The sequence below is a fragment of the Athene noctua genome, chromosome 4 (genome assembly GCF_965140245.1).
Source record: "Athene noctua chromosome 4, bAthNoc1.hap1.1, whole genome shotgun sequence".
In the NCBI taxonomy this organism is placed as follows: Eukaryota; Metazoa; Chordata; class Aves; order Strigiformes; family Strigidae; genus Athene; species Athene noctua.
This window is the reverse complement of record NC_134040.1, coordinates 70,927,888-71,449,346: the sequence shown is the minus strand read 5'-3', so window position 1 is coordinate 71,449,346 and position 521,459 is coordinate 70,927,888. Positions and strand designations below refer to the sequence as shown.

At 37.7% G+C, this 521,459-nt stretch overlaps 6 protein-coding genes across 14 annotated transcripts; 3 read left to right on the top strand and 3 right to left on the bottom strand.

Moving 5' to 3' along the window:
* Nucleotides 1-10,548: 10,548 nt before the first annotated feature.
* TMEM192 (transmembrane protein 192) lies at nt 10,549-28,427 on the top strand. 2 transcript variants are annotated; one of them, XM_074904065.1, is made up of 6 exons: nt 10,549-10,753; nt 13,420-13,566; nt 17,563-17,827; nt 19,823-19,957; nt 24,253-24,355; nt 26,706-28,426. In XM_074904065.1, exons 1-6 carry the CDS (start codon nt 10,712-10,714, stop codon nt 26,827-26,829), a joined length of 816 nt encoding a protein of 271 aa, XP_074760166.1. In that variant the 5' UTR covers nt 10,549-10,711; the 3' UTR covers nt 26,830-28,426. The 2 variants fall into 2 exon arrangements, with proteins under 2 accessions (XP_074760166.1, XP_074760167.1); XM_074904066.1 differs by lacking the exon at nt 10,549-10,753 and adding an exon at nt 10,877-10,979 and having other exon boundaries at nt 26,706-28,427.
* Nucleotides 28,428-34,253: 5,826 nt separating this feature from the next.
* APELA (apelin receptor early endogenous ligand) lies at nt 34,254-37,225 on the bottom strand. Its single transcript, XM_074904064.1, has 3 exons — nt 37,068-37,225; nt 36,594-36,704; nt 34,254-34,363 (listed from the first exon to the last, which is right to left on the bottom strand). Exons 1-2 carry the CDS (start codon nt 37,141-37,143, stop codon nt 36,616-36,618), a joined length of 165 nt encoding a protein of 54 aa, XP_074760165.1. The 5' UTR covers nt 37,144-37,225; the 3' UTR covers nt 34,254-34,363; nt 36,594-36,615.
* Nucleotides 37,226-181,279: 144,054 nt separating this feature from the next.
* MARCHF1 (membrane associated ring-CH-type finger 1) lies at nt 181,280-435,390 on the top strand. Of its 7 annotated transcripts, none has more exons than XM_074905706.1 (9): nt 181,280-181,387; nt 262,421-262,499; nt 328,992-329,131; nt 380,442-380,492; nt 395,428-395,507; nt 395,776-396,516; nt 408,374-408,554; nt 425,894-426,041; nt 430,352-435,387. In XM_074905706.1, the coding sequence occupies exons 3-9, from the start codon at nt 329,030-329,032 to the stop codon at nt 430,651-430,653; spliced, it is 1,605 nt and encodes a 534-aa protein (XP_074761807.1). In that variant the 5' UTR covers nt 181,280-181,387; nt 262,421-262,499; nt 328,992-329,029; the 3' UTR covers nt 430,654-435,387. The 7 variants fall into 7 exon arrangements, with proteins under 7 accessions (XP_074761807.1, XP_074761811.1, XP_074761810.1 ...); XM_074905704.1 differs by lacking the exons at nt 181,280-181,387; nt 262,421-262,499; nt 328,992-329,131 and adding exons at nt 286,556-286,717; nt 287,005-287,213; nt 366,825-367,017 and having other exon boundaries at nt 430,352-435,388; XM_074905710.1 differs by lacking the exon at nt 395,776-396,516 and having other exon boundaries at nt 430,352-435,390.
* A 5,756-nt stretch (nt 435,391-441,146) lies between these two features.
* Nucleotides 441,147-456,208, bottom strand: TMA16 (translation machinery associated 16 homolog). Its single transcript, XM_074905703.1, is given in 8 exon segments — nt 441,147-441,387; nt 441,389-441,514; nt 443,167-443,209; nt 450,104-450,252; nt 451,333-451,417; nt 452,242-452,279; nt 454,606-454,718; nt 456,039-456,208. Coding segments are annotated over 8 exon segments (627 nt in total). The 5' UTR covers nt 456,042-456,208; the 3' UTR covers nt 441,147-441,317.
* Nucleotides 456,209-483,358: 27,150 nt separating this feature from the next.
* NPY5R (neuropeptide Y receptor Y5) lies at nt 483,359-491,431 on the bottom strand. 2 transcript variants are annotated; one of them, XM_074904063.1, is made up of 2 exons: nt 491,091-491,431; nt 483,359-484,982 (listed from the first exon to the last, which is right to left on the bottom strand). In XM_074904063.1, the coding sequence occupies exon 2, from the start codon at nt 484,971-484,973 to the stop codon at nt 483,642-483,644; it is 1,332 nt and encodes a 443-aa protein (XP_074760164.1). In that variant the 5' UTR covers nt 484,974-484,982; nt 491,091-491,431; the 3' UTR covers nt 483,359-483,641. The 2 variants fall into 2 exon arrangements, with proteins under 2 accessions (XP_074760164.1, XP_074760163.1); XM_074904062.1 differs by lacking the exon at nt 491,091-491,431 and adding an exon at nt 487,608-487,706.
* Nucleotides 491,432-501,824: 10,393 nt separating this feature from the next.
* Nucleotides 501,825-506,562, top strand: NPY1R (neuropeptide Y receptor Y1). The gene is made up of 2 exons (XM_074904061.1): nt 501,825-502,671; nt 502,790-506,562. The coding sequence occupies exons 1-2, from the start codon at nt 501,973-501,975 to the stop codon at nt 503,246-503,248; spliced, it is 1,158 nt and encodes a 385-aa protein (XP_074760162.1). The 5' UTR covers nt 501,825-501,972; the 3' UTR covers nt 503,249-506,562.
* Nucleotides 506,563-521,459: the final 14,897 nt, after the last annotated feature.

Below are 521,459 nucleotides of genomic sequence, written 5' to 3'. Positions count from 1 at the left end.
GTGATGCAGAATAGCAAAGAAACACGAACAGGACAGGGATCTATTTCAAACACGTGTCTTTGTAAGCGACACTAATTCAAGCAGTAATGAAGAATACTGCATACAGCAGCTTCTGACTTGGAGTGTTCGAGAAGAATTTACTATACTTAAACCTCTGCGAGTTATACCTAAATCTTAGAAGATTGTGTAATAGAAGGTGTGTTTCGCCAGCTAAACGCAATTCAGGTATTTAAGTCTGATGGTATCTGTAAAAAGAAAGTGCTTCTTCACTGGAGTAAGGGGTTTTATACTGACAAAGCAACTCTCAAACTAATAAATCTGTCACTGACCAACACGATTTTCCTAAGCATGGGAGGAGTTTGAGGACAGCACATTTTAAGTAGAGGGCAAACCAGAAAACGGCAGGTGTGTTCTAGGTGAAGAATATCACAGATAAAGCTTTCACCAACGTTTCTATTAAAATCACAGGTTATTAAAACGAAATATATTTTAATTTGTTGTTTTCATGTTTGCTAATGTCCAATAATATTCCTCACTTGGAAAATGCCTTTTTAGTCTCTCAGTTTACCAATCCTTTTTCACTCCACTGTGATGTTTGATCTGGGAACACCTCAGAATTTTTTCTATGGGTTTCCACTGGAGGTTTTTCTAAATTAAATAATCACAGTTGTCTGTGTCTGTTTTTACAAAGTCTGCACTTCATAACTGCTTAATTTCTCTTCTCGAGAGACAACTAGATTTGCCTCTGGGTTGTATTGGAGAAGACAAGGTACTTGTTAAAGATTTGAAGGATGCAGAAAAACCTGTTTGCAGGGCAGCCGGCTCCAAAGGAGCCAGCTAGCAAAAATGCACTATGAAACGGAGGTTTAAAATTCAGCTGGCTCTGCGTGGCATAGCGTCAGTGAGTTCTGAGTTCATAAGCATGTCTGGCCTGGGTAGCTAGAGTTGCTGATGACTGTCACATCACACTATCAGGTTTCTGTACCCTAGAGCGAACTCCTGTATGTGTTACTTTGTAAGACAGGGATCCTAGCTTTTACTGATCCGTAAGACCTGAGAGAATCCTACTAGTTATAGACTTCTGTGTTCAAGGGTTCAGATTAGACTACAAAGTCACTGTAAACTTGTGCAGAAGCTGATGAGGGGTTTTGCACACCACTGGCATATAGATCCTGCAAGCACATAGGCAGCTGCAGATTCTGCCCCTTGTTAACACCATCAGAACTATTTAATAATGTTCATTCTTAAATGAACACTAAGCATTTCTGACCTGTGACTTCTTTTCTTGCAGCATTGTTTTGGCTTTTGAGCCAAATGTTTAATGTTAGCTGAAGTTACTTCTGCAATGCAGAATATCACAAATAAGGCCGGGTTCTATTTTTTGTTCTAAAATTATGTCTTTGTACTTTAGTAATGCTGAAAGGAATCATGTACAGCTGAAACAAAAATGACTTAATCCAAACTACACGATGTGGTTATGGCAAAACAATTTATATATCTAACCATGAGAAAACACATCCTTTAAATACAATATTTGGATTTTTATGGGATTCTGCTTGATCCAATACCCTTCTTAGAAAAGAACTTTCAGAGAGAACTTTTTTATATTTGTGTGTGGGTGTACATATGTAGTTTTGAAAGGAAATAGGCTATGTTTCTTAACTGTGATGAAACAGCTGACATTTTTGTTTATGCTGCAGCAATTCAAATCACTGCATTTACTGAGGAAATTCCCTATCATGTTTAGGACTGCCCCTGTAACAACTCTTGGTCTTTTCCCACGTGTTTTAGAGAGTTGGGGATGCTGCCAACGCTTACTTATGATTGCACGGTTCTTTGGATATATTGACACTAGAAGTACTTTACTGATACAGAAATCCTGATGCTGTAGATCAGTGAAGTACATCCATTGAAAATGAAGCTACGCCAGCAAAGCTCTGCTTTCTAGCAAGACTAGCAATTTCCTCAAGTTACACAGACCTACAAATGGAATAAACAATCCTGGTAAAAGTCAACGTAACTGCATGCATGCATACACAGTGTTTTATAAGCATCTAGGATCACACACCATGCTGACGTGGTCATGTTAGAAGAAATCTCTATTAGGTTTAGCCACCGAGAACACTGAAATAAGTTCTTACTAGTATTTTTAATTGACAAATGCAGGGCCTCTCCAAAAAGGACAAAAAATATATTTGAAAAAATATTTACTTTTGTTTAAGATATTAGAAGTCATAGCTTATTATTTATTGGGGCAGAATGCTTATGAGAAGATGCTGCTTAGGCTGGGATTCTTTTAATGAGAAAAGAAGAAGAAATGAAGGAGCTAGAAATGAAGACTTAAGTGTCTCTCTGTATTCCTATTCCTTTAAAAAGAAAAACAAGATCCTTCGTCACTTTGTTAGCTGTAAGGCTATCCATTATATTTGTATCTTACTGAATTTAGTTGTGAGTAGTTTCTGTATAAAATTTATGCAAAAATAAGTATGTATTTATCAAAAATCTTTCAGGGCATACATCCATTTTTTCACAAGCATTTCACCCCCACTAACGTTACCATCTGGCAACAGACTTTTGTACAACTGAGGCCCCTGCACCTAAATAGATTCACAAGGACCTCTGTGGAATTCATGACAGGACTTGAGGTCAACACAGACATTAGCTATTACTACATTGGTTCATCTAAGACGTTAGCACTAATATCAGCATTAACCCAGCATTAACTAATCTTAAAAGGCCTCACTCTAGTGGAAGAGACTCTTTTTTCCCCAGAAGAATGGAATATTTGAAGTTTCAGATAACCATTGAGCTAAAGACATGAATGCAGTTGAGAACAATTGCACTGAAGAAAAAATGTAAAAAGGAAAGGCAAGAAAGTGCATGCAGTGGACTGAGAAAGGGACCAGATTGAAGAGGACTGTGTACTGGAGAGTAGGCAGAGAGAGAAAAAATAAGACATGTAAATTAGGAATGTGAAATAAGGAATAGCAAAGCGGCTGCTATCAAAAATAAATTGTACCGTGACCAGAATCAGTTAAATACAATTAAGCATGGATAAAAATATTTAAATCTTTTTTAGCATTATTCTTCCACATAAGCAATTGCTGGAGCACTAAGAATGATACATACTTAATGAAAATAGGTGAAGGGTATGATTTATTCTATAAAGTTCATGGACCTTATAATGATGATGATGAAAATTAGCAACTAAGAACTGTTTTCTCAGTGTTCAAAACTAGATATGGTGTAATTTCCAAAAAGACTTGCTACAGCACACAGTCTAGTAAACAGGCTTTAAATACTCCAATACCAGTTTTGGAAAAGGAAGGTCAAATAAAAAGCAAAAGGTGTGATGCTTCTGAGTTCTACTCAAGGGAGAAGTCAGGTCCCTGTGGTCAGTGCTGAACAGAGCAGTGCTCCTGGTAGATTACAAGGTTTTTTTAGTGCCACAGAAAAGGGAAGTCCTAGCTCAAGTAAGCATTACTTATGGAAGCAAGTGTAGGTCATAGATTTGATTCATATTAGTACGGCAAACTATCAAGACGCAAAGTAGAGATCCTGATGAGCAGATCTGAGGCCTAGTGTTTTGAAGGCTTGGATTTCACATGTGATGTATCCCTGAGATGACTGTGAAAGAGGTGGACCAACTCCCACTCTCACACCTGCAGATTTGTGTTGCTTCCTGTGTCCTGGATAAGGCAATCAGGTCTCTATACTGAGTGGGTTCCATTCACTGAACCAGCAAAAAGACTATTAAAAGTTATTAGATTTCATTTTGTAGCCACGTGATCACTTACACATGATGCAAAGGTCACAGCACAAACCTGCAGCAGGGATTTCTTGAGGAAAGCTCGACCATCCCAACCAGCAGCAGGCAAAGCTGATGATGGAGCTCCACCCTTCAACAAAGACTGATACCTTACTGAAAGAAGTTCTGCACTGTTTTTGTGTATAGCCTACACCAAATTTTTTTAAAAAATATATATATTTACAACATTCAGTCTTTAGCAAATGATACATCATGTGGATAAGCAGGACCATTATGGTAGCCTCCTTGTTCAAAAAAGTCACCTCAGTCATTGGTAGCTTTTTCCTGATCATTTTACTTTAAAAGAGTGAAGATTAATATTAGGTTCAGTTATACTTGTTTGACTTGTCAAAACATTATTTTTTTGAAAAATGAAGCAAAAGTAGTTTTCTTCATATATAATAACTGTAAGGTATAGTACCATATCTATCAGATGCAAGTCCAAAGTCCGTGTACTTCTCCTCCATCATCACTCCATCTCCACTCTGACTGCAGTACTGTAATATAGTCCTCACCAAGTCCATCAACTAATACACAGCTTTTTGAGAACAGGTACAGCTTGTTAATTTAAATTACATTTACACAATTGATATACTGCCATCTACTGCTCTACCAAATGCACAACCATACAGAGAAATTCTCATTTCAATATCTCTTGGTATCTATGATTGGCCTGTAGCAAAACAACAGTTAAACTCACCAATTTGCATGTAGTCATGCATATAGTGAGCTTACCTAAGAACAGTAACTGGGGGCAATTTAAAATGTGACAAGTGACATACTATGCTGAAAGACTCGATCTGAATATATATTGTTTCACAGGCATATAAATAAGACTGGAGGAACAGTATTTGCAGAGTCTACAGCACTTAAGGGGGCATTCAGCAAAAATGAAAAATGCTGTAGACTGTCAAAGAGCAAGTGGGATATAGTACATACGTTGTACCAATTCTTTTGTTGTATAAAGAGGCAATGAAATCAAAGACATTAAAATATTAAAAGATTATATTCAGGGAGTCATAACAATACCAGTCACATAGGTGTAGTTACCACATATAATTTTGCACAGATGGGTTGTTCATAGAAAGTGAAAAGCATATTTCTGCTGTTCATGAAACTGAGTAAATCCTCATTTGGAATAATCTCTGTGTGTGTGTGTGTGTGTGTGTGTGTGTAAAAAAACCTAGAAGGTATCACAAACTCATGGTAAAGATTAAGAAAACAGCTCAGGATCAGTACATTTTACTATGCAGAATGTCTAGTAAAATTTGGCTCCTATTATATTAAATTAAAAAAATTAAGGGGAAATTTAAGTCAAAGATAGTTCTGGTACAAGCAGATGCTCATACAATGAGTAGTTTATTATGGTGTTCCTGGAGTAAAATTTCCACTGGTATCATGGAAAGTCTGTTGCCAGTTTTTCTATGCAAAAGAAGAACATTGTGATCTGGACTAATACTGGGGGAAAAAAAAAAAAAAATAGGTATCCTCAGAATCTAAAATATTCAAAAGGCTACCTTGTCAGAATGCTAATATTTAACCATAACAGCCTAAAAAGTTAGTTTATGCAAGCTACTTCTTGGCAAGTTCATTTTATGATTTTCAGACAAAACATTTAGAAAATGGAAAAAGAACTGTGGGGAAAAAAAACCCACAACCTGATTTTTGCTTGAAATTTCATCCTCTTAATTTTATCGGTAGTTTTCTTGAGGTAAATTATCTCACACATTCATCTTTTTTCCATGAAAATCACCCTAGAGAGTATATCATCTGAATCCAACTATTTTCAGAAACAGCTCTGCATTTTCCTTTATATAGTTCAAGTAAATGCTTGTCATGTTGTGATGGCTTTATAATACAATATTAACAGAAATATTATTTTGAAAAATCAGAAGTGCAAAAATCCATAGTTAAAAATTACTCTGCAGAGGGAATAGTTTGCACACTACAAATTAGGCATTTGCTTAAGCTCTAAACCATTTAAAACTCTAAAACTCATTATTAGCGTAAATAAAATATATCATGATTCTTAGTTCTGAAGTTTTATGCTTTTAGTATGTATTTCTAAAAAAAATATGAAATTGATGAGTTGTATCTCTTCTTTAACCGCAATTTATTTGCATTTGAATATAGCTGGAAATTCCATAAAATTAAAAAAGTAACAAAGAAGGCCCATTCTGTTGTTCACAATTCTTTCATTCACTGTTACGTTACATCCTTTGACTCATCTGCGTTAAGCAGTCCAAATTATCTCTCTTCAGCTGTACTAACTTTTATCTATCTGTTTTCATCAGTCCTATCCCAACTTCATTATGGTCACCCAGGACATTTTGCTAAATTATTTGTACTAACAGATTAGCTGAATTAACCAATGGCCACACTAAGACTCCATCATTCAAATTTGTATATTAATTGATGAAACACTGAAAGAGTTTTTATTAATACCAATGTTGTGCACTTCTCTTTTCAACAGCTTGCATTTAAAGGCCACAGAATTTTCAATGGGCATTTTATTTATGAAGCCAAAGCTTCATAGCAAATGGCAGTTTTTGATTACATGACTACCATGTATAAACAGCTCCATGCTGTTTACTACAAAAAGCTTATACTTGCATGACGTGAAAGTCTGAAACTATACATGAAAAGGAAGGTTCTTTTATTTTAAAAGTATTCAGCAGTGAACTGTTTTTAGTCTCCATAGGATTTTAAAAACTTAGAGAAGTTTGAAATAAAACAAGTACCTGTGAAGTGTCTGTAATCTGAGGCTAAAATATAGAGTGTGCTTACTTCGGTATGACTGTCAAGACTATTACAACCAGTTCACTCAAATAAAATTGTCTTTACTGTTTTTACCTTTTCACTTCCCGTTTGTATTTTTAGTCATGCTGGGATTTGTCACAACCCCATATTCTCAGAGCAGAGACTGTATTCTTTACATAGAGCTGAATACAGTTTAAGTACTATTTGTACCTGCAATATGAATGAGAAACACTAATAATAATTACACCTTTTAGCTGAATGTGAAAAAGCTTGTGTGCCCAGTCCTGTTTCCATTCATGCCAAATTTTAAATAAAACTGAGAGGAAGAAAAGTAGATATTAGGCCTCTGTGAGGATACAATTGGGAAAGTTAGTCCCCAAATATTGTAATTATTACTGATGTGGAAAAGGTTATGCCTAAGCACAGGATTTAATCCTGGGTATGTAATCTATGCTAGCTTTCCTTAAGGGCAGCTAGCAAATAAGGACATCATAGCATGACATTGTTGGGCTACACCACATCTTTTTATCTTACCCTTATCGTATACCTTTATAATTACTGATGGCGTTTCAGAGGAAGTAATTTTAAGAATTTTAGACTCCCCAGCACTGGATCAGCCCTCAGGAGCAGACTTTCAAGTCACATGCACTAAAATGACAAGGTCTGCAAAATTTTCCAGAAGATGGAACAGGAATTGAGGAGAAGAGAATCTTACTTCATTAAAACCTTACTTATATCATTAAAACCTCTCACTATAAAAATTACCTGTGAATCTAGTAATTAAAACAATGTATCAAAACCAAAATACAGGTTGGGTGATCTAGTAAGAACAAAAGTAGACTACCAGTTGAAATTGGCAGTCATGTTATTTCTAAAAATGCTAACTGGTGTTGTGTACAGTAAATTTTTATGCACTTCAAATATTTATGCACTTCAAATATTTAAACTTGTAATTTTTCCCCAACTGTGCTCTTCCGTAACCTGGTGAGAACACTTCATTTTCTATTCAGTAGAAATGATACTTACAATTATTTATAAAATTATACATATTCAAATGAGTGCTAATAAATGTAAACTTCAGGATTCTAAAATTATACTTAGAACCTATTTGATTTTATCTCAGACACTTGTCTGATGCCATGTATCATGCACACTGCATATATGTAGGCAAGCCATTGAATAGAGGTGTTTTGTAAGTATACAGAAGTTTGCAGTAATGAATTATACATTAGACCAAATTTCTAAATATCTGAACAAACACAGATTATTAGATTATTATCTCTGAACAAGCACAGAGAAATGGCAACTTCTTTGCAGCAACTGTGTTCACTTTTTAAATAGTATGCTGGTGATATAATGTAGATGAAGTATGTCTTTCTCACCTTGACTGTATTGAAGAAACAGGCTAAAACCAAGATTATAGCTAGCCTATAGTATTTTATGGAGACTGGCAACAGGAGGAGGAGTACTTTCACAACTGAAATTATTATGCTAATGAAAAAATGTAGTTACCAGAGCTCGTGTGTCCAAGTGATGAATCAGATTCCTGGTTTTAGGCTTCTTGGTTCCTGATTCTTGGAACAACTGTTCTAAACCACTTTATCTTTTTATTATATCTCTTTCACCTCTACTGTTTCCCCTGAAATATCATCCTTGCCAAATTCAGTATCCAAACCCCCTAGATTAAAGTAGAAAAAATGTGTGCAATCCTAAGCATGCATGTAAGCAAGCAAACAAAATGTGGGGAAACAAGAGAAATAAATGTACAGTTTAGCATTTCATTTGGTCATAAATGAAAGCAATAGCAGCTAAGCAACACAAGATGATGTATGACTTTTTTGTAAAAGACTTTGGGTTATTTTTTTGTTTCTTCAAAATGTTCAATGCTATTTTAATTATTTTTAAAATTGCTACAAAGTATTTTTGATCAATATAAATGTACTTCTGGTAAAAAAAAAGAAAACACAACATATTCTAGCCACTGCCATTAACTGGCACTGTTACTGGCTTCTTGGCTCTGGGACTAGGTACAACATACTGCACACTAGTATTTCTGGTTATTCCAGAACTGACATGTTAACCAGAACACAGACATTGCTGGTCCTTGCAAAACAAACAAAAGGTAAAGACTTGATGATTTTCAAGCTGAGCAAAAGCTCAAAGGCACTACCAGGTAAGTTCTATAGTTAGACAAACAAATGGGAAGTTCTGGCAGTCACACAGTTTCAGACTGATCTACTGAACTACCCTTATCTTTGATGGTTATTAGATCTCTGTAGATGTAGACCACACCTGCCAAGCTAACTACTTGGCAAGGCAGGACACCTTACAAAAGTAATGTCAGTTACTTGAACAGCAACCACTGAATTGTGGCCTTACTTCACTGTCACAGAAAATCTTTGTCCTCTCGCTGCTGATCAGCAGGATTTGTGTTCTTGTGAGGAATAAAAAAGGAGGAAGCACAATAAGGAAGAGGAAAAAACATTTGGACTGAGAAACTGGAACTGAGCAGGCTCTGATCACAGCAGCTGGACTGAAACCAGCAAGTTTAAGGCTTGCTTTTAATGTAAGGTAGTTGCCTAGTTCATTAAATATGTGTATCTTTGTAAACAAGAACAAATGAATGCAAGTGATGAATGTAAATGCTCTGGATGGGAGGTTTCAGTTGGGTATTTTTCTGCAAAAAGATACCCAAGAGAAGTCACAGAAAGAAATGAAAAATTTGGGACAGCCTGAAGAAGCCCATACCCCAAAAGCAGCTTTCACCCCTTGGCACATCTGCACTCTTTTGAGAGAGGCAGAGCCACACCAGCTGTTCAGGGTGACAGACCTGGCTTCTCTTACATAGCCCACAAAGAACAACTCCAACCTGGAGATGGTAATCTTGTTGTCTTTCAAGCACCTGTTACAGCTTTGATACTTTTCAGTGTCCTCACTAACATCAGCTCAAGGCTCAGGGACGGTCATATAGACAAACAGAAGGTTAAGAAACATTAGCAGATGAACAGAGCATACAACAGATAATAAATAAGCTGCTTTATAAACTCATACTATACACACGCTTGAACTCTGTGTCATTCCCATCCTTCCCATTTCAGAAAGGCTATAGCTGAAAAAGGTCAGAGAAACTAACAAGGACTGCCAAAAAATAACGAAGAATAACTAAGTGGTTGAGGTCTATTCAGCATGCAAAAGGATGTCAAGGATTACTAAGAGAGAGATCCATAAAATGAGTAGCATGGACACCGTGAGTGGTTATAGTTTTCTGCGTGAGAACAAAAGGTTGTAAAATTAAATTAGCATGGGCAGGTTTTAAAGAAAACATGCTTCTTCACTAAATATACAAATGGTGCAGAGATACCTTTGACAACTTACAAAGTGCCTTGTGCACACTAAAACTTTCTGTGGTCTGAAGGGGCAACCAGGTTATGTTCATGGAAAAGACATCCACTGGAAATATTAAGTGCAAAGACTCCTTCCCTTCCTCCAGAAGTCTCTGCAAGGCTTGTTCCCCCCCTCCAAATTGTTGGAGATGGGAAAACATTCTGCACAGCAAGTTGAAGCAACGATCTTTGTCCTCACACTGCGCTAGGCACCCACTGCTGTTTTACTTTCCCCTCCCGGCAATGCCCCCCCCGGAGCGCTGCAGGGACACCAGCCCTGGGCCTGCCTTCAGTGTCCCCTTCTTAAATTCAGTCCCGGGCTGCCGAGTCAACTTGACCGAGCGTCGCCAAGGGAGAGCGCGGCACCGCGGGGCGGGCTCGGGGGCACAAGTTTGAGCCCCGGCTGCTGGCTTACAGACCCCGGGCCCGGCCCGCGCTCCGCCAGGTGGGGGCCCTCACCCCCGGGGCACGAAAGGCGGCCCGGGCCATGCCGCGGCCGGTGGGCGGGCGGGGCGGGGCGGGGGCTGCGCCTCGGCCGCCTCCGCGGGTGCGGCCCCGCCGCGGGTGTCCCCGCCCGCCGGCTGAGGCTGAGGCTGAGGCTGAGGCTGAGGCTGAGGCTGAGGCCCCGCCCCGGGGCCGGCGCTGCGGCGCGGCTCGGGCCCAATAGCGGCCGGGGCGGTCCGCGCCTGGCCAGCCGGCGGCCGGGCAGTGGCGGGGGCGCCGGTTAAATACAGCCGGGGCGGTGGGCGGGGGAGCGGGCATGGCGGTGACGGCGGGCAGGCGGCGGCAGGACCTGGACAACGTGAGTGCGGGCCTGCGCGGGGGGCCGGGCCGGCTGGCGGCTCCTACGGGGGTGGGAGGCCCGGCTGCCGTTACGGGTGGGCGCTGCTGGGGGAGCGCCTCGCTTTCTATTTCGTCTTCTCCTGACGCTTCTTTCTGCTGCCTTCTGCACTAGGCGCTGGAGGCTTCATTTTTCTCTTCCGGGGGGAGCGGCCGGCCGCGGCGTCTCGTCAATGGCCGTTTCGGAAGTAAGGAGGCCGCTGGGGCCGCTGCCCTTCCCCAGCCCCGCTTCACATACCCCCGAGTAGCCTGGGTGTGGGGTTGTCTTTAGTCGAGGGTGCTCGTGTAGCTTGTTTAGTTCTTCTGGGTTATTTTTTTCCACAGGCAGATCCCGCAAATGTAATCTTTGGTTTATATGCTGTGCGCTGGCGCGATGACGGCGTTTTTCTGTTGGGGTGTTTCCCGCTCCCCGCAGCTGGAAGCCTGCGCGGGCAGGGCTTGCTGGCTGTGGCTCTGCCTGTCCCTGCCTGCCCTCCTCCGCCGCCTCCTGGTTCTGGCCCGCTGCGGCGGTGGTCACATGCTGGAAATGGATCAGGGAACCGAGAGGCTGAAGCCTTAACCTGTGCTTGTGGTAACATCAGTGCCTAACAAAAGACTCATTTTTGTAAGGCGTTTTGACTTTTGACAGCTGCGGGTTTGGTTCATCCTCATTAAATGAAACCTGTGTTTGATCTAATTAGGGCACTTACTGAATTGTCTTAATGTCAGATTAACTGCGTGGCATTGTCATCTTTCTTGCTTTAATTTCCCTCCTCCCCACATTGGCTGTAATATTCTACTCAGGCAGGTTATGTCATCCAGCACTTCCTAACGCTAGCTGTGTTTTGGGATGTAAAGATGGGTTGTAGCCAGTCTTGCAGTAAGTAACATGGTCAGATATGTTCTGATAAAGCTCCACCTGTGAAGGAGTGTGCTGATCTGGTACGGTATTGTGGAAGTAGTGAGTTTACCTGTTCTCACATGACAAAGAATATTGTCCTAAGGAGGATCACTGCCTCTGTGGGAGGCGTGAGCTGTTAACTCTGCTATTAATTCTGTGACAGGGAAGAATGAGGCTGCTGAAGTGCCTGTCCTGCACAGTTGCTTTCAGAGTTTAAAATTATACCTGGGCCCTGAAAGTGGAGGATGAGGGACAGAAGGCATCTTTGTACTCTTGTTTCTGGACTGTAATGTCAGTGACATTAGAGGAGTGCTACTTGTAAACTTTTGGGCCTGTAGTAAAAGGTCATCTTACCAGGCAGGTATTTCAGCAAGAGTTGTTTACAGCCAAAGACTAGGTTAATTAAAAGGTATCAGATAGGTGAAGGAGGCCTGTTCACACTCCTTTGTGGTTGGGCAAGTGTGCACTCACAGTACCAAAATAAAACTGATTGCAGGGTGAAATAACCCTTGATGACTAGTTCCTTCACTATAGGCAGCTGTCTGTAGATGAAATACACTGGGGAGCCAATCTACATTGTCCTGGTTAATATGCCGTATAAACCTAGGTCTAATCTTAAAACTTCTTTCTCTTCTTGTGCTAGTGTCTAGAAGAATTACATGCCTTATTTGTCCTGAGGCTTGTGCTGCTTTCTGCCATGGCAAGGGGAAGTCCTCCATTTAAAACCAGTAGATATCCCAGTGAACCCTGGAGTGAGATGGGGTCTGCTGCTGTCTTATTCTGGGCTGTGGTTGGTATCACTCAGGAGAAGAGCAGTCAGCACTTGATTGGGAATCTTGAGTTTCTTTATCTTTTGAAGCAAAAAAGCGTGGGACATAACAGGATGCTAAGATGGAAATGGGAACTTGAGCAGTCTGAGCATTCATGGTAGCTGTGTATGTTCAACTTAAGATGTACTGAATGACTCTGGCCTGGAAGGAGCAGAGATGCATAGCACTAGGACAAGTTCTGTGTCCACAAGGAAAGGTTTTTCCCTCCACCCATACTTAGTTTTTACCTTTTACTTAAAATGTAAAAGTTACTTCTGGAAACTTACATAGCCAAAACAGCTGTATATGAAGTCAAAGCCCTGATTCTTGGTGCCAACATGACAAGTAAGGGCTGGATGCTCTCTAGTGAAAGCAGAGAATGTCTTGTTCAGCACTTGGTAGCATCATCTTCCCCCTGTGAACTACTGCTGCTTTCTTGTCTGGGTTCAGCTTGAAATACCACTGCTGGTGCTTTGACATGTCAGTAACTGAATCACTTCCAGCTGTTACTGGTGCACTGCAGCTTTGTCCTTACTTCTGTCCAGGTTGGACAGAAGTAAGAATAACAAGGATTTTTTGCAGTACCTGTATAAAGTATGCGAGACAGATTTTGTCACTTCTTCCACCTTTTCAAATAAACATGCTGATACTTGTATCTCTCAGGAGTGCTGCTCAAATACTTGTAATACACTCTAAAGACTAAAGTTCCTGAAGACTCATTGTGATTCTGGGAGGTAGATTAGTATTGGATTCCTCGGGGACTAAGTTCTCACATAAAAATGTGATGAAAATTTGCCTAGAATTTAAGAGCTTGTCTTAAGATGCTAACCTAGTATTTTTTTCCCAAAGCTTGATTTGCTCACAGGAAATTGCTGAAACTTTGTACTTTACTTTTAGAGCTTACCTGTTGTTACTCTTTGCCCTCCCCTTCTGTTCCAGGGTTCCTTGGAAATAACACAGAGTTTGGAAGATGATCCTCTACTGGATGCACCACTTATTTCATCTCATACATTGCATTCCCAACTGAGGCCAAGATTTCATGCTATCCCAGCAGTTCTCTTTGCCAATTTTTTGTTGCTAATACATGTAAGTTTAAGAAGCATGATTTCCTTATGAAAACTTGCTGTCTCTATTCTGAGTTCTTACTGTTCATGTGGATGGGATTCTCCTGAGATTTGCATACACTGTTCTTTCAAACCAGTGAAGTCCTATTTGCCAGTGATTTTTGATAATGTATATGGTATGTACTCGATGTGTTCTCATTCTGATTGTTTGTTGGCATTAACATGATACAACACATCTTGTTAGGAAGAAAAGCCTCTTAAATGGTAGTTCTTCCATGCTATTGGAAATGTAATTTTAAAATAATATTACTGCTGTAGGAACGCTTATACTAGTTAGAGAGTTAAGATTATTTTGATGCCATGCCTTCTGGAGGTTGGACTTAATTTCACAGAGTAGACTTAAGGTATTTCTTATGGTAACTAAACAAGTAAAGCTGGACTTCCTCCAGGGGTTTTGCATGGTAGTGGATGGAGAGGGAAAGGAATTCAGAGGTTATGTTTCCTCTGACAGACTGACTGTTTAAGGGTGAAAAGCACAGATCTTCTACCTAACAGTATGAAGGCCTTTCCAAGGCTGGTGGGCAGGAGTCTCTCTACTCCTGCCTAGTAGTGAGTTTATCTTCAATAAGCTGAAGAGGTGTATTGTTGCTTGTGAGTATGTGGAAACCAAACATGATGAAGGAAGGGTGAAGAGCTACTGATCCTAAGAGGTAACTGAAATGGCACTTGCATGGTGCTTAGGGATATGGTTTAGTGGTGGACCTGGTAGTGTTAGGTAAATGTTTGGAATCAATGATCTTAAGGGTCTTTTCCAACCTAAATAATTCTATAATGCCAGTAACACTGCCCTGAAGATAGTATGTGTATAAAGCCAGAGAGCACACAAGACATGTATATGTGTGTTGCTAGCCATTTTAGAGCTTTATTTGATCTCAAGCAAAAAAATACTGTGTCCAGTGCTCTGCAAAACATACTCTCTGCCAGAACTTTAAGCACGTACCAACTTCTAAGGGTTTCCCTTTGGACAGCTGCATCAAACTGTTTTAACAGTATGCACTAACCTTCCAATTTTGGAAGTAAATGTTTTGTGGGTCTCTTAGTAATATCAAGAAATGTCTGTCACTTCTGTCTGTCAAATAGATTTAGGAAAGGCTTCTGTTCTGCTGAATAAACTACCAGAATTCCCAATGGAAACTGCATATCCAGCCTTGTTCCCTCTCTCTACCAGAAGAACCCTGGTACAAGACACTGCTATTGGTAGTAGAGCGATAAATGTTTTTCTACCTAGCCTTGGGGCCTTACAATCTACTGCTGTGACTGATGTAGCCAAATGTCAGTCACCTAGATGCTAGGAAACTGCTTCCTCTCCTGCAAATGGAGAAAAGCATGGGCAGGTGAAGAGAGTGAAAACAGCTGAGGCCTCTGTGAGCACACACTTTTTGAGGTAAAGTCTTGCTGCTGTTGCTGAGTCTCCTGCAGTGGCCTGTTGGTCCTTGGAGCAGAATTGAGAAGTATCCTTTTCTGTTGGTGAAATACAGCATTATAATTGCCACATGAAATGGTGCTCTTTCTCAAAAGATGGGTGGGAAAAACAGGCTCATTGGATTTCCTTCCCCTCTGCTTCTGCAAACACACACAAACCTTGTGGAACATGGAGACACCAGGTTAGCTTCTAATACACAGCCTGCCAAAGGGGCAAGTATCCTGGAGAAGTTAAGCTATTGTAGTATTATGCAGTAGAGCTGCAATGCATCTCTAGTGTAATTTGTGTGTAACTTGGAATATTTCTACTCCACCCTCCTGTGTCAAGAAATGGAGTTAGGTAGCAAATAACATCTTCAGTGCAGCTGCCTAGTTACGTACAATTCTGGAGTGTGTGGGCAGGATATGCTGGAGTGTGGTGAGGCTGGATTTTTGAGTGGCTTTCCTTTTGCCAAGCCTTGCTTTTCTGTGGGCTTCTGGCTCCTATCAGCAGACTCTGGAGAGCAATGTAAAGTGTACAGGCTAGAAATAATTTCTTTATATTAACCCTGTCTTTCCTTAATCCTCTCTGTGTATGCACATACTTAAAACTGAACTTATACTACTCTTTAATGATAATATTTTGTATATAAAAATCCCCTGTACTGGGGTGAAGCACCTGTTGGACTGCCCTAAAAAGCAAAACATACTTAAATGCAACTCTTAATATCAGCTATCTGTTTCCTCTTGTATATACTGCTGTAGTAGATCAGCAGAGCTGCAATGCTAGGCCATTCCTGCTTGCATCAGTTTAATATAGCCATTTTTTGTAATGAAATACATTCCAAACACCTGGAGGGAGTAGAACTAGATGTGTTACTGTTTCTAAATGTCAAACCAAACAATAAATGGGCCAAATAAAGTATGAGTTAGCTGGGTTATTCTTAGCTTTGTAGGAAAAGGAGGTGGTAAAATAGTAAAGAAATGTTTTGTTGATAAACCTCCCTCTTCTTAATTTAGCTACTTAACTCATCTCAAGATAATTTAGGATTTAATTTGCATTTGAAGTAATGGCTTTATGGATAATACAGGACATACTCTTTTTTTCCTCCAACCTTTTACCCTGTCTGTCCTCTATAATGTCTTTCTTGGGTATTGATGATTGTGTGAAAATTATTCCCTCTTCTCCCTCCCTACCTCCCCAGTTACTGAACTGTTCACGAGAGCAAGCTAAGGGTAGTGGTTCTACAAGGTTACTTTCTGTGAAGAAAGTTGCTTTGGAAATAACAAAAATATGAAAAATAAAGGGAGTAAGAAGGGAGTGCTGGGCTCTTAGACATGTGTAGAATTAAGTATGGAAACAAAACTAGCAAATGAAAACTGGACACTTTACTCCATCTTCAGTTCTGATTTGTTGTTTCTATTGGTTATGAGATGCAGAACATTAGATGCTTCTTAAGCTAAGTATGTTAGCAGTATTAGACTTCTGCAGATGAGGCAAATTGATTTTTTTGTTGTATATAGAAGCTCTCAATTTACTTCTGTATTGGTATGAGTTGGGTTTGTTTTCAGTTCTGTTTTTAAAATGTTCTTATTCTAGAATGAACCAGGATGAGAAAGTATCATTTTCTGGTTCACTGAATGAAAGCAGTAGAAAGTATCTTCTAAGACAAAAACATTCTATAAAAATTAAAGAAGCCCTGTGTGCATGCATATACCCCAGATAATGTGCACCCAAGACTCTGCCTTCTAGTTGGCCAAAAAATTGCTGATGCTTACTGCCAATGCTGAAAATTTGGAAAGAGGTCTAAGACAGGAAAAGTTGTGGTGTAATGGCACTAGTCTGAAAGGATAAGTGTATATACAATCTGACTGGCTACAGTCTGGTCATTCTGCCTTAAGTTCTGAGCAAAATATAAAAAATCTGATGGTAAATATACTCAAGGATGATTACCAACTGGCAAAGATGTTAGTTCATTTTTCAATTTATTATGATGATATTTCACTTTTTTTCTAATGTCATAACCTGGAGATTATCTTCAATGGATATAGTGAAGGGTTGATTTTTCACTTATGAAATGTCAATTTAAAGAAATGTAGGGTATACCAATAAGATAAGAGTCTGTCCTGCAGAGCAGTAGAAAGTGTAATTGAGTCTAAAGATGTGATTTCTTTTTTTAATTGAGTATAAACCAAGTTCCCCTTAAAGTAAAATTACATAGTAAAGAGGGTCCAGAAATAAGATAAATTCACTATGAAGAGGAGACTTCAACAGTCAAACTGAATTAGAGTAAATTTTGGGAAGAGTGGTGATTCTCAGCTCTGTTCTGCTGGAAGCAGGTTGCCTTCCTGGAAGGCAATCTTACTTATTAGCAATTTTGGTCATTGGTATGTTCCCAGAATAACATGTATTTGTAGTAAGTGTCCAGTGTTTTATACATTATCTCAGCTCTACTAAAATCAATTTGGAAAGTAATGCATAATGAATAAATTGCATAACAACTAACTAGAAAAGAAGGGTTGACTTTGAGTGTTTTTTTCTCCTTCTTTCTTTCAGGTTGTTTTTGTTGTTCTAGCATTCTTAGCAGCTATGTTTTGTTCTTACCCCAATCCAAATCAGGATAAGTGCCCTGGGAACTATACTCACCCACTCAAAGTGCAGACTGTCATAATCATTGCAAAAGTAATTCTGTGGATTCTGCATGTTATTTTTGAACGATACATCCAGCACCATCACAGTAAAGTCAGAAGCAGAGGTTACTTCTCAATATACCGATCAACAAGACATCTAAAAAGGCTTCCACTGCTGATACACTCCACAGGTGAACTTATTTTCCTGTTTTTTTTCTTCTAAAGCTTTAAACTAGACACAATAATAGACTGAACACTTTTATATAAAAGATGTATATTATATATTATGAACTTTAAAAAACCTGCCTCTGAACATTTATAAATGATACTTATTTTGGTCAGATGGACCTCCTGACTGACCTTTCAGTCCTGCCAGATGCATGTTGTAAAGAACTTTGTAGTGGAAAAATGCCCAGAAGTGTGAGGCTCATTAAAATATCTAGTTATCTGCATCTAGTGTTCAGCCAGCAAGGTCTGTGTTTGCAAATCAACATCACTAGCAGCCATACTCATTTGTGTAGTCAGATATGTGACAGGACTGCTAGTCCTTCCAGGAACTGTGCTACTCTTTTCAAGTTCAACAGTTCATGTAGAAACAAATTAATTGCCTGTTGTTCAACAGCTGTCTGAAATCAGTAAAGTAAGCAATATGTGGCCATATGTGACATTCAGCTCTACTCTGACTGCCTTTTTCTACTTTCTGTGGACAAAAGGTGGTGTATGGGAGTGGTTTAATAATATATATTCTAGGTTATATCACTGTCCAGTGAAGCTGAAAGAAGTGCTGGTATAATTATCTAGTGTAGCTTTCAGAAACTACTTCAACAAATCCAAAATCTATCTGACTTGAGGGGATTTTTCACACAAATAGCAGTGGAAATGGAAACAAGGGTGGCTTTCATAATATTTTTGCCTTTTATAATCCCACTTCTATAAATTTTCTGAATAACTGGACTAGAACTTTCACTGGAGTTCATGTTAGAGGGTCTGCTTTATATAAAATGCTAGCTTTCTTTCCACCCAGCTTTCACTAAAAAAGCTAGTCAGCTTGAATGTGCAAAACTTCAGGCTCTGGCCACTAGATAGAGCTCTGAAGATAAAGATGTGTTTGGAGTGCAGTGACAACATCAGGCTACAGCAGGCTTAAGATGCTTCAAAAGAGTAAAAGGACTATTTCTGCCTATTGCAATGTAATCTGGAATACTTAGTCCTGTCTTCAGTTGTAGGTGGAGCCCACTTCTCCCCTATCAGACAAATAGGACATGTTTTCAGGTGCAACCAGTTGTGTGCTGTAGATTTTTTTTTTGATGTAGATCATCTGTAGTTCAGAAGATGGTTAGCTTCATTACTGCAAACTCCCTGCCATGCTAGTTGCTGCTGAGACCACTTCCATCCTGACAGTTCAGTTGCCTAGTGCAGTATGAAACTGTACAGTTTCATAGCTATGTTAATGATCTCAACATGCTACTGCTTTGGGACACTAGTTATAGTATGTCTACAGGAAAGAAAAGAATGTTTCATTCCCTGTGTTGGAGAAGAGAGCGTGTAAAAAAAAAAATTAAGGATGCTCATTAGGTCTGTAACTCAACACTTGCTCTTCTTGACTAATTGTCCTCATTTCAGTTGAACTTTAAGTAACTTGTAAGTATTAAAATAATAGCTAGGCAACTGGAAGCATATGCAAGTATCTCCTTGAGAAAGGAAGGTGTCTGTGTCTTGCTCTGTTAGCCTCACTTAAATACACTCAAATCCACCACCTGAAGGAAAGTACCCTCTTGGAGTTGACTGATATGACCTCTTAGGAACTAAAATAATGAATAATGTCCAGGCAGTTCTGGGGATGAGTAGCAGCAACAAAGCTAGAAACTGTTTGAGCCCACACATGTATAACTAGGTTATTTCCAGTGCATTTCTTCCACTCTTGTTTTTAAATCAGAAAAATGTACAACTCATCATTCTCTACCATTACTGTCAAATGCTGAAATGAAACCGTATTTTGTTGTGAGCAGTGTAAGCTTGCATCACCTGTGTTAAGGAAATTGGCAAAAGAGGCAAGTATGGTGTGAAATGGAAAAGCATTACTGAAGTGTTGCAGCCTAATGCAGACACTAGGGTTAAGAGTACTAAGTTATTTTCAACAGGTAGAGAAGCTTTTACACCTGTAAAATATAACATTTGTTTTCTAGGTAATGCAGCCCTGCTTTTGATTCTGTCAATGCAGCATTCCTTTCCTGATCGCAGTAAAGTGTACCTGTATCTTATCCTGGGAGTCCTGGGCCTGGAGCTGATTAGCTCCCTGACATGCTTAGTGATTTACACAGGTGAGAGGCAACTTTTGCCTTCTTGAGACTTACTATAGCTGCTACTGAACTGTTTTGTTTGCCCTCACAGTAGCTCACTTGGGGTACCCCAAGACATTTATCTGCAAACTATAAATACAGAATGATTCTGTACTTGTAGAAGGAGACCTAAGTCAAATCCAAGACAAATGGGGAGGTTGTCAGGCCTGATTTAATATCCAAGCGCTGCTAAATGAAAGTTCTGTGTTACCTCAAAGCTGTCAATCCAGTGAAGTGGCAAAAAATGTCTGTTTAGCAGTGTGTTCTCAAATGTGTGCACTACAAGCTGTGAAGCAGTAAGAGTTCACTAGCTTAATCAGGACTGCTTCTGGGATTTACATGTGTGACTTCCATAGTTGATAGTGTGATTGTGACTTACTCTCCAGACTCTTCCTTTTTCCCTGGTCTCACCTCAAAAGCTTCAGTTCCTCTTTGTCTCTAAAATGCAAGATTCCCTTTAATGAATGTTTGAAAAAAAGATGGCTGTTGAAATTGGTGCTAATACTAAATTAGGATACTGCTGCATAAAATGGTGAGGTTTTGCTTTGTGCTGTCACTGTTAGCTTGTAAGGTTATCTGCTTTTAGTTTTGGTGTAATTTATCAAGACTTTATAAACCTCTTTCCGTTAAACTATTGCAGAACTATCTAAAGTGTTTATTTGGTTCAAAGCATTTATTAATTATTTTCTCTGATCTTGCCACAAATCCAAATAGTTTTGAAGGTTTGCATTAACTCAAACATAACTGGTTAGACAAAAACCAAACCACTGAAATGGTACTGGACACGGAAAAAATGAAATTTTTGTTGCCTGAAGAAAACTAGAGATGTGTACTGTGAACTCCATGGTTGTTTGAATGGCATGTAGTTCCTGCTCTTGAGTTAGATAGTTTATATACTTGCTTCTCAGATGCTGCTTTCTGATCATTTGCCGCTACAAACATGGAGCTGACACCTTAACTAAATAGCCTCAATAGTACTGGTTTCTCTGGAGGTGTGGGGAGCAAAACCAATTGGCAAAAGTTAGTTTGCTCCTGATCTCTAATCAAACAAGAGGAAAGAGTGTGGAAGTACCTCCTTCAGGAGTTCATGGAACTTAAAACTTAAAGCCATTTTCTGTGGAGGTCAGTATTTCTGTTAATCTGAGTATGTGATTTTATAATTAGTAATTAATCTAGGATATATTTTCTTCTGGAGAATAAAACTTTCTTATTAGTAATATAATGATGCACAGAGTAATACTGCCAAGTAGCCTGGTCATCTAGGACATAAAATCTCTTCTTGGCTCTCCAGCAACAACACTGAAATCTAAATGCAACCAGAAATAAGGTCCCAGTTCTATGTCCTTGTCTTATGACTGTGCAGAGGCCTGAATGATGTAGGTTTGTCAGGCTTTCCCCTGAATGGACCAGCATGGCTCAAGCAGACTGACTGTCCTCTGGAGGGATAAAGGCAATGATGAGGGAACACAAGCATGGCAGTCCTAGAGAACTATTCCAAGAATGCTGGAGATCATCCCTTCTTTGCATATGCATACTTACTTGCCTGGGAAACTCAGGAAGTTAGAGGTAAATTGCAATACTTTAGCAGAACGTCAGGAATTCCAGTGAAACACTGTTTCTTACCCTGAGGCCTCTTGGAGCTCAAAGAGCTACATTGTGTGTGTCTCTTACCTTGGCAGATAAGCAACTGCAAGAAAGTTGACCTTCACAGTAGTAAGGTCTGAGCCTTGACTTCCATAAGAACTATTAAACTATCTTTCTGGTTGTCACCAAAAGGATTGTGTTTTCTGGCTTGTACTGTGCCACTTCCTGTGCTCGTGAAATCTGTTAACCAACTTACACTAGGAAGTTGTGGGGTGCAAAGTTTTGCTTTCAAATTGCCTTGAAGGGTCTGGTGAGTCCTGGAGCCAAGGTGAAGGAGGAGCAGAGCTGCATTGCTAGGAAGAGTAAGGCAGTTTCTTTTGGCAACAGCTACCTTACTTCCTCAGCAGCCTCTAAACAACAGTCTAAACTTCATTCTCTAAAGCTTGGTGTGGAAAACTAGGGTTAATTTTTATGTGACTTAACACTTGCCTCAAGATGAGGAAGACCTCCAATCACCCTAGGTTGCCTTTCCCAGCAGGTAGTGTAACTTGGTTTTTTTTGTTTTCCATCCCAATACATGTTGAGGTAAGCTAAGAGACTGCACGCATGTCTGTCTCATGTATGTAGTGCTGGTTTTAACACTTTAAGCATCAAACTAAAGCTCTAATTAAGCAAAGCAAATGTATTTGGCTAGTTTTGAAAATAGCCTGAGATTCTGTAGTAATAGTGACACTAGACGCTTTATTTTTTTTTTTCTCTTGAGCAGAGTATGTGACTGGATGGAAGCATGAAGCTGCTTTAGTAGGATAATTTTAAGGGCAGTCCTCTCAGCTCAGGGTTAGAGTGCCCCTCTCCAAAGTAAGCACTTAGCAGGTACCACTTACTGTTAAAATAGTATCAGCTAATGTAGCTGAGCAACAAAGGGGAGATAAAAGCCATTTTACACTAGCAACTCATGATCAACCCCTTGTGTTAGTATATTAGTCCCAGATTTTGGAGGGATGGTAGCACCAGTTCATATGTTGCTTCTCCCTGGTGGAATAATTATTTAACTATTGAATTGAGGCATAAATGCTTATCTATAGAAGGTTCACATACCTGACTTACTTTCATTTAAATATTGCTGCCTCACAAATTAAAGTGGTTGCATGGAATACCTGATTGTAGTTTTAAATATTTCTTCTTGCTTCTTGGAGCTGTTTTATGAATCATATGATGCCCAATGTCCTGTGAAGTACCACTGCCTGTCTTAAAATTATTCAGCAGCATGTGTGTATATATAGCTGCAGGATGCAGAAGCAGGGCTTTGGAAATCTACAGGAATTGCTGTGATTGACCTATAACACACTTGACATACATAAATTGTTCAAGTGAGGTAAATGTGCATGGAATGAAGTACGATACAGCTATAAATGTCAGCTTACTGTTGTAAGTTTGTTATTGATAAGATAGGGAGTTAAGCTTTAAAAGGTCTACTAAATATATGTATTTAATGACTTTCTTACATACTTCTAATATCACTTGAATAAAAGACTAACATTCCCACAAATAATGCATGTTGGTAATTCCCCGTCTATTCCTTTGTGACTTTATTTGTAGAGGAATACCATCACAAAAATAACTAACCTTTGAGCTTAACTTGTAGTTAACCTCTGGGGAGGGTCTTAGCATGGTTTTAGCAGGGTGGCCTGTAGTAAACCCCATCATATTATTGACTTGTAAGGACAATCTTTCTCTGGGGCAGTGCTGTGGATTTCTCACAGAGCTGGACTCGCAGTGTTTTTAGTGGCATTAGATGTATTGCTTTACAAGCAGGCTTAACTGCAGCATCCTGAACGCATACTCTGGATCTCTTGGCACATTCCCTCAATCAGGATCTGGTATTGAATGGCTTTAAATATTTTCAGCTTCCTTCCAGAAATAATGCAGAGGGTGCCTACAGCTTCTCCCACCCATCCACATTCTACATCTGTTTAAATTTAGAGTTTTTCACGGGTGCCCAAGAATGACTTCTGCCCAAGAATTATTTTGATAGTCAGCAGTGCAAGATTCACAGTTTGAAGCTGATCACAGAGCTACTCCAGTTTGAACACTTAATGGCTTTCTGTAGCAAGTCTGCCCTAGTTTTAGAGCAGGCAGACAAGCTGCTGCTTTGTTGCAGGTAGTCTAGTTAAAATAGTATTTATCAAAGAGCTGGAGTCAGAAGTTCTGACCTATATACTAGTATCAGAACTTTCTACAACTTTTTTTTATGGCATGTTCCTTAATTTATGGCCTGAATTCAGAAACTGAATCTCAGTAGCCTCTCAAAGGCAACTGAAGTTTTACCTTCTTTTAGGTGACAGATTAAACTTTGCAAATGTTAAGCAGTATGTTCAAGCTTCCCCATTCAGATCTTCACTTCTCTGTGGTCTTTTGAGCAGCGGGGCTGAGGAGAGAGGAGAAAACCAAACCAAAACCCTAACAAAACCACCAAACCACCACTAACTTAAATCAAAGCCATTCCAGAAATGAGCAGAAATAGATTTTTGCATTTCTTTCTTTCTGTCCCACTCCTCAGATTGCCTTGTCTTTCAATCTCTTACCTAAGGCACTCATCAGTTACAGATTTTTTTGTTTTTAACTTGGAGCCTGGTGACAAAGCTTTTATCTTTTTTTGGTTGCTTTAACTAATTTATAAAACTTCGTTGCAGTGAAAATAAGCAACTTCAATCGTGCGAAGCCAAGACCTGACATAATTGAAGAAGAAAAGATGTATGCCTACCCTAGTCACATTACCTCAGAAATTGGGTTCAGGTAAGATTTTCTGTATTAATATTGTACTATGTTCAGCCATGGTATATAGGTAACACTGAGTAATGTAATGGCATTAATCTCTGTAGAATTGCATATTTTAAATCTATCAACCAAAGTAGAAGTAGGAATAATAGTTCTTAAGGAAACTATGCTTAAGGCTGCCATTTTACAGGCACAGATGAGAAGCAGGACAGTCTTGTATTTTCTGTGTACTAATGGCAATTTGTTATGATACAGAAATGCTCAAACACAAGGACAGAAATGATTTGACCATTTATGGCTGGTTGCATGAATCTTTAATGTGCTATAAATAATTTTGCTTAGTCTGGTTTAGTTGACTTTATATGGGAGTTTGAGGAAAGATACTGGTGTCTTACACTGTTACTTACAGTATCCCTGTAGAAGTCTAGCTTCTGCAACCAGTTCTTTCAGGGAAGGAAATGTATTGTGGGCAGTTGACAAATGAAGAAGAAAACTGTAGTTTTGTTCTGTGCTAGCAGTTGGACATGAGATTCCAGCAAGGGATTCCAGTTTGGGAAGGAACTTAAAGTGGGTGGGGAACTTTAAGAGGTAAAGAAGTTCTCAGTGAGATGGAGATCTCACTGAGAATAATACAACATTAACCGCACAAGCACTGAGATTTTTCTAGTTTGTCCTTTGTGTACCTTCTGACTGCTTGAACACCTTCCAGTTGCTGAAATGAATCTGGTATCACTTAACAAAAAACAGTCATCAAAACTAACATGGATTTCCATATAAAAAATGTTTTAGAAATTTTCTGATACAGTGTGAATTGCTTCTGTATGTGTGCCTTAGTAAAAAGTTGAAGTGCAGAGATGACTAATGCTTTGGCACTTCCCCTTGTGTCACATATGCAGCATGTGCATGCTTTTATAGAACTTGGAAGTAGATGTCCAGGATACAGGAAGGATTTGGAGTTGTCTTCAATTTTGATACAATATCTGACTTCTATCTTGATATAAACACCATGGTGAATGCATGGTGGACTTTATTCCTTCCACATTCAGCTTCTCCCCTGAGAAATTCTCAAATGCCCAGGGAATGAGTCCGCAACAATGACCAGCTGAGGAAAAGACTGATTATTTCTGATTAAAGAGTGCAAACTTCCTGTGAGAACTGATTGCAAAACAGTTATTTTAATTTAGCTCTATACAACTCTGACTCTCTTTCCCTCGAGAATTAAGGTCTATTGAAAAGTGAATCCTGTCAGCCCTTCAGTTGACCCTGGTTATAAGAATGTTTTTTGAGTATTATGACCTCTACAACCTAAGCTACTGATCAGGACCTCTTATGGTCCTTTAAGTTGGTAGGGCAACTGGTTAAGGTTACAAGCTTTCTGTCTATGAAATTTCTTTTCTTTATTTTTTCCAGTTTAACTACAGCAGGTTTAGAATTGGACCTTAGCTAGAGGGGAAAAAAGCTTTTCTCAGCCCTTTCTAAGAACTATGAAAAGGGTGGTAGTGTTACACAAAATGCTAAAGGGCTGAGAAGCAGCTTTCTAAGCTTCAAGATGTTCACATGTATACTAAGAGGACAGGTTCCCAAGTCAGCTAGGAAGAAATAATGTGTAAAGGAAGACTGGAATATGCTCAGGGATTGGTATTTGTTCTTGCTGTATTCTTAAAAGTTCCTAATTATAGGTTTGACAAAATTCTGTACTTTTTACAGATTCTTCTCAACTAACTTGGCTTTACTTAATGTTACAGTGTTATTATCCCAGTTAAAATGAGGAATGTCTGAAAGCTGGAGATACCTTAAGTGGGAGGTTAGCTATACATGAGGTGGTAGATCTGAAATAGCACAACTGTGTGGTGCTGATGCTGTTATGGTACTGTGACATATAATAATATTGCTGTATATAGTAGTATATCATGTATGGTACTGCAGATTAGCAAAGAAATTTCTGTCTTAAACAGCTTATGATCCCCAGCTGAATAAAAATATTGTGCCTGCTTACAATGAGCTTCCTAATGTTTTTGGAAAAGGTGCCACCAATTTCTCAGTACAATTGCCTGGCTCGCTAAATTTGTTAAACAGTAACAACCCTTACACCACTACAACTTCACTGTAACTTTCTTAGCAGGAAATATGTAACTTGATTATGTATAGATGGCATGAAGTTTAGCCAAACTCTTTTCCTGCCTTCTCATGCAAAATGGAGACTAAACATAAAGGTGTTGTAGCTTGCTGCCTCCCCTCAAAAGTTAGTTGAAATCAACAAAAGTAAAACTGAAGGAAGTAACTTAAGCATTTGTTAATTAGCTCTGACATTTTGTATGCTAGAAAGCTGATGTCACTTACTGAAACCCATATTCACTTTTGTTTCAAGGGAAAACTCAAGTTTAGAAGAGATAGTTGAGAAGCAAGGAGATGTAATAGAATATCTTCAGCGACACAATGCACTGCTCAGCAAGAGACTATTGGCATTAACATCTCAGCAAATCAAAACTTAACAGCATTTGGAAAACTGCTGGAGCTCCAGAGGGAACATGAAATAATGTAATACTGAGACTGATTTGTACAGATGACTCTTCTTCAATGATCTTTCACATTTTGAAATAGAAGTTAAGCTGGAAGGATGAGCTCTGCATGCACTATAAGCCTATTATGACTGGACACTGGCTCTCTTCAGATCATCAGTACTGAAAAAAGTTCTGGAGCTTCAAGGATTTGTAATTACTAAAAGGTTAAAGTTGGACCTGAGGTAATGGTTTAACTTTGTTCAGTTGTTGCTGTTTTGTACTGTATCCTTTAAGCTTCAAACTACCAAAGCATTTTATATTTCTAGAATACAAATTTGTTGTCTAGAAAATCTGACACTGCAAAGGATGTCTTTTTGATTTCTAGTGCTGAAGCTGAGACTAGATGTGTTCTGTCACTGAGTTGCATTACTTCCAGTGTTAGGAGGTAGTGTACTTCAATAATCCTATACAAAGTGGATACTTGCTTTCTAGATCTGTCTCCTTTTCTTGTCAAGAAAAGGAATTAAACTGTTGCTTGTGCCAGTGGAGAAATTTGGCATCCAATTAAGGATTTAAAAAGAAAGCGATGGGTGCCCTAGAATGACGAATCTCACATTTAAGTGTGGGGTACAGAAGAATGTCATAAGCAATTTGAGCAGTTGTTCAGGATTCTGGCTTTAAAACCTCTTAAGATCTTCAGGGCTAATAACTTTCCTGTTAGTAGGAGTCTGTGTCAGCTCATCAAAAAGATTCCTGCTCTGCCAACTGAACTAACAATACTAAAATAATTCAGAGCAAGCTTTTCATTGACCTAGTAACTAACTTGTGTTGAATGGGTTTAAATACCCTGTTGTATGTACATGCGCCCTTGCTCTTTACTTTGACTCTTCAGAAAAAGTCAGCATCTTGATTCAAAAGCTAAAATGGTGTGTGTGTGGGAGATTAAAAGCAGAGGTCTTTTAGAAGTTGAAGAAACAAAAATTGTTTCTGTTTCCTGGGTTTATTGGGAAGGCTGATGGAAGAACCATTCTGTTCTGGGTACTACTTTGTCTACCAATGTAGACCAAGAATTATTTTAGTAGCCAATACCTCTGTGGGGACAGGGTAATCAATAGCCAAAACTATGTGAAAGGCTCTTGTGAGGAGTTGTCTTGTAGTTGAATGTAAGAATAACTAAAGAAAACTAATCCATCCTACTTTAGTCCTAGGGGACAACTTTAGAAATAACTAAAATGTTTAGTGTGCAACACACATGAGGGTTGTTTCATCTAAAGGAAAACAGTACATATTGGAGGTTTTGCTGCTATCTGACACTAGGCTGTTTTCCTTAACTGTTGTTTCTTGAAAATGCAGCCAGGATTTTATAGTATACATGTAAGAAATACAGATGTTTTTGGTTTTAGAACTCAGGTTTTGATGTGACTGTGTATATCAATTTATATAATTTCTATGAAAAGCGGTAAAATGTGACTGTGAATTTCATGCACAATAAATGCAACTAAGGAAAGGTGTGGATTCTGTCATTTAAGCTGTTCTCCTGGGCAGCCTGTGCAGATTCTCAGATGCTGAAGTTCTTGCAACACAGTTTTGGCACTTAAAACTAGCCCAAAACTGTTAGACGAGGATAGTTGTGCGCTCATTTTGAAGCTTTGTTTTATTCTCTTTACTGGGTAATGTTTTTCCATTGCACTTCAGACTTTCCCTGATACTCCTGTTTCTCTCCAACGTAGAGGAATAGGCAGTATATTGTAGCAGAACAACTTTACACTATAAGGGCATTGCTCATACCCTCCTTCTCCTTCATGACTGCTTAATGTAAAACTTGGATTAACCAGCAATAGTGCTTTCTGTGGAACATGGCAGCTGGAAAGCAAAGTGCAGGTTGCTCTGTGTGACCATGCACCTCTCCTCACCTTTGCATTTCATAGCGCTTCCTAAGTACGCTCATGATTAACAACTTGCAGCAACACCTCCCCCGTTTTTATGTCTTTATCATACCATCCCTACTGTATCTTATTTTCTTAGTATCTTTAAGCTTTTTTTTTGGGGGGGAAAAAAAAGCTTTTCACACTTGTACAGCTTCCAAATAGGAACTAGTGCTCTCTGCTACTCCTGAACACTTTCTAACCTTGGCCTGTGGTAGGACTACAACAAAAGGCCCAGTAGGAGCTATGGGAGCAGGGCCAGAACTGCACGGGCCAGTGTGTATCAGCCCTGAGCCCCGTGCCGCTAACCCTGCCCCAGAGGTGTGGGCACAGCTGCTTCAGCCCTGCTCCCAGGCCAGAGGCATTCCCCAGCCCCGCTTTCCACACATTCCCCCTTGCCTCAGGGTGCCTGGTGACACTATGTGCCCGTTGTGATGGTGTGCTGTGGCATGGCAGGGCCTGCCAGGTGTCGTAGGCCTGTGTGGTGGTGGGCGGTTGGCTCTGCCTGGCCACACCAGTGCAGCTGCCCTGAGTTAGGGGAAGGTCCCACCAGTGCTGCCTGGGGCCCAGCAGCCTGTCCCTGGACCGAGCCTGGTCTGGCAGCAGAGCTGGTCAGGGAGATTCAGGTGAGCAAGCCCGTGCACAAAATGCAACATAAAAGGGACAAATGGCTGCTGTTGTGCAAGCGAGAGAAAGCTCAGCCGTGGCCTTCCTGCATCTGACACACCACAGCTCTGAAGTTGGAGGCTGAGTCCTAATTTTTCTGGCTATGCTGCATTTTGCTTACCAGAAACTGCGTGCTGGTGCTAGACTGGGCGCTGCCATGGCTAATGCTGTCTGACTAGCTCCAGAGTGACCCTCGGTCCATCCGCAATGCTACAGCCTGGGTGACTGGCCCTGCAGCATCGGCACCTGGTCACAGGCTGGATCTGACTGTCTGAAGCACTCAGTAAGTAGTAATGCATTATGTTGGAGTTTCAGGGATTAAAAGAATTATCGCCTTGTGAACACAGTGGTTTTGCACGTGCTCCGCTGCAAAGCAGCACTTTGCTAACCACCAACAGAGCCTTCCTTGGGCATGGTGTGGCAAACCTGCACATAGGGTGAATATGTGTGAATCTGAACAGCTGAAGAAACTGGTGATGCTCCTTATGTGGTTACAGCTGCTGGAACGCATAAATGTTTGCAGATCTATAGTCTTGGTAAGAGCTAGTGGATTGCAACCAGGGCAGAAAGAAGGTAATGAAAAAGAAGGGATGTTTCCTAGTATATGTATAACTGTATGTTAAACTATTATATCTTTTGTTTTTCTTATTCAGTTTTTACCCCAGTAGCTTTTTCTTTCTGTTGAAAAACAATGTATACGTTTTTCAGGTTTGGGAAAACCAGTGTTTCAGACTCCCTAAGAAACATAGACTGAGGGGTTGCCCAAAAACTGTTCACATTGTGGATTTTTAATAATTTCTAGATGAAATGCTGAAATATGCTAAATATTTTATATGCATGAAAGAAATGTGGTGATCTCTTGTGAATCTTGGTGCATCATATATGAGGGAAAAATTGAGTTGCTATTTGTGTCTTTCTGAATAGCTCATAATGGAAGCTCTACATAAACACTTTAGCATTTCATCTCACAAAGGAAATCACTGATTGTAAAAGATTTTAATGGGATTTTCATGCTTTAAGTTTCTACACGAATATGCAGTTAAGCAGGCTTGCTCCGCTGATTTTAATCCAAAAAAGAAAACTGTAGCAAGGACTGAAGGCACTTGGACAGACAACTGAACCCTGAGGCAACTCGAGAGATGTCAGAAAACATCCTCAGGGTTGGAATGAGTTAGGTTTTTAGGCATTATAGCGAACTAAAGACACAGGTTGAGCTGTTTGCGCTGTTGGAGCGTTTCCCACCTTGCACAAATAGTTTGCAGTTGATCACTCGCAAGAAAGATAAAGGCCATCACAGTAGCAAGAAATCAGTATGCTAATTGTACTTGTCAGATGATAGTCAAACATTTGAAACTTATTTACCATACTAATGCTTCTCCTGATGGATGTTGATATAAATCTTATGTCACCCTTAGCAAAATTTGGCTTTGTGTGTACAGGCACTATTTATAGCATATGTATGTGGTGTAAAGGAAATATTACCAGTCTTTATTCTTCTATAATTTCCTTTTTTCCATGCTGGAAAGGGAAGAGGTGAATTGTTTATTATCCTTTGGGAACACACTAATCTGCTGTTTCTCACCACAGCTTTACATTTACCTCTATTTCCTGTTGCCCCGCTGTTACCTCACTTTGTATTTCACTCTAAAATGTCTTTTAAATTTTACTAGCTTTAATGAAACTGACTTTCAAATAAAATTTAATTTTTTCCCCACATAACAGCTATCTATAAGACAAGGAGTTAATTCCAAGTTTCAGCAACTCATGTCTTGCCTTTCCATTTGAGGTCTGAATCTACCCCTGGATCAAGTCTTGATTGTTGGATTGCACCTATGTAAACATCAATTCTGACTTTCAATACACAGCAATTTGTATTTGTACAAACTTCTTTTAAATGTACACTCGTACCTGCACATGGAGAGTTCCGTCAATTCAGCTGTTGTAACAGTGTCCAAATGCTTCATATTTATGTACATAATCACACTGTTGTCATGCAAAACTGTTTTTACCTGATGAACCTTATGTTTAGCAGATCAAACGAAAACGGGTAGTTTCAACAAAGTCAAAGGCAAGTCCAGCTCAACTGAAAACAAGATCCTTCCAAGCCCTGCTCCCGCTGAAGTTAAACATCAACATAGTGTTGTGCTGTAGTAGAATCACTTGGCTAATTCTACTGTACAAGACATCTAGCACTTAGAAATTTATTTACAGTATCCAACCTTTAACGGGAGAAGCTACTGTAAGCCAAAACAGGCTTTTACAGTAACATTTTAGCTTCTGCTATGCCTCAGACTACTTCTGAGCTTGTTTTTTTGTCCTGTCATAAGGCCATTTTCTTTAATTTGCAGGAACATTCAGATTTCAAGATTTAACACTGAGATAATTAAAAACCTTGCTTATTCTAGGCATGAAGACAATGCATAGTCTGGGTTCTGCTGTAACCCTAGCATGGTGTCACAATGTCATGTGACAGCATGCTGTGAATACACCTAGTAGTTTTAAACGAAGTTCTCTTTATATGACTTTTATCAGAATTTTGTGCTTTTATAAAGATAGAAAATGTCAGGAAAATGTTTCCATGAATAACTACTATTTATTTGTGTCAGAAATTGGTAAGACACTTTTTTGCACATGGATTCCATATGAATCCACAGGGAAACTAGACAAATTCTCCATTTTCTTTAGCTGCATTGCCTTTGACAGCTGAAGAATATAAATTTTGAAAAGTATACAAAGTTTATTTAAAACAGAATATTATTTGAAGTGTGTTCTATCTTTTTACAAAATATACAATCAATAGGCTAATTTATAAACATATCTATCAAAGACCATAATCAATGCCTTTTTCAAAGAAGATTTTATGGTATCGGGTCTAAAAAGAACAGACCTTTTACAATAATTTTGTAGACTGACAATGTGCTTCCTGGGGCACTTTGGTATTTGTTCTTTTGTTTATTTTTATATCTGTGAAGGAATGTGCATATAGAGCTCTCTGATAGATAACACTGTTTTTCTTACAATTTTATCAAAGTTAACTGAAAAATTATGGTTATACAAACTATGCAGTGCCACACTAAATCCATATACTCATAAGACATAACTGTTAAATAGCTATTCTTCACCTTTGTTGCTTTCCCATACTATTTACCTGTACTTCTAAACACATAGCCATGGATACATAAGAAAGCTAAGTTAAATAAATAATTAAAAAATAATATTAGTGGTAGTATGCCTCTAATTCTGGAAAACTGCTTTCTTTTTTTCAGAACTCTGAAGGTTTACCTGCAGGGATGTTTGCTGGTATAGACAAGTTTACCCATCTTTTCCTGATGACTTTCTAAAATTCCAGAATACAGTGTGATGTTAAATTTAATTTTTCTATACAGAGAAATCTGAAATTCCTGTTAAGTTCTGCCGGTATGAATGTGATTAAAGTTTCAGGTTCTTAGAGATGAGGTTACATATAGATGCTGATTAGAAAGTTTCAGCTATCCAGTTTGATTGCTGCTGTTCTTTAACTTATTAGAACCTATGTGTTGCAAGACAAAATTCTAATACTGGATTTAAACCACAATACCACTGATCTTCACTCATCTCTGTACAATTTATAAAAAATGTTAACATTTCAAGACTAGTACAATGACTTAAATCTGGGTATGACTTATTTTCAGGTTTGTTTTAGCTCTGCTAATGGAAGAGCTACTGTATTTTCCTTTATATGTAGGTAGGTAATTTCTGCTGACATAAAAAGGAGATGTGAAACATATATTTTTAAAAACTAAATGTGAAATAAAAGCTCAATGTATTCTTGACCTCCAGTGCTGAAAAGAACAGCCTGTTTTCTCTTTGAAGTTCTCATTCATTGTAGTGCTGTGTCCTAAATATCCCATTCATTTAAACTACAGGAATAGAGTACTAAGCAACACTGAGGTTGACAAAACAAAGGTTTCTTTTCAATGGTCTATTTTTATGCTCTATTTATAATACTGTAGAGGGTATTTTAGGAAAACTACTATTAAGCAAATAGTTCTATAGTACTGAATTTTCAAGTATGTTTTAGCTGTCTGGTTTGGCAGCCCAGTTTAAGAAAATAAATGATAGGCTTCGCAGTAACAGCTCATTAGACAGAAGGATGGGCTTGACCTTAAGGCCTGACTTGAGAGATCTGACTTATCAGTTTCGCATGACCCTTGGCTAATCTCTTATCTCTGTGTGCTCCAACTCTCTATCTGTAGAATGAAGGATAATACTCTTTGCTTTCTTATATTGTAAACTCTTACTATACTTACTATACATGAAGCCAGTAGGATCACTAGTGTGGTGCTGACTTGGATACTATTACAGTAATATATTCTATGTTGTTAATATAATTCCATAAAAAAGTAATGTTAGATGTTAAAACATATATGTATATATTATTAATATATAAAAGTATAAACACAAAATGGACTTTCACAGTTCTGTGCTGGAGTCTGACATTATTTCATCCTAAATACAGCCCTACACAGAGCCTGAATTGAGTAGTCAAGAGCATGTCCAATTTCTCTGTCTGAAGCATACAGACCATTAAGAGTTCCCTTGGACAGGTCCTTAATACCACTGCAAATCCATCTCAAGTACCCGACGTTTGATTTGGTCTTTAACTTTCACTAGTCGTTATGAGAGCCAAAGAACTTATACGGAATGTTTCAACCAGGTAAGTTTCATGTACATCCTCCTATCACCACCCTCCATTTCTTCCCCCTGCTTCCTATGGTGGGAGCCAGGGGCCTTTGTTCCAGGTCTTGCAGAATGTGACAGACAGGACTGACTGCTGAAGACAGGACTGCAGTGGCTCTATCAGGTCAGCTGTTGTCGATCTGGATTTCTGACTAATTTCTCTATCGGTTTAATTGTAGCTCCTTTAAAACACTGAAAAGCCCATTATGAAGTTGCTGGGGAAAAAAAAAAAAAGAGAGAAATAGCCATTAATGACAGATTTTGTAGTCTAATGTCTCATATGAAATAATAAATATTAAATACAGGGTTGAAATTTGGGGTAATGTTTCTTAACCTTTTTAGCTGAAATTTCCAAATTAAGAAAAAAAAAACAAACCTAAAAAGCCAAAAGCAAGAAGGCTTCTAATATAAGACTTTTTTCCATTTGTTTTCTCCCATATTTTGCCTGTGTAAAAAAATCAAGTTCATTCCCCTCATCAGTGCAAATGTTGTTGGGAAAAAAAAGAAGTTGCTATGCTCATCCCAGTTTCCAACCACCTGTTGAAATTCAGGCTTAAGTGTCCATCCTGTTTGCATCTGCAAATAGCTTTATCCATATGTACAACTCCATTGAGATCAATAAGATTACTTGTGTGTGTCAAGTTACCCAGGCATGTAAATATTTGCAGAATTAGGACTAAAACTGGAAGGGAATGTAAAGGTAGATGGTAAATCCTACTTAAGATAAAGGAGCTGAGCACCCACAATGATGACTGGAGTTAAAGAGAGTTAGTTCAGGTGCCTGTCACCCCTTACTCCCCAGTCTAGCTTTGTGGATTTCTAAACAGCTTTATAAAACAGAATTATCTTTATCTAAATGTCTACAAAATGTATTCTGAATTAATAAGTACACTGGTTTGCTTTCTTATAGATTTTTGTGACAGGAAATCAGCTCCCCACAGAAAACAAGATAACACTGAAATTCCCTTTTATCTTGATATTCTGTAGGGAAAATAATTCCAGTGTAACTGCACGTGTGTCGTGTGGCTACAGCTGTCTCAAGCAAAATGCATTATGTACTGTTTCAGAGCACATTAAGAGAGAATGTAGATGCTTTCTGCAGTCTCCAGGTTATGGATGCTGAACTGGAGGAAGGGGGGTTAAATTTACTTTTCTTAGGAACTGAAGCAAGCCATTCAGAATAAATTCAAGAACTTTAAATTCCACTGTCCCTGTTATTCAGCCTCTGCATGCTGAGTGAATTGATCTGATTGCTTATCTTTTTAGGTTGATGCTTAAACTGATGAGGGAATCTCATTTATCTGTCTCTTGTTGAAATGGAGCACAGTGAGGAGACATGGCATTCACTAGTGAAGCATCCTTCTGGCATGTCCCTCTTCCTACTTGCAGCCCCATTCTGCCACTAAGTATGCAACCCATCTGAGATTAAATTTAACGTATGGTAATCGTTTTTGAGCCTCACCAACTTGCCAGTTTACCATCCCATATGAGCATTCCACGTATTTCTAGGCCAGCAGTATGGAGTGGAATGGTACCTTTTTGCATGGCTGTTTTGGTAGTGGTGTAGGCTCTTTTCACCAAGGTGGTTTATGTCTTGACAAGATTTGTAGTATAGGGTTGTTAAAAGTTTGATTTTGGTCTCCAGTTTACTGTTAGCCGCTGAGTAAATTGGAACATCTTGGGTCCACAGACGGTTCTGCCATCATTTATTTATGACGCTGTCATGCTTGGGGCTACAACGTAATTTTAATATATAATGGGTTGCAAAACAACTTACTGCATGTTTTATTCATTCTTAAATTGCCAGACCGCCTCGGTTTCCTTTTGATGCCTACCCTATTTGCATATGCTACCTGCCTGCTTCTGCAGCCACTTACTATTTGAATGTCTATGTCCCCACCGGCTATAAAGCATTAATGTTTTGCACTTGTATAGCCTTTCATCCAAGGAGCTCAAAGTCTTTTGCTGACAATGATTAAGAATCACTGTCCCCTTTGAAGTGGGTAAATGCTGCCACCTTCACGTTACTGACGGGCAGTGAGGTGACTCTGCCCTGCACCCGCCGCGGAAGCAGTGTCCGAGCATCCTCTCCTGCCTCGACGCTCATCTCGCCGTTTGCCCCGCAGCTTTGCAAGCGGCCTTAAACGCCTGCGGGGCAGCACTTCGTCCTATTTAGCAGAGCCGGTTATTTTCCGCCTTGCCCCAGACGAGGCGTTTGCGCGGGGAGCGGTGGCCCCTTGGCCGTCCGTGCGCCGCCCCCCAGCCCGCTTCTCGGAACGAACCGAGGGAGGCCGGCCGGGATCACACCCGGGGCTTGGCTTGCCCCCCAAATGCCTCTTAAACGGGTCCGAGACGCCGGTGTCAATGGAAAAGCGTGCTGCCCGCGGAGAGCGCGCCGCGCCGCGCCGGGAGCGCCCGGCGTCACCCCCGACACGCGTGGGTTACCTCGCCGCGCTCCGGCGGGGGCTCAGGGGAAGGGCACCCTGGAGTGGAGCGGCATGCAGCGCCGGTGGGAGCAGCCGTGCCGGTGGAGCTTCCTGCGCAGGGCCAGGTTGGCTGCGGAGACACAGAGGGAGGGAGGGAGTCGGGGCAGATCGCCGGCACCGTGCCCCGGCAGCAGGTCCGCAACAGCTGCCTCCCGCAAGTCCCAGTTTATTCCTCCCCGCCTCCCCAAGTTGCCCGGCTCCTGAGACACCGGGTGCATCATCTTACGCTGCCGCTCTAAGTAGAGATGAAGCGCACGGACCGAGGCGGCAAAACCCCTTCGTAAAACGCGTGGCAGCGGCAGCCGGGCAGCTGCGAACCCGCCCGGAGGGCAGGAGCAGCTGCTGGCCGGGGTTAGAGGAACACGCCGGCCGTGCCCGCGGCACGCACGACCCCGCACCCCGGGCACACCAGCCCCGCCGGCGCACCGCTTACCTGGCCTCTGCCCGTCGGCAGGGAGGAGGCTCGCCAGGAGGAAAAGCACGATACAAAGGAGCGGTTGGAGTCTCATGTCTGCCGTAAGCGTAGAGGCGCGCTCCGAGGGCGCGTGTGTATGTATATAGGCGAAGAAATGTCTAGGTTGCTGGCCCGCGGGGCTGTAAGAGGCAGGCAGCCCCCTGCCAGGCTCACATGCCAGGGACCAGCCGGGGAGGCAGCCGCCAGCCGCGTTTTCCAGCAAGGTTAATGATCAGGCAGGGGCAAGGTTCTTGGCTTGCACTGCGGTCAGTGCCTCCCTCTCTTCCTTCTCCCTTTCCTCTCTTTTTTTTTTTTTTTTTTTTTTTTTGTCACTCCCCCTTGTTTTCCATAAGCAAACAATGCAGGAATGAAAAGTCCGTGTAAACAGTAGCTTCTGTCAAGGCATTAGGGGCAAGGAGCCTCTGGAACAATGCAGCGACCTCACTTAAGATTCAACCCAGGCAGGGGGAAGCAAAAAAAAAAAAAAGTAAACCAAGCCCCGATGTTCCCTCCCCCATTTGCAACTGTTTAAACTTTGCATTGCCCATATTGGTCCCACATGCAGAAAGAAATGGCAGTGGCAGGAAGTGTGGTCCGCCCCCCCCAGCCGCTTTGTCCCTCCTGAAAGCCGGGGCTGGGAAGTGCCCCCCAGCCCAGCGCTCCAGCAGCCCGAAGCCTTTCTCTCTTCCCTAAACTAGCTGCGAAGTTGCGGCTATTCAAAGTGAAACTGGTAGCAGTTAAGGCTAATGGGTGTCTTTTGTACCGTCTTTTTAAAAGATCAGAATATTCTAGAATTAATTTGCGAGGGGTTTTTTTGTTTGTTTTTTACTGTGTCGGGTAAAAAAAATATTACGCACCGTATCTGTTACAACAGGGACATTTTGGGGCAAGCAGTTTTCGGTGGGCATTACGTTTGCATAACCCACCTGTACATAGCATTATACCTGTACCAGATGATGGCGAAAGCTCGCTTTAACAAACCACGCTGAAAACAGCTGGTAACAGTGGTAACAATGCAGATCTGCAAGCCTTTAAGAGAAGACAAAACCCTGTGAAATGTGTTAGCAGCTGCGACCGTTTTGAAACCCAGTGAATGAGTGGCATCATTTAAAACTCGTCTGGTTCTTTACTTATTTTCAACCTGCTGATTTCTTGGGATGGAATAGCACCTAGTGATTTGGAAAATTTGTCCCTTTTTGGAAAAAAGTTTGTCTTTTAAAGTTTGCAGAAAAGAGTACCTTTCTGTATAGACTAAATACTATTATTGATAGGTAAGTGTTATCGAAAGCTGTCTAAAGTCGTTCTTTGCCTAATTCCCTAAAGAGTAGAATATATGGGGGGGTTTATTAGATTTCCCCTGTATTTTTTTTCTCCCGTTGTGGGTTTTCCTATTTTCTTTAAAGCCCATTTAAGTCGATGGTTCATGCTAGGCCCTCCTCATAGAGTTATACATCATTACTGGGTTACTTGATTTGTCTAGGTGAAGTATGCCTGTATGAGTTACAAGACACCTTGCAGCTTGAATACATGGTGAAAATAGTTACTAAATGTTATTTTTAAATTACGTTAAGACTGTTAGGAAGATATCTCAGACAAAACAACAAGAAAGGAAATCCTCCTTTGGTTGATCACATGGGTCTGTCGTAAGCAGCACACACTTCCCGTTGTTCATCTGTACAGCTTGGTGGTCATGTTTTCTTTATACGATCTCTGGCCTTTAAACTAGATTTCTGTTTAATATTGATGCCACTAACTCAGCTGAAAGCAGGTTCCCATGGTGCTGGTGACAGAATCGTCCTACAGAGGGTATCATTTCAAATAGAAAGATGATGGAGAAGGAGAGAAGTGGTGTGGCCAGGTCACACAGCGAGTTTGTGACAGAATCAGGGTTACGTCCTCAATATCCTAAATCTCACTCTGGCGCCGTCTCCACCAGGATGCTTTTAGGGATGCATTCACTTGTTCACCATGAATGAAAACCTCGTTCATACAGCCCTGCAAATGATGATGACTTTCATTCAGCAGTCAGCTATGTAAGGTTCAGACCCATAACGTTAAGGTGAAAGTAGTATAGACTTCAAAGTGATAGGGACTCTGTAAATAGCTAAAAGGGCAGAAAGAATGCGTAGGCTGTTGTTCATCCCTCGGGCTATCTAGGCCTCTTCTGCACCTGTATGTGGTGAAATTTACATTCTGAGGAGTCATTAGATTTTAAGGAAATTGAGTAAGATACAATATTTAAGAGCAATATTTATCTTTTACTGTGATTTACTATGAGCTGTCATTCCCTAGTTACTCTGTACAGAAGTTTACAACAGTTTATTCAAGTTATAAAGTCTAAGTCACTGTAACATGAGCATCACATATTTCTTGTAATTTTCATGTAAGCCACAGTAATAATTCAATGTTTACCCACTGAAGACATTTCTAAAATGTATTGCAGTCCCACTCTAGAATTTATAGTTCTTTTGCAAGCAGCTTTCCTTCAGGTGTTTACTTTCATGTGGCATACCACTACCTGAAATTAGGCAAAGAACAACTAGGCAGAATGTAGTGATGTAATAGTTCTGCCTTTTTCACAGTGTTTGCTGGTGGCTTTTGTGTTTTGTTTTGGTTTGTTTTTTTCCAGTTGGCTTAAGAGGAAAGGGAATGTAAAGTATATAGGAAAGCTGGAGGTCTGTAGATAACACTTTAGGAGCTAGAAGAATTAGTTCTTTGAATCAAAAGCTTCCCTTCTCTCTTATAATCTGAAAGGAACATGATAAAGGGATGATGATTTCAGCATTTATTACCGATGTCATTGCTACTTTTCCAGCAGGCACTCTGTTCCCTACCTCCTCCTTGATAGGACTGAAATAGTCAAATTATCACTTTACTTCCAGAAAGTGAAAAAAAAATAGCACATTACAGATATAATTTCAGAAGTTACAACAAGGAAAATTTAGGACTGCCTTCCCTGGATATCAAACATTAACTATAGTACACATGTCTTTTGCTTAACACGTTTCAGTAAGTCCTATTCAGTACTGTATCACTTCACTGGCTATAAATTGTTCTGGATAACATTTTCAATACAAAGTGACTGTTACAGTCTATTTATTTGAGGATAAAATAATTTGAAATCATTGTGTCATTTCTAAGAATAAGATGGGGAGAAATAAGGGAAAAGTGAGTGAGGGAATATCAAATTCTTTTGTCCCAGAAAAATATCAAATCTTTGGACAATTTAAATGAGGGACGAAGTGACTGGAAGCACAAAAGATAAAATAAGGGTAGTAGCAGTAAAATTCATAGTAATAAGAAGTAGAATAAGCAGAGCTGTATGATAACAACAGGAGAGAAAGATAATTGGGCAGTTCCTAGTAAGGAGTAAGGGATTAATTAGCATTCCCTGTTGTGCTGCTAGTCAGAAATGGAATCCTGCCTTTCCTTTGAAGGCTGGCACATAACTATAAACTAGTGTTTAACGTTAAGCTTTGAGAACAGCTTTTCAACGCTATCAGTATAAAATGTTAAATGAAGCTTATCAAGTACAGGAATTGTTATATATGGTAATAGTGGTTTCAATCTCTGTATCTCAGATACCGCCTTGGACAGTATCTCTTCCCTTTCTAGAGATCTCTAAAAATGCATTCATCGTTGTGGACCTTTACTGTGCTATGAGGAAACATGCCGAATGCTCAGCAGAGTGATAGTAACAGTGAAAATTGTTGTTTATTTTGACTTAGAAGTGTCAGATTATAGAATATCAGAGTTTCTAATCAGATTTTCTAACTTTGTGTTCCCCAAATTCATCCATCCTGCTGATGCAGAGAAATTACTTCGTTAACCAGACAAGATCAGGGATAAAAATATTTACTTCAAAAGAATTTGGTGAAGCAAATAATCAAGTCCAATGGCAAGTATCGTTAGAAAAAGTTCTAGGCTTTTCCTAGTTCCTTTCTTACATTGCAAGAAGGTATATGAGCTGGGCAACAAATGGAAGAAAAAATGCCCCAAAATGATCTGAGCTGCTGCTTGAGGGGAAGAAGTTGGCAGAGAAATGCTCAAAGGGGTAAATTTTGAAATGTTGTTTAGGCATCTGTGATGTATTTTTTTCACCACAAATTTCACTGGGATTACTATTTCATGGTTTTATTGGGTCTGTGTGCCAGCCACGAGTATAAAGGATGCTTTTTCTACAGCCCAGGGTACAGCATCAGAAGCCAAATATAATGTTTGCTTTCTTCATTGACTATAATCGTGAAGACTACTTTGTCTAGACAAAACTCATTAGCTTGAAAATTATGATTTCAGGAGAAAATGATAGACTTACTGTCATGATTTTAATCTGTGCCTGGAAATGAAAAGCTACTCAGAAACTAAAACCTATTTCTCTTCTTTTGCATTTTGTGCTTTTTCTGGGAAGAAAAAAAAAAAAAAAATCCGCTTCCTAGCATGTTTGTGCTCAGCTGCCTTTCCTGCCTGGGGGGTGACAGTGCTCCGGAAGAAAATGGTGATCATCGGGCAGGAGGAATGCGCACCAGTAACCTGACACTGGAGACAGATGTGCTCAAGGAAAGGAAATGGGGGACGGCTCAGACTAGGCTGAACCTTGTATAATTTTGACCTTTTTTCTTTTTTCTTTCTTTTTTTTTTCCCGTTTGAGAGGTTTTCCACATGCGTTGCAGAGATGCACAACCTAGAAAGTACATTTTCTTTCTTTTTAAACTGGGAAGATAGTTTGCAGCATCCATGGCAGCATCTCCCAAGTTTTACTGCAGTACGAGTCATAATTATAATTATTAGAATAATAATAAAGAGGAAAAATATTATCTGGTAGACTTCAGTCTGTCTGTCTTCTGTAACCCTGCAATCTGTAGGGTTGATTTCATTTAATACATTGGAAGTAATACCAACCATGCACCTGAATAATCACAAAATCCCTCCTAGACAAATGATGATTTCATCAGTTACCTACACAACTGTATTGATGGATTTTCCTTTTTACTGAAGGAAAACACGTTTACATGGGCTTGAAGTTGCACTTATTTTTCAGTTGTTTTCCGTCCCTAACAAGTAAATTCAATTCTAAGATTTATCTAAAAAATATATATCTTCTTTTTTTTTTTAATAAGAAAACAAAGAGGCGAACTCTGGAGCAGCAGTGCCTGTGATCCCCACCAGTGCGACCACATGTTCTATTTCAGGCAACCCATTTGGGGTCAGATTCTTCTCTGACACTGGTCATAATTTCAGAGCTTTTTTAATTTGAAGAGACATTTATGTTGTCTTTAATTAATGATGCTCAAGAAAAAAATGCAATGCTTGCAAAGCACAATGTTCTATAATTAAATTTTATTTGCTGGTTAACTTTCAAATATGTAAATGCCTTACATATCTAGACCCTTCATGCCCTAGGTTTCATCAGGGAAAGTCTTTAAAAAGTATGTTTTTCATGTTATAATGAAAACTCTCGTAAGTGATCATGTAAATAAGGTGACCAAGGTTACTGTTCTGCTACAGCTTCTAACCTACACGTCTAGGAAAGAGAGGTGCTCTACTGCAGTATTTAACATACGTGCCACTGTTTGTATTTGCTAGGGAAAGTTCCATAAGGAAACACCATATATTTTTGTACTAAACTCTAAGTTTCAGAGCTTCACATGCAGTTGGAAAATTACCGGTTTTATCTAAATCTATCCATTTAGTTGTACAAAAATTGGTAAGTTTTTCACATAGAAAGATTTAATTTCCTGGAGATCATTTTCTATAGAACTGATGTTCTGGTTTGGATCTGGGCAGCCACTAGGCACAGCAAAATTTTAATGCAGGAAATGCTAGGACGTGCTTGGCAAATTTCTGCAGAGGTTGGATGAGTGATTACTTGAGAGAGAATCTCAAATGACCCTCCAGTTTATACTTCAGACTTTGGGTAGTAAATTTGGTTTGTAGTTTCAGTAGATTATTTTCTGTGTTGCTTGCAGTTTATCATTAGGGATATGGTGTCACATGAAGCAGCTCTGTAAGAAGAGTGAGTTCAAGTTCCTATAAGGGGTCTAGTGTGATGTTTTAGTATTCCAAATAGTTGTCACCATTAATATTAACCCTCTGCAAGCCCAGTCACCCATTTCCAACAAGGTGAAATGTGCACTTTATGTATGGGCTTTCCTATGAAGGTTTGGACTTTACTAGTACAGTCCCTTGAACTTCACCTCCTGGCAAAAAGATTGCAGCTCTGCCTTGCTCTTCATCAATGGCTAGGCTGTGGTATTGCCTTTTTGTGGTTTTCCTATGTGAATTATTTCTTTATCAGAAAGGAAGGTCAGCCTTTCTGTTGCTGACACAACTGGTGAGAGGTGGAAAAGCAGAGAAGGTTATGTATGATTTTTTCACTTTTCTGACCTTCAGGCAAACTGAAAAGCAGGAATTGCAAGCTTACATTCACATAAAAAATATCAACACGTGGAAAAGAATGAAGGCAAGGAAGTCAAGCTTTTATTCAGAAAAATGGTGAATTTCTCACTGGATGCCTACATTGTTTGTCCCTTGACTGTTGTGTGGGAAAGGCCAATTTTTTCTGTTTGCATCTTATATAGTTTCGTTTATTGAAAAGTTTTGCAGTGCTTACTCTTAGTTAGGGTAACAGCACCTACATGATAACGAACCTCAGGTATTTTATTAGCTGTTCTGGATATTGTATACTTCTAACTAATAACATATTTTCCAAGGGACAAGGTTTGTGTCATAGACTTCTAAGACCTGTCTGTGCCAGCATCTTTTTTAATTACATACACTGGATAATTCAGTTACTGTGCAGTGGTTACAAAGTCCACCCCACAGAAAAGACTGCTCTGGAGAAGCTGTTGGTGTTTCAACTGCTGTCCTTGCTAGGTGACTGCACCGATCAGTGATTGCCATGGATCTTACCATTTCTCCTACTGTTGAAGCTGCCCTGATAGGAATGATGGGAAATTTTGAGGAAAAAAGCCTACTGTAACGTGTTACCTCCTAATACCATAAGGTGATTACTGGCTGTACAACACTTATAGCTATACCAAATAAGGTCCAGTCATTTTTTTTTTTTTTTTTTTTAAATGGAAAAGGGTTATTGCTATCAATGGAAAGACCAAAGACTAAATTAGCAGGAATGTTGTAGTGGAAATTTTTGAAATGCCTGACATTAGGTACAAGGTACTGTAGAAGCTGAAGCAGCTGTGCAGCAGTTCAGAAATGTTTTGGGGGTATATTTTGCTGGTTTTGAAAGGTGATGATGATTTGCACTGGTTTTGCTTCTACAGTATATATATATATATATATGTATTAAATAATAATAATCTCTAATGTGAATAAAAGGCACAAAGCAAAGCTCAGAGTAAATTGAGTTGATCTCAGTGCTCGCCACAAGGATCCTTGCACTAAGCCCTCAAAGAAGATCTTGAGACTCTAGGCTCATCAATGTTTTGTAATGGATACTGTACTCACTCAAAAATAGATGACTCCAGGAAACAAAACAGCAGCCAGAAACACCAACCCTCCAACCAAATACATGGTTCGTGGAAGAAAGGTTACATTAGGTTACGTGCATAACTTAACCTAATGTCAGGAATTGCAGTTCGTGAGGTGTGTTGCATCACAGCTTTAGAAACTCTCAGTTGAAATTGGCAGTGCTTTTATTTACATTTGAGGCTAGTAAATATTTTCAGCTTGCAAATCTCTACAAAGCAGTAATAAAAATCTCTGTTACCAGAGACCCTGAGGAACTTTTGATATGCGCTATTTTCTGAAGTCTATTTTGCAAAAGGAGATGTGGTCCTCGATCCTTTCAACTTAACTCCTGATTGCAGTGTTTGAATCCTTTAAAAACACAAAGATAATGTTATTATTGATACAGAGATATATCAGATCTTCAGAATTTTATTCTTTTTGAAGAGTTCTTCATTTAGTTAATAATGGCTTTTGTATGATTGTGTGTTCCAATCATAAACTGGCATATTTCTTTATACTGGAAGCATACTTACCTACAGGGTGAGAAATCCAATTTTCTGTTCAGTAAAAACTTGCTTTTTATTAATGTGAACAGTTGGTGTGCAGTTGCTCACTAAGAATAATACAGTGTCATAGAATTTATTCCAAAATTATAACCTGATCTTGCATAAATTTACACACTTTGTGTGAACTTTCATGCATCAAATTGAGTTGAGAACAAAATTTTTCAAAAGTGAGATGAGTCCTCGCAATTTTTGGACCAGTGTTACTAATATGCATATTCCATACCTGAGCGATGGTATAGCTAGTACCACTTGCATTAGATTTCAGATTGTATGTAATGAGATGTAAGAGTATAGTGGGATGAATATATTCTAGAAGAGATGTTAGCTGACAAATTACGCTTTTGTCCTTCAATCTGATGCAAATAAATGTGTGTACACGGTCAAGAAGTAATTAGCAAATTCCTTGTATTTATTAATTATGTAAATTTAAAGAATCTTTATTTTAGCTTTGTGGACTGATACTGCACTGCTTAAATTCAAGTTGTGTTGCTCTGTTGTGATAGATTGTGTAAAACAATAATCTCATTTATTTTCCGTGATTATACAAGTAATGTTTTCTCAGAAAAAATAATCTTGATTGAACTGCTGTTTCTAATACTCATGAAAATCGCTATTTATTGTTAAATGTTTTCAAGAAGAGCTCTGAGCTGAAAAGAAGTTGAAATTGAAAGTAGTTGTAGAAGTATATCCCACTGAGGGTTGACTTTTGGTGTGCTTTTGAAAACTGGCCTTCACATTGGGATGCTCTTGTGCATATGTACACATACTAAAGCTGTGTTTTGCCTTTTCTTTTTTTTTTTTTCTTTTTGGTTTTAAATGAGTCACTAAATTGAGAAGTGAATAGTTGGCAGTGGGCTGACAGGATATACCTGGAGACACAGTGATTTGTACCTTTGTAGTTGAATAAATTAGCTTAATAGTTTTCCAGCACACACATGCAGGATGGAAGAATCCCAGCAAGAATGTCACAACTCAAGTATATATTGTGTTGCTGATAGGTAGTAAAACACAGTTTTTCATTTCCACAAGGAGCAAATTAAATACAGAAATCAGAAAGCTTCCTCTGGCCAGTCAATAGCCCTTTGGAGTGTGGTAGATGTGAGGTAGCTGTGCAATGTCCTGGCTGCCGGAGTGGCCTGGGGCTGCTTTAGCCCCTGATTTACTTAGTTTTAGGTTCAGCTGTCTTTAAAAGCCTCCAGGGAGCTGTCATGACAACAGACAGGGATTAATGGGATGCAGGAGTGCAGGCTTGTTTCTGTCAAGGAGGTTGAGTGGGCAGTGAAGTGGCAGGGGCAGCTATCAGTAGTTCTGCCATTTCTGTGCTGTGTGTCTCCAAATATGACACGGGGCTTTAGTAACTCTTTCCCCTCCCCCTTGCCTGCCTTGTGTTGTCCCACTGCTACAAGGGCACCATAGCAAAGGTTACTGAGTATGAAATCACACAGCATCATCTTTGCAAAGCTGTCTTTTCAAGAACTTTGAGCTGTGATTCAATGTGACTGCAATTATTTGCAGTATTTTTGTTTCCCTTGTATAGATTTTACAATGAAAGAAAGAAACCCAAAGTGTTTACACATCTATCTCGTGTTCTGGGTACAGGTGGCACTCACAGACTTGTTCCTTACCTACACTAGATTTTGGCGATGTCCAATGCTGAAAGCCTGGGGAGGTCTCAGCACTATGCTATCATGTGCTTGGGCTTACTGCAGAGGTTCACATCTGCCGGTCCGTGTCTTCATGGTTGGAGCCATGGAGTCACTGGGCTTTCTCTGCCTGCGCTGCACTACCCATGATGCCGGCAAGCGCCTCTTGGGAGAAGGTGGCCAGAGCTGTGGACCCCACCGTCCGGGCATTTCTTGCAGCCTGTTCCTAGTTATATTCACTCTTAGGAAGGATCAGAATGGAGAATACCAGCTGGATGAATTGATTTTGTGCCAGCTTCTGCTGTCTTTCCTGGGGAGCCCTTTGGTTTCCCATTGTAGAGTAGTTGTATAGTTTTCACAAGATGTGCAAAGGGTACTGTGTCCTGAAGGCTGGGAGCAACTGAGGACAGGTTACAAGCTCCACACCTTGTTCTGGCACACAGAAAATGTCCTGCAGACTAGCTTGGGTAACTTGTGGGTGGTATTTCAACTGGAAATCCTAAGGAAGAATGAATTTATAGAATGAGCTTCAGAGGTGTTCTTCACAAGATTCCTGTTGCTGCAGTGATTTACCCATACCAGGTTTAGATGTGCTAGTTCAGGTAACCATAGCGGTGTAATAGTGAAATAGCCATTCTCCTGAGTATTTGCTCATGTCCACTGATATGTTTACAACCTGTTCTTGGGGCCATGCTGCCATGGTGACAGGGGTGGCCTTCCTAAGCTAACTGATTTAAGGCCGTCATTGAATTGGTACTAATTTCATCCTGACTAACCAACATTAAATGCTGTGTACTTAGAGAGTTAAATTATATGAGGGTTACCTGTAATAATGTATTAATATGAGTGCATTCTACTCGAAGGTCAGCAGCTACAACTTTTATTCTTTTCAGCTTCTGTCTGTCACTGGCATGTAACAGAATAAATAGACCATGATCTATTCTTATATGATAATTCATATGTTTCTCTATACCAACAGCAGGGTTTCATGACTTTAAATACTTAAAATACTAGGCATATTTCAGAAATTGCCTGCAGCCATCTTTGGAAGGCACCAACAAACTTGCTATTCCTTGTCCCATTTTTTCAAAGGATTGATGTGTATTTACTAGGACCTTTTATTGGAATCCCAACAGCAACAAACTCACCTTACAGTTTTACCAATAAAGAGAATATTGGGTAGTTTTCTCAGTGTGTATCATTAATAGTTGAATTGTTAACCTAATGTTTATACTGCAGATACATTTTTTGATTTGTCCAAGAAGACCTGAGAAGAACCCAAGTAGAAAGCTGAGGTTTATTACACTCTAAATTAAGCTTAAATGACTTATAGTGTCATATTTATAGAAGTGTGACTACACTTTTATACAGAATCTTTATAGAGATTTTTAAAAGAATTTAGTGGTTTACAGCTAGCTGAAATACATTATTTGTTGCAGTTGTTACACATTAACTAACAGTGTGCTAACAGCTAAGTAAATGTTTGGCAATTGATCAGATGCTCTAAATGAGGTCATAACATAAGGAGAGGTCCTGAGAGTTTACAATTCCTCTGTGTCTCAATGAATATTGTAGCTACTAAGTATCCTTTGCAGCTTGTAGGACCTGATCTAGTGGTGTGCTAGAGCTTATGTGTATATTTAAGCCGCCAGGTAGATCCGTCAGCTTCACTAAGGCTGCTCGTCTGTTTAAAATTGTGTACAGAAATGAATACTTTGCTGGGTCAAGGTGTTGTGGAATAAAGAAGTAGTTGTTGGGAAAGTGTTGAGTACAACAAAGTACGACTTGAAAACATCTTCGTCCAGCATACTAAATTGCTGCTTATTAATGCACATGAGCAGCAACTGATTTCTTCTATGAAAAACATTTTTTTTAATCTGGTTGAAGCTCATGAAATCATAAATGCATTTAATGTGCTCCTGTTTTACCCTTGCCTAGAAATTGTCATTATAATAGCTGACATGGTGCATGCAGAACCATGAAAGTAATGATTTTAGGTTAATATACATGTTTCTTATGATGTCAGGCTTAACTGAAAGCCAGCTATTGAGCCCAGTATTTCAAAGGGAGTAGTTTATATTCCCCTCACATCGTCTCCTATAGTTTTGATATAATTTGAATTGATGGATTGGCTATGTTGCCGTGGCCACTAACTGGAATGGCAGATTGAGTAGAAATGCATGAAAGAGAAGTACCTTCTTTAATGAGGCAATTTGTAAGAAAAATATTTTCTGAAATATTTAATTGTAAGTAGGGGAGAAGATCTCAAAGGCTTTGCAGTTTGCACTGGACCAATTCTTAATATTGAGCAAATCTAACAGAAATGAAAATGTGAGGGTTTTTGACATTTGTGTGAGGTGCCTCTCCTAGTGAGTGGAAGAGACCACTAAGAAATACTGGTATAAAACACTGAAAAGCAGAAGTACTAGCTTGAATTTTTGTTGAAATACTATCAGTTTATCCAGAGTTTCATTATCTCTTCTGTTATCAAACAGGAAATCCAGTCTTTGCTTTACTGCCCCTGAAAGGTAGTCTTATCAACCAACCGTGCTTTGCATTTGGCTCCACAAAGTTTCTTCCACTTCTGGTATCTCACAGAGTGATTATCTCTGAAAGAAGTGGGTGGAGCCAGCCTGTGTTTAGCACTGGTACACACCACTGGATATTTTATTTGTGTGAAGACAGAAAAGATTAATCTTGACTCACTGAAGCTGTTAAAAGAAGTGGCCTCATTTTCAGTTTGTTCAGGATTCCATTTACAGAAAATATAATCTCTACTCAGAAGGGACCTTGCCTTCAGTGATGTTAGAACCATGTTTAGCAATACTATCAGCTTTATTGTAATGATACACTAATAGTATTATTAGTTATAAAAAACCTAGTTACCTGAAGTTAAGCATCTTAAACTGGAATGATTTTGAGAATGTGTTTTGGTTTTGTGTGGGGTTTTGAATTTATTTGGGGTGGGTTTTTTTTGTGGAGAAAAAAAATAATTGTCTTCAGTGTAGGATCCTTTTTAAATAGATTTTATCTTTTGATGAAGATACAGAATGTGTTTCAGGTTAGTTTTTTTTTTTTTTAATTCAAAATTAAGAAAATTTCTGTTGACTTAAAAGTGCTTTTTTTCCCAACAGAATAATTTAAAAGAAAAATCCCAGTGACCTTTATTTACTGTAACTAATTTCCCTCAGATGCAATATGGAGTTATAATCATATACTGTGTACCAACCATATATAGAGCAGACTTCAAGGATGAAGATGAAGCTAAATCCTCATAATAATCTGGTCAGTGTTTTTAATACATAATTTTTATATTTCTTAGTTGTTTATAGCTCTTGTTCATGTAGAAAGGGCAGCAGAAACAGAAAGCGAATCACATGTGAGATAGATCACATATTCATTGAATGCAGTAAGGCTGTCCCTTTACTTGAAGGAATGTGTAGAAACATTTGGAGAATTGTGATTTTTAACAGTAAATGCATATTTTATTTTACACTTGTAAATTACAAATAATCTTACTTCTGTAAGTTGTTCACCCATTAACTTGGCATCTAAGATCCCGCTTGTTATGGATTTCAAATTCTCACAGCAAAGCTCTAATTATTTTCTTGAGGTTTTTTCCCCACCCTGGTGTTCTCCTTGTCTGACCATAAACCCAATGAATATATTCAGATAGCATAATAAGTTTGCTTCTGCTTTCAGTTTATCCTGCAGATGTTTCCAGGTGATAAAAGGAGACCTTTGGAAAATTGCATTCTGCTTTCTTTTTTGTTAAACCATGGAAAGCACACCCCAATGCTGACAGAAACTGCTTTTGTCTTGTTGGCATGTACTTGTAATTTATACAGCTTTATAAATCTTGGCTTTATGGGACTATGTGTCTTATAAAAGAGATGAAGAGTGTCCCTTTCAGAATGGATTTGTTAATGGTGAGAATGACTGATATTGTCTCCCTCTAACCTCTTGACCACCCTTTGGTGTAATAGCATGGTTTAGAGTTAATGTATTAATTGCATGTGTAGGAAACTTCAGTTTCAAAGTCAGTGCAGGCTGACATCTGCGTTGTCCTATGTATTACAAGTAAGATGGTGTTTCAGAGTAAAGAAATAGGGAGCAAAACTTGGCAGGGTAGCTTATAAAGAAAAGCCTACTGTGTTTAACAGAGTAAACTCTGAAAGGCCTTGGCTGTGTTTTTATTTATAGATGATTATCAATATAATAGATAATTTGACAATTATATCCCTTGTAAAAATATTTAAGAGCTTTTCAGAATAATTTAATACATTCCTTTGTATATTTTTAGGTTTGTGTAAACGGTAGCTTCAATCTGTTAACACTTGGAACTATTCCTCCCAAAACTAGCTGTAGTCTTTGAACTTTTATTTTACTCAGATCAGTTTAACAATCATCCTATATGGTGAGAAAGGCCATCCAAATAAAAATGCATTTTTTCCTCTATTTTTGTGAAGAACTAAAAGAACTGGGGTGTCCACATGTTTTAGCGTTACACAGTCACTTCTTTGTCCAGAATTATCTTTGACAGAAGTGGGGGATCCCATTATTGCATACTGAGGAGAATACCCCAGTTAATCAAACACAACTATTTTCAATTCAAAATGTGTGAATTTATTTTTTATTTTGTTAAAAGAGATTTAATGTTAGTATGTTAAATTGCCCTCTGAACATCCACCCATTAATGACCATAGTAAAAGACCTTTCCGGTACTCTTTACTGAATCATCAAAAACTGCCAGAGGTGAGCTACCCCCAGAAAAGTAAACGTAAGTGAATATTTGATATTTCTGTGTAAATGGAAAGTTAGGAAGAAATAAAAACATTAAACCAGATCTTCTAACAAAATAGGTAAAAGCAAAGTCTTTTATTAAGAAAAGACACCCCCAAACCTAATTAAGTAGTTAAATTCTAATTTTCATTAAGTTTTATTGAAAAAAAAAGACCTCTGATTTCTTTTTTGCCATCACTTTTTAAAAATTGCTACAGTATTGCTTCAGCTTCTTTCAATTGCTCACACAAAACTGGAGTGTGTTAATTTGCTGTGATCCTTGTTGATACACAGGAGGTGTGCTGACTTTATTTAGAATGTGCTGTAAATTGTCACTGCTCCTTTTTATAACAATAATGGATGATTTAGTATTTTCTCATAACATTTTAATGCAAATTGACTACTAATTCATACAATTCTATGTATTTTACGATTTATTAGGCTTTGATTTTTGTCATAATTGCTGGTCCTTGGCTATACAAACTCAGAATTTTATTTTTTTTTTTTAGAAGATATAATAAATTTTGTGACCTAACAACATTGGTCTACCTAGACCCACATTCATCAGAAGTTTATCGTCTGATATACTGATAAGAAGTGATCAGTCAATATTAGTTGTATGGGCACTGCAGCACCCAGGCAGCCTGGACGTGGGTCACCGCCTGTTTCTCTAGGCACTGCACAAAAACAAAGCTGAAGCCCACCAAAACCCCAGTGTATAATCATAGCATTATTGTGGTGGTAGATGATCTAAGGCAAGATTTATAGGGAAAAGGATCTTTCATTAGATCAACCCATTCTCTGAGGAAGAACTGGTGACTTTTCAGGCACACAAGCCCTACTTCAGGTCTGAGATAAAAACCAAAACATTGTATATTAGAAATGCAGTAGAGGTATTGTTTTTATAGCATATTGTAGTTTCCCCATATGTTTTACCATTACCTAACAGTTTTGCATTTTAGTCTCTGTCCCACAAGAACTACTTGTGGGTCAGAGGCTAATATTTGGCTTACTAATACTCCCTTTTGGTATACTTATTCCAACTTTTTTATTCCCTTGGATAGTCTAATTTATTAAGGTAATTAATATAAGTCTAAAAGAAATTGTTCTCAACCTGTGGCTTCTATTTCAAATCTGTTCTAGAGCTTGTCTGTTTCTCCCACTGAGAACTATCAGCCTAATAAAAGGTATCATCTTTTCCAAAATCCTGATCTTATTATGTGTAAGAAACAGTAGAGGGGAGAGACAGAAAATTAAATAGTATCAATAAGTTTAAAAGGCAGTGACCCGCAGTCCATTTATTCTGTTGATTTTTTACCTCCTCAAGCAGTTTTGGATGAAAAAATGTAACAAAACTAGATTTTTGTGGTTTGCAAATGACCGTTTGTCTTAAACAGCATGAGTTCTAACTCCAAAAGCTCAAAGAGTTTGTTTGGCATTTTCTAAAACAAACAGAAACAAAAAGATGGAAAGTGATTATTATTAGTTTTCTGTGTGTTTAAAAAATACAGTGCCTGAATACATTCAGTGACCATCAGGGTCATATTTGCTCTAGTGTAGCAATTATGCAAGCCCTAGCAAAGACAGGTGAGGAGATTTTGATACTGTGATAAAACTTCATTCAGAACAAGAGCTTATGGCAAGGTCAAAACTCCTGATGATACTGGCAGCCTTGTACCTCTTCAGTTTAATATTTTATTACTGACTATTGAAATGTGGGTCCTATTTTTTCTGATTAGATGCACTGCTTATCTATAAGTGAATGAGATTACACAGAGCCAGCTGTAAGGACTAGCATGGCACATTCTGTCTGCTCAGGTCATCCTTGAGCATCAGGGGCTACTTACACCTTGGGCTATCAGGCTAGAAGTGCCCTCAGGACACGAGGTAAGGGAGTTCAAGATTCCCTGACCGTTGAATCCTTTCATGAACAGATAAAGTCTCTTCCTAATCTGCCCTCACTATCTCTAATTCATGTCCCTCATTTTACTTTTTTTTTTTTTTTTTTTTTCCCCCCCCAAGACTCTCTGCTGCCTCCTTTATTTTCCTCAGGAGTTGTGTTTTTTGTTTGCTCCTAAACTTCCTAACAGTACTGTTACAGCTAGTGCTGGCTCTGCGTAATACAGGGCAGCACTCTGTGGCTTGTATCCTGAAAGCAGTGTATCTTGGGTTAGACTCTGCTTTCAGGCTAATAAACCTTGACACTCAACTGTGCTAATGTCACCTCACTACTTGTAGTTCAAGAGCTTGCTTGATCAGACCTGGGTTGGATATTTCTTCATGGTGTTCCACAGCACAGGACAAACATTCTTTTAGCTGAAAATATTGCAATCTATCATTTAACCTTTCCTCATCTGCTGTCATTTATACCTGTCTACTCCAGAACATCTTATTAAAGAACATTACTAGCCTTCTTATGTGTCTGCAGTTTTATCAGTAGAGAAGTATTTTCTATTGACATTGCTGGTTTTTTATTCTGTAGTGGAGCTATTTTGATAAAATTACATTGTCAATCAAAATAAAATATAGCAGTAAAATTTAGGCATTGGTAAATTTTAGCAGCATCTGCTGAACAGCTTTCTAAACAGCTCTTGCAAGGTGGTTTCTAAGTACTTGAGATATACAAAATTATGGGAAAAACTGTTATGTAAAGCAGCCATATAATCATTGTCCATGCCCATATGTGAAATGCTGTCTCCAAAACTGTTTTTCAAGTAGGGTAAAAATTTGTGGCTGTGTCATGAGCTGTTCTATGTGTGACTGACTGGGTGTTATAAATTTTAGATTTTCTTTTCCAGTCTAAGCATCTTGTTTGATGGTGGATGGCAGATAAGAAAAAAAAATATATGAGAATGAACTGTCTTTACAGTTGTCTGAACTTACCTTCATATACTAGAATACATATAGTTCTGCATTCTTTCTCTTCTATATTTTATGTGACTGGAGATGTCTTGAAACATTCTGGATAATTTGATTCCTGCTCTGCAACTGATATGTTTTGGAGAACACAGGTTAATATAGAGATGCGTGAGTCTGTTGGCCAATATAAAAGTGGGATAGAAGCTTCCCATTATAGGAATGGATGTAAAATCTGATTTTTTCTAATCATGTAGTTTCAAACTTTTTCATATATGCTCGAGGAGTTGAAGAAAAACTTATCAGTGATACACAAAAGAATAGCACGATACATCAGCATGGTGACTGGAATATTTTAAGGAGTTGAAAAACGTTAAAACACACAGCTTTAGGCCACTCAGAGCTTCATTGTGCTGTGAGCTGAATGATGCTGCAATGTCTTCCTGACTGTATTAACATCTTGAAATGGTGGTTCAAAGGTCTCTTAACATCTTAGGTTAAGCCTAAGATTTGGGGATTTCCTGAAGAGCAGAAGAGAATTAGAACTGGCATTTCAGAATAAGTTGTGCTCATGAATAACTGGACATAACAAGAATTACAGTCCAACAGTGGTGGTCTTTAACACAGAAAGCTCATTCTTTCAGCTTGTGGTATGCAAACAAATGAAAAGATGTTGGGAATGATGAAAAACAAAGGACAGAAACATTAGATGAACTGTATTTTGATCCTTTAGGAAGGAGAAGGACTTTGGTAGGACTTTGTCATAAGGCCATCTTGTCATAGCAACCAGTTATGCTGGAGACAACTGATAACCACCAACCATCTCAATGGAGGTGAGGTGGGCCACAAAAGGTGTTGTAAAGGCTGGCTTATCACAGATGGTCACTTAGAAGTCCCCAGCCATGTAAAAAAACTCGTGAGCTGTCTTACTAATGAGAAAATACAGTCACCTTAATCTGAAACTCTACGATTTCAAAGCTATGCACACCAGAATAAACTAGAGGATCAAGGGCACAATTCAAGTTTATCTCATTTTTTTGTTAATGCTTGGTCATGAGTTATTATGTTCTTGTCACTGAGGTCACTGAAGACACTCGACACAAACCACTACATATTAATTTTTTTTTTTTTTTAATGGAGCACTGCAGTTCTGTCTTAGATTCCTCTTTATTATGTTGTTAATGATTCCCATAAGCAAGACATATATATACTTTGTGAATATGTATGAAGACAATGTCTATCCTGAAATTCATGATCTGCTAAAATTAGAAGCTGCAGTTCAACACACTCAGAAATTTGTTTTGGTGTCTTAAAAGTAATGCTTAAAATCTTATTGGGTTCACAAGTCAATGCCTAGTTGAACTGAATGATTGGAAGTGGAGGTAGTTTAAAATAGCCTTCTGTTACTATGAAAGGGAAGTCAGAACTTGGCTAAAAGTAAAATTTTCAAAGGTATCTCAGCAAGTGTTGGATTACTCAGGCACTGAACCTTTTTTTTTGTCACTGTAGGCAACCTACATAACATCAATTTCTGGTAATGGACGTTGTATTACATTTTTAAAATATAATTGCATTTTCTCTATTTTGCAACCCACTGAATTTTTTTTTTTGAGGGAGTTGGGTGTTTGTTTATTTTTAAATATTCAACATAGGCAACCGTTTCAGACAAAAGGACAGTAGCATATGAAAGACAAAGACACTTCAAAAAGAGTCTAAATGTGGGAAAACAATTTCAAGCAAAAAAGTTAACCACTCAAAATCTAAGACTGCTGAAAACCACCACAATTTCATTTATAGAGGTGCAATACTGTCATTGTCACTAGGGAACTGTCCAGCTTGAGTGGAGCTATGGTTGCTCTCGGGCCTCATTTCAGTGAGATGTCATTGCTCAATAAAGCTGTTAAGGCATTTGTTCAAGGGCTGTTGTTGAAGAGAGATCAGTTTAAGCACTTGCTTAACAGCTTTGCTGTATGAGAACTTTCAGTCTGAATCTGCAAGTATTGATCTGGCTTCCTTTGCAAGGTTTTGACCAGTCCTAATTCCCTTCAGTGCCAAGGTAAAGGAGACGTTGTATGAACCTGTCAAATATGTGGCACAGGCTCTTGGGGAAGACCTGTTACTATCAATGCACCTTTCTGGTGGTTACCCTCCTACTTAGTAATGCTATGAAGCAAGGAAATAGGGTTCTGCGAAGAGAAACAGTGAGAGAGCAGCCTAAACTGGAGAAGTTGTATCACAGATTGCATGAGCCTTAACAACTTTCTAATGAAAGAGGGGGCTATTGAGTCTAACCAATAATATATAATAATAACCAATAAACCAAACTAATCTATAGCCAATTCAGCTAAGCAAATACATACCAAGACTTTAGGTAGTGGGGACACCAAAAGTTCCACTGACACCAAAACACCAAAAGCTACCTCTCTGAAATAATACTGCTTTTTAGATATCCACCTAACAAAAGAAATGCTTTAAAAACAAACAACACATGAGTATAAATTGCTCACAATAGGAAGCATGGACAACTTCTTTACCTACAACAGGATGTTGATAAAGACCCATAATGTAAGAAAACTAGTTGAGAAATTACATTTGTATTCCCGCTGCACTTTTTATGTCCTCTACCACTCAGAGTCTATGGAAGATATTTGGGAGGAAGAAGAGAAGCGTAATAAGATAAGAGATGTTATAATTGCAAAAGATAAATATATTGATACTCTGATGAAAGGAGAAAACTAAAACACCCATAGACAGGTTTTTGCTAAAAACAGGAGGAAAAAAAAAAGAAAAATAAGTAGAGAATTTGATGAGCACTAAAAAACTGAGAGGATGTTGTACTGTCTTCAAGCACTGATCTTGCTGTGCTGTGAATGAGCAGCAATGGATGCTGTTATCTACACTGTCTTTTTGTGAGCATGCAGAATGTGTACATAAATTGCTTTTTAATCAAGATTGGCCACCTGGGCACACTGCTGGCTCCTGTTCATCGGGCTGTCAATCACACCCCCAGGTCCCTCTCTGACTGGCAGCTCTCCAGCCACTCCTCCCCAAGCCTGTAGCGCTGCTGGGGGTTGTTGTGGCCCAAGGGCAGCCCCCGGCATTTGGCCTTATTGAAACTCCTCCAGCTGGGCTCAGCCCATGGCTCCAGCCTGTCCAGGTCTCTCTGCAGAGCCTCCCTACCCTCGAGCAGATCAACACTCCCACCCAACTTGGGGTCATCTGCAAACTGACTGAGGGTGCACTCGATCCCCTCATCTAGATCATCAATAAAGATGTTAAACAGGAGTGGCCCCAAAACCGAGCCCTGGGGGACACCACTCATGACCGGCTGCCAACTGGATTTAACTCCATTCACCACAACTCTTTGGGCCCGGCCATCCAGCCAGTTTTTTACCAAGCGAAGCGTGTGCCCATCCAAGCCACGAGCAGCCAGTTTTGCCAGGAGAATGCTGTGGGAAACGGTGTCAAAGGCCTTACTAAAGTCAAGGTAAGCAACATCCACAGCCTTTCCCTCATCCAATAAACAGGTCGCCCTGTCATAGAAGGAGATCAGGTTTGCCAAGCAGGACCTGCTTTTCATAAACCCATGCTGACTGGGTCTGATCATCTCTTTGTCCCACACATGTTGTGTGATGGTACTCAGGATGAGCTGCTCCATCAGCTTCCTGGGCACCGAAGTCAAGCTGACAGGCCTGTAATTTCCCAGAGCATTCTTCTGACCCTTCTTATATATGGCGTCACATTGGCCAGTTTCCAATCTGTTGGGACCTCCCCGGTCAGCCAGGACTGTTGGTAAATGATGGAAAGCAGCTTGGCGAGCACCCCAGCCAGCTCCTTCAGCACCCTTGGGTGTATCCATTCTGATCCCATAGACTTGTGTGTGTCTGTGTGATGCAGCAGGTCACTGACTGTCTCCTCCTGGATTGTGGGGGGGTTGTTCTCCCAGTCTCCTTCTTCTGGCTGAGGAGGCTGGGTTCCCTCAGTACAACTGGTCTTCTTATTAAAGACTGAGGCAAAGAAGGCATTAAGCACCTCAGCCTTTTCTTCATCACTCGTTACCATGTTTCCTCCTGCGTCTAGCAGGGGATAGAGGCTCTCCCTGGTCTTTCTTTTGCTGTTGACATACTTATAGAAACATTTCTTTTTATCCTTGATTGATGAAGCCAGATTAATTTCTAGCTGGGCTTTAGACCTGATTTCCGCCCTGCATAGCCTCACAGCATCTTTGTAATCACTGTGAGTGACTAGCCCCTTCTTCCAAAGGCTGTAAACTCTCAACCTGAGTGGCAGCCAAAGCTCCCTGTTTAGCCAGGGTGGTCTTCTATGTTGCCGGATTCTCTTTCAGCACCTGGGTACCGCTTGCTCCTGTGCCATTAAGACTTCCTTCTTAAAGAGTCTCCAGCCTTCCTGGACCCTTCAGGACTGTCTCCCAAGGGATTCTGTCAAAAACCCCCAAATCTCCAAGTTTGTGCCAGTTTTGGCATGTGACTATGCAGATATTTGTTCTTCATTTGGTGTTCATTCTTTAAACTCATGTTATCATTCAAAGATGGTCAGATGAACAGTCAAGTAGGAGGGGAATTTAAAGAATATTCAGGAAGAGCCATCTTTTGGAGTTTTTATTTTGAAGTTAGGTAAGTCCTTGCCTTTTTGCTTTTCAATCTACAACCAAAAAGTGTTCAAACTCAAAAATTAGTTTAAAATAAATACTAGCTGAAAGCTAGTTACTCAAATTTCCACAAATTTTCTTTAATACCATAAATGAAAGAGATGGAACTTAAACCAATTTGAAACATCATAAAAAATACAGTAGTTACAACAATTCTACAACTCATGATCTTTTTTCTTTTTTTCTTATACAAAAATACATTAATTTGTACTCTTTCACTATCAGTTTGGATTTTAAAAAGAAGCAACAGTGTTACCCTATATTATCATTCAAGCTATACAATTAATGTAAACTCAGGGATGCAAAAGGATCTGAATGCTTTTTTGAGGCAGGGGTAGAAAACAGAAAAAATGATGCCCTTAAAATAGGGAAACATTATCCTGAGTGTGTAGGCATCCTGTGGATTTCATTCTTGCAGAAAGTTAGTGATTCATAAATGCTGCAACAGGGTTTGGGATGGTTAGCTGTGAAAACTACGACTACAAATGTATCTGACTGAAGTCTTCAGGTCTGAAAAGGATTTAATCACATTACAATTTTAATATCGGTATTCTGAAGCAACTGGTAATGGGTAATTTTAAGAGGTGCTTGATGTTCTAGCACTGAAAAAATATGTAGCATGGAAAAAACATGAATACTGTAGGAATAAAGATTTAATGTAGGAAGGAAGCTTTGTTTCAAGTACCGTGTTTAAGAAGAAAAACTAACAGTCTTAGAATGATAAAACTTGCATGCAATAATTAAAAGAATGGCAAGAAAATCCATACTTTTTACTAAAGGGTTTTAAAGAAATACATTTGCAAGAATGGAGTAGTAATTAAAGGATGAGATTATATAAATGTCATACATGTTTTGGTAAAGATAAATGTTTTGTATTAAATATATAACAGCAAAAAACCACTGAAGTCCTTGATATCATCTCTGGAAATAGCGATAATTTTAGTAAAGTGCATCCTTGTTGATTGCTTCCTCTATCCAGAAGGGAGTCACAATTTTTTTTTCTCAAAGGAATAGTATTTTTATTATCTAGGTTTATACAGTTGTAAAACTAATGACTAGGAGTAATGATTAATAATACAAAATGTTTGCTGAAGACTTTCCCCAGGAAGGGGCACATTGCACATCAAATGAAATTGATGTTCCTTTCAGAACATTTATCAGCTCAGATTTCAAACATTACTCACGCTTGGTTGAGAAGGTGTTGCAGCAGATTTTTGTGTGGATTTTTGACATTAAAACGTGTGTTCACTTGAGATCTTTCTTTGGTAATAGTCTCAATATCAACCAAGGAATGCCGGACCTGAAAATTGCCTTTTCTACTTTGCTCTTAATCTTCAATAAGAAGGCAGAAAAGACAACAGAAATGGTTGGTCTGCCCTACTTTGTAGTAGTTGGTGTCCTCTTTTCTTCTCTTTTCATCTACTGCAAAACAGATGAAGAGCTAAAATTGCTGTCCTGTTCCCTGTGTAACTATGTTTTTATGCTATATTTTAGGCTGTTTTCTAAAAGCTCAGTTAACCTGTCAGTTGATGCTGAATATATCTAGTGTTTCTAAATGAAAGCTGAAATTCTGTTGCAATCTCAGCTTTACAAGTATTTATGTTTTTTGTTTTTTTTTTTTTTCTTCTGTTGTGCTTATATTATGTAGTATGTGCACTCAGTTACATTCTTGGTGATTAGTAGGGTGTTAAGAAGAAGAAGAGGAGAAAAAATAGGGGGAAGAGGATGAAGAGAAGGAAGAAGAGGTGGACAAGGGGGAGGAATAAGAGGAGGAGGAGGAAGAAGAAGAAGAGGAGGAAGAAAAAGAGGAGGAGGGGGAAAAAGGAGAGGAGAAGGAGGAAGGAGAGGAAGAAGAGGAGGAGGGAGGAAGACAAAGAGGAGAAGGAAGGAAGAGGAAAGGGAAGAGGAAGAGGAGATGAATTACTGGGTACCCAAATGCACCTATCCATATAATATCCCCTTTAATACCTTTGTAAATATGTTTTTCTTACCTTCACGTTCCTTACCATAACTTGAAATCTGACACCAAAACACTGTGTCATTAGCACTGTTCTTTCCTCTCTTTTGGCCTGGAGCAATAACATCATAAAATTTATATCTGTATTATTGTCCTTCAGTTCTGCTAATCTCCCGTAACAGGGCTGTAAATAACACCACTCAGATTGCCTTTAAAATTATAAAAAATATCAAAACGAATGAAAAAGAGAGGGGGAAAATCTGCAAATAACTCCTCCCAAGGCCATGACCTCCTCCATCTATCAGAGCCAGAGCAGGTAGATAAGGAGGTTTCATATGAAAGCAACCATTCTGAATCACTAGATGTTAAATCAACTTGTAGATCAAGCTTTGACAGATGCTGATATGAAAGGCTGGCTGAGGCCACATGGGAATTCTGTGCTACATACCCATTATTTTCCTGCTTCTCCAGGTCATCTGAAGAAAGCAGAAAAGATGAAAATCTTCCATCTCTATAATCAGTTCTTTACTCCTTTCTTACTAACGGATGTGCAGCTCTTCTGGAGCATTATAATGTTCTCAAGCCATAATATTTCACTCCAAATAATCTTTTGCTTGAGGAAAAAATACACTGAGGCATAGAGCCAACAGTTGAAGTGCAGTGTATTCATCAATTATAATTTCAGTTATTACTTTGGGCTTACATCCAAGTGTAAATTGCTAACATTTTATGCAGTTTTCACATTAATGGATAGTTAAATGGTATATCTAATAAAGCAAAGATAAAATTATTAAAATGGTAAGGCTATTTCTTTGATGTATAGTTCAAAACTTTCTATGCTTTTTTTTGGTGCTGTACTAAACAGTATGACCTTTACTACAGTCATCATCCCGTTATAGAAAGGAGCAAGCATAGGTAGAAATAAAGACAATTTCTTACCAACAAAACCTGCTACTGAGAAAAAAATGTCAGAGTTCACATCCTTTTCTTCTCAAGTTCATCTGTTTCACCCAGTTGAAGGGATCGTGCCTTTAAATCTGATAAATTACTTCTTTGTAGAGAACTCTTATGAAGAGGATAATGGATAGATTTAAAAAAAATAGAAAATATACATTAAAGAGTAATCTTAAAGTCTAAATCCACAGTAGTAGCCCAAACGGAATATGCAAACAGACTTTAAATCTTTCAGCATGACTACTTCTAGGCCTAATTTTACTTCAACTCGTTAGAGTATGCAAAACAGAGTAAAATGTCAAATTTTAGGGCTGAGTACTTTGGCTGAATTCTTACAAAGCAGGTAAGCATAATAAACTTCAAAGTTTTGTGCAATTACACTAGCTATGTACATTCATGAAATCATAGGCTATCCAGCTGTTTGCTGAATTTAGGATTTATACCAGGAGTGCACTTCTAAAGTGAGTATCCCAATCATTTCCATTTACCGTGCTTTACTTCATGTCATGAAGCAGTATCAGAAATTGTGGACTGGATTCTTTTTGAACTAATTATGAATTGAAGATGAGTACAACAGATGAAGTCCAACTGTTAATGGTCATTTGGTCCACAGAAGCTGATATCAACTAGTCTGAGTAAATGTACTTGAAACACATGGAGTGCGAATGTCGCAGTGTCGACACCAACGGTTTTGCCCGAAAAGTCTTCTCCTGTGGGGCTGCACTACTTGCTTACGCAGGTGTAAGATCAGTCTTCTGAGTTAGAACTTTATCTTTTTGCAATTAGTCTGATCCTCGGGATTTGATAAAAGTAGGCATATTAGTGGGCATATTCCCTTATAGTCCAGGGCACCTCAAGAGCAAGCCTCAGAGAATTTTAGAAAATAACAAGAAGCCTAGGTACATTATGGAAAGGGATGAGAAAAGCCCAGCAAGGGTGGATTTTCTTTCATTTATACACGATACTAATTTTATGACTGGTCTGCCTTGATCAACCTCAAAATTTGTACAAAGTTAGAAGTAATGGCACATTCGTGTGTTGCATGGCCTCAATATCACAGTGCTTTGAGGGTTATTAGGACAGGAATGAAAATACATCTTCAGTTCTTTAATTTAAAAAATAGGTGAATGCTATTGTTAACCCTTTAATGTGACTTTTCTTTAGAATATGTAAACATATAGTCCAATTAGTTTACATATGTCAATTATATTTTAATAAATATAAGATTTACATGTATCGTATAAAACAGAGAAAAAGGCTACACTGTGTAGCTAGCTCCTCAGAATAACACAGAGAGTTTGGTTCTTAGTTGAATTAGAGAGATATATACTATTTATGTCTAACCTATTTATTTTTTGTGTCTTTTTCTTCTGTGTTGTATTGCATCATCATCTGTGAAGATGCTATTGCTGGAATTAATTACTTCTCCATATACCAGAGCACTGGCATGCTGAATTTGTTACATCAAAGGATATTGACTGAGAAGACAAATAAATAAATGACCCGTAACACAGGTAAATGATGCTCTTGGGATCAAAGGGATCCCCTATGAATGCTGTGTGCTGCTCTGTTCTGCCAGTCATAGAAAGTGTCACTTGGTTGCAATGGTGGTAGTGAGGTAGCTTTTGTCGGTCCTTCAAAGTGAAGGGTATACAAACAGGATCTTCCTGTTTGTTTTCCTTGTTTGCTAATTGTTCAGAAAATACAAAGATGAATGTAAGACTCAGTCAAATATCAATTCATGTGACATATTCTGTTTGAACATATGAACATATTCATATGTTCATATTCTGTTTTGGAAATGGATGGAGATGGCTGACTAAGAATTTTCTGGTGCAAGAAAATATCATGTAAAAAGGTATTACCTTTTAATCTTATCTTGATCCAAGACCGTTGTTTTTAGTCATCTTTGAAAGTGAGTTAAGTTTAAGATGTAAAAACTACCCCTCTTCTAGTACAAGAGTGCCCATGTAGAAAGTTCGTGTAGAATAGCTAGTGTAGCAGTAGCTTAGTGTTAGCTGTAGCTTGGTTGCATAGAATGCTGTGATGTGCCTTCTTTAAGAATGTTTTCCTAGGACTCATGGCTGTATCTGTTAGCACGTCTGTTCTCTCTTCCTTTACTCATTCCTCACTTTTTTTGAATATAAAGATCTTATTCAGCTGTCAAGGTTAATATTTTACTTGTCATTAGCTTTGAACTATGTTGGATGTTTCACTGTGGTGCAAATCATGAAACTAAAAACCTGCATGAGTATTAGAAAGCAAAAATAATATCTGTGCTGTGAAGCAGGCATCCTTCATGTTGTAGCTTCTCCATGACCTGCTCTCCTGCAGCAAAATAATTTGAAATATATATATGTGTGTATGTGATATAATATTTAAAAGAAGAATAGATTAAAGGTATTGTGTTTGTCTAGAAGTTGATGACAGGATCATCAGCTAGTATAAATTTACATACTGCTATTGAGAGTCAGAGATATTACTAAATGACTCAGTACTACGGATCAAAACCTGAGTGTGTTGCCTGATAATATAAAAATGTTTCCATTGAAAATGAAGCAGAAGTCTATAGCTGCCAGAAATTTTTATTAGCTTGTTAAAGTTCATGGCTTAGATCCACATTTTTGGTGAAGTACTTTCCATTGCTTTTTAAAATTAACTCCTCAACTAATGGTGCTCTTTCTTTTTTGCTTCTTACTGTTAATAACCTACTAAAGCTTAACAAGGAGAACAACAGTCAGCAGGAATTACACCTATTAGTTAGAAATAGTACGCTTTATGAGTAGAACTAAGGAGCAATAGCCACTAAATCTCAGAATAAGAAAATAATTACTTCACCTATACGGTGTCTGTACTGGAAAGTATTGCTTCCCCGATGGAGTCACTCTTATAGGAATGTTTAATAAAAAACTGAATCAATTTCAGCCTGAGGATGTGGCCATTTGGCTGAACAAAGTCACTCCCAAAATTACAGTTCCTCTTCCCTAACTTGTGCCATAAGCAAGAATGGGCTATTAAGTCTAAGTTGTCCCTTAAATGAATTCAACTGTAAAAATCTTCCTGACTTTGACAGAACCAGATTTACATTAAAGGAAAGACTTGTCTAATGCCAGGATCTTTGCTTAGGTTCTCTACATCTGGGAAACTTTACCAGATGTGATAGAAGTAGTGATATTAATATGGCAGAACAAGAAGAATACTCAAGGAGTGCAGAAATCACTTGCAGGAAGGTTTACAACTGTTCAAGGTGGAAGATGATGTGTTGTCCTCTTACAGAACATGATAAAGCATATTTAGAACAGTATCTCTGAATTGTGGATAATAACAGAAGACAGCAGAGTAAAGTATAACTGCATCTGCCTGGTAAAAGGTCTTCCTCTGAACTGTGGATACATGGTTGCTTCCTGTCTCTTAATGGTTAGGGGAGTAATTAGGTGAGGATTGTATGCTTTTAGTGTTCTAGTGGCTTCTATAACTATAAATCATTAAAATGAGTTTTGTTGTGACTGGGCAATAATGTAAGAAGTGATTTTACCTCTGTACAGAGGTATCTGCCAACATGTCTGTGAAAGACTCAGTCTTTGCCTGTACAAGAAGGTTAAGTTGATTTGCTGGAAAATGTGTTTGAAAGCAGATTCTTAACTAAGATCCAAAGTGCATGATGATCTGTTCAGAGGATCTCTCCATGTGGGGAGAAATTTCTTTTCAGTATTTTGTTATTTTCTGTGTTAAGAGAGCCTTCAAGATGAAGCTGAAATTCATGTCTACCTAATGGCAGCTTCTGTTTGCAACAGCAACTTTATGAGAAGAACAATACTACTTTTTCACACTTATACCTGTTTTCATTGTAGGGCAATGTTTTACTGCCTATACGAGAGTTACCTGGTATCCAGTAGTGCTACGTTCTCCCCTTCGAAAATGGAATTACAAATCTTCTTAAAGTTGTGTCTCACCATGCAAACTAGAATTTAGGCCACTGAAAACACGAATTGAGAATGCGCACATAGATTTGATTTCATTATTTTTTAATTCCGTAATTTAATTTGTACACATGACACTTTTTAATACACTTGCTGTGCTGGAAGGTTGGTCCCTTTTATCTTCTGTTAGTTAAAAGATGGGAAAGTTTACTTTAGTTCTGTTTAGAATGTATGTAGAAGTGGACTGTAACTCAGAAGAAGGATTAAATATGAATGCTTGATCTGGATCTTCCAAGTCATGATTCTGAGTTTTTCAGTGCTCGTTTATCTTTGTGTCAACACTGAATGATTTTTTCCTGGATGTATCTCCCTACAAACATGAGTTGTTTTGAATGAGAATATTGGATGAGGAACAGTGGTTTCTTTTTAATAAAAACAAGTGCTTTGTAGATTAAATGTCTGTAAAACAATAATTAAAAATAATTAAATTAATTTAAGACTAAAGAAACTTAATTTACAAAGAAATTACTGTTGCTTTTAAATAAAAAGTGCTAGAATATGGATACTTGTTAGGTTAATTCATCTTAGAATGACTTGTCAACAGCTCCTGAACCACAAATACCTAGTGCAGTGTTTTCTCTTAGAAAACTTTATTTACATAGAGATCTTCCACTAAATATGTTTATATGACACTTGAAGATAAAAAAAATAATTTCTGCTGTTATATGTTCTTTCCTTACTGACATACTGTGGGGTTGAAGGAAATTATTAAAATAGTAGAAATTTAAAACATCATTCACCTGGGTGGTTTAATGACTATGTTGCATGTTTTGTCTGGATACATATTTAAAAAAATAGTTTGATGTTTAAGCAAGGCAGAAAGTGTTTGCAGCAAACACTCTATACTTTGCTAGTTTTAAATTTTGCTAATTTTTAAACTTTACTTTTTTTTTTTTCCCTAGTTTGACTGTATTTTCAATATCAGTAACATTTAATGAGCTCTTGAAAGGTTACAAAAAAAAAGAAAAGAAAAACCTAAACTTGTCTTAACAATAGTGTGTATACTGGGAGAGACAGTTTACAGGGATTTTTATTACCAAGCCATTTAAAATTGTGTGAGACTTTTTTTTTTTTCTTTAAATTGAGAAACCTTGCTAGAATAAAATGTTTTATTATTTAATCTGTTAATAAAGGTATAGAAAGATTTTATAATGCAAAGCTCTACAAGCCACTTCCCTTGAGAGGCAATGACTCCCAATGAGGTCCTGCACATACCACAGAGTTTTCCATGTGCAAGACCAAACTGGATTCTTGCTTCTGAGTGATGGTTTTCTTAAAGTTCAGAGTTAAAGAGGTACTGACTGCTGGGACACCTTTGTCATTCCTGGAAGCAGGATGTGACCAACCACTTTTTAACTCAGGGAGAAGAGGGAACTGGGATGCAGTTGTTGGTGAGACACTGTCTCCAAGCTCTTGCAAGCTTCCTGCTCTGAACTGAGTAACTTGACTTTGCAGGTTTCTGAACCAGGCTGTGGGAACTCAGGGGGAAGGTCTTGTGTGTGAGGCACCAGCTCCCACTGAGGTCCTGCAAACAAAGCAGAATGTTGCTTAAAGGTGTTAATATTTTCTACCTACTATAAAAAGAGTCGAATAAAATATTTTACTGTAGGAGACTTTGACAAGGCCTAAACTGGACAAGTGTTCCTGGAATTGCCATTACCAAAATCCAATTGTAATTTAGATATCAGTTTTCATAGTGAATTGATTTGTTTTGGGAAAACCATTTTTGTGCTAGTACTGTATACATATCAGACCTTGGGCTGACAAATAATGTGTCAACAAAATATATTATCCTTCCAGCAAATGGCTCTGGCATTGATTTGGTCATGGATTAATATGCAGCTTGATTAATTTTTAAATTAATGGCTAGTATCAACTTGGGAAAATAACAGTTTCATCTACTCATATAGTCTAAAAGAAGAGAGTGAATTTAATTTGTTAAAGATTAAATAGATTGGGATTCCTGGGGATCTGCCTTTTTTTTTTCCTCATGGTATTTCATGATCCCTGCTGTGGGGAGGACAAGTAAGTGTCCTGGTTTTGGCTAGGATAGAGTTAACTTTCCTTGGGCTGAGAGGAAGCACAGCTGAAGGGCCAGGTCCCAATCGATCATTGGAGCATTCCATGTCATGTGAAGTCATGCTTAGCATATAGGCAGACGCGTGCTCTCTCATGCATGATTTTTTTTGTTTTCGGTTTCTGGGTTGGCGGGGCAGGATTCTCTGGTGCGGTCAGATTGCTGCTTGGGATGGGCTCCATATCGGTCGCTGCTCGGTGAACCACTGCTGCTTTTCACTAATTTTGAACTACTATTGTTACTGTTGTTTTTGTTAGTATTACTAAATGTTTTTTATTCAACCTACAAATTTCTTCTTTTCTCTCTCCCCTATTTCACCAGAGGTGGGGAAGAGTAAACAACTGGCCATGTGGTGATCTTCTCCTGTCTGAGTTCAAACCACAGCAGTAGAGGAGTCTGGAAACATCAGGAAATATAGCTAGGAGTGAAGAGAAGCCAGTGCAGCACTGTCACTGGGGAAGATAGGGAAGTTAGCCTGCAGCGAGACTTGGAGCTCTTTGCTATATGTAGGGAGAACATTGCAAACTGATGGACTTGCATACTTGGCAGAACATCTTAGAAGGCGGCTGGGGAAATGTATGCCTGATATGGAAAAACAGGAATTATCAGTCCTGTATCAATCCTCCATTATGTATAATAGCAAACAACCAAATACATGCATTATGGTGATCCAGAAAAACTGTTGAGAGGCTCTGAGAGGAACTTGTCCCCTTCTTCTAGAAAGAAATAGTGTGGTAGGGGATAAAACAGAAATTTTGGGTTAACATTAGCTATCTGACAGAAAAAGACAGTCTCTTTCCTGAAAAACACTGACAATCTGAAAACAAATGCATCATAATTAGGCTGCTCAACAACTATAATCTGAGGCTTTGTGATACAAGGTCAAAGTCTTGATATTTTTACTCTTGGCACTGTGGTGAGAAACAAAATGACTTCTCCTTCCTTGTATGTTATACCTTGTAGTCGGGCCCAGAGCTCTTCCAGTCATCTCCTAATATGCAGAAGGGAGCCTTCTAACAGTCTATGAGCTACTTTGTCCTTCCTCTTACTTCTTTTTACTTGTGTACAGAAGAAGCAGCGCTGGGGTAATATTGGTACTTGCGATTTAAGGAAATGGGTAGGATCCAAAAATGGAAGAACGGCAGAAATGCTTTGTCCAGAAGGCAAGAAGGATTAATGCCAATCTCAGCCTTAGAAGTTCAGCAGATCTTCTGGACTTTGGGGAGGAAAAGGTATTGATTCAATAGCCAAACCTGCTCTGAGGTGAAATGGAAGACTCCAGGATCAAGACCGAATGAGGCAATTTTCAATTCAATCTAATTTTTATAAAACATACTAGAAACTTTCTAAATATCTGAAATCAAAAGCAATACTTGAGTATAGATGCCATTACACTGGTGAAATTTTAAAAATATTTGCCTGGTCCTTTTCAGTCAGCTTAGCATCTTATTAATGTAAATTGAATAACTACTATAATAATGTATTCTCCTTGTAAAAAATTTTATCTTCCAATTCATTGTTCTGTTGACTGAACAGATATTAGAAAAGTAAATACATTGTTGTTAAATATGCTTTATAGATGACTGAAAAATGGGGAAGAAACCAAACGTAACTTCTGAATTTAAAGTTTCTCCTTTTGGAATGTAGAGCAGATGTGCCCTGTAAAATAGGCCCCGGTACTTTCATTAAGGCCATGAAGCAGGGTTGTAAAAAGGTGCTGAGGCAGCTTCATGGGTCATGGTTCATTAACTCTAATTGTCACGTCTGGATTCCATCTGATGGATGATCAAGTCCTTCCTTTCTCACATCCGTTTTCTCACTGTCTTCGGGTAGCTTCCAGAGCTACATCCTTCAGAAGTATTTCCAACAGTGGACCTGAGTAGTATTCTAAACCGTTTCAGTCATACTTGAACGTGTCTTTTTCTTGTTGGATTGTCTCCTTTTCTTGTACTCTTCCTGTGTGGAACTTTCCTCTGGAGAGAATAGAGCCATCATTAATAAAAAGCATTTTAGATTTTGAGAGATTATGTTACATAAAAGTTTTCCGACTTGACAAGACTTATTTTTGGAGAAAATGCATACAAGCATTAATAATAGAATATGTAACAGCCTTATTGAGCACTGAGTGCCTTCTGATTTCCTTCTTGATATGAGGGAGTGAAGAAGTAATGTTTTACATGCCACCCATGTTAAGACAACCACATAATTTATAGTATGTGGCCATCTGCGTGTTTCCCAAGTTCTTGTTTCTTTATTAGAATTAACTGCTAAGCAAAAGCAGTACATTAACTCTACAGGCATTGGAAAAGATATGGAATTAGTAAAGAATATTCCTCCCTTTATTTCAGGCTGTTTGCAGCTGAAAGTTGTGTCATGATTGGTATCCTAAGAAAAGGAATTAATGCTTTCATGCCAATGTCAAAAAGCACCTCTCTTTTTAGCTGTAAATACGTTTATATGGGCATAGAACTACCTGTTTTCCCCACTAGAATTAAAATATTTTAAAACTTTTCAGAACTTGGGATTTATTTGGCAAGCCTAATTCCAAAGCATAACTAAAACCTGTTGTGGATAGCACAAGGAATAATCTTTCATTGCTATGAAAGATAATAATTTGATTGGTTTTCAGTGTAGTTTAAGTACTGTTAAGCACTGTTCTTTAAAATAAGTAAATAAATAATGTAGTATTGTTAAACATTAATTTGATTAACGTGATTGTAGTAGGGAATTTTCTGAAACCAAGAGAAATAAGAGCTGTAAATCTGAACACATTTTCTGAGTTTATAAAATCAAAGTCTAAGATTCTATAAGAATGTCTTTTCTTGGCTGTTAATGTTGTCATAAGCTTTCAAAAAATCTTTAATTTTATATCCCTGATGTACTATGCTGAAATAGAATAATCAATAAATTGGAAGCATGTGAAACAGTTGTAACACTTCTCATGTTTCTATTCGTAAATCTATTGAATTGTGTATATGTGTATATATATATATATATATATAATTTTACATATAGACCCTAAAGTTTTGAAAAAATTTCTTATAAATCCATTTTGCCATTAGTAAGAGATAACTTCCTAGAAGTATTACCAACATTAAATATCTGTAAGGGTATTTATTTTTAAAAAAGTTTTTTCAAGTGTATACCATTTTTGTTAATTGATCTGCTTTCCTTCAGAACGCCATTCTCATGGGATATACCTATCAGAATTGTCTGATACCGATTTCTCAAAATTCCATTGGCATTTATGTTTCTTTTAAAATATTTCCTGTGTTGTAAAGTAGGAAGAATGTCACTGATGAACTGAATATCTTACTTCCCAGTTCTGTTAACTTCTTAAAAGGGTCACTTTATTAATTGATAAATGCACTTGGATATAGCTATCTATATGACCTATGAATGTTAGCACAATATTATTCTTTTTGCTCAGGTTTGTTATCTGAGCAGTGGTTTAATTCTTTTAGTTATAATCCTAAAAAATACAATATGCAAAATTAAAATAGCCTTTCATACCCACATTTCAATATGCCTTGTGACTTTTATTAAAAGAGTCTTCCTATTCTCTCAAAAAATCTGGTGCCACTCTATAGTATAAACTCAAAATTTCATTCTGCGCTCTGCAAATCAGCATTAATTTTGTTCTTTTACAACTTCCACTTTTCTATTATTTATTCTCTATATATAGAATATATATTATTATTATTTATTTAGCCATGGCATGCTAAACTCATTAATCTATAATTCTGCAGTTTTCTCCTTAGTATCCATGTGTCTGAGAGCATAAAACAGAGATGAAAACTGATGGATTATTCGACAGCATCTTTGGTCTTTAGTCTCACCACACTTTTGTATTTTTATTTTCTGAAAATTGACTTCTTTTTTTTTTTTTTTCTTTTTCCTGCATTTTATCTATAGAGAAGGAGCTCACTGGCCTTATTTTCACAGTGCAGTATCTTCAGCCTGTTTTGGGCCTTTTTGATTTTCTTCAATAACAGAAGGAAGTGAGAGGTGTTTAAATATGCTCATAAAGCATTTTTATGCAAAGCTCTCACTTCTTCAATCTCCAGTGTTAACTTACCTCTTTGGCTTCCACTTTTCATCTGGGAAGCTCTACTAATTTCCTTCATGTTACAGTTGCATATGCATCCTAGTCCATGTTTTCAGATATTAGATCTTTATTAGCTATATAAAATAGAATATAGTTTCTGCTTTGATAACATCCAAACCCCTGAAATTCATTATTAGGGAGTTACTCCATTTCCAGGTCTTTTCTCTTGGACCACCACTAGTTGTTTTTAAATTGCAGTCTTTGCATAAATGGAACATATTTAGGCTCTGATATCTCATCTATACAATCTGCCATCAAAGGAAATGAGGCCAACATATATTTGACCTGTTGCATAAATTTGCAACTAGGAAAAATATTACATTCCCTGTGAAGAATGCTGGTGCTTTTAGATGCGGTGAAGTCCAGTCTGATTTTCTTTCTTTTATTTTCTTTTTTATTATTCCCTCATCTCCATCTACTCCTCCATAATTTCTCCATAATTGATTGGTCCTGAAGCCCTTAGGCATCTGTCTTCTTACTTTTAAAACATGCACTTTTGTTTTTGCAGCCTTCTGAAATCCAATACTGAAAATATTTGTCTAACTTGTCCTTTAATTATCTCTTCCTATATATGAACTGTTACTGGACTCAGGTCTTTGCTCCTGCCTTGGTAACATGTCTTTTTTTGAATTGTTCTTTCTGTTTGGACTCATGAGTTTCATTTGTATTTATGATAGCATAACAAGTTACAGATGAGTCATCCTACCTGTTCATATGGGAGTTCTTAACTTGCCTCACACGCAAGTGAAGTGCTATTAGTTTGCATCTCAGTGAAGGAAGTTTTCAAAACCCCTGTATTTAAGATAGCATGAGTGTAAATTCATACACAGAGGCACAGCAATGTAGAATGTTTCTAGAGGGAGGAGGTCAAACAGAGTTATAGAAATGTAGAATAGAGGGGAATTTTGGGGATTATCTGATCACTGTTAATTTCTAATGCCTTTGGTATTAATTGCCTCACCATGTTTCCATTTTTTATAAACCTTTTTTGGTGCAAAGAGATCACTGAAAAGAAGCTAGGTTTTTTACCTTAACTTTGCCCTATTTTACCTTTCCGCTTTTAATTCCGCCTCACTGAGTACTAGTAATTTCTCTCTCTCCTGTGCCTCCTGACCTATTAGATTATCTTCTACAGAAATTCCATTACTGATCTCTGAATCTTTCGAAAATTTTTTGTTTGTTTGTTTGTCTGTTTTTTGCTGGTTCTTTTAGGAATCTGTTACCTTCCCTCAGATCAGAAAGACTTCTTAAAATCCTTTTGCCATTGAACAGGGAACACAGAAGTCTTCAACTTAGAGGTTAGTAGATTCCTCATTGTATTTAGGTGGAAGTTGCATGAAATCCAGTCACCATGAGGAAATATACTGATTTAAAGACCTGTCATTTTAAAAACAGGTTTTATTAATTTTTAACCTATTTAATAATACTAATAATAACTAATTTAAATAATAATTTAACCTGTTTAACCTTAGGTATCAGTCTTATTTACTAGTGACAATATCTAGAGGAAGGGTGATTTTTTTTTTAAATCAATGCACCAGAAACTTATCTTTTCTGTTATACACCAGTTTGAGCACAGATTTTTGGTGTTTTCACAGAAATCTATCCCCACACTTCCCACTCCATCAGCCACAAACAAAATAAATATGAAATTCAAGGCTGTATAGTGAAGAATACAGGAAACTAAAGAGAACAAATTCTATTCTAGGTATGTTTCCAAGATTCCAGCCAGGTCATGCAAAAGCCTAGCTTCTACTGCTGTGTCTACGCTTCACAGGTATCGTAAAGTAGTGGCCTGATGAGAATTGCCGGGGATCTATGGAGGCAGAGGTAAAACAAGAGTTCGGGGGAACAGAAGGGAACATGAGAGCCAAGCAGAAGTGTAAACTAATTTAGATACTCACATTTCAAATGTTTTTAGCTACAGAATGAGACTGTGTACATGCTCATACATGTAGCTTTGCAATATCTTAATAATTTTCTAGGGCACAAAGCCAGGAGAGATCCCTTAGATTAGTGAGCCCTTTTCTTTCTATATTCTTTCAGATATGGTTTCTCCTACACATAGAGAGCTGGGAAGCCTCTATCCTACTCACAAAACATAGTTCCCAGAAAGCCCTTTCTAAACACCACTTACACAGATGGGGTGCAAGAGTATTGTTTTACTAAGGGAAAAATAGAATTAGTAAATGGAGAACAGGAGCTGGTGGAGTAATCTTATTGCCTTCTTCTATCCCAAAATGTTAGTTTTTTAATCTGGGAAGGACTCCTTAAACTCTCTGGCACTTACTCTGATATATAGATATATATCTATATATCAGCAACATTTACCTCCCAAGGAGAAGAAAACTGTTGTATACTTCTGAGTTTAATAAGAAAGTCATCCAATCCACGAGTGTTACCCAACAATTCAAAAGCAATTCTATGACTCCAATATGGATTGAATTTAGTCCTAAAATAATATATACCAATTCTTTAGGGATTCTTGGGAAAGTCAATGTTCACTTCTAACTCCCACATCATCAGTTTGAAAACACAGGCCTGTTTCTTCTTTTCTATTCTCCCCTGTAGTGCTTTTCAAAGGTGGCTTATTTTCCCTGAGTTTTGCCACAAAAGGGAGTTAATAAACTTTAAAGTCTATATGTTGGGAGGCAAAGGAGTGACATGAAAGCACCCTGGTAATGTTTTCTTATGTGGGAAGACTTGCTGTAGGCCTATTAGGTTTCTCTAGAAGTTTTCTTAGAAAAAAGCAAAACAAGAAAAATATCTTGCCTTAATGACCCAGACCCATTGAATTTTGTATTTGATTTTGATATTACTGTCTTTGAACACCTCCACTTCATTCTGATCAGCACAAAGCATGGTCTGCTCATTGTGCCATTTTGGAGTTGAAATCCTGAATTCAGTCTGCACTTGGCATAGTAGTGGCAGATGATGTCTATGAATGGAAGCATCTCCCTGATGTTTACGCTGAGTGAACAGGAGGCAGGGAGGAAAGCACTTGTTGCTACGGGGTTTTCTTCCTGCCAGCCAAGTGGTATAATTAGCCAAGCACCTAGTCCGGTTCTTTCCATTGCTGGGAAATCTCCTTCTTGGTGGTGTGCCTTTCTACCTTATCCTCAAGCAATTTGGCATAGGTCTTCCAGTGAAACAGGAGTACAGTCATTACTTACATTGCAATCAATTAGCAGTTAAGACCATTCATGTAGGAAGTGGAAAACTTTATTTCAGTGCCTTCCTCAAGGGTATCTAAATGCACTACAGAAAGTGCTAGCCACCAAATTATAACCTAAGATGAAAGAACCATCTATCCTGTTGCAAGTGTTCAGGAAAGAATTAAAATTCAATGGGCTTCTGCTGTGGTTTGTGCACTTCGCCAGAGGAAGGTGCACAAGCAAGTCTTCTGAAAAGAAGAATTTGTTTATATTACTCTGGCAAATTTGTACCACCTGGAATGCATTGAGCCTTGCCTTAAGAAGGTAGGCTGTGCCTTCTGTGCAGCCCTCGTGGGTCCTATGGACCAGCATATGGTGGGATTTGGGACTCAATGCTATGCACAGCATTGCATCTGACCTGAGGTAGACAGATTCCTGCTCAGCATACAGGGTATAGGACATACTGGATCGGCTTAAAAGGTACATCTTGCCTTGTATCCTCTCCAACAGTGACCATTAGCAAACACTTACTACTCTTAGAGAAAGAGTTAAAGAAACAGACATGTATAGATTGAGTCTTCCCCAAAGCATCCTGTTCTTGTGAATTCAGGATGTTCTCAGATGTTTAGGAAACTCTTTTGTTTAGCCTGCTCAGCCCTGTTCACAGTAACTGACATGTTCAGCTATGGATTCAGATGCCTAAAAGTTAGGAGAACCGAATCTTTCCTCGCATATGATCCTAACACTTTCCTAGGCTTATTTCTTTTCACCTTCATCCATCTCTTCCTCTTCTGGCCTCTATTTAGTCTCTTTAAAGACTTTCACACTTCTAGCAACCAAAATTGCATATAAATTACATTCAGCCAAAGGAATCCCTATACTTATTTCTAATTATTTATAAATACATTCTTTTATTTAATTATTCAGTAATTACCAGCAAATGTTTACCTCTAAGGCCACGTTTGTGTTGTCATACAGATGGTTGTGTATTTCCTATAGTTCAATCCAGCTCTACTGTTACTAAATGACTACACCATGGGTGGTCCCACACAGCTTTTTTTTTCAGAGTGTAAAAAGGCCCTGTGTTTCCATGATACAGTGATAGTCTGGTTTTAGTAATACATCTGCAAATTCTCTTACAGTTTATACTCACCCCCCCAAACCTCCATAAGTCTTAAGAGAAATATATATATGTGCAAATATATATAGTATAGAGAAGAATATTAATTATAAAAATCCACTCACATTATTGGGTCGAATTATTTACCATTTTTAGATGCTTTATTTTAAATAATGAAATTAGGAACATAATTATAATACAGTCTCCCACTTTCAATACCTTCAAGCAATGGAATGCTTGGAGTAATTAAATTTTGAGATAGTCCTCTTGCATTAATCTTCCATTAGGTGTAATACCAGTCATAAATATACATTTTCTATTTTGGCTTTAGGATTAAGTTGTTCTTTTGAGCATGAATCACATATAGTTTTATTACTGATTTGTGAAAGGGACATTCAGGTTAACAAAAGCTGCATCTCGACTTAAGATATTGTAAAATGGATATCTGGCATTTTTTAAACTGAATCAGAATGACAGTAATGAGGAAACTTTCAACTGTAAAGCAAGAAATAAGGGAAAGCTAGAATGTGCCTCTGTTCCTTCATATATCTGAGGATGTCCTAACCGCTTATTTTGTGCTCTGACAATATTTATAGATGAGATATGCTATGACTGTGGTCAGTCATAAAAATGGTTCTGAATGGATTCTGATTCTGCAGCCCAAGTGTCTTTCCTACTGATTTCAGTAAACCTCATTTCTAAGTACTCCCAGAAGTAAAAGTGACATATGCCACATACTGAGGAGTCTTAAATGTTCAGGTAATTTTATTAAATATAAGAACCATTATTAAAATCTCTGTTGTGAAACCGAAGTAACAATTCTCTATTCTGTGTCCGTAATGTAGTGTAACTTCTATTATAAGATGCATAAGGATATTATTACAGTGTTTAAATCAGTTCTTGAAAATATCTGTTTTATTGTTAGATTATCAAGTGAGTGGTAAGGCACTCACATTTATGGTTGATTTTAAAACAAGAAACGTAAGTTCCAAAATTCCAAATTCTTTTTTATCAAATTAACTGAAATTTTACTATCATCTCACAACTGAAGTAGGTAGGATACTTCTGAATATTTTGTAATGCAGGTATAGTTTTGGACTCTTATTAGGGAGATACATAAAGGATTTTAAAGACCTTTTACATGGGGAGAAATCAAACACTAAACACAGAAGGAACATAGTTGTTAAAGAAAGGTGATGATCACAGCAAAACCTTAAAAATACTAATTACATTATTCTAAGCAGTGGCACAATCTTTAATGAGATCTGAGAGCAGCCTGAGAAACTTAAGCAGCAGAGAAAGAAATCATTAAGTGTATCTCACAGTCTTTGACATTATTAATTATACCACCCCATGGAGTGAATAAAAAAAAAGCAAACAAAAACCTAAACCTGACTATTTTGCTGGTGTAGAGTTTGAAAATATTGACCTCTAGAGCATGACGCATCAAGCATATGAATTGTGCAATTGCTCCTCCTCATGGAAGGAAATACATACTAAACTACCAAATGAATGCAGGTGGCTAAGTGTTATCACCAAGATGACAAAAAAGGTCCTTTTGTGACTAAGGAAAGGTTAAACATTAATTCTCCAGGTTTCTGTCTACAGATCTAACACTGATGTTATGTGCTTTGATTTTCCGTAATAAGAACAAGTGCATGGCCAAGTCTCTTTATTCCCAAAATTATACTTTGTAGGTAACATATGGATGAGGATTGATAAAGCTGTGATGGAAACGTGTGGAAAACTTTATCATGTAATGCAAAGTTTTTTATTTAGAAGTTATTTCAGAATTCCTAGTAGTTGCTTAATAAAAATTATTTTACATGACTACATCTTTCCTTTTTCTTGGTATTTTTTCTCCAGTGTAATCAGATTTATTGACTAGTACGAAACAATGTCACTCTTTTTCTTTCTTGCAGTGTTCGGGACTTGGCCCTTACCCTTTTCATTCTGTAAAGTAGTGGCTGATGTACAACATTCTTTGTTCCCTTGGGTTGGATTTTGGAGGTTTTAGCTGATGTCACTTTTCTAGAAATAATCTGTTCTTTGTAAATGTGTGATCCTTGACCTTGCTTGGGCCTTTATTTTTATAAGAAAGAGAAATAGAAGGGGTTTTGTCTGCAGAGTTGTGTGCTTGCAGTATTCTGTGTGACTCCATGGCCTCACAAGGCTTACTTGCAGTTCACAGTCAAAAGAAATCATCTTTAGAGAAATCATAGAAATATTAAACTTTCCTAATGTATAACACATTATAAATATTAGAAGAATCTTAAACATTTCAGAGAATAACAAGTTCTTAAATGCACTTATTGTTTGTGTTTATCACTGTCCAGTGTGTCAATACTCAAATCATTACAGAAGTTTATAGTGGAATCTTTAAAATGATCAGCTCAGACAACCTCAACTTTTACGGTCACTATTCTTAATCATCAAGGATCAAGAAGTGTTAAAAGTGTTCAATTTCATCCTTGTGTTCATCTTTTTTTTTTTTTTTTGGTCAATACAGATCCCATCCTGAGTCTCTGCACCCTATGTGAGTAAACTGAAATGCAATTAGTGAGACATATATGATGAAACTGTGTGTATTGCTGACATACTTCAGTACTCTCTGGTATTGCTTATGATGCAAAGGATAAAGCAGATTCAAATGCATCTCATTTCTTGTCACTGTTCATAGGAGCTAGTCAGACTCTGTGTCTTCCTACATAATGTATAGTTTAGTTAGTCAGCTATAGTCCTAGCTAATGTGTTCATCCTGGCTTCCAATGCATTTTATTTAAGCTCTAGATATACAGAAAGCTCCTAAGATGTAGATTGAATGACGTCCACTCTGATTTTAAGATCTGCCCTGCAGGACAGCTCTGCCTAACACACTGCTTTTTAGTATATGTTGAGGGGATATAGCATTCCCTCATCTCAACCTTTCCTGAGAAGTGTAGACAAATAGTTCCTTCTACCTCCCAGAAAATGCTCCTAATAAAGAGTTGTAAGAAGTGTTTGATTGAGGTATTCGTTCAAGAGTCCCTACCTCAAAGCTGCATTTTTTAAATATTTCAGAAAGAGGAGTCACCCCTCTGGGAGAGAAAGGCTCCAGAAACTCATGCTGCTAGCTGATACTTGTGAGACATACCAGTTGGTGATGCCTGGGTCTGTGCAAGGGCTTTGTTCCCTATTATTTCCTATCCCAGAAGGGCAAGTTAGACGTTAATTCACTTCCCTTAGCAGGGGCGTCAGAAGTACTTTATGTTTTAGTGTTTGTGCACTTTCTACATTTTATATATATGTTTATACATGTTGTCATATGACCAGGTAAATTTTATGCAAGATACATAAGCAGTTTCCAAAGCAGAGATCAGGTTCAAATTCCCCATCCCAAGGTATTTCTCTCATGTGATTATAAAGCCAGGCTACCTCTTGCTTGTTCTCTCTTTCACGGAGGGGAGCTCGCACTCCTTCTGCACAGTGGCAATCTCCCAGCAGCAGCCATTGGAACCTGTCCTGTGGTCTAGCTTTACAGACCCTCCTGAAAAGGACATCTTTTCATTCGAATCCTCTCAGGTTTGACAATGGCCTTAAGCTGACTCATACCTCCTAAATCCTGTTTGACTGACTATGGTAAAAAAAGAGCTGCTGCTTTTCCATCTGTATGCTCACAAAGACTCTTGCGGTCTTACCATTTGGATTATGCTGTGTACATGGAGCAAAGCAGTAAATTTATTCCACTGAAAGTCAATTAGTGCATATGAAATCAAATTTCCCTGAGGCAAAAATCTGCTAAGTAAATAGAACTCCCTTGTGTGCACCTGTGTTTGGAATAGCTTGTCACGCTATGGAGATCCGAATGACAAGACAGGCATTTTAATCTTCAGACTTGAGCCTTCAATTCTAACAGACACTGCTGAGAGCAAGGCTTCCAGGAATTCATGTGGTGTTACTGGTCTTTGCAAGGTAATTCTCCAAGTAGCACAACTAGTGGTTCACAGTGACCAGACAACTCCCTCCAGTGGGAGATTTATTGCATGAACTCTACTTGAAACTGTTCTAATTACTGTCTCTCTTTGGCAGCAAATGCATCATAAGCAATTAATGTATTGCTCCCTTTTACCTTTTTATAATAAATCTGTAATATTTTATATTTCTTTAAACAAAACTCTGTAAAGCACGTTGTGCTTTGCTTCAAGGAGCTCTGGTTTGGTTCCTAAGAGGGATACAGGTCAAATGATTATAAGAGTTACAGTCAAGGCTTACCTGCTACACACAAGAAAGAATCGAAAGAAATCGGAAGACTGCTTCTTCACTGTTACTCCTTACATAAAGAGCAACAGTGGCACTGGGGCATGAGAATTATATTCCATGTAAGTTGTGACAGTGGGTTTAGCCTGTTCTAAAAGGGCAGCTGGAAACATGCCGCAGCCTCCTTCAGAATGATACATGCACTACAGATCCCCAAGCAGTTTGCGTTCTTGTCAGCTTTTGCTTTAATCTGTGTCCTGTACCTCTGTTTGTGCCAGATGTTAGCCTGTTGACCTCTAACTCTAAAGAACTATATGTAATGCCAGCAAAAAAAGTTTTGTAACACATGCAATGAGTATATTCTTTATCTTACATCTAGTTTTTCTGTAGGCTTCTGTAGTACTTCCAGAAGCTACTATTATGCATAGTGTAATGATACATGCCTTATTTTAAAATTAATTTTCTGAATTTCATGTTCCTTAGGGTTATTTAGAAATAGAAATCTTATGTCAATAAAACAGGTGCAGGACAGGTTTTAACTATAGAAATTTTCTTATGACACATCTAGTGAGGCACTTCTGCATTTTTCAGTAGTGTCCACCTTTAATGCAAATACACAATTCCATCCTGTACTTATTCAGTGCCCTTCCTCAAGTATCTCAGTTGCTGTGTTATTGGGAATTTGTGTTACTAGGGCCTCATTTAATGAATTAAACTGAAGAGTCCTTTTTTTTTTTTTTTTCTTCTGAAAAGGGGAATCTTGGTTGTTCCAAACAATCTGCTTATCTTCTTCAGTTAGAAATAGACTTTTGAAGATGCTATCTTTACATTTGCATGGATTACTGCATTTTCTCAAATGTAGGATAATCTTATAGAACAAGCCCTCATTTTTCTGAGGGAGGCAAAGTCTGACTTTGAGTGGAAGGTAAGAATACTTCCCCTCATTTCCTAATCACATTATTTGATATTTCTAGTTTGCCACACTTTACCCTGCATGCTTCTCTCTCCCAATCCCTTTCCTCCATTGAAGTGCAGATCTGAACATTGGCTTTTGAGCTGGCACAGGAACTTCTGCTTCACGCTATATGTTCTGCTATACAATACCATGATAAAATGCTATAATACAGAGTAAGACTGTTTTTTTAGGACAATAATCCTCAAAAATTGCTTTAGAAGCTTGAGAAATACAGCATAATATTTCTATTTCTCTTTTTCCTTAATCTAAATAAATAACTGAAAAATACACACTGTGTTCTACACTGTGGGAAAAGCAAATGACAGGCAAGCTTTCTGACCAAAACAGAAAATAAAACAAGCACACACGTCTTCCCACAAAAGTGCAACTATCTCCACCTAAAGAACCGAACTGAAATAGCTGAAGTTGATACATTGGAGGAAAGGGATGCCATCTAGAGGGACCTGGACAGGTGCAAAGCTCATGAAGGTCAACAAGGCCAAATGCAAGGTCCTGCACATGGGTCAGCTGGGTGATAAATGGATTGAGAGCAGCCCTGCAGAGAAGGACTTGGGGGTATTAGTGGATGGAAAACTGACTATGAGCCAGCAATGTGCACTAACAGCCCAGAAAGCCAACTGTGTCCTGGGCTGCATCAAGAGAAGTGTGGCCAGCAGGTAGAGGGAGGATATTCTCCCCCTGTACTCCACTCTTGTGGGACCCCTCCTGGAGTAATGTGTCCAGCTCTGGAGCCCCCCAACATAAGAAGGACATGGACCTGTTAGACTGAGTACAGAGAAGGGTCATGAGGACAATCGATGGGTTGGAGCACCTCCTGTATGAGGAGAGGCTGAGAGAGTTGGGGTTGTTCAGCCTGGAGAAGAGAAGGCTCTGGGGAGACCTTGTAGCAGCCTTTCAGTACCTAAAGGGGGCCTGCAGGAAAGGTGGGGAGGGACTCTATCAGGGATAAGGTTTTAAACTGGAAGAGGGTGAATTTAGATCAGATGTAAGGAATAAATTATTTACTGTGAGGGTGGTGAGGCACTGGAACAGGTTTGCCAGAGAGGTTGTGGCTGCCCCCTCCCTGGCAGTGTTCCAGGCCAGGTTGGACGGGGCTTTGAGCAACCTAGTCCAGTGGAAGGTGTCCCTGCCCATGGCAGGGGGGTTGGAACTAGATAACCTTTAAGGTTGCTTCCAACCCAAACTATTCTATGATTCTATGAAGCATAAATAAAAATCCTCTTGTAGCCCTCCTTTTCTGTTCAGATAACATGTAATATGGAAATCAAAGGATGCCCCTTTCAGCTTAGTCTATTATCATCTTAATAGAAGATACTGGTCCAGTGCTGTACTGCTGTATGAGAGGATAAGCATAACAGCAGTCCTAAACATCTCCTCACCCAAACATCTATTTCAGTTAGCTTTGAATCATGACACCTGTTTCTAATGTGACACTCATCAGTGTCAGCACAAAGAGGATGTATGGTTTTCATTCTTCTGTTGCCACTCTATCTTAGACAGTATGCTTTATCTTAGATTTTCTGCTTGTCTGTTGTTCGTCTAAATGCAGAGTTTAAAAAAGATAGGAGAAAGACATAAACATGATTACGAGGCTCCCTTGTTGCAGGAAGACATTGCCTGAATTCAGGGGCTATTTCAGTAGCATAGCAAGTGTGATTTGTTCTCACAGCACTTCTGTCCAAGGTTGTTGCATACAAGATGCTTTGAATATAGACTTAACCTGGAATGAACGAAATCTGCTGAGTACACCAAGGTCTAGAGACATTTGGCACCTATGAGCTCTTACATCAGGATTCTGCTCTCATATAGTGCTAAGAAGAAGATTTAACTTTCTCTTTGCAAACTGAAAGCATGGCTGTATGATAAACACAGGACAAGTGAAAAGTTCTTGTGCAGTTTTGACACTAAGAACATGCTGTTAGAGCTACTCACACTACATTGCTGTTGTAAGTTACTGCGGTAGCTGAGGGCAAAGGACACCTAACTGTCATTGCACAGTTGCAGGTGGAAGTTTAAAATCAATATGATTCCATTAACTTCCCTTTTTAATCTTGTAAGACACATCTCAGTTATAGACAGGGGAAACACTGTCTTGTTTTCATGTTCATGCCTGTGCAAAATTTGTTTGTTGCCAGGAGGACTGCATGCCTTGTAGCACATACTTCCCCCATCCTCGTTAGAGCATAAGGAGTTGCTGTTCTTGCCGTGTCAGTACAATGGACTTCTCCCAGGAAAAACTGCTTGTGTCCACGCTGTCTGAATGAGGTCAGTTCTCATGGCAACCACACTTTATCTGCAGAAATGTGCATTGTTTTCTAACACTTTCCCCTTCTGTGTAGAAATGATGTAAAATCCAAAGGAGCAGAAGAGCAAGAAAGAAACCTAATTGGCATGCAAGCGGCAAATACTGTGACACTTATTTACCTTTCACACTGATCACCACTGTTTCACAAATTATTAGGCAGTCTGAAGTTTTACAAGATGACACATATGTAAGAACACTCCATTAGGGTTGCTCAGCAACATTCCCATACAGGAGATTTTTTTTAGACAAAAGTCAAGTTAGCACAGGATTAGTTACTGTCAGATATGGCAGAAACAAGCATCTATATTGCTGTGTGCCTCAGGAAATTATTTCAGTCACTTCCTCCCTCCCTTCTTTCCTTCCCCCCCTCTGCAGTTTGAGGAAGCTTCTCAGGGCTAGGGTGGTCCCGTGGGAGGTTGGGAAGAAGAGAGGAACTGCTTTGTTAGTGGGGATGGCCAGAGCTCCCTGCTCCCGCTCTGCTCCATCGGCCCTACTGAGGCTCCTGCCAGCTGGGGATTAGGTGGCATGACGGTGACTATGACAGCGCTACGCTTGTAACATGGGAATTCTCTGCTGATAGTGTAAGGTTATGTTAAATCTCCTTTATAAAACTAGCAGGGGATCAAGTTGAGTGTTTTTTTCCAGGTTTCAAAACCTTTTGAATGGGAGAAAGACACTTTCTTCACTTTTAATGGCATTTTTCACTGTTTTGAAAGGGAGCAAAGACTTGGCCTCAGCCTAATTTGAAAAAGCACATTTACTTTGATTACAAGAACATCCTCAGTTTTGCCAGCCTAAGCATGTTACAGCTCCTCAGACCACAAAGCAGAACTGCTGCTAGGAGAAAAGCCTCCCCTACAGAGAACAGCCACTTATTCACTGGGAGACTACTTACAGTGCTGCCCTCAGCTGTGTGGCACAGCTCTGTCCGAGTGGGCAGATGTGGCTGTAAAATGTCATGCTCTCATACCTTAACGCAATTTCTATGCTTGTGACTTTTATTGATTCCTTAACTGATTGCTCTCCGCCCTTTGTGTGGTATTCGTAAAGCTAGTGTCTGGTACTGTAAGTCTACCAGCAAGATTGATCACAAAACCTATAATTAGAATATTAGTTATTAAAACCTCTAAAATACTGTATTTATTTTAGATTATTACCTTCTTTGTTGCCATGGGGGTCACTGTAGATAGAAGCCAGGGTAAACAAGGAGAAAATGACAAAAGCCAGCAAGATGAAAGCTACTTCAAGGTTTGTGAAGGGCAGCTCCATGAACTGTTACTGCTTTGCCTAGGAAGAAGTGTAAACGTTTACTCGACTGGTTGTGGAAAGGGACTGCTCTCAATAGAGTAGTTAAGTCTATAATCAGGAGGATACCAGATCCTGGTCAAACTGGTTAAGTAACTTTAGCAGGTAAGGAAACAATACTGCTGGCTCATACAAGAATGCAAGTTCAAGCCCTTTTTACTGAGGACGTAGCACTACAGTTGCTCTAGGGAACATTTACAGCAATTATTAAAGTAAAGGTCCCTATTAACTGGATGCCTGTATCTATCTGTATCCTATGTTTATTTCATATGTGTTTAATAACAAGAACGTATTTTGGCTCTGAAAGAGTAGTAAATAAACCCTTATTAAAACAAACAAAAGGTATCTGTAAATATCTGTAGGAAAGCATAAATTTTCTTAACAGTAAAACTCCTAGTATATAAAAAAGTCTATGTTCTGTGTAGTGAAAAGTTTAAAACATGAGAGAAAGCCCCGATGTGACAAGTAAATTACAAATCAAATCCCACTCAATAGTCCAGGAATCCTGAAGTTAATGGAAGTTTAAAGTGTTCAGTTTCCCCACAGGATTTAGCTTTAAAAAAAACAGTCTCCCTGAAATCTTAAAACCAAGGAGTCCGATACATTTGTACAGAGAAGTTGTGAAAAATCAGAAGCATATGAAAAGATGAAAGCAGCTTGTAGTAAATCAAGGGAAGCCAGCACTTACTGATTGCCAGGAGTTTGTGTGTATATTCCATTGGGGTTTCTTCAAAATCATCCCAGTTCTATAAAATGATTCAGTATCATGGACTGAGTTAATCACTCACAACTAGAAGGATCTAATGTAACGTGATTCCCAGATGCTTTTCAGTTGCTGCCTTGCTCGCAGCAGGTACAGTCCACATCAGACTAGAGAGTGGTGAAAGTGGAAGGAGAAAGCACAGCTCAATGAGTTTTTTCTTGTACCTGCCTACGGGAGGCTGGCAGTATGCAAGCAAAGTGAAACAACAGAAGTTGTAGCAATGCCATTGGGGCAGCCAAGACTGAAGTTTGTACATTGTAAATCATGTTGAATTTTAAGCCCTAGTAAAATATTAACATAATTGTAAACAAGACTAACCAGTATAAGAAAGAAACTCAGCTCAGTAATGTATCAGCAAGAATTTTAAAATTCAGATCCATACTGATATAAGCAATAATGATTAGAATGATATGGCTATGTCAGCAAGAACCTAACCCATATAAATGCACCTTATAAGAAAAATGGTCCTTTTGAAGGATCTTTCTGATCACTTTGTGCAGATTTGGTTTGCTGTAAAGTCTCAGTCTGAAAAACATAAATGTCATTTATACAAACTAAAGCATCAGTCACCTCTGACTGTATTACCTACGTGTTAAAGGGGATTTCTAAACTATCATTTTTTAATATTCTGAATATTCTATCATTCAAAAATATAAAATATTCTGACATTGCTATTTCTGATCTTTTGTATAGTGATCTAAGCAAGAATATATCTACAGCAGGCAAAGGGGTGATGCTTATGAAACCCAATGTCAATAACACCTGAATAAAATAGGAGAATGCGGAGATGATTTAATCTCCGTCATATCTAATGTATCTTCTGATGGATCATTTCTGACACATTTCATTAGTAGCTATTATAAATCTCTCTTTATGATTTCTAAGAGTGAAAACATAGTTATACATATCACAACTTCCCTGTCTATATGATGGATCAGTTACTCCATTTTATTCAATAAACCAAAGAATCACCTATTCCAGGTGTATTCTGGCTGTATTTATGCATGTTTTTTCTTTGCAACAGATAATATTTATAAAACTGTCTGAATTTATATGTGAATTCAAAACTTACAGTTTTTCCTGCATACGGAGTCAAATTCTTCTGTTATCCTATGCTGATGAATCTTTCATGCTCTGCTTAACTGATAAAAATGAAGTTGTGTGCAATTAAAGTAGGGGCTTTTCTGCTAATATGCTACAATTGGTGAGAATTTTTGATATAGTAAGCTGCAATTTCTTTAAGGAAAGTCATTCAGCAAAGCAAAACTGATACATTTTGTATTGTTGTGCATATATGTGTAGTGTATTCATTTATGTAAATGATATTCTTACCTCTTCATCATGAAGTAGATAAATATCAATCATAAAACATTAGACATCAGGGACAACAAGAAACAATTGATCTGAACAACCATCAGTAAAAGGAACGATGGTTGATAATGCTTTTGATAGCTGCTAAGTCCTATTGAAAGTAGTTGGTATATAAGCTCCTTAGCTGTCTAGCACATTACATTTTTTTCCTCTTCACTATTGGCAGTATCGGTTACATGGCTGCCATACTTTAAGACTGACTACAAACAGAGCCATCTACTGGTGCTGAGATATAGCTACCACTAAAGAGAGAGAAGTCATAAACACTAAAAAACATTTTAAAAGTGTTAATTCTGAATATATACTTATATATAAACACTTAAGTCTGAATTAGGACAACACTTCAATTAGCAAAAATAAGCAGCTTTCAGAATAAAATTTTAATTTGACTTCATATTAAAAATCATTAAATTGCAATGTTCACCTGTTTGTACATTGTCCGTTGTACACAGAAATCTTTCTTCTTATAGACTAGTTCAGTAGAAGATCAGAATCCTCTGCCTATGTCCTATCTCTTTCACAAACAGAGAAAGTATGTAATATTTGTTAAAAATAGAAGGTTTGTGCCCCTTATTGAGGTCTTACTAATACTTTAGGAAGGCTTTACAAACAGCTACAAATTCAGTTTGTATATGTACAATGAGACAGAAGAACACAGGGGATTTTCCCCTCAAATGTATCTGTATCATGGCTGAAAAATTGACACCTACTTTTGAGTACCTAAAACAAAAGCAAAACTATCAAACAGACCTGAATTAAATGCTGAAAGTAATGAATGAATCAATGCCATATGTTTATGTTTCTTTTGATCCAGGTAACATTCTGCAAGTCTAACACATTCTTGTTTGACTCTTAAGATTTCCTATATAAAAGGAATTGCTTACTAACCCTTTATTTTTGTGGCAAATAAAATGTGAAGTTATTTGATATAAATCTAGACGTGCCTAAGCCAATATATGAGAGACAGGGAACAAGTTCATTGGGGCTTCCTAAGCATACTTGTTATCTTGTTTTTCCATGGAAAAAAGGAATGCTAGAAGTCTCAGGAAGGAATAACTGTTAAACAGAAAGATTAAGAATGGACTCAAAAGCAAACACCCTATTCATCATCATATAACGGGGAATCTTCAGAGCAAAACTGGAGGTACTAGTGGGCAGGAGGGTGTTAAGCCTTCCGGTTCAAAAACATTGGGAAGTTGTTCATAAGTAACCTGCCTTTCCCTTAGAGTCTAATATGCCATCACAGTTTACCTGGAAAATTATAGGAGCTCTCTTCTCACCCCCATGAGATACATCTTCTGCATTTATTACAGGGACTGTTTAGTATAAAGGTTTTATGAAACATTCAACATTCCCTAGAGGCTGACAAGTCTATCATATTTTTCCAGCTGAGGGAGACCCTTTAGAAAAATGCCTTTAAAAAAATACCGCTAGGTTAAAAATAGCTGGAAAGCAAAACCTGCCTTTTGAACATGAATATCCCTTCAAAGCGTGTGTTATTCACGAAGTTTCTAATATCATTCTCCATCAACGAAAGCAGGCTGTAGTGAGCCAGATGGAAATGAGGAGAAGAAGAATGTGCAGATGTAAGAAGAGATGCTGGTGGTGACAAAACAACACCAAAGACTGATAGCTTGTAGAGAAATTGGACCAGTCTTCACCATTACTATATATTTACAGGGATGTGATTAGAATACTGTAAAATTACCCCACTTGAGATACAGTTGCTGACATTTTGCTGAAGACTGGTAACATCCCAGATTTTCAGAATTAATTCTGGTAGCTTTGGAATCCGATTAACTTGGAAAAAAATAGGGAAGGTCAAGATGATTTTTGGAAGGATGTTAAAAGGTTTGCATTGAGGTATACCGATAAAACCACTCTAAAACTAGGTGAGACTTACAGAATATTCAGTTGTAGACCTAACCAAATAATTTATCAATTTACCAGGTGGGGGAAATATAGTCAGCACCAGAGCTGGTGTTCAGTGGTTGTGGAATGTATCTTTGTCTAACTTTTTCAGAGAAATGTGTGTGAAAAGTAGTTCAATGACCAGATTCTACAGACTTTTATTTTCTAGAGGAAATTCTGGTCGCACTGAGATCTTTGGAAAGCTGATCCATTACACTGGTGTGGCTTGGATTTCCCTAACTGTAGCAAGTTCCTCCACAAATATGTATGTTGACTTGTGTGGGATGACTGAGAAAATAAGTAACTGTCAGGACTGAATGTATATATCGTGGCCTTAGAAAAGGTGAAAGAAAAACGTGGGTCTGAAAAGAAAAGAAAAATCCATCATTTCTCCAAGCACAGCTTTTAATTTAAGAGGTTAGACAAAGACAGAATGGAGATTAGAATAAGAACTCAGTGGGAGCTGGACAGGGTTAAATCCATAATTTGAAGTATTGATTTTTTTTTTTTTTTAAATCTACACACATTTTTTTCTGTCTAGATTGCTTGTTGTCAACAAAAATATAATTCATTTTCTATAGGAATGATTAAGTAAAATTGTGGGAAGAAAATGAATGTGGGACAGATAGAGAGTATATAAAGTAAACATGTATTCTGCATACCTTCATGCCTGTTCCTGTCACTGGAAAGAGTGTTGCCAGTGAAGTGGAAATACCCTTCATAGAAATGCTTACATTTAGTATATGGTCTTACTGTTTTTGCAGAGACATTTCCTTATACACTGACACTGCTGTCATAGCAGTTGTTGATCACTTCTGAAACTGAACTGTGGACTTGCCCCTGTAGATAGTACACTCAACCTCAAAAAGTATCAGAAAATGAGGAAAGGTAATATTTAATAATTTTCTGCTTTAATTAAGATCCAGCTTTGTAACTGACAGAAATTAAGTGATCTCATAAAAATGATTGGCTAAACCAAATAAAATGTCAAAACGTGACTTATGAAAATGTAACGTCTACAGCTTTGATCCAGTGATTGTTCCTATTGCTGATAACATGAGGTACCTACTTTACACAGGCCAAGGTAAGCAAATATGAACTTTGTAAGATATAACTTCAGTTTTTTGTCTTAATGCAGGAGGACATATATCATTGGTCTCAATTAAATAGTTGTTTTCATTTTTTTATATCCATCACATAATAAAATTACACCATGCTGCCATTTCTTGAGAAAGATTTAGCATGTGAATGTGGCCTTCTTTGCTTTAAAGTAACAAATACTGTATTAATGAGAGTAATATTATGCATAAATCTACTGTATTTTGTTTGCTATAAACAAGTCTTTCCGTTTTTATCATGAAAAAAACCAGTAATAAGACTCAAGCTACATATTAAAAAAAGAGTTCACACACTGGAGGGAATGAATCTGAATCTACTAAAATGGTTTTTGAAGCACCAGCATTAAAGGCATTAAATGATTTGTTAGTTGTTACTGTTTTTCTACTTTGCTGCTTTTAACTGTCATTCAATTCTATTTCTTGGCAGGTCTTTCAGTTGTCTAAATATTGAAAAGCTGACTCCTATGCGATGGCATTATCTGTTGTAAATTAGCATAATTTGCTAATTTCAAAATGCTGAGGATCTGATGAGCAGCTTCTTCAGTGAATAGCAACCTGCCGAGTTGCGAACTGTGGTGTACTGGCTATCCTAGTAAAGGAGTTAATTTATTTATATCTGTTTGGCTGTTTATGCAGCACAGGTATATCCCTTGTCATTACTTCAAAAGTGAACTGAAACAGAAAAAAATATATCAGATACAGAGGGAAAAGTAAGAGAGGGGCTGTGGAAGAAACAGCCAGAGAAATACCAGTAGAAAAAGGTTGCCAGAGGAAAAAAATAAGTGTATGTATATATCAAAGGGGATAAGAACAGCCTTTGGACTTACATATCTGTAACTTCCTAGTTATCTCAGTATATCCTAAGTTCATAGTGGGTATGTGCTAGACTCGTTTGCTGAATCTGATAATTTTGTTTCCTTAACTTGTATTCTAAGCTTATCAAAGTATAACTTAAACCAGATATGATAGCTGTGAAAAATGCAATAAGGTATGACTTTATTATGGTATACTGAAAAATAACTTGTTCAATATAAAGGTAAGACATTTGCTCCCTTCATAGGGTTTAGCTTTATTAACAATTGTATAAAAAATGGGATATTATAGAGATTGACTTGGACTTTTTCCTGACACTTTGCTGCTCCTATGATTAATGTTTGAGGAATGCTCCGTTTAGAGGGTACATCCTTCTTCGTTATCTCAGTAAAGAAATGAGCCAACAGTTAGTGAGTCAGTAAGGCACATAAAATAACCTTGTTAAAAAAAAAAAAAAAAAAAAAGGCTGTTGTATAGCTATAACGTTACAAAAAATGTTGAAGTTCCTCTGAGTCTGATTTTTCCTTACTTATGTTTGCAGCTAAACTGTGTTCAGTTCAGGGGCATTTTCTGTTCACAGAAATTGCCAGTGACAGGTTGTTCTAGCTAGTCTTGTATAGGGTTTTTTGTTCTTCTTGTTTTTCTTCTCTGGATGTTATACCCACGTGTCTTTAACATTAAATATACCTATATGTCTTTGACTTTGCTGTCCACATATCATTCCATGTTTTTACCTGCCTAAGCAACTAATATGATTAAGACGAAAAAGATTTTGCTGTATTTATTTCTATGAGATATCAATGACTTTCTAACTCAGCAGAGTGAAATTTTGTTTGTAACACTGAATCTAACACTGCTGATGTACAGAAACAATTCTAAATATGAATGATTTTTTTTTTTTAATATCAGCTTGAGATCCTCATAGGTCAGAATGCAGATGAGTCCAGTGTAAAACCTGATGATATTTGTGATGGCTCATATGACATTCAGCTATACATGTAGTGCTGACCACATCTTCATAATTTCTTTCATAGTGCTTAAAGACATTTTTTATGCAAGAATATAATTATAAATGATTGATACATATTCTATTACAAAGAAAAGTCATGTCCAGTGGGAAATGTGAAGAAGTAGCAAATATTTTGGAGTGGGAGCAGGGCTTCCCTTTACTCAATTGTCAAAATGGAATTTTCTGTATCCCAATGACAGTCGCGTATTACATAAAAATTTGAATGAACAACCATAAAATACCCCCATGCTCAGAAAAATGCACCTAAGACCTGCAAATAACTCATAGCACTGAGATTCTGCACTCTGTGTGAAGCAAGAGCAGTATGAGCAAGCAAAGGCCAAAGTTGTTCCTAGGAGTATACTCTCCTCCCATTTCAAGCTCAGTCCTTTAAGTGGGAAGGAAACTCTGCTCCTGGCAGTCACCAGAGCACCATTTAGTAGCAGCACATGCAACTGGCAGAGGGTGGATCAGCTCGGTGCACCTCAGCTCCAAGTCCAGGAGAGCAGAGCCCACCCCCATGCGTGTCATGCCAAAGCACCTTGTGGTAAAACAGCTGCCAAACCGTCATCGTAGCCTGGGATGTTCGTCTGGTTTTATGCCAAGAAAAATCAGCCTGCCAAGCTCTCTGCAACAAATATCTGATGCAAGGGGAAGAGAAGAGTTTCTTTGTCCTCTGTTACAAATAAAACTGCATATTGTAATAGTATATTCTTTAATCTAAGTGACCCGTTCAGCTGTTACTTTGTTTGCTCTTTCCACTACCATGTTTTGGCGTTATACAGAATTTGTAGGGAGTGATATTTGCAAAACATCTATGCAAGATGTTGTTTCCTTTAAAACAGTATGAATTAAATACCAGGCAGAAGAGATCTCTTCAAGTGAAACTCTACTTTTCAAACTTAATTGGACTTAACTGGTCACAATTTTCACAGCTTGTTTTTTTAGTGACACTAGCAATAGGGATATATAAAAATTTTATTCAATGAAAAAAGTAACTTTAGAATAAATGAACTATCAGGAAATAAAGATCATCAAAATGCTAATTAAAATGAATATGATACTACGTTTTCCTTCAGAATCTGAACTTAAAAAAGAAAGGTGTTAAAAATATTAAAAAACCACTTTGTTTTGATCTTTTCTTCTCTTTCCCTTTTAGCAACAATTAGAAAACCTTTCTGCCCATATGTCTAAGCTTCTGGATGACTATACTTCAGCAGAGGCTCCCAGTGATTCAGTCAACCTTTCCAAAAGAAGTTTGATTATCTGTAAGAAGCTATGTGTAGCTCAAAGAGTTGTGGTCAATGGCTGGATGTCCTAGTGGAGAGCAGTGACGAGTGATGTTCCTCAGGGGTCGGTGTTGGGACCAGTGCGGTTTAACATCTTTGTTGGCCACATGAGCAGAGGGATTGAGTGCACCATCAGCAAATTTGCCAATGACACCAAGCTGTGTGGTGCAATCGACACGCTGGAGGGAAGGGATGCCAGCCAGAGGGACCTGGACAGGCTTGGGAGGTGGGCCCATGCAAACCTTGTGAAGTTCAACAAGGCCAAGTGCAAGGTCCTGCACATGGGTCAGGGCAATCCCAAGCACAAATACAGGCTGGGTGATGAGTGGATTGAGAGCAGCCCTGCGGAGAAGGACTTGGGGGTGTTAGTGAATGGAAAACTGACTGTGAGCCAGCAATGTGCACACACAGCCCAGAAAGCCAACCACATCCTGGGCTGCATCAAGAGAAGTGTGGCCAGCAGGTCGAAGGAAGTGTTTCTGCCCCTCTGCTCTGCTCCTGTGAGACCCCACCTGCAGTGCTATGTCCAGCTCTGGGGCCCCCAACATAAGAAGGACATGGACCTACCGGAGTGAGTGCAGAGGAGGCCATGAAGATGATCAGGGGGCTGGAGCACCTCCCCTGTGAGGACAGGCTGAGAGAGTTGGGGTTGTTCAGCCTGGAGAAGAGAAGGCTCCAGGGAGACATTATAGTGTCCTTCCAGTACCTAAAGGAAAGATGGTGGGAGACTCTTTATCAGGATGAGGGATAATGGCTTTAAACTGAAAGAGGGTAGATTTAAATTAGATACAAGGAAGAAATTCTTTACTGTGCGGGTGGTGGTGGAACAGGTTTCCCAGAGCAGCTGTGGCTGCCCCCTCCCTGGCAGTGTTCAAGGCCAGGTTGGACGGGGCTTTGAGCAACTTGGTCTAGTGGAAGGTGTCCCTGCCCATGGCAGGGGGGTTGGAACTAGATGATCTTTATGGTCCCTTGACTCTATGTGTAAATTGTGTGATATGCCAACAACTGAAAAATAGTAATTTTCCAACTGTGATATTTAGCATTGTTGAAGTATCCTCTTACCACTATAAATTTCTTTGGTCCAACTTTTGTTTAGGTGTATATATCACCCTTATCAACCTACATTAGCCACATGCCATTAAGCACCATGACTAATAAGTCATTCATCCTCAGCCCCTCCCTTGTTCAGAGGTGAATTGCATGTGCAGCAGAGTTTGGGTAGGGCTTTTGTTTGTTTCTTTTGTCTGTAAACAAGTTGTTATACATTTCTCTTTAGAAAATTTGTATTAGAGAAGTGATTTTATGTTGCTCCTTGGACAAAAGTTGATAAGCTTTATCTCTTGAACCATATTAAGTAGAGAGACTAAACCCACAATTTTTCAAAAAGAAATCTTCCTGAATTTCTTTCAAGACCCAAAATGTTTTGTTTGTTTTTTTAAAAAATATATATAACTGAGGCCACATCAGAAAATATACAGATCCTATCTGTGAGATATTAGAAGACATAAAGGGGAACTACATCATCTTGCATTCCAAGTCAATGCTGATTATCCTTTAAGTTTAATATTGAACAGATTGAGTATAAAATTATGACTGATTTTGCAGTGTAGTGACAATTTTAGCTTAGATCATATCAGTAAGAGATGGTGTTTATCAATTCACAGGAAATGTGGCTCACCAGTGTTTTTCAGCAAGATATCTGTGTAATACTAAAAATTTAAACAAACAAACAAACAAAGCAAACACAAAATAAGCAAATATAGATGTGCTGACCTGTTAATTTGTTAGAAAACAAATCATTAAAATGAATTTTTTCAACCTAACTCATCTGGATATACAGTTGTATGGTCTGTATTATCAACAGATATCTTTGCTTTGACAAATCAGGTGACTGCTTACTTACTAGTGTGACTGGATAGACTATGTTTATTTTTCCATGGCCACGCTATTTATTTGTGGGGCACATCTTGCCTGGACAGAGGTTTCCTCTTTAAAGCTACAATAAAATGAAGTTAGGTCTTGGTAACAGCAAGTCGCACTTGGGTTCCTTATTTCCCTTCTCTGTTTTCTCACAGTTGTCTAGAATTTGATTTTTCTCACAAAAGCCTTGAAACTGAGAACACTTCACAGCAAGAAAAACTCTGCAAGTATTTAACCACTTGCAATGCACATTTACAGATACATTTTCATACTCACAGGCATATCCATATGCAATGCAAATGATGTGTTCGTGGTACATAAAGATCTTGGGGCTAGTAGATTTATGTCGGCTTTCATGCTTATTGTATCACTGAAATGATCAAGTAGAAAAAGATCAGGTAGAAAAAAGCCAAAAAGATTAATTTTCTTTTCACCAAAAAGATGAATTTTCTTTTGAACTAGTTGTAAGTTACTTTCACTAACTACTTTTTTTTAGGGTTTAGTTTGACTGATCTGTTTATCTCAGTGGTGTGGAGAAGACATAAAGTATCTGGAATTGGACAGTAGCAGATCCTCCTACATTGGCAAAAGACAGTAGAGATGATAACGTATTTGCTGCCTGCAGCCGCAGCTCACAACCCCGGCACCATTCCTCTGGTAGATCCACAGTCCAGTAATGCCTGTATATGAGATCAGGGCAGTATGGGGTCTGCCAACCCCTAACTCTCAATTCCTCCATTACAGCTAACTGGGTATTGGGCTAAAACGCTAAATTGGCCTTTCAAATATCATCATACACTTCCACTGATGATATATGAGAAGGACTAAAATTTATTTTTCAACAAGGTTAAGTCAAGAGTGAACCAGGCTATATTTGTGTGGCCTAAATTATTTTAATGTATCTCATGACAATGTCTGGGAATAATTTGGACTTAGATATCCAATAATGGGATATGTTTGCTCATTTGATCTTACAGTGCCACGTATACTTCTTTAGGTGAATCCCTCTTTTTATGAAATGTTGTATCTTTCAACACTGTGATATCTTATTTACATCTAACTCCAGTTCTGTGAAAGCTTAAAGGAGATACTTTGGAAACTCATTTTATGCCTAGTACTGTCTGGACTCTGTAGATGTCATGCTTTTGATGATTTTTTGCTGGTAAATTAATATGAAGGGGCCATTATATCTATCAGCTTCTCTGGGTGCTTAAAAATACATTACAAATAAATATACAAAGATATGATTTTACATGCAGGATTATCTACTCTTCTTCATTACTGCCATTATCCTAGGAGCAGTAGGTAAATTAGTAGTTGACATAAACATGCACTTTATCATTTTCTCAGAATGTCAAAAAAATCTGTAATTACTGGTGTAACTCAGTTTTTTTATTTTTATATACATTTTGGTATCTCAAAAGGAAGTAACTCTGCCATTTCCCTCAAATGAATGTTTAAAAAGTTACCTTCCACATGCTCAAAAATTGGTCTATGGTGATTTAATACAAACATATTGTATTTGTCTTTAAGCAGTTTGGGACAGCCTATCAGTTTGGGCTTCCTCTCTCTCCACTAAGCCTACCAAGATTAATGTGCACATTGAAATCAGTGAAGTCAAAATAGAAGCAGTGTCCAATTATTCTGAGATTCTACTGTTTCTCTTTCTTGCCTCCTTATATTGCATGTGGTCTGTTGTGACCAAAATACTTGTCTGAGACCTTCCTGGACTGAAACTTTGCATCCTTAAGAAATTTGACTGAAATAGCTAGGGCTCCAGATTGGCTGCAGCTTTTTCTCTGCTGCTGAATCTGAGACGGCAAATTTATTTGACAAATTTATTTGACAAAACTTGCTTTTGTATGCCACTGAGAAGATCCTAAAAACCTTATACAAAAATACATAATTGATGATGTTTAGACATAAAAATTATACAGCCAACTACACTTCCAAGGTATTTTTTAGAAAAATCTGTATCCATTTGTTCCAATTTATAGGTAATCCTGTGTGCAGTCAGGATTTTTGAGCTATTATTTTAGAAAACGATACTGAATAAACTAAAGGAAGATATGGTACTAGGATACATAGAGGCCTGTAGATTGGAGGAATAAACACCTTCAAATTTCTGTTGTGGGAAATAACTATGTGGAACTGTTGAATACTGTTTTTTTTTTTTCCTCGAAGAGAGCATTGTTCCAGTGTCAACTCATTTTGGGGAGGCAAATGGATAATGACAAATGTAAGAACATCTAGATTTCATGTAGCCAGTTATTGGGTTTAGGTGACATTTTAGGAATACTTTGTATACTGTGGTATACAAAGCTCATTGACAGTGGCTACTTAAGTTACTCTGAGCTATCTGTATGCATCTTTTCAGTTTGGCATTTACACTAAGAGTATAGTTTATATCATATGCAGTACCTACAAATGGAAATGATCTAAAAAATGTTGAAAGGGGTAGTAAAACAATTCCCACAGTATTGACATGCTATAATCAGCTGAAAGGGTAGCATGTATTCAAGTAACCTTTTGCCTGTGCTATGTAATTTCCATTTTCAATTAGTTTACATTTCAGGCAGTGGATGAAATTTGGTTTTGCAGCTGTCTACTAGAGATCTAGTTTTGTTCCTTGGGTTTGACCTCTGAGAGGAGAAAGTAAGGAATACTAGAAAAAATATTTATTCAGGAGTCTCAAGTTTCCTAATGCCTGCAGACCTTGCTGAATTTGTTTTCCCTCATCTTTACTTAGGGAATTAAATTAACTTAAACAAATATAGGGGTTTTTTTCTATTTGACTGAAATCAGAGAATGGCATTTTAATTATTTTTAAAAGGGAAAGAGACAATTTGGTTTTAATCAAAGCATGTATTTACTGAAAATTTGGTAGAAGTGATTCTGATAATTATGTTAAAGGAGAACTGAATGAATTGAAATAGAGGCAGTTGTTGAAGAGCTCTATCCATACGTAAGTACTTTGGAAAAATTCCTAACAAAGATGTTGCCATTTGCAAACTTTCATAAATTCAATTTTATATATTTATTAGAGCATTCACGTTACTGTTAGCAGGCTATTTTACTTTATAACCTCCTGACTTTTTAATTATTGCAATCGTTTAGGACTGTTCTCATAACTCCTGTAAAAATCCATGTTTATGTGAACAGTCATATGTCATTGCATGCATTTTTCTTCCTAACTTCCAGGTCCTCTGTTTGTTTTTCAATAGTCAAGACAAGCGTACACATCCCCATCTTCCAGGGCACAATCCTCTTGACATTCCCTAACCCCATAGTGAAGCATTTGCACTCATAAACTAAAACTCATAAACTAACCATCTAGTCTAATACCTCAGAATAAATCTGAATTCCGTACATATCACAAGGGGGAGCCCTTGTCAACACCAAATTCTGAAGTTCAGTGCCTGATTTTGCAGAGCTACATTAATCACTTTTCAAGAGAAATGTAGGTTCTGTGCACATGCAGTGAAAGTAGTTTCAGACGAGAAGAGGACCTTCTGAGACAGGTTATATGAAAACTGACTTTCTATGCAGGAAAAAAGCCTATAAACTATGGTTGAGCATTTGAGTAGGTTTCAATTGTGATTTTAAAATTATTTTTCTACTTGTTACTGTGGTTTTATTTCAATTTTATTTATATTAATTTCATTTATATTATTATAAATTAATGAGATTTTATCGAGGAATGCAGGTAGAGCCTTCATTCTGGGAAATCACAGTTAGAGCCTTCAAAGCAACTCACAACCGCCTTCATCATATGAGAATTACCTGTGTGTTAGTAAATTGTTACAGATCTTTGGTTTTTTTTTTTTTTTTTTAAAGTTAAAATAAGTGCAGAGGTCTTGTGCAGTATGGGAATAAGTTCAAAATGAAAAAAATAGTAGGAAATAGATGAGCTTGTATAAACTAGATTGCTTCACCATACTTGTGCCTTTTATTCTTTCAGTGCACAAAAGTGTATTTTAGGTAACTTTTTGATTCCATCTGCAAATCAAGGTGGAGAAAAAATACAGATGTGGAGCAACCATGGGAACTCCATGTTGTTCCATCAGCATTCCATAACGAGTTATGGACGCCTTGCATTTTGCCACAAGCCCCATAAAATCCTAAAATTACACCTGCACATTATTTCCATAATGCCTCAACATATAATAATTTCTTTCAACCCTAGAAAGTATCTCATGCTTTCAGCAATCAGACTCGAACACCAGGCTGAGAGCTGGGATTGTGATCTGTCATGGTGACACTTCTGGCTTACAAAAGTTGGCTGGTCCACAAGGGTTCTTGTTACCTTTGGAATTTACTTATGATGCAACACTCCTTCATGCATCAAAGAGAGAAGGGTGACGTTTTACATTTTAAACCTGTTCTGAGTGTGTATTTCACCCAAGTTCAATAAATATTCTTTGGAATCAGCTTTCTAGAATATATACAAGGATGTAATAAAACTGACATTTGAGCTGTTCATAGGTTACTAAATCTAATGAGGCCTAAAACAGTGAGAGGTGTACATAGACAATTAACCCATTATGGGATGATACTTCTGAGATTCAAAGCACATTATTCTGATTTTTCTTTGATCAGCGACTCTATTATACAAATTATTTTTTAAAAGGGATCATCTACTGAGGAGTAGAATTTGTATCTGGAGTAGTATCTCAAAATCATAAAAGCCAAATCATGTGCCACATCCCCCAATATTTCCCAGACTTATTAAAACCCGGAGGGGGAAATACAATCCCTTTTAACTTCCTTATTTATTCTCTATAAATTTAAGTATTTTAAAGTCTAAAATACTATCCTTTTAGGTGCTCATTTTGCTTTTCTGGAAGCAATTATGCTTGACTTCCACTGAATTAATTTATGAAACTTCTGTAATGTGAAACATTTTAGAAGAGAGAATTATACCTGAGAAAGTGTGACCTGAAATTTTCTCAGATGTGCGTATGTGAGGAACGTAATGATGCTAACTTTTGTATATGTATACATGATAAATAGTCTGCTGAAACTACCTGATAGAAAATGTTACAAATATTTTTGGATAGCAAGCTAGAGCATTATCATTCTGAATTTTTTTCAGAGATTTTGTTTTTATTCTTGTGAAAATTCAGTATTACTGTCTTGTCAGTTGCAATCAAATGGGAATCTAATCTCTGTCTGTTTAAGACATAATAAATTCTGACTGATGTTTTCTAAAAAAATTCTTTAATTTCTTTTTTTCCTAATTTTAGGCATTGCTTTACAGGGGAAAATATTCAGTCTAATTTAATGTTAATTGTTCTGCTTTGTGTGAGACAATTAAATGTCTTATAATGTTATGGTGCTTTCATGGTGAAATTCTATATGATGTTTACCAGAGAATAATCTTAAACAAAATAGAAAAAGGTAGTTTTAATTTGCAGATCTCTTAAATACATTTGTGTTTAACTGCTTTAAGACATGAGGTCTTATGCTATAAATTTCAGGTAGCTTCCAAGTATTTATCAAAAGGCAGAGAATTTTCAGGTTGCATTAGTGATGATTCTGTGTCTCCTCTCTGTCAGTCATATAATTATTGTTTCTCCACCATTGAGTGCTATTAGTCTTCAGGAAATGAAGGAAAGGTTCCTCTTCACCTGGACCAGAAAGCAATTAAAAAAAAAAACCAAACCAGCTCATTCCCTTCAAAAACCATTCCTTCCTATTTCTGGTCTCTTGTGATCTATGAGGATTGTCAAACTTCACTTTATTATGTGAATAGTACCTGTCTTACCTGCCTGTGAATTATCTAAGGAACAGGCAGACTGACTATGAGAATTTTCTTATTGTCAGTATTATTATGATGAGTTTAAGAATCCATACAAATCTACAGAATTATAAGAATCCCTACTATTAACTGCAAAATATATGTGAAACATTCAAAATCATAGGAAAAGCATCTGCTTTCAGATTTGGTGATAAACTTGGATCTTCAGCCAAATTTATGAACTACAGTTACTGTCTTGGGAGTGCCTGAGCTCAGCTACAAATGAATTAGCTCTGTTTTGGAGCAGAGCAGTATGGTCCTGAAGTGATAACCAAAAATTATACAAGAGATTTATGACAAGCCGAAAACTGAACCCACATCCTCTGAGTCTTTGCGTAGCATTTCTATGCCAGTCAATATTGCTGAGACCAGAGACTTTGAAAATGTTTGGGATCTCTTTTTGCATGTGAGCAACTTCGCTGGTGTCTGGGCTTGCCATCTAGCATTAAGTGATGGAAGAAGCACACAGAGGGAAAGAATGAAGTGGGAAAAAGAGTGATGAGTGGAGCGTTATTAGTCTTTATCACTTGGCAATGTGTCACTGCTAGAAAGGAAGAGGTTAGGTCTGAAATAATACCTGAATGTGAGGAGAAGCAACAACTATCCTGAAAGGCAAAGAGCACTCCAGGGATAAGGGTAAGAGGAGAGAAGGAAGCATGAGCCCTCTGAAAGAAGTCAGCTAGCAATGCTGCTGGAAACACATGAGACAGGGATGGTCTGAAATGTAGTAAGGGGGAAGAAATAGAGTTGTGGGAGGTTTTAGTGCTTCAACAATGTTCTGCAACATCAGATTTTTCTCCAGTTAAGTCAAGCTAAGAAAATTATTGTTGCTATCTGAAACAAGAAAGGGTGACAGCCACAAAGAAAATATTTTCATCTGCATTTTTAGAGGAAAAAAATTAGAATGAGAGAGTTACTGGCATTATCTAGGAAAGGTAATATTTTTCACACCTGAGTGAATTTTTTTTAAAGACTTCTTCCCCTGCTTTTTCTTTTTGATCTGCTGTGAATGCACTGAAGTGGATATATAATGCATATTCAACATAAAGACAGAGTTAGGTTTCCTGACTCTTAGAAGAGAGAGGAAAAACATGACTGCATGAAAGAACATGGTGGAGAACTAACTCTTTTATTAACACTGCCTAAGGAATCATTCAATCTGGGCATTTTATCACTTACAGAAAGAAAAACCTCAGTTATTGCTATAATAACTGTTTTATGTCTCTAGCATTTCAATATATCATCCAGTTTTTAAGTGAAGCAGAAGATAGGATCAAGTATTGAGATGCTTGAATATTTTACTATATTTTTTAAAAAAATGTACACGATCCGGAATAACAGTAATGCCCAAACTTGTCTGTGATTTTTTCCATTGAAAATTAACCACTTTGTAGTAGCAAAAAATAGAAAAGATACATACCTGCACCTATGTCAAGTGACAGTCACACATGAATCAGCAGACAGAATTTTAAATATCAGTGACTGTTGCTGCAAGTGATGGAGGTTTGGGTAAGGATATGCACTCCCCTGTGCACTCTGTTTGCTCCAAGGCTAAATTCTACCATCATTCCTGATGTAAATCAGCATCTTATGTCATGAATGGTTGAATCAAGTTATGCTGGTTTTTGTTTCTCCATAGAATTAGATATCTACAGAACTTCATCAGGCTCTGACACTGTCTAGCAGTTCCACTTGACCTCCTGATTCAGGGATATTTGATTTTAACAGAATTAGACTATTTCATTCTGTTTCTAACAAAAACTAAATCATTCAAATTGGCACAAAAATTGCATGGCATTTTATTCTGTGTATCTCAGCCATTTAGTTAATATTATAGAATATTTCTTGTAAATTTTTACATTTATTGTGAAAAATCTCCCCCCGGAAGCAGACTTATTTTCATCTTTTGATCAGAACATTCTATTTTTGCCTTAAAAAAAAAAAAAAAAAAGTGAGGACTGATTCAGTCAGGGATTACTAATGTTCTATGAAACTGTTCAGATCTAGCTCAAATCACCGTGGATTTCTGCTCTGGTTTATAGTTTAGCTTTGCACATTAGCAGGAAATATGATAGTTCAGCTACCTCTTACACATATGTGATGTGAAAAGGGTGCTTTTTATTTCTGAATATTTTAATGTGCTCTCAGGGTAAAAGTGAACACAAAGAGAGAAAAAATAAAATGTTCTACTCCAGATATATTTTTTTTTCTTGTTTTCTTATGTCTCATTTAAGATACCTGAGGAAATTATTTGCTCACCTAGGCACACTTCAGAATCACCCTAATGTTTCTGAATGGACCAAAATTCTGGTGCAAAAATCATTAGTAATGGAGCACACTGACAGTCTGACAGTGATGCATTGCAGCAGCTCTTGAGGAGACATTATGATGCATTTCATCACTGTATGAGGAAAATATTATTATGTTAATGTGGTTATAACCTACAATATAAATTTAAATAAATCATGGAACTGTTACTTTGTATATACAATAGATATTTAGTTTTAAAACATGAATAACACAGCAACTTCATTTATCTTTTCACACTTTCACACAATGTAAGCAAATTGAGAGCATTGACTTTAGTGTTAAATATTCATTCCAAGGCAAGGAGATTTAGTGATACAATTTCTTTTACTATTTATGGGAGCTGATGCATTTAACCCCTGTTCAGATGTCATGATGAATTTACTTTTGTATTTCTGATAGTATCTTTTTTAGTATAGAAGGGCTGAAGACTACAATTAGTTGAATTGAAAAGAAAAAGAATTACAGATGCCTTCACTTAAAGATAAAAAACATTTGGGGAAAAAAATTGTTTTGACATTCTCAAGGAGATGCTGAAACCAAGTAAATGTTAAACAATAAACCATTTTAGCTAGGTTTCTTGTATACAATTTTATATTTTCTACTTCTTTTCCAGAAAAATGTACAGTTTCCCAGCACTTTTTATAAGGTAGGAGTATTTGGAAGTAAAATCTGATCCTTTCTGTTGATGGTTTGAGGTTGAATTGAAACATTAAAATCCTTTCACCTAATTTTTGTGAATTATCCCTAATGGCAAAATTTTTGCAAAGATTTAGAGCAGAAACAGGTATGGAATAGGCAGCTATGCTACTGTTAAATCGAGGCACACTGAACCTTGATCTGAACGGTGAAGAAGATGTCCACTGCATCAGTGCCTGAGGTCTGGAGTGGGGATCTTTGCTGGAGCATGCTATGGCTCTCCTCTGGACAATCTTCCAGCTTCCTCCCAGAGCATGGGATTAGAATGTCATGGATCCTTGGGTTTTTCATTGACGTAGAGTCAGGCACTGAGACCCGCTCTTTGAAGGTGTAGGAGCTTAAGCTGTTTTAGATACGCATATCAGCCCTGAAACTTATCTTGCTGTTGCAGTATTTCTGTTACGTACTTATGGTGGTCAATCTGAATAGAATCTGTAGCAAAAGGAAAAAGAAAAGCCTTGAACTAAGGGTTATAAATATATTTCCTTACCTCTGTTTAGCATTTTTTTATGGCCTGCCTGGCCTTTCTTATTGAATAAAAGTCTTTTATATTGATTCAGCACAGAAATTGATTAGGAGGGCTCACACAATCTATGCCATTGACCCAGCTCCACTGGAGAAATGCACACTTGAGCAATGGTAATGAATAAGTTGAGTTGATAATTTCTAAGCTGCCTAAGCTATCTCTTTATCATATGAGTTAACTCTTTACATCCACATAGCATGATAGTATTTAAAGGAACAGAGGTCTATATTGTGCTCTTAAAAATCATAATTTGGATTTGTCATTTGCTGCAATTACTGATATAATGAAACTGTAGTATGTCGTCACATGTGCATAAAAAAACCTCAAGGTAAACTGTTGAGGTTTCTGATGGAAATGTTTTATATTTCTTCTTTATATCTATGCCTCTGTGGTGGAGTTTTACATGTGTGGGAGATGACAGAAATATAATATAGATGTTCAGCTGAAGGGCCATGACCAAATGAAAGGAACATCACAGAAATAAAATACAAAGATTAATGGTAGCAGAAGGATGGAAAGGTCTATCTAACTATTGTTATTATAGTTAAACTTAAAACATTTTTCTTTCAGGTTTCTGTTTTCTGAAGGCAGGGATGGTAACGCATTCCCTAGCCACTGTCACACTGGATAAAAAGTTCCTTTTATCAACTTCAGATCCAGCCAATATATCTATTGCAAACTTGCTTCTTGTTTGTATTCTCAGATGACAACACTATGGGGCAGAAAATTATTTTCCAAAAGAATGACTTCTGGGAAGATCAAGTGGGAGATGCTTTTTGCAAGCTACAATCGATTCAGCTATCTTTTTGTAAGCTAGTTCAAAGTCATGCTGTGAAAAGCACCCTTCAGAAAATTTAATTTTTGTTTGGATAAAGACTTAGTTAGAATTTTAAATAAGATGGCTTGATCAGCCTTAAAAAGTACTTGTCAAGCAAAGGCAGAAATTAGCTAGACTGTTGTCCATTTGATCTCCTTTGGGAATTCCATTATGTGTATTTACCCTGAATGAGGGAGTTAATTGGATTTGCCCCAAAAACTCTTAAAAATACATATGTGTGGTTAGACCATATAAGCCACACTCTGTCTATTCTTGGAAAACTCTCTCCAGTTTTGTGAACATAACAACTCCAATATTAAAGCCTGAACAGTTTCTCACTAATCCTATGTAAATCAGAAGGCTATGCCTCTAAATCCTATCACTTAGTTGCTTATGATAGCTATTAAAGTAATTTAGAGATTGAATTAATTTTTTACTTTTGTTACATTTGTTCTTGTTTTTAGATATATAGGTATTTCAAGTTATCTAGCTTTTTCTATTCCACAAGGACATAAAACATCTCTGACAATGATGAGTTTAATTGAGGGAGTGTAACTGCGTTAGGCATAGGGGACAGAAGATTTCAATCTCTTGAACTATTTGAATGTCTAGTTGTATATGGTTTTATGGTCTGTACCACTGCAATACCATTCAAATTCCATATTACTGTAACTCCACTGATCTGAGTATTTATCACAGACAAAAAGGGGATTTTAGTAGTTGTGGCTGCATCTTTGAATTTTGTGAATGGAGAATTAAAATTCTTCATGCCACCATGCAGAGTTGTATTTTCTCTGAAGATTCCAAATGTAGTGAAGAGCACAATTTTCATCACGGTAAAGAGAATGGCTGCCACTCCAGGTCAATATGCAGCAAACCCATAGAAAAGTCCTTTTAAGTTGTCTCTTGAAAAATGGGAAGTAAAAATGGGGTTTACTGTATAATTTTTACTTTTGTTATATTTAGAGATGGTCATAAAAATCAGACTCTTAAGAAGTGGTACCTAAGTTGCTACACTGATGAGTGCAAAGATAAGTGCATGCTACACTATCAGATCTTAGGTATCAGCGTGCACATGGCCAGGTGATTCTTATACCCCAATGTGGATAGAACTTCAAGGGATGATCTTAATAGTATCTTCTGACATTAAAATATGAGTCTCTAAATTATATACTCTTTTGCTCTCAAAAACTCACCAAAACAGCATGAACCTCTGACTGTACTCACCAGCTACTAGTGGACCAGAGATACATTGTATAGCAAGGCTTAGTTATTAAAAGAAACATACACAAAATAACAGAATATAATTTCTTTCATTTGATTATCCCAGAATCATGACTGGTGGCAATTCAGAACTCTCACTTTTCCTTCTAGTGAGCATGCTCAGATGTTTCAATTTTCTAAAGCTGTGTTTTAAAAATAAATAATAGAATAAAATAATAAAGATCTATTGGGCAAGACATTAAATAAAAATGGTTGAGAATCAATCTCACCCTCCCTACCGAGTCCTTGCAAGATAATACTTTTCCTCAGTTTGTTCAACGGTCCAGCAGCTTTTCAGTGGCTTCATGAGCTGCACAACTCGTACACAACTCTCTTTAGGTCCTACAAAAAGCTTCTTTACTCTGATTCTGGTTAGTGAGTATTCTCTACATTGCAATGAAGTCTTTTCCTTTCAGGAGTATCCCAGGCTCAGCTCTCACTGCAGTTCTCCATTCTGTGCTCTGCATAGCAGAAGCATCTGATTTTTGTTTGGATGTCTTGTTGAGTAATCCTGTTAATATATTGCATACAAATATATTTTGATATAGAAATAAATTGAATTATTGCATACCAAGATGTATTCTGGAGATACTGATGTGAGATTTGGACAAGACATTTAGGAAACTGTAATTTCAATTTTTCCATGTGCTGCATTTACCTGGAAAGAAAAGTAAGCAGATTGGGTGGGTTATGTTCAGATGAATGATGAAAGTATTAAATCCCTTAACTGAGATAATATCTTAGTCACTGTCTTAGGTGTGCAAGGAAGGACTGACAAATACAGCTCTTCAGTCAATTGAGAGGGAGTTGAACAATTCTTTCTTAACAGTCAAATTATAGAAGAAAAAATGCTTTTCAGTAAGAAGATGACAAAAGATTTTTGAGAGGCAAATATAGAACATAGCCCAAATTCCTTCAAACCATTTTAAAGAGGAGAAAAAAAGGTGTCTGTGTAAGCAAGAAACTTTCACTATTATATCTTCTTTCTACCTAAGGAAGAGGGGCATGGCACGTATGACCGTCCTCCTGAGAGAGATTGCTTTGCTGTTTTTGTTAAAACACACCAAAAAAAGAAAAAGCATGAAAAGTCTTTCAGAAGGAAAAATGCTTGAAAGCCTGTCTTTTACTGTTTATTTTCTTTGATTTACTTTTCCCATTTGCCTCTAAAGGATTGAGATAATGATCCTAGCATGTAACAGGTCAACTCTGGGGATATTTCTAACTCTAATGCACATGGATGCTCATCGTTACCATGGAAGCAGATAAAACCACTGGTTGAGAATATCAGCTGTTACCGGTGCATCTACCAGCTCAACAACAGATTGTAATAAAGCTGAACAGCAATGCTAGAAGGTTCTGCAATAAGTGGTATCAGATTTTCCCTCTTTGCAGGTTTCAGGCAGTTGTTCCAAAATGAGAATTATCTTTTGCAAAGTCACTGGTTATGAGTAGTGGTCCTTTGCTTGTGAGGGCATATGCTTCTGTCTTCCACAGTAACTCCTAAATTCCTAATGCTAGCCTGGGTTATATAATCTGAAGTCAGATTAAGGGAGTGGTGAATCTGTTGCTATTGGTCCATACAGATACCACCAGTATGCTTCTTGGGATACAGGAAAAAAAACAAAGCAACCTGGGCTCTTGTCAAGATTGAAGTGCTAGACAAAACATATGTGTAGGATGTTGAGTTTGAGATATCTGAGCTAAATACATGTGGTGTAACAAACCAGTTTTAGATTGTATTGTATGTACAAGCAGACATGACCACATAGACACCATGGCTATATAGTGCCTAGTCTTGAGAGATGAAAATATTTTATTAGGATTAGTGATGATTTTCAGGGCTTTGTGTTGTTTTGACTTGGTCCAGCGGTGCTTCAACTGGAACACAAATTCACATAGGCTTGGAGCACAGTTGGAATCCAAGGCAGGCGCATCTTGATTTCTGTGTAAGTCCTGACTGAGGATAGTGATAGGAGGTCATTACGGTGTGCCATAACTTGGGTTTTAGTAATACTCTTCTGTCTAGAATGATTAATTCAAAAGATATAAGTAAAAAATGTAAAAAATCTCTGAGGAAAGCCCTAATAGAAAGAGGAAATTAAATAAATCAAAAGAAAAGAAGTTTGAATTTGAAATGAAGACAGGACCTTGTACTCCTTTGTCTGTCTCAGTTTGTCATTCCTTGTTTGTAAGATAATGAAGATGTGAGAACTTTTCCCTAAAGACATCACATTCTTTTTTTCCATAGTAGTTATAAAAATATCAAGCAAAATCAGAAACTGGTCAGAGACCATAAAATAAGACTGCTATAAACAACTCTGACACATTTATGGAGAGACTTATTTATTTGAAATATTAATTTTTGGTCTAGTAGCCAGATTTTTACTCCACATGTTAATACTATAGCTATTTTTGGATTATCCCTTCCATAGCATCAAATAGTAAGGTCCACAAAAGCAGCTACCATTTATCAGTGAGCCGCTTTTGGAAATGGGAATTCAGTGCTTGGGCAGCTCAGTATCTCATATCATGACATGCTGCTACATGCTAATGGTGCAGAGTAAAATGAGATTTCCACCCCTAGCTGTAGAATGAACCTGTAAATTATTCTGCAACTGAGATAAATCTTTTGGTGTTAAATTAGCCTACTGATACCTCTTTGACTGTTACATTTCTCATTAGGTTAGATTTTATTAATGGTGTCTCAGTGTATGTGGGAGAGGATCTTCTGTTTCAAGATCACTTTCAATTATGTATGCCGTGTAAGTGGAACGTCAGTGACATCCAGTGGCAGCACACATTAATCACCAGCATGCTATGTTTTTCTACACCTTGAGGGGTGTGTTTCATCAATTTGACTCCATTTTCTTATGGTTTGGCTCAAGGTCTGCTTCTGGGGAGCTCAGGCACATGTTGGCAGAGCTGTGTTTTCTGGCTTAACTAGTAGGTGAACAGTCTGTTACTACAGGATCATTTGACAAATAGTAAAGGATGAACAAGATTAATCTCAATTATCAGTTACCAACTCAAATAAATCATCTTATACACAGTAATCTTGTGTCATCATATAGGATTGGGTTTTTTTTTAATAATTGAGTAGAATTTACCAGAATGGCCAAGCAAGAGAGAGACAAATGATGTAACTATGTTAAGAACATCTAAGAGAAATGATGAACTCTGTTAGAGCTAAGGTATTATTTAGCAACATCTATGGCAAAATATTTGTTTGTTTTCTTAAGATGACAGAACTGAGAGACTTCAATGCAGATTGTAGTAGTGCGCTATTTAAAAATGTGCTATTCTTGTAATAAATAAAATTGTGTTGCCTTTACCAGACAATGGAGGCTATTGTAAACACAAGATACAATTATATTTCTATCAATCTTTCTTCATTGTACTACAGTAAGATTTTTAGTGAAGATTATTCTGAATTCATTATTTCTTGTTGAGAGGAAATGAATAGTAAAACTATAGGAAGTCAAGCTCTAAGCTATAGTATTTCAAACAATCAGTTTAGATAGGCAGAATCTTTTGCTGACTCTAAAATATGACATAAAATATCTCATAGGTTAATAAAATATTTAGAGTAAATGATGCTGTGTTGTCCAAAAAACTGTTTGGCTGATATTTTTCTTGCTATGCTTGTGTGTGGCAATGCTGGAAATGATCATGTATCAGCAAATAGGAAATAGATCTTATTCGTTAATCAAATATAAATTAGTATCTTTTTAGCTATCAGAGTAAAAAAAAAAAAAAAAGCATCAAATGAAAGTGTATAAGAATGAAACACCACGTATTTTTGCACTCTTTTTTATATGGCAAAAGTATGTAGGTGGTCAGTCTAAGGAACCAGCTATATCTTGCTAGATAGGTTCAAGCTAACACAAAGATTGCTGCAGTGTGTCAGAAATGAAATAACATGACCACAAGAATGGACAGGACGTTTCTACAGTATTTCAATTTTTGTCTGAGCTAACAGCAGTAAGGATATGAGCCCATGAAAGTTAAGCACCTTTATGATTTCTCAAGAGAATCTCTGGTTAGATTTGTTCCATTCTTGTGCTATGAAGATGGATTCTACTATTCTTCTGTGACAAATGACTATTTCTGCCTGTTTATACAGAAGGAAGATGCAGTCAGAAGAAAAATTCCATGTTATAGCTGCATTTGACAGGCTCTTTGTTTTACTTCTATTTGTTTGGAAGAGTGAAAAAATAATACCTGATAAACCCATATGAATATGAAGCCATGTGAGGATCCAGAAGACAAAAATACAAAACAAGAGGACAAAAAAGCTAAGTCTGGTGCAGAGGGGGGGTATCCCTTCTTACAGAAGTTATTTCCAAGGACAGGAAAGTTCATTAAAATATTTACAAAAGTCTATATTGTTCTGTATTTCACTAAACCATGAAACTACTCTTTTTTTGCATGTGAGGGGAAAATCTTCAAAACGCTCCTGTCACAATGACTCTCCCAACTGATTCATAGATTTTACTACAAATGCTTAGCATCTGACATTGGAACTTTTCAAAGTCATTGTGGTTTCCCTGCTTTTCTTCCTACCCTCTGCAGAATCAACTTATATATCAAAAAAGTTAATTTAATTTTGAGTGGTTCATTATCAGTGCAATTTAATTGTTCACTGTGTAAGAATTCAGCTTTAGAATTTACATATCCTTTTTTTTTTTTTTTTTTTTCAGATTCTCATGATTTTTCATGTTCAGAACATGAGCTGCAAAAATCCATTTGTTAAACATTTTTAAACATTTTGTTTCTGCAAACATGAGTTCCTCTGGACCTTGTGATAAGGGAACAGGGCTGATATTGGGTATTTCTTCATAGAAAGCATTCAACGCCTTCACTCGCACAACACTGCTGAATTCCCTACATTTTCTTAGGTGCAGACAAACTATATATTTACAGCTGTTACCAATAAGGGCACCTGGCCAGATTGCTTCAAGAGCAAGTAGAAACATTTCTAACTCTTTTTTTCCTCTTTTTTAGTGTGTCTTTTTTCTCTGATCAGTGCTGTCAACCAGTTTCTCTGATGTGTGGATGGTCACAGCCACAGGTGACCCTGTCCTCTGTAATGGAATGTGAAAGCTGTGATAGCACAGCCATTTTTATTCAAGGCTTGACATAACCAAGCTTAATCTGGATCAATTATTGGTGTTACCCCAACACTCAAGAAAATGACTGTTAGACATGTCTTCAGCCTGAAACTCTTTCTGTTCATTCTAAGAGGCATAATGGTGAATCGGCAATTACATTTATGTTTCTAGAGATAATAAAACTGGTTAGACTATGAAATATGACCTCCTTAAATATACCTGTAATGGAATTAGCTGGAAGTGGGAAAAAACTACAAAATCACATTTGGATTTACCTATACCATGTCTTAAGTAGTCAAAGACAACACGTGGCACCTGGAGTGTGAGACCATTTTGTTTTATGTAGGGTTTCTTCATTCTCTTGATACTTAATAACAGAGTGTTGTATAATCTAGTCGTTTTTTTCATTATCTAGGTTTTACCCTGATCTTTAGACGTGGGCTGTTAAAGTTATTTTATGAGCTTGAACTATAGTACAGGTAAATATGTGCACTCTGTGGAAATAATGACAAAACAGGTACTTCTTGTAGTGAAAATAAGCACAACATTCCTTAAATATATAAATTCTAATTTCAGAGATGTTTTGGAATGTTTCTGTTATTTCTGAATGATGACAGATAGAGTCTCCCTGTAGGCAAAAGGGAATACTTTCACTAATAAATAGTGAAATCTATATCTGAAAAATAGAGGTCGGAGTGAGCTGAAATTGAACATAAACCATTTAAGAAGTGTCTTAATTTCTCTTTGGTTCTGACTCCTTTCTTTCAAAGCTTTAAGTAGAGAATGGATTTGAGAACTTGTTTGTATTTTAATCCATCTAACTTCCATCTGTCTGACCATGTTTTTGGTGAAAGGTCATTTATTTGAATGAATTTGTAAAACTACTGTTCTGCTATACTTCACAAGCCTGCTATTTACAAGAGTATTCTGCAACTTACTTTTGCCCTTCTAATGTTAAGTTTTTAAAAAATAAACTTTTAGTCTAAAAATATCCTTTATTTTCCTTCTTTAAAGACCTGTTTGATGTTACAAGAACCTTTGTCTATAGTGAACAAGTTCTTGTTCAAGAATGCAGGTGCTGAGCAAGATTTCTGTCAAAGTTGTTTCATCTGATTACTGTAGCACACCATGTTATTTGGCACCTGAATTGGGAAAAAGTAAGTGTCTTCTCTGCTTTTACTCCCCTCATTAAGATTTGATGGAGTAAAGGCCCTCTTATCATACTGCCAAAAAGGAGAAACAGAGAAGAGACAAAAGCAAGTGGGAAAGGAAGGCTCAAACTGGCAAAAATTATAGTACTTTATTTAGTGCAAAACAGTAGCTATAAATAGCCAGGGCTAGGAAGGGAAGAGCTGTTGTACTGCATGAGATACGTAAGTTAGAAAGCAAGAATAGGAGGGGCAAAATATGGTGATTTAGAGGTGGAAATGAGAGAGATAGTGAGACTGGAGTACGAAATCAGCAAAGGAAAAAATGTTCAGAAAGGCCAGATTTTGGGTTTGAAGGAAAGAAAGGCTCATTACTGCATTCAAGATTCACATCCAAAACCTGAATGTAATTTGAATTTCCAAAGTCATAATTTCTCTGTTCCAAAAGAGTATTTTCACTGTATGAAAGATTAGTTTCTGATATCCTTTTTATGACTTGTTTACAGTGAGCAATCTACTACTATAAAATCTTTAAACGCTACTACTGTTGTTAGCTGTTGTATCTTATCAAGTAGAAAAAATCTCTGTAGTGGTTTTATAAGTTGTAAATATAGTAGTGAACTATATAGGTGCCAATATGGTACATGAAAGAATCTAAACTTTTGGTATAGAGTTTTGTAACATAGATGATTGTAGACAAGCTTCATTTAAAGAACCCATCAAGACTGTGAAGTCAAACACTGGAAATCTATGAAATGCAGAACTCAGTATGAATGCTTATTTTTCCTCTACCTCTTTAATTATAATTAAGTGCCTCTTCCTCAGGGCTCCTTCACTTATTTACTGGATAGGAAGACTAGGTCTGATTATAATTCACAACTGTCTCAGTGAAAAGAAGATTTATCCTGGATCACAACTTAATTTGTTGCAGAAAAGATAGGCAAGAGTCCCATCCTTTGCCATTTGTTATCTTTACTAATAATGAGGAGACAGAATGTGTGTGTGGGGAGAAGAGGTGTTTCTGATTATTAAGCCATATTCTTCCTTATTTGGGTCAGCCAATGGTACTAGGGCAGTGTTTAAGTTGCTAATATATTCAAATATGGTCCTAAATAGTTCATTCTTTAGTACTTGAATGGGTTTGAAGACCTAGATCCACAGTGTCTTGAGACAGCCATATTGGTGAACACAAGTTAGGTATCTAAAAAATATGTGTCTGGGTATCTTCCTTGATTTCAACCAACAAGATTGTTCAAAGACTTGGTACGTGCTCTGTGGCTGACACAGAAACCTTAGCTTCCTGATCGCCTTGTTATCCAAATGAATGACCTTCCTTATTGACCTTGCCCTCTGCAAGACAGGCTTCCTAAAGGCAGATCTGTCAAAGTTCAGTATTTCAGGATGTGATGTACGCAGACTTCGTTGTAGTTAAAAGGGTTCTTTGCCATGAGATATCGGAGTTTAAATTTAAAACAACCCTTAAACATTTAAAACAAGTTTTCCTTGCCCACTATAAGCCCCATTCTAGTCCCATCAAAGCATGGCAAAATCCCCTTGACTTCAATGGGATCAAGAGTAAGCCCTGCATGTGGCTTTGGAAACTATATTAGCACTATCTTACATTTATATGGCATAAAGATTCCCCAGATCCCACAGAGCTTTTCTGAACAAAACTGTTCAAAAAAAAAAAAAAAAAAAAGTATGAAGAGAGCAACACGTTGATATATAACCTGCAGAGCTGAAAAGAATTAAACTCTACATAGTCATGCCAGTATAGTAGTGCTCAGAGCTTGTAATTTGCAATAGATTCTGCTACTGCTACTCTAATAAAGAAATGATGGTCTTCTCTGCTGAGCACACAATTCCAGAGCAGAGCAGGAGGTTGTTGCACAACCTCGAGATGCAGGGAGACTACTGCTGAATTAAGCAAGCAGCTACAGCTACCTTGGTAATCATGCTGTGGATGGTGGCAACGTCTTTCAGCCAGTGTTATATATCTACACCGGTCTGCAACTTCCACAACCTCCTTAGGAACTGTAGCATATTTGAAGGCTCATGATTTTGTGGTGAAATATATTCAGAGAAGGTGAAAATTCCTAATGCACTGCAGAACTGCAAGGAATATGAATGTGGTGACTTCTGTGACTTGTGTGGATACAAGGTTTAGTATCTCAGCTAAAATAAAATGGTGAAAAGTAATGGAAAAATGAAGTCCCCAAAGTTTAATTGTTTTTCAGTATAATTAGAACTTTTGGAAGGATTGCAGAAGAGAAATGTAAATTTCTTAAATTCTCTAGAGTTTTGACTCGCAGTTTTTTTGTTTTATATAGATCCATCACATGCAGAGATGAAACACAGCATGTAAAACCAGTCCCTTTGTAAGGGTCATTTGCTTACAGAAGGTAATTAGTGATTACTTCATCACTAATACTACAGTTAGTCCCATCGATAGATCATCAGAATGTTTTATAGACCAAGTATTAAGTTAAAGTTCAATATAGTGTGCATGCATTGGTTAAGAGACCAAATAGAAAGTAACTGGATAAAATATTCATTTAGTAACTTTGTTTGGTTATATCCCCCATGAAACCCATTCAGGGATAAAATGTCTATGGTGAGATTAGAACTCCTCCTCTATGCTCTTCTGTTCTGTAGCACCTTTTCCAAATCCAGTGTATTGAAACAGAAATAGATAATTGTCCATATTGGTCACTCGGACTGATCAAGCTACAGGACACAGTGATTTTGTACAGGATTAACTCAGCAGATAAAGCCTGTTTTGCCCCCCCCCCCCCCCCCCCCCCTTATAGACTTTATTTGGGGAGTTATAATGACTCTGAAATGGCAGAGATTCTGGATTGTATTTTCAAAAGAAAGGGTTATTTATTGATCTTTAGGAACATAATAAGCATGAAATAGGGTTAAGTGACAAAAGCTGATATATGCATTGTCTTAATTAAGATTAGTTGTTCTGCTACAATTTAAATGTACTCATTTGAACAATCAATAATGGGACTTGGAGAGGTATTTTTCTCTGCTGCTGCTGCACATCCTTTTCAAGATTGAGTCTCTGATTTAAACTTTGTATAAATCCATCTCTCTTATCCATCTTTTATCCATCTCAAAGTCTATGCCAGAAGGTCTTTTAAGATTCTGATAAGGAATCTTAAAGCCGGTCAGACTGTTTAACACAACTGATCCAGAGGGGACATAAAAATCTTCTCACTGTGAATCTCTTTTTTGACAGCTTGGATAGCAAGCAGTTTAAATTGTCATTGCTGCTTTTCTGGATAATCTAACCTTCATATTAAAATTCTGGAATTCAACCTTTGTATTCACAGAGCTACCTGAGCAGAGACGCTGATAATACTAGCTTTGAATTTGGACCATATTATAGAAAAAAACATTACAATTATTCACTCAAAGTCCTAATCATGTTCCTCACTGGGCTGAGACATAGCCCTGGAAAAAAGTCCACAGCACTTTCTAGTTCAAATGTCCAGACGTAAGCTTTAGAAATGTGGCCTGCACTCCATCTCTTCATCCTCCAGTCTCACAATCTTTTGCACATGCTATGTGCAAAACCTTGCTCCAGGCTGACTGTGGCCACTAAGACAGAACAAATCTTACCACACTTTGACACACAGAGAACAGAATAATATCAAACACCTTTATGTTATCAAATGTTATGAAAAATGCTGGCCGTTATCCTCTACTAGGCTACCTGAAGGAAGGAATACAGACAGCTACAGGTGTGCTAGAAGTGCATGCTGTAAACTGTTTTCTGAGCATGTAGTCCAATTTAAAAGAGATCTTACTTAAAAGAGTGGTGCTTTCATTTTTTTCATATAGACAACTTTAGTGATTTAAGGTTGAAAGGCCTTCATTTGGGGAAGATATGCTTGTGTTAGTACTTTGGTGGATCCTTCTGAAACAAGTCATTTGCACGGCACCAGACTGTCTAACTAATGGCACTGCAGCATGGCTTTTCATCTGCTTCCTTTCCTTAGGAAGCTGGGGACAATATTTCACTGTAGCAGCATATTCCTGAGCCTGAAAAGGAGAGAGAGAGATGCATCAGCTGTAACATAAGAATTATTATGGACAAATTAAACCTCATATCTTACTGTTTTTAAGTATCAAAAGCTTATGGATGACTGAATACTGAGACATGGGGTCCATAGATTGCCCTGACATCCCCTAGAAAAGGCAAATTATAAAGTGAATTTTTATATTCATTATTTCTTGTGAGATAACCCTTACCATGCAAAAGCCACAACTAACAACTGAGTAGTAATGCATCAGTTAAAATTTTCCTTACAAAAAGCTGCCAGAAACTTACCTGAAAACCAAATATTACTCTTGGCTCAAACTTGTCCTGGAGGGCTTTGGCTAAAATAGCAGAGCTTTTTACTTATTCTGAAATTGATTTATACACAGATTTATGCAGCTGTGAATTTTGCAGGTCTCTGCCATGACAAGCAGTTGAATTCTGAGTAATTACTTATCTTTCACTAGCATTCTGAATGAACTGGGTTAATTTCTCCTTAGTCTGAATTGAGTGTTTGTGGAAGTATATTTAACGTTTGAGACAAAACTCACATTTTTAAAATGGAAGACTAGAAAAAGAAATGTTCCCTAAATTCACATGGTAAAAAAAGTAATTTTCTTGAACAGTCTGTGGATTTCTTTGAAAAACTAATGGCTTTTTGTCATTACAATAAATGTTAAGTATACTGGATACACATTGTAATTTCTGAGATAAAGTTTGTCTGGTATTATACTGACATGTAATATAGGAAAGGTTATAAGCAAAAAATAATATCTGGATGGAGATATTACTTAGTTTAAAATGATTATTTACTTACATACTTTGGCCTATTTAAAACCTGAATTCAGAGTAGAGCTCAACACAGGTCTCCTGAGAGACCGAGCTAAACGTGTCACTCAGAAAAACAAAAAATTCTTCTAACTGATAACCATATAAGTATCTGTGAAGCAGACTTTTAGAGTGACTTTTCAGACAGACTCACATTTGCTGATGTAATCCAATTATCCTGAACATCCCTAATACTTACTTCCTAGTCTTCATTTGGTCTATTGACACGTGCTGTATGAGTAAGAGGGTTAGGAGAACAAACCTCTTTACCAACTCCCACAAATGAGACAACACATTTCATTCATATGATTAGTTTTGTCTCTAGGCACATCATTGCCTATGAAAGTTGAGAATGGTACTTATTGGACTGGGAACTATGTGGAAAATACCTTAGTGTGTTGATTGAATTAAACCCTTTATAGAAATTTTGACTCTTGAATACAAGTTAGGGCTACACTGGCAAACTTATTTCTGGGTTGCCCTCACCTCTGAGTGCTAGGTTCCTTTTGATGATATTATTTTATTGTATATTCATAGGGATTATTAATCATCCTTTGTATAGGCATTAATCAAAATTGAATCAAAGTTGAAGAGTGGCTGTCCAGTGTTTTTTACTATATTACTGTATTGAACTAAAAGTCTTCAGCTCTAAAGTTAAAACAGCAATATACTTTCACCATATTAAGTATAAACCAGGATAGAATATTCATGTCATATGTAACACAAGCCTACCTGTTATTTTTAATATACCTTGTAATAAATTGCCATCAAAATCCATAAAAATCCTTTTAAAATAAAGAAGCTTTGATTCCATGAGGAGCTTAATTCTAAATGTATGCATAAATCAATCTCTATTCAGCAAAGCTCCTTCTCTACATGCCTACATAGCCAAAACACCTAATACTTAAGTGCATTAAGTTGAACAGATGCTTCAGCAGTTTGCTCGAAAATAAGCAGCTAGAAGACCAAGAAAGGTCAAATGAACCTGAGCACTCCAACAGACGAGTTAAGGACAATAAATAAATGTTGGTCTTCAATATGACTGGCAAATATGGTACCTACAAAGACGGAGGGTGTGTTGTGAAGCAAAGCAATGTGGAGAAGACAAGATTATCCAAAAGGATACCCTGAGTGGGCTGCTTTTATGTCAGCGTGTAGCTCATTTTCACATTAAACTTCTTAGTTAATGAATAATAAAAGACCACCAACAAACTATTACAATGTATTAGATAGATCATATCATGCTGAAAACACCATACTTTTGCATCCTAAAATGTAAACTATAATGTTGTAGCAATTAGGAAATATGAATGTACCAGGCATATCTTAGAATACAAATCAAATGAGATGAGTTATTACAAATTCTAACAACAATACAACACTAATTAATTCAATGTCAGGGACAAAATTTTAATTAAAAGTAGAGAGAACACAGTGGCTATATTGAGAAATTAATAAACTTATGGTTTGACCTGTATAATCGTAACTGTTTTAACATACCATAATTCCACCATGGGGAACACACTATTTTAATGCTCACATTTAATAGATGAAGACATGGTCATTCATTTGGAGATGTATTATTCCTGCATTTTGATTGTAATTTTACCAAGTAACCTCCAAATTTGACACATACAGACTCTGAATGTGCAGATTTGTCATGGTGAACTCTGGTCACGTAAAATTCACAGAAGGTGAGTTTGGTTTAAATGCTGGACACATTACCTGAACAACCTCAGGAGATATTACAGAATATTTAACAGAAATGTGATTTGGTGAGCAGAGTAGAATCTGCCTTGACTCTTTTTCTCTACTTTTGACTGTAGAGAACAGCCTGTTCTTACAAAACTTGAAATATCTAAATCTTGGCACACTGTTACAGAGAAAGCAATCACTGTGCATTTGCTAGAAGTAGCCTCCTGTTAGTTGTCATGTGAACTACCTTATATTCATTCACATATAAACACATTGGTTTAGTCTGCATCTATGATTGCTAAACTGGGAAAAGGAGACATCATAAAGAAAAAAAAAAAAAAGCCACAGAGAGGATGCAGAAGTCTAAAGCAAAATCTGAAATCAAGCTGAGGACCATCCTGACTTATCTATTACCACTATCTTTTTTAGTAGTCCCCTCCACACTCTTCCCCTTTCTCACTTTTTTTTTTTTTTTTTGTCCTTAACTTCTCCCTTAGGTATCTATTAGTCTGTATATCTATCCTGCCGTCTGAACCCATCTTGGTTCTTGCTCTTCATTCCTTCACACTCATAGCTTGTTTCCCCTGCTCGCTCCCATCATTCTGTCTTGTTTCTTTTTTACCAGAAAATTCCCGTGCCTTCCTGACACCACCAATCCCACTCTACCCGGCTAATTTTCCATTTGCTCTTTTCCATTTCCTCTCACTTTTCTCATTTCCCTTCCTCTGGACTGTCTTTTTGCTCTCTTCCTCTCACTGATTTTTTTATTCTCTGTTGTTTTGTATTGGGTCCTTACTGCTTGTGTAACTTTTCATCAAGCTTCTGTCCCTTAGCTTTAATTTACCTCATTTATTTTTTTACCAACCCTTTATGTTTGTATTCCCTGTGCCCTACAGTTCTCCACCATTAACTACACTGCTTGTTCTCCTATTTTTCCATTTATCTCCATTCTTCAGTAGAAAATGTCATTGAAACAAGGAGCAGTTTTTATCAGCACAGTGATGTTGCAGACTTGATCCACTCTGTTTAAACAGTCACTTCCATTTCAGTGTATGCAGCTTTTTACTAATTCCTTTGAAGTGTGAAATCTATTGTTCCAGTAAAATACTAGAGTAATGCATTGTGGGGGAAAAAATATCTGTAATGGAATTTTAACTTGCTAAATCAAAATTGCAGATATGTACAGATAGATATGTAAATAATGAGTTATTTATACTAGCTGTCATTCTACCTTATCTAGAAAATAATTCAGTAGTTCTTATACACAATTGTGTCTGGCATGTATTTTGATGTGTGATAACTGTAAAACATTATCAGTGTCAGGAACTGTACATACTCACATCATTTTTCATTTTAATGGAGCTGAAAGTGCTGAGAACAAAGGCTCACAACTGATGCAAATCTTCTTCTGATTAACGCCAAGTTTGAAGTATGTTGTGCACGAGACTGCACAGCCTTGTTTCACAGAGTCTGTAAGCATATGCAGAGAAATTTGTAGCTGAAAATGAAAAGAAAAAAGTATCTTTAGTGTTTTGGAATTGATTAGGCCAGTATCCAACTGATTGCAGGCTTTCTTTGTGTGCATTAAAACTGAGCATTCATAGAATTTTAAGTACATTGCAGCAATTTGCTAAGTATTTGTTTTAACAACATTTTATTTCCTTCTATTTAAAAAACCCACCCTAATCTAGGCATTCTGACTCATCTTATATGTTTGCAGTGACTAAAAGGTTGCTGCATTCTTGAAACATATGCTCAAACAGTTTTATCATCTGCTCCTGGTTTTCTTCTTTCCTATGTACATTTACTTACAAATGCCCTTTATCCATATGAAGCGATAGGAAACCTCGCTTAAACAGGCCACGGAAGATGGTAATATCCACTTTCAAACTGTGACTACTGCCAGATGTATACATGGGAAGAGATCTGCCTGTGCGGAGTACAGGATATGTTGTCTCATTACGTCTTTGCACATGAGAAGAATTGATCAGGAGAGCAGTTTGTGCCACGGAGGAATGTGTCTAGATGAGTTCCATGTCCACTTGCTGGCATGAGCTGCAAAGACCGCCCTGCATTTCTTCTCCTCCCCACCAGGTACCCTGTCACAGTTACTCTTCTCCTCAAACACTGCACCCATAAGGAAAAAGACTGATTAGGATGTGAAAAGGTAAAGAGACAATGTCAGGGCTGCCAATTTCTGTTAAATTTAATAACAAAGCAAAAGTTGAGTGGAATGGCAGGACATAATTCCAATATGGTATCCTCTGGTGGAGACAGTCTCTTTCCCCAGTGCACATTTCACATGTAGGAATATCCAAATATCATACAGTAGACATACAGAATCTTAGGAATGTTGTATATCCCATGGCATATATGGCATACATGCAGAATCTTGGGAATGCCATATATCCCAGAGGACCAAGATTAAGATGAATAAGGTTCGAAATGCTCTGAATCTCGTATTGTTTTTAATATACTCTCCAGCACCATTTTATAGAGGCAAAAATTTACACGAAGTAATTATACAGTATTATAAGCATCCTGATTAGATTTCTTAAGAGTCATCCCACCTACTATGCTAAAAGTATAATCAAGCCAAAGAATCTAATCTGGAAAGAGAATAGAGAGACAAGATACTGAAATTATAGCTGCCCTGAAGAGCAGTAGAAACTGTTGGTTTCAGTAAGACACTTTTGGTCAACAATTCTTATTCTGAAATACACTTCTAGGCTTGTTTTTATTTTATTTACAAAAAGTTGCAATATTTACTGAGCAAAACTTATGCAACACTGAATTAATTTTTTCTTACACTTAAACTTTATATTATAGTGGGAATGGCACAGGAACTTGTGCCAGATCTCTTCAGAGGTATCCTAAAATGGAATTTTTGGATATGTAAAATATTTTTTAGAGTTTGAAAACTTGTTGTTTTGCCTTTGTACTCTTTTTCTCAAGAGAGATGAGAATGTCATTTCAGAGGAATCCAAGTAGTGGGCATGCCAATTTCCCAGTAGCTCAGGATCTAGCTACCTATGGAAGAACCAAGGAGAGCAGAGATAAAAGATTTTAGAGGATATACCAATAGACCTTTGGTTTCTTTAGTGTGAGGGTAGGTCATGGTCTAACAAGAAAAGTACCACTAAATTTAGATGGAATTGTACAGCAAATATTTATTTTCTGAAATTAGCATTTTGTTTCCCAAGGTCTAGTCTTGATCATAGCCTGCCTTCTCTTGTGTAGGTATGTCACGACCTGGACTAGAAGCCCAGAGAATCGCGAAGGTTCTGTGGTCCCTTGGGTTAAATTAATGTGAAATGACACAAACGACTGGTTAAAAGGTTTTACTTGCAGTAGAGAACAATTTAAACTTGGAAAAGGATAATAAGCAATGTGGTCTCTTTTAGATCTGTAAGAAAGTAAAGAAAGGAAAGAAAAAGAAAGGAGAGAAAGAAGTCAAAGAAATCCAGATCACCACCCCTGGATCCAGCGTCCAGATCTCGGGTCCAATAATGTTGGGTGGTGGGTGCACACACAGCAAAGTGTCTGGCCCCTTTTAAATTCATCTTATCAGTTGATTAGCATACTAGACGAGGAGGGACAGGTATCCCACAAACTCATCTCCATGAGAGACAAGGAAAAAGGTGGAGCGTGGGCTCCAGCTGAGTCAGTGGTCATACTCGCCCTGTCTGGCTTTGTTTTTTCCTCTGTTCCCAGAGATTTTTGCTGACTTCATGCTTCTTATTGGTCATCGCAGAGGCGATCAGTTCTTCTTACCATTTCAACGGTGAGGATGCAAAGTCATTAGCAAGGCAAGCCTGGTGTCTGGCTTGCACCAGAGCCACAAAGTATCGGGTTTAGCGGTATTTGTGCTTAAGGGGAAACAACCTGGTTTCACTGAGTCCATGTCTCCCGCTTTTGAGGTTTATCTAAGGAGTTTGTCAATGCAACTGCAAGGGAGTGGGGGGTGCCTCCTTCCATACACTCCCACTTCCCTGGGTGACATTCCTTAGACTAATGCAAAGGCCACAGCTTGTCCTTGAGGTTTTCTGTGTCAATGAGTGATTTTTTTTTTTTTTTTCTTTAAGTATGTTGTGTCTCTTTGGCTCCAGTCCAACAAAGCTCCAGGATAGTACTTCTGTAGACCAGTTCAGTAAGTTTGTGTTATTGCTTGAATTTTTACAAGATGGGGTTTTGCAAAAAATGCATGAGTCAGTTCTCAAACCATTTTCACACTCATGCAGCAAAATTAAACTGTCACAAAATGTTCCTCTGCTTTCTTTGCTGATATTTTGTGCTCTGAAATGGAGAACTACATCTCTTTCTCCTTTTGTCTGTTGCAAAGATGCAAAACACCCTGAGGTTCAGGGTAAAGATTTTAAACCATAAGGACAGTTTCTTGTGAGCTCCAAAATGGTTCTTACGTGTGTGAATATAAGTATGCATGTACGTATTTGCATCCTGCGAGAAATGAACCTGAAGAAAAAACTTAATATGGGGTTATCTGGGTTAACATCTGTTTTGCACAGAAGGGCAGCCTTATGCACAATTTCTTGTTTTACACAGACACATGTCTGTGAGAGTTCCTACGCTTCCTATGAAACAAGGTCATGCCTTTGGTCAGCTCCTTGTCAGTAAAAAATTCATCACTTCACATTTTTACCTCCTTTCGAAATACTATTCTGGTATTTTTCAAGTGCCTTCTGCTATATACTAGATAACACACAGCTTTAAAGGTGATCATTTTGAACTTAATGACTTCGTCCTACCCTTCTGTTCTGCTTGAGATAGGGGACAGACTGTTTTCATTTTTTTTCTGACTTACTGTCAGCTGATCATTTCAGGAAAGTTGCAGTTATTATAGGCACCTCGGTAAATGTAAAAATGTCATTGCTATATTCTCCTTGAACATAGCAAGTACTAAAATCTAGATATCCTGGGAGCACCATTTTTGTTAGTTTATATTTAGAGTGGTGAAGAATTAGGATAGTTCGTTTAAGAAACACTTATTAGGAAATATGTGTGTGCAGTACTTGTTGAAAGCTGAAGTCTACTGTTTTCTTCATCTATGCAGGATGAACTCTCTTCTGCTTTCCATGATGAATCATTATGTTGCTTTGCAGTTTTTTTTCCATATCTCACAAGATCCCACGCAAGCTTTGAAAAAGTCACTGAGAAGAAAAAAAAAACCCAATTTAAATAACATACCCAGGGCTTATTTTCCTCCTCCATTTGCTATGAAATCCCAGCAAAAAAAATATGTATGAGCAGTTTTCTATAAATCTCATGCTGAATAGCTGTTAAACAAGAGAAGGAAAATCCTAAGTGTGAGAACACGCAAATACCCTAAAGAAAATACTGCTTTCTGAGGGGTAGACATTCGAACTTTTTATGAAGTTCAAGGCATCTTTCTAAAGTCACAAAGTACCTTGAGACAGAAATACCTTCTTGAAGTATCCAGGCTGCTGCTCGGCAGCAGATCATAAATTACAGAATGCATAGATTTTCAGTCCTCACACCATTTTTATGTCTGGCAGGATAACTCTATCTGTTATATCTGGTTGCTACCCAAGAAGATTTATTAAGGTGAAAAGCAGTGTCTCTTTACTGAAAGAATAGCAGAGTATACTTACTATATATATATATGTCCTATCTATAGCAGTTTATAGTTGTGCAGAAGGCTTATACAGTGTATTTTTTCCTGACTTGCGTGATAAATTTTTGGAAGTCCTCAGGAATAATGATCTGGAAAACGTATTTTCCCCACAAGGCTCTAATATTTTTTTAGCCAGTGGCTTCAGGATCCCATAAATGATACACTTTTTAGCAGGTATAAAGCATTTTCAGAGACTGAGTGCTAATGGACAGTTAATCCATTAGATTGCTCCAAAAGAGCAATATATCTATCTTGTGTACTTTTTCTCTAAACTTTTAAGGTTGTGATATTTGTCAGAGGGTCTGAAAACAGACTGGGCCACAGTGCCTTAAGATATTACCAGGGGTGTCCCTTAGGTAGTCACAATTTTGATGATACTATTCTGCACCAAAAAAGTTAGTTTCTAGGACAGAATTGATTACTCCACTTTGCATTTTAATATATAGTGAAAAAAATTATTGTTCATAGCTGTACCTATGCTTGCCTTTTTCCTGTCTCAATAAAGGCTACTGAAATAATGAATTTTTGAAGGGAAGGATACCTGGGACTGTTGATGAAAATGTATGACATATAGCTTGTATTGCTGTTAAAATGAGGTGATTAATACAGTTAAGTGACTTGAATAAGAACTGTGATTTTTTTTGATTAAACCATCTTATTTTGTAAAGTGGGGGACATAAAGAAAAAAAAATATTTTCTCACCGTTTATGACCTCTCCTATTGCCTTTTCAAAGAAAATACACTTCTCTTGCTTAGGAGCTGATTCCTTCCTGTGGCAGTTGCTTAGCATAAACTAAAGAAAGTTAAAGTAATTGACTTACTTAAGTAAAATTATTAGCTCTACCACACACATTTTAACTACTAACATAGAATTGTCACTATCCCTGGAGATATTTAAAAGATGTGTAGATTAGGGTGCTTCAGGGCATGGTTTGGTGGAGTGTTAGGTTTATGTTTGGACTCGATGATCTTAAAGGTCTTTTCCAACCCAAATGATTCTATGATTGTGTAAAACTTATTCCACAAAATCTTTTGTATGTTTTCACTCTGCACCTCTCCACCCCCAATATCACCCAGTTGTTTGGAGTTATTTTAATATTTATGCCTTTTTCAGTGCCCATTTACTCTCATTATTGCAATACATATTTTGTCATATGAAGCACAATTTTACTAAAAATACTACAAAAAAAAAGCCAAAAGTGTCTTGAAGGGATGATACTTTTGTGACTAGACAAATGTGCTTTTTGTATTTTTCCATCTACCTATCTTATGAAAAAATGAGAATGTTAAACAGCAGAAAGAAAAAGGCCATATGGAATAGCTGTCTCTAGAATGATGCTTGAATAGTTTTGCCCTGATGAGATACTGCTACAATACATCAACAAAATCCAGTTTCTCTGAGGTAGTTGCTACTCGCCAAATACTGCAGTCTAGGAAATAATCTCTACTTGTTTTCAGCTGAATGATTTTGAGAGTAGAACGATAGTAGGTAGGCCACAGAACTCTCCAAAATTCATTTTTATAAATATGGTTGATAAGAAAGACAACTGTTTGAATTTCAGACATATTCCAAGAAAAAGCATATACAAATTTAGATGATTAAGCTTCTACATTTTTTTTCATATCTGCTAAGCTATGCTCCACATACACTTCTCCAACATATGTTATGGTGAGAGAAAGTAAAAGATAGACATTTACAAGGAAGTTTTTACTTTAAAAATGGTTTGATGCGAAATTTTGCCTGGAAAAAAATTCATACCTGGCCTTTTAAACATTTTGTATTCAAAACGTAAGAAGGGTTTCATACTTTATGCAGAGCTGAGACTGCATTTCAAATGACACTGTGTCCCAAAAGAAGCTCTGGGTGACTGAGGAAATTAAGAGCCTCGCTCAAAGTAACCTGAAGTAATACTGATGTTTGTCTTGATTTTATAGCACAAACCAGAAGACATGTCCTTTGTCTTTACTTACAGTTAATTATTTTTGATCGGTCATGCTTTCCTTCTTCCATATTCATTGTTTTCCCCTTCCTATGTTACTGCCCTATTGCCTTTTCCACAAATTCAGTGTCAATGATGGCATCAGCCTAATTTAGCCACAACCTCTTAAAAACTCCTACTATTTCAGACAGTGGATACTCCTCTGTTTCTCTAACCCTGGCTCTATTTCAGTGCAATTACAGCATGGAGGAAAATAATAAAACTAGCAGAAGATGTAAATTTGTTATCTTTTATGTTTTATATCTTCAGTGGTCAGTTTCCATTTAGTTTAATGACCATGGAAAATATTTCAGCCTTATATTTCAGTTCTAGATCAATATCTCATAAAGCATGCAATATCATTATGATTCAGGTTGCATTAATTGGTTATCTTTGGGATCTTCTCCTGATTTAGTAATAGATTTGAATATTATCTGTACCTGTAGTGACTGAAATTCACCTGTGAAATTTATCTAATCCTTACAGTTACGTTATGCTGTTTGATGGAACATTGTTATTATTTAGAAGTCAACAGACTTCAATAATGCATCAAGCAACATAGGTCTGGAAAGCAGAATTGTGTATTTTATCCAGATATAGATCAAATATCTAAGAGCACTAAGAAAAATCTTATTTGCCAGAATGCTGAGATTAAAGCACAACTCTACCTATGTGTGTGATTTATTTATGCTTTTTATTTAAATTCCCAGGGAAATCTCCAAAATTCAAAGCTCAGTCTTGGGTCACTGAATCTGGCAATTTAACAGTTTTCATAATGTATCTGTTTGTCGTTTTACCTCCCTCCTTTTTTTTTTTTTTTTTTTAGTGTTTTAATACACACCAAAGAATAAATACTTTTCAAATACTTAGTGGTTTTACTTTGACAAATAATTTAGCCTGCATAAACATTCAACTGTGTTTGTGATGATTTTCTATTGCAAATGCTAGAGAGACTAGCATGGGTAATGGATTATTCTAGTGGGTGCTCACAGGCAGGGAAAAAATTGATGATGAATTTAATCCTGATGTCATGTTTTGCTGTAGCACTCACAAGACAACGGGGTTTCTGATCCCTGTTGAAGGTGGGGAGATAAGCAGGAGATTAGGGCTCTGCATTCTAGGGACATGGAGATTGTTGCCAGGGATCCGGGAGTGGTGGGGACTTGCTGCCCTGCAAGGGAATGTGAGGTGGGAGCCAAGTGTGGTACCACAGCCAGCAGAGACAGTGGCTTCCTCCCAGGGGCCCAGTGCCGCAGTAGCCCGTGAGACAAGCAGATCTGGTGAGGACAACCAGACACGGTCCAGCGGTTGCCAGGCTGCCCAAGGTCACCAAAGGAAAAGTGACAGCCCTCAGATGTGCTGTCTCTAAGCAGTCCCTGTACTTTGCAATTCTAGAAGCTTAACTGGTTGTTTTTCTTTTATTCTTTATTAGTGTTCACAATCATATATTTCTTTTGAATATAATGCAAAGCTCTCTTTGAATATCTCTTTCATTGGTAACATGTATTTTGTCTGTCTCCTTCTACATGTACATCTGTTAACTCAAAAAATGGCAAAACAGAATGTCAGTATAAGTGTAATGAAACTATACATATATCTGTATTTTTTCAGGTGTAGTAGGAAGTTAAATAACTAAAGAATGTGCATTTTTCAGGTTCATAAGTAGACCATTATTAAAAAAAAATTACAGAAAATTAAAATTGCAAATAAGCAACAAAAAAAGGGATTTTAAACCATTTTTTTTTTTTTTAATTCTTGTAACTGGTTATGTTTTTTTTTCCCCATAAGTACTATATTGGTGCTCCTTGATATCATGTGGGAGAGAAAATTCAAACGCTTCAGATCTATAAAATCCATTCTGTTCTACAAGAACTCTGAAAAGCAATAACACTGTTTAGTATTACTCTGTATGTTGACACTAGGAGTCTTTTTACCTACGCTAGGTCCAAATTATTTACAAACTGGAAAGAAATTAGTTAATCACTTGCCACTGTAATAAAGATAATGAGGGCACACCTGGGCAGTTTGGCATTAATGTCTGGTCTTGGATCAGGAGTGTGCTTTCGAAACACATCCCTTGCTCATTCCCCCCTGCTGAGCTTTGACTCACATCTCACAGCAGTCTTGGACCACATGCAATGAACCTCTTTGGGATAAAACTGAACTAGAATATGTGACCTGGGAGCCCATATAATGCAGTCCAGCTACAACTGGGCATGCAGTTCATTGCATGATGTCCAAAATAAAACAGCTTTGGTGTGGAGTACAGACCTCAGCTGTTTAGCTTTGTTGATCTCTTCCTATCGGTCTACATTACCTGCTAAGGTGACATAGCCGATGATTCCTTTGGAAATCGTTAAGTGCAATATTTATTTAAAACAATTCAGGAAGGAAACATTTTATAGGAGACTAACATATTCAATGTTAACTGCATGACCATACTTTTATTCTTTCAGAATTGAAAGTGAAGTCTGCAGAACCCTAAGCTGTTTTCTAAGCAGCACCACGGGACTTTCAGAATCACAACTTTAAGTCTGAATTCTTTAATTGTGGTCTCATTGAAATAAGCTGGATCTTTTCCTATTGCGTTGAACAGAAAGAGCAGTAAGTGAAATACTTTGTTAATGTCTGTAATATTTTCAGCATTGGCTTTAACAGGCACCAGCATTCAATTTTATATTTGTCAAGTAAAAATGCTTTTTCAAACTGTTCAGGTCAGTGAAAGTACAAGTGTGAGTAGAAAGGACACTCCAGAGGGGAAACAAAATCTGTAAGTGGTATGTTAGGTTTAAAGCAATCCCCACATTCTAAAATAATATATATTTGGGGGAAATCTGATGGAGATGCAATGGCAAGAAGGTTGTGAATCTAAATTATTAACATTATAACACTGTTCTAACACTGAGATTTTAAATGCCTTGCAATAACTAGTATTTAGTGTAGACTTTGCAGGTTGCTGTGATACTTTGCAGCTTGCTGTATGCATTAAAAGGGACATAGTAAAAATGGTGATTTTGAGGGCTTTGATATTACTGACAAAATGAATCACATAACTAAACTTTGTTAAAACATTATCCTTCCAGGGGTCTATGGTTTGAAACCTTTCCTTGTTTCTCTTGTATCTAAAGGATCTTACTGACAGTATTTTTTTTTCCCATTTTTCAAAATTCACAGGAGGCCTAGGATCATGTGGGAAAAGTGATGGACTATCCAAAACACTAGCTTTAAAGATTCTTTTTCCCCAGATAATTTTGCCCACTAGCCTCTCTTTCACCCAAGCAAAAGAAGAATTCATATTTACATTATTTACAACTGATATTTTTATGAGTTTATTTTACTTGCTGTCAATTGTTAACTTTCTCAAGATGTCCTTCAGCATCTAATACTCATCCACAGTGAGACCACGTTTTCTTTCTGGTCTAATTTAAACCAGGACATTATATCATTCAGTGAAACCATTTCTTAAAATACAAATCCATGTTTCTTTACACTCCTTTTTAATTGATGGAAAAAACTAATCTGTGGAGAGTCGTATGATTAATATGACTAATTTCTTAAGTGCCCAAAGCTACATGTCAGAGACCTACAGGGATACAACATGTGCTTTTCATTTTTGGAAAAATAATCTGAATTTTCCAGGTAAACTTCTTTTTTATTGTAATCTCCGTAATTGTTGCTATATTCAAAAAAATAAATAAAAATTGCTTTTACCTAAGCAATTTGTATGCATGTTATTTCACACCCTTTGCCTTCAAGTGAACTCCCTGAATAAGTAAAAACAGCCAGTTATTTTTCTGAGACAGATTGTGTCCCACTTCTCCAGGATAATGAAAGAACATGAATAGATATAATTTACAGTGTTTTCGCCTGTTGCTCCATCTCAACTGTAGAATGACATCAAAGCCTGCTCTGACTCTAGAGTTTTCTCCTGTGTTCCAGCATATGGTCCTTCACTTAGACCTATGACAAAGTCACAGATAATCTGTGCATGTCACGTTATTTACATTTTATACAATACTAGTTGAAACATTCCTATGTTCTTTCGCTACTATGGTCCTTATCCAGTACAACTGTATCTTCTTGCTGTCCCAAAAGGTAATTTAAAAAAAAAAAAAAAAAAAAGTTATGGTCATAAGAGAACAATGTTTAGAAAGGGAATAATGTATAAAGAGTATTTCCAGTCAGTTTATAAAGTGTCATCTGCCAAAGTTACGTTTGAGTCCTAATATTTCATGCTTTTTTGCATCTAAAAAACTTGTCTACAGATGTAAATTGGGTAGCTGGATTTTTTTTTTTTAAGAGAAAAAAGATCTTAAACGCATGACAACTTGATCACATGACTTCTGGTGTGCAGATTTGCAGTCTGGTCCTCGATCTGATTCTAACTGTGTGGATTTGTGTACTCCAAAGGCAGAGGCCTCTCTAAGGTGGTGGTAGCTTCATGAAGGTACAAATACTTCACTTTGAAATCTCTGTAGCAACATCTTACTTGAAATATTGAATCTATGAAACAATAATCAAATTAAATTATATGTTCTAACAACTGATGCATGTTAGTCTAATGATGAATGGATGCAGCATAGAACCACCCTCTCTGAAAGGTATTTGAAGCCTGAATACAGATGTTTATATCTTTGTATTAGCTGAAGTGTGAGATAAGTGCAGATGGAAGAAAAACTGATCAGGAGAAAAAGATTTAGATTTTTCTTTTTTAGATCTTTTTGAGATTAGCAAGTTTATTTTTTTTGACTGAAGGATTGGCAGCTACAGAATATTGCCTGAACTTAAAAGAATGAACAATTTCTTTCATGGTCTGGGTAAAATCATTGTTATGCCGCTATTACATCCACCCTATTTACTGATGTTTGTATTAGTGTCACGCATGCTATGAGATACAGAAAACAAGATATCAGACTTCTCCACAGACCAGAGTTGTGATCTGGTGGAGGAAACAGATTGATTTCTGGACTTTAAAAAGTGTAATATTTTGGAAAAAATCTACAGAATTATTGACTGACCCTCCATAGGACTCCTGAAAAATGTACTGCAAGCTCAAAACAATTTTATACTCATCCAAGGTTTTCATTCTTCAGAATATTTTTTCCTTTGATTGTGTGTTGTGCTTTTCCTTCTGTCATGTGTTTTTATACATATTAAGGTTAAGATTTGCTAGTAACTAGTTGAAAAATATGTACATAAAGCCCTTAGAAAGTTTCAGTGATTATTTACAATGTATTAAATTATTCACATGTAGCACGTAGTGTATTATTTATTATTTTTGTTGCTCCTCCAAGTGATCGATGGTCTTCCTTGCTGACCACTATTTATCACTTCTACATGTGCCACTTCATTCTACACTTTATTTTTACAATCTTCTACATAATGAAAAGCAGTTTTAAAACCTCCAGGCTGAAGCGCCAGTTCAGTCAAGACTTCCCACTGTCATTATGGGGGAGGTGGGTGGCAGGAGTGATGGGAAGTGTGCAGCCTGCCCATGGAGCTGCCCAGGCGAGGAGCAGCTGTCAGAGAAGATGGGGATCTTCATGGAGACCCTGAGGAGAGGAAAGGCTGACCCGCGTAGATGAAGGATCAGTGTGGGGGCATGTGGAGTGTCCCGTTATGGGAAAGGCTGGAGGCCTGTGACTTCTGGTGGCAGAGAGGCAGCTGCTTGTTTGCCCACAGACCTGGGGCTGCAGGATAGGCTTGTTGGCCCGTGAGAGTGATTATCTGCAAGGGGGTGAAAGGCGAGTCTAGGGAAGCATCAGGGTTGTCCAAGTCTGAACCATACACCAACACCACAAGAAAGCTTCAGGTGGTTGTCAGGGGGAGACTTGGGCATGCAGGGGACGTAAGGTCCTCTGCAGACATGGCCATGCCTTCTTGAGAGGTTTTTTGCTGGCCAGGGACTCACATCCAGGACTCTGCAGAGAGACTGCAGAGGCTTGTGGAGCCCTCAGACTGTTAATTTCTTTCTGTGTCTGTGTGGGCACCAGTGATACTGCCAGGAGAGAGTGACTGCAAAGCTCTTGGGAATGAAGAGAAGTTGTGGGAATCTGTTTTGTTCAGCTTGAAGAAGACTTCAGGAGGAGGAGGAACACCTAATAGCAGTTGCCTAGTACCTACAAGGAGGTCATCAAGAAGATGGAGCCAGGCTCTTCATGGTGGTACATGGTGGGAGGATGGAAGACAAGAACATGAGTTAAAATGCAATGTTCATGCTGGATATATAGAAAACCCTTTTTCCACATGGTGAACAGTCAAGCACTGAAATAGGTTGCCCACAGAGTTTGTGTTTGGAAGTTTTCAAGATCTACTGATTTAACCTCTCCTGATCCTGTAGTTCACCCTCTTCTGAGCAGGAGGTTGGACTAGAGAGCTTCTGAGGTCCCTTCCAACATACAAGTTTAGGATTGAATCATGATCTTATGTACTGTGTAGGAGTAAAAACTAAAATAAAATCACTGAAATGCAACAGGATAGAGGTGATCCAGCATGCCAAGTGCTGTTAGCTTCATTTGTCATGTGCTGTCATATCATAACGAGCCATAACATGATATGACTAAAGGAATCCAATGTGGTACCTACAATTCACCTCTCAATGTGACAGATTTGATGGAAAGTATGAACTGACTGGTTTTCTGGAAAGTGAGAAGCATCGTTAAAACAGCTTCTATTCTAAATTCCTTTAAAATAGATTTACTGTAATAAAGTGAAAACCACCAAAGCCTTTGTAATTGCTGGAGAATTAAAGTTGCAACACCCCACTGCGCACACACACACACACCCCCCACCCAAAGTAACAGGTTTTCAATCCTGGTTTAGCTACCATGGACCTTCTGTCATCAAAATTTCTGCTAAGATATTAAGAATGTTTTCATTTGAACATTTTGTTCTGGCAGGCAAAAAGATATACTTCTCACAAGTAAAAGATTTCTCCTAATTCTGTGAGCAAAGTGTTAAATAGGTTAACATTTGGGCTTCTGTAAGGGAAAAAAAAATACAACCTGTTTCATTTGTTTCACATAAATAAAGTTTGTATTTAATGTTGCTGCTACTGAATCAGCTGCTACTGAATCAGCATTGCTCTGTTACCAGAGTTTCAAAAGGCAAACCCAGTACATTGTCTAAAACTGATCATGTAGTATTATTTTTTTTTTTTTTTTAATACTTAACAGAAATGTCAAGAAGACAAGAGTTCAGGTTCCACATTAACCTTTAAATTTGCTTTGTTTTGGGGAACTGAAATCCTGAGCAACCTGCTGAAGCCTGTGTATCATTGTTTTGATCTGTAAGGAGAGGTTGTAGGAATAAGGCATAGAATCTTGATTTATGTCTGATTTCAGTTTACCTACAGACAGATGTGAGTGCACATACCTTCCTGCATGATAAGGTGGCCAGTTAGTAGTTGCATACCTGCTGACTAGTCATACTGTACTACGCACAGCATGTCAGCACTCTCCTTCTTTACATTAAATGGCTGAGAGACACTTTGGCGTGTAAAAGATGCAAAGATCTTATGTGCCTGTCCCTTATCTGCAATGGAAATTGAATGTGCATACTTAAATGACTAAAGTAGTCATTGGCTAGTCAAAATCATCACTGGCTAGTCAAAATTCTATTATGTGGTCTTGTGTGTTTCTAGATGGTAGAACAAACTAGCTGAAGTTCCCATGAGCTATGATAACATGGAACTTCCCCCAATAAGTTTTTCTTCTTTGTGATGATGTATGGACATTTACACCATGTGTATAATATTACTTAGCAGCAATAGTGGAATTATCCATATAGGATTACACATACAGTAGTCAGAATTAACTGTTGCTTGAGGAAACAGTTTTGATGATTTAAAGAATCAATGGACCTTGTGTAGGCACGTTATAACCCATGCACATCAGAAAGAAATTTTGCCCACAGTGTTCTTAGCTAAAGCAATCAGTGTGTTCACCAACTTTCTTGTGCAGACAGGCAGAAGATAGAACAATAGTCCTGGAAATATTCAAATCTACCTGCATTCAGAATTCCCCTATTCATTCTTCCAATATACATATTTGAAACGTATAAAAGGGGAATTTGTAGCAATTTAACCTTCTATGATTTCTGAGTTTATAGGGAGTGCCTTACTCAGAAATTCTGACTGGTCTCTTACCAAAACCAAAGGATAACATGTCATACATTGTGTAGGGATGATGGGTGTGTGGGATATGTATTTTTTTATTTATTACAGTTCCACAAGTCTCAAGCAATTCTTTGACAATCTCAGAGCACCCACTCACCCTTTGACAAAACCACACTGATACAAAACATGATTAGTCAGTAGCTTCTTAGTGTAATCACCAGAAATACTAATGCTTACTTCTTTCCTAGAAGACTGTAATATGCTATGAAGACCAGCTATTATTGTGCCTTGAATGATTAAGCTGACTGGATCATTAATAAAATATAAGGTGACTATAGACACCACTTCTATGTTCTCCCTCACTTAGACACATGTTCATTTTTCAGAGAGCCGTTAGGAAGCAAGGTATGCCTATTGACTTGGCAGACTTTATTTTAGTATTTATATATGTATAGTGACAGGTTCACATTATGCTATGAAGAGAAACAGATCCTTTGGCATTTGTTTTGCATTTTAGTGAATTGAACTAGTTACAGAACTGCTTAAACCTTTCTCGTTAGCCCCCACAGGACTTTAAGTGCTGGGTTAAAAATATTTTCCTAATGCCGTGTCTGCACTCGAAAACTTCGGAGATAAAATTAATTTCAGATCTGATGACATATGCATATACACTTTGCTATGGCATATATATGTGATTCCTTTTGCCAGTACTTCATGTAACAATCAGAAATTGTACCAGCAAAAGACTTGGCATCCAGTATGTAGATGCCAGTGTTCCTTGGATCAGTGTCTAGCACTTTGGTTTTACGACATTTACTGTGTGTTGTGGGATGACAGCAGAGTACTCAAGGAAATAGGACAACACAGGATTTAGTCGCCACAATTTTTTAAATCTATCTCATAATTTTTTTTCTATTTTAGAATTAAATTATCTCAAATGTGAATTCCAAGAAAACAGCTACCCCCTTGCCAGTGCCTGGTTACATTTTGATTAAGACGAAACCAGGAATACAGGATGCTGTTAGAGTATCCAGTGTTTTGTTTAGTGAGCAGCTCCACCTATGGTGAAATGTGGTTTCTAATGGATGGCCCTGTGTTCCTGAACAGCTGGAAAATCAGAGTGTGATGCAGTTTGGGGCTTATGAGTGAGTTTTGCAAAAAGGAAAGGGCACATTTCTGGAATTTATGCTGAAGTGCCCCAGTTATTTAGAGCAACAGCATTGGAATGACAATTCCTGTGATAGCTGGTAAACAGATCATGATTATGCTCTGGAAACTTAAAACCTTATTAGCTGTTAGATGGTGGCCATGCTGTTCAAGCAGTCCAAGGCAGAAATGGTTGTCCTATAGTTGTGTCCTCCATTTTGATGTAGAGATATGCGAATCTGAAGAGTGTGCAAGACTGCAGGGCTATGAAGCAATAAAATTCCCACAGGCTGTGCAGCAGATTTTTCTCCCATCCCTGTTCTCTCTCTCAGGACTTACCCAAACAGAATACTTTCAAGTCACAGTCCTGGAAAATGCTGGAGTTGGTCTGTTGTTGTTGACTGTGTGAACTTCATGAATACTAGACATTTTGAGAATATAAAATTAGGATTTTTCCAGAACAGTGTGTTCACATTAATGAGTTTAAAGTGTCAACAAGGCTGGTGATAATTCAATCTATCATTTAAGAAACTGTGGACCACCCCTGTTCTTATCTGAAGCAAAAAAACCTCACCAAGAGTACTGTATTTTTCTGATTAAAGCCAGTTTAGAACAACACTGAAGAAACATTTTCAGGAAATCTTAGACAAGATGACTAATAAATGAAAACATTTCAGAGATGCTGTTGTTATGACAATAGAGGGGAAATAGTAAGTCTCCAAAATCCCTACATTTTTGCTCATAAAACTTGCTGAATGCATGCAAATCTTCATTCAGAGCCACATAATTATTAACAACTTAAAGAAGACAATGTCATTGTTAAAAGTTGGTATTTGGAAAGGGGAGGTGTCTTTTGCATATTCTTCAGTCTGGGTATGGGGTTTGTTCAGTAAATGTTGTTATATTTATTTTGAAAGAATGTGATATTCTAATCACTAAGATCCCTGGATAGTTGAAATCTGTGAAGAGGATGATCATTCAGTAGGATCATTCATTCAGGATGATCATAAGTATACTATGGGACATTTGTGAGAGATCATTGTCTGAAATATTTTCTTTAAGACTGTAACACTAAAAACATGTTGTTTTCAACTCTTCCACTCCTAATGCTCGTATTTCACCAAAGCACCATATTAACTTCAAGTTAATTAAATCTTTTTCTTGTTTACTTATGATCCCTTTGAAGTCATTATGACTTGTAAGATTTGCTTTATTGAAAAGCTACATTGCTTCTTGATGACTCTCTGTAGCCTCAATTTAACTGCAAAAATCCAAAAGCCTTTGGAGAAGATACTGCTAGAACCTGTCAGGAATAACTACGCATTTTTTCCTGTTAGAAAATACATACACTCAAAACTGAAAATATCTGTGGTTGTTTAATTGGAGGATTTCTCAGGATTTACTTTTTAGTTAAAAACAAAAATCAAACCTCAGAGGGAACAAAAAACTGCTGGGATGCATACATAGGGATTATCAGGGTTATCGGGTAATTTTTCTACCTGATTCTAAATAAACAACCTGAGAGTAGATTTCCCATTTTTCAGGTAAGTGTTGTTATCATATTGTCTAGTTGTCTTTTTTCTTCTAATGAAGGAGTTTTAGAAGGACACTCTTATTTTGATGTGGAACAAATTCTAAATCAAATCAGCTGAACTTAAGAAAACAGTTCTGTAACTCCTCACTGAAAATGTCCAGTGGCTAAGTTGCCCCTATGTACCCTTGCTGCCTTTCTAGTGCCCTTGACCCAGATGTTCCCAGTCATCTTCTTTTCCCCTTCAACACATGCCCAAAATACTGGAAGTCCCCTGCCATGTTCCCTGTGCTCTTTCTGGGTGGACTCAGGCTGATGAATCCTGGACTCTGGCTAGTGGCAACCAGCCCAGGCAGCGGTGGCAAGCTCAGGGCTTGTGCACTGACTGCCCAGAGGGCCATGGCTCACTCCAGTGGCAGGTGCTGAACTTTCCATCTCTTGCATATTAAGTGCTGAGAGGATTTGATTCAGCTACAAATTTTATGAAATTTATGGGAAAACAGTGTCAGTGAGACCTCTGCTCCCTGTGAAATTTGAATGAAATTGGTCAGTAGATTTTGGCAGTTTTGTGGATTTCTATGCAAAATAGTTCTGTAATGGCCTTGATCAAGTAAGACATCTTTTCTTACATTTTTTTCCCTGCCCTAGGCAGCAGATCTGTTCTGGGTGAGAGCAACATGAGAACAGTGTTGGAGGAGTGTTGTCTTAATCCTACCTCCTCCTTTTGCTAACAATAAGGATGCCATGGTCACGGCTGAAGAGCTGATGAAAGAGCAGGCATGGCTCTCTGCACGCGTATGTGCACTGACATTCAGCTTACGCAGTGTCCTGGTTTCGACCAGGATGGAGTTAATTTTCATCAGAATATTTCATACCATGTGATGTCATGCCCAGGTGGGTGGGTAACTCTCTCCCACTCAGCTTTTCGCTGGGGGTTCCCAGCATGCTGTCTGCTCGTCAGGAGGTATTTGTTGCTGGGGGGGGGCGGATGCTGCGCTCGCTACGCCACTGTTGCATTTTACCCATTTTCTTTTTGAACTTGCTATTGTTACCTTGCTCTCTTGTTATATTTAGTAAATTCTTTCTTGTTATTCAACCCACGAATTCTCTTCTTGTGTCCCTCCCCTATCTTACCAGAGGGGAGAGGGGGAGGTGAAGGGCCAGACATGTGGGGTCTGTCTGCCACCTGAGTTCAAACCTCCACAGTTTTGGCACCCAATGTGGGGCCCTGAGGCTTTTCTTTTTGTCTGAGATAACAAAAAAATGGGTAAAATGTGGATTGTTTGGCTCCTTAAGATCTCATCCCCTCATCTGCAATACGTGTTTCCCATGCTGTTGCTCACCTTCCGTGAGAGGTGGGGTAAGGTTTTGTTTCTATTGTAGTATGTGATGCTCATCTATGATACCGTGCAGTCATTGGTCCTGGGGCTATTTACAGCTGTGTTTGAGAAATTTGAGGGGGTTCAAATATCTGTGGAATGTTGACCTAAACATGGTTACCATGCCATTAGGAGTTAGTATTTTACTGCATGTGGTTCAGGTTTTGTTTATGGTTAAGCTACTATCTAAGAATAACCAAGCAACTGAGACTGCAGCCACTATAAGCCCGGGGGCAGGCACTGCAGCTGAACCAGAGAACCAACCCACGACAGTGTCAGTTGCCCCCACACAGAAGAAGAAACACACAAGAAAATCCCCTCACCGTGTACAGGGTGATGATGAACCAGGTCCATCATGAGAACAGGAGGAGGCAGAGCCAGTGATAGTCACCCGATCCTTGTCCTTGAGTGAGTTGGGAGACATAAGAAAAGATTACAGCCGCCAGCCAGATGAACAACTCGTTACCTGGCTGCTTCAGTGCTGGGATAGCGGGGCCAGTAGCATGGAACTAGAGGGCAGGGAGGCGAGGCAGCTGGGATCCCTGTGTAAGACAGGGGGTATTGACAAAGCCATTGGAAAGGAGACACAAAATCTTCGTCTCTGGAAGCAACTTTGGTCAAGTGTGAGGGAGATGAATTCAAGGACGACTTGACATGTAGACCAAGTAAGGGGACCACTATGGAAAGAGGCATTCAATACTTGAGGGAGCCAGTTGTGCGGGAGGTAGTTTACTATGACCCAGATAATGCACAGCTACCCACAGATCCAGTCCGATGCACCTGTCCCATGCGGAGGACTTTTGTACAGAGCACTCCTTCATCATATGCCAATGCATTAGCAGTAATGGACTGGAAAAACGAAGAGGGACCAACAGTGGATGAACTGGTTCACCAACTACGACAATATGAAGAAAGTGTCTCTTCCCCTCCTCATCGTGGCTGTGAAACAATTATCTCAAGATGTCCAGCAACTTATGGAGAACATGTCCTACTCCCCACCTGCATGGACCAGAATCTTGACTATTAGGAGCAATCATTTCCCTACTCGAGAGAACCAGTACACACCACGGGGGAAGCTGTGGCATTGCCTGTATGACCATGGAGAAGACATGAAGAAACGGGATGGAAAACCTACCTACCTCCTAGAAGAGCGGGTATGTGAGCTGGAAGGAAAAACAAGTACAGAACGTCATCTCTTCCGGAGAAATGCTGCTCCGGTTTCCAGTAATCAAGATGAGGCTGAAACCTGTGCACACCACGCTAACCGATTTGTCATTAGCAGGTATTATGACCAACATTAGAGGGGCCCTTGCCTCCAGCCAGGCGGAGGACAGGGACAACGGAGTTTACTGGACTGTGTGGATTCAGTGGCCTGGCACATCTGACCCCCAGCAGTATAAGGCTTCAGTGGACAGTGGTGCTCAATGTACCCTAATGCCATCAAATTTTAAAGGGGCAGAACCCGTTTGTATTTCAGGAGTGACAGGGGGGTCTCAACAGCTGACTGTGGTGGAGGCCAAGGTGAGCCTGAGTGGAAAAGAGTGAGAAAAACACCCCATTGTGACTGGCCCAGACGGTCCATGCATTCTCAGCATAGATTATCTCAGAAGAGGGTATTTTAAGGACCCAAAAGGGTATCGGTATTGCTGACGGCAATACCGCACCAATCGAGACTCTGTAATCCCTATCCGTAAACTGATTCGTCAGCTAGAGAGCCAAGGAGTCATCAGCAAGACGTGCTCCCCTTTTAACAGCCCCATATGGCCAGTGTGAAAGTGTAATGGAGAGTGGAGAGTGACAGTGGACTATCGTGGCCTGAATGAACTCACGCCACTGCTGAGTGCTGCCGTGAACTGCAATATGAACTAGAGTCGAAGGCAGCCAAGTGGTACGCCACGATTGATATTGCCAATGTGTTTTTCTCCATCCCTCTGGCAGCAGAATGCAGCCACAGTTTGCTTTTACCTGGAGGGGTGTCCAATACACCTGGAATCGACTGCCCCAGGGGTGAAAACACAGCCCCACCATTTGCCATGGACTGATCCGTGCTGCACTGGAACAGGGTGAAGCCTCGGAACATTTACAGTACATTGATGCCATCATTATATGGGGTAATAGAGCAGAAGAAGTTTTTGAGAAAGGGGAGAAAATAATCCAAATCTTTCTCAGCAGTGGAAACGGAGCAACTGAGCTGCTGAATTAGGGCAAGATATTGCTGCTCGAGTAGAGAATCTGGTTATGAATGTACACCATGTAGATTCTCATGTACCCAGGAGCCGGGCCACTGAAGAACATCAGAACAACCAACAGACAGGTCAGGCTGCCAAGATCAAGGTGTCTCAAGTAAATTTGGACTGGCAACATAAGGGTGAAGAATTTCTGGGTCGCTGGGCCCATGACTCCTCAGGCCATCAGGGAAGAGATGTGACATATAGATGGGCTTGTGACTGAGAGGTGGACTTAACCATGGATGTTATTGCACAGGTAATCCATGAATGTGAGACATGTGCTACGATCAAGCAAGCCAAATGGTTAAAGACCATTTGGTATGGAGGACAATGGACAAAGTATAAATACGGGGAGGCCTGGCAGATTGATTATATCACACTCTCACAAACTCGGCAAGGCGAACACTATGTGCTTACAATGGTAGAAGCAGCCACTGGCTGGTTGGAAACTCATGCTGTGTCCCATGCCACTGCCCAGAACACCTTCTTAGGCCTCGAGAAGAAAGTCTTATGGTGGCATGGCACGCCAGAAAGAATTGAGTCAGATAATGGGACACATTTCTGAAACAACCTCATAGACGCCTGGGCCAAAGAACATGGCGTTGAGTGGATACATCACATTCCCTACCAGGCACCAACCTCTGGAAAGAATGAGCAATACAATGGGTTGCTGAAAACTACACTGAGAGCAATGGGTTGTGGAACTTTCAAACACTGGGAAATTAATTTAGCAAAAGCCACCTGGTTAGTCAATACCAGAGGATCTGCCAAGCAAGGTGGCCCTGCCCAGTCAAACCTCCTACGTAGCAGGGATGGGGATAGAGCCCCTGTAGTGCGCATTAGAAATATGCTGGGGGAGACTGTCTGGGTTACTCCTGCATTAGGTAAAGGTAAACCCACGCATGGGATTACTTTTGCCCAAGGTGCACTTGGTGGATGATGCAGAAGGATGGAGAGGTCCAATGTGTGCCTCAGGGAGATTTGATTTTAGGTGAGAATAGCCAATGAACTGACTGTCATATAACCCTGTTATTGCATTTAGTGCCTTGCAACATCCCTGTGCCACATCCAAAGTCTCCTGCTCCACCTACTGAGCCAAGTCTGCCTCATTCCTCAGCCTTATAGACTGTTATAACAGATGGAAACTGAAGTTATGGACCAAATGAACTCAGCAAACATTGTGGAAGGATGGACCATAGACTAGGGGAATGATATCTGTGAGACCTGAAAAGAAGATGGGGTGGTGATTCCTTAAGATATATTTGGAAACCTGAGCATAATGTCAATGGTATGAAATAAGAGGTGGAGATTGTCCTGGTTTCAACCAGGATGGAGTTAATTTTCATTGGAGTATTTCACACCATGTGATGTCATGCCCGGATGGGCGGGTCACTGGGACCCACTCAGCTTTTTGCTGGGGGTTCCCATCATGTTGTCTGCTCGTCAGGTGGTATTTGTTGCTGTGGGGGGCAGTTGCTGTGTTTGGTAAGCCACTGTTGTATTTTACCCATTTTCTTTTTGAACTCACTATTATTACTCTTGGTCTCTTGTTATATTTAGTAAATTCTTTCTTGTTATTCAACCCACGAATTCTCTTCTTGTGTCCCTCCCCTATCTTACCAGAGTGGGGAGGGGAAGGTGAAGGGCTGGACGTGTGGAGTCTGGCTGCCGCCCGAGTTCAAACCTCCACACACAGGAAGCCTGCTGTGGCGGGAGGGTGATGGGAGAAGAGAGGAAGTATCAGGGGGAGAATTTCCAACATGTGGGCTTGTGGCACCTGAAAAGCAATAGAGTTTCCTGTAAGGGGTGATCCGATGGACCTTCTCTGGAGCAGTAGTCATGGCAACACCTTTGCACCAGACCAGTAGCTCTAAAAGCACTGAGAGTCGAATGAATTTATGCAAGACATTTGTATACATTTGTTAGACATGAAGATCTAATTTTGTATTTCAAAATTAAGTTTCTAGTATTTTAAACAGAGTCAACCATATCAATATAAGGACATTATAAATTTTTAATCTGGTAAATGTAGCTCTAACCTTATTTGAGAATTTTCCTGGCAATGTATATTCCAATATTTGTTCATTCAGACTCTGTTATTAACTGAAGCTGCATTCAGACCTATCAAGCAACGGAAAAAAGAATCCAACTGTCAAGTTACTCAACTCACTTCCCTGCATATGACTTGTTGTGACACTGTCTTAGGATGTCACTTACTGCCAGCCACCATTCAGTATTGCTCAGAACTTCCATAATGTAAACCTTCTGTAATGTAAAGCCCTTATTTGTCCTTATGATGCCCCACCATATGAAAAGAAAATTACATTAGTCTTGACACATGCAACTAACCTGAATAAAAACTGCCTTACTCCTGGATTCAGGAGCTGTCATTAAAAAAGGAGCTCTGAGGTGAACACACAGAAAGTAGTTTTATTTTTCCTGGTATTATATATTTATGTAGTGTGAACAAGGGGACAGAAATTGTCTGAATTTATTAGTTCTGATAATCTATTTTTTTTTTTCATTATCTTTCTAGAGTTTTCTCTTTTGTGCAGGAGGTAATCAGGAAAAACCCTTCTGCATTTTATTTAACACTGGCAATTCCCATTGATAGAAACAAAAATTGCAGCGTACTGAACAGCATCCACATTTCACTGTAAAGACAGTAAGTCAAATCCTTGAGGGATGATTGTATTTTTATGAGACATTTTTCATATCTTTAATTCTCTTAGGGTCAAAGAATCATTACATCTTTAACACATAATTATCTTTATCATCCAAAAGTAATTTACATTTAACAAGAATATTTAATTACTTCATTTCCTGAAGAAGCAAATTAAATAGTTTTATGCCTAGTCTGCCTGAAAATTTTGCTTGCAGTTATTCCCTTTTATGAGTTAAAGAACAACCACTGCTTGAAATCCCTAGTTCCTGTTTTATTTTTATTTTCCTGATACTCTTTAAAGCATTTCTACTGTCATCAGGAAATGGAAAACAATAGAGAACAATTTCATGGGTGAAATCTCTTAGTTACAGCCAAAAGACTGGAACTTTCAGAAGTTCATCATCTTGCATCTGAGGTAAATATATAACAAAGACGTTGAGCTTCAGATCTTTTTCTGTACTTATGAAATATCTCAGTTATGTTTTTATTTTACTTCAGAAGAAGTTTTGTCTTCAGAAGGGTGGATTCTGCACTCAATGTATTCAAGTGGTAGCTGCATTGAGTGGCTGTTTCAGAAATGAAAGATCTCAGTTGTCAGCAGAAATTAAAGGTCACCCATCATTTTGGAAAGCAGGATTTCTAGGGCTAAAGATGGCTGTGGTGAATATCAGGCTATGCTTTCTTCTTTGCTGGAGATTACGTAACGTTAAATCGCTTGTGTTGACTGCTCCTTATGTGTTCTCTGTGATAGTGACATTGATTGCAAAATCCAGCCAGGGTATATAGGAGAGGGAAATGGGCATGGCGGCACGTAGAAATCTTATGGTGATGGTGTTCTTTGCTAACCAGCATCTGTTAAAAATTGTCCAGAGCAACAAAAAGCAAACTCAAAGCTGAATTCTAAGTTATAAAGGAACTAATCTGTTGGTGTATGCTTACGTGCATACCAAGCAGGGATTCTTCAGCATTCTCCTTGAATTTACCATGGAACCTGCAGAAAGGTATTTTAAAGGTTTTACCAGAACGATACTGGGTATTGGCATGCAGCAAAAGTTGACAAGTAACTTCTCTAGTTAATACTTATATCGTAATAGCATAGTAGATTCCCATGTAGGAGTTACTAACAGACATTAAAATGGAATTTCTATCCCCAGTATTTTACAGAGTAACAGATTGTGGGATCAGCTCCATATCACCTGAATTAGAACTTCAGCATAGAAAGCTTCGTGGCATTAAGAACGTGTACCCATTCAGAGTCCATGGCTCTGCATGTGATAAAAGCCAAATCCATCCTCCACATCTCACACCTGGATCTCAGGGAGCAACAGAAGGGATGTCCTACAAGACCTACAGCATGGCATGCAGGCATGGAGGTAGCTCTTTGACCATTTGCTTTAAGCCTCAGATTATAACAGCTACTGTGACCCTGGTAGCTTCAATTATACTGCCTTCACTTTGAATCTTTACTGCAGGAAGCTGCAATATACTTTAGCCTGCATTGTGTTAATGCAATTCACATCTTCATAGCATAAAATTTGTTTGTGGGTTATTTTCTAACCTAACCTGGTTTTATTTTTTTATTGATTGTGAATGAAACATTTTGATTTGGTATAAAGCACGGTAATACATTGGTGAGACTATGCCAAATAAAATATTTTACAGGGAGTTAAACCCCAGCAGGTTTAAACCTTTTGTCAGTTTGGTTTTGATAAAAAATAATTCTGTACATCTTCCTTGATTTTTTTGTCACAATGAAGAACTTAGATCTTGAATTTGCTGGCTGAACCCCTTACACAGACTGTGTCAAGGACTTTATTTACCACTGTGATTGAAAGCTCTTTCCTTTCTGCCTTAGGGCTTCGATACATAATTTTGACAACTTGTTCTTTATCAAAGAAATTGTGTCAATCTTTAAAACTGCTGCTTTCCTTATTTACTTGCAAGGTTTGAATATAAAGTTCCAAGAGGAGAGGAAAAGACATATGAAAGAAAAATTCTGAGGTAATTTAAAACCAAAGGGAGGAAGTATATATTTTTCAGGTCTTTACAAGCTTTTCTCTACACTCCCGCTTTGCCTTTCACTTAAAATTCTCTGAGTTTCCTTTGGGCTGTGCTGATGTAAATTCTAAGTGCTCTACTTCATGTTCAACTTGTTTCCACCAAAGCAAGGGAATCATTATTGTGCTTCATATGGATGTTGCCTTAAATCCATCAGATATAGGCTACTTATTTAGTGGCACTTCTCACTGGTCTCCTTTCTTAGGAGTCCTTGACTCATTATGAAGTTTCCAGTGAAGCCAAGAGTAATATTTTTGATCCTAAGAAATCTCACTTGCTCTGGAAGTCCATTCACAGTGGTTGTGCCAGTGGTGTGATTAATGGGCATCTGGCTGAATATTCTGTGGTCATAACTGAGGCAAATCAGTTTGTAAGGATTCTTAACTTCAGATCTTTGAGAAAGCATTGATTTATGCAATGGGCTTTCATGGATTTTACTGGAGCATTTCCTTCTGAAGTAAGGATGTGTTGCTGAATCAGGGTAGCTCTCGTTCTGAAACAGCTTCAAGATCTGGCGACCTTCAGGGTAGTGTAGATATGTTATTTATCTGTAAAAAAGATAGCTTGGCTACAGTAAGTATTCTCAGTCACAAATACACTGAGGTTTGTGTGAGTTAATTTACTCTATTTTTCAGAGTACAAGAACTGCAGAGTAAATTAGCTTCTGCGGAGGTCTAATCTGCCATTGACTAGCTGCTTCTGATGTCCAAACTTGTGGTTTAGGCACACTCCTTATAAGTTCTTGACCTTCAAGCTGTGCTTCAAAAACAGCTTAATGGGGATGCAGCTGTGAGAGGCTAAAGTGGGTGTTAAGAAGCATTCTTTAAGGAAACAGTTGGGGTTTTTTTATTATTACATTTTTTCTGTAGTGTGCCTGTCTTATGAAAGATCTGAAATAACATTGCATGGTTATTGGTTTTGGTTTTGAAGTTATGGATTGATTTCAACAGATGTCACATCACTCTTGGCCTGGCATTTCAAAAAGTTAGATCAAAACATGAATAAAGTTGAAATCAATTTAAGTGAGGACTGACAGTTATGTGGTAGTAACAACATTTTTTCATTTATTGGAGTAACTCTGAAAAGTATATAATGACTTTGATATATATCCAGAACTAGTAGCATCAAAGAACATTCTGTGATACACATATGAATCATATGTATGATGGTATAGTCCTTGTTGTGAAAATACATTAACAAAAAGAATGAAGTGCAGAAGGCAGCTGTGGAAGTGGTACAACTGTTTTGCCCTTTGCCAGATAATGATGTATGGAAAATTAAGAGACTGATTTGAAGACAAATATTTGAAGATAGAGGCTAGTAAAACTTTTTAAAGTCCATTTTTAAGCTTGTCCCCTTCCCTTAGGCATGTGCTGTCAAATCCTAAACCTACTGAGAACTATTTTATAGTAACAACAAATCCCTGTGATTTTCTTTCCTCTTTGCAGTCTTTCCCTAAAACAGAGACTGAATATTATTCTGTTGAAGAAAGAAGGCATCAGTGTTACTAGATACAGTCCTATAAAAACTTACTGTACCTTTAAAGTAGTATCAAATTAGGCTCCATATCTTGATGTTGATATCATGACACAAAACATCCTTTCATTGTCAGAAAGATATCAGAGAGCTGCAGAACTGTCTGTAACCTGAGTCTGCTTGTGCAGGTGTGTTCGGATGTTTCCTTATTTCTCTGTGTGTCTATATGTGCATGTGTGCTCATGTACATTCCTCAGGTTTTCATACTGGTGTCAGCTCAAAGCAAATTTTAAGAGCTAACACCTGCTTTCCTAGTTCAGCTTAAAAATGGAAATCAATATAGGGTGAAATTCTGAAACATTTTTAGGTTTTCTTATTTTATTCCACTCTTCTTATAAGCATTATTTGATATTCCCCTGCATTTCCAGAATGCATGCACTGAATCTTCTTCTTAACATTATGTATCGTTGATTTATTAGAATGAGTTCAAGGTTAGTAATTAGCAAACACTAGCCATGCCTTCTTGCTGATATGGTATGTAGTTTTCAGCAGTGGAAGGAAAATCCCCTGACAGAATTGTCCACTCTTTGAATGTCTCCCATAGTGAAGCAATAGGGAGAGAGAAATTCTTTGCACAAAAGAAGTAAATCTGCTCTGACAGCTGCCAGTGTAGCAGTGCAGACCACACCGCTTCAAAGCTGCGACGCTCACTCCCATCAGCATCGCTATCAGTGCTGCTGGGCTTTCTCTGGTCACTCCACAGGGAGAGGATAAGTACCTGAATTCTTAAATATTTTCTATTATACATACTTTATCTTGGCTCAGGTGAAGAAATGGTGCAGAGCTGTTATCCGCAGTCCTTTCTTACTCACATAGGCAGGTAAATTTGTAAGGTTAGTCTGTTAGCTAGTGATAGAGACTGTCTCTGGGCAGGCAAATAAGTGACAGGTCTGAGACATAAACACTAATAATTAAAATATTTTGAACCAATTAGATGTCAATATAATTATATTCAGCTACCTAATCAAAAATGTAATTTTTATTGTGAGATAATTGTGATTTCCATTCTTCCCTTTTCTCTCTTCTGGGAGGAGGAAAAAAAATATTTACTGGAATTCCTTCAGTGATTCTCACAGTCTTCACAGCTGTGTAAGTAAAGCACCTACAATGCAAGCTGTCAAAATTGTGCAGTGAGCCATGTCTACTGGCTCTTTAGGTCATTGTACTGAAATTATCAAGGGAGAAGTGAAAACCAGCCTAATGTCTCTGATTTGCAAACACTGCAATGATTGCACTTCATGTTACGTCACTTGCATGCTCTCCATCCACAACCTTCTATTTGCTTATGAAACCTAAGAGACACAGAGCATCTGTCTCTTCCATCAACTAACTCAGCTCTCTTAACATTGCTAGTAGCATACTAATAGGTAAATATGAAAAAAAAAAAAAAAAAGGAAGAACTCTGACTGAATCTTACCTAGCTGTGTGGCTGAGCATATTGCTGACCTTTGTCAGGCCTAGGCATTTTACAGTATCATTTTTCACTATTTTCAACTCTATTGTGAATAGACTAGGAATCCCAGGAAACTCGAGATGGATATGGAGGGTTAAAAATAAGGAAGAAAAAGTTCTGATTCAGTTTATTATTACTAAAATATAGAAGTGTCTCTTCTACCTGGTTCTTGAGACCCTCGTGCTATCAGAGATTGAGGTTTGTAAGTCTCCATGTATTAGTCTGCAATGTATCCACCCCCGGGTCAAGGAGCAGTACAACCTGGTTTTGCATGTTTTGCATGTAGGCTGGAGTATTGCTGCATTCCGTTCCTCCCATCCTTTCAGTTCTAGTGTTAGCACTGGGAACACCTTCTGTCTCTATACCCACTAAATCAATGTATGTCCGTACATCCAAGGGGTTGACAGGAAATAGTAACTACACTTGACAGAGCCTGCCTGTGTTCCACTGCTCAGAGATGTTGGGTGGAATATGCACTGTAGTTGTTTTTTTTTTCTTGAGAATAATGACTCAGAAATCAATCATCACATGTAATGTATTACAAATAAAAACATATTTTCCAGTAAGACAAGATAATAATCCATGTTTTCTAGATCATTAACATAGAAAAAATATTTATAAGGGAAAAAGAGTGATTTCCTCTATAAAAAACAAATGTCTAAGGCAAAGCTTTTTCTTAGCTTTGTCTGCTGGGTACAGTACTGTTTGTTTCAGTATAAAACTGCCATGTGCTTCAGATTGCCTGTATTGTGGTGTAAATGTATTTTGAATCAGGGTTAACACATCATATTCAGTTCAGAATTGTGCTGTTTGTAAGAGGAAAGTGACCTGTCTGTGCAAGGATATTACCTGCTTGTAACACACCTGGGATTCTTTTAGGGCTTACAAAGCATACCATGTTTTTTAATTTATTATTTCAAGAAAGCTAGTACTTCTCTGCACTTCGCATGCTCAGAACATGCAAAGAAGATATTTAACATTTGACATGTAATGCAAATAATGTTTATTGTTAGTAGATGTCACAATAGTGTGGTATTAAGTACAATGGGAACAGAAGAAGGTAGCTTGGTGCTTCCTTTTTTTGCCTTGGGATTCAGGAGATGTAGGTAAATTGGTGGGGTTTTTTCTTTTTTTTCTATTTCATACATTATCCATGTACCTCAGCACTGCTTTTGAATCTAGGGTTTGTTTTAACATCACCAAGATAAATGCAAATGTTCATGGTAAGTTGCCTGGGCTTTGCGCTTAAGCTTTTCATCTACAAAACGAAGATTTGAATACAGGCTCGCCTTGTAGATATTGTGAGCACAAATTCTCTAGCCTTTGTGAGGTAGACATACATGGATAACTTCAGTTTTCAGTGGTAAAGCAATTTTCCAGGATATGTATATTGAAAACTTAAAATGCTTTCTTATGGGAAAAAATCAATGCTTAAGAGCACAGTGATAATCTTAATCTACATCACCTTTTTACTCAAATCCAAAAGATTCTGCAGTTACAAAGTGTAACATGATTACTCATCTTCATTGGATCACATGCTGTGATTAAAACGTCGATCTGGGACAATACAAACAAAATGAGATTGCAGGGTGTATGACTAAACTCAATAAACAGAGCTGGGGTAGATCTGAATAGACTCCATTTGTCTGTAATCAGTAAGAACTCACTGTCATTTATTAAACATAGTTATCTCTGCTACATCTTGCTCTTGCTTGTGAATACAAAGGTGCAACTGATTCTTTAAGGTTTAGTAAATGTGTCATGCAAAAAAACCTCCCCACAAGAGAGTACACTAAGTGTATTTGAAGTCCATTTCCAGCTGTATATTTTGATTACTATCAACTTTGAATCAAAAGCCTCTCCTGGTTAGTGGCTGAGGCAGGTTCAACATGGAAAGTGGACTGTGTCCCACACTACAGCCTTTGCCCCATCACATGTACAATTCCTATGAATACACCCAGCAAAGTAAATTCCCTCCTGCTGCCCAGCCTGACAACTCTTTAGATCTTGAACACGTGAAGAGAGAACACCAGTCACATTTCTGAAAACTGTATGCCAGGAGAAACAGCAGTACACCTTATCTCCTGTTTCGAGCTGTATTTTACCACAATTATTTCAAAAGATCAGATTCAGAAATAAAACAAAATATAGGTCTATTCTGTGAGGAAAATAAAATATGATCTAGTTTTCTTTCAAAGCACAGGATAGCATAAGATTCAAATCACAATCACATTTCAATGCAATCAATACAATTCAAATCACAACTGCATTTTCTTACATGTTGTTTAGAGTTTGTATTTTCACTGTTTATGTTCCTGTTTAAGGTAGCAGAATGTTATTGTTCATTAATCCAAATTCTAGTTATGAGAGTAGTACAATTAATCAGTAGCTGGTGATAAAACCAATTGCATTTTTCTGACTTTCCTAATTTGTTAGAGCAGTTTTGGCAGTTGTTATCGTTAGCAGAGCAAGAACTGTGTTCTCAGAAATGATTCACCGGGGTATACTCCAGTTACAGAGATGCAGTTCTGGGTCATCTAAAAGGCAGACTAAAATGAAGTGAGGGAAGCATATAAAAGTTACTGCTGAAAAATAAACTTACTGAACCAGTGATAATGTGATGTTCAGAAGCAGGGTTTTTTTAAAGTCTAACTTCAAACATTACATTCCCATGGATCAATGACTCACTGTTTTCATGATATATCAGATATTTTCTGTGTATTATTTAGTAAAGAGAATTATTTCACAGGATTAGAAACAAATATATAATTATACTGAAATTAATTTTATAAGACTCAGATACCACTGCACTTTCTGAATTGGTAAACTTTATTGCACAATATAGATAATGAAATTACATAAAACTGATTTTATTAATCTACTAAGGTATGGAAATCATCAATTTGTGTAAAAATTTCTATTAATCTTCAGTAATATTTTGCTGTGAATTTGGTGATATATAATAGGTACACATATCAAAACATGGAAAGAGACTCTTCAAAACAATTTATGAACTTTCCTCTCCAAAGGTTTCATAATGCTGACAAAACAGTTGTTTTTTTTTTTTCTCCCCCTCTGGATCCTCATTTGAAATAAGGAGAATATTTCAGAGCTATGATTACTTGATAACTTTTTGAGTTAGGTTTTAAAGAGTACAAGACTCTAGAAATCTTTCAAGAATATGTTGGCAGAAAGGCTTAAAAATTCCTGCAAAATAAATCCTAAACTTGTGTAAAGAATTCTAAATGTTTGATTACAGAAGAAGCAGACTTGGAGAACAAGAGATGAATTTGCAATTCTTTCACTTTGCTGTCTATTTTAATAACTGAAACTTGTTGCTAACTGCCTTTGTGTGGCAACATCTTCATTTTGCGGTTCCAGAAGAAAATCATTCCCTGCAATTGAATGGCATCTTAAAAGACCTTGCAAGCTCCCAGCTTCACATGAAACTCTGTGCAAAAGATCGTGCATCAAGCAGTTACATCAGATTTTAACCTTTGTGTCTTGCTCATGACTTCTGAAGAAACTGTAATAATTCCTTCCAAGTTTACCATGCCATTCATCAGAGTCCAGGATGCCTGATAAATTCCCTTTCTGTATCTTGCATGGATATATTCTGAATAGATGTTAAAATAAGATTAGTAGTTTAATTATTGCAATCCAGAAATGCTGATTATTGTACTTCCTTTTTCTATAGAATTGTCTGCAATTTTCATAAGTTCTTTTGAAGTGCCTGAATACAGTGTAATATTCATGAAGTAAGGCAACTTTTCTTGCTACTTCTGTAGTATCAAAGAGAAGTTCTTTATTTGGAGCACTGCAAAACTGCTGTTCATGTTAGGGAAGAAGATATTTTCTTCCATGAAGTTTGGTTTCAATCTCTGTATCCTGAAGCAAGCATCTAGGATCTTGAGGTGGTTCCCAAAGTCTCACCCAACCTCCTGCTGAGGAAGCAAATATCAACTTCCAAAGCAATGCAGTTTGTATATAGAAACTTACAAGGAAAATCGAGAATGAAGTATTACAAAGATTGAAAAGTAGTAGTGCAAGAATAGAATCTGGAGGACAGTAGCTTTGAGCACTTCCGTGAATGCTTTTATTCCAAAATATGCAGTGCAAGTTTCTGCTGCAGTTTGTGGATCAGTGTAGCTTGCAGATCTACAGTAGCTTGCTCTAAAACCACACCAAAAGAAACAGATTCTTGAATGTGAATGTTTTGAAGTAGCACTTGAATATATAGTTGAATATAGATTTTGAAGTCTTTAGTTCCTAGATCTTAACTGTGATATGAATACTTGATGAAAATAAGACGCTTGTCATACTATCCTTTCTTGTTTCAGATCCTGAATGTTTCTAGACAAAGGATATTAAATCTACCAACACTTAGTGTTTTCATGTGTGCAAGCCCTTTATGCATTTATTGCATTGAAAACGTGTGGAAAATAGAGACTTATATGAAGATACCTCATATTAGGATGATTCCGCATGTTCCGATGCAATTGCCGTAGGCTTGTCTTTGACAGGACTTTTTAACTAATACTTTGTGTTGTTTTGTTGTTGTGGCTATCACATTCAGGTTTATTCAAAGTATTTTTTTCTCCCTTGATTTACACTTAATAACTGAGTTTACAGGTTTTGGAACTTGACTTTTATGTAGGCAATAACATCTGGCCATACTTTTTACCACTGTTGGTAGCGTCTAGGAATTTTGGAAGAAAAGTATTGTGTATGCATTTCTGTCTAATTTATACTTCTTGTACATAGATTCCCTTTCACTTTAGAGGGAGGAATACTCTTCTAAAGCCTCAGGGTGTCCTTGGCCCTGCCATGCTCTTTGACATTAAATTCTTAAAAAAAATGTTACTGAACAAACTACAATTCATCCAAATGGATGAAATACAAATGCTAGCTCCTACCAAAGATGCAGGATTTATAATAACTAGACAATACATTTTAGCCAGTAATAATAAGGCTATATAACTCAATAAGTATAGTAACAGGACAATGTTTGTTATGAAGAAAGTTTGAGAGTGCAGTTCTTGGTACTAGTAAGAGTAAACTGTTCTTTTATGGCCCAATGGAAGAAGAAAATCAAACAAACATTTACATTCTCTTATTTTTTTGCATGACAAATACCTGGTGTCCTAAAGGTACTCTTGAAAACAGCTGCCAGAATGCCATGTAATAAAAACCCTCAAGTTTACTCAAACTAGCAAAGCAAGCCATCACAGTAAGAAAGAATACTAGTAGGGAACAGACAAAATGAGACAAATTTCAAAACAACCTATATGAAGGGTTCATACTAAGAGTACACTAAAAGTACTGGAAAAACACACTTGGCCTGGATCTTGTAGAACTGATCAAGACAACTATGGAGGATCCTTAAAATGAATGAGATTTATTTCTCTGGTGTAATGGATGAGATGGAAACAAAGGAGGGAGGAGAGACTCACAAGCCTGGAAGCATTTCTTCTTGGCAGGAGTCAGGGGGTCTGTGAGCCAGCAGTCAGGCAGAGGGCTTTTGCCTTAAAGGCCCTGGTGATAAGTGAGTCTTGGGAATTCAGAGCACAGCATTTCCTCTGTTCTCCTAGATAAGAAGCTCTTCTGTAAGAGTTTTTATCTCCAGTGTATTTCCTATGTGGGAGATGTGAACTGAACATCTGTACAAGAAATAAATACAGTAGATATCCACATGCACTGAATTCACAAGACAAGCTGGAATAAACTTTTAAAGAAATCTAAGTCTATGGACATTTTTGTAGCTGGTTTGTTAACAAAGGCTTTTAGAACTTAGTACAACTGTTTTGACTTCGTTTGCATTTGCTGTTTGGCACCAACATGTGTCTTATGACAACCAGTTAACTAAATTTTTTTCTTGCACAGTTGTAACATATTTCAATCCTCATTTTCAGTTTTCACTGGCTCCTTTTTAAAGGATGATCTAGTCCTGTGCTGATTCAGTTATCTGAAGACATCTGGGCGTGGTCATGATGGATAAATGAGTTTGCTTTCATTTGTTAATCAAGTCTTTCTCAATCCCTCTTTGGTAGGAAAATCATAGACAGAACTCAAATCAACAAACTATGGCAACTGTCATTGTAGTAACAAAACCAGAAGAAAAATTCAGCAGTTAAAGGCAGAGGTGTGCAACACCAAAACCTTCTAGAAATTCACAGTAAAACCTCAGTGAAAAACTTGGCCCTTCAGTCTGCTGAAAAGTGGGTTTATACTTTGCTTGAAAGCCTTCCAGAAGAAATTTAAAAATTTATCTTTATTTATTTGGACAATAATGGTCCTAAGACACTGTCTCAAGTATCTTTTCTCTTAGATTCTCAAAGTTCGTACAGATTACAGATAAGGAAGTGCATTTCCTCGATGAGTAGATTTATGGTAAGGAAATGTATAAATGATACATTGCATGGTTAGTGATTTTGATACATTTTCTCTGTTCCTTTTTAGAAAAGACCTATCATTTTTAATGTCTTTGGTTTTTCAGCACTCTTTGGTTAACATTCTTTAGAACAACCACAGTTAGACTGTTGGCATCTATGCTGTAAAATCCTATGTAGCATAGATGAACAATTTTCAGCTATTGCTTAGGTAATATTTTTTTTTTTTTTTTTACTTGCCAAATGCTCCTACTTTCATTTTAGTTGGATTTTGGCAGTCTCATATGATCAGCTATCAAGCTACCATCATCACTTTTGGCAGTAATCAAAGGTTTGCCATTGCCTTAACACCAATGATCCTTGTATTTTAGAATTTACTGGATGGCAACTGTCCTAAAGGATGTTCCAGAAACATGCAAGTGAATTATTTGGATTTACTGTCTTGGCCCAGTGCAGATGATGCTTACTATGTGAGAACTGACAGATGTGTACAAGAAGGCATAACTGAGCTTGCCAGACGGTTTAGAGCTCTCTACTGGGTAGAGAGACAACATGTCCATTTTTGCCACCCAGACTAGAAACCAGGCAGAGAGCTAATGCCCTTAGTAACAGTGTATGTGTGACACAAGTGGGCTTCATTTGGACAAACCTATTGCCGAGCCCAAAAACAATAGTGAATTTTTAGTATCAGTTTTCATCCTGTGTTAAATGGAATAATCAGAGACTTTGCAGTAGGATGGATTTACTAGAATTTTTTTGGTTGTTTTTAATTTCAGATGGGGAAAACTTTCCAACTCAAAGAGGAGATAAACATCTCTCTGTGACAATGCCAAGAAAAAAAGACTATTTCCAGAATCTGATATTACCAAGTTACTTTCCAGATCGTCAAGCACTATTGGGCTAATTGTTTTTTCATATTACGAGCAAGTTAACCTTGCAGTCCCTTCTGGCAAAGTGCTTACAAGTAGTTAACATTTAAGTACGTGATCTCCAGCATATGTAAATACTTCCAAAGCTGGTGAGCCAGTGGGGACAATTCAAGAGCCCCTTCCTTGTGTGCAAATGGCTAGTAGTACAGTGAACTGCACCACTACAAAAAATTATTTTGGCTGCATGTGCCAATTAATAACAATCTTGTTAGACAGCATTTTTGCTCCTACTTCTATGATGGCTAATCTTACACAGTTTGTATCAGGTGCTTAGATATCAGTCTACATAGTTAGGGCAGAGGTGAGGGAAGGGTATTAGCAGTAGTGTTTCCTTCTACCAAATTCCAGTGCTTAGATCTGCACTGTTATTTGGGCCAAATCTCTCTGGAAATATGTTCAGCTTTGACAGATGGAAACTGAAGCATTCTCAGTTCTGATGAAGTACTTATTGTGGGAATTTCAATCAATTTTCAATCAATTTTCAAATGTTCAAAAACAGTATGGGGAAAATTGAGGAGTCAAAATAGCTGAAGTAAAAAGCTTTTCCCTACTTCTCAAAAGAATATAAAACTCAAATACTTGGAATGTTCTAAGAGAAGTGAAATGCAGAAGCAGCATAGTTATTTGGTATAAATTTGTTGTATTACTACTTTAAAATTAAGTAAGATTTGTGCAGGAATGACTTACGTTATATTACTCAAGCATTATTACATTTGCTGCTAAATTCAGGGAGAGAGGGAGGGAAATCTTGCAAAACCACAGCATAGAATTTATAGGCAAATGTGTGTGTGTCCGTGTGTGTGTATATGTGTATGTATATATATGTGTGTGTATATATATATATATATGTATATAAAATCCACAATTCTTTTGAGATCAGATAGAATAGCTGCCTCAGGAAAGATTAATTGGGTTTTGCATGTAACATTTTTTTAAAATGTTCTATGCTACTAGAAAGCAGTAATAATAGTGCTTGAAAATCAAAGTGATCATTGAGCTAGTTGTAAACAGCTCTACTGACAAAATAGTTTAAAGATATCTCACTTGATTTAAGGATTAAACTCAAGAGTTGATTTACATTCTAGCCCATGGTGGTTCATGAGACATGAAATAAAGTACAAGGGCCAAAAGTTTGTCTTTAGAGAATTTAACAGATGTGTCAACTGGTGAAACTCTGGAATGATGAGAGGAAGGAAATAATCTATATCCTCAGGTCATAAGGTCATGGTAGTGCTCTTCTTCCTCTTGGCTATATCAGAGTAATTTGTCACCTAATATGACTACTGTCAGTGTTCTGGCCTGCAAATTTTCTGTCAACAGGTGTTAAGAGAACACCTGTGGAAAGCTTCATAAACAGCCTCTATTCCACCAGCTGCAATGTGAATTGGGTTACAGACTTTTTCTTCTCATAAAGATGAATGATGATGGCTATAAAAACCTGGCAACTTTATGTCAGTTAGACTGCTACATTTAACAGATACAGCATTTGCCTTTTTTTGCCCTGGATAACAGCTTTCGACAACTGGATTTTCCAGTTGCGTATTGGGGATGGGTTAGTTAAAGATGGTTTCTGTTTCCCAAGATGGTCTGTACCATCAGAGCACAGAAACCCAACTGTTGGCATTGATGATAATTCTGGTTTTGGGGGAAAAAAAAGCTCAGAAAGAGTGTCAATGATGCATAGCTTGAATAAGTTGGCTATACGAGTATATGCACCTATACTCTCTCAAGAACATCTTGTGAGAAAAAGGTTTTCTGTCATCTGTCGTTACTCAGTAAAATTGTTGTGTAAAGTTGGTTACAGATTACTCCAAAGTAAATGATACAAAGGCTGCAGAATCCAATCAGTAAATGTCAAAACCTAACGATCAGTTTGAAATGAGCTAAACGAAGTTAATCACCAACCTCATTAATTCAGGTGATTTTAGGAGGATCATCTCCATGGCAATGCAGTTTGTGAATGAATAATTAATATGATAAATAGGTTTGGTGAAAATACAACATTTTGACTACTTTGTATTGGCTACTGTGGTAGTGGCTGATGCCACTACATTGATCTGTGGACTAACGGTCAAGCAATTAATAATTCTGTGTTAGGTTTGTGTCACTTTTTTGTTCATTCAAGACCATCAAATAAAAACAGATGAGCAGAAAGTTTTGAGGGAAAAGAAGGTAGTATAAAATTCTTTTGCCATGGTATAGATTGAGCTTTCAAAACACTGGCCACATCATGACAGAGGGAACAGAGATGCATATTGAGGAGTGGTGGGGTTGTGCTTTATATGAAATACTGTCTGAATAATTGGCATGTAGTTGATGAATCTGATGTGTTGGTTTAGGATTTTCTAGTTACCTTGATAGCCTGTTTATTCCTTTGGTTGCTGCCTGAAATCATCATTCCGTCCGTGTCAAAAGCACAGGATGCTAACCTTGGGTGCTTGTGGTTTGGGGATAAAACTTGCTGTACTTTAACAAGAAATACAGTTTTGATGGCCCACTGTAGAGATTGGTGGAGTGTCTATCTGCCATTCTGGGACCTTTTGTTTTCCAGTGGAATGACAGCCCATTGTTTATCGCCTCTTTTAGATTAATTCCCAAGGGAAAACCCTGGCACACCCACTCCCACACAATCTGGAGCAAAAAAAGCAGGAAAGAATGAGGACAGACCAGTAGACCTAAGAGTCTCATCCTATCACTCAATTATGTTAGCAAAATAAAAAAATTACAAAAAAAGAGAAATCTTAAATGTGATTCTGTGGCCAAAATGACGCTTCTCCTCCTCCATACCATCTGCAACATCTCAGATTCAGGCTGTTTTGAGTTACAGAAATCCGAATTAACTATCTCAGCTAGTACTTGTTTTGAGCCATTTAAATTGTGACAAAATTTCTCACTTTTGCAGACAAAATGACAAAAAGAAGCACAAAAAGTTGGCTTTCAAGATGTCAGAGAAAGGGAGCAAATACTCTTAGAAATTCAGTTGGTTGAAATAGAGGTAGTAAATTCACTGGAGTAGTGAATGTTTTTGTAGGAATTTTGTAGGATGCTAGTTTGATATAGGGCTCTTTATAATCCTGTGTAAATCGGACTTCTATGTATAATGGTCTGCAGTAAATAAAGGACAATGAAGCATGTATAAAATAGGGGTTTTTTACTGAAGTAAAATTTAAGTGCTCTTTATGATACTCATACTGTTTACATGAAAAGGTAACTAGCAAATAGGTAGGTAAAGGCAAAATCTGGATGTCATATGCCATAGCATACACCAGAAAGGTACCAAAGACAAAGCAGAAGTCTGATGTATTACAAATTTCTTCATAAACATGGTAAATCATCCTCAGTTTCCCTGTTGGATGAAACAATATCCTACTAGCCTAAATAATCACTCTAATAAAATAGAATAACTATGCACATCTGGTTCAGCTGTCAAAAATGTATCCAGTAAATGCTGCAGAACTTTTGACAACTGAGAAAATATTCTGCCTGTTAACTGGAGGATCTGATTCATTTCAGCCTCTGCAAAAGATTGACACTTTTTGATTATGGGAAACATTACAACCTCTTTCTATGTCTAGAAAACTTTAAACACTGGCTAAAATATTAGGTTAAGCAGTTGTTGAGGTTTGAACTCAGCCAGCAGCCAGACACCACATGTCTGGCTGTTCATCTCCCTCCTCCCCAGTGAAATAGGGGAGGGACAAAAAGAAGAGAATTCGTAGGTTGAATAAAAAGGAATAATTTACTAAATATAAAAAGAGAAGAACAGTAACAATAGTGAGTCCAAAAAGAAACAGTTAAAAGGTAGCAGTGGCTACTGAGCACAGCGACCACCCCCACAGCAACACACGACCAGACTGGAACCTGACAATGGTGTGCGCCAGAGAGAGCCTGTGCCCGCCTGTATAGCCTGGGCATGACATCACATGGTGTGAAATACTCCAGTGAAAGTTAACTCCATCCTGGTTGAAACTAAGAACATGTTCATTACCAAATATATGACATGTAAAAATATAAAGTGACTTTTTAGGGAAGAGAAGACTAGTTGTAGCTTCAGTTGAACACCTACAAGGTACTCAGTGAAAGTCCCAGCTGGAGATCTTGATCACATTTCTGTTGGCCTTCAATCCTTTCTTCCTGCCACCATCTATGTTATACTGTGATACAGATCCCTGTACAGCGCTAGGCAGTGTGACATCATGTGAAAGTACTGATTTGCAGCAGTGAACCACCTACTTCCTCCCAAGTATTTTTACCCTCATTACCAGATTATTCTATTTCTCTCACACTCTCAGTTGCTGTTTGCTCTGCCTAGTTATTGCCCCCTTAATCCAGGCGTAGTCAGCACAGGCCTTGTGACTACAAGTTGTCCTCAGTTTGGCAGCCACAGGCTTTGGCATCAGGAGCCTTGCCCACTGGCGCATGATTTCAATCTGCAGAAGATCTCATGGGATTATATAAACTGTGTATTATACATGGAACTCTTTGGTAAACTAGAGTGCCAATCCAGAGTTTCACTTGTGTTTGGTGATTGAGTTACCACACTGACACACAGTATGGTGATATTGGCTGACTGGGTAGAAGCAGCCAAGGAGAAAACTTGAAAGACTATTTTAACATTCATATCTCCCATCCCACACTCTTTCAGAATGTTGGGTAGAGAGCCAAAGTGTTGGAAAAGTAATCTCTACAGTAGCTGAGTTATGAACCTTTGCATTTATTAAAAATAATAACTTGGAATCCAACAATGTGACCTGTAGTGAAATAAAGAATTATTTGCATTGGTACAAATATTTGGTGGTGTATGTAACACACAAAAAAAATCTATCAAATTGAATTCTTAAGGACAAGATAGCATGATGATATCAGCACAATACATGGTAAGCAAAAATAAACTAAATGCCTGTAGTATCACCAATACAGATATTGTGTAAGAGAAATATCAGAAATATAACAGTATTAATTTCAATTGAATTAATAATATTAATTAGATAAAATACATTAATAAGTAATATTTTGATATTAATACATACTAACACAATAATGTATTTATATCTGTAATTATTTTTTATACAAAGTTAAGAATACATTAATTACAATTTGTAATAGAGGAAAATATCTGAACGTGAAACATGCAAAAAAGCTTTTGCTGAATCTAGAAACAGTAAAGAACACTGGATGTGTTAATCTCATAATCATGCTATTTTCTGCCTATTACATTCTCCATAATAGCTGTGAACAGCTTTTATACTATTCCAGAGTCCAGAGGCAAGTCTAAGTAGACTGGATTTCTCCATCATCATTTTCTGGTTCATTAGATTTTTATATGGTGTAGTAGTCAATGAGAAAGCATTGGGAACTCTTCCAGGAGTTATATCTGTGCTTCATTAGTTTTAAGGCCATCTTTCAGCCTCATGCTTACTTGTAAAAAAGATCCTTATTCTCTGTGGAGTAATGAAAGAAAACCCCTCTAATCTTTACAAGATTGTATTTTCTTCCAGTAGCATATTCTCTTCTCAAATGAAAGGTACAGAAAATTGTGGCTGCCTGGAATTCTACAGGTCCAACTTGTGACCTTAAATATAATGGGTCTTCATGTAATTGAGAAGTCGTTATGATACTATAAAAGACAAACATATCCAGAAACAAGAGTGGCATTATGAAAGTCACTATTCTTGAAATACAGATAATGACATTACAACTTACTGAGAAAACATTCACATTTCAGAAAATGATTGTCTGTGAGCAGTATACACACATTAAAAAGGCAATGGGTGACTTCAGTAAGTCACCACCTTCAGTGTCACATCCTGTAACTATCTGTTCATAACTAAAAATAGTGTGCAATCAGCTGTCTACGACAAAATGAAATAGCCACCTGCAGTGGCTGATTATATTTTTGAAGCATCTAACAGGGCTTATAATTAAGACAATATACGGGGTTTTTTGTGTCCATTGAGGTTTTGAGGTATTTTTTAAATGACTGTTTTGCATGGTCATCACTCTATCGTTTTTCTCAGTGGTTTTGTGCAGTGGAAGTTTACATACAGTAGTAGAGTTTTAAGTCCTTGATTAATGAAAAATGTTGGAATGAAATAGAATCACATGAAACATAATTTCATAGCAACAATTACTTTCAGAAACTGGAGAAGCCATTTTCCTTAAAGTGGGAAAGACAGTTCATTTTCTGGAAATAGTTGAAAAGAAAATTTTGTTTGTATTGGTTAATTGTATAATAAAATACAACATGAGTTCAAATAAAAGGTCTTGTAAAACTCTGGTAAAACTTTTGATTTGCTTATATAAAACTGGTCAAGAAAGTTCTAGGAAGATTAATTTAAACTGGAGAAATGCAGAGAAGAATTGCAGGATAATAAGGGAAATGGCAAACTTTTCATGTCAAGGGATACAAATACTTTCAGTAGTTTCTTTTGGCCTAATAAAGGTGAAAAAAATGACATGATTAATCTCTGTGTAGTTGATTCCATTTTTCAGGTAATGGAAAAAAATTAGTAACTTGGATTACATAGGTATGCAAGAAACTGCACTGAATAGAGAACTAAGTAGCTCCACACAGATCAGCTAAAGTCCAGCAAAATTTATTAGTTCTGGCTCAAAACTTGCTCTGCCAAGCCAGAGTTACCTTCTGGCAATTCCTTTAGGCCCCGGTTGTCCTGCTCACCCTGTATGGGGGCATCTCTGGCTCAAAGCATTAACTAGCTCAGGCTGTGTTCCTAAGAAACTAACTGTGTTACTTTCTTTGTCAACCTGGTTTTGGATGCAGAGCAGTCACCTGTGAGTAGCTGGACAGGTCTTAGGATAGAGGCTCTCAGGGTCTTAATAAACACTGATTTTCCTCCCAAGTATTTGATAAGTCCACTACTATTTATTAAAAATCAGTTTGAAACAGGAAAGAAGAAAACCTGAGTAACAATTCCTTTCATTTTAGGGAAAATTTTGAAGAAAACAGGTGGCAAATGTGAAGGCTTTTAGCTATTGAATTCTCCACTGAAATCCAGATGTCAGAGCAAAAACTCTGAACAGCAATTACACCAAGTGCACACCCAGCATTTTGTTGCCACTAAAATTCACCTGTCTTATTTTTGCAAGCATTATTAAGTGGTTTTATCTCCGTGAAAAATATAATCTTTATATTTTTTTGGATGGTTGCTCAAATTAAAAATTATGCAGTGCTGAAATATTTAAATTAAGGGATTCAGTGTTTTGACACTTGCCTTGCTGTCTATTCTGTCAAATAAGCGAAAGATAATCCCAATGATTAGGCAGATTTTTTTCTATTTTGGTGGTACACTTTTCTCATAGCTAATCACTATGTCAGAAATATTTCATGGTGATTTGACTATAACTGGCAACTGTTATTTCCATTTTGCTTAATGTATTTGGCTCTGAAACAGTGAAGTAATTTCAGAAAGACTCGCTTTTCATTAGGTCAATTATGTGAACACACAAGTACCCTCATTGATACCAAGAAGTTGTGTAGCACAAAGTACTGTAAATTCACCTTTGCATCCACACAGTTAAGATAATTCTGGTGGCATATCAGAATAACTTTGTTCTGATATTTTGCCTCCCAAATATCTGAAAGATTTTCCTCTTTACTTCACCACAGTTCACCTCTCTGACTGAGTTTGACTTGAATAAATATGAAAAACACACAAGTCCCCAACTTTTCACAGAAATAATTAATTAGCATACAGTATAATAGACTTATGCTTCTTCTGATATGGGCTTTGTCTCTCACTGCCAGGGTACAGTGTTATAAACCTTATTCATTCATAGATGTTTTGGCCATTCTGCCAGGGAATATTTTTCTGATGATACCACATTATTGCTCATTTGAACTCCCCTGTGCTCCTACTGATGGCTATGACACACCTACTGAGTGCACTTTAATTGGTTCAGGCTCTTTGCGTGGGGATTTCCAGACCTCAGTAGCCATAGTATGAGATGGTACTAGTTCCCAGCTCTGAAACTATTCTGAATCTGTATTTTAAAATTACGATACAATTATTACACAAGTAAAATAAGAAAAGAGACAACGATTTGGAATTGTGTCTTGAACGTATTTTCATTACCAGTGTCAGAAAGCTTATTAGACTGAGAAGTGTGGAAAGGCACTGAAGACTAAGATTTAAGATGACACAGGTCAGACAATGCCTGGGTCTATAAAAGTAGCAGTTGGGTAACACATGCAACTCAAAGGGTAAATTTCTGTGCATCTATTAGGTGCATAAATGACTTTTCATGAAGATACACTGCATTTCTGTCTCTGGATAAATTCACAGAAGCTTGTGAAGGTTTTTATATAACATGTGACTTTGAAAAACTGTTGGTCAAATATGAGCTACCTGAAAAAAAAATTGGGAAATTATTTTTCCTTGGTATAGAGCCAAACCAATAACCCTGCTCAACCAGAGATGATTCTAGGTAAGAGGCACCATGTCTCAAGAGAGGAAGTTTTGAGTACTATGGTGCAAGGTCAATCTGAATCCATCTGGTTTTCAGGAGACTCAACATAACTCTGTGTGTATCAAATTCTAGGAACAATCTGGTTGGGGGCACAGAGAGGAATATGGTGACAGCTAGAAAGGTGCATCACTGACAGCTCCAGAATAAAGCAAAGAGGCAGCTCTGCCAGGGCAGGGACAGAAGGAGGAGATCATGAAGGCAAATTCATACCTAGGCTCTGAGTTGTGATCTGCAATCTGCAACACTGCATGTTTATTACCTGATCAAAGTATTGCTTAAGTGATGAGTGAGCCCTTCCAGAGTACTGGAAAAAATGTGCAAAGAATCCCATGTGGCTTTGCACCTCAGACTCATGAAGGAAATTATGTCCATTTAACCAGAATCCATGGTTTACATGGCACCAGCAATTCCCCTCTACAGCTGGAGCCCCAATGTCCTAGGTGGCACTAGGAGTAGCTCTAGTTCTGCCTGAGTGTGCACAGGAGGAAACATTTGCCTATGAAGCTAAGTATTTGCCTGACCAAAATACATTCAGGTGAGATTGTAGAGTTTCTGTGCTGTTCGCATCTGTAGCCTAGACGTATGACACTTGCAGGTTGTGTGTGTGTGTGTCAACTCTCATACATGTGTCAGATGCTGTGAATCCCTGTGTTGATGGGTCCTAAAAGTCTGCATTTATACTGGACAGCAAGGGACCTCCTGGGAATCTCCCTAACATAAATTCCCAGCTATTACATACGGCCATGGTATATTCTCCTTTTCATATACTACATTAAGTTTATTCTAAACTAATTTGATTTTATTTTTCCTTAGTGTGTTACATGAGTTTCATTTGCTTGTGCTTCTGCTGCTCTTACAGGGAAATGCTAGAAACTTCATTTCTTCTCTTAATTTCCAGTTTGAAATTACCCATGAGCAATTCATATATGTTCCTTCTCCAGCCTTGTCCTTCAATTTAAATAGCTCTTCTTTCTCTGTTGTGTGGCCTACTTGAGTTTCAGTTTATTACCCATACATTTTGTTTGATAGTCATGGTGTCATGTAAAACATAGGTAGATGCAACTTGAGACATCTCCCTTCCTTTTCCGTGATACACTTCAGGACAGCATGTATAGTTCTTAGTATTTGTCTGGCTAAGCTAGACAAACTAAGCTTTTATCATCCTGGTATCTTTACCCTATCTGAATTCATCTTTCTAGCCACCCCAGGTATACATTTTATTCCAGTTAAGGTTTCACCAGATCTGTGTCAATAAAGCTTACTTAATTTTGCTGAAAACATCTGTAAGATTAAATCCAAAGGCGCCATTTAATTCATCCTTTAACAAACACACATACTCCAAGATTTGCTTCAAGGGAGAGGCAACACTTCATTTCACTTTGACAGGAAGTTTTCCTACTTACTTTGCTGTTTTCTGTTGAGCAACTGACACTTAACACTAATAGTTTAGATAGCTGTAATTCTGGCAAATATTTATTTTCTCAGTGTGATGGGTTGTATTTGGCAGTCCTATGCATGGTTGAGCATAGAATGCAGTTGCTGACTTACCTATGCTTGTCAAACAATTAATGATCATTTAATAGAGTGCTTTAAGAGACTATCATAGGTGTGAAATATGTTCTGTAAAACAATGCATTTTCTATTTCATATTACAGAGTAATTCCAGCTACATACCGTTTAAATATCCAGCTACATACTGTTTAAATATCACTATCAGCATCATGCAAAGTAAATATACACCAAACTCAAAACGGGTATCAGAATGAGTTGTGCTATACTGCTTGACTCCTCAAACCTCAAGATGCTATCCCTATTACTAAGCTTCCTACAGTGATATTGATGCTCTGGAGCCTTGTAACAATGGGGCTCTTGCCGTTGTGGTCATGATGCCAGGACAGCTCAAAGCTTCTCAATCAGCACAGGCAGAATTCAAGACTAAGTATCAGCCTCTTCAAATTCTCTATGTGCAATGGCTTCAGACCAGGCTGAGGTTTTTCTTCACCTTCTCTCAGCCATTCTCTCCTTTCTATGACAGATTTTAGCTCTCCTTTTTGCCTCAGCTCCCACTTCTCCTGTGTTCATCATTAATGTCAGAACATAGTAGTATCTCAGACAGTAAAAAATATCCCCTATATGAGGGGTAACTGACACTCCACACTGCTTCCCATGCCAAGACAATGCTCCTTGTCTTTTTCAGGAGTTCAGACTACCTTTTGAGACTACGCTGGAACATTCCTGGTTGTATTCTCATTCTCTGAGCAGTGTCTTTCTGATGCTTGCAGATACCCTATTTTTCTTCCGGTACAGTCCTCTTTGGCAAATGACATTTATAGTATTATATGCAGAATGTTATATAGCCTTATAAGCAAAAATTGCCAAATTTGTAACGATTAAAGGCATTCTCATTCAACATCCTTGAAGGCTAGGCTCCTCCAAAGTTAATTTTGCTCACATACACATTCACTTAGAGAGTCAGCATCTGTGTTGAATAAATCATGAAGGTTTTCCTCACCTATTTTCTTCAGAAAATGATTTGACGTAAAATGTAGCTTAAAGTGAATGCAAGGCGCCTCTGGTTTTCTCTTTAAATGTTTTATTTTCATATTTTCAAAGAATGTAAGTATGGTTTTTATATTGAAGTAAAAAATTAGGAATGTAAATTTGACTCCATGCTTCATATAGCACAACAAAGTAATGCTAATTTCTCACATGTTGGGAGATTTTGTAGTTTCCCACTACTCTCAAGTTGCAAGTCATTTGCATTACGAATAATGGACTGGAACCACACTAAGCAAGAGTTGCTCAGAATAGAGGCCCTGCAAAATCCTGTGGAGCGAATGAAATTAATTAGCTCTAGTCACTACTGTGTTCTGCAATATAAAAACATAGTAGAAGAGTGGACCGTAAGGGGGTAGGAATTCTTCATAGGGAGAGCATCATGCTCCTTTCACCACAGATGACACTTTCTGTATTGATAAAGTTTAATTTATCAATATCTCTACCTAAAGATCTTTAGGTAGTGGAAGTTTTTCTTCAATTTAACATAAGACATTTTAAATCACTTCCCAGAAAACAAACATAGTATGGTAATTACATAGCTGAGTGAAAAGGCAGTTCTGTTTTTGTAATTGAATCAATATAGTCTTTATTAATTTCCATTAATTTACATATCTGTTTTCTTTTTAAAGCTCCAAAAGAGAGGATCATATTTTTCAAAATGTGGCCTTGAGTTATGCTTATTTTCATTTACAAATATACTATCTGAAGTTGTTTCCTGTGGTTTCATCTCTTTGTGCAAATACACTGAAAGCAAGAAGGAGTTTGCTCCTATAGATTTTATTGTTTATGTTTATGAAATAATGTGACAAAAAGCTCTGAACAAACAAAAGTGCAAATATTTTGGGGGAAGAATGTTGTTCACATGCAATTACATGCCAGTTCCTTTTGAAAAGATTTCTTTAATGTGATGGTGTTCACTTTCAGCATCATTTCTGAGCCTGTTTAATGGATAATCTGTGTTCTGCTTGAAAAATATAGAAAAGTGGCCAGTTAGAGTAGAATATTATCCGATTTTTTTCTCGGGTTTCTTCACATAGAAATAGCATGATATCCATTTTAAATGAATGATTGATCTAATAATTTTTTTTAAAATAAGAATTTCATGCCGAGCATTTATGGACTAATATAAACTCCTGACCGTTTTAATCAGCGCATGGTGTGACCATTTGGAATCCAAGAGGATTTCTTTATTTAGATTTGCGGCCCCACTTTTCAAATCCACAGTTTGTGATTATTCTGGATTATTCAGGCACATCAGGATAGCATTTGGCAGTGAGCAATGTGTGCAGCATGTAAAGTGTCTCTTAGACAGAGTAAGTATGGCTCTGTTTTCTGGAGCAACCCTGAGTGAACTGAGTCTGCTGTGAGAGAGGGACTGCTAGGTTGTCTGAACCACTGTGTCCCATTCCATACAGTGGAACTGATGACATCTCCCATCACCCAAACCTCCTTTCTTCAAGGTTTATGGCTTCAGTTTTTCAGAGATTTTGATACAAAATGCAAAGCATTAGGAAAACTGATTATGCCTAGTCTAAGGACTTGTTTCATCAGCCCACCTTGTCGAAAAAGCAGTCTATGCATTAAAAAAAAAACCAAACCCCAAACCAAAAAACAAATCAGCATCTGGATAGTTTCCAAAAGGATCCCTTCTTGTAAATGAAGTAATCCACTTGATGATTAATGGTAGTATAACCAGAAATCAAATGAGTTTACAATTCAGGAAACGGATTCACCAGCTCAGACACTCCATAGTCTGAAAATACCCTTGACAATTTTGTAATGAAGGACTTGTTAAAAATTTGGTGTTTCTTTTTACTATTAGTGCTTATGTTGTTATACTGTAGTATCTCAATGCTGGTTTTGACAATATGTAGGTGGTGCAAATTAATAACAATATCATAGGTTAATAGCACTTTAGTTAGAAAGTAGAGAAATAAATTAACATCAACAATAGGATAGCTAACATTAACTGTTCAAAATAAAATTATTCAGTTTGGGCTAGAATCAGGTTTCGACCTGCTCTTACATTTTTTAATATCAACTGGTTTCCATTCACCAGTTTTGCACAAAAGAAAAAAGATATTCTGTGATGAAACATAGAGCATCTTCCATATTATTAATAGAATTTATAGTACATTAAAGGGAAGATGTTCTAATGAAAATCATCTACTTCCTTTGAAGCCAGTGTTCAAACTGATGCTGGAAATGGATGGCAATAAACAGTGAAAACTTATCACTTTATCACTTTATTCATGAAAGTATTAATTTATCTTGGCAATTAGTCTTTTCAGGGGGCAGCTCTAACTCATATTTCTTAAAGTAGTTTTATTTAAATATAAATTGGTTGAAGTGAGATAAGAGTTTTTCCTCCACACTGTTATATCCCTCATCCATAGGCAATATATGGAACAAACAGAGGAATTTGTTCTTTTCTTACTTTCTTTCTGAACAGAACTGGGAATTGGCCCAGGGTTTTCAACATCAAAATGCCCATTTCCTGTTGCAGATGCATTGAAAACTGCTGTGGGTTGACCCCAGCCAACAGCTAAGCATCCCCACAGCCACTCACTCAGTCCTCCCACACCGGCAGAAGGTGGGGAGAAAATAGGAAGAGCAAAAGCAAGAAAACTCATGGATCAAAATACAGTCAGTTTAGAAAGTGAAGGAAAGAGAAAAAAATACAAGTGATGCAAAGGCAATCACTCAACACCTCCCCCAAGCAGATTGATGCCCAGTCACTCTCTGAGCAATGGACACTTTGGGAGCCAAGCCCCTGTACCCCCTTCTTTCTCTAACCTCGTTTTGATTGCTGAACATGACATTATATAGCACGGAATATGCTTTTGGCCAGTTCGAGTCAGCTGTCCCAGCTGTGTCCTCTCCCAGCCCTTTGTCACCCCCAGCCAGATATGAAGTGCTCACCCCCACATATGAAGTGCTGTATATTGCTTGTATGGTAAGAGATCAGCTGTACATTTTTCAAATGAATCATGCGAAGTTAACCGGCACTTCTGACAATCTTTTTTCCTTATTATGCACCTCATAGAATAGAGGAACGTAAGTGTGCCAGTAGCAAAGTTCAGGCAAAAAGTACACAGAAAAATGTAAGCAACAAAGTCTGGAACTGCAAATCAAAACTCTTCTCTCTTTCTCATGCTACTTAAACTCTGACTCTACAAATGCCTGCCTCTTTTACTTTTAAGGACATAGGCTATCAAGAATATCACTCCACTCAAAACAGTTTGCCTTACCTCCAGCAAAGATCCAGGCATTGGGTGACCCTCTTGCTTGACTGTTGATACTGGTCACCCTTTCCAACAGAAACAGTATGAGTGAGGAATTTGTCTAAGTGGGAGGGAGGGTCTGGAGTTCAAGCCTTGCCTCCAGCTAACAACAATTCAAACTCACTTTCTGATACAGAGGCCACTTCCTAGTGAAGTACAGCAATTCTATAGTCCCTTGGTGAGGAAGAACGAAATCCGAGGTTTTGACTTTTACTTCTAGTGCTTCTTTATATATCAGAGACAGGGATAAAATGTACGCTTGGGCCTGGCACCAGGATTCTGTGGATATAGCAGTTTGGTAACCAGATAACTCACATCAGCACCTGTTTTACTTCTAAATCTCTGCTCTTTTGGGTTAAAAACAATCGTATTATAGATCTATTGGAGTTTATTTTTAAGTTTTCTGTCCAAGACTTACTTTAATTACAGGTTCATTTTAAACCAACAATAAAAATCAGCTGACAAGAAATGCAGGTGTTTCTTTTGAAGAGTCCATGTTCTGTCCAGGCTGCATAGCAGGCATCCTAGTCCTGTTTGGATTTAAACCACAGATCTCATATAGTAGAGTTCCTCTTCTGGTGACTTTTAAAGACAAGTCTAAACTGTGTCCTCAGTTTTAAAGCATGTAAATGTACAGCAAAAAAAGCATGCAGGTTTCATCTTTGCCTGTGTAACTTAAGTTCTCCCTCTGCTCAGTATCCAAACAATTTCTCATCTTCTTGGTCTATTACATGCTACAGGTTGTTAAGCATGGAAGTGTATTCTTGCCAGCCATTCCTGGACATATGTATCACAGTTTTACTTTTGTGTCTTGACAGTAAGCAAATGAAGTTGACTAAAAGTACACTAGTGCATACATATTCTTGATTTCTTTTATATCTGTGCAGTGTTTGTATTTTGTTAAGAGTTTTCTGCAGAAAGACTACTGTGATATATTATCCAAGGTAACTACGGATTTGAGAAAATGCTTTAACATTGGAATTTGGTTGATATGAAAAGTTCCCACACAGTTTACCCCAGATTTTTTTAATGACTGTAGAAACCTCCCGCTCTTTATAAAGTGTTTGTTACATTAATTAGGGGGTCTGTTACACAACTAATTTCCCCCATAAAAGCTGCTAGGAGATGATGAGCACAAGAGTGATATAATGTGAAGAAGCATGCTCATATCTGTTAGTTACTTAAAATATAAGTAAGTTATGGTGCTTTGTAGATTTGTATATGTTGTCTTCTCACCTTTCAGGTCCATCCATTGTTGGGGAAGAAATACGAGACTTCCATGGTATGACTACTGCACCCCTTCTCTATTACCGTGTGAAGTGCCTATTGAAAGCGCTAATATTGTCAGCCATACTGGCCACCAAAACAAAATAAATGCTTCTCAGAACATGAGACAGGTTCTGACAATCTGTATCTGTACATATCAGTTGCCATGCGAACTAGTACTATTGTACTCTGACAAAATCAATAAGCAATTAAGTAATTAATGTTTGTTTCTCAAGATGTATTAAGCATGTGGATAGGCAGAAAACTGGCTAGAAAACACTTAAAACAGCATGTGGTATGTAATACAAAACAAGCTTCGAAAGATCTACTAGCCTTGAGAAAGAAAAAATGCTTTAATTCATGCTGTGCCTGAAACACTTTCAGGGTTCTTTCTACTTACACTTTTTATAGAGAAAAATTGACATTATTAGTCCTTCAGCCATTAGCTCTTTATACCTTTTGCCATAATGCTATTGGTGATATCTGTTATTTTCTCCATATAATTTTAGTAATTCCTTTTTAATTCTCCAAGATGGAGCTTTGCTTTGTGTAGGGCACCATCAGACAGAAACCGTAGTATTGTCAAGAAGTCTACTGCAGACTTGCATGGTGGACAAAGCCGGTAGTCATGTGGCTTTTTAAAACTGAGATAGTGAATGCTGTTGTTACTTCTGTGTGAGACAAATGCATATTGAGAAGTGAGAGAAATGGAGAAGGCTGAGTAATGTTCGTATGTGATATTGGACGTGCTGCACAAATTACAGGTGAAACTGATATGGCACATTAGTAGTGTGTATAGGAAGTAGATGGGGTAATGGGCACAAGCAAATTCTACTGGATTTTGAATCAAGAGAAGTCATCAGGGTACATGCTTCAACAACTATTATTAAATTTGATTTCCTAAGCAGGTAAGATAATTATGTCTGCTTGGTAAGGATGATCTGCATTACCTACACAGAAGTAACTTAGTGACAGAGAGCAACCAAGTATCTGTTCATCAGCAATACATTTGCAGGAAGGAGGACTGGAAATTCTCCCTACACACATGGGTGATGGCTTGGCATGTCTTTTAAATTAATGTTCTGTTAGACATAGGCTTGGTTTTGCATGTTCATGAGTAATATGTAAACAATCCCCACTGATATCATGAACATATCACTGCAGTGACTGTAAACTCCTTATGCAGAAGTCTTTTCAAGTTTTAGCCTTGTACTGAGCAACCTAGGACCATGATGGATGAACTGGATCCTACACACTGTCACATTTTAAAAAAAAAGAAAAAAGAAAAGAAAATACATATGGAAAAGTTTGGCTACAGTGATAGTTCTTTTAATTGAAACACATGAATACTAGTTCCTTTTGAATCAGCTCGAATCACAAAAAATTCTAGTTCCAAGAAGCTAGCATAAATTATGTATCTGCAGATTTTGAGTTGACTCTGATTGCTGTTACTTCCTAAAATGTATCTTCTAATGACTTTTTGAAGTATCATCAGTGCATTAAAAAAACCCTATGAAACTTAAAATTGAGTACAACTTTGGATCCCATTAAAAACCACATCTTTCTGCCTGAGCCCCAATTTCTAGAAAATTGAAAAGTTAGGGCTCTTTCCTGCAAGCCTGCAAAATGAGAAATAGCTTTGCTGTTACATCACCACCCTTTCTGCCACCTGCTGTGCACAATACCTGCCATGTCATTAACCTCAACAACAATTTGGGACCTGGATTCTGGAGCAGGTCTCCCACTAAAGAACCTTTCCATGATGAATAAATAAATTGAAAGATCTCAGTGTATACCAACAAGATTTTATTTGGGGAGGAAGGGAAAGATTGAAGAAAATGTTTCCCCAAAAGCAGTAACACACATCCTTTAGTAACTTCTAATATTGGAATAAAGAGGAGACATTGTAAACAGTAAGGGTAATTTCTGTGTTCTCTGCATGAATTATTAAACTGAAATTATATTCCCAAGAATACCAACAATATTACCACAACCATAGTAAAAATGCCTCAGTAATTCTAAAAATTGGACACTGAAATGTCTATTTGAGGATAGTTGCTCTAACTTTCAAAAACTTGAATGTAAATGAATTCAGGTATCAGACAGATTAAACACCCTCCCAGTGGTCTTCAATAAAATTCAGATTTTGTAGACCAAGAAGCTAGAGAACTGGAGACGACGCCCACATAATCTTAATCTCATCCTGTTTGAGCACTGCCTCCTGTGTCCATAACCATGACAGTCTCTCAGTCTTTGATCTACAGAGACGAGAAGCACTTTTGAAAGAGTAAAACACAATACTCCTCCCACAAAATGGGTCAGTTAATCCTTTCCACCCACAAACTTTTGCTTACCCCTCAAACCCTAATGACTTTCACCACTGCAGGAACACCATCTATCGTTGAATAACCTCTCTCTGTTAATGAAGTCTTCTGTTTTGCATGTGGACTTCTAAAGAGAAAATGGTGTGAGAATTGATGTGTTCTACTGAAAAAAGTTTGGGTTTTTTTTGTGTATTTGTTATGGATTGTATGATATCCATAGCTGGATACTACTGATTAGCATTTTTTCTAAGAGTTTTGATTTACTCTTTGATTGGACTGTCATCGTGTATTGAAATGATGTGAATTTGTAGTGGCTAATTGTGCGTGACACAGAACACTCAGATGGCTTTTTTCTAAAACCTGGATTCTCATTATATGATATTTACATTACCTACAAGAGATGTGTGTGCATAAAAGTAAATCTGAAACAAGGAAGGGAACTTTTTTTTTTTCCTTCAGATCACTTACCTGAATCTTAATAACATGCTAGATTTTTTCTGGGACTTTGTGAAACAAAGGTTTCTCCTGGGTACAAACACCCTCCAGTTTTTGCTTGGTTTTCACGGCTATGGGGAGAAGGAAGGATGCAAAGGGATTAGGGAACTGTGCTAAATAATTCAAATGACAACAGTTACTAATTTAATCCTGAAAATTCACAGGTCATGACAATAGAAATTATGGAGACATTAGGAGTGTCAGAAGAGACACCTAAACTACAGCAAAACTGGTTGAAAAGCTAGCCTGTGTTTAACTAGGTAACGTATTTTAGCAGTGCTTATCCCTTTGAGCAAAGCATGATATATGAATGTCTTTCTGTGGGCATATGAAGCCACAAATGACATATTTGGGCCTTGTGAAATAATTCTGTTCATTCTGTGAAAAATAAAAATGCATTTAATCTGTCTTAATAATCAGCTTGACTCACTTAGGGCTTTTGCTTTGATTTATAGGGCAAGATTCTTTACCATGCTTGTTCTTTACCATGAGCATATGCAGTTTCCTAGATTTACTTGTGTGAGTGGTACTACTGCAATCAAAGCAACGACTGTGTGTCACGTTGACTCTTCAGATAAATTGTTATTATAGATTTTTTTAACAGGTTTTGGTGTGTTTTGAAAATAATCGTCTCCCACTGCCTAAACAGTGGATGAGTCTTGTCACGTCAAGGGTGGGAGGAAAACTGATCTTTAGACATTAATGCTAACTACGTATAGACCTATATGAAGATACACATCTGAGCATATTTAAATGAGCTACTGACTGACTCTCCCTTTCTTTTTTGTATCCTGCAAACTTCAGCAGGGAGTTCCTTTTTACATAGTATTGTGTTGTCAGGCTTGACTAAATTTTCATCGGCAGGTAAAGATGGATGCCATACACTTTTAATTAAGCATTGAACTTCAATTATTTTTAATCAATTTGCTGTGCTTGGAAAAGAGCCAATGCACTTTGTACACATGTGCAGATGCATGCTGACACAGAAACTCCCAGAACTATAAGCTACCTCAAACTTAATTTCTGTTAACAGTTGTGTATTCAGAGCCATCACTGGTTAATGCAGTATCTTAACAATTGTATTTAAATGGTTGCAGTAACGTGGAACAGAAAGTGATTCCTGTTATATTGCTCAACTTTTGAGATATGAGCAAGTCAGATATATGAATTCTGGGTGATAGTTATTAAGCTTCAGTTATTACCCTTTCTTAAAATGAAGTGAGAACAAGGCATAAAGGAACCTTATGTAAGTTATGTCATCAGCAAGATACATAAACAAGAAAGACTGAAGGGGTTTCTGTTGACAAAAAGTCCCCTTTTAATTAAGGAAAAGAAATCTAATGAGAATCCAGCAATTCCAAGTTAATTATCATAATGAAAAGCAGTACAAGAGACAAATCGGTTTATATAGATTTAATAGTATTCAAGCCAAGAGAGAATACCCAGAAAGAAAAACATCACAAACTCTCAATGCAGTAGCAGCATTCAACAGTTTAAATAAGAAAAGCCCACTGACAGCATAGTTAAAATATCCACTTCATGGAATATTTATGCATCTTCAGCTCAAGTACAAGTGTGAAAACTAGAAACCAATGAAGTGAACTACACCAGAGGTGCGTAGCCTGTCTGTACACAGGACAGTAATTTCAACTCAAATAAAAGTCAGTGGCCAGACTTATGAAATGGAATTGCTCTTCCACATCTGAATGAATGGGAAACTGAAGTATCTCAATAGAGAGTTAATCCTGGTAACATAAGCGCTTGAGAGAACAAGGTAGAGGTAGCATTTGCAGATGCAATTTGGGCATGCAAGCGTTCAGCATCTCCAGCATAATGTCAGCCTATAAAGAGCTATGAAGGTTCCTGTAGAGCCATTAATTTATTGTTTCAACAACAACGAAAAAAAAAACCCGCCACTGTTGATGAATTTTTGAATAAGAGGTGGTTGTAAAATGCATTTTTTATGGTGACTGAAAATGCTTGCTCTGCTTTAATACTAAGAATGAAAGCAATATAGCTGCTGTGGTAGGCTACAGTTAAGCAGCTGGAGAATATGTAAAATAGGCCATATTTTTGATACTTAGGGGAACAACATATAAAGCTTGGAAACAGGTCAGAATAACAGAAAATATGAGATAAAGAACTTTATTTGTGACATAAGCAATGTTTGGATTGCATGGAATGGATTCAGATTATTATCACCAGTACCTGAACCACCACTTAAGAGAAGCACAAGGAGTAACTGGAGCATGCCATGACTCTGTGCGTTGAATTGCTGTTTAATAAACTGAGAGAAGAGACAAACTTGATAGGTATTGTACATGCTGTGCTTGGGGGGCAGAACACAGCAGGTTAAAATAAGATGCCAAGATGAATGTGGACCTCCTTATCTTTTCAGATGAATTAATGTTCCTGTTGCAGGCACAGAAGTTTCAGGCTCAAGGAAAAACATGCAGTATTACAATCTCAATGAAGTTCTAACAGATTTTTTTTTTTTCCTTTTGGATACATACTGTCATTTGAGAAGAGGGGAACACCATGACAAGGGCAATATTGTGGATCCAGAATGCTTCCTGGATAGATCCATTGGCCCTGTTTTAGGAAACACAGCAATTCTTTACAAGAATCAAAACTTGTGCATAGTTTAGTTATAATATCACAATTGAAACTCTGTTTATGAGTATGTCCGTGTCTGTTCTGTTGCCTCTAAATTCCATATCGCCATCTGAAGTTCAGTTTGCAACCAGTGAAGCTGTAGATCACAGATTTATGTTGATCTTATGTGTCCAGAAATCTTTATAATTAACCTCTCTACATATACAAAACATAATGTGTTATAATGTATTGTTGAAGAGACAATACACTTCAATACACTGTGTTCATTTGAGCCACTTTTCTGAATCACAGTTTAACCCTTATGTACAAGCTGCTAAACATTTTGTATAGGACAAACACACCTATTGGCATAAATCAGTACTTGATATCTACCTTACCAAGAAACCAAGATATGAAAATACTAGCAGGTTTTGTAATAACTAACTTATTTATTAGATTATAAGTTGTACTCAGGAGCAGGACATTCATTCTGGATGGTCATGATAACAATTTTTTTTTCCAGTTCTTTAAAATCTGTTCATTTTTATTTCAAGTCTGAATTGGGATTTTCTTTGGAAGGAAATACTCATTAGGAACTGTAGGTATCACAGAATGAAAATTCACAAACTGGAAAATAATGCAAGTACCAAAATCGTCTCTAAATGAAAATAATTTTATCTCATAGCATTGTTTTGCCCAATCTCTTATTTTTATTTTATTACTTGGTTTTGGTGGTAGACAGCCTTTTTATGTCTTTTTGTATTAATGTTGGTTGTTTTTATAGAACTGGTTAGTTTGAGTGAGCATATTGGCTATCAAAACACCATTATAAAATTTTCAGGGGAGAAAACACTTGCTGTAATATTTGTAATGTGAATTCTGTTACGAGACCAGAGAGCAAACTGGCAGCAGGAACTGTCTGGGGTATGAGGAGGTATCATGTACTCTTAAATGTGAGTAATAACTATTCAGAACACTTGCTACTGGGAAGACGGTGTAACATCTTCATGTCATGTGTAGAACATGAAGATATGTAGGTCTGAATTAAAATTGTATGAGAGGCAACTTGAAGTGCAGCACTTGTAGGCATGATATTACAAGGATAAAAGAGGAGGATGGCTAGCAGGAGAGGTAGCATTTCCTACCCATGATTCTAAATTACCGACAGTTTTCCTGTTAGAAAAACCTTATGTATGTGGATTTGTGTTCTCTGTTTCAGTAGTACATTAATCTTCATGCTGTACTTATATATTTTTTAATTGAAATTATCTTCAAATTGTTAATGTGGATACTTCATCAGGCTAATACCTTCACCTATAGAACTACATATGGCACAAATTTGGTATTAGCGTAACAAGGGTGCCTCTTCAGAACCAACCTTGCATTGCAGCACACGACAAGTATTTCCTTGCAGCCAGATATCCTATAGTACTGAGTCTGAAGTGTTTTATTTTACAGCAAACCAATGGTTTTGGCCCTTAGGCTCTCAGCAAACATTTGTAGAATGAGAAAAAAGAAATGCCCGGGTTATACAAAGTTAATAAAACCAGATGCTATTAACATCTCACTCTATCAGTATCCATCTTCTGTCTAGTATACATCTTTTTTCCAGTTAAGTATTACTGCTCAAATGTCACCTTGTCCCTTGTTTTAAGCTGGTAGCTGCTTCATTATTCACTTAGTCTTCTGTGCAAGTTTGAGATACTTTTTGTCTTTTAAATTTGGGGTTCCACTTAATGAAATCATTGAAGTGTCTTATTGAAATGAAACAGCACTGGATGCATAAGATCAGTAGCCTTTACTAGACCTCAGTTGATTAGTCAGTCAATCTATGCAAAGCAACGAGCAAAAGTTTCATACTACTTCCTCTGCCTAGGGCTTCAGGATCCCAGAAGGAAGGAGGGCTTTTTTGATAGGAGAGTCCTCATTCCTGCATGTATGCTCTTACTGATCCAGTTTTTGAAAACCTTTCTGCAGATTAACAGGAAACAATTTAACAGGGAAGAAGGGATATATTTTGATGTGGTGAGTAGCCATGCAAGTGTTTTAAAATGGTGAAGCAGAGCAGTAATAATTTGAGGCTGATGTAGCTCCACTTTCAATTTTATTTTCAGGGTATAGAAATTACTGCTACAAACCTGATTAGGTAAAATCTCCAGTAAGACAAAAATATAAGTAAGGTAAGATAAAAATTGCAAGCATATAGCTGAGAATTAAAAGAATTTTTAAACTAGTGCCAGAAAGTGAGAGGAGAATTCTGAACAGCTTTATTTCGTTTTTCATCAGAAAATGAGAAGAAATAGATAACAAGCAGATGTAACTTTAGAAAAGCTCTCATGGTTTGATCTTCGGATCAGATCCCAGAACCCAGAAAAATATGAGAAATAGTAGTTTAATCTACTTAAGTGAGCTCCGTAATACACAGGTACCCACTTAATGTTTTCATCATGATGGTGGTGATGCTTGTTTAGACACTTGGCCTTATGGCAACAGAACTTGACAGTTCTCCATTTTTTTCAGTGGACTTCTCTGAGGAAGCCTGAGGCTTGTACTACCGCTCTTTCCGCACTGCAGCTCAGACCGATGTTTTCTTTAATTTCTAGACCTGTCAATCGAGCACAATTAAAAAAAAAAAAAAAAAAGACAATAAAAAAGTCTGTACGTACTCTTCCTACTCCTTCTGTTTCTTAAGACCATAGACCCATAATTTAAGTGAGCCTGGAATGGTTTATTCTGGTGATAAAGCCTTTATCAATATAAGTAACAGCAGACATGTTGTCATGCTCCTGGAAATTCAGTTTAAGGAAGATTTTTCATTTTATTGTATTTTGGCTTTCCCACTCTGGACCACTACCTGAGCACGCTGCCTCAGGATATTACTTTGTTAAGCTAAGCCGTTCAAATTTAGACTTTTTCCCAAACATGATATGAGAATAATTACACAAACTGGAGTCTAAGCAACGGAGCTGCATGTTGCCGTGCCGTGTGCCCCCTCCCGTTCCCCCCCCAGTTTTTCTCTGTGTTGAACAAACGGCTGAGAGATGACATTTCTGCACAGCCCTCTGAGGGGAAAAGGAGAATCCAGGCCACCACTCCGTTGTTCAGTGCAAAGAGAAATAAACCTGCAAACAAGCCCTCTGCCTCTCCCCGCCCGGGGATTCCACGCAGGATTCCTACACTTCCGACAAATTGATTTTAAAGAGTATTTCACGGGAAAAGCAGGAACCGGGGGAGGGCAGGGAGGGGAGGGGGCGAATCCGCCGGCCTGAGCCGCTCAGCCCACAGGCTGCGTTTCCCCCGCTGCTGTTTCCATGCGGACGGCCGCCGCGGTCAGCCACCCCTCTCCGGCACGGCGGGGCCGGCAGAAGCAGTGGGGAGGGGGGGGTCGCTCTGCCGCCAGACCGGAGGGAGGCCCCGGCCCCCGCCCCGGCTCCGGCCCCGGCTCCGGCCGCGCGGGAGGGGCGGGGCGGGGCGGCTCCGCGGGGTGACATCATGGGGCGGGGCGGCAGTGCCGCGCCAGCGGCGGCTGCTCGGGCGGGCGGCGGGATGGGGCGGAGGGCGCAGCCCGGCAGGCAGCCTGCCCCGCCGCCCCGGCACCCGGCTCCCTGAGGCACCTCGGCCCGCCGCCGCCGGTGAGTGGGCGGGGGCGGCCCGGCCCGGCCCGGCCCGGCCCGGCCCGGCCCGGCGGGCGGGGGGGCGGCGGCGGGCGGGCACCTGCCGGGTCCCGGTTGCTGCCCTCCCTTTTTTTTTTTTTTTTTTTTTTTTTTATTTTTTTTTTCTCCTTTGAGGGTGTGTGTGTGGGTTTTGTGTTTTGGTGGGTTTTTTTTTTTTTGTTTGTTTGTTTGTTTGGGTTTTTTTGTCTGTTTGGGCGTTGCTTTTTTTTCTTTGTTTGTTTTTGGTTTTTTGTTATTTTGGTTTTTGGGGGGAGAAGCGCCTCAGGGTTCCTGCTGCAGTTCCCTTCCTCTCGGCCGGTGGCGGGTGCGGGCGGGCAGAGGGCGAGTGTTGCCGTTGCCTCGTCGTCTAGTTGCATCGTTCACTCGAGCCGGCACTTTGACAGTCGCCGATACGGGGCAGCTGCCCCGGCTGCCCTGGTCCCTCAGCCTCCAGCCTGGGGAGGGAAATAATCGAAGGGAATTTCTCCTCCTCTCCTGCTTCCTCGCCCCAGGCCGGAGCCGGGCCCCCCAGCCCCCTCCCGCCCCCTGAGGGGCTGTTCCACGTCCTCCTCAGCTTAACACCGCGGTAAATGACGCTTTCGTGTTAAGGATGTTCTGAGTAAGCGTGGCATGAGGCGACTTGGTGACAAGAGGAACCCCGGGTTTGCAAAACCTGCCTGGGGAATGTGGGCGAAGTTGTTCTTTGTAGTCAGTTTTTCAGCGCCATTTATTTGTTTATTTATTTATTTATTTACTTGATGCCCTGTGTGTGGGAAGGGGGACAGAAGTACCAGCGCTTATCAGGTGAGACGCTGCTGTGGAAATGTGAAACGAAGGTGTTCAGGCTTCCGCTGCTGCCAGCATGTCTTGCTGTGACCAGCCGAGGTTCCTCTTTGTCTGGCAGTTCTCTTCACTTTTCCCCTATCCCATGTATTTTGCCCGGACTTCTAGGAAGCACAAACGTGAAATGCCTCCTCTCACTTCTTCCCCATCTCCTTTCGTGTATTTGCAAGTTGTGGTCAGGAGCGAATTCCGAGGGAGGGAAAACCAACATTATGCTCTAGCGCAATTTAAACTGTCTTCATTGCCTAGTAGAAAGGTAGTGAACTGCTTTGTATTTCTCCTCTGTTTGAAATGCTGTGAAGTTCAGTTATTTTACTGTGTATGGAGATCTGCAAATCTGATAGTTAACTATAGTGTGTTTTCTTAAATCCCTGTGACAATGGCATGGATTGAAGTAAATATACAAACTGATGTACTGCCTGAGAGAATGAGTCTACCTTGCAGAACATTTCCTTTCTGACACTGAACAGCTAATATGGACGCTGCCACAGTAGTACTTCATTAAAAAGTTGGGAACTAATTAGCTGTTTCTTACAGCTAGAGTTCCAGATTTTAATTAGAGTTCCTGTCTTCAAGTTTAAACTGATTAAAGCAATGCCAAAGCTACTCTGGTTATTTTCAATGTTTGTTTAAAAAAGAAAAGGAAAACAAAAAGTAATTTTTAAGCTCTTTGAACTTCATGTTGAAAAACAAACCCTTCTGTTTGGGGTTCTGTCCCTGACTCTGCTGGGCGTGGGGAGTGAGAAGACGTGTGTTGTATGCACTTGTGTTAGACTGAGGAAGGAAACTAATGGCAATGAAGCTTACAGCTTTGCTGTTCACAGGGCATTGGTTTCAATTTGAAAAGGAAAACTGGAATGTATTAACTACAAAGAGAGTGCTGGATAACCTGTGAGCATTCAGGTGCATCTACCAATGTTCAGACATATATAAGGGTGTGTTTGGAGACACAATGATGAAGCTTCCTAATAATACTAAAAATTATACTAGTGTCTAATATTCCTGACCAAAAGTCTCATCCAAACTTACATTAAACTGTTACGATGATTAAATATCGCCCTCCATTACCTCCTCTATTAATCTCTTGTGCATACTTCTGTCTTCATTCTGCTGAAGAATGTTTACTTGCTTTAGACTTTAAAAAAGAAAATTCAGTGTATGGCTCATTCATGAGTACCCTGCTATATTCTTAACGACTTTCTTACCCTTTTTAGGTGTTTGAGAGATTTGCAAATTGATAATTCCTAAGGGACATGTTGTGCTGATTAGACTTGCATAGTGGGTTTATTCTGAATATTTCACAGCACTCTTGACACTCTTCATGGGAAGAGTTTAATGTTTTTCTCACATTGCTAAGCACTTGTGACAAGATTTAGCAATGGGTGCTTTAAAATACAAAAAATTAAGTTTTCTGGAAAATGCACACTACATGAATGATACCCTTTCAAGGTGTGTGGATAGGTCAAACTAGAAATGCTTGAAACTCTCCCATATGGGACTGACAGCTGACCTTAACTCTGTGAACTTGCTTTGGTTCAGTGTTTGACCCAGTCAGAGCTGTGGTAGTCCTTATGTCATGACAGAAAGTTCTCGTCTGTTCCAAAATTTAAGGGAATTCTTAAATTATAGTGACAAAAATTTGTGCAAAAGAAACTTCTTTGCAAAACGTGTGGTGTTAAATACCTAGATATGGCAAATTACATTCAAGGCACTCAAATGCTCTGGTGTCAGGTATGCTGCCAATGAAACCTATATAATAAGATCTCTAAGTAAATGTGACTTTTTTTTTTTCTGGACTATAATTATTCTGTGTGTTTGTTAACTAGAGCTCACATTGACTAATACGTCAGTATGGATAATGAGATAAACTGTCTTCGTGGTTTTTATATTTGATGTGGGATTTCTATATGTGACTGCTGCAAATAACTTTTTAATATCCTCAGAGTAGTGGTCTGTCTTTAGACAACTGGCTTTTCACATGTGAAAGAAGCAAGTTCATATACTAGGAACACCTGCATGCAAAAAATAAAGCATTTGGTAGATTTTTAGAAGATTTTATTAACTAGACAATCCTGAGAAACTTCACATGATCTAGGAACAAAGTTCCCCACGTGTGCTACTACACTTCCAGTGTGAAGAGTGTGGGAATTGAGTTTCTCTGTAGCCTGTGGAGTCTTACTGGAATGGTCCAGCTACAAGCTGATACATCTGCTGGTAGTCTTTTCCTAAGCACTGTCTATCTCCTTGTAATTTTGGTCCTTTTCTCCATTTTTTTTTTTTTTTTTTCAGTTATTGCTGACTTTGCTACCACAGCTATGCTGCTGTCAGATGCCTATTTTCTAATTTTGCTGCCTTTTTGCATTCCTGCCTTACCCCTTCTAGGTTTTAAACTTTTGTTTGGTTTCTGTATATATGTTATCTATCCCAGTAGATTCACTATCATGTAGCATACATGACAAGGAAATTATATGCCTTGACTTGAAAAAATTAGGATCTTTAAAGAGAAGCATCTTGTTATGTGAAATTAAATCCAGAATAGCCTCATCATCTTTAATAGCAGTGCAAATTCGAATAATGACTTAATAGAGGAACTTAAACCTTTTATGTGATGAGAATAACCTTGTTAATTATCAGGGTTAATGAGGTGCATTCCTTTAAGGTGAATGGAGTGATCACAGGCGAAAAAAAGGACATCTGCTGGATGGTATTTTTTCAAATCATTGGTAACTGAAAAGGAGATTTTATTCCAGGCAGTCATGTGGTATTACAGCAGTTTATATCAGCTTCTTCAGGGAAGAAGAATAAACAGCTATTAAAAAGCAGACTATATGATACAGTCAAAGCAATATGGAATAGTAAAATACCTTGTTTTGTATAGCCATCTTCATAGTTCAATACCTTTTTTCTGAATTCATTGGTGTGCAGGCATACCCTGAAACTTAAATCTCATTGGAGTACCACAATTTGGAAATAGTTGGGAGTTTGATAGTATTGCATTAGTGCATGTTGTTTCACAGTTCTCTAGGGTATTTCAGTGCTACTTGTAACTTCATGTAGTTCCTTCTGTGGAATGGTTCTCGAGATGCAAATGCACTAAAGGTGATTTGGGCAATTGTACTGCCACAGTGCTGTCCTCTTGGTTGTAGGACAGGTGTACAGGATAGGTCTTGTACTGTATTGTGAGAGGTTTTGGCAGTGCTGAGCTGCAGAAGGGTATAAAGTTAATTTCAGACTGGGTGACTATTGAAAAACAAAGTTTCAGAATTTACAGTGAAGATGATACTATATTTATAGCTCTCATAATCTTAGGAAATGAATGTTTTTGCACAAGGAGTGTGGCATTCAAGGCGTCGAAAGCATTTCTGGTATCTTGTGTGTAGGAAGAGTTATAATGTTCCTGCCTGATTTTGTCCCATTAACTTTGCTTGTCTGTTGCCAGATTTCTTCACAAGAATGTCTTCCAGAACTGACCTATCTGTGTCTGTCCCTGTGACATGTGAACATGCCTGCCCTGAGACAGGGCTGTGGTACAGCACAACAAGAAACCTTAGCTCGGTAGCTGCTACACTGAACGGACTTATCTGACCTTTTAGTGCTTTGGGGTGAGGTAGCTGGCTGTATTGTATGCTCTGTGTGTCCATCTGTCTGCACAGGCAGCACTGAGCAGGTGGTTAGAGGCAGTAGCTCTCTCTGAATCTGCAAAAATGTTCTGTAAATGTGCACCTACCAGCCCTGTATAAGAAACAATAAAGCAAAGAAAGAAGAGCAAAGAAAATGGAGCTAGATGCAGTTGCTAGAAATCTTAAGGTAAACAAGAAAGGGCATTTTTTGTGCAATGTAAACTTTTTTCCTGATAATATAATGCATAGCGTGGAAGGAACAGTGGTGTTACTGTAGTTTAGCTGCATGCAGTCAGTGGTTCTTAACTTGTGAAGGTTTTGGCTCATAAGGAGGTTCATGAAGGTTTTGGCTCATTAAGGAGGGTAGGATGTACTGAGAATGTTTCTATGATTGCTCACCAGCAACGGAAAGCCAAATTTGCACTATTTGTACCTTCAAATGTAGTTTTAGGTAGATAAAATTAGATGTCAAACATGATTTCTGCAAAAAGGTTATGTAATACTTGACTGTATTAAAATACTGAGCAGTGTGGGACACAGTGGAAAATGGGGTGCAAAGTACTTCGGAACACTGAACACCTTAAGTAGTTCTGTTCAGTAGGTTAGTTTGAGAATCTAAAGACCAGAAGCTTGTTTCATTTGTGATTCAGAACAACACTCTTCTGTGTTTGTTTACCTCCATTGCAAAATTAAGTTATTTAAATAAAGTAGCGGTCACTGATTGATTTCCCGTAAGGCTTTCCATTTTCCTTAGAGGAACAGTTTTTCTATCCTTTCTGATGTGTGTCTACATTTAGCTGCTCCCTTGTGCTGTGTTATATTTTTTTGCTTCATGTTGCGTTACACAGTTGTAGAGGGGACAAACTGGGAAAGGGAAGGGTCACTATGGTTCTGCAGGAACTTGGGGAAATGTAATCATTGTGGCATGGTATGGTTAGCGCTCACAGTGAGGATACGCAGGGGACAGCTGCTATGCATGTCATAATTGTTTTGGTCGTGTTGGGTCATTGAGTGAAAATTTGAGAGTATTAATAGTGTACTAATAGTTTACTAATCCCTGTTTTCCAGTTTCTGCCCTTCAGCTCTATAAAGGAGAGGAGAAAAAATCCAAACAAGAGCACAGTGAGGGAAAGCCAGGCCATCTTTGCAGTCATGGGACCACCTTCCTTGGAGTGTAGTTTATGTTGTGATGGCTTGATGACTGCAGGTCTCATGAGAGAGAGGGTTCTTTCCCCAGCTCCCTCTCAAGGTATTCTTCTCTGAAGTCTTTTCCAGATGGAATTTTTGAAATACCAGTGATGTTATGGAAGAAAGGGACTTCTTTAGCATGGAAGAAAGGTTCAAAGAGGAAAAACATTATTAATACATTGATTCAGATGTAAAATTGATGTAACATGAGCCGAGCTAGATAGATACCTAAAGGACAAAATTTTCATATGAGGTCAAGTAGTAATAAAATAAGGACTAGGATAAGATTTCTAGCCGGTGGAGAAGTGAGCTTTTGGAGCTGCCCTCTGACAGGACAAGAGGGTGCAAGGGGTGTTACATGGTCAGAGTTTTAGGGGGAAGCTCAAGCCCAGTGTAAGACAATAAGTGTGATGAAAGGAGGCTGGGAGAGTAATGTGGATTTCAGCATTAATTCTGGTGTATTGCTGAAAATCATTAGCTGGAACCCATTTGTGTAGCAGAAGAATGTGATGTGAACTCTAGCTCTTTGGTTATTGGGGTTGGCTGGGGGCAGCGGCAGATGCAGTGAGTTCTCTATTGCTCTGCTGTTCAAGGATGTTGATGCCATCAACTGGAGTAAGGAAAAACCCTCCCTCAGAAGGAGACTGTGAAGCAGAAGTCTCATGGGCCAACACAAAATAGTGTGTAACAGGACTAAATCTAATCATGCTTTCCTGATCTTGAGCCTTCATAGGAAAGGGATGATTATGGTTCCCAAGGGAAGACCTAGTGCTTCAACATTTCCAGTGTGTGAAACTGGAATGAGGCAGTGTGACCAGTCCTTGCCATGTAATCTATGAATGCAGGCATGTTCCTGTCCTGGCCTGTGGTGGACAATATGCTGTTTTACCTCACTGCTGCTTCAGGCTCAGAGAGTCTGTGCTGCTCCTTTGTGTTGTGATCTCTTCTATTTGAAGCCTTTCTGCCAAGTGCGGACAAACACCGGTCAGCTAATGTGACCAAATTGTTTTTCTGGGGAGTAATAATACTTTCAGTTCAGTGTAGAAAATACCTCTACATAACAAAATTATCCTTTCTGTGCTAGCTCTACATGTGGGTAAAGAGTCATTAAAGAGTCGGCTGATGCATATGAGTTTTTGTGACAACAGATGCTTTTCTATAAAGCTGATGTTTTCAGTCCTGTAGAGTTATGTTTAAGATGCATCTTACTTGTTTATATAGTCTGTTTTTTTAAAATTGAGCAGTGAAATCAGTGCCTTAGGTTAGCAGAAGTCCTAACAGACAGTATGAGGTATTGGATGGAATATGTCATACCTGCAAGAAAGCCAAACTAATTCCATCTTCACATGGCTGTCAAATGCTGGTCTTTGCAGCCAGTGGGGTGCAATTTTCTGTGGAACTGAGAGGAAGGTATTGACTGTCCATTTGAGACAAAATACTTCAGAAAGATAAAAGCTCTTTGATAAACTCTTGATAGACTGAAGAGCAGAGTTCAACTTTGCAATCGTATATGGATATGCTGAAGTTGACAAGGTGGGTGACTTAAGGTAGAGCAAAGCCTGAGAAATCAAATTCTGTCAAGAGGAGTATGTGAAAATGGTCTGTCTTCTGCAGCTGCACCCAGAGGAGGAGAGGAAAAGAAGTAACTAAATCATGATTATTTCCGTAGTGGGTTTGTTACTGTTTTCTGAATTTTTTGAGTCTTTTGAACTGCATTTATAGTAATAATCTGATTTTATTCTGTCTGTGAAAAAACTTTAATAAAAACCCTGTTCAGTCAGTAAGCATTTGAAAATAGCCATGTTTTATTTAAGGAAGAAGAATGCCTCAAGTGCATGTGTTTTGCTTTGACAGAGTGAAAGACAATGTTACAAAGAATGAATTTGGCAAGTGGGAAGAAAGTTAATGTGACAGAATGTGTAAGGGGCAGTTTTTATCCCTACTGAAAGGTGTTTAAGGAATTTTAAAGTTTTAAAAATGAAGAGGAAGGTAAGATTATAGAAAATGGAGAAAGGACTAAGGAAACTAAAGGAAAATGAACCCATATAATGTGAGGTAGGGGTAGTTTGGAAGTAAAAAGGAGGGGGGGAAATATCTGTGATATGAGAAGTAGGTGAAATGATCCGAGTGGAAAAATAGCACAGAATCGAGGTACGGAATAAAAGATGATGATCACTGTATGTGGAACAGGAAAAGAAAATTTTGTTTTAAGCGTGTGCTGTGTTTAACTTTTCAAAAGCATTTTCTTCCGTTGTGGTAGGGGAAAATACTGGGCCAGAACTAGCAGCCTGAGAGGGGTAAGGCTGTTGCAGCTCTGTGCCCCAGGTCCAACCAGCACTAAGGCTGAACATGCGTTCCCAGCACATATGCACGCCTGTGAATGCATGCCCATGCCTGCTCCAGCTGCTGCACCGTGTCTCTGTGACCCACCCCAGGCTGGCACTTAAGGCCACTCGCCGCAGTCCCACCCCAGTGGCTGCACTCAGACCCTTGTGCTCACATGTATAATGAATAGAGCCCCTCACCCAGAAAAGAGTTAGAAAGGATTTAATAAGCAGATAGGACAGACTGCACTGATCAGGTACAGGGCACAGCCAGGCAAGTGAACCAAACAATAAACTATTTGCATGCAGCTGGCCCTTTTTATCTACTTATTCCCCTGTTTTCTCACACTTGTTCATCCCCAAATCATGTAAATCCACCCCTGTCCCTGCCTTTGGTTCCTTCTGTAAACATCTCACAGTAAGTCCTGTGCAGCACTTCCCCTGCATCCCATAATGTGTCCCACATGCCTGGGCAGTGACCCACCCCCCCTGCCCTGTCCAAGAGGTGCTCTGATGTTGACTTATCGCAGTGGGGTTCACACCTGGAAACTGGGGCTGAGGCTCTCCTGAGCTGGGCCTGGGAGGGATCTGGATGGGGCTTCCCTTCCACCAAGTCCCTAATTTGTGTTCCTGCCTGCCATCCTGCGTCCCTGTGGTCCTCTGGATTTGTAGAAATGGGCCTCTAATGGACTGATCGCCCCAGTGATGGGCCTGGGGGGACCTGGGCAGGGTATTATTTCCCTCTCCCTCCTGACACTGCATCCTATGTTCCTTTGGGGTGCAGATGAGCTTTTATGACATAATTTAACGGTATACAACCATCTTCATTTTCTGTGTGAATTTTAAAGAGTAAACTTGTGATGAAAATATTTTGTAAAATAATATGTAGAAATTAAAATAAATTACTTGTTTTAGAGCATATGCTTACTGACTCCTTGTTTGGCTTTATGCTACGGAATACATAATGTATTGTATGACCTGCCAAGTCTGGTCAAGTTAGATTTTTATTTTAAAACTTGAAAGGGATTATTCTTCAGTTAAATGTTTAGTCATTATCAATAAGCTACAGTAGAGGTTACACGACTACTTAAACATCTGTGAGGACTCCAGGTAATGATCAAAAGCTGAGGGAGTACTTGTGATTGCTTGTGGCAATGTTATAGCTAATGTAATGGAATTCCAGAATTGCTACCAACATTTCTTTATGTATCTTGAAGAACTTAGACTATTTCTAAAGGCCGTAACCATTATAATGACTTCTTTTAAAACCATGGTTAAACTTATGCGTGTCTGCAAAGCTGTCATTAAGATACTCTTGCACTCATGAGAGAATGATCATATTCATCATCACAACTAGATTTTTCAGTGCCTTAGGGCTGGAGACAGGAGCCTGCACAGAGAAACTGTCAAACTGAATTAGACCCTGCAAAGGGTTTTGGAGTAAGTAGCAAAAAGTTCATCAGATATGTTTCCAGGAGGGAATGAGAAGACATAAAATGTCTAGGTTTGTCTAAAACCTTGATTGTGCGCCACATTTTATACTGACTGATTCCAGTCACCTACAGGAAAAGGCATGGAAGTGTGGAAATTAAGGTGGCATCTGAGTGCAGATCTGCTGGAAAAAGGAATGGCTAGTTAATTAGGCATTAACAGAGCAGTGTATGCTTTCTTAAAAAAAGGGGAAAACTTAATCCAGGCAACTGCAGGATTATGGTTTTGATGTCAGTGTTATTCAAGTTCTTAAACTGCTTTTGGAGGAAAGGATAATTCTGTGCATAATGGTAAAAGAAAATTAGAAAAAGGTATTAGAAATTTACCAAAGAGACTGGTACTAAGAAAGTGTGGCAGATAAAAGGTCCCTTTGCCTCAGCTGTGCTTATATAACTGTTTGTATAGCTAAACTGTAAATAAGATCAATTTTTATTTTAAGTTACGAAACATACTGTCAACCTTTTTTGACATGTATTAGTTGGGAGCTTGACTTCTTTGGTAAGATGAGATTTGAGAGGGTATCTGAGTGTTCCATAAATGCGTGGGGATAATTACAAGGAAAGAATTGCTTAGAATAAGATAATGCAGAGCAATGAGAGCAAATGACCATATTGGCTCTGTATAAATTTACTCTAGAAATTAGAATGGGGTTTCTAATCAATAGAATAGCCTCCCAATTGAAAGTATTTTATATCAAACCAGATCTTACTGTATTAAAGTAGAATCTGAGAAATTTATGAAGAAACTCCCATAAAGGCAATGAGCAAGGAACTAAGTTCATGGAGCAAGGGAACTCTTTTTTTTATTATTATTATTATTATTTTTTAAAAATAAAATTCAGATAAAGTGAATCCATCAATATTGTTAAAGTATATTTGAGAGCAGATGTGGCTCTTTCTCTCCATGGTGGTATGGAGATAGATTGGGTTTTGGTTTGTTGTTTGGTTTTTTGTTTTGGTTTTTTTTTTTTTTTTCCAAACATAAACAATTGCAATAAAGTGAAAACGATTTGGAGATAATAGAATTTTCCATAGAAAGGCAATGGAAATTTAAACATGTGGAAATTTAAAATTGCTATAAAAAGCTAGAAAGGAGTTTTCTTGGGTAGAACTTCTGCAATAGATAGGTGAAATGATAGCTGAAGAATGTGATGTGGTAAGTGATGAATACTCCTCTCTTACCTTAATCATATATTTAAAATTGGGTTTCCTTGATATATGATGCTGGTTATTGTTACTTATGCCTTTTGCTGGGCTTTAAACTCCCTGTGTTATGTCTGCCAGTTTTTGGAGCAGAAATTTTTGAAGGTTTTGACAAGGTTAGATAGCTGAGCTGGGGGAAAAAGAACTGTCAAATGCTGTTGGAAACTTACACACAGTGATGCTTCAGGATGGGGGCCTTGAAAGAAAATGGATTTATTCTTGCACAAGGAGTGTGTTGCTCCCCTTCAGAAGATTTATTTGCTTGTGGAAAATAGTAGACCTTGAAAACACGTGTTCTTGTGCTGGGAAGACTTGGACTTTATTGTCTAAAGCCTCTCTAAAATTTAATGGCTGGGCCAAAGCAGAATTTCTCTGAAATCACCAACATGAGTCATTTGGGCTGTGGGAGATGAGAGAGTGAGCAACCGTACTGCCATGTTGCCTGTTGCCCAGGAGCTCTGAAAGAGAAAGCTGCTTGGAAGGAAGAGTCCTGCAAAAGCAAAACTTAAGAGGACAAAACAATAGGGAAGCAAACAAACCAAGAGAGATGAGTGCTTGAAACCCAAGGAGTGAAACTATAGGATGGGAAAGTGATAGTCAGAGTCTAGGCTAGAAGGGGTATGTGCTGAAAAATAAGAATTGATCTGGCAGGACGTGATTCAGATCAGGATATTAAAGAAAGGGGATGAGGAGCTAGTTAAGAAGAACATCAGCTCAATGCTGATGGTTTGAGAGGGTGGAGGAAGAGAGACAGACAGGCAGGTGTGCTCAGCTGAAGCTAGGGGTACAATCTGGATGCCTTTTGGTTTAGCAAATTGGTAAAAGAGAATTCTGCTCTTTTAATAATTTAGCCTCAGACCTAGCTCCCTATTTACATCCTAACTGGGAGTAGTGTGAAGCTTACTCCTGTTCCCTTTCTGCTTTATTCTGTAGTGCTGTGGTCTCTTTAGGACCTTTGCAGCTCTACAGGTTTCACTTTTATTCCCTTGAAATAGTTATTATAGAGCTGTAAGGTTCTCCACGCTTTAATACAGTATTGGCTAGCCAGTTCTATAATGGTGCTTCAAGCATTATGTTGTCTGTAATTCCTTGTGTGATCATCACAGGTCTTGAATAAGAATTGAAGCCTATTTTTGGATCTCTAAATTACAACTTTATGCCTTACCATCTCTACAGTAATTCTTATGAAGTGTAGGAAATTTCGTTACTGCAGGGCCAATAAATTACACTCTTCTGTGCTGACAAACTAGTAAGAATTGTGACAGGCAATTTTGCTTTTTGGGCTAATAAAAGGAGAGTTTCTTTACGTCACCAAAGAACAAATAATATAGCAGACATCTGAGACCATGATAATTAAAGTTCTTAGGGAAAGATTTCCTTTCTCAATGTTATTAAAAAAAGAAAAAAAAAAGTAATAAAAATGCCGTTTAAAGTAATAATTTATACTATGTGTTATTTACATTTTAGGATGATTTAAATCACTTGCAAAGGGGGAGAAATACAAGGAAGTAAAACAGATGATGGCTTGCAAAATTGACAGAGAAACTAGGCAACTTCTGGTACTGTTTAATTGACTGGATTCCTCAACTTTATAGAAATACAAATGAAGTGACTGTTAATATCTAAACAGATAAAAGCTTCTCATGGTTGAGACCTTTTATCTTTAGTGCTTTGGAACACAGATTAATAACATTTTGTGATGACAAAATCTCTTGTAGAAATAAATTATTTTATGCTAAGGTATTGTGAAAAAACATGTATTTTACTTAAGCTATCTATAAATTAGTTTTTTAAAGGAAAGATTTAAAAAAAATAATTTAATAAAATTATAAGAAAGACAACAGAGATATACGCTTATTTGCCTAGACTGTAAGATGATTAGATAAAACAAGATGTAGCTTCCCATAACAGGCACATTTAAGTTAGAATTCATAATATTTCTTCCCTTTGATATTAAAAAAAAAATAAATTGTGCTTATCCACTTCTCATTCATATTTTCACCCCCCTCCACCCTACCCTGTAGAATAATGTGTAGCGTGTGTTTCATAAAATAGTGCTAAGCAATGCTTATTATAAGCTGGGAAGCTTAATGAAATATTTACAAGAACAGTACCTAACAGACATAATTTTTAAGATTTAACAGACCACCTGCTCAGCAAGGTGGAATAGAGCAATGCTGTTTTCAAAACTACTGTAGTTATTCATGTCCAAGGAAACATCCTGGGTAGAGCTCCCAGAAAACTGTTTTTTTAATCCCATTAATTCTTTTCAGCCTTTTTTAAAAAAATAAATTTACTTGAGAAATCATAAGGCTTCAAAAGGAAAAAGGATGGGAATGGAAAGAAGGGAGAGAAGAAAAAGTGGTGAAGAGAAGCAACTTAGAGTCGCATCCAAGAATGGTCTCTTTACTGAGGAGACTAAGGTCAAATCTTTGGCATCTCCACCTTATTCTAATAATTGGCTAGTTTAACACATTTTTTTTCTTCCCATATTCAGCATGGTCTGCCTTCAGTCCAGAAGTGACATAATGCTGTGTTACTGTGACTGTTATCCAATTTTCTGTCTCTTTTACAAGCCTGATAAGCAAAAACATAGCTAGTGCTGGTCCTGGAGCAGTTTGTGTGTACTTCTCCGTGTAGGTGTCTTTTGTGTACCGGAGAGGCATATGCTAAACTGAAGTAAACCGCAGCCATTGTTACGATCAGAAATATCACTGGCTTAACTGCTAGGATTTCTCTTCCAACTGTGGAAATCTAGGAGTGGACAGGCATATCAAAATAATTTTGACTATTTATCTGAATGTAACAGATACATCTTTCAAGTATAACATCAGATAGTGAATAAATGCAGCTTTTTGTCTTGCAGGGGTGAAGGTTTCTTGTCAGACATGGTTACTGCACTTCCATTTTTGCATTTAAAACTGTTTTCACATTTGTTCAGTCTGTGACAGTGGCATGGCCTATCCTCTGTGCTTGTGTCTAAATGAGATGAGATCCATGGAGTTATAAGATAATGCTGTTTCAACAGCTTTCATAAAATATATACTCATTTCTTTATAGGTTTACCTGCTCAGAAAGGCAATGAGGAGAAGACTTTAGAGGAGTTTCAAAATCTGAATCGTCATGTGGGTTGGAAAGAGCCCAAAGGATGGAATATCCAAATATACACCCTTGATAAATTCAACATTAAGCTGTAGATGTGGGATAACCAACTTACAAATACTTATCCTAACTCATATTAGCCACTTGTGTTGTGAACATGAAAAAAAAAAAAATTCCCAGCAAAATTGTTCTTCTCAAGTGGACCTGAGAGGGTTTATCTTTTTTATAGGTAAGAAATGTAAAGTATCCTCCTACCAGATATTTTTTTTTATGCTGAAGCCACAAAGAACATGCTTTCCACTTTTTCAGTATGATGATGGTTACCCCTATTATAGCTACCATGTTAGTACCACATATAGCAGTAACTGTGTGACAGTAGCAGCCACTGGGAAAATGATATTTGTCCTACTCTGCAGGAGTGTACAAATTTCAGCCAGTGCTATAAGTGGCTACTCTTTCTCTTGGTGGACAATTGTATCATCCTCACCAGACAAACACACCTGAGTCTTAGTTTTGAGGCTGACATAAACAGGCGCAAGCACCACACATCTTGCAGGACATGATTTGAATATTTACTATCTTGAACATTGTGATGCCGAAAAAGTGAATATTTTGCCACAGCTCTTGTTACTAGAGTGTCAAATGAGACCTGGTTTTGACAATGTTCAAGTTGAACTAACTTGCTGCTTATTTTTGGCATAGTTTTCAAAATGTTAGAAATCAAACCATTTTCTCTGACTTTCAGTCAGCATTTTAAGCTTAAGCTTTGTGTTTCGTCGTGTAACAAATGTTATAAGGATTGCAGAACTGGCAGGTATTGCCTTCGAAATAACAAAGAGGCCATTTCTGCTAGCGAAACATTTGACAATTGTGAGCATTTCTGCCAGGAAACATTGCTGTCATCCAATTAAGGAATCTTCTGTAACTAGAATGCCCTGGATAGTTTTCTATCTAAGTTGGAAATTGTTTGATTGACACCATACCTTGTAAAGAATGCAATAACAAACGGTTAATTTAGAGCTTTTTAGGAAACCCTATCTGGATCTGCTGATCTAATCACCTTTCTGGGCATCGGTGTTTACTTACTGGAGTTTTTAAGAATCAATTTGATGTTCAGCGTGACTTACCTACTTGTGCATTGATTCTTTATTCATTCTCAAGTTATTTTGGCTTGAAAGACATTTTTTTCCTTCAGTCTAAGTCCTCTTTCCTAATTTTATTAGTTCATATACTGTGTAGTAGTAATACATACTAATTCATTGTATTTGTGGAGAACTTGAGTTCTCAGTGGAGAGCATTAAATGTGAGGCTTGTTAGCTGTTGAAAGGATGTGTAGTTGATAAACAGTTAAACAGATGCCAAAAACCTTTGCTTTAGGGAAAAGGATTACCTACCTACATAATGGCATCAGTATTGTGGAACGTCCTGAGTGCATAGTGTGCTCTCTGGTTCATGGCCCAATTCATGAGAGGAGAAGAATGCTGTAAAGGCAGGAAGTAAAAGTATTCTTTATGTGGAAACATATAAGCTGTTATCTGTAAAGATACTGTGCATTGGCATTTAATTATCTTTTGGAAACATTTTTATATGGTACCTTGTCATAATGAAAGACTAAAACCTAACATTTATGGGGTAATGGAAAACTGTATTTGCAGATGGACATTGAGAAAATAGAAATGTAATAAACTGAGGTGATGACCAGCTCTCAGTCCTTGAGGTTGGGTCTAGATCAGTGTTTCAAGTTATGAATAGAGGTCACCACAGTAGGACTTGATAGGGAAGTCTTCTGCCTTCCTGGGGCCTGGGTAAAGGACCTCATGGTAAAACTCCCCACTCTAGTGAGACCCAAGAACTAGTACCCTCTCTTTGTTTTTCAGGTAGGTAGTGACAATATTACCAGGAGAAGTCCTAAATCAATGAAGAGAGACTTCAGGGCCTTGGGGAAACTGCTCAAGGGGTCAGGGGCACCAATAGTGTTCTCCTTCATCCCTTCAGTTGGGGGGATGGATGAAGAAGAATACAGGAGAAGTCAACAGATGAACTTGTGGCTCCAACACTGGTGTTACCAGCAGGGTTTTGGATTTTTCAATCACAGGTTAGCATACAGGATGCCAGGGAGGATGCACCTGTCCCAGAGAGGGAAAAGGATCTTTGGGCCAGGAGTTAGCTGGGCTCATTGAGAGAGCTTTAAACTAGATTTGAAGGGGGAAGGGGACAAAACTGGAACTCCCAGACACAAGCCCCAGGGTAGATTACCAGAGTTTGTGGACTGTTGTGCTAGAAACGACCCTCACCCTGCCATCTCAGTGGAGGCAAGGGATGGAGACATGCAGCACAACAAAGATGCAGGGGTTATTGATGGATCAGTAACCATGGTAACACCTGTGAAAGGTCAGGACAGACACAGGACCTCTAGAGGCAAAAAGGTGCTGGGGACATCAGCCCAGCTGAAGTGCATCTATGCCAATGCACACAGCGTGGGTAACAAACAGGAGGATCTTGAAGCCATGATAAAACAGGAAAATGATGATGTTGTGGCTATTACAGAAGCATGGTGGGGTGTCTGTCATGACTGGAGTGTGTCAGTCAATGGCTACAAACTCTTTAGAAGGGATAGACAAGGAAGGAGAGGCGGTGGGGTGGCACTGTATGTTAGGGACTGTTATGATTGCTTTGAGCACAAGTGTAGTGAAGACAGGGTGGAGTGTCTTTGTGTTAGAATCCGGGGGAAGGCCAACAGGGCAGATATTGTAGTAGGAGTCTCCTATAGGCCACCCACCCAGGACAGGGAGGTGAATGAAATATTCTGTAGGCACTTAGGAGAAATCTCATGATTGCTTGCCCTTGTTCTTGTGGGAGACTAACTTCCCAGACATCTGCTGGAAATACAACACAGCAGAGTGGGACCAGTCCTGGAGATTCCTGGAATGTGTGGGAGACAACTTCCTGACACAGCTGGTGAGTGAACTGACCAGAGAAGGTGCCCTGATGGATCTCCTCTTTGTGAGCAGAGAAGGACTGGTGGATGATGTGATGGTTGGAGGTCGACTAGGGCACAGCAATCATGAAATAAGTGTTCTGTATTCTTAGATAGACCAGGAGAGGAGGCAGCAGAACTGATATCCTGGACTTCCAAAGGGCTGACTTTGACTTGCTTAGGTACCTGCTTGACAGAAACCCTTGGGAGACTGGTGCTGAAAGAGAAGTCAGTGGCAGAGAAGACCACCTTGGCTAAACAGGGAGCTTTGGCTGCCACTCAGGTTGAAAAGGAGAGTTTACAGCCTTTGGAAGAAGGGGTTAGCTACTCACAGTGATTACAAAGAGGCTGTGAGGCTATGCAGGGTGGAAATCAGGAGGTCTAAAGCCCAGCTAGAAATTAATCTGGCTTCAGCAATCAAGGATAAAAAAGAAATGTTTCTATAAGTATGTCAACAGCAAAAGAAAGAACAGGGAGAACCTTCATCCCCTGATAGATGCAGGAGGAAATATTGTAATGAATGATGAGGAAAAGGCTGAGGTGCTTAATGCCTTCTTTGCCTCAGTGTTTAATAAGAAGACCAGTTGTACTGAGGGAACCCAGCCTCCTCAGCCAGAAGACAGAGACTGGGAGAACAACTCCCCCCACAATCCAGGAGGAGAGTCAGTGACCTGCTGCATCACACAGACTCACACAAGTCTATGGGACCAGATGGGATACACCTGAGGGTGCTGAAGGAGCTGGCTGGGGTGCTTGCTAAGCCGCTTTCCATCATTTACCAGCAATCCTGGCTGACTGGGGATGTCCCGACAGATTGGAAATCAGCCAATGCGACACCCGTATATAAGAAGGGTTGGAAGGATGCTCTGGGAAATTACAGACTTGTCAGCTTGACTTCAGTGCCCGGGAAGCTGATGGAGCAGCTCATCCTGAGTACCATCACACAACATGTGCAGGACAACCAGATGATCAGGCCCAGTCAGCATGGGTTTATGAAAGGCAGGTCCTGCTTGCAAACCTGATCTACGACAGGGCAACCTGCTTATTGGATGAGGGAAAGATTGTGGACGTAGTTTACCTTGACTCTAGTAAGGCCTTTGACGCTGTTTCCCACAGCATTCTCCTGGCAAAACTGGCTGCTTGTGGCTTGGATGGGCACACGCTTTGCTGGGTAAAAAACTGGCTGGATGGCCGGGCCCAAAGAGTTGTGGTGAATGGAGTTAAATCCAGTTGGCGGCTGGTCACGAGTGGTGTCCCCCAGGGCTGGGTTTTGGGGCCACTCCTGTTTAACATCTTTATTGATGATCTAGACGAGGGGATCGAGTGCACCCTCAGTCAGTTTGCAGATGACCCCAAGTTGGGTGGGAGTGTTGATCTGCTCGAGGGTAGGGAGGCTCTGCAGAGAGACCTGGACAGGCTGGAGCCATGGGCTGAGGCGAACTGGAGGAGTTTCAATAAGGCCAAATGCCAGGGGCTGCCCTTGGGCCACAACAACCCCCAGCAGCGCTACAGGCTTGGGGAGGAGTGGCTGGAGAGCTGCCAGTCAGAGAGGGACCTGGGGGTGTTGACTGACAGCCCGATGAACAGGAGCCAGCAGTGTGCCCAGGTGGCCAAGGTGGCCAATGGCATCCTGGCTTGTGTCAGCAATAGCGTGGCCAGCAGGGACAGGGAAGGGATCTGAGCCCTGTACTCGGCACTGGTGAGGCCGCCCCTCGATTCCTGTGTTCAGTTTTGGGCCCCTCACTCCAAAAAGGACATTGAATGACTCGAGCGTGTCCAGAGAAGGGCAACGGAGCTGGTGCAGGGTCTGGAGCACAGGTCGTACGAGGAGCGGCTGAGGGAACTGGGGGTGTTTAGTCTGGAGAAGAGGAGGCTGAGGGGAGACCTCATTGCCCTCTACAGCTACCTGAAAGGAGGGTGCAGAGAGCTGGGGATGAGCCTCTTTAACCCAGTAACAAGCGATAGGACAAGAGGTAATGGCCTCAAGCTGCACCAGGGAAGGTTTAGACTGGATGTTATGAAGCATTTCTTTACAGAACGGGTTGTTAGGTGTTGGAATGGGCTGCCCAGGGAGGTGGTGGAGTCCCCATCCCTGGAGGTGTTTAAGAGTCGTGTTGACATAGCGCTGAGGGATATGGTGTAGTTGAGAATGGTCAGTGTTAGGTTAATGGTTGGATTGGATGATTTTCAAGGTCTTTTCCAATCTAGGTGATTCTGTGACTACAGCTGAGTTTGTGGTGATGTGGAAGCTGTATAGGCAGAAAGGACCTAGGCAGCACGTCATGGAAAGTAGGGGTGGGCACATTTAATTGTCTCTACAGCAGCTCCTGCTTCCATCTTTACACATTTCAGTTGGTAAGACGTCATTTTAGCAACTTTGGCTGTAAAGTTCCATTCCTCTTTGTTAAGCAAAAATATGTTGGGTAAGCTCTGTTGTGCTACTTCTGTATTTTCAACAGTTCTGATATGTGTCTTCAAATAATATGTTTTGTGACATAGTTAACCCTTTTTGTAAAAGGAAAAGTGATTCATGGAGTTTTAAGTCCTTTTGCTAATTTCCATCGGATACTGCATTTTGCAATTTATGCAAAATATGACAATCTCCATTGTCAGTTGAATCAACCCACACTTGATTTTTAAACTGGTTTTAGTCAGAGCTAGAAAGCAAGCTCTTTAATTACTGTAGAACATAGCAACACAGCTGCAAGTTCCTACAAGGACCATCAGGCACCTCAGTTCTTTAGTACTAGCTGCATGGGTTGAGAGATTAGTTTTTGATGGTTATCAGTTTTTGGTTTCTTTGAGATTCCTAGGAATGACAATTTGTGCTGTTTGTGTGCTATTGTCTTACCTTTGCTAAACCCTTTATGGAGATCTGTAATAGAAATTTTAGGTGTTAATATGAATGATGTAGGAATGGAGTAGTTTGTTGAACCACCAGAAGCAGCAGCAGAAGTGTAAAAAGAAAGGCCTATATTGATAACGAAGAACAACTCTTCAAGAATGCAGCTTCCAGGACACTATTCCCAGACTGAGGAATGTTTTATTTATGTCAAGGCCAGAACGCCTGACCTCCGAAAGAGCAGATGACTTCTCGGTGGAAGATTGTCATGTGTACCATTTCTTTTCCTGTTCATGCAAGAGAAGAACAGACTATAGACTATATATATATATTCCAAATGAAGAAAAACAGTGAGAAACAACCTGGCCTAAGATATATGGAGGCTGAGTTAAGTAGGGTTCTGGTGTGGAGGTCCACCCCACAATGACTGCGGGCTCCTAAAGGCTCTGAAGATCCATCCAAAACCTATTTTGTTGCCAGTTGAGAAGTAACCCAGAAACACTTGATATATGGTGCATCTTGTCCTCTGTCACAAACAGGTGATCCTAGCCAAACCACTTGGGCTGATGTGTCACTTGTTTGTAGGTGAGTGAATGAAATATTTGGAAGGATGAGTATGAGTGGGATATTTGCAAATTTAATATCTTCCCCTTTCATAAGATCTGATATAGAAATTTGCTACAGTAACTTTTGATAAACTATCTAATGCTTATTTGTTTCATGCTGAAATTAAACCAGTGTCGAGTCATAGATGAGAACAGCTTTCAGTTTCCTTACTGACATGAGAACTCTTGGTAGGGTTAGGAGATGTCAAATGAAGAAATGGGCTAGAACAATTTACTGTTTAGGAAGGTCTTGTGTGACACCAGACTACTTAAATTTAAACCATAAATGAAGAACAGGTCAGAGGAGAAGGAAAAAGACTGGACAGTGTCTGTTACTGAGTATCTTGTATTAATTAGACAATTTAATTTTAATACAGACATTTATTTTTGTATTATAATATATCAACATTACCAGTAATATTAATAAAATTATTTTTAAAGTTAGATAATGATACCAATATATCAATGTAATATAATTCTAGTATATTATTTTATTATTATTTTTAATACAGGTATTTTTAAATGAGTATACAGGATACCTAAAGGTACCAGCATCTTTTGATGTGAGTAAGAAACCTTGGGAGTGCAGGAGGCTTTTAGATCTTTGTCCTCCTTGGCCATCTTGGTACCAAAATGTAGTATTAACGCTGTCAGGTTTCCTCTTTTTTCAAGAGGTGTGTTATCACTTATGTTATCTTCAGACTAGATAATATTCAGGAAATACAGAGAACAAATAGAGGGCAGCAAGAAGAAACTATTTCTATAGAGTTCAGACAGTTACATCAAGAACAAGACATGGTGAGCAAGAGGCATTGTGTAAGCCAGAAGAGTAGCTGTGTGACACATGCTATATTCTTGTGAACTGTCTTTTCAGGCTGAAAAATGTAAGCATCGAGATAAACATTTGTACTTATGTACTTAAACATGCATTATGTTTGGTACATGTTCAAACTTATGCAACAAACCAGTGGGAAAGACTGTGTAAGAGACAAATAGACTTACTGTCTAGCAGTTTTTGTTTAGGTTATTCATAGTATGTAAAGCAGTTTTCTATTTACATGTTGTTTATTTTGTATGCTTGTTTAACTTTTACTAGACTATAACATGGTGCTTTTTGGACCTGTACCTGTTTTCCAGGGCTTTGTGTGTAGTATAATTAACTCCCCAGCTTGAAAGGGGGAAATTCTTGCATGCACTTCTTTATAAGAGCTATGAAGAACTGTAGTAAGAGTAGAAGGAGAAATAGCAAACTACCTGATTGCTTCTGTGTGTCCCTACAGCTTAGCTGCGAAAGAATCTATGTTATTAAATAGAGGAACACTTTTAAAACAAACCCCAAAACTTTCCTTGTCTTTTTCTCTAATCTGTGTTGGAAGCCTTTAAAGTAATTGAGTTTTTGTTTTGCTTTGGCTTTTTGAAAAAAAAAAAAAATATCATAATTCATTAAAATTAATGGATAATAATACCGAGTTGCAGACATACTTAATATCTTTTCTTAAATGTCTGTGTAGCAAACCTGTAGCTTCTTGTGTTATGTGCTCTTTCTGAAGTTACACATCTGGAAGACAGTGTGGCAATTTCACTGCATTTATACTTTATTTGGATTTTATTTTGTATGGGGTAGGTTTAGATTAGATTTCTTAATTGGCAAGGGGGAGTGCAGCTGAATCAATGTGCAGGGAGTAGCAAGAAAATAATGCCTTATTTCATGCTTCCAGAAACGGTGCCTTAGGTGAAACGCTTGTCTTTAACTTGCCTGTTGAGAGAAGTGGTGTATTAGAATCAGTGACCTTTGACTTAAACTTAGAACTAAGATCTGTCTAATGAAAAAGCTGTCAGAAATGAAAGGTCATACAAAATGCGATGAATTTTTAACTCCTCAAGAAGGATTTCTGAAAGTACTGTAATTCCCTGTTGATTTGCCTAACCAAAGTGACATTTCTGTCACCGTTCACTGAACACAGTTTTGCTTTTATTCATAGGCTCCATGCAAATATAAAACTTCTAAGCAGAATATGGCTTGTGGAAATAGTCCAGCCTAAACAAAGAGTGTGTTGTTTGATTCCTTATGAAATATGTCAAAGTGGGTCAAAAATTTTATCCTAAATCAAATCAAGAACAGCTGACCTTGGATATATTATTTTCCTTCCTGTTTCTTAGCAACAGGAAACTTTTCTGCAGGATGACTCTTTAATATCCTAATCTGTTTTAGAAGCTTTTATACTTACAGAGGAACAGATGGTCTAGGAAATTTTGTTTGTAGCAATAGATTTAGGGAATATCTGTAGATTATTTTTCCTGATTTTGTACCCTATTGTCCTGCATTTACAATTACATACTGTCTCCTTGATGGTAGCTAAAAACTTCTGTCAAGAGCAGAGAATAAAAATAGCACTCTTCAGGTGCTACAGGTTTATTTTTTTGTGTGATGCAAGAAAGCAGTTGTGCTCTTACAGCATGTGTGCTCTTACAGTTGTGATAGCATTTCTTACACAAAGTATGAGAATATGTATAACTGTATTCTGTAATTGTTGAACCATATCTGAGTAAATGAAGAAAGCATTATTTACAATGCAATTTAGTTCATTGGCATTTGCTTACTCTCTCCCAAAATCTAGCATGTGAAGTGGTTTTCTTTCTCCTGTGTTACAGATTCCAATGGTTCTTTATACTTCAGTGAGAAGAACCTTTTTTGAAAGGTTGTTATTTTGAAAGGTTTTCTATTTTGAAAGACTTGGTGTTTGCATAAAATAGTTAAGTCACTAAGGATGCTGAAATCTGGAGCTCTGAAACACTATGTTGTGACTATTTTATTATTGGCCCAATGAAGAAATAATTCTGTTGTTTATTTTTCTGGTGGCATGCAACTTCTTACTTCCAAAGAAGCAGGTTGAATGCTTGTAGGAGATTGGATGATCTTGGATTTTTCTACATGAATTTAAAATGAATACATGAGCCTTGACTCTGACTTTATTACAACCACCTGTGAAGCAGAGAGTAAGACCTGTCCTCTTCTGATTATTTGTCGAAGTGCTTTAGTACCTTTCCTTCCTATCCCTGAGGTTCTTGCAAAGAGAGGTGCCTCCCCTAGATCACTTAATTACTGTCATAAGAATCATCCTGTTATGATGCTCATAAATACCTGACAATGAAATCATCTGGTTCTCTGTGATTGCTGGTTTGTTTTGGAGACAGTTCTTGACATGTAAGACCCGATTAGCAGGTAGAGACGTAACCAGTTTAGTGAAGAGTACTCCAGTAGTGTGTACGTGTGTGCATATGTGTGTATATATATATAAAAGCAAATGATACATTCAGCACTATGGTGTGTGTCTTCTGATGAATCATCTCATGCAACTTTTTTCTCCTTGTTGGCCAATGTTATACTTCATTTATTATCAGTGACTACCAAAATTATATAAACTGGGATGAGCTTGTTTCTGATAACCTAACAGACCTATTGCCTGGCCTGCTCTTAAAGTTTCATCACTTATAATCACTTATCCAAAGACAGATGTGCTCAATAGCCTATGTTAGAGCTCTTTTAGCTACATAGAATGATGTGAGGATGTGCCCCACCATGAAACCTTCTTAACATCTTTTGTCCCTATTGGCATATTTGTATTGTGTGCTACCTTAGCTTAGGAGCTAGCCTAGAAATATTTCTATTTGCAAATGTTGATTGTAAGAAAAGAAAATGTCATCTTTATTTAGTTCTACTGAATTAAAATTACTCTGTCTTCCCATGTTTTTACATAGAATGGTTTGTGTTGGAAGGCACCTTATAGATCATCTAGTTCCAGCCCCCCTGCCATGGGCAGGGACACCTTCCACTAGCCCAGGTTGCTCAAAGCCCCGTCCAACCTGGCCTGGAACACTGCCAGGGAGGGGGCAGCCACAGCTTCTCTGGGCAACCTGTTCCAGTGTCTTAGACACTTTACAGTAAAAAATTTCTTCCTTACATCTACTCTAAATCTACTCTCAGTTTAAAACTGTTACCCCTCATCCTATCCCTACACTCCCTGATAGAGAGTCCCTCCTCATCTTTCCTGCAGGCTCCCTTTAAGTACTGGAAGGCTGCTATAAGGTCTCCTCTGAGCCTTCTCTTTTCCAGGCTGAACAACCCCGACTCTCTCAGCCTGTCCTCACAGGGGAGGTGCTCCAGCTCCCTGATCGTCTTTATGACCCTCTTCTGGATCCGTTCCAATAGGTCCATGTCCTTCTTATGTTGTGGGCCCCAGAGCCGGACACAGCACTCCAGGTGGGGTCTCATGAGAGTGGAGGGGGAGAATCACCTCCCTCAACCTTCTGGCCACACTTCTCTTGATGCAGCCCAGGATACAGTTGGCTTTCTGGGCTGTGAGCGCACATTGCTGGCTCATATTTCGTTTTTCATTCACTAACACCCCCAAGTCCTTCTCTGTAGGGCTGCTCTCAATCTGCTCTTTGCCCAGCCTGTATTTGTGCTTGGGATTGCCCTGACCCATGTGTAGGACCTTGCACTTGGCCTTGTTGAACTTCATGAGGTTTACATGGTATCACCTCTCAATCCTGTCCTGGTCCCTCTGGATGACATCCCTTCCCTCCAGCAACTCAGCTGCACCACACAGCTCAGTGTTGGTGGCAAACTTGCTGAGGATGCATTCAGTCCCGCTGTCCATGTCGCCAACAAAGATGTTGTCATGGTCCACTTGGTGGACTCGTGATGGTTCGTTTGCTATGATCTCGAAAGTGCAAAATTAAGGTGACCAACACCAAAGGGGATAGCAGTAATAAAACAGTGAAACTTTATTGTGTTGCCCGTGAAGCGGCATGCGATAGAGACGGGCAAAAGAAAGGAGAAAAGTAAAGTTTTAGAGAGAGGAGAGAGAGAGGTTATAGCTACCACTGCTGATCTCGGGACATCCTAACGGTCCTGGGTCCAGCTGATGCTGCGTCGTCGATCGTTGTGGCCCTTGGTGGGGAAGCTTCCAATTTTTGTTGTCCAGAGGTCATCCTTTTATGTTCAGTAACACACCTTGCTCCACCTCTGCCTCGGGGGGTCTCTGTCCTTTTCAAGCGAGGCCATCGCACATGCGCAGGGAGGGGTGTCTGAGGCGTGGTCAGTCTTGGAGGTGGGTAGCCTTCCACCAGGAGGTGTGTTTTGGTATTATAATGAAGCAAAGTTCGTCTAAGGTTCATGATTTCTTCATCGATGTTATGGCAACAGTTGCGATCCATCTTTTCTGACAGTGGCTATGCGATTATCTCTAACAGCTCTGGCTAGGCCCAGGTACCAAACAATAGCCCAGCACTCCTTGTACTGCACGGCTCAGGCACTGCAGAACAGCCCGGCACTGCCTGCACCGCACGGTCAGTGCTCAGGGGAACAGCCCAGCACTCGCTGTGCCACACAGTTCTGCATTCAGGAGCCTCGGCACCACATCCCACTCCAGGGATTGGCAAGGCCAAGCAGGCCGTGTCCCTGATGACAATGTTGAGGCAATGCTGATCTTCTGACCAGCTCTTACAGATGTTAAACAGCATTGGTCCCAGTACTGACTGCTGAGGAACTCCCTCATCCCCAGATTTGGCATAAAAATTAATGTGAAGCTTAAAGCAGGCTCACCCTCTAGGGACAATCAAACTCTTTGCTTAGGAATGCTTTATGTCTCCCAGTGAATTCTTCCAAGCCTTGGGTCTGTTCTAAGGCATGCATCTGGTGATGATGTATCTGATCCAGAGAAGAATGAGGTATGTTTTGAACGATTGTTACGACGGCTACAAGGTGTCTCCTAAGAGAAGCAGGAAAGAAGGTGAGAAAAGATGAAACTGGGAAATAATTTGTTTTCTCTTTTTTCTGTCATCTTTGCCGTTATCCTTAAAGAGGAATGATAGCAAAAGAGGAGAGAGCATGGATTAAATAGGTACTTAATTTAATGTTAAAAATGGAATATAAGCTTTGATTCTTGAAATCCTTCATGGGAAGTGGCCACATGTAGCTGCCTGAATAAGTGAATTGCCTGGTACATTATCTTGCTTTTCTGTGTTTTTTGTCTTTCTGAGAGGTGGCTCATTAATAAGAGGAAAAGTGGTGAATCTTTAAACTCTTCTTGTTATATCTGGGTCTTTAATGCAGAATTGGTAGCCCTTCATCAACAAATGGTTGATATTTTTTGGTTTTTGTAAGACTAGGGAGATCAGTCTAGGAAGGCAGAACTCTTCACTCTTAAAGGAGTATAGTCATAAAGCACATATGTGAACTTTAAGGGGCTGGAGAAATATTTTTTTTTTAATGGAAAAAAGCATCCCTTAATTTTTTTTCTGAGTTACAGCTCGTTATGAATGCTTTAATATATAGTACTCAAAACACATCTGGATAGTGTGAGTAGCAGAGCACATATGCTCATCTGTTATGTCGCCATTCACTAATAGACCTCAATATTGTTTAACTGGATCACAGTAGTTATTGAAGGAGTTTAGGATTTGAGTGGTTTGAGTCACATATTAGGTAAGAATTTACTTTGATCTCTGAGCATTGTTAGAGCTGATTACTAATGAAATTAAGTCTATAATTGAATTTTTCAAAAACTTATATGGTGTTGGGACAGGTGGTATGTGTGGTTTATAAGTAAAGCATCAGATTTGAGCTATTTTGTAAGACTTGACAAAAGATGTGAGTGTACTTGAGTTCTGAACTATGTAGGAGAACAGATCTCGATTACTAAACTGTCTACCACAGACTACTGCTTACTGCTGCATCAGACTCTTAACTGTGTGTCTCTTTCTAAGGCATAAAATAAGTCTTTTACAGGCTCAGGGTCCTCATTTCACCGTGGCAAGTGATGTGTGTGCTCTCATCTGTTGGCTTGTTAATCTTCAGTTCTTCCTTTTACTTTTCTGTTCCTCTTCTTTCTGGTCTGGCTGAGTCAAAACCAAAGAAAACCCCAATCAAAAAAATAAACCAAAAAAATGCAACCCAAAAAACCACCACAACCCCGACCCCCCAAAGCAAAACGCAACCAACCAAGCAAAACTCCCTACCACAATACAGAAGCAGTAAAACCCCAAAAGCTTATTAAAATTTTTGTTCTTTGGTATTATGATAAAATCTAAGTTAAGAAATAGCTGCTGCATTAGGTTGACATTTTAATCTGTATCAATGTATACTCTCAAAATAACCAAATCAAAATGCTAAAGAAAGGGAAACATGGATTGGTGATATTGTAGTGTCCAGAGCACATGAATTTTCTTTTCATGCATTAGATTGCTCTTTAAACATTTTAATTCATAAGGTGGCCCTTTCTTACTTTGCCTATTTTAGATTTCTTAATCAGGAATATAACCTACTCCCACTGTCCTGTATAAAAATAACCTCATGGCGTCACAGTTCACGTCTTAATTTGAAAAGCTGTATACCATATGTCATCCATTGTAGTATAACTCATCTGTCACATTCACTTTTACTAACATACCTTGGCATCTGTTAACTGGGTCTCAATAGATGTCATCATTAATGGAATTTAGGATTCTTAATTCACTGTTCATCTTTCCATATCAAGCAGACAAAACTTACCTTGGTCTTGTTGAGTGTCTTGTCCAGGAAAAACAAATGTAATAATAGTGTTAACAACAATAATGAGAAAAAGAACCACTTTATTAATGCAGGTATATTTTTTCTGAATTCAAGTTGAGTATGTTCTATGCTATTTGAGCTCAGTGTAAGTAAATGTTTTATTAAACTGTTTGTTATACCAATGTTTTCGTAATTTAGTTTTAAATCCCCCCTTCTTTTCAGTCTTACATCACTAATTTATTTCTCTATTATTGTCATCTAAATTAATGTAGCCTTTTCTCTTATGAATGTTTATGAATTTTTTTCTTGTGGTTCCATCTCACATTTAGCAGATAATAAATTCTTTGCATGTACTTGTGCCATATGATCTTGCATGACTATTTAGGTAATACAAAACAAATTTCGATGAAACTTAGAGTATTTGTGCTTTGTCTGTAAAGTTAGGTGTGGCAACATAAACCTGCAAGCATTTGACTTTCTACAGATGTCTGTGAGCAAGGCCATCAGGTATGGATAAGCAGTATTTTCCAGCTGTAAAATCGTATTATAATACTAATAGCATGTGGTGGTCTGAAAAGAGAAGTTTTATAATCCAAAAGCCCCAAAAAGCCTCTCTGGAGAATGTTTCAAAATAAGTAAGTGTACCTGTGTTGTCCATTGTTGTATAGACTTTCAAACCTTCTGCATCTTGCCAGTGTAAATGCAGCATGTTTGTCAAATGTTAGAAAATAAACATGTTTGTTAAAGTGTGTTTTCTACTTTTCACACTTCCTATTCTAGGTCTGAGAAAACTGTCTGAGGCATTTGTAGTGGCTCATTAGACTTCTCAGAACCAATGCAACCCTTTACCCCACCCTTGTTTTTATCCCTGCATGATATAAAATAGAAAAAGGGGAAGATACCCCACCTCAGTACTCCCAGCCTAAAACAACAGAAGAATAATCCCCAAACCTTAACCAGCAAACCTCATGATTTGCCTTATTGGTTTATTCTTCAATTATTTGCCTTCAGTTTTTCCTTCCTCCTTGGGAGGAAGGCAAATCCAGTGTACCTGGCAGCTTTTTTTTTTGTTTGGCTGTCATATTACAACAGTTGCTTAGCTATCTTCTGTGAACACCCACAACAGTAAAAATGCTTTAAATTTTTAAAATATGTCAGAATTCACACATACCCACGCAGAAGCTTAGAGTATGGTGTGTCATTTAATCATTCTTCTCAGTTTTGCTCCCAACTTCCTTGAGATTTTTCCTCTCTCCTTTCACTTTCCAGTGAATATTGATGGAAGGGATAGGAAGAGAGATGTATAGATTCTTGGCTTGTGTTAGAAGTTGATCTGTGGCCCTCCTGGGATATTGGCCAATACAGAACTTGTCATACTTTTCATATCAAAATCTTGAAAAACTTTGGGACAGTCCAAATTTTTTAATGAGTAACTTCTTCCGCACAGCATTATGAAGTGCTTTTTGAAGCACTTCATAATTAGGTGAAAAGCACATATGACGGAATATAATAGAATCTATATGTCATTCAAGTTGAAGGGCTCCTGTGGTGGGTTGACCTCAGCCAACAGCTAAACACCACCCCAGCACCTTGCTCAGTCCTATCTCCTGTGGGACGAGGAGAAAATAGAAGGAAGGTGAGCATACTCATGGATAAAGGTAATGATAGTTTAATAGAGAAAGCAGAAGCCTGATGGTTAAGCAAAGCAAAAAAAACAAAAACAAACCCCGAAAAACTTAATTCCCATAGTCAGGCAGATGTCCAACCACTTCCTGAGAGGCAGGGTCTCTGCACACATAGTGCAGGCCATAACCATGAACATCTCCTCTTGCTCCTCCTTTTCCTGAGCTTTTATTTCTGAGCATGACATAATATGGTATAGTCAGTATGGGTCAGCTGTCCTGGTTGTGCCCTCTTCCAGCCTTTTGCTCACCCACAACCTATTGGCCTGGTGTTGTGCTAGCACAGATCGGCAATAGTTAATACTTTAGTGTATTACCAACACTGTTTTAGCCACAGATACAAAGCACAGCACCATAAGGGCTGCTCTGAAGAAAGCTAACTCCATCCCAGCCAGACCCAGTACAGTCTCCACCCCCTTATTCCATACCATTTCTGTACCATCTGGAATTGATCTGGTCCAGCTGCCTGTCTGGAGTAGGACCAGTTTTGAAGATACATGGACTGCTTTGGGCCTTTTCCACCTGTTCTAGATGTTTTCAAGACTTGAAGATTCCTCAGTCTTTCAGGGGAACCTATGTCAGTTTTTGATGACCCTTACTGTGAATAACTTTTTCCTTTTATCTAATCTGAATTTCCCTTGCTTCAGTTTATATCCCTTGCCTCTCATCTTTTTGCTGTGCCTTTCCCTGCAAGTCTGGCTCTGTTTTTAAATAGTTGAGTATAGCAATATGATCTCCCCTTAGCTTTTTCGTTTAGAGACTGAACAGACCCAGTTCTCTCAGCTGTTCCTTATATATTCCATGATTCAGCCCCAAACCCTCTTGTTAGCTCTCCAGTGTACCAATAGGTCTTATACGGGGGAGCATAAAATGGAATACAGTACGCAAGATGTGGTCTGGCAGATGTGGATTACAATAATAATTTCCCTCTGCTTGCTGGTTCTGCTGTAGCTAATGCAGTCTAGTACACCCTTCAGTTTCTGCAAGGGGGCGTTTTTGACTTCTGTTAAAAAAAGTCTACCAGACCCTGCATGTCCTCTTGTGCAAAGCTGATTTCTGATCAGTTATCTCCCACAGTGGACTGTTGCATGGGGCTATTTTGTCCCAGTTAGAGCATTTTGCATTGTCTTTTGCTGATTTTTCTTGAGATTTGTCAGCCTATTTCTCCTGTCAGTGCAATCTCTCTGAAGCACAGCCATGTCCCCTAGTGTATGAACCCCTCCCCTCAATCATGGTGAGGTACATTTACCCCATCATCCAGGCCATTAATAAAGATGTTAAATATAGAATCATAGACTATTTCAAGTTGGAAGGGACCTGTAGGATCATCAAGTTCAACTCCCTGATCCTCACAGGACTACTAAAATTAAACCATATGACTAAAGAGCATCATCCAGATGCTGCTTGAACTCTGACAGGGTTGGTGCCATGACCACTTCCCTGGAGAGCCTGTTCCAGTGACTGACCACCCTCTCAGTGATGAACCTTTTCTTAAAGTCCCATCTGAACTTCCCCTGACCCAGCTTCCATTCCATTTCCTTGTGTCCTGTTGCTGGTCACCAGAGAGGAGATTGTTTTAATGATACTGCTTATCCTATGCTCATAGGGTCAACAGGTTGAAGGGACTGTGGGGAAGTTGGCTGTTGAAGTTTGCAGACTGTAATTTGTGTTGCTGCTCGAATACAATCTGTTACAAAACAAATGTTGACTTAAATTTTACATGTCATTTATGTTTTGTAATCAAATGTTTAGAATTTCTAAGTTGTCCGTACTCATTCTTTTGAGGGTTATTGAATGCTTGGGGAAAGGGTTAAAAATAGTAATATGGATACTAGTGTGAGGAGGAAGGGGACTACAAAGTCCTGACAATATTTATCTTGTGGTCACTTGCCATTGTTCTTGTGGGGGACTTTAACCTCCCAGATATCTGCTGGGATCACAACACAGCAGAGGGGGAAAAATCCAGGAGGTTCCTGGAATGTGTGGAGGATAACATCCTCACACAGCTGATAAGTGAGCCGACCAGGGATGGTGCCCTCCTGGACCTGCTTCTTGTGAACAAGGACGAGCTTGTGGGGGAGGTAAAGGTTGGAGGCCATCTAGGGTGCAGTGATTATGAGATGATTGAGTTTTTGATCCTTGGAGAAACAAAGAGATGGGTTAGGAAAACTGCCACCTTAGACTTCTGGAGGGCTAACTTTGACCTGTTTAAAATACTGATGAACAAAATCCCTTGGGAGGCTGCCTTGAAGGAACTGGGAGTCCAGGAAGGCTGGACATACTTCAGGAGCGAAGTCTTAAAGGCACAGGAGCAGGCTGTTCCCATGTGCTGGAAAACAAGGAGGTGGGGAAGGAGACTGGCCTGGCTAAACAGGGACCTTTGGCTGGATCTCAAGGACAAAAGGAGAATCTATTGCCTTTGGAAGAGGGGGCAGGTCTCTCATGAAGACTATAAAGATGTAGTGAAGTTATGCAGGGAAAACATTAGGAGAGCCAAAGCACAGCTAGAGCTCAACTTGGCTACAGCTGTTAGGGATAACAAAAAAAGTTTCTCTAACTTTGTTAACAGCAAAAGGAGGATTAGGGAAAATCTCCCTCCTTTACTGGATGCAGAGGGGAACATGGTAACTAAGGATGAGGAAGAGGCTGAGGTGCTCAACGCCTACTTTGCCTCAGTCTTTAGCAGTGGAACTGGCTGTTCCCTGGACACCCAGCCTCAGGAGCTGGGAGATGGGGAGGGGAAGCAGATTGAGGTCAGCACAGTTGACGAGGAGGTGGTCAGAGACCTGCTGCACCACTTGGATGCACACAAGTCTGTGGGACCACATGGGTTACACCCAAGGGTGCTGAGGGAGTTGGCAGATGTGCTCGCCAAGCCACTTTCCATGATTTACCTGAAATCATGGCTAACTGGGGTGGTCCCATTGGACTGGAGTCATTAGCTCATACAAATGTCACATTTGCCACCCATCTACAAGAGATGCAGAAAGGATGATCCAGGAAACTATAGACTTGTCAGTCTGACCTTGGTGCCTGGAAAGCTGATGGAGCAGGTCATCTCTGTGCCATATAATGGCCAACCAGTGGATCAGGCCCAGTCAGCATGGGTTTATGAAAGGCAGGTCCTGCTTGACAAACCTGATCTCCTTCTATGACAGGGTGACCTGCTTATTGGATGAGGGAAAGGCTGTGGATGTTGTTTACCTTGACTTTAGTAAGGCCTTTGACACTGCTTCCCACAGCATTCTCCTGGCAAAACTGGCTGCTTGTGGCTTGGATGGGCACACGCTTTGCTGGGTAAAAAAACTGGCTGCATGGCTGGGCCCAAAGAGTTGTGGTGAATGGAGTTAAATCCAGTTGGCGGCCAGTCACGAGTGGTGTCCCCCAGGGCTGGGTTTTGGGGCCACTCCTGTTTAACATCTTTATTGATGATCTAGACGAGGGGATCGAGTGCACCCTCAGTCAGTTTGCAGATGACACCCAGTTGGGTGGGAGTGTTGATCTGCTCGAGGGTAGGGAGGCTCTGCAGAGAGACCTGGACAGGCTGGAGCCATGGGCTGAGGCCAACTGGAGGAGTTTCAATAAGGCCAAATGCCGGGGGCTGCCCTTGGGCCACAACAACCCCCAGCAGCGCTGCAGGCTTGGGGAGGAGTGGCTGGAGAGCTACCAGTCAGAGAGGGACCTGGGGGTGTTGATTGACAGCCCGATGAACAGGAGCCAGCAGTGTGCCCAGGTGGCCAAGGTGGCCAATGGCATCCTGGCTTGTGTCAGCAATAGCGTGGCCAGCAGGGACAGGGAAGGGATCTGAGCCCTGTACTCGGCACTGGTGAGGCCGCCTCTCGATTCCTGTGTTCAGTTTTGGGCCCCTCACTCCAAAAAGGACATTGAATGACTCGAGCGTGTCCAGAGAAGGGCAACGGAGCTGGTGCAGGGTCTGGAGCACAGGTCGTACGAGGAGCGGCTGAGGGAACTGGGGGGGTTTAGTCTGGAGAAGAGGAGGCTGAGGGGAGACCTCATCACCCTCTACAGCTACCTGAAAGGAGGGTGCAGAGAGCTGGGGATGAGTCTCTTCAACCATGTAACAAGTGATAGTTCAAGAGGTAATGGCCTCAAGTTGCACCAGGGAAGGTTTAGACTGGATATTATGAAGCATTTCTTTACAGAACGGGTTGTTAGGTGTTGGAATGGGCTGCCCAGGGAGGTGGTGGAGTCCCCATCCCTGGAGGCATTTAAGAGTCGGATTGACATAGTGCTGAGGGATTTGGTGTAGTTGGGAACTGTCAGTCTTAGGTTAATGTTTGGACTGGATGATCTTCAAGGTCTTTTTCAACCTAGACAATTCTGTGAAAATTATGCAAAGACTTGGTCAGCATAACTACTACATACTGAGGGGATTTCATGAGCAGAATGAGTAGTGGTAGGTATTTAACAGTCTGTAAGTATTTTTCTAGGAGAAGCTATATTAAGTGTGAATTGGTGGAAAGTTTTTTCAGCCACGATGTTGTCCATCGATCTCTGTCTTTCAGTACTGGCTGTTATGTACTTTAATGGAAATCTGTTAAATACTGTGTTGCTTTTTTCTGTTAACTTGTGTATTTTTACTCTGAGACAAAATGTTTATTTTAATTTTGGGTTACATAGCTCTAATATGTAAGACTTACTGTCCACAGGTATATTTTGCTTTCCTTATAAATGGTTTCATATCTCAACATTAAGTCATAATTGGCTTGATGAGTTCTTTCATTGCTGTCATGTAACAAGTGGGTGGGAAGAGCATATGTCAGGTTTGACATCACCCCACGTGTGCACAAGCTTGAGGAACATCTGTTGTTACGGCTGTTGATTGCTATGACACTTTGTTGAAAGGTCGAGAACTTTTTTGTCTCCACCTTATTTTTAAAGAAGAAATGTGTTTCTGAAGTTGATGTTTCTTGTCAAGCACTAGCAATAGGACTAAGTTGCCAATTATGTATGCAATTCATTTTAGATATTTGATTTCTAAATGATTGGTTAGTGAATGCTCGGAGCATGTTTCGGATGCTTGGTAAGCTGTGTGAAACTTTCGTGCTTCTCTTGCATAGGCTTCCTAAATTACAGAGTAAATCTCTTGGCCTATCTGTTTGCTAAGGGACTGCTGAATTTGTGAATCTAGAATAATGAAAAAAAATAATGATAATGAGTATTTTTGTTTATGTACATGCAAAATTCCATTTGACTTTGACTCGGAATACTATCAGCTTTTTCAAATTCTTGCAATGAGTCCAGTATACCCTGATTTCTGGAAGCCTGTCACATAGATCTCGTTTCCCCTTATAGCCTTTATTCTTTATACACCAAAATTGGGAGGGGGAGAAAAAACCCCACAGCCTCATGTCAGAGAAAACCTCCAAATGAAGCCTGCCAGCTCTAGTTTTTTCTCGCCTCTGCCTCTGCCTCTCCCAGTCCCTCTCCCTCTCCTTCTCCCTCTCCTCCGTGTTTTCAGTAGTGAAAACTATTGCAATTTATATTTTTATTTCCTTTGTCTTCATTGTCTCTTACTTGCAGTCTATAAGGTGACAGAGTCCAAGCTCATTCCCTCACACTATTAATTCCTTTCCCTGATGTTTTATTGGCTTTTTCTAGTATTAGACAATTTCACTTTTCTCTGTGTTTGTTCCTCAGAATTAATTTTGAGTGATTTATTTAATTTTTTAAAAAAGTTATTTTGTTCTTTTATGTATGTACCACAAGTCTTTTGTTTAGTCAACCTACCAAAATGTTTTTCCTGTGTGGAGATGGTTTTGTTTTTTTTTTTTTTTTTTTTTTTTTGTTTTGTTTTTTGTTTTGTTTTTTTGTTAATAGATAGGAGAAATTTTCTGCAAAGAAAAATTTTTCTTGTTTGTGCATTGTCTGTTGGGAAACATTGCAATGACTCCCTTTGCACTTCCTAGCTTTCTGAGCACTTGTGCCAAGGCCTGCTGTAATTTTCTGTGAATATTACAATTTGAATACAGAGATTTGTCAAACATATGACTAATCTTTGCTTGCAAAATTTCTGTTGTGTTTTGGCATTCGGACAGATTTCTTCTTCATATACAAGTAATGAGATATATCTAAGTTTACAGTATTCTTAATTTTCAGCAAGCTTGTTTTTGGAATAGTTTGGATTTTCTGACTGTATAACTCGTAACACAGTTGTCTGACTTTTTTTTTTTTTTTTAATTTCCATCCTGTCCCCTACTCATTTATAGAAAGTTTTACTACAAAACCAGGTAAATTTATCAAGGTACCAGAATCCTGAGATCGCTCTTTGAATAACTGGACATGTTTTGCATGTGTTCTGCACAACATATGAAAACATATGAAGCATAAATTCATTGAAAGCAGAATGCAATAAATGATTGTACTCCAGTATTTAGCATAATTATTCCAGCAGATGTCAGAAAGGGAGCTTTGAAGGGAACTATTTAAGATTGCAAAAGAAGGAAGAAGTTAAAGGCTGATGTTCACATGAATGGAGATACCAATTAACTTTGTTAAATCCTGAACTTATTCATATACTGCTAGAAAATACTAATGTAATACCTAAAGAGGTTCACATTGTCCTGTAAGCTATATGCTTTAATGGAAAACTGTGAATAATTCTTTTTGACCGGTTGTGAAGTCCTAGTTCTTTCCCTCAGCAAAACCTTTCCTCTACAGATACATAGTAGGTCTTCTCCCCCTCTGAAGTTGAATATTCACTAGTACTTCAGGGGCTACAAGGCATGTTTTTATTTGGATTATCTAGAGGCAGGGAATTCTAACAAGAAGGGGATGGGATTTCTGTCTCTGTGTTTCCCATTAAGGTCAGTTCTTACCTCCTTCTACCTGATGATGATATTCTGAGCAGCAGGTTTATGCTAGTTAATACCTGTGTAGTGCAATTCCCACATCATTGTCATCTCTTACATAAACCTTGAACATCTTCAGATGTCTCTAGGAGCCAGTTATCATTGTTTCACTGATAATAGCATGATATTTGCGATGCTTTACAATAAGACCAGAAAAATTAGGATTTATCGGTAGATAAGTTCTGGAATACCTTCTCCAGTGAAACAAAGCATGGATACTTTTTATCAACTGACAGTACAATGTCTGGAGTAGCTTTAAATTTGCTTTTAATCAAGAATCATAGAATATTTGATGTTGGAAGGAACCTCTGGAGATCATCTAGTTCAATCTCCGGGGATCAGCATCAACTAGAGCAGGTTTATGAGGATTGTGTCCCGTTATGTTTTGAGCATCCACAAAGATGAAGACTCAACAACCAGCCTGGGCAGAGCCTGTTAGTGTTTGATCCTTATGGCATGACACCCAACACTACGGGGACAGACAGGATTCTCTGCAGGGGTCAGGAACAGGGGGATACCGATGACACCATGTCAAAGCTTTTTCTTATGTTTAAGTGGAATTTGCCATATTCCAGTTTGTGTCTGCTGACCTGTGACTGGGGACCACTGGCAAGAGTCTGGCTCAGTCTTTAGTTCCCAGCATCAGGTTTTTAGACAGATGAAATCCTTCAAGCTTTCACTTCACCAGGCTGAACAATCCCAAGGCTCTCAGTTTTTCCCCAAATGTGTATGCTTTAAATCAGTCCTGTCAGGTCTTAAAATATATCTTAAACTAATACAACAGTATTTACTCAGAGTTGTGCAGAAATGGGGATGAAACTTAATTTGGGTGATGGGAGAATACGGAGGTTGCAAACATAGGTAGGACTTTGGAGAAGATGCTTTGTTACTGTATGTACTGACCTTTACACAGGTTGACTTATGTGGTGGATTGACCCTGGCTGGATACCAGGTGCTCCTCCACTCCTGTTCATCAGATGAACAGGGGAGAGAAAATATGACAAAAGTCTTGTGGGTTGAGAGAAGGACAGGGAGAGATCAGTCACCAATTACCATCATGGGTAAACCATAGCTGACTTGGAGAAATTAGTTTAATTTATTACCAATCAAATCAGAGTAGGATGATGAGAAATAAAACCAAATCTTAAAACACCTTCCCCCCACCCCTCTCTTCTTCCTGGGCTTAACTTTACTTTCTAATTTTCTCTACCTCCTTCCTGCCGATAGGATAGGGGGGTGGAGAATGGGGGTTGTCAGTCACTTCATCACCCATTGTTTCTGCTGCTCCTTTCTCCTCAGTGGGGGAAAATTTTGAGTGTTTTTTTAAACTTTTTCCTATCATCTCTTCCCTCTTGTCCCTCTCTCTCCCTCCCAGCTTCTCTGTGAGTGTTTAAAGATAAGCTAAAGACAGTAACATTTGGGAAAGTGGTGGGGGTGGAGAGTGAAAAGATCATTACAAGGGTGCATCAGTAGTAACAAGTTGTCTATCCTTTCCCAAAGTTTGCTAAAAATTTGACATGAGTTGTGTTTGTCTGTTTCACCTGTCTTGAAAAATATACTTCTGAGTTCTCAGGCCTCAAATTCACATGGGAGTAGTCTTGCAGGTTATGTACTTGGACACATATTACCTGAATCTTGGTCATGTTTAACAAAAAAATCCCCACTAATGTCTTTGATTACTTTGTTATTGAAAGGAGACTTATAGCTGAAGAAGATGGAAGTAATCAGTGCTTTCTGCCGAAGAGTCATTTTGTTTTCTGTTACAGACTGTGATTCCCCTAGAGTTTAGACAGACTCTTTAAAACTGTTCTGTGGATAAAGCAAACCAAGGAGATGAAATAAAGCATTCTTGCCCTTTAATATAATCTAGAAACATTGCTGGTAGTGTATGTCATACGAACAATGCATAGAGTTGTAGAAGAATAAATTGATGTCTGATTACCTAATGCTACAGAAGGAGAACACAGTTTATTCTTTTAAATCACCTTGTGCTGTTGTACAGGAAAGCTGTGGTACTTGTTACTGGTTCATGATAGTTGAGAACAGGAGAAAATTCTCATGGTATAATGACTTGTTACCCATTAGTTAATTCAAACTGGGAATCTTATGGAGGTTAGTTAAGCATTAGGCCAGGAAAAACATTGTTAACCTTAAAAGGGTTTCGCTGTGTTGACTAATTGACATTTTAGTTGACTAAGTGACATTTGTCACCAAATCTGTGTTCAGTATTTTTATTCTATTTATACTGTTGCAATTTAATTTAACTGTGCTGTTTTCCACAAAGAAAGGAGGGAAGGAAGGAATAGTTTGTAGAGAACATCTGAAGCTCCAGAAGCTGCTGAAAAGACCCACAGAGTGAAGTGAAAAGACCCAACACACTATGTAGCCAGGCAGCTTTTCCAGTATGGCAGGTCCCAAGTTCAGGGACTTCTGGAGGTCTCAAGTCCAGCCTTGTGTTCAGCATGGTGTTGGCCAGAGGAGGTGCTCCTCCAGGCAAGTTTTAAGTGTCTTTTATGGGTGGAGATTATGCAGTCTCCCTGGGAAACATGTTCTATGAACTCTCAGCTGTTTGGAAAAGAGGAGGCTAAGTGCTACTAATAGTCAGATTTGCAACTAAACCAAAACCCAGTATCATTTGCTCCTTTGTTTTCAGCCTTGAAGGGCTGCTTAGAAGGAGAAGTTACATTTTCATTCTGTTAACTATTGCTTTTCTAGAACAAGGCCTAGCAATTACACTTAAGAGTAATGTTATCATAGTTTTCTGTCTGAACACATGGAACTTGCTGTTTTACCTTCTTTATGTTGTCTTCTGTGCTTTGTGGTCAGCCTTCTTAGCCTAGACTGATTGTGCTTGTCCTATTCCAAATTATTTCCAGTAAAGTGCTGACTGAGAAGATTCCAGTCTCCATACAGTTGCCTTATTCTGCATTAATCAATTCACATACACTCAGGTATTAAATACAGTCATGGCTAGTGCATAGGTTACTCCTGATTTCTTGGTATGATAAATACAATAGGTTAGAACTTGCTGTCAGGAGGTCTCTGTTATGTGACTAGTATGAAATGTTTATCTAAATAAAGTCATTGAGCACTTAACAGCTGTTGTGTGTACTGGTATGGCAGTGTTCTTGCTGTGTTCAACAATAAAGCAGCAAAAGTCATCTTCACGTGACTGCAGAAAGCAACTACAGCACAGCTGTATACACAGATAAAATGTCATACAGTGATGTGTCAACCAACAATGAGCACTTCAAGAGCTCAACAGATCTAAATGGGTTAGAGATTCTGATAAACCAGGATGATGGTTATTTCAATTCAGGTCTTGTAAATTGACTTACCCAGCATTTCTATCTATTTGAGAGACATTAGTGTCTATCTCCATTTAAAGTTCTACTTGAAGGGTAATAAATTCTCTCGGACAGTAAATGCTAAGTTTTCCAGGATGTTGTGTAATGGTAACAGAGGCAAAAAGTGGTTTTATTATTGTGTGTGAAGAACTGTTGGAATAATTGATCTACAGCTCTTATTACAGCTTTTATCTGGTTTCGAGGAATCTATCACGTGTGAGTTAATCAGCTCTTGATGAGATTCTCACAGTCTAACTGTGGAATGTTTTGTATTAATAAACTTGTTTATTAGAGTACTGTCTGTGTACTGTCAGCTGGTCTGTGTTAGATGAACTAGATGAAGTGTTCACAGGAATTGGTTGACTTGTTTTAGTTTGTTTACTGATAGGCCCTGTCTGGACAACTTATTAAACAAAAATTGCAATATTTAAAGGGAGGCAGTCTTACTAAAAGTTGCAGCTCTCTGGGTACACATTAGCTATCCCTTTGAAAGTAACTATATGTTTTCTTAGATAAGAGTAAAAATACTGGGGGTAAGGATTGAGACACTTTTAGATTTTACTTTGTGGATGGCTATATGTAAAATACTGTTGAAAAAAAGATTTTCTCCATCACTCCATCTTCCTATTCTTTGTGCAGACTTTTAACAACAGAAAAAATGGCTTTTCTTTTAATGGAAAAAAAATACTTTTTTTTTTTTTCTGTAGTATCTAACATGTCTTAGGTTTCAATTTTTTTCCTTCTCCACTGATAAAGTTTTTTCAAAGGATTTGTTTTTTCTGAGCCAACAAAGGTTCTGTAGAATAGGTGCTTGCAGTTTTGGCTACTCTGTCATCCATACTATTAATCTCTGAAACATGTCTAAGGTGAGATGGATTCTGTAGCTGGATCCATGTTTAGCTGCCAAAATTCTTTCCTGTCCTGTCTCCTGATGTTCTTCATGGTCATTGTTATTGCCACAATGTCACAAATCCCCTAGAGCAGTTGCTAGGGAAAAGTAACATATTGGGAATATTTTATGGAAAATTCCATAAATATTGTAAATATAAATATATAATATATAAAAATATACATTATAGTCAGTGTTAGACAATATTCTTAGGAACTGTAAATGCTTTTTTTTTAAGGTAACACTAGTATTAATCACATAGTGTTTCAGCTGTATGTATGTCAGTTTGTGATTACCACAAAATAGTGATGGGACACACATAGACACAGCTGTAAGGCACAAATTCTTTATTATGAAATTTTTTCTTCATTTATTTTGTTATCTGGAAACAACCCAATGTAATTGTAATATATTGTTCTTTGTTAAGTTCGTTGTGATAATTCAGTTTGTCATTAAAATTGGAGTGTTACAAAGGTGTAAAGAAAAAAATCTCCAATGAATTGAAAATTGGAATGACTGTTTTTGCACTGGAAATGTTCAAATAATTTAACAGTGTTTTATTCCAGATTAAAGTAATTTAATGCTTTAAAATCACATGAGAAGGTGGTTCTGAGGAGTATGGTTTTAGAGACATTAATTTTGATATGTCCAAATGAATTTAATCTCTTGGCTGAGTCCCTGTGAAGGAAGGAGGCCACTGGAAGCCTTGGCAGTCTCATTTTAAAGCACACTTTAAGGATGTTGTGCAGAGAGAAAATGTAATAGGATTATACCAGAGAAATGTATTTGTTAGCTCCTTGGACTGGGTATGGAAAGTGGATGGCAGACAAGGCAAGCAAATTACAAACTCCTAGAAAATATCATTAGGGAAGTGGCTGAAGGGAGGAGCTTTGGATAAACCAGAGAAAGCAAAGCAGGAGGGAGATGCGCTTTTCAAGACAGGCTGACAGAAGGATAAGTATTTTAGCAGAAAGAATGACAAAGGAGGATAGACTTAGAACAAAGAAGCAGTGGGGTTTAGTGAAAGAGTGTATGCAGAGGAAGAAAGAAAGGAAAGTGATGAATGATGAAAGAGAGCCTGAGAACTTGGGTAATTCTGTCAGGGAAGATGGTGGAGTTGCTTCCTGAGAATGTGTAGATGGAAATACTTAAGAACTCAACTATTACATGGTTAGGCAGCTGAGAGAAATCTCTGGGTTCTATTTTGGCACTGTTGCCTGGGGAAAACTGCTAAAAAGTTTGTGTTGTGCATTCTCAAGATGAATTGTGACGCAGAAAGATGCTGGTAAACGTTGTTCAAGCTTTGGAACTGTAACCGAGCACAGATATTCTTCTGAATCTCTTTTTCAGACCATTCAGTTAGTGGGGGAATTGGTTCTGCTACCGTTTTATCTACATATGCTAAAAATATTAACTCTATACCTATATAGTTCAGTAGCTAGTATCCAAACAGTAATGACATCAGATCTAAGATAAATATGCATTATATCGTATACACCACAGGAAGCAGTGGAGTGACTTGAAGTTGCAGGGCTATCTGGCTCTGTTTTGCTTGACAGGTATAAGTTCCATATATCCACAAATATTTCCATTCCTTGTAAATGGCTTTCCTTTGTATCTTGTTTCACTTGGCTGTTATGCATGAATCTTTTAGCTCTGCGTTGTTCTGTATATAATTAAATGGAAGTTTACCATTTGAAAGGAGCAAATACACATTAATCACCTTGCAGTCATTTTTGTTCTCTCTATCATTAAATTTAGATATGAAGTCCAATTAGTATTTCTAAGTGTTGCTAGTATTCCTAAGCTAGATACTTTCTCACCGCAGGTTTTAAAATCCTGAGAATAAACGTGGTCATCTCTTTAAAAATAGATACAGAAAGTAGAGGGATTTCCCTATCTGTCAGGATGTGCCAGGGGAGAAAAATGAGAAGCAAATAAAGCTACAATCAAATTCAATCAGGAAAAACGTTTTTTAATGTTGTGAAAGGAAAAATGGTAGTTTTCAGAGAAAACTTTATATGCTTCTAAATGTAAGGATGATAGTTTTGCAATAAATAGATGAGTTGTATATGAATAACTGATATGTAATCTTTGTAAACTGTATGTAAATACACACAGTATTTGTGTGTGTAGGGTACTGATTTGCAATTTATTCCAGATTTTCTTGTTTGGTTTTGTTTAGGTGTCACATACTATACATAATATTTTAGTGTACTGAGCTAATGAAAAATCTCTACACTGTCATGCCAAAAGTTGTTGACAGAAGCCCTTGTGAAAAAAACCTTAATAGCAGAAGGGCAACGGTCTGTTCAAAAATAAGAACTGAATCAGAGCAAACATACTGCAAATTAATCAGTTATTACCATCAATAAAAGCAGGGTGGAAGAAGTGAACCTGCTTCTCAATTTTGGTTTTTGTTATCTTTTGAAAATCATGCAACTAGCGGTGTCTGCTATTTTCAAGATTTTTACAAATGTGCTGTTTGAATTTCTGGCACTTGATAAATTTCATTTGTATATTTTCTATATATGCTTATCTACTAAAGATCGTATTTAAAGCTTTGCAAAATCAGCAGTTGGAAGCTCTAATAAAGATTAAGAAAGTAGAAATGTGTATAATAGTGATTTTTAACTCTCAATAACATATGTAACTCAAATCAATGTAGTAATAGTCTAATTCGAATAAAACTGATTAATGTTAGTTGATGTGGCACCAATTAACAGTGCCTACAGAATGACTGAAGTTGCAAATGTACGCTGTTATTTACTTATTTTCTAGTTTGTGAGGTGAACCTTAGATACATATTGAAAGCAATACCTTATTTAAAAATTGTATTTTTAAGTCCATCCAAAGAACAAGAATTGCTCTGACTTGAGTGCTGTTTCTTTCCAAGTTATGCAACTTGCATTCTTAATTTTTCTGCTTTGTGAAATTTTTATGAATGCTTCTTAAAAAAAAAAAAGAGGATTCAAAATGTCTTGTTGTTCTAACTGGTGAATCTTGAAAATGTAAATTGCATTCTCTTAGAAGAAAACCTGAATATCTACTTGGCTTTTACATCTAAAGGGTTCAGGTGACAGAAACATTTTGATCAACAGCAGTGGTGGTGAAATAAGATATTGATACAAACAGAAGGATGAAGTCTATTTCAGATAGCATTTCTTAAAGATCTCTGTTTTAGAGGCAAAGCAACGCAATGCAAGCTGGAAGAATATTATGTCATGTAATTTTTTTTAGTACTGGAAGTGATTATATAATGTGAAAAGTAGATTTGAAAAACATTTGATTTTTCTAAATTGCATCCAGAGGAACCTTATACATGAAAAAGAACTCAGTTTTTCCTGTGAGGATGTTAAATACCTATGAATTCTTCTGCATAAGCTATGATGTAGTATCTGAGATTGCCATTCTAAATAATGGTAATCGCAAATCCAGGTGGCCTTTATCCAAACAGATGATCTTTTAATTACATTTTTGTTTTTGTTTTCATGTATCTATCAAGCCATTACTTAATTGAAGGATTTCACTTGGCAGAGTTGCTGCAACACGTCTAGTACAGAGATGCTTATTCCAAAAAAAAAGTGGTCTGTCTTTAAGTCATTCAAGTGTAAGTTGAACATTGATTACTATGAAGCATATTCTATATGTGTTTATAAATGTATTCAGAGAAGTATATTCAAAACTCTTCAATTTACAAGTAAAGTTTCACACCTTAGTTCAGTTTCTAAAATGTTCAAAAAGCACATATTCTGCTAGTTGTTTGGCTTCCTAGAAACACCTAAAATGTAATATAGAAAGCAAGTATGGAACTAAATTCCTGTTCCATCTTCCTTTTTGTGTGTATCCATAAAACATTAAAGTCTTCTGAGTGTTGTAAATGGCTATTCTGATAGGGATGCTATTTATGGCTTCTCCAGGAATAAATTGTAGTTTTCCTAAAATTAGTGGGAGACTAAATACTAGTGTAGTTGTAGATGAACCAAAATAAATGTTTCGCTGTTTTTTCAATATTGAATTTGGTTGGTTTTTTGTTGTACCATTCAACTCATCTAAGATTATAATAGTGAAAACAAATCACAATAAGCCTTGATACATGCAATCTCCTAAATTTACACCGAAAACTAGAGCTAAATTATCCAGGTGTTTTGAAGGTAATGAAGTTAGTGTATGGTCTCATTCATATTAGTATTATAATGAGGAGCTATATACATTTGCAGAACGTAAGTAACATCCGTGTAAATGTTTACAGCTACACTAACACTTCCAAATTTGGTTCTCTAGTTACAATTTTTTATTTTTTCCACTGGAGGAAATAAAGTTCAATTTTGACTTAAAGCTGTTCTATTTAACTTATAAGTAATGTATTGAAATTGATCAAGAATTTATCTTGGCATATAGGACTATATTTTGATTTTACTGACTACCAAAACCATGTTAGTTTTTAGCCTCTGGAAGAAAAGTCATCTTATATGAAAATAAATATTTTAGGTTTGAACGTTTTCATGATAGAGTTTTTACTTTTTACAGTAATACTTTTTAGAGTAACTTAAAACCTGCGTGTGTGTGTGTTGCCGAGATAAACATCTTTAATACAAGCTACATTTTAAAGGGCTGTTTGGTGCTCTCTTTCAAGGGGAGAACACCAGCTAGTGGAAAAAATGGATTGCTTAACAGCTGAAGCAAAATCTGTCTGAAAAATGTTCCATATTTCTCTAACATTTAAAGACGACTTGGTCAATACTGTGAAAAATTACAAGGAAATATTCTGAGTCCTGTGTTGCTCTCATGCCTCTAAATATAGCAACTTTTTATATATTGTGTTACACACACATGCTTACCCCCAAAAGTAGAGTACATGTGTTCAGTTATTTGTTAAGGTCAAAGGGCACTGTAAAAAAATCTTTGCTATTAAGAAATAAGGACATACCACAGTGGAATGTACCACAGTAATACTGTGTATGCTAGCAACATTGCTGTCTCAATTCAAACCTCAGTAAAGTTTGTTGAAGGGTTATTGGTTCAGTGAACTTCTGGTCAGGTCTCATGGTGGGAACTATTACTGCCTTACAATTTGTGGTGTTTTAACACAAAAGCTTTGAAGAAAATAATTTTAAAAAATCAGAGACACAGAGTATCTGTGGTGTGATTTCAGGATAGTTAAGATGCTGTGAATGAATTGTGAAGGGCTTAGAAATGTTTCACTTTATTACATTAATTTATTCTGGGAAATTAATGACATACCTTTAATGTAGGATGACTGCTCTGTCGGGTATTTTATGTGGTACTTACAGAAATGACTGCCAGGTATGCAGCTTACCTTTCTAGAATACAAGCAGGAAAATAATTCTGACCTCTGATTAAAAAAAACATGGCAAATTGAGGGTATGGTGGCTCTTTTCAAATACATGGGCATATATGTGTATTTTGAATGGAATTCTAAATACATGTAATGTGACAAATTCTGGTTTGAGACTCATATCAGATAACTGAATAATTGCTTTAAGCAAAATTAAGATATGTAAAAATCCATAATGTATGATTATGAAAAGGATGAATTGGAGGAGGAAAACAGGGGAGAAGGTAGGTAGCAAAAGCTAATTTTTGCAGTATAACTTAATGTCAAGTATTTTATCTAGCTGTCAAAGATTTTCATCAGTGTAGAATCAATATTAAGTTTTGACAAGTTGTTGGATAGGGAGTTGGGAAGAAGACAAAAAGGATGAATCAAAAACTTATTCTGCTCAAGAAATTACCTGTTTCAGCATCAACTCTAGCCTACTTAAGATATTGTTTGAATTCATTCCCCTGAATCATAATGTGCATATCAAGTAGGTGAGTCTACATTAATGGTTTATATAAATACTTTGTCAAAGCAGATGTTCTTCATAGTAGAATTGTTGGCGTATTCTCCACATGTGCATAGCTTCTGTTGCTCAACCAGGAAGTGTGGATGGATTTTAAATCCTTACCAAGGGGATGAAAGGAGGAGACATCATGAACATGGGTACATTATTGATCTATATCCTCTGTTTTTACTCATTTGTTACAAAAACATGTTTTCCTCATCCTATGTAGCAATTCTGAATTTTGTATTGAAGTACACTTTGTATGAAGCCTGTGTGTTGGCTTCGTTCATGTAATAATAATATAAAAATTCTTGATTATAGAAGTACCTTCCAACTTGTAAAATACCTCTTCCCAAAAGATTATAGGTTAGGTTAATTAACAGTACTGGAATTGATTTACGTTTGCAGTACTACCTTGATTCAATTCATATAACTTCATAGAGATGAACAGTAAAGGTTTAGCCTCTTGTAGTAGAAATGAGTAGTAATTTTGTAGAAGTTCTATAAGGATTAGTGAGATGTTTAAAATGGCTGAAGGTTAAATTCTTGAGTATAATCACATAATGGGAGTTAAACTTTTTCACTCTGATACTCCAATCCATAAAACAGAAATTTCTGCTCTTCCAACGCATAGGTTCAGAGTAGCTATCTCCAAAGAATACCAAAACAGAGAAAACGTCAGTACTTTCCTGTTGCCAGAGAGTGCCTTAATGATATTGGTTTCATTTGTCATTTGGTCCTAGGAGAACTAACATCTATAGTGTTCGCAGCAGGACTGTGAATGAAAGTTTCTGACCACCCGCTCTCTGTAATTTTTATCTCTGTATGGTTCCCAGGCTCTGTGCTGAGTGAAACAGGACTTTAGCAAAGGGCAAAAGTAGACTTTTGGGCTATGGAGTCTTAATGTAAGAGGGGCCTTTTCTGAATACCCTCACAGATGTAGCAGTTCATGGAATGCTTTAAAAGCTAGAAAGCTGCAAAAATAAAATTTAATTATTCACTCTAACTCAAGCAATCCAACTTGATTTACACATATGTATGACATTAGGTATCAGACAAGAAATATATTTAAAAACAATGGAGATTAAAGGTCATATTCTGCCATGACTAAGCTACATATAAAACCTTGTGAAAATGTAAAATTTCCTTTCCATAAGAATCTGATATTTAAAAAAATAATTGTGAGTTTATGTAAACTCATTTTTCAGCAAATCTGACTCAAAACATTTTTCTAATATGTTATTAAATGGGATATATTCTAAGGTTACAATGTAAGGATTTTTTTTTGCTATAATTTTTTTTGATTCATGTGTCTACTTCTAGACAACAATATTCCCATCCTAGAGAGCATCTTCAATATTTTATAAATGTATTCATTCTGTTTTATCAGGAGCTGGGTAACTTATCTTTGAAAACGTATGTGTGTGAAGCTAAAGCTGTTTCATGGTAGATAGTATTTATAAAATGAGGTCATTGACTTGAGGTGTCAAAAGCTGTTTCAGTTTTGTTTAGAAATCATAACAGAAACTTTCTTCTGGATCTTGGATAGCCCACCTGAATGACTCATCTGTGAAATTTTGTCTAGCATAGCAAAATTGTGGTCTTGACCAAAAATTCTGGTCTGTGTGTGAAAATTTTCCTCGTTAAAGCCTTCTTACAATTGTTCCTCAAAATTTGAGAGAGAATGCCATCCACAGGCTAAATAGGGGTGGTCTGGGGCAGCATTTTCCTCCATGTGGATAAAGCTGCCTTTTGTTTGATTGCAGTGCGGTCCCTTTCAGGGGGGCGGATTCTGCTGTTGAAGTAATGGTCTCTGGCATCACCTCTGCAGAGGGGGGTGAGCTGCCGTTCTATAATCAATGAAGCAAGAGGGTCATAAAGTTCATCACATTTAAAAGATAATTCTAAATGCAAGGAAATAATCTTGTAGTCACTACTACATCCTGTGGATCATCTTTAATTAAAGTAGTTACACTTTCAAATGGTTAAAGGCTTAATGAGTTGATGACTTGCACAGAGTTTTCTGATAGAATAATGTGTTTTGGAAAGAGGAGGAAAACATGTAGAAAAAGTGTCTTTGCCCATAAAAGTGTGCTGGAAGATCAGTAGGTTATTCAGATTGCACTTCAGTTTCTAAAATGTTCTGTTCGTAGAAGTCTTGCTACTACTCATGTTTCTAACAATTTCTGCATCGTATTATTATCTAAGCCTTCAGTTTTAAGAAGGTGGCAAGCCATGGCTGGCAGTACCAGCACATTATCATCTCTCTAATCACATTTTCTAAATTTTTTGGAAGAATGTATCTTGATTCATATTCACAAGCTGTTTGTTGTGTTTCAAACATGAAAATTGTTTGTGGGTGGCATACTTTGTCTTACTGTGCATGTGTATCAGAAATCATCTGTCATCTGATTTAAACTTCAATTTAGTCAGCACAGCATCTCAATTTAGAGAAAATTGGACTCCATTATAAAATACAATTGCAATAGGATTATGGTTTTATGGTAATGTATGTAATTTATTGCTCTTATTATTATGCAACAGATTGTAGAGTAATGTTTTGACTTACTCCTTTAAAATTGCTTTGGAATGTGAAAATGATAACATTACTCTTGTGGGTTTTTAAAAAGTTTTTTTTCTTAAAATTTTGAGACTTACAGTAGCCTGACTTTCATGGATAACATAAGGAGTTTTCAAAATGTATTTTTTACAATGAGACAAGATAACAAGGAAGACAATATTTGAACAAAAAATGGGAGGCTGTTTATTCAGGAATGAAATTAATATCTTTAAGTTGTGGAATTCCAACTGTTTTTATTTTGCAGCATGCTTTTTGGCACTATCTTGTCTCTGAACAGATTAAGTGCTAAAGTTATGAATAGACAGGAGATGTTAAACCAACCTACCTTTCTTTCTCAGGAGAAACTTCATAACACTTTTGCAAATATTGAACTATAATAGCAATTCCAAGTTCGTAAAAACTTCTAGCTGACCTGCTGATCACGTTCTTGTCATCCCTGGGAGGCTGCATTCTGACAATTTGGATTTGCAGTTCTCCCTTGAAACACCAGGATGCACGCTAGGGCTCAGCAGGTTCTTTTGTTCTGAAGTAGAAGATCTGAATCTCTTGTAGCTGTTGGTCAGCTGAAAGCTTCTCGGCAAAGTGGACAGCTTCTTTTCATCTAGAAATGGGGTTTTAAAGGGATGACAATCCTATGAGATCTCTCTGGTGTTTGTGATTATCGATTTTATATGTCCACTCCATTCTATTACTAGAATATGCAGAGATATTCACATATTCAAAATTGCATATAGCTTAGAATATTTTTGAAAGAGGAAAGGAACAATATGCATTACGTCATCACTTGACAAAAAAGAAGATTAAATTTTTGAAAACACTTCTTATTTTGCATCACTGTGTTCTGAGTACAATTACTCAGTAGGCGGATATGAGGAACTGTGTGCATGCAGGTCCTAAGCACATGCCTTCAAGTGTCACCCCAGCTTTTCATTTGGTTTTATTACAAGTAGATACAGTGCAGACTAGGTATCTTTCAAATCTAAAAACTGATTTTTTTGCTGCGATTTTAAAATGCTTTGTTCAAATAATGGTACTAGAAGATAACCAGGGAATTTAAAGTTGCGTGTCATGTAAAAAAAAAAAAAAAACCAAACCCAAAACCCAAAGACATTTTAAATGAGGTTGAGACAGTAATTATTTCAGCCACTGACAACTTTACTTCTTCATGTATGTATAAGGAGTGGGGGAAACTTCAGGAGTTTTGTATGGACAAAACTGAGATCTGATTTATGCAGATTCTTAAAACTGTATGTCAACTATTTTCAGTTGTTGACAGTCCTCTGGCACCCTCAGAAATTGTTGCTGATATTCATGCAGTTCTATGCAGTGTCCTAAAGCTGGTGTGTGAATGAATAAATTATGTGAAACGTGATGTTCTTAAATCCTCATACAGCAAAAACTGTGATGTTGGAGATAAAGCTATTAATTTGTTTGGAGGAGTTGTTTTTCTTTATATGGAATAGAGCAAGCAAGGGCTTTGCACATGAGCTTTGCTGATCCGGGAGGGCAACCCTGCTCAGTCATTACCTTGTGAAGGTGGGAGACCAGATAGCAGGACACTTGAGAGATTTGCGCTTTGGTGCTAACATTGCAGATGGGGGCAACAGTAGTGGGGGAGAACAGTTGTCAAGTCTTTTTTTTTTTTTTTTTATGTTGGCATATTATGAATCATTTGACAGAGAAAAAGGGAGGCTTCTGATAAGTTGTTTTGCAGAAAGGTTTTTGTTTTCCTCATTTCAAAGATTTAACTTTGAATTCAAGTCTAATTTTTTCTTGACTATTTTTAACTCTGACTTCTTAATATCTGCATTTCAGAATACAGTCTCATAGAATGCTTTTGGTAGGGACTCAGTATTTTTATTGTCCTCCCATTTATGATCCACAGATGTGTGTCTGCATTTTCTAGTTTACCTCTCAATTAACAGTACTGGTCTTTTTCTGCTGTTAAGAATGTTTATTCTCTGAAAAATGCTTCATTCTATTGCTTTTCTGTAGTAAATGTTTCTTCCAGGCTGGAAAACAAATGGACACAAGAAGTGAGATTCTTACTGAGATTGCTAGAATTAATTTTTCAGTAACTGAAGTGAGCCACAGAATAGGATGCAATGCATGCTTTTGTACTACAGTGAAGCATTTGGCTAATAAAATGTTGGAGCCATTTTCTTGATCTGTAATTAACCTAATTGTGGAGTCTACCCTCCTTTAATAAAAGGAAACTGAGATTTTCTTTGTCAATCTTTTTTGTCTTAGCTTTCAATTAATTAAATTTATACAGATTGTTTTGTTCAGAACCTCTGCCTTTTTTATAAGTCAGATTATTTATAGCTTCATTGCTTTGGAAGTTTTCTTCTGGCTGTAAGCACTTTTCTCAAATCAGAAGATGTAACTACAGCTTTAATAGTATTTTTCAGTGTAATGGATTAAAAAAAAAGATTCTGAGGAAATTGGTACAAGCAAAGTTATAATTCTTGGTGCTATTTTTCTTTGCTTATCTAATGACAGCTCTTACTGAATAGACAAGCTTTTATGTCTCTACAGCTGTATCATGTGACTGCCTTACTACTTTGAACATATTTCTTGATAAATTCTCAATATTAGGGAACAGCTTTTGTTCTAGAATAAAGGGCTAAAGACTGCATAAATGCCAAGCCAATGTACTGAGGATTTTTTCTTTGCCCTTTTCACCCAAATGTGCACTTTTTGTCATGGCCATTCCATTTTGGGGTTTTGAATTTGATTTGTTCTGAGGCTTACAAGCTTTTGTAATGGCCAAGACCTTAAAAAAATTAAAGGTACAGAAAATAAATAAACCCAAAACAACAAGAAAAAAAAACCCTCAGGGAAAAGGGAAGTTTTTTCAGCCTGGAAATCTTGCAAACTAAATGAGAGACAAATAGATAAATAAAGTCAGGTAAGAAAGAACAAGAGACAAGATGATGATATTGATTAAAAACAACAAAAAAGTAAAAACGGCTTCAGTTATTTGCTGCAACCTCTTACATTCTGATTTTCTTGGTGTGCTTTCATACATTTTTTTATGTTTAGTTTGTAAAGCACGTGGCATCAGACTAAATCTGTTTTACATTTACACAGGGAAACTGCAGAGATCTGGTGTTTAAAGGAAGAAATACCTCCCAAGGGAAGGACTGTCACTTCAAGACGTTTTGGTTTCTCTCCAAAGCTTGGATCGGTCATGGTTAGCTCGTATGCAGTCATTCTAATGCCACCTTCTCCTCTAGTTTAAATGTTCTTGGGAGAATACAGATTAGGGTAAAAAGAGGTCAGTGTGACCATTCAGAGTGATAGAGAAGAGACATTAATTGAGAATAAGAGGCAGCCATTAAAGCATTTCCCATCTGAGCCTGTAGTGAATCATAGACACGTCTGTTAGAAGGGACCTCAGGGGTCATCAAGCAGAAGCCTCTAGCAGAGCTAGGTTGTGACCAGCACTAGATCAGGTCTTGGGAGACTCTGGTTGGTCCTGAACACCTCCAGAGATGTGGAGATGCCATAACCTCCATGGACAACCTGATCTAGGGCTGCATGCTCCTAGGGATATGTCTCCCTGTTGAGGCTGAACTTACTTTGTGGCTGTTTCCCCTTGCTTAGCTGTCTGCCATTACTGAGAGTTTGGCTTCCTTGTCTTTGGGGTTCCCCTTCATGTCAGCTTATCCCGACAGCTTGCTATTCACCAGACTGAACAAGGCCAGTGTGCTCAACCTCTCGTCGTGGATCATGTGCTCTGGTTCCCTGACAGTTGTGACAGTTCTCTGCTGGACCTCTTCACATTGCTCTTGAAGCAGAGCTGCAAAAAATGGCTCTGTAGTATTCCAGACTCATTAGTGCAAAGCATAAAATGAGAATAACTTTCTTCTGTGGGCCCTGTTGGCTGTAAATGATGCTCAGGATGCAGTTTGCCTTATTCATGACAAGAGGGCACTGTTGGCTGCTGTTTAACTTGGTGTCCACTGTAAGTGCTGGGACTTACCTGTTCAGCAGTTGACTGCTGGCCTACACTGCAAGAGTTCACTTGCTGCAGGTGTAAAACTTTGTACTTTTCGATGGTGAACTTCATGAGGTTAGCTCAGTCCTCAAGTTTGCTGTCAGCCATTTCTTTCACTTCACTGTTATTTGCACATTTGCCAAGGATGCAGTCCAGGTGGAAATATAAAGTGTAATATAGTGATTAGAAAGGATGTAAGAGATCAGGAAGAACAAAAGGCTGATAATTTTGCATTTCTAAAGTTAATTTGACCAGGATGAGATCTATTGAGATGGTATTTCGAATGCAGAATAGATACTTGCTGCTCCTTTTTTTTCCAGATACTGAACTTTGAGAAAAGTACTAGCTAGTGTCTGCTTAAGATGGTATTTATTGTAGGGAAGAAGACAAAGATCTTGGTCTTTATCCATAGGTTCTTATTTGGTTTACTGTGTTTCAGAGAAATCTGAACTGACTCTTGGGCAAGTATTCCTTAGTGAACTGTGTCCTTTTCTTTGGCCCCTTTTCTTTCTTTCTTTGGCCCCTTTTCTTTCTTTCTTTGGCCCCTTTTCTTTCTTTCTTTGGCCCCTTTTCTTTCTTTCTTTGGCCCCTTTTCTTTCTTTCTTTGCCCTTAATTCTCATCAATACATTTTCAGAAGCCTGGTGAAAGTCTGCAAGGATGTGAGGGATGTGGGTAATATGGATTTAGTCTCCTCAGGTTCAGGAGGGAGTTGAACATGTTTCTCTTGCAAGCTAGACAAGTTTTCTTGCCAAGATGTGATATGAAGTGAAGGCAGTGTCTTCTGTCTCCAGTGTTCTTAAAAATGGAGTGGTTTCCCTTATTCAGCAGTGAGGATTCCTGGGCACCTCTCTACACTTGAGTCAAGTGCCTAAATTTTGGAGAAGGTAAGATTTAAAAAAGGGCACTCCTGCCCTTCTTGGCCTTGCAAATACAGTGAGGTAAACGTATTAATAATTATGTGGAAATTATTTTCTTCTTTCAGAAACAGGAAGTCTGTTAAATCTCTACAGACTTGCTCATCAGTCCTCAAGTTAGCATTACATGTGTTATTCTGTTCATTAGTGTTAAAACTCGCAGCTGATCTGCAATTTAGCATTTGTGATTATAGGTAAGCACCTTGTCTTCAAGCTTAAATTTTAAACCCACTAAAACTCAAGAAAAGAAGTAGTTATCTATAGAACTTTCAGACATGTCAGCCCCATTTCTGAGGGAGGCTATGGTATGACTGTCAGAATAGGACAATTAAGTAGCCACTATGTATTTGGGCGATAAATGTAGGAGTGAAAGAACTTCTGCTGTTCTGTATCACTGAACTATCAGCTCTCAGCAGAGGAAAAAAAAAAAAAAAAGACATTTTAGTAACTAGCTGTGTACCACAAGTACAACTTTGATTGCCATAGTACTTGTTAAACAAGCTGGTGTTTGCTGACTGTTCTGGGTAGAGGTGCCTTCGCTGTAGATGCTGATGGGAGTATTTCTGTTTGCAAAAACCTGAAATTCTAGTCTAAAGTACTCAGAAGATTGATTAAGTTTCTCAGAAACTTCAGTGATAATATTCTGTTTTGTGTGTGCCACACTGTATGTGGCTTTAACTGTTTGTAAATTAACTGTTTAGACTTTTAATGGGCTACTTTCTTTGCGCTCTCTTTCTGACTTGATGAAAGGCTTGTGTGCCAAGTTTCTCTGTGGGGTCACTTGCTATCAGTTGGTTTAATAAAAATAATATTTTTCCCCTGCAAACTTTTGTTCTTTATAAATCACATTATTTGTTTTTCTAGGGTAATGATTCAGTGGCGTTGTAGTAGAATTTGTTGTAGTGCAGCAGTAGACAATGAGAAGATGCAAGCTTTGGGTGTGAGCAGTTAATTAGATGAAATGTATTTTGACAGACACCTAGTAATTAGAATTTAAAATTAATTTTTTTTTGCATTTAATTATGTTTTATTTCGGTTCTTTGCTGAGAAACTTTTCATTAGCTGTTAGGAGTTTACATTACTGAATTTCACTGAATTTCACAAAGATGTAAGTCATGTCATCACAGGCTTTCATGTGCAGAGCTCTCAAGTGTGTTTTTCTGAAATTATCTACAAGCTCAGGAGGCTACATGTCTATGGAATAACTTGTTTTAAGAGCCAATTTAAGCAAAGGAAATAAGCTCAGATTGCACGTGCAGTTAATGATACTGCTTTATTATGCTTTCTGCTGCTAGTGCTACAAAGGCTTACATTGAATTAAAGAAATCCAGCAAGTATTTTACTATCTCTACATTGTTATAATAAAACCTTCTACTAAAGTGTAATACTTAAATGCATTTTCTCATACTGACAGAGTTGTTATGTAGAGATCAACTATCTTTTGTTGCTGTTCCTTTTCCATCCCAAATACTTGTTATGAGAACTTGGTACTGAAGCTGTTCAGTTACACCAATGATATACTTGTTTCTATTTAATGCGCTTCATTTAAAAACAAAACCCTCATTATGTTTAGGACTTGTCCATCTTACCTGTCTTAAGTCTTGATATGAAAACTACGTGAAGATTATATTTACTCTGAAAGAATTGATTTGTAAGATGATCACACAACATACACCCTCCTATGTTGTTTCTGATAGTGTTATGAAGGGTTCATCTCACTGTTAACATCCTCTCTCAAGCTGTGGCATAGATTTTGGGAATGTGTTGCTTCTTCTGTGAGTACATGCTGTGTAATATTTTTCTATGTTGATGGATGCGGAAGAGAGGCAAAATGAGGTGTATACAGTGAAGCTTTTAACCTTGAACTCATTCCTTGAAATACCAAGTTGTCTGCCCCACTTGATGTGTCAGCACTAGTAAGTTCACCTGTATGGTTACACTTGGCTGTACGCTTTTGTGAGCTCTAAACATGAATGCAGACTTGATGGCTAATACATTTAAAAGGTAGGTAAGGAGCCACATGTTAAACTGCCTCTTTGCTGCAACCAAGCCCCTGTCTGTTCTATCTCTGCAGTTCACTGTGGAGCACTGAATGTCAAGTGATCACGAGGGCCTGTCTCTCTTGCCTCAGGCTCTTGCATTGATTTGCTTGCTTTATTGCTGTGATCCACATCTTTTTATAATTTCTTTTATGTGTACCAATTGATTATTTTTTCAATACTTTTAAAAAAAAAAATCTGTTGGTCAGACATCATAGTAGTAAGCGTATGTAGTGAATTTGAGGTTTGAGACATTGAAAAGTCTTTCGAGTTTCGAGTAGAGCAAACCAGAATGAATGTACCTGGAAATGCACAGTATTTGTTTTGAGTTACTATGGGAGCTGAGTGTAAGGACTGGTAAAGAACAGTGTTGGCAAAGAAACAGCTCTTCTGAGGTGTAAAAATAATTCTAGCCTTTTATTTAAAAAGTGTGTCTGAAAATCTTTTCTGAGATATTTGTGGTGAGCTTGGCCTGAAAAAGCTGAATCAGTGGAACTGGAAGGATCCTCACCACATTTCTGTGGGCAGGGGATGTAGAATGTCTTGGCCATAATGCCTGGGTGACTCCTTAACCTGATGGAGGGAAAAAACTGGATCATACCTGTGAGATTTTTAAAAAATATTCTATTACACAGATTTGAATGCTAGTACTGCCCTTGATACTGGGTTTTTTTTTGGTGTGGGTTGTTTTTTTTTTTTTTTTCCTGGCTTTGTTATTGTTTTTTTTCTGGAATCTCAAATAATATTTTTCCTTGTGTGAAATACTCAGTTTTAGGGGTTGTTTTAGTTGGTTGGTTGGTTTTGTGCTTTGCTGTGTATTTTTTTTTTTCCTGATGGTTGTTTGCTTGTTTTGTTTACTTGTATCCAGACACAAAACCAGTGTAGCACTGAGATATACTCCTATGTGTACATATTTTTCTTTACATTTGTTTCTTCATTATCTTTCACCATTCTGGACTTTGTCACTAACTTGTAGGGGGAAACCTGAACCAAATAAAGGAAGTGTGTGGAAGGCTTATTTGATTGTACAATCAGAAATTAGTGACTTGTTTGTAACAGCTATTTTGTGAATGCCAGTATTACATCTATGTCAGAGTTTCTTGAGATACTCTTCTTGTTGGCGTATCACTTAGTTCTGGCAGGAGAGAGGGAATTCAGATGTAGCCGTTGAAAAGTACAGCACTGTTGATTGCACCTTAGCGTTGTGGTCACGCAAGTATTTAGAGCGTTTTTCAGAAAACCCTTACTTTGCACAGGTCAACACTGTTATTTTTATTTAAAAATGCGAATAGGAAACATGTAACTGCATGAAAATAATTAAACTGAGTCAATTGACTACAGGAGACATTATGTTATCCGGCAGTAAATATCCGCGTGCTTATAAGGATGAGATAGGTGTCTGATTTAAGTTATACATTCAGATATCAAATTTTACGACTTTACTTGCAACAGGAGTAGAAAGATGTGACAAAATTGCTAGAAAGCTGGCAAACAGGGGGGACTGACATGAATGTTCTTGCTGAAGTATCATTTGTCAGCAGGAGTAGTCTTTGAAGGAGAACACCAATGTAAGCAATTTTGCATTAGTTTTTCCCTAAAACAAAGTCCTGCCCCTAGCATTGAGACAGTTTTTTACCGTTTTTTACCTTCTGCAAAAATGCAATTTTATAACTAGTCATATTTTTTCATTACATTTTAGAACTTAGATCTTTGCCAACTGTTCTTCGTTTCATATTCCATGTTTCAGCAAAGCAGGTACTGTCTGAATTTTTAGTTTTAGCTGACAAATGTTTTCAAGAGTAAAACCACCAGAAGCTAGTATATGTCTTGATATAAAGCATTTAAGAATATGAGAAAATGGCAAACGATATTTTTAAGAGCTTTGCACTGATGCATTACTTGTAGTAGGTAAAAAATTAATAGAATATTAATGAGTGACCAAGAAGTGATTCTGGGAAGGCAGTAGTCATCAGAGCCATTTAAGTTGCACCTCTTCTTGCTGTTGCCTGACTTTTATGGCAAACTAGGTCAGCTTGTCACTAGTTCCACCTGATCTACACAATTCACTGTTAGTAGTTCAGCACAGTAGATGTTTCTAGGCTCTCTGGATGCTGAATAATATTATAGATAGAGAGTGGCAGCCCTTGTTTCTTCTATTAAGACTGGGACAACTAAGGCAGTATTTAGCCATGCTACAAAGTTAAAATGAGTAACAGAACAAAAGCCCGACTTAGTTAACATGAGTGTTACTTTCCAATCAGATTTAGTATCTTCTGAAGGTTGATTGTATCTAAAATGGTTAGAAGCTGAAGCTAGTTAGTGGGAGAGGTTCTCCAAACTGGAGAAACTGGCTCATCAGCTGCAGGGAGTAATCTTGCTGTTGATATGAAGGAATAGAAATAGTGTTGCTTCCAGGGGTTTTCCCTCTGCTTTCTATAGTGAATATCAGTACAAGATTTTTTTTTTTTATTTTTTTGTATATCACTGAAATGTTGTTATCCTCTGTGGGTATTTCTTTGTATTTTGATCATCATCTGGTGCTACAGAATTTTGAGCAGATGCCTAGCTCTGGATGGGGTTGCAGTTAGTATGTAGCTGTTATTTGAGTTACTCCTCAAACTCTTTTTTTTTTTTTTTAACCTGTTTGTATTTATTTATGTAATTCACTAGAGTGTATTATTCTTTTTATCTTCATCTGAGCGTAACCTAAGCTTTTCAATGACTGGATTTTTGTTGTTGTTTTCTTTCTGAAAGGTGCTCTTAGCCTGTTTCTCCAAGTCAGTTTCCTTTTAACTTTCAATCAAACCCCTCTTAATAAGTGATGGGTGCTGGCACTGTGTTTTTAGTACGGTGTCTTTCAGTGGTGTACATTATGTCTCTGGGATTTAATTCTTTTAGCAGTTCTTTTTATCTTATTTTTAATAGTCTCTCTCTGTGTCATTTTCCTCTTGGAAGTCGCATACAACTGTGGTGGATTTTCTGGCTTTTGTAACTCCTGTAGTGATATTGAATCTAAATGCGTTATTAGCGTGCTTTTCAATAGAAAAATGTTGAACAATGCATGCTATTCAATACTAAGTCTGGGACTGCATTTCTAATGTTTTCCCTAACCAGCTCTCCATGAAATTATTATTGTAGGGCTAAAAGTTTCTCCTCTGCCTTGTGTCCCAGTGTGAAATTTGCCTGATATTCATGGGTATTTGCTATTATAACTGTATTTTCTTCCATCATTGCCTCTCTGATCTCTTTTAGTGATAGGTGGTCAGCGCTATCATTCTGCTAAAGCATTGATAATACAAACCTACTTTGAGTTCATGCATTTGGATCCAAGAATACTGAATGATCTACTGAAATCTTCCTTTACCGAAATTCAGTCAAAGGCCAAATAGTCCCCGGACCCTTAATGCAGACACCTGAGAGCTGAGACTATCTACTAAGAAAACTTCCTTCAACTTAATACCCTGTTGTCATTCCATTGAAACAACAGTGTATCGAGTTCCAAGCCTTTTATAGCTGGTCTACAATATGTGGCATTTCACAGGAACCAGGCAATAATTACAGGATACTTAAAGTTTGTCCCTATTCCGTCACAACTAATTATCCATTTTCTTTCTGAACACAAACTCTTGCCTTGGTGGGGAAAAAAATATATGCACTGTGGACATCTTCAGAGCTCTTCTTTACTGTAATCTTGTCGTCATGCTGAAAAAGTACAGGTCTCTGAAGAATGTACAATGTGAGAGTGAATTGCATCACTAATTGAAATTAACAGGAGTCTCTAGCTCTTTTTATTCAGACATATGTTGGCCTCCATGCTCTACTTAACTCTGGATGTATTTGTTCAGAGTATTGTCCATTCAGAATGTTACATTACAGCTAGTAATAATTGTCTAGTATTTTTATGCTAATCTGTACTATTCAGCTCCTGGGTCCAATTACTTATTGAGAGGATAGAGAATCAATGGTGGTTTTCCTCCACCTCTCATCTAGGTTATGTGTACTACATTGTAACTATTTAAAATTCAAAAAATTGCTCAGTTCCAAGAATAGGATGCTATTGTGCTGTTAGCTACTTACTTTCATTTTTTTTTTTTTTTTTTGTGATGTAATAGAACACTTTTTTGAAGCATGATACTTTTGATAGGTTTGGGGTTTTTTTTTAGTCTCAGTTTAAAGTGATAATATTGGTAAAAATGGAAAAAACATTCAACTAAGATATTTACTGAGAAACTTCTGATTTTTTTTGTATGTAAGTAGATCTTTATCCATAACTAAAATCAGCTTTTCAGCAGCAGTATTTTTTATTTTTTTTCCTGCAACACTGGTGAAATTCATAGGGTTTAGTTATGGAAATGCTTTTCCCATCTAGGATTGTAGATGAGCTTTATGGAACTACCACTTGGTAAATAATTCAGAAAGAGATCTGCTGAATTAATTTTGCTTGAAATTAGACAGCTAATTCTACTTATTGCACTGATAATTGTTATATTGAATGGTAGGATTGTTTTGCTTTCTTATATGGGAGAAAAGTAATCTTAAACGTGAGACGAGGAAGCACTGATGATGATTTTAAAAACCGTATGTATAAGATCTATGAGTCTTTTTTGTATAGTAAATGAAAACAATAATAATACTCAGCTTTTATATGGTCCTTAACTTGATCAGTAGTCTTGGTAACAAGAGGTTTCTCTCTTAAGTGATTATAATCATATAATCAAATGATAGGACCAACCACAGGTTGTAAGTACCCTAGTTAGGCTTAGAGGAGCCAGGTGGGACACAGGGAGAAAGGTGAGTATTACTGCCCGCAGTCTTACACTGCTGGAAGACTGTAGGCACCACATCAGAGTTAATCTTAATGCCTTGGAACTGTGTGCCATAAAACCTGTGTGATCAGTGCATTTACATTCTAGTCCAATTCCCTGGCTTCTAAAATGGTTGTTGAGGCTAAATTTATGTGTGTTCAGCTGTGTGCATTTTAGACTTTCTGTTCCCAAACTATGGTACTTTGTCTTCAGCTCCCTCAAACAGATGAGTATTCTTGAGGGATGTCTGAATTCAGTGACTTTTTCTTGATTGAGATGCCTGCCATTCAGGCTTCAGCTCTCCTTATTTTGTCAGCAGTCTATGTAATATTGAATAAGTTTTTGTATTTATGCTTATTCGATGTAATTTCATGGTAGAGTTTTGGCTTCATAGCTGTAGAGTATTTTATTCCAAGCAGATTAAGAGAATTTTAAGGATAAGGAGTGCAGGAAATATGCAGTAAGTTCCTCATGAGACAGTGATGTTGCTTCTAGGTAGGCTTGATTTTACAAAACTGTTACAAAATACTGAAATCTTGGCTTTACAAATAGTTATGAAGTGGGAAAAGTTTGTTAAAAATTGTGAATTTTAAGCATGGTGAATAGTGAAAATCGTACAGGCTGAACTTGAACTTGTTGTAGATTGGTGAGCATCTAATTCTGCATATTATAGTTATCATTTAGTGCTACTGTTATAATGGAATATCTGATTGATGCAGATTTGTACCGTTTAGAAGAAAAGCTTAGCTGGTGTGATAAGGGACTGCCTGCTAGTTCTTGTTTATTTTATTACTTGTCTATCAAACTTAGTATGGAGTTCTAAGACATAGCATGAAAGTGAAGTATTTATTATATGAGGGTTTTTTTTTTCCATATAGGCATAAAAATGACCTGTAATCTGCATACTTGGAAATTTTTCTCCTTATTGGAAATAATGACAACTCCTTTCCTGTTTTAACATTTGGTACATAGAGAATTTGTAAATAAGAGATTTCTGCAATCATAATGTGATATGAGAAGTACTGGCATGGGGATTTAGGTAAGATGGTGAAGAAATTTTCCTAGTAAACCCTTATTAATTCAGTAGAAAGTACTGGAGTGCTCAACTGAGAAACCAGTGCAGTGAACCAGTATTAATGAGCCTACATCAACCAGTAGGTATAGTTATATTTATTAACAAGCAGCAAACAAAATGACAACAAAAATAATTTTAGAAAAGCCAAACAAAATTTAAATGCACAAATAGGTCTAAGGCTTGACACTTCTCCCTTTAATGGCTACATTGACAAAGTTGGAATGTACACAAAAAATAAATTGAGAAAACTCCAAAAGTCAGTAGCTGTGCAGGATTAATGGGTAGGGATAACTTTTTCACAGGATTCATATTTGAGTTGACTGAAACTAGACATGTTTTCTGTCTTTGGTAATTTGTTCATTCAACAAGAAAACTGCTTACATTTTTCTGAGGAAGGAAAACCCGAGTCAAAAAGATACTCTTCCATGTTAAAAAACTGAAACATACCATACTAAGGTTCAAGAAACACTTTGAGAGGATGTAACTTTTTGTATTTTCTTGGTTAACCAGAAGTTTTTAATGTTTTTGTCCTAACTGAGCAAAAATGGTCTATATTTATCTTTTTGGTGAACCGAAAAGTAGATGTTTGCATGTCTGTAGTTATAATTGTAAATTGCCATCTCCTACCTTATTTGCTAATTTCCCTGCTTACAGCTATCCAGTGGATTTTTTCTTGTGAATACACCCCTGTTCTCAAAAGAATTAGAAATTGGGGAGTGACATTAGTGATAATTAGTCCATGAATTGTTGTGCTAATCAGATACTCTCAATGATTTTGATTGCTGCCACAGTAGCGTTTGTGGAAATGTTAGAAGTTTTAAATGTCAAAACTTGCTCTTTTTCATAATTCTGTCTCTTCTGGGAAATTTTTCACTACTTGAAAAATTGCTAAGCTCTCCACTAGCCTAGGTGCTTAGTACAAGCCTGAAAGATAGGGCTAAAGAAACATTGGATCATGAATGATCTCTTTACTTTAAGAAAGCAGAATTTTTCTAAATTAGCCCTTTATCTTAAGCCTTTAACCAGTCCTCAGTAGGTTAATGAGGTAGGAAACGAGCTCCCTCAGCAGGTTGATCTCCTACATATTTGACTTGATCATTATGATTTCCCTAAATATAACCTCAATATTTTTATTCTGAAATATCAAGTCAGAATCTACATCACAAAACTCTGAGAATATTTCACAGCACTGATTTTTTTTTTTTTTCCAGTTGAGAAGTGTGATGGCAAATATGTGAGTAAAGTGATGGCAGCTATGCTTTTAGAAAGCAAATTTAAAAAAAATCCCAATGTTAAGTTTTTCTGACATGAAAATTGTTATACTCTGATAAAACCAGAAAGCATAATTGTTTCCTGAAACGATGCACAAGATCTGAGATTACTTTCAGAACTATTGATTTTAAAGTTCATGAAGAGTGTCTGTAATCAGCATAGCAATTTGACTTCTTAATTAGACTAGTCCTGTGAGAGTTTGCCTCCCCATACAGTATGTTTATGAATCTAATCAACCAGGCAGCAAAAAACCCAATTATAGATACTGTCTTTATTTTTTTTAAACTCGCAAAGGAGCAAGAAGTGAAGTTCTGGAGCTCTTGCTTCTGTGATAATTAAAACACGGATCTCAATGAATAGAAATTTAAAAAAAAAAAAAGTGCCCTGAAGAAATCTATACACCATAAAATGAGGTCCTTGGCAGATAACAGAAGCAAGAGGAGGACAAGAGAAACTGTTGGACTGTGCCAAGACTGTGCCATCAAATACTAGCTACCTTTTAGATGAGGATGCATCCGTTTTCATTTTATTTCATTGGGGATTCATTAAGTCACAACAAGCTATATGTGAGATTTTGGTTTTGTCATGACAAGTCAGTCAGTCTATTGTCTACATTTAAAAAAAAAAGTTGTATTAGCAATTAATATCCTTAGATTTGTCTTGTTTCTTATTGACATAAATGTTGGTAGTTCGAAGTTGTCATTAGTTATCCTTTGTGTATGAAGATAGCTAGAAACAGTAGTTAGATTAAACAGGACCCAGAACCTGATTTGTTAGTCCTTCCATTTACTCTGTCTTTTAACAGGTTAGTTCTTCATTCAGTATCTATTTATGACTTGCAGATTTCGACTCTGTGTTTAGTATTAAAGCTGTGTTGTCAATTGAACTGTGCATTGTAGTCTGCAAACATATCACTGTAATAGTTGAGGATGTTAGTCTGCCAGGTGACTAACATCTGTCTGTGGTTTATTATTGCCTTTTTTTTCCTTAGGAAAGAGGCTTGTGCACTGACTTTGCTCTTGTCATTGATAGAGAAGACTTGGTTTTTGGTTTTGCACTATGCTTATGTTGGAAGACTGAGTTCATAAATGCTTGTGAGAGTTCTGATGATTTCTAGATAGGTCAGGAGTATATGCATAGAGCATTTCACAACTAGAAAACTAAAAAAAGGTTTTGCACAGATAAACCTGTCTCCTGGGGCAGGCAGTTCTACTTTGCTTTTGAAGTGGAGTTATGTTTGTTTATTTCAGAGCATTTGTTTATTACAGTCTTGTACCTATACCTAAGCTAGACCACTGATTGCCTAAAGCTGTGGACTGAAACCTGGCACTCAATACTATGCCAGCTACAGAGCAGAAGACAAAATTTACACTCTCATAGACATCATTGACCTTAGCATAAATAGCTAGAACTCCAGCTATGATCTTACTTATGAGTGGTTTTCAATTTATTATTATTTTTTTAATTGTTCAATCAATAGAAAGTAGTTATAGGGGTAGGCATTATTGTCAAACGTCCATCTGGGACATTCAAAGGGAAAGGTATTTATTACTTTTTTCCTTGTTTACATCTTCAACTTTCCTTTTCCTTAGTTAGCAGTGATTTTTCTGAGGGACGGTTAGCAATACTGGGTCTTCCGGGAAACGCCGAGTTAAAACATCATTTTTGGATGTAGTATACTCTTTCTCATACTTGAAGCAGTTTAATAGTCTCATGCTATCATTCTTTTTTTTGATCACACCAATAGAATTTGGATAAAATAAGGATATTCCTAACAGTTGGAGAGACACTTTCAAATTTTGAAACAAAAAAATCTGCTATATTTTGGAAAGTGTTTACTGTGGTCAGTGAATTCCTCTTTAACTAGAAGACACCTGATGGCAGCTCTAAGAATTAGACAAGATCTACCAATGTTTGATTGCATCACAGATGCAGCCACACAGTCATGAAAACCGACACCCATATGGGCATGTATGCACTCACTGTTGCATTTGTTTTCATGGTCTGTTGACTGGACTGCCTTGCAGGCCAGAAGCATACTTTAGCTCATAGACTCTATAGGCCTTTTCTATTAACATTCTGGGTAGGTTTGCCTTAGTGGCAAATGGTAGTGGGTGGGTGGTTTCTTGATGTTGTGGTTGTTTTTTCTTTTCTGGAGGGTCTAATTTTTTTTCTCTGTGGTTTGACATCTCAGCTGGGACCTGGAATAAGATGATCATTTCCTTTCTCAATTCAGTTCCATTTTAAGTGAACTATAATAGGAAGCCAATTTTCAGCCTCTACAGATGACATGGAAAATATGCTTGATGATGTGTCTTGGGGATATTTACTTAAGTACAGCACAGTGATCTTTGAGATGCTGAACTTTGAGATGCAGAATTTGATGTCTAAAGTAATTAATGACAAAAGCCTCCCAGCTTTCACTATGGGATCCTTAAGATTATGTTAGCCAGATGCAGTGAGGCGAAGGGTATTGGAAAAACATGAGAAAGTAGCAGAGAACAAATGTTATTTAGATAGTGGGACGGAATCTATAGAAATGGAATGTTTCTCATAAGAACTTAACCCGAAGTCATTCCAAAATAGCACATCTGTAGAGATGTTATCTACATAATCACAGAAGAGTCTTCATGTGTGATGGATGGTGTTTCCAGTTTATTCCCTGCTCTGCATCCTCTTCTGCTGAAAGAGGCATAGCTGGAGTAATGTGGAAGAGGGCTGCCTTCCAGGTGTTAAAAACTGTTTTGGGTAGAAATCTTGGGGAGGAAGGGGGGGATTGCTCTGTCCTAGTAAGCAGTTCCCCAGATTTGCCTCGGGGTGAGGCTTTTGTAGTGCTGGGTGGAGCAGGTAGTTGGAGACTGTGAGAGCTGCTAGGAAGGCATAAAAGGGGCAGTAAGGTGGGCTTTTGAGAAGCAGGCAGGGCTGTATGTCTGTGGGTGCCCCATTAGTTGCTGTGCAGGAATGGGGCACAGGGGAAGATGGCTGTGTGCAAACCGTTTCATTCTGCTTACACTTTAGAACCAAATTTCTTCATTCCAAGACACCGTTCTAGCTCATTTTCAAGAAGAACATACTACATCAATTTAGAGGCCCTTTTATTGTACTTAATGACTTCAGCTTAAAGCAACAGTACCGGTAGATCCACTTAAAGCTGTAGTAAATTTGATAGGCCATTACAGTGTTCGATAGCACACTTATGCAGGAAGCAGAGAAACAAGCGCCAGTCTTTGTTTAAATTGCAGAGCTTACCTTTTGTCTTTTTTTAGATTTTAACACCCTTTAAAAATTCTGCTGAAGCCCTCTTGGTCTTCAGAAGACAGCTACAGGAAAATCTTTAAAGAGACAAACTGACAATTGTATTGTCATGTTTTGAGTAGCTAAATTGTAACTTGAGTTTATGAAATGTAGAATATATGCAATGTAGCAGTGGTTTGAAATGCTGGTATTCCATGACTATTTACTAGGAATAAATTCTGAGATTTACTTTGTGCATAAGTAAAATGGAGCTGGGCTTTGTTTTTTGGCTCTTTTCCTGAGAACGGGGAAAATAAAAGTTTAAGATAAAAATGCTTTTGATCCGATGGCAAATTCTTTCTTCACATTTTTCTTAACACTAGCCATCCTCTGTGGGAATTCAGGGTATGCATATTGTCTGGCAAATATGTTGCACAAATTTTCTAGGGGAGTTTTAGTTTTGGGGTTGGGTTTAATTGATGTAAAGACGTAATAAGACATTGTCTCTAGCAAAGAAAATAAATATTTTGTGCAATGGGAATTTTGAGAATATACTGAAATGTAGACTGCAAATGTTAAGTCAGAGAGTCTAGCAGTGGTAAAACTGTGCTTTGTATGTTTCTCCTGTTCCAGAAATTGAATTACCTGAGGCACTAATATACACTTTTTGCTCCAACTTTAAGGCAATAAGTGCATCTTAAATGTGCGGGAACTCCAGCAGTACCTTCCTTAGGTTGTTAAGTAAGACTTCATTGGTTTAGCTGTGAGGTGCACTAGGATAGTCATCTAAATGTGCCAGTTCTACTTCTGAGCAGCACCATCATGGACAACAAATCTTATTTCTTCTCTGCAAAAATCATAGTATAGAGGCCAAAGGCTATGTTATCATACCTCTACCTTACTCTTTAAATATCCCCGGTGTATTTCATTGACATAAGGATACAACCACCAGATCCTCTGTGACCTGGTAAAGTTTATGTGCACTGTCACTGGTCATGTATCCTTCATCAAGTCTTACACTTTGTTTTGATTTCTGAGGATGTAGGTTCGTAAACACTTCAGAGTCAGTAATATGCCAAGAACCCTCCCTTTTTTTATTCTGCTGTTACTTTCTTCCTTAATACTAGACAAATGATCATTTGAGCAGCCTCCTTGTAACTCATAGCATGGAAGAGACCTAGGTTAAAATTAATGCAGCATTAAAAAAAAAAAAAGGTGATTATTTTAATTGAGAAAAAAAATCTAGCTGGATTCATAGGTGGGAGGAAATGTTTCAAGCAGAGGTAGAATGGCTCCCTGTGACTGTAAGGCATGAGGGTCTGTAATGGCAGACAGTATTTGGGGACAGAAAGGTATGTATAGTACTATTTTTCTCATTTAGTACTTCCGTGTGACAGCTTGGTGAATATTTCTTGACAGCTAGGTACTAGGAATTCTCAAACTCATGAGCTATGCAGAACTGAGTTTTCTTCGATTGAATATTAATTTAAATGCTGTATGAATATTCTATTCACAAAGCATCAAAACAGAACACAAAAGGAGGTTATGGATGACTAACGTAACATTTAAATTGTAAAACAATCTTCTCATAAGTGGGATATATGAAATGAGAGGTACAGTTCAGTCCATAGAGAATTACAAACTTAGAAACTTCTTTTCATATTTTGAGTGACATGCAATGTGTATTTTGTATAGTGAATGAGGGTGGTTGGGATTGGGATTTCTTAAAGGCAAAATTTACCAGGACTAGGAAAACAGCTGGTAGTTTGAAAAGTCTGCACACTAAAATCCAAGTGATCACATTATGAAATAATTTTATTGAAAGGCAATTGAAAACCACACCACAGAATACCCATTCTTATAAACCTCCTTCCCTGTTTTTTTTTAGTATTTTTTTGACAATTAGTTGTGCTGATGAATGAGAACTGTTACTTTCAAAGCAAGAGACAATCAGACAGTAATGAGAATATAATACTTGCTCATAAAGTTGACACCATGCAACAGCATAGTGGATCGTAACAAAATACTGTGTAGGCATGTTAATTCTCAATGTAGGGGAGAACCTCAGATGGATTCCCTGTCTTAAAGCCAGAGATCTTAGTTCTCTGCAGATTCACAGAATAGTTGGGGTCGGAAGGGACCTCTGGGGATTGTCTGGCACAACTTCCCGACTTACAGCAGGGTCACCTAGAGTAGATTGCACAGGGTTGTGTCAAGTCATTTTTTCATCATATACATGCGAGGATGAAGACTCCACAAGCAACCTGGGTACATTTTAAGATGTTGAATGTTTTTCTCATGTTTAACTGGAACTTCCTGTATTTCAGTTTGTGCCCATTTCCCTGTGTCCTGTGAGTGGGTACCACCGGCAAGAGCCTGGCTCTGTTTTCCTTTTATGCCTCACATCAAGTATTTATAAATATGGATAAGATCCCCTTGAGCCTTCTCTTCTCCATGCTGAATGTCCCTATCTCTCTCAGCTTCTCATGCAAAAGATGCTCCAGTCCCTTAATCGTCTTCATGGCCCTTTGCTAGACTTGCTTCACTATGCCCATGTCTCTCATACTGGGGAGCTCAGGACTGGATCCAGCACTCCAGATGTTTCTCACTGGTTCTGAACAGAGCGAAAGGAGCACCTCCCTTGACCTCCTGCTGACGTTGCCAAGTTGCTGTGGGTCTTTGCTTTGAAGGCACATTGCTGGCTCACGGTCAGCTTGTCCGCCAAGACCCTCGGGTCCATCTACAAAAGCTGCTTTCCAGCTAGTTGGCCCCCGGTCTGTACTGGTGCCTGGCATTATTCCTCCACAGCTACAGGATTTTGCACTTCCCCTTTGTTGAACTTAATGAGATTACTGTTTACTCTTTTCTCTAGCCTGTTGAGGTTCCTCTGAATTGCCACACAACACTCTGTGTGTATGAACTACTTCTCTTAGTTTTGCATTTTCTGTGAACTTGCTGAAGGTCCACTCTGTCTCACCTTGCAGGTTATTAATGAACATGTTGAACAGTATTTGCTCTTGTATTGACACCTGGGGTGTGCCTTTGATGACTGGCCTCCAGTTGGACTTGGTGCTGCTAATCCACAACCCTTTGAACCAAACACTTTGGACAGCCATTGTTGATTTTAGAAGAATTTGATTGATAGTAGCTGTTAGTGTGAGCAAGGATTTTTAAGTACACATGCAAATGTGGCAGACAATGCATAGAGACAAAGATATTTTGCAGAAGGTGATAGTATGGTGTTAGCATAATTCACCTAAAAAAATCAACAGATGCAGAAACCTGGCTTCCTCAGTTCTGAGGCTCATGGGAAGTACTTGCATCTGCTTTATCTGGCTCTAGACCATCCCTTGATCTTCCAGTGTGCTCTTGTTTTCATGCCAGGCCGGGGTGTGAAATGTTTGAAAGAGAACCCTTCTAGCTGATCTCTCTGCACTGAAAAAAACTGAAATCAGCAGGGTTAGTGTCATCAGAAGAGTGGCTTAAAAACTTTTGGCCATATAGAGGTGAGAAACATGCCAAACTAAGTAGGGAAATAAATGTATCTCTTGCGAAGTTCTGGATTGTCACAGATAGCTTTTTTTTTGGTCACTGTTATTCTAAGGTTAAAACCAAGATGGAATATTCAAGTATTTTCACATAAGAGTACAGTTTTAAGAGATAAAGGACAGGGTGGGTGATGTTACTCTTCATATGAAATCACAGGATTTCACAAGATGAATATGAAAATAACCGTCTCAAGCACTGGGATTCTTAGTACTAATAACTGTTGAGCTACTGATACTTCGACTAAAATTCTGATTTTCAAATAATACATATGCAAATAAGTGGATGGACATGATGTTTTCATAACTTCATTGTGTCCCTTTGCCTGTTAGCATCATACCAGTACAATCCAGATGGATTCTTGTCATTTTACCATGTCTTCTTTTGATTTGGAGAGTACGAAAGACAAAAGAAAAATTGCGTGCAAGTAAGGCCTGTGATCTAACTGAGTAGAACAAACTGAATGGGATGTAATTTGTTCCAGTTCATTAAAAAAGGTCTTTCAAATTACTGAATCTTTACCTTATTATTTTTTCTGCAACCATCACACAACTGGAAGTTAGGACAGTTTCCATAGGCACGTGTATGCTTTCGCCTGAGTGAAAATTAAGGAGAAGAGTTTTTCTTTGCATATCTGGAAACTTATATCAGGGCTCCAAGGATCCAAAAATTTGTTCAGTGAACACAGATTCATTTCTGCTTTTTGGAAGTTCCACTCCTTGGATAGATGCTATGTGTACCTGAATTTTACATATTAGTCGATAGACAGTAGTCTGTTACCTAAACAATTTCAGACACAGTTTGGAATTACTCCAGAGTTCTTAATATTCCATAATCCGTAAGAGAAAGAGAAAGGCTGTGGGCCTCATGCAGAAATCCAATGTATCTACTTTTGTTCATTATAGGACAGTAGTTTAATGATTCAGTGACCTGTTATGGGCATGACACCTGACTTTTAGATTGTCATCACTATGATTTGTTTTTTCATCCTTCAAGTTTAGGAGAATAATTTCTGTTTGTCTATTTTGTGCTCCTGATAGCTATGTTGAAACCATGTGAAGAATATTAATCTGTAAATGCTGTAGGAAGGCTCAGGTTCTGCTTACTATGTTGTGGTTTAGGAATGTTTTAGGATTTTTCTTCATGTGATTTTACTGGAATTTGGAAAGAGGAAATCTACTTACAGTTGGATCACCTGATTTAAACCCATTTGAATGATAATTAAAATTACATGTCTAAATTGTCAAAATATTAATGTATCATGCAGTGGTTTCAGTTCCTATACCTTCATTCAGTTCCTATACTTTTACTGTGGCTGAAAGTTTGCAGTTCAGCAAATAAAATATCCAATCTTCAAAAACAGACATTTGTTTGAATGTGCCTTGGCACCTGCCAATCTTTTAGGGAAATTTCATGGCAAAATTTCTGCACAAATCTTGAAATATTTTCCAAACTTGGAGCCTTTGGGGATTTATTGAATGTGAGGTCATTACTCACAGAACGGTCATGTAAAATGGTAACTATGGCAACTGCAGAGTATTCGAATGGAGAGTGAGGAGAGAGGTTTAAGTGAAAGTAGTAAAATTCTTGAACATAGAAAATATCTTCACAGAGCCTCCTCAGATGAAGACCTTATATGGGTGTTTTATTTGTGTGAGGTTATTTTTTTTGCTAATGTCAAAGAAAATAAAACTTCGGGTAATTTGTCCTCCTCCAAGTTCATTTTAATGGGTACCACAGGTTTTAGAGAGGCTTGCCTTACATTTCCTAATAATTTAAAGCTTGTGGAATATTCTTGGGGCTTTTAAAGGCATTGATCTCCTAGAATTTAATGCAGTGAAAACTAAAGCTATGAAAATACGTAGCTTAATATTTTGGTGTCTCTTTTAGTTTTATTATATAAATTGGAAAATATTAAAAGATCAATGAGAAAAAGAACAATAGCTTCTGAATTTTGAAAAAAAACTTCATGGAATAATTGTAGGTAAATGGTAAAGTTACTTAAATAGGTGTGTACAGAGAGAATGCTGTGCAATATTTTGATGTGAAGCCTGTGGGAACAGAACATTGCAGGTGTTTTTTCAAGGCATTCCAAGTTGCAACACTTAAGTCTTTTGAGAGCATCTACACCTGTTTATACTATATGAGATCTGCAACTTTTCTGGTTGGTTTTCTGGTATGGATAGAAGTACTCTGTTCTATAGCTGGAGCAGATAAAATCACAGTCATTGCTAGCGGCAAAGGAGGTTTTTTGATTTTGTTTAAGTAGTAAGGTTTGTGTCTTTGAGTATCTTAATGCTTAGGCTGGATCTCTAGTGTCCTGTGAAAATGTTCTAACCATTAAGAACATCTCTTCCTCAATGTGCTTACTGTGTTTTGAAGTAAAGGTGGACCTTGTTCTGTTTTTTGTCTGAAGGACAGCACCGAGAATATTTGGAAAGAAGCATTTTGTGAATCTTTCTTTGAGTGTTGAGCTCCCAGAAGGGTTTGGGGCTATTACTGAGCTTTACACTGTGACTTCTAAAACATGCTGCCATTCTGATTTATATCAGGTACAAGCTGAAGTTCACTGAATCATTGGCCAAGTCAGGTGTAGAAAGTATGATGACATGACTTTCTCTGTGATTCCATGACTTTGTCCTCTACTGTAGTGACAGGAAGCATGACCTTTAATTTCCTCTTACGTCATCCTTGTCATAAAGATACCTAGGAAGTAATCGTTGCCCCGCTGAAGCTTATGGCAGTTTTGCTATTAACTTCAGTGAAATCAGAACTTTACAAGTTGTGTATTACAGGGGAAAATGTAGAAGTTTTAGGCCCAGGTAATGTGAAATTTTTTTTTCCTTTTTTTTCTTTTCAGTTGAATGCAAGGATGATCTCATTTTGCAATCTCGGTGACCTCTTAAAAGTAATCTTTTTTGATCTTATACGAACATGGCCTTGCCATTCAGTCTTGTTGCTCATTACAAGAAGGACAATAGCAGAATCAGGAGCTAGAAAGCAGAAATAAAATGCTGGTATGTATTCATTTTCTCTTGTTAGTGATAATCCTCCTTTCCCTCAGCCTGAGCAGGCATGCTTCTTACCATGGCACATATTTCATCTTTGAATCATGTTTGATTCTAATACAATGCCGAAGTGAATGGAAGTATAAAATCGAATCAGCAGAACTTGAACTAGCAGTTGAACTAACAGTTAAACAGCTGAGGAGGCAGTGAAAATTTTTAGTTAAGGAATGTGGTACTCAGTACAAAGACTCAAGGAATTTTTGTTTTTAAATTAGTGGATTGTGGAATATATTTCAACACTTTGCTGATGCCTTCCTGCTTGTAGAAAAATGTAGCTCCTCTTAGTTACCAAGTGTAACCTCTGGTAGTTAGGATTCGAGCAAACAGTGGCAATGTCATTAGCTTAGTTTACCTGTAATGAGTGTCAGGACTTAGCTGTCATTGAAGTTGCCAAATAGGATACTGGGCAAAGCTTGTGTTAGTCCTCTGAAATACCTGCCCCCCTTTCAAAATTTTCTACATGGAATGAGTCCAAAATTTTCCATTTGATAGAATTCTTCTACAATATAGACTCAACAGATTTGTAGTCTGTATTGTCACACAAAAGATACTGTAGGAACAAAGGTGGGTTTTATCTTCTGTGTGGGCTTGTCCAAATTGCACTGCAAATCCTGGTCTCCCTGTCTAATACTTGCACCTTAGTCTGTTGTCAGAAGGGGAGTGAGATGGTGAGGTTGAAAGCTCCTCTGGTGAGCTGTTTTGTTGGTGGCAAGCCAGCAGCACTGATTGACTTAATGCAAATGAGAGCTAGTTTTGTTCTGAGATCTAGTTTGAGGTGATACTGTGTCATTCCTGATGTTAACCAAGCTTTAAAATTAATTTTCAATCAAAAGTTAATCTTGATGTCCTTTTAACCTTTTGGTTTCTTTTGCTGTTACACATAAAGCATAAATATGCAGAAATTGCTTCTAAAAGAAATGCTTGTCACCAATAATCTTTTTTTAATCATAATTTAAAAAAAATCTTTGGCTTTTATTTTATGGTAGTACTGAATCCCAGACTGAAACCAGCTAATGGATTTCACAGAGAAAAGGCATAGTTACTATGGCTACACAGCACCCTGAAAGCTTAAAAGGACAAAGGATAAATGAGTACAGTACTGGCTGCTTAGCCATTTCTAGAATAGATTCTAATAATTTAAAGGCTTTATAGTCTTTCAGACACTGTCAGAAAAAGCAGGATGTTTTTCCTTTAAGAATTTGTGTTTTATTTTTAGTTTGGATTATTACTTTTGAAGTAGCATATTTGAAAAATATTTTTCAAAATGTCCTCTGCTTTTAGCCAGTTTATTTCACGTATATCTATTGCATGCAATGAAATTGACTATTACTGATATTTTTATCATTGATATTTTTACTATGATATTTTAAAATTAGTAAAAATCTAATCCTTCTATGGACATATCACAGAGTAATTGTGGTTCGATGAAGACTTGCAGTAATGTACATTTTATAGTCTTCAGTGTAGTTTTGGCTGAAAAGTTTTTACATTTGATTTTCTTATAAACCAATCTACATTCTTAAGACAGACATTTTGTGTATAGTAAAGAATTATAAAACACATACAAGGTTAGATTCATACAGTTAAGGAATTGAATTACTGGTTTTTAGTGTCACCTCAGTGACCTTAGTATTAGAGGTGATACTTCCTGACTTTGCTTGAGAAATAAAATGTGTTAGAAATCATAAACCTGTCACTCATAAACTCAAGGGCATATTATAATGACATGTTAAAAAAATACAGAATAAAGTTTTTTAGAGTGTAATGATGAAATGCATCTATTGCTTTACCACAAATAGATAGAAGTTCTGTCTAGCAATAATTGTAGGCGGTGTACTTTGGCCACTGGATAGCAGACGATCATTGGGAAGGTACCAGGTGAGCTTACAGGTGGTTTTGTAAAGAGATATTTCATGTGCTCTTATTTGCAGGTGGAGGTCTCTTGTATTTGTATTTTGTATTTATCTGTCCAGCAACATTTGCATATATTTGTAAAGCAAACTAAACTGCTGCATATGCAACAGTCCTCCTGTTGTAGATCTGTCCTGTACTCTGTAGAAATGCTGCATTTGCTACATTAGCCCGTAGTGTCATTTATGTCTAAGACATGTAAAGAAGCTGTTCTACCTAAAAATATCAGAACTATTGTACAGAATGTCACCATACAGACCAGCAACCTAGTCCAATCTATAAAGCCTGTTTGGACCAAATTCCAAGATGAGCAAAAGAGAATGCCTGGGGAAACCAAAGCAAATGTATTGGTGAAAGGAGGTGGTGCTGGTAGAAAAATGGTGTGGCAATTTCATCCTGCTGCTTACTGTGGATCTAAGACTGCATAAATATGTAGTAGTTCTTATAGTAGCTCTCTACTATGAAGTATGGTGCTCTAGAAGTGACCCAGAAGGTCTGATTACCTTTTAAATCTCCATAGGGCTTGTTTCTGCCTGCTGCTTCTGGTGTTGGACAGACAAATCTAAAATACAGATATCAGACTTAGAAAAACTGACCTACTGAATTTCAAACTTAAGACAATTCTTGTTTAATTTACAGTTTGAACAACACTTTTGAGTACACTGATTCTGTGTGAAATTGTAACAAGATTAACACAATATTTACAGAGGGTTCTTTTTTTTGAGTGCTTAAGAGTTTTTCAGAAGATCTTCACTTAAAAATTAATGTATATTTCTACTGCTTCTTAAAATAGGGAGAAGGGGTTCTCAGGTAAAATAAAAGTTACTTTCAGGAAGTCACTGTTACTAGTGTTTGATCTGGCATGAAAACATATTGAGAAATTTTCCTCTTACATATATTTCTTTGATCATTATAAACACGAGGAAGAAAAAATTAGATGGGCTATTAATGATTTGTAGGTGATGATATATAGTTGGAAGTTGTCCCGTAGTAAGTAGTCATTGTGGGCTTTTCATTCCAGATCTTACTTTCCAGCATAGTTTAACCTTATTCTTTAAAACTTGTACTGTGCACAATTTGTTTTGCTACATGTAACATAAGGAATTTGAAATTTTGATCAAGTAAAGACTACCAGTGGATTGACATGGTTTTTTATAACAGATCTCTCACTTCTGCCTCAGATGATTTAAATGTAATTGTCTCCAAAAATTAAATTATAAAACCAATAAAATAAAATAAATAAATCCCCTAGTTAGGGGTTTTTATTAATGGGTATTTGCTTCATTCATGTGTTTTTTTGGTTTGATGAAATGCCCCATTTATTTATTTACTTAAGTACTGCGGAAAAACATGCTGCTTGAAATTCAGGAGTGGATCAGTTAGAAGCACTTCAACAGAAGACCGGGACTATATGATATTTCATGTTGCCATGGGAAACTGCTTTGCAAGAACATTTGCAGAGCAGATGGACCAAGATAAATAAAACACATACAGGTATTCAATTGAGATTGTGTAATGTCCTGTGAAACAACAGGAAAACATGAATTCAAATCCATGTAGCATAGTTGTTTGATTTGTCCCTTTTTAATGGGTACGCTGATAGATTAATTTTCAGAACACAATTCTTTATAGCAAACTTGCTTTGTCTTCCTTTAAATGGGATAGTATATTTTTGTGGTATTTTATCGTATGCCATTGATAAACAACTGTCTGATATGAATAGTTCAGTAGTGAAGGCTTCCTATAGATTTTGCAGTTTCAACAAATCAAAGAAGATGTGAGGTTTATCTGTCTCATCTTCATGCTTATGCAAAATTAATAATATCCTAACTTTACGCTGTAATCTCCTACCTTCTGGGCTAGCCTTCGAAGTTACATCTAAGTACAGAAACACTATGGAATGGAAAGTCTTTGTATTTCAGACATTACAATTTTGTTAGCTTCACATGTTCTTGACTGTTGAGAGCTCTTCTGTAACCCGATAGACTAGCTTTTTTTCCTTGTTTTATAAAAGAAAAAGATACATACCCTGTTTAAGAACTAGAATGTCTTTGTAGTCGTATGTTTGCCACAGAAGTTTGTTTCCTTAGCAACATGAACACAAAAGATACCCATGTATCTATAAACATGCAGCCTGCCTTTGTAAGGGTACATATGTTCAGAAATCCACTGTATATTTAACGTGTGTTCTTGTCAGTGAATAAAATAGGCATGTGCTGTTTAATTGTTTCCTAAGGAAATAGGTAGGTGGAGAATTTGAAATACAATTTGTAGTCCCATCTTTTCACAAACTCAAATTCAAACTTGTGAAAATAAAAAGCTTCTGGAAAAATAAAAGCTTAATTTCCTGTCTTGAAGACATTGGATTTCAACTGCTAATGGATTTTTTCTTCCTAAGAAATATATTGACTGTAAAACATTTCTTTGGACTTTTCATTTACAATCTATCTGTGCTTCTTTGTTTCATGAGTTATAAAACTTACTCCATGGGTTGATTTCTCCACATGCAGTGGAACAGTTCTTTGGGTCATGCTGTCATAAAGCCATGAATTCCCACATAACTATTGGTGCGAAATGCCATGAAATACCATACCACTGAATACCATGCAGTTGTTTCACATTTTTAGAGTGCATGCTAACAAATTTTTCTGAGTGGTCAGTGTTTTAGTTTTAAGTATATATTTCCATTATGAAAGAAAATACCTTTAATGTAATCTTTGTTAATCCATTTTAAATATCACATGTGAATATCTGCCTGAAGTTATGTATTTATGTAAATTTTACTTTTTCAAGGAAAGCTAGAAGAAGTAGAAGCAGGAATTATTATGGAATATTTCATGGTTTCTACAATGAATTGGATCAGAGTATCTGAATTTCTTCCGTTGCTTTTAATATAGGGTTATAAAGTCTTGCCACTAATATCAAAGAGGCTATAAGACATGTTGGTGTTCATTAGGGTCAGGGTTACTATATGTTGCTAGCTTTCAGCTATAACATTTTTATTCTTTTTACACTAGCTAAAGCACAATAAGGTTGATTGTATTTTTTCACGCATTGTGAAGATGAGATTTCATGGGTGATTAATTTAACCTCTTTTCAATTTATTTTCACAGAGACAAGTTAAATAAAACAGTTTACAGAATGACAAAACTTTTGAAGTTGAAAGGGACCTCTGGAGATTGTCCAAGCCCCTGGTCAAAGCAGGGTCACTTAGAGCACATTGCCCAGGACTATATCCAGTTGGGTTTTGAATATCTCCAAGAATGGAGACTCTGCAACCATCTTGGGCAACCTGTACTATTTGTTGATCACCCTCACAAGAAAAAAAAAAAAAAAGTTTAAATGGGATGTCTTGTATTTAATTTATGCTCGTTGCATGTTATCCTTTTACTGGATGCCACTGAGAATAGTCTGGTTTTGCCTTACTCTGCCCCTCATCAGGTTTTTATAAACATGGGTAGGATCCCTCTGAGCCTTCTCTTCTCAAGACCCCCATCTCTCTTAGCCTCTTCTCCAGTCCTTTAATTACTTTTATGACCTTTTGCTGGACTTGCTCCGGTAAGCTTATGACTCTCTTGTACTAGGGAGCCCAGGACTGGTCCCAGCATTCAGGATGGCTGACCAGTTCTGAGTAGAGAGAAGGTTCACCTCCCTCAATCTGCTGGTGATAGTCTTCCTAATGCAGCCCAGGTGGTTGTTGGCCTTCTTTTCTGTGAGGACACACTGCTGGCTCACAGCCAACTTGTTGTCTCTCACATGCTCTTTTGCCAATGTGCATGGCACTATTCCTGCCAGGTGCAGGACTTCGTATTTCTCTTTGCTAAACTTCATGAGGTTACTGTTGGCCCATTTCTCTGCCTGTCAAGGTCCCTCTGAATGGGAACCCAACCCTCTGGTGTATCAACTACTCTTAGTTTTGTATTATCTTTAATAGATAATATTATCTGTTAACTTGCTGAAGGTGCATAGGCTTTGAGCCCAGCAGTTCAGCCAGTTTTCTGTTCACCTCGGTCTCCATTTATCTATTTTGTGTTTCCTCAGTTTTATCAGGGAGGAGACAATGGGAGACAGAAATGGAAGCATTATTAAAGTCAAGTTAGGCAGTGTTCAGTATTTTCTCCTTGTCCATTGGACCAGCCTTCTCATTGTGAAAGGCTATCAGGTTGGTCAGGCATAATTTCCCCTTTATATATCCATGCTCATTACTTCCAAACACCTTCTTGTCCTTGTGTTTGGCTATGGTTTTCAGGATTAGTTTCTCAATTCCCTTTCCAGGGATTGAGGTAAGGCTGTGACTGACCCGCAGTTTCCTGGATCCTCCTTGGCCTTTTTGAAAGTAGGGGCAATGTTTACTTTCTTCCAGTTCTCAAAATTTGCTCCCCACCTCGATCACTATGCTCTTTCATGATCTTTCAATGACTGAGTCATCTCACAGTGACATCAGCCAGATCCCTCAGTACATGTGGGTGCATTTCATTATGGCCCATGGATCTGTGTGTGTCCAGTTTGTATAAATGTTTCCTGACCTGATCCTTCCCTATTGAGGGGGAATCTACCTTACTCCAGGCTTTCTGACTGATCTCAGGGGCCTGGGATCGCTGAGGGATGGCTTTATCAGTAAAGAGAGAGATGAAGAAGACATTCAGTGTATTTGCCTTCCTCATACCCTTTGTGACAGATTGCCATTAGCATTTAGCAGCAGGCAACCATATTCTGTAGTCCTCCTTATGCTGCAGATACACTATTAGGAACATCTGTTCCCCTTCATGTTTGTGTGAGTTATCCTACACATGTCTTTTGTGATCCCAGTGAGGTCCAACTGCATGCAGACCTCTTAATTCCTCCTGTTCCCTATGCTGTGTGCATTAGCATCCAGGCTCTGGAGAGGTACAAAAGTATACTGATTTCCCACAAAATGTAGGAGACCTTTCCCCAAAATTCTGTCTGGTAGGCATTTCCCTATGTATGTGGACACAGTTGGGGTGGGGACCCCTACAGCCCTGTTTTTTTGCTTACAAGGTTTCTCTTATTCATGTGGCTCTATACTCTTCGATTTCCAATCTGGTCTTTCTCATCCTCACTTGATTGTTGATCATCCTCTCCTGTTATTCCTAGTCTGAGTCTCTCATTACTGAATTGGCCATCCTGTTGGCAAAAATGTTTTTTCCCCACTTAGATGAACACCATCTCTGCAAAACAATCTTCTATCCTTGTAGAGCATCCCATGATCATATGAAAACCATAACCCCGTTGCCCACACCAACTGCACAGTAAATTGTTGACTTGTGGGATCTGTTTACGCCTCCTCACACCACCTTTCTGTAAGGATTAGGGAGAAAACTGCCTGAGTTCTCCTGCCCTTGACACCCCTCACACACCCCTGCATCATACCCCAGAGCAATGCAGTCAATGCTTGATGCCCCTGGCATCGTCATTGGTGCCAGTGTGGAAGAGCAGCAGAGGGTAATAGTCTACAGCAGTCTTTCCAGAATGTCCTGATCTGAGCCCCCGGCAAGCAGCAACCCTCCCTGGGGAACAGGTCAGGGTGGCAGCTGGGGGGCCGCAGCAGGGAGTTGCCCACTGCAAACACCCACCTGCAAACACGTTCCTGTGCAGCTCAGGTTTAGCTGCTTTGGGTCCTTTGCTGGACAGAGCTTGTATTTGTTGCCCTCATAAGACAACTATTTTAGTTACATGTTTAATGTGTTTTACTCTTTGTTTTGTAAGCAGATGTGTGTAAAAAACGTTGCTAGCGAACAAATTATGTGTTTTGACATTTTTGTTTATTCTTGAACAGTATTCTGCTAATGCCATACGGGTTAGCTGGCAGCAAAAGTTTTTTTCACTAGTGTAGCTGATAGAGGAAAAATCACATATGGTTTTCCTGTGCTCAGGAAGATCAAGGATTAATCTTTAATTTATCTCAAATCAGTCTGAAAGTCTACAGAAAGTTGAATGGAAGCCAGTATCTGGTATAGGATTTGATAAAAGTTAGTTAAGAATATCTTTCAAGTCCAGAAGTGTTGTTTTAGGTTGTACCATGTGGAAGACACCAGCATTAAAAATTTTACCAAAGCTTGCTTCATAACATGATTTAAGTCTATTAAGTTTAGGTATACAGTATTTCAACATGATATAACTGGTTTCACCTGTGTCTTGTTTCTGTTTGTTCTAGGAAATGAACCCAGGAAGTAATGTGAAGGGCCATATGAAGCTCTGTCATAGCAGAAAATTGCTAAAAGATTGTTTTACCTGTAAGTTCTTCTCTTCTGTTATTTACTGTTAGATTATATTCATACTACTGGAAAAAAAGGTTTTATTTTGGCATTTTGACTTACAGCTTGATGGTACTGAAAACCCTGCCACATGCCTTAATGTCTGCTATTATTAACTTGATATATTTTAGTGAAGAGCAAATATTTTTCCTCTTTTATTAAGTTTTTGAATCTAAGGAGCAAGATTTTCATGTTGTGTCATTATAGGTTATGCATCTGCTGTGATGGTTGCTAAACTGCTATAGATTATTTTTCAGAAATTCTTTTAAAAGTGAATGAAAGGTAGAAAATGTCCAAACCTGTATGAGAGTATGAAACTTTTCCACTGAAAAGTTCTTTAGCAATGATTGCCTGTGCAGGTGCTTGTTATGACTCAGACCTCTTATGGATTGGTCATCTTTTTCTAGAGTTATTAAATTATATGATAGTGCCCTTTTCAGTCGTGCCACTTGTGGCAAAGAATTTTCTACAAGCTGTACTGAAATAATTTAATTTTACATACATTGCATGACAAACTACACTTGGAATTTAAACTGTTGTTTTCATCTTGAGTCTGTCTACATCAAAATACTTATGCAAGTGAGAGAGATGGAGTTGTCCTACTTAACAGTACTTCAAGAAAAATATTAGAAGATCCATTTTATACGAAGAACCAAAAGCATTAGATGGGTTTTTTTGGCAGGTTCATATAACTGGTGGCAGAGCTGAGAACAGGATTCAGAAGTTCTTAGTCCCAATCAAGATTTATAATTTGTAAATAAACTGTAAGATAGGGAAGAGAAAAGCTTCTTACCTATGTATCATATATAAATATGCCTAAAAAGTATATCTTGAAGGAGATTGGGAATTTACAAGCTAGAATTTAACCAGTATTTAAATTTTCTCCCTTGTATATGTAGTTATCATAGCTTAACTAAACACCATCTAGTTAGCAAGTTCCTGAAAACTATAAGAGAGAAGGTGCTAATGAAGAGGGTTTCAAAACTAATAGTAGCTGTTTAATCCTTTAAAAGTAACTATTTCAGAATTTTTTCCTTACCTAGCACTCTATTTTAAAGTAGCAACAGCTCTATACCCGGGCATTGTAGGTAATTTAGTTTGACATAACCCAATACTAAATTAAAATTTTAAAATGTTAGTCTTCCACAATTCAAGCTCTTTATGAACTGTCAGAAAATATTTTTATATTTATTTCCATTTTTTTTCCCAAGGTACTTCTCTTTCTTAGTATTTCTTAACTACTCTGATATAATTTGAGAGATGTTAAAACAAATATGAAGTGCAGATACAAGAAAATCCGTTTGAAATCAGAATCTCAGTTCTGCACCTTGTGTTGTAAAGTAAAAACTCAACATTGTTTTCTTCATTCTACTTCATGCAGTACTGGTGAAACTTCAGCAATTGCCCTGTGTATTAAGTGTATTAAAGTAACTCAGATGCTGAAGCTTTTCCTTTGGTTTTATCAAAAAATATGGAGGGGGTATTCCAGAATATTTCAAGGAGACTTTTATGATTAGGCAAGGAACAGAGAAGAAAAACTGCTACTCTGTTTATAATGCCCTAAGAACTGAATTTTTCAAATTTTCAGTATTATTTGGTAGGCTTAATTAATTAGCACTAGTCAGGCGAGTGGATTTCCAATATCATAACAGTAGCCTTAAACTCAGACTCAAAAGAGGTAAGATTGATTTAGAATTGGCTAATTTATTTCAACTTTCTTTTCTCTTTCAGTAGTTCTGTTCATCTTTTCATGAAAAGTCTCTGAGAAATGGAAGTATTTCACATGTGTATATATATGTGTGTTATATCAGTTATAAATATTTATATTCATTGAAGATACAAAGTACAGACCTGACTTGAAAAAATCTTAGGTGAGAATATGGAGAAAAGCCTGTGACAGGATACAAAAGTTGAGCCATGTTGCACGTTGAGCACTATAAACATTTGTAGACAACAAATGCATTATTTGGACTCCTGCAGATATGCTGAATTCTATCTGATTTTACTAGTGTGACTGCATCTGAGGACAAAATAACAGAAAATATGCATGTTTTTTCTGATCTAAAATGTCTATTTCTATATAGTTGCAGACAATTCTGAAGCCTGGTTAGAGAATGGGCAATATGTGAGCATGGAGGCATGTTTTTTTCCTTGGCCTAAGAACTGATCCCGTGCCTAGTCCTCCCAAGTGCGCAGTGATCTGGTGTTTGTTATGAGCAAATGTTCACATACATGTGATACTAATGGAGTATAGACATTAATAAATTACATCAAAGCTACCATAGTTCTAAATTTCATTGCCATCATTTTTCGTATTATACAAAGCATTCTTCTCTAGGTATAACTTCAGTTTTGCAGAAGCATTGAAGATACTTCTGCACTTGATGTAAAAATCCTACATGGGGTACCACTCTTATATGGAGTAGCAGGTTGCTTTGAAGCCCAGGAATTTGAGAAGTACAATGGGCTAAAAAACCCTGCCTATACTCATTAAAGAGATTCACGTGGGCGAAGAAACTGTCTTTTTTTTTAGGAATTACGGGCATCAGCCGTTCTCCAGAAGGATAATGGCCTGTCACTGGTCCTTACCACCAGTGGACATCTTTAATCTGCACTCAAGGTGTTATGCTGTCTGATGCCCTAGCAAGAGTGAGCAGAGACTCCACTCTGTCCCTTTGCTAATACATTGACTTTGTACTCTTTTCAGCATCTGGATCGTATGCAGAGACATTTCAGAAAGAAGGATGCACTTCTGCCTCTGGTATATCTGTATTGAAATGCTGTCAGGACCATAATTATTTTATAAATTATTTGTGCAGTTCTGAATAGAGGCATTTGCAAATGCTAAGTATATTGTTGACAGTTTCTGCAGACAATTCTTACGGGATAATCTCACAGGAAGGAGCTTGTAAGCACTGTTAATGTATAAACATAGTAGCAGTTTTAAAAGACTGACATCAGTCAATACAGATTTCTTTTAAGCATTGGACGTATTGTTTTGGAAGGATGCTTCAGAGAAAAATACTGAGAAGAGGAGGAGAAAAGATTCTAGAGACTGTTGATATAATAAGGGCCTAATAAAAGAATTAGTAAGGTAATTTCTGTTTGGAATAATTTATGACTGGTACTATATACAGCCCAGAAGAAATATGCCTTATTTAACCAGTTAAATCCTGCTTGGAGAACAAGCAATTCTGGTTCTATTTTCTTTGAATTCTCTTTTGATTTGGTTGTCAATAAGTTAATGAAGCTATGGCAACAGTCTATCTTCACAGATGGCTGGACTGGCTTATTTCAAGTCCTCCTATGCACCTCTATATTTAGTGCTTAATCTATTCACTTCTTGTTAAAGAAGTGGGGGATAGTATCACAGAGGCATGTTGCAGAGAAGCATATATGCAGCTTCCTGCTGAAGGCTGCAATTGGCTGTATAATTCACATATTCAACCATCATATTGGTATAAACAGAAAAGACAACATGGGGAGGATAAAGGATATATATATATTTATTATTATTATTATTATTATTATTATTTCTGAGTGCAGATTGCTAGAGAGAGAAATCTAACATTTTTAAACCACGAGATAGTTCCAATATATTTGCCTCAAGTCTTTTTGCCAGAAATAATTCCATGCAGTTAATGGTGATATTGATTAAAGTATTTCTGTTATACTGTTAAAATATCTGGTAGCATTCCAAATAAATCAATCACTATTGTAAAACTGGATGTCATGATACACAGACAAATAACTATATAACTTATTAAGGTTTGTAGATCATGGTGGCAATTACTTCATTATGACCAGTTTTGTAATTTTTATCAAAGGTAGTTTGCATGTATTATTTCTATTAACGTTAGCTGGTGAACAAATAAGAAAATAGAAGTCTTTTCTACCTCTTTTTCCCCACAGCTGAATTGTTCTGTGTTCAGCTAATCAACATCAGAATAGCACTCTGTACAGTGTTTATAAAAGATCAAAACTTCAGGTATTTTAATGTGTTCTATGTAAAATAAGTAGTAACACAAAGTCTACTTCTATATGTTTATAGAAGCACAGTTTCTAAATATGATAGCCACTCATTTTGACAGAAATGTAAGAGCATGAATGGTCTGTTTACATAGACAAAATGGTAAATTATTCCTTTTTTATGAAAGACATGTTTGCTGATGCACAGTGACAAGAGTTCATCATTTTCTCTGAATACTTCCCTTGCTGGATCTCTGGAGCACTTAGCTTTTTCCCCTGTTCTTCTCATGCCCTCTGAAAAAAGGTTTGAAATACCTTCTTTTGATTCCACTGAGAATACAGGTTTGAGTCACTTATTTGGAGATCCTGATGAGAGTCCAGTGCAAGTAAGGCAAAAGGTGAGGCTAACCCAGTTGAAAAACAGAAAACACACTAGCAAGATCCATAGTAAGAGTTTAAATGATATGCATATACACTGGTGAAGAGTAGCAGATATTTTTTTTGGTTGTAGATGATTCCAAGACCCTAAAACCACATTAAGAGTGTCTTGCACAGCTCTCATTAAGGTTTGAGTGACCACTGGAGATGAATCTTCCCACTGCTCTCCCCATGCCTTTCTTTTGTCTTTCTGAGATAAACTGAGCCTTGAACTTTAATCTCGTATGTTGCCTGGCATATGGTTTTGTGTTGGCTTCTGTGAATATGTTCAGGGAAATACAAGTTTTAATTGTAGCATTTTTACACACTCCAAGCATCTTCCTGATCATAAGCTAGTACAAAGCTACCTTGCAGAGTAAGGAGAGAAGAATTATTGTAAAGATATTTAATTTTTTGCTTCATTACTTATTATGTAGATTTTTTTTGAAATAAAGGATATACTGAGGAATATAAATTGATATATCTGAACCGATGACAAAGAAATACAACAGCTGTCCCTGGTGTTGCTTGTTAATTTACTTTGCTGAGGTATAATTTCATGCCTTGTTAAAACCTGACAGACAACTGCGTTTTGCTGAAGGTAAAATAAGGGGACAGGCATCATGAAACCTCTGTGTTTTAAAAAATATATGATAACTAATTTCCAACAGTAGTGTTGAAAACAGTGGTCAGGAAAAAAAGTATCCTATAAAGTTAAATGTGATGACACAGGAAAGAGTATCAATACAACTAAACCTAAATATTTTATCCTTTGGAATCAGTATGCAGGCAGTGTTTTGCTTTAGGTATAAACTCCCTAAGTCTCGGGTAGTGTCAGAATGCACGTATAGATATCAAAATGGTGCTAGTGAACATGTGCACATCATTCATACGCCAGCAGCCATGGTGAATACTAGGAAAGCTGGAGAATTGTATGAGCTGCTTGGAAATTAAGAGGTTGATAGCTCATTATGGAATAAGCAATGCCAAATTTGAAAAAGTGCTGGTGAAAAAAAGGAAATAAAAGACACACAAAGAAAGAAGTGATTATATCAAATTCTCAGGAACTGAAGATAAGGTACTCTATTTTGCTGATGAAACAAAAATTTAAAGTCCAGTGGGAGAGAAGGAAGGGAATGGTACAAGCAGTGAGTACCTCTGACAAATAGTGTTTATTTTTTATTTTTGATTGGTCTGATGTTTTTCAGATTCAGTAGAAGACAACTTCTTAGTTTATTTTCAGTGTTGTGAAAATATGCATTAATTAAGTCTATAATTCTTTTTAAACATTAATAATAAGCTCCTGGTTAATTATCTGTTGGTTTACAGAACGTGTGGGTGGCAATTATAAATGCTTTGATTCCCTCATTTACTATGGTGTAGTTGTAGTATATGCTTCCAAATTATGCAACAAAATTTGGCTTCACAGCCTTCCTCAGACTGAGCTTGCCTCTCTCCCTCTTGAGGTGACTATCTTGACTCTGCTATAGAAGTAGCTTGGAAGGGAAGGAATGAATACTGTTATATGGCCTGTCATTTATATTTCACCTGCTTATTACACTCATTGGCTGTTGTGCCTCAATTAATCCACTGGCAGGAAAGGATACCTGGGATTAAGAGTTGAGGAAAATTGTTTTTACCAAGTCTGTTTCCACATAGTTGTTTATCCTGCAAACAAGATTTAATGCACTTTAAAGCAAGAGTCATAATGGTCTTAGAAAAAGTGCAAAGAGAATTCTCTTTAGCTTAATTCACACCACTTAAGAGGTACTGCAATTTTGGGTGACATACAGTATTATTATGCTGTACGTCTGCATCTCATACTACCTGTCTTCAGGCAAAAAACCTGTTATTTCAGCTTCCCAACAGTTCAGCTCCTGCACTGATAATTTGCACAGTGTGGAGGGATTGTATTGTTGTAGAGACGCAAGAGGTGCAGCAGGACCTCCAGAATCCTCACCCAACGACGTTCATCTCTGTGGAGCTGCGTGAGGAACTTGTTTTGACCCATTGAAAGCAGAACGCTCCTGAGAAACTTCATATTGGTAGAGGAGCAACTTACAATTTCTTTCTTAGTGTTACTTAGAAGTTGATGTGTCACTAAGTGCTGTGTGTCCGTCCTCTGGAGACAGGTTTAAGGGTGACTGTCTCGGGAAATGGCATTCTGCAGGGTCATTCTTGCTATTGTCTATTGATACAGTCTGGAGGACTGTAGTAATTGTGGCCCTTCATGCCTCCACAAAACTAGAGAGGATAATTATGAGTATTAATGTAACGAACCAAAGACAGCAGTGGTTTTGTGGGCTGATTCATGCGAGACTGGTCTATAGATTCTCTGTTTTTAGTGCCACTTACATGTTTTTTCCAGGAAACTGGTAAGTTCTTGGCTCTAAACTTAGTAAATGGGAGAAACAAATTCATACTTCTGTGATTATTTTGATTGCAGTTTGATTGTTGTAGTCTATTTCAGATAAACCTACAGTGCATGAATCATGAGAAATTACTAGCTAGAAAACAGTGTTACAATGTCAAGAGGTGCTTTTGCTCCACAAATAACTAGTTCTCCATTAATGTCAGGTGGCTGTAAGTTGCTTTTGTTTTTTTTTAATTTTTTAAATCATGTGTGCATTGTAAGACCATTCATTGCCTTTCTACTATGCAGTAATCTCTGATAAATTGCTTGTATTTTTAGATTTTGTATGACTTATGTACTTCTCAGGCTTTTATATATCCTTTTCATGTAGTTCTTGCTTTCTGAATAGTTTCAAACTGACCGTGACTGTAAGCAGAAGGTTTATTTAAGCAGTAAGTAAACTAAAGAACAACATCAGAAATTACTGTCAAACTGACAGGAGGGCGGTGGGAATACTGATACGTTTCCTGTGTAAGTGAGCAAAACTTGTCTGTGCTGCTCTCTGCAGCTTTCTGTTAACTAGGAGCTAGTAAGTATTAGCAGCTTGTGGGGTTTTTTTCTTGACTAGCCTGGCAGTGTGTGTGTATATATATATACATATGTATATATATGTAGCATATATTATACAGAGCTGTGTAGAAGATCTTGAGAAAACAAGGTTTAATGCATTGTTGCCACCTCCCATTAGGAGCATTGTATAGCTGTTAGTGATGCAGTCCTGGACCTTTCAGGTTCAATTTTCTGTTAGTGGTAAAATTGGAAAAATATTACTGAGAGATGGTGATTGTGTGTTTAAATAGCTAAAATAAATATAACTATAAACTCTAGTTTAGATATGACTAGCAGGTACAGCTTGCAACATCCCTTGGCCATCTTGTCCTCTAGTTGGGGACATGGGCTGGAGTACAGCTGTGTGCTTCTTGCCTGCACATGAGGGTTCCCTGCCAAGGCATCTAGCACAGATGTAGGTAAAAGAGAAATGGTGGGTCTTACGAAGGCTCTTATGAAGGGACAGCTGGGGACTGATACTAAGTCCTGTAGTGTGCAAATGACCTATATCCTTTCAACTCTCACCTGGAATGCTTAGGGTTCTGAGAGCTAACTCTAACAGTTTTTGGAATAAGACCACTGAAAGTTTAAGCTACAGTGACATGAATCCTTATCTGTCTGTGTGCTCTATCTCAATATAAAGATTTGATTTCACTGCAACTTGAACAAGATCATGTAGACTGCCTTTATAAACCATGGGGAGACAAACACATGCGTATACACAGTTTCAGATAGTTAATGTTCCGAAGTAGCACACTGTACTTGTGGGTGGTGCCTAGTGTCTTCTGACCAGCTGAACTGAGCTCCAGGACTAGCTAGATGACACAAATGCATCTGTATGAATTTGGAAGGTACTATTCCTGGAATGTTTTGCAGCATTCATTCAAGAATTCCTGCTAAAGTGAAAACTTCCACTGATAAAACTTCTGTGTAAAATGTCTAGAAAGTTAATTCCTGAGGGTAAGTTATCACTAACTGGTGTTAATTTCACTGAGTATGAAATTTGTCCAGACATCTGGCTTAATAGAGGAGAGTAGCTGCTTTGGAGTGTAGACTCCAAACACTTTAAGTGGCTAAGGTTAGATGGTGTATACACCTTTCCACTATTTCCCCAGTGTATATCAGTCAAAGAAAGAGGATTGCAACCACTTCCATTTTGAAGTGAGCTTGGCTTCCATTTTTAAATTATTTGTTGAAATGGTGACAGTAGGACATGCTAAAGTAGTAGGTTAAATTATCTGTAGTGACTCAGTTTGGCTTAATTGACATTAGAGGGCAGGAAGATCTTGAAATGATCCTCACAGCCTCATTTTCTAGTTGCTCCCATCAGGAGTGTATCGTGGTTTCACCAGATATGAGTGCCGGGCTTCCATCTACTCGAACACCCCTGAGAAGAAAGAATAGCTGAGTCTTCTCTGATATGGAGAAGGAGCACAGCTGTGACACTTGAAGGTTAGAGTTTAAGGGATGCTGTAAAGTGCCTCTGCCCTCATGTATACTGACTTGGCAATGGAAGTGTGTGTGTTCTACTGGAACTGTTTTTTTGTAAGATACTATAATGAAGACATTTCCTGAGAGGTGACAAAATGTAACTGGATTGGTCACAAAGTAAAGCTGAGGTTCAGTTCTTAAGATAACAGTAATAAAAGTGAAAGCAAATTTTTTCTGACCCTAGACTAACCGAGATTTTTGTTTTGGAAGTGATTGTATTTTCTTTTAAATTATGTTTTTGACATTATTCTTCTTAAGCAAATCACAAGCTGTTTAAAGGGAGCTAAATAGACAAAATAGAGAAGACCTATGCATAAGCAGAATTATAATGAGAGAAACAGATATAAAAGGAAGCCATTATTTTTATTTTCCTGGAAGATTTCTCTAATTTTCAAATTTTTTTCAATAGTCCCCATAATGCATTTTTTTAAAGCTGTCACGATGAGTAGTAATTTTGTTATATCTGAGATCAATTTAAGTATAGCTGCAATAATACTAATAATATTATAAAGTGGAATGATGCTATGTTAAACACTTTGAAGCAGGCAGATGTGAACCTGTCTGGAGAGATGTATTTATAATCCGTACTAATTAATAATTATTTTATTAGCTCTTAGAAATCTCATCTGAGACCAAAATTTGGATTTTTGCTAATGTATCCTAGAAACTCTTCTTTCAACAAAATGTCTAGTTGTCTTCTGATTCTTAATGTCATTGTGACCTTAACTACAACTTGCAACTGAATTCTTTGCTCTAATTTTATGCTCTGAGAATTCCAGCCTTTTAGGATTTGTGAATTTTCTTCCTTACAATTTCTTTTAATAGGCCCTTGCTTTCTGTCCTGACAAAGCTCTTCATCTACTTTTTCTACATATCTTTCATTGCTTTATTCATTTTTTGTTCCTTGTCATTCATTTCCTCCAATTAAACGATCTGTCCTTTTCATCTGTGTTTCTGCAGATGGAAATTTTGTAGATTCCATACTGTTTAGGAGAACGTAATGGGATGGGAGTGTCACAGTGAATATTTATGACCTTTTGGCGACTGTCTTTGTGAAACTGTGACAATTTCCTCAAAAAACGGAGAGAGCAAGTACATGAATAGTTTTGGGGGTGTTTCCCCATGCATTTTTAGCATAATTTTTGCCCATTCATCCTCCTGAGTCTCCTGTTGGTTATACAAAGCTTTGATCGGATCCTATTAGGTTGTGCCTCTAATAGGCTTACTTTGTTTAAGTTAGACTGGGTCTTAGCAATAGTATCTTTTGCTTGTTGCAATGAAAATATCCCAATACCCATACTTAGATGTTTTCACTATTAATTGTGATCTCTGAATGGAAGAAAAGATGGTATTTGCAGACATAAGTTGAGCACTGTTATTAATGCAAGAAGTGGGAGGTGAGAAGGATTATAAAGATTCTTTGAAATCAGTGAATTTGTTCTCCTTTTGTCATTTTTAACAAAACATGTCTGTTTTTGTTGATATTGCCTAAAAGTTCTAATTTTAATAAGACCAGGTTTTTAATTTGCTAGATATGACATGCATATAAATATTGTTGTCCTGTAGGAGTGCCTACAGTCTAAATATACAGACACATGGGTTGAAAATAAGATTTTACACTTGTAGCATTTTCTTTAAACATAGCTTATTTCTTTTGTCCTTTATCCTTTGTGTCCCAGTTGAAAGAATGTTTCTTAAAAAGCAGCTTACAAGGAAAGTTGTAAAGAGGTGTTAGTTCACTGCAAAAAAGTAGTGAATATTGATTAAACAGAGAAATCACAACAGTCAAAATAGACAGCATACGAAGGCAGGCACTCATACATGCATCATACTCTAGTCATCTGTTGTGTTGAGTAAACTCAGCTGCATATTTCAAAGGAGGGCCCTACTCAGCTTTTTGTTTCTCATATAGTACCAGGGACTCATGCTCAAGGGACAGTGGTCAATGTCAACACTTTTCTAAAGCAAACAGTTCTAAAAATTGCAACTGTAGGGCGCTTGATCTAAAAACAGCTTTGTACCGGCTATTCATTGGATCCAGGGGTGGACTTCATGGCATGCAACAGAAAGGGAAAAATTTATCTTTGCGTCATGAATGTAATGAAACTGTTGACCCAATGCGACTAATAGCTGTGGCTTAGTTGACACAATCTTGTAGCTTTTTTAAGGTAGTAGGACAGCAACGTCTCAGGGCTGTGAAAAGTGTTTCATTCTTAGCTGGGTAATAGGAGAGAACAAAGCTGCTTCATTCATTGCTTTGTGTCTTGTAGACACCAGGTTTTTAGTCTTTCTGGTAAATGCATGTTACTGTATTATGATAGGTCTTATTCTCTGTTGTGTCACTTCAGTTTTTCTTTGTATCAGTGGGGGAAAATCATCTAACGAGGAGTCATTTTTTAACTGCATTTTCTATCTGAAATGAGAATTTCAGTGGGTTAAGAGAACTACAGGTTTTCAGTAAAGTTGGTTTAAGTTTATTGCGTATGCTGGAGAAAGCCATTGGGATGAGACTTAGGTGATAAAATATGTTGTTAGGCAGCTGAAGAATATTGGAGGAGGTGAGCAAGAGCCAACTAGGAGGAAGTTCTGCAATCTATTTATGAGATAGGTTGTTATTTTAAGGTAAATGATCCTTAAATACTAAAATCTACAAAGTGTTTATCAGTGGGTGATATTAGAAAAAGTGGTAATCAGAATAAGATATGCCTCATTAGTTTTTGTGAATATTTAAAGGTGCAGGCTTTGTTCAAGGTGCTTTGAGACTAATCCTTCTGGGAAACACAGAAATGTTATGTATGCATCTTTTCCTGAAGGAACTTAACAATACTTCCCCCAGCTAATATTTGGCTGAAATGCGGATTTTGATAACCTTAGCAAACGTTCAGATTCTGCTTCAAATTTTTTTTTTTTCTTTTTAGATTTTTTTTTTATTTGACCTGAACTGGTCAGTTTTTGCCATGAAACACATTTGGTATCTAATGTGTCTTTCTTACGGTAAAACCAAAAATTCACTGAATTCTGTTTGAAGAAAATCAAGGACAAATCAAGAAAATATTTCAAAGATAATCAGTATAGGTTAAATTGTTCAGTAAGTGAAAAGGATAACAGTTTTCAAATACCATCATAGTGAATTTTCCAAGGAATTTAGTGCCAAATTGCCTTTGAAATTTAGGAGGCACAAGGCTTTTAACTTAATTAGACTCTTCAGGAAATCCAAAGCCTCATCCCCATTTTAGACACTTAATAAGCAGTATCCAAAATTGAGAAACTTTACGTCCAGAATTCAGAAATACTCTTTTAAGAAAGGGCTGGTTTTATTGTGTGTGAGTCCTTTTTTAACTTTGCAGCTAGCATTTGTTCCATTATTTTTGTGCATTGAAAAAACAGGTTTTCCACACACATGAGCTGGAGTTTGTGTAATGTGGTCTGATACCTGCATGTAGTTGTCTGCTTTGAGACAGACGTCACCCTGTGTTTTTGCCACACTGAGTACCTTAATGATAATGAAGATATATTCACTGCTTGCAATGTTTATTATTAAAAGAGGTCTGTAAACTTATGCTGTAAATGATCTTGAAATTTGCAGTTTTTCGCAGTTTCCCACTGAGAAAAGTTTCTTCGGGGGAGAGGAAAAGGTTTGACTCGGAATTCAAATGCAAATTATAACTTCCTGTTACATCATTTTCAATCCATGTATTCATTCACCCAGTGGCAACATGTTTTTAAGGGTGGTACTTTGCAGTGTAAGAAGTATGTGATGCTTGTGCCAAGGCTGTCATTTCGCTCATGTCTTCAAGAGTAGCTTTTAAAGTTCAGAAGTGGATACATGGGAGTGATTTCACATTTTGGAGGTGTTACAGTGTAATCCTGACTTTCAGAGTTTGGGTATTCATGTTGGTCAGAGAATGAGAAAGATGGATGTGCAATCTGAGCTAGCACGCACGAGGGATTAGTGTACTTTGCAGTCCTACAGTAAAATAAGCTATTACTCTCAGATTAGCATGTGAAGATGCAATAAGCCTCTTAAATGTCCAGTTTCCAAGTTGCTGTTTAGTCCTGATATTATGATGAGAATCTCATGAGCTATTCAAAAGCAATCTTATTTTCATAAAGCTGAGCTTTATAAAGGTAGGGTTTCTTTTGCAGAATATAAGTGCTGCATGAACTGTTGGTAGTGTTTGGAAGTCACTCTTATGCTGCATTTTGAAGAACTATGAAATTCAGGCTTCTGTGTAAATAAATATATATACAGAATATATGTGTTCTGTATATGTTGTCTTATGCTGACTTCTGGACAGGGATGAATTTTACCCTGTAGTGAACACACATGAAGAAAACAGTTGTAAGTTAAGCGTTTTCTGTCCTCTTTTAGCTACTGAGTATGTACTGATCAGAAGCTTTAAATATTTCCGTAATTGTATTTTACACCCCCAATTCCTAGAAAATCTTACAACTGTTCTGCTGTAAAAATGTATGCAATAATTGCTAGTTTGCTAAGATACTCAACAATTTATAATAAACTTTTTGTCAGTATGTGATGTGAAGAAACTCATTAACTTTGTGGCACAAGGAGGGTAGGTAGTAAATCTTACTTCAGTCCTGAGAATGAATTTATTAGCTGTTTTTAAGCAGGAGGTTGACAAATCTGACCATTAATTTAGGCTCTTAATAACCTCTTCTGACTCTCTTGGAAAAAATGCAGTTGTTCACTGAGAAAACCAAGAAAAAACATATTTGTATCTGAAAATACGATGACTTCAAAAAGTGTACTGGAGAGCATTTGCAACTCTTTCTGATTGTTTCTGATTGATATGGGCAAATGATGAAAACTTGTGCTCACCAAAGGTAAAATAGCTCTGTGGAGAAACTTGGCACTCCAAAGTGCTTAGTGGAACTTAAAGGAACTGTAATTAGTATTGGGTCTTCTCAGGTTGGATTTTCTTCCAGTGCTTAAGCATTGGTGCGATTATATAGCAAAGAGCTTTTCATAGTATCCTCACATTGCACAGGAGTTCACTATAAAGCTTACTACATTTATGTGGTACTGAAAATAATTCAGTTCTTTATTGAAGCTTGAAAAACAGATAAATGTAATAGCACATTATGTTTAATCTTATTTTCCAAAGCAAAACATCCAAGCAGAGGTAAAATAAAAGTATAATGAGATTAATCTTGCAATGTTTAGAAAGCTGGTAATGGTTACACAAAGAAATATATGACTTAAATCTGTGGTAGAGTTGGGTTAATTGGGAATGAGTATTTAAAGTACATAATCTGCAGAAATCTATAAAATTGCAATGATTTGACTGGGTGTTTATTCTGAAAGGTGTTTTTCCTTTGGGAAATTATTTTATCATCATCCTTCTCCTGCCTGCCCCCCATCTGAATTACCACTGTTAGACACCTAATTCCATGGAAAAGTAAGAAAAAAACCCCAAACCCCTCCAAAACTCTTGATTTCTTCATCAATAAGTACCATGTAAACACCTGAGGAATTCTTATTTCAGTACTTCTCTTCAAAAAACGTTCATGGCTTTGATAGTAACCAGTGGATCCTTCAGAACAGGAGCTTGAGGGATTTGTTTTCTGAATCTGGGTCCACTACAATTTAAAATGAGTGCTATATTGTGATAGTAAACTCAAAGTTAGTATGGCAATGCCCATCTAGTTGTCATAACTAATTACAGAATTAGGTAAGTGTCATAACAACAAATTATATTTGGTTAGAAATTAATATCTTTGTAATAGTTATGTTGCTCTGCTTTCGGTATATTTCCACAGCTTTTAGGTGAAATTTTAAACTTAATCTTAAATTTTTTGTCTTGTACTGTAATAACACTTTGAAATTCTGTTTATGTGGAGAAAAGAAAGAAGGATGAAGAAAGGCTTGTGTATGTGTAGGCAAATGTTGTATCACACATTTTTAAACTAAATAATCTTTGTTTAATCAGAAATGTAGTCCATGTTTAAGAACCAACCTTTTCTGATTTCATTAAGCTTCTCAGGCATGTAGAGTTTCAGCCAGGGAATGTGCTTTGTTTTGAACTCAGTCAGCAACCCCTATAAAAATGTTTAATTAACTTTTTGCCAGTGTCAATATAGTACTATTATACTCAGAAGGCCGGATGAGCCCCCTCTGGTGGCTCATTTACATTGAAGTTCTATTCTTTCCTTTACTTAAGTATCTGTTTACTAAAGCAACCAAGGCTGCTGACCCTAGGTATCAGTAAGGCATCAGTTCCTTGTGGGCTTATATTTTAATTGAAAAACATCAACAATTTTCTTACAGAATGAAACACCAGCATTTAAATTCAATTTGTTAGCAAAATAAATAAAGAGGTACTGGGTATCAAAGTAAGCAAATAAAACTAAATTATTTGCTCTAGTCTAAATCGCACATTAGATAGTTGGCAGTAATTTAGGAGTGGCATCCACTCTTAAACTTAGGAAATGTTTGGATAATAAAGAAAATTATTCAAGAATGTGAAGCCTGTTCTTTTAAAATGGTTTAATCCTTTGGCTGAACTAGAACTTGAGTTAAAATAAATCTTGGTATCAGAGTTCATTTACGTTATTTCATAGCATTAAAGAGAAGCATAATTAATCTCACATACAGTCATTTTAAGATTATGGAGCCAGGAGACTTTGTGGGTCAAAATAACCAGCAAGTTTAAACTGAATTTGCCACCTCTGTAATGTTAGTTTCCACAGATCCTTTCAAACTACATGCTGTTGTTATTTAATGGGATCCTTATCATACTGGTAATGAACCATCCTCTCTCTGAAGCAGTGGGAGAAGTTTCAAAGCCAAAAAACCAACATGCAGACTGGACGTGAGGTTAAAAATTTGGTTTAATATAGAAGATACCTTAATAAAAAGCATAAAAGTTATTTTCAATAAAGCTGATTACAGAATAGAATATTTTAAAAAGTAAAGAAATTATAGTTCCTGCAATATGAATATTTAGCCAAAGACAAATTCCTGCCCAGGTTTTTCTGAAAGAAAGGAGAAGGAAGGGGTTGCAACAGATGAGAATAGGAGGGAAACTGCATTATTTTAAGCTTATAAAATAGAGATGTAAAATATAGGGAAAAATACTGTATAATCAACAATAAACACCTGTAGGAAGTTGAGAAGAAATATAAAAAGTGTTTTGAATTAATATTAATTTGCATTTTAAAATTAATATCTTGCATTTTTTCATGTCCCTTAAACATTCTAGCAGCTGAGATTCACAAAGCAAATAATGATTAGCAAGCATGGAAAATCTCTAAAAGTAGACTTTCAATATTCACACAAATGGACCTGGATGTAAGATTTTATTTCTGATCACAAATTGTGCATCTGTCTTCATTCTTTGTCAAATAATATTGAGAGCATGGTTCATAGTATAATCTCCAATATACTGTGCACCTGAATAACTGTGTTAAAACCAACCAACCAACCTTGGTCCGGCAGTCTAATTATATGTAGCCAGTAACAGAAGCAGGTGGGTTAGCAAACAATAATTTCCTTTTGTGCATTTTTTTAGAACAGTTTTCTACCATGTCCAGGTTCAGCATCTCCTTGATGTTGGCGATCAGAACTTTGAGAAGTGGCAAGTCTAATTTTTGAGGAAATTACTGGTGTAGTTTGTTCAGGACTGAGAAGAATTGGAAATAACTTGCTTGGAGCACCCTAGGACTATGTTTACATTTTTGCAGCTGATGATAATTAGCATTTTCCAGTCATCCTTTGATTAAGAAATATGCTGATCCTTCCTATCAGTCTGTGCTTGTGGCTGCTATCCAAATTCTTTTTCCTGTTCTACCAGTGCCGTAACTGTGTTGCTTGTGCTACTGAACTTCATCCTGCTTCAAATGCTCTCATCTAGAAGACTGTCCAGGTATTCCTGCTTTGTGCCCTCCTCTGTGTTGACTGATAGCTTTGAATCTTGGTAAGAATGTTCTTACCGAATAATGTTGGAACTCTTTAAGATTGTTATATTCAGGTTTGTAGCATTTAGCCTAAAACTAAGCAGGTGGATTCCACTGCTTACTACATTTTGATGTTTCTCTTGTAAAGACTGTTAACAACCTTCTGTTAGAGAGCTGTTAAAATACCTTTTACGTGTATGTCATGAAAAAGTAGGAAATAATAATGGGAATAGTAAAGGGAAATAAAACTTTAGGTGGCAATGTATTTATTTACCCTCTACTCTTTAACTTTAGTAAGTAATATTTTTCTGTAGTAAACATAACCAAATAACTCAGTAGCCATTTCCTGAAAAACTGGACTTGTATTTGTGGTCTGAAGTAGCACATGGATAACAGCATTTTAATTTTGTGTTTGTATGCTAGTGTACATGTACAACTAGACAGCATGGCATGCAGAGTACTTCTACCAGTACAAAACCAGCAACATCATTTCAGACAGTGTAGTTTTGTGAAATGATACCACCTTTATATTGCTGAAGGTCAGCAATATTTGTAAGCAGTGATGGTTGAGAGGTTAGTGTTCATCATGAAGGTAGAACGACCTGAGCTGGAGAGATGATAGGACCTCTTAGCACTTGTGGGCATAGACATAAGGTAGGCACTGCAAAACAGAATAAACATAGTACGGTCCCTATCTTGTGTAGTGAGTGGCTAAGTGTCACTGCAGTATAAATAGCAGTTTCTTGAGTGGATGCTTTAACTCCATAATTTTATTTCTTCTGTACTGTAAATTAGTTAAATAGATAGAGTGCCCATTCTGTGTAAAAGTTTGTCATTGACTTTCTGTTTGTTGTTATAAGATACAGCTACGTTTAAACAAAAATTCCAAATTATAACTCTAATTTGTGAGAGAAATTGGCTGTTCAAGCTACTGGCAGTTAGTAGAACTTTGCAGGTCTTCCTTTGTACCTTATTTCATGGGGACACTGTAGTGTGATAAGTGAAGAGTACCCTTGGCTTAATTTAATTAATAAATAACAGTGCAAACACTCTGTTGGAAGTATCCATGAAAGTTTTTGTTTTTTAACAGTGGAAACCAGAAGTTGTTTTTAATTCTGCTATCTAGGAGATAATTACTATAATTGGTTTTAGCAGCCAGGGGCTACATTTTATCCAATTTACCACTATTCATATCTCACTTCCATCAAATCTGTTTCAGCTAGGTAAACTTTTATTTGATGTACTGGGCATATTTTAATTCAGTCTCAGCTATTAGTTTTCAATTTTTTAACTTGCCTTCTGACTTGTACCCTTCCATGACCTGAGTTTTTAGGTATTCTAAATATGCTTTAAGCAGTATATATGCACAACTATGCAAGTGGCAAATAGGTTCTTCCGTGTTTGCACTGATTTCTATTTTAGCCTCTACATGGAGAAGACCTGTGCTTAGTAATGCTGTTGATGAAATGATGTGCAGTAGTGTGCAGTGTCCTGTGAATGGCAATACAGAAAAAAATAGACATGAATTTGAAATTTTTAGTTGGTTGCTTCCTTAATACCTTTAATACACCTACATTCATATTACATTATGTGGTATTTCTCAGCACTCCAGTCAGTTATGAAGCTGAAAGTGGGCAATGGGGAAACCTGCCAAAATCCCCCTGAGGATCTAATAATATGATGGCTACATTCACGTCTATATAAACTCCATATTGCATTTAAAACGTGACTTCTAATATGACATTACAAATCCATTTGTTCTAATTTGTGAAGAAGGCAAATTCTATTTACCTCTTTTATAAACTTCTCAGTTTTGCTTTTGATGATGAGGACTTACTTGCACAAGACTTACGTCTAAAAATCTTGTATTCCTCAGGCTTCTCCAATTGGAGCCAGCCCACAGTGCAGAACAGTATTTAAGACAAACTGGCCCAGATAGCAGAGAACAACATGTTTTCCTGTTCTGAGGAAAAGATATCTGGAAACTGGTCCATGCTCCTTTGAAATATATGTATTTGGCTAAAGAGATCTTTCATATTTGCTGTAATTCCATGACTAACTTGGTACTGCAGTAGGTTTAAACTTTTTTTTTTTTAAACTGTGAGAAGATCTGAAGGAATTTTTCATTTATCTAAAAATTTTATTTGGTTCTAGTGTCATGTAACTCGAGGATGCTGTGAAGCCCAAGGGATTGGTTTACATCAGTCATGTTTGGCCTGCATTAGACAACTGCTAGCTGCATTTTTAATTGAGGTGTTAGAAGCTTCTGCTAGTTAAAGTGTCTGTACTTCATCTGACTTGATCATTGTCTAGCACTGGTATCCACTTCCACAGCTGCTGTAGTGATCAGACTTGCTTCTCTGTACCTAAGATGTACTTAAGAATAAAAGACAGGTTGAAAGTCACAACAGGTAGCTTCCATTAAGTTTGCTAATATCAGTGGGATCTGTGTTTTCTTTTCTTTTTTCCTCTCAAAACTTTATGTAAGAGAGTAACTGCTACTTTAAGGAAAATAAAACCATATTAGTAATTTGTGAGTGAAAATGGGTTCCTTTCCAACTTTTACTTCTTAATATAACATACTAAATTTTATGCTAATTGTCTGTGTGGAGATTGCTTTAATCTGAAATATCTGCAGAAAAGGGAAAAATTGCGTTTAAAGGGTGTTATTAGAAGTGTATATATATATATATATAAATATTTGTGTGCCTGTAAGTGTAAATGAATAAAGGCCTCTGGATACATAGTGATGTGGGCCGATACAGTTTTGATAGCCTGACAGAAAAATTTCGTTTAAAATTGTAATTGGGATTCTTTTCTATAGAACTTACTTATAAATTCTTTTGAGTTTTTGCCTCCTGATCATACCCCTTATTATTATTGTTGTTGTTTGCAGTTGTTACATGCTTTACCCTTCTGTAATTTTGTCATCAGTGCAGGTCAGAGGTGAGAGGCTCGATTGCTTTGAGGTACTTGTTAATATCAGTGGGAAATGGAGTGGATCCTTTGCAGTAATTTTGGGTTACAGATGACTTTGTACTTTATACAGGGATATATCCAGGACTGCAGTGCATCTGAATGCAGTAAGGGAATATTATTGGGTTCAAACTCTTCTTAAACCCACATTGTTTTGTTGTCTTCTCAAATGAAACTGTGATGAGAACAAATGAGGTGGCAGAGTAATACTTATTTTCATCAATTTTGTATTAAGGAAATGAAGGTAATAAATGCTGAAGATAATATATTAAAGTGACTAGGACACTGAAGATGTAGAGGCGAGGTAAGATGCCTGTAGTATATAGAAAGCATGTTAATAGGTCTGAAAACATTTAGGAGGGTGTAGAATCTCCCCAGTTAGATAGTAAGAGGAGCATAATATATATGGTGTATGTGACTTTTCTGTATTATTTGTGAGGTGAGTGAAACTTGTTCCTAGATCTCAGGATATAGGCTATCAGTTTGTACTTTTTTTGTACATTGTGCATTCATAGCCAATGTATCTTTCTGACAAATAATGTGGACTTCAAACTACCAACTTCTAAGCATTTTATGTCCACATTTTTTTTTCTAAATTTTATATAGCTTTTGATTTAATGATCATATGATGACTACAGTACATCTTATTTAAAGAGGATTTTATGCTGAGTAGAAAAGAATTAGAATTACCTGTTCCTCATAAAAGAAAGTGTTATTTGTGCAGGGAAACTTATTATTATGCTTTCTTTAATTCAGGAATCTTGCAAAAATTTGGGATTCTGCAAGTGATGGCAACAAGGCAGAGTGATGATATATAGGCTGTCAGTAAACTGGCAATATGCTAGTACAGTGTTTCCTTGTAACTGTGTTACAGAAGGAGTTGTTTTGCTGTTTTTCGTTCTCTCGGCGCTTACATTGCCACAGTCAGACCATTAACCATTAGTTGATCAGATTCTCCTCAATGCAGTAGGCTTTTGTAAACAGCTATGTCGAGAAGATAATGCTCCTCATTAAATTAAAATAAAAATGTTGTGTGTGTATGTAGGGTTAGAATTTTGATCCCTTTTAGTTGTCTGATTCTTATGGAAATGCTTCCAGGGATGGTTTGCACAGCAAATGTACGTGTCCTGACTGTGAGAGAGGACATAGTACTCTCAGAGCCACAGGTGGAGGGAATAGATGAAGAGGTTGCATGTGTTGCAGGCTAGAGCAGAAACACACATTACAGTCCACAGCTAGGGAGCAGATCTGCATTGTGAAACACCAGGAAAATGGTTCCTTTTGTCTTGATTTCCTTTGTGGTCACCAAGATCTGACTGGTACTGTTCATAATGTGCGTACCAATTACTAAAAATTAGCTTGAATTCCTTGACTTTTCTGAACTGGTGTTAGTAGGGTTTCAAACCATAAGCGAAAAGGGGAGTACATCTCTCTTCTGTAGTTACTTGCTTCAAGAACTGCATGTTATATTTCTGTAACTTAAATCAGTTACTAATGGCCCACCCAACACATATCTCTCTTCTCTGACACATCATTTTCATCTGCTCCAGGTCAGCAATTCTCTTCTGTTACTGTCATCCCCTCGAGGCTGAAACCTCATCTAGCTGCTTTGCACAGCAGCTCCATACTTCACCGAGCAGCTGTCACGCTGTCCTTCTGGTGAGGCATGGCACCAGAATGATGACTTTTTGGGTGGTATGTTTTCCCAAATTAGCGTTGTTTAAGCAGAATGTCACAGGCTGATCTCCATGGGGAATGGATGAAAGTTACCATATTTTCTAACAAAGGGGTGTGTGTGTGTGTGTGTGTATGTATGTATATAAAATCACTTTATAACTTTGAAGTACTTTGGGCCTCTGGGAGTTAAAACACATTGTAAACTGAAATCAATAGTTTTGTTGTTTCTGCAAGATGTGCCCTGATGTTGTACTGTTGTTTCTGAGATCATAGATGTATTAACACCTGTGCAAAAGCTTTGTTTTATAATTTTATATGGTAAATGTGAAAAAGCTGAGGGAACACTAAACTCAAGTGTGGGACACAAAAACAATCCCAATCCCACCTCTGCCACTGACTTTTATCGTCTGCTTTTGGATAGGTCCCTTATCTTTGTGGAGAGCATGATGCTCTCCATATTTCTATGTGCAGCGGTATAAGGCTTGATTGTTTTGTGACTTGATTTAGCACTTGGGCTGGGAGGAACCGTGTTCAGCATATGTACAGTGAGGGCAATTGCATGTTAATATGAAGTCTCCGCCCGGTGAAGAAATGTAATTAGTGAAACAGTGAAGCAAAATGCAAGCATGGATTTACTTGATGGTAAAGTATACCCCTTGCTTTGGACTAGGTTTTTCTGTTACATGCTTTTCACTGTGGGGGGAAAAAAGGATCACAAGACTTCATCATTTTAAAAAGTGCTAAGCATATCACACCCTTTAAGGTCCTTATTCTGGCTAACTCAAACAGACACGAAGAGGATTAAAGAGATTACTGGTTAACCTAGAGATCTCTGATTTGAATCTCAAGTTCAGATGATTTAAAATGCAGAATTATTGGCACAGTATCAAAAGGCAGGTTGACTTTTTAAAATTTAACTGGTCATGGAAACACACACAACAGGAATCCTCCATTTTAATATCTCAAAACCACTAGTTTTCGATCAGTGTTTTTATCAAAGAGGTAAGTGATTATCATGACAAAGCAGAGCCAGGTTTAGGGATTCTTAATCGGCTTGGTCCTCTGTGGAAGGAAATGAGTTTGTCTGTACCTTTAAAACTTTCTGTTAAACTAATAAGGAATTTCCTTATATTATAGTATTGTTTAACAGTTAAACTTTGCTAGTCTGGTATATACTTTTCTTGTCTTTGAATACTGCTAGAATAAATTATTGTATTACAGCTGTCTTGGTAAGTGGGAGACTCTCTTTTTTTCCTGATTTATGTTCAAAATTCAGAAAAATATCTTTCTGTACATTGGAAGCTTTTAAAATTTACATTCAAACTAATTTGGAAATATTAAAGATGGAATAAGCATGTGAAATAGAACTAAAAATGCATAAATGAACTGTGTAAATAGCAATAGACTTCACCTTTTACAATCTATTCCATAACTATGGATACATATGTATATAAAATATATGTAATAAATATATAGATATAAAAATGTGCACACACACACACGTGCAGCATCTGTAAAGTCCTAGTACAGATTATGATTCTTAATGCATTTGATAAACCCTTGTATTAGTGTGTCAATATACCTTAGTTTAAATCAGTGGTGTAAAACTGGAATGGCAGCGTGAACCAGATCCTAATTTCTCTGACTAGTCTCTTGTAAGCTCTGTTAACTCAGACTGAGGAATAGTAAGTAGTGGAGTAGTGAATCAACAGTATTTTAAATCCTCTCCACATGGCTTTGTAAGAAAATCCAGGCTGTATATAATGCCATTATTTCTTGTTAGAATTCCAAGTGCAACTGTATACAGCTAGAAATAAATTTGATTTATTTCAAGGTCTGGGTATTTTTTTTTTTTTTTAAAGTATCAACATACTAAAACACTGTTAGTGTTCACTCTGGTTTTGTTGTTTGGTTTGTGGTTTTTGTTTTTGTTTTGTTTTGTTTTTTCCTGCTTTCATTCCTGTATTATTTATACAATGCTAACAATTTGGCTTATGATTTAATGATTTCTTTACTATTTTTAATCAGAATCAGTTTTGCTTGCATTCTTAATATTTATCAAGAATAATAAAATTTTTAAAGGAGTATAAGTGTTAAGAGTTTCCTTTCTTCATAACCATTTTTGTAGTACAGCACCTGGGACATTCTTCTATTGTTTTGTATTTTAGGGGGAGGGGAGATGGTGAAACAGTTTTCCTGGGCATTTTGATTCTTGTAACTGAGAGAACAGAAGCTATTGGGTGGGAGAAGCTCATGTAAATGACATTTTCAGAGTGTGTGTGAGTACTGTAAAGACATGTGTGTATATGTGTGTGCCTTTGGCTTGTCCTGCTGAGCTTGCTTCTGGTGATGTCTTGGGAAAAGATGAGCACAGCAAAGGGTTAACTTTTTACTATCAACCTCAGAGAGGCACATTTGCAATCCCTCCCAGTCTTGTCTTCCTTTTTACACCTCATTCGCTCACCGCTGCTCTTCACTTCAAGGCAGATCCTTTGACCTAAGCAGATTATTGTAGACGCATGAAGGACACAGCAAGCTATCCGTGCTTTTAAAGGAGGAGATTTTGGCTCCAAAATAGAACACTAAGCTTTTCAGCCTTACGCTGCTTTACCTGGTCAGCACGAGGTGGTGTCTCCGGGTGCTCAGTGGGCTCCTGTGGAATCAGATGGGAAACAAAAGCAGAAGTGGCAGCCGCTGCAAATGTGGGAGCCTGTGCCATTAGAGGGAAGCGATTGTTAATAAGGGCCTGCGAGACCCGGGTTTCCTTGGTTTCCATGACAGTTATTAGGTAACACAGAAATTGAATTGTCTCCCACAATGCTCTTGGGGGGCAGGGGGGCAAGGGGGTGCTCCAGGGACACAGCAGAGGAGTTATGACTTGCAGCAACTCATCACTCTAAGCATGTGAAACTCTCTGGATTATTGTGCCTTACTTCTTTGTTTGCCGTTTCTTGCTTGTGTTTGCAATTTGCTCTGCTTCACTTTTTTCTTTTTTTTTTTTTTTTTTTTTTTTAATGGAAGACCCTGGCATATGGTACATGGTTTCTCAAATAATATTTTCCCCTTTTTATTTAGAGCTGAGCTTGGCAAAGCAAGGATATGAACAATTATACAGGTGGGCTACTCGGGGGGAGTGAAGATATAAGGCATCCAAACAGGTATTGGCAACCTGCAGCACTGTAAAAATGCCCCTCCAACAGATTTCTGTAGTTCCAGCGCGGGAGACTGCCAGCAATGGGAGAAGTTCAATGGGCAGAAACAAAGAGAAGAGCAAGGAAGTCGAGGTAAGAGGAAGGTTTCAATGTGCTCCGGTAGGATGAGTCTGCCTTCGGTAGCCAGTGGGTTTGGCTGCTCAGCAGGATGCGGCGTGCTGTAGCGTGGCACGGTACACATGGGTGCAGAGTGCTGTAGCACACTGAGGCAAGCTCCTGTGATAACATCTCAGCATTACAGAAGAAAGGAGCATATTTTGAAAAAAAAAAAAAAAAGATTAAGGAAGTTGCAAACTGCATTAGGGGGGTTTAATATTTTTATTTAAATGCATGGAGTGTGCTAACACTGACAAACAGTCATTGTTCCTTATAAGCTGTCAAGTAGCAGGTTTTTTATAATAGGTTGGATGTAAAAGTAGTGTTAATAAGATTCCTATCTCTATTTAAAAACAACAAAAATACCATGTTAAAGCCTTTCTGTGTGTGTTATTCGTAGCAAATGTAGGCATAAGCTCTGAAACTTATTCTTTATTATTTAAAAGGCATTGGTGTTTAGTTCTTTATCCTTTGACTGATTTTATTTGATTCATAAACATACAAAAGTGTTCCGTCAGTAAATATCATATCCTCTTGTTTTCCAGTTAAGAAGAAACTGTAGGTTTATATTATATTAGTGGTTAGAACAAAAAATACAGAAAATCTGTGCAGTTTTAATAGTATTTTTAGCTGTAGGAATCTCTTTTTCTACGTATAGGATAAACATGTATTGTTCAAGACTGAAAAAAAGAAAAACATGTTTTCCCATGCCAAAGCATAGTTGGTTTATAGATGTAGCAGTAAATGTGCATAACAGACATCTGCTTTTTACAGATGTTTTTCTTCTCTCCGTGTTTTTCTGTTCCATCCTGCTATATGGAAAATAAGGAATTATTGGGAAAAGAAACATGATGTCTTTCATCTGAGATATTGTATGACAAACTGCCTCCCTGAAAGAAGTAGTGTTTTAACTTTCTTTTTGTGGCTCTTGGGATGTAGTTTTCAGGAAATTGTTAAGTTCAACAGATGATTGATACTCATAACAGGTCTGCGTGATTGTGGAAAAATAGTGGTAAGCTTGCAGGCTTTTTTTATGGTAAGATATCTTTTTTGCTCAATATTTGGCTTTTACAAGTTCACTGAATGTGATTATTCTGGGTTTTGTTTGAGCACCTGTGTATAAGCGGTGTCTTTCCCAGGAAGTAGTCTCCAGTTGCCTACTGGTAGCACTGTTGTCAGAGTTCATAATGTCTAGAGATCTGTGTTTTGAAATGGAAAACTTTTGCTTTGGTTTGTTTTTATTCTTCCATTGATTGGTTAAAGATGAAGGTTCAGGTGGAAACTATATTGAGACTCAAGATGTGAAAAAAGAAGTATGTAAAGTTACCTAGCTTAAAATTGCTCTCTGCTATTCTTGCTTTAATTTAATCATTAGAGTTAACTAAAGAATACATGCAGCGTTCACGCAGGGGTCAGAGAAGTGTGATAGTTTATTTAGGGGGGTGGGGGAAGTGTGGAGCTTCTGAATCATTAAAAATTGTCTCGTGCTTTTCTAGGCTTTTTCGTGTGAGGGCTGGGTTGCATCATTTCAGCAAGACTCCAGTATCTCAGAAAACAAAGTATTTTCTTGAAAGTTGTGGAAGTCATATAGCATAAAAGAACAAAATGGCTGGGATAATGAAGTTCATGAAAGCTGTCTTCTAAAACAAATATTAAAAAACCAAAACAACCAACCCCACAAAACTCCCAACCAAGTATATGCTACTCATTCAAATGTATTTGCTTAACTGCTCTCTGCTGGGCGGGGCCTAATCATCCTGCTAGAATATCTGCTCATCCCTTAAGGCTTATGGCTGTGATTTATACAGCATAAAAACTCCCTACTGCTGTTGTTAGAGATTGTAGATCAAGTGGTAAAGGCTGGTGTTTTTCACATAATATCTACATTTTATTTGAGTTATGATGGTGTTCAAGTTTGTTTTGTAGAAGTGATTTGGGAGAAGTGAACCAGCCTTTTTATTGTCCAGACAGATTGCTCAGACTTATGTAGATGGTCTTGTATCTCTGCAACTCCTACAGAGCCTGGTCCGCACAAAGAACAACTTCCTTGCTTGTACTCAGTTGTTAGTCAGTGTTGGTGAGGCTCTTTCGAGTTCATGGTATCCGCTGATACTGTTTCTATGAGTACCTGTTTCCTCTGCCTTTCCATTAGCAGGCATTTTGAGGTGAAGCTAAATACAGTAGTTAAATGGGCTTCCTAGAGCAGTGAGAGCATCAAGCTGGTTCAGGAAGACATGAAAAAATGACATGTCTGAAAGGTCTTCCAATTGCTAGGAGAAAAATTGTTAGGATTATATGATGAATTCTGTTATTGCTAGAGAATTTTATATGATGTCCTTACAACAGCATTACAATTTATGAAGAGTTCTGTCTAATTTCAGAGCTCACTGCAACAAACTATTTCCAAGTTCACATTGAATGACGTAAATCTGGCTCACTTAAGAACCTCAGTTACATATGACTCATGATGCAACTCATTCTGTAATGCTTTTCTGCAATTACAGATGCTCATAGACATGCTTTATCTGAAATTTTTAATATGTGTCTATGCACACTTACAGATGATTGCCAAGTATTGGTCTATTTTTAGAATGCTATGGAGTGCAGTATAAATTATGAGCCACAAGTGCCCTTAATGGGTATCTGACCAATATTAGGAATTGAGATGTGACAACGCCTAGAGGGAGCTTTTTAAGGTGGTCTTCCTATGTAGCATCCTTTGCAGAAGCAAAAACTTTAGTGCACGCTATTTCTTTAATTTTTTGGTGGTTTGCCTCAGTAATTAGCAGAAGTTGCAGCTAACAATGGATTTTGCATCAAATTTAACTGTAGAGCTTCTCTAAGTGTAGTGTAAAGACAAGGTAGTTTTCTTCCATTTCTGAAGCAATGAAAATGTTTAGGTGTTGTATAACCTGTTGCAGCAGCTCTGCACTACATTTCCACAATTCAGGTATAATCTTCTGCTGGTTTGTTGCACTGATTTTAGGAAGGTTTAGCAGTCATTAATGCTACTTCGTTTTGCCCAAAACATTTAAGTGAAGAAGCTGACTTTCTTACTCTTTTAGTAAAGCTGTTGGAAACAATTGTTGCAGAAACAAAGATCAAAGTATAAAGTATAGGGTGCATTCACAACATGATGTGGACTTTTTTGATATTCAGTAGTTAATTCAGCTTTCTTCAATATTTGAGAAAAATAAGTTTGCAGTGAAACATGTAATTATGTGATAGAGAAAAACACAGGGGTGTCTGTTTTCAGAAGAGTTTTTTAATAGAACCATTGTTGAAAGTCAAATTATGTCATCAGGAATCCAAATATGTTAAGTGTTTGAGAATATAGACTGCAGTGCCTTGAGACCAATGCCATATTAATATATGTTCCCCATTTTCTATGTAGATAATATTTATACAGTTATTCAAGACTTCCAGTTGATCTTCTCTACTGTGATAAAAAAGGCTAAAGAAATGCGTGTGATTCCTGAAGAATATGGTTGATGAAATGCCTGTTCCGGCTGCTGATAATTTTATTATTTATTTGTGAACTTACACTGTGAAATTCATAAAGTAGTCTCTATTTACATTGTCTTGTGTATAGGACATAGATTATTATTCTAAAATGTGTTAAGTACAGAAAGAAATTTTCATACAGTACAGAAAATTGAACAGGGCAACTGAGTGAAGCTTAGCAAAAATACTGACTCTAACCTAGAGTTCATGAGGGCCACAAAGTAAACTGCCATGACTGCTTTGAAATAACAATCTTCAGTGTTGTATGCTCAGAATGCAAGTTTATAAAAACCAACAATGAATGTCATGGAATGGCAGAGAAGACACTTCTTGCTACCAAACTAAATTTATAGACACTGTATCTTTTCAGCTTAACCATTATTTTTCAAAATGTACTGCAGGGAAATTTACATGCTGTTTTTTAAAGGATTAGCATAGCGAACTCTTGTCCGTGAAAAGGAAAAATTAGGTCTGTTTATCTGAGTGTAATCATTTCAGAGTACAAGATATCTTAATAAAGAAGACAGTGACAGATATGAGTCAATCTTGGTTTGGTTACCTTGAAAGAATTTTCATTAAAAGAGAAGAATAAAAAGATCCTTAGAACTGTAACGTGGCTTTTGGACACATTCATGTGGTAGTGTGACTTGCTTGTTATATGTCTTATGCTCGTTGAACCAAGATCAAACCAAATATCCCAAAGATGTTAAAAAATGTGACATTCTCTAGTTACTATTAACAAGTAATGAATTTGCTGTGTTATTGCTGCTTTAGTTTTAGTTTTGATGCTTTGCTCAGAACTTACTGGTAAATTGTTTTCTACTTATGCCTACTACTCTTCTAAAGTCTTAATATATTTTGTTGCGCTGGCAGAGGTGATGATGGATATTCGTTTCCTTCACAGAACTGCATAGAATGTAATAAGATGCAAGGAGGAATTTAATCTTTCTCCAACATATACAAAATAAGTGCTGCTACATTTTTGAATCTACCTGCTTAAATGTCTTTCTCTTTCCCCATCAGATCCTCACCCCAATGTTTATTGTACTTTGGCATGAAATTTAGTTCTGCATACTGCACAGTTCAGTGTTGTGAAAGAAACATTAGACCTCTGTCCGTCACCATTTTTTTCATGTTCTGCCATCTCAAAGGCAGCAAGACAGCAAGAGATCTGCAACTTTTGAGGCTTTAAATGTTATCAGGGAAATACTTTGACATTTATGAAGGGAGAATGATGGATTAAACTTGAACTTGGTGGGTTTGCTGTACAGTTTGTACCGTTAAAAAATAATTTTAATGTGTTGCTTGAAATTATGTATGCCCATTTACTGTGAAGAACATGCATTTTTTTGTAAGTAGATCTTCTCTTCAAGTCAGAATTGAGATTGAAACCTAATGGTTATTTCAAATGCCACATTAGAGTAGCTGCTAACATTTATTTTAAATGCCAGACTAGAGTTACTGCTAACATTTACCTTAAAGCTTGTAAATAGCTTAGGAGACATTGACATGCATTTTAAGGGAGGAGGTGGTGGCTGAATGTTATTGATGGGAAAGAATTTTACCTATATCTGTTATCTCACTTGTTACTTGCTTAACTTTGAATAGATGTAATAATAGAAGAATTGCTTTTAAAATTTGATTACTTGTCTGTAATTAAGAACAAAGGTTAAGGTTTTACATAGCTATATGCTTTATTGCCTTACAACCTTAAGTCAAGCAATGTATTGCATTTTTTTTTTAGATGGGAAGGCACCATAGTTAGTGTAGTTCAGTTAGTTCGTGTCTTGGATCACTTTCTCAAAAGGTGAAATTAAAGTAACTCCTGATATATGAAACTTACACATGTGCTAATAAAATAACACATATCTCTTTGGATGGCTTGAGGCATGTGATGCAAAGAACGAAAAACTTAGAATTCCAGGAAATCGATGAAATAATTATTCAGCCAGATAGCAGATGTTTGTGGATTTGTTGCTGATTAACTTAAGTTCTTTTCTTAAAGTTTCTTAGGTATAATTTAGCAGATAAATAGATATGGTAATTTATAACCTATCATAGAGGTGGAATTTCTTTTGCAGGAAGTGTAAGAATATTTGTTTATAAGTATAGATGCCCGAAAACAGTCATGTAATTGCAATCTTTTTTTGAGCTATAATTTTTTTATTCAACAAGTGATGTGAGGCTGAGAATCAGGAGGAGGAGCTCTAGCATATCAATCAGATTACTGATGTACTTCAACGTATATTGCTTTTACTTCATAGTTTGTCTCAATGATAAATTCATATTCGACATGATGTTTTATACAATATATGACAAAATCTCTAATCCCGTATATTGTCAATATTGCATGGTATTTCTCAAAATTCATGGGAGGTTTTCCTTCTTTTCTTGACATGACCATGGTTTGGACTTCTATGCTGTGTTTGCAGGGAAATCCACCTGTATTTGCAGCTATAAGACTCTCACTGTTTCCTGGTGAAACTTTTCTGTAATTTTGTGGTGATAGATTGCTGTTGTGTTTGATGGTTGAAGTGCTTCCAAAGTATAGCTGTAAGTGATTAATTTTCTTTACGATGCTTTAGAAAGTTAAGTTCTTTATCAGTAAGTCTTCTGACTCCTGTTTGGGAACTGTTATTATTTTGGTATGCCATGTGATTCTTATGACAGGAAATTTCATGACAGTGAGAAAAGGGGGAAGTGTTACCTAAAATACAGGCTAGATTTGTTCTAATAATTTTGGATCCTTGTTCCTTTTTCATATTCCTGTGAATAAAAAACATTACTGTGGTACCAGTAAGAAAATAAAAGATTGCTTACTGTGCTTTTATTAGCATGCTGTAGGATAATACCATTTCTTTACAAGCTGCTTTTCTTGATAAGATTATGTAAAGGCTGCTGGCCGCATAGTATGATTGTTGGGCTTTTTATGAAAAGAAGATGGTAAAAGCATATTTCACCAGCTTGTGTTGCTGTGTATTGACTATGTGTCAAATGCCAGTATTGATTTTAAAATGGGTCTTTTCACTGATAAAGGATTTGAAGCTTAAGATTCCATGTCTCAGTAGACTTCTCTACGTTTCTAGCCAATGCTTACAGCCTGCTGGCACATGTCTTCTGATGCTGCTGAAGTTTGATTACAAGTCTCATGAAGAAAGATTTTATAATTCCTTTTGTATCTGAAATTCACAGTTCCAATAAATTGAAGGTCTGGACTTTCCTTCTACTGTAAAATGGTTCCGAGTTTAAAATATTAGACTTTGGATTTCATTTAATTTGGATTTCCTTCTAATGTTACTCTGAGATTTTACAGAGGAAACAATACTATATTAAAAAGTTATTGTAAATTTTTCCTGCTACATTGTTGGGTTTTGTTTGTTTGTTTGTTTTTTTAAACAAATGCAAAACCCCAACAAACCAAAACCACACACACACAAATTTCATCTTTTTTAATTAGTGGCTGTTTGCCTTGTCTTCTATAATAACCTTCCGTGGCTTACTTAGTTTCATGACTTAGATCCGAATTAGATTCAAGGAGTGGCTGTAATTGAGACAGTTTCCATAATATGTTGTGTGCATAAACCTGGCGGCTGAATGGGGCTGATCTGCAGCTGGAAACAATTCAGGAAGCTGAAAAACTGGTTATTTACTCTAGGTACCTTTCATGCTCACTTCGATTATGAACAGTGCTCTGTGAACCATTCTGTCTGTTGCAGATGCTTTTCTTCTGGGGGATGACATACTGCAAATACAGTTCAAATGAAAGTTATCTAAGGTAGAAGTTTGTCATCAGCAAAGCCGGTGTTCCAAGACTCATTTTAGAGAATTACTCTCAAATCTAGACAGCATTTTAAAAAGCAGCTTCCATAGTCACATATACCCCACCAAATCTTGTTTTAATTAAAGACAACTCTCAGGCGTTGAAATCTGGTTGATTGCAACTATTCGATTAGTTATGGAACAACATCACAGAGACCCAAATTGCTTGCCAGCTTTGAAAAATTTGTGATGCTAGCCCTACAGGTGTTTCCAGCTTTGTCAGAATCAAGGTCTCTAAACTAGAAAATTTTAAAGGACAAAAACCTGTGTATTTGGGTACATAATTAGTCCACACATCGAATTATATAAAATTATTATTTACAGTAATATTTAATTCTTCTCCATAACAATGAACCAAGTAATACCGAATTTGACCTGATTTTTTTTTTTTTTTTTTTTTTCCAATTAGGCAGAGCAGACTATCCCAGCTTCGGAGGTCTTTCTCAAAGACACTTTATTGTTACTGTGAAAGTGAAGCTATTTTCTGTATAGGATAGACAACACTTTCAGCTTATATGATCAGCGTTGGAAAGGGAAGGGTTCCTGACTTAAATTAATTGTTATAAACATATTAGAAATAAAATTCTAGTTTACACATATGCACACTTCAGAAACTACTGAAATGACACGAAACCTATTTTTTTTTTTAAAAAATGATGCGGATATTGTAGACCTGCCCAAGTCTGTACCTGCTGGCAGCTCCGTGCCTCGTTTCAGCACAAAGGACAGCACCCCGCTGTCCAGCGCCCGCAAAGGCTCTTCCGGAAACAATCTCACACACACACACACATTTCTTAGCTCCTATTTAATATGTCCTTTTGTAAGTTTATTATTTTGAGGTTTTCGTCCTTGACTTTTGTATTATTTTCAATAAAAAGAGAAAAAGCAAGATTTTGTATTGAGGAGTGGCATTTGACCATGTAACCGTACTTTTGATGGGATTGCATGTTCTAGGGTGAGATGATTTAACTTGAATAAGAAGATAGAGGATTGCTCTCCGTCTACTTTGAAGTATTAGTAGATCTCTCAACTCTTGTCCTAGTCTTTGAGTACACAAGAGTTGTGACTTCATTTCCCCATCAGCACCATCTTTCTAAATTGTGGCAGCAGGAACGGTATGCAGGCAATGGAGGCATTTCCTTGTTCAGAATATATTTCTTAACTGTATTGATATTGTGGAATGAAACTTTTCAGTCATTGACATGAAGTCTATACTTCATTTAGCTCACTTTATTAGCCAGATTTGTCCAACTGTGCAGTCATAGGATTATGTGAATATACAAGGATGGGACTATTTTAGCAGCAATAATAAGAAAACTGCCTCTTGGAGCAAGTAGATGAATTGTCTGGATCTGCTAACATGTGATCCAAAGAAAACTCTCTTTAGTTTACTTGCTGGATATATTTGAGGTTACAGCACTGTCATGCTGAAACAGCTTAAAGTATTTATGGTAATATGTCATTAATTTTAAAGTATTTTATTAGAGAGATTTGTTGTCTAGTGGAAGCCCAGGTTAAAAAAAAACAAACAAAACAAACCAACAAACAAACTACATGCTGTCCACTGTCATTTTTCTTAAAAATCCTCTTACAGATGCTTAAAAGGAGACTTTCCCATTCTGTGCTCTGCCACTACTACAGTTGCTTGTTGCACTGGCTTTATTGTTTTGTGGGGGACAAAGAGGATATAGATGAAACTTTGCCCTCTTCTTACTCCTTATGGTTCTGGGCAAGAAATTGGAAATGTTGATTTCAGTATAGGATGTAAATGTCAAGTACCCAATTCAAGAACAAAATGAAGTGGGGGAAAGGGACAGACAGCAATACTGTGTTAGTATTTCTGAGTTTTAACTATCTCAAGTGTATTACTTCCCTTTGCTTCAGAGACTTCCTTTCTTTATCTCAGAGAGAAAAATAACATGCTTGGTAGCAGTCTCAGTCATCTGAATTCTCCAGTGATAGGCAAGACTAACATAATGCAAATGGTTAATTGAGCAAACCTTGTGAAAACAGTACATTTTGTTGGTGAAATGCATTCTGTTGATGTATTTGTTTTTTCTTGCAGTGAACCATGGAGGGACCCATGCAGTGAACCCTTTTGCAGGGACTAAGACATCTGAGTGCGCTATATCACATGATAGATGTAGCTAGAGGGGATTGTGTTTAGGTGGTATACAAGGCCCAAAGAGGCGTTGGTTTGATAACTGCAAAGACTCTGTGCTTGGAGGACACTATATCTGTAGTGCTGGGTGAGAGATTTGAAGGTGCTGGAGTCACATGGGACAGTGATTGCATGAGTTTTGTGAAGCTTTACTGCTCTCTCCCAGTTTTCTAACCACTTCCAACCTTTTGCTCTAAATACAAGAGATCATACACAGGTGGGGATATGAACTGGCTTTCCCAAACCCTGCATCAGGGCTGTATCATGGTACAGATAGGCAGTGACAGGAAGGTCTGTTAAAGCCCTCTAATGCTGCTGCTGTCTCCTACAGTGAGGAAAGGAGGTCACAGCATGCATAGGGGTAGTGCTGCTGTAAGCTCAGCCCAGCTGCATGCCATGCCTGAAATGTGTTTCAAGTCTTATTAGTGATGAATCCCCCTGTAAGCCAGTGTCTACAGGTAGTGTTTGGCTCTCCCGAATCACGGTGAATGGCATTGAGTCATCACTGGTTCTCCAGTGGTCCTCCTTGTAGGATGCATGGTCAATCACTTAATGCATGCAAATAGTGTTGGTTTTGATGGTATGTTTTCTGCTCTATTTATTTCTCTTCCCTCCATTATCTATAATTCTGTTCTTTGGGTCATTATAACAAGAACTGAATTTGATGGACACCTCACACTTTGTGTTATCAGGCTTCTTCTGTGCAATCATAATTTCAAGACGATGGCTTTTAAGAGTAATTTAACATTCTTGCTTAATAACATGACTCTAAGAATAAGCGTTGCATTCCTTACTTTTAGAAATTTCATATTCTCAGCATCTGCCACTAGCCAGCCTGGATGGAAAATTTTGAGTTCATCTGAGATCTTAATATAGAATTCCCTATTTTCCTGAATTGCTGCTGTCCAGGTGTTACAGAAATATGACAGAATCAATATTCTCTGTGAAACTAACGTAACCTTTATTGTCAAATAGCTAAGCTCAAATAAATAGATTATGACATAATTGGGAATAGTTACTCTGCTGTCACTATTTGCAGTACAGTTCACAGTGCTGCCATACACAAGTAACAGACCTGTTGTATAAAACTTTGAGGTATCACTTTAGTGTCAGTCAGGAAAAAATGGTTAATCTACAGCATTTTGCTAACCTATTTTTTTCCTGAATTAAAAAAAGAAATAAGGGAAAATTTAAACATCCGATGATTGGATTTTGATTCATACAATGGTTTTTGCCAAAAAGATTACCCCAAGTAATATATGGTCTGTATATGGTAACTTAATATGCAGATAAGTCAAGCTCAGGTTAAATGTGTCTGACCAAAGTTTAACTAAACCTTTTCTCTACAATGTGACATATTTTTTGGTTTTGTTGGTGTTCGGTGTAGTTTTTTTTTTTTTTTTCCTTTGGCAAATGCTACATTAAGACTTGATACTTTCTGGTGTGCACAAGCATATTTTGTTTGTGGTTACTGTCTGGCAGAATAGCATTTCGCAAGGGGTATAATCAGAAGAGTGGAACATTTAAGAAACAAATGCTCAACTTCTAGTAGTAGTGAAGTATTACTCTGTTTAAAACAAAAACAAGAAACTTTGCTGGTGTTCTAGCTGTTCTATGAAGTAATTAGCATATAGTTAGCTTAGAAATCAAATATTGTGACTGCAAAATAGATTTTGCATATCCTTACATTATTGATAATAAACATTTTGATAACATGGAAAATGATAATATGTCTCCTGGAAGTACAAGTGGCATTATGTGACGTAATAGGATGTCAGAGTCCTCAAGTCTGGACTGCAAATATCTATTCCCAGTTTATGCTACTTTAGTTTAATGAGAGAAAACCTAAACAGTATTTCTTCAGTCTTACTCTGCCTGAATTGCTGCAGTCAAAGATGTTTAATTGTTGAACTGCCATGTCAGATGTCATTTATAGAAACAGATTCACTTGCTGTCCTTTTCATGATAAAGAAGAGGAAAAAAAATTGCATTTTGGTCTATGTGCTGGAGGCTTCTTAGCTGTTACTTGTACTATCTTTTATGGTCTAGATTGCTGCAGCTGAACACAGCTGCCTGAGTATACTGCCTGAGTAATTAGATTTTTTTGAAATAAAGGCGCTTTTTTTAAACTTTAAATGGTTATTTATTAAAAGAATAAAAAGAAAATAGAAAGAAAAAGAATTGCAACTTAGTATCTGCAGCAGACTAACTTCCTGAAAACTTGATTTCACTCTGAAGGAGGTTACAGTTAACTAAAACCCGTGATCTGCCAGGGAAAAGTAAATTTTCCATTGTCCGGCAGAGAAGTTAACAGTGCAAAGCTTTTTCTGTTCCTCCTGTGATCCTACTAATTTTTCCTTCTTCCAAATTTCTGGCTAGGAGTATTGAAAGATGGACTCATTTAAGGAAGAAAGTATCACGGAGCACACAGAGAGATTTTTGAGGATCTGTAACTCTGCCTACCAACTCTGGTAGATTTCAAGGAATTTTCAAGCTGTGAAAGTGTTCACAACCTTGCCACTTTGGGATCCATGCTTTAGACTCCGCTTATAGTCCATAAGCGGTGGTGACCTGGCTCTGCATGTGTGTTTGGGGGCATTGCGGCAAGGCCTTCCCCATCAGAGAGCAAGTGATTCAGGCTCTGTACTTCAGAACGACCTTAGCCACAAAATACTTTCAGCTTTTAGGACACATCTATGTTCACCATTTGACTCCTGAGGACAAGAGGGCTTAAGCTAGAAATAGACTGCCTCATGGAACAAATTTGGGACCCTTATTTTGTCTAAGCTGATCTAAGTGTAACATAGAAGGCTTGTGGACTGTAGAAGAGATGAGTATTTCAATAAACATTTACCTTGTAGTGGGTGCTTCTAATGGTTTCAACCATTTTATTAGGGAGAGATGTAAGAAGAATATGTAAGTGCAAATCTCAGCAGGAAACAATCATGAGCATTCAGCTGAAGCTTTTGGTAAAAGATATGTGAATTAAAATATGAAAATATAGTTAAAAGGTATATAAATGCCTAATCTTGAATATCACTGTTTCAGGAAACAGTAAGAAAATTATTTTTGCTGTTTTTCTACGAGAACTGATCTCACTGCAAGCCCAGTGCTGCAATGATATACTAGATACTTTCAAATGAGGTAACTTAAGAAATTCCTGAGGCATCAAGCATATTTCTTGTAGCTAAATTCAAGCCCCAGTTGGTATTTCAATTAAAAAAATCTTATCTGAAGATAGGTTGAGGTCTTCTTTCTGACTTTCAGGAAGGTGTTTGGGTATGAAACAGAAGTTTGTGTACTACTTCAGCCTCTGTCTGTAGATACTGAGTCTCCCACATTTTCTAGGGTAATCTTTTGATTTACTGTTCTATCTAAAGTTAAAAGGGGGTGTTGTGGGGTTTTTTGGTTTATGTTTGGGTTTTTTGTTTTTGTTTTTTTTTTTCCCCCAGATGAGCTTTGACTGTTTTACATTATTGGTATCTTTGCATCATGTAATGGGCCTGACGATTTCTGGCTATTGAGTACTATACGTAGGAGCTGCTTTGGCTGTAAAATTAGTTCTATAAGAACCGGTAAGTCTATTGTATGCTTGGGGTATTTTTATATGGCCTGTGGATTGGGTTTCTGTCTGTTTTGGCAGTTTGTAGGGTCTCATCTTTTATGGTAATCCAAAAGAGGTTTTTTTTATACCTCATGCAGCTGCCTAGTAATAAAACTTGTCTAAAATTGTAACAAACTGAGCATGTCAGAGATAGACTAAAAGCACCTCCAAGGTAATTATTAGTCTGTATAAAGTGTTTACTTGTGAGTGACAATCAAGTTCTGAAAAATTTAAACCCCATAAGAGGTCCTGCCCAACTTTACTGCTTATTTGATGTAGACAAACTTGTTTTGGAAAAACTGGAGGAAGGGTGGTGGTTTCAGGGTAAAGCACGTGTTCCATTTTACAAACAAAGCAACAGGGAACTCTTACCAGGTGTCCTCATAAAGTCAGTTTCATTTGGTGTAATGTTGGGGCCACCAAAAACCACATTATGAAACATTGGCCTTCACTTCTGCACCTGAAAATAATATGTCTGAATAGCAGTTATTCATCATGCATGTAAAATTGTGGATATAAAACCAGCAGAGCATGTCGCTGTGAAAATCAATTCTAAACACTTTGCACAGTGAGTAGGTGCTCTGTAAAATTCATCTTACACAAAAGGAAAGAAGTGCATGGGCTGTAAAGAAATGTGCATCAGAAATGTCTTTATTTCTGCTTTTTCTGTGTAAGAACAGAAGGCTTAAAGGCAAAAACTATCCTAAAATCCCCACTTTGGAGAGCTGAGCAGCTGGTAGAAGGTGCCCCGACAAAAGTGACCATACTAATCATGTTTTTACTGTGAGTTTGTACAATTTTTGTGACCATTGGAGAGCAAGAGTCTGTGACTTGAAGATGCCAGATGAGTGAAGTGTGTATGTGCCTGCAAGTCTCCAGAGTCTGACTTCTGTATGCAGAACTTTCTGGCACGGGCCAGAGAATTTATTAATTCTCTAACATAGTTACTTTTTTCAAGTGCCATGGGCATCTGAACGTGTTTCTGCAATTGCATTTAACCTTTTGGGGGGTTTTGTTTCTTTTACTATGGCTGAAATTATGCATAAAAATGAAGAAATATCTCATCAAATAATTAAGAATAGATTGAAAACTCCATTTCAAACAGAAAAGAATGCTGAACTTTTAGACTGTTATTTTTACCTAGGGTACATGCAGTTGATGTGTGGGAAATTTTTTTCAAATATTTCTAGACATCATATAATTATTTTTTGCTCATTCTCTTTATGTATTCTTCATGACTGTATAAAGCCTGTACCTTTCTTTCTATTTTACTTGGAGAAGTTAAGCTTCATAATACGTAGTATGTTCTTAGTTTTCAGATTTGGAGTAAGAGATTCAGGGAAGAAAAAGTGTGTATGATACACATGAAATATTACATAGCTGTTAAATGCAGAGTTGTATCACAGCATGCACTGTTTGCAGAATTCGTAGGTAATGCTAGGTACCACTTGCTCAGTGTCAGATGTCTTTTGACTGCACAACTTTAAATGAGACACCTGTAGACTTAAAATAGGGAGAGTATGCTAAGGGTTCTTGATCATAGCATTTGATGGTACAATGGCTCCCACTTCTCAGGAAGACAGTTTAAAATGTGGTGATGACAAAATGTATTTAACCTGAATGATTTTTCAAGAATCTTCTATTCAGTTTTGAGGTCCTCCAGAGTGCAAATTTTTATTGTTCTGTGTTAGAGATTATTAATGTGGATTTAATATGAGAAAGTTCTGCACATAATGTAGGGATCCTTTAGATAGGAAAAATAAGTATTTCCGCAGGGGAATTAAGGGTGGGGTACCTGCAAGAACAGAATCACACCATGGCATAAAGCGAATTAGTAAAAATAAATAAATAAATTATTAAACAGGATGGCTACAGTGGGTTGACAGCAATTTCTGTTGTAAGTTTTCTTTTCTATGAAACCTGCATATTCTGTAAGGACACGCTCACAGTGATCAAGGTGCTTGTCGCTGTGGCCCTGTTGAGCCGTGCCACAGGCTGGGGAGGGTGAGGGCGTTTGCTCCAAAGGGTCTACGTGCCCAAGTCCTGGCTTGCAGCTGGCTTTTCTGAGTAGCCAGCTGTTCCACCTCAGACTCTGCCTTCTGCATGTTTTCTGGCACCCACAGATTGTTTCTCACTGACAGGCACCTTTCTTCACTTTTCTTACTGGTTTCTGAATTAGGTGGTCAGCTTAAGCTGCCAGTTGCTTCATTGCTGTGTAGCCCCCAGCTAAGATCTTCTACTTTTTCCCATGTATTTGAAACCAATTAGTGGTTGTTACCTGGGTTACCATGACTTTCTGTCCTCTCACCATGAATATGTTACAAAGGTGTAAAGTTATATGACTGCTTTATTTTCTTTTCTTTGGAAATCTAACCCATGGAACAGGATAGGTCCTCTCATTTGGCAGGGAATTGGGTCAGCCTCCCCAGTGCCAATTATCTGGTTATGTTAATGGTTGGACTAGATGATCTTCAAGGTCTTTTCCAACCTGGATGATTCTGTGATCTGTCTTGTCGGTGATAATAATCCTTGCTTTTCCAACTTGTTATCTAATTGGTGTGCAGGTATGGTTCAAACCTCGTTTTATCTGAGCAATGCCTTCAAGTAAGCTTCACCCGATGACATACATGCATAGATACCTGTGTATGTACATATTTGTTTTAAAGAAGCCTGCTAACGTGAACATAGTTAATATTGCTCAACACTTTCCATTATGAAGGTATTTATAGTTGTTAACAGTTTTGCTGAACTTTGGCCCAAATGCTCTGTGCTGTCTGTCATTGGAAGAAATACAGAGATGATTATACAGATATGCCCCTGAATAAACTTAGGTAAATTGCTTCTTTTCTTTGGGTTAAAGATCTGGAAACATGCTTGGAGTTCCTCGTCTTTGCTTACCTTTTGTCAATAGTATTTGCTAATTCAATCTGCTATAACAAACAAAAATAAATTACTAGAGTAAAAAAAAAAAAAAACAAACACAAAAACCTACCTACTACTTTCCCCCCAGCAGTATTTATTCAAATAAAAACCTTTCAGAATACCTTAGGAATAGACACTAAGTAAGGCTCCATTTTTTAGCTTTTTAGTTTGATCATGCAGTGACAAAAGTTTTCATTCCGTAATGAATTATAACATAATTTTTCTTGTGGTTTGAAGTTTCCTAAATGTAGGGGGAATAATGTAGATAGAAAACAGGTGTATTTTCTTTACCTTTTTTTTTTTCTTTTTCTTTATTTCAGGAGGATCTCTACAGAGATTATCTGCCTTTTTGTTTCTTCTGGCAAGCATTCAAATTTAGTAGTTGTCTGTCTTATCAATTTAAGACCGAAATAAGTTGTGTGTGTGACTTTTAATGACTGGCAGGTGTTAAGACAGTACTGTTGTTACAGTTATTGCATAAGATAGAAACTGTTGAGTAATTTTTGTGCTATCCCTTTACTTTTCTTCCATTTAATTCTAGTAGATCACATACCAAAATTTAGTCTTTATTGAAAAGTTTCTCTCTTTAGTACCTTGTTTCATTTCAATATATTGGCTGTTCTGATAACGCAGACAGTTTTGTAGTGCTGTTAAGTCAGAATGATGATAATCTACTGTGTAAAGTATAAATGACAGGCTGATCAAGCCATACCCATATACCTATACTGTAATCAGTTAGTAAGTAGATATTATTTGTATTTGTTTCCTGACCTAGATCTTCCATTTGAAGTTCTTTTTATACCCAACTGTAGTTTCACAGTTCTCATTTCTACAATGAGACTCCTCATTTTCTGTTTTGTCTAATGATACAGTTTAATGGTGGTTTCTACAAAATAGAAGTTTAGCAACTTATCTGACCAAGAACACAAGAGCTTTAGTTTCATTGAATTTCTAGGGTTGGTATTTCAAATTTTCATAATCTGTGAGACATAAAATATATTCATTAGCATAAATTGCAACTGATTCCCCTATCCTTTCTCTCCTCTTTACAGTAACTGCTGGAAAAGGCTGTAGCAGTAGTCTAGAAGCCAGCAAACATTTGGCGTTATATACATTTAACTACTTTTTTTTTTTCTCTGTACTAAAATCAGGTGAAGAAGTTGTAAATCAAGCCTATTAAAATTCCAAGTGTGCAGATGAGTGCAGGGATTGCAGGCTTTTATTTTTGCTTCATCAGACACCCTATTATTCTACACAAAAGCTCACAGTGTTTGGGTAGTCATTTGGAAATACTATGCAACTTCTAAATTTGTTTCAGTATCACTAGTTGTAAAACTTTTGTCTTGCTCTCCACGGTTTGTTATTCAAAAACTTTAAACATGTTCTCCTTCCAAAATGCAGAAGACCATGCCATTTAAGAGTGAACAGTAAAAATGTATTTGTACAGGTAAACCAGCAAAATTAACACCCCTAATAAACTGAGGAGAACACGTGAGAGGCTGATACAGGTTTTATTGTATTGCACTAAGAACGTAATACTGTAATCCTTGCAGCAATTCCTTACCATGAATCAGAATCACAATAAAGAAAGATAGAATATAGTTTTGGTAGTTTTGTGTGCCTTTTAATACTATTTGTTAAATATGGAACTTACACTGGTCTAAATAGGGGGCAGAAGCATAAAGGTACATTCCTGTTACTAGAAATAAATCCCTATAGGTTCTAAAAAAACAGGTACTGGAGCAAGATAGTATTTGGATGAGAAACGAATAGAAGTCTTTCAATCTTTAAACTAGACAATAAGAAACTTTCTGATCATCTTAGATCTCTACACAGAAGTATAATTTCTTAAATCCCCTGAGTCCTTTTTCCATGTATCCAATGACTAATACAATAATATTGATACTACAAACATTTTCACCATATTCCTTTATTCATAATCACTGTACATAACTACAATGACACAAAGATAAATACAAGCAGTTCTTGCATGGAAATGTAGAGGAAGTTAATGAAGAATGAGGAAAAAAGCAATGCAATAACAAAAAAAAAGCAATTTAGGGAAAGTGGATCCATTACAGCAGGCCACATGATTTTATATCTCTTCATTTTAACAGGATCCATTCTTTCTTCTTACATGTGAATGTGTATTTATATGAAGACAATCCAAAGCATTTATGCTAAGCATAGGTTTAGTCTTAGTGAATTTGTTGCTTATACCATTTCTTTATAAGGATTTCTATTTTCTGTTTAAAATTGAAATGCTGTCAAGCATCAAGATGTAAGTCATGTCACGTTACTACTAAATCATCCAGTTAGTTAGTTACTGTCCTAATTAAAAGGATTATAAACACAGAAGTTCACTATTTGTTAAAAGAATTTGTTTTGGCTGAGAAAAGTAATGGTGTGAAGTTCAAGAATATTACTTTGCTTTGCAAAGGATTGAAGTCATGTTAGAAACTGTTAGAAAAGGTGAATCATAATTAGCTTGTTTGAAAAGTGATAAATCTTAAACAATTTGCAAGAGTCCTTTTTTTCCCCCTACACATCAAGGAGTAAATGTGTCAATCAGCATCTTTTGGAAACAATGGCAGCAACAACTTTTACATTCCCCTGTTGATTAACAGCATAATTTTATTGAAGCAGATGAAGGGAATCTTCAGATTTAAGCATCAGGCTAATCAATAAGTAGAAATTGGGAAAAAACATTCCTTCAGTGTTCAAGGGGGTTTTGTTGTTGTTTGGTTTTAATTTCATTTTGAATTGGTAATTATAATCCACAATAATTTATTCTCTCATTAATACCCCATCTTCAGTAAATAGCAATTACAATTAATACATAGCAATTGCTATGTTACTGTTACATTAAATATAACAAGTGTAACTGATTTTTGTTAACAACTATATTATTGTGCCTTTAGTATTCCTGCTTATGAAGTACACTGTCACCCACGTTCCATCCTTTGTGGGACTGTACTCCTGATTTTATTCATTGTTGCTTCTAACGTCACCGTGAAAGCAGCTGGATTTTCTGCTCAAAATGAAGTGAGTGGATCCTGGCTGTTATGACTGTGTGAACATGGAGTCAACATGGAATGAAGTAACAGCAGAAAAATGTTTGCACAGCTAATGCAGAATTCGGCTTCCGCAGCCTCACCAAGAGCAACAAAGTCCACACTTGGAAAGCTGAAGTTTTGGCCATAGCTGGGTTTGGGACTGTGACAGTTATTTCTCTGCCTTATATTCAGGATGTCATGTGACCCCAAAATCTAGACCCAAATTAAGATAATAGAATAATATAGACCAATAATAGAATAATATGGATCAATAAGAGGAATAAATAGGGCCTGCAATAGTGAAGATGCAATGGTATAGTTCGATTTTGTATTGCTAGGTTAAGTAACTGTATCCCATTTTCAGGAACTGATGAGAATTAGGCTCAGATGAGCCAAATATTTTGGGTTTTAAATACCTTGAAGTGCTCTGACAGACATTTAGATACTAAATTCCTTTAAAAATCTGAGGTTTTTGGCATAGCCATAGGGATTTGAAGATGCTTCATATTAGTATGTAACGGCATAAATTTCGTTTGTGTTTTGTTTCCCTTTTTAGAAAGTAATGAACTGAATTCAGCAGAGACATTCTCCAAGCCTGACAGTGCTCAAGATATACTTTTCTTTATGTTTGCTAGAATTTAACCACCAGACAGTGTGAACAGAGTGAATAATTGAGGAAAGAGTAATGCTTATCAGGACACTAAGTTAGTTCATTTCTAGTCTGAAATACATGTGTTTCTTTGTTGAAGACATAGTTCAGAATGTAGATTGTATATTGAGGGGGCATATTGAAGGGATTTTAGAAGAAGGAAAACCAGTGAGAACCTACTCTAATTGTTCTGTGGTAACATATTTCCAAGAAACTAGATTAGATGTGATTATCTTGGGAGGATAAGCAACTCTCTTATCCCCATTAGTGTACTTATATAATATACATTTTAATACCATTTCACAGTAAGGCTACCGGTAAACCATAGGAGATATGCAGATACCCTGTGTTGCCTTTTCTTTCTAAAAGGCTCAGAGGAAATATCACTATTCCTGGAAATACAATTTTCTTCCTTGCCCTCTTTTTGATGTAACATTATGGGCAGTCATAATTTTCCCATGAGCTTGGCCTCATGTGGTTTTGTTGTTCTAAAGAAAGTAAAGAAAGTATTGTGAACATCTCAGTGTTTTTCCTTCCCTTGGAAAGAAGGTAGTGGAGATGATTTTATCTGGTCAATATGCTGGTAGAAATCGGCAGTAGGAGGAGAAGAATCATGGTTTTGTACATTTTTTTTCTCTGTAATGAAGAAAAGCGAGCTGGGCAAAACCTGATATGACTGGGAGAGGTATTGCATGCCTGAAGTCCCATGCGAATTGTAAAATTTCTGTATGATGTTACCATGTAAACATTACTAGCAAAAGAACAGTTTAAGTTTTGAAATTCAGAAAACCCCTTATTAAATCCTGTGAATACAGCTTTTACTAGGTGTGTATCAAAAAAAAGGCAGGCATTTTCTCCATGTTCTTATCATGCCCCCATGAGTGCAATACTGTCAGAAATGTGTGAACTTCTTGAAATGTCTTTCAGTGGCTTGGTGGAAGATTCTTTTCTTTTTCTATTTTTATTTGGTTTTAACACTGGGAATTTTAGTCATGTGACAAAACATGAGGACTATACAAGTGCTGTCTCTTTTTGTTTCAGCTTTCTTACTAGTATTTAACCTGTTCAGAAGCTTTTGTTTCTGTTTCTTTTTTCATGTCTGAATCATTTAGGTATAGGTGTCTGGAACAAGGTTTCTTGTATAAAATAAAAGAGTACAAGAATCACTACCCAGCACTGAAATAAAAAATGGCATTCAGGTGTGGAAATGTTTTATTTGCCACACATTTTAGACTACATATTTTCCTGACATTCTACTTTATTCTAACTGATACAATCAATGGCCAAAATAGTGATAAAGAGGCTATTAGGATGAATCATGTTGGTTTGATGAGGAAGTACTAATAAAATGTTTTGATTTTAAAGAATCAACGAGAAAACCCATAAGCACAAAACCCCCACCCAAACTGGCTACATTTCATTCTTAGCACATTTCAATAATTGCACAATACCTTTGCTCATTTGGAAAGCAGTTCTTGGACAGGCAGTCTGCCATGATTGGTTCTTCCAGTATGTATTCACCAGCTTAAAGATGGTTTCCTCCCCTGCTGAGCTCTGTGCAAGCTAAAGTTATTTTGAGTGGTCTAGATTGGCAGATGGTAAATCATTAATATTAATGCCTCCACAACTTTTGCATTTACAACTTCATGGATCCTTCTGGAGAGAAATGCTGAAACCCTTGATCATACCATGATAATCTTGACCTTTGTATCCATTATGGAATATGTATGCTTTTTTAAGAAGCAGACATGTTCTTGCAGACCTGGACTGAACCTTTAAAACCAGCTTGCTATTATCTACTTCTCTGATAGATTGTGGTATAGACATATCCTATCGATAACAATAGCTATAGATAGTACTAGAAAATACAGCAGAATTGTATTATGTCTCTAACTTTGTGGGGAAGGGTTTTCCTCTTTAGATACACAGAATTGTCCAAGAGTTAACCAAAATTACCTGACTCAACAGAAATAATCCTCAAATGGAACTTGCATATTTTTTCAGTTTGTCTAATTTCAGTGTAAGGTCCATGGGACCTTTTGTTTGGCCAAACACTGGATTTTGTATTTAATTCCAAGTTTTGGCTTTTAAGGCAAACACTTTGTTTTGGAAAGAGATGTTCAGATATTATGGTGAATCGGTGTTTGCTGTGTTTGGAGCTACTGCATGTGTTGCTTCAGAATGCAATACTTTTTTGTGTGTGTTTGAAACTCTCAGAAGACATTGCAAATAAAACTTTTGGGACACTGGTGCAAGGAGTTTATGTGAACATTTCTTCCTTTGATTTTAGTATTTGCTTTGCTTTTACAACATTAGATTTAAAAAAAGAGAAGTTCTGTTTTGGTTGGAAGTTTCCCTGTTTCTTAGGGGATGAAGATATTCTTCATGACCACACTTAGATCAGAAACAGTGTAAGACATGATCTTAAGGAAACAAGACATTTACCAATGCATCTGTTTTTATGATGGTTTGGGGTTTTTTGAAGGGCAGGATGGAGATGTCAAAGATGTTAGGCAATTTAAGTAGTATTTCTGGTAGTTTTAAATAATAATAAGGTGAGTTACTAGTTTCTGATGGACTATATTTTTAGAAGAGGTAGATATTATGTGAAAGGCTAAAAGACTTTTTTTAATAAAAACTTGTGGGTTTGAATATTTTATTTGTAGCCATATGTTTTGCTTTGTGTTTGAATGAATAAGCTATATAGCAATCATGATGGTAATAATTTTGTTGTCTGTACTTAGTCATCTTTAATTCCCTGATATTGATATTCATGACTGTGTGAAAGCAACATGGAATTACCTCATCTTAAATATAAAGTGTACAAAACAACATACAGAAATACATGAAAATATTATTCTGAATGGTTAAAAGCAGTTTAAAGTATTTGCTGTACCTCTCAGTCAGTTGCTTTTGCTATGATGTCCATGTTGATTGTGACAACTTTACATAGGTGTATGTGAACAGATGTGAGTCTGACTTAAGAACTTACCTCTAATTGTTCCTATATAGAGATGATTGCATTGATATATTTCTCATAGTGTTTTATGGTCTGTGTTTGCCCCTTCCCTTGCCTGTTACCTATGATACAATCATCTGTCACACAGTAATTTACTGTTATTTCACAAATCTCTCAGCCCCAAGTTTTTTATGTGGCGTGCCACTGAGTTTTGCAGTTAAAGACAAGTTCCATTTTTTATTCCTGTTTAATTACTTTTAGTTACACAGTTAAAACAGAATATGATACAAAGAAATAGGCTTGATTCTGGTCTTTGTGTGCAATTAATATTTCTTTACTAAATTCTAGACACTTTCATCTGCCTGAAAACCAGTATAATTGCAAAGGTATGAAGAGAGAGCATTCTGTAATGTGTTGAGTTTTTTGGATAATACATGAGAAGACAGGAGCTTCTTTTCAAAGGCTAGGCTGATTTGTCAGCACTGCATTAGGAAAACTTGTGTAGTATTCAACATTTCATAGCAAACACTGAAAAAGAAATGCTGAGCCTGCAGCACCATTTTTATTGCCACTAATCGGAAACAAATTGCAGGATAACTGAACTTTGTACTGCTAAACTATTTATTTTTGTGATACTTAACTGAGCAATTTTGCCATCTGAATGTTTTCAGTAGTGGAATATCTCAAGAGGAGGAAGTAAGCGTTTAAAAAAAAAAGTCACTTTCACTATAGGATTGGCTTACTGCTGTCAGCATGCCAAATCTGAAACCAGATTGCAAGTTGTGGAGTGCATTACAGATCCTATTTTCAGCAATGTTCATCTACTGCTGAGAAAGTATTAAATAAATCCCGTATGGAGAGTGATAGAGGAACACCATGGAAGGCATCCACTAAAGGAGATCACTAAGTGAAAAAGCACACATCTCCTCATTTTTGGATTAGTCAATTTTTGTATCTTTCTTCCTCAATTTTGTATCTTCTCCATTCCTTACAAAATATTGGGTAACACATACTCACATAGAGTATCATATAAATTTTATCAATCTGTAAATCATTGAAGTATTAAAGTACACTTATAACTCTAGTATTTATAAAAATTTGCCTTACCGAAGCGGCTATACTATTGCTAAAAGTGCCTGGAAAACAGATTTCTCCTAAGTTCTGGTTATTGTTTTTCTTACTTCAAACTGTCATCTCACTGTGCGCTAACAGAAATGTTATATTTTTTTCCCTTTGTTGTTGTGCTCTGCCCACTCAGAAGGTTGCGTTTCTTTCCTCCTAACATATATATGAGTGTAAGGAAGAACATAGCATATGCAACAAGGGAGAAATGGATCTGATCATATATCCTGTTCCTGACCATTCTTCAATCTTTTACAGCTGGGCCTCTTGGCAAAGTATTTATTTTCCAGGCCATATTTCAACTTGCTCTTCATTTCAAATCTAAATTTCTCCTCAGGAAAGATTTGCTTTCCTGCCGAATCTCACCCTCCCTCCATTGGCTTTGAATTTGTTAAAAAATATGCCACAAGAAACTGTATTTCATTACTTCAGGGTTTTAAAACTTGAGTTAAAAGATCTCAGGAGGCTGATGGGTAGAAATTGAGTATCAGCTCAAAAGGTAAATGTTTCAAATCATCATGACTTCTGCAAAGAACAAGACATTTACGCTTAAATGTTTTCTAAATTGTAGCTTCAACTAATAATTTTGTTATGATACCGTCAATCATCACACAGGAGGTGTTATATTTTAGCATGTTTAGAGTAGCTGGATATATTTCTGGTCTTTCATTTTTCAGAAGTTGTCAAACAATATTACAACACATAAGGTTGATGCTTCTTCTGATATTTAGTATTATGCCAGTGCTATGCCTTCTACTGTATATTTGCTTCCAGTCCTTTTATAGAGAGAGGATTACTGTGCTTCAGGCAAACTAGACTTGCGGAGTCTTGTGATTATAGTGGAGAGAATATGCAAGTCTTTGCTCAGAAGTGTGTTCAAACAAGAAATTTGGTGTTGTCCCAAGTTCCTTCAAATTCTTTAATATGAATTACATAAATACAATTTTTTACTTGTTAAAATCCTTGATTCTTCAGATGTCATTCAAATGAGGCAAGGAGCTAATGAATTACGTTGTAGGAGAGAGGCTAAGTAACTTTTTTAACCAGCATTATCTATTTTTGATATCTGAGATAAGTAAGGTGTGTCAAAGGAGGGGCTATCAAGATGACCTATTAATTTCTATATTACATTAATAGAAATGCTAATTCGCACAAAAATAAACCTAGAAAAGGTTTTGCATTTAAAAAATAATTTTTTCTTAATGTGAGCTGAAATCAAGTGTAACAACAGGGGAAGGTACATTTATATGGGTATATTAGTCTGTTTTGAGAGGATTTGTCCTCTCAGAATATTATAATATACGGTATTATTTGATCACGATTAAAAAAAAAAATTAGTGGTTGTTTGGTGTTTTTTGGTGTTCTTTTGGTTTGTTTCAGTACAGAACCCTAAACTACCATAAATATTCTGTGATATTAGATGTCTTTAAAAGTTATTGAAGCTAGAGACTATTGAGATTGGTTACTGAATTTAAGTCTCCTACTTAGCTGTGAGATTTCTTCACAAACTTTATTTGTGTGGGTTTGGTTTTGGATTTTTTTTTTTTTTTTTTAAATTGCTAGAGCAGATGTTTGTCTTCTATGTGAGACATAAATTGTAGGATGTGGTAGAGGTGATGAAGTTTACACTTTTCATAGCCTTCAGAAGTTGTTGTAAAATCACCAGCTGTGTTCCCATGGGTTTATCACTCAAATGCCCTGCTCAAATCATCCTTGAAATTCTGGGAATGACAGATTTCATTGAGTCAGTTCTTGAACCAAATAATATAGGTTTGCTTAATTAGGTGAAACATAATCTTGAAATATGAGATTTCTGTTTTTTTCAAACTCTTAGAAACCCTTCTTAAATGTGTAAGCCCATATGTTCCTCATGCTGTGCAAAACTGTTCAGCGGGAACAAAGCCAGTTAAAAATTCAGGGATCTAGTGGAACTAGATAGCTGAGGAAGATGCATAATATTAAGGGTTTACACCAAGATTTCAATCTAGAATTAAGGATTAATGGGAATTCAAGGCCACATACTTTAAATTTCCATTGGTGACTGGACGATTCCTGACAGCTCAAATCTTATCCCTTAATGACATGTTGCACATTGACAAGGACAACGCTGTTGGGCAAAATGAAACCGCAAGTCTACTAGCCCCCTTTAGGCTTTGTAAATTATGTACAGGACTGCTTTAGCCTCCTGAATATGATAGGGATGGAAAGATATGAATGTTATTTTGAGGTATTTTTTATTCTCCTTCCTTAGAGTATAAAATACTGTGTTTTGCAGAGGTGAAAAACAAAATAACATCACATATCTATGAAAGACCTCACAAATAAAGTTTATGAATGTCACAAATTTAAAATGACTGCTTTAATGAAAATGTCATTAAAGGATAAATGTTAATATATTTTTTCCAGTAAAAGAGCCAAAGAGAGAGAATACTTGAGGGAGGAAATTTTCCTCCCTAATTCTTGCTCCATCCAGTCCTAGTAAAGGTCACTCATTGCATAAATCCTGGAGAAGTACTTATTAGAAGCATTTTCCCTTACAAAGTCTATAGGAATGGAAAGAGGTAGGCACCTGTATTTAACAAAAATCAGATAAATAAAGAAAAGCTTAATTCTGAGCTGTCACTAAATGATTTTTGTGAAATTGTAAAACTAATTTACATAAATGTTGGCAGGTAACAATCAGTTTTTCATTGTCTGGAATAATGGAAAACCCAGATAATATGTCTCCAGGTCATAACAGAATTTGACCTGCAAAGAACTTGTAATCTCATCTTCATTCAAACAGATTCATACAGGAATGCTTGGGCATCCTTTCACAAAATTTTCTGGTGCCTCAAGCGTCAGATAAGATTTGCTCAGGTGCAGTGTGGCCCCAGATGGCTTCACATGTTCATGCTGTGGATTTGCTAGCAAACCTTCGTGGGCTGTGGCTCCTGGGAAGACCAGTGCTCATGTGGCTTTTCATAAATCAGCTTGGATGCATACCTGCTTAATAACCATTTCACACCTAAACTGCTCCTAGGCCTGTAACCCATCTGGCTGCAGTCGTGTTGTAGGTCAGCAAAAGGGAGCGTTCAGAGCCAGGCTGTCTCTGCACAGACCGGCTCTGTGACTCTCAGAGGTAGGACTAGTTTGTAACCTGTATGGTTAGTGGCATGTGGATCATGGAGAGTTTTCTGTTTGTTTATTAATGCTGTAGTAAAATCTATGAGGAGATTAAAGTTCATGTTTTGAAGAAGGATCTGGACAGTGTTTTTTTCTCCTCTCCGGTAAGCGATTATTTTCTACTGTGTCTATGAAGTAATGCAAGGAAAAGCAGTGTGTGACCCTAGAACTAATGAGGTTATAGTTCATGTATAACAGGCTGTTATAATTCTGCTGGTTTTTTTCAACTTACTGCTTGATTTGTCAACATCAGTGACTTTCTTCAAGCAACAATTCCTAATTTTCAAAATTGAAAGACCTTAGTGTAAAACCTTGAAGCTGTCGTCTTTTTGTAATAGAAATAGCTCATTTATTCCTGCCTACTGTTGCTCAACTGAGACATGTTTTTGTCCAACACAGAATGTTGCCTGCTACCCATGATTGATTACTTAAATATCTTTTTCAGGAAGCTATGACCTAAAGTTCTTTGAGAGTCCAGGTAAATAGTAATTTCTATTCTTTGTTCATTATACTGTTGACTTTCCACCAAGAATTGTAAGAGGTCAAAGAAACAGGATTTACCTTATTAGGATTCTACTCATTCTTCCCTATTACCTCATAGATATCTGTTTGATTTTAGATTTAGCTCATTCTGAAAGTGCCTAGTTTAATAATTCTGAAGGCCAGTACTGGTGTTTTTGATAAAGGTAGTTAAAGCACGAAAAGTTTGCTTAGGAAACCTCCAGTTCTGAGAAGCCAAAAGGTTGAGGCCAAGTTTCATCTGTGTGAGTATTAACTGATCCAAATGATACCATGCAATAGTCCAGAATAACTTAAAATTTACTTGCAGCTTTTGTTCATTGTGAATATAGTTATGCTTTACTGTTAGCAAACAATATCATCAAGCAGACCTATTTCCAATGTTCAAAGCTAATTAAACCAATTTTCTGCTAATCTGAGATTTTCCATTATAAAACAAGAAACATAGTTTATGGAAATCTTAATTTATGCTTGTTGGAAACTAGATTTTGTAATATAAATATTGAGATATACTGGATATTCAGAATTAGGTTAAGCATATGTCTGAAATTTGTGACAATAGCTTTGTGATGACATATTGTACGATGATTTTATAATTATTTTATTAGCAGTCTGTAGTTCATAAATTCTGAATATATGATTATTTCAAAGTCCACTAGAGAGGTTTTGGGTGATAATTATGGGTTATTTTTGTAACTAGTTTAGAAATGTTTAAAAGATCCTAATAGATTTCTCTCCAAAACCTGTTGTTCTTAGCTAAACAGTCACAAAATAGGATAGAGAAATAGCAAAAATGTCAGTGTGGCACAGTTACTGGGAATAAAAGTCTACCCTTGTCACCTACCAAGCAGTCTTGGTTTGGTTCTGGCTAATTGACAGTATATTTAATGTATTTACCTGCTGCCTGATGAATGAAGGTGAGAAATTAATTATTCTGTACAAATGTAAACCAAATGGTGAGTCAAAACTCTTAGCAGGGATTTAAAATTGATACCATTCTGGGAATGCACTGATTGTTTCCTGTTAGTTCTTTATCTTAAAATAAAAATATTTAAATTTTGGAAGCCAAAATTCCCACTACTCTATATGAGTTACTTTATCATAGAAATTTTATTTCAAATATCTTTCTTCCTAAGAGGGGGGACAAAAATGAGTAAGCATAAAATATTTCATGTTTTGGATAGCAGACTATTTAGTAGAACTATTTGTTTGCCTGCCATGTTTTGCGCTGGAAGGCTGTGATAGCTTTCTGCTGAGCTTATAAATTGCCTGGACTAATTAGTGGTTGTCAATAAACTATGTCTATGTAGTGTCGTCTTAACATGGAATTAGATTTATGTAATCAGCATCCCCTGATATTAATGTGGTAACTACTGGAGAAGACCCTAATTAGTACATTCCCGTACTGTTTAAAGGGTGTGCGTGACATTTTTCTTATCTGTATATTTTGATTATTTTACCAATCTCTAAATGTGAAAAATGTACATACTAATACTTTTTTTTTTTTTTTTCAGTGTGGGAGCACTTAGTGGCAAGCAAAAAAAATGTTTAATTTTCACGCTTTTGATACCATGTCTCTTTGTACTTGTACTGAGCTTACATGAAGCAAAACATTTTTAATTCCCAGTGTTGTTTCTATTTCAGGGCTTTTTTGATACTCTTGTAGTTTTAAGAACTATATGGTGCCTTCTGTAAAACTGTAAAAAGTATTCTTTCTGTAGTAGAGCTACTGCTCTGCTGAAAAGCGAATTTGAGCTAGCAACTTCATTCTACACTGCCACTCATGTGGGCTTTTTACTTGGTAGGATAAGAATTTTCTGGGATGAAAATTTGCATATATGATAACAGAAAGATGTAATTCTTTCTGTCTTATGATGGAACTTTCATTTAAATGTCATTTGAAAAAAACCTGTGAAAATAAAAACTATATCTGTTTTGCTTGATGATGTGATCTTAAGTATCAGTCAGAGGTATATTCTTAGTGCAAATGTATTTTCTATTACAGTGCAGGAAATGCAAGACATATACATAATATTAATCTGTATTAACAACAACTGTTAAGACTCTAAGCAAACTGCAGTCCCATGGGTTGTTAGTAAAGACTTAAGTAAATATATATGCGGGGAATCTATATATTCTATGTCTGAGAATAGTCTGTCCTTTCCTGAGGACACCATGTTGTAGCACTTTGATGGCACAGATAAATGGGTTGTCATTCTAAACATACTGTCACACCAACTCTGTCACCCTGGGGAGGTCCTGATCCTTCAAAATGTGATATAGCTTCAACATGGACACAAGATTAACAGGCTGGCCATCACTGTTTAACTCCAGTCATAAAGATTAGCAAAGTGGATTAATGAGCCCTTAAACATGCCCGTGGGAGATCAGCTCTAAGGAGGTGTCCAAAGACCACTGTCGTGTTGGGCTATAAGATTCTTCTGCTTTGCTTTATTACATGCTCTGTGCACATTTCATTTTCTCATTTTTCCCATCACAAATGAGCATGTTTGACCCCACTGTTTGAATATCTTGTCTGCACTTTTCTGTTTGTCTTTCACATATTCCTATCCACCTGCACCTGATTATCAGGGGTCTGACCTGGATTTGCTATACCCCAGATATTGCAAAAGCTGAGTGAAGGGCTGGGATCTTTATTTTGTGCTTGGAGTCTTTTAAAATAAGTACTTAAGTAGCAAAAGCAACCCAGCCTCTATGTAATTGTTTTCAACAGCACATTTCTTTTGCCCTCAAGACTTCTTGAAATTCTCCTTAGTTTTGTGGGTGGCTGCAGTTAAATATAACTTTTACTTTCAAAGTTGCTTTTTCTCTGTTTAGCCTTCTAAATAAGTGTTAAAGTTGAATATAGGCCAACTACCTACATGTGCCTTTGCATTCATCTCCTTTTTCCATTATTTTATGTTCCCTGAGGCAAACTTGTTTTCTGTGGAGCTATATACAGAGAAGGGTCCTTAATGAAATCTCATCCATTGAGCTAGTACTTAACAAGGGTCCACTCATGCATCTGAAGAATAAAGAACAGAATGGCATTGGAAAATGGTCTAGTTACTCCAATTAACTCGTTAAGACTTGTAGTATGACATATATTTCAAAATTGTAACTAAGTCTCCTGATAATGTAGTGAAAATTGGTTTGTTCAAGTTATATGGATCTGTAGGTGTGCTTTCATGAGTGCTTGCTTAATTTTGTAATTTATTGGTTCCAGCAGCCTGCCAGAATTCAGTTGGTGAAATTCTTAACTCATTCAACAAACATTTCTAGTTTAATATGTTTTTCTGAAGAGAATAAAATCATTAGTGCTAGAATGGAAGATTGCTTGCTTGCTTGCTCCAAATTAGACTCTTCTTGTAAAAATGCTGTGATTGGAGATGTATATATGAGAAAATAAATGTATAACAGGGCACTAGAAATGTCAAAGTACTACAAACCTTAATTAAACCTTAAGAATTAACAATGTCTGAATTCAGTGTAAAATGTGTAAATGTCTAAATGAATAAAATTAGAACTTCAAGTGAATGGGCAGCTAAAGAAAGGAGGCATAACCTATGTACCAGCTCCAGAGAAATATTTATTTTATACAGGGGAAATGCTATATTTTTTAGTGATTGGAACAAAAAGGGTATTGTAGATTGGTGCTCAAGGCAGAAGAAGCAGAGTTGGTAAGTGAAGAGGGAAAAAATTTCAGAAAACAGAAAAAAAATAGTGCACTGGGGAGAGGAGCTGAAAAAACAGCCAAGGCAAGCGTTTATGCATAGAAGAGACTGTGTCAGTGAATTACTTTGCCTGTCAGGGCTGTGGAAGGCTTTGATTCCAGATCTTGTTGAATCAAAAATATGGTTACCCTTGAGAAGGCATTTCATGCAGGTTATCAATGGTGTGAGGTATCTTTGGAAAGCTAAGGCTAGTCTCTGTTACACCTCATCTGTAGAAGGGAGAGAACAGTGCATCCTATGAGAAAAATAGTTGAAAATTATGGGGTGCTTAGCTATTAGGGGGCATGAGCACAGTAAATACATGTAGATAACACATTAAATGACACTGCAGAGCTACCCAAGTTAGCACTGAGCTTATCTGAGAAGCTGTGTGACTGCTCACACCACTGTGCAATAGTTCTCATGAGGGCAAGGTTTATGGCTTAGCCATGGAGCTGCTCTTTGGTACAGAGGTTAAACAGCTTTTGGAACGGGCCTTTGTACAGAACTGCACTGTGTTACATAGCTGTGCCAGGTCCCATCCCACAACTGCCACAGGCGTCTCTGTGCCGTGCTATTCTGTGTACTCTTGTCTCAACTTCAGCACCCCTCTTCAGTATAGCCTAAAAGAAAGCAGTAGGGATAGTATTATCAACAAATATCTTTTCAGCACAAATCCAAACGAGCCGTATACTAGCTGCTATGAAGAAAATTAACTCCATCCCAGCCAAAACTGGGACAGTAGCAAAGGCAGAGGAGGTTTTAACTGCGAGATGACATGCTTTGGGGGATTGCCAGAGGCAGAGATCAAACCTTCTGGGCGGCACAAGGTGAGACTTGGCTGCCTGAGCTGCTGCACCACAGCCATGGCAGAGTTGTAAATTCTTTCTGTGTTCACTCAGTCACTAAAGGAAGCCAAGGAGCAAGGCTGTGCCATCAAGCACTGTGTTCCTCTTCTGCTGTACACTCAAGATCTCAGTTTTATAACTTTACATTTTATCAGTATCCTTGCTAATATCTTCTTTCTTTGAGGTTCTCTGGAAATACTTGCAAGGGGTTGAATACCTATTTTGTGCTTAATGTTATTTTGAAATAGAAGAGAGAAATGGATGCTGTAAAACTATGAAACTATCCTTTAATTAGCAAATATTCAATTATGATGGTTTGTTTGGGTTTTTTTTAAGTGGTTTGTGAAGAATGGCATATTGTGATGTACATACGATCTGCATGAGTCTTAGCTCACTGACGGCCATGAGAGCTGTGGCTATGATAACTCCACGTCCTGCATGGTTTTCATCTCACAAGGGAATAAAACCTAATATTCTTTGTGGAAAAGAATTAGTATATCATTATGGTCTGGTATTACAATGTTTTTATTTTTGTTCAGCTGTTAGTATCATTAGTCATTTTCCCTCATATTCCATTAGCTAATTTTATAAAACATTATTGTTGGATTGGTTTCTGGCTGCATTTAGCTTATTTTTATTTTTAATAAATAGTGTTTGTAAGGAATTTACTCCTCATTACTGAGCAATACGGTCATATTCACCAATACAAATTTGTAGGTATCCTGTGACTGATGAATAGTCATTAAAGAGTTTTTTTGAATGCTAGTTGACAGAAAATTCAGCGTCACCTCTGGAAACTGAGGTGCAGCTATTTTCTTGTGAACAACTACAGACCTGAAATTAGATAGAAAAGGTGAAATTTCATTCTACTGGAAGGTACTTGTTAAAACATTTATTAAAGTTAAGTTGCAAGCATTATAATAAGGAAAATTCTGCTAAATATTTTGAAGAAGTCTTATGTTGTCTTCAAGGATTAACTGGGTACAATACCTAATAAGTTGATATGAGCCAAATTATGTCTGATGAAAACTTGCAACAGATCTGCTGAAGGCAAAAATTTGTATTTGTTTTTAACAAAGATTAAATATTTGTTACCACTAAACTAACTAAAATACTTGGATTACTTGTCCTTTTTCATACCTTCACTTCTGATGTATATTATGAAGATCATGACTTAAGATCTGACCTCTGCTAGGAGGAAGTCATAACAGATGATCTATTTAGAGTTTTTAAGGATAAACAAATTCCAGCTATTTACATTATAAATAATTACTGACCGAGTGGCCTAATGCTGCAGTTACTGGTAACAGCTTAAATAACTACATAAGTAAAATATATGTTTTCCTAAAAGCTAATAATTATGTGAATAAACTTCTGAATAATATTTCTGTGATAATTTTTGACTGCATTTTCCAGAAACAAACAAATAATTAATCCTTAGAAGTGAATGCATGAATACAAAGTATGACTCAAATATCTGAAATGATACTTTATTTAAATGAGGTTCTCATTAGACAATAATAATTATTGTGGCATAATTATTGGAAGCAATTATTCTTGGTGCTCTGGCGGCTGTCAAAAAGTAAATCAGGAAACACTTGGAGAAATTGAATAGGAAAGAAAAAAAGTTGAAGGATTATGTAGCCTTTCTAGTTTTTGTGTTTGTAGTTAACTTAGTGAAATAAATAGAAATGTGTTGCCGAATAGATACTAAATCTGGAGATGTGCCAGAAGATTGGGTAAATACCAGTATGGTGCTCTAAACTGAAATTAGTGGGATTCTTGAGTGTCTTCAAATAGTTTCACATTAAGTCTGAACCTAGTTTATTATAGGTTAAAAAATGAGGCAAAACATAAAAACGTAAATAATATGAAAAATATTTTAAAATGTTAACCTACTACTCACCATTTGATGAACATTTATTTAATGGTAATGCTTTTATACTCTGATTGTTTGAGAAATTAAACACGAGTCAAAAAAAAAAAAAGTGAAACATACTTTTACATAAACCACTTATTTAAGCACCATGAATTAAAAAAAAAAAATAAAAATTATATAACCACATTCTCTCTCACCCTTAAAAAGTCATCAGAGAATACATGCAGAAAATATGCTCGGTGCAATGCACTTAATTATTATTCTCAAGTTTTTATTTAAAAATGTTTTGTTTCATCTTGTTTCTATATACAAAATGTACCTACTGGAACAGGTGAGAATTTATAGAAGTGTTTCTGTTAATTTAGCTGGGGTGCAGTGATTACATTCCTGTCATTCTGTTACCCTAAAAGAGGTTCTGAAAACTATCTGAAATTACATAAGAAAAATTTTAGAGACCAGCAAAGATGAAAGCAGTGGCCTTCTGATACAGCCTGTCCTACAATAGAGTTGTTACAGGCAGCATTATGAAAAGCAATAGTATCTAAGCAACAACATACACCTTTCTTTCCAGCAGTAAGGAACATCATCTCGTGTAGGTGCTATATGACTGACCTATCACAGGACCAGTGTCTGAATTGCTCACAAGCATGAGGTTTCTGTGTTTAGGGCTGTAAAAGGAGGATAGTTTATGACTGCTCAGAACATTGTATTTGACAGAAGAACTTTTGTTAAAAATAATTTTCTGACAAAGGGAAGATCTTCTATTGGACCGGTCATGGTCTTAGCACTCAGCACAGCGTGTGTACTTCTGGCACTTCAATGAAATGTGGTTTAATGTGATTTTCCCTTTGTTCTTAAAAACTCATTTAAATTCAGTATTAATTATCCATCCCTTAAACGGGGATGTTTAGTGGTTAAATGATGTCTTTCAGACATCTAATCTTTATTGGATTAAAAAAAAAGCTACTTTTGTCTTCATCTTCATATTTTATTTCAATAGTGAGCTCTGCCTGATTCAAAGTAGGTTTTATCTTGCATCATAAATGTACCCTTCTTCTCTAAATAAACCACATAAGAATGAGGAAAAGCTTTGTGAGATAGACTTTCTTACACATATGCAGAACAAAGTCCTCTAAAGATTTACTTTAGCTTCTATGCCCTGTATGTTTGGATAACTGCATGCATAACTTTGAGTTAGTTAATACTTTACCTTTGTGTGGATTTTTTGCATGTTACACTTTCTGCTAATTTTCTGCCTTCCCTGAAGAAATTCCAACTGCCAAGTGCTTAGTATGGTTTTAATATGTGCATTTACCGGTCATACCTTTATTGTTGATTGAAGCTTTAGTTTAAGCTGTTGGCAATAGTGTACGGTTAAATATATGCAATCTCACAAAGCAAAAACATGTACTTTGTTCCTGTTCTCAAATCTATGTTTGTTTCAAGACTGTTTTCTTTCTACTTGGGAGTCTGATGCATCTGTGTTTTGCATGGAGAGGTCCCAAGGGAAGGAACATGCCAGGAGCAGGTACTGTTGCATTGCTTTTGAAAGCTCTGAGGACAATCCAATGGAGACATCTAACCTTGGATGAGCAAAGCATTCCTTAAAGAATCATAATTCTATGATTCTATGAGTCTATAATTCTGTGATTAAAGAGTAGATGTGATATTAAGAGAAAGAACCTTTTAGAAAAGAGTCAAATTTGATGATGGTAAAGATGTTGCTTGTTAAAATACTTGGGGGAGAAAAAAAAAGTACAATTAACCCCTGCATAGGCAAATACAGATTTGGCAGTATCTACCTGTGTAAAGATTATTTTTTTAAAAAATATTAAATCAGTAGGCATAAATATACATTCCTGCTTCAAATTTCTCAACATTTTCTCCTTGAAATCATCACAAATGCAAAAAGGTAGAATTACAATGCTACAAATTTACTATAGGGAAAAAAACCTGTCATCATTTCTCTAAAGAGCCTTGAATGTTATAAAATTGCTTTCTGCTTTGTGCGAGAGATACTTTTTATTGTGGGAAAAAAAAAAAAGTGTGACTACAAAGTCAAACACCCACATTTTTTTATATCTTTAGTAACCCAAAAGACTATTCTTTCTGAAAGCTTTTAAAGATTTCCTTTCACTCTTTGGGTGTAGTGCTTATAGAGTGGCTAGACAAAACAATGTTAGCTGCAATAATTTTTGTACCAGTCATCTTAAATTGATTTATTTTCAATGAATAAACTGTTTTAAGTAATGAGTGAAATTCAGATCCTTAGTTATGACGGAATCAAAGTCTTGAAGGGCTAAGGACAACTTAAAATACATATTAGCACTGTAACAGAAAAGAAAAAAAACATAGGTTAGCTTTAGTTGGAAATAATACGATTAATTATGGTGCGGGAGTTTCAAAATACCCACTTTATAGTCCCTGAAAATTGATTGGATGATATAGCTAGTAATTGAAGAAGATGCTATAGTTGACACTTTGCAGGCTTTAGCAGTTGAAACAAGTTCTAGGAAACCTGATTATAATAAAACTTCTAATAATCTGAAGAGGAGTGCTGATACTGTGGTTATATTTTTAAAGAGCTGCTGAAGTGACGCATTTGGCAAGCATAACTAAGTTAAATGACAACTTTGTTTTGTCTTTACAGCTAGGGAAATTGATTTACTTGCGCGTAATTAGGTTTACCTTCAAGTAGTGCCCTAGAAGCACTTCTGGAATCAGTCATTAATGAATAGGAGAACATGTCTGAATTCAGATTCTTATATCCACTTAATGCAGAGGTGTTTGTGTATATCCAGGAGCTATACAAGAAAACTGGTATCAGAGTTTTGATCAGTACTGTCATTCTAGGTATCTACCGAGTAATTTGTGGGTATATGTGCTTGTTTTCTGTTAGTCTCTGCATTTTTTTTTTTTTTTTTTAAATGAGGCTAGTGCATTGGGTATATATTTTAGCTAATTGCTACAAGTATCAGTCAGGAAGGTAATATTTTACTAGCTTGATGGCCTTTCAAGCTACTGACATTGCAAGTTATAGTAATTAAATGCTAGATTCACAAAATTATGCCTCAGTTTGGAGGAGCAGATAGTACTCAACACTTCTGATTAAAAATAAAATAATTTTACCAATATTTATCACATTTCTATAGAGAAACTAATTTTTTTCCTCTGACTTTAAAGAACCAGCACTGGACTTTTACTGCTATGCACAATCACATATAGTTTAATATGCTTTTTTTTTTTTTTTTTCTTAAAATATAGAGGTAATTTTCAGACTTGAAGTTGAGCTTCTTACTTGTAAAAATACAGGTTTAGAGTCATGCTATTATGCTATGGCTACACTGAGTTGTCCTTGTGAAACACAGCAGTCATAGGATAATATTGACTAGCTAGTTGAGGAAAGATTATGGCTTACTTGTGACGCAAAAATAGCACAAGATATCAGAGCTTCCTAGTGCATCTAGCCCATGAATTTGTTTGTCTTCAAATTAGAACAATTGATTGGAAGTCACAGCTTGATAAGGCTCAGACAAGAGATACACAAAGAACAACAGGGACTGTATTTCTCTCACCAGAGCTCAGCAGTTGAAGGCTATTTGCATTTCAATATTCCTGCAGCTCTACTCCTGGAATATTTTGATGATTTGCCAAGTCATGCAGTGTGTTTAGTTGTTGGACAAATACCATCACTTTGATTGCTGTTGGGAATCTTCGAACACAGAGAACAAAACTATTTAGCTTAGATAAAGAACAGTATGTTTTGTGTTCAATTTCCTGCTGTTCTATGGTAGCTCTTAGAACCTATTAAGGACTGAAAAAGCATAACCTTCTCATGTACTTCATCTTAATTCAGCCTTTGTTGAGGCCTTTGCTACCTGAATCTAATTATGTTCCTAACTTAAGTTTACCGATTCTTTTCTCTCACTAGATTAATGAACATTTTTTGAGATATGTTTTTATTTCATATAACTGGCTAATTTTTAAAAGATCATCCTTAAATAAATCCCTATTTATTTAGTATGAATATTGTGCAAGATGTATTTGAATCTATAATTGTGTATGTCCCTTTGCTTGCTTAAATTATGAGTAAAAATTGTCTCCCCTGGAAAAGTATGAATAAAGTAATTATTTTTAAACAAATTTGTAGGGGATGAATTGAGATTTTTTTTCAGTCAGTTTATTTGAGTCAGTTGTATGAACAAGTGCAAAGTCCTCCTTTCAATTATGATCTGAACAGTGGTAGTCATCATTTTGATTCCTCAGGGCAAAAAAAGAATTGCAAATGTTCCAAGAGGCTCTGCACCCCAAGAGGAACAGAATAGGACTGTAGCTATGATCAGATGATTCCCTGTCTTCACAGGTACAGGCAGTATAGAAAGGATTGATTGGTCATTTACTGAGGGGTGATGGTGGTGGCATTCTTTGGAATGGTCTCCTCGCAGACCCTTGGAGGGCCATCGCTGCAGGTAGATGGCACGCACTGATCTTGGGCATCCATTCTTCACTACACCCGTGGCTCAGATAGACTCTGGAGCTCTAAATTAACGTTTTTTTTAAAGGTTGTAAATTTTTATAACCTAGACTTCATGCCAGATGATATTATAGAGGCTCTGTTGCAAGTTGTTGAAATGCCAAATACCTGTCTCAACTGTGTAGAAACTCGTAATATAATGACTTCAAGAAGTTACCTTTGTCATACTGAACTACAGCTGTTGTGTGGAGTTTATGGTTCTTTGACAGTTTTAAGTACCAGGAGTATCCAGCTGGTGCAGAATCATTTTGTAGAATATTCCCTAGACTCAGTTATTTTTTCACTTTGTAATCAAACTCAAACTGTGTGGTATAACACATTGTATGCTTATATGTGATGTGTAGAGTTGTATTCTCAGGCTGAATTGACTTATATCCACCCCTAGTGTGAGGAGTACATGACTCTAGAGATGAAGGCGTTTGCATTACTTCTCCACCCTAAACACATCTCAGGAAGAATTAATTGTACACTGAAACATGCAGCAATATGGGCTCATTTCTGCTAAAAGTTTACTTCAGAATTCGGTAAACAATCAGAAACAAAGTAAGTAGCCTAACACGTAAAACTATATTAAAATACAAGCCTAAAATAACAATAAGATAATAATTCATCAGAAATAATAGAATATTAGAAAGAGTCTTCAGTGAAGGCCTGAAGTTTTCCTTCTTAAGTGATTGAGAGTGTGATGGTTCAAAAGGAAGCTTCAGCTAACTGTGTGAGCAGCTGCTCATCAGTAGGTGTAGCAGAGAGCTCTAGGATCCTGGGAACCGTATGTTTTATTCCTAGGTATCTTTTCAACCACTTATCTTAAATGTACCTGACTAATTTTACTGCCTTTGCAAAAACATGATGGTGTGCATTCGGTCCAGGGAGGGAAGTGTGAGAGTGACCATTTAAAGGTTGGGTTAGGTGTAAAGCAAGCGGTACCTCTGCCCAGCCCCAAGTGCTGCTCAAGAGAGCAGCAGTAGCTCATCCTTTTTCACCCAGTTTAATAGAATTGACCAGTGTCATACCTGATACAACTCCCCTCCTGTGCTTGTAAACTTCACTTACAAGACAATATGTGAAGAATCACCATGATGGGTTCCAGAGCAGCAGAAAGAAATGGTTCGTCTCATTTTGAAAAGTCTAAAACAATACTGAAATACTTTCTGCTTGAAATTTTGAATGAAAATCAGGAAATTCTAGACACCAGAAGATCTTGTGTGCTCCTACTTAAGAAGCAGTGGGGACAGGATGGGACTGGTTTAATTAGAAGTTAGACTCCACTCTTGTTTCAGTCCTGTTTAGTTGGTAAGTAGGATTTCAGCACATGATATGGAAATTACCTAGAATTTGCTGTAGAAGCTTAAAAAAATGAAAATTGTGGCTCGTTGTCATATTAAATGCTCATCTTTCCAAGTTGCAGTGGAGAACATGTGCATATGCTTGTCCTTCTGATACTTTTTCTAATTCTCCAGTTTCTCATGAGTATGTTGTATATCTCATGATATACAATGTAAAGCATTTAAAACATGAATTTATTTTTTGTTTCTGTGTAGAGGTTGCTTAAACGCACAAACTGTTTACTGATACTTCCTTTACTCTTGAAAACAACCAGGTTTATATGTAAAGTTCTGCTAGTTGCATTCACAAAACTAAGGAAAATAAATGGTCTTGTAGGGCTTGCAAGACAGGGAATGCACTGATCCAGTGGAGGTCGTAACTGCTGCTAAATTGGTGACAATGAGTTTAGTCAGTGCTTCAACTGGATTTCTCATTGTGAAGCCTTTGCTGGGTTATATTCATACCCTGGAGGACTGAGTTCTTCTAAGTCTACAAATGAAATCTTTTATAATAGAAAAATGTATTTGACTCCACAGACAGTCAACAGGCAGTGTGGCAGTCATCATGTTACTAATGCTTTACTGGCACATATTTTTATCTCATGTTAAGATTTCAAGAGACTGAAAAATTATTAAGAATCAGTTCACCTGTAGACTCAGTGATCTAATTATCTCCAGTAGAGCAAAGGTAAGGCTAGTTTCCACTTTGCCTTACTGTTGGTTCTGTGAGGTTGTGTGGAGAGATACAGCTTTGTGCATTTCATACTTTGAAAATTACATGTTAACGGTAAGTATGGAAATGGTAGACCTGTAGTTATTCAAGAAGGGACTGTAGTTTGTCAGAATCAGAACCTGGGAAGATGAAAGCCTGCTGTAAACACAAGTGTGTCTTGTGTACTGCCTGGAGATGTATTGCAGAAAAAAGAAACCTACTTTACAAGCACATAATATTAAGGTGCTAGTTTAGCATGTAAGATGTTTAGCATTATTGTGTGTATGTTCCAAATCTACTTAGTCTAGTGTTAACCTCGTTTGGAGTACTAGGCACTCAATATGGTAGGTTAATATTTTTGTTTATTGTGTTTCATGATGTTACAGAATAACACTTTTTAAATTTAAGAATGTTGTAAACAACCAGACTAAAAATTGCTTTAGATGCTGTGGAGAAAAAAAATTGTTCAGTTATTTTTTGTAATTAATTAGAAAAGTTTTGCACTGAATACTTACATTACCCATTTCAGCTGGGAAAAGTAGATGGTGAAATTTTAAAAATACTTCTGAAGGTTTCTTTACACTTAAAAACCCTGTTACTCATGCTGTATTTCCAGAATGTGTTCGTGTTTCTTAAAAGGTGTTTTGTTACTGTTACACACTAAAAATAAGTTCACATGCAGCTTACAGTTGGTATATAGTATTTATTACTGGTTTGTGTACATTACATTTTGCTATTTGAAATACATCCTAGTGTAACACTTCAAGACAAGGCAGGTATTCTGGTGTGTGTGAGCATGAGTATATATGTGTGTGCTTTCACGTTGATTTGTATTTAATATCTGCTACTGCTTTAGGGCTCTTTGTATTTGTTTCAGGGAATGTGGGGTATTTCATCCAAATGTTATATGGTTTTAGGAATGATGTTATTCTCACAGTTATTTTATAATAAAATTCCTTTAATATAACAATTTTCATATTAAAATGATAACTTGAGAAAGATTTAAGATGGAGAGAAGGCATTGAATTTGCTGACACTGAAACAGTATTAATGCATGTAAGGTGTGCTGAAAGTGCATAGTTCTTTTCTAAGCTGCATGGCGTAACCATTCGGACTACTTTGAATAAACATGTTCTTCTAAAAATATTTTTATTAGCTTGTTTAGATATAATTTTAACAACTGTTTTTAAAGTCATGCATCCAGAGACATGCACGCAATAAATTCAAAGTGTCAATGTTTCAGGGAATCTAAATTATTTTCAGAATTTCAGAAATTGAGAAGGGATAAGTGGAAGGAGAAAATGTTGGGCTGGTGCCAAGCGATAGCTCGTAATCCTCACAGACTTCCAAACAGCACAAGAACACCGGAGGTCTCAGGTGATGCTTCACATAACTCTACTTTGGTGAGTGAAAAGTTGCATTTCATGGTGGTGGCATGCTCAGATGAACTTCAGAGGTGTTAAATTTATTTTTAAAAATGTAGTGTTTGCCATTGATTGCATTGCCTCAGTGTGTGAAACCCTTTGACATTACAGCCATTTACTATTTCCTTTAGCTATTTTTTCATCTTTTATGTTATGCATGGTCCATTCTGACTTGCATGCTATGTCTGTAAATTGGTGTTGATGTTTTGTGAATGTTAAAGTCTTTAATCAGGAAATGACCTAATATGGATTACTTACATTTTTTATGATCTTAATCAATGCGATGGCATTTGGTCCCTGATGAATACAGCTGGACTTTATATGCAGGTACCTTTTTTGCTCTTTGCTCCTGCCTGTAACAGGAACAAAGTATAGTATGTCTGCACTTGTCTTAGACAGATGGATTCTAATATTATCTTCATATATTTAACATGATGCTGCAAGAGGTGGTTAGTTTCTGCATGCAAAGCTATTGATAATAGATGTTCAGTCAATGTAAAGTCAACAATCTACATAGTAGAGTTATGAATTGTATGAAGTTGAATAAAGTGACTCATTGACAAGAATTTTAATCCTGCTTAATTTTGCGTATTCAAATAATTCCATTTACATTAGTAGACCTCCCCAGGTGAGTAAGAACTGATACTTGAAGGTAAAGCCTTCAAACTGCCCCACATGTAAGGCAACAATTGTCTATGTACATGTTTTTCCTCGACTATATTGACATTTTCAGACTACAGAAAAACTGGTTATTTGAAATATATTCAGTTAAATGTGCCTGGTCCAATTTCAATACTAAGGTTAAAATAGGCATAACATTTTCTTATTGTGAGAAGCATGAGGAAGTACTGCCCTCAAGTTTTTGAAACATGATGACATCTAAGCAGAAAGGTGAATAGCTGTTTATGACCACTGATATGAATTGTGGTATTCCAGAGCGTGAAGAAAGTTATAAATGAAGAGGCAGTGGTCTGTTTGACAGCTGTTGAAGTTCTGGTGAAGAAAAGCCCCTACTTAATGTGGCAAAATTATCTTGCTCAGTGGTAGATTATATAGAATATAAGTTTCTGCTAAGGAAGAGAACACAAAAAGGCAGCTCTAAAAGTTGCAAATTTTATAGTTTACTTATTATCCTAGATTATTATATCTCACTTTCATCTGGAATTCTTTTATTTCTGAGAAATAAAAGGAAATTAAAAAGCAATGAGTCACGAAAGAAGAAATTTCAAGTACATTATCCCGGTACTTAATTACCATTACTATTTAATTTTAAAATTTTATTTAATTACTATTAATGTTTAGGTGTTGCCTAGTAATAGGTGGTAGCTATTACGGAATTTAGTTATGTAGTTCTGACTAACTGCTTGTCAACATTTAATTCAGTTTGATATTCTAGAGGTAAGCATTCCAGTCGTCCAGATGGGATTTAGAAATGATGAACTGGGAATACAGTTCATAACAGTTGAATCAGACGTGTTATCCTGTTTTAGCCTTATTAATATCAAAACTTGTAAAAAATAACTTTACGTGAAACTATATAGACTGCTGCTCAGTTGAAGTGTGTAAGAAAACCAGGGTTATAAACAGCTGGGGAAGATACTGTGTGTCCTTCAGTGTTGTGATTGCCTATAAAATAATAATCTTCACAACAGGAAGTAATACAGGGATCTCTCTTGAGGCCTGTCAAGGTTTCCTCTTCATTTTTTTGCTTCCTGATTTCTCAGTCATTACTCTTTCTATCCCTCACTTCTGAAGTAACTGACAATTAGTATAAACTTTTGCTGTCGGAGTCTTTCCAACTTGTGGGCTGCAGGCTGAAAATCCTTATTTTCCTTATGAACATTTTAAAACTGAAATCTTGTGTCAAATCAGGTTTGATTTTGCTTGGTAGTCTTAGTCTTTCAGTGTTGAAAAAATTTTCATCTGTTCTTGAATGAAGGTACAGACTTTAGCACTGGAAAATGGAAAATAATGAAACAGCAGAAAGTAAAGAACATAAATTATTTGTTCCAAGGGTACAAAGCCACTTTCGATGGCCTATTCAGGTCCTTTATTTCTGAATTACCCTTCATTTTTCAGTTCACTGCAGCTCCTCTGTGGACCTGGTTCCCTTAGTATGGGTTTATTTGGTCTGTCTTGTGAGCACAGTTATGGTAGGAAGATACAGGTCTTTGCTTCCTAGGTGGCAAGTCTGGGTTTGGTGGGAAGCAAACTGGAGTGTACACTGCATCTATTTTTCATCTTCAGCCTGTGCCTTGCTGTACACCTCTGATTCAGCAGAATGTCTTCTGTATTTCAGAACTTCAGCTAAGGCTTTTCAAACTTTCCTTTCCCTTTAAAAATAACCCCACAAAGCAGTCATTTCACAATGCCACTTTCCCAAAGGGGAATGATCTGAAAATTGCAAGTATGTCTTACAAATTTTCATGAAACAAATATCTTTCTCTCTTAGTGAAAGAAAGAGTAGGAAGCAGATTATGATAATTAACAAAGTGTTTTTTTCATTAAGCAAGTAAATGGAATACTGAGCAGCAGTGCAGAAAAAACTAAAAAAAAAGAAATTAGCTCATGAAAACATTGCAATAAATTTAAAGACTTTAATAAAATGTTACACCATTTCATTTTATTTGATATTAAGATGTTATAGCTTCATCCAAATCAAACAAATCCTGAAATATTTCAGTAAAACTCAGCTAAATATTCTTGGAAACATCTTTCCATTAGTATTTTTAACTTATTTACAATATTGTTCCCAGGCTTTATAACCTTAGTTTACTTTTTTGAAGATTAAAGCCTTTGTGTTCAGTTAGGTGGAACTCTAGCTTCTTACTTCTGAGCATACCTCAAAAATTTTGAGTCATCCTATAGTGAAAGGAGGCCTAACTTCTCAAAAAATATTGTTTAATATTACAATTTGTTGGATTGTGGGGGTTGTATTGATAATTTTAGATGCATAGGGAGTAGATTTCATATTTTTTTCATACTCAAAGCATTTTCATATAGTCCATTAACTTGGGGTAGTGAGACATAAAGCTGGAATCGACTTTGCTGGAATTGACATAGCTAGAAATCATCTGTTTTTCAAGCTGAATTTATTATCATTTTGTGCTTATTTGTCCTATATATACTGTTTCTAAATTTTAAAGGTTCATCCTTCCTAATGTTCATTGTAAGATTTGAGATCTGTAATACAGCTTTTCAAATTTTCCTTTTTGTAATAGTTTCCACATTCCCACAAGTATCTTAAAAGATCTTGTCTATTCCTCTCCAGTTTGAACATGAGCGGCCAGTTGTACCTAGTATTCCAGATCAAGCTTTTTGTTCCTAACAACTGTGACACTAATTATTCCCTATCCAGTAACACATTTATCACATTGCATAGATATAGAATCACTTTATAGATATATTTTTTGTATCTCTTATAGTTTTAAGACCAAAACTGTCGACTATGTTAAGTTTTGATTGGTACATGAAGATTGTAGCAATTCAAATTCTTATTGCTCCTCTATTCTTTTTCATTCACTGATTTTTATATCTATTTAGCAAAAAGACCTTTTCCTATTTAACTTTCTTTTTGAAAGTTTGATTTTACACACCCCCCACACCCCCCCACCCCACCCCCTGCTAATTCTTCTTTCATTATTTTCTAGTGTTTCTTCACTTTTCTATTTCATGTAGGGTTCATCTATTATTTATCTCTTCTGAAGCAGATATTCATTCAGACAAATCTTAAGATGTTCAGATTATTCTCTACATATTTTTTTTTTCTTAACTGCAAATTCATATCTTTCATTTATCCCTTTCTCTGATTTTTGCTACGGTTGGGGAAAGAATGGTAATGTTTTCTTCCTTAATTGAAAAGAATCCAGACCTTGAAAGCTCATCATTTTATGCAATAGTATTTGCACATTTCTGTCTTCTCAAATGATAATGGATAGAATTGAAAATGTACAATTTTAAATTCTTTCTTCACTTGTCTCTGTACTGACAGTTTCTACTTATACTGTGATTCTGTAAGCAGATGTATGTATGGTTAGTTCAGATGATTTTGATGGGAATACATAAATATGTATTAACATTGATTAAGCAATTTGAGTAGAAGCAGTTCTGTGTCTGCCTGTCTTTGCTAAGTGTCTGGTGTTTCTTGAACATTATCACAATCCATGTTCTTAATAGTTACAGCCTATTCTGCGTAGGGTATGTACTGGTCCTTAATTCAGCACATCATGTTAAACACATGAAGCTAATTGGATATGAGCATATACTTAATGCTGAATTGTAGTAATTATTACATACTACTTTTCCTGCTGTATTTCCCACTAGAATTCTGGGTGAATATATGTGGAAGTATAGTCATGTGAGTAACTAGATAATTTATGTTTGTATATGCAAATGAAATTTAGAAGTCATGGCAAATGATCAAGCATCTAATTTAACTCCAAGGAAGGATTTTTTATATGCAAGCAAATGATACCATCTGCTTCTCCAAGAGAAAGTAAACTATGTTTATGAATTACATGTTTCACATAGGCAGATTCCAGGTTGCCACATCTGATCAACAGATGTTGACTGAGCAAGTTAATAGTAGTCAATAGTTAATCCAAAATATAATTAAACAAACAATGAAAAGTGGGTTTGTTGTGGTTTCACCCCAGCAAGCACCTCAGCCCCACACAACCACTCACTCACCCCCTGTCAGTGGGATGGTGAAGGAAGCAGAGGGGAAAGGGATAAAAAATCATAGGTTGAGATAAAGACAGTTTAATAGATAAAGCAAAAGCTGCTCATGCAAGCAAAGCCAAACAAGGAATTCTTTCACCACTTCCCATTGGCAGGCAAGTGCTCACCTGTCTCCAGAAAGAGCAGGGCTCCATCATGCGTAACAATTACTTGGGAAGACAAACACCATCACTCTGAATGTCACTCCTTTCCTCCTTATTCCTCCCAGCTTTATATGCTGAGTGTGATGCCATATGGTGTGGGATATCCCTTTGGTCAGTTGGGGTCAGCAGATCCCAGCTGTGTCCCCTCCCAGCTTCTTAGAAGCCCCCAGCCCACTCACTGGTGAGGAAGCATGAGGAGTAGAAGAGGCCATGATGTTAAACCATATTCAGCAATAACTAAAACATCCCTGTGCTATCAACACAGTTTTCAGCACAAATCCAAAACATAGCCCTGTATCAGCTACTGTGAAGAGATTTAACTCTATCCCAGCTAATATCAGTACATGTTTTCCTCCAGTGATGATAAACGGGCAAGTCGGGGTTTAGCTCTGCATTCTGCTAACTATATGAAAAATCTGAATAGTGTAGGAATGTTTTGTCAGTAGATGACCTTTAAAAGTCCCATCCATCCCAAACTGTTCCATGATTTTATGATCTTTATCTAAAATGCAAAATTTAATTCCAGAACAAGAAATATCTCTTGATCTAAGTGTGGAGTGTGGGACTGTAATCCCTTGCTGAAAATCCCGTGAAATAGGATCTGTCTAGGTTTCCCTTAAGAGTGCAAGCCTGTTATTGTTAATCTGACAGAGGTTGAGGAGATGTTTAAGATCTGTATTTTAATTTGTTATAAGAAGATTGTGTAGCTTAATACTCAAAAGCAGATGTGAATAAAGAGTAATTATCTAAGAATATGGAGTTGGTTTCGTCTGAATCATCTTTTTATTTGCGTAACTATTAAGTAGAATAGATTTTATTAATTAGGCTGCAGAACCAGCTAGGAAATCCACAATACTATACCTAGTACTGCTTTTGGAAATCTAGTAGTTACTTTAGTATAGTAACAAAACAATGTGCGTATGTGAATCAAACTGTGGGAGAGAGAGATTCTACATACAAATTTAATTTCAAAAGAGGCAGAAATATTTTCCTGGTATAATTAATATAAATTCTGTGCTTTTTAAACCTTCTCTTAGTCTATGCTTCTAGAAGCATAAAAATACAGCTGGGTGCAGCATGTTTAATTACACATTGAAAAAAAGGAACTTTTGAGGATATAACCTGTTGTGGTTCAAGCATACTGCTCCTGGATTCCATGTCAGGTAGTTTATGGAGTAATATATGAGGTCTGAATAAATTTTTAGGAGGAGAGCAGGTCCCTAAATATCTCATGTTCTCTGCTGCCACGTATCTCAACTGGGCTGATTCCCTCTATTCTTCTAGTGCTGAGAGGGTCTCTTCTAACTGACTGGGTTTTTCTGTTTACTTCTCATGGGCATTATGAAACTTCTGCAGCATTTGTACTGGTATTCTCAGCCTAAAATTCTTGTTGCCATTGATTATTGTACTTTTTGATTCATGTCACCTGTTTTTCTTTCCTCAGACGCTCTAAGGCCTTTTGAAAAGAAATTTAATTAGATGCATGTTCATTTTTAGCACTTTATAACAGGTTACTGTTTAGCTTTTTATTTAATAAGTGCCTCAGTTGCTGTTAATGTTAAGCTATGGAAACTTTTCCTTGTGATGTAGATGTTCCACGCTGGAATCATCCTTCTGCATGATGCTGCATGCTCCCCTGCAGGGCAATTGTTTTTAACTATTTCTTGCTTTCCGGTTTGCAGGGTCAGCCTAAGCTCAGTGGTTTCAGTAGCTGTGCCATCCCAGGCCAATCTTAGTGATTTTCCTTATATTTAAAGCAATTAGTGGTCCTTACCTGGGTTACCATCACGTTCTGGCTTCTCACCACAAATGTGTTACGAGGATGTAAAGTTGTTAAGATTTCATTTGTGTTTCTTTTCTATGCATATGTAAACCATTAGAACAAGACAGATGTAGGCCAAAGCTTTTGGGTAAGTATCCCCCAGTTCTCAGTTTCTTCCTCAGTGTATACCTGCATCATTACATAATTTAAGAGCAGGGTAGATGTGGTTAAATTTTACATATTTGACTAGTGATTTCAGTTAGGCTTTCCCTGTGACAGGCTTAAAATGACAGTCCTCACTCATTGTCATTTCACTTGTGAAAGGATGACATATTTTCTTACCAAAAATGGAGGCTATGCAGAAAATTGCTGTTACTTTGCATTTGTAGAAGTAACAATAACTTAAATATTGGAGAAAAAAAAAAAGCTTACCTGAATACTGACTTCAATATGAGTAAATTATGATTTTTAAAAAATGTTTTATTTTTCTTTAAAACTGTCCTGGTTTTGTCCAGGATGGAGTTAACTTTCCTTGGGCTGAGAGGGAGCACAGCTAGAGGGCCAGGCTCAGATCAGACACTGGAGTATTCCATATCATGTGACATCATGCTCAGTATGAGCCCATGAGGGGATGCATGGGCTCTCATTTTTGGTTTCAGTTTCCAGTCAGTGCAGTGGGTTATCTGGTGCGGTTGGGATCACTGCTGGGGGCGGGCTGCATACCGATTGCTGGTCAATGAGCCACTGCTATATTTTACCTGTTTGGACTTACTATTGTTACTGTTGTTTTGTTCCTACTTGTAAATTATTTTTTTTTTTTATTCAACCTAAGATTATTTTTTGTCCCTCCTCTATTTCACTGGGGGGAGTGGGGATAAATGTCTGGCCACGTGAGTATTGGCTATTGGCTGAGTTCAAACTATGACAGTCTTTTGGCATCCAACATGGGGCCAGGGATTTTATTTGTACTGTACTATGTAATGTTGTTCTGTGACATGATGCAGTCATCGGTCGTGGGGCTATTTACAATTATGTTTGAGAAATTCAGGAATTTCAAATATCCTTGGATGGCATTAACATGGTCATCTTACTGCTAGGAGCTAGTGTGTTCCTGAATGTGGTTCAAGTTTTGTTCAGGGTTAAGCAAGTATTTAAGAATATCACTTGGAAATCTTCTCCAAGGTTGGAGAATTATGAGTGTCTGAGGGTGTGGAGTAGCATGGGCAAGTACCTAGAACAGTGAGCATCTCCAGTATACTGGAATTTCACTCCTGCACAGGTACAGAATCCTGGAGAACTAGTAAAATATTTGGAAAAAGTGTGTTGTCATCTGGGTAATTCCAGAGAGGCACAGCTCACTACAACATGCCAAGCCCTAGCCCATGCTTACCAAGTGCTATTAAACACTGTTCAGCACCCTCAGGATGAAGAGAAGGGCTCTGGATCTGGTAACAAAGTACAGAAACTGCAGCCACTACAACCCAGAGGAGAGGGACTGCAGCTGAACTAGAGAACCAACCCACGACAGTGTCAGTTGCTCCCATACATAAGAAGAAACACACAAGAAAATCTCCTCACAGTGTACAGGGTGATGATGAACCAGGCCCATCACAAGAACAGGAGGAGGCAGAGCCAGTGACACTCACCTGATCCTTATCCTTGAGTGAGTTGCAAGATGTGAGAAAATATTTCAGCCACCATCTAGGTGAGCAAGTTGTTATCTGGCTGCTCAGATGCTGGGATAGTGGAGCCAGTAGCATGGAACTAGAAGGCAGGGAGGTGAGGCAGCTGGGATCCCTGTCTAGGGAAGAGGACTTCAACAAAGCCATTGGAAAGAAGACACAAAATCTCAGTCTCTGGAGGCGACTCCTGCCAAGTGTGAGGGAGAGTTATCCCTTCAAGGAAGATTTTGTATGTCATCCTAGTAAGTGGACCACTATGGAGAGAGGGATTCAATATTTGAGGGAGCTAGTCGAGCAGGAGATGGTTTACTATGACCCAGATAATGCATGGCTACCCACAGATCCAGATGAAGTCCGATGCACCTGGCTGATGTGGAGGAAGTTTGTACAGCGCACACCATCATCTTATGTCAGTGCATTAGCAGTAATGGACTGGAAAAACGAAGAGGGACCAACAGTGGATGAACTGTCTTGTCAACTACGTAAATATGAAGAAAGTGTCTCTTCCCCCATGATCACGGCTGTGAACAAATTATCTGAAGATTTCCAGCAATTTAAAGAGAACATGTCCTACTCCCCACCCGCATGGGCTAGAATCTCGGCTATTAGGAGCAATCGTTTCCCTACTTGAGAGAACCAGTACACACCACGGAGGAATCTGTGGCATTGCCTGCGTGACTATAGAGAAGACATGAAGGAATGAGATGGAAAACCTACCTACCTTCTAGAAGAGCTGGAAAGAAGAACAAGTACAAAACATGGTCCTTTCAGGAGAAATGCTGCTACGGTTTCCAGTAATCAAGTGTCCAAGCGGAACAGAAAGGTCGACTTTGCTCGTGATCCTACAAGAAGAACTTCTGACTTGTATTCACAAGAAGTGAGTGATCAAGATGAGGCTGAAACCTGTGCACACCACGCTAACCCATTTGTCATTAGCAGGTATTATGACCAACATTAGAGGGGCCCTTGCCTCCAGCCAGATGGAGGACAGGGTCAACTGAGTTGACTGGACTGTGTGGATTCAGTGGCCTGGCACATCTGACCCCCAGCAGTATAAGGCTTTAGTGGACAGTGGTGCTCAATGTACCCTAATGCCATCAAATTTTAAAGGGGCAGAACCCATTTGTATTTCAGGAGTGACAGGGGGGTCTCAACAGCTGACTGTGGTGGAGGCCAAGGTGAGCCTGAGTGGAAAAGAGTGAGAAAAACACCCCATTGTGACTGGCCCAGACGGTCCATGCATTCTCAGCATAGATTATCTCAGAAGAGGGTATTTTAAGGACCCAAAAGGGTATCGGTATTGCTGACGGCAATACCGCACCAATCGAGACTTTGTAATCCCTATCTGTAAACTGGTTCGTCAGCTAGAGAGCCAAGGAGTCATCAGCAAGACGTGCTCCCCTTTTAACAGCCCCATATGGCCAGTGTGAAAGTGTAATGGAGAGTGGAGAGTGACAGTGGACTATCGTGGCCTGAATGAACTCACGCCACTGCTGAGTGCTGCCGTGAACTGCAATATGAACTAGAGTCGAAGGCAGCCAAGTGGTACGCCACGATTGATATTGCCAATGTGTTTTTCTCCATCCCTCTGGCAGCAGAATGCAGGCCACAGTTTGCTTTTACCTGGAGGGGTGTCCAATACACCTGGAATCGACTGCCCCAGGGGTGAAAACACAGCCCCACCATTTGCCATGGACTGATCCGTGCTGCACTGGAACAGGGTGAAGCCTCGGAACATTTACAGTACATTGATGCCATCATTATATGGGGTAATAGAGCAGAAGAATTTTTTGAGAAAGGGGAGAAAATAATCCAAATCCTTCTGAGAGCCAGTTTTGCCATAAAACATGGTAAGGTCAAGGGACCTTCACAAGATTCAGTTTTTAGGATTAACCTAACAAGATGGACATCATCAGATTCCAATAGAGGTGGTCAATAAAATAACAGCTATGTCCGCACTGACTAACAGAAAGGAAACACAAGCTTTCTTGGGTGTTGTGAGTTTCTAGAGACTGCACATTCCAAATTGTAGTCAGATTGTCAGCCCTCTCTATCAAGTGACTCAGAAATAGAATGATTTTGTATGGGGCCTGCGCAATGACAGGCTTTTGAGCAAATTAATCAGGAAATAGTTCATGCAGTAGCCCTTGGGCCACTTCGAACAGGGCAAGATGTTAAAAATGTGCTCTACACTGTAGCCAGGAAAAATGGCCCTGCCTGGAATCTCTGACAGAGAGCACCAGGGGAGACTCGGGGTCGACCCCTGAGGTTTTGGCATCGGGGATACAGAGGATCAGAAGAACGCTGTACTCCAACCAAAAAGGAGATACTGGCAGCATACGAAGGGGTTTGAGCTGCTTCAGAGGTGATGGGAACTGAAGCACAGCTCCTCCTGCCAGTGCTGGGCTGGGTGTTCAAAGGGAATGTCCCCTCTACACACCATGCAGCCAATGCCACGTGGAGTAAATGGGTCACATTAATCACGCAACGGGCTCGAATAGGGACCCCCAGCTGTCAGGGAATATTGGAAGTGATCACAAATTGGCCAGAAAGCAAAGATTTTGGAATGACGCCAGAGGAAGAGGTATCACGTGCTGAAGAGGCCCCACCATATAATAAACTACAGGATAACGAGAAGCGATATGCCCTGTTTACTGATGGGTCCTGTCGCATTGTGGGGAAACATAGAAGGTGGAAGGCAGCTGTATGGAGCCCCACTCGATGGGTTTGTGAAGCTGCTGAAGGAGAAGGTGAATTGAATCAGTTTGCAGAGGTGAAAGCCGTCTAACTGGCCTTGGGTATCACTGAGTGAGAAAAGTGGCTGGTGCTCTACCTCTGTACTGACTCTTGGATGGTGGCAAATATGCTGTGGGGGTGGTTACAGCAGTGGAAATGGAGCAACTGGGCTGCTGAATTATGGCAAGATATTGCTGCTCGAGTAGAGAATCTGGTTATGAATGTACGCCATGTAGATTCTCATGTACCCAAGAGCCGGGCCACTGAAGAACATCAAAACAACTAACAGGTGGGTCAGGCTGCCAAGATTAAGGTGTCTCAAGTAGATCTGGACTGGCAACATAAGGGTGAAGAATTTCTGGGTCGCTGGGCCCATGACTCCTGAGGCCATCAGGGAAGAGATGCAACATATAGATGGGCTCGTGACTGAGGGGCGGGCTTAACCATGGATGTTATTGCACAGGTAATCCATGAATGTGAGACATGTGCTATGATCAAGCAAGCCAAATGGTTAAAGCCCATTTGGTATGGAGGATGACAGTTAACATAAATATGGGGAGTCCTGGCAGACTGATTATATCACGCTCCCACAAACTCGGCAAGGCAAACACTACGTGCTTACGATGGTGGAAGCAGCTGCTGTATGGTAAGAAACTTATGCTGTGCCCCATGCCACGGCCCAGAACACCATCTTAGGCCTCGAGGAGAGTCTTATGGTGGCATGGCACACCAGAAAGAATTGAGTCAGATAATGGGACACATTTCTGAAACAACCTCACAGACGCTTGGGCCAAAGAACATGGTGTTGAGTGGATACATCACATTCCCTACCATGCACCAGCCTCTGGGATAAATTAATACAGTGGGTTGCTAAAAACTACACTGAGAGCAATGCGGGGTGGAACTTTCAAACACTGGGACATGAATTTGGCAAAAGCCACCTGGTTAGTCAATACCAGAGGATCTTCCAAGCAAGCTGGCCCTGCCCAGTCAAACCTCCTACATACTGTAGATGGGGATAAAGCCTCTGTATTGCACACTAAAAATATGCTGGGTAAAACAGTCTGGGTTATTCCTGCCTTGCATAAATGTAGACCCATCATGGGATTACTTTTGCCCCAGGACCTGGGTGCACTTGGTGGGTACTACAGATGGACGCAGAAGTCTGATGTGTGCCTCAAGGAGATTTGATTTGGGGTGAAAATAGCCAATGAATTGAAAAGTCAAATAACCCTGTTATTGCAACTGGTGCCACACAACATCCCCCTGCCACATCCAAAACCTCCTGCTCCACCGTCTGAGCCCAACTCCACCTCATTCCTCATGACAGATGGAACCCAAAGGTATGGACTAAATTAACCCGGTAGACATTGTGGAAGGATGGCCCATAGACTGAGGGAATGCTATCTGTGGGACCCGGGAAAGGGGTGGTCATTTTTTAGAATGTATTTGGAAACAGAGCATGACCTAAATGATATGGAATAAGGGGTGTAGGTTGTCCTGGTTTTGCCCAGGATAGAGATAACTTTCCTTGGGCTGAGAGGGAGCACAGGTAGAAGACCAGGCCCAGATCAGTCACTGGAGTATTCCATATCATGTGACATCACGCTCACTATATGAGGGGACATGTACACTCTAATTTTCAGGTTTGGTTTCTTGGTCAGCAGTGGGATTTCTGGTGCAGTCGGGATCGCTGCTGGGGGCGGGCTGCATACCGTTTGCCGGTCAGTGAGCCACTGCTATATTTTACCTGTTTGGACTTACTATTGTTACTGTTGTTTTGTTACTACTACTAAATGATTTTTTTTATTCAACCTATGAATTTTTTTTTTTTTTTTTCCCCTTCCTCTATTTCACTGGGGGGAGGTGGGGTGGGGGGAAGAAAATGACTGGTCATGTGGTGATTGGCTACTGGCTGAATTCAAACCATGTCAATAACTTACATGCTATTTATGTTTTCTAGCTGTCAGGTTTCCACATTCAGATACATTTACTGGTGGAATTTGCAAGAAATTATTTTCTGTGGATCAGATTACTATAAGACATTGAGAATATATATTTGTTAAATATCTGTGTAACTGTTCGAATGGATTGTATTCAATCCTTTATTCTTTCCCAAAAATATTTCATATACCTTGTTTTTCTTAGCAACATGTGTTCACAAGATTAGTTTAAATCTATTTCATATAAATTATTAGTTTCTTTTTTGTATAGTGGAATTTGTCTCGTTAGTCTGTTTCACTTAGGAAAAAGGGACATATTTTAAGTGTAGAATTTAAAATATATAAATTTTTTAGTTTTGGAGAGAAGAGTTGTCTCCATACATTAGGCTTGTTCACATAACTTTTGACTGAAAGCTCAAGAATTACTTTTCTAGCAATTTTTAATATGTCCATAAAACTCTTAAAGTGTGTAAACTTCAGGTGATGTGATGTGATGTAGGGTTATAGATACTGAAACAAATAGGGGGTTACCAGTTCACTATTCAGTTTCTATTTGGAAAATGAATTCTGGAAAATTAGAAAGTAAGACAGGGCTAAGTAGTTAACCTGTTTTTTTTTTTTTTATAAGGTGAAATGGGTTATTCTCTTTTTAATTGCGCAAAGCCTTCAGTCACATCATTAACAGAACATTCACACTCTAAAGGGGGAGCCAAGATGACAGGAAGCATCAAAGAAATGTCTCTGCTCCTTCATGTATTGCTAGAGTAATACCAGCAAGGAAAGCTATGAAAGCACATCATGTTCAAAAAAAAAAAAAAAAAAAAAGAAAAAGAAAGAAAGAAAGAAAGAAAAAAACCAACCCAGTAGTGGTAGAAGATTGTTCTGCAACTTTATTGTGTAAAAACTCTCATCATAATACTAAATGTTTATGTTGAATTGCAAATTTACACAGTACTCTATTCCTGAGGATCCGTGTTTTTTGCATGGTATTTTGCAGTCCAAAACTACTTGAACTACAAGATCCAAAACCAGTTTTGGTATAAGCTCTTTAGTGTACTACAGTCTGTGCAGCTCAGTCCTGTAAACAGAAATGTGTATTCATAATTTGCTTGGAAGGTCTGTACTGATACCATTTGCATGTTTAGAGTGAAGTGTGTGCATGTGAGTCTGTGCAGTGGCAGTTTAGAGCATGGATAAAAAAGGGTCAGTATCAGGATTTCTTTCATATATATGTATACACATATATTTCTTTCAACCCTTCTAGCGTAAATTTTACCTAATTATGTAAGTTTGTGCAATTTCTGCAGTAGGATTCATTCTTACACTTAACTGGTTTGCAAAGTAATTATTACTGCAAAATAGACTTCAGAATACTCCAAAAATTATTCTTAGGAAGAAAATGGGGTTGTACTTGCACACATAGAAGCCACTTGAAGCATTCATTTTAGTACATAAGTTTCGCTACAGACGGGGTGGAAGAAGAAAGTAGTGAACTCCAGGGATTTGTATGGCTCCCTAGATACATCCCTAATGTATTCTTCTGTTATGCTATCCTCAGTAAGAGTCTTCCCAATGCTAGAAATGATTTGGTGTTGGTTTTGTGGCATAGGAGGCTATGCAGTACACCACACCTCTGCAGCTAGCTGTTCTGCTGATGTGATGGTGTGTCAATGTGTTGTGGAGCCATTTCAGCCCACGTTCAGCCCTGGTTCCACTCAACCTGTGGGCTGATTTTTCTGCAGCATAATGAGTCTGCACGCATTAGGACTGTCTTGTGAGCGCCTAGTTTGTATAGAGTCAGTTTGAGTCCTCATTGCAGTTCTCTGTGATTCTTTCTTTTATCCAACAGAGACAAGCTGTAGCACAGAAGATTAAGTAGGGCCTCTTGAAATCTGCAGCACGTATGAGTTTCCCTTTTTATAACATTTTGATGGAGCACTGAGCTAGGAGACCATCTTGGGAGAAATCAGATCTTCAAATAAAAGATAACCTTTATCAGCAGATTCTTCCAAAACTGCTCTGTGAGAAGATTCTGAAATCTGATGTTATTGGTCTGTTTTCCACTTCGCAGTGTCACTGAATTATTTGCCATTGCAACTGCAATTATGGTGTCCCCTTTACAACAAAGAACAGCAACAAGAAATGCTAGTGATGAACAGAAACAGAAAAAGAATCATAATTATTGTGTAGGTTAAAGCTCTGATCTGTGTTGCATGTAACTTCCACATAACTTCGTGAAAGTCACTTCTACTTCGTGTCGCTTCAGCCTCGTTAATGTGAACTACTGATAACACTCAGGATAAAATTTCATTTACATTTGTAGAATGCTTAAATCCTGTAGAGACAAAGGTGGTAGACCTATCCTGGTTGATAATGGAAGGATTAAATAAATTTTGACAATTAATACAAAGGAAGAAGAGAAAATACAGCAGAAGACCTAGTGGCTTTATAGAGATGAATCAATAGATAGGCTGAGATTCATTCCACAGAAGATGGAGATAACAATATGAACCCGGTACCCTGCTGCAGTTTCAGAGATGTTAGTTCAAATCTTGTTTTTGGAAATGCCAGTCCTATCAATTTAATTAAAAATGTATCTGTTGACAATGATGACCGTATGTGGATGCTGACTACATGACTTCTGTTGACTCTGTTGACTGTGAGAGAAAGCTCTCTGTGACTTTGTTAGGTTACTTACATCTGGGGTTAATCCCTCCCCCTTGCCCTTTCATAAAGTATGAGATGGTAATAGGATAAGGTTAGGAAGGGGAAATTTAGGTTGAAGGTGAAGAACATACTCTGGACAATGAAATTTCTTAGGCTGCTATATGATTTTGTATCAAGGCTTACAGGAATCCCATGTCTGTGATCCTTGAAATCTGGAATGGAAACATTTGCACATGATATGTGTATTAGTTTTTTTCCTGCCTCTGATTTTCTGTGCATGTAAGGTTTTTTCAGTTTGTAAAAGAAATACGTCCTAGCTTTTCTTGCCCTGGTAATCCTTTTATAAAATCAATGGTATGAAAAGTACAACTTCTGAACTAGATCAGTTGACTGACTATGATTTATCTAATCATTAAGCATTGTTTAAATGGAAGTGTTTAGATTTCATCCTTTGTGACTATCTAGATTCTGGTAAAGTCCCTGTCTTCTGTTTCTGTGCCTCATATTTCAAATTCTTCTCTTTTTCAGTCTACATTGACCCTAGTGATATTTACTTGTTAACCATGTAGGTTGTAATTTATATAACTGAGTTACTGTTTCTTACAAGGTAATGTAAATAGGTTCTTACGTTTGGCCCACCTTAGATTAGAGACCGAATGTAGCCATGATTTTAGCGTTTTTATACCCTAAATTTGAACACCGGTGGTTCTTCATGAAGGACGGGGGAGAAAAATAATGTCTTTGTTTTCCTGTGATTTGTTTTTTTTTCTGTTGTTTTGAGAAAACAGAATTTTATGATGTGCAGCATAACCATGTTCTTATCTAGGCAGAATCCTAAGAATCCTCTGCAGCTAAGAGGAAAAGCATGACAAAAATTGATTTCATATATGTTTCAACATTACAAAGAGGAGATCTTGTTTTCTGTTTATTTTTTGTTTATGAAGAAACGATACACTTGAATATTGAGAAGCGTTTGTTATTCTTAGGTTTAATATAGTATTTATTTCATGTATAGGAATTATGTTTTAAGTTGCAGTGAGGTATGCTCACATGTGTAGTCTACATTGTTATTTTTCAGTCTGTAAGTGCCTAGTTCTAGCAATATGTAAAGGTGATACTAAATGTATTTTGAATTTTATTACTAAATTGCAATACTTTTTTTGATGCTGTGAGAAAGAAGAAAGATCTTCACCTTACACAGATGTTTGGGGTTTTCTTTCATTTAGAATCACAGAATCATTTAAGTTGAAAAAGACCTTTAAGATCATCAAGTCTATCTGTAATCCTAACACTGCCAAAATGGGAAGTTTTCCAGAACAATTGAATTTGCTGTCAGATTGATCTGTTCTTCTCCTTTAATATTTTCTAAGATACTAAAGCAGTCCTGGAAATACTAGTTTTGTTTTAAGATTATGATTCTAAAATGTGTATGGAAAAGCCACACTGAAAATTCTTCATTTAAAATATAGTTGACTATAAATCATTTGAACTAAAAGTATCTGATTGTGTTATTTTTATAATAACTTGTATTCTTTCCATAGAAATTAATCAAGTAGTTTAGAGCAATTTTGCCTACCTTTGCCTCTCGTTAAAAAAATCAAAAAAAAAAATCAAAAACCGTGAGAGAAGAAATACTGAAAAAAAAAATAAAATTGAAGAACATAGAAGATTGTATTAATTCAATGCAACTCCATTTTACTCTTCCTGGAGTATAATAATTTGGCTTCTTATAGTGTCTTGAGGTCCTAGGCCAGAATCAGTACTCTGTTGTGGGGCTATCTTTACTGTCAGTCAGTCCATAATTGGCGTTTTCAGTATAAGCATTGCAAGAAATATATAAGGGAAATGTGTAAATAAGGGGAAAAAGTGTATTGTGAAGGAAAAAGTGATTGTAGGAAAAGCTCATTTACTCATTAGCTCATTAATTTGAATTTATGGTTTCCCTAGACAAAGAAATACCACAAAACAAAAAACCAAGAGAGAAATCTCCAAACCCGCAGTAGCTGCAGGCTTGCTGCTCCTTGTGTTTCACAGAGAAACTGTTGAGTACAGGCTCTGCATAGTGTAAGTTTGAGGGTAGGCAGAATATGTGTAGTGAAATTTATAATAATGTGATCGTTGAGCCAGGAGGTATGTTGATGTTGGTCCATCCAATGGACACAGACTCACTGTAGATGAAAAACACAGAGGAAGTACAGATGCTTCTCAAGGCACTCAGAGTGCTCTGTTGATAATCTGGAATTGTGGTCCATCAAAACCATATACTCAGACTGCATTTAGTGGGGAACTACAGTTTTACCTATTCAGAGCTGGGCATATATTCTTCTTGGTGAGTGACACTAATTTAGACTACAGTATTTCCTGATGCTGAAATAATTAGATTTATTTTTTTATTATGGAAACTTTTTTATTATATGAGTTTATTTAATCATGTTTGATGTTTGTTTTCCCTGGGTAATATTATTTTAGAATGTGCTAATTGCTTCTTGTAATCTTTATAATCTATGAATATTAATGCTCAGGAAATGCTAATAACAGCTGGTAAAAACAAAATGCAGAAAAATGAGCAATTCAATTAATCAATTTAACTGATTTCAAAACTGCATAGATAATTACTAAATTGTCAAAACATCAATAATGATGCCTGTTGAATTGCAGCAGTATGAGATAGTTTGAATATTTTATACACACTAAGTATGATTTCCCTTCAGTTTCTTTGCTGTTGTGGGTTTAGGCCATTTTATTTAAACCTGAAAATACAAAATCCTGAGGATTTTCTCTCATGGATAGCCAATTCGAGGTACACATGTCATTTTTAAAGACATGCTAATCTCCTAGTAGCTTTCAATGGCTAAGGATGTTCCCTATTTCTGAAAATACTGTTCTGTGGTCAAAAGAGGCGTTTTCAAAAGTGTGAACCTAAAATTTGCTTTTCAGTCATTATTTTGGGATTTCATTAAAAATGCATGGACTTTCAGAAGAAGCGATTGAGATTATATGCTTAGAATATCTGAAGTGATGCATCTCAGTTTGGTGATTTATCAAAGTGTGATTTTTAGGTGCAAGGTCTAACTCAGATAGCATCAGAAAATCTGCCATTACTGAAATCTTGCAGTAATCAAGCTTCTACAATGTCAGGAATTGTTTGAAATAATGAGAGGATAGTTCAGCCAGAATATTTTTTTTCCCTATTATTTTTAATTCTCCATAGAGGAAAATGGAACGAGGAAGAGAATGGTTGGAAAAAATAGAGAAAAAGTTAATTCTGTATACAGATGTCCACTCCACTTTGATTAGTATCTCATACAACTCTATTCACTTGTTCTCAAAAAAAAAAGTTAGCTTTCATCCAACTACTTTTTTTATCACACCATATTCACAGTTTACCTTGATTTATGTATTGTAGCAGTACTGATGGGTGATAGCATCTGCAAGGTTGAATATTCACAATGTTGACACTTCCAACTAAATGAATTTTTTTAAAATGTTCTGTGGGTGCCTACCTTTTTAGTATGCAAGTATGTTTAAAATACACTCTAAAAAAATTGGAGACATCCATCCTGAATCTGCTGTTTTGAGGATTTGGTCTAAGGAAAGTGAGTTTTTACATGCACCATCATTGACAGGAATCACAAATAGTCATCTTGCTTCTGATTTCTGCACTTAGGATCATTCACTTAGGACCATGTACGTAGGATCATTCATTTTTCCTGCTTGATCTTGAACACTGATCACATTTTCTTTCTAAAGATGGACATAGAGAACATACAGTATAACATAATATAAATGTGTTTCTTGGAAAACCTTTTTCCTGTGGCTGAAGAAGTTATTAAAAGACAAAGCATTCTGCATAGTATAACAGTAAAACTTTGCTTTAATGCTGCAAGTGACCTAAAAACTTTTTAACATGTACAGAAAGCTTTCATGTAATATATGTCTACACATAGGGTTGAGTCAAGAAATGCTAACTCTAGTCTTGAAAGTATGGTCTATTTTTCTTTTTTTTAAAAAAAAAATCTTTTTAGAGGAGCTTTCTTACCAAGTTCAGATATGAAAGAATGGCAGCATTATTTAAGAAATCCACTTTTGTGATGTAAGTAACTGAACTTATGTTACTGTCTTTTATTTCTTTGTTCAGATATTTTTAGTGGGGGTTTTTGTTGGGGTTTTTTTTGTTTTTTGTTTTTTTTTAAGGAGAAAACAAGGTGGAGCACTACATTCTTAAACCACCGCAGCATCATATTGCTGCTCCACAGTGTCCTTTCTGTCACTGAACTGTGGAAAATACCATGACTTCTAGTTGTGTGGAGCTGCAGAGGGAAAGACTGTTGCATGGCTATTTCTTCGTACTGTAAATAATACACTGCCCTGAATTAAAACTGGCACAAAGACCCTGTCTGCCACCCACAATTTCCTTGGAATTAATTAATAAGAGATTAGGTGTAAGTAGTGTTTTTTTTTGAACTCAGTATTTAGCATTTGAAGAACGATTTGCAAAGAGATACTTTTTTAGCAATGTGGATTACAGTAATGTGAGTTAATGCTTTGGTCAGTTGGTGTCTGCCATGGAAAATGCATTGCTTATTAGCTTCTCAGATGCATGAGATGTGCAATTAGCCTTGTAATTTTATATATTTATTCTCAGTTCAAAGCATTTAGTAAAGCAATTGGTTTCTTGCAGATAAAAAAAACCAACCAACCAAACAAAAAAAACCTGAAAGCAATTAATTTTGTACATGAGAAATTCAATATGCTTTGGTTATCTATGTATTTAGTTTATTTTTGGGGTATAATTAACTGCATAAAGGCCAGTCAGAATGGGATCTGTTTGTGCCTATCTATGTATCAGTGAATTGAGAAGTGACTATCAGATTGTCTGCATAAAAAAAAGTATATTTAGGTTCAGAATGTACTTTAATTAAAAAATAAAAATCCCTACAAGCAAAGAGCCTCTTCTGTTTTTCAAAAATTTTAGTCATCTAGAGATCTACTCATATGATTAGGAATTTTGTTTCTGGGGGCCATTGTCTGGGAGTTTTGTGTTCTATTTTCCATTTTATTATTGTATAGTATAGGCAAACTCTTTATTTACCAAAGTATGTATAAAGGTGGAAGAATGTTTGAGATTTTTGCTTTCTATTAACTCATGGGGGATCAGACCTAGTACGCTAGTAATTTTCTCACAATCAAAGCATTATAATGGGATGAATGTGACCTTACCTGTATGCTTGTTCTAAATTGAGAGACTAGAAACTTAGTATTTTAATTTTCCTGATTATGAGCTTGTATTTTGCTACGTCAGAGAAATAAACTAACAAGCAGTTTGGCAAGCTTGCAGACTTGTGGCATGGTGCTCTCAGGAAAAGTAAACATAATTTCTAATTTAATCTGTTAGAACTTCATAAGGGTTAATATACTCACTTTATTTAATTAAAGTAATGCACATATGAGCATATTTATACATTTTTATATTAGATGCAGTTTAAAACCAGACGAATGGAGTAGACTCTGCTGTATAAACTCCCATTGTGGCTTTATTTAAAATAATAAAGTACAATATATTTGTTTTCATTCAATATTCCTAAGAATGTAGCAATACAGTTTAGTAGCTTCTGTTTTTCCCTGCAGGCAGCGTAGTGTCTAATTTGATGCACAGCATTTTATTTTTCTTCAAATAACTGCAAGATTACCCATCAAATAACATCTGTGTTACAGCAAAGTTGTAAATGGTGGTGTAGACGTTCTTAATCAAAAAAGCTGATCACTTCTTTTAGGGCTTTCTGCACACTATCATGGTCTCAGATTTAATGCTTAGACTTCTTTCAATATCTTTGTAATGAGGTCTGTAAACTATGAAATCTCTGATGTCATATTTCATGATATATTTTTTCTGCTTTTTCTGCCTGATTATACATTCTAAATAAAAGATAAGTTTTATAAATAAAAAAACATGAGATAAGAAAACCGAGAATCAGTAACTTGTGCTGCACAGAAATATCATAAAGTTTTGTAGTTTTTTGTTTTAGTTATGCAGAAACATTTCAGAAACCATTCCATTGTTTGTCAGGTTTCTTTTTCCCCTAAATGGGGTGTCTGAGGGGAATCAGCTATGTGAAACTGAAAAATACGACGTTTGCACATTCACTCCTTTCCACTTTAACCCTGATACTAAATGAAGTCCAAGACAAAGAAATGCCGTCTTTTTAAATGCATTATTTAGAAAGCTGATAGTGAAGACAATGTATTCCAATACATTTGACCTGTAGGTTATCTTTAAAACAGAATCTGAAAAAAAAAATAAAAATAAAAAAATGCAGCAGGCTGTCTGTGAATAACGTCAGCTCAAGAAAGTTTATTATTGTTCTCTAATAGCCTTCCAGCCACTGCCTCTGGCTTTGGATGGCCTGAGGTAGTTATATTAATGAAAATAATGTAGTTAAAACTGCTTTATAATCCTCAGTAAAACCTATGCTGTCAAGAGATTGCTGTGATGAAAGTTCCACAGTCATGAAGTTGTTTTTTCTTGGAAACATCCATTTGTTTTCTTGTAAACATCTATCCATATTGTGTTCTGTAAGGCCCACCTTTTGCAGACAAAATGGGATTTTCTTTGTCCTGTAAGAATTTCCTTTATTTTTTAATAAATGAAGGTTCAGCGATTACTGAGTTCCTTTGCTTAGACAAGATTTTTAAAATTCAACTTAAGAGTTCAGGTTTATTTTAAGATTTTAAGTTTTCAGGATGGTTCTAGGTTCTTGTTTCAAATAGTAAAACCTAAAACCTTTCAGTTCATTTGAAACTCGAAAAGCATATTCAAAACATATATATGCTATAGTGTCCTTACTGTTTTCTTCCATTTCCCATAGTGTAGTATATTTGCAGGTGTACACATCCGTCATCCCCAGTTCTAAAGGTCTTTTCAGTTAGGAGGGAAGTACTGTAGGATTTGGTCTTTCAGATTTCAAAGCCTCAGTAATGTCAGCATATATGTCTTTTTGGAGAAGGATTTTTAACACAATTTTCTATTATTTTATCTTTCACCTTGTCAACTATATATAAATTTTAAATATACTTCAACCAACAGGTGTGCTGTTTTTAAGAGGAATAAATTGTAAAATGAGCCTCACTTGTAATCAAATCTTAAATACTACACATTAGAAAGATTTTTTTTTTTTTTTTCTGATTCACAAAATCTTGTCTAATTTTCAGATTAGAATAGATTTAGGCAAAACCAGTATGTATAAAGTTCCACTGTAGAAGGTTCAGTGGTTAAAGATTAATGGCTGATTTTGATGGTGCACCCAACTCTTTTCCTTCTTATCTGAGTAGTCCTCTTGGTTGTGAGAGGATTGATCGCACAGTAATCGTACTAATTAATATTCAGAGAGCTGAGATGAGAAATCTACCCAAATGCATTAATTATAGTGCTATTTAAAAACATCTTTTTCAATGGGTAGGATAATTAAACACATTCATAAGCATATTCCTTAACCATGATTTGTGGGCAGTGTATTTCTAAAAACATGTATGTACATATGAGTTGAGGGATAAGAGAAGCAAAATATATTTGGACCTACCTGAAGTACTTCTGTTTTTTTAATTCCTTTTCCCTATTCCTTTTATCTCACTCCTTTGCGTAGCAATGAGCACATTAACGAAGGAAATTAATCCTTTATCGTTATACTGCCATGAACTGTGATCTTGTCAGGTCTTGTAAGATAAGCAAACCCTGGGCCTAATCAGTGTTTAGAGATCAACAAGGGACAAAAAATGTAGGTCTACAAAATAGATAGCTCTTTTCATGTAAAGATTTCATTTATATTTCTTCAGTAGATTAAAAACCTCTTGTGTGGTTTTTAATTTATCTTTTTTAGGTACATTGTTTAGAATATGCAAATCAAGAAACTTCACCGTTCATCATGGAATTCTGGGACACACAGCAGTTACAACATTAATTTTCTTGTTCTCACACTGGGTATTGGATACAGCTTTTACACAAACACTTCAGATTATACAATAATACCTAGCATGCAAATATGTCTGTAATTCAAATTAAGTTTACTTCTTGCTATAGCTACAAATGGAATGTCTTTATATGAGACTGAGTATTGCCTAAAGTAAGCCATAAACCATATTTTTGGTGTTAAAGGCTGCTGTGACATGACTGAGTTTGATATTATTCACTCTACTAAAATTGAAATCTTGCTGCTCTTGGAATTGTCTTTCTGATTTGTCAAAGTACTGAATAGCGAGAAAGCAACAATGAAATTAACATGTGAGAGTTTTGCATCTCTGTCCACATAAAGATGGACATAAAAAAAAAAAGTTTCCCAAAGCCATATTCATCCAAAATCCAATGATTTGGATGTTTACCAAAGGATTCTTCTAGCCCAATGTCATCTCTCCTTCAGAAAGCTGATGCTTGTAGAAGAATAGAAATACCAATCTTTGTGACATGCTCCTCAAATCTGAAGAGATACGGAGTCGCAGGTCCTCCTCATCCATACAGGATAACAAAGAGTATTTAACAGCCTTTGATAAATGCCTTTTCTTTCATTAATTTATCCAAGCTGCATGCCTTTTAAAATCCACTGAACATTAAGTTTTAAAATTGATCAATTTCTCTGGCAGAGTTTGAATGTTTAATTACTTGATTGTGTGAAGAACTACTGCTTGTTGTTATTAATGAAATCCCTAGGCTCTTACTAATATGCATATTGAAACAAATTATCAAATGTCATATGGATGCTTTAGAAAGAGTGCCCTTTATGCCTCTCTCACAGTCCACGTTAAAAAGTTGGAAGAGTCCTTTGAGGGCCCAGCATGTATTTGCTGTTTCTGAACAATTTTGAGGCTACTGTGTGACTTCTGCAAAGGAAAAACTCATTATCACTTATTGATGTATCTCCAAGTTTATGCCTTCTCAACCTTTGACAGTCACAATTAAAGAAATTAAACTAGGTGCTTTAAAACACCTGTTCATGTCATAAGTCTAAAAAAGATATGAAATACTTTCAAAAGCGTATCAAAGACAGTGCTACTCCTAACTTCAGGTTTCCCTGCAGTGGATTCCCACATAACCAGAGCAGGAGGAAACCTATCAGCACATTCACAGGTGCTGAAAATTCAGTTAAATGGAAGAGTAGAAGGCAGCATTAACTGTTCCATTTTGGCCGATCCCACCGTTATCTGCAGTCTGGGTGCTGTGCCTAGTCACTTCAGGGGTGAGAGGCCAGGGTATCACGATTAGCACTCAGAATATTCATCCAGGATTCCCATGCAGCCACACGTGTGTTCAACTTCCAGCTTCATAGAAGTTGCTCTTGTGCCGTTTCCATGATTGTTTGCAAGGGTAGAAAAGAACAGTAGCTTTTCCTGGGCTGCTGACTTGATGTTGAGAAGTTTGAGGAAGGGACTGGAATTTCAGTGTAAATAAAAGTTGCTGACTTTAGTAGAGGTAGCAAAAAGGATTTTTTTGCTTTTAATGTGAAAGTACTGAATGTGTCAGGGGGATGGTTTCAGATTAAAATGTAATCAAGATTTTTTTTATTGAAGGTATTTAGGCAGAAATGTTCTTGGAATCAGGGCAGACTCTCTGGAGGAGTGGGTTGTTCTCCAGTACAACTTGAAAAGCTTTCTCTTTCTGGATGTAGAAAGAAGTTCATAATTTTGTACCCAGGTTAGTTCTTCAGGTACTTGGCAGTAGAGTTTCTCTCATCAGGCATAAGCAAATGTGAAATTAAAAGGTTCATGTTTCTACCTGAAGACAGATCTGTGATTTCCAAATGTGGATGTGAATTTTTAGGAAAAGCATTGCTAAGACAGAAGCTTGCTTGTTTCTGTAGCGCAGAACGGTCATACATGTTTCAAGAGTAATTGATGTGCCTCATCAAATAAACTGATTTTTGAATGTCTCAGCATTATATAAATTTTATGGTGTACTAGATTTTTTGGCATTGCATGGTACATTTATCTAAAAGTCAAATTTTGATTTTGGTATGGGTCAGAATTTGGTCCATAATTTATGCAGACCCTCTGCAATATCTAAGCACTGTAACTCTTGCTAGAAATTTGGTTTTCTGCATTAACTCCTGAAGTCTGATCTCAATCTTACCCTCAGTTTCATTTCAAAGTAGATATTTTTCTGCCTGACATGTTTACATAGGAAGTAGTCTTTCATCTGTCTTCATGAATAATGCAGACAGCTGAGTTATCATACAAAGGTAGAAAAGGCTTTATGTTCAAAGGCTTTACTGGAGTCACATACTGTCATTGGAAGCTCTCTCACTGGGAAATAATAATTAAAATTTTTGATGTGATTTTAATGTGATGAAAAGCTAAGAGGGTAGAGATCAAGACATGCAGCTGTGGAGGGGAAAAGGACTGAATGCAGGCTGTATGTGAAAACAGCAGAGAGTATTGTCAGACTAGTCCTGAAGCTGGGACTGCAGGTGACCTGTTTAGTTTACACTCTTTAACTTCTTTATCCATCACTTGGAGACATGATGATTATTTTTTTGGCTAGAAGTGCATGAGCAATGAATATACTGTCAGAGGGCAGAGTTTCTGTATGATTCTATATTTTATGTTATTTTTTTTGTACCTCTTCTTAATTGTGCAGTCCTTTAACTAGTATACTTGGGTTTAGAAGCACGTTTTTTAGTTATGCCTTCTATTACTTGTGTGAATTTAACTGTATCTTTTTAGTATTAGTAGCCTCAGAGTATTTTAAAGTAAGATTTCTAAGTGGGATCATATATCTTTAGAAATGAGATGCTTGCCTTCTGTAAGAGAATTTTCAAACATTTTTGAAACATTCAGCCTGCTTTAGAAATAGCTTGGGGCTTTATATATTAAGAGGAATGTTAAATATGCTTTTTGCTGTTCTCTGTCACATAAGCATTAGGACGTATAAATGCAGCATTTCCAACTAGTTATGTAGTTAATAATTTACAGTTGACAATGAACTGTAAGTTTTTAATACTTATTTAATACTTTCTTGTTCTGTTGTGTGCATACTATGCTGAAGTATGTTAGATTTCATCAATTCCAAGTTGAGATGTCAAGGTTCTTGTTAACCATAATACTAATTTTTTCAGGTATGCAGTAAGACTATAAAAAATTATTCCAGTAATTGAATGAATTAAAAAAAATACATTGAGTTCCTGTTAAATTGCTAAATATGAACATATATACTTGTTAGTTTGTGTATATGAAAATGTCAGCACTACAGAATAAGTAAAGCTACTTCCAGCTGTATGATCAGATACCTTCTATTTAAGGTCATGTAATACTTTAGTAATTAACACCATAACTAAACTTTTCCTGTATAATTTACTTTTCTTTAGCATTTCCCTTTTCTAAGACTCAATTATTTGAAAATAATCTGAGATACAAATTTTACTTTGCTTACAACTCATGGAAAATTTGCAAGTCTCCCATGGCACCAGAAAGAGCATCTGTGTTCCCAAATTTATCCGTAAAAATAATGAATAATTTTGCCATATTACTCACTACTTTTTTAAGCTCAGGAATTTGCAGGGTGATGCAAGTACATGGAATTTTTAAAAGAGCAAAATGAGCTTTTCACAAAAATGGTGAACTAACTTTAAAAATCCACTTTTAAAATTATTACTTTTAATTTAGTAGCTCTAAGCATACCCAGGCTGTTTGGCTATCAGTTAGGGTATGTGCAGGGTTGCTAATTTTTTTCTTAAACAGATGTTGACTTAAAAATAGATCTGAGAGTTTTCAGGGCATGCTTATTTCCAGGCTTCTGACAATAGGCTGGCACAGGACTTGTAATGAGCACTGGTGGTAGCATTCACTAGGAGCATGAGCATATCATCGGGCACTTTCTATTAATTCTTGTATTTCCAGTATTACAATGACTTCATTACAATTAGGTGGCTATATAGTCATGCCCACATAGCAGGATTCAATTTGCTAGTGAAATAAATGAAACTGAAATGATAGGCAATTCAGATCATTCAAGCTGAGGCTTTACACTGAATGTGTAGATTTGCATTAAAGCTTCTGATGTTGTTACCAAATTGAATGGGAATTTTAGATGTTATTTTTTCTATTGTAAATCAAGTCTGAATGAACCACCAGTGACACCATTGCATTTGGTTGATAACAGTAAGCAGAACGCTGAGCATAGAGTGGAGATAATACAGAAATGTACAAATCTTCACGTGTCCTGCATTGCAATCTGCAGCATAACAAGGCAGAAGATGTCAGTGGAGCCAGTCCCAGTGTTGCAGATGTGTAGCCAAGATTCTCTTAAAAAAGATGAAAATGTGTTTTCTCCCTGCCTGTACATTGATAACCAAGTGAAGACGTATGATCAAAACAGAACATGTTCCTTCCAGGTGCTGCCTGTTGTCCTGCAGCCTTGCTGGGTGTCCTTCATTTGCGGAAGACTAAGGCATTGTTTTCTTCAACATATTCCCTTATCAAATGCTACAAAGTCATCATCTTCTCATGTCAGCAGCGGGTAGTCAAAATCATGAACTTCATTGTTTGTCAGAGACTGTAATTATGGTATTCTTCTATGTTAAAGGAGTGCTGTGACGCATAGGCCACTGGGCATAGTTTGATTTGCAAGGTGAAATTTACTTTGCTGGTTATAACACTGCCTTGCTGTCACAAGTTAAGTGTGTTTCTCACTTAATTTCTGGTTTAGGTTGGATAAATCAGAATTCTAACAGTATGACAGAGTTCTGTTTTGGTTTTAATCGAGTGCTTATCGTTGCACCCAAATCAAACAAGGAAATCCAATGCTATATCCAATTAGCAAGGGTAAATAGAATAAACAGAGAACAGTTTAGATAATCACCAGTATCCTAAGATACAGGTTTTATGGTATAGGTTGCAACTTAGATATGTTTTATAATAACATACTAATGGAATGCATGGAGTGACAAAAATCAAACCAGATGTATATTGGTGTTTGAAACATTTTAAAAATTTGAATATAAATGAATCCTAGGCAATAGGATTGTGAAAGTGGTGTAGATCTTGGAATAGTTTGCGTTGTCTATAATTTCATGTCAACTGAACTGACAGTTGTGGAATTATCTGTGCAGGAAATGCGGCAGGGGGAGAAGAAACCTTTTCCTGTGAATAAAACACATCCTTTTATTAATGGATGAATGTTGTCAAGTGAAGTCTCCCTTACAGGCTTTTTACCGCCTAGTTTCTCCCATAGATGGAATTGAAAATAGTGCTCCTTCAAAGTTTTATAATACCAAGATGTAAAATTCACTACAAACAATGAGTCGTCAGTCCAGTTTGTCATATTTACTCAAACTGGTGGTATTTAAAAATGAGCAAGCCAGAATTTAGTTTATTTTTATACCTTTTGATATTACTTCTTAGAGTAAGATCCAAATAACAGAATTAACTGTCACTTTCGAAAGAAGAGGGGAATCAAGGATTCATAGTGTTATAAAATTTTATTTGAAACGTCTTGCAAGGTGCAATATCATGTCATAGCTGAGAATAATGCTTTGTTGCCATAGGGAATATTTTGAATGAAAATATTTATCTGTATGAAATTAATTTTATTGACAATTATTCTAAAGAAAAGGTGAAAAAAATATTTATTACAAATGCTAGCAATTAGTTTAAAAATTTAACAGAAAATTACTTCACAAGGCAATAAATACCAGATTCATTTAATTTACATATGCCAACAGTATAACATAATTAAATCACATTTGAGAACCTGCTAAATATCTCTCTGAATCCTCTCAAGTGAATTACCATCTTTAGAGACCAGCAGATGCTGGAGAAGTACAGATACATTTGGTTTGCTTGTGGAATGGTGTGCACAAGCAAACTGAAGTGCTCTGAATGAAACTTAAGCAGCTGTGTCCGCATAGAAGAAATGCTAAAAGCCAGTGAGCAATCCCTGCCTCAGGTAGCCAGGGTCCATGTACTATTCTGGTATAAAAAACTCTCTATTCTTGGGTCTCACTGACCTTGCCTCATTTACTACAACTCTGTAGGTCTTTCTGCTGTGGTGCCTGTGATCCTAGAATCAGTGAGATGCCACGGTTGAGATGCTGTGGTTCTTCACTGCATCTCAAGTGTGTGTGTCTAGCAGGGCTCCCACCTGAAAGTAGATAGGTAAAAGTTCAATTTGTATGATGCTGGTTTAGTTTTCAGAAGACACGTGACTGATATGATGCTTTTAGATTAGATTTTTACTTGATGCCAATACTGGCTTCTATATTGGGCAATATTCCAGAATTTTTGCATAAATTTTGTATATTCAAATCTTAAAAATTATTTTCTAGGATGTTTAGGAAGGATGATCACTCCTGGATGTAATCCTAGCTAAAGCAGATAAATTCAAAATTTGCGTTAGAGTGAATATTCACAAACACAGTTTTGAAGCTCAGTTCTGTTGCAGTGTTTGGTGTAAGAAAGGCAAGATGAAAAACTCAAACTGTGTTTGGGAAAGAAAAAGTAACGACAAGTGGAAATAGTCTTTACATGAGTGAAAAGAAATGCCAGATTAGAAAAACCCAAATCCTTTCTGTGACTAGTAAGGTCCTTGAGTGGTTTTGAAAACACTGGAGTATCTATGGAGTCAAGAATAATGCAAATGATGTGTTTGTTAATTGTTTTGAAGATGGCTAACTAAGGAAAGGGATAACTTCTCCCGATACTAAGGTGTTAGTCAAAAAAACCACACAAAAAAAACCAAACAACAACAAAAAAAACCAACAACAACAAACAACCCAAAACCAAACCAACTGTTAATCTCAGCTTTGATTTAGTATTAGGTTTACATCTTGGATACAATATGCAATTTTGTATCATGTTCCTGAAGAATATTCTTGTCAAAATATCTAGTGATAAAAGATGTGGTTTTCTTGCTGAAAACTGAGGTCTTTTGTGCAATTTAGCAACAAAACATATCTATGCTTTCAGTTGAAAACTGAGCTTTTGTCTTTGAAACAGGGGAACCTCAAGACAAGTTTTTGATATTCCTGTTAGTTGCTATGACTGCCTTACTTATACTGCATTTTGCAATTTACATCCTACAAAATCTTTAATCAGCTGTTAATATACATAGTCTGAGGTCTGAGAGGGCATACTTTATAGAGTTGCTTAAGAGCAGATGGCAATAACGTGCTTGTGCCATTTTATGCTTCATTGGAATTTCAAAACTGAGGCTTGGGAATTTTTTTCATTGTAAGTATTGTTCAGGCAGCTCATTATTGTAGGTGTTGGCCAAGTTTGAAACAACCTTTCTCATTTTGTTGGCATTAATTCCTCAAAATCTTAAAAAAAAATCATATTATCAGTGGAAGGCAGGCTGAAATTGGAAATAGCAGTTCAGTTCAAGGAGCGATAAAGGTATATTACTTCAGAAGTGGGGGAAGACTGTACACATACTGAATAGCATAGCAAAGTTGTTTAGGAGTATTATAACTTTCTCACAGTGCAGTATTTTCTGTTATGATCTGAGTAACAGTGCTCTCCCAGTGGGAAGAACAGAAAAATTTAGAGTTCCAGAAGGGGTAAATTGACTAACAGGGTATAATTCTGTTTTCCAGAAGAACAACTGTGATGCACTGTATGGAGTGCTTGATTTCATTTTATTGTTGGGCTGAATTATCATTTTGCCAGTACCGAAATGTGGAGGTCTTTCCTTGCCTTATGTGGAGTAAATATTCTTCCCTTTCTTTCCCCCAAACAAAACCAAACTTAGGGGCAATATACTGGTAAGAAATAATAAATGTCCATATTTTTGATAGTTCCCTCTCTTTCCCCAAAGCCACTGAGCCTGTGTATCCTTCTTTAAATGTTTCCTTGAAGTCTCTTTTGGTGTTAGGGGCTTGTGGGGCTGTGAATTGACTGTTAAGTCTGTACAACAGATCAGCTACTTTTTTTTATTTTATGTTGTTCTTATTTCTTGCTTGTTCGTTTAGTTCTTCAAGTTTCCTGTACAATTCTCAGTGTAGTGTCTAATGACCTGTTATAGCACTAATCTACTCATCAGGGTTTTCAGAATTATTGTTCTCAGGAGTCACAGAACGTGAAACATGCATGGCAAAACTCCTTTTTTCTTCCTCTCTCTTTTTGCTGGCATCATGTTAAATTATATTCTCCTATCACTGTTTAGCATCTGGTTTCATTTCTCAAAATGTATCTGGCAATCTTCAAGTCTTTCTAGGTTTCTGCTTAACTGTGTGATAATTCTTCATCGAAGGTGTTTTTATAAAATTGAGATATTTAAATGAACAGGGAGTAGTGTCCAGGTCTCACAGCTGGATAAGCTAGTTCCACTAACTACCCTCTCTTGTTACGTGAGTAGGAACCCTTTCCAAAGGAAGTTTTCTTCAAACCCGAATGGGTATGAAATGGCTTTGTTTCAAGGAATGTCAACTAAACAGAAAATGTAAAAAAATCTCAGCCATCTCTGTTAGTAAATGCAGTCCGTGTGTACATGTTTGTGTGTTGGTATATATGTGTTTATGCTAGTTTCTGCTGACAAACTTCTGCATTGTAATCACAGGAATGTTTGAAAAGATGAGTTTTTCTTTATATATCTCCTATTAAATAAATGTTATAAAAAAACGCTTAAAGATTTAGATATTCCTTGATATTCCTGGAGTGGCTTGCAGAATAAGGCCTGCTGCTATAAAAATCTTTACCTACTTGTGTACACTGTGAATTTAGGGTAACATCTGGGGATTTGGTACCTCAGAGTGAAAAAGTCTATTGTCTGCCACTTTGCATCCCTGATAGTTTTAAGTTTGCAATGTAAAGAGCAGGAATATGCTGTGTAAAGTGATACCTTAAGCAGAATGTACAGAAATAGTAGCTTTGAAACTTGATAAAAGTATGAAGTGTCACAAGGATACTCAGATGCTATCCCATTTTTCTTGCTACTAAATGATACTAAATATGCTACTATATTATACTAAATAAAGATCAAAATATCATATATCTGCATGGTTGAAAACCTGCATGACCCTGTATTTTATTTTCTATGAAATTGCTATAGAGCATTCTGTAGATTTCTCCTACCAGTTTAAGGAAGCAGTAGGTTAAACAGGGATATGTGGGCAGTCAGGTATCCATCTCAGTCAGAATGCCTAGAATATGTTTGTTTACGAGAACCTTTGACTTATTTATAGTTTATCAAATCTCTTATGCTTTATCATGCATTCTCTTCTACTAATCTGTATTTGATCTTGTTACCAAGCACTAAGTAGTGGGATTATACTGTCAGAGGTGAAGCAGCTTGTGTAAGAAGATGCATGATGATTTAAAAGGAAGAAAATAAACTTCTGAAAGCGATGTTTGGAATAAATGGAAGGCTAATCTAAATGACAGAAGACAAACTAGTCTGTTACTAAAGCTGATCTCTAGCTCATTTTTTTCCTTTAAGGACTAATTGGCCAACTAACTTCATACTAAAAATATAACCAAGGATAACCCAAGTTACATTATGTGGTATTTGTAACACGTTTACAAAGGATATGGGAGTTTTGCACAGCTATTGTAAATAACTGAATTTAGTTTCCTTATAAATGGTAACAATTTTTCAAAATGTTATTCAGCAGAAGTAAAGACTTGCTGTTTAATTTACTCTTCATTTACTCTGTGAGGAAAAAGTCTGGACAAAGCTGTAGACAAAGGACTAAATCTCAAGTCCTTTAAATTTTTTGTGTGCATAGATGCTTTTTACTCACCAGGAATTTTCAGAATGCAGATTACTTAACAGGCTAGGTTTCAGATCATACAAGATTTCATCTTACCTCTGGACAGTCTGAATTCATGAAGGGTTTATTATACTTCAGGTTTTCACATTTACATAAAAAATTATCTCCTCACAGTTTTTAGAGCTGCTGACTTTTCAGGAACTATTATTTAAGTTAGTGGGAGCTAAATAATTTGCTTTACCTTTGCGAAGGTATCTTCTAGGACTGAATTAGTGAAATAATCTTCCAGGACTGAGTTAGTGAAATACTGTCATACATAATATTGTGCAACAGTTCTATTGAATTGTGTGAAATGTTCTCATCCCCATCTTAGTAATTGAAATGACAAATTTCAGTCTTATAATTATCCATCTTATGTCTACTAATGTGAGAAGGTCTAAATTAAGACAAACTAAAAGCCCACATAGCCTGCTATGCTATCTTGACAACAGCTAAGAGTGAATGCGATGGGAGGGATAAGGTAAGAGTGTGAGCTGTTAGTGTGACCCCATAGTAATCTCCCAGCATCCAGTAAACTGTAGTTCAAGGAGTTTCTGTCCAGGAAGTAATCTTGAATGTGTTCCCCCTGAATGAACATACTGCAAGTATGTTTGGTCACTTCTTGATCCTCTGTAAGCTTTCAAAAATTTCTAGTGTGCTTATTAAAGATTAGCCACTTACAGTTTTTGCTTTGTTCTAAACCTATTGCCAGCTATTTTGATTTGATGCTCTCTTGTACTGGTAGACTGGAAAATAATTTTCCATTATGATTTTGTGACCCTCTATCATATTTCAACTCAGTTGTCCCTCTTCTAGTTTGAATGGTTATATTTTATTTTGTTGTTTCTTGTGCGAGACCGTACAAATTTTCCAGCAGACTTCTCACTCTTCATGTGTTTGGGGGAAAGAAGAAGATTACTGTGAATGTTTATGCCTTTGAGAAATTGTTCCTCACTCTCTTTTTTTTTTTGGCCCATATGTTTTCATATATAATCACCCAGAGCACATTTTTCTTCATATTTTCATCACATGGACACAACTGCAGCTTTTTGTAAAATTTCTTCACAACATTCAGTTCTTTCAAACAGTACATTCAGTTTTTTCAACACTAGAGGGAACTGGATTCAGTGTGAAAATTTACCCTTGAGTCTCATATTTTGAAGCCTGGAACAATACACACATGTTAAGGCAAGAAAAAACATCTTTCTAGCTGCTGTTTGAGCTAAGATGCACAACTTCACCTTGAAGAATTTGCTCCAAACGGTTATAGATGAATCTCAGCCATTTTCATTGGGATTAATATTACTGTTAATTTCTCTTCATTTTTGAGTAGACATATGTGCAGTCTAGGTCGATAATACTTTTTTGTTATATCTGAATTTGACTTGTCAGTGCTAAACAGAATATGAAGTGCTGCAGAGACAGTCAGACCTGGGTAGGTCATCCATTGCTCAACAATTGTTCTGTCAGCTAAACACAAAGAAAGTCCTCAGAAAGGATTTTTTCTTGTCTTGATTAGCTTAATTGATAAACTGTCTCAGAGGAGGTTTATAGCCATAATAGAGGAAAAGAAGACAGATGGTCAATGCTTAGTAACAAAATAATTTTTCATGGTGGCCAAGATGAATTTGCAAAGGTGTGGCAAAGACAAAGAAGTGCTTTTTTTTTTTTCTTTTGGCTACCCTAAGTATGCAAAATACTATATAGTGGATTTTCTATACAGTGGTTGTTACAGCAGAGCTGGCAGTTTACAATACATTGCAAATGCATACCTAGTAAACTAGAGATTCACCAGCTAGTGTTTGTTTGACAGGCATGATTCTTGTCATAATTCTTTCATTGAAATAAATAACTCTAAAAAATGCTGCCTTTTTGTGGTGGTTCTGGTTTGTGTCATTTCCATCATGAAAAATATCATGAGCCATTTATTATATTTCTCATTATGTCCTTTTTATGCTTTTTAAAGCTTGTGAGAGTAAAAGAGGAAAGGAAACTACCCTGAATTTACCAGGTTTTTTAGTTGCCAAATATACAAGCTTGTTGCCATGGACATCGTGCACAACTCAGATGCCTGATTCTGCTGGTAAAGGGAGAACCTTGTTGGATTATTGGGTGAATGTTTGACTATATTAAATAACTAAATAAACTACAGAGATTACAACAAATTTCTTTTTGGATACAAGGGATGTTACTGATACGCCAACATCTACTCTCAGATTCCAGTAAGTACATGTAAGAGGCATACAGCTTTTCATTGCTCCTGTTTCATGTCATGTTTTCTCAGTACCACGGAAGAGCACGTACCAATTTTAGCCCTTGGAGAAGTGCACTGTAAAACTGAACTGAAGAGCTAATATATATATGAAGTCAAAGAAGCTGCATGTGCTGTGGCACTTACAGAGCAGGAATTTAGCTTGCAGTGAAATGCAGAAGCGATTTAAGTGGTGTAAAAGTATAATTTCTTTTTATGTTTAAAATGGAAGAATAGATTCTTGTTACTGACTGAGTATCTCAGAGACAGGATGAGGTTCTCTTTCTTGCAACTTTTAGCTCCTGTGGCTGTTGTTGATTTTTGCAATGAGAGAACTGAGGGACTGACAGCAAGACTCTTAAGGTTTTTTAACTGGAAAAGTCCCCCTAATGTTTCTGCAGTTATGAGCTAATTTCAGTTTTCCTCTTCTTACATTGTGGAGATTCTTGCTAAGCAGCTCATATATAGACTTGAGAAGGGAAGAAAATCCAGCTGTGCTACTTCTTCCTTCCAGTTCTTTTGCAGACGCCAATTACTTGTACCACAAAAAAATATCATAGTGAGAGAGTGGCTCCAGGGATATAATGTTGTCAGCTGGACAAAGGAGAGCTGGGGCATTTACATGACTCCTCTCCCACATACATCTCCTTATATAAGGAGCTGTTATACTTTGCCTTATAGATACTTTACATCACAGAGGCTTAACGTATTTTATTTGTGTAACACTTAATCTTCTGTCTTTTATATAGGCCTTCTGAGCACATTTTAATCCAATTTCCCTGGGAAGCATAATGTAGGGAAGAAAGTGATCTCGCTTTGTATTATCTATGAGTAGTGCAGGCTGAGAGAATTTGGATGGCTGAACTGTTCATGTTCACAGGGACTGTAGTTGTGACTGTCCTTTGCATACGCTAGGAAGGGGAGGGGACTTTTACTGTCCTTTCCAACTAGACTATGTGTGCACTGATTTTAAAAGCGAAATCATATCAAAGCTGTTGTTATTGGGGATGATATTTTCATCTTTTATTACCAGTAAAATTTCTCCATCTAATCAAGAGTATGAATTTCAAACTACGAGAATATTCCTCATCCTGCTAATTGGCACCAGATTCAGAAGTTCTGTCAGTTTGTCCTTATCTTCCCTCCTCTGTCTCTAATGTGGATGAGTAAGCTGAGTTATGTACTGTAGTGCTTGGCTGTGTGACAGTTCAGTAGTCTTAGCACATCTATTCTCTTTGAATGCAAAAGGTTAATTTCATTTCATTGTAGATTAAATCTGGATTCTGACCTTTACAACTGGAAAAACAGAATCATAGTTTAATTAACCTCCCAACCAGGATACATATTTGAAATTTACTCAAGAAACCATATGTTTTAAATACTACTGGGAGCCACATAGGAATAGTAGATCATTAATATCTGGAAACATTTGAATTGTCCAGAATTAGCTGAAAGGAAGAGTTTATTACTGAGGTGGTAAAGCATACAGTTGAGCTTGGAAAGGACTAAGGTAAACCAAAATTGGAATGTTGAAATTACATCTTCATACTTTGTCTCTATTGTGAAATGGGAACAGCAAAGAAGATACTGAAATCATCTACTTCTCTGTTGATGTTTTCCCTAACCTGTCCTTCTTCAGCTCACTATGGTAGTGTTGCGTGGCCTTTCCAAGCTAAAAAAGAAAAAAAAAAAGTTTGTGGAATTGGATTGTGTGCTATTTTAAGGGGACCTAAGCTCCCTTTATGTTGTCTTTGCTTGATCACTCAGCTTTTGTAATCAGTTAAGTGCTTAATAAAAAAATCAGGACTGGAGATTGAATCCTTAATCCTTTCTCTAAGGCTTTTCTTTGTAATAATTTATTCTCTAGTATCTCAGATTGTAAAAGCCCTGTTCAGCTTGTTTATAGCAATAATTGGCAAGAGTACTGTTTCTGTATGAGGGGAAAAAATTCAGTTGCAGCTAAAGTTGTTTTTTTATATCTAAGAAAGAATCACCTGAATACCATCTGCTTTTTTATAGCTGTATAAGCCAGTGTTTGCGAGAGTTGGGAGGCCTGGTTCTCAAGAATCTGAAAGATAATGTGTTGCTGAGGATGTTCTATGAGCATCATATTGCAAAGTGTGGATTGCTACCTGAGATGAATGGTCCAGATCTTCAGTGGACTTGGTTCCAGTTGACACTTCATCAGTCACCAGTTAAATACTTGCTTCAGGTACAAGTGGCAGGATATTGTATATTTTCTAAAATAGTATAGCTGTACTTCAAGTCCTTTACAACATAGACTGCTGGAAATCTGGAAGTGCACGAAAGACTAAAAATCTAGAACATTTATCACATTGAAGACCTATTGTATTGAAATGAGAGAAAGTATCTACTTAGAAAATTACAATAGTGATTTGTGTGTAATGTTATTTCATATTACACGTTGTGACTAAGCATAGCAGGATTCCTTGCTGAGAAAACACAGAAAAGAATAGAATGGAATCACACATTGTTGCTCGCAGTAATGGAAAAAATGCAAAGCGTAAGGTATTAACTGATATCGGAGACAGTAATTAAAATGATTCATGAATAAGAGACTAGAAAGCTTCAGTGGTGTTTTTAACAACTAGAGCCTTTGAAGACACATAGAATATTGTGTGCAAATACTCAAGTCAATTACAGTGTCAGGATGTTACTCCCAACATATTAGTCTAAATTCTATGCAGTAATTAACAGATATTAATTAAATAAATATAGTCTATTCTATATTCTGGTAAGTAGTTATTTATAGCTACTCTGGGAAAGTTTGAATTATTGTCTGTTCTAATTATGCCAAGGACATTTTTTATTAGGCATGAAGGTCTAAGGAGGAATTAGCAACTGCCTACAATGTCTTTGCGTTATAGCTAATCAGGTATCTTGGCAGAGCTGCTTCTTATATTTTATTTTTCTATTCATTGATTTATTAGTCACATCTGGAATCAGAAATTGTGCTCTCAACAGTAAAATCTTCCCTTGGCTAAGCTAGGGTAGCATTTTCTCTTCCCCAGGACCATCTCTTCATTATCTGTTTTCCCCAAACCTCTTCCTTATTTCCCCTTCACTGTTCCTCTTTCCATCCAAGAGATTTGTTATAACACAAAATCTGCTAAGAGGGAGTAGTCAGTAAATGGTGTGCTGTAGATGTCCATCTCTCAAGACATCTTTCAGACTGAATATGTAGGCCATGTCTGTCTGGGAATAAAAGACCTGTAGAAGGCTTCTGTCATGAATATGTATGATTTGCTGGGCAAGTCTGCTAAGAAATAGGTGTATACTGTGTTCCACGCTTCTTTTTATTTGCATTATTTAAAGTGTAAAATAGGATCAAGACTTAGCCTTTTAATTAAATATTAGGGTAGCTGTAAAGAAAAAACAAAAAACCTTTTGTGTAACAGTTTCCCTCCATCCCCTGATTAAATAAATGAATATATAAAAATAGGTAGGCTTGTGAGTTCTAAGAATAAGCCCAATTTAACTGTCATTTCTCCAGTGTCCTTTCTCTAATGAATATAATGAATATTTCAGAAAGCTGAAAAAAAAAAATATGAAATTGTGGCCTGGATATTGAACCTTGCCATCCTAAAATATTCCAGATGTAACTGAAGCAAGGATCTAGTCTTTGTCATGAAAGCTCTTCAAAGGATTGGACTAAATGACACATTTTTATGTTTATGCAGTAATATACTACTATTAATTTATGAGAAGACTCAGTAACTTTAGAAAAGCAAATCAGACAAAGCTTACCTGTAAACAAAAATGATTGTTTCTGTAATAAAGATCTGTGATAGCATATGTGAAAACTTCACAGTAGGAAACTTTGTATTAGCTTGATGGTATATCCCATCACTTATGAAGTATGGTGATCACTGGATCAAAATACAGAGAAGTAAGATTTGAATTACCTTCAATGTTAGTTCTAAAGCAGAGAAGTGGCTGTAGATACATATTTTAACTTGAACCTGTCTTTCCTCCAAATTTTCTACACCTTTTAGTGTGAATAAATATATCACTCCATGAACTTCATATAGAGCTTTGTTGAAGAGAATTTTTATAGGAATTTTGTTGTTCAGTCACTAAAGTTTATCTACTGCTTTGATGTTTAAAGGGGGAGGAGTTACGATGTTCAAATTTACGTTGAAAATTACAAACTACATAATGACTAAACTAATGGGTAGCTAATTAAATTAAACTATAAATCCCAAACTGTTTAATTATTTATTAACCTCAGTTAATCTAGCATTAAGATGAATTTTGGAATTCCCAGAAGAGGTAGGAAAGATGCTGATGAATGTATCTGTGGAATCTGTACATATCTTGGATTCAACTGGCATAATATTCCTTCATGTCCTTATATTTGTTAATTTTTTCATTTTGGGATTATAAGATTTCAGACATGCTAAACCCATAGCACTAAGAGTTATGGGCCTTTGAATCTGAGTCTGCTAGTAACCAGAGTTAAATTATTCATCTGATTTCTGATTTTTCACCTGCATCCGGCAGTAGCAGCCTTGACCACCAGGATTCAACATAAATTCTGTTAATCCTACTCTTATCTAATGTCAGTATTTTCTGTGAGCTCTACTATTCTGCTTAAGTTTCTGTTACGCACGTGGAGATCCTTAAGATACTGCTTTGCTGCATATCAGAAGCCAGGCATATAGTCAAACAGTGTTGTTCTTTGTCTAGTTCTGTTTCCATTATTTTTTAGTGAGCATTATTAGTTAGCTCTTAGGATTTGTAGTCAGAAATTTAATTATTTATAGATTTGCTCCTATTCTTGTTGCAGTTGGAGAACAGTGAGTTTAGGCTGAATAATGAATCAAATTAGCCAATGAAAGGTGGCACCTGTACTTTAAAGGATTTGAATGCTTGTCTGTCCTTAGAGGGTTGGGATAAAGCTATTTCCTTTCATTTTCCCTTTTACTTCGAGGAGTTTGATTTAAAGGGACACTGAAAACATAAAGCTTGTAATCAGATAAAAGGTATAAAAATGGTGATATTTGACCATACAGCACATAAGTGATGTTTTATAGCTCTGTTGTAATTGAGGCACTTTGACTTTGTGTATTTAATTAATCTTTTGTCCTTTGGTAAATATTTGGCTGTTAGACAAGTGCTTGGCCACCCAGAGTCTTTCATCTCTGGTACTAATTGACTGGAATCCAGCAGGTCACAATAACTGGCAGACAACATAGTGACCTCTGATACTCTGGCTTCTGAAACAAGTTACTTTATAAAATATAGTCATATAGTCATACTTAAAGAGAAAACTGAATGTATATCATGCTATGAATTAAAAAATGCATTACATGGTCCACAGACCGTGTCTATGTCCTTGTAAAAAAAATCCTGTCCTTACAACTATTTGCTGAAATTTGTATAGTGACCACCAAGAGCATTCTTACAAGAGAGGATCGTTGCAGAGACCAGATGTTTGGGGAAACATCCCGAAAGATGAGGAAAGGATGTCATTCCTAAGAGAAAAATAAAGAGCATTCAGACTGATAATTAAACAGACGTTGATTGAAGTTCAACATGGTAATGAAAAGACCAAGTCTTCTTTTCAGACTCACTGAGAGTCTTATAGAAAAACAAAGTTTCATTATGTACTAGGTGCTTTGAAAAATAAATATTAGTGGCTAGTGTACTAAAGTTCTATCATGCTATACAAGATAGTATGAAAAAACAGATTTTTACTCATCAAGGATGGAAATGCTTAAATACATTATCTATAAATTATACTAATATGTATATGATAGAACCATCTGATTTAAGAGTGCTGCAGTGAAATTTATTGTGTTGCATAATAGAAGAGATGCAAAGTGATAATTTGATGCCATAGGAGGATTCTATTTCACTTTCTTGCTCCGTGGGGAGGGTAACACAGTGTGAAAATAAGTGATAATTAGAAGTTGGTTTATTTTATATTTGAAACAAACAGATATATAGTGACATATGTGTGTAACATCTATGTAAAAGTAATAAACTAAAGCTGAACTGACAGTTACATATTAGCAAAACAGACTGACAAAGTAAAGCCTGCAGACTGTTGCATTTGTATTTTACAGTTAAAAAAGAAAAGAAAAAAAAAAAAAAAGTGTTTGTCTTCATTTTCTATAGCTGCTGAGTAATGCCAAGAAAAAAGGTATGAAAATAACATTTGTAATTTTCCAAGGTAAGGTATCTTTATGAACAACACCCAAACACAAAATCTCCCATAGCATGTCTCCAGTAATAAATAAATGCAAATCAAGTGTTAGTGCAATCATGCAGGTTGTTTTTAATTGTCAGGTAATTTAGACATTAGCAACCAAGTAGCAGAACGTGGTTTTGGCATGTGGAAATCTATCACAAATTATATTGCTACCAGTTATAACTAAAGCGCTCTGATTAATGTAGTGAGATGGCAGAAATTAAACAGGCTGTAGTTAGACATTGATACAGTAATAATAATAAAAAACACTGTATTTTGCTGAAGAGAAGTATCTTGGCAAATAGCGGTGGGAAACAAAAACATCAGTAGGATGTTTGTAGACCAAGATTTGTCTCTAAATGTAAGTAAATCTTCAATAGACACTGTGTGTCGGAGATGTTGGAGCCTTGTACTGAGTGTCAATATGCACACAGTTCTCTGGTGAAAAACTAACAGTAATTAATTAATGCAATTCCTCTCCCTCCCTGTAGGTTACTCTTTTGACTCTAAAGAACTAGCGCTTTTAAATGCTTGTATGAATAGGGAAAATTTTACTTTTTATGTGATGCCATATTTTGACGCAACAGGGAAAACATTTTCCCATGTTTAATTTTCATTCCATCTCTTTTCCTTTATATTTGCTCTTTTTTTCTGGTTTTATTTATTTATTTTTGTAATATTTTATTGATGTGTAATTAATATTCTCTCTTTACATTTTTTCATTTAATTCTATTTGTGAATAGTACTCCATTCATCTTGATCACACCAAGGTATGTCATTAGACTACAGATTAAGAGCCTGTTGGGTTTTAAATTATAGTCTTCCTATGCTTTTTCCCCATGACTTTTTAGTAAGAAGGTAATGGCAGGTTTCACTTGTCCAATATCTATCTTTACAGCTTTTAATTCTTAACTGTGGTCAGCTTTGGATAAAGACAGGTATCACTTGTATCTTGTTAGAAAAGTGCAGCCATTTGGCAGTTTTTGTTTCTCTTTTTTTTTCTTTCCTCCTGACACCCCACCACCCCCACCCCACCAAGGTATAAACTGAAGAGCAAAGGCAGCTAATTTCAGTAGATTTTTCATGCATTGTTATGCTTGTGCTTGGTGTTCAGCAAACAGTTCCTGAGTTAACAAGGTCGGATACTATTTTAGATGTGTGTTTTTGCATACTAAGAGTGATTTAGAATACCTAGTCAGAGAGAACAACCTTGGATTAAATGCTTGTGATTTTTCTTAAGGTCAAAGTAAGTTAAAGGGTAAATGAAACCTGATTAGTTTGAAAAAATAATCCTTACATTGTCAGTCAGCTGGTGAATTCAGTAGGTAAAACTAGGGGTGCGTGGAAATTTCACATCTACCTAAAAAATGAAATCAGTCATGTGAAATTATGCTTTGTTAGAGTATGTTAACCTAGAGACTGGTCAGGATATTGGTGTCCATAGTTTCTGATAGATAGTGTCATTTGGAAATGATCCAGGTGATATAACACTGGTTTATTTTTGAAAAGAGCAAGGCCATGAACCTCTCTGCCAGTAGGTGTAATCTGCTGTATTACTCTAGATCCATTGGCACCAGGCTGTTGCCATACAACCATGTATTGCTTGTTGCATAAGTCTATCCTGAGCAACATACACGTGTCAACTCCTAGCAGAGGTAAGTGGAGAGATTCATCAAAAATGTGATGCATTGTATTGAACAATGCAAGACAGCAGTACTTCTTATTCACACTTGTTTCTATGAATCCCCTCAATTCTCTTTGATATTTTAATAATTTGATACTTTGGACATAGAAACATAGCATACTTCAAGTCGGGGTGTGATAGCGTCTTGTCTGCTTCAAATATACCTTCCAAAGTATGTTCTATTGCTGCAGGATATGTATGCAATTTGTGATTTTTTTGATACACTGGAACTTCATAAAATAGCTTACAGTGGAAACTTCCCTTGTGGTAACTTGTTCAACCTTGAGTCACGTGGGGCTGGGGCTGGATTGTTGCACTGCATTTTGTTGACTTGGATGAAGTATGTAATCGGCAGCAGGAAAATGTGGAAGACAGGTCCGTGTAAAATTTGTTCAGGTACTTTTCTTGTGTTCAGTGAGGGAAGGAACGTGATCTCCTTCAGCTTCTGAACTGAATCAAATGGCTCCTCTTGGTCTGCTGGTGCAGAAGGTAATTAGAGCCACTTCCAACCTTGAGATCCTGGTTATCTTAATTGCAGTAGGAAGAAGTTCACTTTGCTCCTAGAAAGCAGGAGGTGCTAATGAGCAAGACTCTTTGACTGCTGTGTATGGATTCTTTGTTGTAAGACTCTTTCTCACCCACCTTCTGAAATCCCAGCCTTTTTTATTTTCAGTTTTGTTCCTTTAACCTCTTTCTCATTAGTAGTAGGCATTACCAGAACTAATTTTCCAATAAAAGCTATGGCTAGCTTCTTATCTCAGGATCAGTAAAGGGCAGCTGTGTGACATACATTGTCTGTTTACTGATTTGTGTTGAGCTTCTTTCCAACTTCATGGTTATTTGTTTGTAATTTTGCCAAGGATTTCTAGGAAGTTTTCACTTTTGCTAAGTATGGTACAACAAAGTTAAATCTGGCTCTTTACGTGAGCTGTTAAAGAAATTGCACTTATGTCAGGTGTTTAGCGTGTGCTTTCTGACTGTATTCTTTGCACGCGCCTATGTTGTGTTTCAAGGTTGGTTCAGTGCTGGATTTTTTAAAAAAATGTCGTGGTGTATTTATTCCCATTTTTAGAACAGTTTTGACCTTGTACATCTGTGCAGTACAGAAAAAGTAACCGAGTGTTATAGCGTGGAAGTTGTTCATGTAATTGCAGGTAGAAGCATCACTGTGAAGACCTTGTATTGTAACAGGAAGCATGCTATTGCCTCATCTTGGCCTGTGATGGAAATTGCTCTGAGCCTCATTAAATTGTAATTAGCGTTTTCAACTCAAAAGGATGTTGGATCAGATTCTGGTATATTTATCATGCTTATTAGCAGCTTATGCTGAAGAAAAGCTGCTACACTGAGTCCAGTGAGACTGATGTGAAGTAAGATAGTGTAAGATACGAGAGGAAGGGAACCTAGTCCACTAGAGAGAGCAGTGCAAGAAGCAGCTACAGGTAACACGGTGGTATGTCTGTGCCATGCAGTTGGCGGCATTGTAGATTTCTGTTCTGAGGAAAAAATGTTTAACTCCAAACCTTATTGCAGGGAAGGTACCAATGTGTGATTTTTTACGGTCTTATGTGCTGCAAATCTGACCACAAAGATATCTTAGGTGCGAAATAAGTAACAGGGCATATGACAAGTAATACACTTGTACATTATTCTTGTGTAAGATAACCCAACAGCCCACTAATAGGGATGTTCCTTGATCGTTGCTAGGTACATAGTTGGGAACTGTCAGTGCTAGGTTAACGGTTGGACTAGATGATCTTCAAGGTCCTTTCCAACCTAGATGATTCTGTGATTCTGTGATACTCTTCTACCCACCTATAAATATGGAAAATATGCAATTTTCAGGGTAATAAAACTAACTTCTTTATGACACACTAGACTCTGTAATCTACTCACTGTGTAATAGATGACAGTCAGAATGGTGTTTGAAATGCTTCAGCATCCTCAAAAGCTTTCTCTGTGATAATCAGTTGTGTTTTGCACAGCTCTACTTTACAATAGAGACCTTCAGTCTGTTTAGATTTACCTTCTCCACAGGATTTTTGTCTAGTGACCTTGTAGGCCTTGTGACATGAATGTTGATCTTCTTAGTGAAGCTAAAATTTACTAGAATGGCAAGTTATTTTTTTATAAAGAAGGGAAATAAATTTTATTACATTTTCAAATACAAACTTAACTACCAATAACTTTATATTTGGTAATTTAGTGGTATGATTCATTTATACGAAGAGTTATATGGCTAGTTGTTGAATAGTTTGAAAGTATGAAAAAAATAGATACACATAACAGCACATAAAATAATTCCATGAATAATAAAAGATAACTGTCAATTCATGATGAGCTGCTTTCTCAGTATTATTTTAGGACTAAAATCTGCTTTGAGTTCCTTCCAGGACTCAAATTCCTCACATCAAAGCTGTTTAGAAATTGCCAGTTACTCTGAAAGTTGTCAGAATGCTATCACCAGTAACTGATTTCCCTCTGCCTCTTCTTCCCATAGAGAAAAAGTTGTCCAAGTCCAAACTGGCCAAGAGTCAGTTTGTATGCTCTATCAGTAGTAACATTGTCATTATCTTCTTGGTATAGTCATAAATAAATATATATATACTTGCATTTGTTTTAATAATTTAGACCCTAACACGAGAAGCTGTGAAATAGTTCTTGAATAATGTAACAATAGCCACACTGTGGGAGACAGTGTTATCCTGTCTCTGGCCATGCTCAGTAGCAGATAACTAGGAAAAGAGTGAATACATTTACATATCTATACATATAAATACATTCGTAGATAGATAGTTATATCCATTTAGAAGTTTTATTTTTATATATCATGTGATAGAGTACATATGAATAATATAAACAATACATATTATACTATATGCGTTTTGTGGATATTTTTATTAATATTCTTATTTATAATTCATTATTATTTTAATTAACGGCTGCATCTGCATCACAGTCTTTAGTATTCCCATCAGACTTTCCTTCTGTGAGTTCTTTGGTATTGAAAACATTCTGTGTTCCATGGTAAAATTATGCATGATGCTCAGTAATTACACAGTGTGTGTATGTCTTAGTTAATTATGGACATTGGAATTTATGTTTATCAGTTAAAGCAAATGTTGCCTGTTTTGTGTTTTTGTCTTTCCATTTTCATGCAGAGGTATTGAAATAAATATATCGAGATCGCACATAATTTAGATAATTCCTGCTCTTTAGATTTCCAGTGACTGCCATTGCTTGTTGAGTTCATCTGCATATCTGATAGCTCAGGTTGTAGAGTGAAAGCAGTTTCTGCTGCTACTCCAGATTCCAGAAGTGAAAAGGTGCTGAAAGGAGGCTCTTGGGCAGATGCAGTGAGGGACTACTGGGTGGAAAGGGACTTTAGGCAGGCAAACCCATGTTTGTATTGCATGTGTGGTGCTTACATTTAAGAGGCATTGGTTTTTGTGGTATGTTGTGATATGACTTCTAGAAGAAAATCTGTTGCAGTCACGTATAGAACTTGTAAGCCCAAGGACTGTATGCAGTTATGTGAAGCAGCACATTGTACCACTGGGATGCAAAGATTAGAACCCACAGAAAAGAAAACAAAGCTGAAGTATTCTGTGCAATGGTGTTTTTTTGGGCAGTGGGTTGGCTGTATGTGTGTGACAGAAGTTGTTGTTTAAGGTTCTTCTATGAGTTGAGATCCTGTGATTTGGTCTTGATGCTATTGTGCTCTCTTCAGAGAGATGAAGTGCAATCTGTTAGCAAGCTGCTTAGGTCAGCCTGAGTCATGCTCAGAGCCAGAGCAGAGCAAGGGGCAGCTAAAAGACAGAAACTAGACAAATGGATTAGTTAGTTTAAAAAGCACTTTGCTACCCAGCAAGACTTAAAATCGTTAAACATGCATGTGAATATTTAGTGTGAGTCAAAAAGCAGCCATCTAATCTACCTCTTTCCTCTTTGAGATCCTGGACTGTTCACAGCAGTATTATAGGAATTTGTTATTACTACCCTATTTCTCTACCCAGCCAGAGTTTTCTTCTCTTGCTTTAATAAAAAATCTGTTTGTCAGCAATGTCAGTCACATTTGCAAGTTGGGAAAAGCTGTATCTTTATGCATCAGAAAGTTTAATGGTCTTAAATTTAAAGCCGGTCACTGCAAATAATGTCAGTTCAATAGCCCGGTCCTGTGAAGAAATGAAAGCTTAGGAGGTAATTTACTGTTACAAAAAGAGAGATTTTGCAATTATTTTTGATTATTTTAATTCCTTATTATACACAGAGTTGTTTGCTTGGTATGATGAGGTGGGACAGGTGCATATGGACATGTCATAATCTGAAATTTCATGGCGTTATTTCTCCTTTGTCTTCCTCCCAGAATTTATATTGAAGGATGAGTTACATTTTCAATTATATCCTTGTAAATGATCTTGGTAAAACTGAATTCTTAGGAAATTTACAAACACAGACCGATTTTTCTTGATATTCCAGTGGAATAGTTACAGGAACTGGATTCTCTGCTATCACAGTTTTGAAGAGATACCTGATGAGTGTTTGCAGAATGTAACAGAAGACAGAAGAGATGAGATATTGGTGGTACAGGATGTCTGGAAATGCAGAGCAGCATTTCAGTGTGGACTGCATAATATAACATACAACCCAAAAAGCTCATACCTATCATGTCCAGGAGGAGTATTGTTTAGCTGTTTTCTTGACTGGAGAAAAGACAGTTTGAGAATTTAGCAAGAGCTCTCTCTGAATATTTTGTTTTCACTTTGCTCAAGGGCCAGAATTCTGTATATGTATATTTAGAAAACTCAGTACGGGAGATCAAGAACCCTTGTTGCAGGCATTAAATAATTCCCGCTGAGAAGGTTTAACTCTTAAGAGATGAATGCTACTTTATTTGAAATAATCTGATTAGAAGGACATGATATTTCCTTGATATACAAAAATACATATAGATGCTCGAACATATATTTCTTTGGATATAACCTTTCAAATGTAAATTAATATTGAATGTGTGGGAAAATCTTTTTACTAGGGTTTAGCAAGCTTGTAGGAAAAACGTTCTTCAATAAAGATACTTTCTGTTGCAGTAAGAAAAGGCATCGTTTATTCTTAACAATGTGAGTACTTTGTAAACATAAACTATTAAAATAAAAACACCAGACATTCTTTAAGGACACATTTCAAAAGAGATTTTGGCATAACTTTTCTATTCTGTTTTTTTCTCTGCATGAGCAGCTATTCAAGTTCAATGTGAACCTGAATGAAGAATTCTATCTTCAATGTCTGTATGGTTATTTAGTGCAACATTTTATTATAAGATACGTTGTATTTTATTTATATGCTCTTCAGAATAAATCACCATGAAATACCTGAACTTGGACATTATGATGAAATTTATTTATTTTTCCCAAAGCTGTAGAGCCAGCACTCTTTTTCTCAACCTAAGACCATTCAGTGTATGAGAGTCCTTTGCAGAGTGTGGATGGTAGCAGTTTTCAGTTAGGCAGTCAGCTTGTTTGTTGTAACTAAAGTGGAGGAGATATGTGCCATAGTGAAGAATGGATCATGTAAGAAGCCTAGAGAGCTGTAGTCAGAAAACAGATTTTGAAAATGAATCTTGGAAGACAGATTGTTAAAAGAAGGGGACCTAGAGTTGCAGAGTTCACTACACCATCAGAAAATACAAAATATTTCTTTAGTCCAAGTGATTGAGGATAAAGGTTGCATGCTTTTAGTGGGGAGTTTCTCAGCTATGATCCCCATTCGTAATTTCTAACTACAAAAGGGGAATTAATTTCATGGGTCCATAACCTCTATTATTTTGAGGTCAAAGCAAAGCTTCTCTGAACATTGACCCAGAATACCCAAAGTGTATTTTCTATGGATATAAATGAAGATACTCAAAACTGTATATATTTAATGTTGTCTAGAGAGGATAAGCAATTATTAATTTATTACCAAAGCTACAGTGGATAATATATCACAGAAGTAATATTTGAATCACAGAATACTTCAGGTCAGAAAGAATCATTGGGTTCACTTCCCTGTTCAAAGCTGGGCCAACCTCAAGGACAAGATGTAATAAATGAGTGCATTACTTGAAGAATTTTGTGGGGTTTTTTAATTCTTCCTAAAAAAGAAGAAACTGACACACAAACCTGAAGGTGGTTAAGTTCTGAGAATTAGCTGGTGTGGTAGAATAAAATGGAGAGTGATGTATAGTCAAGGAGTTCAGTGATGCTGGGTTTTTTGAGGGCAAGAGTCCGTTGTGTGACCTTAGTGCTAATTAAGACAAAATAAAAAGGGAGATAGTTCAGTATATTAGTATTATATTTGCAGTGTAAAGAATTGATCATGCTGGGGGATGGAACAAAAACATAAGCTACCTACAGTCTGAAGGGAGATACAGTAGGTATACGAAACAAGTATGCTTGAAACTATTTTTCATAGGGATGTTTTTACTGGGGTTGAGATCGAAGCAGCTTTTCAAATATAAAAATGGAAAAAAATGCCTAAGGGGTTTTTTTTGTTCTTTTTTGCCATTGCAAAACTGTTCTGTGCTACAAATTATCGGGTCGATACTAATTTCTAGACTAGACATGTGCATTAATGGAGCATGAAATTTAGCCTTTTTTAACTGAGCTTCTGTATTTTTCTGTACTTCTTTAAATGAAGGATGAGGAGACGTGGGTCATAGTCAAGTTGAAAGCCTTTTCTATACATGTATGCATGAAATTATCAATGTATATGTCAGTCTGCTACAGTGATGCATGCATTGCAAATTAAGCTGCACAGGTGGAAGGTCTACTTTGTGTTTTGTCCCCCCGTTCCCCCAAGTAGATTATCTAAAAAACTTGCACAAATGGTATCTAGTTCAATCCCTTCTACATAAAAATCAATCTTGTTTATATGAACATTTCACCTGAGTGTTTAAACCTACATTTTCAGTGCTGAGAAAAATAGGACCTCGTTAAGATATGTGCTTTTACTAAGGGGATGAGCACTGTTTCTGAAGTATCTTTTACCTTTTCAGTGTAAATGAAGCTGAATCTATTGCTGGGCGAATGTAAATACTGAACAGATTATTGAACCACTGCTTCACTTCCTCCTCTGGATTACCAGAAAAAAGCCATTGTGCTACAGAAATGTAGCTATGCAGCCTATACTTTATTAATGGATGTCAGCCTGTGGTTTTGGTTTGTGTGTATGTATTTTTTGCATGACTGAGAGGGGATGGAGGGGTAAGTGTTAAATTGAACTACATCTGTGACTGGTTACAATGTGTTCTCAGAACATGTCTGGCCAGGAAGTCATCTGGTACTGTTTTAGTTTTCCTGAAAGGATGAATTCAACTTTTTGAGCAGGGATGTGTCCAGTGTGGCTAGGTAGATTTTATTATCTGTCATGAAATATTCCTCTTCATATAAGAGTACCAGTTTTCATGAGAAGCTGTGATGATATATTAATCTTCCACTCTAAATGTTAAAAAAACCTGAAAAATAAACCAACAGTAATTAAGTGCTAACAATTTCTTACAGAGCATTCTCCCAGTTTTTACTGATGTAATTTGCATGAATATCACAATGGTTTATTTGTTGAGCATCTTCCATTGTACAGTCAGTAGTCAAACTGAAGAAAAATAGAGGACAAGAAACTATGCACTCACAATCACAACACCTCGTTAGGTAGAATTTGAATTAAATCATAACTTTTTTTATCATATTTTGTTTTCCAGAATGACAAATCCCCAGGGCGTTCCACAAGTCGTTCAAGTAACATTTCAAAGGTATGTGAAATGTTTTTTGTTTGTATAGAATTTAAAGAAAACTAAGTTTATCAAATATAATACAGTACTTTACTCCATTTAGTTACATATGCATATTCTGATGTTTTCTTTAGAAACATCAGATTTTAAGTTTTATGGTTACCATGTAAAATCTGTCTTATACTATAAATATACAGTTAGTCATTACTGCAATAGAAGTAATAATAAGTAGTAAATAACAGTTGCTTTTTTTTCACCTGCTTTCCACAACTGCTTAATGTTACATTAACACTTTGTCTTAAGATAGAATTATTGCTTGATTTTTCTTCCCTTGCCCTTCCTAAATATTAACAGATGTAATGTGTAAAGCTATGAATGTGTCATCATTTCGGACTGAATTCCTTTTACAGGGATTCATAGTTCACTGAAGTCAAGACACTATATCTAGATGCTTTTTAGTTTCTAGGAAATGGAGAAGGAAAACTTCATGAAAAGGCAAAATGTGATTTGTACTGGAAATCTTTGGGTTTTAACCCCCTTTTGTCTGTATTTTTGGTTCAGATGTGGGTGAAATCTATGCCAAAAAAAGCCAGGATATACAGGAGCTGTAAGATAAAAACTCAATAATTGTTTGAATCCCAGTCTAAACCTCTGCTGTGTATTATGTCTATATCTAGAGATTAAATATTTTGCATCCAGTGCAAGCACAATATCCTTAAGCCCCTTCCTGACTATATTATTGCCTGTGGGGTACACACTGTAAAGCTTTTCCTTGCAGAGTCGTAAAAAAGAATCTTGTGATTTTTAATTAAAGAAACTAGTTATATGCTAGGTTCTGCTCTTTTACATTAAAAAGGAATAAAAAGTGCAGGAAAATGTGTAGAATATATTCAGCCAGCTGTTGGATCCAGCTGAATCTCTTCCTGACTTGCTGCCTATTTTTAAAAAGTATATAGTTATATACTTACCAGCCTGATCACACTGAATTGTATGTATTATTTTCACTAGGGGTTTTAAATGCATGTCTGTAGTTATAATTACTGTAAATCTATGTTGATTTGATATTACTACTTCCGCTTTTTTAAGTAATTTACATGGGTTACGCTGTGACAAAACATGAGTATATTCACTGACACCAGAAATATGGCAGTGATTAACATTTATTTTGAAGTAATTTCTGCAGACATCAGTGTAGATGATTATTAGAAAGGGGTACTTGCACCTTTTAAAGTAGTAAGTTGAAAAGCAAGGTTTTCAGGCATGCACTTAATATTTTTCTGATGTATACCATCATTCATTCTTTTGGATCAGTTTTTCTATGTGAAGCTGCCTGACAGCGAAGCTTTTCAGATGCTGAAAGACATTTGATTGGAAATTGAGTTTCCAGTTTGTTGTCGAATTCAAAATGCATTTTTTGTAAAACAGGAGGGTATATATGCATGTATATACATAGAAAAGCAAGCACCTGACTTTGCGGGTTAATATTGCATGGCACAAATGAATAGTAACAAATGTCACACCTCAGGACAAGATTGGAAGCTTCTAGGTGATACAAGCTACCTACCAAAGGCAAGAGTTGAGTTCTGTGCAGTGTCAGATCTCGCACACAATAAAAATTTCAATTGACCAAAAATTTTATAGTCTTTATCTAAAAATACTGTAAAATACTTTATCTAAGAATACTGTAAAAATTACAGTAATCAAAACATTGTCTTCTACTGCTTTCATTTGCCTCTATGAATAAGCTAAAAAGGGTAAAACAGAGTTACGCTTTAATAGTTACAGTATATTATGTATGCCACCCTTGGTTGTATATGGAGCTCCTGTTCCAGCGCAGAGTAGGTGTTCCCTGATATCACTGGATTTTGTACTGTCCTATTCGTGAAATGGAATGTAGCAAAGATTCTGAAAATACAGATTCATATTTCATAATGCTCTTAAGTTGTTTATTCAGACGGGACACCTGGAGGTTTGCAGTGTAAGCTTGGGCAGTTTTGCATACTAGGTACATTAACTCTGAATTACATGGTATTACAGATTAAACTGAATTGTTGAACATCGGATATGTCTTATCCTAGACATAATGAGAAGGAATGTCTTTGGTTTGTTTGTTATTTACCAGATACAAGTTAGTATATACCTATTCAACCTTTAGATTTTAAAATCAATCATTCCCTACAGGGGTGGGGAGAAATCAACACTTCAATTTTACCATTCACTTTTTCTGTCCATCGAAAGCACAGAAATTTAGCATGTTTCAAGGACTTTTCTTACATATAAGTTTATGTTAAGAATTTCAGTAATAAACTAATTCAGGCAAATGAAAGGACAAAACTTAAAATATTTAGATACAATTTCAATACAAAATTATTTGTAAAGTCTACTGTAATAAATTACTAAGAAAAAACAGTGGCTGGCCAATATGTTTCTGTACATATACTATTGTAAAATTAATCCAACTGGAATGTTTACAAATTACTTTCATGGAACTATAAAATCATGTAGCTCTACCTATGAAAGTCTGTTGGTTTGGTTGGTTTTTTACATGTATACTGGAGCATTTCATCAATACAGCAGGAGTAAGGCAAAATTCTGCACTTTCTTTCTGTTAACCTGACCCAGCACTGTATCAGTTACTGTTTTATTTGTGGGCAAGAGTACACGAACAGTGAAAACCAAGTGTAGCAGGGCTATAGCTCCCACTGCCCCTTGTCCCCGTAAGACTCTGTGCTTTACCCCTTAGCCCTTCTGTGCCATGCCTGCACCATTTTGGTTGGTGAGTAGGAGGGAGAGAGAGCATTTGCTCAAACTAATTTGCTGGTCCATCTCTGTGTTCTTTTCCAGCTCATTACAGTGACATTAAATATCCCACTTCTGGGGTAAGCACTGAGTTAATTGAAGGTTTTTGAAAGCAATCTCGCATCATTTTGTACTCTCACTCTTTTGTACTCTGCCCAGTTCTGTCTGCCTGTTTCCTGGTGCTCCTGATTGACAGTCAGCTGTGGCTGTCTTCAGGGAATATTTTTAAACCTTAGACTTTCCCACCCATTTCCCATTGTGCTGGTAGTAGAGGCAACTTTATTATTCTTTGTAAGAGATAGCCTTGTGCAGTATTCTGGGGTTCAGAATTAGAATTATCTAAAGAAAGATAATGAAAAACCTGACCTTGTTCATTACCTATTTGCCACTGCTTATTTCTGTGCACTGTAGATTTTTTGGGGAAACTTGTTATGTCTTCCTAAATATGTGGATAATTTAAGAGGAGAGCTAGTCTGAGAAGGATCTGGTGGATTAAATTCTTTCTGTTGTGGTTAACCAACCAGTGGAACAAATCTTGTGTTTGAGGTACAGTCCATAGAGGCTATTCTTATGTGTTTCTGAGGCTGCCTGGTTATGTTAAAATCCTTTCTGGAAGAAATGTTTCTAACACATTGTAATTATCTTTCTTCACTTTAATTATGATTCAAGAGCTCCTTAGAGAAGGGATGCTCTCTCGGCAGTAAGATTTTAAATTCTCTGATGGGATCTTTGGACTTATTTTTCAGTGCAGAGAAACTCAGGCTTGGAGCAAATTGCCTGATTTTTGTTTTGGCTCAATTGCTTCTCAAAAGCCTGGAGCAGGTGTTAGAACACTTTTTATTTACAAGTCTCTGAAGCATCCAGCTAATAAAACTGTTGAGTTACATCAGGAAGAAGTGAGGTGATCATTTTGGAATATTCTGTGTGATAATATTCATTGGTCTAATTCAGAATATGAAAAACAGCAGAGAAAGGAAAGAAGGGAAGAATTGATTTTACTGTATGTTTATGCAATTTCTATACTGATTTCTTATGTCGGGTTGGACTCCTCTAAGTGAAATACAAATGAACACCAAAAGACACCAGCATGTCAAACTAGTGCCCACTACAGTTTTAGATGAAAAATTTATTGTTGCCAATTTACTGATTGTTGATTTGAGTTACTGGGTTTGTGATTTTGAAATATATTTCACAAACTGAGTATCAGTTTACATAATATGTAATATAATATTTTATCCTTTTGAATTATAAATTTCCATTTAATGTCTTTCATTTAAATTGAATGTTCTCTCACACGGGTTTTGATAAGCCCTATTTTTTCATCCTCTCTCAGTACAAGGTGAATGTATGAAGAGTCCCGTATCACAGTTTGGGTGATTTACACAACTTGAAGCAGAATTCATTATTACACACAATCCATTTTTTTAAATGAGTAAACGTACCACCATGTCTTTGGCAGTAATACTAACAGAGAATGCATAATATCTTCTGTCTGAATTATTGTAAGTACAAATTATAGATTTCATGGTGGAAAAAGCATAAAGGAACTTAAATGCTCTTTTTCAAGAAGTTCATATCATGGACTTTGATAGCCTGAAAGAGGATTGCAGCATCTCCAAGATACCTGTTGCATGACAGAATCCTATAGCACAGTTGTGTGACCCCTTACATTTTGCTACAAAGGACTCCACTGCTACAAGTTGATCCACATGTGTTATTCTTGTTGTTCCTTGCTAAATTCACACTAATCGTAAATGACAATTCTCTTCCACCTTGGTGGGGTTTTTCTTTCAAAGAACTGTGCTCCATTCTTTCCAAGCATAGCTTCCAGATTACTGTAGTGAGCAACTGAGAGAAAATTTACAGCTTTCAAAAAAAAAGAAAAAAAAAGAAAAAAAGAAGTCCTTGCTCTTGTAAAGTGTAAAATGTCAGCCTTTAGAAGTGCTGTTACATTGAATAATACCTTGTATACAAAACTGACATTAAATATGAGTTTAAGTGTTATGTTAGTCATCTAATGATTCTTCTTGCTCATAAACAGAATCATTAATATCAAAGGTGAAACTAACCTAGCACTTAACTAAGTGCTAACCTGGCACTTAACTCTCACTTACTGTAAAAAACAACAGCACAAAGTAAACAAGTTAGTGAAAAGTATTTTGTTCAACAGAACATAGGACAGAGAAAGGCAAAAAACTAGAATGAGATACAATGGCATCATAACTACTGCTGCACTTTTTTTTTTCTCTTAGATGTAAATGTTTTATTTCTTGGTCTAGAGAATACTTTGTGGCTTTTCTGTACAATTTATTATTTATTTACGGTAAGCTTCACAAAATGCATGACTGCAGGATTTACCTAAGTCTCCCTGAAATTTGAACTTCTGAACAAAATTTTATTAAATATATCTCAGTTCCAGGGGATAACCGTTAGAAAATAATACATTCTAAAATTATTCTTGGATACACTTGACCTGTTTTAAACTCAAGTTCTAATGAGAGGGATTACATACAAGAGTATGATTGTATATATACAATAATACATACAATTATACAGATTTTGTTTTATTAAATAACAGTTCTTACCATCATCTGAGTATACCTAAATGTGCCACGTGCCACATCCAGACAAAATTCCATATGTTTGAAATGAGTTAGTTACCACAAGCTTTATGTGTTTATACAAGCTTACTTTGCATGTGATGCCTATATATAAATTCCATTTCTCTAAAGACATTGCATTATCACAGACTTCAGTCCTATCCTATGATAAACAATACCATACAGGAGAAGTAGCTTTGATTTGTTTTCAGTAAACACAGCATGCAATTTATTACAGATGCTTTTTGTTTATTTTTCAACAAAAATTATGATCTGTAACGTACCTGCTCCATATGTACTCCTGAAAATTTTTATACGGCATTTATTTTTTCATCATTTTCATCACTCAAGAAACACATTTCAGGTCTTTGTCCTCAAAAGAATTCAATTAAACAAAATTTATTTCTACAGTGATACAAAATTATTTTTTGCTGCAGTCTGAGGTTTATTGCACTTCATAAAAATATGGTGTCTCCTGTTTTTCATAATGATGCATTGTCAGAGCTTCACTGTCTTTTGGCGTAGTCATTTCAATATTCTTTCTACAGCTCTTTTGCTCTGGTGCATTTAGGTTTCTCTCTTCCTTAGGGCTGGAATAAATAGATATCAAATACACACCAGAGTAGAATTGTTAAAATATAATGATGATATCTTCACAGATGAGAATTTCTCCAGTCTGTCTCCTGCATAGCCCATCAAACCAAACGAAGAATACCATGTGTGCTCTCATATACCTATGCACCTGTGGGAGAATGGCAGGAATGTCATATATTTGAAAGCTGCTTAGTGTATAGAAAAATTTTGAGGCTTTAAGTGTTGCAGATAGAGGGATATGTGGAAACAGATGCCTGCTTTGGAAGAGCAAGTCTGAATGATGTTCTCTGAATACTGATACCAACTACCTTTAGAACTAAAGTACTACAAAATCTAGTAACAAAGAAGATGAATGTTTTGTGCTTCACCTTTTCTGCAGGCTAAATTTGCATTTAACTCATTCCAGACAGTCAAAAGCTGCTAGTCTCAGGCCTCTGCACCTTTTGTATAAAGACCAGCATGTCCTTTGTTTCATTTGCCTACATCATTGTATTCTTTTTCTAAGAACTACAAAACATTTTTCGTAAGAAAGTGATAATGCCTAGAAAGATGCATCCTTGAAGAGAATCATGAATCAAAAATACTGCATTGCTGCAGTACAAAGACTTTGGCAAACTATAATCCATCTGATAATTCAAAGCTTAGCTAGCAGTGCTTCTACATCTATATAAAGTGGATTTTTGAGTAGAATCTCTACCTTGAAAATAAAGATTAACATAGATCATTAAGACAGGAGAAAAGAAATTAAAAAGCTTATTGAAGCTACAAGTCACAGTTGTAATTGCTTTTGTTGGTTTCATTTTTTAAATAGTAGGATAGATTTGCCACTTGCAATTTTGATTTTACTTTGCATTAAAGTAAACCCTGCTTTAGTGATTTAGATTTCAAACCATTTTATAACAGGATCGTACTGACTTTCAAAGGTTCTGAATGGTGTTGTTCAGCAGAACTTTAAGGATACTTTCTCTCCTTCCTTCTGTGTTACTTTTCTCTTTATTGCTTCTCTTCAGAGGCAGGTAGAAAGAGGGAAAGGAACACAGGAGAGAAAGAAAAGGTTTGGGGAAGAAATGTGCAAGGAATAATTTAAAAAAAAAAAAAAAAAAGTGAAAGAAAATACAACAGGAATTGAGTTACCAATTAATTTAATAATTCCTGCGAAGCCATCAGTCAGGCTATGATAACTTTGGAATCTGAGCACAAAGCAGGAAATCCATCATAAAGAACCAATAAAATAAAAGAAAAAACCCAAACAAACCAAAACCAAGAACCCTCCCTCCCCCAAAGCCATGTGCATAAGTTTCAGTTGCCGTCAGAACCCACTTTTTGAGTAGCACCTGGCTTGGCTCATTTCCGCCATGTTTTTGATCTTTTTTAACCTGAAAAATTATCCAAATAAAAGTTTATACTGTTTTCCATTAAAAGTTGCATTGTTTGCAAAGCAGAAATTTTCAGATGAAAATACACAGACCGGATCTCCTGCTGAGCTTATTGCCATGCAAGCTGCTCTAATCTTGAAAGGTATCCATTCCTTGGTGTGCCATTATTTTAATAGAATAGAGTTTCAGCTTTTTAACTATATTGGCTGGTGGGATCTGAAGGATTCTGGGATGCATCACTGCTACAAAGCATACTTAATAGGAGAATAAAAGCATTAATCATATTCCCTGTTTTCCTTATCATCCCTCAGTTTAGTGAGACCTAAGGACTACTGCCCGGTCTTGTTTTTTCAGGTAGGTAGCAACGCTGTTACCAGGAGAAGTCCTAAATCAATGAAGAGAGACTTCAGGGCCTTGGGGAAACTGCTCAAGGGGTCAGGGGCACCAATAGTGTTCTCCTTCATCCCTTCAGTTGGGGGGATGGATGAAGAAGAATACAGGAGAAGTCAACAGATGAACTTGTGGCTCCAACACTGGTGTTAGCAGCAGGGTTTTGGGTTTTTCAATCACAGGTTAGCATACAGGATGCCAGACCTTTTGGCATCAGATGGGATGCACCTGTCCCAGAGGGGGAAAAGGATCTTTGGGCCAGGAGTTAGCTGGGCTCATTGAGAGAGCTTTAAACTAGATTTGAAGGGGGAAGGGGACAAAACTGGAACTCCCAGACATAAGCCCCAGGGTAGATTAACAGAGTTTGTGGGCTGCTGTGCCAGAGACGACCCTCACCCTGCCATCTCAGTGGAGGCAAGGGATGGAGACATGCAGCACAACAGATGCAGGGGATATTGATGGATCAGTAACCATGGTAACACCTGTGAAAGGTCAGGACAGACATGGGACCTCTAGAGGCAAAAAGGTGCTGGGGACATCAGCCCAGCTGAAGTGCATCTATGCCAATGCACACAGCATGGGTAACAAACAGGAGGAGTTTGAAGCCATGATGCAACAGGAAAATGATGATGTAGTGGCTATCACAGAAACATGGTGGGATGTCTGCCATGACTGGAGTGCGTCAGTCAATGGCTACAAGCTCTTTAGAAGGGATAGACAAGGAAGGAGAGGCGGTGGGGTGGCACTGTATGTTAGGGACTGTTATGATTGCTTTGAGCACAAGTGTGGTGAAGACAGGGTGGAGTGTCTTTGTGTTAGAATCCGGGGGAAGGCCAACAGGGCAGATGTTGTAGTAGGAGTCTACTATAGGCCACCCAACCAGGACAGAGAGGTGAATGAAATATTCTGTAGGCACTTAGGAGAAATCTCACGATCGCTTGCCCTTGTTCTTGTGGGAGACTTTAACTTCCCAGACATCTGCTGGAAATACAACACAGCAGAGCGGGAACAGTCCTGGAGATTCCTGGAATGTGTGGGAGACAACTTCCTGACACAGCTGGTGAGTGAACTGACCAGAGAAGGTGCCCTGCTGGATCTCCTCTTTGTGAGCAGAGAAGGACTGGTGGATGATGTGGTGGTTGGAGCCGACTAGGGCACAGTGATCATGAAATAATAGTGTTCTCTATTCTTAGATAGACCAGGAGAGGGGGCAGCAGAACTGCCATCCTGGACTTCCAAAGGGCTGACTTTGACTTGCTTTGGCAATTGCTTGACAGAATCCCTTGGGAGATGGTTCTGAAGGGTATAGGGGTCCAGGAAGGCTGGGCACTCTTTAAGGAGGAAGTGTTAATGGCTCAGGAGCAGGAGGTCCCCAGGTGCTGTAAGAGAAGCCGGCAACAGAGAAGATCACCCTGGCTAAACAGGGAGCTTTGGCTGCAACTCAGGGAGAAAAGGAGAGTTTATGGCTTTCGGAAGAAGGGGCTAGCCACTCACAGTGATTACAAAGAGGTTGTGAGGCTATGCAGGGTGGAAATCCAGCCTCCTCAGCCAGAAGACAGAGACTGGGAGAATGACCCCCCTCAACAATCAAGAAGGAGATAATCAGTGACCTACTGCATCCCATAGACACACACAAGTCTATGGGACCAGATGGGATACACCCGAGGGTGCTGAAGGAGCTGGCTGGGGTGCTCACCAAGCTGCTTTCCATCATTTACCAGCAGTCCTGGCTGATGGGGGAGGTCCCGACAGATTGGAAATTGGCCAATGTGATGCCCATATATAAGAAGGATCGGAAGGATGATCCGGGAAATTACAGGCCTGTCAGCTTGACTTCGGTGCCCGGGAAGCTGATGTAGCAGCTCATCCTGAGTACCATCACACAACACGTGGGACAACCAGATGATCAGACCCAGTCAGCATGGGTTTATGAAAGGCAGGTCCTGCCTGACAAACCTGATCTCCTTCTATGACAGGGCGACCTGCTTATTGGATGAGGGAAAGGTTGTGGATGTTGTTTACCTTGACTTTAGTAAGGCCTTTAACACCATTTCCCACAGCATTCTCCTGGCAAAACTGGCTGCTTGTGGCTTGGATGGGCACACGCTTTGCTGGGTAAAAAACTGGCTGGATGGCCGGGTCCAAAGAGTTGTGGTGAATGGAGTTAAATCCAGTTGGCAGCCGGTCATGAGTGGTGTCCCCCAGGGCTCGGTTTTGGGGCCACTCATGTTTAACATCTTTAATGATGATCTAGACGAGGGGATCGAGTGCACCCTCAGTCAGTTTGCAGATGACCCCAAGTTGGGTGGGAGTGTTGATCTGCTCGAGGGTAGGGAGGCTCTGCAGAGAGACCTGGACAGGCTGGAGCCATGGGCTGAGCCCAGCTGGAGGAGTTTCAATAAGGCCAAATGCCGGGGGCTGCCCTTGGGCCACAACAACCCCCAGCAGCGCTACAGGCTTGGGGAGGAGTGGCTGGAGAGCTGCCAGTCAGAGAGGGACCTGGGGGTGTGATTGACAGCCGGCTGAACAGGAGCCAGCAGTGTGCCCAGGTGGCCAAGAAGGCCAATGGCATCCTGGCTTGTGTCAGCAATAGCGTGGCCAGCAGGGACAGGGAAGGGATCTGAGCCCTGTACTCGGCACTGGTGAGGCCGCCCCTCGATTCCTGTGTTCAGTTTTGGGCCCCTCACTACAAAAAGGACATCGAATGACTCGAGCGTGTCCAGAGAAGGGCAACGGAGCTGGTGCAGGGTCTGGAGCACAGGTCGTACGAGGAGCGGCTGAGGGAACTGGGGGTGTTTAGTCTGGAGAAGAGGAGGCTGAGGGGAGACCTCATCGCCCTCTACAGCTACCTGAAAGGAGGTTGCAGAGAGTTGGGGATGAGTCTCCTTAACCAAGTAATAAGTGATAGGACAAGAAGTAATGGCCTCAAGGTGCACCAGGGAAGGTTTATACTGGATATTAGGAAGCATTTCTTTACAGAAGGGGTTGTTAGGTGTTGGAATGGGCTGCCCAGGGAGGTGGTGGAGTCCCCATCCCTGGAGGTGTTTAAGAGTTGGGTTGACATAGCGCTTAAGCATATGGTGAAGTTGGGAACTGTCAATGTTAGGTTAATGGTTAGATTAGATGATCTTCAAGGTCTTTTCCAACCTAAATGATTCTGTGATTAATTTTCTGTAACTTTATGTAGCAATATTGTAAGCTGAGCAGCTTTTGGAAGTGTCTCTGGCCTTCCTTATTCAGAACAGAGAGATTAGCAGATTCATTAGTCTTTTTGGTGAAATATGTGAGGCTGTTTTGCATCATCTGTGTATTACATCTGGTTTGTTATTTTAAAGCTTAACTCCATTCCTATATGAAAGCTTTGCACTTATGGAACATGATTTTACTCAGCTTTTCTGTTAGGTCAGAGTAGAGCCCTTCTCTCTTCTTAAGAAGAGCAGAGCTTGACTCATGTTCTTGGACTAGTTTCAACATGCAGTGTTAAGCAATAAATGGTCAGTGAGGACTCATTTTTTGTTATTATCTGGAAAATTTTATCAGATCCTGAACACCAAAGTAAAGACAATCTTGATTTGGAATTATTTTTTTTTGCATCAGTTGACCTTCATTCTGTGCCCCATTTCTGTCTTTGCTGCAGTCTTTCAACACAGACGCGTGTGTGAAATTCTCTTGTGTCACTTAAATTATTATCATCTTGCGTGCCCTGAAAACTCTGTATTTACCAGTATTCTGTTTGAGTAGCGTACTAGCAACTCCTGTTGAATATATCAAAAATAATTGTGGATAAGTGCCCTGTCATGTCTTCTAGTTGAATTGCATATCCTTGACAAGAGAGTTCATCTAAACTATCCAAGACTTCTGAATGTGGTGACTGGGGAATCGCTCTCTACTAACAACATATTTGAAATGCCAAACCTAATCAGCTGGATTTGGCATTATCCCTCTAACATCTTCCTTGTGTTGAAGGCATAGAGAAATTAGCTGCCTTGCTTATAAATGAATTGTCAGACAACTTTATTTTGAATTACCACATTTGATTATGCTTCTGATAAAATTTTCTATGATAAAATTAGTACAGTGCTGGTTTAGTTTTCCCATTCTAATGAGCAGTACAATATGGCTGTCTGAAGTAGACATTCATTCAGTGAATACCCTTTTTTTAAAAAATCTTTTATTCTTCCTGCAAAGTGCAGAGTCCACAGCATCAATCTGATTCCTCTGTTCAATAAATACAGTATCTCAAAATATTCAGTGTGCTAAATAGCAATATAGGAAGGGGATCGCAATTATGACAATAGGATCTGTGTGCTTGAGACTGTTTCCAAGACCTGTTGTATATACATTCCCATAAAAGCTGGACTGATATGATGCAAGTAGAATATATTCAGATGATCATGTTTTGGTTTGTCAGATATGCCTTTAAAATATATGTGATGCCACTTAAAAGGTTTTGTATTTTATTGCTAAAACTAGCAGTAAAGATGATTAAAATTAAAACATATAAAAAAATTTAAAAATGCATTTAAAAGTTGTAGGAACATGTTGAACGAAACTTGCTCACAGATAAAAAGCTGAATTCTCTTGTGCATAACTTGGAATGTTGGAGCTTTCTTGTTTTGTTTTTGAAGACTTAAGTGGTGCATAGGCTTTTTGCCTGCCCAGATGTTAAGTTTGCTCCAATAGGGATAAGACAAACAAGCAAAAAGTTGTTTTGGTTTTTTTTTAAATAATTTGATGTAAATTATTTTAGAAGGAAATAAACCTCCCTCTGAGTTACATTTAACTTAACACCACATTGTTATGCCAGGGCAGGTGAACTAGAAAGTAAATTTGACTGAGCAGGGCTGAAACAGTCCAGACCTCTTTACAGCTGAGAGTGAAATGTAAGATTTAAGCAATCAAACTGGTAATGTAATTTTTATCGTAAAATAATTAGATTTCCACCTGTCTTCAGTCCCAAGTAGTAAGTGTAAAAGCTTTTCAAGGAATTTGTTTTAATTTTTGGCTTTATTCCAGCCCTCTTCAAAACCGTCTAGCTGACTTCCTGCTTTAATAGCTGCTGAAAGTTTCTTGAACTTGTGCAGACCTACTGTATGGTTACTGGGCCAGTTTAGCCATTCTCCTTATCCCTTCAAAGGGTAATGCTTGGGCAAGGTGATAGAAAACTTGCTTTTACATCATGGGTATGACCTCACCACCACTCAAGATCAAGCCAAACCCCTGTACTACACAGATCCTGAAGGAAGCAATGGTGACAATCCTGCAGCTGTGAGGTGAAAAAAGAATGGGGGCTAGTCTCAAGGGATGAATTCAGGAGTCCACACTTAACTCTAGGGCTGGGTTTCTTAAGCAGGCCTTCAGTCTGGAGGGACTTTTTTCACACAGCAGCAGCAGCATGTAGCCCAACAACGTGGCTCTGGTGCTGATGTCTACGTCTTTCCTCATTAAGTAGCTTAAGGTATGCCTAATCACTTAAAACGAATCACAGAGGCTGAGGTGGAAAAAGATTATATACCCAACTGTACATACACCATCTGTATCTAATATGTATGTAAGAATAATTCATATTCCTTCACAGTATGTGTAATTGAAATGTTGCTTTTGTAGTAGAAGAGATATGAAATACAAACAATTTCTCTCACTGACACTTGACCTTTTCCCAGCGTTAGACTGCATGTAGACACACTAATGTTCCTTCTCTGCCTGGTGGACCCAGGCACTGAAAAACCATTTGAACATAAGTCTTGTGTCCAAATGCTTTATCAGTTTCCTTTCTCACGTTGGCTTAGTTTTCATACCTCTAAGTTTCATTTTGTAGAACTAGTAGTAAAGAATTAGTAATATTTTTGGTGTTGTGTTATTAATCAAGAGGTTAAAAGGGTTACTTGAATTCTGAAAGCTAGATTATTTTCATGCAAAAGCACCATTCTTAAGTCTCAGCTGGTATCCCATTAAAAGCAAAAATGCACATAGTGGTGACTGATGTTTCCAAAAGACGGAAATATATGTATGAAATAGAATGGATATTAAGAGCCTTGGATAAAAGTGAAGTGTCAGCAGGTACTTGCTGTATTTATTTATTTTCAAACTGATGCCACAAAAATGTCTGTGAAAGGTGAGCTAGAAAAAAATTTTAATTAAGGACTGTATGTGTGACTGAATTTGATTTGCTAGTACGAAAGCTTGGGATGACAGCCTTTACATCTTTGTATTATTTGTACTTTGTACTCGCTTAACAGTCATTCGTCCCTTGCATCTGGTGCATGATCTTGTGGAACTCTTAGGCTTACAGTATTTTGTCTCCATTTGGTAGTTGTACTCACGATGGGGTAGGGTTGCATACTAAAAACTTATCACCTAAAGAATGATTTTCATTGAACCCTCTTCCACAACACTGTACTTAATGAATGATCCTGAAGAATCACAAAACCTTGGATTTAAATTTGGATTCCATACAGCTATGCTTACAGTAGACTGTGAGGCAGATTGAAATAGTTTGCTGTTAACTTCATCAAAATATGTTTTCAGTGGAAGTATTGAGCAACTGAGTCTGCAATTTGTAGCAAAAACTCATGAGCAAAATGTCACATACTAAAAGTGTTTTATATCTCTTCTGCTGTTTGAGATTGTGAACCACTCTATAGAGATACAGCCTGCACTTTGGTCTTCTCAGGCTCATCAGTTTAACATTTTTCAGCACTTCTGGAAGATCTGATTACCTTGAAAACCTTTTAAAACACACTTTTAATTTTCTTGCTGTCTGTCAGTCCACTCAACATACGTTAGCTTTGTGCTTTTCATCACTCAGCATAATGTAAATGCACTTCACTCCATTTTGAAAAAAATCATCATGGTTGTTTGATTGCATGAAGTAAAAACAACATCCTTTCCCATCAGACATTTACAGTAGATCAAAACCTAAATGAAAATTCACATGTTGAAAGCTGCTTCCTCAAATGGTGAAAAAAAGTGGTCCTGGGCGAACGAGAGCTGAAACACTTCAGTCATCTTTAGTTCCACAAATGGGTTTTGCTTTTGGTCAGGCTTCCTGTATTTTGTGAGCTTGCATATGTTCAACAGTGTGCTATGAACGGCAGCAACAGTTACTTTAATTTTGTAATCATGTGGCACAGCAGTAAAATATCTGCAATGTATTTCATGGACAAAGATTCCAAACTGTCTAACTTATTTCAACAGGCAAGCAGTCCTACAACAGGAACAGCTCCCAGGAGTCAGTCACGGTTGTCTGTCTGCCCCTCCACTCAGGACATTTGTAGGTATGTGCTGAGAAAAATATAATCCGGCTGATACTTGTTGTATTTATTAAATAATATGCAGCTCTTGCTTCTGCTTAACGCTATTCATAATTTACATAGACTTTAGTTTTCTTTTGAACTCTCTTTGGTTTGGTTCTGGTTTTGCTTTTCAGTCTCATGTTTTTCTATTATAATTCATGTTCTCATTTTCATCCTTTTTTTGTGATTTTTCTCTTTCCACCCACCCTTACCATTTCCATCCCTTTCCTTTGCTTACTGCTTTGTCTAGATCTACTACCTTGCATGATTTGTCAGAAGATGAGCTTGAACATGCAACCCCTGTCATGGTGCTGACCCCTTCTAATAGGGAGTCTGGTAAGAAACAAGTAAAACGAAGGTTTAGGCGGAAAAGAGAGACTGGAGACAATGGTGAGTATTCAGAAAAGCAAGGAAAGGGGAAAGACTGTAAATTGCATCCTGAGCCTGCGAGATCCAGCTGGAATGCATCTGATTCCTCATCATCTTCAGATGGAAGTCAGTGGGCTCAGGCTAGGAGGAGAGCAAGAGAGAAGGCCAGAATGCCCAGGAGAGGGAGAAGGAACAATAAATCATGCAGTAACCAGGATGGGTCCTCAAACAATAATGCTGTTGAACTTGTGACGTTGGGGACTATGGGGAGAAAGAAGCAAGAGGTGTCTGACCCTGAGAATCCTACTTTAAGTCACCGCCGAAGAAGGGTTCCAAGGCTTAAGGAATCACAGTCTTCAGCATCATCTCAGGAAGCAAGGATTTCCTCAAGAAAACGTGGGAAAGGCAAAGGGAAAAGTTACTACAGAGATCAGCAGCCTGCATCTTTCCTTAGACACAATAAAGATTCAAAGGACTGCTTTGCAGAGGCAGGCTCTGGCAGTGATGCTCTGGCAGTCCCAGATAACAGAGCACCTGCTGGGGCAGGGCCCGGTGTGACTGATGCTGTTCAGAAGCCTCCAGTGTCGTATGATGACTGGTCTGATGATTTAGAAGTATGCAGGTTAGTTCTTAGCAAGAAAGATTTAACATTCTTAAGAAGAATTTCTCACCGCCATGGGCTGGGTGCCCTTCTCCTGACTGCTTTGTCACTGTTTCTCAGTAATAAACTGCTAGGCAGGCCATAAGAAATAACACAAAAACCTTTGCTACAGAGAAGTTAGTATATCTCAATCTGAAGACATACTTCTCTTATTATCCTACAAGGGAACCAAATGTTTTTCTTTGCTCCATTTTTCTTCATGAAGGTGGACACACTGTGTCCTCTGGCAGAGTATTACTGTGTTTTAAATCTCCAGCCAGAGACAGAGAATAAGGCTGAGTGCCAGATAGCTCAATACAATGGGATATGGAGTTTTTCTTCCTTGGGTAATCAGTTCAAATCCAGCTTTGGTCCCTCTTTGTCATTTTTCATTGACTTACATGAAATAAATTTATGGTGTCCTCTAGAGCTGCAGCAATTGCAGCAATCTGATGCACAGTGCCTGCAAAAGATCCCCATAAGTTGTATGTGACTCTGCGCTGCTGAACAGCTCTACACTGTGAAGGGGTAGGGGCTGTTAGTTCTGTACCCATGACAAGGACTGGAATGATACAAAGGATGATTAGGCAGAGTAAGCATGAAAATAAGCTTTGGGAAAGAAAAAGCAACACCAACAGTTCTTTCTAGTTCAGAAGTTCAGGCTTCTGGCAGCCTGATAATCTTGGTGTGAAGGGTATCAGAAGAAATCAGAAGGTGAGCGTTTTCCCCTGGAAATGAGAGCAAGCTGTCCACTTCTGAGCTAAAGTCCAAATTTGCAGTAGACAGCTGGGTGGACTTGAGTTACTTAATTTAGTGGTAAATGAAAATGCACCATCCCATAAGTTCAACAGAACTGAAACATGGGGGGTTTTTTGTTTATTTGCTTTTTTCCTCCCCAAACTTGTGAGCCTGCACTGACTCTCATTTACAAAGTGTAAATGAGGATCAGGCTTAGTTTCTTGATATGGTAACCCAAAACTTCTCACTTTTCTTTGCTGGGAAGAAATTTGCATGGAAGTACAAACACAGTCAGAATGAAGAAGTTCATGATGCCACATCATGCGGTTTCACAGTATACTTCAATGATCCTAGTTTTAAAAAGAGAAAAGGTGACATGCAAGCATTGTGCTTTTTCACAGCAGGAGATATAAGCCATTCCTTATACAGCTAGTGTTACACTTACCAAGCAAGAATGGACATTTCGGTTGTCTAGCCATTGTCATGATAATTTAAGATTCCTCAGAGTAAAGTTCAGCTGTGTTTGTACATAAGCCTGGATATCAGGACCACGCTCCTGGTTTGGGACCTGTTCACCTTCCAGAAATGCAAAGAAACAGCAGCAGTGGTAACCATGTTACACATTTTCTAAGCACTTGAAGTATGTCTACATGATATGATGTAGAGATGTGCACATACAGCTACCTCAACAACTTCAGAGTTGTCTTAAATTTCTGAACCACCAAGCCTGCATATATTGAAGATCCAGTGTAGTAGTCACAGTACATATCTAATTTAATAATTTATTAAATTTAATAATTACTAAGAATATGAACTACCCAAAACCTGAAATAAATTATTTCAGCTTGGGTCTTTATATGGGCTTAACTATACCATGTAAAAAAAAAAAAAAAAAAAAAAAGGAGAACTTAAAGTCAAAGTTTTGCAAGTGTCTCGTGTAGATTAATCCTAACTGGTGCCTAAATCCTCAGATGCAGACTTTGCTTTCAGGTGGAAAGTGGAGTCCAGTCTTTCATCTGTCTTCTCGACCCATTCAATTTTATTATAATTATTCAGGCACTTTTTGTAAGACTTGGAGCTTGGTTCACAGATGGACATTTTGGATGTACATGCATACTTGTCAGCTAGGCTCTTGTTTAGCAGAATAAAGTTGAAAACTTCTGATAGGTGTGTGCCTGTAGGCTCATATCAGTGGAGATGCTCTTTGAACAACGAGAGTTAAACTCAGCAGAGTTGATAACTTGGGCTGTTGTACAAAATTTGCATTTTTCTTCCTGTCAGGGATAATGCTGTTGTTCTGTTGTTCTCATTACTAGGTGTATCATAGTGATGATAGTGCATCTAGGAAAAACCTTATAAAATCAAAATCATGTTATTTTTTCATAGCTGGTAAGTTGTCTTAGTTAATCAGTTTGCAGACAGCTGAAGAAAAAGGAAGACATGTTTTTGCTACTGATTCAGTACAGGCTGTAGTTTCTGTTTTTCAGGACAGGTCCATGCACTTCTTTGGCTCATGATCTCTGGTATATTTTCCTTCAGATTCACACTCTTGCATCTGAAACAAACAAATAATTACATTTCAATGCAGATGTGCACATATACAGTAACCATTTTTCTGCATGAGAGATAGAAAAGGGAGTTTTTTGTCATGTTTATTCTAAGACTGGAATTAACATAGCTGGTTGTGATGTGAAAAATGTGGGTGTTTCTTCAAGCTTTTCATCCTAGGTATTCATATCTTCTAACTGATGTGACAAAACTTGCTGAGAGTAATGGTCCTCACCTAGATGGGATTATGTGGAAATAGCAGAGGAACAAAGATCTTAAACATCTCCTGGTGCTAGTCTTTAAGTGTTTAAGTAGTCATTTTTTTTTCCTTTACTTCCTCATGAATTACTGGCAGTGGAACGCATTTATATACATGCATAAGGCAGTTTCCTCAATGTGCATTTAGCTGTATGAGCGGGAATGTGACAGGACACACCCGATTCTAGCATAAGCGCGTTAGTCAGATAAAATATAGTACCATGGTGCGATATATACTTCAGCTAGTTTAATGTAGGCCTTTTGGTCACTTCAAGTGAGACATTTCCCCTTCTATTGTCACTGTTTCTCTGTTTCCAAAATATTGTAACAGTCACATGGCATCAGTGATGATCTTTATAATCTCTTCCCTGAATACACTCCTTTCTTCTGGAGTCCATTAGAAGGCAAGGTTTCTACTTCTGGGATTAGGGACATCTACACAAATTCTGACCATGCTGAGTTGTTTTGGCACCTTTTTTTTTTTTTTTTTTTTTTTTTTTTTTCAGATTCACAGAATAGGCTTTCTGTGGATTCCCCTTTTCCTAAAGTGCCCTGAGATTTTCTTTGTATGTATTTTCTTCTGGAATTTGCCATGTGGCTTAAGGTACAACCTCAGAAATAGCTTTCTTTGGTCTGCGTGAATGTAATCTCCCTTGAAGGGAAAAGCTATGTGTGGGACATGATAAAGTGAGTGGATTGTGAGTATTTAGTCCCATGGATTTGCATGCGGGAATTACTAGGAAAGAAAATTGGTCAGTTGATATTATCACTAGTGTATCATAAATGCTTCATGTATTGACTCTGAAATAATATTATGGTAATTTTATTATTTATGATGGAAGAACTGAAAGATATTTTCTGTTAGACTAGTTACAATCTTGGTGTAAAATCTTTTTGTGGTACTGATGCAGTCATTTCAGCAATAACACTGAGCTGTAATTAGCTGAAAGAAATGACACACTCTTAAATAAGGTGAGGTTTCTCACTGTGAAAAAAATGTTTATTGGAAGTAGAATTTTGATTTTGTTGAACTCCATGATGACTCTGTATGCAGTCAGATAACGTCAGGCCTTCAACAGAGGAGTAAACAAAAGAGTAGGGCTTGCCAGAAGACTGGTAGGAATGGGAAGTAGTAAGGGAGAAGATGAAGTTGATTCATGAAATCTGCAGAATCCACTTGAAGTATAATTTTTTAAAAGCAGCTTTAAAACCTAGTGTATTAGTTAAAATGTCATTATAGATTTAGGAAAATACTGATATGGATATTTCTATGTGTTGACACAATCATAGATATGAAAAAATAGTGTACCTTGCACTTGTAGTTTCTCTGTGAAATCAAGTGTTGTAACAGAGTTTCTTCTTTTCATAACTTAGGGGGACCTGCAAAGGTAGTATCTTGCATGAAAATACTTAAATTCTGAAATATTCATGTAGAAGAGTGCTCACAAGATCAACAGACAGAAAGCCTCTTGGGAGGAAAGAAGTCCTCATGGAATTAAAAAAAGAGGAAGGTGAACAGAAGATAGTTATATAGGCTCAAATACTACCATTGAAATTTAACACTCATTTAAAAATTTATACTGAAAACGTGAAGTTGGATCCAGTAAATAATTTAAACTAGTGCAGAATACATAGACTTGAAATACCATCCAGAACCCTTTAAAATCACCAAACACTGGAGGTTTCTGAACTTCCAGACTGTAGTGTTTGGCTGAAGAGGGTTTTTAACCTGTTTCTCCCTAGGATGTCAGTGCCTTTCTTGGGGTCCCAGGATGATATGTTCCTTCATTAGGAGCCAAATCTCTGAATGTTGTCCTGCATGTTGGCTCCTCACCCCTTCCTTTTAAAGAACTGTGACTGCTGCTTTCTTCCCTGTTCAAAGCCTTCTTTTTGCAAGGTGACTTTCTGATAGGAATCTCCTGCTTTTTGAGGAATCTCCTCCTCTGTGTGATGGTCTAGTGGTTCATCAGTATTTGAAGCATTATGAAATCCACCTGATGGTTCAAAGCCCCATCTGTCACCTCTTTAGCCATCTGGCTGGCTATTCAGTCTCTTCTGGAAGGTCTCCATGATTGAGAAGCATGCAAGGAGAGCCGAAACAAGGCAAGCATGTCTTTGTTGTGGTTAGGGTCACTTAACTGGGAGGGAACCGAGTCCTGGTTTCTGCTTCTTTCTCTCAAAACCTATTATTATTTTTGATGCAAACAGGTAAAATGGCACCCCTTCCTGCTAGAAAGTTGGGTAAGAGGTTTTAAGGGTCCTGTTATTATATACTTACAGTTTGCATGTGTTCTGTAGGGAGTTTAGTTACTTAAAGCTTTGACTTTCACTAGGTGGGTGGGAGGAAATCTAAATCCTTTTTTAAGATGCAGTCCCTATTTCTTTGAACTGTTCAGTGCAGTAAATCTTCTCTGACATGTATCTTGAGTTGCACTGGCAGTGTATCTGAGGCAGGAATTGCTTGTAACTCCTTAGATGGTTAGATATGCTATTTATCACCCATAATGGAAGATTAATAGAAGGACAAGAAATGTTGACAAAATAAAAGATTTAGTGTGCTTTTGCTAATGTTGTTTGCTCTTGGGTCTCTTTCAAATTCTGATCACGTTTACAGACATCAAGAGAAAGCTTTACCTAGACCGTTATGAAATTCCACTGGTGTGGTGCAACATTTTGAAAATGTTTTTTCCTCTAGTAAAGATAAAGACATCTGACTGTATAGTATAATGGAAGGGCACTAGTGACAAGGAAGAGGTATACAAATTGATTACGTTCGATACGGAGAATTAATGTGCTTCATTCACGCTCTTCTTAAATGGAGAGGAAGACCAATTTGTCATTTAGATTATGATTTAACAATGGAAAGAATGGAAAAGAGACAAAAAAAAAAAAAAAGGTCTGCAAAATGAAAGCAAGGGAAACAAGGCATGCTGTAGACTACTGCAGGGTGAACATATTTAGTGAATTTAACCTTTTTTTCCAAGCGATAAATTATGCAGGAGCAGAGTTTGATACTTTCTTTGTTTCTGTTTATGAGTAAGTTAATTATTCGCTGAGTTGTTCATAATGTTGTTTGCTTTAATCTTAGGTTCTAACTATATAAAAGCACTATAAGCACTTTATAAATTGGCAGAAAGAGAGAATGACCTTTTTTGGACGGGAGAACAGTAAGATTATCAGACAGTAACAACAGCAATTTTGTGCATCCTTTTACAAACCTGTGGAATTGGTTTCTTGGTCAAATTAAGATAACCTAGGAGCTCATGGTATTTCATACTGGCAGATAATAATCCTCACTGCCAAAAATTAAAACCATGGATTCAGTTGGTCCAACATTTTCCAGATATGCTGTTTCTCCCTGACTAAGGTCCCTTTAGTAATAGTGAGATATAGCAATGATATTTATCCACTGAACAGGGTAGGAATTTATCTTTGCATAATCATTATGAGTCTGGGTATGCTTTCCAGTGAAGAGCAAGATTTTAATTGCCTTTTCAATAATTTCTCACCAAAAATAATGTTTTCGGAATAGGCATTATCTTCCTCGAGCATATTTATGCGGAGAAGATATTTCCCCAGATTAGGGAGATCTGTTAAAATCATAGAATCACAGAGTCATAGAATGGTATGTGTTCCCTTTAAGTGAAAGTAAACTGCAAGATGTAATCCGTCCAACCTCCAGTCAGTATCAAATCAAAGCAACCCTCACCAAGATGTGCCTGGTATAGATATCAGGTTTTTAGCACTAGCAGTTTCTTTCAACAGATTTTCTACACTTTTGCTGCAATGCTTATTAGCATAGACACAGCTGTATAACACCCAGGAATATTATAGAACAATACAGTTTTTACATACTTGTGTAATTTAGAGTCCTTAAACATTATGATACATCAGTATCAGTATATTCCCCCATATACACTTCAGTTTTGAAAGCCTCAGAGACATTCCCCTAGGTTGTACATTTGTCAATGAGGGTAAAATTTGGTATATTTTTACCTGATATATTTTTAAGGAAGTCTGTGAAAGCTATCTGTGATAAATTACTGTAACTAAACCCTTTGTCTATATATAATGGCCAAAAATCCTTGAAAATTTTATTAGGTGCTGCAGTGCCAATCTCAAATATGGGATCCACTGAGAGAGTTCTGATGATGCAGAATTACCGCAAACTCTTTTCCACCAGTGCTGATTCTAATGACAAGTCTCTCCTGTGACTTGAAGCACAAGAAGCAGGAACATGCTGATTCATTCGTTTCCTTAATCACCTTTCTCTGACAAAAGTAATCTATGGAAATCAGCTGTACAGGTACTGTCATAGAGGAGCTCTTGCCAACTGAGTAAGGGTAAAGCAACGAGTTTACAATGCACACAAGAATCCTGCAGAATAAGTGCATTTTCTACTTCACTGCAGCAGCATAGATTGGCCTATTTTCTTGATTACCAAAGAGTAAAATCAATTAGTGAGGGTCAGGTTAGGATAGCCGCTGGTTTTCCAATGTGGCTAGAGATTAGCAGCTATTCTCTTTAATGAGTGTAAAATTGTTACCTTACATGTGAGGGAAAAGCTACAAACCTGTTGGAATCTACCTGTATCTCTTGCAATAAGCAGCTCAGATGGTGACTAACCATCTAGATTGTAATTTTCATTGCTATGATTTTGCCAAACTAAACCACTGTTGGGAAAAACCTGAAAATTATCCATGTGAACTCCTTGCTTCATACTGATTTTAGCTGACCTTTTAAACTGAGATTATCTAAGAAAAGCTTGTCTGTGTAAAAAAAAAAAAAAATCTTAATTTGATGAGACATGAAGGACAGTCATCTAGGATAGCTCTTGCTGTTTTTCTGAAAATAAGCCTAAATCCAATTAGCATATGAATGTCTACAAACTGTAGCCATCTTGTTTGACACTTCCCTTCCTGCCTTCTAGTTTTTGCAATGAACAGGACCAGGGAAAACAAGGGAAAACAGTTCATAGTCATGGAATTAAAGACAGTGCAACAATACCACATTCTGAAGATGCCTTACTTCTGAGTGCTTAGTTTAGCAGCATCTCATGATTTTAATCTGATAAGAAAAGTTTCTCGTTTATATATGTATGGTGTCAATATGCCTTTCAGTGAAGATGCTATACCTTAAACTACTGGCAACTGAATTTGCTCATTTTGCATAGTCATTATGGTACAATATTGTATGTCACATACAGTTTTTCAATCAAGCAGTGCATTATTTGTGAGTTTTTCAGCATCGTTTGAACGTGTCTCAAATCCAGTTAAAATTGTGAACAAAAATAAATACTGAAAATTAATTCTAAAATGTTCTCAGTAAACTTCTTTAACTTTTCATTTTTGCATACATAATTCTCTAAAAATTTTCTAAATTGAATTATTCTGTTTGTGTTTGAGAATTAGAAACAGTTTTTATATGAATTATGTAAAATCTTACACAAATACTAATTTTAATTTCAGTTTAGAAATTTTCATTTTTTTCCTGAAAAAAATCTTTTCTTTTTGCTAATTTATTGCATTCTAATTGAACCTGCTAGTTAAGAACATCTTTTAAAGAATTTTTATGGATTTTTGTCTGATATATGCACAGCATTGGCATAAATTTCTCTGCTTGGTACATCTGTGTGCTGAAGGTTGTAGAAACAGTTCTGTGCGAGAGAAATATGTGCTGGGTAATTAAAATACTGGCATATAAAGCAAAAACTTAAGCATAAGAGTGACCTCACTGTTAGAGTATTATTTCATAAAGTTCCACAGGGAGCTTTTTTTAAAGAAAAATAAACATTCTGGGATCTCGTTATGTAAAGATATGTCTGTAGGTGTATATTATACACACACACAAATTGTATATGTGAATCAGAAGTTCATCTAACAGCTTGTATATGCTGTGCTGTCTGGTGTACACATGATTTATAAAGCAAAAGCTCCTTTGGAGCCTTATACTCATCTTTTCCCCCAGACAAGCAAGGACCTGTTCCTAGGCAGGAATCTTTAAAGCACTAAACTGTCAAAACTACAAAAAGATTAAAAAAAAAAAAAAAAAAAAAGGGCTCAATTTGTGACTATAAAGGGACTCTAGCTAAAAGGATTTGGTCAAATAGCTGACTTCCCTCCCCTTCATTTCCAGATAGAAGTATTGCTCTATAATGAAGGCCATTTATCTACTAAAGGACTAAAAAGCTGAGTATGTAAATTCTGTAGGTGTGTCTGAGCATCTGAAGCTACAGCTATTAACTGTGATCAGTGCTGTACTACAACTTGTAAATAGATCAGTACAGATTTAGCAATTTACTTTTCATTGTAGTGGAGAGTGTGGTTTTTTTAATTCAACTCATTTCTAAAGTATGTAAGCAAATTTTACTCTCAGGATAAGTTCAGCGCTGTAAATAGTGAAAATTTTGAACAGTTGTGATCATGTGAAAATAGGAAGCTAAAAGGAAAGTTCTCTGCTTCTGACTTGGTTTAGATACAGTTCAGGTAAGTCTATGCTTTGTATCCCTACCTCAGTTCTGTTTGCCCAACATATTTTTCAAATTCATTATTTACAATTTATTTTCTCTAGTTTGTGATAATTATGATGTACATGATAGATAAATACAGCAAAGGGAAAAACACAAAAAATTCTGACTCATACTAATGGCTGAGCAAGATATTGCAAATTATCTGGCTCAAGTCTTTAAAAGATACTTAAGCAGTTATCTGACAGTCTGTTTCAATAGCTCTCAGGCACCCACATATCTTTAAAGGCTGTGATTGTGAGTTTAGATATTTTTAAATTTCTTTTAAGCTAGTTTCTTCTGGCTAAACAAATAATGAAGAGTTAAATTGCACCAAAGAGCATTCAAGCTAATGAAAACTATGCCTTTGGTTATTTTCTCTGACTTTAATTCCACTTGAAGTTTGGTTTTATTCTCATTGCATATTTCATGGTTATAAAGCTAGAAGAGGCCATTAGATTATTTAGTTCAAGCTTCTGTATAATGTAATTTCCTAACGTCACCCTGTTATTTATACATTTAGCTTTTAACTTCTGCACAACAAAAGCTCAAATGTATAATTCGTATAGTGCTTCTATTAAAAATGTTTCTACTACAGAATACTTCTATTCATTTCAGATTTGCAGTGTCACTTTATTTGAAGATCCCAGTGGAGTTTTCGTCTTGTATTTTAGCTCTTAAAATAATTTTAAACAATTCTGGCAGTAGTAGAAAAAAGGCTCTTGGGTACATAGCTTAGTTGTCTAGTTTCTAAATAGTTTAAATGCTAAGCCTGTAGAATAAATTATGTATAGCTTGGATTTAAATTAACAAAGAATACTAGTTTTCCTTTGGGAAATAGCTTTAATTTAAAAAGAAAATTATGTTTTTTATGTAACTCTCAACTGGGAATGCATTTGTTAGCAAAATAGCTATTTGGTGTTTTGAAAATTTAGTTCTGCATAAGCTACAGGCTCAATAAGAAGTCAGCATATAGCCAGTTTCTCTTTAAGAACTGAGCCACTGATGCACCACTCTTGGCTTGGTTAGTAAAGAAAAGATTGTAAATTGAGTTCTTGTAAAATGTGTCTCAGAAAATGAATGTGTGCAAGATGGAAGTTGTGGGTATTTTCTTCTCCCCTCCACTCCCCTGGGGTATAAGATGCTGCACGGGCACCACCGCAGATACCGAAACCTGGCTTTTGTGTACCAGGTTTTCGGAGCTTCATTTTTTTGTTGGATTTTTTTGGTGTCTTTCTTTCAATATATCCAACAAAGCAGCTTTATTCTGCCTTCCCATTATTGTATTCATTTTCTCATGGCTCTAGGCTACACCATGGGAGAATACTGAAGCTGCTGGTTTTGATCCATAGATCTTTCACTTAGACGTTTAAATTTCCTCCTCTCCCTCTTTGTAGGCTTGGCAGCCTCAGTGCTGTGCTGTAGCCAGTCTTTCACAGGGTGTCTTTTCCAGGCTGCTTCCTGATGCAGTCCAGGTGCTCCTGCGCTAGGAAGAAGGTCGCCCTTCTTCCCTAACCTGGCTGGTAGGAAGACAACCCCAGCGCAGGGCCCTCCTCAGTCCTTTTCCTACCCCAGGAGCGGTGTGACCGCAAATTTCTGCATAAAGGGGTGAGTTATTCCTCAGACATGTTCAGACTCTTCTGCACACACATATCTGAAGTTGCTTTTTCTAAGTACTAAGTTTCTAAGCGCTAAGTTTCATTTGTGTGACACCAGGATCTGTGCTGTGGTTGCTGCTTCTCTATTTTGAAATAACATTTCTCAGACTTCAGCTCCCCCCCCGCCCTCCCCCCCTTACATGCCAGTTTGACACTTAGGACATTCATTAGGGCTTGGGTGCTTTGTTGTGTTTTTCGGGGGTGGGGAGGATGGGAGGGAGTTACTCTTCATTGAGGTGAGCCTCCTTAACTTTAGGTGTTTGGTTAAGCCTTCTGCTCACTGTAGAGCTTTCTCTGCCTTCACAGAGATGCTGGCCAATAAGGCTGTCATTGGTTTCGATGGGTGAATGCTTTCCTGATATAGTCAAGAGTCTGTGTGGAAGAGGGGAAGATCAGCAAGACATTTGGACATGTGTCACAGAAGAAAACCATCGGACTGTGATGTTAGGACACTGATTATTTTACACAAAACCACAATGTGAAAAGCTCTGTATCCCATTACAAAGTAACAACAGTTCTGGGACCAGCCCTTATCTTAGGATATGCTTACAGCTGTAGTTTTTGTTTTCCCAGATAATGCTGCTGTCTGAAAAAGAGGAAAGTCTATGACTTTTTAACACCTGCCTCCTACAAAGGGTGTGCATGTGTGTGTATACGCTGTGCCATATGCGTGACTCCAGAGTACTCAGAACTATTCTCTAATCCTTTGAACTGTGTAACTCCAAAGAGGTATCTGGGAACTTTCTGTACTGGATATTTTCAGCTTGGGTTAGATTCTGCTAACTTTGAGTATTTTATTGGTGTTGCAGACCAAGAACTATTCCGCTTCTAGAAAGAGCACTGGTATTTGTCTTAAAGGTTTTGCTATGCATAAAAGGGAAAAAGGTGTTATTTCTATTGATTCACCTTCAGATCACATAGCAAATTCAAAGAGGAATAACTAAGTGAAGAGAAATTACTACATGGCAGAAGGGAACAAGGAATATGTTCCTGGGCCTAAATCTAAAAGGTCATATACCTGGCATCTTATGAATGTCAAGTCTGAAAAAGAAAAAGCAGTGTAAATAAACCAGTGCCTTTGCATTGTTGCTCGGCATGTTCCCTCACTAGCTCTTGCTGTCCTTCCTGTCAGGATCTGTCACTGTGAGGGAGATGATGAAAGTCCCCTCATCACACCATGTCGCTGCACAGGGACCCTGCGCTTTGTTCATCAAGCCTGCCTGCACCAGTGGATTAAGAGCTCAGACACACGCTGTTGTGAACTCTGCAAGTACGACTTTATAATGGAGACCAAGCTCAAACCTCTTCGGAAGGTATGCTGCTTTTGAATTTAATTATGCTCAAGTGTTAAATGGCCAGAATGGCTGTGCAAAGTACTGGCACAATTAAAGACACATCTGTCTGCCCAAAATGGTTGTGTGTGTACTGTTGTTAAATCAGCCCCACTCATTTTATTTCTATATTTAAGGTAGTTAATTTACAGTAGCAGAGAATTTTGATTAGACTCTCTTTCAGCACACATGCAATATAAACTCACAAGTAATAGGTTTTTGTGTTTAGATTTTTTATCTTCAGCTTTTTGCTATTGGCTCGTCTGCCTATTTCTAAACGAGACAAAAATCTTACTCATCACATTTTGCTCCTGAATAACACGGGCCAGTTCACTCAGTAATTTTAACACTGAGCCCATAACTTCTGTTTGAGAATGTTGCTTATGCCAATGTGGAGACAGCAATTATGAAGTAACACAGTCAATCAATTTAGCTGCATCTGTCCTGTTACACTTGTGAGCAAATTAATCACTCGTACATTAAGATTAGTTAATGGAATCTAAACTACAGGGCAACCTTGCATCCTGAAAGTCAAAAGTTTGTTATCTGCGCTCATCTGTTTTCCAGGACAAATCAATTTAATGGTACACAGGTTGTCAGTATGGGGAAGGTGAAGAGTTTGTTAAATATATGTGGGTTTTGTTTTCTTTGGAGTGACTCATTTCTCGTCTAATTTTTCTCTAAAACTGCACTCATCCTTTTTGGGTTTTGTTGCATCTTTGAAGTTTGAGTCAGTCTAGAACAGGGCAAGTTTTGATTTAAAATAAATTTCAATGTGAGAGCCCTTGAAAAACATGTAGAAACTATTAGCCTGTAATTAGTATATGTATACGTAGTAGTGTTTTGATGGCAAAAGACATTTTGTTACTGTCAGCCTTGCACAGGTTAGCAGCAGTTCAGAGAAAGGAGAGCAAATGGAATTCCTTCTCACTTTACATCCAGAGAGATTTTCTAGTAAGTCTCTGATGATAAACCGCTTTCAAAGAGAAAATTTGGACTGATTTGACAGGCAAAGCTTGTGATAGGAAAGGACGCAGTTCTCAAGTGCCAGGTAGATCTTGCCAGGTAGACTGGGAATCGAAACAGATGTAAATAAAAACCTGATGGCTAAAATCTTAATTATATTGACTTAGGTTTTAGTAATTGCAGATCAGTTTTAACTACTGTGACAGGAAGGAGATAATCATATAAAATCCCCTGCCTGTAGCATATCTTTTGGGGATTTTTTTCTGTATATATGTTTCTATTTTCAACACAAATTGCTTTAACCTTCCATCTAACAAGTACACTTGCAACAGCTGCTTTCCCAAGAGAATATACAAATACCAGTATTTTTAACAAAAGCCTTTTCCTGATTGTGCTAGATAACAGAGCACCTTTTTTAAAAAAATGAAACAAAATCTATAGTATCCAAGGAAAAAAGGAATGAAAAATGAGCATAAATGTTGATGTCAGAAGTAGGCACTTTTAGCTCTGTGTGTGTGGTAATTGCCGCCCTCTCCCCCTTTCATTTCTTTAATTGAAAGAAATTATTGGAATACTGGCAGATTTAGAGTGGTAATGTAATTCTCACAAGTCTGTCACTTCTTAATTGAATGATTACCACCTTATTCAGCTTATCATCAGTTCTCAGGTATGTTTTTGATTCCGACATAGGAAAAGTTAGCCTCTTCTTTCAGACAGGGTATTTTTGTTTCTGCTCAAAGCAGTACACAAATGTCATTTATCTGCCTGGCAGTAAATGCTGGCAGATGCTTTCTTATAATTTGCATTTCTTTCAGAAACCAAAACTAAAGTTTCCAAAAATGTCTAAGTTATCATGAGTTATCATTTTCTCATTTATAGCATTCAACTGTGACACCCTTCATATGTAGTATTAACCTAATTATATCATCCCTAATAAGTGTATGCACTATCATCGCCATCGTTCACAAATTTATTAAACACTAAACAGTTTATGAGAAGCTGTTTTGTAAACAAAGCATTTTTGATAGCTGTAGCAAAGATGAGTAAGGGAGAAAAGAGTGATCATCAAGAGACCTGCCAAGTAAGTACAGCTGACTGGTAACTTTCCACTCAAACATCTTTTGTAGAAATCACTGGAAGTGCTGTTTTGTCAAAACCTGTATATTCTTCCAAAGTGGAAAGTTCCGATAAAACACTGTCAAATTTCTTGCAAGCTTTTATGGAGCCCGGAACTTCAGCTGTGGGGAATTCCCTAGAAGTCCAGGCTTTCAGAAGATGACATGAAGATTGGTTATCAGAGACCAAAGTGCTGTGGGACAGGCAGCTCCTAAAGCTTGAAGCTCTCCACAATCCTGTCTGCTTGATGCAGGATCCAAAAAGCACTGCAGACTTGGTTTTGCAGACCTTGAGGACTTTAGCTTTTGCTAAGGCTTGGCTATGTAATAAACCCTGAGAACCTTTAGTCTCCAGCACTAAGTCTAGCCTGGGAGCAGTGAATTAAAATTTCACAAATCTCTGGGATTCTCTGGCTGTAACAACAAGGACATTATGAGCAATGGTAGTCATATCTGAAAATGATGCAATTCTTGTCAGCTTTGCCCTGTACTAAGTGGAAACAGCAAAATTAGCAAAATTGACCAAAAAAAAAAAAAAATTATTTTGCTAATAAACTTTGAGGAATTCTGAAAGCAGATTTCATTTCAGTGTCTCCTGAATAAAAGTTTCAACAGAATAATACCTTTTCAGTTCCATAAGAAACTAATTTTTTTTTTTTTTTTTTTAAAAAAAAAGGAAATTATATCCCCTAAAGTGAAAATTTCTGGCCAGCTCCAGAAGATGCCATTTCCGTGGCCATTAGATGTGGATTTGAAGTGGCATTCTACAAGCGAAAGGGTCACATCTCTCACAAATTTTGATTTCTACTTTACCTTACTCATTATGTGAGATTCTAAAGTTTGGTTCTTCGATGTGCATTCCTTCATTATCATGAATTTTATCGTAATACCTTTGTAACATTCCAACCACTGGGAGAAAATTACAGACCACAGAACTTAATTATAGGTATCTATCATTTTATTTTTGCAGCATCACAAAAGCAAAATTTAAATATAAAACAAACTATTTGATTCAGTTTCCATCTTTATCCATGCCTCAGCCTTTCATGTACTCGCAATGTTTCCTAACAGGTTTTTTATGAAAGTCTGGGGGTTTATAGCAAAATCATGTTTGAATATTGTGTCATACAGCTGTTAGCACCCCTAATTGACAACATGCAGCATACTAAGTTAACATAAATCAAGATACCTCTATTAAATCAATAGGCTTGTGCCAATATGCAACAGTTATTTAATTACAGAATCCCTGAAAGCACCAGACATCAAATAAAACTTAGTTTAATCATTTTAGTGAGTCTTTGCATTGAACTAATCCTTTTAAGCATTGATCAACAGGCACTGCAAGTGTTTCATATGTTTGAGCAGGTCTAATTACTTAGCTAAATATAAATTTAGATATTAAATATAAGCATTGCTTAGTGTGTCTGTTTTATTTCTTGTGGTCTCTATTATGTCTGTCTATGGTTATAAATAATACGGTTGCATATGTAGCTTTACCTTTCAGCATTTGCAATCCATAATGCAGAATTTCTCACTTATAAAGTGACTTTATTTACCATGGAAGGAATTTGGAGAGTGGCAAGAAGCTGGTGTGTGTTCCTTATTGCACTCTCTCAGGTGATAGCTTCATCCTGAGAAGATCACTTCTTTCAAAAGGATGTAATCCTAGTGAAGTAGCACCTGCATTTTGTAACTCGAATTTGGTGTTTGAAGCATAGTAGAAATAGAACTGAATTAAAATACTGTATGAAATGGATTAAAGTGTCAAATTAAAAGGCACTTAAAATGCAGAAATGTCTTCAAATGGAGATTCCTCCACAGTGTCTTGCTCCTCTTCAAAATACCTTTCTTATTTAAATTTTGCTGTCCATTTAAGATGTCTGGTATACAATGAGATGCTTTACTTTGATGCATTATCTCAACAGATTATTCTGTGGTGTTGGATATATCTGTTTTCTCTTCTGACTTTGTTTTATCTTTGAAATAATTTACAAATAATGTCTTACTGATGTGAGGTATAAGAAATATTGCACATTGTTACCATGTAGATACACTTGGTCCATCACTGAGGAAGGGCAAGTCAATTTTTTGTTTGGGGAAGCATTATGTACCAGTTGAGGTTGATTGTCTTTCTGATAGAAGGGGTATCTGAATTCATCCCTGTTAAAAATAGAGGATTGGGAGTGGTTTTTTTAGGACAGAGTGATATGTTTAAACAGAAGCAAAGCCAGTCTTAAAATACTGATAATGAAAGAAACTTGATCTTCTTATTTTGAATGTGTACATATATCTTCTAAGTGTTTACTCCTCTTGTATTCTGCATGTGCTTATATGATAAATAACACTTTAAAATGTGCTACAAGGTGCCTCTTTTGGTTTTAAACCCTTGAACTCTGTGGAACTTCTCATGTACCCAGCTGTTGTCATTAGAGTAGAAGGAAGGAACGCTCTCTCTCTGCCTGGTATCATTTATTTTGTAAATAAGAGTGATAAAATGTCCATGCCAGTTTTAACTCCCATACAGGATTCAAAGGTTTAAGTCCCAGTTGGAGATACATGGTTCACGACTGCCCAGAGCAGGGTATTTTGGTTCTGGAGAGGAGTTATGGAACTGACTAACTCAAATTTCCATGGAAAGCAAAACCTAGTTCAAGCATATCAGTGTACCTTTGCAGGTGGATTAGTGATTAACTGGTTAAATTGGTTTGGGTGAGATTTCAACTGTTTGATATGATGCTGATTTAATTATTGGCTCAAAAGCAAATATCTAGTTTTACTATAGGAGGTTAAAGAGACCCTGTTTGCAACAAGACATAGCATCAGTAGGAGCTGTGTAACCAATTAAATGAAGGTTTAAACCAGCAGACAACTTGTGGGTCATGCCCAGCTGTAAGACAGAGAAATCAGCAATTCCACAGGCTCCTTATAAAGAAAGGTGTATCACCTATGGAAGCAACTGAAGAAAATCAGAATACTGCTTAAAGAGCTATGATAGGCAAAAGGAAAGTCTCAAGTGAATCTTTAAGTCCCATTACTCTTCCAGGCTTCATGTTTCATGCTGGTGCAGGGACATATCTGCTTCTTTTCCCCCTGTTGGAGTTAAAACTGCATAGGGTGCCTTTTCTTACAAAGCAGTCATCACCTGCACTACTCTAAATCCAGCTGTTAGAGCTCTTAGCTAATGTGAGAGAGTGCCAGATTCAGCTCCCTTCTCTTGCTCAATGCAGTCCTATAAAGAGAGTAAATCTTAAAAAATATGACCGCCTGGATGAATTAATTCATAACTGGATACTTTGTGGATAAATCTATTTGATAAAATTCAGTAGTGTGATAAATCCAGTGATGGCAAAATGTGTTAAGGGTGTTGATTTATTTTTGGTTCAATGCTGGCTGGATAATTTGTATTTACATTCCTTATTTGAGAATAAGGCAATCACTGCCAAAAGTGGTATAGTCTGCAGAGACATCTTTGTGAAATCCTGTTATGAAATCAAAAGTGGTCACCGTTAGAGACCACTTCTGCCAGAGTAGACTCTCAGAACCAGAAGTGACCTGCAGAGACTCCCAGGAGAAAAAAGAAACTTTGAGCACTCATTACTGTATCGCTTGCTGTTTACATCTTATTGCCCTGTGCTGTGAAGTATGAATCATCTGGCTTTTTTGTCAGTTTTCTAATAAGGCTTATAATGAGAAGTGTTAGTTAATATTGCATAGGTCAGGTAGAATTGACTTGCTGTGGGATTAGTTCCCTTTTAACCCAATTTAGTGAATACTTTTCAGTCTTTAACATGGAATAAGATCCTACATTTCCTTTTTGATTTCTTGTGCAGCTACACAGTGTCGTCAAGGCAACCTGCTCCAGTGTTTTCTTTCTTCCGGTAAACTGTCTCAAAACATCGCTAGCCTCAAATCATTTCTTGTAATATCTGGGGTCAGAACTTCACCAGTATGCACAAAGGCACGAAGCTATTACTTTCTTATTGGTTATCATGTCATTATAGTGAATAACTTTTTGCTCAAGGGAGAATGTGTATATTAAAGCTTTTAAAGTAAAAATAATTCTATAGCATTTATATCCTATTGTGATGCCTCGAGGATGCAAGGGGCTACTTTGTTCAGACAGTTGTATTCCTAATTTTCGAGAGAGAGTAATAGAGCATTACTGCTAATTTATCTGTATACAGGTAGCACGCTGTAGTTGGCAGAGTAATGCTGTCTTGCATTCTGTGCCATAACAAGAATAATAGATCTTAGCTTTCTCATAGTGGTAGAATTTGGGTTAGCTTTCCACCACCATATTTCTTTCTCTTCCATTCAATGCAGCTTTTATTCACACAGCTGTTTCATTTCCCATGGACTTCTGATGAGAGATTCTGACCTCTTGTGCCTCATACCTTGAAACCATCATAACATACCCTTAGGCTGGCAAAAAGCTTCCTTACTGTGATACTTTGCTGGGACACCAGCATCCTTCCTGGAGGCAGAACAAGATGTTTTTATTGTTATTGCTTAGAACTTTAATTCTTTTAAGAAACAAACAAAAAATCTTACACCAGAAAATGAAATTAAAACTTTCCTCTTCTAATTAGCTGCTAGTAAGCAAATTTGCTACTTCTGCCGCTCAGTAGCATTTGCAAAAGCAAAGGGAATTTGGGAGGTTGTCTGGCTCTGGCCATTAGTGGTGTTATCTACTATTGCACAGAACCATGAACATGAGCACTGGGAGATACAAATCCTTCTGTGCTTTCTGAGGCTGAAACAAATAGTTTGGTCGGAGCTGTTTTGCAGATGGAACTTGCATCAAAGGTTTTCATTTCCGCTTTACTTAGAAGGCCCTACCCTTCCCGCAGTTCATCAACCTCTCATTTTTTAAGAAATTGGGGTCTCCTTTTCATTTTTTATTTCAGCCCTTTCAGTGTTCTGTTTTACAGCTCGGCCTCATCAATAGTTATAACAGAGGAGGGTCTGGGTAGCTGAAGCATTGAAAATCGTTAAGAGAATCTCTTGATACTGGCTTTACAACTAAAGAAAATGTAAAGGGAATGGTACCCTTACACAAAATATATAGCTAGTAATATAAAATTTAAAGAGCATAGTCAACCCAAGCATTGACCTAAAGCAGTCATTGTTATTCATGGACTTTTGTAAAAATGCCATTTTTACAGTTTAATTTTGAAGCTAGGAATTTTACCAGCTCTAATAGGAGTGGGCTTCTCTGCATTATTTGGTTAATGTATGTATTAATCTCTCACATAAATAACACATACAATTTTATAGTGGTTATTTGCCTCAAATTTATTTTCCCTGGCACCTATTGATATGAGCATGATCTGAACCGGGTTTTAGTTCACAGGCTGATTCATGCTTGTTGGTGGAACACATGCAAAAAATGTCTTCTCTTGAGGACAGAGATGCTCTTTTGAACATAGCAAAATGGTATTTGATCTAAAATATAATCAAATGGGATAACTATATATTTTTTTAATTTTTATGATTTTTAGTGTTAATTTTATCCCTGTAGCATTTTATTAAAATTACTTGGGGGGGGGGGGGGGGGGGGGAGGAAAGGAACTTTTCCTTCAGGAAGTGTTCAGATCTTTATTCATCTGCTGCAATTTGTATGTGGCAAAATTTGAACGTATGGCATTTTTGGAGGTCTTTCAGAATGAATAGGTTCCCTCAGATCTTTGCCAGAGCACTAAACTGTAGTTTTGTGTTAATCACAGTAGCCTTTCCTCAGCACAAGTTTCCTCTATTTCATTTTTATTTAATTGGATCAAAAGAGTCTCTCTTGTGGGAAAATTAAAAGACAGAGAAGGTAGTTGTAGCTATTCATTGGGAAATCAGTTTTCTTGCTAAAGTTGTAGATAATGAAGCATGTCAGTTCTTTTTTTTTGATCTTGGTTACATGGCAATTCAGACATACGCATATACACTGTATATATAGTTGTGAAAAGAAGATATGTCTAGATATGTTTACACAACAATGTATATAAAAATATCAGGGGGTTGGCATACAAGAACATTTAAACCAAGCCACATCTTTGTAACAATTCAGACTGATTTGGTTAAGGGAAGCTCACAAGCTGTACAGTGTAGGTCAGTTGCTCTTACAACTTCAGGAAGAAAATGATGGCCATATTAATTAGTGTTCAGGTTCTATTAATTTGGGAGGAGTGGGGGTAGAATTGGTAAGGCCATCTTTGATCTATAAAGGTGAAGAGGAGAAAATGAGATAAAAATACCACTTTGTTCAGTGACGTTCAGATATGGCTCCTTTCCATTTCCAGTCAATTGTACTCCTTTTCTTGCAAGACTCCTTAACATGCAACGGTACTTTTGTGCCCTTCTTTTCTCTGCTTGCTGCTATACTTCTCTCCATTCCTGTTACAAGGTGTGATGCTGAAGGGCCTTGGGCTGTAGTGACGCTTCTGTAGCCTTCTGTAGCATGTAATACATACTTCTGTAGGCCAGGTTGCACAGCAAGTTCTCCAGGTAAATGGCTTTAGGATTTTATTCATTAAGATACAAATTAGAACTCTAAGAAAGTTTACAGTTTTAAATTACTATTTTTTACATACTTAAATTACTAATTTATCAAATGGAAGAATCAAGGCCATGATCAGTAAACAAAAAAGACCAAGCACATTTAGTACAAGGCAGTAATGAGAATTTTTATGCTTGTACTAGTCTAAGAGAAGGCAAGCTTAGGTGAAAAATATTTCTAGATGGAAAGTGGAATGACTAATATTCTGTTGTAACTCCTAGAGAAGACTCTGTACATGACTTATAACTGCAGCTAAATAAACAGAAAGTATATTTGTTGATTTAGCTTTTCAGGTGTCACCAGTTTTATTTCATCAGCTCTAATTTCAAAATGCATGTTTCGGGATACTTCTCAGCAGGCTAGACAATTTGATATCAAGGAAATTAAGCAGTGTGATGAATACTGAAGAGAATGTGATTCAAGTAAAGACTTTTTAACAAAACTGTGATCATATATTATAACTATGTCTTAGGTGCCTAAGGGAATAGTTCTTCAGAGAAATTTCACTGTAATTAGACAGGACTGAAGAACATGGAGAGGCGTACAAGACTATGGAATGGAATGTTGATCTCCAGCATGTTGCTATATCCATCTTTCTCTCTAACTTCTTCTCTTCCTATTTCTACCATGCTATACCAGCCTTCTGTCCACATCCATCACACTATTTAAGACCAAAATACACTAAGATGTGCAAGGGGAACCCATGCTACTTGGTGTTAAAAGACAGAGACTCTGGCACAGGCTGTTGAGAGGTGGTTTGTTATGGCTGCTGTAGTGAGGAAGGACTCATGATTGCTTTGACACTGGCACCATCCATCTCAAATCCATCACTGAGCATGTGTCATGGCTGCTCTTGTATCACCCATAAGGTACATACTGCAAAATGCAGCACCCCTGCCTGCTTTGGTTTGAAAATGAAATCTCAGCTTAACTGGCCTTGCAGCAATATCGTGATCTGTGCTTTGTGGTATGGTAGATTGATTCACTGGTCCTTTTTTAAAATGTTTTCTTTTGTGCCAGCGTTGTTTGAGGGCTGGACTGTGATTTAAAGGCATTTGCTACTGGGCGACTGGATGAAAATGTCATGCCTTCAATTAGGTGTGCTGCTTTTTTGGAAAGACAGAGTAGACAAAGATGGGAGATGACTAGCTGTAAAGAGAATAAACAAACTAGATCCTTTCGGCAATAGAATTATTGTAGAAATATGGTAAGTAGAGCAGCTAATGATAGCATCTGCTTCTATTCTTAAATGTGATAAAAGTTAGTGGAGACATAGATTCTATCCCTTTTTTCCTTTCTTCTTTATAAAGGCATATGCCCAGGCACCTGAAGTAAATCTTTTCTGGAGTTCTACATGTGTGCCTCTTGTTCTTAATACCAGACATTCCCCATAGTTTTGCATTATGGTGATAGTTCACTCCTGATTTTACCTGAAGATTATCTGTCAGGATTATCTTTTTAGATATGCTAGCTGAAGCATAGCTGCTAGGAGATAATTATCCTTTTCTTACATAGTTTACAAGGCAAGAAAAGAAACAGCAATTGTAAAAGAGAAGCTTATAATAGTACCGAAGGCAGATTATGTAGACCTCTATTGAACAAAGAATTGGTTAACGTTCTTTCAGCATTCAAAGAGGATGCTTGCAAAGTAAACACTGTAGAGTACTTTTACATTCTATATATTGATGTAAAATAATTTCTAGCAGATGGGAGCTAGGAAGAAGCTCCAAATATGGAGAGACTATGCTATAATTACTTGCCACAGGGTTTCTTGCTCTCTAAAGCATCTGCTGTTGGCCTCTGTCCGAGACAGAGCATTGGATGAGAGGGACATGAGGTCTGGCTATTCCTGTATTTCCAAAGCATAGCATTTTTATGTTTAACCTGTGTTGGGATGATCAGGATGTGGGTACTGAAGTTCTTCTAGTTGGTAAATGACAAATATTCTGAATAGTACTTCCAGACTGCAAAACCAGCTACTTCATTTTGGAAATCATCTGCTCAAATTACTTAATACCCCTAGTTTACACTTTTTAAGGGTCTGCTAACTGATGATATACACGGATAAAAATTGTATGTTTGTGAAGAGTGCATACTGATTATATCCCTCAAGTCCAGTTCCTTTAACTGTCATTTAAAAAAAAAAATTAGTGCTGTCTTGATTTTGATAAAACTGAATTATTATTTCTTTGCAGATGATAATCTTAAAGTGTTTATCAAAGTGAGATTTTTCATTATGTAGTTCTTTTAGTACTCTAGGCATGCATATCACATAAAAGTGAATTAGAGCGTGTTTGTCTTTAGAAATGCACCGATTTCTGGTTCAGTTTTAAACTTTTAATAGGTGTTTTAAATACACCATTCATTTGAATTCCTGCCAGTTTAGTGTCACCTAGGGATAGAAACAGATTTTAGGTAAACTTCGGACAGGTTTGCCAGAGAAGGATTTGTACCAGTTCATTTAATGAGCTAACTAGATCAAGGTCAGGTTGTGCATAGATATGGCTGCATGATGCACCATATGACATGGGATTTTTAAAATTTGTTTTTATGTTCAGTAGGGATCTAATTCTGGTCTTCTGTTCTTGATGCATACAAGAGTTTCTTCTCTGGGATGTATCTTTTGACAAAAGGTGAATGACAAATATGTTTGCTATGTTTTCTGTGAACCTGCTCAGTTCTTCCTCTCTGAATGTGCTCTGGATGTGTTTGGGGAAGAGAACACAGAGGAGGTGTATTCATGGCCCAAACCCATCTCTTTTCAGCCATCAGACCTGCCACATTCTGTTGGACTGTATGAGAGGCACTTCTATCTTAGAGCAGGATACAGTGAAGCATGCTTTGTCTAAGATGCAGTCCTTCAGGCACAGGCTGTAATCACATGTTGTTTAGATGGCACAGAGTGTCCCAAAATGCTTTTATTCAAATTACAAGGTTTGAAGTCTGATCTTTCTTCAACACTTCAAATCTGCAGGAGGCTATTTTGTTCTCTCGATGTGTGGAGCCCTGCTGTCTTCTATTACTATTATTTCTACCTCCTCCACCCACTGTACAAATTCCATTCCTGCAAACTACTTGTTGCAGCTGCTTTCCTCCAGCTGCTAGGTTGATAGTAGTGAACAGTTTACCATGGAGCCTGAGCCAATTAGTACTGCAACAAGTGACCAGAAAACCCTCCATAACCCACAGAAAATAACTCTGAACTACATGTTCAGACTACTGACATATCTTCACTGCTCAGCTCACTTCATCATACACTGCTCTAGTTCTTAAGAGGTTTTTTCAAAAGTGCTGGCTAGATCCTTCAGGCTTGGCTTGAGATAAGAAAGATGGAGTTTCTTTCTGTGTATTCCTAGTTTGTGTGCGGAGTAGTTTCTACAACAGCCCCTAGTAAATAGCCTTCATTTTGCAGGCATGATTATTTCAAGATAGAGGTTGTCTCAAAGTCTTTCTTTAGATTGTAGAAATATTCAGAAAATGTTGCATAACGACTTTAGGTGAGAGCAGAAGGAAGTCCTTCCAGCTACGGGTGCTGTTTACATTACATTCGTTGTCATTTTTTTACTAAATGATAGATAGGGAGAAAAATGTCAGAATGGGAAAAATTAGCAATGTCATGCCCATACCAGATTCCACTGTCATGCCTCCTTACATGCAATTTTTAAAAATAGTGTTCCTAAAAATACCCAGGAGTTAAAAGTCCAAGCATTCATAGCATGTTGCAAAGCTTCACCTTCCATTTGGCATCCTCGGTGATGAGCCCCAGCAGGAGGGAGACCTTCGGTTTGTAAAGGTGTGAATCTGCAGTAGATGCGGAGTTGCTTCAGGAAGTCTATGTAGACAAAATTTTGTGGCCAATGTCACAGAAGGTTACCACTAGCAGGAGGCAACGTGGACAGAAAACAGCAGATGGGGGCAGGCGGACAGTAAATCTACAATTTGAAGGTGGGGAAAAGGCAAAGTTTGCAGAGTGCAATTCTGTGGTGTGGTAACAACTTTTGTGTGAGCAGTGTGAAGCTTTTGGTTCTGCATTGGGCCTCATGAAACCACTTTGCAGAAAGCTTAATGTATGGGAGAGAATTAGAATTGCAGATTTACTTCTGCCTATAAGAAGAGAGGCTGTACTGGGATCTCTAGGATATGAAGCAGCATCCCCGCATCCGCTGACAATCTGTTTTCGGAGGATATTAAAATAATATCCATATTTATTTGTTGTATATTGATTAACCAAGCTTTTATTAGAAGTTACGTGCAGGGAGACAAATTTTGATCGTTTAAAATATCGGGGATTTTCTCAGACTATGTTACAGGAAAGGGAAGTGGTTGGCTACACATGATTTAGATGTTCCCTGTGAGTAAGCTATTAATTTTATTTTTTTTTCCCCCAGAAGACTCATGACTACATTCTGTAGTTGCAAAAGTGGGTTATGAAATCAGTAACTGAATAAGTTTCAGAGCAAGATAGTCTTTAAGAAACAAAACCAAAACACAGGATAGAAACCTAGTACAGGGTATAGTTTTACATGTGCCACTTTCAAGATTATTACAAACTTCTCTGTCAATAAAGCATCGGAATTCAGGCTGAGGTGCACGTCGTGTTTTAGAAGTAGCTGTAAGTAGTAGTTGGGGTGGGAGGGATGTTTCTGGTCATATTTAAAATCCAGCTTCATTCCTTTGACAGTTCATGCTGTCTTCTTGATAGGAACCTCTGAAGCAGGTAGTCTCCTACCACCCTCCAGTGGTTTGAGAGCACAGTGCAAGTAGTGTTCAGAAAGCTTATTCAAAAAATAAAAAGAGCTGGGGGTGTTTCAGGCTTTCTTCTCGGGATACGTACTGGTTGTGGATTTGTTTGGCGATTTGTGTAAACGGTCTTGTGGTTGTTAGATGTTACGAAGTGTTTTAGCACACCTGTTCTGTGGAGCATAATGATACTCATGTGATTGCTTGCATTTGCAGGACATTAAGCCATCTGCATCAGTGATGATTTCTAGTCTGTGTTTGTATTGCTGCCAGGATGAAGGAATCTGTGGGTAATGACAATCGGATGCACAACAAAGAAGGGGTGCTTCAGAGGAGGCTGGGCAAAAACTACAGTGTTTGTCTATCAATTTAGTGACAATAATTTGCAAGTCATTATAAATGTCTCCTCTGGCTCTTAGTCTTCCATTTCTTTCTCTCCTTCCAGTCTCTAGAGTGCGTTAGGAGTATTAACACGTAAGTTTCCAAGGAAAATTGCATCTGGGCACTTACTTTTGTGTTATTTTTCTGTTTTGGTGTCATCTGATATTCTATCCATGGCACGTCACAGTGTCATCAACCTGATGGCTGTACATTTTTCTAGATCACTGATGAAGATAATAAAACGTGATGCAATTTATTTTTATCTTGAATGTAGAGAGCCATAAGAACTGCAGAAGCTTCAAATTACAGCAGGAGTGAATTTATCAGTGGTTAAGGAGACATTAATGTGCTGTGTGACATGGTAGCACAGCACAGCACCAAAATTACCCACCCAACTTTAGGCTGTATCAAGTCCTAGACTATAAAGCACAAATAACAGGGGATGATGCTTTCACTGCTCAGTGTATTACTGTCTTAAAGCCTGTGCTATGGGTTTTCAAGCAACTTTTATTTCACTTAACTGTGCTTTTATCAAAGCAAGTCTATGCTAACATTAACAGTTAAATTTTTGATTTAAACCTGTAGCAAAAATCCTAAAATATTGAATTGTACTTTTCTGGTTTATCTACTAACATCACTCATCCAGTAGAGAGTGACAGTAGTCACATAATACTCTCTGTTCAGCCAAGCTAAAATAAGTGAGTAGGACAGGAAAATTACCTCAGCTACCACAGGGATCACCAGGAGTAGAGCACAAAGTTTAATTGAATTTCCCGTTCTGAGCTCAGCCCATCATGACTGGAGTTGAGAGGAGAACTGGGACTGCAGCTAGGGCTGGGAAAAACAGCAGCACAGCATTGGGAGACGCTAAGAGCTGTAAATGCTCTCAAGTACTCTGATCCCCTGCACCTGTCTGTGAGCGGGAGTCTCTCTTTGGTCTTGTTCCTTTCTTGTATCACAACTGGGAGTACGGGGTGCTCTGCACCAGCCCCATAACCACCCATGCCCTGGTGGCCTCTCCCAGTCTCCTGCCAGCCAGCTTATTTCTGGTGTGGTAAATGTGTGTGTGGATAGAATAGACATGCAGGCATGCTGTCTTGTGGGGGAAGAAAAGAGGCCAGAGAGAGGAAGCTGAGTCTTGTAGGCCTTGGCTTGCTTTCTGGCTGGATTTGATCATGGGATGTCAGCAAAAAAGGCCTGCTTTAGCCCATTTCTGCTAGCTCCCTCTTCTGATACAGCTTTGTTGTAAATCTCAGCAGAAGGTTGTGAGCTTGCTCCTTTATTTACCTATCCTGCCTGTTGGTCATTTGTTTGTGTCTTTTTTTTTCCACCTACAAAATGTTTACACTTAAGAGTAATGGGACCATCATTCTTCTTTAATTTTAAAATTCTGTATGAAAAATCTTTATATGACTGGGCATTCAGATCAACACTCTAAGGCTTTTGTGTATGTTACAGAGAGCAACTATTAGCCATAATGAGACTGCAGGTATACATGACAATGAAAACTGAGCCCAGAATCTTCTCTCCAGTAGACCAAAGAGTTGTAGTGTTGGAGTTGCGATGACAGAAATTTTCTGTTTAAGAACATAATTCATTCTTTATGTTCAACATTCATCTCTCACAAAGCATCCACAGGTAATTGCAGGGTTAAGGTAGAATCCTTTCTTCCACCTGGACAAAGACAACTTTTTCTTTGGAAAGAAAGCCTGTTGCGAGTCTTGAATTGAATTTTCACTGCAAAAAGGATTAAAGTCACCAGATCAAATGCTGTGTAACCTGGTGACTGTAATGATATGATAAGACTGTGATGACAATGCCACAGTCTATCTCCTCTGATCACTGGATGCTACCTACATAAACTACATTGAATATAAGGTTCTGGTTTTTTGTTTTTTTCTTCTTTTTAATGCCTTCCATTTTTCCAGACTGCCATACAAAACATGGAAGCTTAGTTTTCACTCCTAAGTAGATGTATCAGAAACTGAAATGAGGTATCAACTGGTAAATAAACTGCTAGCTCTGTCTCCTTGTTTATTAGTCAGGAAATATTTCAGTTCTTCTAAACAGTTATTTAAGCCTTGTGTTTGTAAAATTCTGGCAAAGGCTAGAAAATCCTCCAGAGATTGTGTACTGCTCTAAAACTAATAGCAGGAAGAAGCATTTCTGTTAGCCCTCTTGGTGACATTGCATTGACATTCCTCAGCTTGTACTGCAGTTGTGCTCCTTCAAAATGTGACCAGAGAGCAAACAATGTTCAGACTAGAATAATGGCCATATTAGTTCAGGTTAAAGTCTAAGCATCTAGCTTAGATGCCATCACCAACCCCAGCCATAAGCAATTTAGGGAAATTTGTTATTTCCCAAATGCAAGCCAAAACAAAATTTAAAAAAAAAAACAAAACAGCTGACCAGGAAAACTCAAACAAGGGAAACAAAGCCAGACTCATACCTTCAAAGTAAATGTATACTATCTCATTGCTCTGAAATGGCCAGGGTTTTCAATCTATCCTTAGCACCTGCAAACTATGAGGAGCTGCAGCCCAAGCGTGCTGGAGGTGCGTGTAAGCGGAGGAGCAGCTTCGCTGTCCTGGTGGCCAGTGGATGGCCACTGTGGCCTGGACCCTGCAGCACAAGTCCAGTCTTGCGTTAGCACGACTGCAGAGAGGTGGCACTGTTGTATTGTGGTTTGTACTTGCTTCATTCCTCCGATGCTAGAGACCGACTCCGAGATCATTCATCGGAATTGAGGCATTTTAAATGTCATATTCTTCATCTGTTTTCAAAGGCAAGCATTTTAGTAGAGAAGGGTTTTATTTTAAAGAAGTGCTGAAAAAAATTATGTCTTCACAAACGAGATTAGAAAAAAAAAACTGCCTCAAGAGTTACATTGTTCAAATGCGGAGAATAGCCTATTTCATCTTAAAACAGCCTTAACTCAAACTAGGATTTAGTGCCATAATTCACAAACATATGCCTGGAAGATCCTTCTTGTGTTACCGAGGCTGTTTGACTGCTGTCATGTACAATCATGTCCACGTAATCGTCTTTTCAAGTTTATTGAATTTAATCCTCAATGCAGTGCATTTCTTATGCTTTTATTTTATGAGAAGACTGTTCCACAACTTCATTCCTCTAATTTTTAGCAACTGCGAAGAGCAAAGAGTAGTTTAAGTATTATAAACTAATGTGTGGGGTTTTTCTTCTTTCATCACCAGAAGTGTGCATCAGGTAAAGTTAAAATAAATATTCACCTTTTACCTGTCTATTAACATGTTATGGCTGTGCTGCAGTGAAATTACTTAAGATGTCATATATGAGCAGACAGAAACAGAACTCTTTATTCCTCTGAATCTGTGAAAATGAGCTCATTATGAATTTTACAGTGACAGTGCACATACTATTGTAATGTGTATTATCAAAACAAAAAGATTTGTGAATTTTAATACTGCGTGATTTTTTGGTAAAAAGAGCCAGAATGGCCTAATTGGTTTATTGTAAAATTCTACAAGTCTGATTTTTTTTATTATTACTTTTTTTTTAATTACTTTTTTTTTTTTTTTTAATTACAGTGGGAGAAACTACAGATGACAACAAGTGAGAGGAGGAAAATAGTTTGTTCGGTCACATTCCATGTAATTGCAATTACCTGTGTTGTTTGGTCACTGTATGTTTTAATTGATAGAACTGCTGAGGAAATTAAACAAGGCAATGATAATGGTAAGTATCTTTTACCTTCTTCAATCTTGTTGATAATGCGATGGATGGCTTTGAAAGGCAGCTGTGTAACCAGTCACATTCTGTTCTTAAATAAGAGCTCACTGATACATGGCTACATCAAATGCTTTAATGCAGAAGTAATGAATGCATCAGTGTTAAAAGCTTATGTTATGCCCCTGCAGAGAAACCTCTACTTAGTGTAATCATTACAACAGCTTAACTGGCCTGCTGGTTCTTCCTAGGTTAATCTCCCATTATCTAGATATTTCTAAAGCTCAGACAGAAAGATGAGTCAAATTCAAACAGCTCAGTACAAGTTCAGGTCATAAAATAGCAATTTATTTGTATTACCCACTTAACCCTTGATATCCTGCAAAACACTATAGAGCCCTTTCATCAATAAACTTCCAAATATGAACTTCCAAGAGACCATGTTCCAGTTGTGTTAGTCCTTCATGTGGGACTTAAGTCGCGTGGAAAGCCGTTCCTGGGTTCTTCTGAATAGAACTTCACTGTGAATGCCCATATTGCAGTTGTGTTTATTGTGAGAGTGGTCAAACACTGGAACAGAGAGGTCATGGAGTCTCCCATCTGCAGAGATACTGAAAACACAACTGGACATATGTAACAAAATGCATGTTTAACATAAGTAGGTTTCTTTTCTGACTATACTTACCATATGTGGAAACTGTATTCCAAACTGAACTACTGTTTTCCATTTCAAATCTAAGCCAGTTCGATCTTAAATTTGGGCTTAAATATGATCACGATGATGAAGAGGATAAAAAGCTTTTGAGTTTTTATCTGAATTGACTTTAAGCACAGTAGAGGGACAAAGGTCTCTAGCTTTAGTTAACATGGAAAACAAATTAGGTGGAGCTTTGTGCCTTGATAGATAAATATTTGATGATAGTCCTGATGCTTGCCTTTCTTGCCTATGAGAAGAAAATATCTAACAAGCCTCAGTAAGTCACAGATGAACGTATACTACAAAGTCTTGGTTTGCATTCTTTCTAAATGGGTAACCCTGTTTTTCATCTCAAAAAAATGGCCCTGAGGGCCGGATTAGGAATGGCTTTGAACTTCTATTTATGAGTACAGCTACATCACCCTACTCTTTAAAAAAGGGAAAGTTATTTCTGTGGATTAGCTGAATTAACACAACAAAACAGCTAACATGAATTTTTGTTGTTATATAGAATGTGCAAGAATCACATTAATTAATACCAATAGGCTCAAAAAATTTACGATTTATATAGAATTCAGTGTTTGCCAAATGCAATGGCCGATTCTCCACACTAAAAAATGGACAAAGAGATGCTGTGGAGCTACTTAAAACATGCAAAACTAAATGTTTGTGAAGATAACTCTTTTGCCCCGAAATTTGCCTGTTTGGGGGGTGGTGTACTTTTACAAAATCAAATGGGAAGAGATAGATGTAGTTTGCCTTTCTCTCCATTTTCTCTGTTTAAGTGGGAAATGCTGGGCAAAAGACAGTGAACACTGGAGGAAAAACACTTTATAAACATATTTTGAGGAGGAGAAAAACTGAAAGACTTGAATAATACTAGTACTGTTTGTTAATATTGTCTAATTTTAAAAATTCCTTTTTCAAATGCATCTCTAAAAATATTTAATGGGATTTTATTTCTCCTTATGAAAGCATATTACATAAATAAATGAAAGTGTAAACCTCTTAATTTGTAAACCTGTCACTGGTCTACAGAAACTCCAATTTAAAATATACTTAAAATATTCTAGAATTTATATGGCACCAGTGGTAGGGAATCAAGTTTCACATAAATTTGCTCTGCTTGAAGAAACAGGTCTAGTCTTAGCTGAGCTTTGTCTCTCCTAATAAATCTTGAATCTGTGAAAATATGGCAATCCTGGAATATACTGAAAGGTATAAAATTCACTGTGCCATACCAGTTAAGCAAAAAATGATGCTTCCTGTATTACCATGGAAGCAGCAGCAGCAGCATCTTTATTGCTAAGGGGTGGAAGAAGCTCTGAAGGAAATCTGAGCCATTTATTCAGCCTTTCTTCTGAGCTCAGCACTCCAGCTGTGACTTCCTGGCTCTGAGTGTCACTGATGGGCTTAGTCATATGCAAACCATACTGTTTTCATAATTAAGACCAAGAGACAGTGATTTTTAAAACAGTTATTAAAGGGGGGGGGGGGGGGGGAAGAAAAAAACGCATCACTGGGTATGACACCTTAGCAAAGTATTCTTTGTTACTTCCTTTTGTCCCAAGAACAGGGGATGGAAGAAAGGCATGACTAAAGTTTTGTGAACAAATTTAACAAATATAACAGGATTTGTCCCTGGCAAGTTCAACTAACTCGAGTAATAGCGGTTAGGGAGATACAAAGTGATTTATGTGCTCTTTGTATGCCTTCATTTTGCTGCAAATTAAAAAAAAAAAAAAAGAATTGGCTAGCACCTTCACTTGGTTACCATTTATAAGTACTACTAAACAGTCACCATGACAGAGAAAACTAGAAACATTTTGTGTGCTTTTGCAACAATTAATATTCTTTTGGTCTCTTTATTTAAATAAAAGCTCAATTCCTGTATGTTTAATAGTAAAGGGGATGATTAACCTTCCTCACACAGCTGGCTAAAAGTAAAGACTTTGTTTTGAGGAGTCCAGGTTACCCAGGGCTAGGAATTCAAACTGGCTCTTCACTGAAGCCTTGTTGCTGAGTCCCAAAGGAAAACAGATTGCTTTCTTGCCTGTGGCAAATTTCTTCCCTCTGTAAAACTTGGGTAAAATTCACAAATATCACCAAGTTGTGATATATCACCAGTGGCTGAATACAGCATCTGCCAGGTACCTTGAATACTACACTCAGTAAAGCCTTCCATATAAGACCAACAAACCTGTTCAGATTGTTCAGTCTGACATCATGAGCACTGATACAGAGGTCTGACTCTTGAATATAGCATATAATCTTTAAATCATAGAATCACAGAATGGTTTGGGTGGGAAGGGACCTTAAAGATCATCTAGTTCCAACCCCCTGCCATGGGCAGGGACACCTTCCACTAGCCCAGGTTGCTCAAAGCCCCGTCCAACCTGGCCTGGAACACTGCCAGGGAGGGGGCAGCCACAGCTGCTCTGGGCAACCTGTGCCAGTGCCTCACCACCCTCACAGTGAAGAATTTCTTCCTTATGTCTAACCTAAATCTACCCTCTTTCAGTATAAAACCGTTACCCTTCATCCTATCCCTACACGCCCTGATAAAGAGTCCCTCCCCATCTTCCCTGCAGCCCCCTTTAAGTACTAAAAGGCCGCTATAAGGTCTCCCCAGAGCCTTCTCTTCTCCAGGCTGAACAACCCCAACTCTCTCAGCCTGTCCTCACAGGGGAGGTGTTCAATGTGTAATGGCTGGTAGCTGTTCCTTTATGTTAGGCTACTGACTGGTTGAAACAAGCAGATGCAGTGGTATGAATTAATGAGAAGACTGTTCTTAATCCAACATTAATTTATTGTTAAAATCTTAAGACTACATTTAGGCCAAAGCAAATAATTTTAACATTATTCATATTATAATCAAGTTCAAATACTCTACCTTTTTTTCTTAGCAGCCATATATCTTTCTGTAAATATCACTGTGATTGATCAGTGTAATGGAAAAAGAACAGATACACCAAAAAAGTTACATTTTTTAGTACACAGAAATATAAGTTCTGGGTTTTGATATAGGTGTGTTCATGGGAAGGGTTGCACAGACAGCAAGAAAAGGAGGCTGGCAATGCAGGCGATAAGAGCCCTTTCCACTAGCTTTTTTTTACTATACCCTGGCTTCAGGATGAAGCTAGGACCAAGTAATAATATTGTAAACGTTGGTGTTCCAGGTACCTTAAACAGTGCCATGTTTCTAGCATAACTGAAACAAAAAACAGTTGCTGTTGAAGATGTGCATAATATTTCTAGGTATCCAGTTATCTCAGTTTTGGTATTTGCATTTTTGCTTGAGCATGCTATTGAATATGGGGGTATTATTGAAGAACAGTAAAACGTTTTGGTTTTGACTGTGTCAAGCATTATGCTTCCTTTGTGAGGGTGGTCTTGCATTTCTTATTTCACCAAATCGTGGTGGAGTCAGTTAAAAGTGGGAGGCACATGTAGTTTCTTGGCAACTGCTGCTGTTTTTTACTTCAGCCACCACTGCCCCAACAGCAGGTACATACCTGGGAATTCTTAGTGAAAGGTTTCTTTTCAAAATATTTTACTGAAACTTAGTACTTGATATTGAATGTATAACACCGGTAATAAATATAAATGTTTCATTTCAAAGGTGTCCTTGAATGGCCATTTTGGACAAAACTCGTTGTGGTGGCCATTGGATTCACGGGGGGCCTGGTTTTCATGTACGTGCAGTGTAAGGTTTATGTTCAGCTGTGGCGCAGGTTGAAAGCCTACAACAGAGTGATCTTTGTTCAGAACTGCCCAGACACTGCCAAAAAGGTGGAGGAGAAGAACTCTTCGTGCACTCAGACCTCGGATGTCAAGGATGCAGTGGTGGTGCCAGTAGCACAGACAGGTACAAACTCTCAGTCTGCAGCTGAAGAAACATCATCTGCGGTCATGCCAGTTTGACAGAGACAGCATTGTTTCTTCCTTGCAGAATAAGGCATAGTGTTTTCTACACTACAAATGCTAAAAGAGAGTAGAAATGACTGTGCATTTTTTCAGTTAAAAAAAAAAACAACAAAAAACCACACAAAAACCAAAACCCTGCAAGGAAAATGGATCCAGCAAAGCAACCTGTTACTGTATGGAATGTGACCGTCTGTGAAGTAGTTTCTCAACTAGTCAGCAAGTGTAGTGAAAGTGGAAGTGTAGAAAGTGCAATAGAGAACAGGTTTAACAGACAATGCCAAACCAATGTAACAAGATTACTTTTTTTTTTTTTTTTTTTAATTGGATGGCTGGGAAAGTAGAAACAGACCTGATATTATAATTTTGTTTACAGAAAACAAAAACCTTTTATTTGTTTACTACTAAAAGTTGTATTTGTTATTTATCTTCCTAAAGATAGCCTTCAAAACGGTACCAGTGGAGTTATATGCATTAACGGAATCAAAGACTAAAGAGCTGTATCACAGCACTCACTCTCTAAGCCTTGTACGGTAACACAAGTTCGCAGGACTGCAGTGGAGCCTGAATGTTTGGGCAGCTGTGTCAACTAAGGATATTTGAAACATTTGAAGGATAGCATTGTTTTTAAATATGCCTGAATTTTTGAAAAGTAAGCAATTTCAACCAGTATAAACTCATGTCTCCATAAGCTACAGATATTTCTTTAAGTACAGCTGTCAGCAAAATAAGTACAGGAAGGAGGGAATGTGTAGATACATATTTAGAAGAGCAGCTCAGCTGTTATTTTACTTTGTAAGAGTGAATTAGACATAACTTGAGGCAGAACTATAAATTTAAAAAATGCAGTTTACCACAGAATCACACAAAAGTAAATTGCATATTATCAAAGGTCTGGAAAAGGATGACATATTGGAAAGATGGAAGCCATTTTTCATTTAATTTTTTAAGATTCATGATACAGAAAGGTAGACATAAGAGAATATACCTATGTATCTTAAGAGAACATTAGTTTTTATCTCCTTTTTCTGAAAAGTTAGTTTTTACCTTCCTGACTGAAAAAATAAATCAATGGTTTCACTCTGTACAGGTAAACTTGAGGTGTTAGAGATTCAACAGTTCAGTTGTTAACTTCGTGTTTTGAACATTTTCATATAAAAATGAAGTGTGAATAGCATTAAAGAGTGCAATAGATAAATGAATGTAGATATAATACTGTGTCCAACAGGGTGAATTATATATAAAGAACCAATTTTGTGATTCACTTCTCATATCTGTGATGTTTACCATCAGGACACAACAGCAAGTATTGACTTGGAGTAGTTATGTACTAGCGTGGACAAGTCTGAAGCCTGAATGTAATGTATTTTTAAAAAAAAAAAGTTAAAAGTTTTTTTTTTGATCTTGTGTTTAGGTGAAGGAGGAAAAGCAAACAAGCAAATAAAGAACCAGAGTAAAGAGGATAGGAGAGCACAGGTTCATTCAAAGAGGGCAATCTGCCAAATCATGAGTGAACTAGACTTCTACAGAAGCCTTGCAGTTGCTAATGGTAAATTCCCTCTTTACACACTCAGATATCTACAATCATCCCATTCTTGCAAATATCCAGGGTGCTGGGCCTAAGATGTATTGGAGTTTATATATTAGGCATTCCTTTGTGAATGTATTTACTGGCTTAAGGCTTGGGGAATACTGGAAGTAGCAATATTAGCAAGACGTGTTCAGTCCGTTATGTTCTTTTGTATCAGAATTGCTCATGTAGTTTGTCTGTGACTAAGTGACTGTCACCTAGCTAGACAGGACAGAAAATTTTGATGAACAGGCCCTAAGTACATATTAATATTTGCTCTAAATTACTCCAGGCAAATCAGATTAATGTTTAAGTATTTTCACAACACACTTTTCATATAAAGTAACTTTTCAATTATACAATTGCGAATTGGAATTGTAGCAGCTTCTCATTTGAAATGACACAGAAGAGTAACCAAATCTGTTTATAATTGTGGTGGAGGCTTCAGGTCTTCACAAAATGATGACAGTACTAAGGAATGCCTCATAGCACTCATGTTTAAGACAATCTGCAAAGGCATGGTTTTCAAAAAGTGTAAATCTACTTGCTAAAAAGTAAATCTTATGATACCTGAAGTTAGACACTTAAAATTACTAGCTGCATATAAATGTTTGGAATGATGTTTACAATAAAACATGATGAATCATAGCAAAATTGACTGACAAGGAACATTGTTAGTGGAAGAAAATTAAGAGCTTTCTGAAATAAAATTTCTTACTAAGTGACAGCAATCCTGCTTCTTTAGCCAGCTTGTTCTTTGACCTGCTGTTGTAGCATCGTGACCCCACTGAAAGTACTTTATTCCCTATTTTAACAGTTTATTGGAGACTAATTCACATTGTTTTTTTCTTGAACAAGTATAAAATTCAACTCAAAGATACCCGAGGCTTCTGAAAGCAGATCTGTAGCATCCAACAAGATTAATGTACATTTTTAAAAATTCACCGAAGAGTTGACAACAGAACAGACAACTTGCAAAATTTTATACTAATGACTTCAAAACCCTATTTTGGCACTCATGTCAACTCCATATGCAACTGAGCTTACAGTTAGTAAAATATAATGGAGAAAGACTTCAGTTGACATTCCTCCTCTCTCTTTGAAATACTAATTTGGACAGCAGGAAAAGGAGCAAAATGGGACACTGTCTGCTGAGCCAATGAGACAAGTCAGCAGCAAGAGAGATTACAGCAGGCTTGAAGCAGTCTTTAACCTTTTAAAGTATTACAGTATTAGCCCATGCATCCCTTTCTCAGGTGCTGTGGATATTCTACAGCTTTCAGGGATTTCATGCAGGATTGGAATTTGTTTTGGAAGCAGCGTGCAACCTTTTCAAGAGGGCAACATACCTTGGATACAGGTCTGCATAAGGAAGGGGCATGAATACAGGCACTGCAGCTGCTTATCAACCAATGTTTTTTCATTCCTACACAAAGCACAATTTTCTGTATCAATTTAATAACCACAGGTTTCTGCAGAAAGAGTATACTGAATGTTTTAAGACACATTCTAAGACTTTTTAATGAAAATGATGTATCAAATAAAGATCCATATCAAACTGCCTGTATAGCCAACAGTGCAGCTCAGGCAAATATGCCGATGGTGGAATTTATCCTGCCTAAACCCACAAGGGCAGAACCTTGCTCTAAGCTGCCATTACCAAGAAGAGCTTCATCTGCATTCTTGTTTAAGCAAAATTTTAATGAAGATAGGTAGAAGTAATCTGGTGTCAGATCAGATCTGGAATTTTAAACAAGATACTCCTAACCTGTGAATGTGCATGTTTCTTTTCCTGTTTTAAGTTACAAGCGTTATAAAGTTTATTTCAAACTGGCATAAACATACCACTTTTGACTATCATTAGCATTACAAAGATTCTCAACTAGTCCTACCGTGCCATTCACACACTGCTCTATCTGAAGGCAGTGTTTATTTTGTTGTGTAGAAATAAATAGTAATTCCCCATTACCAGAACAAACCATTTATAATTTCTAATAATGCAATGAAACTTACTCTATGATGAAAATACTTTACTGTGTATAATATTTGGAACTACAAGTTTGTGTTACTTGTTTAACTCCCTCTCTTTTGCAAAAGAAAAATTGTATGTTTTTGTGGGTGAATGTGTACTGAAAGACAGAAGGTAAGGGAAACAAAAGTAATATATCTGCTTATTGTTGTGAAAACAATGTATTTGTATTAAACAACTGACCCAAATTACTGTAGTATTCTACATTTGTCACTTTGTTATATAGAGCATCACATGCTGAACATAAAGTGGCAAGACCACACTCTTGCAAGAAAGGTGATCAGTATACTCAGCTGTGTACTTAATAAACTTGCTAGCTCAGAGTGGCTAGTTTTGGGTACCACACCTTGGCAGAATGCTCAGGAAAATACCTCACAATACAAAAACACTTGAAAAGAACTATGGTTGTTTAACTTGCAGAAAGTAAGGCTGTGAACAGGCTTCAGCTCCATAAAGAACTCCCAGAAAGCAGCTGGTTTTACATCCATAGCAAAATGGACAACTAGTACCGGGTTTCAACTGCAGGAAAAGAAGAGGAAGAAAACTTCTGAAGGAGACCAGTGCTTTGGAAGGAACTGCTTGTTATATGTGATTGTGGAAGCTTTAAAGATGGGTTGGACAAAGAGTTAAATGGTTTAAAGTTAATCCCACCTTAGACTGTCAGAATGGATCATGTTTCCTTTATTATTTAGACTTTTACTTGGTGAGAATTTATCCTTTTCTAAAGAACAGGAGATAAATGTTTTCTTTAATGAAAGGAAATATTACATGTTGGCATTATAGAAGAATCTGTGTACTTTGTCAGGCGTAAAATCAAAGTATCCTATCTTGATAAATATACAGCGTTCCAACCAAACTATTAATTTAGTTTTCTAAAGAAAGAGGGTTGTATCCACCTACCCCATATCTTTCTCCTGGTTTGTCAGCGGGGGAGAGAGTGGGCTAAGTTTTGAAACCTCAACAGTTCTAGCTGAAATAAGTCATCATATGGCTGGTGACTGCTAAGAATATACATTCAAAATGCAGAAGTGTTCTAACAAACTACATTCCCTATATCCAAGACCAACAGATTGTTCATTTTGTTAAAGCTGCCTTAACTAGCTCATCATGTAAATCAAAGATGGAATAACAATATATAATCTACAAGATATAATATGGAAGAAACAGCATAACCAAATAAATTTTAGTAATAAAGACATATTCATTTCCAAAAATAGAGCCAAATTTGGGTTAGAATTAAGAGACTACACGTATAGGTCACTATGCCTTTTTGCTTTGTACCCAAGTTTGAGTCTCTTTATGAAGGGTACCATTAGAACACAAAACACAGTTCTGTTCAGTTTGCTATACATGTAAACAAGGAAATATGCTATATGGTATTTACCCACAATTCCCCTCCAATAAAATATTGAGGCTGTTCTGCATGAGCTTTATCTAAAAGTCAAAAAACCTGTCAGTTAACAAAGAACTCGCCAAAAGTACTTTGAATGGTGTATGACATTTCCACTGCTTATGACATGGAGCTCAGAAAATAACCTTGGAAAAATTCTACACTGATGTTAAGAGAGAACAATTCCAGTCTGCTAGACAGTGTGGGACCTGGGACAAACTTGCCCTTCTAGTACTTGCAAATACTTATGAGTGATACTAACAACTGAATCACAGAACTTCCTTTTTTTAAACAGCTCAAATACATGAATATATATGAAAATACAATAATCAGCACTATTCCAAATAAAAACCAGGTAGGATAGGTCACAGTAATTCTTGTCAACTAAATTGGGTCTTATTTTAGCAATGGATAACTTCTCTTGAAAGCCACATGGAAAACTGTCCAGCCTGTATGACATAAAGGATAACTTTTTCTTCTTTCTTTAGGGTCATCTAATTTAATAAATGACATGTTATCTTTTTCTTCTTCAGAACTACCATATAGTTACAAAGCCTTTAGAGGTTGTGCAATTTATAATTTGAAGAAATAAGGCTATAATGAAGCATGGATCATAACATCTGTGTATGCGTATGTCAGGGAACAGGGTAAACATGTTCTATAAAATTTAATAATGATTCACAAACAGCGCAGAATTGAAGAGTAACGTAGTAAGATTTAGAAGAGTTATATAAAAATAAACTCAGAAAAGAATAACAAACCAGCCAAAATCCTGATGGCTCTCAGAAGCAAGACAGCTACTTACAAGAGCCCTGAAGAACACAGTCAAAAGAACAAATCAGTCTAGAACAAAGTTCAGGCAAAGGCTTTAGTCAATCTTCTAAAAGTGCCACCTTACCTCTAGGTTTGCTAGTACCTTTTCAGGAAAAAGAATAACATTACATTTAAAAAGTATAGATAACAACTTTTGACCAGTTCATGTCCTAGCAACAGACACTGTCACTTTATATATAAATTTTCAGATCGGCATGTTATATTTTTGGTTGGCTGTGTGAACTTGAATATGAACTGACATTAGTAAATGCTGCCACCTTCCTGTATTTCTTTAGAAAATGCTTCTGTCTTTAGAGTAATGCTGGCATTTTGGTCTAATAACTTTAAAGTTTAAATTGTTTTCTTTTTCATTTGTAATAGGTAACTAGTTACATGTTAAACTCTTCCTTTTAAAGAAATTGGGCAGTATTAGAAATACAATCAGTTAAGGCTTAGACAACTTGATTATAGGGCCACTACAGTAAGTCTCCCACTTTTAGAGTTTCATTATAGGCACTCCACACAGGATCTTGCTAGATGTATTTAAGGCAACAGCTTAAATTGCATTGCATAAAACACAACACCTCATTAGCAAAGTTTCTTACCTTCATAAAACCTACTTTGTCTGGGGAAGAAAGTCTGGAAGTCAATGATAATGAAATTTTACTCTTGAAAGAGCTAGAATATAGAAATGTCAGCATTGTATTATGCTGAAACTTACCAAACAAGCCAATTTGAGGTATTTCTGTAGTATGAGCATTTCTTTGCCCTCTACTAGAAAACTAAGCCTAGAGGATTCCTTAAGCAGGGAACTTTTTCTGCTGAGAAAAAATGATGATGTTCTTTTTTAACTACTCTTCCCTATCTGCCAGCTGTCTAGCAAAAGTTCCTTAAAAGTTGGAGTCCCAACATACACATTTTTGGATCCCAGACTCTGTCCCCACATATGGCAGTATCATTACAGAGATGAGTAAATATGCTATTGCAATCAAAGAAAAAAATAAGAATAAAAATTCACACGTAAGATACTCTCTAAGTATATTCCTTGTACTACTTACGAATGGCTCAGATAATGGTTCATATATGTTGCCCTTTTGACTTGTTGCAATCCACTGCACATACTAGAGTTCCACGAGGATCTACACGTTAGAAGAAAAAAGGAAAAATACAATACTGAGGCTAAGTGCTTCACCGTATGCTTGTTTTTCCACATCACAAATGTTGCAGTTTTATCCCTTTAGAACCCACTTTGTGGAGCAGATTGGAAAGCCATGGTGAACAGTTCCATTAATTCAGGCACATTTGTTTGCAACACTAAAGAACTGTAAATTGATTAATCTACTGCATACAGTCAGCCTTTAGAAGGATGGTGTCTTCTGTGGGTTTTTTTTAAATCAACATATGCTTTGTTTACATGAAAAAAAATCATACTACTACTGTAATTAATGTCAGCTGGTTCTTTCCAGCTGAGACCATCAGTAGAGTAAGTTCCAGAACCAGAGATCAACCAACAACTCAGTACTGAAAGTTTGAATGTAATTCAGCCATTTCATAAGAGAAGTCTGAGCTCTCCAAGGCTGGCTGGAGTAAAAGTATACCTTAGTATAGTACACAAAGTACAGTGTAACAAATTAGAAAGTACATTAAAAAAACAGTTCTTATATATATATATATATATATATACACATCTTATATATACATTAAAAATAAGTTCTTACATAAAAGTGGCTTTCTGTGTTAAAATGTTACATTTTTGGTTTAAATTTTGTATGTTTAATATCAGCCCTGAATTAAAGAAATGAGTTTTAACTATTACCATTCTGCAGTCAAAAGCTAAAAAACACAAGGGACATTGTGAAGCAATATCTGACAACTTAAAAATGAAAGAAATCTTCCATAAAATTAATCTCTAACCAGAAAAAAACCCTGTCAATTACAGAGAATTATAACAGAGGATTTAGCATTAAAGTCTGTAATCTTTAGTAACGAAGAGAATTTCAAGGTATTCCCTACAGCAAGTTTGTAAGAACAGAGAACGTCACATAAATATTTCCCATTCCCACTGTTAACAGCAGCTGCTTTCTAGATTTTAATTCTAAAGAAACAGAATAACAATTCAGAACTCCTGAGAGCATTCATCCTTTTTTTCCACCACAGGGAAGAAACTCATGAAGGTACAAAACCCTAATAGCTGACTTTAAAGCACAGGCATTATTGGATTATGAAACCGATAGTGGCAGCTGGTCTAGCTTGTCTCACTAATACATGAGAGACAAAAGACTCTATATCCCCATGCCAGGCCTCTCAGAACAAAAACTCTGAACACAGAAATTTAAATAAATAAATACATAGCTTTGTTTAGTGTTTTTTTTTTTTTTCTTTCCCATTGCCACATTAATATTCTGAAACAAAACCCACCTGTTACATTGGTCTTGCACATCATCAACTTAAGCCTAGATTACTTTTCAATTCAAATATGAGTACTTGACAGTTACAAATAATTTTTTTCCTGATAATTCAATGTAAAAAGTTGACATACAGAAACTGTTCTTTCTCCACTACTTATGTCAACAAGACAGTTTAAAAGTAGTGCATACATGGACTCAATAAGCAGTGACTACATGGACTTCAAGGGAGAAAATCCACAAACTCAACAAAGTCCAAACTGTAAACATGTTCTTGAAGCGTGAATAACAAGTGTTAACAAAAATATCACTTCAAATATTTGACTATCACATCTATCACAGAAGTCATAATTACTTTTGTATAATGTCTTATTACTAAATTGTTTCAAGGAATGTAGAACATCTCATTCTGCATAACTTTGCATGACAATCTTTTTTAAAGCATTCACCAAGATGTCAGCCTAAAATAGTCATTACTGTGACACCTTCTTCTAGTTATCTTCTGGTCATTTTCCTTCTGTATTTTACCCAGTGTGGTAAGAAAGTGACTTTTTCTGTAATGTTTCTACTTACAGTTTCAAAGCACATCAAACATTGTACACAAGTAAAAATTTAAGATAAATCTTCTGAAAGGCAAAATCTGTCAAAGCACTATCCAAACACATACACAGCTTTAGTTCAGACCAATTATCCTGGCTCGGCTTCCACCACAGTTTAACAACTCAAGTTTTCTAAATCAAAGCAAGCTGAATTCTACACTACAGCTCAATTTAACAAACTTTAAAAAATATCAAAGGCCTGCCCTGAACTTCAGCACACTTATTTCTATAACACACAAACCCAAAGCAGTGATATGACAGCCTAGATATGGCTGGTGTCAGGTAAGATCACTAGCCAGGTTTAAGGCTTGCAGTCCATGCGAAGATGCATTAGATCACTCACACATGCTTCAGGTCTATTAAATTTATTCAGGTTTCTTCTTTAGATTAATTTAAGAATGACAATGGTTAATTCTATATTAGCTAAATAGATTGGTCCCCTAAAACATGAAAGGACAGCCTTATTTTGTAGAGAGGGAAAAACTTAGTATCAATGTTAACAGAGTAACATGTTAACCTCAGTAACACTTACTGCATAGCTAAGAAAATACATACCTGGAGATCTGTAAAAGAAATCTGGGAAACCCATCTAACTATTCACCATGACAAAGCCTTGTTGCTTAATATGCAGAACTGTATTGGGGATCAAGTACTAGAAAGATCATCCACCAGGAGTAGTAATTATTTCCACAGAATTAACAGGCATCTGAACTGTGACTGCTACAATGCGTACAGACAGTACATCTGAACTGTGATTCCTGTGCCCAGACAATCTTCTCCTACTTGATGCCTGCTCTGAAATTATCCCTGGCCTTACCCTTGTCCATTTTTTCCTTTTTTTTTTTTTTAATTTTATTTTATTATACAGTATTAAAAGTGACAATCTGCTCCGAACCTTCCCAAAAGACACACTTAAAGGCATCTAAAGAGTTGCTTCATAAAGCAAGGCTGCTATTTAAAAGTCCTAAAGAACTTAATTTTAAAATGCACAGCTTTGTCAACAGAGGGGCCAGCAAAAAAAAAAAAAATATGGATAAAAGATATATTTAAAAACAGACTACAGGGACTTTAATTGGATTTTGATCTGAATTCTTCAATACAGACTGGTAAGGACACTGTAATTCTCTCAAATACTCTTGACAAAACATAAAATACTCAATATTTTACTGAAGTCTTTCCAGCCCTCTATGTTCCTGACACAAATTCTCAGACAAGAGAAGGTACAAGAGTTGAGTTCTTCGTGATTAACTGATGCTCCATGTATCTCTTCTGTATATACATTTCCACCAAAAGGGGAGTATTTCTGACACCTAAGGTAAGTGTTCTGTGCCACACAGCACAGGATTTTGAGATGAGGCCTATCACTGCTCTCCACAAAACTGCATACACCTAGAGACATCCCAACTACCACCACAAAAGAGGGATAAAAGTTGCCACTAGCTGGACTCAGTTTGCTAGGGTACCTACTATTTATATACTAAATGACATATATTCTTGGCATTACCAGGAAAAGGTAAGGATTTCCCACCACAAAGTATTTCTAACAGATGTCTGAATCCTGACTGCCCTATGCCCAGAGAAGAGGTACTCAGCTGGTCAGAATTTCAAGACATAAACTATAATTGCTTTCTCAACTCAGAAGCCTGCATGCTGAAGAGAAGGTACAGTATGAGAAATAAGGACACAATTAAGATTTTAAGTATTTATTTATATTCCATTTTTTAAATCTAATAATATATAGCTTTACCAATAATATACTGTTTACTCTTCACCACAGGTATACAGTGAGCTGATAAAAAATGCAACTAGCAAAGCCTTTGCAAATATAGTTAGAATATATTCCTGTTTCCAGTGATAATTAAAATAGGTTTCTTAAAATTCCCTTCAGCTGTTTCAGCTCTTGAATCAGCTGGTGCTCATTAGGCCACCTCTTCTTTATTCAGTTCTTCTTTAGCTTCCGCATCTGCCATCTGAAGGTAACTGAAAGCAGCATCCCTAGCTGAGAGCTTTTTCATTTTGATGTTTGGCAGTTTCCTCAGATCACCATCCCATTCTCTTAAAGGGGAAAGAAAAAAAAAAAACACTAATGAAAACCAATTGCCAATAGAAAGAAGGAATGGCAGAGGTAATTCACCTTTCCTCTGAAGATGCTAACTCAAGCATCTTCAGAGGAAAGCTGCTTTTCTAAATTATACTCTCAGTTCCACTGCAGTATGAATAAGCAATGTTTTCACCTCATCTTGTACGCTACAGCAGCTGTAATTTCTCCATGAAGAATTAAGTACTTTCATATTTGACATTCTGAACAAAAAATATGATTCACTTTATTCCCACAGACTATTTGTATCCTCAGTTACTTTAGCCCATCTGCTTTTAGGTTTGACACACTAAACACCCAGTCTTATAAGCAATAGAAAAGCAGTTTGAAAGAGTTTCTTCATCTGGATGCTCAATCTGCAGAGCTAGTATCACATGTACATAAAGTCCTTCATTATGATTTATGGTAACTGTTAACATCTTACATAAGTGACTTCAAGAGGACACAAAATGTTAGCAAACATTAATTCACATAAGTATATTATTCCGAAAGGCTGCATATGAAGGAGAAAGGGTTCATTTAAATTTCACAAGCCAAATTCAGTACACAATGAATAGAATGCTTTCTTAATTATAGTAAGTGCACTTCATGGATAATTTTTTCTCAAGAGCAAAGACAGCATTTGCCAATTATAAGACAGACATGGTTTCACTCTACCAAGGTAATAAGACAACACTTCTATCAGGTGTACCACTACAATAAGTCAATTGTGTATTTATAAAGAGAGCAGCCAGAGGCCTGTCTCTCCTTTGAGATTTTTGGCTTTATTCCAATATCCTTTAAGTAATGACTCCTGGCCACATACCAGCCCTAGGAGTTAGTGGTGTATCATTCCTTGCAACATCAGCATTCATAAGTCTTTTTTTTCCTTTAAAGTATCTCAGTTGACAGAGCTGTCAGCAAGAGTGTTCATTCAATCCATTATCAAGGCATACTGGCTTGCTGGCTCATATGAGCTAGCAACAAGTTTCAGAGCTCCCAGATCTTTGAACTGGATGCAAGTCATCAATTCGCTTAAGATTTTCAACTAGTATATACACACAAACCCTACTGTACTACACCTAGAGTTGGATTTTAGCAAACATGGCTAAGAACTTAGTGCTATCTTAGTTACTTAATGCTAAGTTCTGACTGTAAATAACTTATGTCACTATGTTATATGACTACAAGTACTGTCTGAAATCTCATTTCAGGTAAGAAAACAGTGTAATTCCATTTATCAATAAATCTATCTTGATCCTTAAACACTAACAGTAAATGCTAATCCGTTTGGTGTAAATCAGTGAACAGCTGAGATCAGAATTTTAGGTAAAGAGAAATTACTAAGAATGTTGAAAAGAAGATACTTAAATCACAGAAATGAAATTCTAACTCTTGAAGCTTTCTAACGCTTCCAATGTTTTAACAATTAACTGTCACCAGTGTTTAGCTTGTAACAGCTAAGAGATGCCAAAATAGCAACACTACACCTAGTCTGCTTTTTCAAATGACAAATTCTTTAGCAGTTTTGCATAAATTCTTTTTTAAGAAAAAAAAGACATACAATGTGTCAAATTCAGAAACACTGTTCTGCATAAACAGATTAGTAGTGATAATAAAAAGAACTTACCTGAAAAATTTAAGATGCTTTCTATTCATAATGTCGGGGATTTCTAATGGGAATGAAATTAAATTGTATTAGGTGTGTTACATTATTCAAGTGAGTCTCATTTCAAATAAAGAAATGTGAGCTAAAGGGGTGAACATACTGTTTCAGAGATTAAAAGACCAAGAAAATGAGAATGAGGATTCATATTAGAAAGTTTCTAGAGCAATATATAAACAGGAAGACTTCTCACTGCTAAAGAAAAGGAAGTGAACTTAGACCCACAAACTGCTCCAGAATTCAAATGTATCAGTTACTGAAAATCTAATCCTGACAAATAATAAAAGGAGGGTGCTTCACTTTCTCTAAACTGACACATCTGAGAAAAGGGCAAAATTTTAAGCACTTGAAGTGCAAAAAGTTTTCCCTTTAGAAGAAGTCCAGTGAAGAAACAGGAAAATAATTAATTTATTATTTGTTTTAAAAGCATAACTAACATCCTCAACCAAGATCAAGGTCTGGTTATGCTAGTTTTTAACAGACATTCACTCACACATGTAATAAAATGACAATTCTGCCCTGCAGAGCTTACTATAAATATGCACAACAGATAAAAGGTAAAATAAGAAAGATTAGTTTCAAAGCTGACCTAAATATACAAGCCTCACTCTAAATTAATGCGTACTAAATGGTCCATAAGTATTTTGAAATTATTTTGGAAAAAAATTTCAAAGCACTTACATCACCACTGCAAGCAAGACAGATCAGCAGCAGACTTAGGAAAGTAACTCTGGTAATTCCAGCAAGAAAATGTAACAAACAGCTAAATACACTTTGTAAAAGTTACCATGCAGTACAAGGATATATATAGGTGTGGGTGTCTTTTTAAAATATAAACGCTGGGAGGGAAGAGTACAGTAACATGTCAGGTGTTTAAACAGAACACATTCTTAAGATTTTGGAATATCGTACTACTTCCTTCCACCTGCAATGAGACAGTCTGAGAGCAAAGAATGGCTATTTGGTAACAACTAATCTCACTCCAATGCAATTATAGTTTCCATTGCTAAATACTGCAGTAAATGCAACATAATATTTATATAGACTCTTGTCACCTGTCTCCTCTCATGAGCTGATGTTCCTTTTTGGTTGAACAGAAACAAACATCAATTTTTTTAATGATGGAAAGTTTTCAGTCTTCCCCACTAAGAGAAATAAGTGACATATACTCACAACAAAACTTTATTACCTTTGGTAGTAAAAAAAGTTGGCAAACATCTTGTAGAGACTTATAGGACAAGCCTTTTTTTTTTTTTTCCTTTCCTTCCTGGACTAGCCAAAACATTCCTACTACATGTGTAGTTTACAAACTATGCAAAATTCTACCTAGGCTGCCTAAGCTGCTTTGCCTTGATTCAGTGTCATGCTTTTGTTGGTCAGTCCTGAAGTATTGCAAGTCCTGTGTTTAACATTTTCACTAATTTAGAGATTTATGCCTTAGGAGCCTTGAAATTTTTGCACAGTATAAAATGCCTCATTACTGTCTAGGAACTGTACAGATTTCACAGCCAGAAGGTTTCTCAACATGAAAGATGCTTGCCACCCCTGTAATGTTAAATCTACTTTATTATTTTAGCTCTTTAAAATGTGACATTTCAGAAACTTCTTATGTTGTCCCTGAGCAAACCCTGAACATACAGTTCTGCCTTTGTTCATCTATCAATTATCCCAAGTCCTACAGCAATAAATCAGATGATGTTATCAATGCAGGATTATAGAGGATTTTGCTATTACAGAATGTAGGATGATGATATTTGTCACTTATCTTTGTGGCCAGATAGTCTTTACTATTCAGAAAATATTCCTTCCTTTCACATGGGGTTATAAATTTAGCAATTGAAGAACAATAATATATGCAGAATGTTTTAATAACAATTATACTAATTTCTGCAGCCTGCTTCTTGGTAAATAGATACGGTGATACTGTTCAACAGCTGAGCAAGGCAAGGCAAAGAAACATTTACCTCATTCTTTTTTTGTCTGCTGATTCCTTGGTTCTGATAAATACCAATGCCACATTAGCTCCATCCTTCCCTCTTGCTTTCTTTGCAGTCCCTTGAACTGCACTCTTGGCAACACAGTACAAAATGCTGAAACACAGCCCCCACGAGAGAAAGAAGTTCTTCCCTTCTCTCAGGTATTTTACATGGAGCAATGCCTACAGTTTGCTGCTAGGACAGAGCTTAGTGATGCAAACAGTGAGTTTGGCATACGTGGCACCATGCTAATCTGGACCAACTGCCCCAAAAACATGCTGAGATTTGTATTTGTTCCTTCTACCAAAGCACCGATCCAACATACAGTTCAGTATTATTCTCAGACAAAAGAGGACTAAATAACAAGATTTTCAAATGAAGCTCTTTCAATTGCTTTTTTTGGTTGAAAAAACACCTTGGAAAGCATTTAATGGCTTTATTAATTTACATAGGACTTTTTACAAAGAGAATATTCTAACAGTTTTATCCAGCCTGTCATCCAGGGCTTATAAATGTCAGGAAGAAGCAGGCATTCTGAAGGGGGAAATGCTGTGACAAACCAGAATTTGGCACTCAATCGATCTTTAACGCTTTGGCAAAATTTTTAAGTTATGTTTACATGTGTGTTTGCAATATGTTATACGACACAAACCAGAGTTACCAGATTAAGAACAGAACTAGAAGTTCTAGTCCCATGTGTGTAGAAATAACTATATACTGTATGGTATATATTTTTAAATTGTGGTGGAAAGCTGCAGTAGCGCTGCATTTTCAGATTAATAACGCTTGTCTTACTCAGAAGTACCTCCTTAGCATGACCAGTGTCATGGTTTTTGCTGCTACTTGTGAACTTCTTAGTTTGCTTTTAAAATGTTAAGTCACAGGACTGTGTTTTTCTGAACTAAAGATAGAAAAAACAGAAGACAGAAACATGGCACAGGAGTTAGTGGAAAATAAATTAAGACAGCATTTTGGGGAGCAGATACTGTCTGCTAAGATGAAGTATTCAGCAACCTATGTGTTATAACAAAGCATCAGTTTTCTGACCCTTTCAGATAGTTTTATTTTCCTTTCTTCTGAGGAAGAACAAAGAGCATGTTATCTCTCAAACTTTGTCATGAAGATGTTAGTGCTTAACACCATTTCATAAAAAGGAAAAAAAAACAAAGTGACTGAGTTTAATTTATAACACAGAAGTTGAATAAAATACTACAAAGTCAGCACCTTTCCACCTTTATGAATGGAGAAGCACTGAACCAGATTATTTCAAAGTTCCTAGGGGCATCAGAAGTAAAAAGCTGCTGTCAGCTGTAGGCCTAACCGACCCTGCCTCTGTGCACAGGCTTGAATTGGAGGGCTTCTAAAGCATAACTAGAGAAAAAGGGGACAGAGGAGCCAATCCTGGTGCTAGATTGCCCTTCTACAGCTGTATCCCACAGCACAATTTTTTAACCAAGTGCTCTGTGACAGTCTGCTGAGATGTTTCAGTTCTTTTCTCTGAAGTATGCTGTTAATAAAAACACTATCATTCTTCGTAACAATAACTATTTCTCTCTCCCAAAGCAAAGATTTGCACAAGAGATTTACCTAAATCTCACAAAGACTGAAATGTCACTGCTCTGTCAGTGCTCTGAACAGAATACAGGCTGCATATATATCACATCCATTAGAATTGTCATACAGAGAAACACCCAAAGGAGGTCAAAGGATGATATTGCAGCCTGAAGTTAAAAAAGGAAAAGGATGTTAGAAACTGTAGATGCTCTTTAGACAAAGAAACATTCAGTTACTCAATAACAGTAATTACAGAAAACAGCAGCTAACAAACAGTACAGAAGTTACACTAGCAGATACATGTATTTCATCCGAATTAAATCAATTTCCTTATGACCTGAAGTTTCAAGAATTAATTAATAAAACTGGTGCATTTATCTTTAAAGGCCATTTCCCCCCAAGATTAACATTATGCTTCTTAGAAAACATGCAAGGTAATTTGAAGCAAATTATCAAAAATGTATGACATTCAGATGAAATAATTATGATGCTTTTCAACTGAAAGCATGCTAACTCTGAGTTGCAAGAGCATATCCTGTAAATATCTAGGATTCTCTTTCAATAGCTTTGCTATAAACATGTTAGACCAGATTAAAAACAAAAACAAATATCAACATAAGGAAAAGAACTCCAGAAAAATTTATGTAGATGTATTTAAGGAGTAAGGAAGTGACAAAAAGCTGCTAACAAAAATCAGCAACCTCACAGGCAGACTGAATGTTCCCTGTATAGGTACTGTTTTTCAAAAAAGAGACTGAAATTTACTATTCTTTTGGGTATTCACCACTTTTGTAAACAGCCAGTAAAGAAGAATTAACTTTTCGTTTACATATATCTGAGACATATATATATGGAACCAAATTTTATGAGACTTTCCTAAATTTAAACAATACATATCATATAGTCTCTTCATAGCAAATGCACATGCATACAAGAAATAACCGAGTTGAAGAATAGGGGGAAAAAAACTCCAACAAATACTAAGTCAGTTATAAAAGCTCCACTCACTACAGCTTTCAGGGATAATAATGAGCTAGAGCATAAAAGCACAGTTTCCAGCTGACTTCCATTTATCCACAATCTCTAATTACAGTATTTAGCAGCAACTATTTTCTCTGAATGAATACTGTCCTAGACAGAGAGCAAAACCTGCAGCAGCTGTGATAACAAATAATGAATGATTTGAGAGTGTATTTAATATGTGAAGTTGCACCATGCTCTCTGAATGCTTTACTTACTAATACTATAATAACCTCAAATTCTGCTTACAATATTTCTGGATTTTTTATTTTTATGTTGTGCTTGTGCATTTGACATCTTTCTATCTAGTCCTATGGCTTTTTTCTGTCAGATTTCCTCAAAACAGTAAGGGAAAAATGAAGAACTAACATTTAAAAGCCAAACCAAAAAGATTTTCTACAACTGAGATTTTTAACGACATTCATAGTATCTATTTTTCTATGGCTTTTTTTCCCCCCTTCTAAGAAATCAAAGATTATGCATGAAGTCATACAGATATTCCTGAATTCCTCTGCCACTGCAGGTTCTGAAAGTACTAAGAAACACTGACAAAATTTTAAAGCCATTCATTTTCTTTATCAAGCGCAATGTAAGTTGGCGCAAAGGGGAATATGACACATGACCCAAACCTTGCTGTGCTTTGTATCCTAACCACAGAGCAATGTAGATTTTTCATGTCTTCTATGTCATACTATCACTGTTGGGACTGACTGTGTCTGAATAACACTTTAGTATTAAAACCAAGTTCATCACTCTACTTCAACATGCTCACTTGTTAAAGCAAAATACATAAATTTCACTACTATTTTTGTATCTGACTCCCCTCAAAACAACTCTTTCCTTTTTGCAGTTTCATTATGCCTTTTTCTTTCTACCTTATTTCACCAGATTACTGCTGCTTCCATTCAGCCTAGTTCAGCTACAAATTTTCAGTCTTTTATTTCTTTTTCATGTGTAGCTTGCATCTGTGTACTACCTCCAAAACCAGAAAATACTGTCAAAAATGTTAAGTGTTTCTTCTTAAAGAATATGCACCTTAAGAGGAAATTTTCAGCTCTAATGCTTATGTTGTGATTTTCACACATGACTGCACCTCAGAAGATTTTCATTAGATAATCTGCTGGCATGGATGGCTACTGCAAAGGAAGATAAATGGTTATAAAAAGGTCAACAAGAATATCCTGCTTTATGATTTTACTCAAACTTGTAATAATGGCCAAGGTGAATGCTTAAAAACTCAAAAAGTGTCTTCCACTAGGCTCTTGTCTCTGAGACTTTTAATTTTAATTCTTCGGAGTTCCTGTGGGTTTTTGAGTATTAACAGATTAAATGTTAGGGCCTTCACAAACACAGAGCACTTACACTCCCTCCACCACCATCTCTAGTAAATCAAAGAAAGGAGCGTAACTCCTCTGCCTGAGAAGAACAAAAGGAAAAATGTGTTTTTCTACTTGGGGGTTATAATTTATGCCTGTAGAATACAGCTTGTAGAGTAGATGTGTCACATTAGCCCAGGATTTCTTCCTGAAATACCTAAATTTTAATAGGAAAACTCCAGAAATATCCAAATTTGGAAATACCTCAGTACTACAATTTCTGCTGCAATCATTCTCATACATGAAACACAGCTCAACCTTAATGGAATGAAAAGTCTATTTCTGAAGATGTTTTAGGCCCATGAGTTCAGAGGCTTTGTTTCTCCTGAAGTTCATGAACCCTAAAGCCCACTCTCTCGTGATATGAACGTGCTTAAGTTCCTCATGCCATGGGTCAATGGAAATGGGCCAGTCAGGCCACAGGTTTATCACTATCAGTAAATTTGAATAATATCAGACAAAGTTGTGTATAAAGACTTCACTGGCACAAGTCTAGATAACAAAGCCCACCTAAGAAGAAGTAATTAATTTGTAAAGAAAGTGATGCTGATTATGCCCCACATGAGCAAATAAAGTCTTCATGCTAATGCATGTTAAAACATGCACACTCACTGAAACTCACTTTTAAGATAAAAAACTTTGTATATCATGAAGGTCCAAGCAAGTTGCAGGTGCATTAAATCTCACTTTAGATTCAAAAATGTTATAATGCCTGCACTAAAGAGGCAGTACTAGCAAAGATGCACAAAAGCAAAGTAGTAAAGCAGAAATATACAAGTCAGATCTCCACCATCTTTTTTCTCCTTTTCTTCACCCTAACCCTCCTCCCAAACTCCTCTGCAAGGCATAAATACCTACCAGCTAGTTAATTCCTTTAAAGAGAAAAATAAAGATAATGCTGAGAAATTTCACTTAGATTCTAGCTTTCTGAGCAGAAGGTGTGACCACAAGATTATTTCTAATACTCTTACATACCTATTCCATAGCCTTCATAGAGTTGTCTTTCACGTTCTACAGTCTGCTTGATGACAGCTTCCCGTGAACCGTGTTGTCTTCCTTGTCTACCTTTAATACTGTTTTGTAACTCAATCTGCTCCAGTTCAGCATTGAATCGACACATATAACTGAAAGAAAAATTATGCGAGATGCAGAGATGCAAAACTTTTGCAAAACAGAATTACTTCAATAATCTAAGAAGTTATTTTATTAATTGCATTTATTTCCTATATTAGTCAGAGATGTTTCTTAGATTTGAACTATTACTTTAATCTTCAAAATGGAAGCTCCTTTTAGAACTTCATCTGAATTATTTGCAGCTACCAGAAGGATTAGGTTTTTTATTTGTTGCTTTTTTTAAACTATGTTTGCATAAAACAAAACTCCCGCATTATTAAAATTCATCTGCTCTGGAAGACCAGTGTTCAATCTAAGTATTCCTAACTTTTAATTACTGCATTTCACCACCTCAATAGTTATTTTTCAAGTTCTTCTTTGGCATGTGTTCTATATCCTCTCACAAACACCCAACCCAAATCCAAAAAGTAAGCTTTTACTGCCTTTGCAATATCACTAGTGATGATCAGCAATTTACAGGTTTCATGAACAGTGTAGGAAGTATGTCACACCTTCTGAAAGGAACCTGATAGCACACCTTCATAAGAATACATATATATTATATGTTATTTAGCCAGCACGTGAAAAATGGTGACAAGCCACAGATACATATATCCAGTAGCACAGAAATAACTAAATTTCTTCTTAGCAGATTTAATTTTGGTACTTCCTACCCTAAAAATAGACCTACCTGAGTACTGTTTAAACTCAGCAAAGAAAATTTACAAATAGAGGTGTAAGTAGAATGCAATCTGTGCATTTAAGTGTCACTGAATAACACAACTAGCAAATTCAGGAAATTACTAAAGCCCAAATCATTGAGAGTCCTCCACCCACGGCAGAAATATAATTAAATAATTTAAAAACCCAACAAAAACAAACACGACTGTCTTCAGTAATTCTAGTGTGAATATATACATCTTTCAATATATAATTAAACTCAGTTGCAACAAAATAAGCTACTTGATATGATTAATAGTAATATATAGAAAGATCTCCTCTGAGTCATCATCACTTAACAGAACTTAATTAAGAACATTATTTTGAAAGAAAATCAAGCTTTTTAATACCGTTTTTAATACCAGGCTTACTTTTCAATTAGTTCACCAGCTTCCTTCTTTGTGTACTCAATTTTATTGGGGTCAAGGTGACTTTGAAACCATTGCAATTTTTCTCCTACAAGAATAAACATTAATGATTACATCGCCACTGTATCACCAACACAGATTAAAGTTCTTCAAAGTTTTTGAAATAACCCCCCATTTTTCAAGATTTTGAATACAATTGTAGAGTCACTGATATTGTGTGTACCAGGTGTGAAGGCAGCTGTAACTGAAATGTTCTCACATCATTTCAGATGTATTTTGTATCTTCCTCAAGAAAAAAAAAAGATACTATGCTTTGCTTTACTGGAAATTAGTGTTTAAAATATCTTTAAAATACCAACTGATATTAATTGATAATAAAATGTTTAAAATACCAGTTGATATTAAAGTATCAATTGGTTAAGATGGAAACTTAAGATGGAAGGCCGCAAGAGAAAAAGACTACACAATGGCTGAACAAAAGTTCTGATCATCACAGTTTTTAAACAGACTAAATTGAAAAAGTGCAGTGTCAATCATACAAAAGCAAAAAATATTGCAGGTTGTAGAATACACTGCGTTCAAAGTTTTGAATTAACTTGCTAGCACAATGTGTCTGTTAATCTACATATATCATCCTCTTTCACAGGCAATTAAAAAAAGCATGGAGACAAGTACAATAAATACATGTACAGATGTACAAAACAGACATTTTGTCTGTACACATACTAAACATTAGGCTATACTCAACCCCAACTTCAATCCTGTATATACTATGTGAGTATATACTGTATATACTACAGAGTCAGATTATAGAGAAAGAAACTAATTGGAATATCTATAAAATTGGTAAAATTCTGTATCTATGCTAAAAAGTTGAATACTGTATTTAAATAATGAGACATTTCTGCTCACCAATGATGCTCAAACGCAAAGCTTTGTCAGTTTTCAACCTAGCAGAGAAAAAACAGGTATGTTAGCCAGGGATGAGTACCATACAAATAATCATCTTAATTTTCTTTCTCCAAAAATCATTTTTTTGGAGTTCACAATGAAAGTCGAAGTAAAATTTCAAATAGAAATATTGCTAAATTCAGAACAATGTAAAACTTACTCTGCTTCATCTAAAAAGTCTACTTTTTGCTAAAACTACAATCTGAAATTTGTCCAGTTTACCTATTGAGTTAAACAGTTTATTGTAAAAAATTAGGATGCAACACTTTCCTTGGAGCACAGCAAAAGGAATTCCATGGAAGGCCTGCATTTATTATAATTTCATTAAGTATTTCTAATATTCTGCTGATGTGTTTAATAAGTTTGGAGATCAAGAACAAAAGATTTCTCTGCACTGCATCCTTGCAAATCAAGCACAGAATGCAAAAAATACCATTCTAGTATCTAATAAACTTGCAATAATTAATGCTTGTGCTTAGTGAACAGTAAAAGTTAACATGTTAAGAAACAAGAATTAACACTTTATTAAAAAAGATTTTAAAAAATCAAAGTATTTTTAACTCCACCTCAATCTGTGGTGTGATACTCGAAGCCTTCTGTACTCTATGGGATGTGTGTACACAATTCAGTTTGGGATTAATGCCTGTGCTATTGAGCAGTTCTCAGAGGACAAAAGATTTCTAACAGGTAATAAGTGCCTCATACATTTTTGTTGCATTTTCAGTCTGCAGCAATGAACACCACTGAATGTCACTTTATTTGCAGAAAGGAAGATAATACATTGTTGGGATAAGTATGTAATTTGTCACTGAAAAAACTATCTTAGCCATTCTGCTGGTTTTGGTTAGAATCATTTTCTTCACAGCAGCTGATATAGGGCTATGTTTTGGATTTGTGCTGGAAATAGTGTTGATAATTCAGGGATGTTATCATTACTGCTGAGCAGTGATTACACAGAGTCAAGGCCTTTTCTGCTCCTCACACCACCCCACCAGCGAGTGGGCTGGGTGTGTGCAAGAAGCTGGGAGGGGACACAGCCAGGACAGCTGACCCCAGCTGACCAAAGGGATATTCCATACCACATGTTTTAAACACATGCTTAACTCCCAATATTTAAAAAGAATAAAAATCTTAAGATTTAATAAGATGATCACTAAGATAATAGGGATCCAAAAGAAACCAGAACCCTTAACAGGTCTTTTTAAAGACACAAAGGAAAAAATCAATACTATTCATGTCTTTTGAGTTAAATTGCTCTTCAAGCCAAGACAGTACAGAAAGCAGAATACAGACAACTGGAGGATTTTTTTAACACAAATTATTTTTAGAACACCACACAAAAGAGATCACCAAAGTGCTGATCTGTGAACAACACTAGTTAATTGTTAGAACCCAGAACTGCAAGATTCGGAAATCTTTTTTATAGATAGATCATTTTGCTGTCACAATACACTTTGGATGCTCCAGACTGACACACTACTTTTGGTGGAACAGTTTCTCTATACCATCAGCCTAGAGGCCTCACACTTGAAACAGTAAGGAGGCTTGGAAAAGAAAAGGCAGAAATCAAGGAACAGAGCCTAAAGGAACAGATAGCAATCTACATTCTCTAGTCTTAAGTTTCTCTCTGTGGAACATCTCTGCTCCTGAGGCCTAAATGATCAGAGCCTAAGGGGAAGGACAGCTTACTACATCCTCTAGTCTTAAAATTAGTTTCTCTCCATTAAGCACTTTTGCTCTGTGAAGGCATTAGGCTTCACTGATCCCCCACAAGAATTCAGGATAAACCATCCGCTCTTTCATCAGACAGCTTGAAGCTCATCTTTTATTAGCTTGCTTGGCTGCCAATATTTAATAATTTTTCATAAAACGGTGCTTTTTCCTCAGGTAACCTGTGACACATACCAAAAGGTAGCCTTTTTTCACTTGCCATGATTAGCTCCCTATTGCTACATTTCAGAGGAAAAGAACAGAAAGGCTAATCATATTAGTCAAACTAGGTGACTAAGCTTCGTGTGAAATCACCAGCATCGTGCCATTCAGATTATAAAAGCAAAATGTTGCAATAAGAAGAAACCTAACTTGTAAGGACAATACCGAAAATCAAGCAGCAGAACCATACACTTTGTATAAGCTGGTTTTATGAATACAAACCTGTCAGTTCACATGGCCCAGCAGTACTAAGTTATACAGGCCTTTCTGGTATCTTAAGGTTATATCGGCATAACAGTCCCCTTCCACCAGCACCCCCCTCCCCCCAAGCAAAAAGTATCTACTGTGATATCATCCTTTGATCTCCATAGAGATTTTGTATAGTCAACTTACTTTTCTTTCTTTTCTTGTTTGTGTGCTTCCTTTGCAAGCTGCGCAGCTTTTCTGCTGTAAGGATGGATAACTTTCTTCTCCTGCTTCCCTCCTTGGGTTTTTCGCAACTTTGGCTGTAAAGAAATAAAAGGTACTATACACTACTAAAGTTAAGTAAAACATTAAAGGAAAGCCTGAAACACACACCATGGTAAAGACTTAAGGTCATACAACAATATCTCAGAAAGCCCTTAACTTATAGTAGCAGCCTCTCAGTTCTACCAGTTGGATCTTACCCTCCCTCAATAAGAAACAAAATCACTTGAATAAAGTACATGCTGTAAAAAACCCCAAACTACTGGAGCACCAAAAATGCTGTAAGAAATCTTACACAGTGACTACTCTCAAGTGAGTCACTTACATAGTGTCTCAAGAAGTCACATAGTGACTACTCTGACTACTGCAGTAAGGTTACCTCTCTAAACCTGTGCAGTAAATGTCCCCATTCAAGCTTCTATCTGATCGTTGCACCTGGATTTCCGACAAAGGCCCTATGCAATTTGTACAACATAACAAAAGGATTTCCTTGTCCCTCCCCAGAGTCCATAAGAATGCCTCACACCAGGGAGCAGGCAGAGGCTTTCCTTCTCTAGCCCTTTATGCAGCACGGAGAGAGAATACTACTCACAAATTTAAAAAATACTGTAACGCTACTTTAAGTTATGTTACTTTTTAGTGGAAAAGGTTTTTAACAGAATTGAAAGGCTTGATCTAAATAATTTAAATTGCATATTGTTTAAGTCTTTAGCTGTGTGCAAAAGAGACACCTGAAAGTGAGGATGCTAAACGTGCAAATGTGATGGAGGAAGCAGCAATCGATAAACGGAGGCTTTAGTACCTCATATTATTTGTGTTAGCATCAGCGCCCCAGATTGCGAAACAAAGAAAAGATAAAGACAAATTATTCTGAACACCTAAAGAACGCTCCAAAGGCACCTTGCACTAGTTTCATACGTTAACCCCGCTCCTCGCTTCCTCCTCCCGCCAACCCGGAGGTGCTCGATAGCGGGCACCGGCCCAAACCCAGCCCCGCACCCTTCCCACCGGCTCCCCTGCCGGGAGGGCCCGGAACCACGGAACCGTCCCCCGGGAAGAAGCGCGACGGGCAGCGCCCCTCGGGGCTGCCCCCTTCCCCCGGGGCCGCCGGCCGGCGGGGAAGGAGGGAGCAGGCGAGGTCGGTTTACCGCCATTAACGGCCCACACGGCCGGGACCCGCCGCGGACGCCCGAGGCCTCTCCAGGAACACCGGTGGGGCCGCTCCCGGCGGGAAGGAGAGGGCCGGTAGCGCCGCGGGCGGCCCTCCGCCGCGCCCAGAAGCGGAGACCGCAGCACCCCTATCCGCACCCCTATCCGCACCCCTATCCCCCCCGCCATCCCCACCGCCCCGCACGCACCATGGCGAGACAGCCTCCCGCCGCCGCCGCGGTGCACCAGCCAAAAGGGCCCGGGCAGGCGCTCCGCGGCGCGGCGGCCGTTCCGCGGCGCGGCGGCGCGGTGCCAGTCGCGACCCGCCTCGCTGACACCCGCGACGTTACTTGGGGTGAAGGAGGCTGCTTTTCCCCCGCGAAAACAGCAAGAGGACAAAGGTGGTTGGCGCGGGCTGCAGAGCTCCTCCAGAGCCGTCCTAAAGCTGGGTTGTGTTAAGAAGCCACCACCCAGAGCACGGGCCTGGGGAAAAATCTTTGTGACTGTGATGGCTGGAAAGCGGGTTTGTCGTCCGGTGTGCAAGAGGTCGGGAGAGACATTGGTTATCTACTTTAGGGCTGTGCAAGCCTAGATGCTCAGTGGCCTCCCATAAATCAAGCACACCAACAGAACTTTCCACGCTATATTTATACACAAAACTGTCAGAGTTAGTAATTTTACAAGGCCATCCTTTCTTCAATAATTAGTAATTTACATACAGTTATAAACCTGCTGACACAATACTTCTACTAACTATACATGTGCAGAGGAAGGGTCTTCACCTGTGTAAGCATCTTCTTGTCCTATAGGCGTGATTCTTAGTGTCATAATGAGGATAGTTCAGTCCAGGATACATGGACATTGAGTTTGCTTGCCAAGTTGGCAGTGTACCCTCTTCAAGGTCTAATTGCTCCAGGATGTCCTTGCTCAAAGGTGGCTTCTACTTGTTCTTCTGATCAGGGATGCCTTTGGCTTTAATATATACAGAGAACATCTTGACCTAAGGGTAATATTGCTACATTGTTCTAAAAGTTTAACCTTCAACAACTGTTCAGCTCCAAGCACCACAGACTCAACAGAGATACCATTGTTAGGCTTTATTACATCTTTTCAGGCGCTGATAACTTTTTTCTGTCGAGTGTTTTAATTCATTTCTATAATACTGAATGAGAAGCGCTGGAGATCAGTACTCCTTTGGTTTGGACTGTGTGACTTCTCACCAGACTACAGAAAGGAATTTGTGCCCCAAAACTTCCCTGGTTTTGCCAACTTCACCACGTAGGCTGACAGAATTTATCCCTCCCTATAAAACTTACCTCTCTGGGATACTGTAGAAGCACACGATGAAGGTAAGACTACACAGCCAGGGGTGGGCGCCTTCCCCAGCTGCTCCCGGTGAGGAGCCCCTGACACCTGTGAGCAGGCCATGTTTGTTCCAGCCCCACTTCTTACATCCCCTCCTTACACCTGAAAAAGAACAGTAAAAATTATTTTACAAACTGAAGGTTTATATTAAGACAGGATGTTTTCTTTTACTGTGGTGACCTACCAAACCTTTACCTACGAAAGATCTGCTTCTAAATGATAATCAAAAATTCACTGACGCCTGCATGTGCCATCATTTTCACATAGTAATGCTTAATACTGAGGTATTACGTAGTCATTTCATACTATTCTGTTTCACATTCCCAGTGAAGATCAGTGAATGCAGAAGTGCATTGTAAAAGTCCTTTTTACAGTATAGTAGTGCCTCAAAACTTAAGTTTCTTACTAAGATATAACTCCACAGACATAATTCATGATTTCTCTAACATCTCAGTGGCACTTGTAAAAGACTCTCAGTGGGCTAAGGTCACTGCTATTATGTTAAAATACTTTCACTTTTTGAATGTTGAATGAATTGTTCAGCTTAATGATGATTTACTTTGATCTTTGATAGTATGACAGGTCAGGGAACATAGTTTACAGCTGAGTATTGCCAGGTAATGCGTCACCACTGGGGACCTGTTATTCTTCAAGTTATCAGCAGCAGTCAAACGTGTTTGTCATATGAAAATGTGGAACAGCTCCAATATCAGAAACCTAAAAAGTCTAAACATTGAGGTGACAAGCAAAACATTCTCATTACTTATATTCTGGTAGAAATTGCTAAAATCTCCTGTCTGATCTCATAGCATGGTGTACTTTCAATATCGGAAAGACCATTCCTGTATTAGAAGTGGGGGTTTTTTGAATGTCCTTCTTCACAGACCTTTTCTAGTATGTAATTTCTCTTATGCTTAAACACTTCACAATGTTCATCACAAATGTATGTCACCAATTTATGCCCACGTGCATTTTGCATTTTTGTGCCAGCACCAACCTTTTAGCTTAAACAGTACTTATTTCATCTTTTTCTGTGAAAGAAAGTGAAAAGGAGAGTCATTTTGTTTTAAAAACTAAGACTTCAAGTTATTCCAGTTTCTTAACTATCTTGGCAGAATAAATACTTGAATAATAACTCACTGATAGAGAAGGTGTCTCACAGGACCAGACACACTTTTTTGTGGAATATGCCTACTTGCAGCAGAAAGGGTCTCAAGCAGACATGGATTCTACTAATGTCATTCTGCTAGTAGTTCTTACTATATATGATCAGTTCTCTTTCACTTATCTAAAAGTGGGAAGGCAGTACTTTGCTATCTTTTACTAATGCTACACAAAAATTTGATTTCATAGAATCACAGAATCATCTATGTTGGAAAAGACCTTGAAGATCATCCAGTCCAACCACTAACCTAACAGTTCCCAACTACACCATATCCTTAAGCTCCATGTCAACCCGACTCTTAAACACCTCCAGGGATGGGGACTCCACCACCTCCCTGGGCAGCCCATTCCAACACCTAACAGCCTCTTCTGTAAAGAAATGCTTCCTAATATCCAGTCTAAACCTTCCTTGGTGCAACTTGAGGCCATTACCTCTTGTTCTATCACTTATTACTTGGTTAAGGAGACTCATCCCCAGATCTCTGCAACCTCCTTTCAGGTAGCTGTAGAGGGCGATGAGGCCCCCCACAGCTTCCTCTTCTCCAGACTAAACACCCCCAGTTCCCTCAGCCGCTCCTCGTACGACCTGTGCTCCAGACCCTGCACCAGCTCCGTTGCCCTTCTCTGGACACGCTCGAGTCATTCAATGTCCTTTTTGGAATGAGGGGCCCAAAACTGAACACAGGAATCGAGGGGCGGCCTCACCAGTGCCGAGTACAGGGCTCAGATCCCTTCCCTGTCCCTGCTGGCCACGCTATTGCTGACACAAGCCAGGATGCCATTGGCCACCTGGGCACACTGCTGGCTCCTGTTCAGCCGGCTGTCAATCAGCACCCCCAGGTCCCTCTCTGACTGGCAGCTCTCCAGCCACTCCTGCCCAAGCCTGTAGCGCTGCTGGGGCTTGTTGTGGCCCAAGGGCAGCCCCCGGCATTTGGCCTTAGGGAAACTCCTCCAGTTGGGCTCAGCCCATGGCTCCAGCCTGTCCAGGTCTCTCTGCAGAGCCTCCCTACCCTCGAGCAGATCAACACTCCCACCCAACTGGGTGTCATCTGCAAACTGACTGAGGGTGCACTCGATCCCCTCGTCTAGATCATCAATAAAGATGTTAAACAGGAGTGGCCCCAAAACCCAGCCCTGGGGGACACCACTCATGACCAGTCGCCAACTGGATTTAATTCCATTCACCACAACTCTTTGGACCCGGCCATCCAGCCAGTTTTTTACCTAGCAAAGCATGTGCCCATCCAAGCCATGAGCAGTCAGTTTCACCAGGAGAATGCTGTGGGAAACGGTGTCAAAGGCCTTACTAAAGTCAAGGTAAACAACATCCACAGCCTTTCCCTCATCCAATAAGCAGGTCGCCCTCTTGTAGAAGGAGATCAGGTTTGTCAGGCAGGACCTGCCTTTCATAAACCCATGCTGACTAGGCCTGATCCACTGGTTGTCCATTATATGACTTTTAATGGCACCCGAGATGACCTGCTCCATGACATTCCCTGGCACCAAGGTCAGACTGACAGGTCTATAGTTTCCTGGATCCTCCTTTCTGCCTCTCTTGTAGATGGGTGTCACATTTGCCACCGTCTAGTCCAATGGCACCTCCCCGGTTAGCCATGACTTTAGGTATAATAAATCATGGACAGTGGCTTGTCGAGCACATCTGCCAACTCCCTCAGCACCCTTGGGTGTAACCCATGTGGTCCCACAGACTTGTGTGCATCCCAGTGGTGCAGCAGGTCTCTGACCACCACCTCGTCAACTGTGCTGACCTCAGTCTGCTTCCCCTCCCCATCTCCCAGCTCCTGAGGCTGGGTGTCCAGGGAACAGCCAGTTCCACTGCTAAAAGAAGTGGTACACTGAGGCAAAGTAGGTGTTGAGCACCTCAGCCTTTTCCTCATCCTCGGTTACCATGTTTCCCTCTGCATCCATTAAGGGAGGGAGTTTTTCTCTAATCCTCCTTCTGCTGTTAACAAATTTAGAGAAAGATTTTTTTGTTATCCTTAACAGCTGTAGCCAAGTTGAGCTCTAGCTGCACTTTGGCTCTCCTCATGTCTTCCCTACATAACTTCACTATGACTTTATAGTCTTAATGAGAGACCTGGACCCTCTTCTGAAGGTCATTTGTTCACCAAATATTTAAGGAAATATATTCATTGTAAAGATTTTCCCTAGCAGTATTTCCCCAGGATTTACTAAAAAAAAAAAAAAAAAACTAAATAAGGAAAGTGTGATTAGCTTGAGCTAAGTCTTCATTCAGCTTGTATTGGAACACTACCTATTTGTGCACTTGCAGTAAAACTGTTTCACAGATTTACAGACCTGCAACAGAAGGCAGTGACAGTAGCAATTTCCTTTTTTTTTTTTTTTTTTTTTTATCTAATAATTTAGGATGCAGTAGTCAAGGACAGGAAACTGAGCAATGAATTTTAAATAATCCATCCAAGTAAACAGATTTAGAGTTATGCTGTCTAACAGCACAGGAATCATAGTAGCAAACTAGGGAATTGCTCTGTTTTAATGGCATTCAAATCTATATGGGACCAGCAATTTACAGTTAACTGAAGGATGGTGAAAGAGGTCAGACAATATGGTAAAATGACAGTGTAAACATTTTGACTATGGGGTCCCATTCATGAATACAAACCAAAGATGAAAAAAGTAATTTTTAGATTCTTTATTCATTTGGATGAACAAAACTGTGGCTATGTTTTTGTCTGCTAAGAAACTAATTAAAAACACTGATAAAGAAACAGCATTGACTTAATTCTTTGCTTTAGATGAACAGTTTCAAAACTTGAATCATGACCATGTTGTGATTGCAGCCGTTCCTTTCTTTGGGATCCCAAATACAAACATGAGCATGAACAACCGCTTTCCTGTCGGCCTCTCAGTTCTGCTCACAGCTGTTACAGCCTCCCTCAGATTAATGTCCTTAGTTTGGAGACTTTAGAGCATGCATGCCTGGAAATGTCAATTGCTATGCTGATCCCAGCAGAATACCACAGAAAAACTACTGTGGTCTCCATCTAGTTTTAGTTTTAGAGAGATGTGCTGGGTGGGAAGCAGGGGGAGATGTGTAACTGGTTTTACATCTGAGCTGGAGGATGTGGTTGGGACATAAATTTCAGCTGAAAGATACCCACAATGCAGGATTACCAAGACTCATTCTACCTAACCTTAAATTTTTAATTGGGACATTAAGAAAGAAACGTAGGCTCTGTAGATACTTACACTTAATGGGCATCCCCAAGGGGCTATTCAGCTGGTCTTTCACCATTGACTATAATGAGACCCTTGGGTGATGATGCATTTAACTTGATGACCTAGTTACAAACCAAAAACTATCAATGTAAATGTGCACTGATTTCTTGCCCAATCTTGTTCTTTAAATAGTTTGTAATCTGGAAAAAAAAAAAAAAGTGGCTTTTTAATACTTCACTCTTCCCATTTCAAAAGATCTTCTGTAAAATGTCTTGACAGCTGTGTAAAATAATTGCTGTGTAAGTTCTCTTAAGTCATGTATTCATCCTGGGCTGGGGGGGGGGCGGGGGGGAGGAATCACAAGTATCCAAATTTGGCATGTTGATATCTGGATGTTAATTTGCATTTTTTTTTGCGTTAATTTCACGAATACCATTGCAAATGCATGAATTAAAATGAAGGGATACCTGGTTGTGATACTCTTTCCTATGGTGTTCTGTATCAGTGAGGCAAAATAAAGTAGGTTTGCTAAGTATAGATTAAATATTCTTCCATCCATGAACAGATCTGCTTTTAAATTCTAGTTATTATGGAATATCATGTTAAATATTATAAAGCAGTGACTACAGTATGGTACTTAGGAGACAGTAGCCATACACCTCTGAGAAGGGGAGCCCATTATAATGACAATACCATGTATTGGATTTTCAGAAATTCTGACATATAAGAATTAGACCAATTGACATGTAAGAGACCAATTTCTGAATATTCTTGAATATCTCATTTACAGTGTTATAACTGCATTAATTAGAATGGAAGTTAAAATTGTGGTTAGCTTAGTTTTAATAAAATGCAAATTTCCTGAGTTCAAGGGAACCAACTAAAGGTCAAAGCAATTAACAGCTGGGTTTAGAAGCTAGAAAAAAAAAGCAGGGAACAGTGAGCAGTCAGACATAGCTTTGGCAGGATCTGCCTTAGTTTAAAATGCATCTGTAGTAGAGTTTTAGTGGAAAGACACATGTAGAGTTTCTTGAATATGTTCTCTGTTTTCAATAAGACCAAGCAATTCATTAGAAATAGAAAATTGCAGTTATGCTTATTTTGTGGATTTTTTAAATTAATCTGTTTTATTTTTGTGATTTTTGTATGTGCTATTACCTTAATGAATGAAGAATATAGCCACATGATGGTAAATGTAATAGAAAAGACACCACTAACTTCAAATTGTGTTGGGGTTTGATTTTGGTTTGGGTTTTTTTTCCTATTTCACTTAATGCATAGTTGTTTCAAAGTTCCTGGTGAATGACATGCTCTTAGGAATGCCAGTTTCTTTCTGCCTATGGAGAGTTCACATCTGCTCGCAGCAGTGAGGGTATGACTGAAACTGGTATGGTATTGTTCCAGGGATTGTTTAAATATAAGTAAACAGAGTAAGAATGATAAATCACTGAAACTGATACGTAATTTGGGTTATCTTTAAATCAGCCTTTAGGAGAATAAATCAGCTCATGTGGGTGTTGTCACAGTTAGGTCACTGACTAAGTTTCAGTAAATCTGAGGATGCATTCACTGGTGTAAAGTTATACCCTAATGTTTGCTGTTTTCAAAATACAATGCTATTTGGTTTTAATTTAGCCAGGTTTATGCTTTGAAATTACATTCCTATCAATTCAATGCCATTGTTTACATCCACAGTTTATAGATTGTGAACATGTTTATCTGTGTAGCTGAGGCAGTTTCTACAAATTTGACTTTAATGACTCAGCAGAGCTCTAAATGAAGGCAAGAGGGCCTTGTTTTGAAACTTGTGTTCTTCATGTGGGTTACAGCAGATTTTCCGGCATGTCTGTAATGGTCTTTAAATTGCTTATATTTGGCAAATTTATTTTTACTTCTGTCATTGATTCTGGTGTATTTTGCACTGATATCTTAATTTCTCTGCTGTTAAACTAAGAAAAGGTATAAGAGAAGCAACTGTTCACATAATTTACTCTTCCCTTACAACTATTTCTAAACTATACTGCACAAGAAACTACTAAGAACAGCTAATATGTTCCTTTGATAATGTTTCATGCTACCTATTTCTGCATTTCCTGATTTTTCTAAATGCTGCTACTTTTGTTCTGTTGTGTTTTGTTTTTAATCTCTCCTTTCTAATTACACTCAAGCTCTTCCTAACAGATTCCTGTCACTAATCAGAGCAGCAGAAGACCACTTACTCCTTTCGACAGAGCCTCCTAGGCTGATGCAATTACCTGGCATAGTCAACCATTTTATCTATCCCTTTAACCTTTTAAAATTACTGCTCTTGCCACTTCATTTCTTCAGATTTTTAAGAGGCTTTCTGGCACACTATATGCTTGCAGATATTTTAAAATTCTAAATAGGACTTAGTGTATTAAAACCACTAAAATAGCAGAAATCATCCTCCACACAAATATCCTACAGTGTTTTGTAAAATCACCCTCTTCTATCCCATCTGTTTCCTCTTTTCCTTTTCCATCGCTTGTACTTCTGCCACAATCAAAAAAAAAAAAAAAAAAAAAAATCATGCATGGTAAAATAGAAATGTTTCAAATAGACCAATTCTTCTACACGTTTTGAAAGTCCTTTGTAACACAGCAGCTATGCAGCATACTTTGCAAGTTTCCAGTTTCAAGATGTTGAGTGTAGAAGTATCTGAGTTTAAAACTGTCTAGAGGATAGAACCTGAAATGAGATTAAGTAGTAGTAGTATAACATGCTGCCACTGTATAGCATGGCACCTTCAGCAAAGAAAATCAAATCTCATATGTTAGATCCTTTAGATACTCTGGTTTGCAGGCTTCGTTCTGGACCAAATTCCAGTCAGGGTGCAAGTGAGTGTGTAAATATGCAGAGATTCAACTCTCTGGAGCCCTCAGTTTCCTCTCAGCCCTTGGTGTGCCCAGTGGCTTAATGCTCACCTAAATGATAAGCAGTTCACTATGTGGGCAGATATATTTGGACAACATGCCTGTAGCTCAGAGAATGAACTGCTTCTGCCTCTGCTTAAGCTTCTGTTCAGCCTGTATGGGCACTATCTGAAGAATTTCTCCTTATAACCATTAAAATTAACCCGTTTGTGAAGTTGCAACTGAAATTCACAATGTTAATTTTATTCTTGTGAGACTCAAGCTGTCGTCACTTTTTTCTTCGATAGTGAATTGAATCTACTGCCCAATAAATTTATCAGACTTTTCCTAGACATATCAGACATTTTCATGATATATACACTAGGAATGGAAACATAAGAAAAAAAATCTTTGACAATACAGAAGATGATTACTCATTTAGCTTAAAAGATTCATATTTCTATGTGACGGAAAAACGTAAAATGATTGAAATCTCAGTATTTTGTGTACCATTAAAATTTGAGTGACAGTAGCTAATTTCTTAGTCTTATTGTCTGGTTTGAGTGGTTTCTTTCTCTCTTGTCCTTTTCAATCTCCTTCACTTCAGGCCCTGTAGTTGCCGCAGTTGAGGCTATAATATGGACATATTGTATAATATTTTAGATGAGGTGACTCTGGAAATTCAATCTTGTTGGAGATTAATGGAAACAAATTTCATCCATCAGGTCTCAGGAGGTTTTCTCCAGCTCCTCTACCACACTTATTGGGGTGTCAGGTGACTGTAAGGCTACAAATAATTTCTGATTTTGTTGTTTATACTGTATTTTCCTCTTTTTTTTAAACTTGGAATAGACTTCCTCATTATGGTAGTCAAGGGACATCACAGTATTATGCACAACTATACATATATACAACCCTCTGATATTTTCAGTTTAAAATCATGTAATCCCCCTAACTTCTGTAGCATTACACTACGTTACAGGAAGCAAGCACCTCTCCTATAATGTTTATTTTCATTAAATAATCTGCACACTTTTGAGTTTCAAACTGGGTCTGGAAGAGTGATCTGGGGATAGTCTAGATAAACATGTTCAAGCTCATTGCTACATACCTCTATTACAAACTACATCCTTTTAAATTTTGTTTGGCTGTTTTAGCTGATTGCCTAGCTTTTCTCATTAGATATAGCTTCTTCTTGTAAACCTTCCACCGTCCTAATAATTCTTCTGGTTATCTCTGTAGTCCCTTTAATGTTTTCTATTTTTTCCATTATTTCATTAGTGTCTGTTTAAAGGAATTAACCTTTTAGAAGAAGAGGAAGATAATGATGAGCTTGGATTGTTTTCAGTTTTTGGAGTGTGTAATTTCTAGAGACTGGATCATTTCATCCTCTGCAAAGTGTAAAAAAAATAGTCTCTAAAATCACTTAGATGACCCATATTTAACAGTGTGTTTATTCCTCAAAAAAAATCTTACCCTACTTAATGGCAATACTTGTTTTGATAGAATATCTTCAATCAAGAAAATGGGTGATCTGTTTTATATGTCCTTATTAATAATATAACTCTAGGAAAAGTAATTAAAATGTGACATGGTTCATCAAACATAATTTTGTTGGACTCATTTTTGTGCATATGCTCAGCATCGAGAACATATGTTGTGCATAACACTGTATAGGAGAAAACACCAGCAGAGTTTCCAATGGATAGAATGTACTTTGCTGAGCTATGGAAGATAAATTAAGAAATTGAGGTATTGGGGGGGGGGGGGGGGGGGGGGCGGGCTAGTTTTGTTTCATTTAAGATTATAGTAACTGGATTGGTCATCATGAAAAATTTGCTGATTTTACCCTGGATAAATAGATATATAGATATATCAGTCTATGAATTAAATGCACTTCTCCACTTATTATAAGAAACACTGGGAGCACAGACTTAACAGTTACTGTGATCTAAATCATCACTGAGTGCAATTAGTGTAAGAGCAATCATTGTGTAACATAGTGAATGCTGTGTAATTGCACTTATGCTGTATGAAACTAAAATTGTCTAAAGGCAAAGATGTTCAGTGAGCTCTGTGTAGGTTAATGGAACTGAATGAAGGTAATGAAATCTTGGAAAACTCTGCTTCCATATTCAGAGCTGTTCCTATCTGGCTCTGCAGTGGTATAACTTCACCCATCAACCAAAGGCAATTTTCCTGCTAGCTATGACCAGATGCTTACAGCAAATTTGATTACATTCTCTGTGCTGTGGCTACTGTACTTCTTCATACGTTAAGAATGACTTTGGAGAAGAAAACTCACTGGAGTTAAACTTGCTGTGTAGCTGCTAGTATGTAAAACAGGATAAAAAAAGAAATTATAATCAAACACTTTCACAGTATTACAAGACAGCTGTACTAACTGATATGCCTGATAGGCTATGCCTCTGATCGTTGGATTTGTTATTTATCATTAGTTCCCTTCTTGTGAAATTCTGAATTTCAAACCAAAACAAAAGCTTCCCAGAATAAAAAGAAAAATATTTACTTCCCAAATAAAGGAACTTATTTGTAAAAATAATTTTCAAATAATTTTAACTCATTTCTATTCAAGTCTTTACATTAAATAACATTACATTCTAGAAAACCAGGCTCTGATGCTTATCGCTCAGATCAGGACTCTGAGTCCCATTGTTCGCTGCTGCAGAGACTTGGAAGTTATTTTTGGAGGGATTGTGCAAAAACCATGTCCCCTGCCCCAGACTCTGTTACAGCATCCACAAGCAATCTTGCCTCCAGCATTCATTTCCTAATATGCTGAGGAAAAGGTTGCATAATGTATTTTTTTCTGGCTGAACGGCCCTCAAGGTTGCAAGCTCAGGCAAAAGTATTCACATCGGTATTGACTTCTGCATTATACTGATTGCATGACTAAGCCAGGAACCCAGAAGTTCTTGGTCTGACATTGTTGAGAGGAAGGCAAAACATTGCAACAGAAAGTCTCTTCCTAAAAACTCTCCAGTCAGATCCCCTGCTTTTATAGGATGGCACTGCTGTGAAGCTGGGATATGATTTAACATTACTTTTTTTTCTTTAGGGACAATAGTTGTTGAAGCCAGTATTTTCAGTAGAACTCCTGAGGATTCAGGTCTTTATTACTTACCTTGTAATATGGTATGCATAGGAAACATAATCATACTTCTTTGGCTAAAGCAAAGTGAAAAGACCCATTATTTTAAAAATTAAGTACTGCTACATAAAACTGTGCAGAAATAACTAAATAATGTCTGCATTCTCTAGTAGTTCAAAATGGCTTGGGATCTAAACAAACTAAATGACAGCTTTAGTGACAGTATTTCCTGAGGGAATATAATTACAGTTTCAGGCTGCTAGTTCCTCTACCTTGTCTTTTGTTCTTGGGTGGCAGGAGAGGGAAACATAATTAAAACAAAGAAGAAACAACTAAAATCAGTGACATTAACTGAAATAGCACAATAGGCACTTACATCTCTAGAAATACCAAACCATTTTTTCATATATCATTGTTTCTGTAAATGTGAATTTGTAGAATTAAATGGTGTCTTTTGGGGCTGTGTAAAATGTCACTAACAATTGCTGCATTATAGCAATGATTCTATCAAGGTGTGATACAACTGGAAGTTACAAGCCATTATGTAGCACTGAATCTTAAGCCACCATTCAGCAAAATTCTTATACCTTCACATACAAGCATCCCACTCCCCTCCATACATTTAAGACCTGTTCGCACTTAGTAGCTTCTCAGGGTTGGAATACAGAGAATTGTTTAGTATGGCTAACCAAGTGCTTGTCCAGTAGCAACATACATGGAAATAGAGGCCTACGGAGAACTGAAAGAGTTAAGATCAGGAAATCTTAACTCCTCATACAATGATAACCTGTAATGTGTTTTAAATATGGCCATGTATCTTCATGAAATTGAAATATATCCCACAAGAAAGGATCCATAGGCACCATCCTTTGTTCTCTGTAGGCCTCCTTACATCTGGAATTAGGAGACTCTACTATATTTGGAGGTGCCAGCAGCTTACCCAAGGTTGCAAGGGTCTGCTGCTAGCAGGTACAAACAACCCACCGAAAAGCTCTATGGTAAGTTTGCCATGATATTTGCAAAGACATAGACTAGTACTTCTTTGCAAATAATGTTTGAGCCTTGCAATTATATTCATGCCTAGAAACTTGTAACTGAAATTTGTTATTTATTTACAGTAAACACTTATTTGAAACCACATTGTCTGTATGGTTCTTGGTGTGTCAAGTGCCCTGAAAACCACATATCTACAAACCACACTTACTTTCGTTTCAGCTTTGTTAAATAGTAAACAAATTGGCAGCAAATTTTTCCTGTATTGGGAAGAAATATAACCCTGACTCCCATAAATCTAGCTGAACTATTATGTATCACAATTACCTAAGTTCAAGCTGTAGCAGAAGTCTGGCTTGAAACTTTCACAGCTTTAAAATTCATCATGAAGTCGTGAACACCATGCCCATCTTGGAGTGTCTGCCATTCAGTGGCTGAGTTGTATAGTCACTTAACACTCCTATCGTCCTCCAGAAATCCTTAGGTACTTCATGACGTTGGGCATCATTTTATTTGCTTTACTGAGAATTAAACAGACACAGAAGTCTTCGATGAAGTATCCACACAATCAGTTTATATTATATTCTCACACAATCAGTCTATACTATATTCAGAACAAAATTCGGAGTTCCTGAGAAAGAGAAACATTTATTGTGAAATCTGCCTTGTGTGTCTGTTTCCCAAACATGAAGTTTGTCATGAAACATATTAATTGTACAACTCTTTGTGGTTTTTCATGAAAACAACCAGATCAAGTATTTGTGACAGTACAATCAGCGTTCTGTGTCTACTTAGGTACATGAAGTGTACAATCTACTCCACTCACACTAATTATTAAGTGTTACTAAGTAATGAATTGTGTGGGCAAGTGTAGATGTACATAGATGGATCTGAATTTTGCACTTTTTTTCCCCTCATAGGTAAGGCTGGTCACCTTGGCTGACTCTTCCCTCCTTTAGTTTGCAGGCAGCTACTCCTAATGAGCTTCTGGAAACAATTTCATTTCTATAAGCAGAGAAGCAAAACGGATCAATTAGTTAGACTGTAAGTTTGGTACTGCAAAAATGAGAAGAGAAAGCAGTTCATCTCCTTCTGATTTTCTTTTAAATTTATTTTTCTTTAATTTCCCAGAGGAAATTGGAAGGATTTCAAGATGACATGTGCCATACTGCAGTCTCAATTAGTTTATAGTGAAACATTGCCAGAGCAGGGAGATACAGCTCTACTGCATGGCATCACGTGGGATCTAGGAGCTAAATTAACCTGCCATTCTTGCCTCTAAAGATATTTTGAAAAAAAATTTACAACACAACAGAATTTGAGTGTGTTCAAAAGGAATGTTCCTTTGCTTGCTTACGCTTCAGTGTTACGTCCTGCTGCATGCATTTAAAATCTAATCTTTCCATTTCAGTTACAACAAATGGCTTAATAAGATAACTGCCTTAATAAAACAAAATAAGAAGGTGAATCTAGAGAACTACTCTAGAGGTGATTAGATCTCATGTCCCTTTGGATGCCAGGCATCCCTCATTCGTGCAGCAGCAGACGGAGCAGAGGTGGATTTTCCCACTGCACTGCACAGAGCAGATCCTGCCCATGGGGAGAAGCTCTGGTCATTCGAGTGAATATAGAATTTCCTTACCAGAAAACAATTCTATTCCTAAAGGATGTTCACATGAGGATTTTTTGCTGCAATTTTACATAAGGGCAAGGCCATACAGGTGGCAGAACCACCAGCATGGGGCAGGAGCTGCCTGCAGGCTTCCCTGCTGCGCTGGGCTGGCCGGGGTCATCCTCATCTGGGCGGCCCTGGCCAGCGCCAGATCGGGCTGCCAGGAGGAGCCCCTGCAGGTGCAGGGGTCTCCTGGACAGTATGTATATTAACACAGAACCTCTCTTGGTACTCCCATGTAGATACATTTATTATGTCACCAATCAGCTGATGTGCAGGTTCACCATGAGTCGCTGCTGGAAAGAACCAGAGCAATTGTTTATTAGCATTGGGCTGGAGATGCTTCTTAAGTAAAAGAAAGTGCACAGAGGTATCTGAATTTATTTCATGAGGAAATTCTGGACATTAGTGGGGAACTGTTAATTAACAATAGATTTCATACAACTAGTTTTGTTTGTTAGGTGTTCACCTTGGTTCTGTTTTCACCTTCAGTCAGCCACTCCTAACTTAGCACTTGGGAAACAGAAGTAATCATGGTCATTGTGTTTATTCCATAACTAACCAATACAGAAGACATATGATTAAGTCCAGGATTATTACTGCTTGTTGTACACATGTATGCAGAATGACCTGTGGACTTTGTGACTTTGCTGCAGCTCCTGGATTTTGAAGAGTCACAACAGCACATGGAGAGTGTGCAGAGAGGCTTCTCTTTGTGTTTTGCTCCCATAGCGGTAGTGATCATCAGATTTTGCATTACAGAAAGAGTATATATACATACACTGAGGGGAATATTCTCTAGAGGATGGTCATGAGGATTTTCTTAGGAAACAGGGTAGTGACGTGTGTTTGCAGGCAGCCTGTAAGAAGGAGATGGACAAAAGCTCTTTTTTATGACAGAGGAATGCCCTTTAAAAACCCCTGGCTAACTAGGAAGAGAAGAGTTTTGCACTATTTGGAGGGGGAAGTTGGTCAGGTTTTGTTGTGTCTGTTAAATAAAATCCTGTGATTTCAGGAGTTCCTGCTGGTAGTAAAATCAGCATAAAGGCTTTGCAGGTGTTTTACTCCAAATAGAGAGAAAACATAAAATTATCTTCTTAGAGAGTATTTTCCATAATGTTTCACACAATGCTATGCAGTTTTTTTAAATGCCTAATGATTTATTGGTTTTGCATCTTTTGCCTTATTTTTAAATTTTATAGTGCAAAACTAGGGCTATGTGGGAAGGTTCTGGTTTTACCATCCTTGACAGATCACAGTGTTTTCCTTTTCAGACTTTCCAGAGAAACTCTGTTCTTAAATGCAACAATTTATATCAAGAGGAATTGGTTACTTTATAAAAGTCTACTGTCTTGAAAAGCAGTTTTATACTTGATGGGCATTTACTGCTTTCACTATAAAACCATTCTTTCAGTTCATCTGACACTTCAAATAATAACCCATTTATCAACAGCTAATACCAGCCACTATTGCAACAGAAGAATTCAAGAAGTGCTATCTAAGAACATGGCAAAAGCAGGCACTTTAAAAGAAAAGCTTTAATGAATCTATGAGCAGCATATTACCTTTAGGATTGCAATTTTTATGAACTAATAACTAACAGATTTTAAGCAACTTTGGTATTTGGCAAAGATTCTTTTCAGAGTTGGTAGAGGAGAAGCCTGCAACTCCAAAATAAGGTGGATTTTTAAAATGGTTGCTAGCATAACTAGGAACATGAGATGGAGGTAGCATTGCCATATGCAACCTGAATGCTCACAGAGGTGAAAGAAGGAGAGAGCAGACAGGGCAACTGGGCCACGGTTAGTGTTTCAGCATGCTGATGAGTGCAAGGAGGCAGGAGAGCTTTAAGGCTTCCTTGCATGATCAAGGAATAATTATCACAATGACTTTTTAAAGTAAGGGACATTTCAGTGCCCTCTATGACTTGCCTCAGCTTGGTCCTTGATGCTTTGTTGAGCAATGTCTGTGTAAGTGACAGATGTATTGCTAACCAGGTGGATACATTTCAGTGAGAGGAATGAGAAGGCAAACTGATGCACTCTGGTATTACCTGATGCTTCTCACTGGGACTATAATTGGAAGAACCAATCTGAAAATGTCTGTTGACTAAGAAGTGAAAGTCTTGATATGAAGAAAATGTTATCTACTGCATGAGGCTCACTCTTTCGAAAACGGTTTTCTTTTTGTTTGTGCTATTGTTCTTCTATAATGAAGCAATTTTTGTAGGAAAATTGAGGTGTCTTTTCTCTCAACACACTTGATTGCTGTTGTGTGAACTTCCACAAGTATGTTTTTATCTGGGTCTTTGATAAGGTTTTTTCCTCTCAACTATCATGTAGCTTTAAGCGATTTCAGAATTTTAGTGGTAGTGACAACTCTAAGACTTCTTCAAAAATATCCAAGGGATCTATTCATGCTACACCTATTTGAAAATCTGGATTACAGTACCTAATTCTTACTAGAATAGAATTATATTAAATGGATATTGAACTTTAGATGTTTTATATTAGCAGGACAATACCTCAATCTAATTCAGAACTACCTTGATGATAAATATTAGAATCTTTTACTAAATAACTTCTAGCTAGTTGTTGCACTGGCATTTAGTTATACTGGTTTCTACAAGACAAAGAAATGGTTAATGATGTATCTTTGTGCCCTCTAGAACTGGAATTATTTTAGTTCTATAAATTTTATAGAGTTTATAAAGTTTTTATAAAGTTTAAATTTTAACCTCTGGCTCAACTAGCGGGTCTTGTTAAGCGGGTATCATGAGCAGCAAAGCTTTTTGTTTATGGCAGTATCTGCATAATTGTTATCTTAAGTGAATTGATTCAGAGAAAGTGAACTGGTAAATGCATGTGTAAATCACTCATCATCATTACAGCTGTGATCATTTGTTGTTAGCTTTCTGTAAGCATTATATCAGAAAGAATTAGAGATGGTGGGTTCTTTTTAACATGTGTGGACTTAGAACTCCAATATTTGGGAGGAATGAAACAAAAAAAATGCAATCTCGAAGTCTGTTTCATATGGAAGTGTTTTCCTAGCTGCCACTTTTTGAATCTTCACAGCACATTTCAGCCACAGTAGCCTAGGGATCAACTTGGCTAGCACGATTCCTGCCTCCAAACACTACTGCTCCCACTTGGCCCTATGTCTCCTGCCTGGATTCTAGCTGGTATAATGGAAGCTAGAAATAGCACTGTTGATGTGCTTTGCTGCTATAAAAGAAGCAGAGGAAGTAAGATTTGTATTAGATCATCAGAGATGGGATCTAAGCTACATATTTATATAAAAACATTTCCTTTTTATCAAGGAGGCCTTACTGAATTTCAACTTTTTTCAGCTCTTCCAGAGAGAGCAGTGCTAGTGTGGGCTGAATTTGGAATACTTGTCTCTGAACTCAAAAAAGGTTCTGCAATGTGTTAATTCTCTGCTCATTTTTTCCTTCTTGCTGAGGAAAACAATTATATTAGATCTTCCTTTTTCAGGCAGAAAAAATTACATGGTGAAACACTTGTTTTTCTAACTGATTGCAAATTGCTTATCATAAAAGTTATCCACTGTGTAATAATTTCAGTTGTACATAGCTTTTCTGACTCACTAAAGTGACTACACACCACACCTTAATCAAACTTGTGTCAACATTAAGAGCAAAGTACATATATTAACCTCCTTGTTTTCTGAACATTTCTTCCCCTGGCAGTTGCTACACAGCCAGCCTCTGCCATCTCCACACAGACCCTTCAGATAAGCCAACACAACGTAAGCTACTGTGCAGAAAAGCAGTCCCATAAACCTCTCTGGGTTAAAAAGAAACATCTTAAAAGTGGTGGTGCTTTTAACCTGGATAAAGCTCACCTTTCATCTGAGATTAATTTGATGTAAATGAACAGTGCGTTCATTTTAGGCTGCCTGGGCCAGCATTGCTTCCCAGAGAAACACTTGGGAAACTGTGCTGTGGGGAGTCTCCTGCTCTACAAACGTGGGGGTATAGTCACCACCCTAACGCTTAGTTCCCACTGAAATTGAAGGGTGTTGGTTGCCTCTATATATCCTGAAGCTCTCAGTCTAGGAACTTAGCTTTAGCCATGTATGTATTCTTACCATGTTGGCATTATTTAAACTTCCTTTGCCTCTGAACTGAGATGCTATCTAAATATTAAGCTGGGCTCAAGCACACTTGGTAGTTCATTGACTTCGTCTGATTTGAACTTAAAATGAATGTTTTCGGGCCTCAAATAGTGAGATACAATGTCCTTAATAGAGTAAATCAAGCTATATTATATACGGAGGTAGGCAGGACAACAAATGCAAGTGAAAGAGACTGGACTTTTCAATTCAGTGTTTCAACCTAAATTAAGTGCTTATTATAGGGAAAGGGGAGAGCAGATCATTTATATTACAAGTATAGGTTTTAAGAAAAGTGCAAAATTTTATAAAATTTGATGGGGAAAGGTGGATGACAGGAAAATAAATTGTGTTTGATATACTCTCCTCCCCCTTTCTGAATAAGGAGGGCAGTCTGCCTCATACATGCACTAGGAGTGAAGGGAAGAGTGTAGAAAAAGATACAGTTTTGTTAGCATGAAAGAATAACTTGTGCACCCAGAACATACCCCCTCTTGTTGGTTATAGAGGAGAAAAACGCACTTCTGCTGAGAGCCTTCCTCTTCGCTGCCCTTCTTGGAGGATCACAGGGCCCTCTGTAGATGCAATGGGATTTTCAGACTGCACTTGCTCATTCATTCCCTGCCTGGTGAATGTCTGTGTGCCTACAACCTTCTCAATACATACCACTAAATGAAAAAATCTTTAAAGTAGTTTTATTTTAAACACTGCAATATTTCCAGAAGGATGACAATTTTAACTTTCCAACTTACAAACTTTTCACTTTTAACTCTCAAAATTTGTACTGGTGTGCGAGTATTTTGAAGCTTATATTTACTGGCCGATATCGGTTTTCTGAGAAGTATTTTCCTTTTTTGCTTCACTTTGTAAAGTGGTATTTGGAAAATAGAGACTCTGTTTTGGGTCTTTTTTAACTTAAAAAAAAAAAGTATTAATAAATTAAAACGAAAACATTAAGAGTACATTCACGGGGAAATAACATTAAAAGCTCTAAACAGTATCCTGTTTAACAGCTAGAGTGTCTGTATAGTAATCTGCTCGGGAAGCAGCAGCTGGAGAGAGATAAATTGTGTTCACCAGGAGAGGGCTCCCGCAGTCTTCTGATATTACTGAACTTGGGACTTTGAAGACCCAAAGGTGTAGCTACAGAAAAATTCATGCAAGAACTGTTCAAATCGTATTATGTTCATCAGTGTGCCATAGATACCATAAACGTAAAACTTATTCAGTCTGATTTTATTTAAACGCTTTTTTAAAAAAGAAAGTGAAAAATAAGGATGCTGTTGCAGCTCTGTTCAATTTCTTCCTTTATAAGGTTGTTGTTAAATGTTGTTAAATAGCATTTAAAAGATATTATAGAAATTAACTTTGTAAAAAGCACCATCACCAACGTTCAGATTAACGCTACTGTGCTTGGCTGTCCCAAGGAAATTCCAGAGACTTATGAAGTCCCTTCAATTTGGGATGGTTAATATGGTTTAATCCCTCTTAAGGGAAGAGAAATTAATGTATCAGATAGAAAACAGGAAATTTTTTTGCATATTGTTTGTGACTTTTTGCTGTCCTTCAAATAATCTTATGTATCATGAAGGATAAATTTATATCATGATACAATCACAGAATCAGCCTGGCTCTACCACCTTTTATTACACCTATTATTCCTTAAAAATAAATGCGGTAAGATCATTATATGAATGCTATGGCATAAATAGTGTAACAGATGCTGTCTTCATTTCTGCTTTAAACAAAAGAAAGCAAGGTTATTTGTGTTTCTAACAATGGTTAAATGAATGCTGCTTTTTAGTTCTTGTTATTCGTTGCAGATTACAGGTTTAGCCCTGCTTACAGTCTGCTGTAAGCATTATCCCATGAAATTCATGCATAGAAAGTGGAAATCATTATATTACAATGCATGCAGTCAGTACTAAAAGCAAAGAAAACAAAACATTAGTAATTTATGGTGTGCTTTTTAAATAAAAGCTTTTTCTAGATTGTTTTGTTGTTGTTGTTCATAAAATTCTTAGTATAGTCATGTCTTTTATAGATGTTCATAAGTAAAGGGACAGGTCAGAAGTTCTATTTCAGCAAAAACCCCTGCCAAACTGTGGAAAAGAAATCTTTACCTTTCATGTATTTGAACAAGTGTCAATGAAATATGCCGCATCATTCCTACAGTTTTTTAGGGATAGCTTGATCTAGTCAACCTCTCAACAAATGTGCTCCTTTCTTCTAGTGCTACTCTCTTTAATTATCTTCACAGTAGTAATCCAACAAAATCTTTTGTCAGGATCAGACCTATTGTGCCATGTAATGGACCAATGAAAATGGAGGGAGTACCTTCATAGCAAAGGGTAGTTTGGTGTTGGAGCTGTATTACAACATGAAGTTGCTTGGGTCAGAGCACATACCAGAGTCTACCTCCAATGAGTTAAAATAAATTTATCTTAAAGAAAATAAATAAAACTGCATATTCGACTGTCTACAGGTTTTTTTGCCATACTATTAGTAAGGCCCTAGGATCCTGGATATATTGAATTAATCAGCTAGTCCTGCACTGGCAGATTTCTTCATTCCTCTTCATCTCTTGGAAGTGATTCCTCATTCCCTCTTCAAAAAGTCTCACACAGGTGTCTTCCACAACTTTCTGGAAGGTCTCCAATTTTAGACTGTTTCAGATCAAGAGGGAAAATAAGTACCATAGAGTTTGCAGCCCCATTCACTTCTTTTTTCAGCTATCTCCTCTCTTCTGTGAAAGGAATAGCACTTGAGGGCCCCTGCTGACTGCAGGTGCAATGATGTGCAAGGGGGAAATTGGTGTTACATGTCTCTGAGAGCTCCTGGGAACTAACTGTAATTTGTCTGACATAAATGGCCTTGGAGCTGCTTTTCTGAAGAATGGATTCCCACAAACCAGTAAGAGATCAACTGCACCCTGAATGACCTTCAGTCCTTGAAAAATCTTAAGGAGCAATCTCAAGTAGAGCATATTGCAATTTGGTTCTACAGTAGGAATGAGGCTCTGAGTTTCACCCATCAAGATTTGCAGTGAGGATTAGATGAGGCTATGTTATCTGAAATGTGCTTTCATACTCCAGGATATTAATTGAGAGAATGTATCATCGAGGCTTCAGACAATTACCTTTATGACATGTGTGTTGGAACCAATGGTGTCTTAAAAAATACATAATTGTTTCGCCTGTATTGGGTCCCAGTAGTTACATAAAAATGAGTTTAATTTTCCTGCAGTAAACAGCTTGCAAGTTTCCCAGCTGTGCTAACACCACAAAAAAAAACCAACAAAAAAAAAAACCAACAACAAAAAAAACCCAACAAAAAAAAAACCAACAAAAAACCCACAAAAACCCAAAACAAAACAAAACCCAAGCCCAGCAAAAAGTAAAGATTTGGATTGTATTCTGACCTCTTGTACAGCAACTTAATCCTTAGGCAAGAGGCCAAAATCCTCATAAAACCAAGGGAATTACTAAGCAGTTAAAACAGAGTAAGACTACCCTCTTGTTCAACATAAGTAAAGCTGGGTCTAAGATACAAAGAGGCACTGAAATTACTTGTACTAGAGAGAGTTTTATTTACCTCTTTGCTTAGCTATTTTTCTCTCCATTCCAGAAAAAAACCAATAATATAGTTAAAATTATAATTAATGGTCTTGTGGTCTGTCATTTAATGGGTTTTGTGCCTTTGTGGTTCCTACTGAGTCTGAAGACATGAAAAACTTTGCTTATTGCAAAGGTACGCCTCTGGAGAAATTTTGCACCAGAAGTGCCTTTAAATTCCTTTTGTACGTTATTTTGTTCACGTGGACAGTAATAAGCGTTTCCTTCTCAAAAATGACCTATTAATGTGGCATTTGAGTGATATTCTCCTGCTAAGACAAACGAAACATTTGTTTAACTGGATGTAAGAGCAGGGCCAACTTACTTTAGGCTTGAATGTTAAATCACTATTCTGATAATTTCCCAGAGGATTGTTTTTAAGCCTTATTATTAAAAGGATCATCTTAATGTGACTACAAGAGCAAAATGAAACATTCGTATTTGTTCAAAAGAACTGAATTTAGATTGTGGCAATGTTTTCTTATACAATATTTCCTAATATTAGTATGTAATGAAGTAATTTCATAACTTTCAAATATTTTACAATATTTTCTCTTCAAAAGCAGACAAGATTAATAAAAGTCTGACTTGTATAGTTATACTGCCTTTCTAACAATGGTGCTAGTTGTACCCTTAATGCACAGCTCAGATTTTTGAAAAACAGTGACAAAACCTTCCTGTCTGCAGTTATATTCTTTCTGAGGAAATCAGGTTTTGGCAAAGTTTTTGTCAGAATCAGTAAGACTATTTTTAACAATGAGATGCTGTATTAGGCTTTATATATATATATATATATTTTATATATATATATATATATATATATATATAATGAGATAAATTATAATAAGGAGTCCAGGAGATCATGGTAACATTTGGAGTAGAGCAGATGTCACTAGTATCTCTGCGCTTGCATAGATTTAAAAATAGATGCTGTGATAAGGCTCACTGGCATGTGGATAGCATTATACCCTAGTATGATGACACAGATTGTCTGAATGGCAGAGAATTATGCATTATGAGTGATCACAGGCAAAATTATCCTCACAAAATGGTTGGAAAGAAGATGCTTTTGCTTTAAAGAACCATTTGAAGAAGGGCAAGGGCATGTGTCCCCATACTCAGGTATTAGCTGTTACTTCCTCAGATTCAAAAATTTGCAATAGGCTTCCCAGTCACATGTGGGATTAACAGTGTTCAACGGCACTGTCACAGATGCATTGTCCCCAGCAGATACTTGAGAAGGATCTGGCTCTGATACATTCCGTCACAGGAACAATGTGGCTAGCTAGTGTTCCTCTTCCTGTCAAAAATCACTTCAACTGAATATGAACAATAGCAACTTTCAACCAATTAAATATACCTACAATGAAAATACATACTGTTGGATCAAAACCATGCAACTTCAGAAGTCTTCATTACTTAGTACGTGTAAAAGGCCTTAGAAAAAATAGGGGTTTGGATTCAACAGTATATAAAAAGACATGAAATGGAAGACCAAGAAACCTGACGTCAGAGATTATAAACCATATATCATGGTTGAAAATGGTTCAGAAATTTACCTAATAGTCTTTATAAAGGTACTTCATGAGGATTGTGATTTTACACCATTACTGAAGCTATGTGGGGGAAAAAAGAAGAGGGTTGTCTAGGACCAGAGTCTTGTCACTGCCCTAAGACTGTTCCAGACTGTACTAAAATAAATTCTGGCTAAGACTTTTTATTGTAAATATTATAGGCATAATTTGTCTTTCATCAAAATCAGAGGCTAAATTCCTGGACCCAATGGCATTTATGAAGGACATCTTTCTGGACACTATGATGTTTAATACTGTTTTTCTTCTATGCTGCAGACAGACACTGGGACTGTGAGAAAACTATTGATTTTTTTTTCAGAAGTGCAATGATAGCTGTCAGACCACTATGGATTACAGAAGGTATTTTTAATCTGTTAATAATCTTTAGGTAGGGAGGCTTTTCCATGCCACCTGTCCTATACTTCTCAAAAGGACAGCTGGAGCTGCTCTCAGCATGACTGGGACTCTGCACTGCCTGCTGCCATTACAGCTACTCTAGACCTACAGGAGCCATATGCATCTCTCTCAGCCACTGTTGCCATGGCACTATGGAGAACCACAGAGGCTCCAACACCTTCCCCACAACTTAAATAAATATACTGTGGTGTTAGTCCATGCTGAGCTCCTGGCACCCTCAGCCCCACTGGCCTGTCTGGCTCAGGAGTGACCTGGCCACACCAACACTTCTTAACGGGCATCTGTTTCTTCTCTGCTGAAAGAGGGACAAAGGCCAGCTATTAACAACATTTAATCTTTGACATTTACAAAAAGTCAACTTTGACAATGATATTATTTTGTAGAACTGAAAAAAACATTTATTTTTCTCATGTGAATTGTCTTAAGAGTTGTAACATTTATCATACAAAAAGAACCAGCTGAGAGGGTTTTTTCCACTCTTTTTTTTAATTAATAGAGATGGATCACTGTACCATTGGAATTCTTCAGTCTTCTAACTCCAGTGGATAGATGGCTCTGCAGCTGTTGTTTTCCAATTGCATTTAGCGGGTGCTATCAAAACAAAACTCCTACCTTCCCATTTATGTAGATTTTTAGTTACAGAAGGAATTGTCCCATAGTAGTTTAGCTGGCCTAAGGACTTGATTAAATGTGCTATTTGAAAATCCATCTTAATGTGCTTTGTTTTCTAGGTATCTGTATCTGTACATATTCCTGTATACATAAGAGAGTGACAAAATGTCATTGGCTATTGTGGTGAGATACATCTTTCCAAGACATACTGGCATACATAATGGAGACAGCATCACACTGCTGATCACTGTTGTGCATGAAACCCATAGGAGTATCGAGTATAGTTCAAACTAGATGAGGCCTACTCAACAAGCATGGGGTGGAGGGATCCTTGTGTTTTGAATATTTTTTTTGTTTTGTTTTCAGTGTTCCAGATGGGGGAAACTTTAAATAGATGGTTCAGGTGTTTCTTCTCCCAGTCATAGAAGTTACTCTTGTGGGAACAGCCTTCTGCCTGATTTCACTTGCTACTGCTACTCTTTGCTCCTTATGTATTCCTTGCTGATAGCGGGACCAAGTTACACTGGCTGTCGGAGGAAGGTGGAAAAGTTTTCTTCTTTTTGTTTAACATTTCATAGGAAAGACAGTGACTTTTTGGAGATGTCAAAATATAATGCTGATGGTTTCTCTATAAAGAAAATACACATTCTCCCACCATTGATTGTCTTAAAAAAGACAATACACAGGACTAAAGAAGTTCAATGGCTCTCGATTTAATTCTCTACTGCCAAATTACAATTTGTTGTGTCTGATCAGTGTAAAGAGTAAGCAGCACAGTTATTGACTTCATACAGGAAAATGGATAGGGCTCGCATAAAATCACCAGCATACAGACTAATCTTTGGACATCTCAGAAACTAGAGGAAGGCCTTATTCAAGTCCTAGCATGATTCTGTGTGTCATATACAGTAAAAGCAAGCAGAACTTGATCTGAAAAGAGTAATTAGCGAATAAACAGTTATTTTCTATTTAAAAAACAATCTTAAGGGTAGGAGTTAAAAATGGCTGAAATTCTGAATGTATATAAAGGAAGAAATAGAAAATAAATAGCAAGCAGGAAGGAAGAAAACAGTAAATTGGAGCTGTTATCCAAAGAAGATAGAAGAACTATTTCTAGCTGAAAATGTGTGACTGCTTTCTTATTCTCTTATACTATTTGGTTTCATCACATGGTACAAATAAAGTTAAATGGTATATTACAATGGCATGAAAGTATGTAGACATGAATAGGGCATAAGCTGCTGTAACTTCTGTAGAACTACACTGTGTTCTAGCTGTGGATCTAGTTAATTTTTTCTGAAGTTTATATACCAAGATTAGCTATAAATATTTTAAATTTAAACTATTTAAAACCTTTTAAAAGCTATTTTAAAGTCTATTGTTCCAATATTCTGTATTCTGTACCATTTGTAGTCTATAAAATGACATAGTGTAGGTTTTTAGGAGATAATAATCTGCAAAATGCAATAGTCAATGTCCAGGAAGTAACTATTAAAGTGTAGCACTAGTGAAAACAAAGAACAGTGGGTAACTGGAAACTAGACTTCAGGGAAATAACTTCATGATAGAAACAAAGATACTACCCACTGGTATGTAATAAACTCCTTAGCAAATGATGACCTAGGGAGACAAGGTCTCAGAACTGTAACTGTGATAAAAATAATTTGACGATTCCTCAAAGTAAAAGAACCACTTCCACTTCTAAAGATTAACTGGAAGGGAAGTATCTCAAGGCAAAAAATGCACAATGACCCTTCTCATCCATCCATTTATGAAAATAATAACTTTATTTCTCAGTGTGGAAAGGCGATGTAGGAAAGTCTATTGTATTAGAAATCTTAGTGGAGAAAAGGAATTAATCATCAGGTAGACCTGGTTTTACATCTTAAAACTCAGGGCAGAGGCTTTGTACATTTACTGAATTCTGAAGGCAGAGATGGGTTATTAAATTAGAGTAATCCAGAGGGGAAAAAAAAGAAAAAAATATATATATACACTCTTTGCATTTGTGCTGTAAAATGCAATATGACTTCTTTAGGGAAGATGCACGTGATTTAAATTTGGAAGGAAAACTACTGGTCTGGTTAAAAAGGAGAAAAGGATAGAGGGGAAGGAGATTCAGAAAGCATGTGTGTGCGTGCACATATGTGTGTTCACACACACATGCACATGTTTATTTGAAAGCTGTTGGACCTCTCCAAAGCAAGTGGGTCACTGTAATGAAATGCAGTAAGCTTTTGCTTGTTAGTGAAGGAAAAGAAAAAATCCTGCTTTCTTTCTATTTTCTTTTTCTACTGTCACTCACTTAGGAAATAAAGGCTTCATCTGATCAGAAGTATGTTGTATGCTCACGGGAGTCATCACTGTAAGAACAAAGGCATAACTACAGATAAGTTCAGGCCTGGCTGAAAATTACATACAATGACAAAGCAGAGTAAAAACTGCCTAAGGAAGTCAGAGATAGGTTGTACTAGGTAAGTACAATGAGATGAAAACAATCTAGACAAGAACAACAACCCACAACCCATTACAGAGATTAAGGCAGTCTGGGAACCAGCAGAAAAGCATCTTGCAAAAATATAGTAACGCATGAGTCAAAGAGCTAAGGAAAAATATTTTTATAATCACATCCAGGAACAGATATTTATCTTAGAAAACAGTCAAAGTTATCAATGAAATAGTCTCACAATAGTTTTTTTAATAAATGGTATGTATTTTATTATAGCTTTATGACAATTAATACTGATATTTCTAAGTAGTCTTACATTTATCACTCATTATATATTCTGTGTAATTCCAAAGTAAAGATTGCCAATATTTCAGGTAATGAAAATGTTATTCTGGCTTTGTACACTGGGCATGATTTCCTATGTGTAACAGAGTATGAGAGTATATGCATATATTTCTGCCCAGTGTGTGAAATACATGCAGCCGTAGAACTATCATTCACATGAAATGCTACTAATCACAACCAAGTCAGACTAACTAAACTAAACTAATTTAGCTTTTACAGCCATACACATCAGTATGCTTGAAAGCCAAACTTGTTTGATTCATTTTGTCTTGGGGCACATAAAATCATGGTATTTGGCAGCATGGAATAAGGGACATTAAATCGGCTTTTATGCTGTTGTTGAGGAACCCATAGAGGATGGGATTCAAGCAGCAGGACATCATACCCAGTAAATGGCATATGCAATATACTAATTTAAAATGCCTGTTAGAAATGAGAGTGGCATTGAAATCCGTCACAATGTGGAAAAGGTGAAGAGGCATCCAACTGAAACCAAAAACTAGGATTAGCACTGTCAGTCTGCAAAAAACTCTTCTAGATCTTGTCTTAATTCTGATGATGGATTGGGATACTGTAATCATGTCCTGGATCTCTGTGTTTTCTTCTGGTTTCATCTCAAAACAAATAGGTATCCCAGGGATGAATCTACTGGAGGATGATAGCTGGCATTTTTCTGTGCCAAAGGTTTCTGGGAGGTCTCTGGAAAGAGTATCCTGATGATGTCTTGAAATAGCTGGCATCACACTTGAAGTCTTTTTACTGTATCTTCTGTGGTGCTTTCTGACAAAGGCACAGCTCCATCTGGAACGGCGGGAGGGCTGTACCTGTGTGCCGGTACTCTTAGAGGGATGAAGAGTTAGGTTTATCATCTCCTTTTCTTCAAACTTATTTTCCTTGTTTGACAGTCTGGAACCTATGCTCCTACAGACACTGGTGTGACTAGCGGTTAAACACACCAGGGGCAATATATACTGCATGAACAATAAGGCTATCGTAAAGGCAATTCTGTAGGAATCAGAAGGCCATGACTCAATACACAAGAGCCTGTTCTCCAGTGCTTCTAAATTCAGAGTTTTGCTGAGGTCTACAATTTTGTGAAAAACTGGCAGAGGGGAGCAAATTGCAAAGCCAATGGCCCAAATGGTCACTATTAAGAAATAGCCTTGTTTTGCTGTTAAATTGCTAGAAAGGGGATATTTTATCATACGGTACCTGACTGCAGCAATAGATATTAACATCAAAGTTGAAACTAGAACTGATATGCACTGGAGGAAGGGCATTACATGGCACATGATAGTGCCAAAAATCCACTGGTCAAGCAGGATGGATGTCAGTGTGAAAGGTGAACAAAACAGCACAACCAAGATGTCAGAAAAGGCCAAGTTACCAATGAGAATGTTTATTATTGTCTTCTGCCTGCGCTTTAGTAGAGCTGTTAGTATAAGCAGATTTCCCATAAAGCCAGCCAGACTTATAAGTGTGTACAGCCCAATAAGAAAGTACTGTATGTCATCAACACTACTTTTATAATCTTCCCAGGCAGAAAAATTCTTTGTAGTAGCAGAGGTGTTATTGGTAGGTGTCCTGTTGTTACGGTCTTTGAATCCTAAATCCATTTTACAGTCCTGCTTAGAACAAGAAAGGCATTAATTAGCATCTGAAGGAAGGATTATACCAATGTCAGTCAGAATGTAAAGGAACATAAATTTACCTTAATGCAAATAAATCAATAGTGGTGATATTTTACTGTAAGGCAGATCCTGTATAACTTCAGGTCAACACGAATTAGTTTCGTAGGTTTTCTGATGTGGCATTTAGCACACTTAGGTCTCCTGCCTGGCTGCTCACATGGGACAATGGCAATTTAAGGTTCTGCATCATGACACTGGCTTTTAACTGCTTTTCTATAGACCATATTGTCAGCCTTTCCTGGAGGGAGCAGTTAGCTACAAAAGCAATCCATTTAGAGTCAGTGAGATTACTCATGTGAATAACAGCTCATTGATATGAGTAAGGAAACTACAATCACCATCTGGGCATGTGCCTAATCATTACATGACAGCAAATTATAATGAGAGCACCTGAAAATATATGATGTTTTGACATATGCTAATGACTGCAGTAGTATTTCCTACTTTGTTAGCAGAAATAGGTGAGCTTTCAAAAAGGATCAGTTTATAAGGAGATTCACTCTCAAAGTCAGTGATCCAAGATGGAATTTCTAATGTGGTGTGTATATAAATCATCTTCTATTAAGTGCTGAACATATTTTAACAGTTGCTAAAGCAGAAGGGACAACTGCCTACAAAACATCCAAAGTACTTGGATGTAATACAGAGAGGACAGTGTTAACTGGAAGTAAACCCCACACAGCCGTATGAAAATTTATGGAACTGCTAATTATTCAGCACAGAAACATCTCACATTGAAACCTAGCTCAGCACAAAGTTATTCTGACCACAGAATCTTCATGTATTAGCCTTAGTTTTAGAAGAAATAGAAAGACAAGAGAATTCAATTTAAACTCCAGTTTACCTTAAACACCTGAATGTACTAAAGTTTCAAAGTCAAAATTCCCCAGAGTGCCATGTACAAAACTGCTTGATGTTTAGAAATCTTAGGCAAGACAAAACAAAAAGATCTAAACAAACCCAAAGCATACATAAATTGAGCAGAAGGCTGAACCCGTCAACTAAATAAGGCAGGGTTCTTCGAGAATGTAGCTATCCTCAGAAAGCTGTATTGTGCTGACTTCTTCAAGTCAGGCAGATGTGCTCCTTCCCTCACATCACAACGTGTGCGTTCCTACAGCCAAAGGGAAGCTCAAACCATAAAACACCCCCAGAATATTCACTGACGGTTTGTTGTTATAGGAAGGTCCCTCAGGTAAGATTAGAAATATTTATTTAATAAAAATAGGAAGATATTGCAAGTTTTTGTGTCTTGCAAGGAATGTGTTGGCGAGAGGTGAAAAGACTAAGCCTTGCCAACTTCTCACAGTGTTGAGTTAAAGTGGGATATGTGAATTCAGATAATCTAAATATTATAATTGTGTGCATATGAGCAAGGTGGCATTAATGTAAATAATTTCTGTTTAATTTTTCACAGTCTAGTCAAATGGTGGAAAACCACGTAATAGATGAAAAACACTATCTGAGACTACCCTTGCCTTCCAAAATAATCTGAAACTTCTTTCTGTTTTCTAAATGTGACTCAACATGATTTTTGTTTGAGAAAATAACAGCAGGGCTCTGCTCTGGATAAAATACATTCCCTTACCTCAAACTTATGGAATTATGTCCATGTTATGTCATGCCTGTATCATTTTTTTTCCCTTTCTTCAGCACAGAGGAATGATGGGTTTGGCTATGACTGATACTTTTGCAGATTTCAGTGTGTGCACGCATCTGCAATCTGCAGCCTACCTTTCAATTCATGAAAGTCATTTCAACAGTGCATTGCATTTCAATATGAAATATTATCTGCCTGATATTTTCAGGGTGAACAATCTATTATCTTTGTACTACCACATTCATCTTAGCTGAGAAGTGTGTAGGAAAAACCCTTGCACATAATCGAGGAGTTAATAATGAAAAAGACATTAGTGTAATTCTGAACAATTTTCTTTTTGCTTGGACACCTTCCTTTTCCAGTTTATATCTTGCACAGATTAAGAAAACATTACTAGTTGAGCATCCCACTGCTTGATAGCAGGTTTGAGACCAATCGGGAGTTATCTGAGAAAGGGAAATGAAACTTTCCTCAAGAGCTAGATTTGTCCAAATCTTGGTTACTAACCAACCAGTTATTGACTGAGAATAGGAAGACTAACTAACAAGAAAGAGGGAAGGAAGTCCTGTACCATCTTGAGTTTCAGAAAACCTCAAAAACTCTTACAATGCTCTCAAAGTGGTGATGACTCTGAATGAATGAGCTTTTCCTTTTTTATGTATATTTTATTTATTCATTTCAATTATTGTGTATAAATAACTCTGTGCTAAGAGGGATCATTCTGTGTAGTCTTCTATTTTAACTGATAGGACTATCCTGCAAAGGAGAAACAAACTGCAGATGTTTTTTCTCTCTCAGAAACCTGGAAATTAGGATTGCTTTTAGAGTATCTTCAATAATAGTTAAATTCGCACACAGTCATATCTGTCCAAGGGTCATACTGCGTAGTAACAACGCACACCAATGCTTAACTTATAATATCCGCTATGTACATGTGAAAGTTTTGTTAATTCACGTACCAAAACTGCAGCTTCCTCCCTAGACTTCTTGGTGATATTGGCTGTCATTGAAAAGGTTGATCTTAGGCCGTAAGTTCATCAGTGCATGGAAAAAAAGCAGCCATGCCCACTGGTAGAAAAGGCTCTCTATCTAGTTAGTCCATTCCATTTCAATTATATGCTATGGTCTGAAGAGAAATCTGCATATTTTCATTCAATTTTCTGTAACTAATAGATTCTATGAGGAGAATTAAAAAAAAATAATCTGGTAGTGTCACTGTTATTTTCCTACTGCCACTTTCAGCTTTGGGTAACTAAAAGGGAGAAGAAAGAGACTCAAGTCAGATGCACCATAATTATTTTCTCTTCTAGAAATCTGTATTCTGTACAGGTAATGCTAAGAATAGGGCCAAGGAACAAAATTTTATGTGTTGTTATACTGGAACATGTTTTTTAAATGAATGTTTACTGAGTTATTCTTAAAAAAGATTGTTGCCAAGTTCTGTGGATTTCTACACTTTCACATAAAGCTCTTGCATTATGGCTTTAGCAGAGTTGTTCATCATGTTTTTAATAGAATTCTTTAAAACCAAAAAGTGAATATGCTGATTTTGCTGAAGTAGACGTATTTTCTTAAGACACATCAATATTGAAGAATTTCAGCAGGAATGCCTCTGAAGTCCAGGATGGACTCTGCAGCTCCATCCCCCCTGTGCTATGGCTGCCTTCTGCCTTGGGTGAGACCTGAGCAGGTGCCATCTCCCCTACCACATGTCCTGATTTCCATAAGGAAGGAGTACTGGAAAAAGCCACAGCATGCTCTGGTCCGGCCCTGGCCGGACACTTCTGTACCATCTCCCTGTAGTCACAGTTTCAGAGTGATAGAAAGACAGAGACGGAGGGAATAAGACTATGATCCGCTGGTTTCAACAAAGAACTGCTGTGTTGACAGAAGTTTCCTTTGCAAAATGCCCCAAGAGAATTTTGTTTTCATTTTGGATGTATAAAATTAAAGCAAACTTTTCCCCCAACACTTCAAAAATCAGCAAGTGGATCTCTTGTTCTTTGAGCTTCCTCTCCAGCTTGAAAGGAACCAGTCGCTCTCTCAGTTTGAGTGCTGCTGGCAGTAATAATGCAAACAGTGTTCTTCCCATGTCATTGATCTTCAGTCCCCAAATTCATATCAGCATACCACTGATTTCACAGTGCTGTGTGCACTTACTGGATTTATCTTCCTGTTTTCTTTTAACAGCTGCTTCTAATTCAGGGGGATTTGCTTACTCTCCTTCTTGTCAGTTGGTCAATCCTAGGGCAGCATGTGGCCATAGTTTTCAGGGAAATGAAGATTCCCGAAAATCCCACTGTGGGAAATAGAATTAAATAATATAGCCTCTTTTGCAAATGTTCTCATCATATTTGAAGTGTATTTCTAAACTGAATGCACCACAGTGCCAGGGTGCTCTTGCATCTGTTTTCAAAATGAAATGTGATTAATCTGATGGTACCTGATGGAGATTTTCTATCTGTCAACTCCAGAAGCTGGATCATTTTCATCTCCTACATCAATCAGTCAAGCAAATGAAGTCCTCTTTCTGTATTTATGGTCTGCATACACTGCCTGAGACTGTGCTCTGATACACCTGTATGAGCTCACACCTTGTGAGCTTTTAAGTGTGTTTGCTTAGGTCTCTGTTAATTTCAATGGGATGCTTGAGACAGGAGGCTAGGCTGCACAAGGCAGCACAGACTGCACTTTTGTGGCAGAATCCAGGGTGGATTTGAATATTTACTGTAAGAGTCAAATGAATGCCATTAACATTAAATAAAAGGAATATTTGTGGTTACCTTTTACAGTAAAATGTATTTTATGACAGGTGATACAGCATGATCTTGAAAGATTTCAAGTTACACCTCCTTAAAAAATGACATTCATTTATGATCTATTTTACCATGACTCTCTGGTTACTGTGATTTTTATTTTCACCAAAATCATGCTTCAGAGGAGCTTTCAGTTGCAGTTGATGTAAGGTCTGCCAGCGACAGGGAAAATTCAAACCATTGTTCAGGTGTAGCTGAATTAGAGGTAGCACATAACCTAAAATAGGCTAGTTTAGTATGTAATATGCTAGTTTAATATGTTTATAATCTTATTATTAACCTCATTACTTCACTTAAAACTATAATTTAAAATACAAAATCCGTAAATCATAATTTAGGAGAGTGAATAGACTAGATATTTCCCTTTCTCTATATATTTAAGGGGAAATTTCCAAGAACACGAAAGTTAAACAGGTAACCATCCTCCTCTCAAGGCAACTGCTGTTTCAGAAGATGTTCCTTCTATTAGATGAGATACTTATATTGTTTATTCATGAATAAAAGCTTATGCACTACAATATTAATACCTATTAAGTTAACTCTGGCAGGCTGGTCCCTGTATAGTCTAGTCAGTTCAGTCTGTGTAACAGCACAATTAATCTTTACAGCTGTGAACAATTTACAGTCTTAGGACACGTTTTTCTACCCTAAAAACAAATAAAGACAAACACATACAAGGAGGACGCAAAATGTGAAAGTTCCCCAAGAAATACAACCTTTCTGCATGCATAATACTGGAGTGGTATCAGGACCGTCTAGAAAATAAAGTCAGAGAGAGTCTTTAAACTTCTACATAGTTGTAAATAGTTAATATGACAGGGTGTAAGTGCCTGACCACCTGAGGTTAAGGAAAGCACTGAGCTACGTTACTACTTGAGAAACGATGCCCTCGCATCATTGAAGACTGAGATAATGTTCGAGCCAAAAACTGAAACTGCTGAAGAGTCGCATTCACAACACAAGCTACAGATTAAATGCTGCTGCTTCAAATGTTCTTGTTCATTGCACGCAACAGCAAAAACCAGCCTGAGAACCTGGGAGAATTCAAAAAATTGAGATTACTTCTGAAGTCTAGCAAAATGGATTTTCGTGCATGTTAATGGTATGCCTCTTTATGTGCCTAACTGAAAGAAGAATTGCAACATTATCCTGGAAAACAAGACTACGGCTTCCCAAAATAAGCAAAAGCCAACTAGTGAGATTATTTCTCCAGCTCCAGGGAACCGTTATGCAATGTAACGGGGTATTTGTCGGCCGGAACAGAAAACTTGAAATGCACGACTACATTTCACGCCGGGGGCACAGCAGTTCCTGGCTTGCAAAGGCAAAAAACCCAAACCGAATCCAAACGGGAAAGACTGATATTTCAGCCCCTCCGCACCTCGCTGGGGAATCGCTGCATCGCGCTCCCCGCGCCCGGAGCGCCGGGCTCCCGCGGCCGGCCATGGGCCGGGACAGGGTGGTCGGGCCGGGCCGGGGCGGCCAAACCTCCCCCGCGGCTGAAGCGAAACCCCACGATTTCCGCGAATTCGCTGGCAGGGCGCTGCCCCGCGCAAACTTGCGCAGCCGCCCCGCGGAGGGAGCTGAACTCCGCCGCGGGCGGCTCCGCGCTCCGCGGGGCGTTACCTGCGCGTCTCCGCCGGCTCCCGCGGGCGCCTCGGCGTTTGGCGGCGGTGGCAGGCGGAAAGGGCCGCGGCGCGTAGCGCGGGCGCGTAACGCGGCGGGCAGCCCCGGGCGGCACTCATAGCTCCGGCCCGGGCCGCGGTGGGGAGAGCGCGGCCCCGCGGGAGCGGACGGCAGCGCGCATCCCCGGCGCTGCCCGGCGGCGCATCTTACGCGGGTGCTGCGGAGGCGCCGGGGCCGTCCTGCGGCGGAGCGGCCGGTGCCGGCGGCCGGGCCCGCTGCTCGCCCGGCCGCATTTCGGGAGGCTGCCGCGGGCGGTGTCTGGTGCCGGTTACTTCAGCCCGGCACGGTGCGGCAATTGGAGTTGCCATGGAAATGCGGTGAGACTGTAAACAAAGCCCGCGCTGGCCGGTATTTAAGGGCTGCTCCGGGTTTGTGGCCCGGAGCCGGGCACGCAGCACTTTGCCGAGGTGAATCAATCGCTCCACGCGTGGCGGGACCTCGGGAAGCGTGAGCGTGGCCAGGCACTCCCACAGCGCCGCCCGGGCCCCCGCGAGTCCCCCTCGCCGTGACTGGAGCGGTGGTGGTGTTTATCCACGCTGCTCAAACACCCTGCCGTTTTTACCATTATTTTAGAACAGGTGGGAGGTGATGGATTTCCCCCAAACACTTCTTCCTAACTCTAGTCTTAGAGGCAAATATCCGAAGGGTGGTTTTAATTTTATCTGGGCCATCAGTGGGAAGGCAGGTCACTTTTTAAAGAGAGCAGTATTTTAAAGCGTAAAAATTGTTGGGTATGTCATAGCACAAAGCATGAAAAGACAAATTCTGCTGTTCTCGGCAGCTGCTATCTTCTAGCACAGGAAGAGTCATTGATCATAGCCCAATTACAGGGCTACTGGAGAACTGAGTGACGTGCAGGTCTCTGGGAGCACAAGTGCAGAATCTGACACGAAAATGTAATGACTTTCCCATTTGCCAAGGCACTACTTCAGCAGTTGATAGTAACAGCACTGCAGAGCTGTCAGTATAATTAGCCCGTGAAGGACTGTACCACACAAAGACAAACCAGCTGGATCAACTGTATCGTAAAATAACTTTTGAAAAGTCCACTAGGGTTTCTTGTCTAACTTACATTAAAAAATACTCATTTTAGGGTATGTGATCAGAAGCAATTAACCTTAATCTTCAGCGGATGAGCTCGAGATGGCAAGAAAGATTGCGTCCCATCTTCCTTCTCCTGCTTCTGCGTTATTCACCACCCACTGCTGGTGAATCACTGCATGTGCAAGTGGAGCACAGGGAGCTGCCAGGTGGAAGTGATGTGCCAATCCATCTCATCATTTTAAGACAGCTCTCCTATTAGTCACTAAGGAGAACATAATTAATCCTTTTTAGGCCTGAGCAGCTGTTCTCAGCTTTTTCGACCATCTTCCCACCTAACACTGATGGCTTTGAAGCTTTTCACACAAATATTTGACCTAAAGATAGAAACCCTCTCTGGTTTTAACCTGCAACGGGGCGATATAAAGCTATCTCCCAGGGCACCAATTTACCTGGATATCCCTTGTTCCAGGAGAATTTCCCACATCCCTGGCCCCACTGCCTGAAGTGGAAGTTACCTCCTGGAAAGAGTGACATTTTGGACATACTATATCTTTCTATGAAAACTTGTGACTACAGCAGACTGAAATAGTCTTTTAAAAACAGAAATCTAAATTTGCTGGCAGAGCACACAGGTGGGAACTGACGGTTTCTCACATTGCACAGCTATGATTTCTGTGGGATGCCATTGTACGTTCATAAATGTACAAATAGCCTACCTCCATGCTGACCATTTCCAAGGTGGGCAGTCACCCACTATGGTTTCCCAAACAGCCTCTAGAAATAACATGCTTCTTAGCAAGAACAGTCAGTTAGACAAATATTCCTTTCTCAAAGCAATTTTCTCTAAGAAATAAGTATAATACTTACTTTTTTAGTTGTCTTATTTCAGGAGGGTTCATCAACTAGTAATGTACTGTCAGCTGTGGATTGGTTGGGTTATTTTTCCCCTCTGGACCTGTAAATAACACCAGATTTCTCTGAGCTGTATCTGGACAATTCACTGCTGATAGTTGTGCACATCAGAAGTGATTACTATTCAGATCATTATAATTTTTTCCTTTTCACTGTTGTGTACCTCTGTCTTGCCAGTAATACTCCTGAATAATAAAATAGGCAATGTAGAGATAGGAAAGGTACTGAAATTAGAGATATCTGATGTCAGGACTGACAACAGATAATAGTACAAGTTCCCTAGAAACCAGCCTCCTTAGGGTTGTTGAAACCATAGAGGAGTGCTTGAGGAAGTAAGAGAGAGTGATGATGAAATATATCTATTCTGGGGGAGCTGGGGAAGAGAAATGATACATCAGAGAGAGAAGGCTGTGATTCCCGAGTCAAAAGGTCACAACAGCAAATACAGGAGAGAACTTTGTGGTTATATGAATACAAATTAATTTTAGCATGTTTCTTACCACATTCCTGAATGTATCTTTCTTTTGGGAGTATCATCCCAGTATCTTAGAAAATTTAGCCTCTAATCATGTGAAAGACATGGACACTCAAAGGTCCAATGGAAGTTGGTGAGAACTGATGAATGCCACAGAAATGTCCACAGCATGCAGTCAGTCATCCCGAGTCAAAGCTTGCCATGAGACAAAATCTAATGTTATTGTGAAGTCTGCTACTAACAGAGCACCTATCCATGGGCAAGACAGTCTAAAATGGTAGGACACAACTACTACAGAGTTTGTAGAATTTTGTGAGGTACATATAAAGCATTTCTGTTGGTCAAAGTTTTTCACACACATCAACCCAACTATTCATTGCCCACAAAAAAAAACTATTAAAATACTATCGTATTAAAATACTACAAAACACTGGTAAAAAACCCAGTAATGTCTGGCTTCTGTATAACGCATCCCTTCCGCAGATTCTTACCTCACGTAAAGCATCTGGGCATGAAGGCAGCGAGCCTTGGACTACTAAAAAGGTTGCAATGATTGAGATGTCTTTGCAGTGAAAGGGAGGACATCTGATGGTTAGCTAATAAAATACTTCCAAGGGTGAGCTTGGAATTGATAATTTTTGCTGCCTAACATGTGTCATCACGTTTGTTGGCCAGTGTTATACACGCTGACTATTAATGCCCTTTCTAGATGATCATGCTGAAGCACGGGGCCTATTTCTGCTTCATCTGAAGCCAGATGAGAGCTTGAGTATGAGTGTACGTGAGTTTGAGCCCTGAATGGACAGAGTGAGGTGGCCGTACCAGAAAACATCGCTTAGTATTTTAGTCAGGTGAACATAATTTATATCTCAAGCAGTCTTTAAGTAACATTACGTATGATCAGGGTAGCTTTACACTAGTTAGCTTGGCTGTATTGTTGAAAATGGAACTGAAGCAGCAAGACTCTCAGCAGAGATTAACCACATAATCATTCATACAGCTTCTTTGGGTTTGAGACATTAGCAGTTAAATGAAGTGTTGTTATGTTGGTGTCAGTTGCAGTCGTTGCAGAATAAACACGCTCTTAGCCAAATTTGCTGCTTTCTCATTGTACTCAACAGCAAAATTCCTATTTAGTTTGCTGATGACAGACTTGCCCCAAGGAGCATGAGTTCCCTTATCTGTGAATAGAGTAATGTGAAATGCAAGTATTTCAGTGGTACTGATGTTCATTACTAGAAAATGAAAACAATAAAAATAAAGTTAAAAAAAACCTTCAGAGAGTGTTTCCATTCATTTCTGTAGTGGTGACTTCAGTTTGGTTTATATACAGTAGAAACCACAAATGACTCTTGTGGTGTGCTTTCACTCAGCGGATTTTAAGTTTGGCAGAGGGATTGCATTGCCTGAGCACATGACAATACATTGTAATGAAAGTGACAGCCTCATTTTATGACATCTTTTCTGTTTTTGAGAGTTACAGTGAGAGAGAATTTTAATGGTTTGATTTCTTGGTGTATTTTTTCTGTGTGTTTCTTAAAAACATCTCATTCCCTTCTCAGTGCTTTTGCTTCAAAGAAATTCTGCATTCTTTTACTCAGGATGTTCAATTTCCTTAGTTGAGATACTTGTCTTCTCTTTATTCTACTTATTCTATTTTTTCAGTGTCATGCTTTAACACAAATAAACATACACACACAAACACGGTCTTCCGGTCCAGGGTGTCTTTGATGCACTGAAAAATTTACTCCCTGGAAGAGAATAATCTTTAACACAATAGCTATCTTGCTACTCCAGTGTTCTCGTGACCTGACAGTGGTCATCAGCAGAACCAGAATTACTGAGGAATCATTTGACATCTTTGTGAGCTTGGTGCTCTAGCTGAAGACACTCAGCTTGATGTTGAGACTGGAAATACACAGAATAGCTAGGAACTACTAATGCCCGAGTTTCCTACAGAACACACCTGATGCTATGCATCATTTACTGCACAACATGTATTTTATATAGCTATAATGGAAAGAGTTTGAAGGAGCCTGTCTCTGTTAGAGTGATTATATATTAGTGTTTTAGAAGTGCTTCAAAGAAGATTGATAGAGCTCTAACAGATGCAGCCGTCTCAAGCAGGCACACAACAGTATGGCAGAGCAGAAAACTTGTATTGTCTCAGGTTATAGCATATGTGTATATATAGGTATATACACACATATGTATAGCATATATGTTTGAAAGACTCAGTGACTGAGGCAGCCCTTTCCGTCACTCCACTGCGCTGTTTAAAGCCTGACCTTGCATCTGTCTTCAGTGTAAATAATTCTATGAATATTTGTTGCCATCTCTGTGAGTTCAGGTCACTGAGTGACACGTAGGATCTATGTTCAATTTCTTATTGGTAATTATTATATTTACATAGTATAAAAGAGCTATTGTGAGGCTTGCTTCACCCGTGTTTATGTTTGAAATTATTGTATACACTAACCATTAAAATATGAAGCATTGTGAATCACTTCATTTCCTGCTAAAATGGAGATTCTCATAACTAATGACAAAGTGGAAAAGAAAGATCATACCTATCTGAAACTTTCGAAATTTCTGTGGCAGAAGCAATAGCATTTCTGTATTTGGATTTTGCTAGGATAGCAAATTAATGCCTCTGTGATAGGTTAATCTATTAAAAACAGGGTAGGATGGTGAGAAACAAAGACAAAACTAACACCTCTCCGCCCTCCTCTCTTCCCAGGCTCAACCTCACTCCTTCCTCATGACTCCTCTACACTCCCATACCCCTGGGCAGCAGAGGGGCACAGGGAATGGAAATCGTGGTCTGTTATCACATGTTGTCTCTGCCGGTCCTTCCTGCTCATGGGGTCCCTCCCATGGGATACAGTCTGTCATGAACTCCAAGGTGTGTCCTTCAAACAGGCTGCAGTTCTTCATGAACTGCTCCAGCATGAGTCCCTTCTATGGGGGGGGTCCTTCAGGAACAGACTGCTCCAACATGGGTCCCCCATGGGCCACAATTCCCGCCAGAAAACCTGCTCCTGTGTGTGCTCCTTTTCACGGACCACAGCATGGAAATCTGCTCCACCATGGTGCTCCATGGGCTCCAGGGGAACAATTTATATTACCATGGTCTGCACCACAGTCTGCAAGGGAATCTCTGATCTGGGGCCTGGAGCATCTCCTCCCCTCCTTCTTTGCTGACCTCGGTGTCTGAAGAGCTGGTTCTCTCACATTTTTCTCACTCCTCTCTCTCACATCTGGTATGCATCATTTTTCACCCTTTCTTAAATATGTTATCACAGGGTCAGCACCAGCATCAGTGATGAGCTCAGCTTTGGCCAGTGGTGGGTCCAATATGGAGTCAGATGAAAATGGCTCTGTCCAGCATGGCGCCAGCACCTGGTGTCTTCTCACAGAAGCCACCCCTGCAGTCCCCCCACTACCAAAACCTTGTCACGTAAACCTGAACTTTTTTTTCTCAACTGGTCCTAAAAATGTATCTCTGCTCTAGATACCTGTTGGCAGAGTACTACAGTTCTGTATCACAGAATGCTTATTTTAATTTTTAAAATAGCCGTCTTTCCCAGTATGGGTAAGAGCATTACCGGGGAGTAGTGGGATCATCCTGGCATTAAAAAAAGACTTTTTCCCTGCCTAGAAATACATTTATTGCCCTTAAACTCTTTATATTGAACAATAATTATTTTTTTTTTTTTTTTTTTTTTTTTTTTTTGGGTAATGCGAATGGATCATTCCACATGCATAGCAACGAGAGCCCTCAGTTCTACATGTCCTCGAGTGTTGCTGCTTTAGACAGAAATATGCTCTTTGTGGGATCTTCAGCTTAGATCTCTGCCTGAGTGTATTCACCTTTGCTCTGCTCAGGCGGAGACTGGTGCATGTTGATGAGCCACAGATGACTGAGGTTGTTGAGAGGCATTATATACAGCCTGCACTTACCTTCTGGCTGCTGCTATTAAAATGTCAGCAGTGCCCTGGCTACTGGTTTGTAACAACCTTGAGGTATGCCTGCACCTCTGTTTCTTACACTGAGGACTGCAGATACAATCCAGTTGAGCCAAGCTCCTGGAAATACAATGTACACACCAGCCTCAGTGCTGGGTTCTGAAACCTTCGCATGAGGCTCATTCTGCAAAAAAAATGTTACAGTCATTTCTCATGTGCAATCAGGTTTTTTGCTGTAATTAACATGGTTCCGCACCTGAGAGTTATCCGTAACATAACAGTGTTGTCTTATAATAGGAGTATGCCTGAAGGTAAGAATGTAAGAACATGTAATTCCTTACACTTGAAAAATTAATCTGGACCCTTGGAAGAGTTAGGGCACTGATGTTTTCCAAGAAATCCAAACTCCTAATACAGCCTGCAGGATTTGTCAGGGCATTTTCAAAGTGTTGCTTAAGTTTATATGGGTAACTTCTCTCAGACTTCCAAACTCACTGGATTTTATGCCCATTGAAGTAGATCTTCTGCAGCAGTGCTGTTTGTAAGTGGAAAAGCAAGGTATACCTGGATTACAAAAAGAGCGAATGGAAAATGAAATTTTCTGTTTTGCTTTTTATGAATTCATTCAGTAAACAGTAAACTATCCTCCTATAGCTAGTAGCAGTTTGCAGAACTACTCATGCCAGATGCATTAAAAAAAGTCTAGTTGCTGGAAACAAGTCTTCAAAATAATTAGAAGAGTTGGCCAAGGCAACAGCTATCACCTTTCCAGCTCTGCATCACACTGTGGAGATTTGTACTTTATTTGCAGGGGTCCATTTTCCTTCCAGCTCCCTGGAATATCCCACTACTCTGTAGGAACCTGCAGAAGTACCTTTCTTTTTCCATGGGTCATACAGGATGTTGAACCACATGGCTGGGATGAATCAGAAAAATATCCACAAGGGCCACAGTAACAGCTGTATTTTCTTGAGGTTTGATACTCTGACTTAATTTACTTTTAAAAGAATTTCTTATTACTTCTAGCTGAAAAAAACAATAGCAAGAGCAGCAACTTGACAATTCTTATTAATCCAGTCATCGCCTTTCATGATAAATACAGAGCAGAAGCTAGCTGTACTGGTTTAAAAAGCCAAACCCGAACTTTGCAACTTGCTTCTTATACTTAAGATCGCCCCCTCGTCCCCTTTCTAAGTTTCTATTTCCATCTTTAGCTTGTCCACAAGATGGCAATAACTTGCAGACAAAATGCTGAAACAGCCAGACAGCGATTTAAAACTGACTCCCTTCCTGAGCTTTTCCCTGTGCTCTCCCCCCTCCTCTTTTGTTTCAATATTTAATTGCATTTATTTCGGAATTACTAGGCAACCCACCCCCAGATGTGTAATTTAAAGGTGATGTGCTTGCAGTGAGATTTTCAGGATCTGCACAGCAGAGCACCATCATGTGATACTGGGATAAGGTGGAGTTCAGCTTTAAGGGGGAGTCTCCAGCCCTTCCTCACCAAGCTTTAGGATCTCAGCTGGAGGAATACCAGAGGATCCTTCCCCTTTCCCTATTTCTTCTCCATCCAGCCTCCTGAGCCAGCCTCTGAGCAGAATAAAGACGGGCAGAGCAGTTGAAAGGTGAGTTTCCCCTGAGGTTGCTTTCCCATGACTGTGGTGGTTGCATGCTGGTTGGGCTGGTGTTTGCTTGCTCTCTTAGGTGCAGATGACAAAATCCCAGGGAGGGTAGGCTCCAGGCTGGACTTGTGAGTGGCTGGGAGAACCACTGGCTTCAGCTGGCAGCATTCTGTGCTTCCTTTTGAAGAGCTCAAATAGTTTTACAGTGCATTTCCAGTCACCTCACAGCATGTTATTTCACCTTTTCTGTCTGTTGGCACTAAACTTTTGACCAAAGCCCTCCCGGAGCATCGGAACAGTGTATGTGGTGGGGGAGACTGTGCAATCACCCGGAGGGGTCTGCGGAGCTGTGGGCTCTCCCCACCCAGCTCCAGCACCCAGGATGGGGAGGGATCTCCCTCCTGGCTTGGGAGTTGGTGGGGTAGGGGGCAGGGAACAGTGCAGCTGTCCAGGAGATGCAACTTCATCTCCTCCTGATGCCTGGTCCTTTTTTGGAGAGGTTGGCAGGGAGGAAGGACTTCTTGTCACTTGACAGCAGTGCTGTGTTCCGAAGCTGTTCCCAGCCGTGCTCGCAGGTTGCATCTCTGCTATTGGGAGAGGCAGGGGAAGAAGGACTATAACATTTTCTGGGTTTGAGTTTGATATTTCATAAATAATCAAGAGCAGAGCTTGGCTAAGGGTAAAGAAAAACTGAGAGTCTGAAACCTAGGCCATTTCGCTGCTGGGTGCAGTTTGGTCCCAGCTGGTGAGAAAACCTGCCCAGCTGTCTCCTTGCAGTACACGGCCCCTCGCCCACTCTACTCCTGCCATTGTCCTGTCAAGTGTCAGGGCTGGACTGCCCACCTCATGCTGTATGAGTGACAGTGGAGACCATGATTAAATCCAGACATTGCTTTTTGGACTGGGGTAAAGTCATACTCTTGGAATTGAGGAGTCCTTGCTCTCTGCATCGCCTACACTCTTGCCCTTTGGGTAAAGCACCTACTTCTGTCTCTGGCTGGAGTGATGTTTCAAGAGGCCCTGGGGGTGGGAGCTTAAAACAGATTTTGTGGACTAGGGAGACCAGTTCACAACAGCAAAGCAGAGGCAGCAGTTCTCAGAGTTAATGCTCAGGTGCATACCTAGCTAACTTGAAAATCAGAGTAGTCAAACCTCAGGCAGAGATGCCTTTTGTCCAAAATCACTGTTAACTTTGACAGTAAAATGCCACTCAGAGGCAAGCTACATCACCTGTTGCGGTTTCATGTGGTGATTCTAAAGAACCAGCAGAGCCAGCTGAGGTGAGCTCATGATGCCAGTGAGAAGACATGGTGTTGGCGTGGTCATCCTTCAGCTGACCCTCAGGAGGACCTGCCAGCCCAGCCCTCGCATGCTGGCTCTGCCCCAGTGAGGATGCAGCCCCCGCTCTGGTCCCCAGCCCGTGGCTGGTTAAAGGGGTGTCTGCCACCAGTAAGAGAAAGACGATTCTTCTTTGGAGACTTCGATGGCACAGAGATTTATATCAAACAACATTTAAGACCATTCAGGCTCACCCATTCAGGCTTACTTTTAATGAAGTACATTTCAGTGGGTAATGTTTTTACAGCTTTTGTGATAAGAGCCATATGAAGCCAGGTTTGAAACCCACTTGTGTGAATTTTAAACTGGATTACTTTCATTACCGTAACCTAAGGTTAAGTGAGCAATAAATTTAGCTCATGGGGGAGTGGGCAGAGGGAAAGTTCCAGATTCAGTGTGGCTGCCACTAATGGCAAGTTGGAGTAAAGGGGTATCAGGTTATTTGATGACTTTTTTTTTTTCTTTTTTTTTTCTTTTTTTTAAATCCTTCTGAACACATATGCCTGAGTTTCTCCAATTTTTAAAATCCACAGCCTTGCAAAGGGGTGGTTATTTAGGCATGCCAATTTGTGTTGCATGGGTAAAGAAATTTTCTGCAGTGTTTAATTTTTGCTCTTTTTTGTCTTTCATCTTGTTTTGTTCTTTCTTTGCTGTACAGCCCGGCTAGCTGAGATTAAGGTGTTCAGAGTTCCCGATTTGCCTTTGACTCAGTGCCAGTGCTGCTGTGGGCACTTGGCTGCTCAACATCAAGTGTATGTATTAGGTAAAGAAGAATGCAGCAATTCTTGGAGTAATTTTGCCACCCCTCACATGGGTCAGATGGGGTTCCCCCCCCCATTATGCGATGGCTGGATAGAATTCCACTTAGAGCAGCTTGAGAAAACAGACCTTTGCCGATTAAACTTGTGAAAAGGCGATGTCAAACATCAAGTAAAGGCTTCGCTGGTGGAAAGCCGAAGCTGCTTCTCAGCTCCTCGTTTCGTGCGACTTGTGCGGGCGGGAAAAGGCCGGGAAGGGGTCGCGTCCCCCACTCGCAGAGCCGCGTTTTGATCCCGCCTTCCCTCTCTCCTTCCTTTTTTCCTTCCTTCCCTCCCTCCCTCCCTCCCTCCCGCGGACCGCAGTCCCCGGTCCCGGCCCGCCGCCCGTCCTCCCGCGGCGGTTCCCCGGCCGCCGCCCCGGCACCCCCGGCCGCGGGAGAGCGGCGGCGCGGCGCGGCCCCCCGCCCCCCGCCGCGGGCCGGCCAGCCCGGGGCGCTCCGCTCCCCGCGGCACCGCGCCGGGGGGTGCCGGGGCGGCGCGGCCGGGGGTGCCGGGCCCGGCCCTGCTCCTTCCCTTCTCCGCAGGTGGTGCCGGAGGATGCGGCCCCGAGGGGCGGGCCCGGCCCAGGGGCTCCCGGCGCCCTGACCTGCGGGAGCGGCCCGGCGGCGGCGGCTGTGCGCGGCGCGGGGCGAGCTGGCGACGAGATGAACACTTCGGCTCTCGCCCCCCCGGGAAATATTTCCGGCCACCTGAACTTCTCGGAGAAGAACTCGCAGGTCTTGCAGTTTGAGGATGAGGATTGCCATGTGCCTTTGGCCATGGTCTTCACTTTGGCCTTGGCTTACGGGACTGTGATAATTCTGGGAGTCTCTGGGAATCTGGCCTTGATTGTCATCATCTTGAAACAAAAGGAGATGCGCAACGTTACCAACATCCTCATTGTCAACCTGTCCTTTTCTGATCTTCTAGTGACCATCATGTGTCTTCCCTTTACCTTTGTGTATACTTTAATGGACCACTGGATTTTTGGGGAGGCCATGTGCAAACTGAATCCTTTCGTGCAGTGTGCCTCAATCACCGTCTCGGTCTTTTCTTTAGTCCTCATTGCTATCGAGCGCCATCAGCTGATCATCAATCCCCGTGGCTGGAGGCCCAACAACAGACATGCCTACGTGGGGATTGCTGCCATATGGATTTTAGCCACGGCTTCCTCTTTGCCTTTCCTGATCTACCACGTGTTAACGGATGAACCCTTCAGAAACATAACATTTGATGAATACAAGGACAAATATGTGTGCTTGGACCTGTTCCCCTTGGACACTGCCAGGCTTTCTTACACGACGACGCTTTTGGTGATTCAGTACTTTGGACCGCTTTGTTTTATATTTATTTGCTACTTGAAGGTAAGAGAGAATCCTCTTAGGATATGTACTTCTTTCTGTCTGATGTTTGTTTATCCTTGCAAAGATGATGGTTGTAGGTTAAATTATCCCACGTGTTTCTCTGTTGAATTTCCTGCAGATATACATACGATTAAAAAAAAGGAACAACATGATGGACAAGATGAGAGATAGTAAGTACAGATCCTCTGAAACCAAAAGGATCAACATCATGCTGATCTCAATAGTGGTCGCATTTGCAGTTTGCTGGCTGCCTCTCACCATCTTCAATATCGTGTTTGATTGGAATCATGAAATTCTGCCTGTCACTACCTGCAGCCACAACCTGTTGTTCCTGATTTGCCACCTCACCGCCATGATCTCTACCTGTGTGAACCCCATCTTCTACGGGTTTCTCAATAAGAATTTCCAAAGGGACCTGCAGTTTTTATTTCATTTTTGTCATTTCCGCTCCCGCGAGGAGGATTATGAGACTATAGCCATGTCTACCATGCACACAGATGTTTCAAAAACCTCATTAAGGCAGGCAAGTCCAGTTGCATTTAAAAAAATAAATAGTGATGATGATGACAAAATATAGAGAAGTAATAGAAATTCTATGCCAAACTGCTGGAAGTGTGATCACGGGTGAAACGTGTCCAAGGACAAGCACAATTACATGACAAGTACAAAATGGGTAATGTTCATCTTTTTCCAAGGAACTTCGATTGTTGTCACTTTGAAATTATATGCTGTGTGGTTTTTCCCCTTTTAGTGCTTTAATGTTCGCAGCAGTTATATCTGAATCTTATTATAAGACATAGTCGGACCTGCTACTACCTATGGTTTTCATCATCTCCCTTTTGTTCTGTCTTCTTTGTACAGTCATGCGCTTTAGCACAAAAATATATTTATTGATTTTTTTTTCAGAGAAGTAGTTTTCAAGAGTGTCCATCTAAGACCATTAGAAACAATATGAACCACAGGGAGGCTGTCACTACAGAGGGCACCCATCCCAGCATAAAATTAGGACATTCTGATTTGAAGAGTTGTTCTTCTTGTGCTTCTTCTTTTGAATCTGGCATTTGATCGATGTGAAAATCCTGTAAAATCAGCATAGGCATACAGAAAATGACTCTGTGAAACCTGTAGAATATGTTAAATGGGGACATGCAGTTGCCTTGTGCATAGAGGCAATTCAGTCTGTAATCACTTTGGTTCAGAGGCAGGATTAAGAGAGAAATTCTGTTCTCATTTATGATAATAAAACCCTACAGTAATTCCACAGAGCACAATGGGCTAACTCTGATGTTTCACCAAAGCAAATGAAAGCACAAATGGGCCTTCAGTCCCAACTGATTATAGCTGATTTTATTAATACAAGCTTTTTAATTTAAAAAAACCAAACCCTGTTTTCATCTGCCATCACTGACAGGAGTTAGTGTTGCTGGAATGAAATGTACCGCCTGTCCCAAGCCTATGAGCCATGGAAATTCTCCTTGACACCTATATCCAGAATCTGAAGGGAGATGGGACTGTTCACTGTCTGGACAAGGTGAAATTCCATCCTTGCAGGTGACAGTGAAAATCAGGTCTGGTATTAGAAAAATGAACTTTAGCTACCTGAGTCTTTTCATAATAATTAGTGCTGATCTATATAAATTATGTATAGTCTCATACTATTCTGTGTTCAGATGCAATGGCATAAACCTGGATTATCTCCAAGACAATAGATGGTTTAATCAAGAACTGCAAAATTTAAAAGGAGGATATGGATGTAGTATGGGGGTAATTGGTATGTTTAGCTTCCAAATTCACAGTTTCCACAGTTGGTTGAAGTGCAGAAATATTTGCCAAATATACACAATAGAGCTCTGTGTGTTATTGCTTAAAATATATATCTATCCTCTAATTACACAAAATATACATGACTAGATCCCCAGCTGAAGGAAACCCACATAAGTTGACTGCTGTAAATGAAACTACAACGGTATCAGCCAGCTGAGGTTCTGTGTCACACAGTGTACTTTGCTGTATAATCCATGCCTTTTTGAATAATCAGCTTTTAAAAACACAATGTAGACCCTACTTTCTTTTAGCAAGGTCACTTTAAACCATTCTGGCAGAGAAGAGGGTCTTAAAAATGGATATAAATGTAAATGTAGCATCAGTGGAAATCTGACCTGATATCTTTCTGAGCAAAAAGATCTCAGGATGTGATGGTGAATTTAATATGCTCTAAATCTGACATGGACAAATGCCTAAAAAGTTAAAATTATTTGGTTTGCCAGTGTTTAAAAGTCAAAAACTGTGCCTTGTGTTGTCTTATAAATAGTGTAGAATATTAAAGTAGCAATGTGTTCGTGTGCATTATAATTCCGTGTATTTCTCTACTGGCAGATAATTTAATTAAAAAGGAGTTTTCTATGGTCGAGAACAGAGAGGGAATGTAGAAAATGAATTATAAGACAGAATTTTCTTTCAGAGCTTTACCCTTTTGTATTTTATGAATTTCCCTTTTCTTTGTGATTCTCTATGGAGCATGTTGCTAATAATTTGTCAAGAGTCTCCTGAAATTATTCCCCTGTCACTTTATGATAATTTTCGTGTGCTAAGGGGTGTGTATTTCCCCAAAGAGATAAAATGTAGAAAACCAGCCATGTTTCTCTATTAAAAATGTCACAGTGGGTTTTTCCCATTAGAAAAAAAATCACAGTGAATTTTATGTTTTTTTCACGTTTTTGAAAAAAGCACTTTCATCCAATCCAGTGGCAGAAGAAAACAGAACTGTTTGAGAAAGTTTCCAGTTAGTTTGCTGGAAATTTTTGGTCAGGCTGAATTAGGTGTTTTTACAGTGTAGGTGTTGGAGCAACTCTAGAGGAACCTGCTGGTGCACAGAAGTCTAAAACTAGCGTTTCCTAAGATTCAGAGGTCTCCAGTGGGATAGCAACATATTTCCTCCTATGTCAACCTTTCTCCTGCTTGAGGTACAGTCTCAAATCATACAGCTCATCTGATACTGTCTCATACTGTCTCCAGAATGTGTGTCAGGTGCTTTTTGCCTGCCAACACCTGATAAACAAGGTGAAGTGTAAGTAGGAGCATTCCTTCAGCTCATCCATGTTAAGCTCAGGAGACATCTTTCCTCTGCACTGCTGTCCTAGGATCAGGCTTCTCTTACATGTTTCCTCGCTTCCCTGCAAGAAGCCTTTCTGAGCCTCTGCTAAGGACACAGGTTAGCACATTGTCATACAAGTAGCACAGGGGATGCTGCCTGAAACGACAGTGGAAATGAACACAGTGTAAAGAGTGTTCAGCCGGAAAATGCATATGGAGAATTTCAGAAGCAAAATCATTGCTCTTCTGAAGAATTTGTTATGAGGACAAAGATAAAAGTAGTCTCTCCAACGTGCTGACCTGACATCTGCAGGGCATAGATGACATCTACTGAGAGCAGTATTTTTGTCTTTGATATCATGGCTTGACACTGGTGTCCTCGAAAGCCACTGGAGACTTTCCCTTCCTGATACCTGGCTACACACTCCTCTTTTTCACTTTCAGAGCTCCAGCTTGACTTCTCATCTGCTATATACTAAATTTCTTTACAGGTTATGCTGTTGGGTTTCATGTTTCTCCATAATTTCCCATTCTGGTTTGATTTTTGTTCCTCCTATGTGCTGTTTCGTCAAACTCCCCGCACTTCAGCACATGCTAATTCCTGTCTCAAAAGCCTGAAGATCCCGCGTATTCTTTCAGACTGGTAGAAAAGTTTTACTGACAGAAAAACAGAACAGTGAAGGATCTATAATGTATCTTACTATTTATGTGCAATACATTTAATGTCAAATCTACAGCCTTAAATGACAAATGTAACTATTTAATAGCCTTAAATGACAACTACTTAATAAACATTAATATCTGCTTCATTTGTCAGTTATTTTATCATCTTAAACTTCACTTTTATCTACCACAGACATTTAAAGGTTCTGCATAATCTAAATACACCGGTGTATTCATATGTCACCTTAGTAAATACTTCTGTATTCCCATATTGCTTTTTTTCACCTATCTCTTGGTTGTGTCAATGTCACTAGGTATGGTAATCCACAACTTTCACATCTTTGTTCAAAATAAGGAGTAATAATAAAGGACCCAATTAATTGACAATAATAGCTGCTTTTGGTAGGCTAGGAAAAAGCTGGTTATTAAAAAAAACCCCACACCCCGTATCCCTCCCATTTTTTCCACCTCATAAAAAAGTCAGATTTAAACCAGAAAAAGGAATTAACTTGACAGGACCCCCCCAGGTCACTTGAGCTGATGCTGACTGCATGTCATCAGTGATGAAGGTGTGAAGGGCTAAGGGTTCATGTAGTCTGACTGCTGTCTTACAGTCCAGTCAGTACCAGCTATTACTCATGGATCCTGAAAGCAAAAGTTGATGCTCATTTATATTCAGACTGTAGATCAGCATATGTTTAAATCCAGGCCTGTTCATCAGATTCTGATTCTGACCTCAGGAAAATGTTCTGGGATCAATCAAACTGGAGAGTTTGCTTGAAGTTAATCATTTGCCTAAGCATTCTGCTGAATAAAAGTGCAGTGCTGGCTGGCAGCTCACACTCTTTCCTAAAAATCAGATTTTGGATTTCAGCTTATTATAGAAATAAATTAATGGCATATAGTTTTTCTCTGGACTTTTTCTGGTGTCCAGTGTCTGGCTTTGGTTCAGACCTAGTCCTAATTCCTTGGATCGAAAATTTACCAAACCAGAGCATAGTGAATGAAGACAATAAGGAAACTATTTTTCTGTTCTTATTTTTAAAGCATACAGAACAGTAGGAAACATAAACTTAAACAATACTTCTGTCTGCAACAGATTTAATTAATTCAGATCAGTAGAAAGGATAGATAATACTTACAACCAAATGTTAAGTTTTGTTGACAGCTGTTTCTCAGCTGAAGGACATTTACAACTCCAAGCTCTACTATGTCCTCTTCATTCCTGTGTCATTTAATATGTAGTATCATCTGCCTCCCTGAGTCATTACTAAATGCCCAAGTCATTACTAAAGTTGATGTGAAAGAAAATTCTCTTCTTCTATCCCTGTTTTGCAGAATTTTAAATGTTTGAGCGTTACATGTAGGAGAAAAAAATACGACCAGCTTTAGTCTTTTACACTTTAACTAACCTGTGGCCAGAAATAACTTCTATTCAATATATCTGCCCGTGTAAAACAGTGTTAATGGTCCAACTGAAGTTGGCATTTCAAAAGTAGAGGAGAGCATTCACAAAGACTAGCTTCAGCTGGAGTATAGCAGTTTTCCTAACCTCCCCCAGTGGCAACCCAAGGGCACTCACACCTGCCTTACTCTGGATGATGTACATCTACCAAAACGTCTTTCTCTCCATTATTGATACAGGCTGCTGAGGGACAGCCAGCTTCCAGGGCCTGGCCTGATGACTACTGCTTCCCTTCCTCCATCTTCCAAGGTGCTCCTGCTGTCACTTCTTGCTCTTGGCAGCTGGATTCTGAGGAAGTCACAGGAATTTGTACTCAGGAAAGTGCTTTAAACTGTTTCTTCCATTAAAATTTTCTTCCAGCAAGTTTCTGTTTGGCAAGTTTCTCAAAATTTGCACTCCATGGAAAAACATCATTTACAAAGGCTATGTAGGAATTATGTCCATAGAGAACATTCAGCTCATTGCAACAAAACTGACAGCGTACAGTGTTGTGTTTTCCAAGGATCTGGGTTGATGATCTTGTTTTCTGACACAGATCAGGATTAGTTGCATTAAATTTGCATTGGATGCAAATGGGTTGGAGATTGCTACATGGGAGAGACTCTGCATGGTTAACTAACTTGCCACAAATTATGTAAGATTTCAGATATACAGGGAAAGAGATAAACAGAATTTGGAAAAGAGCAAAAAAGCAGAAGGTCTAGTTGAAGCCTTGATGCATTCTGTCAGATATACATAAAAAGACTCAAAGGGAGACTCAGATATTTATTTATTTTGGGGGCCAACAGACTGAACATAAATGGTGTTTTGAGCGAAGTGGAGGTCAAAAAAGGTTATGTGATAAATAGGTTCTGTTTTCAGAAAAGGGATATAGATCTTTACAAATTACTCTGAAAATGTATTTTATGATTCTTCACCTTAGATTAATCTAGATGTCTTTTTGAGATGAAGGAAACAAAATGTTTTTGGCACAACTGAAAAATAACAGCTTTTTATTGCACCCACATACTGCACATGAGTCCATTTGCTTTCACTTCTGCACAACACGGAGAACGTTTGTTTATGGCCAGAGTAGTAACCTGATCAGCAAAGCTCTCCTTGTCTTTCTTCGGTTGTGTTCACACTGATACTGTGCTGGTGTTTCTCACTTTGTTTCTCACTTTGCAATCTTTTTTTTTTTTTTTTTTCCCCCCACAAGCTATGACATTTTTATTATGCTATTTATATTGTTTCTTAATAAAAGCTCTCTGTGAAAAGATGTTCTTGAAAGATCCTATTCAATGTGTTCTTGAACATATGGGTGAAAGGCCATACAGGATTTGTAGAAATGTGACTGGCAATGTGATGATGTTTCAGGGAGTAGAGAAGTAGGAAATATATTTGTTGCATACTGGTATTCAGCCCTTTTCATTTAAAGCTTTTGATATAATTTTAATTCATGTACTCTAAATGTCAGCTAAGTCTATGTATCTAGTGTTTCCTCATGGTGACAAGCCTCCAGAGACATCTAGCTAGTAGGAGACACTGGGTAACACAACTTGTTTCTTTACCTATGAGGTCATATGATTGCCTATAAGCTTCTCATTGCTTGTAATATATTTGAAGATATATATATGCAAACCTTCTCACATTTCTCTTTAAGTCTAGAAGATGTATGTTTAAAAGATCTAATGGATAAGACTGGATTATCTTTTCAGATATTTTCCCCATTATTAGTATGACTGTAATGATTGAGGGGCTTCAATTAAGCCTTGATTTATTATCGTTTTGGGCACAGAGGTAGTCCCCTGGATGTCAGTCACCATGTTCATGTGCTTATAATTAGACAGATGCTAAAGTAAGAACCTTAAAGCCTGACCTAAAACACTATAAGGTTAATGGAAAGCCTCCCATTGACTTTAATGTGCTTTGGGTAAGGTCCTTGTTTCAAGTGACACAAAGGTGCAACACACGTCTGAATATCTGCTTCCTAGAGAGGGCAGCAGGCCATAAAGAGTGACATTTTTCTGTCTGTGTGGACTCAGCAGACACAACTCCAGGGTCATCCATGTCAGTTTGAGAGACCTACCAAAAAGTCATCCTCAGATGGTGTTTATAGTAAGGTTAACCTATTGGGTTCTTCTCTTGGGTTTTACTCTGATGTATTTGCTTGACATAATTACAAGTTAAACATGTCTGCCAGGTTGTCTGGCTTACTGATATAAACCAATTTGATTCACAGAAAATTGAAGAGGGCACTAGCAATTCTGAATGTAGTTTTGGTTCTTGACAGATATATATATTTATAGATTTTCACTACCAAGTGTGGGCTTTATTATCATTACTACTGCTTTTTTCATTTTGTCAAAAAAAATTGTCACTAACAGCCTGACAGCATAGTTTACATTTAAAATTCACTCCCGGCAGTAAGGAATCTCTGCAACAAAGGCTGTGGATCTACCTGGTAATGGTGCTCCTACTGCAGGAGCATCAGCAATCATGAATAAAACCGAATAGCTGTTTACAAAAGGCTATCTTCAGAATGAGGTAAGGGCACCTTTACATCATGATATAAAAACTTGAAATCAAATACTTTTTTTTTTTTTTTTTTGTGGTGGAAATTAAGAATTCTGATAACCCAGTGACTTCATGAAATTCTAAAGCCTGAGCTTGGTCTCACTCATATTAGTTCAATATGACTGCAGTAACATCTCTGACTTCTTGTTCAGAAGATTATGGTGTAGATGAAGTACATAAATGAGATCAGTCTGTGAAGGCTGTCAGACTGGTATTTTAGGCCCATGGATTTTATATCACCTAGGATCAGGATATCATACTGAATATTTAACCCTGCTGTTCCTTATGTGCCTTGGCTGCCTGTTCTTCCTTCATTTCCTTGGCTTTTGAATTCCTTGATAATTTTCACTCAGACCTGACAGATTTGCCAAAGCTTGTTGAGGGTGAAATGGTACTGGATAAGGTGAATACCTGTTCTTTAAATAAGTTTGGGTTTTTTTAAGCAGATCATATATGTTATAGGTGTTATCATCTGAAGTTTTATATGCTACGCAGTAAAATATAGATATACATGTTTAACATCACTTAAGCATTTTAAAACACTGACTTTAAGTGAATTGTGTATATTTATAATAAAGCCCTAAGCCTTTAGCAGTTCTTATGTTTAGGGCATGTTTCTGGAAGGAACAAACCAAGCTGCATCAGCTGTGCAGTTGATGTTGGCAACAGAATTTTGTTTTCTGTGACCATGGGACCCTGTCTGAGGATCAGCATCTGCTGGGACAGATGGGATCCACCTCACTATGTGAGGTAAAGGTATCTCTGTCAGCAGGATGGCTGATCTGGTAAGGTCTTTAAACTGGGAGTGATGTGAGGTGAAGACTGTTACCAGCAGCCTATGAGGGAGTGATGGACAGGGCTGACAAGCAAAGAACCTGGTGTGGTGTGAATGAAGGCAAAGGCAAAACCAGCAAAATCTAAGTTAAATGGGGTCAGCTCGAGCATTTGCAGGTAAGCAAGGAAGTGCCTACAAGAAACCAATTTGGGGAAAATCCCCAGATACTTTCTGGGAAAACAGCGTGCTGGAGTGCCTCTCTGAAGTACCTGTACACTAACGTGTGCAGCATGGGAAGTAAATGTGAGTAAATAGAGATCTGTGTGTGATTGCAGGGCTATGGTCTTGGTTGGGATCATGGCAATGTGATGGCATGGCTCCCATGACTGTAATGTTGCAATGGAGGAATACAGGCCCTTTAGGAAGGACAGCACAGGAAGATAAGGATCTGAAGTTGCCCTTTATGTGAGAGAGCAGTTGGAGTGCACGGAGTTCTTCTGAAGATGCATGAGGAGCCAACTGAGAACTTATGGGTGAGGATTAAAGAACAAACTAGTATGGGTGACACTGTAGTGGGCATCTGCTACAGGCTGCCTGATCAGGGAAACAGTAGATGAGACCTTCTACAGATGGCTAGAAGAAGCCTCATGTTCACAGGCCCTGATCTTCATGGTGGACTTTAACCACCCTGATACCTGCATAAGCAATCTAGGACGTTCCTGGAGAGCATTTATGACAACTTCCTGACACAAGTGATAGAGGAGCCAATGAGAAGACATGGTCTGCTGGACCTCATACTTGCAAATGAGGAAGACTTTGTCAGGGATGTGAATATCAAAGGTAGTCTTGGCTGCAGTGATGGTAGAGTTCAGAATCCTGAAAGGAGAGAGCAGGGCAAAAAGCAAGATCACAACCCTGGACTTCAGGAGAGCTGACTTCAGCATCTGCCTGAAAGAGTTGCCCAGGTCAAGGCCCTGGAGGGATTAGGGGGCCAGACAAGTTGGTTGATATTCAAGGTTCATCTCTTCCAAGCTCGAGAACAGTCCATCCCAATGAGCAGGAAGTCAAGCAAAGATGTCAGGAGGCCTGTGTAGATGAACACAGACTCAAACATTAAAAAGTAGGTATACAGAAGGGAGAAGTGGTGACAGGCAACATGAGAAGAATATAGAGACACTGCTTGAGCAGGCAATGATGGGATTAGGAAAGACAAAGCCCGACTGGAGCTGAGTTTGGTGAAGGTAAATACACCACAAGAAAGGCAACAAGAAAGAAGCAGGAAGGGCCCCTGTAAGTAAATAAGCAGCAAAAGGAAGACAAGGGAATATGTGGGTCTGCTGCTAAATGGGGCAGAGGCCAGGGACACAGGACATTGAAAAGGTTGAGGTACTGAATGCTTTCTTCCCTCAGTCTGTACTAGTATGACCAGCCTTCAGAAATCCCAGGACCTGGAGAACAGGGGGAAAGGCTGGAGAAAGGAAGGCATACCCTTGGTGGAAGAGGATCAGGTTAGAGAATACTTAAGCAAACTGGACATAAATAAGTCCATTGGCCCTGATGGGATGCAGCCTTACCTGATAATGATTGAACAACTAATCCTGGAAACCATTTCCAGGCTCATGAAGGACAGGAAGGTCATCAGAAGTAGTCAGCATCAAAGTGAGTTCCCCTCTCAAAGGGGAAGTCATGCCTAACAAACCTGATAACCTTCTATGATGAAGGTTATCTTACCAAGCTATCTACTGGCTTGGTAGATGAGGAGAGAGCATTAGATATTGTCTACCTTGACTTCAGTAAAGTGGTTGACACCGAATCACGTAACATGCTTATAGAGAAGCTGCAGGATAAACAGGCAGTAAGGTGCATTGAAAACTGGTGTGGTGATCAGTGTCTCTTTTCAGCAGTGCCCAATGACAGGACCAGGGGCAATGTGCCTGAAATACAGGAGGTTCCCTCTGAACATGAGTAAACACTTTTTTATTGTGAGAGTGACTAAGCACTGACACAGGTTGCCCAGAGAGGTTGTGGTCTCCATCTCTGGAGATACTCAAACCCCGTCTGAACATGGTCCTGGGCAACTGACTCTAGTGGCTCTACTTGAGCCGGGGGGTTCGACTAGATGACTTCCAGAAGTTTCTTCTAACCTCAACCATTCTGTGATACTATGAATGACAACATCAGAAATTTATCCACAGAACAGAGCTCCTTCTCTCTTCAAGTAAAGCTCTCGAAGCTGGTTTTATCTCCAAGCTATGAATTATTACGTGTTTCTAAAACATATCTATTTGCAATCATATTTACTATGCTGTAGTTACTGTTAGCTTTGCATTTATTTTACTCCAGTGTTATAAGAGAGAGAATGTTCTCAAATGTCAATGCTTTAGGCATCTTGAAAAACACAATCTGATTTCACTAATCTCTTAAAATACACTGCATTCTGAAAAAGCCTTTTTACTTGCTTTGTAAATGTTTCAGCCCTAACACATTAAGTGATGTATTGCTTTTACTAATCCATTAAGCAAGATCCAAGTAACCTTTCATACAGAAGTGCTGCCACTTACTTCACTCTTATGTCCAAATTTGGTATAATAAATTCTTAGGTAGACCTGTTAAACTATATTTGATTTATATATGCACTGTTAGAAAAGCACTGAATATAAGAGTAACTTGGTACAAATGTGCCCTTACAAGTTTGGGGAAGATAGGGAGCTATGCTGGTAAAAGCATTTTTATCATAGCCTGAGTAAGAAAGGCATAGGAAAGTCACTCTTGCCTGCTATGTTTGGCAGCAGCCGTCTAGCCAGCATTATCTGGGCAATGAGTACACTCTTTTGTCTGAGCCAGGCAGGGCAACATGGGAAGGAGGACCATGAGGTCCAAGAATTACAAACCACAACCAGCAGTTATGGTATTGCAGTGTTAGTCTGCATGGGAATATGAAGGGAGAGCTGAGGCAAATTTGGTGGGCCGAGATACAGATACAGGGCATACAGACATGGAATCCAAATCTTATTAATTTTATTTAGAATAACTTGTGGTAGGAAATAGATGACAATTGTCAGTTTCTAGGCCAAGCTACAGTACATATGTTTGTCAAAGTTTGTGTTTGGGTCATTTTTTTTTTTTTTAAATAAAGCTCACAATTATTTGAATAGTAAAATCCAGTTTAGCGTGGTTCCTGTGTTAGAGAGAGAACTTGTCAGTGAAGGTGCTGACAGTACAAATTATTCTTTTGCAACTCTAAAGCCAGCTGAATTTGAAAGAGTTCTGATTGCTCTAATATACTTTGCTTAGTTGGTATAATGATTTTTTTTTAAAAAAGCTACAGATGAAGAAGTGTTTCTGATGAATATATATGCAATACTACTAGCTGCATAATAAAGACAAGTGTTATTCATACATTTTTACTAAAAATTTGTGCTAGCCCTGTCACACTGGATATTGCCATTTGATTTCTCTCATGCTTTTCTTAGAAATGCAGCACTGTTTGTACAATGACTATGATTGCAGCTGGGGAAAAAAAAAAAAAAAGAGCCAACCAAAACCTCTCAGCACAGAAGGTATATTTTTATATCTCTTAAACTCTCCACCCTCTCCATCAAACACCTCTCCAACTTGTGTTTTTAGTTCTGGATAGCAGAGAGAGAGTTCTAACGACTTTAAAATACTCACTGAAGGCCTCTGCCAATACTGACCCAGTCTGAAAACTATGCTGATTTTCAGTGCTCTCTGAAAAAGGATGCCTGCTAGCAGGAGTATTTAATTAGACCTCGAACTACTCTTTTACTGTGCCCTAGTAGTCAGCCGATATTCAAGAGCAGATAGGGCTGCTTTAATTAGACAGAAACTGAGATAAACATATATTTAGAAATATCTTATATATGGTACTGTTTCCAGAACAACAGGGAACTTATTAAGTTCAAAGTGAGTGTGGGTTTAAGAAGCTCTATGTCTGTTTCCTTTCAGTGTTGTGTTTGCAACTCTTTACACTGACCCTCTCTATTCCCGTTGCAAGCAGCCAATATTACAATCACAGAAATGATGATCACACTGACCTCTTCCAGGTCTCGTTCAGGGTTAAGCAATCCCTCTCCCCACCTTCCTTTCTTCCCACGCCTACGTATCACAATCACTTGTCACAGTGAAGGGTAAACTAAGATGTGGCATAGATCCAGTTTAATAACAATAAACCTAACAGTAAAGAAGAGATTTGAATGAGGGAATTGGTTCAATTTGTCACCTGGTTACACAAAACTTGTTCTGGTGTGAAGGGCAGAGGTTAATGGAAGGAATGGGTGAATGACTAGGGATGGGAATGCATAGTGCTTAGGCTGGCATGACCACATAAAGATGCTAGACAAACTGTGCCTTAACTTTGTAATAAGGGAAGATAATTTAGCAGTGTTAGCTCTGATCTGCTATGAGTTCTACTATTTTGGGTAGCCACCATTTTGTGAACAAATGGTTTTGCTAACTGAAAAGACTTGATAGAACTTTGTCTAGAGCCTGGAGTGCTTGCTGCTTTAAATGAATCTGTGCTTGTCTTTTCATTTAAGCTTTGTGTGCTGACAACCATTATGCTTTTCCAAACAGAACCACCTTTCAAGTACACTATACTGTAGAAGCTGTTAGTTCTGTTCCAAGAAACATAATAATTATGAAAATATGTATTTTGTAGTAAACTCTACAACAATGTGCAGTGATCCATGCTGCAGGTCCTTGGATTCCAAAGGCTGGTATTTCTGTGATTTTTTTTCTTTTTCACCTGGAAACTACATGGAAAAAACAAATTTCTGCAGGACTACATTCGATGGGTAAAGTTACACCTTTGAGTCTACAGAACTGTATTCAGGAGAATGTAGTAGTCAGGATCCTGTCTGAGGAATAGGCTAAGCAATGTCACTAGACCTGATATTTGAGCTTTCTCCAGATATATTCTGGTATGCCAGTAGGTTCAAACTGTCTTGCTTAAATCAGCATGTGATACTTTTACCAGCAATTACTGTGTCAAACCACTGTGAACTCCAATTTTCAGCTCACTTTCAAAGTTCTAACTTAGAGGGAATTGTCTTGATTTAGCTAAGCTTGACCTATGAAATCATATATGACTCAGCCTGTCTCCCTTGTAACGTGCTCAGAGACTGTGATATGTGATACTAATAAAATGGGAGAGACTATTTCTAAATATGAATTTATTTACTATGCTCACTGGGGCTGGGTTCTGTCACATATTTAAGACTGAACAGCAGAATTTGTCAAAATGGAGTTCCTCTCTGGGTTCAGTAGAGTTTTACCAGAGGAAAGAGTAGTTGCTGATTTCGCTTTATGTCCCATGCCTATTGGTATTGTGCTAACATTGGTGTACTCCCGTATCCTCCTTTTTTTCTGTGGAGTTTGTTCCATCATTTTCCTTCTGTTCTGTTCCTCTTTTAAAATTCTTTCCTTTTTCTGCCCAGCCGTTCAAACTATCTCACTAGCTCTCTCACTTACCACATACAATGTTTGATGGCCAGTTTTCTAAAATTTAAGGATAGATTTTATGACAGTCATGGAAGATAACTGTGTCTAATTTATACAAAGTATGAAATAAGCCCAGCACAGTATCAACATAACTTTTTAAGAGAAGAAATGGACTGGTATTTTCCAGGAGGAATTCAGCTTTTTGCAGTATCAGGGCTTTGGGTTCTTTGTTCTCTCTTTATTTAAGAGTACTTTATTTTAAGAGTATCTACAGGGTCCATTTAAGTTTTATATTGTGGTCAGCATGTACACTGGGAAAGCTAACCCAGAAACAATGAAGGCTTAATTTTCAGAGACAAAATAAAGACTTAGACACCTAACTCTCATTAAAAGTCAGTACCTCATGCGTTTGAAATTTTTTTTGCTACATAACCATAATAGTGATGAAGATAAAGAAGCAGAAAGATTAGAAAAGATCCTGGAATCCGTGTTTATCCCTGTTAGTCTCTAGCCTTCAGCTATTCTGACTACTGTACTTGTGATAGCTTAATGGAGGCCGATGACCAAAATGCTATACATGAGATAATCATCCATCTGCTTTCCCCCAAGATCTTCCCTATGTTTGTTGCATTAGTGTTAACATGTGGCATAACCCACACTGTCATGAGCATGACAGCATGCCCTGAAATCATACCTTCAGTTTCTTAAGCAAGTGTTAACACTAAAAAGCTTGTTTAGGTGCCAGGTATTTCTAGAGAAGCATAAAATCTTTTGACATCTCAAAACAGTATAGCTTGTCTAGTAACAAGCATAGCAGTGTTTACCTCCAGCTCTGTACCGTGCCTGTCTTTAGGACAGTCCCATTTGTGCCGCAAATATATTTCAGATAATTTAGGTAACAGCTGCTACATTTGTCTTTTGTAACCTGGGGGATTAAGATAACCAGCCTACAAATGCTGTCAATACACAAAACAGCTGACCCATTTCTATACACAAGCTGTCCTTTTCCCACTATCCCCTCCCCCCGAACTCTTCAAATAGAAATAAAACCTCTTTTACATTTCAGATATGGTGACTTGATGTAGGATCAGCACGATTTTCATCACTAGCCATTCATATCATTTTAGGTTTTCCCCTGCTGATCCCTGCTTGGCAAGTTTTTAGAATTGCTTTGAATTTATAATTTGTGATACCAGGAGTTTTAAATGTAATACTAGGTTACATTTGCTTGACTCGATATTAAATATCAAGGCCCTGCTGTGGAGCCTACAAAAATCCATAGGAAAACAGACTTCATTGCAATTATGAGACCTGCATTCTTTATCTTGTTGAACATTAATGTTGTTGCTGCATATGAGCTGTGCTCCATGACACATCCCACATTTTTTGGTGTCCTGATCATTTCAGAAAACCTGTTCAGAATTTTTTTACTCCCTTTCTGTGACAATTAGGGCATGGTCCTGCAGATTCCTAGATTCAGGGTTTTGGAAGAAATCTTGGGTTGCCCTCCTCTAGACAAAACTGGAAAGGATAGATCTTCTGGGAAAGAGAAGAGATAATTCCTTCTGCTGTAAAAACTGCTTAAGAGACTACCTTTTTATTGTTTCTCATAGATTCTACTATCTTGCAGACTTTTTTTTTCTTTTTGTGAAGCACCTGGTCATCATATAAGTGTATGTATTCCCAGAGCACTGCTAGTAGCTATGTTGGGCAGGATGCTGTTCTTGAATTTATCATCTCAGCTTGGTTAGAAACAGTTCAGATTTGTCTGAGATAAGGCGCTATGATTTTTATACATGTGTTTCTATGTTGCAGCACTAACAACGCCCACATATCTTAAAGTTAACATGAAAAATTATAAGCAACCTGTAACATAAGGCATAACGAATATTCTTGATATTGTGAAGACCAAAGAAACCATTGTAGTGAGCACTGATAATACAAGTGGGTTTCTTACAGCCTAGAAAGTAAATGTAGTTATAGCTCTGAAATCTTGCCAGTCTGTCTGCTAGTTCTTGAAGTAGTAGAGGTGGTGTAGTTTGAGAAGCGAGCCTTCAAAATACAACAGGCAACAACTGGAGGTGTCAAGATGGGGAGCTCTCTCCATACATAGGTGATTTATGCTCTCCTGATCTGATGGACAGAATTGTTCTCCAAGGCACGGGGTACCCATACAGCCAGCCTGCCTTTGAAGCAACACCTCTTTTAGAAAAGCTTTCTTCATGGACTGGAGTTGACAAATTTTCGCAGATGAAAGAAATATTTTATGTGCAAGTAAAATGTGTAAGGTCAATCTGCTAGGGTAAGCACTGAAGCCCATAAAGTCCCATCATGACAAATCTATGAAAAATAAGGCAAAAAGATCAAATGTCAATGAAGGTGGCTGTCAATAAGATACTGATGGAACAATGAGTATAAGAAGAAAAGTAGCTTTGGTAACAAACTTTCTGATTTAGTGCCAATGTCCTTTTTGATTATGAGTTAGAGAGAGAAACATTTGCATCTATCTCCCTGCAGGCACCAGATTGCTAATAGAGGCAACAGAGCTTGCAAATCCTTTGGTAAAGATCCAGTGCAGTGAATGGATGAGGAATATGTGTAATAGCTTCATTGGACACTGAAACTGGTGTTGAAATAATAACATCTTTTTATTCAGGATCAAATAGAAAAAAACAGGGAAATACATGGTTTGGACAGTGTGAGAATTCCAAGTTTGGATTTTATTCAACAAGAAAACAAAATGAAAAGATTTTTACACTGTTCAGGGTTATTTAGCTGTTTAAAACATGTTTTTCTGTTAATCTTTATAAGATTTTAATGGAAAATTCTGTTGTGAAACAAGAAAATTAAATTTTGTTTTTAAACATTCAAAATGAGTTGTTTCAGCTTTTTTTCAAATAAAATATTTTTATAAGACTATTAAATTAAGTGCTGAGAGGCATTTAGAATCCTCTCCTTCCCCCAGAAAAAAAACATATTTGTTGAATGAAGTCAAATTTTGTGAATAACACTGTTCCAAATAAATGGCATTTTTGGTGGTTGGTTTTGTTACTTTCTAAAGATGCACTGATAGCACTAATCTGGTTCTTACTCTCATAGCATTCTAGATGTTACATGTAACTTCACAATAAATTATAACACTTTTTTGTGTAAATAGAAACCATTTGTCTTCTTTTCATAATTTTTCTTCATGAATTATCCTGCATTCCAGACTTGTGGGTGCTAAAATATTACTGTATTATTGCACAAATTATTTGTGAAATATCAAACTTTAATATTAGCATCTGATATCATCTGAATAATGACATGGGACTATAAAGTGCCGTTATGACAATTCTATGCAGAATGGGACAGGAGAATTAGAAAAGCATACAGAATGTCTGTTCCGTAACTTTTCACCTCCTCTTCCTAAAGGAGGTGGTAACTCAAGAAAAACACAGCACAACCAGAGGCACTGCGAAGGAAAAATAGTAGAGAAGCTTGGGAGCATGACTTTTAGACCACTTTCATCTTAGAAACTGCAATAATGCTTGTTGCTTTAAAAATAAGTTTGCAAATTGCCTAAGATCACTATCACTTCAGAAAACCAGAAAAGAAAAAAATGTTTCTAGAAATCTTTTTAAAATAATAAGATGAAAACTAGAAATGCATGAATCCCTTTCAAATGGCAGTTCTCTTTTCAGTAAGCTCCTATCTTCGTACAGTTTTCCACAGTAATTCTCCCCACACATGCAATACACACTTTTTTCCTGTGATTTTTCACAAAAATAAAGTACAGTATCTACTGTACTTATCCTGTGGTGTTATGTATTAGAATGTTTATATGAGGAAGAATAAGCTGAGAGATGTGTGGGCGATAGCTTTGTTATTGTAGAAAGACTAAGCTTGAGAAATAAGCTCTAGTCACTATGGCAATGAACTTAAACTTGCCATGTGCCATCGTAAGGGTTTTAAAATGCAATTTCTTTCTTTCTTTCTTTCTTTCTTTCTTTCTTTCTTTCTTTCTTTCTTTCTTTCTTTCTTTCTTTCTTTCTTTCTTTCTTTCTCCCTTTCTCTCTTTCTTTCTTTCTTTCTTTCTTTCTTTCTTTCTTTCTTTCTTTCTTTCTTTCTCTTTCTCCCTTCCTTCCTTCCTTCCTTCCTTCCTTCCTTCCTTCCTTCCTTCCTTCCTTCCTTCCTTCCTTCCTTCCTTCTCTTTCTTTCTTTCTTTCTTTCTTTCTTTCTTTCTTTCTTTCTTTCTTTCTTTCTCTTTCTCTCTCTCTCTTTCTCTCTCTCTCTTTCTCTCTTTCTCTCTCTCTCTTTCTCTCTTTCTCCTTCATTTCTTCCTTCCTCCTTTCCGTCACACACAAACAATGAAGGAACAAGTGAATGTTGATTACAGCTCAGTTCCGCAAATCACATCAAGGTTGATGCACAGATCCTGTGGTGCCGGAAAATTATGAAAGACTGAAGCAGAAGGGGTAGCAAAAAAAAAAAAAAAAAAAAAAAAAAGACCGGAAGAAATGAGAGAGAATACTTGCATAACATTTTATCAGTCTTTCTTGACAATAGTTTTATTAGTTTGAACTGTATAAGATTTAAGTTAATTTTGTTCAGCAGATACTTAAGAGCTAATTTTACTTTGAATTTTGACATGCAGAAATGAAATGTGTTTTTCTACTCATTGCTTAGTTTCAGGCATGTGATTGAATGTTACAATTCATTCACTGAATTCAGCCACCATTGCCACTGGGACTGTTCATAGGACTGTTGGTAAGGTTTCAACTATTTAATAAAGTA

What these genes read in the sequence shown, in the direction of transcription:
- NPY1R (XM_074904061.1), top strand. Translation starts at nt 501,973, where the DNA reads ATGAACACTTCGGCTCTCGCCCCCCCGGGAAATATTTCCGGCCACCTG. An exon ending in TATTTATTTGCTACTTGAAG is followed by an intron (nt 502,672 to 502,789) that starts GTAAGAGAGAAT and finishes AATTTCCTGCAG; the next exon opens with ATATACATACGATTAAAAAA.
- MARCHF1 (XM_074905704.1), top strand. Translation starts at nt 287,164, where the DNA reads ATGGGAGAAGTTCAATGGGCAGAAACAAAGAGAAGAGCAAGGAAGTCG. An exon ending in AGCTCAAACCTCTTCGGAAG is followed by an intron (nt 408,555 to 425,893) that starts GTATGCTGCTTT and finishes TTTTAATTACAG; the next exon opens with TGGGAGAAACTACAGATGAC. An exon ending in TAAACAAGGCAATGATAATG is followed by an intron (nt 426,042 to 430,351) that starts GTAAGTATCTTT and finishes TTCATTTCAAAG; the next exon opens with GTGTCCTTGAATGGCCATTT.
- NPY5R (XM_074904062.1), bottom strand. Translation starts at nt 487,655, where the DNA reads ATGACAGCCAATATCACCAAGAAGTCTAGGGAGGAAGCTGCAGTTTTG. An exon ending in GGGAGGAAGCTGCAGTTTTG is followed by an intron (nt 484,983 to 487,607) that starts GTACGTGAATTA and finishes TGTTCTAAGCAG; the next exon opens with GACTGTAAAATGGATTTAGG.
- TMEM192 (XM_074904065.1), top strand. Translation starts at nt 10,712, where the DNA reads ATGGCGGTGACGGCGGGCAGGCGGCGGCAGGACCTGGACAAC. An exon ending in GGCGGCAGGACCTGGACAAC is followed by an intron (nt 10,754 to 13,419) that starts GTGAGTGCGGGC and finishes CTTCTGTTCCAG; the next exon opens with GGTTCCTTGGAAATAACACA. An exon ending in ACCTCAGAAATTGGGTTCAG is followed by an intron (nt 24,356 to 26,705) that starts GTAAGATTTTCT and finishes TTTTGTTTCAAG; the next exon opens with GGAAAACTCAAGTTTAGAAG.
- APELA (XM_074904064.1), bottom strand. Translation starts at nt 37,143, where the DNA reads ATGAGACTCCAACCGCTCCTTTGTATCGTGCTTTTCCTCCTGGCGAGC. An exon ending in TGCCGACGGGCAGAGGCCAG is followed by an intron (nt 36,705 to 37,067) that starts GTAAGCGGTGCG and finishes GTGTCTCCGCAG; the next exon opens with CCAACCTGGCCCTGCGCAGG.